The following is a 576,716-nucleotide window of genomic DNA, read 5'->3' on the forward strand; positions in this document are numbered from 1 at the left end:
TTTTTTTTTTTTTTTTTTTTTAAAAGATTTTATTTATTTATGTGACAGAGAGACAGCCAGTGAGAGAGGGAACACAGCAGGGGGAGTGGGAAAGGAAGAAGCAGGCTCATAGCGGAGGAGCCCGATGTGGGACTCGATCCCGGCACACCGGGATCACGCCCTGAGCCGAAGGCAGACGCTTTAACGACTGCGCTACCCAGGCGCCCCAATGATATTTGTTTTTTGTCTGTTCTTGTGGCAACAGAAATGATTTAATGCTTTCTCTGTATTAGGACATTGAGATTGTTTTTGATTATCTGCATTACAAATTGCACAATGCTGATTGTATTATAGACATATTCTTCAGAAACATTTAAATAATTTTCATGATATATATAGGATAGGTGAAAATTACCAAATTGTCCTTAATTATTTTTCATCCTACTTTTACAGAGGAGAAGCATAACTTTACTGGAATCTTATTCCTATTATAGGTGTGTGTGTGTGTGTGTGTGTGTGTGTGTGTGTTTTGCTTTAAAAATAGAATCATTGAAAAGTGTCTATTATTTACATAATCAAATAATATTTAAATTAGGTTAACAGCATTATAGTTCATACAGTATATTTCATTATATTATATTTCATAACAATATTACATTTCATACAGTTATAATATTTTAATATAGTGGTATCTATCAATCTTTTCTTTAGAGTTTCTGATTTTGAAATATCAAGGAATATCAGGACCTTGGAAGGTCTTCTTCTGTGCAATGATCATATAAATAAACCTAGATTTTTCTTCTAGTACTTTTATGATTTCATTTTTTAAATGTTTAACATTTATTAACTTATCTAGCTATATGTCTGAGTTAAGGGGCAGATCTTACATTTTCTCCCAGAAGGCTTACCAATTATTTGATTTATGGATTCTTGCCCTACTAATTTTATGTCTGTTTAGTATATTTAATTCTTCTATATTTTGGATCTGTTTATTTTTTCAAGCCAATTTTCCTTCTCCTTGCAAAGATCTCAGTTTTTTCCTGAGTAGTTTTATGGGAACATTTAACGTATGGTAGAACATATCCAGATACTTAATAGTTTTCAGAAATAACATCAGCTGTTTTCATCATCCCCAAGACTCTTACTTGCAAATGACAGAGACTCATCTCTCATTAGCTTATATTAAGGAAAATTATTTTTCAGGTAATACAAGGAAGTACTGAATTATCACACTCTGAGTACACATAGTTTGTAAATGGCAGAGTGAGATCTTGAAGTCAGGCTTCCTGATTTATTGTATAAGATGATTCTTTGGTATAAGACCATGATTTATCATTAACATTTTGAAATATTTGCACACAATTACAAATGAACATAACCTGCTCTGACAAAATCCTTCTTAGAGTAGGTAGGGAGCTGGGGGTGGAGGGTTTTGGACCAGAAACATCTTTGTGTTATAGGTTGTATTGTGTCTTCCCCTCACCGCACCAACCACCAAGATATATTGTTCAAACTCCCACTACTTCAGAATGTGAACTTATTGGAAATTGGATTGTTACAGCTGTTTAGTTAAGATGAGGTCAGCCTAAAGTAGGGTGGGGTCCTTAAACAGTAAAACAGATATCCTTATAAAAAGAGGACTTTGGAACACAGATGTCCACACAAGGATAATACTACATGAAGACTGGAGACAGGCCTGGGAAAGACCTTTCTCTAACAGCCCTCAGAAGGAACCAATGCTACAGATACCTTGATCTCTAACTTCTAGTCTACAGAATTGTGAGACAATAGATTTCAGTTGTTTAAGCCACTTGATTGGTGATAATTTATTCTGGCAACCGTAGAAAACTAACACACTTTTGTTATCTGGGTTGTTGAAGAAAGTCAGTGGCTCCAAGAGACTATGGCCAGTTCTGAGATGTTCACGATCAACTCTTGCATACAAATTCTGTTGTGGTTTTTTTTTTTTTCCCCTCTATTTAACTTTTTATTTTGAAATGATTTTAAGCATATAGAAAAGTGTAGTGAGCTCCCTTATGCCCTACCTTCAGCTTCTCAGTTTACTTAATCATAGTAAAAGGATCCAAACCAGGAAATGAACATCAATGCAATACTATTAAGTAATCTGTAACTATTCACATTTTGTGATGTTTCCTACTAATAAACTTTCTCTGGTCCAGAATCTAATTGACATCTCTTATTGGATTTAGTTGCCATGTTTCATTAGCTTCTTTCAATCTCTTAACAGTTTCACATCTTTCTTTGTCTTCCATGACCTTAAGGATCTTGAAGAGTCCAGGCCAGTTATTTTATAGAATACCTCTCATTCAAATTGTTTGATGTTTCTTTGTGATTAAATCGTCATTATAAATTTTTGCAAAAAGTTCACAGAAGGAATATGGTGCCCTTTTCCGTGGTTTATATCAGGGGATTTATAATACCGTGTTACTGGGAATCTCGACTATGTCTTCATAGCTAAGACAGTGTGTCTTAGTGCCTGTTTCCTCACAGTCTCACGAATAGAATATCTTGCATGTTTAGAATTTAAATTATGGTAGGCAAATTGGCATAACGTTGATGAGTCCATAATGGCAAGAGTTGGGCTGAGGATTCAAGAGTCCAGGGCCCAGCAATGCGCTGCTATATGTGGAGGTGTGTACAGATAGGGAAGAACACAAAGCTAATAGGAATTAGCTATAATAATGTCTTATACATTTCCTTTGCACTCTAAAGTTTCATGGAGAGAGACAACTCAAAATTTTGTTTATGCCTCTTAACCTCTTTTTTTAGTATCTGCAATCTCCGTATTCCCCAGGCAAGCAAAACTTTCTTTATTACACAGTCAGTTCTTCTCTTTTTGGAGAATCTGTTACTTTCCACTCATGTAGATGGGCTAATCACACTCTCTGGTGCCATAGTTGAACACATAACTGAGGCAGGATCAAAGAGAAAGCTACATTGCCCAGGTCTAAGTGATTGTTTCAAAAATCCCATAGCACCCAAACAAGGCCAATCAGGGTTAATTCTTGTGTTTGTTTGTTTGTTTAGAACCTTACTGGGGAAAAGTCTCTTTCTTACTGCTTGGTTATTAAGCTAACCAAGAACCATTAGCTACAACTGTTAATATTTGCAACAACACAAGGCAATCTCACTTTATCACCAAGTGAATATAAAGGAAAGCAGAGTACGTGAAGGAGAGAGAAACAGTCCTAAGAGATGGTTAAAAATTTAGATGAAGCTGTGCTGCTAGGCTGTCACACCATGGATCTGTCATTAGAAGATGCAATAACTTCTCATTTTGTTCATAGTAGTTTGAGTTTGATTGCTTTCACTTTCAATCCTAATAATCAAATTAATAGAATATTCTTTCAGAAGTTATCTTGCCTTAGGACTCTTTAGTCATGTGAAAATAATATAGGCAAAACTGTAATATTTACTTGAGATAAATGGTTTGCTTTAGTTGAATTCCTGCTCATTAGGTTTCAGAGGATAAGGGAATGGTCCTGAAGCCAATGATCAGATTTTTATCCTTGAGTCATGTAATGAATAAAAAGTGTCATAGCTGTCAACAGGTGCAGAAGCATCCATGTGGGACTGACACTTGATTTTTCCAGTGAATTAGCATTAAGACATATTTGAGTTTATCAAAATATTTTGAAGTAGACCTTTTTCAGGGTTTAGTGTGTTCCAGGAATATATAATTATAGTCATATTTGCCAAAACTCTATGGAATGGCCATTAACACTCCTTATTTTGCAAAGCACACTTGCATTTTTAATAAATTCTGTTTCTCTTTAAAATTTTTCTCTCAAAACTTGGACCATCTTTACAACAGCTCTCTGCAAAAGTACTTGCAAAGCCCAGCAATGATCAGACTTGCTTTTCTATAATTGAATCAATTGCCAGCCTCCTCCACCCATCCCACGCTCTAGCTCAATCCCACCGTACCATGTCTTATGTTATCCCTTCTGCGGTTTGAGCTGTTTGCTTTCTGCCTAACAATCTCCCTCCCTCCCTAGCAAGTTTTATGCATCAACTATAGTTGTATTTATTGCTAAGATCTAAAAAAGAGCAAGTCACTATCATGTCTTAGCAGGCTTAAGAGATCGATGTGCCAATAATAGTTACATTTCAATATAGTAAGTTCTGTGAGAGAGGGGTGTTATAACTCACTGTGGAAAAACAGGGAACAGATTAACTTAGTCTAAAAGAGATGGTAATTCTTGGAATAGACTTCATAGCTAAGAAGAGACTTGAGCTAGGATTTAATTTCTTTTATTTGCTTGAAAATTTTCTCTTTTCGCGATGCCTGGGTGGCTCAGTCAGTTAAGTTTCTGCCTTCAGCTCAGGTCATGATCCCAAGGTCCTGGGATCCAGTCCTCCGTTGGGCTCCTTGTTCAGTGGGAACCCTGCTTCTCCCTTGGCCACTCCTTGCGCTCTCTCTTGCTTTCTCTGTCAAATAAATAAATTCTTAAAAAAAAGAAAATTTTATCTTTTCCTGCCATAACCAGAGCTCTACCTTCCCTAAAAAATGATTAAATATTATTTTTTATACATTTGCCAAACGTTCTTCTACAAGAAAATAGACTTCAAAATCACTATTACTTTAGGCTAAATACACTAAGAGTTTCAGCTAAACACTTGTCCTTATAAAGTGAGTTATTTTGGAGTCAGACAATTCACATTATTTTTGCAGAATGACTGTTACATAGGCTTAGTAGACAATTTACCGATAGTTTTACTTCATAGGCATTTATGTAGGAATATAAGATAATCACTCAGTATTTTACTTTAATACCCAATCACTTACCTACTCATTAATTTTATAAAGGAGTTAACTTAGAACTCAATTATATCACATCATATGCTTTTATGATTAAGCAGGTGGTAATGCTTGGACCGCAAGCTCAGTTCTGTCAAAAAAGAAGCTTCCTCCTACATCAGAAATTAATGTGCTTGTAAGGAAGCAGCAATTTGTTTCTGGCCTGTTCATGCAAGGAAGACATCATTAAAGGCTCCATCAATACCAGCACAACTTTGATAGAAACTATAGCATAATTAGTTTTTAACACGTTAAAATCGATAAACATCTTTCCAAGTGTAATTATATTCCTATATGTTGCTCATTATGCATGCTGTGAAGGTAGAATTGAGAAGTCAAAAATGTTTCAGAGTAAGTTCCCTGATTAAAATAATAGATGTGCAAGGGCGCCTGGGTGGCTCACTCGGTTAAGTGTCAGACTCTTGATTTCGGCTGAGGTCATGATCTCAGGGTGATGAGATCAAGCCCCACTTGGGGTTCAGGGCTCAGTTCAGTGCAGAGTCTACTTGAAATTCTCTCCCTTTCCTCTGCTCCTCCCCTTACTCACTCATTCACTCACTCTCTCAAATAAAATAAATACAATCTTAACAAAAAATAAATGTGGGAGTATGTTCTTTCTCTTTAGTGTATGTGAGTGTGAGAAAAGTTGTGTGTGTTTGCATGTGTAGGCACAGATGCACGTGTATGCATATGTGTATGCACACACTTTGCAAATTGACTCATGTTTTTAAAGCTTTGCCATGAGAGAGGAATAGGAAAGAGAGACAATAAAGGCAAACGAGAAGGGAAGTATGTCAACCTTCAGCCCTTTCTGAGGCACTGGAACTGGAAGAAAAGAATGAATCAGCATGGTTCACGATGTATGAGAGAGGATGGGGCAGAACAATCAATTATCTTGCTGCCAGCTGCATATACCCACGTGGAGGGCTTCCCCATGTACACTACCATGAAGCAAAATAATCTCTAGCCATTTTGCCTCTCTGTTGATGAAAAGAAAGGCTAGGGATTGAAGCTGAAGCTTCTGAAAATCAAGGTGTCAGCCAGTCAGCACGCCTGCTCCAGCAGGCATGGTGCTATGTGGTAACGGCAAGAAATGCGTGATGATCAATTATGATTTTTAAAGATTTTATCTATTTATTTGTGAGGGACAAAGAGCGTGCACAAGGAGGGGAAGCAGCAGGCAGAGGGAAAAGCAGGCTCCCCACTGAGCATGGAGCCGGATAAGGGACTTGATCCCAGGACCCTGGGATCATGACCTGAGCCGAAGGCAGACCCTTAACTGACTGAGCCACCCAGGCATCCCAGGGTGGTGATCAATTAAAAAAGCAAATTTTTGCAAATTTTCACAATTTTATTTACCTTGAATGTGTCTAGTATCACAGAATAGTCATCTGGCTAGTGATGTATGACTGACATGAAACACGCTGGCAAAAAGTGAATATTTTTGATGGCTAGGGCAATATTTTGGCTAAAGTTGAAAAAGAAAAAAGAAGGCTCACTAGCATGTTATATTAATCACATGACTTTGATCTTATTTATTTTGGTAACTGTAGAGAACTTCCCTCTGTTGCTCATGTCTGGCTCCAGAGACTTGGCTACTTTCTCTTTCACTGAATCCCTCCCCATGAAGATTTGCTCTTTAAGGGCATGTGTTCTGCACTTAGAGTTCCATTTATACTGGTCATTTGTTTGAAGATATGTGCTACTGGAGCACAGAGATATAAGAATCATGACAAACCAATATAATTATCCCAGGTTAATTGTATCTATATTAACCTCCTCTTGTCTGGGCACTGACCAATGTAAAATGGACTGACTTGTGTTTTTCTTTTTTAATGTGTCATTTTCATTCCCAGAAGTCAAAAAGAGGAGTCAAGAAATGAGAGACATGAAAGATTCACATTGTAGATCTGGAAGTGGCCACATCCATAATAACGCATGCATAAATAATGCCTTAGGAATATCCTTTGAAAGTGATTAGTAGAGATGCTATATTTTTAACTAGGTCTACTGCAATATAATACAACGGCTATTATAAAATTTTAATTTTCATTTTGGACTTCATTATTTGTCTTTTTTTCCCCCTTCAGCATGAAGAGTTAAAATAGAGACTGGTATTTATAAACATTGAAAGCTTTCCCTTACAGTATATCCTAGACCATGTTTTAAACAAACAGCTCTTTGAGTAGAGTCCCATCAAAGTCCAGACCTAAAAATAGCCTGCCTGAGGCACTACATGGGCAGAGTGAGGTTGTTTTTGCTGATAAGACATGACAGTGTCTTTCCTGGCATTAAAGAGGCTCAGGTTGCAGCCACCTGGGGAAGAATACAACCGAGCTGCTGTATCAATTGTGTTTTTCTTTTGCAAGATTCTAGACCAGATTTTGGCACAACTGCTGCATCATCAAACTAGAGAATAAGTTATTATCCAGCTAACCCCAGTCATGAAGTCACTTCTTATTAGGAATAATTATAAACATAATTAGCAACAATTGGCAGGTGGTTGGTTCCCACTCAACATTCTTTAGGGATATTTGCCAAAGTTTCCTTGACACCCGACGGTTTGAATTTATTTTTTTTCATAAAGTGGGATTAAAACATAAGCAAGAATTCCTCAAAACAGATGAGATAGCTCTTGTAAAACTATTTTGAAATTGGATGGTGGGGGAATGCCAGGCTTTGTTACTAGTCAAGAGCTATGTATTCTCACTTGCCTAGGAGCATGAGGGATTCAAGTTATAAGTGCCTGCGTGTGGAATCCTTCAATGTTGAATGCTAAATCTATAAATTCCATGGGGATATAGTAATTAATGTAGGAAATGCTTAACCTTATTAAGTCTCTTCTGTTCCTCCTCACTTTAGGTTGTCAGAATGCAGTTTTATTTTAAATACTGGTCCTTCCAGGAAGCCTCAATCGAAATAAATAAATGAGACCAGAGACACACATACACTGACATGAAAATATACATTTATTCAAATGGTCACAAGTTTTAGAAACTAAACTGAGATTGATGTAGACACTCATTGCTCCTGTAATTATGAGGCTGATACAAATATGCATTCTAATTAATAAATCAGTACTCTCAATGGCCCACGATTCACATGACTGACTGGACCAACCCTGAGAAAAAATTATTGGTCATTTTGGCAAGATATATGTACAACTTATTTTGCTGCCATCTTATTTTATAAGAAGGATGTGAGGCCCAGATTAGAATCTTCTTTTTGTTAATGTCCTCACAAATACATCTTCTAGTAAAGGGATTTCCCCCCATCTCTTATATGTCTTTTTTCCAAATGGTCAAATTAGTTCAGAAAAAGTATTTGTTTTTGCAGTGAAATGATGAGAACCTCAAACATATTATCCTAAAAGAGAAAAATGTTTAAGTTTTATATGTCGTATCAGGAAAAACTATCTGGTTAAATTAAAGTAAGAAACAGTCGACATAGTAATGCCTATATACAGGGGAAAATGAGAACTTTCAAATTTGGGGCAAATGTAAAATGATTCATGTCATAGAATCATACTCTTTTTGAGGCTATGTCAAACTGCCTTATTCATACTTCTTATTGCTCTCTCTCTACTTTTTCTTCCCCAAATGCTAGATTATTCTTAAAGTATAAGTAATGCTATTCACAAGTTTTGATTTTTTAGTCTAATAAATTCAAAATGGCATATTGCTGCAACTGCTGCTAAGCCCTAACACAGATTTATAGTATCGAATTGTTTCTCTTTCAACTCTGGAACTTTTCAATCTTACCCCAAAGGGATTAAAAAATAATAGTGAAATTTGGCAATATTTAATATCACAATTAAAAGACACATTTAGAGTGACAATTAAGGGAAACCTATATTGAGAAACTTCTATAAATAACCACTCTTTGGGATAGAACATCTTAAAATGTTTCAGACAGGTTAGTCTTTAAATAGTACATTTTAAGAAAGCACATGATGAAATAACAAAAGCAAGTTAATATTGTACTGCACTGAGCCACCCAAATTTGTGATTTAGGTTCCATATTGATATTTTCAGTCATGTTCAGAAGTCACCTAATTTTTCTGGACTAGAGGCTTCCCAGAAGAGAAAAGAACAACAATCTCTGTACCCCCATCTGAAAACAAGACGTGATAGATCTAAAAGCAGCAGCTAGTATATTGATTTTACTTTTCTTCCTTCTCCTCTTCCTAGTAGTAACTATTATTTAGTGCTTACTAAGTGCCAAACACTGTTCTAAATAATTCTGAAAGTGTTACGGCATGTAACCCTCCCTCAAAACCCTTTGAGGTGAAAATTAATATCAAAGCTATTTTACTGATGAGAAAACTGAGCCACAGATATTAAATAACTTTCCTAAGATCACCCAGCCTGTGCTTGGTGGAACAGGACTCAAGACCTGGCAGTTAGGCTACGGTATCCGAGCTTTTAATCATTCTGAATACTCTCTTTTTTATGTAGCTAACTTTTTCGAGGTAGGTGTTTTACTAGGATTCTCACTGAAGCTCCATTACAGTTTTATCAAGTAAATGCCAACATTATCATTATTTTACAGGTGAAGAAACTGAGATACAGCGAAGTTAACAGCTTGCCCAATGTCACTCACAGCACCAGAATGAGCTCAGGAATTCTGACTCCAGAAGCTGCATCCTTGTAGCACTATAGGCCATACAAATACATGTCATTAATCCACTGAATTAACTTATCAATACTCTGCATCACTTTAGAGGGATTTGAGATGTTTACAAATATGTTAAATGTTGTATAAGAATCAGGCATTAGTTTGTAAAATTACTACAAATTGAAATGTGGCAAGTAGCATGACATGGCAAAATGACCGGTGAACATGGGAAACGCGGGCTGAGTTTTAGCTCCATCGCTGTGTAATCTTGACTGCCTGTAAAGTAAATGACACCTGTCCAGGCCTGTTAAGCACCACACGTGACTGCAGCTCACTGTCAATTGGACAGAACTGGTCACAAGGCTCTGACTCCCAACTCGACTGTGAAGGGGAAAAAAAAAAAAAATGAAAAAGAAGGACGGCCCCTCATGTACAATGGAAAGAGAGGAGAATTGGGCACGGTGAGTAGTAGTGACTTCTATGATACTTCTTTTTAATATCGAACTATAATAGCCTTCTCCTAGCTTACTGTATAGATTTAATGTATTTAGAATTTAATATATGGTACATGCAGTAAATGTACACAGATACTAGTCAATACTACTCTTGAAAATACCTAGTGGAAAATGAAGAAATACTTAGGAAAGCTAACTGCTAAGCTATTTGGGCTTGGAATTTATTTATTTTTTTTAATTTTTAACCTGATGTTGCTATGGCATGTGCCTATAATAATGATAATAATTGCATTTATTTGGTATTTACTGTGTTCCAGATACATGCAGTAATTGATTTTAATGCTCACAATGACCTTATGATGTAAGTACTATTTATTTAGTATAAGAAGATATTGTAAACTGGGTTATCTGTTTAAATGGATGTGGGAAAAGTTTTAAAAAGAGAAGCTATTTTGTCAGTATATTTTGAAAACTTCGGTTACATCTATTGTTATCCCATTTTCAAGTCTTGACAGAAAAAAAATAACATTTAATGTGCACCTACTATATGAGAGACATGATGCTCCTGCTTTAAATGTGTTATCATATAATATTCACACCAGTTTTCTTGGTTTAACTACATTAAGCCACATTTGACTGATAAGGAATGTGAGATCTAGATTTCAAACCCAGGTATATTGTATGTGTGTGTATTTATGTGTTTAAATATTGAGAGGGTGATTCATCATTAAAAAATATATTAAAAATAAATTTCCCAAAAATATCTTTGAAAAGAATTGAATATGGGTATGATGGGGTGTACAGGTTGAAGATTTTTTTTTTGTTTTTTTCACCTATAATTTTTCATTTTGTCATTTTAATGCATGTTTCACGATGTACCGATTTATATTCATTTACTTGTTAAGCTTTTTATTGAGGCATATAGCAAATAGGGTAAAACACGCATTAGGTAGTAAAAAGATGGCAGAAATTCAAATACAATCGAGGAAAGAAAATGGCGATTATACAAAAAGACTATTCCAAATTGCCTTGCCCCAGGAGGGATGAGATAGGTATTGTTTACAGCTAACGCTATGATGTTCTCTTTAAAGTGTTTATTGACTCAATCATTGATAAAAGTTTCATGAAGTCAAGTTATAATTTTTGAAATATTTTTAAAAACATATAAGTAAAAAGCTGATATTATTTCATATCAATATGTGTACCAGTCTGAATGAAAAGGTTTTTTTCATTATATTAACCTCAGTATCAGTTATGTTTTTTTTTTTTTTAAGATTTTATTTATTCATTTGACAGAGACAGCCAGCAAGAGAGGGAACACAGCAGGGGAGTGGGAGAGGTAGAAGCAGGCCCCCAGCGGAGGAGCCCGATGTGGGGCTCGATCCCAGAACGCCGGGATCACTCCCTGAGCCGAAGGCAGAAGCTTAACGACTGTGCTACCCAGGCGCCCCTGTTTGTTTGTTTTTTAAATATCAGTTATAATGTTAAAAAAATAAAGTGCGGGGGCGCCTGGGTGGCACAGCGATTAAGCGCCTGCCTTCGGCTCAGGGCGTGATCCCAGGGTTCTGGGATCGAGCCCCACATCTGGCTTCTCTGCTGGGAGCCTGCTCTTCCTCTCCCACTCCCCCTGCTTGTGTTCCCTCTCTCGCTGGCTGTCGCTATCTCTGTCAAATAAATAAATAAAATCTTTAATAAATAAATAAATAAATAAATAAATAAATAAATAAAGTGCGGGGAGCTCATATTATCATTTATTTATATATTTGCACCACTATAGGTATGATAGATTTTAGCATTTTCTTACTTCATCTGATAAATCTGGTATGATCCACTATATTTCGTTCATCATGAACAAGCAAGAGGAAAAATGAACGTGAATTGATCTAGCCGTTGTTTTTTAAATCAAAGACAAAAATTTTATTAATTGTGTATGCGTACATGTGTGCATGCACCTACTTTTATGTACCAGAAAAACAAGCGCATTACTGATGACAGTTCTGTTTGGTTTGGTTTTCTTTCTCCATTTCTTCCCCAGTTATTAGTGGTCTCACATGTGGACTAAGCATAGAGCCCTGAATGACCCATTACACACAGCCACAGTATCATTGTATACAAACATGTCATCGAAATGCATTTCAAAGCAAATGTTTTTTTATGAAACTTCCTAAATCCACTCTAAATAAGCTATGATCAAGCCATATGAATCAATGTTTATTTTGTGAGTTATTTTTCACATCTTTTTGAGTTTCATATAAAATGAAAATATGTAAATATTTATAGAGAAAATGAAGTACTCAGTATCTGTTTTATTAATTAATTAGAAAATTCTAGTGATTTTGATATTTTGGCTTAATTGACTTTATTCTGGTAAAACGTTGGCAGAAATGCAAGGTTTGCTTTAGGCTACATGTCCTTTCGATTACTATTAAAATGTTTTACGTTTGTTTTTAATTTAGCTTGTTCCCCAATAGTGTTACGTAACACATACAAATGTTTATGCTAGATATGTGCAACAAAGAGCATTTATGAATTTCCACATTAGATTTTTGACATGCCAGGAACTTTTGATATTTTGTTTATATGTTTCTACTCTTTTCTTTTGATGAGTTTAAATTTTAGTTTGCTGTGATTCAGACTGTCTTGTAATTTTTAACTTGCGTGTGCGCTGCCTCTCGTACACAAAAGCACAAAATGTTAAGGTAGTTTGATTCTTTTTAACCAAAAATGTTCCTTTAAAATTTTGAGTTTGTATCAAGGATTCTTTTTAAGGTTTCAAGATACATCATTTTTTAGCCAAATGGAATCTAGGAAATAGCTTGTTTGATTTTTTTTCCAGTGCTGAATGCAATTACATTATGTTATGGGCTAGGGTTAAATATATCGCTTATCTTCCACATTAGAATATTAATTTCATAATGATTTTGTTCACCAGTGAATCTATAGTACCTAGAATAGTGCCTGCGTTAGAGGCAGTAGTCAATATTCATATATTCATAAATAAATAATATAGTTGTATAGAATTAAAATACACGAAATGAATTAAGTGATGATCGAGAGACCTAATACACATCACAAGTAGAATTTTATACACATGTATACCAATATATATTGCACACAAACAAGTACTTTGTATAAAGTTTAATAAGGTAAATATTTTCAATTTTATATCTGCTGTTGAATTGTTTGTTTTCCTGGGAGCCTGAAAGATAATGTTTCTTTAAAAAATAGCTTATTTAAAAAAATAGCTTAATTTCAAGGCCACTAATTTGTTACTTTAAATCCATTTACTAAACGTCTATTTAGAATTTGTAGGGTTTTATCCTCTTCCAACCATCCACAATTTATATTTTATAAGTCTTATACATTTGTTAAGTAGATAAGGTTATTCTATCACTCTTCAAAAATGCTGTTAGTATAGAAATTTAGCTCAATATTTTAAAAATGATATCACAAAAAATGGGTTTAAAAATAACACCCTCAACAAACGAAAATTATCTTCTTTGTAATTCTATGACAAATGAAAAAATTAAATGAACATACAAAAACAATCTTTTTAACATTTCCAGGAAAACAATATCCAAGGTGCCAAGAACTCTGATTTTTGAAATTCAAAATTTTAAAAAAACTTTCCTAGCTAGTTTGTGATGTATTCATTTTAAAAACTAAAGGAAAATATTAAGACTTCTCCATGCTTCTATCTATAACCCAGAAAATCATTAAGAAACAGTTAAATTGGTTACAAGAATCTTTATTTTGTAAACTATACATAAACAGTAAAAAAGAAAATGCATTGTACTTTAAATATTACATAAAGTCAACATTAAAGTTTATTTTTTAGTGTGTATAAATCAAATGGAAATAATTCACCAATTTTACTTTCAATGAATCGTATATTGGGAGAAAAGTTGACCCACTGTTTAAATTATGATACCAATGGTTAACATTCGATAGGGTTTTCCATTTGTATTATGGTCACAAAACCATAGGTCTGATATACTTAAAAGTGATGGTTTGCCAAAATGTCTACACAATTAATTAACATGCTAACTTAAATACAGCAATTAAAGTAATTTTTGTTACAGTTAAATCTTAAATGCTACTCTACACAATAATCATAAACAAGTCCACATGGCAATTATGTAACAATAGAAAAAAAGAAAGAAACATATTCCATTTTTCTTCATTCCAGCAGCAGTACCTTTACTGGTATTAATTTGCTAATTAGGTGTGCTTATATATTGCCTAATATCCTATATTGGTATGCATGCTAAAACCTTTCTATTTCTATTTTGCAAGGCACCATACAATACGGTCTCTAAGTTGCGACACTAGTAATAAAAATGGCATAATTCTAGGATTAAATGGAAATTTGTATCTAAAATAGGAAATAAAATAAGATTTAAGATTTTTAAATTTGACATTGAGGCAAATGACAAACCTTTTGTGAAAATGTGATTCAAATGAACCTTTCCTTTAGTCTTCCTACTTTAAATTCTGCACCCTAAATTGCTGGTCAGAAAGATAAAGAAATCTAGAAAGGTAAAGAAATCATGCTGTTTAAGAATATTAAAAAAAAACACACAAAAACACTACATGAGAATGCTATCCAAATTAAAATAGAAATTAGAAACGACAACTAAGGCTTTAACGTTCAGAATCCATGGTTTTCTGTACTTGCCATTTTGTAAAATATCCTAGCATATCCAGAATAATGTCATAATTGAAAGCATCACTATTAATGTAAACACGATGGAGGACTCTACACTTGTCACTGTTTTTCTTACCCTGTGGTATCCCCTAACTCACTGTAGGTTTGGGAAGATGTTACTTTTGAATAGCAGTGAAGGTCATGCTTATTTTTATAAAATCCTTGGGACCCAGGCCACTAATAAGTTATCGTAAATTCAACTTAGAATCTCTCTCAGAAAAATAACGTATATGACCTCAAGCACTGGTCGTTGTTTTGTTTGTGGGAGATGTACATAGTTTGTTCTTATGAAAACTTGTTTGTTTACATCAGTAGCTCTTCCTAACTTTCTTTTGCCCGGCTAGACTCCATATGCGTTTTCTTTTTCTCTAAGGCATATAAAAACTCAAAGTAAATGATTCTTATTTAAACATAAAGTTCTATGACATTAGCTCCAACATTCGAAATAATTATACAAAATATATGTGAGTTTTAGAATCATTTTGTTTTGGGGCAAGAAGGTCATTCTCAATAGGTTATCACTTTGTAAATAATAGAAATGTAGAATTTATAGATCTCAGCTCTCATCGATCAGATGTATCCATCATGGTCATCACCATCATCATCATCATCCCCTTCATCTTCATCATCATCTTCAATTTCATCTTCATCATTCATAATATCATCTTCATCATCTTCATCATCAGTCCATTCATGGAAATCTCCACTTGCAAAATCTCCAGAGATCTCAAAATCAATAGCTTAAGGGAAAAAAAGTAAGCATTAATGTTATTGATGTTATTTGATTGAGTAGTGGGATAATTTCTGGGAGATATAAAATTCTGATGAAAATTAAGCAAATTAGGGATGCCTGGGTGGCTCAGTCCCTTAAGCATCTGCCTTCGGCTCAGGTCCTAATCCTAAGGTCCTGGGATCGAGTCCTGCATTGGGCTCCTTGCTCAGGGGAGAATCTGCTTCCCCTTTTGCCTACTGCTCTCCCTGCTTGTACTCTCTCTCTCTCCCTGACAAATAAATAAAATCTAAAAAAAAAAAAGAAAATTAAGCAAATTAATAAAATTTTACTTTGCTTTCTGGCTTATTTAACAAAGATAAGGAAAAATCCAGTCTCTATCATTTGTTGGAACTTGTGTGCTAAAAAGCAGAATCAATATGAGATCTGATATGCAACATTTCCAGTTCAGTAATATTGATCTCCACCCAGTTTTTATAGAAGTCCATGTGAAACATTGAAATTTACAAAAAAAAAAAAAAATTAAATTTTTTTCTATTAGTGTAGTAGGCAAAATAATTGTTCCCTGAAGATCATCACTTCCTAATTGCTGAAACTGTGAATGTGATGTTAAATGGTAAAAAGAACTTAGCAGATGTGTTTAAATTAAAGACCTTGAGATGAGGAGATTATCCTGGATTATTTGGGTGGGCTCAGATGATCATATGCATCCTTAAAAATCAAAGAACCTTTCCCAGATAGAGTCAGAGGGATGCAATGTTGCTAGCTTTGAAGTTGGAGGGAAGGGTCCATGAGCCAAGAAATGTGAGCAGCCTACAGAGGTGGGAAAGGCAAGGAAACAGATTCTGCTCTAGAGCCTTTAGAAAGTATGCAGATGATGTTTAGTTCAAGAAGACCCATGTTGGACTTCTGACATATAAAACTGTAAGGGAATACATCTGTGTGGTTTAAATCAATAAATTTATGGACATTTATTACAATAGTAACAGAAAACTAACATAGCTAAGTCAGTACTTTAAAAATATTTAGAAATACATTCTTTACTGTTTATGGAGGTCATAATGCAGATATCTCATTATATTTATTTTTCAACTCCTTTAATGTTAGTGTGTATTTATCTTCTACCCTTTCTTACATTTTAGTCTTATGATTTTTTGGTAGCTAATTAAAACAAATCCTATGAATGTAATCCAATGTTTATAAATTGATATCACTATACAGCACATTGAAATCCGTATCTTATGTGAGGACAATGTCATTTCTATCCTCCTACATCATGTTTCATCTTACTAATTTCAGAACTCAGAAGCTATGTTCTCAAAGCAATTTCCCTGTTCACTCATTGAATTCATCTCCAATATAACTTTTATTTACAACATAAAAAAAGTTAAAATTCTTTATCCATCATGGGCAACACTGATAATTGTTGTAATTAATAATGCAGCCATTTTAAACTACTTATTACAAAAATATGTTCTTCATGTGTTAAAGTTATGTTAGGCATGTACTGAATACTACTTCATCCTATGAAATCTAATAACACTGGCTAGAAAACCAAAACCAATCTATTAAAAATGTTATGAAATAAATAGATGCAGAACAGGCATTTAAGCACTAGATGAGATTACCTTTATATAGTTTACCATTTCTATTTTTTAAACAATCACAGTCTATCAGTTTAAAAGTTACATTAAAGAGGGCACTTGGGTGACTCAGTCAGTTAAGTGTCTGCCTTCGGCTCAGTGCATGATCCCAGGGTCCTTGGATCAAGCCCCGCGTTGGGCTCCTTGCTCAGCGGGGAGTCTGCCTCTCCCTCTCCCTCTGCTCCTCCCCACGCTGCTTCTACTCTCTCTCTCAAATAAATAAATAACATATTTTCTTAAAAATTGCGTAAAGGAGACAACTAAAACCATACAACACTGACCAAGTACTTTATTTTCATTTTTTGGTGATGTATATTAATTGAGACACAATCCATCAATTCCTAGTATGTATGTGTGTGCATGAGCATGTAAAGAGTGCATGTTGTGTTTTTGTGTGTGTACAGCTAAACGGCTTTTGTAATGAAAACCACCATTGTGCAAACAAAAATATTCATTTGAAATTTGCATTCTGAAAAAATCTTTTATGAAATAAAAAAAGATACATTTAAAACTTCAAAATACATGTATGTGATGCTCAATTTAACTGTAATATTATTTTTAGGTCTATATATAAACATCAGGTTCATAAAAAGAATTAGAATATTAATTGTAATTACCCTTCAAACATTTAAACTATATTTTTCTACCCAAATATAAGGGGATATTTTCACATAGCTTCAACTGATAGTCCTTTACTTTTAAAATGTTAGCTTTTCTTTTGTGAGTTTGCCCGCATACTCCCTAAGTCAATTTCTCCAAAGGTATACAGACAAAAGGGTGCCATATGGGGACAAGGCCCACACTAGGGTTAGCTGACCTGGAATAGAGTGGATGACAAGGATCTGCCTTACTTGAGAAGGAAACAGGTGGTACTTAACATCCTTTCTGTGTCTGAAGTAGTAAAAAGAACCTACCTTAAAATACCTGAGTTGTGCCATTCCATTGATTATTTATGCGAGTTTTTCATATGCTAGAAGTGACTCTTTATGTCACCCCTCCCCTCAATATATTCTATATTCTTTGCATAGTGCTTGAACAAATGCATGAGATTCTTAAGAACTGATCCTGTGCGTGAGAAATTATGAAATAAATAACTCTTCTTACCACAATCCGCAACACCATTTGTCCTGGAGCCCATTACTTCATTTCCATATCTGTCAACACACCAGCACTGTCCAACACTGCCGTGACATTGTGTTGGCTTGTAGTAACCATCTTCATCACATAGGGGGATATACTGTCCTGTGAAGCACACACACACACACACACACACACACATACACATTACAAATAAGTTGCGTACCTTTTTGACGGTCATCAATTATGCAACAATTCACTCAAGACATACACGCATGGAGTTCCCACTCCAGGTAGTGAGCTAGTGATTCATGCTGAACAAAACAGGTAAGGTCACCGCTGTCATGAAGCTGGCCATCATGTTTCTTTTGTTAAGCAAATTTACTATTCCTCTTTCTCATTCTTCAAAAGGTATTGTTCTCAGAGGTATATTACAGAATTAGAACCTAGTTAATGCCATGTGTATTAAATCATCCAGACCACTCAGCATGACATACCAGACCCTTTACCATCATCTCTGCCAACTGTTTTTCATTTCTCCCAATTTTTGTTCATATATTGCAAACTCTTTCCATCCATATCAGGCTGTTTTCCCCAAATTCAGTATCTTCATCTTTGCATTTATCTTTCTCTCATCTGGAATCCCTCCTCCTTCCCTCCCTCTCACATTTTAAGACTTTACTTAAATATGACCTGTAATATGAAACCTTTCCTTAACCTGAAGGATTTCTGTTATACTTCTTATGTTGTATGTATGTGTGTGTGTGTGTGTATGTGTGCGTGTGTGTGTGTGTGTGTGTAGTTTATCATTGCCTGCTTCCACCACTACACTGTGATATCCTCTATATGGTGAATTTTAGGTTCTCTTGGTTTTGATTGTTTTATTAACAACTTTTAAAGTCAGTCTAGTGGGAAAGACAGACATTTATTTTCACATCTATAATATGTAACATAGTACCTGGCAAATTGTTAATGATAAACATTTAAATGATAATTTAGAAGTGAATTCACTTTCTTCAATGTTTGCATCAACAAAACAATGTAAGGTTTAGGAGAGTAGAAAATTTTCTTGCCTTTCCTAACCATTTTTTTTCCCTCAGTGACCAGACACACTATAGTTATCTAGTGAAAGGAAAAAACAAAATAAAACAAAACAAAAAACACTGCAGAATAAATCAATAACACATGAAATTCTTTCAATTCATTTAGTCTCATAACCCTATGGGATCACAATTTTATCTCTTTAAAAAGTTACAAAATTCTGATATATAATCAATTTAATTTTAAAATTGTAAATCTTTTGAAAGGTTTGGTCTTTGAATGAAGTAGACAGAATATTACCGATATGGAAAACCTGCCGTGGATTTAAGGCCAGCAAAAATTAGATTTTCAACATTCTTATCTCTACCTCTTAGTAAGCTACCATAATTTGAATATATTTGACATAAAGGTATTATGTATAGTTAGTGTGACCATTTAATTTATCCTTTATGCCAGTATCCTTTGAAAATGAAAGAGAACACTATTAAGAATCATCCTAGAACTACAGACATCAACCAAGACTGACCCTGCAAATGGGGAGAGATGGCACTCTACTCCTATATAACAACTGGTCAATTTTCAGATAAGTGCCATTATTCTGCTCAAATTAAAATAAACATTTCTGGCATTCAGTGGTCTTTAATTATAACTTCCATGTTTATTATATAAAAAGAATAAAAGCTACTCCTCCCAAATGGGCACTGAATATGTTTTCATTTTTTTGGAACTTCAAATAATCAAATCCTGAATTTTAATCCTTGATCAAATCTAAAATTATTTTTCAACCGAATTTCAATGGCTTTTCTCATTGTACATGGATAAACTGCTTTGCGGAAATAAAGAAACCTATGCATGAATGTATTATTTCACTTTTGGGCTATGGTATGGTATGCATTTTGTGACGGAGCTAAAAGAGACATGACACATCGCAGTTTTATCATTAGTAATTCCTCACATCTAAAAATGCTTTAGTACAAAAACAATTAGCCTTTTCACTTTGAACTATGGATTTTCAAGTAATATAAAAAAACTAATCTAAACCCACAATATTATAATTACAAAGATAGCATGTCATAATAATCAGATTCAAAAACATTATAAAATTTTGTTTCATTAAATACTCCAGGGCTTTAATATATATGGAAAAAAAAAATCATTGCATATGTGGTATTCTGCATTGGATCCTAGAATAGAAAAAGGACATCAGTGGGAAAACTGATGAAATCCAAATAAAGTGTAAGTCTTAATTAATAGAATTATAGTAATGTTAATTTCTTAGAATTGACAAATAGGCAATGGTTATTTGATACATAGTAAGATGGTAACTTTGGGGGAGGCTGAGAAAGAATGAATGCAAGCGATGTATGCAAACTAATCTTTGTAAAATTTCTTTAAAATTATTTGAAAAAGAGTTTAAAAATTGTATGTCAAAGAATAAACAAAATAATCATGCATAATAGTTTAATAATCTCTTGCTTATTCTAATATTTCAAAGCTTTGGGTGAAATTTGTGATCTATTAACCATCTAATAAATATATATTTACTAGTTAAAAGTAAGGTTAGTAAAAAGTGCTGATGAAAAACATTAGGAAGTCTGTTTGAATTTCTCTAAGGTACTCAGGGCATCCCTTCACCCATCTTCCAACCGTTTCTCTCTCTCTCTCTCTCTCTCTCACTCTATATATATATGCCATTATTCTTGAATTGTTAACAATAGAATTAGAATTAAAGTTTCTGCTGATGCTTTAGCTTTAGCATTGTTTAAATCTCTTTTTCACTTAATAACTTTCAAAATGAACATTATATTAGGGTAATAAAACAGACATAATATCTTTCAATAGGTAAGATAATAAAAGTAAGTTTAATGGCTTTCAAAAACTTCATAAATTTTGTTATTGAAATTTAGTGTAGTCTATCTTTGTTGGATTAATATTGATTTTATGTTGCTGTTTCCCTGGGGTTATTTATGTAAGCAATAAAGGCTTCAGAAGAATGATCTATTACTCACCTAGGAGCTTCTTTACCCCTTGCTGCTTCTGAATATTGCTGAGCTCCGTCTGGCAAGGTGGGTCTGCAATGACATAAAAATGTTACTTCAAGGATTATAGTTAAGCAAAAAAGTATAATTTCTATGTTATCAAACTTAAGTTGGTCTTTACATGGTTTAAAAAGACACACATTATATATTAATTCCTTTTATGGAGTACATACATATAGAGACATAAATGTGTATCTATCTGATACACTGAGAAAGAAAGAGGCAGAGACAGAGAGAGATGGAGAGAGAGAGAGAGAGAATGGCTTTCCTAATTACTGATATTAGATTATTTTGATTTTCTGCAAAGAGACAGAATTGGATGGGGGAAAAAGAGAGAGAATGATATGAAATAATTGTATGACAGAAAATGGTTCTTATCATATACTTTTAAAGGGTCAATCAACTCAGCAATGTAAATCCAACTGATGGACCAGTGCCCAAACAATTAGCTGATTATGTTTTCCCCTCATTTAAAACAGTCTCTATGATACAGAAAAATAGCTTCACATTAAAAAAAAAGTAATCTAAAAAAAGTCAATGCTCTTTCAAGTTGTATCAGACATGCTATTATAAATTTTGATACTGAATAATGCTGACAGGCTTTGGTCTTTTTAGTTTCATCCAGATACTTCAAGTGTGTATACAATGTGGAAACAAGACATAATATAGCATAATTTCCGATAGGCCATCTTTTAAGAAATAAATGTAAACAAACTTGGAAATAAGCATGCCTTTTTTTTTAAACTCAACCACTTAAAGAAGAATATTTTCAGAGAAATATAAAATTCTAAATAGAAACAATATAGCTTGGCTTGTATTATTATATATAATTATATATATTCTTATATAATAAATATATTTTCTAATTTATAATAATCAAATAGTTCAATGTATTTTAGCTTATTTTCTAAAAACCTACTATATAAAAATGCATCATAAATTATTGAAACAGCAAACCAATAAACTAGTTCCTATTTTCCCATACCACAACTTTTTAGGGAAAAGGCCGGGTATAGCTAACTGAAATAATTTAAAAATTATTACACCAATTTTACAATATTCAGTTATTAAATTTGCATGTAAGTAAAGTGTAATGAGGAAATGAGACAAAGTGCTTAATATATATTTTATAGTTAAAATTTATAAGACCAACAAGTGTTTTTCTTTGGGAAATCTGAAATGTGAAGAAAAAGTAATTTTTTTGAGAGAGAGAGACAAACTAAGAAACAGACTCTTAACTACAGAGAACAAACTGAGCATTACTAGAAGGGAGGTGAGCGGAAGGATGGGGAAAACAGGGGATGAGGATTAAGAGTACACTTGTCATGATGAGCCCTGAGTAATGTATAGAATTGATGAATCACTATATTGTACACCTAATATTAATATAATACTGTATGTTAACTATACTGGAATTAAAATAGAAAAACTTAATTTAAAAACATAGTGATCTGTGGGGAAGAAAAGCAAGTTGCAAAATGCTGCAAACAGTATGACACCCTATGCATATTTTATAATAAACACAATAGTGTGAATTGTTCATGAAAGCATATGTGTTCATGTAAATGTACAAATAGTGGATTGCAAACTAGACTTGATGGTGCCTACGAGAGTGGAGTGAGAGAGGAGACTGGATTGGGGATGGAATGCAAAAGAGATTTCATCTTTATGAGGCTTTTAAATTTTTATTTAAAAAAATCTTGGCACTAATATGACAAAATGTTGACAATTTTTATTTCTGGGTGATAGGTACATGGATATTTGTTAAATTATTCTTTTAGCATCTTGGATTTTTTTTTAATTTCTAGAAATTAAAAAGAATCTGATCTTTCAAGAAAAGAAGTAATTTTTTTGAAAAGTTTAAATAATTAGCTTATTGTTCTACTTCATTTTGAAATTGATCCAATTTATCTGTTTTTCCTAATAATAATATGGGTCTCTTATACTAAGTATTAAAGGAATAGATCAAGTTACATAGTATAAGCTTATAGACTAGACATTTTAAAAATTTACTGCCCTCTAAATAATATTTAGAACCCAGAGGAAAAATTCGAGCTGAAGTTTCAATATTATATTGAAAGCATTTTTTTTCTAATTGCTATGGGTTAGCTATTGCAAAGTAAAAATAATATTTCTATATGTTTGCTAGACATTGCCTAAAAATCCAAGTATGTTTGAATCTGACTCTTGATGAATAACCTCACTGAATATACATGAGTACCAGTCCTACAAGCCACGTATACAGGAACATTTTAAGATTACAAGAGAAGGGTGCCTGGGTGGTTCAGTTGGTTAAGCATCTGACTCTTGATTTCAGCTCAGGTCATGATCTCAGGGTTATGAGATAGAGCCCTGTGTCCCTGTTGGTCTCTGCACTAGGTGAGGAGCCTGCTTAAGATTCTGCCCCTGCCCCCACCTCTGTCCCTCCTTCTACCCCTCACCCTGCTCGTGCTTTCTCTCTCTCTCTCAAAAAAAAAAAAAAGTTTCAAGAGAAATCATGACAGATTCAGCTGTTCACCTACATATAATATTTGATTTTGAAATATTTTTCCTATTATTTATAAGGCAGCTCTGTCTGACCTTTAACTTAGGTATACTTGGAGTGCTTAATTGAGATTTCAACTATCATTTAAAATCACTTGCAAAGATATTCATATATATAACTATTACTTATATATATATATTTATACATATTATTCTAACATATAGTCAAATATATATTGCTCCAATTACAGAAAATAATTTGCTGTTTTATTGAATAAATAATGAGGAATAACATTCTTTTATAAGATGAAACACTTGAAAACATGCTTTTAAATAAATGGTTATTCTTTTTCATGAAATTACTTAATGAGCCAATTCTTATTGTTATTCTTATTGTCAGTTACCTTGATAGAGCTTTTGTAACATTTCCAAGCATATTAAAGTAATAAACATAATTATCCAAATTCACCTAAGCTTTGGGGAAGATACATAAAATCCTTTTACTTGCTCAGGTACCATTTATTAAATTACTTCTGCCATGTATTAAATGATTTCAGAGAAGATCTTCTTGTGACTCTAAAGATTTTAACACTTTGTGTGAATACTGCTTAATAAATGAAAAGTATATAAAGCAAAGTTTTCCTTTGAGGACTGTTAATCAGTTCTACAAATATTGCTGCAAAATCCAGTAATGTTTCAAGATGAAAGTATTTATTTCTGTGGAAGAAACTTCCAGAATTTTTCATAATATTTTTAAATGTTCATGGATAAACACTAAACATGCCACCATAACACTTAAAAAAATAATTGAAATAACATCATAAAAAGACAACATATCTTTTTATAGTGGTTTACCAAGATTTGGTTTTCTATTCTTTAAATGATTTAATGTACACTAGTCATTAAAACTAGCATGTAGGTTTTTAGAAGTGTCAATTACCTAGTAAGCAAATATGCAATAGTAAAATCAACAGTGTGTGTGTGTATGATTTAGAGTATTTTAATAAAGAAAATCTAAGTTTTAAACCTTGTTTAAAGTTATTTATAAGTAGGAATTTATTTATTATTTATATTTATTTATTATTTATTAAACTACTTATTTATAAGTAGTTTAACTACTCTCCAGATCCTGCTGTTGACTCACTGCTAATCAATTTATGGATAATCATTTCATCCCTAGTTACTAAACTATTACTAATACAGTAGAAAAGTAATTAAGATAGTAAAAATCCCTATATAAGGTGTTAGTTTTTCATATGAAAAGCTGAGAATAACTAATACAGTTTCAAGTAGCTTGTACATTCTCTTAGCCATCAAGAATTTTAAAATGAGGTGACAATAGCAGGTGTACCACATTAGACTAATTCTCAGTTTGTTTTTTAAAATTAGCATCAAAATTACCCATACCATTATTTCCTTAGTTTCTGCAAACTTTATCGTAATGTGAGTGTTTTTGGATCTTTATCTCTTAGCTACTTAATTCTAATCACCATTAGATTGATTATGTAAGCATGGTTTCAATGTTACATCGCATTTCCCAGTAAAGAAGGATGCCTAAAGAACTAGCATCATCCCAACTCTTCCAGTTACCTTGCCTCTTCCAGAGAATCAAGATACTTTCTTTGCTAGTGAATTTTTACAAAGCTACGTTATTTTTAAAAGTTGGAAAGGCTAAGTCATTTTACAATCAAATGAGTAAAAATAACTATAGTGGATGCGGTGGTTCATTCAGCTCATTTAATAAGATCACAAAATAGAACATTAAAACTCCACAGTATAGTGATAAGAAAACCATTTATTTTACACCATGGGCAAAGCAGATAGCAAATTAATTTTAATGATTACTTTTAATATCTATGTTCTCATATCTCGATGTACTTTTTGGTGGTTCATAATGGAAACTATAATGAAGTACATTAATATGAAGTATTAATTACTATTTTTCATCTTGTTTAGCACGTTTTGTAGCCCTAGCAGAGTTATATTGTTTAACATGCTGCTTATTTGCTCTTTTATTAAACACTTTAATGAGAAAAATATCTACTAAAATGAATGGGGTAAAATGTACTTTTTTTTTTTTTTTAAACGTGAAGAAATAGGTAAAATTTGACATGCAGGTCAACTATCTGCATCAGTAGGTGTCTCATCTTTTACCTTGCTGTCTCTGGAAGCAGTAGCACCATTCATTGTTAGATATCAAACTGTCCTTGTATGTGTCACAAGAATTGAAGAATGCCTTGGTACACTGTTCATTCTTATCAAGGTAAATGCTTCCAAGCTCTGACTGGTCCAGTAGCAGGTCATAGTTTGTATCAAGTCTGTTAAACATCCAGCCAAGTGAATCCTTGCAAATTGGCAAAATACTGGTATCGAATCCTAAAGGCAAAGGTAGAAAATAATTAGCTAAATCTAAAAGTCAAGCAATATAAAGGAGCATAATAGTTGGTTCCTGTCAGAGCACCTACTCAACAGTCAGAAATAAGGCTTTAAACTCATCTTGGGTAATTCATTTCAAAGTAAAGTGGGGATGGTAATGCTTACCTTTTAGGATAGTTATAAGGATTAATTAACCAGAATACAAAGCAGTTAATAGCAACTAGTCATTCAATGGCACTTATTATTGTAATTATATTAGATATATTTCCATTCTTTTTAGTGTTCAAACTTTTTCTTAATAAATAGGTTGTCATGATGAATACTTTTTAGATGTATATAGGAATTACTGAATAATAATGTCCTATCAATAAAGAAATACAATTCATCTTCATCCAAAGAAATTTTACAAAAAGTAAAATTTTAACAAAAGTACAATGAACACATAATAAATAATAACATCACTAATGCTCTGTATTTTTGTGGAATCATGGTGATTGTGGTATTTCACAAGTTAATACATATCCTGAGAAAGAATAACCGTCATGTAATTTACACAGGTACTCTGTCTTCTGTTTCCCTCAAGGCAATTTTTACAATTACAAATATGCTGTAATGGGAGACAGTAGAGAGCAGTGGATGGGCACAGATACAGAGGGAAGACAGAACTGGGTTTGCGCCCAAGCGACAAACTATCAAAGTGTGGGTTTCTCTGGATGAGCCACAGGCCCCACTAAAGCTTTGTGTCCTAAATAGCATTATATGCAATGTCAGTGTTTTGAAGCATAACTTAAAAATTTACTTTCAACTATCCTTCTTTGTCAGGTTTAAACCAGCTTTAACAGGTATTTTGTTGCTGTTTTGCTATTTCCCATTCATTACAAGTGAAAGTAAAATAATACTCAGTTAACTGGTGTGAAAAAAGAGGATGTGTTTGGAGTTGTGGAGACTTTCTGAAAACTGAGTATCCAAAGAATTTAATCTTCAACAGCAGGGGTTGAAGAGTAGTTTAACCATTTATGAATGAAATTCTCACATGCAGTTAGTTTTATATTCTATTCTGGTACATAATCTATTTTGGTAAATACTTTTTATTTACTTTTTATACTCCGAGGTGTATAAATAATTGAAAATAAAGATATACATACGTAGGACTTAATTTTTAAATCCTATTTAGTATTTTTAGGATATTTAGTATTAAAATTAAATAAGTACTGACTAGGACATTTTTGGACTTAAGAAATTCTAACTTTAACCACCTTTTTGGAATTTATTTTATTAATGTTTCAGAACATGTTGTGCTTTCTATCCATGCATCACCATGCTGGGCAATGGGTATACAAAGGTAAAAGAGATATTTGGGGCGCTTTCATAAAAGCATAGAGAAAGAAATTCAGCGATTTTTTTCATTGTTTGCATTTTTCTTTTTAAAATTGTAGAATCAAAACAGAATTCTCCCACTCAAACAAATAAACAAAGAGAACACATGAATTTCTCATTTCCTATTTACTTTCGTAACCTTGGTTCTGGGAATATAGATTTGAAAATATAGATAAGGCCCTTATTCTCATGGAGCTTACTTTTAAAGCAGCATGGCTTGAGAAATTGGTTAAACCTGTTCCTACTACCAGAAATTGTCAAATGCTCCGGGATTACATGAAGAAAGACAATCTGTAAAAAACAAATATACTAACACTGCAAAACTATTTAAAGGAATGGCATTCTTGGTGTGAGATTCCCAGTATGCCTTCAGATCACACCCTCCCTCCCATCTCATTTTCTGGCACAATAGAGAAACCCGTGGTGCTATTCTGCCTTTATGAATAAAAAATATGGGAAGCAGAAAGAAGAGCTATCATCCTTTGGTGAACATTCAGTTAGTTAAGAGAGACTGTCTTCAGCCTTCACCTACTTATTGGGAATAGAGGACTCAACTGGCTTGTTTCCCCAATGCTTAGCATGAAGGTCTCACTGAGAACCCTCGTAAACTCTACAAGTGTCTGCAAGAAGGAGAGATGACATCCGATTTCCAGGTGAATGTCTACTTATCTACCTAGGGGAATGTGGGGAAAGGGCACTGGGGAAAAATAAGTGGGTGTAACAGCTGTGCAGATAAAAGGCAAAGACTACTCTGGGATTCAACCAAAGCCTGAAGGCTCATTCTCAGTGTTGGGGATGCAGAGGTAGATGAAATATAAGAAAATGTCCAGAAAAAGTGAGAAGAAGGCCAGCAACTAGGGATTCACCATCACACATCTCCTGTTTAGAGACAGGTGGTGAAGAATCAGTGGAGAGATAATGGAGCATTAGATTCCAGCAAACATACTCTGGACTGTCTCTTTCAGTGCACTATGGAATGACTGAAATGTTAGAAGCAAGGAGTGATACCATCTGATTTTTGTTTTAAAAGGAAACACTCCCTGCCATGTGAATTATACAGGAGCAAGTGCAGATATTGGGATACCAGTAGAGAGTAATTGGAATAGCCCATGTAAGAGATTTTTGGGGATTCTTTATATAATGTGTTCCCAATTGGTTGAGTTTCCTTTGACCAATCATCAATCTTTAAAATATAAATTTTATTTTATTTCTGAGTTTAATTTAATTTTTTAATTTTATTTTAATTCCAGTATAGTTAAGATACAGTATTAAGTTCACGTGTACAATATAGTGATTCAACAATCCTATATGTTTTCAGTGCTCATGGTAAGTGTACTCTTAATCTCCTTCACCTATTTCACTCATAGCCCCATGCATCTCCCCTCTGGTAACCATTTGTGTGTTCTCTATAGTTAAGAGTTAGTAAAACATACATTTTAAAATTACCCCTGCCCAGCTTTTATGATGTACTATGTCAATATCCTTGTCAATTCCCAAACCTTCATTGTTCCTATTTTTTCAATAGTGAAAGAAAAGTAGCCTTAACCTCTCAATATTTTTTGTAGCTCTCCTATGAGAACTTACTCTACAACACAGACATCAACATAAAATAATATTTCTGAAAATATAACATGCACAGATATTTAATAAATTTTAAACACAATAGAACTAAGTGTTTACCTTTTATGTTAAAAAGAAATTAAATTCTTACAGAGTGCATGTCTGGAGAATGATAAATTTGATGAAGTGTAATAATGTTTTAAATCCAGAATGTTGAGGTATCTGATTTTTATTCAGGTCACTGGCCCAGGTCCTGGCACTACCTTGCTTTATTAAGTTATTTTATTGAGACTTTAAGGTCCACATCTAGATAATAAAACCTTAAGACTGAGGAACTTTTCCCAGCGAATAGGCAGAAATGAGACAGAAAAAAAACATGGCTTTGAAGGAGGAAGGAGACCATAATCCTAGGAATGTGGGTGATGTCTAGCATCTGGGACTAGCCAAGAAGGATCAGAATACTCAGTCCTATAACTGCAAGCAATCGAATTTTTTTAAATACTTTATTTATTTATTTAAAGAGCAAGCAGGGAGTATGGGCTGGGGGTAGGGGCAAAGAATCTCCAGCAGACTCCACACTGAGTGCAGAGCTGGCCTTGCAGCAGATCCCACAACCCTGAGGTCATGACCTGAGCTGAAATCAAGCGTCAGACACTTAACTGACTCAGTCACTCAGGTGCCCCATGGAATTGAGTTTTGACAGCAACCCTACTGCTTATAGAACTGGATCCTCTTAGGGTGCCTGGGTGGCTCATTTGGTTAAGCATCTGCCTTCAGCTCAGAGTGCTCATGATCCCAGGGTCCTGGGATCGAGTCCCACATCAGGCGCCTTGCTCAGCAGAGAGTCTGCTTTTCCCTCTACTCTTCCCCTGCTCATGTTCTCTCTCTGTCTCTCTCTCACAAATAAATAAATAAAATCTTTAAAAAAAAAAAAGAAAAGAAATGGATTCTCTCCTAGAGCTTCCGGTAAGGAATGTATCCCTTCGAACACCCTAATTTTAGTGTGGGGAGACCTGTGTTGGACTTTTGACCTACAGAACTATAAAGTAATAAATTTGTGTTGCTTAAGCTACTAAATTTTTATGGTAATCTGTTACATTCATAACAGAAAACTAATGTAGTTTATGAACTATATTTTGTTTTTTGCTGGTCATCCTGGGATTTACAGTATACATCATTAACTTAAAACTGTCTACCTTCAAATAATATTGTACCACTTCACCTATGTGGTAAGAAATTTGTCAGAGTATCCTTAAGTCCTTTACCTTCTCACAGTCTCAATGTGAAAACGACATACAAGGGAGTATTTCCCACTAACCCAGTATATCCACCTTCCTCCCAGGTTCTCAATGATAAAGACCTGTGAGAACTGCAATTAAGACTTAATCCAATAAATCCCAAGATTTTGTAGAAAATCATGCAAAATTAGTATATTTATGAATTTTTATAAATGATCCCATTTTATTTATACTCACATAAAACACATAGGCGGATATCTATAGCAATTTTATCTATAATTACAAAACTGGTGACAACCCAAATATCTTTCAGCTGGTGAATGGATAAACAAAGGATTATGTATCTATATAGTGAATAGGGTACACATTGGTGTTAGGGCTAAATTAATTCCAGATTAAAGGTCTGTTCTGTGCCTGCCATTCAAAGATTAAAAGCTATTCTTAAAAGAATCAAGTTGATGCCAGGTTATTTAATTTCATGACAGAATAAAATAGAACGCTGTAGAGAAATACCACAAAATCCAGGATCCAATAATTTAAAATTCACAATGTTCGGATCCAGTTAAAATTGACCAAACATGCCAAGAAGTATAAAAATATGGTCCATAATTTGGAGAAAACATAATCTTGAAAATACACCCAAAATTACAATGATGATGGGATTAGTATACATGGATTGTAAAAATAACTATATTTTTCTTCACTATTCTGAATGCATCTATATTGTTGTGTCTGAATTATAATGTGACCCCCTAAGTATAGCAATTAGAAGCATGTCTGTGTGTGTGTCTGTGTGTAGAGGATTTATACATGGAATGCTCTCATTGTCATCAAATATGATCAAATCTGCTAGTTTATCTAGGAAGATGAGAGAGAAAAAATAACTAAGGGGCAATTTAAATTTATAAATTGAAACATGATATTAGGAATTTGATAAAACAGAATACTCAAAAACAACCCTGAGAGTCTGAATATTGCTTAAAATTACCTTATTACAAATTTGTAAATAATATACATTTGTGTAAAAATTAAGAGTGGATTCAGAATGTTCGGTATGATTCTACATGTGGTGAACTTAAGGACTTTGACATCCCTTGACTTTATTAAAGTTACTTCTTAGATCATTGTTTTTACAAAGCTCTCCTCTCTTGAATATTACTATTCTCACAAAATGTTATGATAGTTTTCTAAGTAGAGATAACTCAGAGCTCAATCTGTAATTGATGTAATGTTTGGGATATACATATTTTCAGTGATGTTAAAAATAATAAATATGCAGGGCACCTGAGTGGCTCCTGTTAAGTGCCTGCCTTCAGCTCAGATCTTGATCTCAGGGTGATCAAGCGTGCATCAGGCTCCCTGCTTGGTGGGCTTTTCCCTCTGACCTCTGAGTCTGCTTCTCCCTCTGACCCTCCTCATGCTCCTGCTTTCTCTCTCTGTCTCAAATAAATAAATAAAATCTTAAAATAGATAGATAGATAGGTATGTGGATTAAATCAATGTAGGAAGAATATTCTACAAAAACAATCAAGTTAAAAAGCACAAAATCACCACATTTATACATCGACAAGGATGGGAACTACATTTACAATGACTGAGGTTGACTCATTTACTCCCCCCCCCCAGTTTTATTGAGATACATGTAATTGACTTAAAACATTGTTTTAGTCCAAGGTATACAACATTAGTGACTTGATATATGAATGTATTGCTAAATGATTACCACAGTAAGTTTAGTTAACCCATCACCTCACATAGTTACAAATTTTTTTCTTATGATGAGAACTTTTATGATCTACTATCTTAGCAGCTTACAAATATATAATACAGTACTGTTAATCAGAGTCACCATGCTGTACATTACATCCCCAGATTTTGTTTATCTTATAACTGGAAGTTTTTACCTTTTGACCAATTTTACTCATTTTTCACATGCCCCACCCCCTGCCAATCTCTCACCTCTGGGAACCACCAATCTGTTTTCTGTAGCTATAAGTTTGTTTTGTTTTGTTTTGTTGTTGTTGTCTTTTTTTTTTTTCCTTACAAATGAGACCACAAGGCGTTTGTCTTCCTCTGTCTATTTTACCAATATTTGGGATTTTAAAGTAAATTTAAGTAAAGCCTTTGAATTTATCTATGTTATAAAATTGTTATTCTTAAAATACTTTCAACACTTAAACTAAAATTTTTATCATAAGACTATCAAAGATGACCTAAAAAAAGTGATATTTTGTTTCACAGTATTATTCAATTAATTATGTTTTTATAACAGATTTTTTTTAGCAATCAATAATAGGATTCTAGGATTTAAAGCTACTTTGCAGTGTGTTGAAAATAATCACAGTTGACCTTGTAGAAGATAATATTTAACTCTTAAGACATTTACCACATTCTCTCCTATTTATTCATTCAATTTTTTCAGTCTTCATTTGTTATCCTTTTACCTATCCCTTAAATATTGGTCTTGTTAACATTTATTTCCCAGTTGATACATTTTTAATTTAGTCCACACTAGTCATCTTGGGGTGCTCATTCACTTATATTTAACCAACATGAGTCATAACTCATGATCTATATGACCAGTCCACCCACCTTTTTGAGCCTCATACAACACAAGTATAAGCACAGGTACACATACATTATATTTTAACTAGCACATTGATTACATAATGCACATACACACACATCTTGGACTAGTTAGTGCTTATAGGATATGATCTGAATCCATGTTTGTTTTTGTTTTGTTTTGTTTTGTTTTCTCTCTGATGCATAGTTGTTCATTGGTGGGTTTTCTCTGAAGAACTCCTCTGGAAAACTTAGGTGGTCCCATAATTTCTTCATCTCAGCCTCAGGTAACAAAAAAATTGCATTGTCCCTTTAAGGTTACTATTTAATAACTACTATATTATTAACAGACTGAAACAAATGTGGGTAATTGGCATTTCAAAATGTCTAATTTCATGTAATGGTCACAACTACAAAATGATTCTTCTTTTCCCCAGCTGGGGATTTTGCAGATGCAAAGTCAAGTACAGGGAATATGATATTTCCTTAATCCTCCACTTTTCTTCTAACTCTCTTTTCCCATCTTCTTTATGATGACCTCCAGTTTTGGAGTGAATGGATGAAAGATACATAAGTTTGGGCAAAGGGGTTCTTACCAAATTGATGACTTATTAGGAAGGTATTATGCCTTATAGACCTATTAGGTTTTTAAATCTATTTTTCTTCTAGATCCTTTTTTCGGGGAGGATTCCCTGGGTCCCCAGTGTGATATGTGATATTTTCATGTAATTTGTAATATTTTCATTTGGTTGCCCCCCACCTCTTAGTGTCTAATATCTGGTGATCCATTTTTCTGTCAGGGTTTACTCAGTATTCAAAACAGCTCTCATGGGAAGAATTTACATTGTTTCTCACGCATATGACTCAAATATTGTCCACAGTAAATATCTTTGCACTTTCTGTCCAGAAATACAATTCCAAAACAGCAGTAACTTTCCTTTGCTTCGACACCAAACAAGTAAACAGCTTACGGCTATCTTTGACTTGTAGGCTTTCCTGGTGAAATTCAGGCCATCTCCCACTTGTCTGGAAACACACACAGAACAGTAGTTCTGTTGAAATCTGTCTCTCTTGAAATAAAGGGAAGCACCTTCATCTTCTAGAGGACCAGTGAAATCATAGTACAGCTCTTTCCAATGAAACCCTTTGATCAATGCTGTTGCCATCTTTGCTCTATTTACTCTTTTAGAACTTCCTTTGGATCAATATTTTAGGGGCAATTGGCCTACATCTACACAATGTAGATTAGCGTTTGTTTGAATAACCAGGGATGTGGATCTTAGAAGTGTTATCTTTAGAATTCTTCTTACCACACTGTCTCTAAAGGCAGAATATTTTAGCAGAAATATCAAAGAAGTGAAGGTATGAATAATCTGGGCTGTGGAAGGTGAAAAGCGTTCCAGGTAGAAGAAATAGCAAGCAAAAAGGATCTAAGGTCAGGCCATGCTTGATGCTGCTGTATAAGAGAAAGAACCAATATGACTGGAGTTGAATGAATGAGGAAAAAGTTGCAAGAAATTAGGTTAGAGGATCAATGGTCTACTCACTCACACAGGTCACAATGAAGACTTTGGCTTTTACTGGGAGATCTTCCCATCTGTCTCTACTCTTTTTCTCAAGGATGGCTCTCAGGTGATTGGTCTGACCTACTGAAATAATGAACTTAACATTTATTGATTTGAGGAAGACACAAAAACAGATTTAAATGGGAGGGTGTTTAAATTGGACTTTTGCCATGCTGGGAAGTTGAATATAAGATTCTGAATATCAGGGCTAGAAATGCAATGTTGGAAATCATCTGTGTATATTTTATATTTTAAATTGGATACTGAACAAAATCATAACACCACTTATCACATCTAGAAGAAAAATATTTTCTTAGGGACTACCAATATTAGTTATCAAATAGATGATGAATGATGAGAAAAGGAGATTCAGAAGGAGGGGCTCATGAAGTAAATGGGGTCTTTTTATTCACTACTATATCCTAAATGCCTGAGGCAATGTTTGGCAAATAGTATGGATTCAAAAATATTTCATAAATGGCAATTAAATGAATTAAGTGGTAAGTACATATCAGATAGTATAAAGGTGGGATACACATATATATAAGGAAGACACAATATGGAACATACAAATATACACTCAAAAAACAACATACAACACAAAGAGCTGAGTTCTAGAGTAGGTGTTATATACAAGCAGAGAAAATAGTGAGAGGTGTCAGCAAGGTAAAGTAGGATGTAACTACCAGAGGTGAGATTTGAAAACAAAAAACACACAAACAAACAAAAACCCAGTAACAGTACTTTGTGTTGGAGGGAAATTAGATGTAGGGGAGAAAATGTAAAGGTAGATGAGTAAGTTTCTGCTGGTTTCATGAGAAAATTTTTTATTATTTAAAAAGAAACCTGGAAAACTAGTCAGTGAGTTTATTATCTTCTTAGATAACATTAAAAACTTTGGACACTAGAAGGTTAAGTTTGTTTTGAGGTAGTCAACACATTTAGGGAAAGATAACCCAAAACAGTACAATGGTTCATTATTAGCTCAAAAAAGGCATGTAGGAAGGGAAACACTGAGACAACCCTCACTCAAGAACTCACTTGAGCAAAAGACCAATATCCCATGCATAACCGTGAACAGTGCTAGAAAGACAAGAGTATCCTTCACTTGGGACAAGAAAAAAAAATTCACTATGTAGCACCACCTGAATTTTCAACCACTTATATATTCCATGACTTATCAAATATTTAGCACAAGGAAATCTTCAGTTAAAGAAATAGATAATTATCATGGAAATAAATGGTTTACTTATGAGAAGCATCTACTTAAAATATTGTTATAGGAACATATCTTTATTATGAAAAACGAGGGGCACTAAAAGAAACATTTGTTGTTAATTATGAAAAGTATGAATATTTTAAATATGGTTTTAAAAAAAAAATCTCAAGATACTAAAACCTGGGTAAATTTTTGAAATTTTCAACATTTAACACTAAGACTAATAAATATAAGTAATTTGACATAGAAGGAATTAAATAAGCAAAAATCTTTCTCTGGAGAGTTGGTATATTTTATCAATATAACTTAATTCAAGAAAGCTTTAAATACATATATTAATCCCACTCTATATAAGTTATTTGTGCTTACAAAAAAGGAAACAAAAATTCATTCAAAATATTATTATAAAGGCCAAATAATAGTAATTTTTTGGAATACTTCTAAAATCTTTAGCAAAATTAAATAAGAAAATATTCTCTGTGCAAATGTGTTAATTTGTGTGTACAAGTATATCAGAGGCATATCACAACCCAAAAGAATTATACTTGAACTGATTTAATGTTACTTGAATTCTGAGAGATCCTTTGGAAGATTACATGATGAGCCAAAGAACATAAGTTTAAAGTTCAGAGTCCATAAAATCTATACTCAAATCCCTTTACCACTTATTAATTATGTGACTTTAGGTTTTGCCTCTTAACCTTCTTCAACTATAACGAGGGACAAATAAATCCACTTTGCAAGGTTGTTGTAGGGACTATATAAAATAACATAAATGATTGCTTTTTGTGACTGAATCCCATGGGACTGGTACTAGATTACAACGGTCTAGACGCAAGCTCCACGTGGTACTCACTAATGGGTAGAACCTACTTGCTCATCCTGCCCCTTTTTCCTCCCACACTCACCAATTCTTATAATCCTTTGGAGAGCACCATAATCCCCATGAAACATCTAAAATCATTCAAGAAACATCTAGTGATGTCTGTTTTCTTCAAAGATGTGTCACAAATTTCTGAAAGGCAAAAGCTATCAGACACAGTCTTCATAACTGAGAAAACATCTCTCAATATTCCCTGAATGTTTATGCTACAGTAGAAAATGAGGTTATCCACTTCTAGAATGTAAACACATAGCAGTTCACTTTCTAATCTTATGAAATAGCAAGCCTATATTAACAACTGCATTTGCTTAGTCAGCAACTATATTAGCATAACTGCGATTACCATAAAACAACGTAAAACCATTCAAATGAAAGCAAAAACTCAGGAAATGTAGATTTCAAAACATATTCAAAATGACGGAAGGACTGTGCTCACTTATGAAAGTTTAAAATGTTAAAAAGTACCATAATACCAAAAATAAATAAATTAATTAAAAGACTGCTAGATTTGGGAAAAGAGTCGGGGCACACAAGAGTAAGTAATTAGAAGTAAAATAGCGTTTTAGGCCATACTGGCTTCAATACATGCTATGCTCCTAGATCTTCTAGATTCAAAGAGAGATAAGACAAAACTCTTCTCCCCAACTTGTCATTTAAATAGTGATTTTAGATCTTATTTCCAGTAATGGCTGAGTAACATTTACTGGACTGATGCTCCTACTCATAAATCATTAAACTCTGCACATATTTAAAAAAAAAAAAAACCCAGGAAGGAACTGAACAGTGATTAAGAAACTGACAGATTCTGGTGGATAGTCCACATTTTTAAAAGGAAGGTTATATGGAGTGAATTCTCAATTTTTGCTGTTTTTTAGCCTGGGAACAAACAGAGTTGGCATGGGAGAAGGGAGGGGAGCCTGGGTGGCTCAGTCAGTTAAACATCTGCCTTCTCCTCAGGTCATGATCCCAGGACCCTGGGATCGAGCCCCACGTAGGGCTCCCTGCTCAGCTGGGAGCCTGCTTCTCCCTCTCCCTCTGCCTGCTGCCCCCTGCTTGTGCTCTCTCTCTCTCTCTTTCTCTGTTGAGTAAATAAAATCTTTTTTTTTTTTTTTTTAAAGGCAGGAGGGACACTGGCGGAAAAATGATTCAGACATTCTAGCCTGGGAAATTAGAAAATTGTGTATAACCATTGAAAATCAAGAGAGAAATCCAGGCAGAAAAAAAGCCACAGGGCCAGGTACTTTCTGCCTTAGATTACGATGACCCAGCAATCTCACACACACACTGTGGACTCCAATCACCTTCACTAGAGACTACACATCTGAATTGAGATTAGAGCTGGAACCCAAGAAATTGAGTTTTCTTTTTGATTCCAACAAAATTAATCATCTGCTAAAATAAGAAATGCTCATGGGACTAAAATAACATAATAAAGCATTCCACCATTAATATCCATAACATCTGGAACACCACCCAGAATTATGAGACATGTGAAGCACCAGGGAAATTGGACATGTTTTTAAAAAGAAAAGAGAATCAATTGAGAATGCATCTGAAATGAGATCTAGTTGTTGGAATTAGCAGACAAGATTCTAAAGCAACTAAAATAGCTATCTTTAAGGAAGAGAGGAAAATATGCTGGTAATAATTACAGTGATAGGAACTATTATTAGAGAAATAGAAATTGTAAGAAAGAGCTAAATGGAAATTCAAGAACAAAATAGCAAAGCAACCTACAAAACATTAAAAAAAATCACTAGATGGATTCAACAGCAGAAATGAGTTCACAGAAAAAAACTTAACTTGAATATGGATCAATTGCAATGATATAATGTGAAGAAAAGCGAGGAAAGAAATGAACAGTGCCTAAGAAATGGCTGGATAATACATGGAGTACAGCACAGAAGAGAAAAAGAAGAAAAACAGTGCAAATATAATAATAATAATTATAACAATAATAATTTGAGAAAATAAAAGTAGAAGTTTTGCTTAAATATCTAAATTTACAGATTAAAGATTACAATAATTTTCAAGCAAAATAAACTCCAAAAAAGGCCATTTCTAGTCTAACTCTTAAGACCTGAACATAAACACCCACTTGAAATCAGCAGGAAGAAAATGACTTATCATAATTAAACAATGATTCAATTAAAGCCTGGCATCTCAACAGGCTTTAATTGTGAAGTCCAAGAAGAGTTGAATAATATCTTTACATGAGGAAAGAAAAATATTTTTAAATACACTTTAAAAAAAATCTCCATCCAGTGAAAATAATCTTCTGGAATGAAGGCAAAGACTCCCTGGTTTCACCTAGGGAGAAAGTTGAGAAGAGTATTACTCTCACCCTAACAATAAGAAAAATATTGGGGGCGCCTGGGTGGCACAGCGGTTAAGCGTCTGCCTTCGGCTCAGGGCATGATCCCAGTGTTCTGGGATCGAGCCCCACATCAGGCTCCTCCGCTATGAGCCTGCTTCTTCCTCTCCCACTCCCCCTGCTTGTGTTCCCTCTCTCACTGGCTGTCTCTATCTCTGTCAAATAAATAAAATCTTTAAAAAAAAAAAAAAAGAAAAATATGAATAATCTACAAAACCCCAATTATTTGGAACCCATCAGCGACTCTGTATCTCTGGGCAATGCAATAACTCAGAATCTAAAACCAGGCATCTGTCTCTGAGAAGAGCTGCGGTGAGAGCATAGCTCACCTGAGACAGCCATGGAACACTATATAAGCTAACAAGGAGAATTCAGCTAAAACCTTCAATGACTTGCTAAAACCTGAGTAGAAATTAGCACGACAATAAACAACCCCTAGAAGCCACAAAAAGCAGAGGCATCTATAACCATTGACAGATTTTATTCCAAAAACCTCAGCAAATGCTTTCAAGGAAGATTTAGGGTAGGGTAAGAGAGCTAATAAAGCCACCTAAGAAAGGTATGAGTGCCCAACCATATCCTGTATCCCTTATGGAACAAAGCCCTACGTTACTAGGGAAAAGAGGAATACTCTGTCACCCTGTGGATATAGGTGAGGATACATTGCACCCAGAATATTGGAAAAAACAAACAGCTGTCTCTGAATAAGAGGCAGGACAATGTCCTGAGTATAGATCGTTAGGGAACTCCTGCACTGAAGGAGGGATAGGATCTCTGAGAAGATTCCACCTCTGAGACCCAGGTACACATCACCTGCCTAAGGCTATACCTTAACAAGAATACAAAGGAATGCCCCTTCTATCTGGATGCCCAAGTGTTGAATAATAAGAACCAAGAGTCTACCAATAGTGGAGGAAGGAGATTGTGGTGAAGGGGACACTCTCTAAGATTTAGTTGCAAAGGAAAAATATGAAGAAGCAAGTGGAGAAAAAGAGTACAGCAACTTAGCCTCACGATAAGCACACAGCAACACAGAGGCATTTGAAGCCTCAAGATGCACTGAGGGTAACAATAATAAACCCAAACCAAAACCTAGTTCTATATATGACTAGATCTATTCAATCAATCATCATACTAAAGTCCAGGCAAAAAAAAAAAAAAAAAGAAAGAGGCATCTTTCTTTTTAGGCATAAATATTATTTATCTCCATCTCTGCTATCCTATATAATATATCCAATTTTAAGCGAAGAAATAGAGACACACAAATGAAAAAGGAAAAAGATTTGAAAAAAATTGCCAAGAGACAAAGTACTTAATGGAATCAAACTCAGGTATGACAGATGTAGTAACTATCAGAGAAATAATTTGAAATTAATATGACTAATGGATTAAAGGTTAAAGTATAAAAGCAATATTTGCATTGGAACTGCAGATGGAAACAATAACAAACAAACAGACATGCCAGGAGAAGGGGAAGGAGGGTAAGGAGAAGACAAAGGATGAGGGAGAGGAGGAGAAAAACAGAACATACAAGAGCTGCCGGTCATTATTAAACAGTCCAACAGAAAAGTAATTGAAATTGTAGAAGAAGAGAGAAAAAAGGGTAGAAGAAATATTTCAAGACTTAATGGAGAATTTTCCAAAATTAATGAAATACATTAAATCACAAAGATAAGAATCTTAAAGAACTCCAAACAGGTAAGTACCAACCAAGCAAACAAAGGAAGGAAAAAAAACCTACACACATCAGAGTCAAACTGCTCAAGACCAATTCATAAGGAGAGAAATCTTTAAAGCAGCTAAAGGCAAATGCATTTTCCTATAGAGGAACAAAGAAAAGAGATTGATCACAGACTACTAAACTGAAACTGTACAAGCCAGAACACGATGGAAAGACAGCTGTAATGTGCTGAAAGATAAACAGAGCCCAAGACCAAAAATTCTTTACCCAGAGAAAATATCTTTGGAAAAGGAGGGTGAAATACCTTTAAGCATACAAAAATGGGAGAAAATTTATTTAAAGCACATGTGAACTATAAGACAGAAATTCTTTAGGCAGAATACATATGATACTAGGCAGAAATTGAATTGTTAGAAAGAAATAAACCAAAAAGCCCTGAAGAATTCTGGAAGTGTCATAGATGAAGATGCATATGAAATTTGTACTTTTTTATTTCAAAAGTTTTAAAAGATAATTAAATGTCTATGTTCATTTGTTTTGTTTTTTAGATTCCACATAAAAGAAAACTCATTGGGGTATTTGTCTTTCTCTGTCTGACTTGTATCACTTAGTATAATACCCTCTAAACCCATCCATGTTGTCACAAATGACAAGATCTCATTCTTTTTAAAATTTGAGTAATGTTCCATTGTATACATATCCTACATCTTCTTTATGCATTCCTCTATCAGTGGACACTGGATTGCTTCCAATTCTTAGCTGTTGTAAATAATGTTGCAATAAACATAGGGGTGCATATATCTTTTCAAATTAATGTTTTCATTTTCTATATGTAAATACCCAGCAGTGGAATTACTAGATCATATGGTGTTTCTGTTTTTAATTTTTTGAGGAACCTCCATACTGAGAAACAAACCAATAAATACAGACTCTTAAATACAGAGAACTGGTGGTTGCCAGAGGGAGGTGGATGGGTGGATTGGTGAAAGAGATAAAGGGGATTGAGAAGTACAAATTCCACTTATAAATCAAATAAATCACAGAGATGAAAAGTATAGCAGAGGGAATATAGTCAATTATATTATAATGTTGTATGGTGACAGATGGTGACAGCACTTACCATGGTGAGAACTGAATAATGTACAGAATTGTTGAATCAGTATGGTCTACACTTGAAATGAATATAGCATGATATGTTAATTATACTTCAATAAAGCTAAATAAAAATCATGGAATGTCTAATCTTAAGTTATTAGCAATATGTGTTTGTATCATATATTAAAACAAAACATATGTCAAAATAGCACAAAAGATGGGATAAATTGAGAATTATAAGTACTTCTAATACATTTATAAAATGGGAAAATAATATTTGAAGGTAGATTGTGATAAATTAAATTTTTATCTTGTAAATCCTAGTGTAACCATTAAAAAACTTTCATGAGGAAGTAAAAATAATAAACCAAGAGTAGAAATAAAATTAAATCATAAAAATACTTACTTGGTCCAAAATAAAGCATCGTAAGAAGAAAAAATGGGCAAAGAAGAGGTGGAAAAGAGAAAACACCTAGCAAGAAAGTACATTATAATGAAACCATATAATTAATTATATTAAATGTAAGTAATGTAAGCATATCAATTAAAATACAAAAAATATATCAAAATACAAAAAATACCCCAAACTCTAACTATATATTGTTCTCAAGCAAATCATTTTAAATAAAATGACATAGTAGGTCGAAATAAATAGGCTGGAAAAATACACCAGGCAAACACTAATGGAACAAAAGCCAGACTGACAATACTAATAATATATTTGACTTCAGAACAAGGAATGTTATCACAATAGAAAGAGACATTTCATAATGATAGATATTTCAATAAGAAGATGTAACAACCTGAATGTATCTGTATCTAAAATGAAGTTTAAAATTCATGAGAAAAAAAACTGACAGAACTGACTGGAGGAGTAGACAAATTCCCATTTTTACCTGGAGACCTCAACACTACTCTATAAATAATCAATAGAACATGTAGAGAGGAAAACAGTAAGGGTATTAGAAAATCTGAACATTATCAACAAACTTAAATTGCTTTATATTGATAAAACACTCTAACAGGGGCGCCTGGGTGGCTCAGTCATTAAGCGTCTGCCTTCGGCTCAGGGCATGATCCCAGAGTCCTGGGATAGAGCCCTTCATCGGGCTCCCTGCTCCGCTGGGAGCCTGCTTCTTCCTCTCCCACTCCCCCTACTTGTGTTCCCTCTCTCACTGGCTGTCTCTCTCTGTCAAATAAATAAATAAAATCTTAAAAAAAAAAAAACCCAACAAATATTAGCAGAATACTAGTTCCTTTCAAGTGCATATGAAACATATTCTAAGCCATAAAACAGATCATAAAAAATTTTAAAGAAGTGAAATCATACAAAATATATCAGAACATAACAAAATCATAATAAAAATGAATAACAGAAAGAACTAACAAAAATATACGGGGAAGTTAAACAGAAAATACACACATAGCATGGATTAAATAATTGCGAAGATATTATTTTAATTCAGTGAGGAAACAAGAGCTATTGCCAGAATCCTGTCTCACATGAAGGAATTATGGCTGGCTTAAAGATTCAAATGCAAAAATATATACATTAGAAGATATCCAGGGCACTTTTTTTTTTATGAGAGAACTTTCTTAAGGAACATAAACTAAGAACTTTTAAATCAAAATAGCGAAGATGTAGTGAGAAAATACATGAAATACAATAAAGGATTAAAAAGTTAATAATGGGTGTGTAGTAATAATAATCATGCAGTTGTATACCATATATAGTATGATCTCATTTATATGAAAAATTTTATGAATATATGTTATATGAGAGTAAAGTAGGATTGGAAAACCAAATATACCAAGCTCCTAACAGTTTTTTACCTCATGATGGAAGGAATGGATTGGATTGATAAGAGGATATTAACTCTCTTAAGTATACCTTCACAAGTCATTTTTAAAAATAGTCATGTATTGTATGTGTGATTAAAATATATAGTATGTAAAAATGAAAGAAATAGAAAAAATCAACATCAAATATATGTTTCCTCCATATCTGTGAAATGTTAAAATAATTTAACACTCGTTAATGTCTCAAAAGAATCATCATGAAATTAATTGCTTTTTTTTTATTGGCTAGCATATGGTCCAAGGATTGCTGTGGTGTGTAGAACCATTTATTTCCACATTAAATAACCCCAGAGAGTAATACTTTTGAACAATTTTATTTCCTTTTTATTTATACTTTACCCCTTTGTTTTAGTTATCACATCTTGATGCTTTTAAGATATGTATTATGCACACATTCCAGGCATTCGAATGTTCCTCAACTGGCATTGGAGTAAAATTCAGTAGAAATAATGCTTGTGTTATAAAAAAAGAAACTGTATGCATATGAAATGTTTGTATTAATATTATGTTTTATATTTCTGCACAGTATTGTTTTTAGATCTCTTTGTTGTAGTGTTTTTGGGAAGAAGGTGTTTCATTTTTGACGTGGTTCTAACAGTTCAAATTACTGGGTAAATATGCTCTGAACATCCGACACGATTATATTTTGAAATGAAGGTATTCATTTCGTTGAAACAAAATGTCATAAACTTGACAATTTTTCACTCACCCTGTAAGAAACAACCACCTGTTAATGATCCCAAAATTTCCAATGCTAATTGTAATTTCTTTGGATACACAGTTACTAAAGACTAGAGACTCACCAAAAGTTTGGTGCCTAACAAATCCAACTGGAATATTTCCCAGGACACAACTGTAACAAAATGATTTTATTATAATATTCATTCATTTAGCAACTTTATTTTATAATTGTATTTTTAATTTATATAGAATTATATTAATTTAGCTAAATATGAAATTTCTATAAAATTATAATATCTAAATATTAAAATAATACCATAGTAATACCAAAGTGTATAATTAAATTTTATGTGGAAAGAGTTATTGTTTCTAGCAAATTAAAAAAGAAAATACCAGATGTCTCAATAATTAGAACAAAATAAGCAATGTTCTGTATCTTTCATTTTATTACCTGAAATAAGAAAGAAAATTTATCTACCAACTTTACAAATCTTTGTTTTCAAAAGATAAAGTCCCCGGCTATACCTAAAATCTCCTAATTGCATTAAAATTGGCATTGTTTTTAAGTCATCTGATTTCAAATTCAATCTTCCTCTCAATGTGAAGACAGCATGCCATAAAGTGAGCAATGTCTCTGTAAGAAATTAAAATGTATTCATTTACCCTGGGGGTTTAAGGAATTCTGTCATTTTCTCTGACTGAGGACAGCATTTGGTTCCTAGGAAAGCAAAAAATGAGACATTATCTTAATCTGAGTTAGACTGTTAATCTGAGGTTTTTGCAAATGATTCTGATGTCCTGATGCTTTCCAAATTGACAAAAATAAAATTAATACAATGTTTCTTTCAAAGAAGGATACCCCCCAACACACACCAATTGCAACCATATTAAAACACACACACACACACACACACACACACACACACACACACACACACACACACAATTGTGTATAGTATTTCTGTTCTTAAATTTTTGGAAATTTAAATAATAAAACAAAATATCCAGTATACAGATTACATTATGTACAACATATACGTATTGAGAAAAGACTCAAACAAGTATATTAATGGCATAAAGATAATAGAATCAGAGGCCAAATAGCTCGATTCCCTTCACCTTCTCATCATAAAATACATTTTAAGTTTCTACCATCTTAGTTGCTTTTCTATATTGCTCTCTGCACAGTGATAGCTCTAAAACAGAGCCAAACAAAATATACCCAAGAAACTCAACTTTTTTTTTTTTTTTAAAGTAGTCTCCATGCCCATCGTGGAGCCCAGTGCGGGGCTTGAACTCCCAACTCTGAGATCGAGACCTGAGCTGAGATCAAGACTCTGATGCTTAACCAACTAAGCCACCCAGATGCCCCAAGAAACTTGATTTTGTATGTAAAGTAGACATAGGTTGTTAAAAAATAATGGCAAACTTTACCAGCTTGCTTAATTTCTTAAAAAGCTATAACATTATTGATCTTTTCTGTCAACTGAAAACATTTAACTATGAAATATTTACACTATCCAAGATTCAGATAAACAATCAATTCTTCTTAGGGAATGGCAATACTATGTTTCATGTAATTGCTGTAATAAAATTTGGTCAGTTAAAAACTCAGGTTAGTATCCTATTATGTTAGAGAATTGAGGGCAACTACTAAAATAACCTCTAGGAAAAAAAAAACAACAACTATTTTTCATCATACCGTAAAAATTTTTCTGACAGTGTAATAAGATTTTTAATGTAAAAAATACACTACTAATTTAATGACCAGTATATGAGGCTAGCAAGTTTCCCCTTTTTGTGAAGCCATAGTGCACATTCAAGGTTCATTGCCTTATAAAAAGAAGTAGAGTATCTTCCTATTTAAGTTTCATCAGATCTTGACTCTTTTAGTTCAATCCTCCTGCTATCAAAGATATGTCCTCCTGGAACCTGTGTGTCCTTCGGCAATGAGGAAGCAGCTACAGGCTACTTTGTTAGTCTTAATCACTGAGTCCCTACTATGTGCCAGGGATGTTTCTAGTAGCTGGAGATACCACAGCAGAAAATTCCTGGCCTCATAGAACTTAAAGCTTTCTTTGGAATAAATGTATTTGCTGTGAAGAAAAGCAAAGCAGCATAACACTCCGGCAAATGCTCATGCTGGTGCTGTCATTTCATAGCTGGTAGAAGGGAGAATCTCTGATGCCAGATATTTAAGCAACAAGCAGAATGAAGTGAGAGAGTACAGAGAACAGGGTGAAGTGTTCTTGGACTCTCAAAAAAACAGCAAATATGAAGAAAGTATCTCTATTATGAGGAACTGCATTAATCAAAAATCCCATAATACCTTCTAGAACCCACCGAGAGGTCAGCAGGCAATGGTTAGACCACAAGAGCAATTTGTACTAATTGCTTTTAGCAATCTGGCTTCTGAATAGGAAAAAAAAAAAATGAAGCTAGAGAACATATTACATATTCTGTATTCAGCTTCAGGATCATTAGCAGCTCTGTAGTTCATATATAATGAGGCTGGGTTATGAGACTATGATATAAAGGAAAACAAGATATTGTGGTTTAATTTGTATTTTTGCCCATTATATCACTGCAGAAAAATGAAATAGATAAAAGTTTTGCATTACTTGGGGAAAAATAATTAAGACTATTAAAGTAGGCAGATTAACCTATATATAAATGAGATGATTAAATATGAATAAAAATAGGGCAAAGTAGTGAATTTTCAGATGATTTTAATTAAGCCAACCCTTTGAGAATATTGTTTTGTAGTTCCAAAATTGGTAATTTCATTTGGTTCCACCTAACATATGCATTCATGTTCAAAAATGTTTGATATGGCGCTGGCTCTTCTTTTTTTTTTTTTTTTCCAAGATTTTATCTATTTATTTGAGAGAGAGAGAAGAGAGCACAAGCAGGGGGAATGGCAGAGGGAGAGGGAGAAGCAGGCTCCTGGTTGACCAAGGAGCCCCATATGGGGGCTGGACCCCAGCACCCTGGAATTATCACCTGAGCTGAAGGCAGACGCTTAACTGTCTGAGCCACCCAGGAGCCCTGGCACTGGCTCTTCTTTTAGACAACATTTACAGCTAGATTTTTCTGAATTGTTCCTATGAGCCTTTATTGTTCTATGTGCTTGGTTGGAAGTAGCACATATCTAAGGCTTTGTATGAAGTGAGTAGAGTGTTGAATTTTTCAGATTATTTAAGAATAGAAAGTACTGGCAAAGAAGACATGGGCTAACATCTCTTCTCCACTCTCTTCCTGCATGCCAACCAGTTCTGTGCCAACTCAGCCTCGTCTCTTGAACTCATTTATTAACTTTTTACTGTATGTTGGTCTACAAGTTTAATCAAACAGATGGAATTTTTGAGAATTGTTTTATAGGAAACTACATATTCTATTCAAAATATTCTAATAACATAGTAAACTATGATATTTCCATATATTTAAGTACAAATTGACCACTTTTTTTGAAAATTATATAAATTTAAAAGTCACTAGAGATACAGATCCATCAAAAGCCAAAAATGTATCTCAAAGGTAATACATTAAATAATGAATATTGGTTTTTAAACATTTTTCTTTGCACAATCATAAAAACATACATACATTGTGGTTCTTTCTTATGTATTTCCCCTAGCATTATTATTTTGATATTTAAATACAAGCAAGAATTCTTCTCTAAATTGTTCTTCAGATTTGTTACTCTTTCTATTTTAAAATTGAAGTTGGTTGATTAAGCATAAGAAAGGTGTTCTGACTATGGACTCTGGGAAACAAACTGAGGCCTTCAGAGGGGAGGGGGTGGGGGAATGGGATAGGCTGGTGATGGGTAGTAAGGAGGGCACGTATTGCATGGTGCACTCAGTGTTATATGCAACTAATGAATCATCGAACTTTACACCAGAAACCAGGGATGTACTGTATGGTGACTAACATAATATAATAAAAAAAAAACATTAAAAAAAAAAAAAAGAAAGAAAGGTGTTCTGACCACCCAAATGCAGCAAGCTCCTTCACCATGATTAACGTAATCCACTATCACTCTCTTCAGTCAATGAGTGTTGGAGTCTAAAGACAAATGGGTGCAAATTGCTATAGAGCTCTCTCTTCCCATGGGCTAGGTGGGTGATGGAGAACAGAATGTGGACCAAGGGTGGAGAATAGGAAGTGAGAGGCCCTAAAAACAACCCGACTTACAGAAACCTACAGACTCCTGGGGAGAAGGTCAATATCAACTCACTACATTGGGAGCTAGTTTTCATAAAGGAGACTGGGACAATCTAGGAGACACAAGAGTAAGGTAACTTCCTCCATGGCTCAGAACCAGTGGCCTTCCTGATGCTGTGAGGCAAAGCCAGTATGAGACTGTTTTCTATCCCATGTAGGACTATTGCCAATAAAAGGATGTCACCAAATAGACTGGGGCTCAGTGAGTAAACAAAAGGAAAGCACCACATATCTAAAGGGCTCAAGTAGCCAAGGAGAGAAAAATCAATTTCATGTTGAGTTCAATAAATAAGAGAAGAGACCGTCTACCTAAATTTAACATACACACACACACACATACACACACACACACACACACTCTTAAGAGTACACACACAAAAAATGTACAAAAATACCTCATAGACTGAAAAACATAATTTTCCAGCTAAGTAATTCCATGGGTGAATTGTGGAGAGAATTGCCACTGTGAAGCATCAAATTAGTGGTCTAGACAATCAAGTGCAAGGCATGTATCAAAACATAGACCAAAGATATAAAAGGATGGAAATTATGAGTGAAATAAAAGGCTAAGAGTCTCGTATTCTTGCTTGGTAGATACATGAGTCATTTATATTTAGGAATAAAGTTTGACCAAGTGCTCACAATTCCCCATTACTTAGCTACCGAACTTCGGCTTGACCAACCTTTAGCCATACTTTTCTCCTCCTCCAGACTCCTAAACTTTGGCTTTTCCACATGTTTGAGCAAGGACTAAAGCATTAAGATACAGAAAATCCCTCCTTAATTGATGTTCTGAGAATCTGCTGAGCACAGAAATATTATTTCCTGTTAAAGTACCCAAATTTTGCCACCTGCTTACCCCACACATTTGGCCTCCTCATCCACAAAAGTATTGCTGGCCCTGCTTACTTCTTCCTGCAAAAGAAAGACTTTTCTGCAAAGAGTGAAAGTTTGACTTCTTCCTTGCCAATTTGGATGTCTTTTTGTTGTCTGATTGTTGATGCTGGGACTTCTAGTACTATGTCAAACAACAGTGACAAGAGTGGACATTGCTGTCATGTTCTTGACCTTAGAAAAAAGCTCTCAGTTTTTCCCCATTGAGGATGATTAGCTGTGGGTTTTCATATATGACTTCATGATGTTGAAGTATGTTTCTTCTATTCTTACTTTCTTGAGGGTTTTTATCAAGAAAGGATGCTGTATTTTGTCAAATGCTTTTCCTGCATCTATTGAGAGGATTATATGGTTCTTATCCTTTCATTTATTAATGTGGTGTATCACATCTATTGATCTGCAGATATTAAACCACCCCTGCAGCCAAGGAATAAATCCCACTTGGTCATGGTGAATAATCCTTTTAATGTACTGTTGGATTTGATTAGATAAGATCTTACTGAGAATTTTTATATCCATGTTCATCAGAGATATTGGTCTGTAATTCTCATTTGTGATATTGGTCTTTGTCTAGTTTTGGGATCAAAGTAACTCTAGCCTCATAGAATGAGCTTGGCAGTGTTCCTTCCATTTCTATTTTTTGAGAACAGTTTCACAAGAATGGGTATTAATTCTTTATTTTACTTTATTTTTAATTTTTAATTTAAATTCAATTTATTTAACATATAGTGTATTATTAGTTTCAGGGGTAGAATTTAATGCATGTAATCACTAAATTAGGTAGTGCATGTAACATCCAGTGCTTATTACATCAAACACTCTCTTTAATGCCCATCACCCAATTACCCCATGCCCCAACCAGCTCCACTCCCAACAACCCTTGATTTGTTTCCTACAGTTAAGAGTCTCTTATGGTTTGCCTCCTTCTCTATTTTTATCTTATTTTTTTGTCCTTATCTTCCCTTACAGTCATTTGTTTGTTTTAGATTTATTTATTTATTTGAGAGAGAATTAGAGCTAGAAAGACAGAGAGAGAAGGCATACACATAGAGGGAGAGGAAGAGAGAGAAGCAGACTCCTCATTGAACAGAGAGCCCAATGCAGGGCTCAATCCCAGGACCCTGGGATCATGACCTGAGCCTAAGGTCGACTGAGACACTGAGGTACCCTGTTTTGTTTCTTAAATTCCACATATGAGTGAAATCATATAGTATTTATCTTTCTCTGACTATTTCATTTAGCATAATATCCTCTAGTTCCATCCACATCATTGGAAATGGCAAGAATTCATTTCTGATGTCTGAGTAGTATTCCATTATACATATATATATATATGCCACATCTTATTTATCTATTACTCTGTTGATGGACATCTGGGCTCTTTCCATAGTTTGGCTATTGTGATCATTGCTACTGTAAACATTGGGGTGCATGTGCCCCTTTGAATCACCAGTTTTGTATCCTCTGGATAAATATCTTGTAGTGCAATTGCTGGGCTGTAAGGTAGTTCTATTTTTAACTTTTTGAGGAACCTCCATATTGTTTTCCACAGTGGCTGGTATTAATTCTTAAATGTTGGGTATAATTCCACAAGGAAGCCATCCAGCCCTGGACTCTTGTTTGTTGGGAGATTTTTGATTACTGATTCTATTTCTTTTCTGGTTATGGGTCTGTTCAGATATTCTATTTCTTCCTGCTTCACTTCTGGTAGTTTATATGTTTCTAGGAATTTATCCATTTCTTCCAGATTGCCTAATTTGTTGGCATATAATTGTTCATAATATTCTATTATAAGTGTTTGTATTTCTGTGGTGTTGGTTGTGACCTCTCCTCTTTCATTCATTATTTTACTTATTTGGGTCCCTTCTCTTTTCTTTTTGATTAGTCTGGCAGGGGGTTTATCAATTTTGTTAAATCTTTCAAAGAACAAGTTTCTAGTTTCATTGATGTGTTTTAAAGTTTTTTTTTTCCCTATATCATTTATTTCTGCTCTAATCTTTATTATTTCCCTTACCTTCTGGATTTAGGATTTATTTGCTGTTCTTTTTCCAGTTCCTTTAGGGGTAATATTAGGGTGTGTATTTGAGACTTTTCTTCCTTTTTGAGGAAGGCCTGTGTTGCTATATATTTCCCTCTTAGAACTGCCTTTGCTGCATCCCAAACGTTTTGGACTGTTGTGTTTTCATTTTCATTTGCTTCCATGTATGTTTTTAAACTCTTCTTTAATTTCCTGGCTAACCCATTTATTCTTTAGTAGGATGTTTGTTAACCTCCATGTATTTGTGATCTTTCCAAATTTTTTCTTGTGGTAGAATTCAAGTTTCATAGCATTGTGTTCTGAAAATATGCATGGTATGATATCAATCTTTTTGTACCAGTAGAGGTCTGATTTATAACCCATTACGTGATCTACTCTGGAGAATGTCCCATGTGCACTCAAAAAGAATGTGTATTCTGCTGCTTTAGGATGAAATGCTCTGAATATATCTGTTAAGTCCGTTTGACCCAGTGTGTCATTCAAAGCCCTTGTTTCCTTATTGATCTTCTGTTTAGATGATCTGTTTATTGCTGTGAGTGTGGTATTAAATTCCCCTACTATTATTGCATTATTATCAATGAATTTCTTTAAGTTTGTTATCAATTGATTTATATATTTGGCTGCTCCCAAGTTTGGGGCAAAATATTTACAATTGTTGGATCTTCTTATTGGATAGACCCCTTTATTATGATATAGTGTCCTTCTTCATCTCTTATTATAGTCTAGGAGTTTAAAATCTAATTTGTCTGATATAAGTATGGCTACTCCAGCTTTCTCTTGATGACATGATACTCTATGTAGAAAAACTGAAAGACTCCACCAAAAACTTGCTAGAACTGATACAAGAATTCAGCAAAGTCTCAGGATATAAAATCAATGCACAGAAGTCTGTTGCATTTCTGTACACCAATAATGAAGCAGCAGAAAGAGAAACCAAGGAATCAATCCCATTTACAATTGCACCAAAAACTATAAGATACCTAGGAATAAACCTAACCAAATGTGTGTACTCTGAAAACTATAAAATCCTTATGAAAAAAATTGAGAAAGAGACAAAGAAATGGAAAAATATTTCATGTTCATGGATTAGAAGAACAAATATTGTTAAAATGTATATCCTACTTAATCTACACATTCAATGCAATCATATCAAAATAACACCTAGAAAAGACCTTGAATAGCCAAAGGAATGTTGAAAAAGAAAACCAAAGCTGGGGGCATCACAATTCTATACTTTAAGCTGTAATCATCAAGACAATATGGTACTGGCACAAAAACAGACACACAGATCAATGGAACAGAGGAGAAAACCCAGAAATGGATCCTCAACTCCATGGTCAACTAATCTTTGACAAAGCAGGAAAGAATATCCAATGGAAAAAAGACAGTCTCTTCAACAGATGGTGTTGGGAAAGTTGGGTGATGGGCATTAGGGAGGGCACTTGTAATGAGCACTGGGTGTTATATTAAGTGATGAATCACTAAATGCCACCCCTGAAACTAATAATAATACACTATATGTTAACTAACTTGAATTTAAGTAAAACCTAAAAAAAAAAAAAAAGACTTTTCCTATTTGATTTGACATGTTTGCAAATCTTGAGGTTGAAGCATTTTCCATACTGTAATAGTCTTTTTGAATAGTCTTTCTTTACTTACTCTGGATTTGTATTTAATTGACATTTTATGGTGCTGTGGCTTGAAGTGCTGGATATCCCTTGGACCCCACTGTCTTCAGGTATTCATAGAGGCTCCTCATATACTTTGTGTTCTTCCTGGCTAGGGAACCATGGTGAGTCACATTCCTAACCCAGAGCAGTGGGATAGTTATCTGTTATAGTACTATAAGAAGTTACTTTGATTCTGTTAAGCAGTACTTTTCCTTATTGTTTCTGTTTGAGTGAGAATCTTCCTGGACAAGTCTTCTTGGCTTTTCTTCAGTGGGGTTTTAATCCCCAACTCTTTCTGTTGAGTAGGACTCTTATTGGGATTATTTCCTTCCAATAGTTCTACAAATGGTAAAATTTCTTTAAGGATAATTTGACACTACAATGAAGTTTTGCAAAACTTGGGATCTCCTTACACTGGTACATCTAAGAACTCTGCCTTCCCATCAATTCTTGTTCTTCCTCCACCTTTTGTTGTTTTGTTTTGTTTTTTTTGTTCTATCAGTTTCAACCTTCATTTCAGCTCCCTAAAATCTTTTCATCTGTCCTCACTCAACACCCTTCTCCCTTTTTTCTTTCTTTCTTTTGTCTTTCTTAACCTAGTCCGGATTCGTATTTATTTGACTTTTTTTTTTCTAATAGTGCTGAGACTTGGAGTGCTAACATCCCTTGGATCCTATAGTCTTCACCCTGGTATTCATGAAGGTTTTTCTCTTCTTAGTCCTGAAATGCCCAAATGGACAACTGGACTCTCCTCAGTCCCTCAAGGAAAATTTCCACAGTTTCCATAAGAGTGCATGTCGGAATGAAAACAATGTTAAATGTCACCTCTTTAAATATTGGTAGAGCATCAGTTCTCATATTTAACTATATAACCACAACTTATCTCACCCTCCATAAACACAGTCTTTATAAAAATGTAAATGCGAGGCAAGGATGAGAGACAGTTCGTTGGTATAAACCAGTGAGTTTTATATTTCTATGCTTGTACGTAACTCAAGACTAAAATGTCAAAGCTTTAAACTCTCTACTTGTATACGTATGTGCATGTGTAGGCACGAATGTGCAGGGATGTGTGTGTGTGTGTGTGTGTGTGTTTTCCCCTACCTTCAGATGGTATTATCAAATTAGGGTATAATTTCTCTTAAGAAATTTCTATTGTGATTGGCTTAGGAATAATAAGTGCTTATATAAATTACATACTACTAAAATATCTAGAAATAAAAAAATAACATCCTAATAAACTTAGTGTTTTAAAAAGACCATTTCTTCAATAAATGGTGCTGGGAAAACTGTAAAACTACATGTAAAAGAATGAAACTGGACCACCTTTTAACATCATATACAAAAAATAACTTCAAAATGGATTAAAGGCCTGAAACCATGAAATGTGAAAATCCTAGAAGACAACATAGGCAGCAATTTCTCTGACATTGGCTATAGCAACATTTTGTAGATATGTCTCCTAAGGCATGGAAAACAAAGGCAAAAATAAACTATTGAGACTACATCAAAATAAAAAGCTTTCGCACAGCAAAAGAAACCAGCAACAAAAAAGTGACTTACTGAATAGGAGAAGATATTTGCAAATGACGTATCTGTTAGGGGGCTATTATCCAAAATATATAAAGAACTTAAACATTCAACACCAAACAAAATAAGCAGCCTGGTTAACAAATGGGCAAAGGACATGAATAGACATTTTTTTCCCAAAGAAGACATACAGATGTCCATAGACACATGCAAGATGCTCAACATCACTCATTATCAAGGAAACGCAAATCAACACTACAATGAGATATCACCTCACACCTGTAAGTATGGCTAAAATAAAAAAGACAAGAGACAAGTGTTGGTGAGGCTGTAGAGAAAAAGAATTCTTGCACACTGCTGGTAAGAATGTAAATTGCTACCATCACTGTGGAAAACAGTATGGACAGTCCTCAAAAAATTAAAAATAAAAATACAACATGATCCAATAATTTCACTATAGAGTATTTACCCAAAGTTAACAAAACACCAGTTCAAAGAGATATATGCACCCCTATGTTTATTGCAGCATTATTTACAATAGCCAAGACATGGGAGCACCTTAAGTGTTCATCAATAGATGAAAGGATAAGGAAAATGTGGTATATATATATATATATAAATGGTATATATATAAAAAATATATATAAAATACAAGCACACATTTTTATTCTATTTGGACATGTTTGTCCTAAATTTATATATGTATACTGATTGAATAAATTAGTATTATATCTACTAGATGTTTAAGATTATAAAAAATATACATTTGTTTTAACAAGTTAAATCATTATTATAAGGTTTATGCCAACAGTAATTCTGTTTTATAAAAGCCAACTTAAAATTTTAAAATATTTTCAAGATCATTTGGTAACTTAAAATCTTTGACTCATGCTAAATTAATTAATGTATATTCATTAAATATCTAGATCACTTCTAAAAAAAATTAAAAAGATAAAGCATGTTTTTAAATTTTTATACTTTCTGCCTCTAATTTTTACAATTCAAACTAATTTTGTAGTTTAAGTTTTATATATTTGGGCCTGTTAATAAATGTGTTCATTTTTACCACTTAAAAAGCTACATATAAAAAATTGGTATGGCAATAAAAAAGTATAAAATATATATTACAAATTCTGTTAACCTACTGCAAAATGCTAATGCATTAGAGTTTAAAAATATCTAACTCATAGTTTTCTATATAAAATAAAAAATTACTGTAATTAAAAATTATAATATCTGTATAAGTAATAGTCTTCTATGAAAAAATGATACGAGCAACTTTATATGCAAGGTATAGAAGATGACTTTGTTAAGAAACATAGCTTTATCCTAAAATAAAATGACTCATCATTCCAAAAATGCATAACAAAATCTATATAAATACAAAAAAATATAAAAGCATCCCCCAAAATATTGTCATGGTCAGTGATCACTAATATTTGAAAGGTTTATTATATAAGATTTTTAAAATTAGTATCAAATATTATACAGATGCAAAACTAAAATTTGTTTTGTCTCTTTTAAAATGAGAAAATTGACTTGGATTATTTGTCTGTTCTTAATAAGAAATTGTGAAAATAAGGTCTTCTTTGTCTTCTGGGTAATCTCCTAAATGGCAAACATTCTGTGTTTTATCAGAATATTTTTCTGTGCTTTATGTTGACTTTATTATTATATCTTGATTATAAAAAAAATCACAGTTTTCTCACTGTCGTATTGAAAACTCGAAGCTCAACTAAGGATGCTTACAAGAAAGACATTTAGGTCTAAGTAATGAAGAAAAATTGACAATGAAATGTTAGCAAGTATATCAGGCAAGTGTAATAAGATTAAATGTAGGAGTGATAATATTACAATGAGATTAGGTGAAATCTGTGCAAAAAAGCAGTAAGTAGAATATAGTGTTATAAAATAAAGTGATAAGCATAATTTATTAAGGTTAGAACAGAAATAAATCTATACACTCTAAAAAATAGAGTAGCCAGGGTGCCTGGGTGGTTCAGTCGTTAAGCATCTGCCTTCAGCTCAGGGTGTGATCCCAGGGTCCTAGGATCGAGCCCCTCATTGGACTCCCTGCTTGGCAGGAAGCCTGCTTCTCCCTCTCTCACTCCCCCTGCTTGTGTTCCCTCTCTTGCTGTCTCTTTCTTTGTCAAATAAGTAAATAAAATCTTTTAAAAATTTTTTTTAAAAAGTAAAAAATAGAGTAGCAAACACATATAGCAAAAACTCGCCAAAATACTAGAAGGAACTATTAAATACAATTATAACGGAAGCCATCAATATACCTTTCTTAGAATTAAACATGTAAGTTGACACAGCTAGTGGTTTTGCATGTGCTGTGTGTGTGTGTGTGTGTGTGTGTGTTGTTTTGTGCTATGTACTGAATTGTGTCCTTCCCAAATTCATATGATGAAGTCCTGTCCCCCAATTTGATGGCATTTGGAAATGGGGCCTTTGGGGGGTAGTTAGGTCATGAAGGTAGAGCCTATATGAGGGGATTGGTGCCCCAATAAGTGAGTTCCCTAATAGGAAGAGACCCTAGAGAGATCTTTCTCTGACTCTGCCATAGGAAAAGATGTCTGTCTACAAACAGGAAAATGGCCCTCGCCAGGAATCCAGTCTGCCAGCACCATGCCATAGGACTTCCCAGCCTCCAGAATTTGAGAAATGTCTATTGTTTAATCCAACTAGTCCATAGTATTTTATTAGAGTAGCTTGAGTTGTGTCATTTTATTTTGTTTTGCTATATAAGTTCCCCCCACTAATATTTTGTGTTCAGATTCATTGCTAATTAAGGGAATGAAAATTAAATTAACAAGGAATTATAATAGCATGATCACCAGAATGGAAAAGTTAAAAGGAATGGTAATATATTTGCTGCCAGGGATGAAGACAAAAGGTAACTCTCATGTTTTGCTGTTAGAAATTAGAAATACCTTAAGATATTTGCAAAGCAGCCTGGAACATTTATTATCATTTATCATTTGAAATGCATGCACATTTTGACCCCATCACTTTCACTTCCTGGAATCTTTCTTAGAAATAAAAGCATTACAATCAACTGCAGAATTGGTTACCATGAAGGAAATGATGGAAACAATAAACAATCATTCTTAGGAAAAAACTGATTGATTAAATTGTGCTATATCCACATAATGTAGTATTTTGATTGCTTCTTTGCTTCTTCCATTCATTAATACTACACATTTTTATTTAGGAGTATTATGTGTCAAACTATTCTGTACTCCGATAATATAGTGGTAAATAAAGATCTCTGACTTCACTGAGTTCACAATCATCTAGTGTGGGGGGGCAGGGAGAGGAAGGGAGGGAGGGAAGGAGGGAGGGAGAGAGAGAGAGAAAAAGATAATAAACCAAATAAATAAGCAGATTATTACTACAGTAGATAGTGAAAAATGTTATGAAGGAAAAATAAAAATAGAAAGGAAACGGAATATAATATTGTGGGTTGGTTCACAAATTAAATATGATGAAGTCAGGAAAGAACTCACTCAGATGATGTACAGATCTGAGGAATTGAGGGAGTCAGCCATTTTTCTTCTAGTGATTTTTCCAACCTGTTCTAATGGATTACTTCCTTTTGGAAATTTACTCCTAGTTGGTCTCTGACCACTTCAAGCAGTATAAGTAATCCTGTGCCCAGTTTTTCATTTACTTTCCAATGATATTCAACTACCTAAGAGTTTCTTGTAAATAACCCACTATATTGAGAATTACTCATTTCTGGAAAGAAGAAGCTGGAAAGGGAAGCGATATTTATGAATGTGTACAATTAACCAAGCACTGTGCTGAATGCTCTACAAGCTCTCCTTTTATCCATCTCCAAATATGGGAGAAATCACTAGTCTAAACTCAAGTTCAAAGGAGAAATTTGAGATCAAGAAATTTTTTAGAAAGTAAAAAAAAAAAAAGAAATAAAAATATTAAAGTATGGGAATTGGTAGGACAGGTGTAGACATGAGTTTTAAAAGATCAATATGTCAGACCTGGAACAAACTTTTATCCCACCTCAGATATGGTTGCTTTATGAATACAAGGACAAATATACTCTATTGTTTCTATTAAGTAAGATTAGTCATTTTGCTTACACTCAAGTCATCCAAAAAATTAACATCTACCAAAAATGTAATCAATAATTCCAAATCCAAACCTGAGAAACACTCCTAAAAGGTAGGGACAGTACTATAATTTCTTTCTGAAGTTCATAAGAAGAAACCTATATACACAGTCATCACACATTCAAAGATAATTATTATGTCTATGATGTTAACTGAATTAGTTCAATTAAAAAGAATCATTAAATTATTTAAGAACATATATAAGATTCATAAATATAAAAGGTTGGGATTGTAGAAAATCCCTTGATGAGAAGAAAAAAAAATGAGGTATTTTGGGAAATATAGATTATGGATAACCGTGCCCATCTATGAGGTGATTTTGTTGAAAAGTTATAATTGAGGATTGCAAGGTGGAGTGAATGGGTCATGTCACAATGAGCAAAGAAGGGCACACACTTGGGACTTTGTCAACTATAAGACGCTGCTTCTCATTACTGCCCTACCACCTCTTCTTGTATTTTAGAGCAAATACTTCAATCTTTGAAAGCTCCTCAAATTAAGCTCATATTTCAATATCTTTCTTTTACATGTATTAAATGTGTAATAAATATTTTTATAAATGAAAAAAACATAAAATGAAAAGTTCATAAAATTTTCATGACAAGTGTTTTACTTCAATTGCCATTTGCTACTTCTAAGGAATTAGAAAACACTCTGAGGAAATTATACAGATGATAAAAGAATTATAAAATCTTTAAATGATTCTTATTTTCTTCTTTTTTTATGAATTTGATTTGCACTGTGTCATCGAAAGCATCCTTTTTGTCTACTGGCTTTGCCAGATCAAAGTAGAAATATCTGCAAAGCCATCATGACAAAGGTAACCTGTGGGGGGAATGGGGGGCTAATTGTATCTGTAAAAATCTCAAGTACTCTACTAATCTTACCTCTATTTCCTATGTTGTTTTATTCTTTCCCACTGCTATCAAAACACTGAAAAATATTCCTATACTTGCACTTCGACTGCAAGTTAATGTTGTCTCTGAGGGGATATTTCTTTTTTTACAGATCAGAGTTGTCACAAATGTTTTATTTCCTTGCAAAATACTATGAGTGTGCTTGGAAGTAGTAACAATATTCTGATTTTTGTTCAGCACCTAAGCAAAGAACACATTTTGAAATATGTGTTTGATTTAAGTGATTCATTGGAAATAAAGTCCCATATCAAAGACAAGGGCACATATGAAATTTAGAAATCTTACTGCTTCTCTCAGGCCTCAGTAGTGCTTTTGTCTTCTTGTTTTGGCTTCCGCTTTCATGAAGGGCCTTGAACCAGTCCCGCAATCTGTTTGCCACTTCCCTGAACTCCAGGTCACTGCATGCTGAAAACAAAGAGAAACAACACAAATCTTGAATAATAATAACTTTGCATACTGCCAATGCTAGTTCTCAAATTATTCCAATAACTGAAAAGTAACAATAATAAAAAAAATGTAATACAATTTGAAGTGCGTTTCAGCTTTTTAAAAATGAAAAAAATAAATATATGTTTCAAATACAACAAGATGTAATATAATGATAACATTTTGTTCAATAAAGGAAAATTATTAGTGGAATTCTACTTCCACTCCTCAGTGAAATATAGCACTTGATGGAATGTTCTTATCGTTAATATCACATACATTCAGTCATACTATCTGTGCGCTGAACAATTTTGTTATGGTCAGAAGGAAGATGATCTGGGGAAATAAAGGGCTGAAAATCCAAAATGAATACATAAACACATTTATTATTGGCCATAGCTATTATATGCTATGATTTTATAAATCTGCATTAGTATATTAAATTCACGTAGGAATTATCAATTATAAATATATGCTGTCTCTATTTGTTTTAACCCTATACACTTTTTAAGCATAGAAAAAGAAAAGCTATCTTATTGAACATTAGGAATGATTGTAAAATATTTAAGAACATAGTATAAATTTCTGTTTTAAGAAAGTGTTAGCAAACTTTGACATTTGGAACTTAAATTAATTCCTCTTCTTTAAAAATTATTGTTACCTACCAATAATTATATTCTTTAGAATAGTCTCTACAACAAAGAGTAGTAGACTATATTTTATATATGTATCTATGTGTATGTGTGTGAGAGATTAATGCTAAAATGTGGTATGTCAAATTTAGTCATTTGTTGCCAAATATTTTGAAAATATAAGAAATACTTATTTCCATTGTTTAGAGGACAGAAAATTACTGTGGGTAACTCCTCTGCACATAGCATATATGCAATTTCCTGAACTGATAAGTATTCTTTAATAGTACTCTTGTTCATTTTGTTAAAAAAAATAACTTCCATGCTGATTTATAAATGTTACATTACATTTAATATAAACTATATGCATTATATCACTATATATGTTATACATAACATGTATAATACAACAAATAAAGTATAATATAATGCAATCTAATTTAAGATCATTTCCTAGTATTAAAGGGAATCAAAATCAATTAATAGGACCTTCCAAGTACCCAGTATGGTGGCTGATCCATACCAGCAAAGCATCCTGATATTTCAGAACAGTGGAGGTAAAAAAGAAGATCCCACAAGTTACCACGGGGAAGAGTAACAAAAGTTGTCATAAACAAAGTATAAGGAATCAGGACGTCTTCATATTTTCATTAGCAACACTGGCAATCAGAAAAAAAAAAAACCTAAAAAAATTGCTTCATATTTTAAACTGAGAATTCTATATCCAGAGAAATCAAATGAGAGAATAAGCTAAAGGGTTATTTTAATATACAAGATTGAAAAAAAAAAAAAAACTAACCACACCCCATCACGTTTCTTTAGGAAGCTACTGGAGGATGTGATACAGCCAAGAGAGAACTAAAAAAGAGGATCGCTGAGACCCAGGATATAAAAGATTTAAGAGAGAAGGAAAGTAATGTTTAGGGTGATGGTAAAGAAGAATCCCAGGATGCATGTTGCGTGCCAAGTGTAAAGGCAGATGGTAGTAAGTTTGAAAATCCTTGGTCGAGGACAGAGCAATGTACAGAATTCATCACTATTCTTTCATCCAGGGAAAACAATGAGTTATAGTGGAAGTCCCAGAACACATCACTTTTACTGAAAAGATCTACAATGGCTGAGACTGCGTGATAAGGCAATATATAGCACACTCCAAATATGAATATTTATACTCTCACCTGGTGTATATGTTTATGCAAACGTCTAGGCAAGAGTTGACTGAAGCTATTAACTGTTATGCTATAGAAAACAAAAGCTGACCTGAAAAAGAGGAGTTTTTCTACATACACATGTAGGTGCATCACATATCTCTGGAAGCATATATATATATATATAAGTGGATAAGACTATCTCCAGTTTGAGGAACTGGATGAATATAGGAACATGGTATGAGAATCTTATTTTGACCATTCATTTCTTTTTCTTTTGAGTTGTGTGCTATATACCTGTATTAACATTCAAAAATAAATTTAAAATTAAAATTTCTTTAAAAAATTGCCATGCATTAACCCATAACCTAGCAATTCCTTTTCTTAAAAATGATCATGCAGTATACCACACATATACCAACTAATTTAAATTGTACAATGTTATTTATTCAGCACTTTTATAACAGCGAGTGTGTCCACAACAAAACTGTCCATCAGCTGTGGCCTGGTGAGATCAGTCAGGTACAGCCATCCAATGAAGCTGTATAAGTCATTAACAAAGTTTAGAAGCTTATTATGTCCTGGTATAGACTTCAACACACAATATAGCTTTCAGTGAAAAAAAAAAAGGGATGAACGAATGTGTTTAGTATGCTTGCATTGGTAAAAAGGGAGGAAAAGTACATTTGTTTATAAAAGCTTAAAAATCTCTGGAAATACACATAAGAGACTGAAACTCACCTCTGTAATGAGAATTGGGTTGGGGGGGATATAAATTACCCAGAGACATCAATATATGTACAATATACTTTTAAGAGTTAAAGCATGTTTTTTCTTTTTTCTTTTAAGAGTTAAGGCATGTTAATGCATTACCTACTTTAAGCAAAGGAACACTTAAAAATGAATTTCAGTTTATTTTCTTTATCCATCTTATGTTTTTTCCCCAAAACCACACCCAGCCAAAAGCAAAGTTTTATCCAATAAAATATCTGCTGAAGAATGATTAAGTCTGTTGAACAGATTGGCACATATTTTCTTTTCTTGTGTTAGTAAATACAGCATTTATTATATCATTAACATAGTGTTAGTACAGATTTTTAAAAATTTACCCAAATATGAACATTATATATACTTATTGTGTATCACACACAACTTAGCTTAAGTTTCAATATAAGGTTATGCATTTACTGTAATTAAATATTTTAGGAATTAAGAATCCTGCAGTAGTAATTATAATAACAGCGATAGTAACGGGTAGCACTGCATACTTATTGTTATAAATACATACATTAACATGTTTAATGCTCATAGAAACTTTATGAAGATTATACTCATCTTGTATCATTTTAAGTGTTAAGAAACTGAGGCATTGAGAGCTGTAGAACTAATGTGCCTAACATCAGACAGGTATGTGGCAGAGTCAAGTTATGAATTCAAAAACATGGAATTCAGAGTCCAAGGTTTTAATCCTTATAGCAAGCCAATAATAAAAACAGCAAGAACAGGAAAGTAGTGCGCTCCAACCTAGGACAGACAAGTCAAGAACTGCTTCCCTCAAAACATAAACATTTCCATTTCGGTAAGTGATGATGCCAGTGATGTGAGATGATCATTATTGCAAAGATACACGATGTTAGCTGAACACATGTTTAGAAGATAATAACACAAAACCTAGATAAGTATCTCTCGACTTTAAAGGAATCATGTACCCTCAAGTCCAATTTTTAATGCCAAATAAAAACATCACAGAGATCTTACTGAACAATAAGCTACGGTTTATGTTACCACACATTCTGCGGTAGTTAACAAGAGCCCCAAATGGAGGTTACTCAATAATACTTGCCTTTTCTTCTTCTTTTTCTTGTTTTAGGGAGGCTACGATGGTGCCATTATTTTTTATAAATCATGAGTCAAACTGTCCTTGTCACACCCACAAAAAAGAAATGCCTAGCTTAAACAATATAGGAGCAGAGTTGTATTTATAGGATGCCATTTCTGTACTTCACTGGCTACCAGCTCTTCGCTGCAGACCAGCACGAGCAGTCGGATCTCACCCTTGAAGTGTCTACAAGTCATCAGTGATTTACTACCGTTCATTCCCAGAAGTCAATTAATGTCTTTTCTTCATATTTTCCAACAGTTCTACTACATGGATTCTTTCTCTGGAGATAATATCTTGCATTTATAAAGCATGAAATGCCTTTAATGAGGCTTTACATTTGATTTTAATATCAAGCCTGGAAGATTAGGTCAAGGATTATTATGGCATTTTTATAGCTATGGAAACTGGGACATAGAAGTTAAATGACTGCTCTAAATTTTATAGTCAATAGTGAACTAAAACAGTGCTTGGTACTCATTGATCTCATTGTATTTGTAGTCAGAAATAACAGAATAATAAATCATAATGCAATAAATATGGTTTTAAACTAAATTTGAATTAAAAAAGCCAAGTTTCATTGCAAGGTTCTTCAGTCGTGTCAAATTATTAATTATTAATAATTGCCAAATTATTAATTAAAGCATGGTATTATATAAAGCAAACAAGTGAAAAGGAAAGAGACCTTGGAAAAGTTATACATGTATTTTATACTTGTGTACACACACACACACACAATCACATATTTGGCAAGACAAAATATATAATAGAATGGGTGGAGATAAAACAAAAAAAATTCTAGAATGTAAAATAAAAACAATAGAGGGAGATGAGAGAGGAAGAACATAAAAGAAAGAATAGGAGACATGGAGGATTAGCTCAATATTCAACTTACAGAAATTATTAAGAGAGAAAGAAGAATTTGAAATTGATAAAATCATCTTAAAATATAGAAAAGACTTCCTATAACAGAAAGAGAGGTTTCAGAGAAAGGAGAACCACTGAGCTCTTAACTGAATGAATTGACCATACACATATACACACACTAAGACACTTTTAAAATTTAGAATATGAGATGTAAAAAGATTATAAGAGCTTTCAGGAAGAAAACAAAAATAAACAATCAAACAAAAAACAAATAAAAGGTTATTATCAAAAGCAAAGAATCAGTATCCCAAAAATCACTAGCAATAATGGATTATAGAAGAACTCGAAGAAAGCCTTCAAAATTCTAAGGACAATGGATTTTAATTCAGTATCTCTTATCCATTATTATTAAGAAAATAAGACATAATAAAGGCATTTTCAGACATGCAAAAACTCAGAGATTTTTGCATTCCATGCCACCATGAACTGCAACATAAAGAAAGGAAATTTAGAAAAAGACATAAGATTCACAAAAGAGGTACTCCACTCAAGAAAAGTGTCGAAGCACGCTACTGAAACTACCTGTATCGTGCATTTAAAGACGGAACAAAGGTGACGGACAGCTAGAGGGAGAGTGTGATTTGACAAAATAGTCTCTAATTGACAACTAGTAAAAGGTTACCAGAGTCATGAAAGAGGCAGCTGAGATGCAAAATGTTAAAATACATTTAAAAGTCATGCTAGTAATATTCTCCATTAAGATAGAAAAAATGTTATTTTTCAGACATAATTCTAGCATAAATTATCACTTTCAGTGAACAATATTTACATCATCATGATACTGTAAAAACTTCTGATATACAAATTGACTCACCTTATAAAGAATTTACAGAAGACCTAACAATGGTTATAGAATATAATTTAAGTGTTACCAACTTTGGCAGTGAATAATTCCATGATAGCCACCAGAAATAGGGAGACAGAAGTGAAGACACGTAGAGGGAACCATGGCAATGCTAATGTTCTCGTTTTACAAAATGAGGAGGCAAAAGATACCTATGGAATTGGAAACAGATGGTTAAATGTTTTTGTTTTTAACTAATGTTTTTGCTTTTTAAATTGTAATCAGTGGAAAACTAAAAATAGCCATGTAATTATTTTGGAAAGTGGGAGGGAAGTGAAATATATTCTCATTTGTCAAAGCAGAGAATCTAAAGGTAATGTTTGAAGTTGATAAATAGCTATTTCACAAATGAGCTAATCACCAGATGGGGAAAACCAGCAAGGCTTAAAAATGATTAGCTCTGTGACCCAGGGATGGGATGAGAAGAAGTGGGGCAGGAGGTTGCTTGTTGATTTTCACTATAACCCCTTCCATACCTTTTGCCTTTTTAACCCCACGCTTGAAAATCGGTAGTAGAGGATCCCTCCCCTCCCTGCACTGTCTCTCTCCTTCGTGGAAACTGCTGGGCAATTCTAAATGCACATTGTGGGCATAAGAGCTGAGGGAGGACAGTTAACATTTATCGATCATACTCATTAAATCAGATACTGAGGTATTAGTTTCCTTTATAACATTTATTTGCTTAGAGAATTTGTTACCTCATTTCAAATCATAGTATTTGGTGGCAAAACTGGTATTCCTAGTGCAGAACAATTTCTATTATGTTCAACGAGGATCTCTTCCTTACCAATAAACAATATAAGATATCAGTGATAGGTCTACACAAGGCTACTGTGTATTCAACGTTCCAGGTCCTTGACATTAGTCAGAGAAAATAACAAAGTGAGAATTGATGAAAAAATACTAGGAACATTTCAGTACCTTCCAGAAGTCCAAGATATTTTACTTTTAGAGGCCTTAACCAGCAGCGTACATTAAAAATAATATTTTAGGTATAAAGTCTTTGAAAATGTTTTTATAATTGCTCAAGTTAATTTTCTTTTGCCAACAATTAACTAATTTAATTTAAAATTGGCAATGATTTATCTGAAAGCATTGGGCAAAGTGAGAATTCTTGCCAAATCAAAAACCACACACTTCCTGAAGTTTAATTAATTTAATTTATTTATTTTAAAGATTTAATCTATTTATTTGAGAGAGAGAGAGCAAGCACAAGTGGGAGGGGGTAGTGGGAGGGAGAGGGAGAAGCAGACTCCCAACTGAGCAGGGAGCCCCACGTGGTGGGAGGGGCTTGATCCCAGGACCCTGAGATCATGATCTGAGCCAAAGATGCTTAACTGACTGTGCCACCCAGGCGCCCCTCAATTAATGTTATAAATATAAAATTTAAAAAGTAATGAAGTTGACATGTTTATAACTATTAAACATTTAATTTTTATCATTCGTTTTTCTTTTCCTTTTGTATTTTAGGGACAATAAACACTTTCTCAAGTCTCAAACACTTTCATATGCTCTTACATTTTAATAGGTACCACACTCTGCCTTTTAAAAAAATGCTAAATGCTCTTGATCGCTTATACTGTAACATCCTTATGTAATTAATAAGATCATTTATTAAAGAAAGAATGTCTGTCATTCTGAGTTATTCATCGAAACAATATTATGTAATAAGAAGCTCAGATCTAAATACATACTTGCAGGCAGAGAGGAGGCTCGGGAAGGTTCAGATTGAGGTAGTGAGGTCCAGACTGTAATTGTGTTCTAACTTAAGAGAATGTTACCAATTTTGTTTCAATAGTAGGTCTAGCAAACCAACTATTGTCTGTCTCTATTAGGTTTGACTCATAAGGTTTTAAACAATCTTTCTCAAATCATCATTCATTTTTGCTAAATGTTAAAAAGTAATTACACAAAGTATTCAAACATATTTGGTGTCTCCCCTCACTATGTGCTTTTGGTTGAAAATAGATTTTCCTGAGTCTCTGATTTACTCTGAAGTGAAGAATGAAACACCACCACATCTCACAGCTGGTAAATAAATATATTTGCCATCACCCCTTCTAACCATTTTAAAGTATAGAGATTCTGATCATATCCTCCATGGGACTAAATTGATATGTGAATGTGCTACAGTGAAAACCTGCAGAAAACAACTATACTATAGGGAAAAGGGCTTAAGCTTGCCTTCATGTAAATATTTCTTTACAAGTCTATTACACAAAGAAAAGTCCAACCAACTTGCCTTTCAATGTCAACTCCTGTACTCCCATTCCATAGGCCATGATATCCCGGAGACATGAAAAAGACAATGTTAAGAGAAAAGGCTCTGAAGAGCATAATGATTACTTTAGCTTAAAGAGGAGTATAGAGAGTTTACTTCTTATTGAACTCCACTTTTAATTATTTGAGTACAGATAATCTATTCTTGAATTATCCTTTTTTTTTTTTTTTAGATTTTTTAAAAATTTATTTGTCTGACAGAGAGAGAGAGCACAAGCAGGGACAGGGGCAGAGGGAGAAGCAGAATCCCCACTGAGCAGGGAGCCCCACGTGGGGCTCGATCCCAGGACCCTGAGATCATGACCTGAGCCGAAGGCAGACACCTGACTGAGCCACCCAGGGGCCCCAGAATTATCCTTATTTTTTTATATCTAGCTGTGCCAGCTCATAAAGATGTGATTAATAAATATTTGATGAATAAGTGGCACAGCTTTCCACATTTCCAAATGGCTTTACCACAAAACCTTGTATATTTGCTTTATTTGATCTTTTCTTTTTCAATCCACATTCAGACCAAGACGCCTTCAAATATGTAAATAAAATGAAATTGCATAATCTTGAAAAAGTCTTTCAGCGTTTTTGTGTGTGTAAGACTTTTAGCTTATATTCTTTTAAGAATCTCCGTCATCACTTTCTAGGCTCCAATCACCCATAATGACTGCTTCATGCTATATTTGAAAAGCCATTTATGAACTATCTAGTTGTGAGAGAATTTAAACTCCGGTTCACATTGCATGATGATGAATGTTTTTTACTTTATTTTTTTATTTTTTACTTTTTTAAAAATGTTATTTTTACAGCAGTATTAAAAATCCATTTTTTTCTGATTACCAATGTTAGAGATGCTAGCTTTGTAAACATATACATTTTATAATGTATATTAATAAGAATAAACATAAAACCATATATTTAACATATATATTTAACATATATTTAATTTTAATATTACTCCTTTGTTTTACATTATAAAATTATAGTTTTCTCAGATTATAAAAGCATCTGACAGCAAAATACATAGTAGATGCAAAAAATCCATTGTATGAATATATAACTTGCTAAAAATTCCCACAAATAAATATTGTATATAAGGAATACAATATTCCAGTTTTTGTGTATATAAAAGAACTAGGATAAACCTTTATTCAACAATTATTGCTGTCTCTTTGAAAAATCTTAGAAATGGAGTTACTCGGTCCATAGAATATGAACATTTACAGACTCTTGGGGCACATAGAAACTGATCTCTGTAAAGTAGAAACTTTTAACCTCACAAGCCATTTTAAACATATTTAAAATGTACACTGCTTTAGTTTTTATTTATTTATATTTCAATTTTTGAGAAATTAAGTAGTATAGATATGTAGTGATTTACACAAACTTAATGAAGGTTGGAAAAGTTCTCTAGTACAAAAATGGCTTGTTACATATTTGTCTAGGATAATCTAACTCAAAATGAATATAGCATGTGTAGTCTACAGAAGAACAGACCTCACACAGCGAAAGTTAGATCCCTGAATACCCCCCAGGAATATGGTCATTAAGTTTCAAACTAAATGGCAGTTTCTTCATTCTGCTTAATTGTGAATTGTTTTCAACATGGAGTCTGATGAGAAAGTTATTCCCAAGGCAGAATGTAAAAATACATGCATCACTGACTTGAGGGAGACAATACATACATGAAACACAAAGAACAGCTAAATTAGAGAAAATATAAATTAGAGAAAAAGAGGACATTTCCTGACTAATAAGTAAATGATGCCGGAAATTTTGTGGGTGTTTAAGAATCAATAGTTCAAGACTGTATGAGAAAATTCAAAAGCAGAGACTAAAGATGTTAGAGAAAGATAGGAGGGACAAGAATAGCATGGACCAGGAAAAGATCAGCATGTCTTTGACATTTTGAAAAAAAAGGAGGATGCCTCATCAAAGAAAATCTAGAAGCTTTGCCTGAAATAAAGAGGAACTGAAACTTAAAGCAGAACATGTATGTAAATGGAACTACACACACACACACACACACACACACACACACACACACACACACTTACATAATTATAGAATAAAATGCAGATGAGTGTCGTTCCAAAGCAGGGTTCAATTTTAAACCATGCCTTTCTTAAAAAGCTCAGTTAGGGGACATCTGTGTGGCTCAGTTGGTTAAGCGCCTGCCTTCAGCTCAGGTTGTGACCCCAGACTCCTGGGATCCAATCCCGCATTGGGCTCCTGCTCAGCGAGGAGCCTGCTTCTCCCTCTGCTTGTGCTCTCAATCTCCTTCCCTCTCTCTTTCTCTCTGACAAATAAATAAAATCTTAAAACAAACAAACAAACCAACAAACCAAAAACACCTCAGTTAAAAATTCCTACAGGCCTTGTCACAGGGGGACAGAAGGATTTGGGGTAGATCCCATTATAATACAGTACTCATGTCTCTGCCACACGAAAGTAAAAATTCAGGTAAGTTGCCCTCCAAATCCTCCCTGACAAATATAAACACACACACGAGCACACACCCGTATACATCTTAGAGAATAATTCCTTACCGAGGATTGTTTCGGTCTGTGTGTGGTGCATTAAAGTTGTACTAAAATTTGTAAGTGATAAATTATGGAAGTGAAACCATGAGTCTTCAGCATGGTTATAAATCACACAGTTTTATTAAAACATGAGCTACGATTTCTATAGCCATTAAAGAATATTGATGTTCACAAGTGTATGTGAAACTTTCTGATTCATAAATAATTTTCTTTTTGAGAAGCGGCCCAAGGATTGAGGTGTTTTATTCTGAAAGGCATTCTGTTCAGACATTAGAGGGCACAGGCTGAATGGATGAGTCTCTAAGCAGGCATTTGGGCCGTAGCAATACATGATTCATTACCTGCTGACAGTCAGTGGCATTTAGGGTTTTAAAAAGGGCTCTCTGAATAGCAGGAGCAACAAGGGACAGCATCTAGCGACACAGTAGCGTTCTAGACAAACGTCTTAAAGATGACAAACTTGGTTGGAATATTTAATGTCATACACAACAGAGATAAATCCATTTCTGTTAGGCGAGGAGGAGAATAAATATCGAGGTGTGTCAACACTTTTTAAACTAAAGTATTTGAAGCGATGTATTGGAGACTTCAAACACCTGCTGATATTTTCTGTTTTTTAGCGGATATTTTCTATTAACGGAACATTACATTGAAGCTTAAATTTTTCTTTGACATTTAATAATCCTATAATCAAAAGGCTATTATTATTCCATGCCCAGAGTTATTAATATGTATTTTGGAAGGAACAATGAGATATTTATCTAACTCATCTAAATATGCAAAGGATTATTTCTATTCTTTTATTAAATGCAGATTAACTGAAGAGTTAATCAGAGAAAAATCCTTAACTAATTTTGATAACGACCCCATATTAATTTGTAAACCACAGACCATGAAGTACTCTATAAAACTGAAAGGAAGATGGGTTTCACTAGCAGCTTCTGTGGAAAGAAGGGGCTTTAGGATTATTGTCATGGGGGAGGGGTTAGTGCAGCAGCATGTCGTTACCTTCTGTTGGGTTTGAGGACCCCACTGGACCATAAGACCTAAAAAAACACTTGGTTTTCCAAGGCTGTCACCACAAAATACTATAGACTGGGTGGCTTAAACAACAGAAATTTATTTCCTCACAGTTTTGGAAGATAGAAGTCCAAATCAAGGTGTTCACAGGTTTGATTCCTTCTAAGGCATCTCTCCTTGGCTCCCTTCGAACTGTGTCCCCCATGGTCATTCCCCAGTCTGTGTCAACTGTATCCTCATCTTCTTTAAGGACATTGGTCACATAGGATCAGGGCCCACCAATATGACCTTATTTTGCTTTCATCACCTCTTGAAAACTTCTCTCTCCAAATACAGTCATATTCTGAGGGACTGGGAATTAGGACTTCTAATTCATGAATTTTGAGGGACACAATTCAGTAACAGGAGACATACATTGAGCTGATGTCACATTATCACGGTGTCATCAGAATGTAATTCAAATCACCTAAAACTTACAAGATGAAGGTTAAAAAGCTCTTCTCAAATGTATGATTTCAGGTATATTTAAAATCTCTCTACATCTCTGCATTTTAAACGTTAAATATCATTAAGTATCACTCATAATTGTATATTGAAGAAAGTGATGAAAAGGAGAGCATGCATTTCCCATTTGTTTCCAAGTTGGTTTCTAATCACTGCCAGCATGAGAAAAATACACTGATCAAACATTCTCTTCTGCCACAGCATTTTCCACAGGCCTCACAGATCACGTTTTCTGTTACATTCTGTTTCATGACAAAGGATTCCACGGTGAAAAGAGTTTAATAAACACAGAGCTGCAAAAATTTTAAACATATTTATTTTCTGCATAATTTACGAAAAGTTTTTTAAATGCTTTCAACCAATACACATCTCTAAGAGTGATAAAATATACAGCATTATCAAAAAATTATTTATTTATTTCTTTTACCAGAACCATATTTTCTTCCGGGCAATAATGATCTATGGAGATGTATGTCGATATTCATACCTGTATCTATCTCTATCTACATAAAGGTATAGAGACATAAGTATCTATATAGATACAGATGTAAACATACATAATAGAGACAAATAGATACCTAACAAAAGGTAAATAGAACTACACCTATCTTATCTTTTTCATGAATGGCTAATCTTCTGCACAGCATAATTAATAAATAGGATAGCAAATAGGACTTCAAAAATTATTGGTTAGATGGGTGGATAAATGGATAAACCAATGGAAACTCTAGTGTTATTCTTTTTTGTTAATTTTCTTTGAGATTCTCCTTTGTAGGTCTGGAAAATTTTGGATATTCATAAAATATATTTGACAGTCCATATATTTTGCAAACAGTATTACATTATACTAGGTTTTCTTTCTTACTGGATGGTGATTTATGGTGACATATGTATCTACAAACAGTAAAAATAAGAGTCTTATCTAATTTAATAGATGAGGTGAAGTAATGCAGATCCATTTGGATTATTATTTTATCTGATTGACGGGTGGATTAATCTTTAATGGCAAAGATAGACATTAAAGGTTGTAGAAGGTTAGACAGTAATCAAAACATGCATATTTAAACAGATGAATTCCATTCAGGAACTTGCCAAGAATTGCTTTTACTCTTGCATAATATTAATAGAAGGCATGCCTACTATTGCAATCAATTCTAGTAGCCATTAAGAGAATTACTGTAGGGTAAAAATGAAGTCATAGCCGCAAAGGTTGGTATACTGGGCAATCATCTGAAATAATAAAACCTGACTGGCTTTTCAAGAGCAACATAAACAAATCTGAAACAAATGGAAGAATTTTTTAAGTGTATAAAACACTACTTATTTCAGAAAATCCCCTACAATTAAACACTACTTAAATGGTGTAACCTATTTTCTTTCACCTACACTAACAGATATAAGCTAATACTGCATTAGAATGCAATTCTTGTTCATAGAAAAGCACAATAAAAGATTAATAAATTTATACTGCCTATGCTGGATTCAAAGGTAATTGGGAATTGTAGAAAGCCGTGTTATTTAAAAACAATGTTGATAAAAACAGTTAAATTATGCAATATTGTTAAAGTGTAGGTATATTTTTCTTAATTACTACCTTACTTCTACTTAAATACCATGTCCATAAGCAATATAGAACAGTTAAATGCATATCACATTTTAATTTGAATCCACAAATTAGAAAATGTCCTTATATTAGTGTCTTAAAGTTCTTTATGTCTCCAGTCTTTATTGGGACCTCAATAATAAATAACTTAAGTCTTTTGATTATCAGCAGTATGTAATGCTACACATTTTATAGCTTCTTTTTTGCAGTTTGCCGTAAATGAATAATTTTTTTAAGATTTTATTTAATTTTCAGAGAGAGAGTAAATAATTTTGTCTTAACAAGGTCATCCGCTTGGAGATGTTTATTTCTTAGGCAATTTACCTATAATTAAGAGGAGTTTCCACCAGATGGAGGATGATGCCTCTATTCTGCATGTAAATGAGCTAAGTTATACAATGGTGAAATTGAAAGGCTATTTGCATGACTTTGATGAAAATATTTCTTATATTATTTTAAAAACCCTGAACACCATTACTCTTATATGTATCAAATATGTGCATATATTATATCAGGTATGAAAAGATTTTATTAAAATTTAAAAATATGATTGTTCGGATTATTAGCATTTTTATTATGATTTATTTGTCTTAAAGTGTACATTACTATGATTAAGTTTCAAGTACTTGCAACACTAACTCAAGGAAGTTTTAATGGTATATCTATACCAGATTAAAAAATTAATGAGAACCCAGCCAAGGACCGTGTGCCAGACCAAGCATCTGTAGTTCCTTGTTGAGTGTTTCAATAAGCAAACTAGAGTGAGGTGACACCAATGGCTTGGAGAATGGAAAGGAGTCACAAAACTCTCAGGGGGATTTGTCACTAGTTATGGGGCTGTGATTATGCATAAAAACTAAAAAATCATTGCAGATGGATTCTTGAGGTAAGCTGGATCATGCTCTGTCATCTTCATCGTTTGGGTTTCTTACACATTCCAGGTAGAGTGAGTGTAGCAGAGGTCATGCCTAGAAAGCTCCATCATGCTGCTGTTATGCACGTTGTGTTGTTGCCTGCCCTTTGCCCTTTATTACAGTAAGGTAAACATGTAATAGGTAAAACCTATTGGTATCATTATTTTGAACCTCACTGTGAACACAGGACTACTGATGTTAATGAGCAGAGTGAACACTGTACTTAACCATGTATTTTGATCAAACTTGTGTTTCTGTGAGTTTCTTTTCCCATTCCTACAGTTTGAGTAGGACACGTTACATGAAAAAAAATTAAAAATTAAGAAAAATTAATGATCATCTATTTCAACACTTTCATTCATCCAATAAGAAAAAAAAAAAAATCCTCCTTGTTATTCTCTTCCCTTCCCTTTCCAACTCTTGGTCCAGATAGCATTTGAGTTTTACAATATTTCTCTTGCTCTAAAATTTTCTTTCCATGGAAGTTGATAGAATTTTCTTTTTTTTTTTTTTTTTAAGATTTTATTTATCTGAGAAAGAGAGAGAGAGAGATCACGGGGAGAGGGAAGGGCAGAGGGAGAAGCAGACCCCCTGCTGAGCAGGGAGCCGGATGATGTGATGATCCCAGAACCCCAAGATCATGACCTAAGCTGAAGGCAGACGCTTAACTGACTGAGCCATCCAGGAGCCCCAGGAAGTTGACAGAATTTTCTTATGATTTTCTCTTACATCTTAGTCTTGAGAAAATCACAATGCCATAGTAACTGCTGGCAATTCAGGACTATTCCCCCCCCTTCTATGTTTTCTAGTGTGTTGCAGAGCGGTAAGATTTTGAACTACATTTCCAGAATCCCTACCAGCATGTTTCCATAGTAGATTCCACCCAGCCAAGACTCACACTGTATTTCGAATTCAGAAAAGGAACAGTATCAGTATTTTTATTTCTTTAGCAGGAGCAAGCCAGCTATAGAGCATTGTTACATGTGAAATTTTACAGCCGCCCCTCTGGATTTTCATTTCCTAAAAATCACTCACCTCTAGTTTATTTTGATATCTATCATCTCACTTCCTGCTGGCTAGCAAACACATGAAATCTAGTATCTGCCTTCTTCGACTTTTGCTTCTTCAACACTTTCAGTGGTATGGCAATATATTAAATTACCTTGAAATACCTAGAGTGGCTCATGCATTTCTAACTGAGCCTTGTCTATAAAGTCCTCATGTACAGACAGGGGCAAAATGGGTACCAACGGGACTAAAAGTATTTCTGTTTGACGACATGAAAATCTCATTATTTCTCAAATAGAAGAAAGTCATTTTGTTCTCACTTTAACATAACAATCAGTACAATAGACTATTGATTTCAATGACCTTTTTAACAAATATCTGCTGTTAGTAAATAGATATAAATTTGCTTTGATACAGTTTGCGAGTTTAAAAAGCTAGAGTGACAAGAAAATATGACAATTGAAGTGCATTTAAATGAAGAATAAGAAAGTTCATAAAGGAATTTTGTTACACATCCTTCATTTACGATGACCTTCAATAGTGAAAGATAAATGGATGAACGTTAGCAGACTGCTGTGCCTGGGAAAAATACGTACTTTTTTCTTCCTTCCATTCTTTGTCTGCCCACTTGCCTAACCTTCCCCTTCTTTTCTTTCTTTCTTTCTTTCTTTCTTTCTTTCTTTCTTTCTTTCTTTCTTTCTTTCTTTCTTTCTTTCTTTCTTTCTTTCTTTCTTTCTTTCTTTCTTTCTTTCTTTCTTTCTTTCTTTCTTTCTTTCTTTCTTTCTTTTTCTTTCTTTCTTTCTTTCCTTCTTTTTCTTTCGATCCTTCCATGACTCTTACTCCAACTAATAAGATAAGGTGTCATTATAGACAACTGATCAGAAAACATGAAGATCTTTTGTTAAATAGATTATATACTGTAGTGCAACTTCTTTTTACTGCTTAAGCAATACTGTAAGCAAAAAGAGTAGGGGTCCCCCCCCAAAGAAAGACAAGATGCAGCTCTCATAACACAGAATTCATTTTAGACCCCCAGCTATCTTCTGTGATCTGCTCCCCACTTGCTCAAGCACACTTCTTGCACAACTTCCTAAGAGGTGTCAGAACTACAAAGAAATGCAAAAACCTCAGTAGTTGTGGATTCTAAGGAAACAAAGGGAATGCAAAAGCTGGGTGTTCTACGCAAACAGGAAGCATGGAGCACTACATCAAAAGCTAATGATGTACTGTATGCTGACTAACAGATCATTAAAAACAAAAACAAAAAAACCTCACAGTGTCTACAGGGCGCAGAAATAGCCTAGCCATATCGGAGACAAGAAATCAATGGTAAAACTCTTGCAGGGTTGTTTCAAAAATAATCAAGACCCTTCATTCCTTACCTGAGGTGGCGAGTCCAGTTCATACTGGCTCTGGAAGCGAGCCCATTGCCCCTCCCCTTGTGTCAGTTCCCTCCGCTTCATTATAGTGTTAAAATCTCCACCCAAGAAAGAGCAGGAGCTTTACCAACATAGGGTAGTCTGTGTGTCTGGCACATTGTCTAGTACACCTGTCTGCCGTAACCTCTTGTCCCCTTTACCTGTGACAACAAAACCCGTTTCTGAATGTTCATCCTAACTCTAAATTAAAGGAGCCCACTCACTCCCACTCAGGGAGTCATGGCTTTGGAAATCATTCCCATGATCTCCTCACTTGCAGTAAATAAAGTTTCCTTTGTGCGACAACTGCACTTGGTGTAGTCTCTACCTGTAACTCGCCAAGGAGCTAACTCACGCTAGTTCCGTTGCAATAGTAATTACATTAATCTTCTTTCCGGGTTCTTACTCCTAATCTTTAGTCATCTCCTCTGTTCCATGCTCATTATACTCTGGCTAATATGAGAACAAAGATAATAAAGAATTTCACAGAGCACTTTAGGAGGTATTTATGTTTATTATATTCACTATGGACCAGTGTGGAGGTATTGAAAGGGAATATGCTTTGAGTCAGAGAGTTAAGGTTCACATCCTGTATTCGCTTTAGGCAAATTATTCTCTGAGGTTTCATTTTTATTTATTTTTACTTTTGGGGGGTGGGGAGGGGCAGAGGGAGAGAATCTCAAGCAGACTCCCTGCTGAGCGTGGAGCTCCACCCTGGGCTTGGTCTCAGGACCCCGAGACTGTGACCTGACCTTAAATGAAAAGCCTGATGCTTAACTGAGCGAACCACCCAGGCACCCATCTCTGAGGTTTTGTGCTTAATCTTACAATAGAACTAGTAACATTATCTCACTATGTTGATGCAGTGAACAGTTGATATATGTGAGAAAGAGAAAATCAAGTCACTGAGAGCCAGAGATGGCTGGGCACTGATGTTTACTGACGCCTTAGTGTTACTTGGAGTCCTGCCTGGTCTCATACCTAAGCTATGCTGTTCCACGGAACAGAGCACCACCAGACAAGGGCACTCTGTGACCATGATGGAACAAGATAAAAACGGAGACTACTCTGTAATCATATCTGAGCACAGACAAAACAAACATGTCTCCATACTACAAAATTAGCCAAATACCCCCAGCCCTGGCCTTTCCTAATATGGTAATTACTGCAATTTTATCAATTACCACTTTAGTTCTACTTTATTCCACTCATCCTATCGATAAAAATTCTTAAGCAAAGCAAACATGGTGTTATGTTCTTTTCTCACGATGTTTAATCCGGAGTCAAGTTCCAGCTTTTCAAAATAGTTTCTAAAACCATTTAACACAAGTCCAAGAGTGTGTTCTCCTTTATTTCAATGGGCCAACCAACCTATTTTTTTGACTTCAGGTGTGCCTGGGTAGTCCTTCACTAGAGGAAATTGACATCTGGATAAAGCATACAAAATGTGACAATGCATCACTAATAGTAGTTCCATTTAACTTCTTTTCCCATATCACTTAATCAACGAAACATATTTGCTGTGTGGTTTTTGCTGAGATACGAGACAAATATAGTCTTCTGCCAGCAATATCATGGCGACATTAATAGAACCTGTGAGTATGTGTGTATGTTTGTGTACATCTTGTCATCATGAAATAGATTTAAGACATTTTAGAGATATAAGTGGCAAATTGGGATCCTCATATTACAATCCAAACTATGAAAATAATATATAATTCCAGTATATCACTAGCTTGCCCAGCTGGCACATGGAATGTATTGTTAAAAACAAAACAGGGGCACCTGGGTGGTCCAATTGGTTAAGCGTCCAACTCTTCATTTCAGCTTAGGTCATGATCTCATCGGAGGTGGGATCGAGCCACACATGGGGGTCCGTACTCAGTGAGAAGTCTGCTTGAAGATTCCCTCCCTCTGCCCCACTCCCCACCCCCACTCATGCTATCTCGGTCTCTCTCTCAAATAAAATCTTAAAAAAGTACATAACAGGGGCACCTGGGTGGCTCAGTCGTTAAGCGTCTGCCTTTGGCTCAGGTCGTGATCCCAGGGTCCTGGGATAGAGCCCCACATCAGCTCCCTGCTCTGCTGCGAGCCTGCTTCTTCCTCTCCCACTCCCCCTGCTTGTGTTCTCTCTCTCACTGGCTGTCTCTCTCTGTCAAATAAATAAATAAAATCTTAAAAAAAAAAGTCCATGGCAAAATACAGATATTATATACTACATAAAAGAGGAAAGAGGAAAGAGAGAGTGGAGAGGTTTCTCCTCTTATTTAGCTTCCAATTCTGGAATTTTCATTGTCTTTTTTATTATTAACATATAATGTATTATTTGTTTCAGTGGTCCAGGTCTGTGATTCATCAGTCTTACACAACACAGCGCACACCACAACACATACCTTACCCAGTGTCATTGTCTTTTTAAATAAAATCTCTCATTTGATCGGAGTACCACTGAAATACCCTCCAATATATTTTTCCTAATTAAAAAATCCAACAGCAAATTTATAATCAAATGCTTACCATTGCTTCTATAATTGCTTAAAGCTTCATAGTATCTAATTTTTTAGAAGTATTTTCATATATGTGATTCTTGTTTGCTTCAGTTATTTGGCTATTCTTGGTCTAATAGAGTTCATATAAATTTTAAAAATAGTTCGTCAATTCCACAAAAGCTCACCTAGGATTTTGATTAGGATATCATTTATTTAAAAGATCAATTTTTAAAATTTTAATTCCAGTGTACTTAACATAGTGTTATATTAGTTTGGATGTACAGCATAGTAACTCAGCAATTCTATACATTACTCAGTGCTCATCATGGTAAGTGTACTCGTAATCCCCACCACCTATTTCACCCATCCCCTCACCCACCTTGCCTCTGATAACCATCAGTTTGTTCTCTAGTTCAAAGTCTGTCTCTTTTTTTCTTTGTTTGTTTGTTTTGTTCCCAAAGATCAACTTTGATGCTTTCTATTCATAGATATAGTATATACTCTTACTTATTTAAGTTTTTCTTGCTTTCAATATTTTATGTTTTCTCTGTAGTGGTCTTGTATATGTATATATTTTTAAAGATTTATTTATGGGGCGCCTGGGTGGCACAGCAGTTAAGCGTCTGCCTTCGGCTCAGGGCGTGATCCCGGCATTATGGGATCGAGCCCCACGTCAGGCTCCTCCGCTGAGAGCCTGCTTCTTTCTCTCCCACTCCCCCTGCTTGTGTTCCCTCTCTTGCTGGCTGTCTCTGTCAAATAAATAAATAAAATCTTTAAAAAAAGATAAAGATTTATTTATTTACTTTTAGAGAGGGAGTAAGGAGCAGAGGGAGAGGAGCTCAAGCAGACACCCCATTGAGCGCAGAGGGCAATGCAAGGCTCAATCTCACCACCTCAAGATCAGGACCTGAGCCAAAATCAAGAGATAAAAGCCCAACTGACTGAGCCATCTGGGACCTCTAGTCTTGTGTATTTTTAATAAAATTCATTTCTAGGTATTTGATATTTCTTTTTTTATTTTTTTTAAAGATTTTATTTATTTATTTATTTGACAGAGATAGAGACAGCCAACGAGAGAGGAACACAAGCAGGGGGAGTGGGAGAGGAAGAAGCAAGCCCATAGCGGAGGAGCCTGATGTGGGGCTCGATCCCATAATGCCGGGATCACGCCCTGAGCCGAAGGCAGACGCTTAACCTCTGTGCCACCCAGGCGCCCCCTGATATTTCTTGATACCATTTAAGCGATAGCACTTAAACTTTTATTTTCCCTTTATTTCTTATAAATAAAAATAAAATTCGCTTTACAATGAAATTATATAAACAGTCTTTCTCAAATTCACTTTTTCATTCTAAAAGTTTACTTCCCATTTCCTTTGGATTTTCAATATACATTCATATTTTCTGTGAATAAAAGTAGTTTAATTTCTTCCATTCTTATTACTCCTTTTATTCAATTTTGTGGACTCACTATACTTCTAGGACAGCTGGATGAAATACTGAGTGTACATCATTATAACAGGAATCCTTGTTGTATACCCATTCTCAAAAACAGTGTGTTCAACATTTTATCATTAACAATATTTGCTATCGAAATTTTTGTAGAGGAATTTTATCAGATTAAGGTAGTTTTTTGGTTTTTTTGTTTGTTTGTTTTTGTTTGTTTTTTAACTTGATCACTAATTTCTGAAACTTTTTGTCAGGAATGGACACTGAAATTGATTACATAATTACAAATGTGATTTTTAATGTGTGCTTTTTTTTTTTAGTGTTATAAACAAAACCAATTTTTTAAATGTTAACCCTCTTTTTATTTCCTGGAATTCATTCAACTTCGTTCTGATATACTATAGTTTCTAAAACATACATATTAGACTAATTTTATTATTTATTAGGCATTTTCCAATTACTGTAATGAATGAGAAGAGCTCATTAATTCCTTGTCATATTTTTTTTTTCTTATCAAGCTAATGCTGGACCCATGAAATAAACTGGGGAATGCTACTTTTTTTTTTCTTACCCAAAAGTGTGTAAATACAGTTAGTATTATTTTTATTTTTCCTTAAATATCTGAGCCTAGATCTTCTTTTGATTGGATTGTTTAAATTTTCTATTTCTTTTTTTTAAATCAATTTAAGTAAGAGGGAGAAGCAGGCTTCCCACGGAGCAGAGAGCCTGATGCAAGGCTTGATCCCAGGACCCTGGGTTCATGACCTGAGCTGAAGGCAGATGCTTAACCCACTGAGCCACCCAGGCATCCCATAAAGCTAAAGATTTCTAAGAACTGACTTCACTCCATTCCATAAACTATGATATTTACGATTTTTATTATCTTCTAGTTTCATAATGTTTTTACTTCCATTGTGATTTCTCCTCTGACCTGTACATTATATAGCAGCAAACGCATTTTTTTTTAGTGTTTAAACACATAGTGGATTGTAATATAATCTTAGGTATTGATTTCTAGCTTACTTGTACCATGATTAGAGAGCATGGGATGAGTCAGGTAGGACACTGGTGAACTTAGTGTGTAAAATGCAACCAAGAGGTCAATAAGGTAAAAGATCTATGATTATTGAATTTAGACTTAAGCTTTAAAAACATATCAGTTCAAAGGATCTCTTCATTTTTCTGATCATCACTTGGAGAAAACAGAAATTTAGAAGAAATGTTTTAATTTTATCATTTTGATTGAGATGTCCCAGATTGGATCATAGGAGTATCTAACACTTATTTTATTCAAATTGCACAAAGATAATAAGCCATAGTTAACTTTCTAAATTAAAGATCTGTCTTGGGGTGCCTGGGTGATTCAGTCAGTTAAGTACCTGACTCTTGATTTCAGTTCAGGTCATGATATTATGGTTGTGAGATCAAGCCCCATGTCAGGCTCTAGACTCAGCATGGATTCTCACTCCCTCTCCCATTGCCCCTACCCCTCTCGCTAGCACATGTGTGTAAGCTATCTCTCTAAATTTTTTTTTTAAAAAAGGTCTGTTTTGTTTATTTTATTTGCCATTTTTAAAAATATTTAATTAGAACATTTAAAAAGATCTAGAAATGACTGTTTCATATTATTAATTAAAGTTTCCAATCAATGTTTCCCCATATTAATAATATTTCTATGCAACATCCATAGTTTAACAAGTTCACTGAAAATTGAACTATTTTTTTCCCAAGTTTTTATCTAAATTCCAGTTAGTTAACATACAGTATAATGCTAGGATCAGGTGTAGAATTCAGTGATTCATCACTTACATACAACACCCAGTGCTCATTACAGCAAGTGCCCTCCATAATACCCATCATCTAACTAGCCCATTCCCCCACTGACCTTCCTTTCAGTAACCCTCAGTTTGTTCTCTATAAATAAATCTGTTCTATGGTTTGGTTCTCCCTTTTTTTCTTCCCCTACGTACATCTGAACTCCTATTCTTAAGTAGCTCGGTGCCTTACCCAAATCATCATTATACACAAAATGAAACAAGGAGTTTCTTCCATGACGAAAATAGTTTTCTATGACCCAGTGCATAGAAATACTTAATATTAATATTTAACACTTAATATTGATATCAATATTATTAATATTAATATCCCGCTTTCCACGAGGTCTTTAATATTCTATTAAATCTGTTTAAATAAAATTTAATTTTAAGTTCATCAGCCTTATAGGAAAATTAAGTTAATATTTATATTTCATTCAGAGAAAAGTAAAATAAATTGGTACATGTGGTATTCTCTCAAGAAAAGGTATGCCAATGATTAGAGATTTCACTTGATAGAAATTGCCACACTTACAAAATTCAACATAAATATGTTAACTTTAAATGCAGGAATTACAACTGAATGAACTCGAAGGATTTTGGTGATACGCTCTATTTCTAAAAATAGTGATTCTATTTACTTTGTATTTCTCTTTGTATTAGTTTAACTAAAATATTCAAAGTAATATGTCAAAAGTATGATATTAAAATGATTTTTTCTTAATTTTGAGGTATGCTCCATTGGATCATAATTTTTCACTGGAATGAATTAAAGCTTTTATTTAAAAATATTAATGTGTTTCTATTTTAAAAGTTCCCATAGAGTAACACTATTATATATTCTTCAATTTATTGATCATATACTTCTGTTAAAGGCACTACTGGCTGGGGGGCTATGGGGACAGGGGGCATACTTTAAAATTAATAAATATAAGCATTTCGATTTCCTCTTTCTTTAATAAAACATAATGAATTTTCTATTCCAATGATTCCACTTCATTAGATAATATTAATACATAATTAATCAAGGAAATACAGCTGTTTATTCTCATGGCTTCAAATTAACGTTCCATACACACATTATGTCCATGATTAATGTATCATAAACCTTCAAATGATTTAAATTATATTTTTATAAAGTAAATCTAATCTTGGTGTCTTATCACAACTGGGAAGACCACTAACACTCAGTCCACAGGACAAAGACTACATGGCTATACGGACAGAATAAACAATATATACTCACAGAAGGTTTAGAAAATGTCTGTAATATATTCTTACATAAAGTATCAGTCACACCCTGAGATTCTAATCTGAAGAATGTGAAGATGGAAATGGCACAGTCAGTAAATGAATGATTCAAGGAAAAGGTAGGCCCTGAAGAACGTGTATGAAATGACATCAATGCTTACTTCAAACTGAACAGTAACTCTAAAAATAATATTACATAACAATTAGAAGTTTACTCTCAAATATTCATTCTTTGAAATAATAATTTCTTCCAGTGAAGAATTATTATCAGAAAAGACCATCTCCAAAAATAAAATTGGGATAATTAGAATAATATGTTATTATATGCATTACATTTACAATATGTTATTATATGCATTACATTTTATAATATATTATATATCATATTTTATTTGTGCATATTATATTTATGTATAATATAATATATAATTTATAATATATTATATTGTATATGCATAATTATAGTATAATATATAATCATCTTCTAGAACATGAATATATTAAACATCAACTATATTATAAGGGAAATAATAAAATACATATTTTAAATTGCACATATACATATTGATACAAAAATTTTTGTTAGGAAGAGTATGGAAAATTTTTTATTTTAAAAGCTTTGTGATTAATTTTTTTACCCCTAAGAGCTCCTGCAGTATAGTTGACACAAGGGGAAGCATTTCCTGTATATGGCATTTTTCTTCACTATATTGTCACAGCATCATTAAACAGATTCTGTACCTACCAACTATCAGGACAAAATGACCTATGACCACAGAACTGCTTAATCACAAAAAGCAAATTTAAAAAGTTAATGTAATGGGTGGCTCAGTCGGTTAAGCGTGATCTCAGGGTCTTGAGATGGAGCCCTGCACTGGGCTCCAGGCTCAGTGGGGAGTCTGCTGGAGATCCTCTCCCCCTCTCTCAACTAAATAAATAAATCTTTAAAAAAGTGAATATATCATGATACTGAAAGTAGCTTAGGTACTGACTTTACTAGTAATGAAAAACTATGCATTTGGTATGGCTTCAAAACTGAATTAATTAGCTGTTCTTCCATAAAACACTTACATATATAGAATATGACCTAATAAAGAGATGTGCACATCTTTAAGTTTCTAACACATGCTGAACCTTATAATAAGACTTCAATATAATTATCTCACCTAATCAGCATTGAGAGACATTATCCCCATTCTAAGGATGAGAAAAATGAGGCCAGAATATTTACATAGTTAACCCAAATCCACACGGTTAGCTAAATTACACAACCATGCATCATAACTAGTTATTTAAGCCTTTACAAATCATGGTCTTCTTACTATTATGCTGCAGCATCCCTACAATTATAAAGGATTAAAAAATCCTTGCATAATCTGGCAGAACTATTTAATAATTCTTCCATGAAGATAAAATAATTATCTAGAAAATAAACAAGTAATTTCTGCTTTAATTGCAACTCGTATTGTCCTTTTCTCTCCTCTTCAGAAATGAAAATAATTCATTTCAAATCATTTAAAGCCATTTTCACATAAATAGCCTATATTTTTCTAAAAATTGTTATCCTTCAATCTCTTTTCTAGCTTTGAAATATGCATTGTCTTTGTTCATAGATGTGATTTTTAACTGTGTATGCATGTGCGATTTTTAATATGTGTTTTTCCTCGAGGCTGTCTCAAATTTCTTTATATATCCTGGGTAATTGGTGCTATAAACTTCATTATTCATTCTGTTAATTCATGCCAAAATGATTCTTATGTGTGTGTACATCTTGGCCCTGCAGATTTTTAATTAATTTCATTGCCATCAAGTAGCATTTTTATAAAGCATCCTGTATACTTTGCAAGGCTGCAATTTTCCAGTCTGCCAAATGTGTTTCTTTTTTTCTTTTTTCTTTCTTTTTTTTTTTCCCCTCTCTTTCTCACTCTGAGAGGGCAGGCTTCCTCTGGAGCCACATAATATCACTGTGTTGATTAGAAAGGAAATTATATACAAATCAAACACTTTATGTTGAGATGAATGCATAACTAATTTTAAATCATAGAAATTCTACATGGTCTGACAAGATGTTGAAAAAGCACATAATCCTTATTCCTTTCCCCAAACCAAACCTGGAGAAACTACAGAATTCAGAAATACATATGGATGAAAACCATGAAGGAAAACACTATCCGAGATCTTCTAGAAGACAGAGGCCTCTGTGTTTGGGGTAAGAAGAAACTTTGGCTTGGAGGACTGGGCTCCAGTTCTGGCAGGGAAGTCCAATGCTTCCATATCTCAGTGTTGTACTGGCTGGGTAATTTCCTATCCTTTCAACACTTTATGAGAGAAGAACAGTGTCAAGAGCTGAGAAGAGTCTTTACCCGTCTTACACAGTAACTCCTCACAATTTTATGGATAGTGACAGAAGACCTAGACTCTTGGCCAGAAACAGAGGTTAGTCTATTACACAGCAATAGGAGTAGCCGGAGTATAATAATTTTCTTGCTATTTCCCCAAGCCCTGATTTACACAGGGCAACATGGCAAGGGCTCAGTGACATAGTCAGAGCAGGTGATATCTTCATACACAGTGTGTTGCATTACAGGATAGGAGCCCTGAGCTGAGAACACCTGCATCTTTTATAATGGACTATAAGTAAACCCTCCCTTTCCCAGGGTGGGAACATTAACTCTTCTCTTTCAAGACTATAAGCAAACCTGCTTTTGTTCTGAAGAAAGACTCTCTCTCCCTCTTCAAAGGCTGTTCACCATACAGATATCCTTGGAAAGGCAATCCAGAACAGGGCCACTCAGTCTCCTCACTCATAAAGTGTCATAAATATGAATGACTCATGCAGATTTGTACCCAGAATAGTAGTAGCAGAAGTTCAGGGTCATAGGGTAACATCAGGGTGGAAACAGAGTCTAATATGGCAGAAAAGCAGATTATAATTAATATAAACACATTATCCACTTCTGATTGGTCCCTTGTCAATACCTCCCTATCCATACTGAGGTTGGAGCCATTATATCTGGAGAGAGAAGCTCTAAAAAATATTAAGGAATATAAAATTAAGGAATATAAAAAGAAAAACAGGCAATTCGAATCAAATTCAACCAGCGTAACAATATTAATGTCAAACAAAATGGAATACAAGAAATAAAACAGCTTAAAGGGCAGAGGGGGAATTTTAAGAGTAGTAGATTAAGAAAATAGAAAAGTAATTGACCTACTCACTATTTTCTATAAAATAGAAAATGAGAATATTTAGTTATTGCATGTAATATATCTGGTCTTGCTATAAACTCCTTAAAATTTTAATAATTTCATAATCCCATGAAGTAGGTTACTAAAAAAAGACAAAGTGCAAAGAGTTAAATAATCTGTTCAAGATTACAGTTAATAAATATTATTTGCTAGACTGCTCTGAAAACTAGTCAAACCTTTTAAATCTCTCAGTAAAGTGCCTATAATTAGAAAGGCACTCATTAAATGTTAGACCTAATTATGGGATTGTTTAGTGTAGTACACTAGTGCCTTAACATAACTAGAACTGTAGTGAAGATACTTTGATCAGAGTTATGAAATAATTAACTATATTTTTAAAAAGAAATAATTTCATTTTTTTTCTCTTGGCAGGATTATGTTTGACTTACATTTTTAAAAAATTTATGTAGAGCTTTATCTGGGTTATAATTTCTTGGTTGTACCATTTTGTACATAATATAAATTTGAATCATCATATTCATTAAATTCCTCTATCCCTCTCACTTGTTACCAATTAAAATAGACACTTCACTTATCACACCGAATGTTAAAAGCTATTAAAAATTGCACCTGAGATTTATACTTCTTTTAAGGATTCTGTTGTAAATATATAAACTTATACTAAAATTAATTTAAAAACATGCCAACTTAGCTTAAATCTTATTGCAACTATAGATAGGATTCTTAAAATGGTTTTCAATCAACAGGATTTAAAATAGAACCCTGTGAATTCCCTATTTTTATAACTGAGAAAGACTTATAGAAGAAAATTATTTAACCAGGACATGAATTGCTTTTAAAAGTCTCTAGGCCTTATTATAATTTGAGATATAAGAGTCCCTTCCCAGTCATTGCATACTTAATAGTGAATTTCCCATTTACCTTTAGCATACCATGATACTACTAGCATTTGCAAAAAATAAAAAAATAAAAGTCAAATCCTCATTTATCTTTGTCATTAGTTTAAAATTATATCCATTAAGAAAAAAACTCACATGATTTCAATAAATACAAAATAATCATGTGACAACATTAAAAATTCAATATACATTCATTCATAATAAAATCTCAATAATGAGTAAGAGAGAACTTCTCCAAAAAACTTGCAACTAACACCAAAATTGAAGGGGAAAATTTGAATGCTTGGCCCCTAAGATAAAGAGCAATGTGAGGATGTCTGCTCTTACCACTTAACACAACATTGTGTGAGAGCTTTTATCCAGAAAAATGAGTCAAGAAAAAGAAAAAAAGGTATCAGGATTGGAAAGGAACAAAGTAAAACTGTCTTTATTTGCAGACAATGTGATCCTGTTTATAAAATGTCCTAAGGAGCACACATACACATATACACACATACACACTGACACACAACTACAAGGTCACAAGGACACAAAGTCAATATACAAAAATTCATGATAATTCTATACTACTAATGATGGACGATCCAAAAATGTAATCAAGAAGACAATTCCATTTACACACGTATCAAAATAACAAAATATTTATGAATAAATTTAACAAAACAAGTACACACTGACACTACAAAATCCTGGTAAAAGAAATTGAAGCTCTAGATAAATTAAGAGATATTCCATGTCACAGATTGGAACTCAACACTATAAAGATTGCAATTCTCTACAAATTCGTGTATAGATCCTATGAAATATCTATCAAAAAAACAATAGGCTCTTTTTCAGAAACAGGCAAGCAGACTCCAAAACTTATATACAAATGCAAAAGACCTAGAATAGCCGAAACAATGCTGAAAGAAAACTAAGTCAAAGGCTTACATTTTCTGCGTTCAAAATTTACTATAAAGCTACAGCAATCAAAACAGTATAGTGCTGATACAGACATTTTAGATCAAGGGAACAAAAGTGAGACTCCAGATATAAGAATGTATATATGCTACTATATAAATCCATATATTTATAATCAATTGCTTTTCTTTTGAGTATAGTTGATACACAATGTTACATTAGTTCCATGTGTACACAGTGATTCAACAACTCAATACATTATACTATGCTCACTACAAATGTAGCTGTCATCTGTCACCATATAATGATATTTCAATATCATTGACTATACATATTACACTTTGCCTTTTATTCCCATGACTTATTCATTCCATAACTGGAAGCCTGTATCTTCCACTCCTCTTCACGCATTTTGCCAATCCTCCACCACCCCTTCCCTCTGGGAAACCTGGGTTTCTTTTATTAATAGGTCTGATTCCGCCTTTTTATTAATTTGTTTTGTTTTATAGATTTCACATATAAGTGAAATCATATGGTATTTGACTTTCTCTGTCTGACTTATTTCATTTAGTATAATACCCTCTAGGTCTATCCATGTTGTCACAAACAATAATATCTCATCCTCTTTTATGGTTGACTAATATTCCATTCCATATAGACTACATCTTCTTTATCCTTCATCTATCAATGGACAATTAGGTTGCTTCCATATCTTGGCTATTGTAAATAATGCTGCAACGAACAATGGGGTGCATATATCTTTTCAAATTAGGGTGTTTGTTTTCTTTGGGTAAATACCCAGTAGTGGAATTATTGGATCATATGGCATTTCTATTTTTAATTTTTTTTTAATTTTTTGAGGAACCTCCATACTGTTTTTCACAGTGGATATACCAATTTATATTCCCCCAATAAAGTTCCTTTTTCCTCCACATTCTTGCCAACAGTTGTTAGTTCTTATCTTTTTGATTCTAGCCATTCTGATTAGTGTAAGGTGTATCTCATTGTGGTTTTGATTTGTATTTCTGTGATCAATTGATTTTTAACAAAGATGCCATCTCACACCAAACACATTTACTTAAAATGGACCATGCACCCAAATTTAGGAGCTAAAACTATAAAGCACTTGGGGGGGGGGGGAACAAACAGGCATAAATATCTGTGACCTTGGGTTAGGTAATTACTTCTTAGCTACAAAATCCAAAACATTAGCAACAAAAGAAATAATTGATAAATTGGATGTCATAAAAGTTAAAAATTGTTAAACTTCATAAAAAACCATCAAGAATATGAAAAGATAGGTCACAGACTGAGAAAAAGTGTTTGCAAACCTTATCTCTGATACAGGTAACTAGAAAGTATAAAGAAATTTTACAAATCAATAATAAGATGACAAATCATCCAAATAAAAATTAGCAAAGGGTTGGAATATGTATTTTCTTAAAGAAGCTATAAGAATGGCCAATAAGCACATATAAAGATGCTCAACATTATTAGTCATAAAAGCAAATTAAAGATACCACTTCACAGACACTAGGATGTCTATAAAAAACAGACAAGTGTCAATGAAACTGGAACCCTCATACATTGCTCATGGAAATATAAAATGGTGAAGATGCTTTGGAAAACAGTTTAGTAATTTCTTAAAAAGCTATGTAAATTTACCATATGATCAAGTAATTCCACTCCTAGAGAAACGAAAACATATGTCAATCCAAGGACTTAATATAGAAATGTTCACAGCAGCATTATTGATAATAGCCCCAAAATGGAACAAATGCAAACATCCATTTCCTGGTAAATGGGAAAAAAATATTGTATATCCAAACAATGGATTCTATTCAGCAATTATATCTGCTGTTGCTTATTTAAAATAAATTGATAGCACTGAATATTTGAAAAAATCCACAAGTGACCTAGTAGGCGTTAAACTAGAATAGCATTAGAATGTTTTTAAAAATGCACGTTCTGAGAATTTCTGCCCTTTCTTCATTCAGTTTGATCCTGACAATACACATAATATTGAAGTTTGATTTTGAATTAAATGATCAAACTAATCAATCAATATTTATCTCATCAAGAAGTTATTGCATTTTCCTCATGAGAACCTTTATGGTACAATCATGAATGGCATGTGCTCTGAAATGACATAGTCTAACTTCTTATTCTTGCTCTTCCACCAACCAATGGAATGAACTTGAACAAATTGCTTTCTTTCTGTCTCTCAATTTTCTTATCTGAAAGTGTGTATCACTAGTTATCACATAGTCATTATGGGAATTAAAGGAATTATCACAAACAAAACACTTTGACACTATTTGGCCATCATAACACTCGATACAGCTTAGCTATTAAATGTCTCTGAGATTTTCAGGCCTTAAATTGTATAGATTCAGAAGCAATTTCATAATTTCTTCAAGTGTTTTTGTTTTGTTTTGTTTTTGTTTTTGTTCTATTTGTTTGTTTTTTAGGCATTCATGAGATGTCTGCTCTGTCATGCTGAGAACTAGCTGCTAGGTTGATTGTTTCTTGGATATCGTAACAATCCTCTTCAATAGCACTACATACTTCAGTGTTTCTGTCAGACATGATTGGGTAGAAATCCTGATAACAACTGAAAACTTTTTTTCTTGAAATTACAATCTTTTTTTTTTTTTCTGAAGTACAAAAATGTCTTGTTACAGTCCAAATAAAAGAGTGAACTACTTTGGGAACTTTCATCCCTAATATAAAAGTAGAGATACTTTTTTTTCTTTAAGATTTATTTATCTATTTATTTGAGAGAGCACACGCACATGCACAAGTGGGTGGGGCAAAGGGAGAGGACAGAGAATCTCAAGCAGACTCTGTGCTGAGCATGGAGCCCAACGTGGGTCTCAATCTCCTGACCCTGAGATCACAACCTGAGCTGAAACGAAGAGTCCGACACTTAACCAACTGCACCTCCCAGGCACCCTAAGATGCGTTAAAAAAAATCTGATCTATTCATTGTTTGTTAATATATTTTTCATTCTTTGTTAATATATTTTTAAGAAAGTGAAAGAGCTCACGTTTTTCTCTTTCTATACTAATGTAACAAAAACGATAAAAATAAACAAGTAAAAAACTTTATATTGGCAAATAACTAACTAAAAAGGATACTTATGAAGCCCCACGCAAATGCTACTGGAGTTGATATTCAGGATTTGACTCACTGCTCCTTCAAAAGTTTGCACTGTAACGTCCCTTGTACTTTCTAGATAAGGTGATTCCATTTATAACGTATTTAAGAACACTGGGGGGAGGATAATATAAACATTTGAAGTTTTGTTTTTTGTTTTCTGGGTTTAAGTCTTCCATTTTCACCACTGGAACATAAATTGAGGTGATGAACACCTCCAAGCTGACATAATTGACAGCAGTTCTGTCTTTTCTATACCATCTTCCCTCATCTTCTGACCAAATCCAGAGGTTCTAATGGAGGACTCCAAAGCAGAGACACCAGATGAAAAAACAGGGGTTGCCTTAGTCACATGAAAGGTTTGAGTGATGTACATACATTTGACTAGATTTTTCTGTTAACAAGGATCACACTTTAATGGTGTGAAGTCACTGAGATGATTAGCAATGATTAGCATACTCTCACTGAGGCCCATCATTTTATTGTCAGCATACCCTGACTGAGGAAAATTGTCTGGCCCATTCTTTATGAATACTTGATTTAGGGCCAGAAAACATTGGTGGTAGTGTTATAAAATGCAATGAGGAGATGAACTAACTTTTACCAGTTTAACAGTGTGAATATCTAGGGCATCTGGTGGCTCAGCTCATGATCTCCAGGTCCTGGGATCCAGGCTCCACAACAGGCTCCCTGCTCAGCAGAAAGTCTGCTTGTCCTTCTCCTTCTGCTGCTCCCTCCCCCAGCTCATGGTTTCTTTCTCTTTCTCAAATAAGTCAATAAATTAAAAAAAAAATGTGAATATCCATTGGTGCCATTGTGAATATTCATTGCATCTCCATCCTTCATTCATTTGACCCCAACACAATGACTTTATGAGAAAGTCTTATATAGATAAGCCGAAGATGACTCCTCTGTATTAGCCCCTTGGGTCTAGATATCTCCACTGCAGGCTGAGACCTGTTACCTCAAAAGTCTACTGACACCAGACTCAAATTTTTATATATCCTATTATTTTAAAAATAGCCCAAACAAGCCAACTTTGGCCACTTAGAGCCTGCTTTCTTTGTATACTCCATTAAACCTCACCCAATAGCTCTTACCTATTGATAAAATAGGGCCTTGCTGTTATTAGGCCTTAATCTGCTGCTGCCCTTCGGAGTTCTCTGATCTTGACATTCCCTAATACGCTACTGAGTGATATCATCTAGACACAGAAGCCACCTCTCCAACACCCCTCTCCTCTGAAGTTCCCTTGCCCTTCTCCCCTTCTAGACGGTGGCTTCTGTACCTTAAGCCTCTTGACAGTCATGCTGTGAGGGAGTTTCCCTCTCACGTAACACCGTGCAAATGCTGCTTGTTTGCTTGTCCAGCAAAGCTTGTCTGTTACTACCTCTCATTGTCATATCTGTTTCCTTGATGAACCCCAAATTCCTCAAAACCCCTACTATACATCAAAAAGATTATCTCCATTTGAAACTGAAAAACAGAGCCCTGGAATAGTAAGTGAGTTGCTGAGATAAATTTTGACAGCTGCAGCCCAATGGCTGCTTTTCCTTTCTTCCTTACTTGCAGAGCCTAGATCTTATTCCAGAGTTTACCTTTTCTCTCCAATATGATCATATCGGACTGGTCTAAGGTAATTTGCTGGTGACATGTTTCTGAATGAGCATATGACCCAGCTCAGACCAACGACATGATAGCAAGTCTACTGGGGAGTTTCTGTGACAAGTTTCTTTGCTGGGGGGTGGGGTGGGGGAGACATAAGGAAGAAACAGGTCTTCTATTAGTCACTGCTATTTCTATTCATGATTCCTGGACCTGGGGGGATCCATATTTTGTTGTACATCATCTTGAGAAGATTATTGAAGATACAATACAGACAAAATTGAAGATACAATTTCTGGCCTTAAAATATTTCATTTATTTGTAGATTGTGCTGGTCATTACATTTTAATGCTCATAAGAAAGCCAAGATTTCAAATATTTATGACCCAGGGAAATAAAAATGGTCACTAGTATATGACTAAAGAGGGACCTAAGCAAATCATCTACTTGACAAAAGTCTCAAGTAATATTATATTTGACTTTGTCCTTTTATCATGGATTCCAGTGTTTTCCACTATGCTTTCTGAAATAAAAAGTAAAGGTATTAGGACCCTATTATTGTTAAGCTGCTTTACTACAAAGTTTATCTCTACTTGTCTATAATAGACAGACTTGTCAAATAAAAATCTTTCACAACTTGCAAAAAGTCATGTTTCCCTATAAGAATAGTCTATGAAACAGAAACTTACACTGAGTTATATTTTGTACTCTATTTATGTTATTGTATGACCTCAATTATAAAATATACCTCTTCTTTCATAAAAATAGGTTTTAAAAATTGACTATTGAGGGTGCTTTGAAAGTAAAATGAGTAACTTCTTAGTGTCATAAAATAGTGATGAATCAATTGTGCATCTTTGATTCATTGAAATGTGATAATGTAATGGATTGCCAAGTCAAAAATAATCATTCATTCATTCAAATACCAAGAAAGAGACATCATGTCAATAAAGAGAGTGATCAAACTAGTTGTTCTGTGCTATCATCATGTGTCTCTGCCTAAAATTTATGTGGAGGACTCTCTGAGTATACAATGAGGATAATTTTCAAGCAATACAGATAGTGGGTCAAAAGGTATATTCGATTTTAGACTCACTAAATAAATTGTTTTTCAATTTATGTCTGAACCTGGATTACATAAGATTGTCCCTGTCACCGGAAGCACCATACCTTAATAGGAATATAATTTTTGTCTTTGTGACTTTCCTTTTTTTTTTTCCTTCCTTTTCTGTAAGTCTTATATTATCCTCCATTTCATAGCAACCTCTGTGTTTTAGAGAGACCTAGGTCATGAGGCAGGAAAATGGCCTGACCAGATAATCAAAATGTCCAGTCCTGCTTGCCTACAGAAATTCAATAAGGATGAGGCTAAAATCAAAACTAAAATTTTCTAGGCTTATTAAAAAATAAAGTACAACATTATTTTGCTTTATTTGTTTATCTCGCTGGAGCTTAAAGGAAAATGCAGACCTGAAGTAGTCAACAATCTATATATTCAATCAAGCTTTACTTTCCTGATCTTTTCTTTTCTTTTTTATTCATTCACTTTGAGAGAGACGGCAAGAGCATGAGCAGGGAGAGAGGGGCGGAGGGAGAGGAAGGACAAAAAGCAGACTACCCACCTAGCAGGGAGCCTGACTTGGGGGCTAGATCCCAGGACCCTGAGATCATGAGCCAAAGGTGGACGCTTAACCAACTGAGCCACTCAGGCACCCCTTGATGGTGTTTTCTATTTAGTTTTAATTTTACCAACATTGGAGTTTTTCTGGAGCATGTTATTCTGAAAATTGGAATTAATTTATCTGTGGTTAAAGAAGCAATACTAGCAAATTAGATTAATTCTAAACAGAGATTTCCTTAAATGTTTAATCTTTGAAAAGTAATTTAATTACGCTATATCCAATCCCTCAGATCACCTCTCTCCTTTGAAAGGGAGATAATGAGACATAATTAAGAGGCTTGTGTTTACATAACATAAGGTATGTCAAGTGTCTGGGAACACTGCTGGCAGGAGATGAGCATCCGAATGAAGACAAGCCATAAAAATCGTTCACTCAATTCAACGAAATGTAACAGCATTTAATACACACTTACATTGTGCCATGTGCTTGGATTCTCTGGTAGCAAGTTGTATTTTGTGTATGGTAAAAAGTTATGTATTCCAGTCGCTTTTTGCAAAATAGACCTACATTCAGTTATCACTCAGCTTTACTATAAAAAATACAGGGTTTCAGGTCAATATTCAGAGAAAACAGCAGGAAAAAGAACAAGAACCACATCATTTTGAAATCATAAAAACGTGTCCATGGTGGCTAGCTTGTTCTCCGGCTCCGTTACCTGCTCTGAATAGCAGTAAATCTAGCGCTTGTTGAAGCCAACTACTTCCTCATACGTTACACCATTTCGTGCCTGCCATGCACTCCAAATCTGAGCATGAGAATACGGCCCTTATATATACTTCCCTTCTACTAGAAAAGAAATTCTATGACAAAATGCAAATAATTCAAAGATACATTGCTAAACACTTTTCATCAATCACAGAGCATCTCTCTTTTTGAAAAGAGACAAATTTTACTAGTCTATACATGTAAGATTTACATTTCCCAATTGAATCTAAATTATTGTTATTTAAAATAAATGGCACTTTAGGGGTGTCTGGGTGGCTCAGCCTTTAAGTGTCTGCCTTTGGCTCAGGTCTTGATCCCTGGGTCCTGGGATCGAGCCTGCGTTGGGCTCCCTGCTCGGAGGGAAGCCTGCTTCTCCCTTTCGCATTCCCCTTTCTTGTGTTCCCTCTCACGCTGTCTCTCTCTGTCAAATAAATAAATAAAATCTTTGAAAAAAAATAAAATAAATGGTACTTTAGAGAAATACATAAACAGTACAATTCTCCACAGTCTAATTATTTTTCCTTATTTTTTTAAATAGTCATAAGCTTGATTAATTTTAGCATACATTTCAGTATAATGTTTTCAGCTTTTTAAAGATTATTCATTGATATGTCCTGAAGTCTTTTCTTATATATATTCTAAATCCTGTAGAACTGAGTGGATATTGTTTGGTTCTTCACAAGTTAAAAAATACAGAGTGATTAGTCACAGTTTATGAATTTTGTGCCAAAATTTATGATTTTTAAAGATAGATTGATATGTAAATAATTTTGATTTACAAAATTTTTCAAAATTCCCTTTGCATTTAATTAATAAGTTGTATCGATTTTAAAACATAATTTAGCTAGGATTTCTACTTTTTGTTTGACTATTTCCAGAGAAGAAAAATATTTATTATCAGTAATATGTAGGAATTAGATAATATTATATAACTTTTCATATTATGAGGGCAAGAATTTTTCTCAGTTACTGCTTTACAACAGGGATTCTGTAATATTATCTCCCAAGGCAAACAGATTATTCTTATCATCAGGTTTAATCAAATTTCTAGGGTAAAAAGCTTCTTCCTTGACATTGTGGTAGTGGGAAAGTGATTGTTTCCCATCATGGCAGTGCAAAATAAACATTTATATGGGCAAATTCTCTTTTCATTTTCATTTGTGCACATTAAGAACAAAAATGCCTAAAGCTTATGGGATAATATAGTGGCTCTTACTGCTGAACTTACAAGAAACAGGTTTCAAAGAAGCAAGTATTTCTTTTGACCATTGATTTTCACTTTACTCAAGCTTTTCCTAAAAGGCTAGAATCTCCCAAGACAAATGTACCTTGCTTTAAATAATAGGGAGAAGTGTTCTGAGATGTCATTCTTGCACTGAGAAGACTGACGTCACAACTAGTATGTTTTCCTATTAAAGAATGTTTTTATCTGAAATACCGAAAATGTTGTAAAGGTGTTTACTTAATTAAATTATGAGACAATGTAAGCAATTTACTTAAGTAATACTGTTTTTAATGTAGCCAGTTTCCAAACAAAGAACTTGAAAGAAATGATACACTCTCACCACACACATAGGCAAATGTACACAAACCCCAAAACATGAAGTAGATTAGATCTTTTTGATAAAGATTATATAATTTGCATCAGAATAGTATGGCTCAATATAAACAAGACAGTTATAATTTTGAGTTTCTTATTTAGAGTTTAGCAGATAATTCTAAAGACCACCTTTGTAAAGAATGACAACATTCATAACTATTCAGATGGCAGGCCATGTACTCATTAACATTTTGTTTCTTTTTGTAAACAGGACTCAATGTGTTATATGTTTAGGGAAAGGGGACTATTTTAAACTCCCTTTATCTCCTTCTAACTTTGGGATTTCATTTTTAATTTATCAATATTATATTTTTTAAAATTTTAATTCCAGGATAGTTAACATAGAGTATTATATTAGTTTCGAGTGTGCAATACAGTGATTCAACAACTCGATGCATTACTCAGTGTCCATCATGATAAGTGTAGTGTCAATTCCCTTCACCTATTTCACCCATCCCCCCCACCCACATGGTAACTATCAGTTTGTTACTAACTCTATGGTTAAGAGTCTATTTTTTGGTTTGTCTCTCCTCCCCTCCCCCCACCCCGGCTTTATTTGCTTGTTTTATGTCTTAAATTCCACATACCTGTGAAATTATATGGTATTCATCTTTCTCTGACTTATTTTGCTTAGCATTATACTTTCTAACTCCATCCATGCTGTTTCAAATGGCAAGATTTCATTCATTTTTATGGCTGAATATATATACAGAATGGAATATTATTCAGTCATAAAAATACACGATGGGATATTATTCATTCATCTTTTTTTTTTTTTAAGATTTTTTTTCTATTTGACAGAGAGAGATACAGTGAGAGGGAACACAAGCAGGGGGAGTGGGAGAAGGAGAAGCAGGGTTCCCACTGAGCAGGGAGTCTGACTTGGGGCTCAATTCCAGGACTCCGAGATCATGACCTGAACCAAAGGCAGATGCTTAATGACTCAGTCACCCAGGTGCCCCTCCATTCGTCTTCTTTATCCATTAATCTATCAGTGAACACTTGGGCTCCTTCCATAATTTGGTTATTGTAAATAATGCTGCAATAAACATATAGGTACATATATCCTTTCAAAATAGTGTTTTTGTATTCTTTTGTATTCTTTGGGTAAATACGCAGTGTGATTACTGGATCATGTGGTAGTTCTATTTTTAATTTTTTGAGGAGCCTCCATACTGTTTTCCACAGTGGTTTCCACTAGTTTGCATTCCCACCAATGGTGCATGAGGCTCCTTTCTCTTGATTTATCAATATTTTAAATTGAGTAAAGAAAAAAATAAGTAAAAAAAAATAAATTGAGTAAAGAGTATGATTGCATTGTTATTTATTTAGTTATTTGCTAAGAAGAGGAAAAGCGATTTTCAAAGTACCGGCACTCTGGAATGATCCCCTAACCTATCACTGTTCTCAAAACAGAAACATTTTCTTATACAAGGTCTGACACATGTATAAGAAAATGTTTCTGTTTTGGTCTGACACAGGGGGACAAAAAGTCTCCTGTAGAAGACCCATGCTTGGCAGGACAGTCTGTTACTCCTGCAAATTCAAATTTTTTAAACAAGTAGGAATTGTGTTATTGGTCATGTCACCTGTGTCTTTTGGAAATTTGTATTATGACAGCTTTAAAAATCTCATTTATCTTTCATGTAGCAACCCTTCAAATTGTAAAGTGTTCACGTCTCTGAACCAGAAACATTTCACTTTCTTCAGATTAAATATCTTAGCTCTTTAAATCATTTTTCTTTATTTTTTTTAACATGAGATAATTATTTATCACCACCCTGTCTGTTCCAAGGTTTGCATCTCTTTATCTGGATATTCCCATTATACAAGTTTGCATTAATACATTAATAGTAACCCACACAGGTGTCTCTATCTAGCATGTTGGAAACTAAAATAAATTCACTTTTTCACATGAATTGTTTCCAATTAGATCATTCTTGTTCCGTCATTTATGAAATAATTTTTATTTTCATTTTTATTTATTTTTTTAGGAATCTTAATGCAAGTCTTTATAAATGTTTCTATTCATTTAAAACTTGTTTCTTCAGTTACTCCATAGCTTAGTTTAACAAGTCTAAGTCTCAGTGTACCATTATAGAAGGATCCATGCTTCTCAGTCTTGTTTGATATTCAGATTTGAAAGGCATATTTTCTAAGTTATAGGGAAACTGATAAACAGGCTAGGACCAGAAACAGACTAATATGTGAAAAAAGCTAGGGAATTTCCTCAAGAAGGAAAGTATTTCTTTTGTAATTTCTTCATCAGTTTGCACAGATAGAATTAAAAGCTAGCTCAAGGGGTGCCTGGGTGGCACAGCGGTTAAGCGTCTGCCTTCGGCTCAGGGCGTGATCCTGGCGTTATGGGATCAAGCCCCACATCAGGCTCTTCTGCTATGAGCCTGCTTCTTCCTCTCCCACTCCCCCTGCTTGTGTTCCCTCTCTCGCTGGCTGTCTCTATCTCTGTCGAATAAATAAATAAAATCTTTAAAAAAAAAAAAAAAGCTAGCTCAAATCTTGAAATCAATTATGTGAGTCCTTCAACTGTTTTTTTTTTTTTTTTAAGTTTTCAAAGTTGTTTTGGCTCTTCTGCTTTGTGTTTTCATGTGTTTTAGAATCAGTTTGTAACCTTCTATGAAAACAAAACCTAAATAAACCAAAACAGATAGACAAAACCTGTGGGCGTTTTGTTATTCTGTGGAATCTACTGAATAGGAGTTTAGCAATATTCAAACCCGATAGCATGGTACATATCTCTATTTATTTAAATCTTCGACCTTTCTCATGATGTTTTTGTCATTTCCACTTAATGCACTAAATTTTATCAAGATAATGTTAACCTCATAAAGTGAGTTGGAATGTGTTTCTTCTTCCAGGATCTGGATGATTTGGGATAAAATTTCTTCCTTAAATGTTTGTTAAAATTTGCTGGTGAAATCATCTGTGCCTGGAGTTTACTTTGTGGTTCAAGTTTTTAATTATAAATTAAATTACCTTTAAATATACAGGAGGGAAAAATAGATGGGGGGCTATATATTTCTTCTAGATGAAGTTTTGGTAGTCTGTGTTTTTGAAATAAGTATTTCACTTAAGTTATCAAATTCATTGACATGAGTTCTTCACAACATGCTCATTATCCTCTTAAATATTGTCTAAAATAGTGTATTTCTTCTCTCTTATTTTCTTGACCACTCTGGGTAGATTTTTATCTATTATCTTGACCTTTTTAAGAAACCATCATTTGGGGGTGCCTGGGTGGCTCATCTGCCTTCAGCTCAGGTCATGATCTCCAGGGTCTTGGGATCGAGCCCTGTGTCGGGCTCCCTGCTCAGTGGGGAGTCTGCTTTTCTCTCTCTCTCTCTCCCTGTGCTCCTCCCCACTACTCATTCTCTCTCTCCCAAATAAATAAAATTTAAAAAAAAATCTTTTGATTTTTTTTAATGTTCTCTCTTTTTTGGTTGTTTTTAATTTATTTCGGCTCTTATCTATAACATCCTCTCTGTCTGCTTATTTTGTATTTAATTTGCTCTTCTTCTTCTAGGTTCTTAAAGTAGAGGCTTAGAATATTGATTTGACTTGTCTTATTTTAAAATATAAACCTTTGATTCTGTGAATTCCACTCTACCACTACTTTAGTGGTATCCCAAAAGTTTTGACATAGTATACTTTAATTTTTAATTCGAAATGTTTTAATTTCACTTGGGACTATCACTTTGACCCATGGCTTATTTAGAAGTGTGTTTATTCCTGAATATTTGTGAAATGGCCCACATGTCATTCTATCAGTTTCTAGTTTAAATTATTTTGCTGTTAGATAATATACATTATATGATTTTAATTCTGTTCAGATTTGTTTCATGGTCCAGAATACAAGTTACCTGGGTGAATGTTCCATGTTCACTTGAGAAGAATGTACACTGTGCTCTTGTTGGGTGGTATGTTTGAAAAATGTCAATTACTTCAAGTTGGTTAATAGTGTCATTCAGGTCTTATATAACCTTACTGATTTTCTGACTTCTTGTTCTGTTGATTACTGAGAGATAAATGTTGGATTCTTCAACCGTAAGAGTAGATTTGTTTATTTTTCCTATCAATATTATCAATTTTTGCCTCATGTGTATAAAAGTTCTATTGTTAAACATGTACACATTTTGCATGACATTCACATTTATTGTAAGTATTGATATGATTGGATTTAAACCTAAGATATTGCTAGCTGCATCCTATTTGCCCCATCCATTTCCCATTCCTTTTTCCCCTGTCTTTTGAATTGAATCATTTTATGATATAATTCTATCTCTACCAATGGCTTATTAGTTGTATCTCTTAGGCTTTTGGGGTATGTCCTTTTGAGCACTGTCTCTCTTCTCAGCTGTGGCCAAACTCTGTCCTCTCTCTGTGATTGTGATTGGTCCTGGGTATGTGAGTGCTACCCACCCTCTTCTGTAGGTAATTCAGTTCTCCTTGTTCCTCTGCTCCGGAGGGGTCCTGCCTTTCCTTCCCAAAAAAGATTTTACTTCGACTTCAGCTATAGAAGAAGCTGGCTAGGGGACAAAATGGTTTGCCATCATGCCCCAGAGCAAAAGGAGTTTTGCTTTTACTCCTCCCTCCCCTTAAACCAAGGGATCTCATTAGGGGTGAGAGGGTTTACTGCCCCTCTCCCAGAGGCTTAACACTTCTATCCACCTGCACTACTCAGGGTCGCAGATCTTTGCTCTGCCCCAAATCTCTCTTGTGCACCAATGAAAGCCCATGGAAAAGAATTTAGCAGCAAATGCGAACTCCCCTTATGTCTGGGGCTCCCAAGTGTCTCACACTGCCATAGTTCTAAACTTGGGCTTTAGTAACTCAGAAAATTTCCTGGCCTTTTTATTGCTTGGAAGGCAGCTTTATCCTCAAATGTTCTGAAACAATTCACGTGGCCTGTTGTCAGTAGAGAGATCTTGTCTCTCTTTGGAATTTAGTTTATTTGACGATCTAATTACTGTAGCTTTCTGATGAGCTAAATAAAAAAATTAAAATTTTTAGATTACTAGGCTTTTTTCTCTATGTTCAAGTGGGAATACTCAATTTTCTTTTGGGAATTTCTACATCCTAAGTAGAAGCCCAAGTCCTATTTTCTTATACAAATCTAAGAGTTTCCCTTCAGCATCTTTTATCCAAGTGTATGTTAAAAATACCTGCTTTGTTAGAAGGTATTAGAAATTAGACAAGAAAAAAACAAACACATAATCAAACAAAAAAATAGTTTGGGTAATGAATCCCTTGTTTCCAAAAAATATATATGACTACAGAATTCTATATTTAGCTTGAGAACATTTTTTATTAGGGATTCGAAGTATTCTCTCATTCTTTCTCTCTCTTCCCTCTTTATCATTCTGTTAATTAGGAAAATTTGTGCTTCTATCAATCAGCACCTCTACTAAGCTGAATAGTTCTATAAACACACCTCTATTTTGTTTAATATCCCAACCTTTTTCTGGGAGGATTTGGACAGTTTTGTTCTTTCTGATTTAGACCTGTGAAGATTTACCATTAATATGGAAATTTTCAGTGTACAGATTGACAATAATTTTTTTTTCTGTTAATTTGCTATTATACTAATGTAAGTATGGTCAACAATTGTAATGTCATTCATTTACCTATAAAATTGTTGGTAGCCATAGAAGAGTAAAGGCTTCTGAACTAATTGGCTATGTTAATTTATATCTTAGGGCATAAGGTACTAAACATCACTGATATTGAGATTCTCTCTTGCTGTAGTTTGACTTTCTGTTAAATGTTATTTATAATACCCCTCGAACCCTCTGTATATTCCATTTTCTGAATTCATGAAGCCCAGAATACTTCTAATGTCAACAATGGCATCAGCATTTTGTTGGAAAGATCAAGGATATTTATTTATTTATTTATTTATTTATTTATTTATTTATTTATTTATTTATTTATTTAAGTTTAATTTATTTATTTGAGAGAGAGAGCAAGAGAGAGCACGTGAGAGAGAGAGAGAGCGCTTGCACAGCACACACAGGAGCAGGAGGAGGGACAGGCAGAGAGAGAGGGAGAAGCAGACTCCCTGCTGAGCAGGGAGCCCAATGAGGAGCTTGATCCCAGGACTCAGGGATCACAAGCTGAGCTGAAAGCAGACGCTTCACTGACTGAGCCACCCAGGCGCCGCAGATCAAGGATATTTAAAGAAAAGTTATCTAAGGATGTGGAATTTAAGAAACAAAACAAATGATCTTAGGGGAGAAAAGAGGCAAACCAAGAAACTGAATCTGAAGTATAGGAAACAAACAGATGATTACTAGAGAGGAGCTGTGTGGGGGGATGGGTGAAATAGGTGATGGTGATTAATGAGGTCACTTACTGGATGTCTTATGTAAGTGCTGAATCACTATATAGTACACCTGAAACTAATATTACACTGTATGTTAACTAATTGGAATTTGAATAAAGACTTTAAAAAAAGTATCTAAGGAAACAACACAAATTCTTTATATATGTGTTTAAGCGTCTGTGGTTATTTTTTATGTTATGTCTTAAACTATTCAAAAAGGGCCAAACAGGGAATAGCCAATGTGAAACTAGGTCTTCATTTTCCATTTCTCTGTATGGAAACTTTCCCTGTTCCCTTTCTGCCAAACCGTTTCTTAAATAATTTGTTAGTTATCTTGCATGGTGTTTTAGATTTCAGCTTTAGTGAGCTATGCTTTTGTGGATTTTTAACATTGTTTATCCTTTGTAGGCCCTTTTTATTCATCGCCAGAGGAATTTGTTGATACAATATAAATATTCCTGCAAAGAAAGCTCTGTTTCATTATTGAAACCTTTGAGATGCCCTCAATAAAGTATATCGTTATGTTAAGCCTATCACCCAGAGCATGGTAACATTTTATTGTAAGTTGTATTCTTGGTTCTTCTGCTCTCAAGTTGTCTATATATAATAAAGGAAAACAGCTGAATCAAGGACCCACTGTGCCCTAGGTCAGGTACTCCAGCTAATTCCAGTACTCCTCAATTTTTTGAGTTTTTTTTTTTTTTCTAAAAGTTTAAAGCACAAACTAGTGTAAGCAAAACATAGCAAGCATTCATATATTCAGATCCCAACATTAACAGCATTTAATCATTTTATGGAGGGTTCTTTAAAAGATTAAAAAATGATGTTATAAATATTTTTGGTTGCCCATTTTTTCATTATCTTTCTATAACTTCACATAAGATGCAACTACAGTGAGGGCATCTGGGTGGCACCATTCCTTAAGCGTCTGACTCTTGGTTTTGGCTCAGGTTGTTATCTCAGAGTTGGGAGATTGAGACCCCAGTTGGGCTCCACAATGAGGATGGAATCTGCTTAAGACTGTCTCTCCCTCTCCCTCTGTCCACAGCACCCCCATGCACCCACTCTCTAAAATAAATAAATCTTTAAAAAAAAAGATGCAGCTACAATTACTTACATTAAAACCTCCGTATGTTATTATTTCTAGATCTTGGGAAGAAATTTACTATTTCAGTTGGATCTATTAACATATCCTTTTCCTTAAGTGGTTTGAATTTTTTCCCCCTGTGAATCTGCTTCAGTGAAATGTGTTTCCCCCGGTTTTGTTTTCCATGGTTTTGTATTCCATGGTTCTTGGGTGATGATAGTATCCTTGGGGGGCGCCTGGTTGGCTCAGTCAGTTAAGCGTCTACCTTCAGCTAGGGTCATGATCCCAGGGTCTTGGGATCCAGCCCCACGTCAGGCTCCCGGCTCAGCAGAGAGCCTGCTTCTCCCTCTCCCCTTGTTCCTCCCCCCTGCTCATGCTCTCTCTCTCTCTTTCCGTCAAATAAATAAATAAAATCTTAAATAAAAAAGGAAAGAAGAAAGAAAGAAAGAAAGAAAGAAAGAAAGAAAGAAAGAAAGAAAGAAGGAAAGAAAGAAAGAAAGAAAGAAAGAAGAAAAAGAAAAAGAAAAAGAAAAAGAAAAAGAAAAAGAAAAAAAAAGAAAAAGAAAAAGAAAAAGAAAAAGAAAAAGAAAAAGAAAAAGAAAAAGAAAAAATCCTCGGGGGTGATTTTTGTGTTCGCTTAGTGCCATGTGGAGTTCCCTAGTTCTCAGTTTTCATGCTATTTTGCTTCACTCCAGTACCTAACCTACAGGGTTAGAGAATATCTAGTATCTTCCAGATAATTGTTCATTTACTCAATACCCAGTGAGGACTTTGTCCATTATTACTGTTTCTCTAAGAGGTTGAGAGGAGTTTTGCTTATCCCCCTTTAAAGACTCTGAGCCCTCAGCTACCTGGTTCACTACAAGAGCTCAGTTTCAGCTCTTCTTTCTGAATCTTGTGAAATCAGACCCACAGGCCTTCATCATTCTACTTTAATGGTGCCAGTTCCAGATTAAGCCTGCCCATACATTTTGACTAAATCTATTTATTTATAACTTAATATATTTATAATTATAAATCATGTTTATAATATTTACATATCATAATTTATATTTATTATATGTTATATCTTTATTATATATTTATATAATTATAAATTACATTTATATTAAACTTACATATTTATAAATATATATTTATATATTTCTTTCCCTGTCAGATAATTTCAAAATACTGAATGGAAATTTTATCTTTCACTATTTTCCACGATCTTCAGAGGGTGTTTTATTTAAACATCTTCATTATTTCTTTTTTACCTCTTTGAGATAATTTTAGATTCTTATGCAATTGTAAGAAATAATAAAGTCTGTGTACATTTTACCCCATTTCCCCAAATGGTAACATCTTGAAAAACTATAATACAATATATCAATTTCAATATCCTGGTTGTATCATCAAGATACAGAACACTGAATTGACCATAAGGATCCTTCATACTTTCTCTTATTGTCATGGCCACTTCCCTCTTAGCCCTACCCCTTCTTTAATCCCTGGCAACCACTAATCTTTTCTTCATTTGTATAATTTTGTCATTTAAAAATTCCATTTCAACAGAAACATATGGTGTGTAATCTTTTGAGACTGGCTTTTTTCACCAGGCCTAGTATTCTAGAGATTCATCCAGATTGTTACATGTTTCAACAGTTTATTCCTTTTTTATTACTGAGTGTTAATTCATGGTACGGATGAAGCATAGTTTATTTAAACATTCATCCTTTGAAGTGCATTTGGGTTGTTTCTAGTTTTTGACTTACAAATAAAGCTTATACAAACATTCATGCACTAGTTTTTATATGAACATACATTTTCATGTTTCTGGGTAACTCCCAGGAATTTATCATTGTTGGGTCTCATAGTAACTATGTGTTTAGCTTTTAAGAAATAGCCAAATTGTATCATTTGCATTCCCATCAGCAATGCATGAGTCATCAAGTTTCTCCACATCCTCAATTGTACTTAATGTTGTCACTATTTTTTATTTTAGCATTGTGATATATAATGATATCACATTGTGGTTTTGATTTGTATTTCCCTAATGCCTAGTGACACTAAATATTTTTTCATGTGCCTATTATCATCTGTATATCCTCTTTGGTAAAATGCCACTTCATGCCCTTTGGTCATTTTCCAATAGCATTCTTTTTTTTTTTTTTAAGATTTTATTTATTTATTTGACAGAGATAGAGACAGCCAGCGAGAGAGGGAACACAAGCAGGGGGAGTGGGAGAGGAAGAAGCAGGCTAATAGCAGAGGAGCCTGATGTGGGCCATAACGCCGGGATCACGCCCTGAGCCGAAGGCAGACGCTTAACGACTGCGCCACCCAGGCGCCCCTTCGATAGCATTCTTGAGTGTATCTCTGCATAGCTTCTTTTAAGTGGTCGCTCTAGATACTACATTATATACGTGTAACATCACAATCTACTGGTGTGGTCATTTTGCTAGCTTGAGTGAACTGCAGAAATCTTATCTCCTTTTCTGTCCCTTTATCCTACGCCATTCACAATATAATTGTCCTGAATATGTTTTCTATAAACATTTAGAATCATATTAGTTATATTTGTTCCAACCATCAAACATAATTGAGAAAAATCAATAGGAGAAGAAAAGTTTTTTGTATTTACTCATATTTTTCTTTACCATGTACTTTTTTCTTCTTTCTAAAGCTCCAACATTCCTCCTTTTATCATTTTTGTTCTGTTTTGAGATCTCCCAATAGTCATTCTTTTAGGAAAGATCTGATGGGTATACATTCTCTGGTGTTTTGTTTTGTTTTGTTTTGTTTTATCTGAGAATTCAATTACTCCTTTGTTCCCAAAGAGTACTTTCATTTGACAAAAGATTCTGGGTTGACAGTTCTTTTCTTTCAGCACATGAAATACATTGTGCCACTTTATTCTGGTCCCATTGTTCCTTATGAGAAATCCACTGTCGTTCAAATTGTTTTTTTCCCTCTAGGTAAATATTGCTTGCCTCTTGTTGCTTTAAAGATTTTCATTTGTCTAGTTTGCAGAAGTTTGACTATGATGTATCTTGGTATGGATTTATTCAGGTTTATCCTGTTTGAGATTTGATCAGCTTCTTGAATCTGCTGGTTGATGACTTTTGCCAAATTTAAGACATTTTCCATTGTTATCTCCTTGAGCACTTTTTCAGCCCCTATCTGATTTCTCCTTTCCCATTAAGACTCAATGACACAAATATTAGATCTTTTGTTATAATCTTGCAGGTGCCTAGGAATCTCTTCTCTCCTTTTATTTATTTTTGTGTATATTTTCTGTTTATAGTGCATATTTTTTAATAATAATTTTTTATTATGTTATGTTAGTCACCATAAAGTATATCCTTAGTTTTTGATGTAGTGTTCCATGATTCATTATTTGCGTATAACACCCAGTGCACCATGCAATATGTGCCCTCCTTACTACCCATCACCAGCCTATCCCAGTCCCCCACGCCCCTCCCCTCTGAAGCCCTCAGTTTGTTTCCCAGAGTCTATAGTCTCTCATGGTTCATTCCCCCTTCTGTTTGCCCCCTTCATTCTTCCCTTCCTTCTCTACCGATCTTTCTGCTATTTCTTATGTGCCATAAATGAGTGAAACCATATGATAATTGTCTTTCTCTGCTTGACTTATTTCACTTAGCATAATCTCCTCCAGTCCCATCCATGTTGCTGCAATAGCTAAATTGTGGAAGGAGCTGAGATGCCCATCAACAGAAGAATGGATTAAGAAGATGTGGTCCATATATACAATGGAATATTACTCAGCCATCAGAAAGAATGATTACCCAATATTTGCAGCAATATAGTGTATATTTTTTATTGTTATATCATCAAGTTCACAGAGTCATCCCTCTGTTCCCTACATTATGCATTGAATCTATTTCTTGAAGTTTTTATTTTGGTGATTGTACTTTTTAATTTAAGAATTTCCATTTTTTTATATCTTCTCTTTTGCTGAGACATTCCATTTCTTTGCTAAAACTTTATTATTATTTGTTTCAAGTATGTTTGTAATTGATCATTGAAGTATTTTTATCATGGCTGGATTAAAATATTTGTCATATAATTCTAACAAGGTAAGGCTGAGTTTTCTTCACCATGAGGAAAGACACATGGCCTGGTTATCCTCATCAACCCAGGAGGCATCGAGCCAATGGCCAGGTATGTGAATGTGGCCATTCTAGACCCTTCAGCCTCAGCTGAGCAACCAGCTGAACAAAGACACAATGTAGGCCAGTAGAATGTGGCTGATCCAGCCCAGACCAGAAGTGGCTTTAAGGCACTAAATTTTGGGAGGTTAACTTAATAGCAAAACCTTATTGATATTCTGTTTCTCTGAATTAAAAAGTAATAAACTAAGAACCCGAGTTCAAAATCCACCATTGTCATCTACTAGTTGTTTGACTTCTAGTCACCACTTTTTCCTCATATATAAATAGTGTATAATATGCCTATCTTGTAGTATTTTTGTAGTGACTTTAGAAAATACCACAAGTATATATGATGGTTAAGTTTATATATCAACTCAGCTAGGTCACTATACCCAGAATTTTGATCAAACATTATTCTAGATATTGACATGAAGGGTTTGTTTGTTTGTTTGTTTGTTTGTTTTAGATAAGAGTAACATTTAAGTCAGTAGACTTTGGGGAACCTGGGTGGCTCAGTCGGTTAAGCACCCCACTCTTGGTTTGGGCTTAGGTCATGATCTCATGGGTTGTGAGAAACAGCCCTGCACTGAGCTCTATACTTAGTGGGGAGTCTGTTTGAGATTCTCTCCCTCTGCCCCACCCCCTATTCATGCACATGCTCTCTCTCACTTTCTTTAAAATAAATAAATCTTTAATAAAAAATAAATAAGTAGACTTTGAGTAGAGCCAATTACTCTCCACACTATAGGTGGGCCTCATGTGATCAGTTGAAGACTTTACTAGGAAAAAACTGATCTCCCGAGAAGAAGAGAATTCTGCTAACAGACTGCCTTTGAAATCAAGCTGCTATTCTTTCCCATGTCTTCAGCTTGCCAGCCTAACTTGCAGATTTGGGGCTTGCTAAGCCTCTTCTTCACAATGGTCTAAGCCAAATAATTAAAATCTCTCTCTCTCTCATTCTTTCTCTCTCACTTCTATTTTTCTGGAGAACCCTGACTTTTACAGTATATAGAGAATGGCAATTATTAATATATTTTCTGGCTATATGTGCTCAAAATACCACTGAAATTGCTATCCATCTAGTGACATCTCTTTTTAGTCTTATTTACCCTTCTTCTTTACCTTGATCCCTGGATTGTTGGGGCAAAATATAATTTGTGTGCTATTGTTGGGGTAAGAGATTTCTTGATAGCTGTAGCTTAGCATGAAAAAATTCATAGACAATATTATTGAATTTACTATAATTCAAAAGAATTATCTTAAATATAAAATTTTATTTCCTAACCTACCTTATTCAGTAATATAATAGCATCATTAAGTAATTAATATTTCAAATATCATAGATAAGAATAAATTAACTGGGAGCACCTGGGTGGCTTAGTCGATTGAGCACCCAGCTCTTGATTTCAGCTCCGGTCATGATCTCAGGATCACGCTCCTCATCAGGCTCCCTGCTTCAGGATTCTCTCTCTCCCTCAGGCCCTCCCCCTGTATGCTTTCTCTCTTTCTCTCCAAAATAAATAAATAAATCTTTTAAAAAAAGAATAAATTAACTGTATGAAAATTATAATTCTAAAATGCTGAAATTATTCACTAATTACTAATTTATGTCTGAATTGTTTAAAAAATATAGTGTCTTAAAATAACGTACCATTTAATGTTTATTAACATAAGAAATGGATAGTGCACATATGAAATTTCAGCAGGAAACCATATGTTCCTTGATAATTTCTGCCTTGTAAAAAACATAATCTAATCTTGGATATAATTTATATTTAATATTTTGCTTCATGCCAAAACTTATAATCTCATATGTTCTCATGTAAAAAAAATAAAACAAAACTTCCTGAGTACTGTATATGGAACTGAAGGGATTTTGTAATGGCTTCTATTTTTTTTAATAACTTTTTAGGAGGACAAAGTAAATAACTTTACCAGAGGTTGGGAAGAGGATTGTGAGCTCTATTTCCAAGTGGCCAGTCAACTTCTTTCACAGCTACCAAGTAATGCATTGTTCAACACTTCAGACTCAATCCAAAATGCCCCTATTCTAAATTTTTTCCATTAAGTTATTAACTAGGTGATTTAAAAAAAAAACAATAGGACCAAAACATAACTCTTAGATACAATAATTTTTTTTGTATAATAGTATATTCTGACCTGGAATATTTGCCAGGAACTACAGTTAGGGTAGAAGATAGGGAATGTTGTTACTGTACTAAATGTATAGAGATACAACAAAGATGTCTACTGTGTTTTTACTTCTCATCTTATGAATTCCAGGTTCATGTTGGTTCATTCTATAAAAGATGCATGGTATAATTGCAAGTGATGTTATTATATATATTTTGAATTATTACAGATTATTATAGTACATCATGATTTCCATTATGAATATCATCATCCAAACATCCTAAGAATGAATCGAAAAAAATAAAGATTGGGAAAACATACATAATTCACCCAATTTCCATAAAAAATATTGTGATTTATATTTTAGGCACAGAACAGAATATCATTAATATATTTTTTCAGATAATTGGTAAAATAGTTTAAAGCCTGTTTTTTTCCCCTCACTAGCTCATTTTCCTTCACATACCTGAAATTGGTATAATGTAATGCTGTAGGTAAGTCATTGTTGTTTAATTCTGTAGAATACAACTTCTATTTTTTACTTACATTTTAATCACTTTGGTGTAATTTCTTATCTGCATGGTAATTTGCAAGGCAATTTTAAATTATCAGCAATCTAACAATATTATAGACTTGATTATGCATAATCGGTATACATATTTATAAAACGCAACAATGGATGATTTAAAGAGAAAATTGATTCTAAGCCGAATTTGCCAATAAATATGTACTAAAACATATCAACCCAGGTAAGTGCTCATAAAACTTAGTTAAATCACAAAATATGTTAGATCATATCAGTCCTTTAATAGTAAGTAGTGCCTTATGAGTAAGCAATTTGATAAGTTTGATTTATACATAAAAAAGCTAATCTCAGTAGCCATAAATGATCACATAGGAAAAAAAAAAAACAGAAAGAAGAAAAAATATCAAGCATTCATTTACATCAAAATGGAAAACTGATATGGCATCTCATAATGCAAAATTCATGGTAATATGATGGAGGAAGAAAAATGTGGTTCTTCTTCAAGCTAGGCACTATTCATTTACCATTTCATAGACCATACAGGAGCTGAGGCAAGTATAGAGATTGTTTATTTTTATTCAGTCAGATATCTAGGATATGGAAGCTTGTTGAAAATTTTACTGAATTTCCTTCTTCAAACCAGTAACATACAGATTAAAGTTTTTGGAGGGATTCAATATTTCAGGGTCTCTAGTAACTTAAAGAACACTAAATTTGAAATTCTGAGGGAAAATAGCATTGCTATTCTCTTCAAGAAAATGCAGATATTTATCCTTAAACAGTGTGCTTCGAAGAAGTAAGTGGCAACTTGAGATTATGCTCATTACCCACGAATCAATTACCCTCACATTGTCTTGGACTTTGGAGAAAGCAGAGCATTGAAATTAAGCCACAATATAAGAGGGGAATCCTAGATTTTTAAATTATGATTTATGTTTATTTTTTTGCAGTTTGAAATTATAATTCTCAGAATTATTTTAATAATTAAATACCAGTCATCACTATATAGCTCAGCTTCAAAAAATACTGATAAGCAGCAATTCCTCTGCACGCAAGAAAACAAACAGAAAAACAAAAACAACATCAATAAAGCTTTGATGATTCATATGTCAATCACATAATGATTCAGTGATTTCTGGTTATGCAGCCAAATTTGGGAAATATTTTATTATCTAAATTCTGTGAACATTTTCATGAAACTACTAAAATCAAAGCCAGGAGCCATCTGATTCATAACCTGAATCAAATCACAATCAAATTTCCTATAACCTACACACAATAGTTCTTACAATTAGTTCAGACTGTTAGATGGTAGTGCTCTTATAGAATTGTTCAAAAATATTGTGCATAGAGGGACATCTGGGTGGCTCAGTGTATTAAGCGTCCATCTCTTGATTTCCACTCAGGTCATGATCTCAGGGTTGTGAGATCGAGCCCTACACCAGGCTCTATGCTTGGTGGGGAGTCTGCTTAAGATTCCGTCATTCCCTCTCCCTCTGCCCCTTCTCCTCCCACTTGCATGTGCATGTACTCTCTCTCTCTCAAAAGAAAATAAGGAAAAAAAAAATATTGTGCATAGAAATCTAAACTTCAATACTCTAACAGTACATTATAACTGCCATTCTAATTTCAGTAGCCATCCCTTTGACTGGCATGTAATTTTTAATTTTTAAATTTCATTTTACTGGAGTATAGTTGACATACAATGTTACATTCATTTCAGGTGTACAACATAACATAGTGATTGGAAAACTCTATACATTATGCTACGCTCACCACAAGCGTAGTTACCACCTGTCACCACACAAAGCTATTACAATTCCATCCACTATACTCCCTATGCTGTGCCTTTCATCCCTGTGACTTATTCATTCCATAACTGACAGCCTGAGATCTTGCCATTTGTGACAACATGGAAGGATTTACAGGGTATTATGCTAAGTGAAATAAGGTAGAGAAAGACAAATACAATTATTTCATTTATATTTGGAATCTAAAAAACAAAACAAACGAACAAACAAAAAACAGAAAAAGACCCATAAACACAGAGAAGAAATCAGCATTTAATTTAAACATACTTCAGTTATTTGTTTGGATTAAAATTTAAATTTGCAAGTTACAAACTGCTGGAATAGAGTAGAGTTTTTTTTATCAATTAGCTCTTCGAATGACTACAGCATAGATGTACTGGTACTGACTGGGGAAAGGAGCATGAGAACTTGTTATTAACACTTACGGAAAAGGGGAAAAATGTTAAAATACTGGTGCGCCATTTCCTTCTGTCAGTTTGCAGCGTCCTTAGTTGGCCCTAAGGCAGACAGAATTCTTTTTGTTACAGAATGATGTTTTGAAATGCTCTGAGACATAAAATACAACAGAGAAACGGTCAATAAAAATCCTTGGCTGGATGTACTAGGAAAGCACTTTGATTTGAACTGCTTGGTGAGCTGCCATGAGCTGTGAGTGTTCCAGGCTGACTCCCTGAAACACGTACTTCAAAAACAGCCAGATGATCAAAAGTAACCCAACATTTGAACTCTGCTTATGTTCTCATTGAATGTGGCTACACTTGCTGCTCCTTGGTGGAGAGCTTTAAGTAGGAGACGCTTGTGCTAGTGAGCACGGCTGGGATCCCAGGAGCCAGCATGCTGGCGGTGTTTGAGGAGGACATATGCACAGTTCATCGTGCAATCCTTCCCTGCAGCCTACTGCTTACCTCCTCTATTGTCACTCCCTTGCTTCCAAGCCCGACATCTTATTCTTTCCGTACTATTATATGGATCATTTGAGCCATAACCATGACATGGATCATCACATGCTTATCATTTTTGTTAGTCAGTATCTTCTAGAAGGTAAAGTATATCATTGTTTCATCTTCTATATTTGCCAATAGGATGGACATGATTAGGTTTCATTTTTTTTGAGGACTCAAGAACTGGTATAAGAGCCCAATGTGTATTAACATTTTTCTTGAATTCATAATAAGCACAATTACAGAGTTAGAAATGCAGAAGTATCTAAAACGCAAGCCTTGTCATTGAGGAGACTATAATTTAACTACGGAAGTGTGACATGTACTTTCCAAAGTAAGCCAGAGACATGGTAGAGACAACCAGTCTTAGAGGGTTGTTATTTATCTAGCATCCTCATCAGTAAAGTTTTTGTGTCCATTCTGCCTGTTTCTACATATGTGTTTATAAGTTATGCATATGTGCACGTATTTCCGTATATTACATATTAAAATATATCAATTGCTTCCTTTAGCAAAAATAAACAATGGAATTTCAAATCTGTGTTTGTGTACTATAGTGGATTGTTTTATGCACCTGGGCTACGTGCATTCCACTGGAGAGACCACTGATAATGTACACAATTAGAGGAAAATCATTCAGTATTTGTTTTCTCAGGGAAAGCTTCATGAAAGAACAGGAAATTTAAAGAGGTCTTACTTTAGATATGGGAACAATATTAAAAAGTTATCTATTCATTTTTTTAATTATGGTAAAATATACATAAGACAAAATTAACTATATTAACTAAGCATACGGTTAAGTAGAGTTGAGTGCATTTACATTGTGACACAGAACTTCAAAATTCTTCACCTTGTGAAACTAAAACTCTATACCCATTGAACAGCTCCCCATTCCCACCTTCCTTCAATTCCTGGCAACCGCTATTCTGCTTTCTGTCTCTATGAGTTGGACTACTCTAGGTATCTCATGTAAGTGGAGTGATACAGTATTTGTCTTTTTGTGATAGGCTATTTCACTTAGCATAATATCTTTAAGGTTCACCTGTGTTGTAGCATGTGTCATAAGCTCTTTTTTTAAGGATGAGTAACATTTGATTATTTGTAAAAATCACACTTTGTTTCTTCATTCATCTGCGAATAGATGCAGGTTGCTTCCCCCTTTTGGCCGTTGTAAATGATGCTATGAACACAGGGATACAAATATCTCTTTGAGACTCTGCTTCAATTCTTTTGGATATATGTCCAGTAGTGAAATTGCTGGCTCATACAGTATTCCATTTGTAATTTTTTGAGGAACTGCCATACTGTTATCCACAGCAGTTGCACCACTTTACATTCTAACAATTTCCAATTTCTGCACATCCTCATCAAGACCAGTTACTTTTGTTTTACTGACAGTAGTCACCATAATGGGTGCAAGGTGGTACCTCACTGTGGTTTATTTGCTATTTTAATAAAGATAAACAAATTTGAATGGAACGAAAGTTCTATGTAATAATGTTGCAAGATAGGTGGATTCTGGATTTTGAAGGACCTTGAATATGAAGCTAAACAATTTGGAACTTATTTTAGAGAAAAGGAAGTTAGCAGAGATTGTAAAGAAAAGAGGTATGCAATATATAGAAGCATTGTATGAAACTGAAAAAAGTAAACAAAGCACTCAAATTTAGTTAAAATTGTCATCATTAAATTTTATGGTGGATTTTAAAATGTAACTATAAAGAAGTATATGGTCCGCCTCTAAAATCTGAATTAGTGGAATTTTCTTTGGACTACATGTGAAGAGGTTTGGATTCTAAGCTCAAATCTCTGGGCTATTTACTTTTTACTTTTATACCTTTTCTTTTCTATTACAAAATAAAAAATGTAGACAACCTCTAAAGTCACAAATTCTCAAAAACAAAAGTCTCAAATCCCATCATGCAGTGATTATTTTATCAAGTTGAATATTAAAATAGGTTGCTAATATTTCTGAAAATTAAATTGCATATTTTAATTTATTTAATTCACAAAACAGTAATTAAAGAGGCACTAAAATAAAGCTGGCAATATGTGAAATTCAAAGTCAAATGTAACATAATTGAATAATTATTTTACTGTAAAAATGAGCATAAGACCATTTCCTAAATTGTTTACATCAGTTTTATAGCATGTAGGTAAAACTTAAATATTAAGCAGCATAAAATGTCTCCTATGTGTTGGGTTCCTCTTATTTGATAATTATTCTCTTAGAGGACTACATATTTTTGAAGCTTAAGCAACTCTTCAAAACCACCCAATACTATTAATTTGTGATGCAACAAGGCACTAAATATCTCCCTCAAATGTTCACTCCTGTTTTCAAAGTACATTATGGGATGGGGACTGCAACTCAACAGAAATTATGCAGACTCTTCAAAGTTATCCAGAAAGAGAATTCATAGCAACATTAGCCAAACATAAAGCACAGAATTTCAAAAAATGTAAAGCAATCTTTTGAAACAATATTATGTTGAGCCATAAGAAATTGCTAATATTCTATGATTTTGATCTACAAAAGACAATTTCATATACCCCAATTCAATATATTTGGTATTTATTGGCATCCCAACCATTATGGACACATTGAACTTATATGTAAATAAACCCTCCCTCTCCAAAGAAAAATAGAACTGTCCTGGAGCGCCTGTCTGGCTCAGCCTGTAGAGCATGTGACTCTCAATCTTGGGGTCATGAGTTCAAGCCACCCATCTTGGGTGTTAAATAAACTTAATTGCTTAAATAAATAAACTTAAAAAAAAAACAAAAACCAGAACTGTCCTACATTAGCAATGCATAGGATCTTAGAATTCAGTGTATTTGAGTTCATGTTTTGTGCCAATTCTTGGGGTCAGAAGAGGTTTCTGATACTCATTATACTTCCTACCAGCACTTTAACATGGTAATCTGTACACCGTATGCTGAATAAATATGAGATTTGATTTGGAATACAAATATAATCTATTTTCAATTGTCTAAATCCTGATTTAACTAACAGATTATGTTTGGTACTATTTGCTCAGCTCTGTTCACTGAGCAGAATAATTAAGAAATACCTAATAATTTCAACAAATTGGATTCTCGACTCTATTAGAAAAAGTTATAAAAGATGCATGGCCTTGCCTTCAGCTACAATTCATTTCAAAATTTCTGCCAATAATATTTTTAGACTGTCCATTCTGTTTAGAATATTACATGCTACTTTGTTATAACTTAAGAATTGAACTCCTAAAAAATTGTGTTATCAAATGATGTTGTTGAACCCATTAATTCAATGGGAAGGGGAGAAATGAAGGTAGAGAGGGCTAGAGTGTCAGATACAGCAAATTCATTTTCCAATTGCAATTACAATAATAAAGGGGATACCACAAACTGAGTATTGTTAATAAGTTCCTTGACAGACTGACAAAAATACCTGGGTGATTGCTGAGCAGCGTCTAAAGAATGGGGAAGCTTGCTACTGATCACCAAGACCTAGGACAGTTCGCTCTTCAATCACCAGCAGGACCATCAGTTCAGTGTTTCTCACACAAGTCTTTATAAACTTTGCTTTTGTTTAAGAAATGAAAAATATTTTTTAGGGGCACCTGGGTGGCACAGCGGTTGGGCGTCTGCCTTCGGCTCAGGGCGTGATCCCGGCATTATGGGATCGAGCCCCACATCAGGCTCCTCTGCTATGAGCCTGCTTCTTCCTCTCCCACTCCCCCTGCTTGTGTTCCCTCTCTCGCTGGCTGTCTCTGTCTCTGTCAAATAAATAAATAAAATCTTTAAAAAAAAAAAAGAAATGAAAAATATTTTTTAAAGTTAAAAACACACATAGGCAAAATCAAAATAAATTATAGCTGACAACAACCACTCATATATGAAAGAATAAAACGAAAGCTAAATGGCCACCTACAGGTACAAAGCAACTGTATCCTTGCCCCGAGCAACAGATCTTCACTGATAACACAGGCTTAGAGGCGACTCCTGATTGCTCTGAAATTTTAACCAGCATTTTCCCATGTAGTGCAAACTGTGCTTTTAGTAAACCAGTTCATTTATTCCTTATTTACCTTATAAAAATTCATGCTGTAAGAGAATTACCTTTTGTCAATGTTTGGCATATGTTTTTACAAAAGAGAATTGTCCACTCTCTCATGTTACTATTATTGCTTCACCCTCTACACATCTTGATATGTGTCTACTCTGTGCCAGGAATATCTTGCATCAGAATCACCTGGAAGGCTTATTATAACACAAATTATTGTGTCCCCACTTCCAGACTTTCTGATATAGTAGGTAAGGGGAAGGGCACGAAAATTTGGACTTCTGATCCTAACAAGTTTCTAACAATATCCAAGGTGATACTGATCCCTCAGGTCTAGAGAACCACTCTTCTAGAGGTAGGAGTTATGGGGACAAGGAGGACGTAGTGTCATTCCTCATCAAATTTATCTTCTAGGGGAAAAGACTTGAACAGATTAGTAGAAAGAGTAAGTTGCCCATTATGATGTCAATGGAAATGAACTGAATTGAATTCACATACACCGTATAACACCATTTCTCTTGGGCAGCTTGATGTTCCAATTCTACACGTCCAGGGCTAGATTCCTATGCCTTTTCTACTAAACAAATAAAAAGCACTAAATCATCGGGAAGCCACATCTGGGCAGGTTTCAAGGGTAAAATAAATCAATCAGATGCATTGATTTCTTGTTCTGACCCTAAAATGGGTAAATTATATCACACAGAAGCCTGTCTTTTAAAGTTTTAAGAATTTAATTTCTCTCCTCTGGTTTTTCAGCTTAGTCATGCAGATGGCAGGTCCTCTATTCACGGGTCAGCAGGAACTGCATTGAGTTCCCTGGGAAACAGGGCCTCCGTATCACTGTCACCGGGCTCAGGCCCCACCCCTGCACTGAGTTCACACTGGTGGGTACAGATGTATAGCAAACAGGTGGTGCAGCTGGGAAGAAGAGGGAAGCTTTTGGATACAGAGTTTTCGAGCATCTACAGGAGCCAGCTAGAAACTCCTGTTGCTCCAGCTTCAATATTTCCTGTGTCTGCAGTGAAACTAGGTTTTCTCTCCATTCATTACTGAGGTCCAGAATACCTCAGACCTAAACTTGTCCAAGAAATAACCCTAACAGAAGTCTCAGTGTCATCTTCTTTTCTGCAGCTGAGATAAAACTTGGGAGAAAATTGAAAAGTTGAATTTGAATTTCCTATCATGGGTAGTTTGATAGACGAACAAAAAATTAATTTTCTGGAGAAGTGTCACAGCTAAAATTACGATCTTTCCTTTTATGGTTAGTAGCTCCACACATAAAATCTTTCAAGTAATCTATTCATATGCAGAGGAAGAAGTGTACTGTGGGAGCTGTCTGCCAGATATGTCAACTGCAGTCCTTCAGGGATTTGTTATATGGCTAAGCTTTAGCCCATTTTACCAAGTACAGTGATCTGTATCATCCCATTTTGTTACAACTATATTCTCCTTTTATATGTACCCTGGGAATGTTATTGCAACAGAATATATCTCTTCAACCTACAGTCCATAAATAGAACTAACCAAGGAGTAACAACATTGTTAGCCAGCATATTTTGATTCTGGAATCAACAATGCTGATTTCATAACATAACTATGGAGCATATGGAAATTATATGCTTATGTGTATTCCTGTCGCACTTAGCATAACACCTGTATATGCAAAACACCTGATAGATATCTTTTAATTGAATGCCATTTCTTCCATTACATCCACTGGCCACTGCAGAACCAATTTAATGCCAAATATATAGTAGTTGACATCTGGAAGGCAAAGTCTGAAAGGGTCAAGTATGAACATCCTCCTCAGAATTTGGGAGGCTCCCTATTATACCAAACTCCTTGTGAAATCTAATTGCTATGAATTTGGTCAGGTTCCTTGCTCTGTCTATGGTCTTCATGCTTCTATCTCAATAGATAGAAATTTGGTTTATGTCAAATGCTAACTGCTCTATTTATCCCACCCTAATTTCTTCAGAACTTCCACATAGAACTTAATCTGCGTCTTTTTTATGACACTTATTTGTCTTTACTTCTTATAGTATTTATGTACTGATTGCATAGCCTGTGAATTCTTGGAGAAGAAAAAAAATCTACATCATTCTCAAAACTATATCTGCCAACACTAACATTCAATAAGAGATTTTTTTTACTGATTATAAAATAGAAGTAGACTTAAACACCCTGCAAATATTTTATATTAATATGAAGTATAATATATGTGAAAGAAGTGGGCATCTACTTAAATGGAAAATAGCATAATTTAGACATTCTATAAAAAGACAGAAGACTACCAACAGATATATTGCACAAGCAAAAAATTAATAGTTTATTTAAAATAAAACAAGTACGAAATTTACAAGTACATTATTTCCTCTCTGCTCTCTGGTGCCCTTTTTAAAATTATGATCATTAATAAATGTATATATACATCTATGTATGTGCACACACTATATATATATGATGTCACATATACATATATAGATGGCCTGGGTTGGTATTCAGATATGAAAAATAGCCACCAATATTATCTCTAACAGATTTATATCTTAACCACATCTACTCTGTGGGACCAATTAATTCCTATTAAATCAACTTGAGTTTAAAATTGCACAAATGGATTTACCTTTCTTTAGTCAATAATTGCAAAGAAAATAGACTGGTCTGGGAAAGCCCATGCAATATTTGACAAACAATAAAACAATACAGGATAAACAGTGACTACTTTTAGTTCTGACCTTTTTAATATCTTTAATCACACACATATGCTAGTAATATGAGCTTTTTTGTTAAAAATTCACACCTCTTAGAACCAGCTGGAATATAATTGTTGCTATGAATTGGGTAAGTTATCCATTGTGCCTCAGGAATACAATAAAACTATTATGTTTCCTTCATGAAGAAAGATCAGAAGGGGACTGTTTTAAGTATAATTAGTACTCAGGAGTTTCCTGGTACTAACTAGGATACACCTTCAGAAACAGAGCACCAAATTTGCAAATGTCACTCTCCAAAGACACTTAGTCTGGTAAAAACCTATACAGCCAACAATAGCAGAAGCGCCTATTTTTTTTAAGGTAACTTACCAAGAAATAGCATTATACATGCATTAGTGTCACGAACAAAGTAAGTACCAGTACCTATCAAGAAGAGCAAGTGTGATCTATTTAGACTAAACAAGGTGGTTAGAATTTACCTTACGAAAAATACCCATGGAATAGAAGAGATTCTAATAAAACTGCAATCTCTTCAGTTAGGTATCAATGTGTGACAGATTTTCTGTGTCCTCATAAATTAGGTATATAATCTTAAGAAGTGGTGAGTCAAAAAGAGCAACCTACTGGCAGTGAATCTCTAGGACCCTCTAAGGAAGATTATGCCTTGAATAGCGTACTAGCACAGAGGCACACATGGCTATGATGGTGTTACTCACATTAAGATATTTTCTTTGTTAGCTATCCTAATGCCAATCACTTCTTCCCTATGGGGAGGCATTTTCAAGTATAATCTGCCAGGCAAAATTTCTATGGCTGGAGAAATTTGACAATTGTTTTGAAACTACCACCAGAGAGCAACATGGAACATAGCTCACAGTTTTAAATAAAGAAAGGGGAGAAAGAGAGGGAGGGAGGGAAGGAGGGAGAGAGGGAGGGAGGGGGGTGCTTTGGGGGGGAGGCTGTTATTTAGGGAGCAACTGCATTCATCATGTTGTAGAAATAATTCCTAGGAGTGAGAAAAGCAGACCTTAAATAGTTAATAAGACTACTATTGAAGTCTAAGCACTGCAAACAAAAAACAGCTAAGTCTCCCTAAATTGTATAAAGTTTCTGGCAGAAGAGTGCAAGCAATCTATCAAGAACCTGGTGTATATAAAAGAAGCTCACTCAATAATACAGAATCAGGAAGACAGAAGATAAGGCACAGCTCAGAGATGCTACTCTCTACCACATATGACTAAGGGTTTCAGTAAGTACATGGTGGGGAGCACCTGAGGTTTTCAAAGACCCTCTTACATCCCTCATTCTCAATGCACACATGCACAATTTATATAAATATAGAAAATATAGCTCCATGTTTAAATTAATTGCATTACAAATATCAGAATTCTTCTATAACATGAGTTTGGTGATTCTCAGTCATTTCTAGGGATAATATAAAGTCTGGAATAAAATGATTATTTTGGATATAATTACAGATAAATATTTTAATGGTAACGGCTTCAAATGGCAATTACAGGTTTTGGTTCCCTGGGCGAGTAGCTGGAGCAATCAGTTCTCCTTACTGTGAGAATGAAATAGCCATTGGGATCATCCAAAAGTCATAACAGATTCAAAATCCACTTAGGAAACTGTGAGAAATTGCGGTAGGCATTTGGGAGATGCATTAGGCAATAAATTTGGTTGCTTTGAATTAGTCCCACAGAAATGATCACTGAAACATGAATAATAAAAGTAACCTGAGGGGCGCCTGGGAGGCACAGCGGTTAAGCACCTGCCTTCGGCTCAGGGCGTGATCCTGGCGTTATGGGATCAAGCCCCATGTCAGGCTCCTCCGCTATGAGCCTGCTTCTTCCTCTCCCACTCCCCCTGCTTGTGTTCCCTCTCTCGCTGGCTGTCTCTATCTCTGTCAAATAAATAAATAAAAAATCTTTAAAAAAAATAAAAAAAAATAAAAGTAACCTGGATAAGACAACGTCCCAAAGGTAACCCATCAAGGAATAAAGGAATAGTCTTTCCATCAGGTAGTTCAGATTAATGTTACAGCCAGCTTCTCCTTCTCTCCCTCTCCCAACTTTCTGTTCCCCACATTTTTCTCAACATCCTCTACTAGCAACATGAAACAGATTTTCTCCTGGATATACTTCAGGAAAAGCAAATCCTACTTTATTGAATTTCACTTTAAAATGCTAGGTCAGCACTTGAAAAATGGCAAAATCCTCCTTCAATAGATGTTTAAAAATTATGCCAAATTGCCTTAAGCAATAAGTCTAAGATTAAAGTTAAATAAACGTTCTTTATTTTTTAAATAATTTTTTATTATGATATGTTAGTCACCATACAGTATATCCTTAGTTTTTGATGTAAAGTTCCATGATTCATTACTTGCGTATAACACCCAGTGCACCATGCAATACGTGTCCTCCTTAATACCCATCACCGGCCTAGCCCAATCCCCCACCCCCCTCTCCTCTGAAGCCCTCAGTTTGTTTCCCAGAGTCCATAGTCTCTCATGGTTCATTCCGCCTTCTCTTTACCCCCCCGCCTCCATTCTTCCCTTCCTTCTCCTACTGATCTTCCTGCTATTTCTTATGTTCCATAAATGAGTGAAACCATATGACAATTGTCTTTCTCTGCTTGATTTATTTCACTTAGCATAATCTCCTCCAGTCCCATCCATGTTGCTGCAAATGTTGGGTAATTATTCTTTCTAATGGCTGAGTAATATTCCATTGTATATATGGACCACATCTTCTTTATCCAGTCATCTGTTGAAGGGCATCTAGGCTCCTTCCATGATTTAGCTATCGTGAACAATGCTGCTATGAACATTGGGGTGCATATGGCCCTTCTGTTCACTACATCTGTATCTTTGGGGTAAATACCCAATAGTGCAATGGCTGGGTCATAGGGTAGCTCAATTTTTAACTTTTTAAGGGACCTCCACACTGTTTTCCAAAGTGGCTGTACCAACTTGCATTCCCACCAACAGCGTAAGAGGGATCCCCTTTCTCCACATCCTCTCCAACATTTGGTGTTTCCTGCCTTGTCCATTTTTGCCATTCTAACTGGCATAAGGTGGTATCTCAAGGTGGTTTTGATTTGAATTTCCCTGATGGCTAATGATTTTGAACATTTTTTCATGTGTCTCTTAGCCATTTGTATGTCTTCATTAGAAAAGTGTCTGTTCATATCTCCTGCCCATGGAATGGGAGAAAATAAATGTTCTTTATAGTGTGGGATCTCCATTGCCTTTTCTCTGCAATTTAAGTTGTAGCTTTTCTCCAACATGGCGCTCTGATATGTGGTACTTTCTGCAGCACTGACCTCTGAACCACACATTTCATCTGCATTGGAGTTTCTGAGAGGCTGTTAAAATTATCTTTCTGTGGGATAAAAATCCACTCTCCTTTGTGCAGACTTTCCTGATTGAAAATTTTCCTTGCAATATGCGTTACAAGAAACACTGCAGGAAAGTCTGCACAAAGATGAGTGTTTTGGCAGTGGCTACTAACCTTTTCAACACTCACCTGGTGTGGGATTCCCCTTGACACGCTGCCATTTGTTTCTACAAATTATAAGAAATTGCTTTATCTGTGGATTCATTAACTCCATGTCAGTAATTCCCAGATGAAATTCTGTCCCCCTTTATCCTCCCCCTGAGACTTTTACATTGTATGCCCTAAGTAGCCCGGATGATGGCATTTGTGCAACATATTGTGCTTAATCAAATTAAATCTTCTCCTTCCTTCTATACGTCAGCAGCACTGTTTTAAGCACAGCAACTTAAACTGCACATGTGTGTAACTTCAGGAGTTCATGCAGCAAAGAGGTTGGAATCAGATCAGTCTCCCTCAAAAGCCAGAAATAGAAGCTTAGAAAATGAGTACAAATGATTAAATTTAGAAAAAGCAGGTAGGAGGTAGATTTCCTACTCTGTGCACACGATATGTCTTTTGTGGAGTGGGATGTTTGAAGGTAACAAAGTTAAGAGTCTTAGAAAGGCAAAAAAAAAAAAAAAAGGCAGTAAGACTATGAAAAATACTTGAATGTAGACAATTAAATGGAAAATATCATGAAGAGGCTACACCTGTCAAGTTCATGGACAAACGATATGATATTTGGAGAGTTTAGAGAAATAAGAATTAAGAGAAAATGGCCAATTTGGTTACAAATCAGTTGAGTCATTAACTCTATATCTTATATAAAAAAATAATATCAACTTGAAACATTAAAAACTGAGCCACCCAGGTGCCCCTAGGTACCATTAATATAAGCATTTTACAGACATATAATGGGTACTTGGGGAGGTAACTCTTGATTTCAGCTCAGGTCATGATCTCAGGGTGCTGAAATTGAGTCCTGCATGGGGCTCAGCACTGGGTGTGGTGCTACTTAAGATTCTCTCTGTCCCTCTTCTCTGTCTCTTCCCCCCACCCCCAAGAGCGCACAGTCTTTCTCTCTTTAAAAAAAAAAAAAAAAATAGTACCTAAATAACTTTCCTTCCTGATTGTGGGTGATGTTGATTTCTCTGTATCCAACAGGAAAAGCAAGTGAAATGAGTGTTGAATCAGATCTTTATATCATTTCTTTACTTTCCTTTTAAGAGCTTTCAATAGCCATCTCTCATCTACAACAGGACTTATGTTCACCCAGTAATTCCATTTATATCATCATTTGCAATTGGTGGCCACAAATAGTACAATTTTGCGTAATTAGTACATTCCATTTTAATGCATATTTCTATGGTTAGGAATAGGACATGCTGCTAAATTTATTTTACAACTACTTAGTCATATAGCATTAGTCAATTTATATACATTATTTGGACTTTTGTTCATTTAATTAAAAAAAAACACTTTGGGTGTAATATTTTATCTCCTATCTCATAGGATTCCAAAATATCAAATTATAAAATGTAATAAAGTCTTATCTCTAGATAACTGTGAAATATTTTTAATTATTAAAATTCTTGTTATAATTTTTCTTTATTAACTAATCAGATGAATAATTGTAGCTAAGTTTCTAAGACCAATGTAGAATATTCATAAATATAAGACAAATTCCTAGGAAAATGAGTGTATTAAGAAAACAACTTCAAAAATTATAGCTGTGTATACAGTGTTGTTTAAGAAGTGTCCAGAATAATTTAATGAACTATACCAGTCAGGGAGAATTATATGATTTATAGTGAAGTACATCTTATTTCAATTCTTCTTTTACTTAAAAAAATCAGGAATATTTATAATAAATTCCTCTTCATTTGATCAGAAAATGTGTCTACTCTGTAAGCACAGTATTAGCAGTTTACTATTGACTTAATTATTAGGTCATTAAAAATAATTTAACTCATTAATTTGTATCCTTTTGTTCCAAATAAAAATATATGGTAATTCAGAAAATTTGGATAAAGGGTAAATGTATAAAGAAGAAAAATACTCTGTTGTCTTAGACAAGAAAATCTGTTGATTAATATGTATGATATTCTAGGAAATTACTTTTTTCTGGAAAGATAAATATTGATATGGATGCAGCAACATAATTGGAGTCTTATGCCACGTACTTTAAAAAAATATAGCATATAATATTCCTAAAGCTTAACTTAATGACCTCATTAAAAACTACACATGCTGGGGCGCCTGGGTGGCACAGCGGTTAAGCGTCTGCCTTCGGGTCAGGGCGTGATCCCAGAGTTCTGGGATCGAGCCCCACGTCAGGCTCTTCCGCTATGAGCCTGCTTCTTCCTCTCCCACTCCCCCTGCTTGTGTTCCCTCTCTCGCTGGCTGTCTCTCTCTCTGTCGAATAAATAAATAAAATCTTTAAAAAAAAAAAAACTACACATGCTTTAATTATCCATCCCCATGTTATTGGACATTTAGATTTTTTCCAATTTCCTATGTCATATTTTTTTCATCAATAAACATTTTGGTTCAATAATAATTTTGTGATTTTACCATCATTTTAAATATATGCTTAGAAGTGGTAATACTAAGTCAAAGACTAAGAGTTTTTTAAGCCTTCTGATGTGACTTGTTTTCCAAAGTTTTGTTACTTTTATAGTAACCTCTCTCTGTCAGTTCTCATTCCCAACACCTTTCCAAGCCTGGGTATTAATTTTTTATAATTATGGTTTCATTAATTTGAGAGTCCAAAAACCATAGCATATTCTTACTTGATTTATTGGATTATTGATTAAGTAGAACAGGTTTCTGGACAAAATTTCTGGATAAATTTCTGGATAAATCCTTTTGTTTATTTTTTAATTAGAATTTGATAGTTTTCTATTAAGATGTGATCCTTAATATACTGGAAATATTAAATCTTAGTCTACGATATTTGTTGTTGATATTCCTTACAGTTTATTTGCCATTGAAATTGTTTAGGTAATTTGATCCAGTACAATTACCTAAGATATGTAAACATGTCTTCATTTCTTTAATTGTTTTTATCTTTAAAAATGTCTATACTTAGTTATCAGCATCAAATTTACCCTATTTTCTTATTTAAAATGTTTTTGTATATGTTTATTTCATCCATCATTAATTTTGTTTAATAGGAGATAACAATTACTATTTTTTTTTCAAAATATAATTGGTGATCTGGATATTTTCTGGTTTGGTGAGCTTTCTTTTTCCATTAACTGTAATGCTGTCTCATATATCAGAAACTAAATCCCAATGCAAAAGTTCTGTTACTTATGAGAGTTTAGTTTCCAAAAGATGCTTCTGGGTTCATTTGTTAGAGTTACGTGATTGAACAAATGTAGGTCAGCAGAGATAGTGTATCTTTATTCTACACATAGCTCTGATTTTAGTTACAAAAATCTGGAAGGAATCAGTTCTTAATGAAGGGAGAGTCTACACAGAGCAACATTCCCTGCCCCTCCTAAATGCACATCTACAGAGATTTATTTCTACCTATCAAGACTTGCGAGAACACCACACAGTCCTAGCTATTTAAACCATTTTCCAGGGTGCCTGTGTGGCTCAATGTGTTAAGCTTCTGCCTTTGGCTCAGGTCGTGCATGCATGATCCCAGTGTCCTAGGATTAAGTCCTGCATCAGCTTCCTGCTCTGCGGGGAGTCTGCTTCTCCCTCTGCCTTTCTCCTTGGCTTGCACTTTGTCTCTCGCTCTCTCTTGATCTCTTTCCCTCTCAAATAAATAAATAAATAGAATCTTAAAAAAAAAAAAAAGAAAAATAGATAAACCACTTTCCAAAGGCAGGAATAAAACTTGGGAGTCTTCTTAACCATGTTTCTGTCAGGTAGAGAAAAATGAATATACTAAATTTGTCTTGAATTCCTGGGATAAATTCAAAATACACTTGCTGCACCATATATGTTATGATCTCAAGCAGTTTGCTAATATTTTGTTTGGAAATTTTGCATCGACATTTACAGCTGATTTTTTTTTTTTTCACACTATGCCTAGTTTTGAAAGTCTTGCATCACACAAAGAATTGGGGAGTGATTCCTCTTTTAAGGGGGTATCTCTGGAATATTGTGGGTAAGATTGGAATTAGATGTTTCTTACATTTTGAGTGTTTGGTAAAATAGTTTGTGAATGGTATTTTCTTTATGAGTATTTTTACCACTGATCCAGTTTATTTAGTATTATGGCTCTATCCCATTTTTGTTAATCCTTTTTGTGGCAGTACTTATATTTTCTTATGAATTTATCCACTTCAGGTACATTTTCAACTGTAACGTACTGAAGATAATAATACTTTATGTGATTAATCTAAAAATCTAACTTTTTGTTTTTCAATATTATTTTATCTTTTTTCTAATTCATTAATTTTTCTTGTTTCCCTTCCTTTTATATTCATTGTTTTTACCATTTTAAAAAAAATTAATTAAAATTCCATCTTTAGCCCCTTTGCTTTTAGCCTTTTTTCTTTCCCAAAATAAGTATTTAAATTTATAAATATCCCTCTGAATTCTGCTATAAATTCATCCCGCAAATTAAATGATATATACTATTATTTTCCTTATTTTTGGTTTTAAGGATTTTCTAATATTCATTACTTAAGTGATGATTTATCTATATGTTTATTTATGGTTTGATTAATAAGTCCATTTGTTCAGATGACATTATCTAAATTATAACAATATTCTTTATTAGCAGATTCTGTATTTGCAAATTTGTTTACTTGCTAAATCAATACTCCTGGTTCTTTCAAGGTCACTCATGATGTATGCTGAATGGAAAAAATTTTGAGTCACCTAGCACGCACTTTCCCAATTGCGATCAACTAGGGAGATGCTCTGGCTTCCTGTTTCAGTTCTCATACTGTTAATAAATGTCTTTTTCATGGTCTGTTTAGTGCCATGTTTTTACATTTCTTTGCTCTTATTGGTGATTTCACTCTTTAAAATGGTCCTCAAGCACAGTGCTGAAGTTCTGTCTAGTGGCCCTGAGCACAAGAAAACTGTGATATGCCTTATGGAGAATATATGTTTTAGATAACCTTCAATCATGCATGAATTACAGGGCTGTTGGAAGTGAGTTCAACATCAATAAATCAATAACATATGTTAAATAAGTTTTTCTTTCTAAAGAAACACACATAAAACAAGGTTATATGTTGATCAGTTGACAAAAATGTTGTAACCAGCGATTAGCATGAACCCACCTCTGTTTCCCTCAGAGCAATGGTTCAGTACTCACTAATTCAGTACCTGCAGACATTCACAGAACATGACTGCCACAAATAATGAGAATAGACTGTATTTTGAAATTTTTGAGACTTATTTTATGGATAAATATGGGGTCAGTTTTAATAAATGTTCCAGGAATGCTAGAAAAATGCATATTTTGTTGATATTGGCTTGTGGATGTGGTTTTCCATATATATCATTGATATTAACATTGTTAAGTGATAGCAAACAGTATATTCTAATTTTTTGTTTCTCTGATTATTAGGAAGTGTAAAATCACTATGTAGTCATTTTCATAATACTTGTCAAAATTCTCTCATTTTGTATATTTTCATGCTATTTAGCTAAAGGAACAGAAATTTACAAATTCTTCTTTACGATTCTTTTAACCTTTTATACTTAGTATCTGAGTTCTCTTCATCACAAGCCAATTTTTTTTGTTTTCTTTAAGCGGCAATTATACAGACACACCAGATTTATTTTGGTTAGCAATTCCCTGTTATATTTTTTCTATTCTTTAAACTTGAATTTTATGGAAAAAAGGTAAATATATAAAATGCATCTCAATAAGCAGTTGTCTTAAATCACACTGGTAATCTTTTTTTTTTTAAACTGGAATATTTAGTTCACTGGCATTAATTGTAATTTTTGATATATTTTGTGTTTAGGTTTAATGGTGTAGCCCACATTATGTATATTTTCTTTATTATTCACCTCCCCATTTTGTTAGGGTATTTTGTTCACCATACAACTTTTCATGTAAGCAAATAACTTAAATTCACATAAAATTAATTAATCTGGTTTTGTTTTATTAGCCGGTGATGGGTATTCAATTCACTTTTCTGGTGCCTCCTGGTGCAGAGAACAGAGTTAATTATATTCTTCAGTTCAAGGAACACTATCTGCGTCAGACCATAGAAAAGATCCTTTTTTTTTCTTTTTCTCATTATATCGTTCCCCTTCAGCAGAAATCACTATATCCTTTCCTTTACCCCATAAGAATGCATTTTAATATTTTATATACTTCTGAAATATAGATTATTGATTTTGCTTATTTTAATTCACATAAATGTTATTGTTTTAGAAATCATCCTGTTCTTACTTATTTAATGATAATTTTTTAAGTGTACTCATTTATCTCAGTTCATATATATATATATGGCAATTGTCTAGTAGCTGTAATGTTTTTTTCTAGGTGGTTTACAGCAATTCCACATAATTGTTAACATCCTGTCAAATCTGGAGATTTTCAAAAATCTCCTGCTGTGTCACACATATGTTAACTAAATGTCTTTTTCGAATGGAAATCCTTATATACTATATAATAAGATCCATCTATGTTTCACCTTCAGTTTGCATTTTTAGGGTCTTGTTAAAAAAATCCTTCCATACTCTAGAATCACAAAGATATTTTCCTATATTTGCTTCTATTAACTTTATAGTTTTTGCAAATTCAGGTATTTAATGCAACTGGAGTTTGAGATACAAATTATAAGCTAAATGTCCAACATTATATTTTTCCATATATGTCAAGATTCCATATTCATATTTGTTTGTTTCTGAATTATCATTTTATTCTATTAATTTATTTATCTATTTGGGATCTATTTTTATGACTACACTTTTTTTCTGTGTTAGTAGCTGTTAAGCTTCCTTCTCTATGTTATTCTTTTTTTTTCCTGTTATTATTAATTAAAATATATTTGAAGTATACATTTTAGAAAAATACTTTTGTATAACTTCAAAAATACATTACAATTTTGATTAGAATTGCATTTCACTTATAGATTAATTTGGGAAGAATAAATATCTTTACAATGTTAAATATTCTTACTAATATATGTGGCATATCTTTTCAAGTTTTTAGATTTTTTCCTGTCCTCTTATATTACTTTCTACTTAAAGTTCTTGTGCATTTATTTCCATAAAGGTTTTCTTTGTATTAAAAAACTAAAACTTTATTTATATTATAAAGTTGATTGTTTTTGGTATGAAGGAAAACTATGTATTTCATAAGTTAATCTTCTGTCCAAATATTCCTGAATTTTCATTTTTTTCTCAAATTCTCAAATTTTGTTGGAATTTACAGATATAATTATATTATTTGCTACGAGCGATGAGTCTGTCTTCCCCTCTAATCTTTATATTTATTCTCATTTCTTAAATAATTGGAGAGTATTTCCAATAGTACTTTGAAAGAATAAAAGATATTCTTACATTTTTCCTAAACTTAGAATATACTCAAGTGAAGCATGTTATTTGTTGTAAGATTTAATTTTATTTTTTTTTGTAAATTCAGGAACTCAAAAACAACCCTAGTAATAAAACTTTCCAGTGAGGACTCATAAAGAGGTTATCATATAAAATAATTAGTGTTGTCAGTAAGTTCACAAAAAATGTTCTCCTCAGGTCTATTAACCAGAACATCCATCAAAAACAATCCTTTAACTGCAACGATTTTGGTATGAAAACCAGATATAGATTTAACCCTTCTAACATAATCCAGGAAAAGATTTTTAAAAATCCAAGTAAACAACTTCAGAACAGTTATTTATTTTACTTTTTCTCTTTTTATTATTACTGTTATTAATACTATTATCATTATTTTCTTCCAACTGAGCTTTGTACAGATATTGGTTATTGGTTAATTCAGATGTTATCCTTTGTAAATTTCCTGACAAAATTAGTATTCCACCTTCTCCAGTAGGATGGAAAATAGTATTAGCTTATGGTCAAACAAGGAGTACAGCTGAAAATCTCTATGAAAATTGATAAATTTTAGGATATATTTCTGAAATGTGTTTTATATACAGTCAGAAATTAGCTAATAAAATACTTACAGATATAAATAAGTTCCTCTATGAAAAAGTTTCTAATGTTCTTTAATCCTTATTATTAAATCAGCAACTACATATCTCATGTGTGTATTATTTCTAGATTGATTGTACCTCAAAATAAATATAAATAAAACATTAAAACAAGTGTATTTACCCCACACAATGCTGAGCTTCTGAATAAATATGATGTACATCTCAATTCTGTATAGTGTGGACCGTGACAATGGAACTATAAAGAGTGAACAAAGTTAAACGCCACTTTCTATGCCATTAACATTAGTTAAAAGTCACTTCTGAGGGGCGCCTGAGTGGCTCAGTCCTTAAGTGTCTGCCTTTGGCTCAGTCCTGGGATCAAGCCCCATATCAGGCTCTTCCGCTGGGAGCTTGCTTCTTCCTTTCCCACTCCCCCTGCTTGTGTTCCCTTTCTCACCGGCTGGCTCTCTCTCTGTCAAATAAATAAATAAAAATCTAAAAAAAAAAAAAGTCCCTTCTGAGAACTAAAAAGGAGACAGTTGCTGAAGGTATTATTTTGACTCAAAATTTGGAGAATGTGGAGTGGAATTATTTAATGAGATTCTGTGGAATAACTTAGCCTACACTCCTGTTTCAAATCACCCTGCCTTCTGACATTCTGGATGAAGATCACAATAATAATAACTATAATGATAATGGCAATAATTTCCCAGATATGTTGTTACAAAGGATTTTCCTGTCTCTAGTCCATATGGCTTTAATATACATGAAAAAGAGGTTGAAAAAAGAAGAAAGTTTAATGCTGATGAGGGAAAGAAAATATTGTTTAAGTTAACAGGTTATAACAGAAGGATGGATTTCAAAATAGTACAAAAGGACATCTGAGAGGCAATGTTTAAGCTACTATAATAATTTTTTTAAAAGATTTATTTATTTATTTGAGAGAGAGAGAGTGTGCAAGTGTGAGCAGAGGGGGGGAGAGAGAGAGGAAGAGAGAGAATTTCAAGCAGTCTCCTCACTGAGCATGGAGACAAACACAGAGCTCAATCTCACCACCCTGAGAACATCACCTGAGCCAAAATGAAGAGTCTGATGCTCAGCTGACTGAGCCACCCAGGTGCCCCTGAGCTACTAAAATTATTACAAGAAAGGTAATTTTATTGCTTACTAAATAGCCACATTTTAAGATAAATCATGTATATGTATTGTACATTGGAAATGAAATGTTATGATTTTCAAAAAGGCACTGGCTCATGGTTAAGTGATTACTGACCAATGAACTATAATTCATAACCTGAAATCAACAAAATTAAAGGTAAAGAAACCTGCTTTATGGTTTTAAAGATTAAGCAAGTGAATAGCATACACTGATATTAAAGGTAAACAAAAGTAAAATAATTATATTTAGACATTAATAATATTAATAGCCATATAATAAAAAATATAAATTAGAGCATAAAAGTTTTATAATGTTTTTAAAGATAATATCAATAATCCTAAGTGCCACAGACTAATTTATAAAAGATAAAAACTAAAATTGAGAAAAGCTTTATGTTAAGGCAAAAATATTCATAACTGCTAAATAGATACACCAGTAAAAATAAATGTTTTACATTTTAAAATTTTATATGCATATGATATATGTATATGGTATAATTTCTTTGATTAAGAAACACCTGACATTATATTTAAAAATATATTATTTGCGGAATTGAACAGTTTTATTTGCATTTTACTTGTAATTTTGAGAAAATTAGTTACTACAAACTACTACATAAATTGTTTCTTAATCCTGACATTAACCATTCTGGAAGCAAAATTCTAAATTAAATCATACACTGAGTATTATCTGGAATAACCTGTGTTTATGGGGCGCCTGGGTGGCTCAGTCATTAAGCATCTGCCTTTGGCCCAGGGCCTGATCCCAGGGTCCTAGGATCCAGCCCCGCTGACTGTCTCTCTGTCAAATAAACACATAAAATCTTTTAAAAAATTCTTTAAAAAAATAAAAATAAAAAAAGCCTGTGTTTTTGAAGTTACATTTTCTTTTTTTTTTTTTAAAGATTTTTTATTTATTTATGTGACAGAGAGACAGCCAGCGAGAGAGGGAACACAGCAGGCGAGTGAGAGAGGAAGAAGCAGGCTCCCAGCGGAGGAGCCCGATGTGGGACTCCATCCCGGACCGCCGGGATGATACTCTGAGCCGAAGGCAGACGCTTTAACGACTGCGCTACCCAGGTGCCCCTGAAGTTACATTTTCTTAAAATGACATCCAGTCATGCAGAATTTAAGAAACAAAACAGATGAGATAAGGGGAAAATAGAAAGAGAGGCAAACCATAAAAGAGATTCAACTACAGAGAATAAACTGGGCTGCTGGAGGGGTGGTGGGTGGCGGGATGGGCTAAATGGGTGGTGGGGGTTAAGGAAGTCATTTGTGATGAGCACTGGGTATTGGATGTAAGTGATGAATCACTAAATTCTATACCTGAAACTACTATTACACTGTAAGTTAACTGAAATTTAAATAAAAACTTGGAAAATGAAAAAAAAAAAGTATATCCAGATATGTATAACGGGATGATCAACACATTCAAATATAGTAAGTCTTAGAAAACTCAAATCTGCCTGGGAAATAGTAATCTAGGTTATAAACTTATTCATCCTTTTATCTACTTACAAATCAGAAGAAAAAAAAACACATACCCTTGCTCATAAAGTCAAACTATATCAATGCAGTTTTATGCCTTTAATCCTACAAAGCAAAGCTAACTAATAACACTATTCTAAGTATAAATTGCTCACATTGTTTGGAATCAAGACCTATCTAAACCAAATAAAATGGTCTCTGGCCAAAAGAGATGCTATACAAAATGCCTCCACTCTTATCATTCCTATGCTATGATGTCCTGGTGTGATTTTATGTGTACTCATTACTGGCTTTAGTGAAATGTATAGTTTTGATAATTGAGCTTAAGTTTCTTTGTTGTTGTTGTTTTGTTTTTAAATAAAGTTTTTAGTAACAGTGTGCTAAGAAAATCAATTAAAACAAAATTTTCAGTTAGAGGAGAGAACTGTGAGTTGGTGTTTCCATTAATTATTCAGAAAATTACAAAGCTGCTCCCACGCTAATGGAGCAGAGCTCTCAATTTGACTCAACTGAGCAACTGCTGACAAATGCCTGGGAGGCCTCGCTGGTGCTTGATCTTGCAGGATCAGCAGGAATAGTTAAAAGGACAGTACTGCTCATTTTACAAAGTATAATAATGCTGATAGTTTGGTCTTTTCGTTAAAGCAATTAGAGTTGAACACATGCCAAATTATATAGTCAAAAATCTTATAGTAGTAAAGTGTAAGGCCATCTAATAAACCAGCAAAATAAAGATCTTCATCTCTCTCCTCTCTTGTGGAGCTACAAGCTAAACCCTCAAGTGCAGTTGTATTTTTGCACACTTGTGATATTGGTTTCCAGAAAATCTGGGTCAGAAGATGAATACATTCAAATATATATAATATTTATAGGAAGGAAACATCACCACATTTTTTTTTTTTACTATTGAGTCACAGTGTTATTCTTTTATTCCAAAGACAACTTATGAGCATCATACTCAAATTATATGGTAATAACTCATCGTGCATTAACAATTGTGAGATTTGTATTTTAAAAGAGACTTCATATTTCAGATCCAACATGTAAAGGAGTTGAAAGTCATTATTACTATCTTTATACAAAAACCAACCAAACAAACAAAAGCCTGAAGAAACTGAACATTACTTACTTTTCTTGGACTCTTCAGAGGATTGAACTTACAGGGCAAACCAGCGCTCAAAACTAGGGGTCGAGAAAGTCTAGAGATACAGCACCTGAGACTTACTTGCTTTACAGATAAGCTGATGGATGCCATAAACAAGCAGAAGTACTTAAATAGTTAATTTTGATTTATCACTGGAGGGTGAGTGTAGACTAGCTTAAGAGTGAGAAGCTACTGGAGGCTAAGGCCAAAGGGGGAGCAGCTCACACTTTTGCACACTTTTCTTCCAGGAACTTTACAATGTTTTCATGGAGAGGATGTAAGAAAACATTTCATATAGCTCTGATAGTAGGAAGGGAAAAGTAGCCATCATGAAGTCTTCTTAACCCTTTTTCCTAACAAAGTTCCAGTCTTCCGGGACCAGGGAAAAGGACTTCAGCAGAGGGTAAGGCTGACACTCTATCTCAACTTGAGAAAGGAAACTCTGCTGTATTCCAGCTAGAGAAAGACAACTGGATTGTGCTCGCTTGGAGCAGAAGCTGCTGGAGGCATAAACTGACAAGGGCACATACATGGAAAACTTTGACAAAATGCTGAAGGCTGAGCGATGACTAGCATGAAGATGAGAAAGTCCTGGGGGCTGCAGTCATAGGGAGCACCCACACTTTCATGGACTTTCCTTTATCCCCTAAGGGGATATCACTTTGTGGCTCTGGTTTGAGAAGAAAAGAACAAGCATTTTGAAATAATCCCAGAGCTTTCTCCATAATAGAAATCTACTTTTCAAGGGAAAATATTTTGCCAGAGCCTTATTGCAGATAGGGGAAGGGAATTCCCCCTACCCCAGCCTCCTCCAAACTTCCAATTTTACATAAGGAAGCAAACCATCAGTCAACAGATAAATAAATGCTATAATTGGCAGGGGATAGAGTTTTAGGGAATGAGAATGACAACCCTGCAGTTGCAGAAGGGACTATGGGTTAAGGTGGGAAAAAATCTTTATACTTAGTGGAGGGAGAGAATCACTTTGAAGATCACTTCCCCAAGAAACAGTTCCATGAAAAGACAAAAACAGTCCAAAACTTTGAACATCCTCACTCTCCCACATCCCATCAGCAATCTTGCATGACTCCAGTAGTCCAAAAGTAAACAAAAGGTGAAAAAGATGCCAGATGCTGACTCTCCCTGAGAGTACTACAAAAAGAAGCCCTGAAACCAAGAGGAAAGTACAAAACAATGACACAAGAGTTTGAAAGCTCTTAAGCCTATTGCTACCATAAGCATGGAACAAAGCTCAAATCCCAGCCATATTAACATAATCTTCACTCTATAGACTTATTTACCTCAGAGTCTACTACACTATATGTCCTTTCTAGCTTTCAACAAAAAATTACAACATGTGATAAAGTTGAAGCAAAATAAGAAGCAATCTCAAAAGACAAAGCAACCCATCATTAGAACTACTATTATTTGATTAGATATTGAAATGATCAGATAGGGAATTAAACATAACCCTTATTAACACGTAATTGTTATTAATATATCATTAAAGATGTTAAAGTCTGTAATGGAAAAGAGGAAATATGAAAAAGCAGGTAGTTAATATAAGCATAGAGAAAGAAAATATAAGAAAGAATTAAAAGGAAATAGTAGAAATTAAAAAAAAATATATCACAGTAACAGGAATAAAGAATGCCTTCAACAGTCTCATCAGTAAACTTAAGACAGTCAAATAAAAAATCAATGAGTTTGAAGATCGGTCAAAAGAAAATCCCCAAAGTAAAATGCTAACAGAAAAAAAAGAATAAAAGCCAAAAAATAAAAAGCAAAAAGCACCCAGAACATCCAAGAACCATGGGGTAATATCAAAAGATGTAACATTTGCTTAAACAGAAAACCAGAGGAGGGAACAGGAAAGCAAAATACTTAAAGAAATAGTAGTCAAGACTTTTCAAAACTAATAACAGATACCAAACCACAGATCAAGAAGTTCAGGGAAATCAAGCAAAACAAACACACAAAACAACACAAAACCAAAAATAAAAAACCAACATATATCACATTGAAACTAAAACATCAAAGAATGTCAAAGAAAGCGGGGTGAAGAGAGCTCACCTACAGAGAAATAAAGATAAGAATTATAGCTGATTTCTCACAAGAAACAAGGCAAACAATGGAGAGAAACTTAAAAATATTCAAAGAAAAAAACTGCCAAACTTGAATTCAATAACCAGGGAAATTATCCTTCAAAATAAAGAAGAAATAAAGACTCTCTCAGACAAATAAACATGGAAGCAATTTATTTCCAGAATTTAGTTGTCTGTTTAAAGTAATAAAAGTAACAATGTATTGGGTATTCATAGCATATGGATAAGTGAAATGAATGAATTTAATGTCACAAGAAATAGGAGGGAAGAATTGAGAATGCTCTGCTATTAAGTACTTAACAATGCACATGAATTACCACAATATTATTCAAAAGTAGACTCAAATTATTTAAACACATATTTAGGTCAATGTCTTAAAAGGTCCATAAAAGAAGTATAAGTGATATGTGAAAAGAAGACATGAAATTGAATCATATTAATGCTAATTAAAAAACAAATAAAACAAAAAGATTTTAAAAAAAAGAAGTGAAAAATAAATGCAACCAAAAATATATTTAAAGATAATAGATTCTAGTTTTTTAGAGATTTATTTATTTATTTATTTTAGAGAGAGAGAGAGAGTAGGGTGTGGGGCAGAGGGAGAGAGAGAATCCCAAGCCAACTCCGTGATGAGCAAGGAGCTGGTCTAGGGGCTGGATCCCATGACCCTGAGATCATGACCTGAGCCAAAATCAAGAGTCAGCTGCTTAACCAACTGAGCCACCCAGGTACTCCTATAGATGGTAGATTTTAATCCAACTAGATGACTAATCATTTTAAAAATAAATAGTTAATGGCACCTGAGTGTCTCAGTTGTGTAAGTGGCCGACTCTTGATTTCAGCTCAGGTCATGATCTCAGGGTTGTGGGATCAAGCCCCCAGTTGGGCTCCATGCTCAACACAGAGTCTGCTTGGAATTCTCTCTCTCCCTCTGCCCTTCCCCTCTGTTCTTTCTCTCTCTCTCTCTCCCTAAAATAAATAAGTAAATAAATAGTTAAAATACAGAACTTAAGAAAAGGGAATCTCAGATTGTATAAAAAAGAAAACAAGACCAACCGATATGCTCTGTATATGAAGACCACTTCAAAAAAATATGCCAAGGAAAGATAGGCCATGCTGACACTAATCAAAAGAAAGGTAGAGTGCAATCTTAGTTTCAAGACATATCAGGTTTCAGAACAACTAAAGTTATCAGAGACTAAAAGGTTATGTGAAATCATAATAAAAGAATCAATTCTCAAAAAAGGCATATTATTCCTAATAATGCATGCACCTAACATGAGAATATAATAATATGTTAGGTAAACTGATAGAACTGAAAAAAGAAAGACAAGTTCACTATTATCCTGGAAGACTTCACTCCTTTATCAGTAATTGATAGATAAAGTGGGGGAAAAATCAGTAAGGATTTAGATGACCTAAATACTAGTCTGATAATCCTCTCAATATAACTGATATTTAAAGACTACTCTATCCAAAATTCACATTCTTCTCAAATGTGCATGGGACATTCACCATAAAAGATTATATTCTGAGCCATAAGACACATTTTAATAAATGTAATAGAATATAAATCTTACAAAGTGTATTTTCAGAATACAAAAGAATTAAACTAGAAATCAGAAACAGAAAGGTAGCTAGAAATTCCCAAATACTCAATAACTAAATAATATACTTGTAAACAATCAATGAGTCAAAGAAGTCTCAAGAGCAGCTAAAAGTTACTTTGAAAAAAATGAAAATGAAAATATAACTTATTGAACTTTGTGGAATGCTTCTAAAGAAGTGCTTAGAGAAAAATTTATTACAGTAAATGCATATATTAGGAAAGATAATAACCTAATTTCCACCTTAAAACAAAACAAAATTGTAGTAACAGGAGCAAATTAAACTGTGACAAGCAAAAGAAACAACAAGAACAACAAAAGCAGAACTCATTGGAACTAAAAACGGTAAATCAATACAGAAAATTAATAAAATTGATAAATATCTAGATGGGCCTATCAAGAAAAAAAGACAAAAATTTAGCAATATTAGTAAAAAAAGAAAGGTCTTTACTGCTTTCATAAACATTAAAATGATAATAAGAGAATGCTATCAACAACTTCATGCTCATAAATTTGATAATTTGGAAAAAACAGACCAATTCCTTGAAAGAATAATGAAACTCATCCAAAAAGAAAGCTATAACCTCAATAGCCCTATTTCTGTCAAGGAAGTTGAATTATTAATAAGGCATTGTAAAAACTAGAATATCAGGTCCAGATATTTTCACTGGTAAATTCTATCATTTAAGGAAAAAAAATATTACTGATTTTACATAATCTCTTCCAGACATTTGAAGAGAAGTAAACACTTTCCAATCCATTTCATAAGGCAATCATTACCCTAATACCAAAAGAAGATAAAGACATTAGAAGAAAGTTACAAACTGAAACCTATCATGAATATAGATTCAAAAAATCCTAATAAAAATTGGTGAATTGATAGAATTCAAATGTTTATTTCTACACTATTAAAACTGTTACAAAATGAAAATGTTATTGAAGAAAAAAACTGGTAAGCCGAATTCAGCAATATATAAAAATGAGGTGATATATCACAAATAGGATTTATTCCCAGAAGTAAGGCTGGTTAAATATTCATAAATCAGTCAGACTTAAGACAAATGTGATCATATCAATTGATGCCTAAAAATAATTGAGGAAAGCTAAAATCTATTTTTTATAAAAACTAAAAATAAGGAAACTTTTTCATTCTGAATAAAGCATATATTAATTATATCATATACTATATATATATTCATTATATTATAAATTATAGCTAACACATGTAATGATGCCAGACAGAACAATTTCTGCCCAGGATTAGAAACAATGAAGGATAGTCTCTGTATTCCACAGCACACTGGAAGTCCTAGCTAGTGCAGTAAGACAAGAATAATAAGTAAAAAGTATGTGTATGGAAAACAGAAAAATAAAACTGTCTTTATTCACAGACAACAACGACTAGCTACATAAAAGATTCTAATAAAACATCTACCAAAAAACAAACAAACAAACAAACAAACAACCTCTCCTGAAACTAGTAGGATAATATAATGTCTTTGCCAGTCAATATACAAAAGCCAATCATCTTCTTAAATCCTAACAATGAACAATTAGAAGCCAAAAAGAAAAAAAAAAAAAAAATATATATATATACATATACACACATACCATTTACAATGACATGTCCCCAAATTAGTAGTCACGTGTCAATTTTACTTAACATGTACAGGATTTGTATATGTAGAAAACTATAAAATACTGATGGCAGAATCCAAGGAAATCTAAGGAAATGGAGATATGTCACATGTTCATGGACTGGAAGACTCAATTTGGCTAAGATGGCAATTCTTTGCAATTTGATCTATAGACTCATCACAATCTCAATCACATCTCCAGCAACGTTTTTGTAGATATTGACAAACTGAACCCAAAATGTATATTAAAAGGTGAAGGTGCTAAAATATCCAATGCAATTGTGACAAGGAATAAAGTGAGAGAACTCATATTACTGAATTTCAAAATTTACTATAAAGCCATGGTAATTGAGACCACATGGGATTCGCAAAAAAAAAAAAAAAAAAAAAAAAAAAAGATGCTTTGATCAGGGAAACATAATAGAGAACTCAGAAATAGACCCTTACATACATAGTCATGTAACTTTTTGACAGAAATGCAAAGGCAATTCAATGGAGAATTACTGGAACAATTGGATGTCCATATTCAAAGAAAAAAAAACAACACAGAACTCCAAACCATACACAAAATTAATTTACAATATATCAGAATCCTAAATGTAAATTGTAAAACTGTAAAGATTCTGTAAAAAAAATAAGAGAAAACTTGTGTAACCTTGGGTTGAATTTTTATATACAACACCAAAAGCATGTCATGTAAAAGAAAAAAGAAACAGATAATTTGATTTTATTAAATTTTAAAACTTTTGACTTCCAAAAGTCACTTTTAAGAGAATGAAATGAAAAGAAAAGCCACAGACTAGGAGAAACATATATTCAAATTACATATCTGACAAGGAACTTGTATCTAGAATATACAAAGAACTCTTAAAATCCAACTCAATTAAAAAGCAGACGACAGACAAGAACAGATTCTTCACCACAAAAGACCTATAGATGGCAAATAAACATGTAGAAAGGTACTCAACGTCATTTGTCATTACAGAAATACAAAATAAAACAATAGTGAGATACCACTACACTCCTATTAAAATAGCTAAAACCCAAAAGCAACTAATAGCAAGTGCTTGCAAGAATACAGAGCAACAGGAACTCTTACTCACTGCTGGTAGGAATGTAAAATGATACAGCAGAATGGAACTGGAACACTTCCTTACACCATACACAAAAACAAATTCAAAATGGATGAAAGACCTAAATGTGAGATAGGAATCCATCAAAATCCTAGAGGAGAATAGGCAGCAATCTTCTTGATCTTGGCTGTAGCAACTTCTTACTAGACATATCTCCAGATGCAAGGGGACCAAAAGCAAAAGTGAACTCTTAAGACTTCATCAAAATAAAATCTTCTGCACCTTGAAGGAAACAATTAGCAAAACTAAAAGGCAGCCTATGGAATGTGAGAAGATATTTGCAAATGACATACCCAATAAAGGGTTAATACCAAAATCTATAAAGAACTTTTCAAACTCAACGTCTAAAAAACAAATCATCCAGTTAAGAAATGGGCAGAAGACATGAACAGACATTTCTCCAAAGAAGACATACAAATGGCCAACATGAAAAGATGCTCAACATCACTCATCATCAGGGAAATACAGATCAAAACTGTGATGGGATACCACCTCACACCTGTCAAAATGGCTAAAATTAACAATTTGAGAAACAACAGATGTTGGCGAGGATGCAGAAAAAGGGGAACCCTCTTACCCTGTGGGAATGCAAACTGGTGTACCCATTTTGGAAGACAGTATGGAGGGTCCTCAAAAAGTTAAGACCCTACGACCCAGCTATTGAACTACTAGGTATTTACCCAAAGGATAAGAATACTCATTCAGAGGGGTACATGCACCCTGGTGTTTATAGCAGCAGTATCAATAATAGCCAAACTATGGGAAGAGCCCACGTATCCATCAACTGACGAATGGATAAAGAGGATGTGGCATATATATACAATGGAATATTACTCAGCCATCAAAAAGAATGAAATCTTGCCATTTTCAATACTGTCGATGGAGCTAGAGTATATTATACTAAGTGAAACAAGTCAGTCAGAGAAAGAAAAATACCATATGATTTTACTCATGTGGAATTTAGGAAAAAAAAACATATGAACATATGGGAAGGGTAAAAAAGAGAGGGAATAGACTCTCGATAGAGAACAAACTGAGGGTTGATGGGGAGAGGTAGGTGGGGATAGGCTAAATGAGTGTTGGATATTAAGAAGGGCACTTGTTATGATGAGCACTGGGTGTTATATGATGAATCCCTAAATTCTACCCTTAAAACCAATATTACTCTATATGTTAACTAACTAGAATTTAAATAAAAATTTGGAAGAAAAAAATGATTGACATTAAAAAAACAAAATAAGGGGCACCTGGGTGGCTCAGTCATTAAGCGTCTGCCTTCGGCTCAGGTCATGATCCCAGGGTTCTGGGATCGAGCCCTGCATTGGGCTCCCTGCTCAGTGGGAAGCCTGCTTCTCCCTCTCCCACTCCCCCTGCTTGTGTTCCCTCTCTCGCTGTGTCTCTCTCTGTCAAATAAATAAAATCTTTTTAAAAAAAAATAAAGATAAAATGATGCAGTCACTTTGGAAGATGGTATGAGAGTTTCTTCTTTTTCATTAAAGATTTTATTTATTCATTTGAGAGAGAGAGGGAGCACAAGCAGGGGGAGGGGCAGAGGGAGAAGCAGACTTCCCATGGAGCAATGAGCCTAATGTAGGACTCAAACCCAGGACCCTGGGATCATGACCCAAGCCAAAGGCAGATACTTAACTGACTGAGCCTCCCAGTTCCCCAGTATGACAGTTTCTTATGAAGCTAAGTACAGACCTACTCTCTAATGCAGCAGCCATGGTTCTAGATATTTACCCAATGATCTGAATATGTATATATAGATATAGATATCTATACATGGTAGGTAAGTAGATAGATAGATAAATAGATAGATGATAGATAGATGATAGATAGATAGATGATTGATAGATAGATAGATAGATAGATAGATAGATAGATAGATAGATGATAGATGATTGATAGATAGATAGATAGATGATAGATAGATAGATGATAGATAGATAGATAGATGATAGATAGATGATAGATAGATAGATGATAGATAGATAGATAGATAGATAGATAGATAGATAGATAGATAGATAGATGATAAAGATTGGCTCACACAATTATGGATGCTGAGAAGTCTAATCAAATGTCTGGGCACCTTGTGGCCCAGTCAAGTTGGCACATAACTTGGTTAGTATATGTGCAAGTATGTCCTAGCTTTACCCACTGAGAGGGCCTAGAAGCAATAAGATCCCAGTAGCAATAGGCACACTAATTTTCTCAAGGTCAAACTTCAAGTCAGTGGCAAAATCACTAATGTAAGCATATACATGTCTGACCACAACACCTCACAGTTTAAGCATTAGGATTAACTGACTCCCTGGACACCTAATTTTCAAAGAGAAGACTTTATAATGATCATAATTTCTTAGAAATGTAAATTATAGATCTTGATCTGGCACATGAGATATATGTAAAATGACAGAAATTAGGCCAGATGCAAATTTAATATCTTCTTGAAAGAAGTAATGCCCAAAGTTGTAGAATTTTAATAAAAATTATTATGCCTGACCTAATTAAGTAATTGTCTCAACACTTTTTTAAATAGACTAGAATCTTAGAAGCTTTTGCTAATATGTCCAAATGGTAGATCATTTTTTCTTAAACAATTAATTGTGTACTCAATCATTGATTGCTATATTTAAATGTGTCTAAAATCTATAAGAAAATTATCTGATAGTGGAGTGACTGCTATACAAAGTTTTTAAAGGACATACAGAGATATTTGTCATACTTACAGTATGTGGATCATTAACAATATAAAACATTAACTTATATTGATCATAACTTTTGGTAATCAATGTCACTTTTCTGTGATGCCCTTGCATCTTTAATAGAAAAAGGGACAGAAACTATGTATGATCAAAACATTTACATTTGGACGAAGTTAGACCCCTATTTAGTTTAATATGTAGCTCTGGATTTTCTGGTAGGTACAAATTCTTTAGTCTACAGCACACCATTAATGTTATTGGTATAACACTTTAATAATTATAATATTCTTTCAGTTATTAATATATCATTTGAAATAATGTAAAAAATATTCTTACCAACACTAGAAATTACAAAACAAAAAAAAATGCCCTTAATTTCTGAGGGAATATGATATTTTATCTGGTATTTTTTTTCTCAGATTATAGTTTCTTTACCAATCCCAAAATCAAAATAAAGACTTTTCTGATATTGAAGTTCTCAAAAAGTCTAGCATCCACACACCCCTTTTAAGGAAATATTAAAAGAGGAGCATCTGGGTGTCTCAGTTGGAAGACTGTGGGACTCATGCTCTTGGGGTTATGAGTTCAAGCTCCACACGGGGTGTAGAGATTACTTAAATAAATAAAAAACTTAAAAAACTATTAAATGATGTAGTCAAGAAAACCAAAGGAGACAACATGAGTAAAAGGAAGATACTGAATCCAAACAATTATGGATATGGAATAGGCATACATGTTTTAAGAGTTACAGATGGGGTTTTACTGCAGGCTTAGACAACAGCAGGTCTAGATTGGAGCAGAATGACAGAAACGTTCAGAATAGACAAGTGCCAAGTAGCGGGTGAGTAGTTGTAGGAAACTGGAAGGTTGTTTGCACATTTACATAAATTCAGTAAGTGACTGAAATAATTCTAAGCAATTTAGACAGTTTATTTCTCATGAAACAGCAGGACACCTGAGTTTCTTCTTCATGTGCGTCTCGTTGACCACCTCCCACAAGTCCCATAGAGGCTCCGTGGAACATTGCCCACAGTGAATCTGTGAATGTAAACAAATCTCACAGAAGCAGGGGGCTTTACTATCCTGTAATTAAATAAATTTGCCCACTAAGCTGGAGGGACCCTATATCTAGGGTCCAAGGATGTTACCTTGAAAAGATTGTTTAAGACTTATGAAAATACCAGGGAGTATTGCTTTCCAACATCACTGGAAACCCAAGTGGCATTTTCTTGCAGTTTTTTTCTTTTATCAGGAAGAAAAAGAAAGTTATTCAGAAGTTTCATGAAAGAGAGTTGTGTTAAAGTTAACTACAATTTGGGATTATTTTAAGCAACTCTTAGTGTTGAATAATCCATTTGATCTTGACACTCTCATTTTAGTGGCATGAGGATTAGAGTATTAGGTAGTGGTGGTGGGCAAGTATCCATAGCATAGTAGATCTCACTGTGGTGCGAATTATTTACAGACATAATAATATGAACAGTATTTGCTGATTTTCAACATTTAGAACCAAGCTGTAGACAAAGCAGAGAAGACATTCTTAAAAACAGTATTTAAATGTAATAAACAAAATATATACAGATGAAAGAGGCTGAGGTGAAGGAGAAGAGGTGGAATTAAGGGAATCCAGTGACACTTTTCTGAAGTTGGGGGGACAAGAAAACAAGTTTACGTGCATTAGTTAAAGTTACAAAACCACCAATAGAATAACTGTAACAATAATTTAGTGTCATCATTGGGACATGGCAGTTGGGGTATTGAAATAAGCTGAAACTTTATCTTTCATAATAGACAGTAGATATTGTCTATAACTGGTATAGCATCAATGAAGGACACATATATCAGAATAATGATAGGAACAACTAAAAGAACTAAATGCCAAAGTGGTTCTAATCTGTAGAACAGGATTTTTAAGGGCTGGGACAGGGAACAATTGTTCTCATGACACCCTGATTTGTACTCATTAGTATTTTATGATGTGCATGAATTATTTTGAAGCGTTGAAACTATCATATTATAGAAATAGAAATTCTAAATCTTCCATAAATATTTTAAGCTTATTTGTTGTGATTCAAAAAATAGCGCTTTTTTTTTTGTAGCTATTTTCTTCAGTATTATTAAACATTCTTTGCTAATTTATTCTGTTTGGGATGCTTTCTGCTATTAGAATTAAAATATTTCTTTTACAGTGATAAAACTGTCACATTCTCAGTAAAGATTCTCATGAAAAAAATCAGAGCTCTTTCTTTCAGAAAACCTAAGTTTAAGAACAAATAAATATAAATACATTGTAAGGAAAATTTAATGTAAGTTTAACCCAAGTACGTGCTATCTCCTATCAGCTTTTTCATGAGGATAAACAGAGGAAAAAGTAATGAAAAACTGAAAAGGACAGTGAATATCAAATAAAGTGTTGCCATAGTCCATTTAATAGCACATGGTAATGTACAAGTTTTCATCCAGTCATTTTTGTTCGGAGATAAAGCATACTTTCATTATTAAAAATGACTCAGAGAAAATCATACATTAAAATTCTTGAACACATTTTTATTTCTGGTAATATCTTTATGATCAGTGATTTTATATTTACTGATATTAGTAATTCTGCAAAATAATAGAAACACTAATCATTTTGCCAATAACTAGGAAATTGGCATGATACTTTAGAATAAAATGCACAAAAGAGACTTATTACTAATACATTAAGTTGTGTATTGCTAATATATATATATCTTCCCACATCACCCTGGAAGCATTAAAAATGTTTCCAAAGGGGGCGCCTGGGTGGCACAGTGGTTGGGCGTCTGCCTTCGGCTCAGGGCGTGATCCCGGCGTTATGGGATCGAGCCCCACATCAGGCTCCTCCACTATGAGCCTGCTTCTTCCTCTCCCACTCCCCCTGCTTGTGTTCCCTCTCTCGCTGGCTGTCTCTATCTCTGTCGAATAAATAAATAAAATCTTAAAAAAAAAATGTTTCCAAAGAAAGTACAAACAAAACATCTAAGGAAAAAAAAAAAGAACTAAATGATGTATGTTTCCTAATTGGTATCTAAGAATGTTTATTATGTAATATTTTATGAAAATTTGGCTTCAGAAAATATACACTATCAGCAGATGGCTATGATTGTAGGCAAAGTCAGGCAATAAAATTTTAGACTTTTAACAAGCAACCTAAAATGACTTAAGCATTGCTTTTTTTTAAACATATACAGAAATATTTGCTTGTACTCAATTCAGTATGAAAATCTAAGGTCATTCTTTAACACTTCTTGGTAACTATAACATAATACAAATACTATGTTATTTACACATATACTCCAAAACATATATTGTTATTGATAAAGCATATGACATATGACCATAATAGACAAGAGATCTTAATAGGCTCCACTAATGATAGTGTAGTTAAGGGGCAGCAAGCATAGCTTCAGTTCCTCACTCTGACACTTAGTAGCTATGTGATTTTAGACTGGTTACTTCTCTGTGATTCATATTACTCATCTTTAAAGTGAGGATTCAAATATAATCCACTTCGTAGGATTTTGTGAAGATTAAATGAAATAATGTTTGAAGTGTCAAGCGTGTATTAATGAGGGCTAAATGATATTAGTCCATTCCTTTTACATCTAAATTGACAAAAGTTAAGCCCAAGAAATTTAAGGGATTTATTCAAAGTTTAAGAAGGTGGCAAACCTGGGTTGAAATTAATCTCTTTATTCTTAGGAAGAAATATGCAGAGTGTGGGGTTAGGAAACAGAAAAAAAAAAACACACACACACACACACACACCTGGTAACTACAGGCATACCTCGGAGATATTGCAGGTTTGGTTCCAGACCATTGCAATAAAGTGCATATTGTCATAAAGTGAGTCAAATGAATTTTTCATTTCCTAATGCATATGTAAAGTATGTTTATACTGTATTGTTGTCTATTAAGTGTATAATAGTATGTCTAAAAAATAATGTACTTTATTGTTAAAAATTGCTCACCGTCATCTGAGCTTTCAGTGAATCATAATCTTTTTGTTGGTGGAGGGTCTTGCCTCCATCTTGGTGGCTGCTGATTGATGAAGTTGATGATTGCCAAAGGTTGGGGTGGCTGTGGCAATTCCTTAAGACAACACTGAAGTTTACCACATCAATTGACTCTATCTTTCACAAACAATCTCTCTGTAGGATGCAATGCTGTTTGATAGCATTTTAGTCACAGTAGAACTTCTTTCAAACTTGAAGTCAATCCAAAATCCTACTGCTGCTTTACCAACTCAGTTTATGTAATATCCTAGATTCTTTGTTGTCATTTCAACAATATTCATAGCATCTTTACCAGGATTAGAATCCATCTAAAGAAATCACTTTCTTTACTCATCCATAAGAAGCAACTCCTCATCCATTCAAGTATGATTATGAAATTTCAGCAATTCAGTCACATCTTCAGGCTCCACTTCTGTTCTAGTTCTCTTGCTATTTCTCTGCAGGTACTTCCCCCATTGAAGTCATCTACGAGGATTGGAATCAACTTCTTTCAAATTCCTGTTCATGTTGATATTTTGACCTTTTCTTGTGAATTACAAAAGTTCTTAATGGCATCCAGAAAGATGAGTCCTCTCCAGAAGGTTTTCAATTTACTTTGCCCAGATCTATCAGAGAAATCACCATCTATGGGAGCTGTGGCCTTATGAAATGCATTTCTTAAAAAATAAGACTTAAAAGTCAAAATTACTTATTGATCCATGGGCTACAGAATTAGTGTTAGAAGGCATGAAAACATTAATCTCATTGTCTCCATTAGAACTCTTGGGTAATCAGGTGCATTGTCAATGAGTGGTCATATTTGGAAAGAAATCTTTTCTTCTGAGTGGTAGGTTTCAGCAATGGGCTTAAAATATTCAGTAAACATGTTGTAAACAGATATGTTTTCATCCAGGCTTTGCTATTCCATTTATAGAGCACAGACAGAGTAGATTAGCATAATTCTTAAGAGCCTTGGGATTTGCAGAATGGTTAATTAGCATAGGCTTCAATTTAAAGTCACCAGATGCATTAGCCCCTAACAAGAGAGTCAGCCTGTCTTTTGAATCTTTGAAGCCAGGCATTGACTTCTCCTCTCCAGCTATGAAAGTCCTAGATGACAGGCTGTTTCATCTATACTGAAAATCTGTTGCTTAGTGTAGCCACCTTCATTAGTTATCTGAGCTAGCTCTTCCGGATAACTTCCCTCAGCTTCTACGTCAGCAAGTGCTTTACCCTGTATTTTCCTGTTATGGAGATGGCTTCTGTCCTTAAACCTCATGAACCAGCCTCTAAGAGCATCCAACATTTATTCCACAACTTCCTCACTTCCTTCAGCCTTCATAGAATTGAAGAGAGTTAGGGCCTTGCTCTGGATTAGGCTGTGGTTTAAGGGGATGTTGTGACTAGTCTGATCTTCTTTCCAGACCACTCAAACTTTCTTCCTATGAGCAATATGGGGTTTTTTGTTTGTTTGTTTGTTTGTTTGTTTCTTTGTTTAATCATTCATGTATTCACTGGAATAGCACACTTAATTTCCTTCAAGAACTTTTCCTTTGCTTTCACAACTTGGCTAACTGGTGCAAAAGGTCTAGCTTTTGGCGTGTCTTGGCTTTCAACGTGCCTTCTTCAAGATGCTTAATCATTTCTAGCTTTTGATTTAAAGTAAGAGACATGTGACCCTTCCTTTTACTTGAACACTTAGAAACCATCATAGAGTTATTAATTAGCCTAATTTCAACATTGCTGTGTCTAGGGAAAGAGAGGGAAGCTCAAGGAGAGAGAGAGGAGGCAGTCAGTGGAGCAGTCAGAACACACACTTTTACCAATTAAGTTCACCACTGTATATGGGTGCAGTTTGTAGTACCCCAAAATAATTACAGTAGTAATATCAAAGACCACTGAACACAAATCATCATAACAAATATAACAGTAATGAAAAACTTTGAATATTATGATAATGACCAAAATGTGACATACAGACTTGAGGTGAATAAATGATTTTAGAAAAATAGCACCAATAGACTTGCTCGATGCAGGGCTGCCACAAACTTTCAATCTAAAAACCATAATATCTGGAAAGCACAATAAAGCAAACTGCAATAAAATGAGGTTTGCTGTATTTTACATTGGATGTATCCATTAACCTTATGACCTTCAGTTTCCTCTTGTGTCCAACTTGTATACCAATAACACTACATGTTGTGAGGCGTAAATGAAATGAAAGAGGCAAAGTATCTTGCACTTAATAAATGGCAGATATATATTATTTTACCATTTTGCTTCACAGTCTACATATTTATTGTGTTCTCTCAATCTCACGAGGTTAGCTGGAATGGATTATATGTTGGGAATGGGAAATGAGCAATAGCAGAAGGAACAAAACATTTATTGAGCATCAATTGTATATACCAAGTCATTTGTCTGTGTTGTTTCATTTAACTGGCATATGCTGAAGTTGCTCTTTCTACAACCACTACTGATATTATAATTGCCAAAGTCTGTGATCATTTCTTAAGCTTCATATCACAGAACATTCCTCCTAAATTTGGGAGTCAAGTTCATTATCTCTTCTAAGGCAGAATCCTTTAGTTCCTGGTACACCATTTTTTCCTGATTCTCATTTCCACCTCATTAAACCCTGCATAGATTCCTCTTTCTCTTATGGACCTATGCTTATCAGTCTTTCCTAGACCTCTCACTTTTTGCACCTCAGTAGGTTTCCAGTGTTTCTTCCAAACCAGATCTCTCCCCTCGGATGTGTAAACACATATGTGTCTACATTTGGATGGACCCTAGACTCTTTAAACATACTGTGTCTATTACTGTACTTACTGATTTTCCCTTCTAAACTAGATATTTTTTACAAATTTCCATCTTGGTTTTATGACCATAATCTTCTCAGGAGTTGTCAGTGACTGCTGGCCACATCGCCTTCCCGAAATTCATCAATCAACAAGTCCCTGACCATTTTGCTTCTAAAATATTTCTTGAATCCATCACCTGCTTCTTATTTTAATAATTTAATCACTACCCTCTCAAGCCTCAATTATTGCAAACCTCCCAATTGCTCTTGCTTTTCCGTTGTTGAACTCTCATATTTAACCTTCACACATCCTTATTTCAATGTTTAAAAACCCAAATATAACCTCTTCTCTACATGTTGAATTCACTGAAAATCTTTGTAGACTGGTTTGTCCAAACATTTAATCAAAATATTATTTCTTTGTTATTCACTATTCATGATTTTTTAACTTTAATTTCCAAACAAACTAAACAAACTAATAGTGAAAAGATACATTGTAATAAAAAAACCCACAAAAACCATGAAGAACTTCAAAATATGCCTTTAAAATTAGTTGTGGAGGTATATAGAATACAATTAAATATAATTTTAATTTTGTAAGCATTTTGAAATTGAAAAAATATATAGGCATATTTTACATTCTTTAATTTGTGAATAGAAACATCCACCACACAATTGCATTGTTTTTTTTCTTTTCTCAATTTAGCCATTGGCAAAGTAATAGGTAATTTGATACATAATTAACAGAACCTATTCTATTTCTAAGATAAAGTAATTCATTCAGTAAATTCACGAATAGTAATTTATTAAAAGTATTAAAAGTAGTATTAGCAAATAAAGAAATATAGAGTAACACATATAGTGTCTTTAGTTCAACTAAATTACTTATTCTAAATATATTCTACAGAAAAAGAATATGTTTTCATTTTTTTGTTTTTAATCCCATCTGGCTTCATGCTTTCTTCTTTAAAATTTATATATTTAAAGCTGATGGTCCATTTTTTTCCTATCTTCAAAAATACCACATCAGTTTTTTTATGGGACTATATAAATACTTCATTGACTTTGCTTTCCTTTCTTATTTTGAGGCTTAAAATTATCATCAGGATCCTGGGAACTCATTGAAAGTTTTGGAAAAAGCTAGTAAGCTACATAAAGAAACTATAATTTAAACTCTGAAATGTTATTCCAAAAGACTATTCAGAATATGTGATGCTAATTTTAAATATATTTTGTGGTTCTTTTACTTATAAAAGAATTTCTTAGGAGATCTAAAAACAAAACAATTGGCCTCACTTCCACATTTGGAAAAATTATAATTCTATATTAGAAGTGGAATAGCAAACATCTCATAAGCTTACATTATCTTCAAGGTTGGAGGAGAACAACACCATTTAATATGGGGAAGATTATACATTTTTAGATACATATTGTGTGGATGGGGGACAGTGGGCATGTGTATTACTGGAAATAGTATTATTTTATATCTTTATTTGTGATCATGCAATTACTATTTATTTTCTTCCTTGCACTAAGCTTGAATGGAATGTGGTTTCTGGGTTAGGATTTAAATCTTTAAAGTACAAAGAAAGATGAGACCAGTATAATAAAGTTTCAAGTGCAGAGACAGTTTTGATAACAGTTTCCCTCTATTTGGTGCATTTTTATTTGTTCTTTCAAGAAATGTACACATACGCACACGCACAAAGAAATGTACACATTTTACCATGCAAATGTCGGAAAAGGGTTGGCTTATATCAAACTCCTAACAATCGCAACATATCCATTTTGAATCCAGAAATGTTCAGTGTCTGGCTTCATCTTTTGGTTGTCTCTAATGTTCAACTATAAGTGATGGCAGACCATATCACAGTGGACATTGATTCTGACTGGACTTGTGTCAATTCTGATTTGTTGGGACCCCTCCCATACTTGTTAAATATTGTGACTATCACTCCTGCTTTTAAAAAGAGTCCTTACATTATATGTTATAAAGAATTATTTTCAAATAATGAATTAGATAAACCCTTGAAAGGAGTTAGACAAAGACTATGTATAAATAGTCCTTTGGTGGTATAAGAACTAGTACAGGGCTATCCCTGCTTTTATACCTGATAACATACAACTGCATAAACTTAAGATACAAAATTTTTAACCAGAATTTATAGAAAGATAAAGATTAATCCTACAATATTATGCAGAAAATAGAGTATCAATCACCTAAACAGCAATACAAAAAATACTTCTTCAGGAAAGACTTACAGCTATCTCCACATTTAAAATTTCCAAAACCAGTCAATGATATTGTAATGGTGTTACATGATGACAGAAGGTACCTACATTTTTCGTTGAGCATAGCATAACCTATAGATATGTTGAAACACTGTGTTGTACACCTGAAACTAATGTCGCATTGTCAACTATACTGCAAAAAAGAAGTGGTGTATATTTATACACAATGGAATATTTTCCAGCCATAAGAAAGAAGGGCATCCTGCCATATATGACAACATGGATGTCCTTTGAGTGCATTTTTTTCTTTTAAATTTTTTATTATGTTATGGTAGTCACCATACAGTACATCATTAGTTTTGAGGTAGTGTTCCATGAGTGCATTTTATGCTAAGTGATGTAAGTCAGACACAGGAAGACAAATACTGTATGATATCAGTCATTTGTGAAATCAAAAAAAGTCAAATCCGTAAAACAGAGTAAAATGGTGGTTACCAGGTGATGAAGGGTGAAGTTATAGGATATATGTTGTTCATATATGTTGTTCAGGGCTACGAACTTGCAATGAATAGTAAATAAGCCCTAGAGACCTAATTTACAGTATAGTGAATACAGAACAATATTGTATTATAATCATCAAATGTGCTAAGAGACTAAAACTTAATTATTTTAACCACTAACAAGAAATGATAATTATGTAACATTATAGGTGCTAATTATCACTACAATATCAATCATGTTACAATATATAAATGTATCAAATTAACATGTATACACCTTAAATTTATAGTGTTATGTATCACATATATTTCAATTAAAAATAGATTTTAAAAAGTCTCTTTCTGGGTTGTGTTCTGTTTTTGGAAGAAATACTAATTTTAATCCAAAAACGTCTTTCAAATATTACAAAAGATTAAGCTTCATTTTTATTATAAATTATCATTTAACATTTCCCAATAATTTTATTTAATTTTATTTTTATGAATCTAAAAAGTAAAATTATGGAAGAACTTATCATTTATGAATATTATTTTTCATGGAGAAGTATGCATGTTCTAAGAGCATATTAATACACTGATGTTAAACTGTTTCCTATTGAAAATTCATTCCATCGTAAAAGAGATTTTTTAAAGTCCGTATGAGAAATAAATGCTAAAACTAATTTTTTTTTGCCAATTGAAAGAAGGCATAAATAAGTTCTTCCTCAATGTTCTTTAACTAAATTCATTTATAATCATAGAACAATAATTAAGTGAATTATGTTTCTTAATAGGGCTCCACAGGATCCAGAGTAATGAAGTGAATAGAGAAAAAATGGCTGTGTCAGAACACGGAACTCATCCCCATATTTTGTCTTTTTGTCAGTAAAACCTATCATGCTTTCTAGTTTAGCATGTCGAGAGACAACGGAAGACTTTACAAAACTATAGCTCCCCACATGTATTTCAAAACATTTCAGTCAGTCTTGGATGAGATATCTTTCTCATCCAAGAGAAAGATATCTCTCTTTTTGTTTCTGTTGTTGAATGACATGAGGGACTCAGAAAAATGTCTTCTTTATCTCGTGCCTGATGCGGGTCCCAAGCAAGAACAAAAGCAAGCACAATGTTCTCGTACTTTGTTGTTAAGCCCATTGTGCTTAAAAATGTGTGGCTGGTATCAAGGTTCAATGTTTGAAAAATATGTCTTTACATTGCCTTTGGCAACAACATATAAATCAAAACTGCTTCCTTCTAACTTTGTAGTCCTATAGTGCCAACTTAACACTAATACACACAAATTCTGATATAAGCTAAGTAGCAAAAGCAAGTACTGAAAAATTCAAGACTCTTAAGCAAGTGCTAAAGAATTCAAGAATCTTTTTTTTTTTTTGATGATTTTATCTGACAGAGAGCTAGAGATCCCAAGTAGGCAGAGCCACAGGCAGAGGGAGAGAGAGAAGCAGACTCCCCACCCAGCAGGAAGCCCAACGCTGGGCTTGATCCCAGGACCCTGGGATCATGACCTCGGCTGAAGGCAGCTGCTTAACAGACTGAGCCTCCCGGGTGCCCCAGAATTCAAGAATCTTTAAATAAACTCCACAAAATTACATTTGCTAAAACAATGAAGGAATGATGGTATAGGTGTTAACAAATGTGTTTAGAGTTGTAGTTAAAAATATAACTTTCCTGAAGATCTTAAATGACCAGAGAGGGTGTTCTTTGTTAACAAAAGTAATATCCTGGACAACTTAGGTTAATATATTTAAAATCTAAATAGGCAGACATTCATTTGAGAAAGCATAAATTAGCATAATTGTATGAAAAAGATAATGCACACACACAGACACACACCTACAGTCTGCGAAGACCAGTAGCTATGAAAAGAACATGAAAGATTTATCAAAGAAAATAACCAGTAATAGCTCCTAGTCCACAGAATTCAACTGCTGACTTATTTCAAACTTTCAATGCATGGTTAATTTCCAGTGTATAAATACTATTAACTAAAGAAATGAAAACTCTCCAAGTATTTTGTACCAATCTGATAAAAAAGTATAAAAATTAAAACTTAAAATGACTTTTAATGTATGAAAAATTATAGGCTTTACTAGAACTCAACTGCATTTAATAAGTGTCATCAATCAAAATGAAATAGAAATTCAAAGATGGTTTAATTTAAGGAAATACATCCATAAATCTTTACAATTTATATATATATATATAGATATATCTATATATATATATCTATATATATATATATCCTATTTTACACTAAGACTCATAAATTTAAATTTAAATGTTACACACCCAGTGCAGAACTATTCTAGAATCTATACTTTTATCCAATAAATTATGCTACACCACAGGATAACACCACATAAAACAGAAAGAAATTCTGTAAAAGAGTTTTACACACACACACACACACACACTCACAATCAAAATTAGAAGCAAGTAAGTCTAGTATGCAGGCTAATAGTTGCAGTGATTGGGCATCTATTTAATTCTGATACTCTTAGAGAATGAAGCAGAAAGAGAAATAAATTGAGTCACAAGATTCCCAACTTCTGATAAAAGGAAACTTGAGTTGTACAAAAAAAATGCAGGTGAGGATGTAATGGAAACTATGAACCATAGGACCAAAAAAACCCAAGCTGGTTTTATTTTTTATATTAATATTCTATAAATCACCTGGTCAGGCTAATTTACATGTCATCTCCTTACATAGTTACCATTTTGTGTGCGTGTTGTTTGTGGTAATAACACCTGACATCTATTCTCTTAGCAAGTCTCTAATATTCAAAATGGTGTTGTTATCAACCAAAGTCATCATGTGGTACTTTGGATCCCTAGACTTATTCCACCTTCATAACTGTGGTTTTACACCCTTTGACCAACCTCTCCCCTATTTCCCCCATATCTTCACCCTTGGTAACCACTTTTCTACTCTCTGGTTCTATGTATTCAACTTTTTTTTTTTTTAAGATTTTATTTATTTATTTGAAAGAGAGAGAGTGAGTGAGAGAGAGAGCATGAGCGGGGGTGGGAGGGGGAAGCAGACTCCCCTGCTGAGCAGGGAGCCTGATGTGGGGCTTGATCCCAGGACCGTGGGATCATGACCCAAGCTGAAGGCGGTAGTTCAATGAACTGAGCCACCAGGTGCCCCTATGTATTCAACTTTTTTTTAAAAGATTCTACATATAAGAGAGATCATGCAGCTTTTCTCTTTCTTCTTCCAGCTTACATCACTTAGCATAGTGCTATGCAGCTTCATCCATGCTGCTGCATTTGGCAGAATCTTCTGTTTTAGTATATACATGGAATGGAATATTACATATCATAATTTCTCTATCCATAAATGAATACTTCGGCTGTTTCCATATCTTGTAAATAATGCTGTAGTGAGCATCCGAATGCAGACATCTCTTTGGGTGTATACCCAGAAGTGGTATTGCTGACCATATGGTAGTTCTTTTTTTAGTGTTTGGAGGAAGCTCCATACTACCTTTCACAATGGCTGTGCCAATTTACATTCCCACCAACAGTGTACAGGGGTCGCCTTTCCTCCACATCCTCATCAACACTTGTTTTCTTTTATCTTTTTGATAATGTTGAAATCTTTCATGGGTTCTCTTCCATTTCTCTTGCTGTCTCCCCTCCAACTCAATATTTCAAATTATGAAGGTGTGTGTGTGTGTTTAGATGCTGGGGTGAGGGTAAAAATCATTAAATTGATATTATTTAAAATTAATATGGTTTTTAAGAGATTAGATAACACAAACCCATAATAGCTACATAGAACACACAATTATTTTAAAAAAGAATTTGGGGGATGAGAATACTCAAATTGGAAACAAGGAAATACCACTTAAAGGGTCTTCTGAATCTAACCAATTAAGTGAATAACCTAATGGAGCACTTAGGGCGTATCATAGGTCTAAAGTGTACTATGTTTACATACCACTGCTGTGTAGACCATCTTGATATGTCTACGGTATATTCCTTTGAATTTGGATCTACCAACTACAAAATTAACACTTTCTGAGGTCCTTCCACTGCTCTTGATCTTTGGTCCTGCAAGTCCCTCCTAAGATTTAGGATTACATATAATATGCAAAATCTATGGAAAATGATCTCTTCATGGACCATGATCACAACTATGAATCTCATATTAACCTGGCTATATAAAATATATTAGCTTTATCCAGGGGAGTTAAGATGGCGGAGGAGTAGGGGACCCCTTTTTCAGCCGGTCCCCTGAGTCGAGCTGGATAGGTACCAGACCAGCCTGAACATCCACAGAATCAGCCTGAGACGCAGGAAGATACATCTGGATCTCTACAAATGAAGATCTCCAGCGCTGAGTATTGAGGTACGAAGCAGGGAGCCGTGAAACTGCGCACAGATATTGGAAGATAAATGGAAGGGGGAAGAAGCCACCGCGTTCGGGCGCCGGGAAGTGGTAGCCACCTGTACCGGGGAGCAGGCGGACTCACAGAGGGCACCCACGAGTGAGCAGACTGAGACCATGAGCCGGGGAACACACGCCACCAGACGGAAATGGAGCTCCGGTGTGCTCACTGGAACCAGACTGAGACTGGGAGTGCGCGGGAGGCAGCTGGAGGCTGGCGGTGTTAGAAACACAAAGCACAGAGACGCCTCGGCCCTGGAAGTGAGGGCTGGGACGCCGGGTGTGAGGCGCACATCCTGGGACGCTGCAGGGTTGAGCAGCACCAACAGAAACAGAGTTAAAGTGGCCAGAACATCAGTGGAGAACGGGCCGCAATCCCTCTGTTCTGAGACAGAGGCTGAGATTCGGCCACTGCTGCTCTGACTCTCAGAAGAGGCACAGCAAACTGCCAGGGAAAGCCGCCACAGAATGAAAGCCTGGAAATACCGGCTCACAGTGTACCCATCCCCATCCCCCCTCGCAGGGGACAGGGAGACTCTACCCAAACAGGGTTGCCTGAGTATCGGCGCGGCAGGCCCCTCCCCCAGAAGGCAGGCTGAAAAATCGAGAAGCCCACATCCCTAAGGTCCCTATAAAACAAGGGCGCACGGCCTGGGTCCCGGTCAATAATTTGGGCTCTGGACAACCCCACAACCTCTCCTCATCAGAATGACAAGGAGTAATGCCCCCCAGCAAAGAAAAGACAATGAGTCTGTGGCCTCTGCCACAGAACTAATGGATATGGATATAACCAAATTATCAGAAATGGAATTCAGAGTAACAATGGTCAAGATGATGTGTAGACTTGAAAAAGTATTAACGAAAATGTTAATGAGAATATAGAATCTCTAAGGGCGGAAATGAGAGTGAATCTGGCAGAAATTAAAAATCCTATGAGCCAAATGCAGTCAAAACTAGAGGCTCTGATGGCCAGGGTGAATGAGGCAGAAGAACGTATCAGCAAATTGGAGGATGGGTTAGTAGAAGAGAAAGCTAAAATAGAATCTGACTTCAAAAAAATCCAATCTCAAGAATGTAGGTTATGGGAGATTACTGACTCAATGAAACGTTCCAGTGTCAGAATCATCAGCATCCCTGAGAGGGTGGAGAAAAACAGAGGTCTAGAAGAGATATTTGAACAAATTGTAGCTGAAAACTTCCCTAATCTAGCAAAGGAAACAAGCATTCGTGTCCAAGAGGCAGAGAGGACCCCTCCCAAGCTCAACCACGACAAACCTATGCCACGTCACGTCATAGTGCAATTTGCAAATATTAGATCCAAGGATACAGTATTGAAAGTGGCCAGGGCAAAGAAATTTCTCATGTACCAAGGCCAAGTTATCAGAATTATGTTAGACCTGTCTACACAGACCTGGAATGAGAGAAAGGGTTGGGGGGGGGGGGCATTTTTAAAGCTCTTTCAGAGAAAAACATGCAGCCAAGGATCCTTTATCCAGTAAGGCTGTCATTCAGAATTGATGGAGACATAAAGACCTTCCAGAATCACCAGTCATTGACCAATTTCATAATCACGAAACCAGCCCTACAGGAGATATTAAGGGGGGTTCTATAAAAATAAAAAGGCCCCAAGAGTGATACAGAACAGAAAGTCACAATATATAGAAAGAAAGACTTTACAGGCAACATGGCATCATTAAAATCATATCTCTCAATGATCAGTCTCAATGTAAATGGCCTAAATGCTCCCATAAATCACCACAGGGTTGCAGATTGGATAAAAAGACATGACCCATCCACTTGCTGTCTACAAGAGACTCATTTTGATCCTAAAGATACATTCAGACTGAAAGTAAAGGGATGGAATACCATCTTTCATGCCAATGGACCTCAAAAGAAAGCTGGGGTAGCAATTCTCATATCAGACAGATTGGATTTTAAACTAAAGAGTATAGTTAGAGACACAGAAGGGCACTATATTATTCTTAAAGGATGTATCCAACAAGTGGATATGACAATTATAAATATCTATGCCCCCAACAGGGGAGCAACAAGATGCACAAGCCAACTCTTAACCAGAATAAAGAGACATATAGATAAAAACACGTTAATACTAGGGGACCTCAACACTCCACTATCAGAAATAGACAGAACACCCATGCAAAAAATCGACAAAGAAACAAGGGCTTTGAATGCCATACTCGATGAGTTGGACCTAATAGATATATAGAGAACACTACACCCCAGAACCAAAGAATACTCATTCTATTCTAATGCCCATGGAACATTCTCAAGAATAGACCATGCTCTGGGTCTCAAAACAGGTCTCAACCGATACCAAAAGACTGAAATTATTCCCTGCATATTCTCAGACCACAACGCTCTGAAATTAGAACTCAACCACAAGGAAAAGTTTGGAAGAAACTCAAACACTTGGAGACTAAGAACCATCCTGCTCAGGAATGATTCGATAAACCAAGAAATCAAAAATCAATTTAAACAATTTATGGAGACCAATGAGAATGAAAACACAACAGTCCAAAACATATGGGATACTGCAAAGGCAGTCCTAAGGGGGAAATACATAGCCATCCAAGCCTCACTCAAAAGAACAGAAAAATCTAAAATGCAGTTTTTATATTCTCACCTCAAGAAGCTGGAACAGCAACAGAGGAACAGGACTAATCCACTCATGAGGAAGCAGTTGACCAAGATTAGAGCAGAAATCAATGAATTAGAAACCAGGAGTACGGTAGAGCAGATCAACAGAACTAGAAGCTGGTTCTTTGAGAGAATTAATAAAATTGACAGGCCACTGGCAAGACTTATCCAAAGGAATAGAGAAAGGACCCAAATTAATAAAATTATGAATATAAAAGGAGAGGTCACAACCAACACCAATGAAATTAGAAGGATTGTTAGAAACTTTTATCAACAGCTTTATGCCAATAAATTAAGCAATCTGGAAGAGATGGAGGCCTTCCTGGAAACCTATAAACTACCAAGACTGAAACAGGAAGAAATTGATTTTTTAAACAGGCCAATTAATTATGAAGAGATTGAGTCAGTGATAAACAACCTTCCAAAAAGCAAAACTCCAGGCCCGGATGGTTTTTCTGGGGAATTCTACCAAACATTCAAAGAAGAAATAATACCTATTCTCCTAAAGCTATTTCAAAAAATAGAGACAGAAGGAAAGCTACCAAACTCATCTATAAGGCCAATATTACCTTGATCCCCAAACCAGGCAAAGACCCCATCAAAAAGGAGAATTACAGACCGATTTCCCTAATGAATATGACACCAAAATCCTCAAAAAGATCCTGGCTAATAGAATCCAACAGTACATTAAAAGGGTTACCCATCATGACAAGTAGGATTCATCCCTGGGATGCAAGGATGGTTCAACATTTGCAAATCTATCAGTGTCTTAGATTTTATCCAGAAAGAAAAATTCGAAAATCATATGATTCTCTCAATAGATGCAGAAAAAGCATTTGACAAAATACAGCATCCTTTCCTGATTAAAACCCTTCAGAGTGTAGGGATAGAGGGTACATTCCTCAATCTCATAAAAACCATCTATGAAAAGCCTATAGCAAATATCATTCTCAATGGGGGAAAAGCTGGAAGCCTTTCCCTTAAGATCAGGAACACAACAAGGATGCCCACTCTCACCACTATTATTCAACATAGTACTAGAAGTCCTTCCAACAGCAATCAGACAACAAAAAGGGATAAAAGGTATCGAAATCAGCAAAGATGAAGTCAAAATGTCTCTCTTCTCAGAAGACATGATACTGTATATGGAAAACCCAAAAGAATCCACTCCCAAACTATTAGAAGTTATACAGCAATTCAGTAATGTGGCGTGATACAAAATCAATGCTCAGAAATCAGTTGCATTTCTACACACGAATAATGAGACTGAAGAAATAGAAATTAGGGAATCCATCCCATTTACAATAGCACCAAAAACCATATGTTACCTTGGAATTAACCTAACCAGAGATGTAAAGGATCTATATTCTAGAAACTATAAATCACTCTTGAAAAACATTGAGGAAGACACAAAAAGATGGAAAAATATTCCATGCTCATGGATTGGAAGAATTAACATAGTTAAAATGTCCATGCTACCCAGAGCAATCTACACTTTCAATGCTATCCCGATCAAAATACCGAGGACATTTTTCAAAGAACTGGAACAAATAGTCCTTAAATTTGTATGGAAACAGAAAAGGCCCCGAATCACCAAGGAACTGTTGAAAAGGAAAAAACAAAGCTGGGGGCATCACAATGCCGGATTTCGAGCTGTACTACAAAGCTGTGATCACAAAGACAGCATGGTACTGGCACAAAAACAGATACATAGACCAACGGAACAGAATAGAGAACCCAGAAATGGACCCTTGGCTTTGGGCAACTGATCTTTGATAAAGCAGGAAAAAACATCCGGTGGAAGAAAGAGTCTCTTCAAAAAATGTTGCTGGGAAAATTGGACAGCTATATGCAAAAGAATGAAACTTGATCACTCTCTCACACCACACACAAAAATAAACTCCAAATGGATGAAAGACCTCGATGTGAGACAGGAATCCATCAAAATCCTAGAGGAGAACATAGGCAGCAACCTCTACGACATCGGCCAAAGCAACATTTTTCATGAAACATCTCCAAAGGCAAGAGAAACAAAAGATAAACTGAACTTGTGGGACTTCATCAAGATAAAAAGCTTCTGCACAGCCAAGAAAACAGTCAAAAAAACTAAGAGGCAGCCCACAGAATGGGAGAATATATTTGCAAATGATGCTACAGATAAAAGACTGGTATCCAAGATCTACAAAGAACTTCTCAAACTCAATACGCGAAAAACAAATAAACAAATCATAAAATGGGCAGAAGATATGAACAGACACTTTTCCAATGAAGACATACAAATGGCTAACAGACACATGAAAAAATGTTCAAAATCATTAGCCATCAAGGAAATTCAAATCAAAACCACCTTGAGATACCACCTTACGCCAGTTAGAATGGCAAAAATTGACAAGGCAAGAAACAACAATTGTTGGAGAGGATGTGGAGAAAGGGGATCCCTCCTACATTGTTGGTGGGAATGCAAGTTGGTAGAGCCACTCTGGAAAACAGTGTGGAGGTCCCCTAAAAAGTTAAAAATTGAGCTACCCTGTGACCCAGCCATTGCACTACTGGGTATTTACCCCAAAGATACAGACAAGTGAAGAGAAGGGCCATATGCATCCCAATGTTCATAGCAGCAATGTCCACAATAGCTAAATCGTGGAAGGAACTGAGATGCCCTTCAACAGATGACTGAATTAAGAAGTTGTGGTCCATATATACAATGGAATATTACTCAGCTATCAGAAAGAACAAGTTCTCAAAATTTGCAGCAACATGGACGGCACTGGAGGAGATAATGCTAAGTGAAATAAGTCAAGCAGAGAAAGACAATTATCATATGATTTCTCTCAACTATGGAACATAAGAACTAGGAAGATTGGTAGGGGAAGAAAGGAATAAAGAAAGGGGGGGGGTAATCAGAACTGGGAATGAAGCATGGGGACTATGGACTCTGAGAAACAAACTGAGGGCTTCAGAGGGGAGGGGGATGGCGGAATGGGATAGACCGGTGATGGGTAGTAAGGAAGGCACGTATTGCATGGTGCACTGGGTGTTATAAGCAACTAATGAATCATTAAACTTTACATCAGAAACCAGGGATGTACTGTATGGTGACTAACGTAATATAATAAAAAAATTAAAAATATATATATTAGCTTTATCATCTGAAAGTCTAAAGTCTTTGAATGAAGTTGATTAACCTTCCAAACAATCATTCTGTGTTTGTGACCAAGTGATAAACTTAAAAAAAGAAAATTGTGACTAGGGGCAAGAAAGCAATACACGATAGGAACCTAGAAGCCTATGGCCTTTGTAATCTTGATTTCATGGGTTCACGAAACAGAAAAATGTATAGTTAAGTTACCGATTGAAGAGGGTACAGTGTGCTTATTTACCTATGTAAACTCAGAATCTGGAATTTCAAAAATGTAAGCTATTTTTTTTTAAGATTTTATTTCTTTATTTGACAGAGAGAGACAGCCAGGGAGAGAGGGAACAGAGCAGGGGTAGTGGGAGAGGAAGAAGAAGGCTCCTAGCGGAGAAGCCTGATGTGGGGCTCAATCCCAGATCACTGGGATCATGCCCTGAGCCGAAGGCAGATGTCCAACGACCGCGCCACCCAGGCACCCCAAAAATGTAAGCTATTTTTAAAAAGTTTTGTTACTTGACTGTATACACTTTGACCAATTTGTGGATATCCATTATTGAATACATTAGAAGAACAGAGGAGAAATTAATCTTTTCTACTCCACAAAGGAAATACATTTTTATTAGCTTTTATAGATTATAAGTAGCTCTGAAGAATTTATTCTGCTTTAATATAGTGAAAACATAACATGGTGTCAATTCGACCTCAAATGTAGGAAGTCAGAAAGATTTAAAACTGTTTCATTGTGGGTAGTTTCTGCCTCATTTTTCTAAAACAGAGATGTTATTAAACAGAATTTCCTGCACGGCCAAAGTCAGTCTACCGAAGGCATGCTTCTAATGTAAATGACAGTTGAAAGATTAGAAATGATACTGAACTAAGTTTTACATTTCCCATGTCTCCTGGCCTTTGGCACTGTGTAGAAATGATATTCATAATTTTCTGTACTGCTTTTCCACAGCAGCTAGCAAAATCCTGTACTCTCTTTGCCCTGACAATCCATCAGAACAGGATTATTTTAAATTCTTCTTGCCTCTTTTTCCACACATAATTGAACACAAATGATCTTTATCCCCTGACGATATGACTTTAAGAAAAGTTTCCTTCTGGACATATTAATACAAACATGGTACAGAGAATCTAAGCAACATGAAACATAATCATTATTTACTCAGAAGGGATCCTCTTCTCAAATGTTTTACCTTCCATATTTAAACCATATTAAGTTCCTTTTGCAGTTTGTGGGAGGATAGGATAAATTGATCAACATCAAACATCAAATCTATCTTCTCATTCAAAAGTAAGTTCAAAAGCAGTGAATCTTATTAAAGGGAAACCTTGTCGAAGAGTGTGATGTACTAGAGGGATATGCTAATTATGACACTCTTTTTCAAATGTTCTTAATAGCCTCCAATGAAAAGAATGAGAAATGGATATTGAATACCAAGGTAGGATTCACTTTGTACCTGAAGTGATTTTCAGAGGAAAATGTATTAGATTATATAAATAGGGAGTGGGTATGAGGAAGGCAGAGATATTAAAGTAGTTCAGTTGAAGGAAAAGTGTAATTAGCTCTTAATTGTGTGGGGGTTGATTAATATATTCAACGTCATGCTGAATATCCTAATTTGGACTATGCTAGAAAGAGTGGATTGGGGAAATAGGGGCGTGGGGAATCCAGAAGGAGGCAAGCTCTGAAGCTGGCCATAGGCTGGTGTAAGGAACCAAGGTGAGGCTTAAAGAACAGGGCTCTTGGAAGGCATCTTAGACCTTTTCTTCCACCACATGTTGTCTTTGTGCACATTGCCTAATGTTTGAGCACTAGCTCACCATGGATTTGCAAGTCAATTTACTTTTGAGTATTAAAATTGACTTAGTTGTCTTATTAAGGTGATATGATAACATAGGTTTTCATTTTTAAATTATCTTAAATATTGCCTAATGAATAAAGACATTATATAATAATATTAATATTATTATTATATTATATTATAAATATTTAATAATTAAAGTTCAAAAGTTTTCTAATCACTATATTGTACACCAGAAACTAATATTCCACTGTATGTTTACTAACTGGAATTTAAATGAAAACTTAAAAAAACCCCTATATCTGTACTAAATATTTATCATAGTACTATCACACGCAATATCAAGTATATCACGCTTAACAAAATACCTACTTTATATCATATGAACTTCATATTCACTAAGATTTTTCCTATCTTCAAATCGATTATTTGTATTTTTCATAAGAAAGGGCAACAAAACTCAATTCTCTGTGTTAAGGACCCACAAAAATAACTATTAAATTACAAGATTCATATGGTTGCAAAATATAGGATAAGTGTTGATGGTAATGCTCTATAAAATAGTCTTTGACTTAAAGGAACATCTGTTCCCTACATTTCCTTCCTTATCTATAGCTGTGAAGAACTGAAACAGCCAAAGAGATATTTTTAAAGGCATTAGCAGCATCTCAAACATGTAATTAATACTGTGTAAACTACAGTAAATAATCCACAAAGGTCAAATCACATACAATAACACATAGGGAGTTTAGATGCATCTCCTTATTTTATTTTATATTAGACATCAAAACAATAAAAAGAAAGATATAAGGACTCCAGACCTAATCAAAAAAAAAGTTTAATTTACGAAATCATTCCAGTGTGAAATTTTACAAACACACACACACCCAAACAATATATGGGGTAGACATTTTTAATTTAAAAGGATTGTACTAAGTAACTAGTTTCACATCTGATCAAACTACTTTATCACTTACTACTTTACCACTGACTTGCTCCAAAAGAAAAAAAAAGGAATGCCAAACACATTTTAGACACAATAATTTATAGAAGGGATTGCTTTAGATTTCCTATATATGGTGAACATGTAGAAAAGGAACATCCCACTGTTACTATCAAGATAAATAGAAATCTGTAGAAAAATATTACATACTATAATACTTGAAACTAAAAAAGCAAACAAACAAAACTTCATCAACAATGTAATTACTGTTAGGCAGTAAACTTCATTTTATATTTAATGACAACATATATTGCAAAACATTTTAATAGCGAAAACGAATGCAAAACTGTAAATAAATTTTCATCACTTACCTCTCTTAACATTTCTGCTTGTACTTGTGGACTTATCTGAAGGACATGGGCAACGTCCTTCACATTTGACTGAGATCTGTTTTCCTAAGACACATGCCTGATACTCTAGTTTGCACTGTATACAAAGAGAAAAAAAAATAATTATTTAGGTACATTTAGTTATATCAATAGAAAGTCAAGAAGGGGACAATAGCACACTGGTGATTCTATTATACATGCTACAGAAAAAAAGACGAATAGTATGGAGGGAAGAACATTACACCCGATTTCAACTCTATGAGTACTAATTCCTAAATGTGGCATTTGGAGGTAGTTTCCTAAATGTTCTCAGCCTTGACTTTCTCATATGGATCATTGGGATAATAACACTGAATCTACAGAGTTTTAAGACTTCAACAAGTGGTTTTCCTAGAGCAGTAGCTACCATGAACTGGGCTCTCAGATGTTAACAAAGTCCGAATGAAATTAGTCAGTCAAAATTATTATGACACATGAAGTTTTGTTTTGTTTTGTTTTCTTTAGTTTGGCTTAATTGTGTTTTGGTTTTCTTTGTAAACATTACTCTTTGTAGCATTTTAAGCCTGAATATCCTTAACTCATTGTTAATATTTCAGAACTGCACAATTTTACATGATTTAAAAATTATAAACCTACTCCATCTTTTAAGAGGCAATAATTACCTTCCTACTCTAAAAGAAATAGATCTTGCTAATTCTGAAGTAATGTGATTTCTTTAGTGGCTACATCCATAAATTTCCTCAGTGCAAATTATTTTAAAATTAAATAGGGCAGACTTTCTGGCTCCAATCGACAAATGCACCAGTGACTAATTTAATTCAGCTTCAGCTGATACCAAGAAGCACTGAATACACCCAATGACTAATTAGATTACTCATATCTGTACAGCATTTTTTCTTTGTCAAATAACTCTCTAATGGACAGGCAAAATTCATAACTAGCCTTCAACAAATGAGTTAAAATTATTACACTTGGAATATATATGTAGTGGCTTGATGAGCCTTTTTGGAGGAATAAACTCTTTCAAAGAAATCATTTTTTTATTACTATTCAATGTTTCAGTAATTGAAGGAAATGATTTTGACTTGTAAAATTACAATGAATTTTAAATGTAATTAAAATGCCCAATGGCTAATCAAAAGTAGAAATAGATGAGAAATTACGAGCACTTTAATGAAAGCCAGATAAGTTGTATAAAACTTTGAGGCCTCAAATGCAATATTTTTTACTCTAACTTCTTTTAACTTAATATTTCAGAATCCTGTATCTGGTCATATGAAAATTCTGACTCATGACATAATTTAAGAAAAGTTTAAGAACAATTGTAAATGGTATGTGAACAAAGCCAAAAGTCAATATTAATTACAGCTAATATTAAATTTTAAATTTGAAAATATGTTAGCTTCCTTCAAAGATGTGTTATGCCACACTCATTTACATTCTAAATGTGGTTTATTTTAAAAGTGATTTTTTTATTCAAAGAAAGTGAAAGCCTGAAAATAATTGAATGAACAACAAAAATACATGAGTTGTGAGTTAAATTTAAATTTCACCTCTTAAATAACTTTCTTTGACATAACAAAAATTTTCTAAGCAGTCTAAAATTTGCATGTGATGAAATTATAGTTTTGAAAAAGAATTACTTTATAAATAAAACAATTTATTTTTCAGAATGGTTCTACCAAGCACTTTTTTTTCTGTATACATTTCTGTAAACACCAACAGAATCAGAAGGATAGCAAATCTACCCCATGTTTATAGTTAAAAGACTCTACTTCCTGTAATCAGAAAACCATTTAGTTTTATTTACTTATGGATTGATTTTCAAAAAACATCATCCTGAAGAATTTTATTCAAAGAATATTAGGACATTAAAAGTACTATTTTAAAATATTTTTTTAGTGACACCCACTGATTGGATTTCTAATTAATGACATTCAATTTACTTAATTATCACAAAGCTGAAATATTTATAAAGGTATAAGTGAACTAAAATATCACATAAAGGGCATGCTCATTAGTTTTATAATTACCAAAAAATGGAAATGCTGTAGAGAAAGACATGATTAATGTATTCCTGATTATCTAAGACCCTGAGCACTGAGAATACTTGTTAGGAGTTACTGTGAAAAACAAGCCTGCAAAATGATTTTTCAATGGTCAAAGTTGACACTTGTCAGGGAAAGTAAGTTAAAGTCATTTGTTTAATCACAGGATCAGAGAAGAAAATATGATCTTACTATAGGAGAGATCTGGTTGGCCCATAGAAAAGACCCCAACCATCAGGGTAATAAATGCTGAGTCAGGCTATTATTACAGATTTTTTTTAAGATGATGCAATCACCATGGCCTTGTCAGGGGGTTTACATTAGAAATTCTCGGCTGGGGTAATTTGCCCCCAGGGGACATCTGGAAACATTTTTGGTTGTTACCACTGTGAGGGAGGGATTGCTGCTGGCATTTTCTAGAAGCCAGAAGTGCTGCTAAACATCCTTCAAGGCACAGGTCAGCCCCCCAAAATAAAGCATGATCTGACCTCAAATGTCAATAGTATCCTGATTTAGCTCTGACAATGAATAATTAACTAAACTCTCAAGATCCCATCCATACTCCCTTAGGAATTTTTTCTTGGTCATTCATTAAAGTAATGCAATAAGATTAAAAACAAACAAACAAACAAACAAAAACAACGGTATAAATAAACTACCAGCTACAAGTACTTAAATTATCTAGAAAAAAATCAGAAAAGACAAATCAGCTAACACAACCAAATACACAGCTCATAAATGATGACTTTCACTGAGGTATCCCTATGTGTCAAACACTGTGTTAAGCAGTTTGATGCATTAAATGTTGATCAATGAGCTAAGACAGGTGTATTTTTTAAAATTAAGTCTTTCAAGTGAAGCTTAGAAAACTTTATGCAACTGATCAAAAATGCATGGCTAAAATGGGATTTGAGCACTATTTTATAGTGCTTTTCATGTAGAACAAGTATATAATTAGCAGTAGCAAAAATGGCAACAATGTTCTGCTTATTATAGTGATAAAAATTTTGATTCAAATGAAAGAATAAATTGGGAATTTGGAATATTATGAATTACTTTTTTTTTTACTGTTTGTTTTAATCTACATTGGACTAATAAATTACATTACATACCTCTAATACCTTAGACAACCAATATCTTAGACATGATCTGAACTCTCATGAATAGAATTCCTAGTAGTCTGCTGTAGCTAACCCTTCTGCAAGTACATGTCCTCCACTTGAGTTTTTCTGATCCCCGCTCTGTGTTTCCCATGCAAAGACAACCAGAGGAGGAAAAAAAAGACTTGATTTAGACTTGAATCCTTCCATTCATTGGGATTTACCAATTACATACACATGTTATTGTAGCATAAATAACAAGCAGGGAGTTAGGCATAGCAAAAACCTTTGGCACCTTATGTACTCAAGTGGACACTACCCCACTGTTGTCTCTGTTTGTCATTCTACTTTTCATTAAGAAATGACACCCTATTTATTTTGGGCAAATGTCTCCTTTTCTCACCAGAAACTTTATTTTGGGAAACTGAATTTTACATACCAATGTTATAGCACACCTCTTACCACAGGGTCAAAGTCCTGTGACATAAGGCATTTTTATTCAGATCTAAGGAGAGAGAGGTAGATCCTTTATAGGGACAACATTGGAGATGTGAGCACAGATGCTATTAAGCAAAATCAAAATGAGGAAAAAACCAACAGAGTCCTGAGAACGTTAAAGTCCTTAATTTAAGCAAGCTTTAAGGTGATATGCAAGTCAATTCTCCCTTATACCTCAAAATGTTTCTATCAGACATTTAGAAATTGGGTATTATAAAGACTAGTTGAATTTAAGCTGGGATGAGATGACATGAGGACAATATGGACTCTTTAACCCAGGTTACTAAATTTATAATCCCTGTCATGTAGTCATGAACCAGTTAAAATATTGCACCAGTTGGCAACTAGACTATCTGACTAGGGAGAACAGCCAGGAAAAAATAAGGCAACAGATGTATATTATTTTTTGAATCAGTATATCCCTGACTTTCCAAACAGGAATTATTATTGCATATATTTTATTTTTCTCCCCAAATTAAATGCATCTCAAAATATCAAAAAGAAATTTCTCATTTGGCGCAGACCTTACAATATCTTACAGTGCACCATGAGTACATACCAAGGAGAAAGCAACTTGACACATGGATTATGGACTCAGAACTGATCCAGTACTGTGTTTTGAATGGTTTCTCTCTGAAGAGCACCTGAGTATGTACATGGCATGGCTATATCACATTCCGCCTTAAACTCAGTTTACTCCAACATAGTCCTAGAACGTCAGGATTGTATATTCCCTCATCTCAGCTGAGACTGTGAAATACATGCATATAAAGAAACCTTACTGTTGTTTATATGACTAATTGATTTATTTAGTTGAGTTATAAGATCACATGCTATCAAGCGTCTCTGATTTTGTGATCTATGTGCACAATGCAGTGTTCCTATATGCATTTTCCTCCTTGGTAGGCTGTTGTTGTAAACAGGTATCCTAGACTGCAAAATCTGGTAACAAATTTAAAAATTTTAAGAATAAAAAATACAGTGTGTTTATTTTATAATTATTTCCTTCTCATAGGTTGTACTAAATTTTGTCATCAAACCAAAATTCTTGTTTAAATTATTCCAGACAAATGTTGCTTTCAATTATGAGTAATAGTTTCAATTAAAATAAAGCCTACAGAAACACATTGTTTGATGATTGATATAATATATACATAACATTAATGAAGTCATTTTAACTTACTTTGATTTTTATTTTCATTATTTATATTAGTATAAAATATGGGCATTGACAGATAACAACTCAAACTTTCCAGAAGGGTGCAGAGTGGTTAAAAATAATTAAGAAATGGATGAAAATAGAAGGTCATGATACCAAGTACTCCAAAAAATTACAGTTATATATGAGAAGAAATTATTTTTACATATACCAACAGGAGTAAATTTTTTTAAAACGAATGGCGATAAGGGGCACTTGGGCAGCTCAGTCAGTTAAGCATTTGATTCGGTTTCAGCTCAGGTTAGGATCTCATGGGTTATGGGATTGAGCCCAGTGTGGGGCTCTGCTGTCTGCAGGGAATCTGCTTGAAGATTCTCTCCCTCTGTCCGTCCCATTTGAGCAAGCCCTCTCTCTCCCTTTCTCCCTCTCTCAAATAAATCTTAAAAAAAAAAAAAAATTGGAAGAATGGTAATAAGTAACAAGTGATGTATTTTAAAAGAACACACAAGCAGATGAAAGACTCAGGACAGAAAGTGAAATTTAGCTAACAAGAAAAAAGATTCTGGAGACCAAAGTTTTCAATGACTTTAACAATTATGTAAACATAAAAATACTAAGGTGTGGTACCTTGGGCATAGATTTCAATGTCTTTGGGGTTTACACATTTAAATTTTTATATTAACTATTTCAATGAACACAAAGCTTGAGGAAATTTCTTGTTAATTAAGCTTAAGAAATACCAAGAACCTAATTAAAATTATGTACTATTCTTATAGCTAAGATATATGCTTAATGGTCTATAGCCCCTAAACAGTTTTAGGCACTGGTAGCAGTGATAAACTTTGGAATATGCTGGAAGGGAAAGATAGGGAAAGAGTGGTACATTTAGTTTTGACAAAAAGATACAATCACATAAAACTTAGTTTTTCCACTGTGTAAAGCTTTCCTCTTGAGTAAACCTGGGAAGACATTACTTCCAGAGTACCGTCTGTTGACTCACTACAGGAATACGTGCTCATCTAAGACCACAGGTCATCATACACCTTTGGAAAGGAAGAATCCTGGCAACGTCGACTGTGGAAAAGAGCATGGACCTGCTAACTGGGGTGATCAAAACATTGTGAAGGATGAGTTTATATAGAAAAGGTGAATATAAAAAGGAAAACAAGGATAAAGTGAGACATAGACAGTGGAAGCAATAATTTATTAAATATTATAAATAAACAAGTATCCTTCTAGGATACACAGGCATACAAATATATCTATAACTAATTCTAAGTGTGTCTCTCTATATATTTAAAATATATTAATATATATAAATATATATTAAAATATATAAAATATATAATCAATGAAATATATACATTTTTTAAAACTAAGGAAAAAAAAACCAACATGAGTTCATACTGATACGTCCAATTCCAATCCAACATCTCAGGATTCTTTCCAGCCTTCCATTTTCCATGTTTGTAAGTATTTTCTCCAACAATAAGAAACATAAATTTACTTATATGATCAGTCTATTTTCTTAATTGCCCAAGAGAACAATCTCACAGCTTCCTGGCCAGCTCTTTAGCATAGAAATTCCAGCAACATTCCCCACTAAATGCCCCACACCTCCATGCTATATTACAAAGTTCACCCCTTCTCTATTCACCACTGTGCAGTGGATCCATTAACTTTGGGCCAGGGAGGGGAAGAAAGGAGCCCAACTTTTTTTTTTTTTTTTTTTTTTTTTTCCCCTATAGCTTCACTAATTACTAAGAGAAGAGTGCTGGAATCTTAGGATGTGTGAGTGAGATTTGATAATGTCTCCCTGTAGAAATTGCTCTACAGATCTTGAAACCATTTTATTATATACATACAAGATTAGATTTATTCTATTAGATTTTCTAGGTGAATTAACATGATAATTATTTTGTAGTAATCTTCTTTATCTTCTATGACTTTCATTGGGAAATCTAGTTTTTCTGACACTGTAGAGCTACCCTACTATTTTGTACTATTGGAAGACAAGTCCCATTAGATCTCCTGTGTTTCTGTACATCTTAGGAGCAGAAGCATTTGATAGCCTTTTGTTTGATATTGTATCTTCAACTTTGTTTGTATGGTAATATCCTTGCAAGGTAGAGATAATTCTGCCTTCTATCTGGAAGAAACGGCAGATTTGTTTGCTTCCCAGTAAAATAAAAATAATGTCTCCCTATAGTGCAAAGTTTGAGCAGGCTTGTCTGCAGCCCATTATGAAATAATCCAGCTTTCCTTAGCTGGGTACAAACCCAATGTGTGTGGAACATCCAACTGGGTTACTCTGCATTGTCCTGTGGGACTTATGGGGAAGGAGAATTGATGCAAACATAAACATTATTCTTCCTGTGTCGTAAGTAATAAGTTGCTTTGTCTCTGACCTGGAAGTCTTAGGTCTTCTGCCAGTATTCATAAACTGTGGCATGTATTTGCACGTAGGGTAAAAATCTCAGATTTTTCATAGTTCTTTTGGCAATGAGGATGGGATGCTTACAAAGATACGGCTTTCTGGAAGTGAAAGGACACTAAGCCGCATGGACCAGATCAGAAGATATGAGAAGATTGTCCATGATCCAGGAGACAATGTTCTGGATGCTCTCACCTGAGTCATCAGCCAAAAGTGGAAAAAAGGATCACCCGCTGTTCTGCTATTGAAAATTCTGAGCCTGAGCAGCAAGAAGTAAGATTGGCTAAAACGGTTCAAATAGTGCTTTGGTTATTTCTCACTAGCCTCCAGGCAGAAGGAGTGATGTAGTGTTATCTTGATATTAGTGTCAAGGTTTCTCTATTTCCAAATGTGACAGATGTCATGTACACTCATCCAAATGTACTGAAGAACTCTGGGGTAAGTGAGAGATTTAAAAATGCGTGGCTATGTTGGATGCAAGCGCCATCCATCACTCCTGGTTCTTTTGGGGAAGGTGACCCTAGATTCAACGGATGGGGTTTGGGCACACTTACATATGGAAGGTAAGCCAACATGACCTTTCTTGTGGGGATCTTTGGACCAATTCAGTGCATGTTGCTGTCGCTTCTCCATCTGAACATGTACTAGGTATTGATGTGCTATGTTTACACTTTGCTGTCTGATAAGCATCAAGAAGGATCCAAGAGCCAAGAATTTTCTAGTGGGAGAAACTTCTTGCCATTTGTCACTAGCAGGTACTTATAAACTCTAATGTTCCCTTATAGCGTTGATGCCCTGTTGTTGGAGTCAGAGGCTTCAGTCTCAATAACTCCAACTGCAATATTAAGCTTCTGTCAGCAAGAATGGCTGAATGAACTCCTGACAAAATTCAGAAGGCTGTTTGCTAAGTGAAGTGTTCTTTTTTTTTTAAGACTATTTGGGTGGATTCACAATGCTCAGTCTCACCAGTAGTGAAGGAAAACTGTTATCTCTTTGGTCATCACCACCAAAAAGCAGTCCCAGCACCTAAAAAAGTTTATAGATACCTATTTTAAATATTCAGGTGTTTGCTTTCCTTCTTCTAATAGCAACCTCAGGCTGGCCTGGTTGTTCTACCCTGCAGGTGACAGGCTGTCCAAAGGGGACCTTGGGAGTTTAAGCTTAATTCTGACTCAGCCACCTGGATTGTCTTGTTGGATTGACATGGTCCTGGATCGCACTGCTCACTAAGTCCCCTGACAGTAGTCCATGCAGCTCAAAGTTGGGAACACAATGTGTCTGTCTAACTTTTACTTCCCTTGTCCCTGCTGGACTGGACTCCTATAGGTGTGATATTTATGTATAGAGTTTAGAAGTTGAGAGGAAGAAATGGGGAATTTTAATTTCTGTAATGGGGCGCACTAATTTTGTGTTTATGGAGGGAGAACAACAACCTCAGCACAAAGGGAGGGAACACATGAGACCCTGAGAGAAATGGCCAAGGGAGAGACATTAATGATCTTTTGTCTTTCAGAGCCATCCTTATTTCTTTCCTCCTCTAAGAATGTGCCCTTGTATGGTTTTCCCAAGGCGTTGCAAGTGCCTTAAACTTAACTGCTGGATTTTCCTTTCCCTAGACATTTCCTTCTCTATTCTGCTTAACCTGAGAAATCTATCAGAAAGAGGAAGGGATGGCACCAGCTCCTGAACCTCCCACACAAAGCACCTGCCAATACCTCCCGAAGTCTTTCCCACCTTCATTCTCAGTCATTCAGTGAGATGGCTCAATGCCATCAGCTGGTTGCTTCGAAAAATAGGACAGGCTGAACAGACTGCTTTCAAGCATCAGTCCAAAAACAAGGAGTAGAATCAATTATTCTAATTCAATTGGAAAATCAAGCATCTTCGAGTGGGCTTGAAGGTCACATTTGATGTACTGTCAATCTGTGTCCCAGAAAAATGTAGTTCTTACTTGCAGGTCACACCAGTTTTAATAATATTTTGTTTGCAGGACACCATGTGCACTGCTGGGACTGTTCTCTTGAATGGAATCCAGGCATGAATATGCCTCCGTACAAAAAACACGGGGATTTGCACCTCAGCAGTGGTCTAAGAGAACTTCACCTGCTTAGGAAGCACCACCAGATCAGGTAGTTCTCAGAAAACCTAGATCTCTCCTAAACGAATCTACACTTAGTTATTCAGTTCCAGGTGGCATACCGGACTCATTTTTTATGAGCACCTTGCAGGAATTTCTCTCTATAACACAAGGTATCCAATTAGAAAAGTTGATATAAATTTGTCACTGATCTTAAGTGAAGTGATCAATGTTACCACATTGTTCCTAGAAGGCATTCAGGTCACCCTCAATTCATTGACCAGGGTTTTTTTTTGGCAACTGTCCTAGGTTCCTCCTTGCAGGCCAAGTGGGAGTCTGTGCAATCACTAACGCATCCTGCTACACCTGGCTTAAATCCTCAAGCCAAGCACAAAGACTAAGACAGAAAAATTGAGGCAAAAGCCACCTAGATTTCTAAAGTAAACCTTGATGGTTTGTGGAATTTGTTCAGGTGATTGGGCCAGGACCCCAGAGTGGGAAGGGAGACATTGTTGAGGTCAATATTGTCTGTAGGTTTGTTTCATTCTTCTGCTTGGAGCTTCCTTGCTGTTAGCCTTATATAAATACTGCATGAGACAAAATAAGTAAATTTGGTCCCAGCATCTGTTGATCATATTAGTTGAAATGTTTGATGGAGTGAACTTATAGGTAAATTCTCTGGAAGCCAAAAAGATGTGGAAATGAGAAATGGGATATTGTTTGGAGGTAAGTCTTCATGGGTCACTCATATTTCTGCATATCTTGCAATCAGAGGCCTTGGCTATTTTGTTCTGTACAATATTTTCAAGCACTTTTGTGTAGAAAATTCAGATGACAGTTACCTCTGTTTTTAAAATCCCATTAATCCTGTTGAGATAATTTTTGTTGGTGTAATGATATAATATTTTAAACTTTTGTTTTCTGGTTAGATTTTATTTAATAATCTGTCATTTTATTAAAATGTATCTAGATTTGAATTTCTTCTTATTTATCTTACTTGGTACACATTGTACTTCCTATATTGTGGATTCATGCCTTCCAACATTTCTGGAAAATGTTCAATTTTTCTTTTATTATTTTGCTCCATTTTATTGTTTCTGGTTTCTCCTTTAGTTTTCAGAATAATGTTTTATACATTTTAATTATATTTCCTATTCTTTATTTCCCTTTTTGCATCATTTTTCTGAAGTATTTTCTGAAATATGTGAGCTGTTTTTCTGAAATACACACAAACATATATAATTACATATATAACAGCTTATTCTTGTTAAGTATATTTTCTGTTTTATACATATACACCTATATTCACATACACACATATATTGTAGGTCATTAATTTTCTTCATCTAATCTGATATTTAATCTATCCATTTAATTTTAATTAAAAAGTTTTATTTTAATTGAATAAATTATATTTTGTTCTTTTACAAATTTAATATTTTTGAAATTATATTGGTTTTGTTTGTGTATTTCAATACCACTTTGTCTTTAAACATTCAACATTAAAAATATTTTATATAGTATCTGTATGTTTCAATATACCTAATTATTTGTCTAACGATTTTAGTATTTTAGATATCTGAAACTTAAACATGGTTGTGCTATTATTGTTTTTGGCATTGTTCATTCTTGCTCATGTTGTCTTTTCTCATTTTGTTTATTGGTTTATTTGTGTTATATAAGCATTTCACTTCCATTTGTAATATTTATTTACTTATGTGTAAGCAAAGAGTTGGCAGAATAAAATCTGGGGAATCCTTAGGAGCTTGAATTACCAATACTTTTCTACAGAAAGAATTTATGTTGGGGCTCCAAGTATCAGGAATACTGCCTACGTAAAATCCCTTAACTTTTATTTCTTATACTGGAGCTTTCCTAACCTCTGCTTGGAGGTAGTGTAGTCCAAAAACCCCAATGCCTAATAGAGCAAGTTCAAAGGTATAAATATGATACCATAATAATAGCCTATTACCCAACGCTACTTCAGAGAGAAATAGGTTACTTTTCATATTCTTAGTTCTCAATGACATATACTTCCCACTTTATTTTTACTGGTGGTATACCTGTTTAGACGATCTTCCAATTCATCTACATCACAATATTTTCATATAAAACCTACTCTAACATTCTTTTGCAAGGTGTTCATCTTCAAATTTCCTGATTCTAGCTATTGATAGTCTTTTATTTTCTCCTAGTTTCTATATTATAATTTCTTGCCTCCCAGTTTCAATTTGCTTTTGTTTAACTGGCTTGCTTCAGATGCAATAGCATATTTAATCTCAAAAATTTAATCCATTGCCAATTCACATACCAAAACTAATTTCCTTGGTAGAGCACATGTAGGGTGGAGCAAAATTAAAGACATTACAACATACAGTGATCATAGAGTATATCTACAGAGATTGTGGGAAAATATATAATCTGCCACATAGTCACTGAAAAGGGTATTGCAGCCACATATGACTGGATCAAAATCTTTTAGATTTAGATTTACTGATTATCAATATTTCAAAGACAAATGTGTGAAACATAGATTTGCCAACTTTTCATCTTCCTACCAGAGTTAAAAATAAATAAATACATAAATAAATAATTAAAACATATAATATCACTTGAGTTTTGTGAAAGGCCACTTCAGCAGAGTCACTAATACAAAAATAAAAATGTTATAATCTCAAAAATACATCAAAATATAAATTTAGGAGTTAGTTGAAACTTTATCCCAGACTCATTGAATCACAGCCACCAACATATACAACTCAAGAGTCTTCAATAAGCCAAGAAAGTATGCGTATATCTGTGTTGAAGTTATAGAGAGAGGTATAACATAATCCATAAAGCAATCTCCTGGAGACGAAGGGGCGGATATTTAGAGTATGGAGAGAGATTAGAGCACTAACACTCAAAAATACAGTGTGCTCACTTAACTTCAAGCAAGTTGCCTTCCAAAGATAATTATAGTGTTAAAGTATACTATACTAGAAAATAAAAATGAGGTTAAATTTCTTCAGTATAATACAAGTTGCAGAAAAATGATTTAGTGAAATAATTTAGAAGCAAGGCAAAAGTGTCCACTGCCACAGCAATAACATATTGCATTATTTATAACTGAGAAGGTGGAAGAATTGTCTGAATATTTAACAATAGAAGCAGTTAGTTTGCTCTAAGAATCCTTTTATAGACATGTCACATGTTTTTCATGTTTAAACTTAATTTTCTTCATTTTCCTTTTTCTTTTTGGAAAACAAAAATCATTCATTGCTATAAATTATTTCCCGTACCTTTTTGTGTACATTTAAATACACTAATAATATGAATTAGTATATATAAAACACTAAATACTCAACACTTCATATTGCATACATGTAGACTAGTCTGAGAAAAAAATAAATTCAGGATTGAAGAGCAAAATAATTAGAATCTATTTTTACTAGATATTATCCTTATGAAATTTCCTTATGAAAATTTAGTGATTATATCTACTTGTTCATATTCAACTGATTAAGAAATTATATTTCACCTTTATTTGGTAGTGATATTTAACCCAAACATGTAATATTTACAGAAGAAGAACGTATTAGTTAGTTTCTCCTGAATGAATATTTTTTTGGTTAACAAGAAAATTACATTCAAAGTTCACCTTCAGTTGACATCCCAGGAAATAACTATTGTCCATAGAATGCTAAACACCGAACACTAATAAATGACTCCAAACTTTCTCATTTCTGTCAGCTGAGTTTTATGCTTATCATAACTTCACTTTTTTTGTTCCTAAAGTCTGTTCCAATAAGTTAATATCATAATTGTATAATTTAATTAAATATGACTTAATATGCTTAAATATCAGTGCATAATACAGGGTTGGGTTTCCTTGAAAACACTGTTGAATGTCTCAGATCCAATGAAGGTGAATATTCTTTACAAAGTTCATGTCTAAATAAATATGTGCAAAAAAATCCTAAAGGGCAGGGAATTGAGTTTTGTAAAAATTAAATAATATTCTACCCATAAGGCTGTCTTTTAGATTCTTGCTACATTTTAAGTGAAAATTTAGGAATTCACTTATTTCCCAACAACTGAAAACAACAGAGGTTGCATTTTGTGTTTCAATATATGCTGAGGGGGTAGGAATTGGGAGTGTTGGAAGCCAAATCAATGTAAAGGCAGGAAAGCTTTTCTGACAATTAGAACTCCCCACAAATATAGACATTTATCTCACAGAACATGATATCTTATCAGGCACCAGCATGTTGTGTAGAAGTTTGTACTAGATGTCCTATTGAGTTCCTTTCAAATCTCAGATTTTATGATAAAGTTCAGTCATATTATTTCCTCTAATGTTCAGTGGTTTTATAAGCGCTTCTCCCAGTAAATGATTCTGTTAACATGCTGGAGTGGTAATCTTGATCAAGTTGGCATACCTAAGCCAAAAGTACAACCTAGCCTACAGTGAAAAGCAGTTCAAATAGGAACAGTATCTATTTCTCCCAGCATAAAATTATCTCAGCTTAGACAAAGTATTCAGAGGAAGGTACATCGGATCATTAAATACTAAATATTAATAGATACAACACATCAAAATGGTGAGGTGTCAAGAAACTTTTTATCTTTTACAATGTACAGAGGGCTACTAGAATTAGCAACTATTATTAAGAGAAAGTAATAGAATGCCTCAAATATGGAAAAAATAAAGAAAAATAAGACATAACAGTATGTTGAAACAAAATGGAATTTTCTCAAGATGCAACAAAAAGTAAATGCTTCCCCATCAATGTTATTGTTGTTCTAGTTTATTTAAACAATAAGAATTCAAAAGTAATCTGTAGGGATGCAAGAATCTGAAGGGATACAGCAATGGTTCTCGAGTATGCCCACACATAAAAATCACCCAAGGAGGGGTGTCTGGGTGGCTCGGTCAGTTAAGCATCTATCCTCAGCTCAGGTCATGACCCCAGGGTCCTGAGATCAAGCCCCACATAGGGCTCCCTGCTCAGCAGGAGCCTGTTTCTTCCTCTCCTCCCCACTTGTGCTTTCACACTCTATCTCTGTCACTATCTGTCTCTCTCCCTTAAATAAATACAATCTTAAAAAAAAAAAATTATCCAAAGGCTTTTCAAATTTAGATTCACAGGATCCAACCCCATACCCATTTAAGTAGCATGTCTGTAGCCAGAGTTGGGAGCTTCAGTATAAAATGGTTAAGCTTTCTACTTGCCTTCCCTGAACACACACATACACACACACACACACACACACACACACACACACACACACACACACACAATTTCTTATAAACAATGTTAATTCCTAAAGAATTCACCATTATTAAGTCCAATTGCCAAGCAGTGCACAACTAAGTATGAAAAAAAAAAAAAAAGTTCAAAATCATCCAGTGTGTTGTCCCCAGGGAGTTTATATTACCGATGCTATGCTGAGTTCTAAAACATTAATATTATTTATTGACTTCTGCCCAGCAAATGTAGTATCCATTTTACACAACTCAGTGACAAATATATCCATGGTCTAATATGGATGCTGTATTGGAGAACAATTCCTAATTCTTACTGAAGCAATACAATCAAGATAGACTTTGCCTGAAGTAAAGAAACAAAGACCTTTATCTTTTGTGTCAATTTCAGGAATGATTACCTCTCAAATAACCTTGAACACACTTATATTTTGATTTTTCTGGCATGGCTGCATTTAAAAGAATTCAGAAAACATTTGTTCTTTTAAAAAGAAAGATGGACCAGTCTTCTATAAAAAGTGTCAATCGTTTTTTTTATAGGAAAAAAATCAGATGTTACAAAAATAGTTCTTATGAAAAATCACAAAAGTTCCAATATTTTTTTTCAAGTAAATCAATTTTTTCATAATTTTTCATCCTTCCTTTGTCTTTTTGCGTACATTTTTAAAATACTCTGCTGAGGATTTCTAGCAGACAAGCTGATAAGTCGAGAGCTTGAACTCCAATAAAATAAATATTCCAAATTGGTCACACTGTGTGATGAAATGTACTTTCCAAAATTATATCTTAGTTAGGGTATTTGACTAAAGTCTTCCTTTGGATACCTTGTGATAGCCTCTTTTTCACCCCATACCTCAACTCCTGCACCTATTGTATTTTGTAATGACCTCATCTCCAATTAAGTTGTACAGTGGAAACATGATTTCTAACTTCCTCTCCATAAAGTGAGCTGAAGGTAATGAGGAAACATTGTGGATCTAAAATAGAATCTGAAAGAAAATTATTTGTAGTAGTAAAACAAACACACAACTGTATATGCAAGGGAGCCAAAATACAGAAAGATGACAGGAAGACCCAGAGAACAGGACTGGGCTTCCGCCCTGGACGTAAGGTCCCACGCTCTGGGCTGATAGTACCGGGCTTCTGGCCAACATTGAACATTTCGGGAATACTTAGCTGAGGGATTGGAAACCTCAGGTAAGGAGTTTCAGGGACCATACTAACCCTAGAATTTGGAGTTCACCATTCCTATGAATGCAAATGCCCATGAGTCCCCCAAAGCTGTTTAAGTCTCTCCCTGTCAGAATTTGCTAAGCCTATTGACAAAGTTGAGTAATATAAGACCCAAAATATATATCAGTGACCCCTGCACCAATCTTCTATTTACATGTGGTAAGTAGATGCAGGAGAAAAAATAAAATTACCATTTCAAGAAGGCCTCTGTGGTCTTTACTCTTGATCCAGTATCTAAATAGCCTAGGGCAATACTTTGTCTTATAGAAAAAAGAAGAAAAAAAAAAAAAAAAAGGTGAGGGCCTTATTCTGAATTTCAAATTCTATAAACTTCTAAAAAGTATTATTAAGAATCATTTAATAGAAGTTCTTACTGGGCTAAGATCTCCATTTACTTTGCACTGTTTTATACAGCTCAGCCTCACTGCTCTGAGTATTGGTGGTCCAAAGTGGAAAAATCACCACGTTAAATTAGAATCAACAGAAATGAGGATGGTGATTTGGGACTTACTAAAAGCTCATATTCATTTGAACCATGTTCTTTTCGCTTTTTTTTTTTTTTTTGTCAACAAGACATGTATTGAAAGTGATATGTATGCAAATAAATATTAAAATAATAAAGCAATATTTATTATTCAATGGATTACTCAGAATGGTTACAATTCAATAGATTACTTAGAATGGTTTTATTAACAATATTCATAAAATCATATGATTTGTAAGTTGGGGGGGTCTTCAAGGGTGCTTAGTAAAAAAGAAGAAGAGTGGGAAAACCCCACAGAATTAGAAATACATGTGAATCAATCTCCTTATAATAGGTATATTTAATCTTGGATGGGAATATGATTGTATTTCTCCAAAATCATCAAGAAAGTCCTCCTGTATGGTTCCAAAAGGAAGAAATCACTCATGATTATAACTTTGTGTTCTGTGAAACTAAATTCAAGAAACTGATCATCCACTAGGAGCATCCTTAAGAGATCCCCTTAAACAGGTGGTAGACTAATGTTAGCACACTCCAGGGACACCCTGGACATAAACATACTAGTACCTCCACCACATCTACTTCTAATTTTGAAGAAAGACAGGCTTATCCTAGCTAGATGCCAGTAAAAATTACAGTCCCTCCCTTGATTCAACCTGTTCAGTCATCAGTGTTCATCAAGTACAATTAAGATTAAAACTTGCTTGCCATGTAGCTCTACCCACCAATCTAAATATTACAACTGCAACCTTCGTTGTCATTGAGTAAATCAGTATCATGATTTACACATTATCATGTAGGATTTGATAATATGAGATAGATTCATTCTCCCTTGTGCCAAAAACATGAATTTTCTTAACTTGCAAAGCTGAGACTCTAGACCATGATGAATGCACCAAGATCAAGGTCATACTGAAATGACCAGTAAAATTCTCCATTCTCTCCTAGCAATACACACCTTTAAAACCTCAGCAAATTAGCACATTTCAGGAACGATTACCTCTCAAACAACCTTGACCACACTTATATTTTGATTTTCACCAAGATAACACAGTACTTAGCACCAAATAAGTACTATGCATCTATTTATTGACTAAATGAGTCTATCTTATTATTGCAGTGCTATTGTTAAAATTAATGATTATAAATGCAAGTGAAACTTGCGAGGACATATTTACTAGGAGAAGGGATGGTTCATAAAGAGGTATCTACAAAACAAAATGTTCATGTAGCTAAATATTTTTGGAACTCCCCTTACAGTAAGCAAACTCAGATATGAACTGAGGTAAAGTTACTTTGTAGTTTTCATGTATTGATGTGAATATTCATCTAGTTCCTTAATAAGATATTAATATGTTTAATAAAAGGGCAAGGTCCCACTGGAGACACGGTACAATATGCTACATTATCTTTTCTAAAAAAGATGTATTTTTTTTTAAGATTTTATTTATTTATTTGACAGAGATAGAGACAGCCAGCGAGAGAGGGAACACAAGCAGGGGGAGTGGGAGAGGAAGAAGCAGGCTCATAGCAGAGGAGCCTGATGTGGGGCTCAATCCCATAACGCTGGGATCACGCCCTGAGCCGAAGGCAGACGCTTAATCGCTGTGCCACCCAGGTGCCCCCAAAAAGATGTATTTTTGAAAAATCTAATTTCATAAATTTATCTGGCCCCAAAGTTGCATGTAAGAGCTTGTGAGCCTACACTCCATCCTGTCACATAATTAAAGACAACTTGTCAATGTCTTATTAGGTAAAGTTAATAAAATCTCCTATATATATGAATAATATGGGACACCACATAAAGAGGCAGAATAATGTAGAGGAGAGAACAGAGACACAAAATCAGAGATGGCAACACATCTTGGTTTCAATGTCAGTAAATATGTGAACTTTGCTATATCTTTCTGATATTTAGTTTTCTCATTTGTTAAAAGAATTTTTGGAGGTTTTCTAGTAATACTATAGGAAATAACATGAGATAAAAGAAGTAATGATAATGACAGATGGTAGCTGCTATTGCTGTTATAATGATAATAATTGTTAACATTATGGTATGACATGGTTACATTTCTGACCTCTTTCATAGTAGCAACAAAGGAAATGTTGCTTTTAATACTGGAGTGCTCAAAGTGTTCACAAATTTAGTATTTCAAATTTTAAAAATTCTGATATAGGAGAAACAAATACACATTATGTCAGATTCCAAACCCACGAGATTATTTGCATTGTTTTAGGAGCTATATAAATTATTTGGATGACTACATGGGAGAACTGATAATTTTATTCATTTAATAGTAAATACATATTACGTGTTTCATACAAAATGACTGTAATTGTCTTTACCTGAGAAGAGTAGGTATGGCCATCTGAACCACACACGGGGTTGGTATAGACCACCGGGCACTGCTTACAGGTGGATGATACGGGACCCCTCCATTGCTTATGGCCGACTCCTGCATCTTTCATGCTGTCAAACAACAACGATAACCATACTTAGTGCATTTTTTAAAATACATAAATTGATATTAACGTCATGACTTTTCTTCATGTCATTCCAACTCCTGAAGATAAATTATAATCTGTAAACTCCATGCTCATTTTCAATGTATTAATCAGTATGCATTCTTCATTATAATCTTTTATTTCGTATATCAAGATTTTCCCATAAAAAATAAGAATATATTCCTTTGAAATATTCTGCTGGTCACATAGTTATGTGTCATGATGCAGATTTTTTTGTTTTAATCTGTAGCTGTGATGTGTTTTTGATAATCCCAGAAACAGAAGCAACAATTGCTTGGCAATAGAGAACTATTTCATGAAGAACAGTAACTGAAAAGAACACCAAATTCCTCAGGTATACCCAATGTGCCTGGAAATAAGAGATGCTTATTTTGAGAGAAAACAGCAATAAAGAACTTTCCAGCAATGACTAAAATTTAGAAAGCCAAATTAATAGGTTTAGTGATAGCCAATCCTCTTTTTTATTATATAGAAATACTTCAAAATAGATCCATTTTGAGGCTTTGATCTAGAATAACTTGGGAAAACCCATTCTTTTCTGTTACCTACACTTAGAATTATTTGTTTTTCCACTTTGATTAAACTGCTTATTGCTCTGCCTACTTGTGTGAACAATTTACGTACAGCGGGTAAAGTGCTAAGAATTAAGAAGCAAAGCAACAAGGAATCTATTCAAAAACATTCAATATTCAGAAATTCTTTAGTAAATCAGTACTCATTCTTATTCATTAAAATTGTTTATAGAGACAGTAATTTCATGTGTCTATTGTGATGAGAAAAGATGTTTTACGAGAAATATTTGCTTCTATTTCCTTTTCATTTTTGTCATGAATAAGTCAACCTACAAAAAAGTAATCCTGAAATACTATTAAGAAATATAGTATTACTTTTTATTATAGGGAAAGAAGTTCAAACTATGTGTTTCAAATTTTGATAAAATTTGGATGGACATTGAGAAAAGGTTTTTTATCTTCTCCCCCGCCCCAACCCTGCTTCTCTCAAAAATTTTTCATGAAACTATCATAGCTCTAAACATTTCTCTTTATTTCAATTTTGTAAATTTTGCCCAAAGACTACTTAAAATTTAAAATGCCTGGCCATAGAGTTCATGTCATAAGAAAAAAATGGGAAAAATAACCATGGGGCTATTACTGATTAAATAATTGGCACAGAATTCTAATGGGAATTAAACAATAACTGGAAAACTTGGAACATTATTACTCTATGCCATTTCAAACTTATAAATTACAGAAATAGAGCAGAGGGAAATAAAAAATGCATTCTATTCACATTATTCTTTCACATTGTATAATCAAAATAAAGCATAAAATTATGCAATCAGGTACCTTAAGAGAATTATTACCAAGTTCAGTCTTTAGTTATCCTTATTCCCTTCAAAGCCAGCATTGCTTTCTTATTCCTAAAGTACATCAATAAAAATGGTATTTTTTATTTAAACTTCATCCTAGTTAGAATTTGCTGAAGTATCATCAACACTATAAACATTATAATGTTACATATATTTGTACCAGCATTTTGAATAGGAGTTGATGCCAAACTATGCCATTTCTAAAACCAGTAATTTACTTATGTTTATTTTTGAATAAATGCGGTAGATGAGGGTAAGCTAACCAAAATTCATATTTTAATATATACTATTCATACCATAACACCTGGAGAATGAACAGTGAATCATGAACATTTTATTATATTCAGTAAATCCAAAAGAAAGCACTTAGCATTTTGTCATCGTAAGACAGTCTTTACAGAATAGACTCTATATTTAACAAAATAGTCTAGAAAATTTGAGCCTAAATTTGAAATCTGAAATTCTAAATATAGTTTTATGTGTTCTTAAATCATCTCAGACTGATGTAATTTACACATGAAGAAAATGAATTATTTCATTTTCTGTTGAAAGACAAATTACACTTAAGCACATAAAGGTCAATATAGAATATACTTTTTCTAGCCATGTATTCATGTTAGAATTAAGGTATAAATACAAATGAATTTTTAGGAATCTTATTTGACTAAAAAATACTTCTACAAATTCATAAATTAATTAGCAATGTACTAACTGGAATCACCAGGTATAAACAGATAAGGCAAGTACTTTCTTTTTTTCAAAAATCAAAACATCTATAATTGAAAAAAATAAAGGATTTACATGTGAAAACAAAATAAACAATATAACATGGTGGACACCAGAGGACAAACAAGCTATCGTTCACAAAGGCTTTAGGATTCTGAGCAATGCTGACCACTTCTAAAGGCAGGAGTTGGGCAAGTCTTTGCAAACATCTTGCTCCCCCTTAGCACTTAGTGCTTCACCTGACAGCTAGCCAAATATGGCATCTCTACTCACTCTATTCACCATGGAAGACATTTTTTTAAATAATTTTTATTTTGTTAAATTAGTTACCATATAGTACATCCCCAGCATGGAAGACATTTTTGCATCCCAGAGTCTACTTTACCAAAGTTGTCATGTGATTGAGAATTTGTTTAATTTGGTATCAGGAATGCTCCTCAGAAGTAACATTACTCACAATCTTGGCTATTAAAATATTTGTCTTGTTCTTAGGAAAATTAGTGAGGTAGATGTTATAACTGAAAATGTCTCAGGTTTAATTTATTATCTATGTATTTATTATCTATAGATAGTAATTTACTATCTATATTATTATATATGTAATATATAATTACATATAAGTGGAGATTATCTTTTTTTTTTTTGATTTTTAATTACATTTTGAAGGTCCTATTTAAGGAAGAACAATTGTGCTTTAAGTGAGAGACAGTCAAGGAAGTCCAAGATGGGCAGCCAAAGATGGGCAGAGTGAAGGGCTTAGGAAAAGGCACAGCTGGCTCAGGCTATCGGAATGAGTGTCTGGCATCCATAGCAGGAGGAATGACATGTAAGAAACTACCATAAGCAAAAGCATCACTAGGCATATTATTTTGAGTATTCCAAATGTAAAAGATAGTTAACCTTTGAAAGTAAGCCTAATTTTTTGATATACCAAAAACAATTAGCAGTTAATTATTTTGAATTATTATCAAATGGGGCAATAAAATTTCCTCCCTTAATGAAGTACAAAATTCAATTATTTAGAATTATTTAGAAACTACTCTTTCAATGGCAACTCTGCTAGAATAAACTTCTTAAAGGTCTACCTTTAAAAGAACTGTTTTTCAAAAATACATACTTCAAGTTTGAAGACTTGAGTTAAAAATTTATTTATTGACTTTACAATGGCATCCTATATGTGGCCATGATCCTTTCCCTTAAAGAGCAAAAAATTGTATTTTTGAACCCAAAGAATTGAAGCAATTGAATGATAATCTATGACAGATAAAAACAAGGATTTTTCTCAAAATCTTATTTAAATATTCCACCATTCAGGCACTAAGTTAGCTTCATAAGAATATACCTGTTTTTATGCTTCTGGTAGGTGGAAAATTAAATTACTCAAAAGAATTTATACTATAGCTAGTGCTCCTTTACATGACTTATTTTGAGGCAGTTGAGTTGTACCATCTTATTACCTGAGCTGTCTCCTGTGCTCCTGATTTACCTTTCACTCTGGTCTTCAGTGTTGAGACTCAAAGCAGCAGTCACACATGAAAGCTCAACAGTCTCTTATTTTTCTAATAACTACTATGTTAATTACTGCTACATCTGTTTATTCAATTATGGTCTATTTGGTTTTCTGTTTAGTTAATCATGTTGTGCCTTTTAACAAGATAATTTGAACACAATGTCCACGTTTTAGGATTTACATTGATTTTGGAAAGAGCACAAATGATGCTACCAAAATGGTTATAGCAGGAAAAAAAAATCTTGATTTAATTTTTATACATGACCATGTCATTAATCAGTTTTGACAAGTCAGTAACCTCCCTGGGTCTTAATTTCTTCCCTTACATGATGCTAAGCTTCATCAGTATGGGTCATTTGATCTTGAGCATTCCATGAGCCTATAAATCTTTAATAAAATTACTTATACAAAGACACTCAAAAATTAGAAGCATAGACAGTGCATAAGCACCATATGTTATGATTTTAGAGCTTGACAGTGTTACCAAGTGAAACAAATATATCATTATGGTGTAAAGGATGATGTTGAGTGGAGCAAGAGACAGGCTGGAATGCTGAAGGTGTAAACTTCAGCTATCTCAAGGTAGCAAATGAAAGTAGGAAGCCCAGTCTTGTGATAACTAATGAAAGAGGGAAGATAAAACATGGCAGTAATTTCTATGAAAGTAAACCTAAGAATTAAAGGATACTCGTATTATAATATCAAAAAGCATCATCAATAAATGATAAAAATAAAAAATGTATCATATTTATACGGTAAATAATTATATATTTTGTCTACAACTCTGTAGTTCCTAAATCTGACATCACACATAATTAATCCTCATTTCTTTAGGCCATAAATATGCAAGCAGGAAAAAATGCCAATTTATTTATTATATATTTACCTTAGGAGGGGAATCATCAGTATTCAAGTCTTAATTCCTTATGTGTATTTGCTTCTTTCTATATGCACTTAAATTAACTTTGTTTCAATGAAAGAATTTTATTCTAATCTGATAAAATGACATTCAAGTGAACACAGATATTCTGTGAATATCTCAGCTGAGGACAGCCTGATGTGATGTATTTCTTGTCTGGTTAATACACCTAACACTTCAATTCCCTTGAGCAGTCAGTTTTTCAAGTTCTGCCAGACTTGTGGAAGAATTCTTACTTAAGACACAACTAACAACTTATGATTCATTCCCTATTGGCCATAACTCTTCAAGAATCAAGGCTTTCCTTATTACTTTTTTTTTTTTTTTTTTTTGCCATGCGTCTTAGAAAAGGACAGATGGTATTAGCAAGTGCAGGAAATTATCTTTTAGGGCAGACAATTATGTGAAATTTCAAAAGTCCTATACAGAATGCATTAAAACTATAGTGGCCACTATTTGCTTCCCGTGATTTTTGTACTGTGTGTGATAGTAATTTAAGCAATGAATCAAGGCATAAGCAATCAATTTTAATTTTAAGTAAAAAGATATATTCTACAAATACAAAACAAACATTTATTTATATGAGAAAACATTATTAACTATAGCTGCTAAACTATACATATTAAAAATAAATTGGCATAGTTTATTCTGCAATATGAGCAGAAACTCTACTTGTTCCTCGTATATTACAAAGAACTACGATTCATAGAAAAAGCTCACTTATAGATGTATTTCAAAATTCAGTACTAGGAGTAATTAATAAAATGTATCTTTAAAAACTATTTGTAGCATAAATTGAATGCATTCTAAAAATTGATCATAGTAATAAATTCTTATCATGAACTGTATCTACCAAATCAACTTATACAGTAGTGTTGCCAGAAAATCAAAGTAATTAGTGATTTAGAGAGCATAATTTTTACAGAGTAATAAAATTAAACATCAGAATTTAGACTTTAAAGAGCTGTGGATAATTTATAATATTCCAAACCTTCTTTGAACAAATCTTAAAATAATATTGTAGAGTTATATTGCTACTTAAGTAGCATACAATTTAAGTGAGGTTTATTTCAACAACCAGTATATTTGAACATAGATCTTGTTAACACAATAAACCAATTAGTGAGGCTAATTTCCTGTCAAAGGATGTTTCCCTGACTTTACTTTAAAGCTATGTTATCATTGTGAGATTTGAATCATGGACAAGTTACGATAATTGAGTGATGTAGTCCATCAAGTAATTTTTTATTAAGCAGTGAACATATTCACAATTATTAAAGACATCAATGAACAACTTCAAATTTCAATATAGACAGTACTATAAATGACACTTATAATCTCTTTCTCAATCTGATCCCCAATGGACTGAATGAGTAATAAAGGTTTAAAATGTATAAAATGTAGATGACGTCAAATCCAGATTGTAGTCCGTACTGTTTCCACATAATTAATTTCAAACATCATTTTAATTACTAAAGCTCTCTTTATTTAGCTACGCAAAAAGTATATTCAACTGCAAAGGATCTTGATTGTGTAAGATTTAGTCATTGGTGGAGTTATTATGGATTAGAAATGTCCATAAATCTACTTCCAGCAAAATACAGATCAACAGATTGGGAATTCACAATCTTGAGTATGATAAACCAATTACCTAATTATCAAGTATGTATAAATGTATTCATTGGAAGAAGAGCTGGAAAGTTATTTTTCGTTTTCAAGCCAATAAAATTTCATCAAACAATATTTTAGAACTGAGTCAAGTACTCACACAAATTAAAGGTTAGGTTTTCATGTGTGTTGATAGTCTATTACATGCTAGACTCATATATTACAGTAATATCTATTATTTTAGCAATCATATACAATATGTGTTAGTCTTCAAATTCTTTTTTTTTTTAAGATTTTTTATTTATTTATTCAACAGAGATAGAGACAACCAGAGAGAGAGGGAACACAAGCAGGGGGAGTGGGAGAGGAAGAAGCAGGCTCATAGTGGAAGAGCCTGATGTGGGGCTCGATCCCAGAACTCCGGGATCACGCCCTGAACCGAAGGCAGATGCTTAACCGCTGTGCCACCCAGGCGCCCCTAGTCTTCAAATTCTGAAGCTAGAAATAGAGAGTTGGAGGGAGCTTAATTATCTTGCTCAAGTTTCTAGCACTTATAATTACAGATATGGACTACCAGTGTTCAATTTTTTTTTACTTTATCACTAATGTTTTCCTTGCTATGATGTGCATATGAAGTTTTAAATGTCATGGAAAACCACATTCCCTATTTCATAAATTTCTATGTCTGTTTTACTTAACGGGTGAAAAATGACAATTACTTCAAATTTTACTTTAAAAAGGATCTAGACCAATAAATGTTGTCTAGAGAACATATCTGGCTGATTAAAACAGAAATTTTTATACAGTTTAATAAATAATATATCACCATATATGTGATTCTGATTTAGGGAATCAATACAAATATTAATTTACTAATACATGAATTGGTTCTATTTAATTTGTATTGACAGGTGTAATTTCATTCCAGACATGAGAATGTTTACAAAGTCTAGCTTCCAATATTTAAAACAATAATTCATAAATTCCTTTGTTTTTTCAATTATTAATGTTCATCAAAAAGCAAGGTTTTAAACATTAACTACATTATTACTTTAACATGATGTCGTTCTACAGTGCCAGCACTGAGCAAAGTCTGAACTAAGATTGGAGGTCACAAGAATGGGTGACTCTTAAAGATCAAGGAGATTCTATATTTGGAAAAAACATATTCACATTTTTAAAATAACAATGACAGATATGCAACTTAAAAAGAAAAGTATCTACTAAAAGAAAATGACTAAGAATATAACATTTATCAAGAGACATGAAAAAATATTCTGTGTGATCAAATATGTCTTATTTTGTTCTTTTTAATTTGTTTTTAATTTGAGTATAGTTGAAACACAATATTAGATTAGTTTGAGTTGTACCACATAGTGGTTCAACATGTTTATACATTATGCTATGTTCCCCACAAATGGAGCTATCATCTGTCAACACACAACACAATTACAGTATCATTGACCAAATTCCCTATGTTGTGCCTTTTGTTCCTGTGACTTATTCATTCTATAACGGGAAGCCTATGACTTCCACTTCTCTTCACGCATTTTGCTCATTTCCCCACCTCCCTTCCTTCCAGCAATGATCAGTTTGTTCTTCGTATTTATAGGTCAGACATTTTTTCTTTGTTTGCATATCCATTTGTTTTGCTTTTTAGATTCCATGTGTGAGTGAAACCATATGGTATTTGTCTTTCTCAGTCTGACTTAATTCAGTTGGTATAGTACCCTCTAGATCCACCCATGTTATTGCAAAAGGCAAGATTTCATCATTTTTTAAGCTGTGCAATATTCCATTATATATGGCAAGATTTCATTCTTTTTTGTGGCTGACCAGTATTCCTATACATATATGCCAAGTTTTCCTTATCCATTCATCTATGGATACATTGCTTCTGTATCTTGGATATTGTAAATAATGCTGCAATATACACGGTTGTGCATACATCTTTTCAAATAAGTGTTTTTGTTTTCTTTGGGTAAATAATCAGTCATGGAATTACTGGATCATATGGTATTTCTATTTTTAATATTTTGAGGAACCTCCATATAGTTTTCCAAAGTACGTATACCAATGTGAATTTCTACCAACCATGTATGAGGGTTCCTTTTTCTCCACATTCTCATCAACATTTGTTATTTCTTCACCACATTCTCACCAAGATTTGTTATGTCTGTTTGATTCCATGCCCATGAACTGGAAGAATTAATATTGTTAAAATGGCCTTACTACCCAAAGCAATCTACAGATTCAATGCAATCATTATCAAAATACCAACAGCATTTTTTACAGAATTAGATCAAATAATCCTAAATTTGGATGGAACCACTCAACACCTGAAATAGCCAAAGCAGTCTTGAGAAAGAATAACAGGCTGGAGGTATCACAATTCCAGCTTTCAAGAAATACTACAAAAGTGTAGTAATCAAAACAGTATGGTACTGGCACAAAAACAGACACGTAGGTCAATGGAATAGTATAGAGGGCCCAAGCATAAACCTGCATTTATATGATCAGTTAATCTATGTCAAAGGAGGCTAGACTATACAATACAGAAAATACAATTTTTTCAATAAATAGTGCTGGGAAAACTGGACAGCTACATGCAAAAGAATGAAACTGGGCCACTTTCTGACATCATACACAAAAATAAACTCAAAATGGATGAGAGACATAAATATAAGAAGTTGAGAAGAACTTGAAGCCATAAAAATCCTAGAAGAGAACAGAGGCAGTAATTTCCCTGACTTTGGTCATAACCACATTTTTCTAGATATATCTTCTGAGTCAGGGGAAACAAAAGCAAAAATAAACAGAAAGCTTCTTTACAGCAAAGGAAACGATCAACAAAATGAAAAGGCAGAAGATATTTGCAAATGACATATCCATTAAAAGGGTTAATATCCAAAATACATGAAGAATTTCTACAACTCAACACCCAAAATGTGTCTTGATTATGAAATATTCTTTTGATTTTGTTTGTTTTTCTAAACAGAAGGAAATATTTTTAGCTACTCTTCAACAAAAAGACCTGACAGCTTTTGCAGAAGCTTTCAACAATTAAATACCACATTTTATTTAAGGAAACAGTCACTAAATTTCATTCAAAGTTCAGGGAAGGAAAACAGCTTTTTCTTCATGTGTTGTTTTTATGAAAGTCATTGTTATTGACCTCTGCTTTGCTTACTGCTTCATTGGAAAAGGAAAGTCATAGAAATAGGAAAGGAGAAAGAAGCTACCATGTTGTGCTTGAGTCTGATTTATAGGCTGAGAGAAAGGGTAAGAGCACAAAGCTTTCACTATGCATTAGCTCTTACATTAGCTCTTATTTTTCAAGTAAACTAATTAATAAAATTAAAAAGAAAGTATGGAGTTTTTGACTCCATAGTATTTTTCTCTATTTCAGATTTTATTCAATTCCTGTCCTGAAAACACATACTCCTTTTCTTTTTTTTTTTTTGAAAGCATATACATCTAAGTAGGTGTTGACTCCTTCCGATGTAATAAAGAATAGAATCAGATATGCCAGACAAGGACATTTTCAAGAGACATCCCAGTAATGTGTTCGATATCTACAAGGTTATGGGAAAGGCCTTTTAAACAGTTTTATTATTTTTATTTATAAAATATTATGACTTATAGTTACAGCTACTGACCATGTCCTAGGAACTGAATTAGGCATTGTTACAACCCTATCACTAGCTCACCTGATAACTTGTATCTTCTAAGCTGTAAATAGTAGCCATGCACCCTTCTAAATATTGTCTATTGATTTATTCATGAATATACCCGATAATGTGTCCAGAAAGTATTTTACAATCTGAAGGTACCAGGTGGGTAGAGTCATTGAATTCATAGAGCTCACAATTCGTTTGGAGACAAAAAAGATGAGCATAGCTTGCAATGAGGTTTTCCTATGGTCCAACAGGTAATAAGGACAATTTAGAACTTATATGGCCAACTTCCTACTCATGTTTGAGGTCCACAAAATATTTTACGACTCTCTAAGCACACTTTTGCTACCTGTTTGGTATCCCACCTATTCCCTTTGTAACTTATACCTTTTATTTACTTATCAGTTATATTCTAACAGCCATCCATATGCTTATCTTTCTCATTTAACCCAGAATTACTCATGCTTCCCTAGTTCTGAGTCTCTATTTTGCCCCCATGACATCTGCTAAGTCATCAGGAGACATAGTAATGCCTGATATCTATTTCTATCCTATTTCTGCTATTTCTTCTAGCTCTGAGTTTGGGAGACAAAGAGCCACTTTTAGCAAACGCCTACCTTTTGTGGCTTAAACATACTTTTAACTTCTGTTGAGTCACACCATTTACAAGCAAGCAGCTGAGCAGCAACAGAGGTCATCTAAATCACAGCATGGGATTGTATATAAATCGAATTTAAGCACAGCATCCTCTGGAGTCACCATACCAAGCAATCACATTCAACCTATGTGCTATTTGCTTACTCACATTCCTGATTTTCCTTTGGTTGGATCATGCTTCCAGAAATAGAGTTTCCAAAATTTGAGAATGTATTTGTTTCCTATGTTTGCTGTAACACATCACCACAAACTTTCCGGTTTAAAACAACAGAAGTTTAATCCCTCATAGTTATGGAGGTCAAAAGTTCAAAATCAGTTTCCCTGGACTAAAAATCAAGGCATTGGCAGAACTACCCTCTCTTGGGGAGCTCTAGGTGTTGGCTGTCATTCCTTGGCTTGTGACCCATCTCTCTCTGCTCCATCTTCACACTGTCTCGCACCCCTTTGTGTCTGTCAAAACTCCTCCCCACACACAAAAGGACACAATGTGATTGCATTTAAGATCCACTCCAAAAACCCAGGATGGCCTCCTCCTCTCAAGATCTTCAACTTAATCACAATTTTGCCATGTAAGATAATATTCACTCTTGTCATGTAAGATAATACAGATTCTGGAAATTAGGATATAGACATATCTTTGGGACAACTTTTCAGCCTATTACTGAAAGAATACTTGGAGGAAGAGAGATTTTATCTTTCTCACAAGAAAGGAGCTATAGTAATGAAGTCTCTGGTATGTAGAAATTCACAGTGAGAATGTATTTTTTCCTATAATCACTCTAATGAGCCCCTTTACATCTAAAAGAGGAATATATGGTCCACGGCGATATATTGGGACTTACGTGTTGTTCCCTCAGCTCTCACAAGGCTGTGGTATTCTGCAAATATATGCTTAGTCCCAACCACAGAAACACAGCCATATCTCACTTATTCTTCTGTCAGGAGAGAATAGTTCTCAGCTTCCCAATCCATATACTTTAAACTCACCTTATGTCTCAGTGAATTATGCCACCATTTTTATTTCTTACTTGACCAATTTTAGGGAAACTAAGTGCTAGAGTCATGGAGAGTGGAAAATGATAAAGTTGCCATTTTTATGGATGAACAATAAAGACAACAATCAAATAATGTGCCTCATCAGACCCTCAATTTGATTGGTAGAACAAGTGATAAAAGCAGTGGGGACTTCTTTTAGTCCTTTGGCATTTAGGAGTAGTGGTCACTGGGGGCAAGTTGAAAGATAATAGTAGGTAGATGGACTAAGTGTCATGTGATAGGGAAAAATATAGTCTCCATGGCATCCAGGGTTTACAGGACAGAAGCCATTGCATTATACTGGAATTTATTTCAGAAAGTGTGGTCCATAGGCTTTGTTCTATGTTCCAGATGACTTTCTGTTTTTGTGTTCTGCTCATTTTTTTCCAGAACTTTACACAAGCTCTCTTCCCTCTCCACTAATCTTTTCACCTTTTAAGCACAACTCCTCATTCTTCCTCCAGTATGCTTCCCTGAGACTGGCACAAAGTAAGTACTCCATAAGTATCATTGAATGGGTAAGTAAAGGAAAGCAAACAAAAAGAAAGCAAGAAAAAAAGCAGGAGGAGGGAGAGAGAAGGGGAGGGAGGAGGAGAGGGAGGATAGGGTTCCCTGGTTGACCACAACGGATGGTTCCTATTTTCTTATCTTAGTTCAATGTCTCCTTAAGAAGCAGAAATTATATAGCTTTATTTTCTTACTAGATAAACTTGTTATATGTAATTTGTAAAGTAAGTCCTTGTTAAAAGTCATTATTGCTTGCCACATTAAAAGCCAGTGAATTTGAATAGGATACAATAATAGAATTGGCTCTGAATTCAAACAAGAGTCTTATTTTTCCTAACAATTATTTTATGCTGTAGCATAAAGAACCATGACAAGGGCATTTTATATTATTTCTCAGCAACTTCAGTCTATCAAGGACTCTTTTTTTAACCTGCTCTCCATTACTCATGTAGGAAGTAAGCATCAAGAAATGAACAACTTGGCTCTTCACAACTGTATGGAGAAGTGATTTATATAGGAGCCTTCTTTTCAACAATACTTTAACTCAAAAACATTGCAAATTTACTGCATTTTTTTGCTTCTCACTTTTTAGAATAATAAAATCTATTTAATCTATAATCTCTTGTTAATTTTCTTTCAAAAATACTTTGCCACAGTCTCTCTTCCCCTTCTGACAACTTTTTTTTTCTCTTTGACCATTTAAAGGCAATAAAACATACAGTAGACAAAGAGCACTCTACATTTCCTAAGTCCCCCATTAGCACTGCCTTCAAGAAGTAGAATGCTGGTTAATGGTTTATCACGTTTACTGTTACAATAGGGACCAAGGGCTGGGAAGTGGAATTACTGGGCTGAATAAAAGGTTGGTGAATCCTTAGCTGTGAGATCACAATGCTAAATTAAGCTCTCCTGAAAGTTGGCCACTCTTTCTATGTTGGAGAAATGTTTAAATGTTTAAAGCTAATCCACTGCAACACAGCTGTAGACTTTTTTCTTTATTTTGTTAAAATTTTATTTATTTGAGAGCGATGGAGAGTGAGAGCCAGAGAGAGAGAGAGAGCAAGGGGAGGGTCAGAGGGCAATGGAAAGAGAGAATCCCAAGCAGACTCCTTGCTGAGTGCAGAGCCTGCCACTGCACAGAGCTCCATCTCAACACCCACAGATCAAGACCTGAACCAAAACCAAGAGTCGGATGCTCAACAGACTGAGTCACCCAGGTGCCCCATAGCTGTAGACTAGATCAAATAATATATGTGTACTCTGTGTTCTTGTTGGAAGTTTGTTTTCTTGGGTTTGTGTTTGCTTATTTTGTTTACATTGGTTTGATAAAAATCAAACTTGAATTACTTAGGATTTAGGTGTAAATAGGCAAAGAAGTCTTTGGCTTATTTTAATCCTATTGGTATATTGTCCAGGGATCCAAGTTTAGGTAAAGAAGCATGCCATGGGTTGTAGCGTAGCAGATTGGCAAGCATTGGGGTTTTATGCTGAAGATCCAACATGGGATAAGTATTAATTTATTTATATTTTGTTCTTTGCATATATGTCCTTTGGTGAAAATTTTCAGTATTCCTGAATTCCTTTAATCACTTCCCAATGACAGACCAAATATACCCTTATAGTAATCCTTTCCCACAAACTTCAGTGGATATAAATATAGATCTATTTTTATGTATTACTATGGCTTTTGTAGAAAAAGGAACTCTTTAAATATGCTTACAGTTAAGAGTCTTGTCCATACATCAAGAGAAGGAAGATCGTCTCCTCTCACCAAGGAATACTACTCTTGGTTTAATATGTGTATAATAAATTAATTTTTATTGTGTCATACCACTGGAATTTGAGGGTAAAGCTGCTAAACATAATATAGCCATAAATAACAGATATTTAAAAAACATAGACATGTTAATATCTAAAACACATCTCATTTTAACATAGTAAAAAAGAATAGGGTAGAAAGTAACTCCTAGTCTTTGTTTCAAATCTGACGTCAATTCCACTATTCTAAGTAGAATTTACTTTTATTTATTTATTTATTTTTTATTAAAGATTTCATACATCTATTTTTCAGAGGGAGAGAGCAAGCACACAAGCAAGAGGAGTGGCAGGCAGAGGGAGAAGCAGGCTCCTCACTGAGCAAGGAGCCCGACTCAGGAATCTATCCCAGGATCGTGGGATCATGATGTGAGCTGAAGGCAGACACTTAACCGACTGAGCCACTCAGGTGTCGCTCTAAGTACAATTTATTTTAAAAAAACAGTTGTTAACTTCTCTAAGTTCCTCAAGTATAGATCTGCTATCTTGGACTTAAAAGTGTGAAGAAATAAAGAAAACAGAAATGTCATTCTCAGCAAAATATATGTTGAAGTCAATATCATGCTTGTGAATTTCCTAATATGCAAGAGGAGAGTTTGAAAATCCATTCTATTTTAGGATAAGTAATATAAATCACATTAAAGCATTTAAGTTATTTTTTACAATTCATTTTAAGCACGTGTGCAAGTATGTCTCAATCCTACTGATAAATCATATAACATTTTTCTTCTCAAAGTTCCACACATCAATTTACACAATCACATGAGTGAACGATTAGGAGACAGATTTCCTTTCAAAGTTTAGAGTTTTTTTTTTATGGGAAGATTATTGTTCAAATAGCATCTCTATCATTGTCATCAAGAGAAAATAAATTATGATATAATAATCCCTTTGGTGAAGCTAAATTTTACAAACCCTTAGATTGGAATGAAATGCAGATGTTGAGTAATTGGTGAAGCTTTACTAAATATAGAACATGAGAAGAAATTAAAATGTGGTTTATGAATTATTCATTGAGTTTTGTATTCAATAACCACGAGAACCCTGTGGGTTCTTCGGATCCTGTCGGCATACGAGCCACACAGCATGCATGGTCACATCTGCAGAACTTCAGATTTCTCGAGGATATGAGGAAAATTACACATCTTTTAACAGAAAATTGTGACCTTTGGCATTTGCTTCAGGCTACATTCTCCAGATATCATTTGAAATAACTTTATGGAAAGGTTTTGAGATCTGTTTCCTCTAATGAACTATTTGAACTTAGTTTTCAGACTTCTGTCCTTGACGGAATTTTAAAATGCTGCCTTCATTTCCATGCAGCCCAACAGCTGGTAAGAGATATTTTAACTTCTGCCGTGTCCCTGTGATCTCTGACCTCTCCCTCTAAGTGGCATCAGAAGAAACTAACAACAGGCATTTATGTCACAATTATTTTCAGACTTATAAAAAAAATTCTCAACTTCTATTTTAATAATTTAGTAACTAATAGGGACTGTGCCTGGATGGCACAGTCTGTTTAGTGCCGGACACACGTCCTGATCTCAGGGTCGTAAGGTCAAGCCCCGAGTCAGGCTCCATGCTCACCCGAGTCTGCTTAAGTTTCTCTCTCCCTCTCCCTCTGATCCCCACAACCCATGTTCTCTCTCTCTCAAATAAATTAATAAATCTTTAAAATAATAATAATAAATTTAATAATGAACTGTTCCCTCAAAGTTTGTAAAAATACCCTCTTGGATTATATTTAGAGGGGCAATAACCCTATTGAACCTACACGTACAATTTTTTATCCAGTTTCAAATACAGTTCAATTAAGACATTACATTTTTCACTTACAATACCTTGCTTATAAAATGCAATGTTCTTTCCTTTCCCTACTTATATCTATATTCAAGTATCAAGAGCAAGCAGTTATTTACTATAGCAACTCAATGTTAATAATGCCATGGAATTTGCTAAAAATATGGGTCCTTCAATGTTTTGTGTGGAGCAATGTCAACTCTGTGCCCAAGGTTAATTAACCAACCTCTTCAATGGTGAGCCCAGAGGAGGCACCAACGGTTGGGGGAGCTACAACACAGGAGCCCCTAGGCATTCCTCCTGGCATGCCTCCTGAACTCTGGTATAGCGTGGTAATGATGGAGCTGCAGACTTCTTCAGTGCTTTCTTCTGATGTTCAAATTCTTCCTCCTCTGCTGTCTGGTTGATGATTTCATTATACTTGTCAAAAATCTTTTTGTCCTCACCATTCATATTGCTTTGAAGTTTCTAGTCTGTCTTTAGATTGAACATTTGATCAGATGCGAAAGGAGAAAAATTTAGAATGATTTCATTTCAAGCTTTATAGTGCTTAAATCCCTTAAAATAGGTGTAAGGTGGCCTGTGGCAGTGGGTGGTAAGTTCCCCAAAGAAGGATCCAATATGTATTTCATAGCTGCAAGTCATGAAAAGAATGCCTAATAAGAGGTTCAGATAGACACTGTGGGATTCATTATGTGCAGAAATAGTATAGGAAGGTACCAAAGAGGTAATTTTTTATGAGTGCTTTGTAACCTTGACCAGTAAAAATAGCCCATAAGGTTAAAACAAAAACAAGCAAACAAAAAACCTCCTTGGACTACCATTTGATAGAGGTCATACTTTGGTCCATTGAGAAATTATATAATGACATAAGGCAATTTTTTATTTTGTTAGTCATGATGTTTTGGGGGAAACGATGCCAATATTTTGTGTTGTATATGTAATATGTATAAGCCTTGTAGTAACTCCATAGCCTCCAAGGCATTCAGCGCCATCAAGTTAAAAAATTCTGAAGGAAGAGATTCTTATATTATGAAATAAATTGATGTTGGTGAGCCGAGTTCTTTGTGTAGACAGGGTCACATTTATATACAATAAATATTTCACTATTGCAAGTTAAGTTCCAATGAAAATTTTTGCCTGCATCACTTGAATGATAAATGACCTTATATAATTGGTTTAAAGATTCTTGATGAAAATGGTACAGGATTGCTGTGTTATAAGTTGCTGTGATGACCAATGAAAATAAATATAATTTTCTTTATAATTTTGGTTTCATTTCCTTCTATTGTTAATTTCTATTTTCCCCTTAGCATTTCTCTATTTGTGTTGAATACATCTTTAAAAAAATAATTCCAAAATCAAAATTTAGAGAGGGATGAGCAAGGGATTAGATATAAAGGAAAAAGTGCTAAGGAACAATTAAGTTACCTTCTATTTAAGATTTATACACAATGGAAGAGTAGAATCTACAAACTTCTGTTAAAGATTCACTTATCTCAATAATGTTTTATTTTTCTTTATACTGACGAATCTGTTACTAATTTTTTTTAATGTTAGTTTTATGTTTAAAACATATTTCTGTGGTTGTTCTGGTTTGAATGGATGGGATGGGGCCCTGAGAGCACTGGCTTAGAAGTGATTTTCTAATCCTTCCCAATGCAGGAAGGATAGATTCAATAGCAATTTGATAGATTTTTGTGCATTTTCTAAATCTTCACTTTATTCCTGGAAATGTCAAAGTGTGGAATTGAATCTTTCCTTTCCTAATTGTGTCCACATTGTAGATGCACGGCGATTGCCAACCAATATAATTAAATCACTCTTAACTTGTTTTTTGTTCTCTTTCTGAGCTAGAATCTTCCTTAGAAGATCTTAGTAAGATAAACCGAAGGAACAAAGATATTTCAATAGTTTGAAAATCCTTATAGTGAGATTGTGATAGACAATCTCTATCTCTTGGTCAATTTTTCCTTTAAAAATCTGCTATTTCTATGTAGTTTCTTCATAAAATCAAGAACTCTTTCTTTCCAAATATCTGTTTAGTTCCAGAGAGCTCTTAGGATGTGTTGCTTCATTTAAATACAACAGCAAGATTTATACCACGTCCCTTGCTCAACCGGAAAATAAGGGTCTCCATAGGAATATGTTTTTTCTTTCAAGCTGATCCCCAAACCACACCCCGGTTTAATTACTAGTCTAAGTCTATATAAGAACATAAGTCTCAAAAGATTTCAATATAATATTTGAAGTTGTTTAATGTATAAGGTGTACATCAGTTGAGTGAGAAAAATAATCTTTCCTAACTATGTCCACATTGCAGATGCACAGGGATTGCTGATCAACATCAATAATATGTTAAGAACTTTTCATTTAAAAAACAGCAAACTAAAAGATTTCAGCAAGGAATATGGACCATGATGCTCAGTTATAATTACACTTTTTGGGGGACATTTCCTAGTTTCTAGCTCTCTTATTCCTTAATTTTACACACTTTTTAAAAACTGAATCTGTTTACTGCTAGATAAATTTGAGTGAATTTCATTAGAACTTTTTTTTTTTTTTTGCTAGAACATGACTGCCCTTTCAAAGGTAAAGTAGCTTGTGATATAATTATGGAGGAAATGTGTGATTTCTTTTTCTCAAAACAGTTGGAATGGAGGGGAGGGAGGACAGTAAACATTGAGTCCTAAACAGAAAGTAATAAATGCTTACATATATAAAAACTGTCAACATACCTCATTTACTATTAATGCTATATTTGTATAGGTTTTAAAATTTTTATTTGTTTGGGGGGGAGGGGCAGAAGGAGAAGGAGAGAAAAATCTCAAGCACGTTGCACGCCCAGAGGAGAGCCTGATGCGGGGACTCTATCTCAGAATCCTGAGATCACGAGCTGAGCCGAAATCAGGAGTCAGATGCTTAACCACTGAGTCACCCAGGTGCCCCTGTAGGTTTTTTTAAAATAACATTAATTCTAGTATTTATTATTATAAGAAACAAGTGTATTTATTGTATGTAGAAAGGAGCTATTCTCACAAAATTGACATGGTCCTGTTTAACATTCTCTCCTTGTAAAAAGGGACAATGACAGCCATAGTTCGATTGACAGCTCTTTAATAATTCTTCTGGCACCAACAAAATGAAAAAAAGAAAAGCAGACTTTCATGAGAGATGATAAATCAAAGAAAAAAGACTCTAAAAAAATTACTGCATTATGAAAAGGTCAGACACTTAGATTAACATAGAAGGCACTTATGGAAAACATTTGCATTTCCTGTCAAGTGATCATAAGATGAAGTAGAGACAAGAAAGTTAACATGCATTATCCTATAAGACATGCTTCTATGAGATTTATTTTTGCCCCCAAACATCATATATTTGGTAAGATTTTGTTAAGATCACTTTTTAAAGTCTCTAATTAGATTTGCACTAAAAAATATAAATATGTCAACTTGTCACTTGCCAAAGAGAGTAAATGGGCTGTTTTAGGGATTCCATTAATGTCTTACTCTATCTACCTTTCTTGCAGATATCACACACACACACACACACACACACACACACACACACACGACTTTCTATGGTCACATATATGGAGTACTTTTGCATTCCCTTGCCCTGCAATTGTAGTATTATTTTAAAACAATCCATTGGTGTACATAAAAAACAATTTATATGGCATTAGCTTACCTGATATTTAATAGACATCCACAAATTTTAATTTTGTTTATCCTCAGTCTATCCCCACTAGAATATAAGCTCTCTCAGAGCAGAGATTTCTACATATTTTATTCAGTTCTATATTCCCTGTGACTCCAATACTCCCTAATGTATAAGTACTCAAGAAATATTTATTTTAAAGTGAATAATTGGCAGTAATTAGTATTTTTTCTCTATAAACTACTTGTTTCATTTAGAGCATTACATTTATGCTTTGTGTTTATTGTCACTGTAAACTTCTTTTCTTTATATTAACCACTTGTGGTGTATTTTCTGATGCTGAATTTGCTATAGGTGATACAGTTACATGTTCTAAATTCTTTAAAAGAGCAGAAGGAGCTAGTTATTGGGTCCTCAATAGACCTTACTCAGTAAATTCTTCAGGAATTTGATCCAACTCCATTACTACAGGGTCTTCTGGATTTCTGTTGGTCTCTTACGTCTTTTATTCTCTTCCTTTTTTTTTTTTTTTTTTTTGGCACTTCTCGTACACATTTTACACATTTAAAGTGTAAAAAGCAGGATAATGAATTATGGTATTTCCTAAGTAGTGGCAAAAACTCATTTCACATTCATTGCCATTCTTGCTTTGGAAAATAGCATATGACATGCATTTTTTAGGGGTTCACCCATAACCCTGAGCCACAGACATAAACTTGGAAATATGTTAACTCATTGCATTGTTTAACTTATCAATGCTTTATAAATCCACAATTTATGCAATAGGACACAGTTAAAGATGGTCTATGAGTTACTAATTAATATTATACTATTTTGATAATAACAAGACATCACTTTTCTTTTTTCAAGAAAATTCCTGGGGCGCCTGGGTGGCACAGCGGTTAAGCGTCTGCCTTCAGCTCAGGGCGTGATCCCGGCGTTATGGGATCGAGCCCCACATCAGGCTCCTCTGCTATGAGCCTGCTTCTTCCTCTCCCACTCCCCCTGCTTGTGTTCCCTCTCTCGCTGGCTGTCTCTATCTCTGTCGAATAAATAAATAAAATCTTTAAAAAAAAAAAAAGAAAATTCCTGAAGTGCAAACTTTTGAATATTAATCTTTGGTCATATTCTGAAGAGAGCTTTTCTTACAAAGGGTTCAGATATTCCTCACATAATTTCAGTCAAGTTCAGACTATTACTGGTAACAGCAAAACTATAAACAACAATATGAGTAAGTCAATATCTATTGAAATATTTATTTTATCTCTTAAATGAGTGTTGTTTTTAAATATAGTTTCAGAAAAACCAGCCACAAATGATCTCCTCTGAAGTTATTTTATAAGTAACAGATAATGTTGGAAGACTTTTGTTACTAAAATGTCAATTTCAGTGGAACATTAACTGATTGGTTTCTCACTGAAATATGAAGTAGGTTAAATTTTTAAAATTAATTTAACTTCCTCATAAAACAGTCAATTTGATCTATAGAGAGATGGATGATTGGATGGTTGGATAGATAATGATAGATAGATAGATAGATGATAGATAGATAGATAGATAGATAGATAGATAGATAGATAGATAGATGATAGATAGATGATGATGATGATAGATAGATAGGTAGATGATAGATAGATGATGATGATGATAGATAGATAGATGATAGATAGATGATGATGATGATAGATAGATAGGTAGATGATAGATAGATGATGATGATGATAGATAGATAGATAGGTAGATGATAGATATAGATAAATAGATAGCAGTAAAGAGATGGTTTTTTTCAATCATTTTGAATTTATTCACTCTGCTTTTTTATCTGTGTATATTAAAAATTACAGGGCTTTTTACCCAATATATTAAGAACTGTCTTACTGCAAACATGGGGTGCCTAGTGCCCCTCCACTCTTCACGCAAGGGAGTTGGCATTGATATTGTGATCAAAATAAGAAGCCATTTATACTTGTTAGTAAAAGCACTGACAAGTACAAAAAGTACAAAAGCACTGACAACGCTATGCATTGACAAACTTGCTAAAAAACAAAACATAAATGTGACTGCCAAATTTTACTCAAACTTCAGATATGAATAAACTTCATGAATATAACATTACAATTATGATATTGCAAACAACATTAACAAGTTCTCAATCTCTTCTGGCTCCTCTTTTACACTGAATTCAGAAGAGATCTTCAAAATGAAATCCAACTGTGTCACTCTCTTGGTAAAAAAATAGCAAAACAGGGGCGCCTGGTTGGCTCAGTTGGTAGAGCATGTGACTCTTCATCTCAGGGTCATTAGCTCAAGGCCCACATTGGCTGTGGGGCCTACTTAAAAAAAAAAAAAAAAAAAAAAGAACAAAACAACCAAACACCAAAAACAAAAAGCATAACTTTCAATGTTTTCCTTTAGGATAAACAGCAAAGGCCTTCGCCCCACCTGGAAGATACAGCATGTCTGCCCCTCCCATCTCTGCAGCCCCCATTCACCCAGCTCTGCCCCTGCTCTTGGTGCCCCAGCCAGTCCATTCTTCGTTCAGTTCTGCCGTGTGCTTTCTACACTGAGGGGCCACATGTGAGTTTGTCTTCTGACTGGCATGTTTGTATAAATCTTTGTTTTCAATGAAGTATAGTTGACTTACAATATTATATTAGTTTCAAGTGTACAACATAGTGATTCGACAATTATATACATTATGAAATGCTCTCAATAAGTGTAACTACCATCAGTCACCATACAAAATTATTACAATATTATTGACTATATTTCCCATGCTGTGCTTTTTATCTCCATGATTTATTTATTTTATAAATGGAAGTTTGTGCCTCTTAATCCCTTTCACCTATTTCACCCATTTTCCCACACCTCTCCCTTCTGGCAACCACCAATTTGTTCTCATTGTTTGTTTGTTCATTTGTTTTGTATTTTAGATCCCATGTAGAAGTAAAATTATATGGTATTTGTCTTTTTCTGTCTGACTTATAAACAATGTTATATATGTATGTGTGTGTATGTGTATATATACATATATATATGTATATACCATATACATGTATATGGAATATTACATTACTCAGCCATAAAAAATGTATTAATCTATTTTTATAAGTCTCCTCTGAATCATCCAGATTTAGTGTCACTTCCACCAAGAATCACTCCCTGACTGAAGTTAGATTCCTCTCAGAATCTTTCTCTCTCTCTCTGTTTCTTTCTCTCTCCTTCCTCCCTCTCTGTCTCAGCAAATCTCATTTGCTACTGTTTTTGCTATAATAAAGTCTTATGTCATCAACAGATGAGTCGCATGTCTTCTGCCAGCATCCATGACACAGTGGCCGATAACTATAACATCCAAATAGGCTAAACCCCAGACTCTGCATAACTCTTCACCAGGTCATACCAACCATTCTGGCTTTTACCCTGAGTGATAAGGAGTTTCATTAACGAATTTGAACACAAGAATCAATATGAGGAGTTAAAAAGGGTCACTCTTTCAGCTGTGCAAAGAATATACTGAAATAAGCCAAGGGTAAAACAGGAAGACACATAGTTAGAAAGCAATTCCATTAATGCAGGCAAGACATGATGGTGGCTTAGACACAAGTCCTAGCAACAAAGATGGTGAGAAGTAGTTGCATTCCAATATATTTTGAAGGTAGACCTAACAGGATTTTCTGATATGTTACATACGGTGTGTAAGAAAAGAGGTCATGATAACTTACTAAAAGGATGGAAAAGGAATTAACTGAATTTATACAAGAAAATTATGATTGGAAAGTTTAGGTTAAAGGAGTTTCCCTCCATTTGCAGTTTGGTTAGAGTTTTTAATCATGAATAAGTATTGATGGGTATTGAATTTCAACAAATGCTTTATCTAATGAGAAGATCCTGATGTTTATTTCTTTTGTTCTAATAATAACATTGATTATTGGATCTTGCTTGCTTTCCTAGAATAAACAACACTGACCTGTGATGTATTACATTTTTATATAGGATTGAATATGTTAATATTGAGTTAAAATTTTTGCATGTATATTCATGAGCAATATTAGCCCGCAGTGTTAGTTTTTTTTTTAATTCTTGTCAGCTTCTGATATTGTGCAATCAATCACAATTAGTTTGAATAAATTCAAATTCTAGTATCCAGAAGTATTTGTACGATATTTGTGGTTTTCTTTTTAAATATCTGAAATAATTCATGATAAAAACACCTCAGCCTAGAGATTATTTTATGAGAAGTTTCTAAAATATGTTTTTGATTTCTTTAAAAACCAAATATTTCAGATTTTCTATTTTGTTCTGAATTGGTTTAGATAAGTTGTTTTTTCTAAAAATTTGTACATTTGACCAAAAGTGCCATGTTCATTAACTAACATACAATAGTTACTGATATGCTGTTATGGTCTTTTTAATGTCTATGAGATCTCTGATACTGTACTTTTTCTTCATGTTTGATAGCTTGAAGATGTATCTTCTCTCGTTTCTTGATCATTCATGCTAGAGGTGAATACCTTTTCTTAAAGGGTTTTTTTAATAAAAACTAGTTGAGCTGATTTTCTCTATTGTATACTTGATTTATACAATAAATAACCTTCCTTATATTTGTTTTTTCTTTACTACTACTTTCTTGGTTTTAATTTTTGATTGTTGTTCTAAATACTTGGGGTGGATACATAGACTTTTGACTTTCAACCTTTCTTATTTTCTAATAAATCCATTTTTTAAGGCTATATATTCCCCCCTAGCACAGATTTAGTTAGATTCCAGAAGTCTTTATATTTTGACAATGTGTGCCCTCAATTTATTTTTCTTTCCAAACAGTCAGATGACCTGGGCTAGATTCAGCCATTATAGCCTCCCTTACCCACCCCCAAAACAGCCACCTGGTGGTCCTACGCAAATAGATGCGGTCCTTGCAGTCATGCTTGGTCACAGTTAAAATGGATTCAAGATGGACAACCGGCAGAAGCTAGACAAATTTATGCCTCCAAAAAATGTAGAGACACCTGATCAGTCTCCATGGGGAGAATATAAAATTATAATCTGTGAATGACAGAAACAGAAAAATCTCCTCTTTTTTATTGTGATTTTGTCCTGGAATTAGCAAAAGTGAAGTTAAGAGAAAAGTCATTTACTAAGTCCAGCACAAAACACAGAAACATTTAAAGGGGGTTGGTTCCAGGTATGTTGTAACTTTTTCACTCTTTCCCAGTTGTAGCATTACTCTTTCCATAGGCTGAAAGATGAACCACCACCAAAAGGGGGAAGAACTGTAATACCTATAATCCTTTTAACATCTCACTATTTGTGGGTAAGTGGCCTCTAAGATATTCCTCAATGATCTCTGCCTCCTGGTTTCCTGGTTCATACCCTCCTGTAATGCCTCCCCTTCAGTGTGGGCTAAACTCATTGACTTTTGTCTAATACAGAGGTCATAATAAAAGTGAAGAGATTAGGTTACAAGAAGAGCATGGTTGCCCTCCATCTTAGGTGCTCCCTTTCTCTTGCTCTCTCTTGGGCCACTTGTGCAGTGGAGCAAGCTGCCATGTTGTAAGTAGTCAGTCCCATGGTGAGGCTCATATGGCATAATAAGAACTGAGGCCTTTGGTCTACCAGCCAATGAGTTGCTGAAGCCTGCCAAGAAACACATGGGTGAGCTTGGAAGTAGCTCTTTCAGCACCAACAAGTCTTGAAATGATTCCAACTCAGGGCAGCAGCTTGAATGCAACCTAATGAGATCTTAAATCAGGGGATGTTTGTGGTTTTCTGCCACTCAATTTTCAAATAATTTGCCGTACAGAAACAGGTAACTAATACAATCATTTGATATGTTTAAGATATTTTATAAAATATTTAAATGTTATCTTCTTTAGTCTTTCTAACAAAATTCCCACATATTAAAATGTAGCTAACAAATCCATAGTTTGAATTTAGATTCATTTTGTTATTTCTTGAAATACATTTTTTATTAATGAATTGTCCTATTAAGATAAAGGGGATAATGATCTCTGAAATATTGAGAAATCTTTTCCCTCAAAACAACCCCCAATATTCATGGAAAACTATATTATTTTTATGCAACAAATGAATGCTTTTCTATTGGGGAAAAATGTAAAAAAAAAAAGAGTGTAAATAAGCAAAAACTCAAAATCTATGATGCAGAAAAGATTAGACTAAGAATACCCTATGGAATCTGACTTAATACTTTGAAGGTTTCACAGGTGTTGATATTTGCATGAGACATTCAAGCAGAATTTATAGCAACTTAGCAGCTGTACTGTAAATAGTGTCTTATAAAAAGCCTATTAAGCAATAATTGCTATTCAATATTCATGGCTTAATGAAAGTGACTTGTTGCAATTTTAAGCCATTTTAGAATCATCATTATGTAAAACTTTGACATGTGGAAGCTGTTTATATCAGTTAGTTTGGGAGAAAAATATGTGCACATTTTCCTTTTTTTTTTCCATATAGAGGAAGAAGAAAACATTGATTGCATTCCATTTAAATAGTTTATGAGCGCACGTGTGTGTGTGTGTGTGTGTGTGTGTGTGTGTGTCTGTGTCTGTGTGTGTGGGGGGGGTAAAATTTTTTTAAAGATTTTATTTGAGAGAGAGACAAGGAGAGAACACAAGCACAGGTGGGGGCAGTGGGAGGGGCAGAGGGAGAAGCAGACCAGCCTTGGTGAGCAGGGAGCCTGACATGGGGCTCCATCCCAGGACCCTGGGATCATGACCTGAGCTGAAGGCAGATGCTTAACTGACTGAGCAACCCAGGCGCCCCATACGGGTGTGATTTTAACAAAACTTTTTAAAAAATGAAGGCCCACATTGGGTGTAGAGATTACCTTTTTTTAAAAAAAAGGAAAAAAAAACTAAAAAAATGCTACGTGATTTTCTTTCAAGTTTGCCATTCAAGGGCATGACATTAACACCTGAAATGAAGAATCAAGTGCCAGCCAGTCATATCTACTAGTAATAGAGACCTATTTTGATCAGTGGGGGCTGATCTCCAAGCATAGAACCAGTTAGAAAGAGAGTTATAATAATTAAAAGTCAGAGTGTATAGAATCTCAATAATATTTAGTGAAAAACTGTATTAAAATTTTACAAAAAGAAGACATCATGAAATCACAGAAATATTAGGCTAAAATCAACCTCAGTTTCTCAATTTGTGATAATTAGGTAAAAAGAACAAAATTGGGGAAAAAGCACTTATCAAAGTTAATTTGAAATGTATAACAGGTATTTCTTTTTTTGCTTATGTTAGATATTTTGAACTATTTCAGTGTTAATCAATAGTACATCCTTATTTCCTGTGTCTTGCTTTGACAATTACTAAAAGTGGTCATATATTGTGCATATAAATTGCACTTTCTTATTTTTAAATTATCAATTAAAAAAAGGTTAAGTCATTAATCTTCAGATTAATGAGGAAGGGTTGTCTTAGCACTAAATAATGGTAGTGCACTAATCCTTATACTTCATAAGTGTTTTACCACTTAAATCTAACTTATGTATAGAAAAAATAAAAATGGTATGAGATAAAAGGCATGGAACTTTTATTTTTTTAACACCAAAAATGTATGGAATTATTGTATATTGGTATAAATAAGTATGATATTAGAGTTGTCACAAAGACAATTCAATTCACTATGCTCTTCTAGAAAGTATTCTAAAGTCAAAGAGCCTTTTTCCTATATCAAATAGGGGAGATTGTACAAAGGTGTAAATATCAGTTGCTGACATGATAACCCGTAACTCTGCCAACACTTGTGTATTTCCTACAAAGACCTATCTTCTACCTAACAATAATGCAAGCATCTGAATGAGAAAATTAATATTGGCACATTACTTCTATCCACTCACAAAACTCATTCAAGTTTTGGTAATTGTCCTAACAGTATCCTTTTCAGCAAATGAATGCAATCCAGAATTATATTTTCTTGCATGTACCTGACACTTAAAAAAAAATGTCTTCTTCAATCTGGAACAGTTCTTCAATCTTTTCTGGGCTTTCATAACTTTTACACCTTTGAACATTATAGGCCAAGTATGTTGTAGAATGTTTTCAGTTTGGGTTTATCTGATGTTTCCTCACGATTAGATGTAACTTATGCAACTTTGGCAGAGGTATTGCAAAATCATATTATACAGCCCATGATTTCAATTGGTTCCATTAAGAGTGATTTTAACGTGTTCACTTGAATCTTTCTATGTAAGTGTTTATGGTGAAAACGCTTTGAGATTATGTAAATAGCCTCTTCTTCATCAAAATTGCATTTTATTCAATTCATTTATATTATTGTGTTCCCATGATTTCTGATTTTATTCTGCAGGTTATAATTTAGTATTATGAGCATGCTCGAATTGTCAAAGACTGGGCCTGTCACAGCCCCTTCAAACTGGGTTCTCTGTCTCCTTTTGACACATCCTCACCACTCTTTGATCCCGTTCTTGCTTTCTGGCACAATAAAATGTTTCAGGCTCCTCTTGTTCTTTGTTCCTGCTTGGAATCAACCATTACTGCAAGGAGGCTTGATACTTAGCAGCGGATAATACTCAGAAACCAATATCTAGGTGCAAGGTTTGCTCATTACAATTACGGTGGCACTGCTCCCAGGCCCTCTCAGTGAGCAGAGCTAGGAAATATATATCTCTGACACCATATAACATATATCTATATCTATCTATCTATCTATCTATCTATCTATCTATCTATCTATCATCTATCTATTTCCACATTTAAATCTGTATTTATTTTTATTAGTATCTATAGGTATTCAAAATTATGAATTACAATGATACTCGATTCTAATCCAGCACTTCAGGATTTATTCTGATTTTCTCCCTTTCCATATTTGTAACTCTCTAACAGAGCATAACTTTCCAACAGAAAAAAAAAAAAAGAACAAACAAACAAAAAACCTCACTCCATATTATCTATAAGACAAATGCCCCTGAATGTAATAATTTTTTTTTCATTGCAGACTCTGCCTCCAACCTCACACAGATATGCTCCTTGCTCCATCCCCCCATAAATGCATGGCTATCCACACTTCCCCACCCTTCTCTAACCACCCTGTGTCCCTTGTGGATCCTCTTCTCACTCCGGCAGACCACTAATATGTTTTAATGCCATCTTCACATCTTCACCCTGGTTGGGCTTTGATACCCTGCAGGTCACCACTCCATAGGAGTAGCTGACACCTACAGGACATGTCCCTGGGTAAATATACCCTATTCCTCCTGCTCAGGCTTCTGAATCTCCCACAAAGTCATGATCCCATGTGAATGCCCTCCTCATCCTGCATGGAACTGATACCTCTTTCTGGACCTCCACAGGTTGCCTACCTGATGCAAACACCTATCACATACTGAGTTTCCCAAAGGCTTTAGGACTGAATTGCTCTGAAGTAATCCAGGAGGAAGAGCCCTCTATTCTCTTTGAAATGCCTTTCTAAAGGGCTTTAGCCCTTACCACTCCATCAAAGCTTCTTTTATTTTGGTGGTCAGGCCCACCAATAGCCATGATAACCATATGCCCTGTTTACCCAGGGCACACCTACTTGATTTGGTTTCACTTGTAAATGTGTTCCAGTTTAGAGGTTTGTTTATAGGTACCTTACCAAGTCCTGATCTCCAGATTGCTAAATCCAGTGGTCAATTCTCACTCATCTTAAGCTGATTTTTCAGCAGTGTTAACAAAGATAATCAGTGCCTGTCCCTGGTGCGACCACTTCTCTTGGCTTCCAGAAAGCTAGACTCCCTAGTTTCTCCATCCACCTTGCTAGTTCTCCACCCCTGCCTCATTTAATTGTTTCTCCTCTTCTCCCTCATATATTTAACTGCTGAGCTGGCCCCAAGGCCCTCACCTCAGAACTCTTTTCTTCTCTATTTCTCTCACTCCTAGGTGATCTCATTCAGTTCTGTGGACTCAAAGAGCCATTTATCTGCTGAGACCTGTCCAATGTATATCTTTTAGCCTAGATCTCTACCCTGCACTTCAGATTCATATATCTCAATGCCTAGTAGGCCATTTCACCCAGATAATGAATAGAAATCTCAAACTCAGCCTGTTAACAACTGAATTCTGTCCTTTCTTCTGGTCTTGCTCTTCTTTCAGCTTTCTCCTCCCAGGTGAGGACAGCTCAAGATCCTTAGCAAAAACCTCAGCAGCGTCTTCTCACACCGTGCGTTCCACCAGTTTGTAAATCCTGTGGCATGTGCTTTAGCACATCTAAATTTAACCCGTTCCTCCCATTTTCATGGCATCACCTTCACCCGAGCCATGTATGTATTACTGCAGAATTTCTTAACAGGACCCTGCTTCCACTTCCACCATTCTCCTACCCCCATTCCTCTCCTTCCCGAACCTGTCAGTATATTCTTTACACAACTGCCAGAGTAATCTCAAAACTAGCCCAGGCTGTATACCCTGCTCAGAACCCTGTGATGCCTCCCCATCTCATTCAGAGTGAAAGCCAACATTCTTAACAGAGCATACGAGGTCTTACATAATCAGACCCTCTCTTACGTCTCTGAGCTGATCCACTTTGATGCCCCAGGCTCACTCTGTTCCAGGCACACTGGCTTCCTTGTTGTTCCAGAGCCAGCTGGCATGCTCCAGTCAACATCTGCTGCCATAAGTCCTTTGCTCTAGCTTTTCTCTCTTCCTGAAATACTCTTCAACAGATAGCCAACCGATAGTTTCTCACTACTTCAAGTCGTTGCTCAGTTACCACCTTCACAATGAAGCTTCTTCGAACATCGCTCTTACGGCTTCAATCTGATACTTCCCCTTCCCCTTGCCATGCCAGATCCCTTTTACCTTACTCCTCATTTTTTATAGCACTTAGCCCTTTAAAAAATATTCTCACTATTCATTAACTTATAAATGATTAGTTTTTTCCCTCTACACAGTCATGTAAGTGCCACATGGTCAGGAGTCTGTGTCTCTGTTGTGTTCATAGACATTTCCTAAGCACATGCAACAGTCCGTGGCACGTAGTAGATGGTGATAAACAGCTGCTGAAGAAATGAGCGAAAGTTTAATACAAACCAGTCAATATCACCTTTGAAAAATCCCCAAATATTTTGCTTTAAAGTGCACAATAATTTTTTAATCTGTGATCAATAAGGTTATATAAATATACCAAGTGTACTTAAAATGTATTTTAAATACCATTGAATATCGTATCTGATAGTCTACCATGAAGACCAAATTTTTAAAGAAATTAGAAGTACTCCCTCTTTTACCTCCTAATATTAACTTATTTGCACTTTCAAAATAAGCTATTATTTATATAACATGAATATTTTCATCTCCTATTACTTTGTACCATTTTTAAATAGAAATTATGATTTTTCAATTCTACAAATTAATCAACCAATAGCCTCCCAATTCCCCAGTAATTTTCTGAGCTTTTAACTTTTGAGTTGTTGTGCCCATGAACATACTTTCACAGTTAAACATACTGGGCATGCCACATTTTCCACTACTGCATGTATGTTTTCTAAATTCTTAGTGTGATTGTGTTGCAAACATTCACACTACAAATATTGCATAATCTACTGAATGTTCATCCATTATAATACTAACTTAGAAAATATTCTAAGAAATGAGATTATTGAATCAAAGGATATAATGTATTACTATTTCAATTACAAAATCACTGACAAAGAGAAAATAACCGTGGTGACCTTTCCTACTAAAACTCACCAGCACTATATTTATTTTTGGTCTGGTTTTGTTACTTATATGTTATTTTAAAATATTCTCTGTATGGCTTCTTTTAAGAAAAAGTTTTATTGAGGTATTAAATACATACCTAAAAATTCATTAATTTAATTGCACAATTTTTAAGAAGATTTTATATATTTATTTGAGAGAGAGAGAGAGAGCATGAGCAGGGGGAGGGGGAGGCAGGTGGGGACAGAGAGAGAAACAGAATCCTACCATAATCAGTATAGATGTCTTCCTTGCTCCTCATTCTTTGTCACTTGCCCCTAAAAACACCAAGTTTTGAATCTCACATCATCAGATTTTACCATCCTTGCTTTGTACAGTCATCTGTGGACCTTGTATCCTAATTATTTCTCAATGGCCTGTTCTCCTGGTACATTGTCACTCAAGCCAACAGTATTCTTGGTGATTTTAATATCCATATAGATGGCACTTTCAATACCCTTGATGACAATGATCCTTTCCTCCACCCAACCTCAGCCATCCACTTCTTTAGTTATGCAATAGTTTATGTTATTACAACTGTTACTACCCATTACCAATAATTTCAAATCCAAGTCCCCTCTCTCTTGTATACCAATCCAGCAATTTTGACCCCACCATCTTCTCAGTCTTCCTCATCCCGCTTATGCTTATGTCTTCCCTTCTCTACTCACCCAGTTTAGAGTCCATGAGCGATTACTACAATCACTCCTTCACTTCATCATATACAGTTAGCAAAGCCCCAGTTCTGCCCTTGTACCCATGCAGATGTATGCGTTTGAAAGAAAACACACAGTCTGAATATTTAATCTCAATTTAAACTAACAGTCTATTAAATGCAACAGTGGAGGCAGCTGGGTAAGTGGCTGACTTGGTTTTGGCTCAGGTCATGATCTCAGGGTCCTGAGATGGAGCCCCATGTTGGGCTCCACACCCCACACAGAGTCTGCTTGAGTTTCTCTCTCCCTCTGCCCTTCCCCCAGTGCTCTCTCTCTCTCTTTCTCAAATAAATAAATCTTTTAAAAATAAATAAATAAATAAATAAATAAATAAATAAATAAATAAAGCAAGTGTGTCCTGAAATCATACAGTATTTTCCTAGAACATTACCCTTTGCTCTCTCTTAAAAGACAGAAATACATGGCCTAACCTGAACTCTTGATTTCATCACCCCTAAATGTGTTTCTCATTCAGTCTTCCCACCCCAATTAATTGCAACTCTATCATTCTAATCCCTTAAGCAAAAACCCTGGAGTCATCATTGACTTCTTTGTACTTCTCACCACCTGAAGCAAACATGTTTGGCTCTTTCTTCAAAATATCTCCCCAACTCAGCCACTTATCATAACCTCCCTTGGCACTAAACTGGACCAAGCTATCATCATCTCTCATCTGGATTATTGTTGTAGCTTTCCTAACAAGTGTCTCTGCCTCAATTCTTGTCCCTGAGCCCATGATTCTTTTTCAAACAAGCAACTGCTGTCATTATTTTCCTCTATTATCTTAATTGCATAATACAATATAGAGAAGGTATAGAGTGTTATGGAGAATAATCAGGGATGGTGAGAAGGGGTACAGGGGACATGAAGGAAGGCTGCAATTGAAATAAAGTAATTATGGAAGTCCAAATTGAGAAAGAAGATTTATTTATTTTGCTTATTTTCTTTCTCCTGCTAGAAGGTAAAGTCCATGAAGGCTGGGATACATCACTGTTTCATTTACTGCTCTATCCCTAGAACTGAGAAATTCATTCCTTCAACAAATGTTTATGATGGACACTCACACAGGCACATGAAAGGAATGACCAAGAGAAAAATGTCCTCTTTCCAATTTTGAACTTAAAGTCATTAAATAAGTTGGGGAAAGGGAGAATTACAAGCTTAAGTAATGTTACTTAAATCTTTGATAATATCTTATATTCAATCATAACTAGTTACAAAGAGATTAATTTTCATTTAGAAAATTTGACAAGCATTCAACTGATGCTTTAAGCACAGCATTAATTACTTTTTAATGATTTTAGAATGTGTGAAATGTTGTGCTCATCGCAAATATAGTTTGCTCATTTGACACTGTTTACCTGGTTCTTGTTAAATTAATGAAGCAAAAAATAGAAAAGGAAATAAGGAGTGATCAAGGAAGATATGAGTAAGTTAGAAAATAGAGTCTATGACTTTTTCCAAGTAATTAATGCTTATGAGAGAAATTATAAAAATAGGTTAACTGGGGAAGTAAGCAGACTGAATTATCAGAGAATGAGGAAAAATAAGAGAGAAACATAATTAGATAAAAATATGAAACACCATCTTTATTTAATAATATAATGTGGTTTTTAGACCTTACAGGGATAGGTCTAGAGATATTATTTATTAATTACTAGTAGTACTATCACAATTAGATTAAGTCTATTTTACAAGTATGTCATATAAAATGTATGATAAAATGGAAGAAACGCTCATGGTAAGAAGTAAACACAGACTTTAATTAAGGAGCAGGCACAAAAAGACTTTGAAAATTCTATTTCCCCTTTGTGGTTGTCTTCAAAATGAAGCACAATAAAAACATACTAGAATAATAATTGAAACATTTTAGTCTAATTAGATTTATTGATTTTGGAACACTCTCATAAAGCTACTCCTAGGGAACAAATCTAAAAATTCACATGAAATTCATTTATTTTTCTGATTATGAAAGTAGTATATACTCATTGTAAAATTATCAAGCAATTAAAATGTTTGATTTGAAAAGTGAAATGCCTTGATAACTCAAGGATCACTCTTTCAACAGTTTATATTAATTCTTTTTTTTTTTTTACATGTTAACATCAAAGCAAGGCTTTGTGTAAGCTGGGTATGAAGAATACAAAAATAAAAAAAGACAAGGAGAGTTGCAGACCCTAGCAGATGGTAGGTACAACTCATATAATAGTAAAAAGCCACAATGAGGCATATAAATTTCTATGAGATATAGTATAGGGAGAAATAAAGAGGTGGGAAACATCATAAAAAATTCACTGAATATAAAGCACTTGGAATTTACTCGGAAGGATGGATATATGAGTCTGTTATCTTAGAATATTCATTACCCCAGAGTATAAAATAATCTATCTTAAGAGCTTTGGCAGACACTTTGATAGGGGAGGACAGCTACTCAAACAATGCCATAGAAATAAAAGAACTTCTCTGTCAGGTCAACTTCTTCACTGAGTATGACAATTGCATTTGGAATTGTAAAGACAAAAGAGGTCCTATCCAGTTAGCTAGGTCAGCTAAATCAATGCTTGGATCAGAGGGTGACAAATTGTGCTTGCATCCAGAATAGGATAAACACTGGTAACTGGAGAGTTATGTGTGAATATTTATGTGCAAGTAACAGCAGGAGGAAAACAATAGCAATGGGCAGGCACAGGAATGATCAGGTTTTAAGAAATCTAGTCTGGTCAGTTCTGTAGTGATCTAAGGGCAGAATAATTGGAATGAGGCTGGAGTCAATATGGTAGAGTGACTGAAGGGCTGAAAGAGGAATTCTTTGCATATAAGGAAATTGGATTCAACAAAGGTTGTAAAACTGGGATAGAAATGTCCAATCTTGTTCCAAAGAATGATTAATCTGGCAGTTGTGGATATAGAGTTTTGCATATACTGAAATAATGAAGAGTATCCAGTATACATTTTAAAAATTAACAAAAATACAAAGATAGGCAAATTATACAGCAATAAAGGAAAAATAGAAACAAAAAAAAATCAAAAGAAAATAAATTCAACCTCAGTGAAGCACAAATTAAACTGATAACATTTGCACCTGTGAAATTCACATTTTAAATATAAATATTTTAAAATTAAAAAATTTAAACATGTGAATAGCAACCATGAAATAAAAATAAACAAATAGACATAAAATATTTAAACATGGATGCATAAATATTTCACCCATAGAAATGTACCCAAATCGTAAATGTAAACATGCAATCTAAATGAAGATGTACAGGAGCTCCCGGTTGACTCAGTCAGTTAAGTGTCTGACTCCTAATTTCGGCTCAGGTCATGATCTCAGGGTTGTGAGATCCAGCCCACATTGTGCTCCACGCTGTGCATGAAGCCTGCTTAAGATTCTCTCTCTCTCCCCCTGCCCCTCCTTCCCACTCTCTCTCCAAAAAACTTAAATAAATAAAATAAAAATAAATGAAGATGTACAGAATTGGATTTTCTCACAGTTTTATAACTGAGGTATTAATTGGAGAAAACTTTTGGAGAATAACTTAGCAGGAGTCATTGAAAATAAAATACAAATACAGGAGGCTTTTCCGACATTGCTACCCCAGAGCCAATGGCACTGCCTAGCAATGGTCAACCATGTGCTCTTGGACATTGTGTAGAGGAGGAGACCTTGGGCTGTGTCTCTTTCAAGCTGTTTGCAGACAAAGTGTCAAAGATAGCAGCAGACTTTCACACACTGAGCAGTGGGAAGAAATAATTTGGTTATAAAGTTTCCAGCTTTACAAGATTATTCTGAGATTTATGTGCCAGAGTGGTGATTTCACACTCTAAGTTCATCTATGGTGAGAAATTTAGTGATGAGAATTTCATCCTGAAGCAAATGCTGAACCCAACACAAATGGTTCCCACTTTTTCATCTGCACTGCTAAGATCGAATGGTTGGATGGCAAGCATGAGGTCTTTGGCAAAGTGAAAGAGGGCATGAATACTGTGGAAGCCATTGAATGCTTTGGGTCCAGGAATGGCAAGATCAGCAGGAAGATCACCATTGCTGACAAATCTAATAAATTTGACTTGTGTTTTATCTTAACCACCAGACCATTCCTTCTGTAGCTCTGGAGAGGACCCTTTCACCCCATCTACTTGAAATACCAAATAATCTTTGTGCTCTTGCTGCAATTCTATGAGTTCCATATTTTCCTTACCCCCTTCAAATCTAACTGGATTGCGAAGTTAAGTTTATTGTTATGAAATAAAAACTGAACAGCAATGAATGAATGAATGAATGAATGAATGAATAAAATGCATGTACTCTATTTGATCCATTCAGCTAGTCTTCTGACATCCTATATAAACCTTGTAGTCACAGGCAGAGAAAGAGGAATGCCATTCTCTTTTGAGAAAGCAAATCGAAACAGATGTGCAAAAACAATGGTGGTTCTGATGCCATTCAAATACCTGGCTTAAGTTTATCCTTGAAGCCTAGATCAGCTTTTCTTTTGGAGTTTTGGGAGTTATTCCTTAGTCCTTACAAAAGGTAATTTCCCTCAAACTTTCAAAAGACAGTTTCAGAGAGTTCCTATACTTGCAATTAACAAAAACAATGACAAAAAAACCAAAGAAGAAAAAATCAACAACCATCATTTGAACTAGTATAAAATAATTAAGAAAATAAATCCTTGGGTAAGAGCGATGATATTCAGAATCATCTTCCTCCCTTGCCAGCTCCTCTGACCCTGAGTATCTTCACCAGGAAAGTGGAAGTTGTGATGATTCCTATGTCATACAGTTTCTTTGTGCATGAAGAGAGTTCATTTGTGTATGTAAATAGCATCTTGTGGTTATTATTACAAAATAATTGCCAGTAAACAATATAGGTCTTTCATTATAAAATGTCTCACAGTTTATATCTCAATTGTATGATTGCTCTTGACCACTACATTACCATTTGAGAACTGTTTGCTGTCCCATGTTCAGTATATACTCATAAATTAATGTCGTTACCTGTTTTGATGAACATGAGATCACTCCTGGTTTGACCTAGATGGAGCCTTCTATATAATAAACAACACAAACTACAATGAAACTTACATTGTATTGCACTCTATGAACATACAATCTGGTAGATAATACCAAAACAGCTCTTAATCTGGCAGCATGCATTTGAATATGTTAAGGTAGACCAGTATTCCTCAGCATATGATGGTGATAAGTAGCAGGTTATTTTGAGCTCTTTAGTTTGTTTAGGATATCATTCTTTCTTCAGACATTTGACATTTTCTGTAGTTTTATGTTGATCTCTATTCTGTAATAAAATGTTTTCAATAAATTTCCCTGCAGATTTTCTGTTCTATAGAAAGAATTTTATGTGTGTCTTGCTAATATTATCAATAGGGTCTGCTTCATCAATTCAACTATCAAATAAAATCTTATCTATTTATTTTATTATTGGGCTCAAAGATCAGAACTACCACTGATCTAAGCAAAATTAACTGGCTCCTAACTCAATTATATATCCCTCATTGCACGTGTCCCAGAACATATTAACAGGATGGAATCCCTATATGGATTTGTCAGAGATGTTAAGAAAATAAGGTATTCCAAGAAGAGTTTGAAAGGGAGCTTGAAAGAAATAAAGAAATTAAATACTTCCTAAAATTCTTCCACTCTGGGGAAAATGTGCAGATTTCGTGACAATCTTCACATTTTCACATAGAGTTTTCTGTTACTCCTATAAGAAATTACCAGAAACTTAAGTGGCATAAAACAACATGAATTTATTATGCTACATTTCTGGATGTCAGAAATCTGAAATGGGTCTCACTGAGCTGAAATCAACAGTCGACATAACTTTTCTTCTGGAGGCTCTAGGAGAAAATTTGTTTCCTCGTCCTTCCAGCTTCCGGAGGCTGTGCACATTCATTGGTTTGTGGCCCCTCCCTCTTCAAAGCCAGCAATAGCCGGCAGTCTTTCTGACATCTTATCACTTCTAAATTTTACTTTCCTGCCTCTTTCTCCCTCATTTAAGGACACTTATGATTACACTGGGCCCATATGAATAATCTAGGAAATTCACCCTATCATAAGGTCAGCTGATTAACAACTTTAATTTCATCTCTTACCTTAATTCCTCTTTCATATGTAATGTAAAATATTCACATGTTCATGGATTAAGACTATAGATACCTTTAGAAAGCCATTGCTCTGTCTACCTCACTCCTTAGATACTGAGGTTTTCTCTCCTGTAATAGAAACTACTGTGTATAAAGGTGTCACATGGCCCTTGTTATGTCACCCTGTGGAAATTAATGCTCGGGGATCTTGCACAAATGGTACTACTCTAGCTACTGCTATCATTGTGAGTAATAAACCATCTGCTGTCTCTGACCCAGTAGTCTTGTGTCTTCTTCTAGCATCTATGAGAATGTGGCAGGCTAACTTAGCAGCTTGCAATTAATGTTAGTTCTTAGGCATTTCATCGTTCTTGCCATCATCTACTACTTGCTAGACTATGACTTTTTTCAGGTTAGTGTTTGTATCATGATGTCCAGCAGCATTAGAGAATCTTCTACAGGCAATACAAATGTCACTTCCTCCTAGAAATGCCTTAGGGAGGGCTGATGTAGGAAAGAGTAGGTAAGAAGAAAAATGTTATGATGGAAACCTATTTTCTTTGAATTTGTATATAAATGAAAAGATACTATCTGGGACTGCATTAAAATGCTCTAAGTTTAGATAATTATGTAAGACGATATTTTTAGGACTTTCATAGATCCTGGAATTTCACAGAAACAGAGGGACAGCCCTAGGTAGCTGTTGAAAATGACATACTCTATTTCATGGGGCGCCTGGGTGGCACAGTGGTTAAGCGTCTGCCTTCGGCTCAGGGCGTGATCCCAGCATTCTGGGATCGAGCCCCACATCAGGCTCCTCTGCTAGGAGCCTGCTTCTTCCTCTCCCACTCCCCTGCTGTGTTCCCTCTCTCGCTGGCTGTCTCTATCTCTGTTGAATAAATAAATAAAATCTTTTTAAAAAATGACATACTCTATTTCCAATCAAAAAACAAATCATTGTCAAAATCTAACTTTGGGAAATGTCATGTTGAATCACCAGATGAAACTCCACAGGACTCCAATGACTATAGTCTCATTTTAAAATAGAAAACACCAGTTCATTACAGCATGATAATTCTGCATAAGCATCTCAGTGTGGCTAGCTTCAAAATTTTCTATATGTTAATTAGTATAGTCTATTTAGGCCCATAATTGAATAGATATCATTCCTTTGGTCATTCAGTCATTCATACTTACTTCATGACAGGTACAATATGCCTCCACTTTGTTGCAGGTTAAATCTCTCCAATATGACCCTGACTCTTGTCCATTATCAAATCTTAATTACTGATTCTTCCAAATCTCGACTCTACTACTTCTGTGTCCCTTTGAAATAAGACCTCCCAGACCTCTCCCCAATTATACTTTTTTTTGTCCTGTACCTTTACTATTATTACTAAAAATAGTTAGGCAGGACCATCTTGTTGATATTTTTGAAAGGTGGCTAAAAATACAGATGATTTGGAGAGAGAAATAGAAATGTGAGTAAACAATGATATTTATTTTGCCTTCTTGTTATTTGGAAATTGAGATGTCAACATCACCAGGATGACACAAATGTGTCTTTTGTACTCATAAGAAGTTAACATTATATCTTATCGTAATTTTATACATGAATCATCATTGTTTGTGATAAAATATATTAAACAGATTTAGTGTTAGCACCATAACACTAAGATTTTTAAACAGCCAAAAAATTCTGGTATTCAAATTCATTAACTTAAACCCTAAGAGATAATACTGAACAGCTAAGATTCATATAAAACTGACACTTTCTAAAGTCAGTTTTTAAAAAATGAATTAAAATGTGCTACTAAATATTCTGGACACAAAATGATGATTTTCTTTTGATACAAGGCCCTTGGCAAACATTTTCCATTTTTCTGTGGGAAGACATGAATATGAATACAATGGTGGCACGCTTTGAAACTTGCTTTTTATCCCAATATCAGATTGTTTCTCCTGACTTTCAAAAACATAAATGAGAGATAGATCATGATTATATTAAATGTTGGATATCATGAGTCATCGGACAAAACATCTTGATTAACAATATGATTTAAATTATAAATGAATGTTCTTGTCATAAGACTCTCAGGTTGGAAAATTATGTCCATGCGTTAATGTTCCTCTCTGTTTCCACAGCACCTGAACTCACCTTTATATAATAAAGAACCCATTATACCCTTATTTTCTATGCCTAAATTAGATTGTATACTCTTTGAGAGCAATACACTATGTTGTATTATAGTTAATATGTACTAGGTTGTCAGTAAATTTTGAATGAATAAATGAATTAAAAATAAACATAAGCTTGCCTTTTTAAACATACTATTTCCCAAATAATTTAAATTTACCCTAAGAACTTGCATGCACATAAACATTTCCTTTCTTCCTATCAGTATTCATTATTCAATATTTTCAGAGGAAGAAAAAACTAACTTAAAATAGGAATGCAAAGTTAAAGCACAACAGATCAACCTATAATACTACTAAGGCATTTAAAGGTATTTAAACATCAGATCTCTGAAGTCTCAGCTATATAGTTGCTTCTATATATCAGGTCTTTGATGAACCCCTAGAAAAATGGCAACTCAGAATGAACACAAAATCAAAATACTTCAAAATAATTTGGGAACACACAATTTCAGCTAATGTCATCATATATTTTTATTCTATGCCATCACATAGTATTCAATAGGCAGACTTTAAACCCCAAAATACCTAAAACTAAATAAATATATATGTAAATGGGTATAGGGAATAATACATACCAAGATTTTACACACATACACACACATGCCTAAAACCCACAATGAACATTGTAATTTGTATTTTAAACTCATATGTCTTTTTTTTTTTTTTTTAAGATTTTACCTATTTATTTCAGAGAGAGAGACAGTGAGCACAAGCAGAGGAGGGGCAGAGAGAGAGAGAGAAGCAGACTCCCCTCTGAACAGGGAGCCCCACATGGGGCTCAAGGTGGGACTTCATCCCAGCACCCCAGGATCATGACCTGAGCCTAATGCAGACGTTTAACTGGCTGAGCCACCCAGGTGCCCCAACTTATATGTCTTTTAAAACACATTAAAAAAACATACATTTACATATATGAATCTACCTGTGAAGGGAATATACAAGTGTGTTCCGTTCCTTCCTGCAGATCTGATTTAATGTAGTTGAATTCCTTTCAACTTGAAGGTCCTTTAGGGATTTTTTTATAGGGAAAGTTCAGTTGGCAAAGAATTTTCTGTTCTTGTTTTTCTGAAAATGTCTTTATTTCAATAATCTTTAATTTTAAAGGATAATTTTGTAGGATATTTCCAGTTTGACATTTTTTTTTTCTTTTGAGCACTTGAAATATGTCATTCCATTGTCTTCATGCCTCCATTGTTTCTGATGACAAGTTAGTCATTTTTGATATTGTTCCCCCTTATGGAATGTATTATTCTCTTGCTGGACATTTTCTGGACTTCTTGAATCTGTAAGTTTTGTATTTCACCAATTTTGGAAAATGTTTGCCACTATTAAATCAAAAATTTTTTTTCTGTCAGCTGTTTCTGTCAGGTGCCTCCTTCAAATTAACAAGTACATTTCATTCATTATTAAGAAACCTCTTTCAAATACCCAAGTCAGAATAACCATAGTTTTCTGTTAGTCATTATTTCATATAAAATTGTTATTCTGTGAAAAAAAGTAGTTAGTTTTTTGTTTCTTGTTTTTGTTCTTTTGCCACTGATCATGTAAGTGCTTTCCTTTGAGACAGACATTTTGCTTCATTTTGCAGCAGAAAGTTTTTTTTATGCATACTTCCAGTTTCATCATACAGATTATTTCCTAAAAATCCCCAGTTTGAGGCTAATAAAAATAACATATTTTACTACTTCATCAAGGATACTCCTAAGTGAAACTGTCATTTTCTACTGCAATTTCAAGGCAGTGAAGAATAAGATAACTAGTACCATATTTTGTCACTACTGTCTTTATTCATGTTAAAATACCTGAAGTTTTACTCACCATACTCTGACAATATAACTGCAGATGTTAACAAAGTGGCGGAAAAAAGGTAGGGGGGCAAATAACTTATTGACATCAGCAACAGCATTATTATTATTACTATTGAATAGTTTGACCTCGCTGAACCCTAGAAGCTTCTGAGAGATCCCCAGGAGCTCATGAATAATACTTGGAGAGTGCACCAATTGTTAAATTAGCCCTGATTCCAAAACCTGACTCATCTACAGTGTCAATTGAACTACCACAGATTCCACAGAAAGATCTTTGCATTCTGACTTAGGTATACCTACCAGCATGGTACAACCTCTAGAATCCCCACTCAGCTCACAGCTCCTTATGAGCCACATCTTGCTCTAAACTTGTTAATTTTGTGTATTTAGCTAAAGACGAAAAGAAATTCCTATGAAGATTTATGAAGCTCTTCCTCCATGCAGTTCCCTTCTCTCTCCTCACCCAGTCTTCAAAACTTTAGCCACCCCATTACCCCCAAATTCTGAGCTCTGCTTCCCCAGCTTGGCCAGACCAATCTGCTCTGGGTTCTATCTGTATAGTTGTCTGATGCCCAGCAAATGTGATACCAATTCTCTGAGGGACTAGAATCGCATACAGCCTTGGTCCAGTATGTGAAAACAGTTGTCTAATATATCTTCATAATCTTGCTGGATTCTGGTTTGAGTTCATTGACTTTTTTCATGGATATTTTCCTTTTCTGATCAGTTTTTAGTTACATACGCTTTCAGCCTGACATTCATTAGGCCCTTCCCTTTAATATTTAGGGTTTGGACTTAATCATAGACTGCCTACACTTTTTTTGAATCCCTGTGAGACTGCAATATCAATGTACTATCATAGTCTCTTAAATTCTTGCAATGCTCGCAAAAGTCTACAGATAACTATAGATTCCAGAGATAAGATATAAGAAAATAGAGTAGTATAGAACTTGAGAATTTCTAGTACGTCATAAAAATTACAAAATCTTAATCCTATAAAATACACCAAAGTCATTTGCTACAGTCCCAGCTCCAGTCATGTGACTTCTTAAATTAAGAAAGAAAAGTTGAAATAGATCATGGGTATGGATAGACATTTTCTAGCATTGGATTTCAGTGTGCAATTCACACAATTCAGAAGAAAGATCTAGAGGTGTCTATAAGATGTGACACAGAGAAGAGTAAAAGATCCAAAGGTTTTTTGATACATCAATATTTCTACGGGTAGTTTCCCTAGAGTTTTCATAAATGGGTCAAGAATTTCACTAATGTGGATTTTTATTTTGTCTTCTGTGTCCTTTTGCCTTAGTAACATTTTGGTAATGTTTAGCAGAGTAATAAGAAGATTTTGTTTCTTAAAGTGCTTGATAATTTTAGGAGGCAGATGCGAGGAAAAAAGAGGGAAAAAATGTCTTTAACAGGTACTTGGGGATTACCTAACATTTCATATTTTCATTCATGTGTTTAATGTGTCCCTATTTCTCTCCATTAGTAAAAAAGAATGTAGTCATATGTTTCTCTTTTCACAAGAACAGTTTCTCTTAACTAAAAGCAAAAGATATATTTTTTAAAGATTTATTTATTAGAGAGAGAGAGAGAGAGAGCAGAGGGAGGGGCAGAGGGACCACATGACCCGAGCTGAAACCAAGAGTCAGACACTCAACTCAATGAAAGATATTTTAAAGCATTCAATGAATGCTTTTTTCTTAATTCTTGATTTTCTGTGAATTTTTTGTTCATTCTTGACTTTCTCTGAATTTTTTTCATTTGCCCCAAACTGCCAGAACTGAGTCTGAAAAAAGATAAAACCCAAAACATGAAATGGTTGAGAATATAACCCCTCTAGTTAATCTAACACTTTATAAATACAATAAAAGCAATGTATTTTACATGTATTTTCCCAAAACATACTAAATATCAGTAGTTCCAGCTTACAACTGAACACAAATGTTAGAGCAATTTTTGAATATAGCAAACGCAGAATTAATATACGTGATTACTAATTACTAATGGTAAGTTAATACCTCTAAAGAAGCATGCCAAATTATGAAGGTTCAATATCTTTAGAATAAGGGAATACAACTTTGCAAGAAAACAAGTGATTCCTGTTGGATCTTGAGATGGTGCAAGAAAGAATTATGACTGAATAGGTACACAATAATTATGCTAATCTAAGTTATATAATAATATCATCACAAAGTACGCAGTACTGCTCATTAGTCCATTGCAAACCATTACTATAAATTCAGCCTCTGCGGTACATCACATCCTGTGCAAACAAACATTGATAATACAAGTTGGAAACTCTTCCAAACTAGCAGATTGATAGCACACATTACTCAGCTAAAGAGAAAGCCTTCAGCAGCTTCAGAAGTGCTTGCTACATAAGAAAGATTAAGTGTTTCTGTACAAAACCACAAATCACAATAACGAATCAGATGAAATTTTCCAATATGCAACTTAAATGCACCAGCTGGCCTTCATCGCACAGCTACATTACAATGTAAAATGATGACATTCTAAATAGCAGTGTTGGCAGCTTCAGATTACTCCGTCTCAAGTTAGCTCCCTGTTTTGACAAGCACATCATAAAGAAAAACTGACAAATCAAAAGAACATCAACCATTTTTTAACACTTTGAGAGGGAAAAACAAAAGCATAAATGATGATTTTTCCATATTGATAGCTCTTAAAATTCTAAAACAGTATTAAAATAAAAAGGATTAAGAGTTACAAACTTCCAGCTATAATATAAATAAGTCATGGGAACACAGCACAGGGAACACAGTCAATAATACTGTAATAATTTTGTATGGTGACAGATGGTAACTAGACTTATTGTGGGGATCATTTTATAATGTATAAAAATATTGCATCACTATGGTATACACCTGAAACTAATAAGATATTATATATCAATTATACTTAATAAAACAGGCTCTGTAATCCTATTTTAAAAAATGTATAACCTATTTGATACATACTACATTTTGCCCAGTTAAGCCTCAACATTGTTTTGAAGTTGTTTGTTTTGAAGTAAGCACACATGGACTTTTATTATTTCTTTAACTGTTGATCAACAATGGATCCAATTACACTAAAGTCTTAGCAATATATTAAACTATATGAAATACTTCAAAATATGTGAAAATATGGAGAATAATTTTAATAATATATAAAATAACTAAATGCTAAATATGTGATGTATTCATAAATGAATCACATTACACTTGTTTTCAATCACACTAAAAGTAATTCAGTTGCTTGAGTAAACTCTGCCTGAAAAGAGTTTGTTTTCCCTATTTTATTTTTCTTTTAAGTTTTGATGATTTATTCATTTAAGTAATCTCTACCCAGCATAGGGCTCAAACTCATGACCCCGAGACCAAGAGCCACATGCTCTTCTGACTGAACCAGCCAGGTGTCCCTGTTTTCCCTATTTTAAAACAAACAATGGAGTAGGCATCTCCAGATATACATGTTATTATTTCCATGACACAATAGTTGCGATTTAAGAAGTGTCTCTAAAATACACTCAAGATTTCCACAGCGTAAAGAACTTGTAAATGGTAGTGGTGGAAGGGGCACCTCTTTGCTATGTAGAAAGCAGTAATTTACTTCATTACAGGTTGTTGTCACAGGAAGAAGTTGAGTTATCTAAATTAAATTCCTAAACATTATCAAATAACTTAATAAAAATATGACTATGTGCAATGTAAGGGAAAATACTTGTCCATTATTTCTGGATTAAATTTCATGCAAAATATATATTTGTCTTAAAATTATCATCATGGGACAATAAGACTGAATAAAAATCATTTGATCACCAGTTTATTTAATTACCACTGAAAAATATGGATTTAAGAGTGAAAAGGGATAAATTCAATGGAAATGCAAGTTATTTTTAAATTTTGAGAGTAAACAAAACAACTTTTACCACGGAAAATTATACCACAAGTCTTTGGAATATATAAAATACATAAATATATTTTTAAATATTCTAATTATAAAAATACTTTAGCTATAGCTAGAAATATACCTGATGAACAAATATTGCTTATTTATATATATACATTTAACAGTTCTTTAAAATATGAAGCTACCGCCTAGGAAGTATTCATGGGGTAAATAGCAAACTGAAAAGTATTATCAAAGTCAGAGCATACCAGCTTATCCTCTGTAGGAGACAGATTTGAAAAGTCATTTTGAAGAAACCCAACAAAGCCTTACCAATTCTTTAATATAATTTTAAAATTAGTAAGATTATTATGAATAAATATTAATTTTTACACGGGTCATGCCAACTCCACTAAAAACAATAATCAAATATCCACCATTGTCTACTTTTTAGTTATGAAATGCTTTCAAGCATACTAAGATTATGGAATTTGGAGTTCGGTGCAGGTGGTGGGGCTGTATTTCTCGCTTTTAAATTATTAATGTTAAAGCAACATCAAAATACTTCAGATAATTTGCAAAAACATGCAAAATTCATTTACATCAAATCATCTGTATCTATTCGAATATTATTTATTTAGGTTAATTAAAACATATTTACAAACTAATCTTTATAACTAATGTTTTAAAAGCTAATAATAAATCATAATATGTGTACCATTTCTCTTTCTCTTTACAGCAAAATTCCTCAAACTGGTTACATTCTAATTTCTTTTTTTTTTAAAGATTTTATTTATTTATTCGACAGAGATAGAGACAGCCAGCGAGAGAGGGAACACAAGCAGGGGGAGTGGGAGAGGAAGAAGCAGGCTCCTAGCTGAGGTGCCTGATGTGGGGCTCGATCCCATAACGCCAGGATCACGCCCTGAGCTGAAGGCAGACACTCAACCGCTGTGCCACCCAGGCGCCCCTACATTCTAATTTCTCTCTCACCAAGCTTTCTTGAACCTTCACCACTCCAAAACTACTCTTGTCGAGATTACAAATGATTTTCACATTACTAAAACCCAAATGGTAAATTCTCGTCCTTGACCTGATGGCTCAGTAACATTTGATACAATTCAGTAAACACTTACTTAGATTCTACCACACCATGCTCCTTGGTTTTCATATGACCTTAATGGCTTCTTCTTCCCAGTATCCCAGTATCTTCAACTTTGTTTCCACCTATCAGTATTGGACCTTCTCATTGCTCTAAACTTGGAACTCTTATCTACATTGTTATTATTCAATTACATGCTCTTATAAATAATTTACTTGTAAACCTTTACCCTAAATGCCAGATTTATGTGTCCAATTGCTTAGATATCTCAGTCTTAATATGTCCTAAAGTGAGCTGTTCATCCCTCACATACAACACCTGGCTCTCTGACCACCCCCCCCAAAAAAAAAGCTAACCAATAGACAACAACAAAAAACTGTTCCTACTATTTTCTTCCTCTCTCACTCAAAAGCAATTTCATTTTTCCAGTAGCCCAAGCCAAACTGTTGTAAGCATCACTGCGTCCTCTCGTTCTCTCATACCCCACATTCAATCTTTCTCTCACACCCCATGTAAACCCCATTGGCTTTATAATAGAAATATTTCCAGAGTTTAATCCCTTTTTACACCCTACGCGGCTATAATCTCAGCCTAAACCATTATCATTTGCCACCTGAATCATTGCAGTCTGTCTCCGTGCTCCTGCCCTTGCCATTTCACTCTGGTCTCAGCATAGTTGAAAAGCTTAAGCAAAGTTTAATCTAATTATGACCATGAATTTTGTGGCTGCTGGAACACTCACTCCTACCTTAAGATTTGATATTCAGATTAAGATTTAGCTACACAACATGACTGAACCTCTCATTGCCTTTAGATTATTATCTTCTTAATGCAGTCATTCCTTGTTACCTTATTTAAACCTGACAGCCTCTCTCTCCACCTCACAAACACACTCTGTCCTCCTTCTTTACTTTCTTTTTATCCATAAAACTAGTCTGTATACCAGTGCTGCCTGGTAAGGAACAAAAAACAAAGAATTGCTTAATACATATTTACTGAAGGGACAGACTGGTACTATTATTTCTAGTTTTGAGAACTCACTCTAGCCATTAAACACTAAATATTTTAGCCACTTGTTCTACTATCTCTAAACTTGCCATTTTTGGAAAGCTAATAATCACTGAAGATGTCCCACATATTGTAAATATGTTACCTAATTCTCTTATTATAGCATTTGTCTTATAAAGTTAATTTTAAACTAGTATTAAAAATTAGCCAATTTTTCTATGTCAGGAAATTAAGATTCAGAAAGATTGAAGAGTATGTCCAAGTTCACAGAGTTAATAAGACGCAAAGCAGAAATTCAGGCCAAAGCCTTCCTATGAGTTGTTTTGACAACTTAATTTATTTTCATAATAATACAAGGTATCTGATGATGCTTCTCTATTTTTTAAATGCACTCAAATATGGATTGTTGCTGCTCTTATTTTCAGACATTTTACTCAATACATACCTTCTATTAAGTCTGAGGGTTTTTTTTTTTTTTTTACATTACAGGTGTTTAACCTCTTTATAATCACATATTTAGTAGAAGTATACAAGTTAGAGGTCGATTCATTCGTTTTAAAAAGTCTTATTTTTGTGGAGTCAGTTAAACTAACTCATAGTTATTCATATGTAATCTCAGTTATGAAAATTAAGATGGAATGATGAAGACCAAAAATATATGAAGGTTTGTAAATCTCATGAATACTTTAAAACATTCATTATGATAATTATTAAATAGGGAAGCAAGGAGGACTTGTCAAAGTTTATTAGCATAGCATCTCCCAAAAAGATTATAATTTTTCTTTGCCAATCTTTAAAATAACTACCATTTTAAATTACAGAAATTCCAGTGTTATTGTTTTTTTTTCCCTATTACTTCCATAGTTATATACAATGGACTGATTCTGAATGTTCCTTTTTTCAATTTCATAATACATACTTTCAAGGATACTTGGAGGGCTTTGGTATCAGATAAGTCTGAATGAAAATTCTGGAGTAAGTCATTTAAACTGAATGCTTCTCAAGTGATTGTTCCATTGATAGTGAAGCCAGAACCTGATAGTTACTAACTTTTGCTCTGGAAATCTTCCATTAGTTGGGAAGGCTGCCAAAGCTCTTCTCTTTTAAGAAGAAGGATGTAAAATAGATTTGAATCAGTACAGCATTACATCAATTTTTTCTCTCTTGGCAAAACTGCAAATGCATATACTCAAAGATTTTAGATTCCTATTAGTAACACAAGCTTTTGACTCATGTCTAGCCGTGATTCAAAGTTATTGCTACAAATCTGCTTCAAAGTCTCCATTGACTCTTTTGAAACAAAGGACAAGTGTTCCATTATACAGGAAGCAGATATTGATCCAGGGTTTTTTATTTTGTCTATCATCAAGTATATAATAAGAATGTTTTCACTAATGCTGGACCAAGAACCACATTATAATATTAGGAGTAGCAGTTTCTCAAGTTAAGACAGTTGAAACTTATTCTCCAAAAGTCTTACTTCTTTTTTCCACTACCTTTTAAAAAATTATATATATATATATAATTAAACTTACATATATTATTAGTAATATATATTATTATTAAATCTCTCCTGATTTACCGAACTCCAATCGATACCAGTCTTCTGATGGTAAGCTCCTACGCTATAAATGAACCAAAACAAAACATACAAAAACCCCTTGGTCTCTGATGAGAATTTCCCATTATTTCCACCCCAGAACATATTATCAATTTCCTTATTTTCCTGCATGCCCATATCTATTCTGCTATGAATTCCAACCCCAAATTGTCAAAGTCTATAGTTACATTCCTATAAATATCTAAATATCTCACTCATTCTTTCTGCAGAAGGGACACAGTATATATATCTGGAAAAATCTCTGGGACCCATCTCAACCAAGAATTCCTGTCAAAGACAGGACTGGGCAAGGACAAACAGAGGTTCAGTTCCAGTGGGGGAAAAGGACACTAAAAAGCAGAACAAGTCCTCACGAGTCAAATAAGGACAGGTTTAGAAGTAATGGGACAAGACTTGGTGTTGAGAACAGCATATGTGCTCAGTTATTAGGACAAAGTATTAAGGGCAGAGCAGAAAAAACAAGATAAATTAATTTATCACATGCCTCTGGTTTGGGGTTGCAGTCTCATAATGTCTCCAAAATATAGGGAAAAGGAAGGAGACTGACATTTATTGTATACCCACCAGGTGCCAAACTTAGAGTTATACACTGTATACAAATCATCACATGTAAAAGCAGTTTAAAAACAGTAATAATGTACACAATGTAGGTATAAAAAAAAAAGAAAGAAGCTCCATTTGCTCAAAATGATCTTGAAATACTTTATTAAGTAAATTCACACACATGCACACATACAGTGAAGATAATGGGAAATTAAAGGGAAAAATTTTTTTAAAAATGCATCCATTTATGCGCAAATAAACTCTTTCTGGGAATATTCTGAAAATTTTGAAAACATCATTTGAGTCCAGGAAAGGGAACTAGGTGGTATATGACAGATTGGGAAGGAGACTTTCCCCTGTATATACTTTAGTATATTTTATCTTGAAACATGGTAATGTATCCTTATTCAAATAGCAACAAGAAACCTAATAATACTCACTGTATACTAAGAATTGTAATGACCTACTTATTTTCTTTTAGAATAGGGAAGGTGTTGGGGAAAATACTTTCACAATTCACACATTCTCTTTTTAGTTTCTGATAAGACTAAAGAAGTGTCCCTTTTTCTAACACAGAATAACCTCTACCCACCCACATGTAGACAGGATCCCTCACTTCTTACTCTCTCAAAGACTCTGATTCTCTTTCTCCTAAGCCCAGAATCTCTCCTGGTCTACTGAACTCCCCACTGATACCAAACAGTCTTCTGATGGTAAGCTCCTACCCTAAAAATGAATCAAAACAAAACAGTACGAAAACCCTTTGGTCTTTAATGGGACTTTTCCATTATTTTCTCCCCTGAACATATTTTCAATTTCCTTATTTTCCTGCATGCTCATATCTATTTTTCTATGAATTCCAACCCCAAATTGTCAAATTCAACAGTTACTTTTCTATAGATATCTTATTCATCCTTTCCGCAGAAGGGACATAGTCAACAGTTTCCTCCCTCTAAAAAGGTCTGTCTTGGCTTCTGTTTCACTCTGGATTCCTTCCTGCTTCTTCCTACTTCATTAGTTGCTCCTCCTCAGTTCTCCTTGGTAGGCTCTTCCTCAATGCCTGCCTCTAAATACTGGAATTTCCCAGGGATCTATTCTCTTTTCTTCTTTGTCTTCAGGCTCTCTCTTATGCATTTCTCTGAGTTACAATATCATTCATATGTTGAAGTTTAACTCTACACCAAACTTCTCTGACTTTGTAAAACTCACTGCTTATTGTGTGTCTCTACTGGATATCTCATTGGCCTTTTAAATTTAACATGTTCAAAATGGAGCTCCAGATTATTGTTCCTTCTTCCTTTCTAGGTTTATCTGAGGCTTACAATGATGTCATAATCTGCCCAGATAATTAACACAATAAAATGGAAATCACTGTTGATCATTACATTGCCTTCACTCTTCATATGCAATTAATCAGTGAGCCCTATTGTTTCTGTCTTCAAAATATATCACTGATGTATCTTCCTCTCTCTCCAGCTATGTCTGGTTACTATGCTAGTCCACAAGAGTTCCACTGCCCTCCCTTTAATTTTTCAAACATGGACACTCTGTCCTTCCCCCAGGGCCTTTGTATACACTGTTTCCTCTGTCTGCCTCACTCTTTTTCCTGCACTTTGCCTGATGGCCTCCATTTAATCCTCCATGTCCATGCCTTGATGTCATACCTTCAAGAAGTCTGACATCTCTATCAATTAGGGTATCATACCAATTCCATCTTGATCACAGCAGTGATCTCATACTGTATTTACATACACATTCTTTATTCTAGAAATATCATATTAAATTTTTGCTTTCACAAGGACAAAATATATATTGCTTTTAGGGTATATGTCATGCCAAGAAGTACTGGCATATTACAGATAATAAATATGGCTGGATGAATAAAAGAATGAATGAGTGAATGAATGAATAAACAAACAAACAAATGCAGTAATATCTTCTTTAGCCTTCCTCCATTATCATCACCAAGAATTTGTTTCATCAGGTCAACTGAGACCTCACTGCAGTGGAAGATGTTCCATGTCCTTAATACACATTTTACTGCTAATATAAAGCTGTCTTTCCATGATTTGATATTTATTTTTCTTCTTTCATTTATGTGGAAAAATCAAAACACTTTCTTTGTAATCCCACATAATAGAAACACATTAAATAATCACCCTTATAGATGAAAATATCAACTTTTAGTTTCATCCAAATAAATACTTGACATCAACTCTGAATTATACTAGTTGGAGAAAATGGAGTTTGGAATTATTATAATTACATTTCCATTCACAATCTAGAAGAACTACAAATTTGAGTTACTGGAATATAAACTTAAAACAAGTAGAGATGTAAGGTAAAACTTAAGCCATATTTACTTTTAGACATTTTATTAAGAATGTGGTATCCCTATATTTAGGGATCCCATATCTGCACTCAAATAATGCATTCTTAGGAACAGGATAGTAGTCAATTACTGATAAAGATAACTGGCAATATTTACGATTTATTGACTCCTCTTTTCCAAGTCTTTTCCTGGGGTAATTGTTCAGGAAATATAAATGATAAGGTACAGTTGTACAAATACATAAAATAGATTTCCATTTTAATAATACAATCATTAGCTTTTAGGATTCTTTTCCATATGAAATGAGTCTATACTCAACAAAGTAAAATATAACAGTGGTATAGTAGAAGAAAGATTAATGACCATTAATTCCATCTCTGCCAGTTTCTGCTTTTGTTATTATCATTATTTGGTTCTACATACATAGCATAGCACAGGATTGTATGAAACTAAAATATATATCACTTATTCTTTCACAAATGCTTTACATTTATATTTAAACATATATTTAAACATACATGTCTCTTTGTGGAATTATGCAGTTATATCTCTATTAAATTAATGCTATTTGAAGCCATGACTGTAGTATATTTTATTATTAATTTGGATTTCTAACAGTGGCTAGCACCATGCCTTACACATTTATAGGTGCTTAATAAATATGCACTGAGTTGGAAATATATTTCCCCATTTACTTGGATATAATAAAGCAACAGGAAGAAAAGGCCATGCATCACAGAGATATTTGTAAGGCAGTGATGATTTCTCTTAGGAAAATTTCAGAAAACCTAAGAAATAGTATCTCTTTTCAGCAATATGTTAATCAGTCTTCAGACAATTATGTTTAAAAAGAATAATTCAAGCTAACTGAAGCAGCTGTACTTCTACCTAGAAAATGATACTTATAAATCTAATACTACAAATACATTTAAATTCATTTTAAATTATTATGCTCATCTTTTTCTCAACAATGTATTCATCTTTTTTTTGATAATTTACTAGATTGAACAATAAGGTTAAATGGCTTTTCAGGATCCATTAAAATCTGAGAAGAATTGGTCACTGGGATCTAAAACACTGAAAGCAAAACAAAGACACAGAACTTTTCAGTAGATTCAGATAAGGAAGATTGCCCCAAAGCAGCATGTCCACTCTGCTATATAATGCACACTATAGAACTAGGTTACTAAAATCCTTTTTAATAAAATTAACTGTTTTCACCATCTTCTGATAAACTGTTCTACAAGTTATAGAAAATAATTCTAAATGAGAAAAAGTCATGTATATAATTTGATAAACTATATAATTCAATTCCAACATAAGTAACCCTCTGGCCCTCCTGGGGCTGTGCATTTTCATCAACCCCTAAATTGGTCAAATGTCACTATCGAATTTTAAGTGCAAAACTCTTTGTATTACATTCATTATAAAATAGTGAGAAGTTCTTTTTATTTTGCTGACATCCTCTTCTTTACTTTTTATTTTTTTGATTTTTTCTGAATATAGTTGACACATAATGTTACATGAGTTTCAGGTGTACAACATAGTGATTCAACAAGTTTATAGATTATATTTTGCTCACCACAAGTGTAGCTATCTCCCCTTTTAAAAAAGTCTTGTTATAAGGATCAACAGGAGAGATGGTATAGCTAGATTTAGCTCAATGTGAGGGAGACACTTCTGATAATCAATACAGCATAAACTTGATGAACAGGCACAAGGTAAAAGAGTTCATTTCCAATGTGCAAAGATGGAGGTGATTTGTAAGATCGTTTTCTAGTCTAAGACCATAAACAATTCATGGTTTCTTTCTTTTTTTTCCCAGCCGTCATGCTTTTTAAGATTTATTTATTTCAGAGAGAGAGAATGAGGGGGAGGGGAAGAAGAAGAGGGAGAGAGAATCTCAGATTCCCCACTGAATGCAGAGCCCAATGCAGGCTCAATCTCACAACCCAGAGATCATGACCTGAGCTGAAATCAAGAGTCAGACACTTAACTGACTAAGTCACCCAGGCACCCCCATTTTATCTTTTCTATACCATTAACCATAGATTATGAAATGTCTATAACAGTATCTTGGTTAAAGTTTCATTTTAAAAAAATAATGTCATTTCTAATAACTTTGTTTTATAACAAGAATTCTTCAATTTTTGTCTTTATGACCAAGCTTTTAGTTCATTGCATGGATCCATCTACTTCTTGTTTTTACAAATGAAGCAGGATAGAAACATGTAGTTTGAAAGAAAATAGGTAATTGTTATCTAGGAGCTTTTCAGAATACAGACTGAAGATTAACTACATTAAAAAAAAATAGATACTTTAACTTCCGGAGGAGAAGCCTCAGGCATAATATTCTTCATAATTGAAAATTTCATTATTATTTGTATTTATTAGTTTTTTGAATCACTACTGAGACTGGGAAAGAAATAGACATGCTCCAGTCTGTTTTCTCACAGGGTAGCTCTGGATTGTGACCTAATAAAGACGTAATAAATCCTATACAATGAAAATTCAACATTGAAACCAGCATCAAGAAAGATATATGCACCCCTATGTTTATTGCGGCATTCTTTTCTTTTTTCTTCTTTTTTTCTTTTTTGATGCAGTGTTCAACAATTCATTAGTTGCATATAACACCCGGTACTCATCACCACATGTGCCTTCGCAGCATTATTTTCAATAGCCAAGATATGGAAACAATTTAGGCATTCATTAATATATGAATGGATAAGGAAGATGTGGTACACACACACACAGACACACACATACTGGAATATTACTCAGTCATAAAAAAGGATGAGATTTTTTTTGCCATTTGTGACAACATAGAGAGACCTAGAGGGTATTAAGCTAAGCTAAATAAATCAGACTGAGAAAGACAAATACTATATGACTTCATTCATATATGGAAACAGAATCTAAAAAAAAAAATAGAAAGAAAGAGAAAAGGAGAGAGAAAGAAGAAAGAAAGAAAGAAAGAAAGAAAGAAAGAAAGAAAGAGAGAGAAAGAAAGAAGAAAGAAAGAAAGAAAGAAAGAAAGAAAGAAAGAAAGAAAGAAAGAAAGAAAGAAAAAGAAAGAAAGAAAAAGAAAGATTAGAATCAGACCTATAAATACAGAGAACAAACTGATGATTGCCAGCAGAGAAGTGAGTAGAGGGATGGGCAAATGAATGAAGGGGAGCAAGAGATGTAGGCTCCTTATGCAATGAGTAAGTTGTGGGGATAAAAGACACAGCATAAAAGTGTAGTCAGTGATACTATAATAGCATTGTATGGTGGTGACAGATAGTAGCTGAACTGGCTATGAGCTTTGCATAATGTGTAAACTTGTGGAATCACTATGTTTTATACCTGAAACTAATGTAACATTGTATGTCAACTATAATTTAAAAGAAAATGTTTGCAAAGATCATTAGCTTGCTCTAATTTAGACTATTCTGACCAGGCAAAGTGGCAACAAGTCATATCTTCTTCAGGACTCATTAGTTTGAACACATGGAGGTTTCAGTAGAAACTTGTACTTTCATCAAACTATTTTATTAAAACTGGGATGGTACTTTCCATTGTATTGCACAACCCCTTTTAATGAAAACTGCTCCGAGAACACATGTCAATTTATACTCATTTTTCTGCTTTTAGAAAGCATTCAAAACTTAATGTTGTGCTCAATTTTATAATTTTTTTTAAATGGAAAAACACCTACAATAATCATTATCCTTGGAAACCATTCTTTAAAGCTCTGAATGGTGTGTGAGCATAAAATTATCATAATGTACCACATTTTCTGGCACTCAGATTAATATGAGAATATAGTCAAGTGAAAAATAGACAATTCTATTTTCACATTAAAATATATAAAGACTTGGGGCACCTGGGTGGCACAGCGGTTAAGCGTCTGCCTTCGGCTCAGGGCGTGATCCCGGCGTTCTGGGATCGAGCCCCACATCAGGCTCCTCCGCTATGAGCCTGCTTCTTCCTCTCCCACTCCCCCTGCTTGTGTTCCCTCTCTCGCTGGCTGTCTCTATCTCTGTCGAATAAATAAATAAAATCTTTAAAATATATATATATATATATATATATATATATATATATATATATATATATATATATATATATAAAGACTTGTAGTGCAAGTTATTTATTAAATGAAGCTAAAAGGGAAAAGGAGACACCTCTGACCTCACGATGGAAAATTTTAATCTCACAAAGACTAGAATACCAAGATTTCTGTCCTGGTTTTGTACATTCATTTAAAAGGAATGGATAAAGGTTAAGCTGATATTATATTTTCTTTCCCTAGGCTCTAAAAGTTTAACATGACTTTCCTCTTTTTTTCTATAGAGTGTGTCAAAATGTGTGGGATTTTTAATCACAGAGAAAATCTACAAATGTAATAATTTTGTTTCAAAGTTAGTTTTTCCAAATTTCCCATACTTTTAAACCTATCATTCCTATAAATCCTCACTGGTTCAGAGCCAAAGTAGAATTCTGGGAAACAATTTAAAATTCTGGGGGAAAATTTTTTTTTTCAAATTTCCCTCAGTGATTTTTGTTCACAGAGAATATGTTTCTGTTCTCTGACACGCCTGCGCACACAGACACACAGACACACACACACACACACACACACACACTTCTTGTAATTGTTCTCTACATGTTCCATGTGATTCCAGGGAGATTCCCAACTATTAAACGAGGCGTCCTGGCCACAAAGGAACAAATATTGCACAGATTACCTAGTCACAGTGTCCCAAGAGCCCAACCGTGGTGAATGCATAGAAATCTGTGCCTTACCAGGATTAGGTTCTAATGCTTTCATTCATAATTTTCCAGCACATGAATCATGTGTTGTACATCCTCACAAAAACAGACTCCCAATTTGTGATCATTGCTAGCAACTGAGTTGGGGAAACTAGAGAAGTGAAAGGGACTCTAATCTCCAAGAAGAGAAATAATAGAATACATCCGGGGTGATGTAATAAACTATATGGCTCTTTTCCATGATTTTACATAGTAATGGCAACAAATCTAAGGCTATTTGTAATTATTTACCACAAATTCACAATTTTCTTTCACAATACACAACATTCCCAACCCCCACACACACTTCAAAACAAGGTACCCAGCCCATCCACAAGTCCATTTAGTTTTGCTTTCCAAATATGCTCTGTAAACTACCACCTCTCACTTCCCCACCTTACCACCATCTATCCCCAAGAGTGACTGGACTCACTTTCTAACTAGCTGGACCTAGACTTACACTTTTGTTTCTCGGGACATCTGTAGTGATCCTTTAGAAAGGAAAATCATTTCTTATCCCTCTCTTGACCAAAGTCCTCCCATGGTTCACCTACTACCCTTAAGATAAAATCCAAAACATTTACATGGCTTACAAATCCCTATGAGATCTGTTATCTGTCTACTTTTCAAAACTGGTATCTTAGCTCTTGTCAAGCCACACTGGCCTTTTTGTTTTACAGGCACATGCCAAGTTTGTTTCCTATGCCTGGATCACTCTTCCCTTATACCTGAAAATGACAGATTTCACTCGGATAAGTTTTCCACCATCTGTTCTGAGAAGGCTTCCTTCCACCACCCTGTCTCTCCCCCTTGTCAGTTCTATTTTCACCTTCTCATTCATAACCATCTTAAGGTATATTGAGTATTGTTTTATTTATTTTCTGTCTTTCACTCCAAAATGTGAAAGTGACAAAACTAGAGGTTTTCTCTGTCTTTTTAACACTGTAATCTAAACAATGTATTCATATAAATGATGGGCTCATGATACATGCTCAATATGTATGTTCAATGATGAATGAATTATGAATAAATGAATATAGTAGAAAGCTCTAATAAGATAAGAACAAAATGAATTTGGGAACATGCAAATTACCAATGCCTTATGAAAAAGTAGTTTCATTGCTTCAGCTGCATAAAAATTGTAAGTTAAGTAAGTGAAATAATTGCAAGAAAAAGTCTCTACAGAAAAATTATATAATTCGCAGGAATTTCTATAATCATGTGCAATAGATGAGGAAACAAGCAAGAGACAATGAAATAAGAATGAAATACTTTTAAGAGATTTGGTTGCAAATGGCAGTAAAAATGTACAGTATGAATTAGAAGGGGACTGAAGGTAAAGAGAGGACATGGAGTTTTGCATGCTTACTGCTTTTTAGATCATAAGAACTTGAATCTGTTTAAAGATTTTATTTTTTTATTTGCAAGAGAGAGAGAGAGAGAGAGAGAGAGAGAGCACAAGCTAGAGGAGCAACAGGCAAAGGGAGAAGCAGGCTCCCTGCTAAGCAAGGAGCCTGACACAGGACTTGATTTCAGGACCCTGGGATCATGACCTGAGCTGAACGCAGATGATCAACCGACTGAGCCACCCAGGCATCCTGAACTTGAATCTGTTTATATGTTCAAATAACTAAATTAGATATAGAAATATTTAAGATATTATGTGGAAGGATAATTACTAGAACAAGGATTATAGAGACAGGAAATAATAGGTCTAAAATCCAGAACACAAGTTGAGGGATTTGGGTTGTACAGGAAAAACTGTTGAAGGCTGCCAATAATAATAATAGTAATAAAAGCAATAATAAAACAATACTGTTCTGAGTGTGTTTCACAACTATTAATTAAACTAGTAACTCTATAAATTAGTAAACTGAATGTCAAAGGAGGACCCAGGGGACAAAATCTGATGGCTGCTATTATCTCTGTAAGACAATGAGTTAACCCAATGAGAACATAAAAAAATAGTAAAATATGAAGCTTAACAAGAGTAGATACTTTTACAGCAGCAGTTTATAGAAACAGAGATGAATTCTGACTCAGGACACACAGCGATTACCAGAAAGTGTGAATGGTCTAAGTAGGAGTAGACACCATCTAGAGTGACGTCACTTCTTATAACCACACGAGTCTCAATAATAATATCTGTACATGGAAGACCTAGATTTTTGCTTTAAATATATTAATGCAAAGAGAGCTGTGTGACCCGGGCAAGTCAGTTATTAAGCAACAAACTATGGCAGCAAATAATGGAGAGTTTGACATCCAACAGGCCTGAATTCAATTCTTGACTCTATCACTGAAAACTTGTGTAGCTGTTTGCAATTCCTATAAACAATCTTGAGTTTTAATGCCTTAATCTATAAAATGAGGATAACAGTAGTACCTAATAAATTAGAAGTAACATGTGAAGTGCCTACAAATTTCCAAGGAATCTTGTTAGCGATAAATATTTAGGCATTGTTATTTCTGTGACTCTCAGCCTCATTCTCATCATCATTGTCCTAATCATAACAATCATTGCCTTATACTTAGGATGCAGGATGGAATTAAATTATCTCTGAAGAGGTTTCTATGCAAAATTATTTCATTCTAGTTACAAACCTTATATAGATATCAGTGGATCTCAAGGTTAAAACAAGAAGGGGGTCTAGGAACGTGATCAACAATGTTCAGCACCTACAGATGTTGGTTATTTATATTTGTCATTAAATTGTAACCATTTTAAATAATTATGTTTTGAACGTACAACTGGGACTGAAGGCTGAAATTAATACTATTTGAATATAAAATAGGCAAAAACCTTTATAATGTAGACTCCCGCAGTCTGAAGTAATTTATTATAATCATCTGAAAGCTCCAATCGGTGGCTCTCATTCCTTGTATGCTACAATTTTAGCAATAACAGTAAACAAAGTGCCTACCATTTGTTAATAAATGGTGTGTAATTGCTAGGGTATATCATGTTCTGGGATGTTAATGATACCTATGTGGCAAAAAGTTTATATCATGGCCAGGTGAGGTCCGCAGTAGACAAGTTCTTTAAACCACACCCATTTCTTAATAATCTGGACCCTGAAGTGACAAACATTCCATCTACTCTGGTTCAACATGCAGGAGCTAGTCACGTGACCTCCCACCAAGGCCTCGTGGAAAGAGTTGCTGAGGACTGCAGTACCTAGCCTGGAAGCCACTTCGCAGGAGTAAATCTACCACATATAAGGGGAGCATGATCCTTTGTTGTAGGGCTGGCTGGCCCTGCCAATAGGTGGATGTCAATGAATATAAATTACATATGCAAAATGATGTGAATAGAGATAAAATAGGAAGTACTGAGTTCCATATTTTGACACTAGACAAGCCCAACATTAAAAGTGTTTTAAAAAATATTTTAAAGAAATTTAGAGGAAATAAATAAAGCAGGAATCTAGAAAAAGACAAATAATTCACTGAAATAGAGCAGCACACGACTCTAAATTATCTAATTATTTATCCACATTAGTCAGCTGTATGAAAAAAGGCTTTCAACTAACTTTAAAAATTTACATGCTCTGGCCTTTAATATCCATTACCCAGAAGTACTATTGTCTTTCTGCCAACATTTTGCTATAGCAGGTGGTTCAGTTGCAATGTACCCAAAATGTTGGATTCCTTAATAAAAACTTAGTGATAGAAAGTTTGGGTTTAATATTTTAAATGTCATGTTTAAAGTTAAATGAATTCATAGCAGAATTTATCATTAGAAATCAGTTTAAGAATAATATAACATTTTCTAAAATGCTAAGAAATAAAATTGATTACTTAGAGAGGGAACTATCTAGAACAAGAAAAATGCATTTGATGAGATTACCAAAAACAAAACATGCAAAACATTAATTACGTTCATCACAGCACCTGTCCATCAAACATCAACTGCTTTAAAAATAATAGGTCTAAGTAATAATAAGTAAATTAGGCACATTTTGTTATAGTTTAAATATCTAGCACATCATTCCCAGTATGAGGACTCTTTAATTAAACTTCCTTATCTTTCAATAAAGCTATCCGATTGTCTGGGAAAAAAAAGCTGCAGCTCCAAAAATGTTATTGGTACAGTCAAATTTCTTTAATTTGCCAGTATATTTAAATCATACCATGTAACAACTCGGAAAGAATGACTGGTATTAAACCACCACCACTATCTTCACAACCCATCCATTATTAAAGACACACACATACCTTTGTTCTTAAAACTGAGGAGAGGTAAGACTTTATCTATACAAATTTTTTTTATTAAAACTTTATTTCTTTGAGCAGTGTAAGGTTCACAGAAAAATTGAGGGGAAGGTATAGAGATTTCCCATATACCCCTGCCCCTACACACGCATAGCTTCCACCATTATTAACATCCCTCAACAGAGGGGTACATTTGTTACAGTTGAGGTACCTATACTAATACATCAGAATTTCCCAATCTCCATAGTTTACATTATGGTTCACTTTTGGTGCTGTGCATTCATTAGGTTTAAACAAATGTATAATAACACATGTCCATCATTATATCAACATACAAAGTATGTTTCACTGCCCTAAAAATCCTCTGTGTCCCACCTATTGATCTGACTCTGTGCTTTCACCCCAGTCTCTTGTATTAACTGATCTATGGTATCCATAGTTTCGCCTTTTTCAGAATGTCATACAGTTGGAATCATACAGTAGGCGGCTTTTTTGGACTGGTTTTTTGCTTAATAATATGCATTTAATATTCCTCCATGTCTCTTCATGGCTGATATCTCATTGGTTTTTTTTTTAGTGCTCCATACTATTGCATTGTCTGGATATACCACAGTTTATCTTACCATTCACCTACTGGAGGGCCTCTTGGTTGTTCCCAACTTTTAGCATTTATGAATAAAGCTTCTATGAACATCTGTGTGCAGGTTGTTTTGTGGATATAGGATTTCAACTCAGTTGGATAAATACCAAGGAGTGTGATTGCTGAACACGGTTAGATTATGTTTGTTTATGTAAGAAAACATCAAACTGTTTTAAATCCCCCTTAGCAATGAACAAGAGTTCCCATTGCTTCACCAGTACTTGACGTTTTCAGTGTTCTGAATTTTGGCCATTCTAATAGATATGTAGTGGTCACATGTCATTTAAATTTTTATTCCCTTGATGATACAATATAGAGCACATTTTCATATGCTTACTTGCCATCTATATATCTTCTTTGGTGTATCTGTTAAGGTCTCTAGTACATTTTTAAATCATGTTGCTTGATTTACTCTTGAGTTTTAAAAGGTATTTGTATATTTGGATAATATTCCTTTATCGGATGTGTCTTCTGCAAATATTTTCTCCTGGTCTGAGGCTTGTCTTCTACTTCTCTTCATATAGTTTTTTACAAAGCAGAAGTTTTTAATCTTAATAAAGTTCAGCTTATTATTTATTTCATAGATTGTGCTTTTTGTGTTATACATAAAAAGGCAGCAATGCCCAAGGTCATCTAGGTTTTTTCCTATGTTGTCTTCTAGGAATTTTATAGTTTTGTGCTCTACATTTAGGTCTGGGATCCATTTTGAGTTAATTATTGTGACAGATGCAAGGTCTGTGTTTAGATTCTGTTTTTTTTGTTTTGTTTTGTTTTGTTTTGTTTTGTTTTGTTTGCATTTGGATGTCCAGTTATTCCAACACCATCTGTTGAAAAGACTACCATTGCTCCATTGCCTTTGCTTTTTTGTCAAAGATTAGTTGACTACATTTATCTGAGTCTCTTTCTGGGCAATCTATTCTATTTCTTTTATCTATTTGCATATTCTTTTGCCAGTACCATGCTATCTTGACTACCATAGCTTTATTCTAAATCTTGATGTCAGGTAGTATTAGTTCTCCAACTTTGTTCTTCTTCAAAATTGTGTTATTCTGAGTCTTTTACTTTTTCACATAAACTCTAGATTTAGTTTGTCAATGCCCCCTGAGTAACTCCCTGGGATTTTGCTTTGGATTGCATTGAATCTATAGATGGATTTGATAAGAACTGACATCTTTACACCATTGGATTTTTCATCCATGAACATGGAATATTTCCCTAGTTTTTTAGTTATTCTTTGATTTTTTTCATCAGTTTTGTAATTATCCTTATATAATGTGGCACATATTTTGTTAGATTTATCCCTAGTATTTCATTTTGGGGGTGCTAATGTTAATGGCAATATGTTTTGTTTTGCTTTCATTCACTTATAATTTACATATAACATTGTGTAAGTTTAAGATGTATCATGTTGATTTAATGTGTTTATATATTGTGATATTATAACCTTAGATTTAACTAGCACTTCTACCATGTCACATAATTATTATCCTTTTTTTTTTTTTTTTTTTTTTTTTTTGTGGTGAGAACACTTAGGATCTGGTTTCTTAGCAACTTTGAAGTACATGACACAGTATCGTTGACTATAACCACTTTGCAATACATTAAATCTTCAAAATGTATTCATGTTCTAACTACAAGTTTATGCCCTTTAACAATATCTCTCCAGTTCCCCAACCTCCAGCTCCTGGTAACCACTGTTCTACTATCTGTTTCTACAAGTTTGGCTGTTTTAGATTCCACATATCAGTGATATCATAGAATATTTGTTTTTCACTGCCTGTTTCATCTCAATAAGCATGGTGTCTTCAAGATCCATCCATGTTGTCAGGAATGGCAGAATTTCCTTCTTTTTCATGGCTGAAAAATATTCCATGTATATATACATTACATCTTCTTTAACATTCCCATCAACATGATGGGTGCATGAGGGTTCCCTTTTCTCCATACCTTCACTTACGCTTGCTATCTATCTTCTTGGTGATAGCCATTCTAGCAGGAATGAGGCAATATCTCATTGTGGCTTTGATTTGCACTTCTTGGATGATTTAAGTGATGTTGAATATGTTTTCAGTACACATTGGTCATTTGGATGCCTTCTTTGAAGAAAAAATGTCTATTCGGTTCTTCTGACCATTTTTTTGACCAGATTTTTGTTATTGCTGTTATTGAGTTGTCTGAGTTCTTTATATATTTGGATATTAACCCCTTTCTGATATATGGTTTGTAAACATTTCCACCCATTTCTGAGGTTGCATTTTGTTCATTGTTGCATTTGCTGTGCAGAGGATTTTTAGTTTGAGGTAGTCCCACTTGTCAGTTTCTCCTTTAGTTCCCTGTGCTTTTAGTGTCATATCCACAAATCATTGCCAAGACAATTGTCAAGGAACTTCTTCCCTATGTTTTCTTCTAGGAATTTTATGGTATCAAATTTTATATTTAAGTCTTTTTTCCACTTTGAATTTATTTTTGTGAGTAGTGTAAGATAGGGGTCCAATTTCATTTTTTTGCATATGGTTATCCAGTTTTCCTAGCACCATTTGTTCAAGAGACTATCCTCACTCCACTGAGTATTTTTGGCTCCTTTGTCAAATATTAGTTGACCATACATGCAGGGTTTTATTTCTGGTTTTCTATTCTATTCCACTGGCTTCTGTGTCTATTTTTATGTCAGTATCATACTGTTTAATTATTGCAGATTTGTAGTATATTCCAAAATCAGGGAGTGTGATGACTCTGACTTTGTTCTTCTTTCTCAGGATTGATTTGGCTAAGTGAGGTCTTTTGTGGCTCCATACAAATTCTAGGATTTTTTTTCTATTTTTGTAAAAGATGCATTGGAATTTTGATAGGGATTGCATTGAATTTCTAGATGGCTTTGGATAGTAGGGTCATATTAACAATATTAATTTTTCCTATCCATGGATTGGAAGAATTAATATTGTTAGAAAGATATTGTAGTTTTGAATTTCAAATTCCATGTGTTCATCACTGGTATTTTGGGACTAAGTTGACCATTGTAAATTTTCTTTTTATCCTGCAACCCTGTTGTAATTGCTTATTAGTTCCAGGAGTTGGTTTGCCCATTCTTTCAGATTTTCTTCATAGATGTGATTATCATTTGTGCACAAAGACAGTTTTCTTTTTATCTGATCTGTGTACTTTTATTTCCTTTTCTTGTTTTCTTGCATTAGCTAGAACTTATAATATGATGTTGAAAAGACTGTTAAGAGAGGATATCCTTGCCTTGTTCCTGATCTTAGAGGGCAAGCTTTAAGTTTCTAACCAATAAGTATGATATTAGCTGTAGATTTTTTGTAGATATTTTTATCAAATAGAGGAAGTTCTTCCCATTCCCAATTTACTGAGAGATTTGATCATGAATGGGTGTTGGATTTTGCCAAATGCTTTTTCTGCAACTATTGATATGATCATGTGATTTTATATATACCAATTTTAAGTCAAGAACAAGCTGTAATGGGGCTCCTGGGTGGCTCAGTCAGTTAAGTGTCTGCCTTCGGCTCAGGTCATGATCCTGGGGTCCTGGGATCGGGCCCCACATCAGGCTTCCTGCTCAGTGGAGAGCCTGCTTCTCCCCTGCTCTTCACCCTGCTCATGCTCTCTCTCTCTTGCTCTCTCTCTCTCTATCTCTCAGATAAACAAATAAAACCTTGAAAAAAAAACAAGCTGTAACACTTGATAATTCAAAATTACTAATATCTAAATATTATTTTTTTTACTGGCAAAGGTGTGATCACACAGGCATCAGGATACATTGCTTGAAGCAGCGAAATTGGTACATTCTACTTTTAGGACATTTGACAATATCTATCAAAATTTAAACATATTTTATGTTTTACTTAGGAACTCAACAGCTAGGAATTTATGGCAAAAATATACGCACAAACATATGCAAAGATGCATGCTCAAGAGTGTTGTAAATAACAGTTTAAGATGAAAAACTAGAAATAACCTTAATGTTTATTAATGAGACATTGTTTAAATAAATTATGGTACATATATGTAATGGGTATCTTTATGGCCATTTAAAGGCCATATGCTGAATTGCAAACATGAAGAAAACTAAAGTTAATAAAACAAAGCATAACAACATGCATAAAATACTCCCGTTAGGAGATAATTATGTTTGTATGAATGTGTGCATGTAGAAAATTTGGGCAAGAGTGGGAGTGTAACTGAGTGGCCCATGAAGGAAGGAATACAATATGCACTCCCTTTTCTATCATATGAAGTTGTTCTCTTATCCACATATTATTTTTGTAAGATTTTAAATTTTAAAAATAAAGAAAATACTAAAAATTGATATCATTTATAGCATCTTTATATAATATTTTCCTACCTCTTCACATCTAGCTAATAAATGATCATGGTTTTTCTCAGTTCCTTCAAAATAGTAAATTATAACTATAGAAACAGATTTATATTTAGAAAAGCAAGAATAATCATTGCTCTTAATAGGCAATTAGTTTTAACCTCCTTAGAGACAAAGGATGGGATATTCTTTTAAAATAAAAAGCGTATATTTAACCTATGTAATTAGTTCTCTTTCTATAAATCAGAAATCTAAGGATTGTAATTGGACTTTGAACCTGAGGACTTTAGTCTTCATCATTTAAAGACGCTGGCATAGGAGACATTAAGTTCTGTCTAAACTACCTCTTTAAAAGTTACCTTCTTCATAAATTATCCAGGTTTTCCTTTCTTCCAAGGTCATTATCCTCTTGTTTATTTTGGAAACCACGTTTCATTAAGCAATATTTGAATCCTCTTTGTGGCATTTTTTCTCTTACTGTCTTCCCTGCATAACAGACATTCATGAAGCAAGAACTGGATGGCCGAGAAAATGGCTTACTGGTGAATGAACGTTCATAGTACGCAATCAGCTGAGTTTTATCTGTCCCGTGTCATTACAGTGTAGGCTTCTTGTGGTTGGCTGCTCATATTGCCCTTCTCTATTAACCAGCATAATTCAAACCCTGTTCTCACAGCTGAAATCTAGGTATGAGGAGACTGAGAAGTATACACAGAAGTATATTAATTAAAATGTTTAGAAACTTCAAAGCCAGTATGTATGGGAAGAGCCCTAAAAAAATCTCCACTCAGATGCAGCATTTCCTTCCTCCAAACACAAGGAGGAGCTAAGCTAAGCAGAAGAAGTGTACAAGTCTTTGGGCACACCGGGAAATAAGAGCGATCTGAAAAGACAGGAAAGGACTTATCTATAGTCAATTGTAAATGACAGTATTAGAGGAGGCATTTAGTACAGATGAATACTTCTCATATATCGTGGTCTATTTTGTCTGAAGCCCCTCTTTTCTAGGCATAAGGATATGGGCAGTGGTAAATGATATTAACTAGAAAATCATGAAAGGAAGTAAATTTGTTCAAAATACAGCACTTTAATAACCTCCAGGAGAGCAAAGGTGTTTGCTTTCTTGCTATTATCCTGAAGTATCTGTCCCTCACATTTTCCCCCAACACAAATATGACACATTGCTCCCATTCTCTCCATTCTCAGCTGGCAAAATCATATAATTTCTTTTACCTGAAAAACAGAGTAACCTGAAATTTCATCTCCAGTAGTCATGTCAGATGTCACTTTTTTTTTTAAATACTGTGTCAACTGCAGCTCAACCTTAAGCTATTAAGTATATAAACAAATTAATATAATACGGGTAGATAAGAGTATTTTTCATGTGCTATGGGGACAATGATAAAGGAGAATTTAATTCTACCTTGTGCTGGGAGATGTGTGGGAGAAAGCTGGATAGAAATTTCTCAATAATTAATGTTTATTGAGTGCTTACATTGTGCAAAGGGCTTTACACAAATTATGTCTTTAATTTTTCACAAAAACAAAGGGAGATAGTACAATTATCATCTCTATTTTATAAACAAGAAAACTGAGTCTTGGGGAGTTTAATATGCTCAAAATAATTTTGCTACCAAGAGATGGAGACAAACTTCAAAGCCAGCCAGTCATTTCAAATTACCTGCTAGTAACATCATGCTAAAAGCCTCTTCAGAAATGGAATATTTGCCAGAACAAGGGAATAAATGGACAGAACATTTCCCTAGGAAAAAATCTCAGACACTAACAAAAGTCTATGATTATAAAATATATAACTCATTTATAAAAAACAGTAGTAACTAACCCTTATACATTGCCTACTATGGATCAGGCACTGTTAAAATTGCTTTTGTATATTAACTCAGCTATCATTAAATTAACATCATCAGAAAATACCATTTTTCTCATCCCTACTTTACAGAGAACTGAAGCACAGAGAATTTAATTAACTTGCTCATGATCACACAGCTAGCAGAGTGGGGCTAGACTGTGAAGTCAGGCTGTCCAGCCCTGGCTTCTGTGTTCTGTTACATCACTCCACACAATGAATTGCCTACTGTGGTAAGACTGCAATGTGGCACCAGGAGAAGGCCGCAGAGAATGCTGTAAAGCTACCAGGGTCTGGGTATAAGGCACTATACCAGGGATTTTGGACTTTAATCAACAAGCCCTGATTTTCAACAAGATTGGAGACAGTGTGATAGTAATGATAAGATGTGCTGTGCATTAAAAATATAGTCAGTGTTGTTTTATTTTTATATTTGAGAAACACACTTTTTGTTTTTGCAATGCACAGCACCTGAAGTAAAAGTTGACCACATTATAATGACTGATCTAAATGTTCAGTCTAATGAATTAAATTTTCTTCTTATGAGCAGTTCTCAAGTATCTAGGGATTATGTCCTGTTGAAGGTGATATCAGAATAGAGAATCTAAGAATTGCGTGTTTAGCAAAAAAGAATATGGATTAAAATATGCTGAGAAATTGTACATTAGGCAAGAGTTACTCAGTGATTTTTTTAAAGGTATATAGGGTTGTTGTAAGATAAAATCATTTAACACCTATAAAATATATAGAAGAGGGTCTCATTTATATGATATTTTTATGAGTGTTAAATATTATATATCAAAAGATATAATATAATAATTAAAAGAACAAATTCTGGAACCTCAATAACCAGGATAAATGTCCAAGTTTTTCACTTGAGCAAATTATGTAAATTCTGTGCCTCAGCTTTTATCATCAGTAAAATGGGGGTAATAATTTTAACCCACTTCACCTCACATTGTTTTGAGATTAACTTAGTTAAGCATACGTATGTAAGCATTGTGTATATGTGTATGTATACCATATATATATATATATATATATATATATATATATATATATATATATACATGTTAGAAAGGTTCAAGAAATAAATGAAACATGATTAACTTCAGGTATTATCTGTGTTTTAAAGAGTTAAACTAATTCACTATCCAAAATACTATGACCTGTATTTAAATGCAATTAAAATAATGTAAACTATGGACTTTGGATGATAGTGATGTGTAAATGCAGAATTATCAAACATAACAAATGTACCATCCTGGTGGGACTTGTTGGTAATGGAGGAGGTTATGCATATGTGGGGACAGAGGGTATATGGAAGTTTTCTGTAACTTTTGCTGCAAACCCAAAAATGATCTAAAAAATGAAGTCTATTTTTAAAAAAGTGTTGCAAAACCTCTCTATACTATATACTAACTGAAAGATCTATGGACAGTTAGAAACTAAAAAGGTTATATAAACATCAGTTCATAAACATATAAACAATTATCTGTTCATAAACATAATTAATGTATAATTGTAAAAAAGGAATGGATAGATATAAAACATAAACTTGATCCCAAAACCTACATCTGCCCCTTCAATCTAGCTACCATCTTTCTGTATAACTAATCTCAAGCAGAATACCCAGAATTTTGAGCTTCAGTTTTCATTTCTATAAACTGGGCATAATAGTCTTTAGTATAAAACTTTTGGAGTGTTGTAAAAATATATAAATTTAAGGCATTAGTAAAAAACTTTGCACATATTAAGTGTGCAGTAAATGCTGGATTTCATTCTCCTTAAGGACAATACCAGTGCATTCATACACCATACAGGCTAAATCTTAACATAAGTACAAGGAGCATTATTTTAAAATAGTTGCGAGTTCAATTTCATTCAACAAATACTTTTGAGACTCTACTATAAAGTAAGCCCTGTGATTGAATCTTTCCATCATAAATATTTCAACATTACAGCAATGGAAATACAAATACCACAATCATACATTTAATAATTATATGAAGAAATTCAGACCTTCTTTAAAAAAATGGCCATTAAAATAATGAATTCTAAAAGTGCATTATTTAAATAGAGGAGTTTCAGGACTCACATTCTTTTGATATCTATTTTTAATAAATAGCATTTTAAATTAGTTTCATCATTCTTTTACATAATGCTTTATTACAAGGCCCAAAGCATTTCCTTATTGATTCTTTTTCAACCTTTGGTGTAAATGAAGCAGAAATTAACATAGCTAGTTTTGTCCTACAATAACTTCTTCAACCTTACTCTGTTGTGCTATGCCAAAACTTTTTTTTTTTTTAATATCAGCAGCATCCATTGATTGGTGCCTGAAACATGGATCTAGAAATAGTGTTAATTATCTGCAGCTGCACAGGCAGCAAAGGGAGCATAAAACACTAGGCTTCTTGCTCACAATGTACAAAAACAATGAAACAAAAACCCTCAGCTGTAAGCATCTCTAGAGCTCTTCCCCACGATAACAATATAAAGTAGGTCATTTTCAAAGCCTGGCAAGCCCATCATATATTTTGCATTAAACATCTAAATTTTAGAAAACATGATACAGTTTAAGTTTTTCTCATTGCTCATAAAACTATATTGTCTTAATTGGTGATGATAATGCTAACGGAAAACTAGCACAACCACACAGGTACCACGCTTGCTCAAGGCCAATTCTTCACAGAAAAAGTCATTAGGAGACAAACAGCCAAACGTGTGATTTTGAACATGTCATTCAGAGAGTTTACATCCGTCTCCATTTTGGCAATAGTGTTCAAAGCTAGTGTAAAACACATCACAAGCCTCCCGATCAGTCTGTTCCTCTGATTTCAAAGACAGGTATTGCTAATTAAAACACTAGCAGTTGTTTCAATCATTTACAAATCTAAGGCGAGGGTCTACTAGTTTCCTAAAACCAATTGTTAAGAACTCATCTCTCCCTCATATCTTTATATTCTCCTCTCTTTTTTTTTGCTGGCAATTATTTGTTTATTCATTTAATCAATACATTTATTTTTATTGAGGTAAAATTGGTAGATAACATTATATAATTTCCAGGTATAAAAAATTATACTTTGATATCTGTATGCACTATAAAGTGAACACTCCCAAAAGTCTAGTTACCACCCATCACCAATACACCCCCTTTACCCATTAGGTAATCATCAGTCTGTTCTCTGCATCTATGAGTTTGTTTTTGTGTTATTTTGTTTATTCATTTGTTTCATTTTTTTAGATTCCGTATATGAGTAACTCATACAATATTTGTCTTTCACCATCTGATTTATTTCACTTAGCATAATACCCTTAGGTTCCACCCAGGCTATTGCAAATGGCAAGATTTTATTCATCTTTATGGCTGAATAGTATTCCTGTGTGTGTGTGTGTGTGTGTGTGTGTGTGTGTGTGTGCGTGTGTGTGTGTGTGCCACATCCTCTTTATCCATTTATCCATCAGAGGATACTTAGATTGTTTCCATATCTAGGCTATTGTAATAATGTTGCAGTGAAAATGGACATCCAACCATCTTTCCAAATTAGTGCTCTTCAGATAAATTCCCAAAAGTGGGATGGATTGATCATATAGTAGATCTATTCTTAAATATTTGAAGAATTTCCATATATTCTTAATTATTTGAAGATTTTCCATACTGTTTTCTTAGAGGCTGCAACATTTACATTCCCACCATCAATGTATAAGGGTTCTCTTTTCTCCATATTCTCTCCAACACCTGTTATTTCTTGTGTTTTTGAGAATAGTCCTTCTGACAGGTATGAAGTGATATTGCGATTTTAACTTGCATTTCCCTAATAATTAGTGATTATGAAAATTTCATCATGTGTCTATTGGCCATCTGTATGTCTTCTTCGGAAAAATGTCTATTCAGTTCCTCTGCCCATTTTTAAGTTTTTTTTTATTGTTTACTTATATGAGTCTTTTATATATTTTGCACATTAATCCCTTATTGGATAAATGACTTGCAAATGTCTTCTTCCATTCAGTAGATTGCCTTTTCATTTTGATGATGATTTCCTTTGCTGTGCAGAAGCTTTTTAGTTTGATGTAGTCCCATTTCTTTATTTTTTCTTTTGTTTCCCCTGCCCTTGGAGTCAGATCCACAAACTGATAATATCAATGTCAAGGACCTTCTTACCATGTTTTCTTCTGGGAATTTTATGATATCATTCTTACATTCAAGTCGTCATCTATTTTGAGTTGATTTTTGTTTATGGTATAAGACAGTCATCTAGTTTCATTCTTTTGAATGTGGCTGTCCAGTTTTCTCAGCACCGTTTATCAAAGACACTATCCTTTCTTTGTTTTAGGTTCTTGACTCCTTCATTGTAAATTAATTGTTCATACATGTGTGAGTTTATTTCTGGGCTCCCAATTCTGTTCCATTGATTTGTGAGTCCATATAATACTGTTTTGATTACTATAGCTTTGTAGTATTTTTGAAATCAGGGAGCATAATGCCTCCAGTTTTGTTCTTCTTTCTCAAGATTGTTTTGGTGGTGCCATGTAAATTTTAGAATTATTTTTTATATTTCTGTGTCATTTTCATAAGGATTTCATTGAATCTATAGATTGCTTCATGTAATATGAGCTATTTAACAAATGTAATTCTTCAAGTCAATGAGCACAAGACATCTTCCTTTTTTTTTTTTTTTTGTATCTTTGTCACTTTCTTTCATCAGCGTCTTACAGTTTTCAGAGTAGAGGTCTTTCACCTCCTTGATTTAATTCATACCTAGGTATTTTATTCTTTTCAATGCAATTTTAAATGGGACTGTTTTCTTAATTTCTCTTTCTGATTGTTATAATGTATAGAAATGCAACAAATTTCTGTATATTGATTTTGTATCCTGCAACTTTACTGAATTTGTTTATTAGCTTTACAGATTTTCTTGGTAAAAACTTCAGAGTTTTATGTATATAGTATTATATATCATTTGCAGATAGTGATGGTTTTATTTATTTCCTTCTAATTTGGATGGTTTTTACTTCTTTTCTTACCTTATTGCTATGACTAGGACTTCCAGTACTATGTTGAATGAAAGTAGTTGAATGAATGAGAAACCTTGTCTTATTACTGATCTTAGGGAAAGACTTTCAGTTTTTCACCATTGTAACTCACCATGTAAGTTTGGGTTTGTCATATATAGCCTTTATTAAGTTTAGGTACATTTCCTCTATATATCCATTCTATTGAAAGTTTTTATAATAAATGAATGTTGATTGTTGCTGATTTTTTTTCTGCATTTCATCAGATGATCAGATGATTTTTATCCTCCTTTTTGTTAATGTGGTGTATTATGTTGATTAATTTGTGGATGTTGAACCATCCTTGCAACCCAGGAATAAATCCCACTTGATTGTGGGGAATTAAGGTATTGTTGAATTTGGTTTGCTAATATTTTGTTGAGGATTTTTGCATCTATGTTCATGACAGAAATTAGCTTTCGTGTGTGTGTGTGTGTGTGTCTGTGTGTGTGTGTGTGTGTGTCTGTGTGTGTGTATGCACTGTCCTCTGATTTTGAAATTAGGGTAAGGCTAGTCTCCTAAAATGAGTTTGGGAGTATTCTTCCTTTTCAATTGTTTGGAAGAGTTTGAGAAGAAAAGGTATTAAATTTATGAATGTTTGACAGAATTCACTAGTGAAACCATTTGGTCCTGGACTTTCTTTTCTTGGGAGATCTTTTATTACTAATTCAATATCACTAGAATTTAGTTTGTTCAGATTTCCTATTTCTTCATAAATCAGTCGTGGAGGATAGTGTGTTTTTAGAAATTTGCCTATTTCATCTAGGTTGTCCAATTTGTTGATACAGATGTGTAATATTTTTTATGATCCTTTGTATTCCTATAGTATCAACTGTAACTTATTCTTTTACTTCTGATTTGATTTGAACCATCTGTCTTTTTTTTTTTCTCGGTTAGTCTAGTTAATGTTTTATCAATTTTGTTTATCTTTTCAAAGAGTCAGTTCTTAGTTTACCGATCTTCACTATTGTCTTTTTACTCTCTATTTTACTTATTTCTACCCTGAACCTTATTATTTCATCCCTTTTATTAACTTTGGGCTTCACTTGCTCTTTTTCTAGTTCCTTTGAGTGTAAAGTTAGGTTTTTTTACTTGAGATTTTTTCTTTTTCTTTCTTTCTTTTTTTTTTTTTTTTGAAGTAAGCCTTTATTGCTATGAACTTCCCTTTTAGAACTACATTTGCTGCATCCCATAGATTCTGGTATGTCTTATTTTTGTTTCATTTGTCTCTAGTTTTTTTTTTTTTTCTCCTTCAATTTATGCAATGACCCATTGGTTGTTCAACAGCACATTATTTAATCTCCACATTTTTATGTTTTTTTTTCCAGTTTTCAATTTGTAATTGATTTTAGGTTTCACACCACTGTAATTGGAAAAGATACTTGATATCATTTCAACCTTCCTGAATTTATTGAGAATTATTTTGTGTTCCAACATATGATCTATCCTGGAGAATATTTCATGTACATTTGAGAACAATGTATATTCTGCTGCTTTTGGATGGGATGTTCTGTATATATTAAGTCCATCTGGTCTAATGTGTCATTTAGGTCTGATGTTTCCTTACTGATATTTTGTCTGAATAATATATACAATGAAGTAATTCTGATGTTAACATCTCCTACTGTTATTGTGTTGCCATCAATTTCCCCCTTTAGGTACATTAATATTTGCTTTATATATTTAGGTGTTCCTATGTTAAGTGCATAGATATTTAAAATTGTTATATCTTTTTGTTGGATTGTCTTCTTTATCATCATGTACTGCCCTTTTCATTATTACAGTCTTTATTTCAGTCTATTTTCTCTGATATGAGTATAACTACATCAACTTTCCGTTTCCTTTTGCATGCAATATCTTTTTCCATCCCTCCTCTTTCAGTCTGTGTGTGACCCTACTTCTAAAGTGAGTCTTGGAGCACCTGGCTCAGTTGGAAGAGCATGTGACTCTTGATCTTGGGATCATGAGTTTGAGCCCCACATTGGGTATTGAGATTAAATAACTAAATAAACAAGTAAATAAATAAATAAACTTAAAAAAATTGAGTGAGTCTCTTGTAGACAGCATAATAGATGGATTATGTGTTTTATCCATTCAGCCACTCTATGTCTTTGGAGAGTTTAGTCCATTTAGATTTATAACAATTATTGATAGGTATGCACTTATTGCCGTTTTGCTAATTGTTTTCTAGCTTCTGTTTCTTTTTCTCTTGTCTCTTCCTTTGTGGTTTGGTGATTTTCTTCAGTGTTATGTTCAGATTCCCCTATCATTTTATTTTGTATTTTACTGTAAGTTTTTGCTTTGTGGTTATTATGAGTTTCACATATAACATCCTATGTATGTAACAGGTGGTTAAATTGATCTGTTTTTATAGATTTTATCTATTTATTTATTTGAGAGAGAGAGAGAGCGAGAGCAAGAGAAAGCAAGAGGGAGAAGCAGATTCCCTACTGAGCAGACAGCCCACTGTGGGGCTTGATCCCAGGACTCCAAGATCATGACCTGAGCCAAAGTCAGATGCCCAACAAACTGAGCCACCCAGGTGCCCCTAAGTTGATCTTTTTATATTATACGTCCCTTAACTAATTAATGTAGTTTTAGTCAATTTTACTACTTTTGTCTTTAACTTTCATACTTGTCTTATAATTGATTGATTCACTGTCATTGCTATATATTTACCTTTTCCAGTGAGATACTTAACTTTCATATGTTTTCTTGTGATTAACTAGGGCCATTTCTTTTCTGCTCACAGAAGTCCCTTTAACATTTCTTATAAGGCTGATTTAGTTGTGATGAACTTCTTCACTTTTTGCTCATCTGGAAACTCTCACTCTCCCCTTCTATTATGAATGATAACCTTACAGGGTAAAGAATTCTTGGCTGAAAGGTTTTTTGTTGTTGTTGTTCCTTTTTTTTTTTTTTTCCTTTTCAGTACTTTGAATATATCATGCCACTCCCTCTGGCAAGCAAAGTTTGTGTTGAAAATTTTCTGATAGTGTTATAGGTTTCCCTTTTATGTAACAAGTTGTTTTACTCTTGCTCTTTTAAGATTTTTTTTTCTTTAACTTTTACATTTTAACTATAATGTGTCTTAGTGTGGATCTCTTTGTGTTCATCTTGTTTATAACTCTCTGGGTTTCTTGGACCTGTATGTCTGTTTTCTTTCCTGGATTAGGGAAGTTTTCTGCCATCGTTTCTTCAAATAATTTTTCTAGACTTTTCTCTTTCTTCTCTTTTTTATACCCCTATAATGCAAATGTTATCTTGCTTAATTCTTTCTCAAAGGTCTTTTAAAATAGCTTCGCTTTTTTTTAATTCTTCTTTTCTTTTGCTGCTCTCTCTGGGTGAGTGCTATTGATTTGTTTTCCAGCTCATTGATCTATCCTTCAGATTCATCCAGTCTCAAGGGTTGAGCCCCTCAAGGGTAATTTTTTAGTTTAGTTATTGTATTCTTCAGCTTTATAATTTTTTTTATTTGGCACTTTCCTATATTTTCTCACTCTTTGTTGAAGTTCTCACTGTGTTCACCATTTTTCTCCTGAATTCAGGGAGCATCTTTATGACATTACTTCAAACTCTTTATCAGGTAAATTCTTATTTCTGTTTCATTAAGGTCTTTTGCTGGGGTTTTGTCTTGTCTGCCTGTTTGGAAAAGTCTTCTCTTTACTCATTTTTGCCTGACTCTCTGTGTTTGTTTCTATGTATTGGACGAATCAGCTACCTCTTCTCATCTTAAAGGAGTGGCCTAATGTAGGAGATATCCTAATGTAGGAGATGATATAGGGCTCGGAAGTGCTATCCTCCCCGGCAGCCAGAAGCATCCCCTGTGTAAGCTGTGTGCATCCACCTGCTGTTGTGAGGCTGTAGCTACAGGATGGGAGTGGGCACGGATCTCACCTGGCCCACTTGTAGCATGTGGCTGTGTGGCACAGGGGTGGGCATGGCTCTCATTCAAGCCCATATGTGATGTGTGGCTGCTGCATAAGAGTTGGTGGGGCCCTCAGGAGGGCATACCCTCTGGCACTAACAGGTTGGAGGGAGAGTTCTAAGATGGTATCCACCAGTGCCTGCATTTGCAATGAGATTGCAAAAATGGCCACTGGACAATGCCTTTGTCCTCAGAGAGAGTCCCAACAAGTTATTGTCTTTCCAGCAGATGTTTTAAGTAATTACATCTCCTTCACATATGTTCTAGGTACTTTGCAAACTGTTGATTTGGTGATAGATCCCAGGGCAAGTGAGTCTGTGCACAAGCCCCCGAAGAGCATGTTCTTTATTCTTTACAGTTCTATGGCTTCCCTGGATTTAATTCTCATTGGTTTTCAAAGCAAGGCATTTGGGACACTTATCTGTCCTATGAAGGATCTAGGGGTTGGGATGCCTGACATAGAGCATAGATCCTTCACTTCTTAGGGAAAAGTTCCATATTTTTGAGATCCATCCTGATTATGCATTGCTGTTCCTGGTGTGTGTGTGTGTGTGTGTGTGTGTGTGTGTGTGTGTTTGTTTTTTCCTAATGTACCCTTTTCTCCTTTGTTGTAGAGGCTCTGTTCATTCAGTTTTTAGGTCTTTTTCAGAGGAAATTATTCCATATATAGTAGTAAATTTGTTGTGTCCATGAAAGGGGTAAGTTCAGGCTTTTCCTACACTGCCATCTTGAACCCTTCTTTCTCAATAAATTTATTTAAAGATATTTGTTGATTGACTTCTATGTCTTTTCCAGTCTATCTTCAACCAATAAGCACAAGACACACAGAAAAAAACCTTCAGACTTAGATTATCTAGTTCAATTGATCAAACGACTCAATTTTCTTCTCTAAGCATTCAAAAATAAAAGCTACTTTAACACATTCTTCAGAAAATATATATACTAGCCAGTAGGTCAAGTTGAGTATAAAGTAGTAATAGACACAGTCACTGCCTTCATGAAACTTCCTGTCAGTTGAAGGAGATTTATGTTAGACAATTTATTACAAATGTAATGAGTATTTCAAAATGAGTTCAGGGTTCTAAGGTAATGGAAAAATTGATGTGTCATCCAGTTTGGGAGACGTGGGGGAATTAGGAAAACCTCTTTGAAAAATAAGATTCTTCCTACAGAAGCAAACAGAAAATTCCATTTTCTCTTTTATAAGATCAAGAAAAGAAAAAAAAAATAATAAGCTGGTTCTTTAAACAAAAACAGTAGTAATTTCTAATCTAAACTATGTAAGTGGCTGGACTTGATTAATAAAACTGCTTTCCTTGTTTTCTGTACCCCATCCCCATATCACACCCACAATCCCCAGATTTAAGACCTGCTTTATTTATTTTAGCCACCTTTATTGATCAAACTGCTTGGCAAAACTCTCCTTCCTTGAGTGTTGTATAAACATTCACTATGTACTGACATCCTCAAAGCAAATAAAGCATATCAAATATTAATCTTAAAATCAATTCTTTGGAAACTAGTTATTTATTTATTGAATATAGTGTGTATTGAGTGCAAATTTTAAAATACTGTCTGTCATAAATAGAACAGGGCTAAATACTATTTACATAAAACACTTGGAAATCCACCTACTTAAAACACAGTAGTCTCCCCCACTACCCCTGCCCACTACTATACCAAAATTCAGAAATGGCAATGGTTCTCTATTCAAGACACTTCACCTGTTTATATTAAGAAATAGTCTAGCTATCGGTTTCGAGTTCTTTTTATGTTAAGAAAGTTTCTTTTTGCCTGTAGTTATGTGGGTTTTTGGTTTGTTTTTTTTTTTTAATAATTTAGAGAAGCAGTGAGACAGCACAGTTGTAAAAAGCATGGACTTTGGTGTCAGTATACATAGATCGGAATTAATGCTCTGAAAATTCCCAGCTCTGTGATCTTGAGTCAGTTACTTTAACCTCTCCTGGCTTCAGTGTTCAGCACTTGTGGAAAGGAAAGAGTCTCTGCCCCAGGCATGAGATTAACTGTGAGGTCTTCGGTTGTTCTTTGACTTGGTTCAGGGGGTCAGGGGTGAAATGGCCAATGAGGTGTTAAATGTGTGTAGATGAAAATCTTTCCCAGAGTCTCTGAAACTTGTGATAAAACAGTTTTGGCTTTTATATGAAATGAATTGACTAAGTCTCTGCAGTTTAGGTGAGGGATTATACAGGAATTTATTTCAACACCACCCTCTTATTGATTCCTCAAGTAAAAATCAACTCTTCCTCATCCCCTCCATACATACATTTGCATTTTAATACTTAAATTTTTGATGATTGATTAATATGAGTCCAAGAAATTCAGAAGATTTTTGAAATCCTAAGGAAATAAATAGAAAAATAAAATTCTGGCCCAAAGATTTGGTATCCCTTGATAAATTAACATAGAGGACATGATTGAATGGGGAATATATTGCTGATCATTCTGCTCTCTCATTCTGTGTCCCCCACAGTATATTGACTTTATAACAGTGCTATTTCCTAGAAGTCTTTTACACTTCACATTCCCAAACTGTTGCCCTCATTCTTCCTCTCTCTCTCTTACTTCTGCAAGTATACTATTGGTATGCCATGATCCTTTTGTCCCAAGTGAACTCATTCCTAAACTCTTTATCTTGGTTGCATTATCTTGCCTTAGCACTTGAAATCTGCCACTGTAGATGTGGTATTATGATGGAATAAACTCTTCCTCTACTCCATTCAGGACGTTTTAAAGGGCTTTATGTATATGTGCTCTTATATCAATAAGAAAAGTCAACAAAATTTAAATTTTGCCATTTTCTAGAAATGTTACTTACATTTTATTTTCTAATGTTTTTAACCTCTGTTGGTGTGTTTGAATAATAGACTTTAGAGTAAGTACACGGAAGTCAAAATGCAATTAATCTCTGAACATACCCAAATAGTGAAATTCCCTTGCTCATTTGATGTAAGAGCAATGCAGGTCCAATATCACAAAAAAAGAGTGTTCTCATAAAGAGAATTCTTTTAAAAGTAATAAAGGGAATGAATATACCTGCTTGCTTCAGTCAGTTACCCAGTGATTTCACTTTTGGTTGTGGCATGTTTCAATCCTTAGGACTCAGCATGAAACTACACAGGCTATTTCTAAATTACTGATCCTTCTCGAAATAGAGCCTATCTGACAGAAGCAGTGATATCATTATAAAAATATATATATTTAAAACCCATTCTTCTTTTGAAATTTTGTGTCATCTTCCAGACTACAAGGACTCCACCAGTAGGAGTGCTTCCTTAAAGGAAGGTGTCCTCAAGGGTTCTAGGTCCATGTTTCTATATTGTGACTTTTCATCTTTTTTTATGAACATCTCTCATTTTTTCCCCTTTAACTTTGTTTCCAATTCTTCCCTGAGGAAAATATGACATTTGAAAAGGCGTAAGCATAAATATTTAGAGGTTACCAAAATTGTATTTATTCCTTAAAATGGAAAATGTGTAAGTATGCCAATATAACACTTTAATCCAATCTTCACAAAATCCTCTTTATTTAATAATATATGCCTAAATTCTGTAATCCATAGTAATTCTGATTGATTACAATGTTTAACTCAAGTGAATCATAATTGTATTAACCAAGCTTCTAAAATTGTTTCAATAAAACTCTGGATAAAAGCTTAGCAGATATTGCCAAATATTTACACTCTGCAGTTATTCACGGTAAGGAGTACAATTCATTCAGTGGAATTTAATTTAATAATGTTTACCTGTGTGTAAGCCTCCGGTGACTAATGCAGACTGCAGTCTGAGGATCTTGAGCAATGCATACTTTATGGCGACTACATTTCATCTTTAGGCATGGATCTTTAGCTGGATCTAAAGCTAAAAAAAAAAATTGTTCAGAAAATATTAAGATATGTTTTTGCACAATGGGTATCTAATCTCATCAAACAATTTGATCAAGGAATTTACATAGCAGTTCACTTCTAATTTTCTTTTTTTTTTTTTAAGATTTTATTTATTTATTCGACAGAGATAGAGACAGCCAGCGAGAGAGGGAACACAAGCAGGGGGAGTGGGAGAGGAAGAAGCAGGCTCATAGTGGAGGAGCCTGATGTGGGGCTCGATCCCAGAATGCCGGGATCACACCCTGAGCCAAAGGCAGACGCTTAACCGCTGTGCCACCCAGGCGCCCCCTCACTTCTAATTTTCTTGACATTCTTCCTCTTCTAAGAGATGCTTCTATTTCTACCTGCCTATATCAGAGTTCACTGATGGCTGCAGTTTAGTCTTATTTATTCTATTCAGAAGCTAAAATACACCCCTATGATCAAACAATGTGTAAACAAAACAGAAATTTTAAGACCAAAATTTTCTATAGTTGTTACTGTCTTCTAAGCAGTAAAGGTGCAGAAACAAAGTTGGGGTGTGTTACCGTAATACTTCTGTCAGTGGAGAATTATAATTTCTACTTCTGCTTTCCCTAGATAGATGCAGGTGGGTAGAGATAAAGGAGTAAACCCAAAAGATGTTAGTGGGCATTAATAAGTCTTTGGATATGCAAGAAAAGTCTACGGCTATACTAGGAACTGGCTGAATGCCCCATGGTAATAACTGAGATTTTCATTTTTAAATTGTGCCCGATGTTTGAACCACCATTTCTCTAGACGAAACCTCTCTCTTGTTGGGGATAATTTAAATAACAATTTTAATAAGATACAACTTACATACGACTCATTCTTTTCATGTTTAAAATTCAGTAGTTTTCAGTGTATTCATAGCTGTGAAACTGTTATTATAATCAATTTTAGAACATTTTTCCACCTCAAAGAAATGATACCCTTTAGTTATCACCTTCCAACCCCCCACTCCCCCAGGTCCTTCAGAACCTCTAATAGGAGCACCCCGTAATATAATTTCTGTCTCTACAGATTTGCCCATTCCGAACATTTTATGGAAATGGCATTATAAAATATGTGGTCTTCTGTGACTGGCTTCCTTCATTTGGGGCAATGTTTTCAAGGTCCAACCATGTCCCAGCATGCATCACTACTTCATTCCTTTATATTGCTAAAGATCATTCCATTGTATAGATATGCCATATTTTATTTACCCATTCACTAGTTGAGGGGCATTTTGGCTGTTTCTACCTTTTGTTTACTATGAATAATGCTGCTATTGGTAATCACTAATACCAAGGTGATGTTTGATGATATTTTGTTGTGATTGTTGTGGGTGGAAAGCCAGGGAGGGAGTTGGCACAAATAAGAAAAAGGCACTGAGTGTCCACTTTGGATACATGTCACAATTGAGAGAAAAAAAAACCTATGCAAGATGGAAACTGAAAATAAAATTCTAATGCGTGTAGAAAAATGGAGCCAAGGTGACCTAAAAAAATGTGTATTTAGAATATGAGAAAGTATTTGGGAGAGCCCTGAGCTTTTCACTGAACATGAAATCTGGATTTGAGCCAATCTTTTTAAATCTTAAACCTAGAGTAAACTGGACCTAACATCTGGTGTACAAATCAAATAGAATTTTATGAATGTGTTAAGTCAATAACCTAACTAAAGTTAATGTTTTCATAAATAATAAATAAAACCAATTTCAATCTAATATAGATATAAGCTACATATATAGATGTATATATTAAAAATCACATATTTTGGGGCGCCTGGGTGGCTCAGTTGGTTGAGCATCCAACTCTTGATTTCGGCTCAGGTCATGATCTTGGGGTCATGTGATTGAGCCCCATGTCAGGCTCCACACTCAAGGGGAGTCTGCTTGAGATTCTCTCCACTCCCCTGACCCCTGTCCATGCTATCTCTCTCTCTCTCTCTCTCTCTCTAAAATAAATAAATAAATCTTGTAGAAAACCTATACATTTTCTTTCTTCAAAAATTTATATTTCTATGAAACTCTTATTTGAGATTTCAAATACTTATGAGATTTAAAATTAAAAATACTAACACATATAGTTGATAACATGTTCACTAGTAGACATATTATATCAATATAAAATGGTCAAATGTATCTATTTGGAACAAAAATGTTTAAGTTTCCTCTAAGAAAAAAAATTTTGACAGTCAATGATTAGATCAATTATAGCTTCTCTTAATTTCTGAGTAATTTCAAAATTTAAGATAAGCAATAGTAGTTATTTTATTCTCTATGAAATCTTGAATATACTTTGTTCCCCATGCAAATGCAAGTTGCTAGAACATTCTCATTATCACAGTTTGAACTATCACTAACTAGAAAACTGTCTCATTGAACTATTGTTCTTTAGACCTCTGTGACTTCTTGTTAGACAACATAAAAGAAAGACATACAATAACTTAGAAGGCATTAAATGTTCTGTGCTACTTCTAATCATTAGTCTATTTTGCTTTTTAAAAATTTTTATTTATTTATGTGAGAGAGAAAGAGAGAGACAGCATGAGCAGGAAGGGCAGAGGAAGAGGGAGAGGGAGAGGGAGAGGGAGAGGGAGAGGGAGAGGGAGAGGGAGAGGAAGACGGAGAGGGAAAGGGAGAGAGAGAGGGAGAGGGAGAGGGAGAGGGAGGGGGAGAGAATCTCAAGTAGACTCCATGCAGAGCATGGAGCCCTACGTAGGGCTCGATCTGAGGAACACGAAGAGCACGACCTGAGCTAAAACTAAGAGTTGGATGCTTATCCAACTGCGCCTCTCAGGTGTCCCCTATTTTGACTTTTAATTGTTAATGTCACTTTTAAATATTGATTACAATTAAACAATTCTGTCTAAAAATCAATGTAATTATACCTACCATTGTATCTTATATTGATACGTCCTACACTCATTGTGAATATATTTAACCTAAGACATATTATGAAAAGGGAGTCTTTTTGTTTTGAAATAAAAATAGTATGGTACATGTGAAACTATCATGATTAATCTAATCTAGTTACACACCGACTCCAGAACATTAATAGTTACCTTTACTTATTTCTTCTAGTTTTATTTACCTTATACTGCTTATATTAGATAATTTCCCAAAGTTCCATTACACCTCTTACATTATCTGTACTTAATAAAAGTAGTGAGAACTCAAAAATTGGTGTATAATAAGAAGGAAATTATCAGAACAAATATAGCACATGAAAGTTAATTTATATAATTTTACATAAAATTCTACATACATGAGCACATAAAAGAGTAGTAGTATTTGTCAAGAGATGGAAAATATAATAGAAAGTGAACATGAATCAGATACATAGGATCTGCAATAAGGAAAAGATCACTTTCTGTGCATGTGATTTTAACCATCTGTATTTTTGAGTAGAACTTACATTGTTGGCAGCTTAAAAATTATAAAACATCACACACTGTAAATACAGATGCTTGAGATTTTATTCTTGAAATCACAACAATAACACAACCATCTTTCCCTTGGCTGAAGCCCATGGATTAGAATCAATCCTGTATTTTAAAAAAGCCTGGCATAAATTCATCACCTCCCTCTGTTGCTATCTTCTTCTTTCTATCTTTTTCAAATTAACATCTCCTATTCTATTCTGTATTATTGTATTAATGTATTTCAGTTTTTCTCACATCCAGTACAACGATCTCTAGAAAGACTTCAGCTAGCACACTTGAATTCATTTGGCCATGTCTTTTTCATCTTAATCTTTTGTAATGTTTTTGCTTGATGTGAACTAACCTGGGGACTTAACCAACACTGCTTTTTGTTTTGCTTTGTTTAAAAAAAAAAAAAAAAAGGCAGCCTGAATTCCAAACAATTGCCTTATACTTTTACTTGTGATGTTGTTGCATTTCATTTGCGATATAGGATTTCCCTCACTTTCACCAGAATATTTGTTTTTTAGTCCAGAATCCCCCACTCACTGCTAGACCAGGGAAAGCTAGGACATATCCAGCCTGACCCAGCTGCTAATGGTGGAAGTACCTGAGCCAGCAAGGTTAGGTGAGAGCAGGAAACAAATGCGAGTGTGGACAGGTATGTCAGTTAAAAAAGATCTAATTCTTGAAGAGGAGTCCTTACATCAGGGTAACTGAAAAGTAAGGACACGCAATGCAGATGCCAGGTCAAGAAAACACACATGGACAATGACTGAAAGGCACTGAATTCTCAATGCAGCAGAGAAATCATTAGTATTCATATTTCATGCAGGTGGTCTTAAAAGAAGGAAAAGCAAAAAGTGGTGCCATTAAGGTGCAAAAATAGATATTATTGTTAGTATCCAGAACTAAAATAAACTTTAAAAAGGGAAGATCAGAACTCCTAATCTGCACAAACTCGCTTCTGGAATTTAACAGTGTTTATCCACAAAAAAAGCCAGATTTTTAGAAGATTAAATCCCACCAATTCTAGGCTAAAGCACTCTTAAATAATTCTGCATTTCATTCTTAGTGGGGCTAATGATGAACCATTTACCTTACTTAAGCCAATGCCAGAGAAAAGATTTCTTAGAAACTTGATAAATATATTAAAACTTAACATTCCCAATATTGACTCAGATTTTTCAAAGACAAATGTAGTAAAAATTAGTAATCTCTATGTATAGCCTGATAGGTTCATATATAAAAATCAAACTTTTGGACTAAATGATCTCCAAATTCACATTCTTCTTTCAAAATGTGTTATTGGATTTCAGCATACATTTTGGGCACCAGATATCCTACAAGAAATGAGCCCTGTCCTCGGCAGACTCAACATTCTAATTGGAAAAGAGATCTATAGAAAAACAGCTAGAATACGTTGTTAAGTGGAAATTATACGCATACACATTTACTGTGTATATATATTTAGCTATGTGAAAGTACATTCACACACAGTTGAAGGAGTCATATAGTGGTGAATGGGGGATAATTAGAATGAATGCAAACTTACGTAGGTTTTGAAACATGTACAACAAGCAAAAGGAAAGAAAACTCCATATAAGGAGAAAGTATGAAATGCATAAAAGTATAAAAAGGATGCCCTATCCCTGGAATGACAGATAGTTCAGGATCGATGAAATATAAAATATGCATGCTGCCTGCAGGTATTATGAAAAAACTCTGGGGAGGCAGATGGAAGCTTATTACCTTTTAGAGATCTACCTTTTAGAAAGGCCATGTCATTGAATGATTTTAATTTAGGGAGTGACATAATTAGGTTTTATGGTAAAGAGATCACTCACAAAAATGTGGTTATACTTTGAATAAATATTTGATCAAGACAAGGAAACTAACGAATGTCCAGGAGAGAAAGGATAAGCATTCACTCTAAGGGAACGGAGTGTGAAGATGGGCATGGGAACAATGCTGCCTATGGAGGAGGAAAAAAAAAGGATTTGAGAGGGTCAAGCATTGGTCTGTTGGAATAGGTAGGCTGAGACAACCAAATCTGAATCAACTGAATAAACTCCAACTCCTCACTTCCACCATTTGTGGACTTTTTCTCATCTTAATATTGTTTTTGATTAGTATTTGCCCAGTTAACTTTTGTCTGAATTCCTTTGTTTTTAATTCTTATTTTTTATATTTCAAGAATGCTCTTAAGGACTCTTAGATGGATTTATAAGCCCAATCTAAGGTGACCCATCTCTTCTGTTTCAAAAGTGATTTTTTTTATGTAATTGTACTCTTTCCCCTCCCTTTATTTTGTGCTTTTTTTTTTTAAAGATATTTTATTTATTTATTTGACAGAGAGAGTGAGAGAGCACAAGCAAGGGGAGCAGCAGAGGGAGTGGGAGAGAGAGAAGCAAGCTCCCTGTCGAGCAGGGAGCCCGATACAGGACTTGATCCCAGGACCCCAGGATCACAACCTGAGCCCAAGGCTGACGTACAACTGACTGAGCCATCCAGGCACCCAATTATGTTTTATTTAATACCTTTTTCCTTCTGTTAGTTTGGAAGTTATAAAATCTCTTTTAGTGATTTCCTTGAGATGTTTACACACACGGCTGACATCACTGGATGAGAATAACCATATAAGTAGACCATCCTCCTTCTGAAGAGTATCAAAGTCTTAGAACATGTTAACACCAAATCTTTGCCATTCAACTTCCACACCATTTTCCATGAGTTACACGTCACTTTACCATCGAACCACTGCAAATAGTCATTATTTTTATTATTATTTTTATTGACATAGCTAATTTAGAATTATCAAATCTACCAACTTATTTGCCCATCATGGCTTCTTGCAACTCACACTTCCTTTTGGGTTCTCTTGTGTAATTTTATGTGTGGAGGCATATCGTTTCATATTCTTCCAGCATGTGCTATTTGTGCTATACCTTTTATATATTTTTCTGAATGTGTCTTTATTTTCCAATCATTTTTAATTTTAAAGATTGTATTTATTTATTTCAGAGGGAGAGAGAGAGAGAAAGAGAGAGAGAGAGCATAAGCGGGGGGAGGGGCAAGGAGACGAAGAAGCAGACGCCCCTCTGAGTCTGGAGCCAGACACTGGGCTCCATCCCAGGACTCTGGGATCATGACCTGCGCTGAAGGTCAGGACGTTTAACCGACTGAGCCACCCAGGTGCCCCTCTAATTATTTTTAAGGGATAATTTAACTGTGCCTGGAATTCTTATTTGATAATTACTTTTTTCGAGCCACAATAAAAAATATTATTTCATGTTATTTTGTCCTCTGTTGCCACTAATTAATAAGTCTATTTTCAGTCTGTAGTACTCTGTAAGCAATCAGCCTTTAATCCCTGGATTTATAATATTTTCTTATCATCACAACTTTGTGTTGTGAAATGCTTATCTCCAACTATTACAGCCAACACATAAGCAAATATGTTCTTCTCTTTGAATTTCAACTGGTAACATGAGTATACTTAAGTAATGAAAGAACGCTTTGGCCATTTGGAAAAAAATCAAGAAAACAAAAACTAAATTAAACATTTATCATGTGCCATTGAAGTCTGGGTTTCAATTCCGGAAAAATGTTGGAAAAATTACATGACTAAATAGCGAAATCAAAGTACGCATCAGCATTCACTTGGTGAAATGTCTCTTTAAGCCTTATTGTGTGTTTTCACATAAAATGAAGTGACCGGTAACTCAAACATGTTTGAAAAACCTTCACGATTCAACAATGAAGCACTGAATATGCTTTTGTGGTTGTTTTAACAACAGTTCATTTCACTAAAACTCTGTGCTGTAAAACTAGAGGAAGGAGTAGTTTTCTAGGGAATTTTTTTAAACTTGCCAGATGTTATAATGAAAGACTGTGCAAGTGAGCAGCATGGAAAATAGAGCTAATGCCTGATAGTTAATTAGACTTTTGACAGCCAATTTTGTGGTGCTAAATGTGATTAAATGTGGCTGCAAGTCTTTGGAGTGACTTTTCTTAGTTTTAAACCTTAATATTACTTTAGTTATATAAAATCCTTCCACTCTAACTCTGGTCTCCCCATTTGACAAACATTAAATGTGGAGGTCTACACCATTAGCAGATTTCTATGTGACTGCTGGATTAATTTATTTTGTCATAAATATATATCAAAATATCACAATGTTTATTTCAATAATACCCTATCTCATACAATTGTATGAAATGCAACTGACTACTACATTGATAACTCAAAGTTAATAAAAACTCTAGATACTATTACAAGACAGAATTTCATCCAAAGTCATTCTACTCTTGTATTAAAGTATTGATGACAATTTAAAAATGTCATTCTTTTCTGTTCTTTATCATTATTTTACTTTGTCATCATATTATATTATCTCTGAAACTTCTTAAAATGATAAATGTGAATAGTGTTTCTTTTATAAGAGAGCTGTATTCCAGAATACTTGATTATATATAAAAACCTATTATTTTTACTAGTTTCCATTTTCAAAATATTATTTGATATATAAAAATGATGATACTGAATTCCCATCATAAAGATTTAAATTTAGGATTTTCTTTCTAATATTTGAGATAAATATATCAATGATTCAGTTAACACTTATTAAAAGGGTGCCTAAAATAGACTCATAAAGAAATGTCCCTACTAATAGGGCAATGTCTTGGCTTATTGAAATAATGTTTATCTGTAGTTCCTTGATAATGTCCCCTAATGATTTTATATATTAATGTCTTCATCTAGAAATTAAAGAAATTGGGCTAATTCTAAAATACAAAATAACATATTCTATAATTGTGTGCTTTAACTTACCTGTGAGCTGTTATACAAAAAGAAGAAATATTTTTAAAAATTAGCACTGAGTTGAAAAAATGTTCATGTGACTCTGCATGAATGTGTGTTAAGTGCCTTAAATATTTCCAGACATAAAGAAAGCACCACATTTGGTGTTATCACTTGTATTTTTATTGATAGCTATTAAGGTCCCACAAAACCTCTTGTAATTTGCTATACAACCTTTCTAACCACCCTACGGGAGGATATCTGGACCATTTTAAGTGACACTCTGTTTTTCTCAGCTCTCTATTAGGGCACAGAATTACCTCTGTCCAATAAAAGCCACTGACTCTAAACTGGCTGTTTTCCTAAATAAAGTTTACTCTTCTATTTTTGCCTACTTAAAAGTAAAAATAATAATTTCTACATGAACTCCTTTTAAAGAACAATGAAGCTAATCCTTAAAAAACCAAAACGAGACTTCCAAACACAGATTTGTTTCCTCTGAAAGCTGTGTCAAGCACTGCTACCATTAGACAGCTTACACATTTGCATGCACACACACAGAGATGCACATGTATAGACAAGGAATTGTATCAATGGCCACTTAATCTTGGGTGTGAATCAGGAGATAGTTCCCTGAAATCATCTATTCAATCTGATATAAAATTTAAAGTACAGTAAGTTACCACTTCACCACTAGAAGAAATGTTAAAATTAAAAAACTGAACACAAAAGTGTTTTCAAGAACGTAGATCAACTAACCCAAGCATGTGGCTGGTGGGAGTATAGAATGGTATAATCACTGTTATTAGTCCAGGTTCAATTAGGAGACAAAAGACATAGTAACTCAAATAGGGAAAGTTTAAAATAAGGAATTTCTATTCATAGTAGAAGAATAACTGTAAAGGAGTAAAGAAAGCTCTAAAGCATACACTAATAATGAAACAGAGTATCAATAGAAGAGCCAAACTAGAAAGGTGTGCTTCCTCCCCAGATTTGGGATTCGGTTCTCTTTGGAGAAGGTTGCAGTGCACAGGATGGCTCTGAAGCCTGCTTGGTTGATGGGGCCAGAGCCAGTTGGTCCATAGTCACTGGCAAAGTAGATGACACCACACATATCGCCCCCCCCCACCTTCTATCTGGTATATGTACACAGAGGCTGGAGTGAAGGGAACCACAGCTGGGACTGGCAAGTAGGCAGCACTCATCCAGTATGCAAGTGGGTTGAAGCCAGCAGGCAGGTGCATGGGGGGAGTTGGGGCATTGGGAATCCATTTGTAAGTGGGGTGTGTACCAGGGGTACACAGTGCCCACCAAGACCAGAAACGCAAGCTTGCCATGGTGTTGTACACACTAGTCATGCATCTCTGGTGGAGCATGCCTACATGTCTCTCCTTCAAGCATCACTGGAATAGGAGGAGAAACAGAAGTAGTCCAGAGTCAGAAAGAGAAGGCCTTCCCTCTGCAGAACCCTTGCAGTTCCTTGCATTGATGAAGCTTAACATTTTGTTAGTTACAGGACATGCTTACGGGATCCAGTTCCATTACTGTAGAACAAGCAATGAAAAGTGAATTGAGAGAGAAGAGGCAGTATATTGATACCTTGCACAGTCTCTTTGGAAAATATTTTGGCAGTTTGTTATATAATTAAATAATACTACATCTTTGAATTTATCCAAGAGAGTATTTTGAACATTCACAAAGAGACTATTACAAAAATATTCACGGCATATTTAGTTATAAGAGCTAACCCAAATATCCATCAATGGGTGATTGTTGTCATACAAAGAGAATTCTTCTCAGCAATCAAAACAAACTCCTGAAACATGCAATAATGTTAGATAAATCTCAAAAACATTATATCAAACAAAAATGGCATAAATGAAAGTATACGAGTAATGTAGTTCCATCTGTATCAAGTTATAGAATGAGCTAAACTAAATAAAAGTGATAGAAATCAGAACAGTTCAGAACAGTGATCGCCTGGATTGGGGGTAGGAAACTGGGAGAAGTGCAGTAGAGTAAGTACTTTGAAGAACGTCTAGAGTGATGGAAATGATCTTTATCTGAATTGGGCTAGTGTTAATTCAATTATCTGCATTCACCAAAATGTATCAAACTGTACATTTTAAATTACTGCATTTTATTGTATGTAAATTGTGCATTTATAAAGAAACAATTTCCTTTTTTTTTTCTCCTCAAGCATTTTTTTAAAAAATTTCCCTTCTCCATGAGAATATTTAAGGTCTTCTCAATCAACTATCTCAAGGCAACAGAGCATACAACCAAAAATCAAAGGTGACAAATTTCACCATCGAAATTTAGATACTAAAAATCAATTCCCCATCAATGGAACGTGTTTTTTTTTTAGTAATAAATACTGCACAATGCAGATAGGTTAAATTATTGAAAAACAAGTCATAATTGGAAAGAGAATGCAGAACTGGATTTCATTTTCTCAAATCTGCATTCAGACACTATAATGTCTATAAAAGACTTCAGATATAACTGCCAGAATTTAACTATTAAAAACAGAAAGAGCTTTTACATATACCCAAAAGTCTTTAAAACTAAGACTATTTTATAGAACCAGTGGTAATACTGGCTGAAGCAACAAGTCAATAGAATTTATAACTAGAATACTTATCCTTTTTTAAAGATTTATTTTGTTTTTGAGAGAGAGTGCATGCGAGAGCGAGGAGGTGGGAGGGTCAGAGGGAAAGGCAGAGGGAAAGAATCCCAAGCAGACTCTATGCTGAATGAGGAGCCTGAGCTGGGGCTGGATCTCAGTGCCCGTGAGATCATAACCTGAGCTGAAACCAAGAGCTGGGCAGATGCTCAACTGACTGAGCCTCCCAGATGCCCCAAACTAAGAATACATTTCAATATACATAGTAATATTCAGAACATATTTTATGAATTACATTATTTTTAAGATTTTATTTATTTGAGTGAGAGAGAGCACAAGCAGGGGGGAGGGACAAAAGGGGAGGGAGAAGCAGACTCCCTGCAGAACAGGGAGCTCAACGTGTGGCTCAATCCCAGGACCCTGAGATCATGATCTGAGCCGAAGGTGGCCACTTACCTGACTGAGCCACTTAGGTGCCCCTATGAATTAAAGTTTTTAAAATCTTTTTCAAATATTCCTTATCTCAGCAGATTGATGCTGCTTACAGAACCACAGTTTCAACAATAGCAGACTTTCTTAGTAAAGCAATGGCGATGATTACCCTGGCAGGTGAGTAAGCCTTATGGGTCTTTCATAGCCTTCAGTCTGTCGTTTCTAATTAATATCATGGCTCACACACAAAAAAATCATCCTTTGCAAAGTACTGATCTGACGATTGTTAAATGAAGCTTTCACTGACTGCCACCTACTTAGGTGCGATTAGATTAAAACCTCTAGGTTGCTCAGATGAGTAAATCAAATGAGGGCGCATTTTCTGATACAGCCCTTTCAGTCAGCTTATTTTGTTAGACAGTTTAACCTGTACTTTGCTCTGGTGCAAATGAAAATTTCTAATTACTATTTACTAAAGGACTGCATCTTTAGCATTGATCTATCAAATCAATAGTTTGCCATATCTGGCAATTTAATATCACAAAATGTCTAATTTATACATCTAAAAACACTGGAAATTTTTGTTGCTTAAGGTATTTGTCCAAATATTCAAAATATTCAAAAAGTATTTTTAGTCATATTCTTGGGATTGTAAATTGATAATGCAGTAGGATCCAAGAGGGCCTGACTCAAATCATTAGAGCAGAATCCAATTCTAGTGAGTGACATAAATGACTATAGAATTACAAAATGGGGCCCCATATCAAACACGATGGGACCAGTGGATACAAATGGCTATGATGTTAACTCTGTAAGAACTTTTTGATATTAAATATTAGAAATATATTTTTCTTACTAAGCTATTAAAAATAAAAAGAACATGACTAGAATAATACCATATGTAACAGTGCCAATGAAACTGAAACATGGAAAATTATAAGGGACTCCATGATTGATCAGTGGGGAAACAAGGTCAAAGTAAAAGGGAAACAATGTTGCCATATATTATTATTCAACTTTGAAACTTACATGATGGCTAAAATAATTTGAAAACTGTTAATATTGCTTTTTTTGTATATAAAACCTCCACTCTATTGTATATTAATATTCCCATGAAGAAACTGGGATATGTCACTGTGAGATGTAAGAAGAATCTAGAAAATACTGTTTAAACTTGAAAATTTAATTATTTTGTGAGAAAATGGTTTGGGAAAAGTGTTTTCCACAATCTAATTACACCATTGCTGTCCCTACTTAAGCATATTAACAATGAATCTGAAAGACTAAGATCATAGGATTATTCTGTACTCTGGAATAAATCTCTTTTAGACTAACCATGTAATAGAGAAAAGTTCTAAAACGAGGAAAGAAAGAAGAGCTTTCTCATTTGTTGTGGACTAAATGTTTGTGTCCCCCTAAAATTCACTAGTTGAAATCCTCACCTGCAATATGATGGTACAGTAGTCCCTTCTTAGCCATGGTTTCACTTTCTACAGTTTTAGTTAACTACTAATCACAGTCAACCACAATTTGGAAGCAATGATCTTCCTTCATGTATCAGAAGGCCAATAGTAGCCTAAAACTACATCACAATGCTATATCGTTCATTCACCTCACTTCATCTTATACCATCACAAGAAGGAGAGCGCCGTAGAATAAGATATTTTGAAAAAGGGAGGGAAGGAAAGGACCATATCCACATAACTTTAATTACAGCATATTATTATAATTGTTCTACCTTATAAGTAGTTCTTGTTGTTAATCTAGTCCTGTGTCTAATATACAAATTAAACTTTATCATAAGTATGTATGTATAGGGAAAAAAACGTAGTATATAAAGGGTTCGGTACTATCATGGTTTCAGGCATTCACTGGGGTCTTGGAACATAACCCCCCCAAGGATAAGGGAGGACCCCTGTATTACGGGGTGAGGACTTTGGAGATAATTAAATCATGATGGTGGAGCACTCATAAGTGGGATTAGTGCCTCATCAAAGAGACCCCAGGGAGTTCTGCCTCTCTTTCTCACATGAAAATGCAATGAAGATACAATGAGAAGACAACAGTCTGCAACCCGGATGAAGATCTCCCCAGAACCCAACCATGCTGGTACGTGATCTTAGACTTGTAGCCTCCAGAACTGTCAGAATATCTGTTGTTTATAAGCTGCCCATCCCTATGGTTTGTTACAGCAGCCCACCACACTGATTAAGAGACCATTTTTCTTTCTCTTTCTGGGTGTGAATGAGGGGGAAAAAAGGCAGAGGGACAATGACAGATAGAAAAAAAAAAAGGCGGGGGGAGAATCTGAGTCTCTATTTCCCTTTTCTTAGATTTCCTTCAAGTCAACTAACTCTTGGGCAATGCTCAGATGAATGAGAGTAAAACAGAAGGCAGGTGGGATCATTTGACAATCTGTGCCCCATCCTTTGAACACTAACACCACCTCAGAGACTGTCCTATAACATTCTGGGGCACCGGTATGTTTAAGTAACTATTGTTGAGAGACTTGCTCAATCAAAAGTCCACAGGGCTTTTAAGTTCTAAGGGCACCTTCAGTTCTTATGCATCATGGTCACTAACTTGGGGTCTACTAGGGCTTGCCAAGGTAATTCTGCCATGTAAATTATAGAGTGGGGCCAGCAGGATGGTAGTAGACTTAGATAGGTAGCAGTCTATACCCAAGAGGGCTAAGATGAAGTCAAATCTATCCTTCACAATGTCCTTCCCACCATATTCCCAGGTAGGCATTATCTTAGAAAGAGAAAAAGGAAGTGTTATAAACAGTTATCTAATTATTGAATTAGATTGTATTTTGTTGTTTTTCTAATTAAAGGACACATTAAGGGATTTTTCTCATTTAGAACATGGCAGATAATATAGACCAAGAGATTTTATATATATATATATATATATATATATATATATATATATATATATATATATATATTTATATTTATATATACACACATATATAAAATATACACATATATACATATATATAAAATATAAAATATACATATATAAAATATACACAAAATATGTTAAATATATATTTAATATATTTAATATAAAATATATATATAAAATATATATTTCAGTTCAGCTTATCATGCTGATATACAGTTATAACTTGTACATTGATCTTGATTAAAGAGTGCAAGAAGCAACCATATTCTTTATCCAATTCTCAAAAAGTGTTAAATCAGCTCCTTGCAGCTAATATTTCACTCTTTTCAAATACAAATTCAAGCTAATATTTTACAATTAATTTCAAATTCAGCTAATATTTCACTCTTTTTGAATACAAATTCAAGAAGTAATTTTAGTAATTTTTATATAATGAAATGTCCAACACAGTTTAATTATCATAAAATTCAGAATGTCTCCATATCTCATTCATTTTCCAGCCATGGTCCTACTTCATTTTTGGAATTTAGACAGCATGTTATTATATATGGAAAGCCCTAAAAATGCTACCAAAAAATGATTAGAACTACTAAATGAATTGCAAGATACAAAATCAATATACAGAAATCAATTGCATTTCTATACACTAATAATAAACCATCAAAAAAAGAAATTAAGTAAACAATCTCATTTACAATTGTACCGAAAAAGACCTAGAAATAGGGGGTAAAAAGACCTCCTATTGGAGGTAAAAGATCTATGCACTCAAAGTAATAGACACTGATGAAAGAAATTAAATACACAAATACATGGAAGATATTCCATGCTCATGAACTAGAAAAACAGATATTGTTAATTCCCATACTAATACTCAAGTCAATCTATAGATTCAATGTAATCCCTATCAAAATTCCAATGGAATTTTTCACATAAAAAAAATCCTAAAATTTTCATGGATCTAGAAAAATATCCCAAATAGCCAAAGCAATCTTGGGAAAGAAGAACGAAACTGGAGATATCATGCTCCCTAATTTCAAACTATACTACAAACTATACTACAAAGCTATAGTAATCAAATAATACAGTTTTAGCATAAAAAGACACAAAGGGGAGCCTGGCTGGCTCAGTCAGTGGAGCATGCAACTCTTGATTTTGGAGTTGCAAATTTGAGCCCCATGTAGGGCGTAGAGATTACTTAAAAAAAAAAAAAATCTAAATAAAATAAAATAAAATAAAACAACTACAGACACATAGATCTATGGAACAGAATAGAGAGCTCAGAAAAAAGCCCACACATGTATGGCCAACTAATTTATAACAAAGAAGCCAAGAATATATAATGGGGAAAGAACAGTGTTTTCAGTAAATGGTGCGGAGAAAACTGGACAGCCAAATGCAAAAGAATGAAACTGGACTACTATCTTATCATAAAAATGGATTAAAAACTTGAATACAAGACCTGAGACCATAAAACTGTTACAAGAAAACATAGGTGGTAAGCTCGTTAATATTGGTCTTGGTGATGATTTTTTGGATCTGATTCCAAAAGCAAAAATGAAGAAGTGGGACTACATCAAACTAAAAAGTTTCTGCATAACAAAAGAAACCATCAATAGAATGAAAAGGCAACCTACTGGATGGGAAACAATATTTGCAAATTATGTATCTGAGGGGTTAATATCCAAAATATATGAAGAACTCATACAAGTCAATAGCAAAAAACCCCAAACAATCCAATTTAAAAATGGACAGAGGATATGAATAGACATTTTCCCAAAGAACATATACAGATGACCCACAGGTACATAAAAAGATGCTCAACATTACTGTTCTTCAGGGAAATCAAGTCAAAATCACAATGAGATATCATCTCACACCTTTTAGAAGGTCATTATCAAAGAGATAAGAAAAAAGCTTTGACAAGGGTATGGAGAAAAGAGAACTCTTGTGCACTGTTGGTAAGAATGTAATTGGTGCAGCCGCTATGGAAAACAATATGGAGATTTCTTAAAAAATTAAAAATAGGACTACCATATGATCTAGCAATTCTACTTCTGGGTATTTAAAGAAAACAAAGACATTAATTCAAAAAGATACATTCATCCCCATGTTCACTGTAATATCATTTATAGTAGTCAAGATATGGAAACAAGCTTAAGTGTCCACTGATGGATGAATGGATAAAGAAAACATGAGATATACACATAGATATCTATATCTCTCTCTTTATATAGATACATATATAAATACACATATATACATATATAAATATAAGGATAGATAGCTATGCAATAGAATGCTCTTCAACCATAAAAAAATGAAATCTTAACATTTGTGATAACACGGATGCAACTTGACGGCATTATGCCAAGTGAAATAAAATCAGACAGATAAAGATAAATATCACATGAGTTCACTTACATGTGGAATCTTAAAAACAAGCAAAAATAAGCTCATAGATACAGAGAATAGATTAGTGGTTACCAGAAGCTGGGATGAGGGTGAAGTGGAGGGAAATGGGTGAAGGGGGTCAAGGTACAAAATTTCAGTGTTAAAATAAATAAGTCATGAGGATGTAATGTACAGCATGGTGACTATAGTTAATAATACAATATTGCATATATGAAATTTGCTAAGAAATAAATCTTTTTGAAAGTTCTCATCACAAGAAAACAAATTTAACTATATACAGGAATGGATGTTAACTAGACTTACTGTGATCATTTCACAATATATACAAATGTTGAATCATGTTGTATACCTAAAACTAATGTAACATTGTATGTCATTTATATCTCAACAAAAAGAGTATATTGTATGTAACTGTTATGTCTAAAGATGGTACACTAAGTCTCATTTATATTTATGCTCAGATTATAGAACGTTACTACAATTACATATAGATTTAGGTAGCCTTCTAAATGACTTCTAATTAATATTGAGAGTCCGTGAATTTAAATCTCAGTAACAAATCCACTTAAATTCTTCAGACCAGGCCTCCTCTTTAAGCTGTCAGATTTCTGGTGCTCCTTTCAATGCCCTGTGTTAGAATGCCAAAAAGGAAGTCTTTCAGTTTCCCTAGGACCACCAGTAGTATGAATACGAAGGTGCTGGTAGGTTTTGTACCAATGTAAGAGAATTGATCATTTCCCAGTTTTGTCACCTGAGGTCCAAAGTAGCGCTCTGATGCAAAGAGTCTGTATTAGTCAGGATTCTCCAGGAAACACAACCAATAGGAGATATATGTACATATATAAAGAGATTTATTATAAGGAAATGTTTCACACAACTATAGAAGTTAAAAAAAAAAAAACCTCAGGCAGTGTTTTCAGTTGTTTTTTTTTTTTTTATATAATGAAATGCTTAACAGTTTAACTACCATACAGTTTAGAATGTCTCCATGTTCCATTCATTCTCCAGCTGGGGTCCTACTGCAGAAGGAAGTTCTTGTTTTCCCCACCCCACCTGCAGATTCACTAATAAGTCTTCCTTTCTTCCTTCCTTTCTTCCTTCCTTCCTTCCTTCCTTCCTTCCTTCCTTCCTTCCTTCCTTCCTTCCTTCCTTTCTTTTTTTCTTTCTTTTATTATGCTGTTAGTCATCATACAGTACATCATTAGTTTTTGATGTAGTGTTCCATGATTCATTGTTTGCATATAACACCCAGTGCTTCATGCAAAATGTGCCCTCCTTAATACCCAAGTGTTTCTGACACCTATAGTCCTTGGCCTAATAAAACAACAGTGGAAAAGGACACAGTCCTCCTGGCATGTGTGAGAAATGTTCAATTGATGATTCCTCCTCTCATGGTATGCTATTGTGGTCTCCGTGGAGATTTCTCCTGCAGGGCACCTCTGACTGCAGATGGCCTAGAAGGGGACATTTCTTCACCTTGTCTAGCCACTTATGACTCTCCCATCCACCCCTGGGAATCCAGAAACTTATCATTTGTCTCCCAGTTTCAATCTCACTGCTCCTTAGGTGGTTCAAGTTAGTGCTTTTGAAATATCTTTATGATGGACCCTGTCAGCAGAGTGCCCCACAAATATAAGCATTAGCCCTAACCTTGGTGGAAGAGCTCCTCTTTCTCACTAGAGCCACCCCAATTTGACCCTTTGATGAACAGGACCAGCGACTTCTAGTGATTTTCACCATTAAAATATTCAGGTTCAAATTAATAGCAGTCCTCAAGTCCCTCAGGATAAACTATAGACATAAGGCTTTCCATGTTGTTACCATGAAGCCACTTCAACTGACAAGAATCAGCTCTCCTTCCCTCCATCAGGGGACAGTGGAGGGGGTGAATGAAGCATACTAACAGCTCTTTATAGGGGAATGCAACTCATCTCTGATCACCTTCCATTTCTGTTTAAAACTTCAAACTGTGGTTGACAAAAGCTGTTTCATAATTTCTTTGCACCTCCTAAATAAGTAGTCTCACACTTGGATTAGACTTTAAATTTTCTGAGTCTTTATTACCCATTCTATTGTGGATGGCCTTTGAGGCCTCCAATGAAACCCCTAAACAACAAGAAGAGACAAAAATAACTCCTGTTGTATACTTAATAATAAAAAGCTTAAGTTTTCAGAAAAGTTTCAGGGTTATGGTAAAATGATGCAAATTTATGGTTTCTGTGATTTTTCAACTTATTATATATATATTTAATATGTATAAATCATATGTCGGCATTTATAACCACGTATCATTTATATAGTCTTAAATATATGCAATTATATAACATATAAATATATATATATAGTATATAATTTTATTGCATGTTTTATATATGTTCTAATGGGCACAGTTTTCTATTTTAAATAATTTTCATTTAGTTTTTATCCTAATGTTTTAAATAGAAAAGCATTAAACAAAAAAAAAATGCATTCTTCAGTTCTTTGTACTTATAGACAGAAAAGTTATTTTTTTAAACAATATTAAAATACACATGTTAGGGAATACTAGGTATTCTCTAGAAATTCCATTTCTTCCTCTCCTGAACACATCATTCAACCACATTCTTTTATTTTCTCTACTCAATAATTGTAACCATGTGACCCGAATTTAATCAGTAGAATATAAAGGAAAGACATGTGTAACAATTTCAGGCTTCTCCCATAAAAATGTAAAGGGAAGAAATGTGCACCAATTTCGAACTTCTTCCATAAATATCTCTCATTCTCAATCCTCCGTGGTATATTTCTATTTCAACTGAGATGGTTGTTTCCCAAGGTTTTAAAAAATCAGATACCAAAAAGGGCAAAATTGCATTTGTGTAAGTCCCATATCACTGATTGGAGCACAAGGCCCTATAACCTGGAAACACTTTCGGATGTTACATGAGTGGAACTTTAATTGAATGGAGATATTAACTCTCTGACCCTTTGCTAGTACAGCTTAGAATAACCTCCTTGACATCGATCTTGATATAGCAAACTGGGGTGCCAACCTAACAAAAACCTAAAATGTGTGGCATCACCTTACTGGTCATTTAGCAGGCAGTTTGGAAATACAGCCATTTGAAAAATGGAGACCGATGTCATGGGAAGGTTTTGGAATAGTACTTGTAGGTTTCCAAAAAGAATAACAATGTAGTTTTAAAGTTTCTCTACCATATCTCAGTCTCAAAGTTTGCAAGAATGTGAAAAGTAACTTTAAGATACATTGTTTTCAATGATATTGTTTAACTTTTTTTTTTCCATAAAAATAATCACCTCCCTACTTCCTGTTAGAAAAAAACAATTTCACCTCTAATAAACACTAATACAAGCAAAACAACAATCAAAGCAAAATTGGTTCTGGTGGTATGGAGAAAAGAAATGGAGTAAGTTGAGACGCATCAGTTCGTTGAGCCAGAATCAAAAGAGAGAAAAAGTAAGTTTCAAATCCTAATTGAAAATATCTTACAATTTGTTAGATTCATTAAACTAGATGACTACTCGTGAACATGTAATTGAAGAAATATTTGTTAAATTGGCTTACATAGAAACCATATTAATAAAATATTATAACCCAATGCAAATCATGAAGTATAAGTGGTAAGAATGTTGGAGCTTGAAAAAAATTCAACTTGAAATGAATATTCAGGGAAAAATGAGTTTTTGAAATAATAAGCCACATTTTTTAGGGTAAATGCTATTCCAAAAACATTTAAAAAATACACTTATTGAATTTTTAGTTAAGTCATCTTAAATAATTTACTTTTAAAGAAAGTCACCCAAATTTCATTGCTGCCATTTCTTGCCAGTTGGTCCTAATGGGAGAAAAATATTAGGAAAAACAATTGTATTAAAATCTTTGTTAGCCTACCTATCCATCCTTTGAATGTAGATATAAACAGTGACAGGCAATATACTCTTATTTTTCCCCTGTCAAGTTTTTAAAAGTGGATGCCTAAAGTCCTTACCTAGGGAAGGTAACTTAGTCAAGAAAGCCGGATCAGAGAAATGTCAGGAAGCAGTGAGCTCTCATATCCCCACTCCTCTCCAGCTCGATTTCTCCAGATCAGGATGACAAAATTGGTAACAACTAACTGGGAGATTCCTAGAATTACAGCCACTGTACCAGTGCATCAGCAAGCCACATGATCCAGAATGATCCATTAACTCTGTGGAGATAGGCTCAATGGCCACCACCAGGTGGCATCAAACAGCAAACCAAATAAAGGTAATTTTGGATGGCACCCCTGAATCCATGGAGTTGCCAGACAACTAGACATGCAGACATGCCTGGATAGTTCCTTAATCCCAAAATAATACAAAAAGGACATTTTAACTGCTTATGTTTTTTGGACCCCACTTATATATGTAGGGGCTTTACCATATAAAATCAGAAATAATACCTGGACTACTCTAGCACTTACCTTTAGATCTTAGTTATTCATTTAGTTGCCAGAGAATAGGAAATAAATGCTGCAGAAGTTCTGGGACTTGTCACACTGGTGAAGTTTATAGTTCAATCAGTTTGGAGCACAGTGTGATTGATGTCCCCACATCATTTGAATGTGCTGCCCCTATCCATGTACTGAATAACCCATAAAGCTGCTTGTCTGGGTAGGACCTGGAACAGATCCAGGGTAAAATGCAAGCAGTATTGCTACTTGAGCATTATAAGATCAGATAGGAGAACCGAACTACAAAACCCCAGGATTTTCACAGGAGGCAAATCTTTTGTGGTCAACTATTCTCCACTTGAAAAATATTCTGTAGCTTATCTCCAAGGCCTGACCAAAAGAAACCAAACAACTAGGTAGCCCAAGTGGCCCATTATAAAATGGATAATTTCTAATGGGTAACCACATTCTATTATTAAATAGAGTAGGTCTGAGTAGGACAACAAAATAAGCTAAGTGAGTGAGTGACTCAGATACCAATGGTACTTGGTCTTTTTGTTGTACCAAATGTCTTTCAACCCACAGCTATAGCCTCATGTGGTGATAAAAATAGGATCAAAGTATGGCCCAGGTTTATGGATAGGTCAGAAATGAATTCCAGTGCATTATGGTCTATTCAGGGATAATCTTGAAATATAGTGATAAAGGTAAGTTCCATTAGGCGGTGTAGAGCAGTACATCACATTACCTACTTCATGTGGGAGGAGGGATAATTTGAGTTACAATTAGATCCTGAATCATGGGCTGTGGCTAATATGTTGGCTGGGTGGTTATGGATATGGAAAGAACAAGACTGAATGAATGGGGACAAGAGGTCAGTAGAAGAGACTTATAAATAGTCCTAGGAACAGACACAGAGGAATAGATACTTATGTTCCATATAAATGCCACCCTGAGGAAGCTCTCAATCCTTTGATGTCAGTCAGCCATTTCTCTAGACCTTCAAGATTTTTCCTCCATCATTCCCACTTTTCGTTCAAGAATCCCATGTATACAAAATGACCATGGTAACATGCATAGGAACTATGCACAGGGAAGTTTTGTTGACTAAATGGGTTTCTGTTTGGTCCATGTTGACTAACAGCCTTTCTCTCACAAGTTTACTTGGTTACTATCACTGCTCTTTGAAGAAACTGCCTGAAGTAGAAATCATTGTTGAGGCCTCAATATGGCACCATTCTTTAGGGGGACTATTTGATCCCTTGGAACCCAAAATGCTTCTGCTTGACTATGTTTCATAAACTTAGAAAAAGGACCTTATTTAGGGCCGGGAGGACAGTGTTTGAAAACCAGAAAATCCAATCGGGTGGTTCTTAGTACCGCTATGTCTAACAGTACTGGTCAGATGTATATTGCAAGTACCAAATAAAGGATGGTATAAGAATTTAGATCCTGTGGGAATTAAGATTTAGGTCGTCATTCCACCAGGGAAAAGGAAAAGAAGGAGAAGAAGGGGATGAAAAAGAAGAAGGAGAAGGGGGCGAGGAAGAGGAAGAAGGAGGAGAAGGGGGCGAGGAAGAGGAAGAAGGAGGAGAAGGGGGCGAGGAAGAGGAAGAAGGAGAAGGAGGAAGAGAAGGAGGAGAAGGAGGCCAAAGGGAGGGGTGGGTAGGAGAAGGAAGAAGGAGAAAAGGAATAACCAACCAGCTGAAAGCTGTTGGCAAAGAGTAGGGGGGTGAGGAGGTTGGGAGGACATGGAATGGCAAAGTAAGAAGCTATGATTAATTATTAATCTGGACTTCATGACAGAGGTGATGACTTAACTAGCTATATTTCTTTAATAATTTCTTCTGTTTTCTCTGCTACATTATATAAAGAGCACTAGTAGTGGTTAATGTTTCAATTTTGGCTCTGGAACGAGTGAAAAAAAATTAACATTCCCCACAGTCATGTGGCAGGGTTACCAGGGCTATGTAGTTTTCCCATTTGGGGAAAAGGGCAAGATAAAGGCAAGACTATATACCAAGGGAGATAGAGTCCTGAGTTGGGCTCTGCCCTGCACATGAATGAACTCTGCTTAAGATCCTACCTCTCTCTCCCCCTCTGCCCCTCCTCCACACTTGCACATGCTCCCTCTCTCTCTCTTTAAAAAAATAAAATAAAATAGCAACACAAAGAAGCAAAAAAGATCTGCAATTTTTTTCACTACTGGAAATTCTGCCTGAGACAGAGAAGGATGGTCATTGGAGTGGTGCCTTTTGCCAAATAAAAGCATTTGGACTAGACCTCTGAACAATTCTGATAATTGCTCTAAACACACTGCAAATATCAATATTTAGTAGCAAATGAACCATTAAATTCTGAAATCAGCTGCTTGCTACCATTGAAGATAAGATTTCTGTAAGATTTTCTGTAAAGATTTTCTTTATAGAAACTAAACTGTAAGATTTTCTATAAATGGTTAAGGCGAAAATACCTCATGACAATACATTATTTTTACATTTAGATGTTGTATGCATTACGAATATAATTCATGCTGTTTACTAAATTAAAATTTGTTATTTTTATTTTAAATGCACAGAAGTAATAAAAATAAATTCTTGCATTTGAGGGTTTTTTTTTTCTTCTTCAAATTTTCTGGCCTTTATTTTTAAACTGAAGGGTATCTTCCTTTCTACAACATGACATTATGAGGTGATGTGGAGAGAATCAGAGAAGACCTTATATAACATGGTTTGTGCAGAATTTCCCACCCCCTATTACATCATTTTCTCCCTCAGTCTCTAATTGAATCATGAAGTCACCACACCTTTTCTTTCATGTTTCCTTTGCCTGAAACTTGGCCATCCTCTCACATGATTAATTCTTAATTTTTCTTGACGTGTTTTTTGAAATGTCATTCTTCAGAGAAGTCTTTGACAGCTCTGTCAGATAGAATAGATCAGATTTTCTTCTTATATGACCCCTTCACACCCTGAAAATGTTTTTATAATACTTTTAACAGTTTGACATGTTACCCACTTGCGCTATGGTATTTCTCAAAGAAATGTGTTAAATTTCTCTTCCATACTTGTAGCTTTCATCCATTTTCCCATTAGTCCTGTCAACGTGTGCATGTTCAAGTAAAGACTACGTGATTCTGCGCATGCAACACCCTGATGCTTGATGTTTCTTAGAGCAAAATTCCTTTTATCATTAGACAATGTCCTCTCTTATGCCTTTTTTTTTTTTTGCCTGATGTACACTTCATCCCTGTTACAAAAAAGTACTGTGTTGCTTTAAAATGTAGCATCATCTTTGTTTTTACAGATTCAGATTTTGTTTTCTGTTCTCTTCACTGTGACAGTGAAGTTACATACATTTACGTTTATTGTGATCATTGACATGTTTGAACTCTTTATCTTCTTATTCTATGTTGATTTACCATGCCTCTATTTTTCTCTTTATTTTCTGTGGGACTGGTTATGTTCTTTTTGTTCCTCCTCCTCTTTTAATTTTTCTGACTAATAATTTGTATCACTTAAGGGGTGTCTGGGTGGCTCAGTCGTTAAGCGTCTGCCTTCAGCTGAGGGCATGATCCCAGGGTCCTGGGATCAAGCCCTGCATCGGGCTCCCTGCTCCACTGGGAGCCTGCTTCTCCCTCTCCCACTCCCCCTGCTTGTTCTCCCTCTCTCACTGGCTGTCTCTCTCTCTCTGTCAAGTAAATAAATAAAATCTTTAAAAATAAGAATAATTTGTATCACTTAAGAAAAATTCTGCCTTTGTATGGTTGAAACAAAAAATAATAATGACTTAAACAAATGAGCTTACTCTTCCCCCACATTAAAAAACAAAACAAAACCAAACCAGGCTGTCTGGGACAATTATGGTGCTACACAGTGACACAGATGTGAGCAAGTCTTATCTTGTTGTTCTGCCATCCCTGGAGGCTGGCTTTCTGTTCTTAGTCCATGATGACCTCTTGAGTTTACATATAATTGCCAAATGTCACATATGACATTTTTAATAGTTCTCCATTTGGCCAGGGCTTAGTCATATGGCCATATTTAGCTTCCAAGGAGATTCAGAAATACAATCTTCAGTTTGAGTTGCAATGTGCCCAGCAGACACTTGAGGTTCTATTACTATGAACAGACGATAGAAGCAAATGGGGGCATATACAGTCCCTGCCATGGAAGCCTGAGTCATAGGTAGAGTCTTGAAGGAGCAATACTTCACATTTCACAAACTGACTTAACTCTACGTTTTCATTAACAAAAACTTAAATTTTTATTAACTATTCTCCCAAACAACACTAGGATCTTAGCAATCTGTAATCACTTACCAACCACCACCTACATTTAAACTAATTATTGTTTTCTAACATTTTGTTCAAAAATTTGAGCAATATAAAATTAGTCTCTGACCTTTTATTTTTAGAGTCAAATTTACCAACACAGTTTATCAATTTCTGGTAATCCCTCCAAATTCACATATATTTTCCTTTTTGCATTCTATTTTATTCCCAGATTTTATTTTATTATTTTTTCGAGGCATATATTTCAGTACATGATTTTGTTAATTATTATAATTTTGCTAGTTAACTTTGTTAATGTTTCTCTGCTTTACTTTTTTCCACATGTTTTTTAGAACTCTGAGGTTCATCTTGGCCAGGAGATAATCTCTCTCTCTCCTTCTGTCCATCTCCTTCCCTGGTTTCCTTTATTCTCTGAGCACTTGCTTCCGTTTGGGCTTCTAAGACTCCCAAACAAGAACTACAGTTAAAACTGGTGATCCAACCTCCATGCAATGACACTATTAATGATTTAACCAATCTAGTGACTAAGCTTATGGCCTTAAAAGATTTGTTCCAATTCTGGGCACAAGTCTTTTTCTTGCTTAAATATACAGCTTTATGTCATCCTGAAATGCAAGCATGAAATGATTACAAATATATGCTGAATTCCTCCATCTAACGCCTGACTTGTAAGAAGGAGCCCTACTCTTAAACCTGTTTTCAAATAGTAATTCTAATTTTTAAATAAAGTTCTGTGCAAGGGCACCTTTAATCCATTAACCTAATAAGGTGAACTCCTGACCTCCTCTGCACAATGTCAAACCTAAAGTCTGGGAGCCTACAGCTTCAACCAGGCTCATGGCTCCATTTTCATCAATAAGATGTTTATCTTGTGTTCAATAAACGCATGTTTTTTTTATTTTTCTTTTTCCATATTTTATTTATAATATTTTTGAAGCATGATTAACAAAATAAATTTTAAAAGTAAACATCATAAAAAGTTAATTTGAGTTTAATTCTCACTTTTATCTGTTTATCCTTACGAATTCATATATTCATACCTCTACAAATTTATCCATTATATTTTAATTTTCATATTAATAGGATCCATTTGATAAAAATCTGGTCTAATAATATTTTCATATTTATTGAGTCCTACTCTGTCAAGAGATATTGCCTTTATTAGAAGTCTAAAATAAGACAAAGATGAGTATAATAAACACATTTATTGTATTCTGAATATTAATTATTTTATTCTAAGACAATCTATTTTAGTAAAGGGATATTCAAATTTACTGAGGATGAAGGGAATAAATCTGCTTTATTATTATCTTCAGAAAATATAAATATACTTTCACTTTACGAAAGTATTTTACTAACAACAATATAAGGTCATGAAAATCACAGTTTCTGTGATCAAAGTATTTAAGAACACTTTATGATATTAATATTATAAGTGATAAGTGACAATAGAAAATCACATACAGTTAGAGAAAGTGTGACAGAGAAGAGTAAGAGGCAGTTAGTTCACAGCACTGTGATTTTAGTCTGAAGATGTTCGCTCCCTTCCTGTGGATTATAGATTTGAGGGGGAAAAAAAAGCTAGAGACAAAAAAGATTAGACCTTATGTAGAGTATTATTACCTAGGAATGGAGAAAGAAAGGGGGGGGGAAGACATTGATTTTATTCAACTGCCAGCAATCATTCTCTCTCCTTTTTGTACCACCTTTCTCTTTTTTGGAGGCTCTGCCCCTCTGCGAAAGTGTGGCTTCTATTTCAAAGGGGGAACTGAAACTACCTGAGTCATAAAATGAATATCTGACCTAACTTCTGCCAATGAGCTCTACTTTCTCAGTATTTTGAATCTGGACCACGTCTAAGGTCAGCGATCTTAGTTCTTACTTTGATTATTCAGAGTATAGCCATTACCTTTTTGATTAACTTAGCCAGGGCTGGTTTATCTTACTTGACACTAAAAGATCAAAATTGGGACGACTGGGTGGCTCAGTTGGTTAAGCGTAGGACTCTTGATTTTGGCTCAGTTCTCCAGGTTGTGAGATTGACCCCACCTTGGTCTCTGCATGGAGACTGTTTAAGATTCTCTCTCCCTCTGCCCCTCCTCCCCTGCTTTCTCACTCTCCCTCTCTAAAAATAAAAAAAAATAAAAGATCAAAATTTATATAAATTTAATATAGAGCGAGAAACTGCTAAATTACTTCAACAAATTAATAGTGAATTTGAGTGAAGAGGAAGGGCCTGAAAAACAGTCCAAATTTGTAAGTCTGAGAAATCAATAATGTAAATACCATTCAATAATCAAGATTTTAGGGCATTTTGGTGGGGTATGTGAGGCAAACATAAACAGTCTAATTTTTGTACGTGATTTAATTATATAACATAAAGATGTTCAACTACTGGTTGGAATTTTAGAGGCAAAAGTGCAGGTGACAATACTTCCAGGCATAGCAATTAGGCTACTACTGGGAAGAAAAATAAGAAACTGGGGAACGAAGCTTGGAAGCTGCCCAGCCACTGGAAAAGGTGGTATACAGAGCTAGAAGATAACCAGCTCATATGTTACAATACCAGTGAATTTTGGCTTCTTCATCAGTAAAGCCATATAGTTGATTTGTGCAATTTCTGAGATCATACAAAGTATTTTATATCACCCTTAGCAAATACTATATGCTAAGTTAATGCTTGCTGATCATTGAGACCTTTACATATAAAAACATACTTGTGTGTTTACAGCTAAAACATCCAGGCTTTATAAAGAAGGAAAATAGTGTAAGAGACATGAGTTTATTTCATCTGAATTTTATTATCATAGAAAAGAAACCCAAAAAAAAGCTTAGAAGAAAAGAGCTCAACTTAAATGACATTTTGACAAATACTTGTTCCGCATTCAATTCTAAAAATTATAAATTGCATTTTTAATTAGGTTTTGGAAAACACACTAAAGGGCTCGATTGTCATTATTTCTTAAGATGCTAATGAGGCAATGAGGACTGATTATTGTATTATTTTGGATTTATTTGGATTCATCTTCTTTAGTTTCCTGTGAAAAACTACTACATGCAAACATGAATTCTTAAATTACAACTAATGATTTTCTTTCTTAATTGTCCATGCTCAGCAGAGATACTCAGCAGGATTGCCCATTATTACCACTGTGATTTAATTTAGTTCAGAGTCATTGGCAGGATATGTTAGTCATAATATCATGGTATCATGACATCATCATCATCATAAACATTACTACTAATTTAGCAGCAGGAAATCTGGAGTGCCACGCATTAATACATGACTTTTTAAAACTGAAAAGAATCTTTGCCTAGTGCTAAAGTAATTTACCTTTGGGCATTTTTAAGGATTTATATTTTTAAATAAATGCTCAGGGAAGCATCATGTTTAGAAAAAAAAGGTATATTTGTACTTTGAAATATAAGTCAAGAGCTATAATTACCTACTAATATATGTTATTAGCCATTATAATTATATAACTAGCCATAATATTGTAATTATATTATTATTATTAAAGTGTTTATATGGACTAACTACAGTCCTCAAACCTTCATACATATGATTTAATCCTCACACAAGATTTATGAGGGAAGAATTACTGCTCATTTTCAGATAGGAAAGTGAAAGTGAAATTGAGTGGGAAGAAACAAACCCTTAACAACTGAAAAAATTATGCTGGATCAGTAAACACATGACATGTCGGTCTTCACCCCATCCATGGGGAATCTCACAGTAATTCTCAACACAACAGCACAATATTACCAAGGATGCTAAAGGAATATTCCTTGCCTGCCTTTGTCCATGTTACCAAAAAAATTTATATGAATTTAAGGTTGCTGCTATCCTTAAACTATTTTAATTCTCCATTCAAATTTACGTAACTGAAATCTGTCCTCTATAAAATTATAATCAATTCTTTGTTTTCTTCCAATAATTGCATTTCAAATTCATCAACTATTTTAGCTCAATAAAATGTCATATATATTCTTAATTATTAATTTTATTATATGCTACTGAACTATATACTACTGGACTTCAGAATTCCCTTCGATCCGCCAGAAGTTACGTGCAACCTAAGAAAATAAATAGTAATAGAAGTAGCCACTATCTTGTTTCTGAAATGTCTTCTAATAAGAGATAATTTTAAGAAAGAATCTGAATACAGGAACTAGATGATTCTGAAACCCTCTGAATTCTCTTGAATTCTAGAAAGTTTTTTAAGTGTAGTCAACCAAGTATTAAGAGGCAAAATAATCCATATGTAAAATAATATTTATTGATTTTTCATCCCCCAAAAGTCATTCTTGAAAAAGAAAATAAACTAAGAAATTAGGACTGAAATTTGAATCCAGATACTCAAGCTTTACCCAAAAAACAAACAAACAAACAAACAAAAACCCATAAAAAAAGAAACTACTAAAAACCAAAGAAAGTAGGTAAGGAAAAAGAATAACCAACTAAAAAAAAAAAAAAAGATCATTTCTCAGTATGAGATACTGAATGTCTTTTGCTTAATGGAAAGATGAAGATAAGGTTTAAAAGCACCGTCTGACAGCAATTTAACCATCTAATTAAAAACACGACTGCAATATGGTACCTAACTTGGCAGCATGGTGATTCAGTTTTTATCAGCTCAGCAAGACTTAAGTCATGTTCTGTGATTAAAACTATAGCTCTCGCATGTGCACTGTCAATAGGAAACTTTTTAATAAAGATAAAATATGGCCTGTGAGATCTAAATCTGTTGAGTATTTCAATTTAACTTAAACTAATAAAGCTTTAGCTAGAAAAAATATTGGAATTAAATACACTGCATATAAAGCAATGCTAAATTTATTTGAAAAGGCATAGATATTTTAAACTAATCAACAGTAATGTAGTTTTCAAGGTGAAAAAAAATGTCAGGGTACTTGAATAAAAAGGTAATTTATCTCCATACAGAATTTTTAAATCTTGAAGCTTCATATATTAAGCAATTATTTTGTCAACAAATACATTTGTACTTAAGCATACTTTGAGTAATGTATTAATTTCCAAATTAACATCTACTCATTGATAAAATATACTGTTTCCATAAATTAGTTTAAAACTCTGTAGGAACCCATTCAGTGTAGGTTAAAAAATAAATAAACTAGTGATTAGTGAGAGAGGGTTGAGTGTCAACTTCAGCCCAGGTCATCTCCAAATAGAGAAAAAAAATACAAATATGAGTAAAATCTTGGGGGTTAAGGTCAAAAGGACAAAAAAAAAAAAAAAGCCATTTTCCCCCCATAGATTGTAAACCCCTCCAAGACCTGATGTATCAGTACATTTTTGTTTGTTCGGGTTTGATTTTTTGTCTTACACCTTTCATTATTTCTACGTGGTAATCACGACACTTAAGTGTGGCTCCATATTTGGACTGAAACAAGGATGTTTAAGTCTTATGACTAGCAGATGAAATTATGTAAGAGATGATGAAAAATATATCCTAGGGTATGAAATAGAAATGTCACCTGCCATTTAGCTCAACAGAAGTCCCTACAGGAGCTGCTTCCCTAGAGGTTCAGTTTAGCATTCTCAGATGGGTAACCATATACAACTACTTCTGCAAACCCACCTCGGATCTTGTGTCTCTCATGTGATATCACCCTGCTCTCTGATCCTGAGACCTAGTCTGTAATTTCCTTTGTCCTGGTAATTAATTCTCCATCTTTTTTTCCTGCCAGAATCTTTATTATGAGACTCTTCCTAGTTTCCTGGCTCTAGAACTGAACCTGTTCTAGTTTAGCCAAATCTTCATTGTCTTCCTCATGGACGAGATATCCTGTCTTTAAACACGGGCATACTATCAGGAGTTCTGCAAATACAACTTTTTTTTTTTTTTCCAGATTTCTGCAACCCCACATCATTCTGTACAGGTAATTCTTTTGAAGGCATCTACCTTAATAACCTCCCCTTCCCCCATCTCTTACAGATTAGAACTGAATTAAATTCCTCACCACAGTTTAAATAAAATCATTAAAGATAGGATTATATTTGACCTTCTGTTGAATGAAATCCCAAAAAAGATAATCCTGTTTTTCACCTTCATATTTTAAATATTTATGAAAGACCATTTAGCATATCTTGTCAAAAATGTGTCAATCAGAATCACCCTCCTGATACCCGGTGATAGACGATGACATTCCTAATAAGATAGACAAACTGCATCAACTTTTTGAGTTCTGCTTAGGAAACCTTATGATATGCCAAAATATCAAATTTCCCCGGATATTCAGGACTGATTGTCCAGCTTCACAGTTGACTTTATCTGCTTTTCTTCTGTGTTCTAAATTAAGTGGAAAGCACCCAAAGTTTGAGAGTTTCTCCTTCAAGCATGCCACTCGTCTTCCTTGACCTCATTTCTTTATTTTTATCCCTATCGCAGTCTTGTGCCGAGCCCCAGCTTCATACAGAAATAATTTTCAGTCCTACTGTAAGCCAGGTGCAGAAGAAAATACAAAAAATGACTTTAAAATATTCTTGCTGATACAGTTATTTGGGATGGTTTCAGATGGTTACTCACTGGGCTCTCAAATAAAAGACGTGTGGTAATGCCTTCCAAACAAGTCCTTTGAAATATAAAACTTCTACTCAAATTGCATTTGCTTTTTTACCTTTTTCTACCAAGTATAATCCATTAAAATGAAAATATACACCTAATGGCTAAGCACAGTTATAGTCATACATTGTTTATATCATTCTAGAGTCTAATAAAAATCAGTATGACTTCCCAGATTTTTATGGTTTTAAATTTAAAAAAAAAAAAAAGGTGGATCAGAGGAATAGATGCCCAGTTATCCTGTTATGCCAACAACCAGGGCATTTTGAGAGGTCCATATTGCCTCCGTATTTCGTGATTTCAGTCTCAGAGATCACATTAAATGTTTGTTTCTCCCTGGGTGAGATTTTGGTTCTAGTTCCTTGTTCTATTCTTACTGCCTGAAAGAGCTTGACTTATCAAGTGGTAATACAGGCTGATGACTTATGTTCATAAATTAGGCCTTTCTTAGAGAAGAGATCTTTGGATTGGGAATTGGATACTGTTGCTGCTTAGCTCTCTCTCCACTGAGGCAATTCATTGTCATTCTCAAAACAGAGGAGAAAGCAAGGATATTTGCTTATGGTTCATCTACATTACCCAGATCAAAGATTTTGCAGTAACACTGTCAAAACTTCAAGGACTTCTTGAAATATCCCAAGGTATTTTCAGTATGATAGCCCAGATGAGTTCACTACTTTCAGAAGTCAGGCTCCATATGCACACTGTTCCAGCGCAAGCTCCCAGGAGGCCCTCAAACTCTCCATCACAAGGGCCCAATGGAAGAGAAACCAGGAAGCTGGTATGGACTAATGTGTCACCTAGAACAACTAATGAGAAGAAGTGGTTCTGACCTTTGAAGAAAATCTGGTTCACACCAACTATTTAATCTGACAGAACTTCAATTAAATGTTTTCCTGAACGCCCATCCAAATATAATACCATGAAGTGAACTTTTAGGTTTTAAGAAGGCCAAAAGCTTTTCATGTTCTTTTTTTTTTTTTTTTTAATTTTATTTTAAGCTGCTGATGCAATGACGACAGCAGCCATAGAAATGAAGTAAAGCTTTGGGAAACATGCAATCATATATGTTATCAACATATAGAAATTCCAGGAAAAAGCACAAGTAATTCACAGGTCCAGGAAACGACAAGCTTCAATAGGTACATGTCATGAGACTCCAGATTCAACAGACCACAGAATAGCCACAGTATCCCTATAATAAAGGATGGTGTGACTACTTCTTATAGAGGATTGGGTAGCCTCTCTGCCTTGGTCCCTACCTCAGCTCAACCAATTACAAACATTTAGAATTTCTTACAATTCAGGTCCAGATGTAAGTTTCTATACAGTGTGGATACTTTAGCTGGACATAAGAGAAATTGATGAAAATTGGCTTAACCAAAGAAAGAAAAGTTAAAGGAACCTATGCTTGCAGCCCATTTCAAACATGCCCAAACCGTATTCAGGATGAGTTTCTGCTTGCTTCATTTTGTAACACTGAACTTTGGGCTCTTGTCAAGGTCACTCTGGATATTTCCAGGCCTGTGTCATATTATATAGCTACACCTGCAAAAAAAGAAGTTCTCTTTCCTATAATTCCTCTGCACATCTCCCTAATCTAAGTGGCCTGATTTGGGTCATGTTCTCATCCCTAAACTATCTGCTGAGAACAGGGACCAGGGAGACCCTATTTAGTCAGATGTAGGTCACATAAGCACTTCGAGGTTTTGGGTGACATGAACCTATAAAAACCTGTGGAGTGAGGTATGTTTTTCCAAGAGAAAATCAGGTTGTGGAAGCCAGGAAAACAGATGCTGCTTAAGCAAGAACATTCATCCAACACACATTCACACACATGTGCACACACGTTTTGCATAAAATGATATATGCTCAAAAATTCATGAGTTAAAAGTTATAATTAATATACTATTTTTAATATTTAGATCAAAAGAAGACATTAGTCTCTATTTGTATATTAGCTCTTATGCTTATGAAATAAAATGAATTAAGTAATTATAGGAATTATTTTTTAAGTTTTTTTTTTTTATTTGTTTGAGAGAGAGAGAAAGAGAGCGTGAGCTGGGGGAGCAGCAGAGGGAGAGGGAGAAGCAGACCTCCCCACCGAGCAGGGAGCCTGATGCAGTACTCCATCCAGGACCCTGGGATCATGACCTGAGCCGAAGGCAGATGCCCAACCATCTGAGCCACCCCAGCGCCAGACTCTATTTTCAAATAAGATCACAAATACATGTGTGAGGGGCTAGGACTTCAAAATATATCTTTTTGGGGGACACAATTCAACCCATAAAACTGACTCTCACCTTATAAGAGACAACAGTAATTAAAATCTAAAAGTTAGAGCCTAATTAATAGGAACAGTTTAATTTCAGGACTAACACTTAGCAGACTATATATATATATATATATATATATATATATATATATATATATATATAAAATATAAAAATATATACATATATATAATTAATCTCTATTTTATTCCTTATGTTTTCAATTTAAAATGGGTAGGGAATAGGAATTTGTGCATAGGTGCAGTTCCTACCTCCATTTACTACAAAATAGTGCTCAAGATTTACACACAATTTACAGTATAGAGTGTCAAAATTAAGTGGAAATCTATAAGTACATTCGTTCCTTTTTTGATAGGAATTCTTTTTTTGTTTTTTTAATTCCGGGATAGTTAACTAAGTGTTATATTAGCTTCAAGTGTATAATATAGTGATTCAACAATTCTATACATTACTCAGGGCTCATTATGATAAGTGTACTCTTAATCCCCTTCACCTATTTCACCCATCCCCCCCCCCCAACACACCTCCCCTCTGGTAACCATCAGTTTGTTCTCTATAGTTAAGCGTCTGGTTTTTGGTTTGTCTCTTTTTTGATAGGAATCCTTAACATTTTAGGATAAAAGCTTTTGTGAATGGTTAAGTGTTCTTGGGAAACATTTTTAAAATGTGCGAAAAGAAGTATATGGCAAAGTTGTGTAAATAATTAAGATGATTTGAGTTTTCCTAAATCTCCTCTTCCCCTGTCTCTTTATTAACTATCTCTTGAAAGCCTTCAGGGCTTAAGTTAAATGTTAATCTGCAAATATTACCTTTGGTCTTGGGTTAATTAATTTTTCCAAGTTTGAAGGGCTAATAAACAGGAGAGCCCAGACTGAAACCTAGTACTATCTGATTCCCGAGCCCACAAAATTTTCCTGAAGTAATGCTAGCTCTTGTCCTGCATTAAAGTTTGGAATTTTAAACACGTTGTTGCCCATCTAGCACTAAAATTTATTTTAATTTTTAAATGTTCTGTTCTTAACTGGATATACAACCAACTCCACTGCAATACAGCCGTAACTAGCTTGTCTTTACGATGATGGTTAAAAGTACTCGGTAATAATTGTGGTGTACATAGTATAGTGAGATGGCACAGGAGTAGCTGATAAATGGCATAAAGTCTAGTTCTAGATGTGCCACTTAATATAAATAGCATTATAGTTCTTTAATGTAACTTTGGGCCAGTCCGTTAACTGATTGAGTAACCGCAAATTTAGCTATAGCAAGCTCCATTCTTCCAATCATATGAAATTAAATCATATGAAACATATGAGAACATTGTAGAATATTATAAACCTAATACATACTAACTGATAATTAGCCAGCTATATGTATGATGATAGAGTATTTTAAAATCAATTTGATAAATTAAGTTGCTAACAAAGTTTTCTCCAAATATTATTTTTAAATGTTACTTCAACAAAGTTCTCTTGAAAATTAAATTCATCTTTCTAATGACAAACTACTGCTCTTTTTAAAAATACTATGAATTATTGACAGAATTTAAGTGTTATGTCAACATTCATATTCAAAGATTTATTCATTAGCATGCCATTATTCACAGGGCTTACAGAACACCAGAAAGATAAAACTTAGGGGATAAAAGGAAGCTTAGAAATCATTCTCTGCAACCTTCTCAATTTAAAGATCAGAAATTAGAAGCCCCATATTGCATAGAGAACTGGGTGTTATACGCAAACAATGAATCATGAAACACTACATCAAAAACTAAGGATGTACTGTATGGTGACTAACATAACATAATAAAAAAATTAAAAAAAAGAATTTAGAAGCCAAATGCTTTTGATTAAATTTTATACAAAGTTACAGTAAATGGAAAGAATTCCATCCTTTTTCTAGTTGCAACAGCAACTTCCTTAAGAAGTCTAACTTGAAGCTGCAATGAATGATCATGGAAATAGCCAGATCCCCAGCATAAATGCTGACCCAGGTCATGATCTGGAGAAGCGTCAGAATTTGGAATCAAATGAGATAGATATGAATTCTGGTTCTTACTCCAAATAGCTGCATGATCATAGGCAAACTATACGCATTCATTGAACATCAATTTTCCTTCTCATTGTAATGAGAGCAATGAAAGGAATAAAAATGGGAGCAAAATAAATGCAATAAAAATGAAAGTTGGTACTGAGAATTGAGTGAGATAAAAGCTAAATGCTTATGGTATATAGTAAGTACTCAACAAATGACAGCTTTTTTTTGGACTCTTGAAAATTATGCTTTAGCAAAATGAGCTGAATAAATAGTTTTGCAATAAACCATTAATAAATTAACAGAAACTGCATGATATCTTAGAAAACAAGATTAGTATCTGGGAGATCTGAACACAATTTCAATTGCATTTATCAATATTTGTGGAATCTGAGCAAATCGAAACCCAAATTATACCCAGTTTCCTCATGTTTCATTTAGCAACAATCTTATTCCCCTTACAAACTTCGAAAGATTTTGTGTGTGTGAAGGTCGAAAGAAACAATGCTAGGAAAATGCTCCTCCATAAAGAAGTCAAATTACTGTCAATAAACAAAAGAGTAAATGCAAATTATAACTTAAATGCAATAAAGCACAGCTTCCCCCAAAATAAGCATTATATCAAATAAATTCATCTGCTTGTATTTGAATGAAACAAAATCATACTCAAAATTCCATTCTTCCACTCTAGACTTTTATTCAGTCCTTCAATTAGATATATCAAATGTAGTAATAAATATGCCAAAATAACATGGATTTGCTGCTTGTAGAGCACTGAGTTAAAAGAACAAAAACAATAGAATGAGGAGTTATGTAACTTTTTTTTTTAACTTAAGGTCTAGGACAGATGCATTTGTTGGAGAGTTTGTGAAGAGTAGAAAGTGCAAGGGGTCCATGCCCTGAGCTAATGATGCAGTGGGTAGTGTACGGGGCTATGTATACAAAATACTGCCCACCTGAGTTTGAGGTGTGGCTTGATTGTAGTATCCCTGATCTACCAACATATCAAAAATCAATATGTAGGAAGAAAAATTATCCATACTGAAGAGCTTTTCATACTTAAAGCCCCTTCCAAAAAGTAAAATAATAAATTCTTAAGATTAAAAAGATGTAGGCTATCATATAATCAAAAATAATCAAATGGCTCTGAACATGTACACAGATTTTCTTGATAAAACAGAAAAATTATTCATCTTTTATTTTCAGATGCTTTGAAAGGGTTACAGACTGAAATGCCTAAGAGGCAAATAAATTATGCAAATAAATGGCATGAGGATGTGGAGCAACAGAAATTCTCATTTACTGCTAGAGCTAGGAATGCAAAATGGTACAGCCACTTTGGAAGACACTTTGGCGGTTTCTTACATAAATAAACATACTCTTACCATATGTTTCAGCAATCACAGTTCTTGGTATTTATCCAATTGAGTTGAAAACTTATGTTCACAAAACAAACAAACAAACAAACAAACAAAAACAAAAAAAACCAACCAAACAAACAAAAAACCTGCACACGGTTGTTTATAGCGGCTTTATTCATCATTGCCAAAACTTAGGAAAAGCCAAGAAGCCCTTCAGTAGGTGCATGAATAAATAAACTGTGGTACATCCAGATAATGGAATATTATTCAATGCTAAAACGAAATGAGTTATCGATCCATGGAAATACATGGAGGAAACTTAAAGGCATACTGAAATCACTCTGAAAAGGCTACACCTTGCTTGATTCCAACTATATAACATCCTGGATCAGACAAAACTATAGAGACAGTAAAAATATCAGTGATTACCAGGAGTTAAGGGTTAGGGGAAGGGAGGGATAAAGAGGCAAGGCAGTAAATGTACCCTGTATGATCCCATAATGATGGATTTGTGTCTTTATACATTTGACCAAACCTACAGAATGTATAACACCAAGAGTGAACCACGGTATAAACGAGAGAAACTGGGTAATGATGTGTCTGTGTAAGTTCATCATTCTAGTGGGAGATGTTGACAATGGGGGAGGCCGTGCGTGCGTGTGTGTGTGTGTGTTTGTGTGGGAATCTCTGTACCTTGTGCTCAATTTTGTTATCAATTTAAAATGGTTGTGAGAAAGAAAGTCTATTAAAAAGAACCTTAGTAATATCCTTATTATTTAAGTTAAAAAAAGAAAAGTAATAAAGCAGGGGAGACTTTCTGATATTAAAAATCCTCTTTTAAAAAGTCTATTTTTTAAATTGCATAAAATTGGGTTTTATGTTAACAACTAGAAAAGCTAGAAAAACAAACCCTGACTTATTGACTCTAAAACTGGTACTCTTTTTTACCATACCATATGTGCTACTTATAAACCTAAGACATTTCATTGTATTAATTACAAAATTGTGATGTATGTTACTTAATATAATAAAGTAACAGTTGTGTAACCCGAAGTCTTGAAAATTCCAAATTTCTTCAAAGTGTCAAGGAAGATAATTTTTCATTAAAACTCTCAAAATAACTCTTGTTTAACAGTATTAAGTCCAATAATTTACATGGCCACTCTGCTTATTGAAATATTGTATAGAAGGAACAAATTGTTTTGTCAGGGCAAAAACATTGTTTTCAGACACATAAAAGGAGTGCGAGTTTACTAATTGTCTTAGGAGAAATATGAGAGAGAAGGAAAAATACTTACTGAACATTTCACATATTATTGTATGCATAGGTTATACACACTTTTTTTTTTTTAAAGATTTTATTTATTTATTTGACAGAGATAGAGACAGCCAGTGAGAGAGGGAACACAAGCAGGGGGAGTGGGAGAGGAAGAACCAGGCTCATAGCGGAGGAGCCTGATGTGGGGCTCGATCCCACAACGCCGGGATCACACCCTGAGCCGAAGGCAGACGTTTAACCGCTGTGCCACCCAGGCGCCCCTATACACACTTTTTTATTCAGTTTCACAACTTTGTAAATTAGTAATCTACTCATTTTATTGAAGAGAAAACAACTCTAGAATGATTAAATTACTTGCATACGGTAATATAGCTTGTATTGCCATAATTGTGATTTAAACTCATGTCTAGATGATCTAGTCAAATGCCCATTCAACTATCTTGCCTATCTACCATATATTTTAGCTATCTCAATGCAATATTAAAGCACAGAAGAGGAGAACCTGGGAGAATTATCAAGAAGTACACTAAGAGGAGAGAAAAAAAAAATCTAGAACTAAAGAGCAAAATTATCAATCTATTTAAAAAAAAAAACGTGTGAAATGTTAGAACTAGAAGAGACTGTGATGAGACATTCCAGTGTCTATGTGATGAGCAGCAGAGCATTCTAATCAAAATCCTTCATTAATTTTAAAATTAATTATTTAAAAATCTTCTAAAAAGAGTACCATACTAGCTACTTTCAAATATTCACATAATTTTCTTGTAGAAGGATGAATTTACTCACTCTTTATCAAGGATATAAGAGCAAGAATTGGACACAAGAAAATAGATTTTACTTCAATTTAAAAAGCAGTTTTCAGTAATAAGTGCTATGTGAAGATGGAATAACATATCCAAGTAGAAAGTCAAACCTGGACAACAGAGACAGTCAAGAGAGAAAAGTTCCTTAATTGTATATGTCACTGGGCCAAAATCACCTCTAAGTTTAAATGCCAGTACTTTAGTATACCAAAAACATGTATATTTCTTTTCCACTTTTCATATAAAGAAGTGGGGTGAGAATGTGGCCAGGATACTTCAATGAAAAGTAACTTCCAAGAAGGTATTCCTCAGAAGCTTTTGTACATCTTTGAAACACATTCTTGTCTCACAGATATGCTGTAAGTTATTCCCAACTGATGGAAATACACCTCAAGGCAGTGATCCTTGTTCTTATTAGATAACAGTTGTATAACTGGGTTTAAAAATCTATATTCTTCCATTCTGAAAATTAGAATACAAGTTACAAACACCTCCTTTCCTCGGTAGTGGAGCAATTCTAAATGTGATCCAATGTGTACCTGATGGTTGACCTTTTAGCTACATATGTTCCCCTGTGTCATTCCTACCATGTTTTTTCATGAAAAAGATGTGTCTCTAAGTGGAGACACAGACCAAAAATGTGCATACAGATGAGCTAAATCTAAAGCCATATTGCATTTGAAAGAGCAAATGGACTTCCTTTTTTTTATTATGTTCAGTTAGCCACTGTATAATACATCATTAGTTTTTGATGTAGTGTTCAATGATTCATTAGTTATGCATAACACCCAGTGCTCATCACAAGACTTCTAATCCACTAATAACAAGATTTCAAACCCAGCTACAACACTTAACTAGCTTTGTCACCTTTATCAACACCTCTCAATTTCAGTTTCTTCTGCAAATTAAGGAACATATTTACCTTTTAAGATTAGTACAGTGATTGTCTTATTTATGACACCTGACACATGGGAAGTACTTGTTCAATGGAAATGATGATTTTATCTTTTGGGGATTTCCTTGACACCCCCAATCCATTCTCAAACCCTTTTGGCACCTGCTTCTGCATCAGATCTGAAAAGGTGACTAGGTTATTTAAAAATCCCTGGCATTTGTAGTTGCCTTCAAAAAGACAGCCATCTGGACAAAAAAGTCTATTTGTACTGCAAAACAGCATCGCTGAGGAGAATTACTTTGATAAGTCATTGCTTGTACCCTGTGATTTTCAACTGTATCTGCATAAAATAATACACTGTAGAGTTTAAAAGACAAACACATTCACACTCATCAGGATGGATATTATTAAAAAACACATGCACACACACACTAAAATGACAAGTGTTGTGAGGATGTGGAGAAATTGGAACTCTTTTGTATTACTAGGGGGAATCTAAAATGGTGCAGCCACTATGGAGAAAGATATGGTAGTTCCTCAAATAATTAAACATAGAATTACTAAAGGATCCAACAATTCCATTTATGAGTATATATTTAAAAGAATTGAAAGCAGAGATTCAAATAGATACCTATTCATAGTTACATTTTTACAATAACCAAAATGTGGAAGCAACCCAAGCAACCATTAATGTATGAATGAAAAAAACAAAAACATAGTGTATACATACAATAGAATATGACTTAGCCTTTAAAAAGAAGGGAATTCTGACACATTCTACAATGTAGATGAGCCCCGGGGTCATAATGCTAAGTGAAATAAGTCAGTCACAAAAGGACAAATTCTGTATGATTCCCCTTATATGACATACTTAGAATAGTCACATTCATAGAGATGGGAGGTAGAATGCTGTGTGCCAAGAACTGGGAAGAGGGGAAACTGGTTTTGTTTGTTTTTTTTTTTATAATCATATTTTTTTATTATATTATGTTAGTCACCATACAGTACATCCCTGGTTTCTTATGTAAAGTTCAATGATTCATTAGTTGCATATAACACCCTGGGTTTAATGGGTATAGCACTTTAGTTTGGGGCGATAAAAAGAGTTCTGGAGAGAGACAGTGGTGGTAATTTCACAACAATGTGAATTAATACCACTGAACTGTACACACAAAAATGGTCAAAATAGTAAATTTTGTGTTACGTATATTTTATTATAACTCTTAAAAATTAAAACACACACACACACATACACACACACACATACACACAAAGACACTCACGAAGTGCCCAGAATCTACCTCAGATTTGCAACTGTGCTTTTTACATGAATGCTTAGTAAATTTCATGTTTAGGCAGGACTGCACATCACCTCCCTAACCAGCAGATTTCCTATTAAAAAATATGACTTCCTATATATCTACTGTTTTTTTCGATCTTCACAATACTTATTATTATGTTAGGTTAACAAAGTGTGATATAAGAATCTTATTTCTTAAAATCTGAACAACTTTGAGGTATATGTAATTAATCTCTTGCTCTATAAATTTGATTCACAATTTAGTAACTTAAGGTCATTGAAAAGAAATAAATATAATTTGCCTTCTTACACATGTATGTAGGCTACTGTGATATGAAGCATTATTAATCTTGATTTTATCTTGTAAATTAAAAATGCAAACCTTTATGCAATATTTATTATTCAATGGAGAAAACAGCACTGACATAGAATAGAGCAAATGTAAGATTCCTGATTCCTACATTTTATGGAATATTCCTCTATTTATTTTCCTAGAATGTGGGGGTAAAACAAGTTAAATACCATTCTTGTATAAAAAAATCAGAGTTGGAAAGGAAGAGAAAATACATTTCTCACTTATAAGCCCTATGTAGTTCTTATGTACTAAACCTGACATAGAATAAATGAACATACACTGTTCATTTCTAGGTTGAATATTATTTTTTTGCAGGTTTTCTAGAGGGCTTCTTTGAGCCAAGGTTGCCACCATGGGTGATATAGCTAATGTATGACGCAAATCGACATGGCTATTAGCACTTGAATACCTAACAAGCAATTTGTCCAAAACGATGCAAAAATACTAAATCAATTCTTGTGAGTTGATCTAATAATGATTCAGATCAAATCACGGTTCAGAATTTACATTTTAAATGATTGGAAGAATTTTTGGAAAATATTATGATCATATAATTATCTTTGCGTATTGTCCCCGCTGAATTTCTATTCTGAGAACACCAATTTCTCCACTAGAAAAATGCCAAAAGGCCCCAAGCGCTGACACAAAGCAGCACTATGCTAGTACCATGCCTCTATTGTGAAGCATGGATCAGATCTATCTATTGTTTCAGACTACTATCAATAAATACCATCCAAGAACATGAAAAAAAAAAAAAAGATCCTCATGTAAACAAGTGAAAATTAAAGTCATCTGGGAGAGAGGCACTACCTCCATTTCGCAATACACATACACTATGCCTTAAAAAGTACGGTAGTGTAGTTAACTAAGGGAAAGATAAGCTGGGGGTGTGCTTTCTCAAACACTTGTCTTTTTCAGTTTCAAAAATTATTATAGCCATAATACAATGAACAGCTCTGTTCATTGAAGGAAATAAAAGCGTCAGAGGAAATCTCGACAGCTTTTCCTTTGTAGCCAGAGACTGATTGCAAAGGAACAAGTCAGGATGTGACCGTTGGTGTATGTGAGATGTTTTGCAAAGGATGGGAAAATTTATGGGAATCAAATGAAGCTCTACGAACTGATCCTGAAAAGAGAGAAACAATGTATAAGTATATGGCTTAGCATCCCACTGTCCTTTCAAAGAGCTCACTCCCCACCAATCCTTGCGAGAATGGTTCATGTTGATATAAGGTTAGCTGTGCACATGTGTGTCTCTCCTGCCTAGACTCAGCAATCTGAGTTTAGCAATGGTCTCCTAACGCACCACTTCTTGAGGAACTTTTGTTGAATTAACGCCAACAATGAGCCAGAAGAATTCAGGCTGCACTTCGCACAGAGGTCCCGATTTAAGAAGAGAGCCCCTGACTGGTTTGCTGTGAAGTGGCTGAAGGATCCTGGTCTAAGCCACAGGCACAATCCTCGCTCCTCTTTCCATACCTCAGAAATCTGCCTGAGCAGAAGAAACACATCAATAATGTGAAACTGATTTGTCTTGAAATCTCTGCATCTATTTAAATTCAACTGAGGGCTTCAGAGGGGAGGGGGGTGGGGGATTGGGATAGGCCTGTGATGGGTATTAAGGAGGGCACATATTGCATGGAGCACTGGGTGTTAGACGCAAATAATGAATCATGGAACATTACATCAAAAACTAAGGATGTACTGTATGGTGACTAACATAACATAATAAAAAATTATTATTAAGAAATAAATAAATATTTAAAAAATAAAAAAAATAAATTCAGCTTCTTTATTATTAATCTATTGGTTGTAATTCACCGCCCTGGGGGATACCAACTGGAACAACTCCAAGCTGGACTGGATAGTAAAATTAGGGGAATATATACAAAACACATTTGGCTTTCAACTATTTCATCTCAGGGTCCCTGAATACCATATCCTGGAGAAAAATAATTTTTGAATAAAAGGCATTCCTTGTACAGATAGCACTTTATTTTTTTATAATAATTATAATTATAAAATTATAAATTATACATATAATTATATATTATATATATAATATAAAATATAAAGTTATAAAAACAATTATAATAATTGCTCCATGCAATACGTGCCCTCCTTAAAACAGATAGCACTTTAAAACCTGTAGATTGTCTAAACAACTGACAGGAATTCCTGCTAAAAATTTCAGTGACTTATCTATTAAAAACCCAAATTAATCCATGACCAAAAACAAGGCAAGGTTAATGAAATGAAAAGGAAAAAAAAGAAGTGTTTTAAGTTTCTTTTTTTTTTTTTAAGCTACAGCCCATCTATTTAAAGTCTACTAAGTTGTTTAAGATCTTTATCATGCTACCACTCTAGGTTCATCCATGCATTTCCCCTTTAAGGTTGTCCTAGTAAACATTAAATTTTCATGTCATATTCAAGAAGATGCATGTCCTCATTAAAATTCGTTTTCAGTCAATTTCTGTTGTGTCAACTCACGATTAGCCACACTAATGAATAGAAGTAATGGCACAGAAAATCCTACGTGGAGAAATACAAAGAAATTAATTTTTGGCGTCAGTATGCTTTCCTTTATTAAAAAGCAGATTTTACCATCACTAAAACAGTTTTACTGAAGTTTATTTGAAACTATTATATTTTCCCAAAACTCTGTCGATTTTACTGGTAAAACAAAAACAACGTAGAAACATCAGATTTATGAAAAGAAACTCACTATATGAAAAATTTGTCACAGTTAAACTACAAGGTAGATAAGCTATATATGAACAATCAGTTGAGTTGTACCTAGAAGAAAGCTTACACATGCAAATATGTATGCATGTCTAGGCATGTGCAAATTATGTATATGCTTATGTATGTATGTATGCATGTGCCTATTCATGCATACATGTAGAAAGGGTTTGGTGATGAGAAATTGCACCATTTCTGACATGAAATATTAATATTTTCATAAATAGTACTTTAATTTCTGCATATTTTGTGGACCAGTCTGTAGAAAAGAAAGTAAGATATAATTTAAAATGTGTATGGTAAAAATGATGTAAATATCAGCATAAAAAATGTAATGCTAAAAAAGTGTAATGCTAAGGTAACGTTTTCTTCATTCCTTTCAAGAAATATGCAAACACCCTCAAAAAAGAAACTGCAGAAAATCAATTTATATTGATATGTGATATGGATGTCCATATACCATGAAAATATATTAAAAATTATAAATACTTCTAAAAAGTTATAAATTATGTTCAAAAGTTTAATCAGATTTTGAAAATCTACTTAACAGAAGATTCTTTCATCATATACAAATAAGCAGTAGAAATCAGCATATCTCAAGTCTCTTCTTTTTTTTTTTTATAATGATTTTTTATTATATTATGTTAGTCACCATACAGTATCAAGTCTCTTCTATCCAAGTGATGCAAGCTATCTTATTCAGAGCTAGATGAGAACAGGATAATTTCTCTCACTCCTCAGTATGGTCTACAAATGGGTTAGTTAATATGATTCAAAGCCAAAACAAATACAAAACAAAAATACATGTATCTCAACCTATTTTTTTTCCACTTTCCTTTTTTTTTTTTTTTTTGGATACTAAACTTTCCCATATATGTTTATCAACTACGTATGTTCAATCAACCAAAACCCTGGGTCTGATAATCTACAAAATATTATTTAAAATATAAAAACACAGCTACTAGCTCTATTTCTAATGTTCACTCAAGCAAATGTTTATTTTTAAAACACAAGTTTCAAAACACCACCAGTATGTCATTATTTCATTTTAATGCTATCATATGAGTGACAGTGTCACATAGTAGTTAGGAAATGGGGCTCAGGGGTCAGATTGCCTGGATCCAAATCCTGATTCTGCCACTTTGCAAGAATATGACCTTGAGTAGGAGCTTAAGCTTCTTAAGTGCCTCCCCTTCCCCATCTACTTGACAGGGTTATTGCAAAGATTAAATGAACTCATAACTGAATACTTAGAATAGTGACTGGATAGAGGGCACTCTAACTACTAGCTATTATTATGTCATGAGCTTCTCTCTGTCCGATAAATATGATATTTTTGACAAATGAGTATGTTAAAATCCTCTTTGAAAATTAAACTAAGTCAGTCTTACCAGGGCTTGGAAGCCTCCTTATAGCAATCTTTTTTTCTTCTTTTTTTTTAACGGGAGATAAATTGTAATTCAACAAGTTATCTCTCTCTCTCTCACACACACGTGCGCACACGTGCACACACACACACACACACACGATCCAAACCACCTTTATTGTAATTGGATGCACTGAGTATGACAAATTTAAGTGTTAACATCCATTTCATAGATAATTCTGATTTTTTCAAGGTTTATGATTCCATCATAAAAATTCATTTCCCAAGAAAGTTTGCAAATATATCTCAGCTTGTATGTCATTGTTTTTTATTGCCTGTCTTTTAGTATATTTGGCTTGACTTACATTATTAGTGAAATAAAAAATATATTTTGTAGAATTATAAAAAGCAGATTCCACAAATAAACGCTCTAGATAATAATAGTGAAATCACATGAAGTACAGCAGAAAGAAATAATATTAAAGGGGGGATAGGATGTGAATGACTGTTTCAGACGGCAGGCTAATACCAGTATTGATGACAGTCCCCAGCTAGGTCCACCCAGGTGGGTTCTCACCAGAGAGTTTGGCTGTTGTAGCTTTTGCTGCACATAAGAAGTCAAAAATGTGGAGACATAGCAAAATTCCCTAAGATTCCTTTATTAACATATCACAACTCATTCTTTAAAATGATTTCTATTTTTAAATGGCCCTACTTCAGGAAGTAGTATCTTTTGTAACGTTATTACAGTCAATGTAAAGTAGAAATTTCTTTTGTACCAGACTTAGAAAGGAAGAATCTCTGGTTCTAATATTGTTGAATTTAGCAAACAAATCTCTTTAATATCATTATGATTGCATTGCACTTTATGTTTCTCTTCCACATCTTCCTTTCCCATGCATCTTTCCTGCTTTTCCTTCTCAAGTCCATAACCAGAAGTACAGTTTATATATGACTTTCCCTTTTGGGTCTTACTAAGACCCCAGCTGAGTCTAATTATCAGCCGGTGCTGTTTTAAATGAAAACTTTTATTAACTGAAACACTGACTGCAAAGTCATTTGTTTTTAAATTTTGCACAAATAAATCTATGTCCTACTGAATGCACTTGAGTATATTTGAAAACTGGATGAAGTGACTTGTATCAACTGAAGAAATGTGCACAATAAAGTTCAGAAAGCCAAATCAGTAATCTAAGATATGTATCTAAAAATAAAAGGTGTTCTGACATAATCATGATCTCTAATTCACTTATTACTGACTACACTATTCTGTAATGAAATTAATTATTATATGAATTTTTCCATTACCTAAGCTCTCTTATTTAGTATTTTAAGAATCTAATAAACAATAAATATCATGTTGAAAGTGGAGTGATTATAAACATGTAAAGATTTTTCTTTTAAAATAATTAGATTCTTACCCTGATCGAAGGCCTTTCCTGGACTCCAGGTGTGGAAATAATCATCCTGAGGAGGAAAATAATGTGAATTGAGTGTATGTGACTAATTAAATTGTAAAGATTCATATAAAATCTAGAATAAAATATGAAATACAGAAGCTGAATACAAACCTCTACTTCCTGTAATGGCAAGCAGCAAATTATAAAAATAAATAAATAAATAAAAAATAAAAAAAGGAACAAGAGAAAAACAATAGTTATCAAAAGGGAACACATTGTTTACATGTTACAGAAATGTTTTTCAATAAATGTGTTCATTTTCATTGCAAGTCAATGTTTACTATAATAATTTAATTATATTTGGTTGCCGCTTCACCTAAATATTATAATGCAATACTTTCAATTGCAATTCAATGTGCAATAGAACATGCAGGTAATTACACTAAGCTAATAAGCTATAAAAGTATCTTACCAGTTTCTAGTTACACAACTTCATTTTCCACTAGAACAATAGCAAATGGAACCATCAACACAGCAACAAAAATATCAAGTCTGTTGTAGCCCATATAGTAGAAATAGACTTTATGCAAATCTGTCACATGATAATTGAATATCTAAGGAGTTCATCAAAATGCAATTGGAAGCTTGAAAAAAAATGCACACCTAATTAAATCTTGCCTAAAGTTTAAATCTTTAATATGGAAAAGAATCATCACAATATATTTATTATATACATTTAGTAAATATGACTATACAACACTAAGGTGGGGCAATGCATCCTGAAAAGATTTTTTAAAAAGCAAAACGCATTGACTAGCTTTACTGTATTTACTGTTTCACCACCCTAAAAACTTTGTAGATGAACCACATACATATCATATTTTATGGTAGATAAAACAGATTTAACTGTTCAAAGTAATAAGCTATATCATATTTTACAGTCAATAAAACACATTTGACTATTGAAATTAATAAGCTGTTTTCACTATAGTAAGAAAGAGTGGTACATCATGGTGAGGCTCCTTGACTAAACATCTCCTAACTCCACACTCGTAAACCCACTGAAGTCAATGTGTTGGAAATTACGGAACCCAGGGAATCTAAAAAGGTCAAGTAAAGATTCTTTGAATCTTCTTTCTAACCTCTTTGCTAAAATCCCCTTCTGTACAAAGAGGAAAATGTAGCCCCTTTTAATTATGGAAATAAATACACTTCCAAATTAACTTATTCAAAAATTTTAAATTGTTGAAAAAATTTTTCCTTATTGTGACTAAACACTCATCACCACCTTCTGCATTCCCACCTTACCAATTTCAAATGAAAGAAAAAGAAAAAAAAGAAAAACTTCAGAAATCATCTCTGTCAATCTTATATTTAGGTTGAGATAGGGTTATGTTAAGACAGTGGCATGTTATGGCAGTCTACACTGATAGGTTATGCAATAAATGACCTAAGATCAGATGAAGGGAAGATAACACCACTGGATAATTAAATAAATACTGATTGCTTAGGCTCTCTTTAAAATATCTTTGTAAAATATTTATGGGATGATAGAATTCGTGGAAAATTAAGCTTTCAAATTAAATTCCTCCACTCAAGTCTCAAAACTTTGGCTGAGGATCACAGTACACTCGTTTAATAACTTATTTTTTTTAATTACATCTCAACTGTGTGGGGATGATGACCAGTACCTATTCCACGCATGAAGAGGAGTTGGAATTTCTCCTCGAAGGATAACAAGGCAAAACAAGATAAAACACAAAACAAAACTAGATTATGAGAATGAGTGGTGGATTTAGAGACAGGAGAACTTAAATTTAAGTCTGACTTTACCACTTATTAGCTGTATCACTTTACAAAATGATGTAAACTGGGGCACCTGGGTGGCTCAGTCAGTCAAGCATCTGCCTTCGGCTCAGGTCATGATTCAGGGTCCTGGGATCGAGTCCTGCATCTGGCTCCCTGCCCTGCAGGAAGTCTGCTTCTCCCTCTCCCTCTGCCCCTACCCCTGCTTGTGTTCTCTCTCAAATAAATAAATAAAATATTGAAAGAAGAAAGAAAGAAAGAAAGAAAGAAAGAAAGAGAGAGAGAGAGAGAGAGAGAAAGAAAGAAAGAAAGAAAGAAAGAAAGAAAGAAAGAAAGAAAGAAAGAAAAAGAAAGAAAGAAAAAAGATGTAAACCTCAGATCCTGTGACTAAGGTTGGGAAAAAAATACCTGCCTATCTGATGACGGTGCTGTGGGGATTAGTTATAAAAAATATAAATATCTGCACAGTATCTGACATAAAGGAGGTGCTAAAGCAGACTTGCTAATCAGAAGCACCAGGTTCACCTCTGTTAGTATCTCCAAGCAACATCACCACTGGACAACCTCGCATTACTGCTATCAAAGTCCTTTAGTTTTTCTGGTTGCTTAAAAAGAACCATGAACTTCTCATAACATTTTTGAAAGTGAAAGCCCTTCAAAACCAAACATTAGATGCAGTTTTGAACTTTTTTAAAGGCTTCCATTTATGATTATAGTTAATACAAGAAGGCAAGTTTTCTGCTACCACCTCGGACTCTTCTGAAGTGGTACAGCTATCAGTGACATCCTCTAAGAAGATGTGGGTAAGTTTTCACCACCATAGTGACTCCATCCATATAAATATCAAATTGAAGTAGAAGAAGGAAAAGATGTAGGACTGATAACTTTAGCACTGAAGCTCAACAATGTGAAAGCAACATGCTTGATGCAACACACAGTGTTTGTACAGCATTTGTACAGATGAGTAGGAATTAAGAGATAGATGGATAGATGATAGATAGATGATAGATAGATAGATAGATAGATAGATAGATAGATAGATAGATAGTAGATAGATAGACGGATAGATGGATATTATGGTAAAATATAACCTCAACCATATTTAAATAACTTCCTTCAGAATAACACAATCATCACATCTGTCAGAATGGTTAAAATCAAAAACGCAAAAAACAACAAGTGTTGGCGAAGATGTGAAGAAAAGGCACCCTAATGTACTGTTGGTGGAATGCAAACTGGTGCAGCCTCTGTGGAAAGATTTAAAAGTAGAACTACACTACAACCCAGTAATTGTACTACTGATTATTTACCCAAATAATACAAAACCATTAATTTGAAAAGATATATGCACCCCTATGTTTATTGCAGTATTATCTACAATAGTCAAATTATGGAAGCAACCCAGTGTCCATTGATAGATGAATGGACAAAGAAGATGTGGCATATATATATATACAATGGAATACTAGTCAGTCATAAAAAAAGAATGAAATCTTGCCATTTGCAGCAACATGGATGAAGTTAGGGAGTATAATGTGAAGCAAAATAAGTCAGTAAGAGAAAGACATCATACAATTTCACTCATATGTAGAATTTAAGATTCAAAACACATGAACAAAGGGAAAAAAAGAGAGAGAAAGACAAACCAAAGAACAGACTCTTAACCACAGAGAACAAACTGATGGTCATCAGAGGGGAGGTAGATGGGGGAAATAGGTGAAGGGGATTTAGAGTGCACATCATGATGGGCATTGAGTAATGTATAGAATTGTTGAATCACTATATTGTACATCGGAGAGTAATGTAACACTGGACGTTAACTATACTGGAATTAAAATTAAAAACTCAATAAAAAAAAGTAACCAGTTTTATCTTATTTGAAGTATGCATTTTCTATGATTGCTTTACAAATCAGAATTCCAAATCTTGGGGGGAAAAAAGAATAACACTCTCATGTTGAGTTAGTTTGGGGCCATAGCTATCTAAAAATTTCAATCATAATATAAACCATGAACCTAGTTCTTTTGGGTAAGTCAAGAGCAATGTCAATGTATGGCCATTGTGGGGATCTGACATAGTATAGAAAAGCAAAGTAGTTAGTCTATCAACTATTTTTAGATATTTTTCTTTGTGTTCTCACATCACTAGACTTTTTTTTTTCAAAAAATGGTTTCACCTCATTAAATCTTAGGAATTTTGCCAGAATAAGAGATAAAAGTATTTTCACATTAAGTGTTCATTCAGGCACAATTTCTTTTGTCTCAAAAAGCTTTGTGTGACTATTGGTTGTTCTCAAGCTTCAATTTAGATAAAAAAAAATAAGCCAACCTGGGATTTAGAAAACAACTGCAAGAAATGCCCACAGAGGATTGTGGGCTCAGAGGATCCAAACACATTGGGAATTAAGGAGAGTGTTTCTGGCCCCTGGTCCTCTTCATGGGAGGAGAGCCTGGGCCAAAAGTCCCACACTGAGGGATTCCATTTATTCCCAAGGAGCAAGTAAATCAGCAAAAGGTTTATATTTAGGGGAAATATAAAAGACAGGGAGATCCCTAACTTTTACCCTTTCGACAATGTTGTTTTTTTGATTCAAATCTCTAGAATCATAGCAAAGGTAAGTATAATAAGCTACTGCTCCACTTATTGACAGAAACTGGGTTAGCCTTTTTATATGTCCACAGAAGTAAAGACACAATGATGGCAATCATGTGGACCTATTCTGAGGAGTAGAAGATAAATTTCCTCGGATTTCTGTATTTTGTGATTATGTTCCCCAAACCCTCTTGTACAGAACCTCAGAATTTCCCTACTAACAGGAACTCATTGCTTACTGTGTTTCAATAGCTAAGCCAAATCATTAGGCACTGCTAGGTCTATAAGCTAAAAAATAGCAATGGAAATCTCCTTTTTCTTTTTGAAATATGTTATATATTATGACAAACTCATTTACACATTTCACCGTATGGTAGGAAGAATGCCTTGTCTAATAGGTAAGCCAATGCATTTCACAAAAGGGGAAGCCTCCCTGTGCAGAAATACTTAACACATGATTAGATCACAAGATAGAGTAAGTAAGCTTTGTCTAGATAAAAAGGAATTATCTATTTGAGACAAACTATCTGCTTCAGGCCCCCAAATGTCATATTTATTACCCAAGTACCACTCATTTTTCCAAGTGATGTCGTAGGACCCTGAAAGAATTCATTTATAACACTTTGGTGAGCCCTTTATTTTTTAGAAAGCACTTTATGCTCCCTGACTCACCACAGATTAAACACATAAATAAAATGAATTGTGCAAAAGGGCAGTGCCATTGAGCGAATTCCTCAATTGTCTCTGAAAATCTCTGCAGATTGAAGTTAAACTCCCTCAGAATATATATGGTCACTTTTACATTGATATACAAAACTTATAATTTATTAATATCAGGGAAAGACAAACAATACTTTGTCTTAATAAATAAAATAAGGACTTTTAAATATTGGGACTCTATTTATATAGTCTCAACTATAAGGACATTAATTGAGTAAAACAGGGGCTTGAAGTCACTGCTCTCTTACCCTGTACCGGGAGTGGTTCTAAGCACTTTACTCTCAGCATCTGTAAGAGGTAGGTGTTTCTAATATCACTCCTACTTTATAGAGGAGGAAAATGAAGCAGAGAGAGACTCAGTTATCTACTCAAGCTTACACAGCAAGTTAGAAATGGTGCACTGGGTGTTATACGCAACTAATGAATCATCGAACTTTACATCAGAAGCCAGGGATGTGCTGCATGGTGACTAACATATTATAATAAAAAATTTAAAAAAATAAAACTAAATAAATTGAAATAAAGTAAAAAATATGAATTAAAAAAAAAAAGAAATAGAGGTGGGATTTGAACCCCAGAACTATGGCCCCGAGTCTGTATGCTTAAACATTTCACCATACCACAGATCAGCAACTATGGCCCATGGGCCATGCCCCACCTGTTTTATGACTGAAATGTTACTGGAACACAGCCACCACCATCTTTTTACATATTGTCTATGTCTGCTCAGATGCTTACCACAGCAGAGTGGAGTAGTCATGACTGAGACCAGAGGCCAAAAAGTTGGAAGTCCTGCCAAGCTGGTCTTATACTGAGAAAGACCCCTGCATGACTATCCTATACTGTGCTGCCCCATAAAAGAACATTTATTTAAAAGCGAGAAAACCATATTCAATGGAATACCTATTTCCGCTTAGGGAAACACAATTTTTTGAAGGAAGAAAAAGTGTTTACAGTGTTTAATGTTCTGGATCTATGTGATTTGATCCTCAAATCTTAAAGCTGATAAATTTTCCAAGTACTTCACTTCCTCCTTCTGACCATAAATATATCATCTACCTTTGGATATAATCTACAGGTGAGTAATCCATATTTTCAGCACGAGAAATCAAAATATATAATTTGGAACCAAGTAAGAATATGATTCTCAAAATCTTTAGGATATGTTATATTAAAAAAGTGCTTTAGAAGAAGGTTGCACATGTGTTTCTATATGACATCATGATCCTCAATTTCAAGTGGAAGCCAAGGGATAAATTAAGGTAAAATGCCTGTAGGTATCGTAAAAGTGCCTGTAATTCTAGAACACTTCTCAGCTTCGTAAACCAAAACTATAGTTATTGTACTCATTGGAGCAAAACAGTAAAATATTAATAGTAAAATAGTAGCCAATAATATACATAATAAAATATTCATGTTTCCCTATTTATTTCATATCCTTTTGGTATTTATAACAGCATTTTCTGAGTTTTCAAATTTGTAATTTAAAAAAACGACTTGGGGCGCCTGGGTGGCTCAGTCCTGAAGCCTCTGCCTTCAGCTCAGGTCATGATCTCAGGGTCCTGGGATCGAGCCCTGCATCGGGCTCCCTGCTAGGCGGGAAGTCTGCTTTTCCCTCTTCTATTCCCCCTGCTTGTGGTCCCTCTCTCGCTGTCTCTCTCTGTCAAATAAGTAATAAATAAAATCTTAATAAATAAATAAATAGACTTAACTAAATATTGAATATAGTACAAATACGAGAATTGTTCATCATATCAAATATAAATAAAAATAAATTTATATAATATGAAAATGTTAAACACATATTATCAGTCTGATATAAATCCTTAGCATTTATAGTCAATGAAAATGTAGTACTATTCAAAATATAAGCTAAATACTGTGTAAAATAAAGAAAAGTTAATCATAAATGAAAGTAAACTATTATTTTTAGAATGTGCTATCTTAAACAAAATGTGTTAGTTATTTCGTTATTGAGTAAAGAATCTATTTCTGTGCTTTTTTTCTCTCTCACAGCAAAAATAAGCTCTTCAGATTAAGTCGTAGGGAGAATATATTTATAAATTAACTCCAGTAACTTCAACTGGGTCCTTTATCATGGTTAATACCTGTGACTACCTTTTTGAAAATATCTATTTTTAAACGCGAACTGGAAGCTGTTTTGCTCATTTTGAATTTTCATTTTTGTTTTGAAGACAATTTTTTTTAATTAGCTTCTACTATTATTATTATCATTTGATTTCATCACATATACATGGAGATTCTAATGCATATTTGCTATTATCCACAGTAAGAGTGTTTACATTCCTAGCTCACTGGTTGGCAAAATCTTGGACCTAACGTATGGTTTATTCTGGCCCTACCAGCTTTGCTTTGTGACTAGTATCTTCTCTTTCCCTTTCAGCATTACAGAGAAAGAAAACTTAGTAAAAAAAAAAAAAAAAACGAACATTTGCTCAATTAAAAAAATTAGTGTAATATATGTATCTTGGGGTTTGTCCCAATATTTAAGCTTTAGATTTCAGATGTCTTAAAACACTGATGTAACAATAATACCATCAAAAACGTCAACACAGTAGTTTTTAAAAAATAGCCCAGTATACCAGAGAGTTACAGTCCCTAGTCAAAGATTATATGGAAGATAGTGGCTAAAAAACAGTCCTCAGGAATCCACTTGATTCCCTATGCACTGGTAGCAGAGGAGATACCTTTTGTCCTCTTTTTAAACAAGGACATATTAGTTGTCTATGGCTGCATATTAAATTATGCCACAATTTAGTGGCTGTTTATTCCGACAGTTTCCAAAGGTCAAGAATCTCTCACAAGGCTGTAGTCAAGGTGCCTACCAGGGCTACATTCTTGACCAAGGGAGGACCATCTGATCTTTCACGTAGTTTTTGCCAAGTTTTCTTTCTTTCTCTTTCTTTCTTTCTTTCTTTCTTTCTTTCTTTCTTTCTTTCTTTCTTTCTTCCTTTCTTCCTTTCTTCCTTTCTTCCTTTCTTCCTTTTTCTTTCGTTTCTTAAAGATTTTATTTATTCATTCGACAGAGAGAGAGACAGCCAGCGAGAGGGGGAACACAAGCAGGGGTAGTGGGAGAGGAAGAAGCAGGCTCCCGGCGGAGGAGCCTGATGTGGGGCTCGATCCCAGGACTCTGGGATCACACCCTGAGAGGAAGGCAGACGCTTAACAACTGAGCCACCCAGGTTCCCCCTAAGTTTTCTTGCTTTCCTAACCTTTGGACTGAGAGCTTCAGTGAGAGAAGATGTCTAATAGAGAAGGTGGCCTTTTTACAGTTAATTTCAGAACGGCGTCACTGTTGTACTATTTTATTTCTTGGAAGTGAGTCCCTAAGTCCAGCCCAAATTTACCACGTATGGGGGTCACTGGGGGCCCTCTGGAGGTTCTATACCACAGTGGGGTGCTGGAAACTCTTTTCCTCATTTGACACTTCATTATTCTATTGTAAACATTTTCAAGGAAAGGACTTTCAAAGCTCATCCATTCTTTAATTTCAGGATTCAGTAAACCTCGCAGTGTATGCCTGTACTACAGAGAAGTGCTTCAAAAACTATCTGTGGTGAAGAATCAGTTTTATTTTTCCAAATCTACTGCAGAACAAACCTTTTGTAAAAGACAATAAGACGAATTGCTTGAAAGCTGAAATAAAAACAGACACATAAAATACAATCCCAAATTCATTACTATTAGAGTTAATGTACTTTTTTTTCTCTCCAATTGCTATGGCATTTTTTTCAATCCTTATTCCCAATTTTTGTACCTCTTCCACACAGGCTGCCAACCAGCATCCAGCCATGGCCTATACCTTGCACAGCACTGATTGATGTAATATGGGAGATGCAGTTAGACACACGTCTCCCAAACTTCATGCATCTATGTGTGCAATTTTTTTCTGATAAAATGGTGTGAATCCAATGAATAATAAAATGTCACAACTTCAAATGTCTGAAAGTTTTTAGCTAATTTGGTAGTTGGAAAAAAATTACATTGCAATAATATTTTTCCTTATGACAAAGAAGAGAAATAAAGTCAACAACAATGTTTTGCTTCTAATTTGCATGTGATTTAGGACACACATCAGTTCATTCTCTCTTCCCTTAGACTACAGTTGTCAAAAAGCAAGAACTATCATAAATGCAACCATGGGAAAATGTGTTGGCACATTAAAACTTACATTAAAATAAATCACAATAAAATTTCATGACAAAGGTAATCTTATAAAGAGTTGTGCATTTTATAGCTCTAATTATAATAAACGACACACAATAGAAAATTTTAAATCACCCTTAAGCTATACAATAGAAACCAATACAAAAATTATAATCTGCATGACTGCTAATACACTCTTCTACAATAAGCAATCTACAGAATAAACAAGTTTTTAAAAAGGGGCAAACTGCTTTTATGAAGTGTCCGCTAATTAAGTAAGCTCATGCCTCACTGTGAGACTTTTTTTCCACTAGGCAATATAATAGATAAAATATATAAATAGGAAGTCAGAAAAGGGTGACTTCAGATTTCAGCAGCCAAAAATTAAAAACTTCAAATTTATGGTCTTTTCAATAACTTAGAATGCTATTTGACACCGTTTTAGCACCCTACCAGCAAAGATCAAATTAGTTGTATCAAGTCCACACATAAAAAAAATGAGGTAAAATAAGACACTTGCATGTAAAAGTATGAAGAGAATTGAGTTGATATTCAGGAAATTGCATTAAAATATATCCATCAAAATCAAAAGAAAAAACAAAAAGTTGTATGGTTGAAATTCATCTTCATTATATATTAAGCAAGCCACTAAATAATATAGGCACTTTAAGTAATAAAATATGGTAATCCTCTGTATTTAATTTATTTTATGATTTAACAAAAATCAATTTGAAAGGAGAATAATTCTCAAGAAGTATGCATGCACGTATGTACAAACACATACAGTTTCACAATTCTTCAGCTTCCCAATAGCCCTACATTGCCTACTATTTTGCACTACAGCTATCTTATTCTTTAAAAAACACAAAAAGCTATTGCTCAAGTGAGGACTACAGGAATGAAACTCATAAGGAAATGCACAAGATGTTCTCACCTAATTGCACCTTGTAGCTCAAATCACCAGAACATTTTTAAGAGAACAAGATTCCATCTAGAATAATCTGATATAAAGCAAGAAATACTATGTTACATTGTTTTAAGTTGATAAAAAGAGAAAGTTTCACACATCTGAGATATAGAACATATAATTCTGCTTCTTTTTCCTTCTTCTGAATGTACACAAAATGAACAATTTTTTAATATGGCTCAATGGTAATGTTTAATATATAATGTCTAGTTTTATTGGTACTCTGTGCTCCTCATTTGTTCTTTAATAAGCCCCAAATTTAAGTAACTTTTAAATATTATGGAAGAAAAGATTATTAATAACTACTGTAATATATTTCATATATTTAGTTTCATTTTTTATTATACTTAATTATTGTATCGAGTCCATTTATAGAAGGAAGTGAGGAAAAAAAGATGGGAGGAAATAAGGAAGTAAGAAGAGACGGGATGGAGAGAGAGAGGAGAGGAAGGGTGTTTTTAGGCAAATGTTATGTAACACTTTTTACGTGCCAGGTATCATGGTAAATGGTACGATGGTACATGGTAGTTTGGCCACTGGAAGATGAAAATAGACACAGTCTCTCTTTTCATGTAACTGACAATCTATAAAGACACAGTCACGGTAGGAACATAATGTAGCTACATACAATGTGTTAAATCTGTGTCATCCTGATATAATCAGGGTCAGAGTACGTAGCCTAAGAACTGCAGCTTGAAAAATGGCAGAGATGTGTCATGCAGAAGCACCAGCAAATTAAAAGAGATGTAGGTAGACACAGGAAAGCACAGAAAAGTTTGAAAACTAGTAGTTCAGAATATGGGATCATAATGTAAGTGTGTATCGATGTGGGCCAGACTCAGTTATAATTGTGTGTGTGTGTGTGTGTGTGTGTGTGTGTGTGTGTAGGAGGATTGGGTATGTTAGAAAGGAAGGGTGATGGAGGTAAGCAAACTCATAACCAGATTTGCTGCTGCAAGATATTTTTTTCCTTCACTTGCAGGTTCAATGCCAGTCTGAATGTCTTTGTCCCATGGATTCTAAAACATTATGACATTGGTATATTTGCATGAGTCCTTAATACCTACACAGAGTCCAGAATCATAGAATAATAACAATAATATTCACCATGATCTCTAATAAAGTAATTACTCTGTGCCAGTCACTATTCAAACATTGTAATTATCCTGTGATATAGGTATAATTCTTTACCTCAATGTACAGATGAAGAAAGGCTATGAGACTAGTCTCCCAGCCGGGAACTGTCAGACGCCAGACTCAAACCCAAACCACCTGCTGCTGGAGTCCATTCTCTTAATCATTTTTATTACGGTTCAATTTCCTAAGCTTTAATTTTGTTAGTTAATTTCCAAACGCAAGTAGCAATCTGCTATGCAAAATAATTTAGGAATTCCAACCTAGTAATAAATAAATCAGGGAGCAAAATAATTTAGGTTGGAATTGCCATATTATTTTTGCTCTCTGATTATTTATTATTTTCCAGTTCTAAGGGAGAAGGTAAAATCAGTGAATAAATTAAAGTGTCATTGCCTTCCTGGAGTTTAGAATCTGACTCTGGTGCTATTACATAGTACAGTTCTATATAATATCTATAAATAACAGAGAGGTTCCATAATCATTGGAAAGATACCTTTTGTTTTTCTAAATTTATTCTATTTTGATATTTACACTGTATTATTTGTTTCCCCAAATGGCATTTGGGCAAATGTGAGGAAAAAAGAAAAATCTACCTTAGCTTTCGTAAGAGTATATGTGCAGAAATCTTAGATGCGAGCTCAAAAATACTGTCAAATATGAAGAGGAAACACTTGTGAATGTCTGGAGTACATTTTAAAAACACAAAATTAAACCTGGTTGCTTTCTTCTACGAAATGTGCTAGTTTTCAAAAGTTTCAAAACTATTAATGACTTTTCAAAGCTTCCCACAAAATTGTTTTGTCAGTATTCATTCATGAGGAACGACCTATATCCCTTGAAGGAACCTAATTTATGCTCCTTGCAGTGTTTTCTTTGAACATTCTTGGATTTAATTATCTGGAATAAACTGTTCCTCTTGACAAGAAATACTGTTTCTTGGTTTTATTCCATGTCTATAGAAATTTAGAAGTAAGATCCAACATGGAAAGAAGGGGGGGGGGGTCTTTATAGACTAAACAAACCAAGAAAATAAATGTCCATGGAGCATGGTGAAAAGAGCCATTTCCTTAGTTTTAATCAGTGATTAGATGCCAAGAACACATAAGAAAAAAAAAATCAAATGCTATTATAGCCAGTTTCTCTGTGTTGTGTGATTAATATTGCCAGTCAATTGAATCTTGTAAGCAGTTGAGAATGTTGTTAATTACAGTCCAGGGGAAAGCAAAGTCAATATCAAACACTTTTAAGCAAAAGTAAATAGGATTTTATGGTGTTGGTAACAGCGATATGTTTTGAGCAGTGTTGAGCTACTTCATATATTAGCATAGCTGTTCTTGGACTTAGTGATATGATACCTGAAACGTACTCTAATGTAGGTATTAAATTAGATCAGAACTGTGTTTGTCAGTTTCAGGGTGGGAGGACATATGCGCTCTAAAGATAAAACAATTCAGACAGTTGAAAAACTGAATAGTTAAAAATCACTGTAATGAAGAAGGTAAGAGAATCTCTCTGGGGGACCAGGTAATCCCTCACTTAGAAGGGCTCTTGCAAAGTGCGTCGATGGCAAATTCTCCTTTTACAAATGTTTTCCTCTCCTACAATTTCCTCAGCCTATTTTTCATGTTTCCACCCTTAGATATAACCATATATGTCCCTAAAAGTTAATTTCTTATGGTAAGATATTCCACATTCTCAAGTGGAAAAGGGCAGTTTCCCACCAGTGTAGTTCCAATCTAGTTACCTATGTTCTGTTGTACTAGGAGCTATGGAAGTGAGACAGTTTAAGGAGGTCAAATGACCCTGGGAATGCCACCTGCAAACAAGTTTCTAACACTTCCAGTAATTTGTTAGTTGGATTGATAAACTCTCCTTTTATATTGCAAATGTCCCCTGAGTGCATGCAATCAGTCATTCCTAAAAAGCAATTACAGTAATGTTAGCAGTACTAGATTCTCAGTAATGGGAATGACCTTTCCTCCCATGCCTGCACCAAAGGGAAATAGAAAGGGCAAGGGAATTTCATAAGTCATTCTTAGGAGAGCAGAGCCCTGGAAAGAAGTCTAAGTAGAGTGTGTGGAAATCCATAGGGCAGTTTGAGGGGATTGGGTTAAGTGTGAGATACAGAAGTGTAAGTGAAATGGCAAAAATCTATCATCTGCCATGCAATTTTGTCCCCAGTTTTGGGAATAAAACCATACCATTTACCTCCACCTATCTGACACTGAAAAGCAAGCTGTGATTACTTCCTGTCAGTAAGGATAGGTGGAGGCACCCACGTGGAAAATAGAAAGGAGTCATTGTGATTTCTGTACTCTATGCCACTTCTTGTCTTGTCTTGATGATGATACCCTGTATTCTAGGCAATTCTTGGAAGCTCACCCCATAAGTCCCTGTTCCTGCTACTGCTCTGGCTTTTGGGGCAACATGGTACAGCAGGAAGTTTAGGAATGATATAGCCACGGATAAAATGTCTAGTTCCACAATTAACTAGTGAAGTACACTAAAAAAGCTACACACCTTTAGCTTCAATTTCTTCAAGTGAAAAACTCTGGATAGTATCACTTTTACAGGGCTTTGTGGGTATTAAGTAAGAGAACATGAAAATATACCAAGCTCAGTTTCTGGCATTTAATGAGCTCTCAAATGAATAAAGCCTTGCTCTTTCTTTTGGACTCCCAAATAATTTTAAATTAAATATTGTCAGCACTCGCCTGACAATGAAAGTTAATACTTTCATAGCTCCAACTCACAGTTCATTCATTCACTCACTCGCTCACTCACTCACTCATCCATAGAATTGTTGGTATATTAATATGTAAGATGTTAATGTCAGTTAATATGGAAAAAAAAGACAACATTATACTATATAGAGCCCCTACTCTCCAAAAAACTTTTCTTTAAAAAACAAACAAGAGCAGAAAAGTTCTTTCACCGCAATTGCATGCTCTGTCAATTAACTCTCTCTCTGGAGAATTTGAATGGGAACTGTATGGAGAACTAAACATTTGAAAGCAGTAACACCAGTGGGAAAACCTGAAAGAGAGAGGCAATGACAAGACAAAGTTAGGAGAAAGCCAAAAGGATGCATAAGCGAAACCTATGACTAATATAAAGTCCTATGGCTAATATAAAGTCCTATGGCTAATATAAAGTTTTGAAGGCAAAAGCATATGTACTGAATACATAAACCAGTGGGATCAGAGAAAGAACAGAACTGAGTCATATTAAAAGTAGGGGAAAAACAAAACAAAACAAAAACAAACTGAGGAGCTCCTGTCTCATCCTGAATGACATTCCTTTCCAACCAACCTTCCTAAAACAAAATGTAGTATGGTTCTTCCTCCTCCCACGAACTCCCTGTGTGTCTTTCTTATCAATACATGCATCTCCACATTCAATATCTAATACTTAAGATACCAGAGGATTTTCTATCATAACAAACAAAAGTCTTATAGATAAATCATCTGAATGCAATTTAAAGTACTTTGGTAAGAATAGTCTGAATCACAGATAACTTAACTTTCGTATAAGCCCTGGGGCTGATTAGTTAGAATTTGAATTATCCTAAACAAGAATCAACAATGCAGGGGCAGCTGTGGACTCACTGCAGATTTTGAGATGAAAATCTACACACTCTGAGAAACAAACTGCGGGCTTCAGAGGGGAGGGGGTGGGGGAATGGGATAGGCTGGTGATGGGTAGTAAGGAGGGCACGTATTGCATGGTGCACTGGGTGTTATACACAAGTAATGAATCATCGAACTTTACATCAAAAACTTGGGATGTACTGTATGGTGACTAACATAACATAATAAAAAAATTAGTAAAAAAAAAAAAAAGAAAATATACATAAGATAGTTCATTAATTACCATAAGTTATTCATATGCCAGATAGAAAGTGCATGAGCCCTGGGGTGCCTGGGTGGTACAGGTCAGGTCGACTGAAGGGCCCACTCTTGGTTTCAGCTCAGGTCATGCTCTGGGGATCTCAGTGTCCTGTGATGGAACCCTTAATCCAGCTCTGCACTCAGCACAGTCTGTTTGGGATTCTCCTTTCCCTCTCCCTTTGCCCCTCCCCCCACTCATTCTCCCTCCCTCTCTCTCTCTCAAATAAATAAGTAAATTTAAAAAAAAAAAGAAGAAAGAGAGAAAGAGAAAGAAAGAAAGAAAGAAAGAAAGAAAGAAAGAAAGAAAGAAAGAAAGAAAGAAAGAAAGAAAGAAAAGGAGAGGAAGGAAGGAAGGAAGGAAGGAAGGAAGGAAGGAAGGAAGAAAGGAAGGAAGGAAGGAAAGAAAAGTAAAAGTCCATGAGCCCTAAAGCCCTTGCGAGATCTGTTTGGTTCTGTATCATCTCTTTTCACGGAGGAAGTTGCCCAAATGACCAGAAGATGGGCTGATCTCGCCTCTTCATCAGGGTTCTGAAAACTGGTTCTGAAAAGGGTTCAGTCCACAGGCCAGAAAAAGACCCCCTGATTGTTTTGTATATAGTTATACTGGTACACAGCTCATTGGTTTACATATTGTCTTATGGATTCTTTGGGGACTTCAACAGCAGAGTTTAGTTGTTGTGACAAAGACCATACATATAGCCCAGAAAACCTAAGGTATCTACTATCTGGCCCTTCACAGAAAACGTTTCCTGAGCTGTGCTTTACATCACTGTGTTCTCCTCAGGGGGAACCTCTCCTACAAGGAGCTTGTTAGATTCTGAGGGTTGAGGATGCAAGGGTTTCCAAGCCCATACCAGCAGGTTGTATGACAGTTTTTGTGCCTGCTGACCAAAATGAGTTTGGTAAATTTGGCAGAATATGGCTTAAGACTTTTTTGTTCTCACCTCTTGGGGAGGTTGAGGGAGCAGGGGCCTCTATTGCCCTATCATGAGTTCCTAACAATAGCAACACCAATCCCAAAAGAGTGCCCGGCTAGCAGGACTTCTTCTTCTTTTTTTTTTTTTCCTTTAAGAGAGAGAGAGAGAAAGAGAAAGGAAGGAGAGAGGAAGAGAGAGGGAGGGAAGGAAGGAAGGAAGGAAGGAAGGAAGGAAGGAAGGAAGGAAGGAAGGAAGGAAGGAAGGGGAAAGGAGGGACAGAGTTGGGGAGGAAGGAAGGAGGGGAGGAAGGAAAGGACAGAAAAAAAGAAAACACAAGACAGTACTAACATCCAGAATTTACCTGACTTGGTCTTGGTCTCAATATCATTGCAGACTTCTCTAACTTACAGTTAAGGCATATTGTTCTATAGGATATTAACAATCTCATAAAACATTTGCTTCAAAGTCACTGTACCAACTACAAAATGCAAAATATCTTCCTGTCTTGCTAAATGAATGACTGCTACTTCCTTACTAATTACAGCTGTATCCTCCCTCTAGACTATTCTCCCTGTAGGTAAGATCTGTTGAAATACACAACCATAGAGTTGCCCCCACTTCCTGACAACACACAATCCAAAATCAATCTCTACTTCCTTAGACCCTTTCTAAGAGTACCCAATCAAGGCCAAATCCTGATCAGTATCTTCATGACACCCTCTTACGAAAATACCCAACAGGTTCCCACGGGGTGTATTCTCCCTTGCCATAATGAGTAATAAACCCAACCTGTTCAAGTCTCGGTGTTCCTGGTGGTGCTTGGATGACGCACACTGGCAGTTTCCTTCTCAGTACACCCATCTGCGTAATAGCCAAGTATACAACCTGGTCTCTGTATGCAGAAGCTGTTAAACTTTGCGAAGTACTGTATCACCATTTTGTTTGTACAAGACAAGCCCTCCATTTCAGATTCACTGTATACTTGTATTCAGGGCAGGCCAAGCTTAGGACTTTTGCTAGTAAAATTGTCTACTTGAAACCCTCCAGTCACATTGGGGTATATAATTCAGCAGAGTCTTAATGGGTCTGCATGAATGATGCGAAAAGCCATTAACAAAATGTATCTTAAGATTAATTTCAGAAAGATAGCAATAATTAAAAAGAGTAATAGAAATTCACAAATTCTTGGTTTTCTTTGTTCGTATTTTTCTGAATATCAGTTATAACATGGGGGTCCCAGAAGTTAATTTCTTTCACTGCAGGGCATTTAAACCTAAATTGCTACATTATTTTTTTTCAGCTAAAATCATTAAATATTAAATAATAGGCTGTTTTCTATTGATATGAAATGTCTGTAATTTGGGTGGCTAACAGGGGAGTCAGATGTTTTCCAAGGTCACTTCAAGTATGGAGAACAAATCTATTTGTGAAATTTAGAACTTATAAAGATTATTATGGTATCATTAGGTTCAAGTTTCATGTGCTGCTAAATGCACCTGCACAAGAACCCAATATCAGGTTTCTAAATTTTCACTTTAGTTAAAAGTTGTTAAAAGATATTGGAATATTCTGGAAATTACAATATCTATCAGCCTGCAATAGGAGAGACAGGTAACATTGGTTCTACCAAAGAAATGACTGCATATTTTTCTTCCTCTATCATTTTTTCTCCCTTTTAATTTTTTTTTCTGTAATATTTTCCTTTTTTATATATCTCTCTCATTTATATTTCTTTCCCCTCTGAGAATAAGCCCACCACTGGTACTCTGTGTCACTGCATAGCCCTGAGGTTAGTACACTGATGTCAACGAAAATCTGCATAGAACTTGCATAGTGCAAAAGGATTATCTTGACAGCGGCTTTTACAATCAGCCTTACCTATGTGGACTCTGTGGCCAAAAATGTCATAATAATTACTAGTATGGCTTTTGGTCTTGAAGTTGTCCTAAATTCCCTTTCATAGGAAGCAGGAAGTCTTACTGTGACCCATATTAAAGGAGCATAGGAAGTGCCTTGAAGTGCCTACCCTCATGATAATTCTCTCTACGTCTTGGTATCTTTGGGGAAAGTTAGAATAAAAACAAATATAAATTACACATTTATTAGGAGTAATCAGCAAGAAATTATAATTTTAAAGCCCCATACTAAGATGTTAAACTGTGGCAGTGGAGTTATAAATACATCAACAATGAGGATAATCATAAATAGGGGCCTATTACATGACAAATAACTTGTAGGTACAAACAGCCCTTGGGAGTTTGGCTTGGCAGTGAGGGCCTTATAAATTAAAGAATCTTTTTTTTTTTGCCTCTCTCTCACTGCTTTTGTCCAGGGGGATTCAGGGTGATTATTTTACGTGACTGCAAGCTTATATAAGACAACCATGTGACATGGTTAACAAGGACCTCAATAAAAACTCTAATGCCATCTAATGCAAGGAAGCAAAATGTCAGGATTAAAGGAAGTAATAGCCACAGTTCCTTCTTCCCTGGTCTCATTGTAGAATCCAGGAAAGCTGTCCTATGAAGAATGACTATATGAATTTGGATGCTCATCTTGGAAGAAACAAAGAACCCGGAAGAGAAGGAAGGGCACCTAGGTGGCACAGTCTATTAAAGGGACTGACTCGGTTTTGGCTCTGGTCTGATCCCAGGGTCCTGAGATCTAGCCCCACGTTGGGCTCCGGGGTCAGCGTGGAGTCTGAGTTTCTCTCTCCCTCTCCATCTGCCCCTTCCCCCACTCCTGTACTCTGTCTTTCTCTCTCAAATAAATAAATAAATCTTAAAGACAGAAAGAAGGAAAAAAAAAAATGAGGGGAGATAGAGAAAAAAAACAAAAGACAGTTTCATTCATTATTAATTTGTTTATCAAACTGTACAGAACTGTGGCAAGTACCCAGAAAGTTGTATCAGCTGTTAAAAGTCAAGAGTTAAATTTAGACCAAGATTTCCACATTCAGTTTCAATGTTCTTTCCATGGCCATTTCCAAGATGTATGATGGTTTTAAAATCAAGCAATCCTAAATTGAAATATGTACATCCTAACTTAAAAGTGGTTTGACGCAAGGGGTGCCTGCATGGCTCAGTTGGTTAAGCATCTGCCTTTGGCTCAGGTCACGATCTAAGAGTCTTGGGATCGAGCCCCCTGTCGGGCTCCATGCTGGGTAGGGAATCTGCTTCACCTCTCCCTCTGCCCCTTCCCCTGCTTGTGCTCTTACTCTTCCTCTAAATAAACTATTCAGATTACAATGATAATGCAGAAAGGAAGGACAGAATAGGATATGTGGCCTACCTGGATATTAGAAAGTATTTAAATTCTCATTGGAAACTCTATCTTTACATTTCTTTACCAACATATTTAAGTGATTCTTTTATCTATTATTTAACAAATATAATAAAATGGTAAAGTTAATGCTAAGGTCATTGGTTTTAATATTTTCTCAAGGACTATAGGAAATGAGACTCTACCATAATAGTACATCAGAAGAACTTAATTTCAGTTCTTGTTTTGTTATTGTAAAATGAGCAACATTAATTACATCATAGTTTCATATAATACGCTCATTTACCGAAGTGAGACCTAAGTACTCAGTCCTCTCCAGTCACGAAAGAGCAACCAATAAGACATAACAGAGGTTAAAACAAAAGGATGCTATAGTGAAAGTTGAAATGGATTTTATTTCTGTCATCCTTTTATATATGAAGTAGACATCTGCTTTGGAATCAAATCATTCCGAATACAGTTCTGAGTTTTGTCAACTCTGACAGGCTCTGTAACTTGGAAAGTTACCTTATAATTTCTGATTTGTCGTTCTCACAACGATTAAATGGGAATAACAATCTTTTTTTTTTATTTCACAGGATTTTTGTGAGAATCAATTGTCCTTTATCATCCCAAGTACTGAGGCAATGTCATTAAAATTGTCACCATTTTTCCTGTTTAGGATGGAAGGATTCACCTTCCACATGTGTTAGTCATCTGCCACATTGCATCTACATCTAATTTACTGAACTGAAAAACTCCTAGAGACTAACAAGTTTCATTCTCTTCATATCCTCTATATTCCCTAGCACAATGTCATACACAGTTGATTAAGAAATATTTGATCACTGAATCAGGGAATGATATAACAAACAGAAACTCTTTCAGGTAAGACTTTTAACAACTTCAGAAATTGATACATATTGTGGGTGTTACTAATAAACGTACATTGTTAGAATAAACTACCCAGATTACAATAATGATGCAAAAAGAACAGAATTTATTTGACCTACCTACATGTATAGGTATATAGTTAAGAAACACTTTCTTAGGGGCACCTGGGTGGCACAGTGGTTAAGCGTCTGCCTTCGGCTCAGGGTGTGATCCCAGCGTTCTGGGTTCGAGCCCCACATCAGGCTCCTCTGCTAGGAGCCTGCTTCTTCCTCTCCCACTCCCCCTGCTTGTGTGCCCTCTCTCGCTGGCTGTCTCTATCTCTGTTAAATAAATAAATAAAATCTTTAAAAAAAAAAAAAAGAAACACTTTCTTAAACAAATTTATCCAGGTAACTTGTTGCACAACATTTTGTTTATTACTTACCTAATGGATACTCTGATCCAATGATATTTATGTAAATTAATATTTTAACTCATTTAATAATCATAACAAACCTAGAAGGTATAGTGTTACTATTATTTCTGTTCTATGGATGAGAAAATTGCAACATAGAGATTGAACAGATAACATGCCCAAGATCACAGAGCTTGATTTCAGAGCCAGAATCTGAATTTAGGCAGAGGATCTTCAGTTTCTGCTTTCCTAACCATTATACTATGATGTAATATTTCAAAAAAAATGTAGCATCACTACCCTCTCAAAATACAGAGTGTGATTCTTCTGACTTTTGCAATAAATATATTAAGGTTACTGGAAGAAGCACGGATAGGAAATTTACTTTTTCTACTATTAGTGGCAACAGAACATCCTTTATCCACAGATCTTATTCCAAGAACATCTCTGTTCCTTTTCCCTTAGGTGCTTAAACAAATCTTACAACATTTCTCACAAAATAAATGTTGGGAACCTTTCAGTCTCATTTAGAACTGCTCAATGGTGAGTACATGCCATCTGAGACTGTTCCTGCCGTAAATCACCCCAGGTTATTGACTTTATTTCAAGTTATCATATATAAAGTAAACACCATTATTGACATGGAAGATACTTCATTTTCTCATGTTTCATTTACTTTCCACATACTAGGGAGCTAAAATGGCGTTTCATGATACAATCCTGGAACACACTGCTTCAGAATATTGCTTATTTATAATCCAAATAAAAGCTTTATGCTTTTAGCTATCACAACTGCACTTAATAAAATCAGTGATGTAAGTATAGATTGTTTGTTTTTCTTTTCTTTCTTTTTTATTGTCTTTTTTCTGTTGGATTTTTATGGAATCAAAAGCTAATAGTATACACTACCAACACATAGACACTAAGGGAATTTTTGAATGATGTCATTCAAGAGGAAGACAAATTATTCCAGAAGAAATATTTCAGAAGCAAAAAAGAAAAATGGCTATTTTCTTAATTTCCCCTAAGGATGACATATAACTAGTACCACTTGAAATGTGTTGCAGAAAAATTAACATGTAATGGATCCCTTAAGACTTTCACAAAGTTTAGTTCAAATGAAATCACCTGGAGGACTTTTAAAACACATTTCTGGAACCAACCTTCAGTGGTTCAGATTAAACTGGTCTTGGGGGCACCTGGGTGGCTCAGTTGGTTACGTGTCTGCCTTCGGCTCGGGTCATGATCCCCGAGATCGAGCCCCACATCAGGCTCCTTGCTCAGCAAGGGAGTCTGCTCCTCCCTCTCCCTCTGCCCCTTACCCTGCTTGTGCCCTCTCTTTGTCAAATAAAAATATAAAACAAAACAAAATAAAACAAACCAAACTAAGCCAAAATAAAATAATAAACTGGTCTTGGGCAGGGCTTGAGTATTTATATTTCTTCTAAGTTTCCAGGTGATACTGATTCTCCTGTCTGTGACCTCGCTTTGAGAGTCACTGCTTTACGATTTTGGAGTTTCATCTTATCTTGGAACTCTGCTGAGGAAAAGCCATCAAACTTTAAAAAATTTTTCTAACCATGAAGGAAACCATGTAGGCTGTCTTGAAAATAAGACCTTTGAAATATTTATATTACCTGAATGAATTATTTGCATTTTTAAGGTCAATTCAGGCATTACAACTTTTTGCATTTTTTAAAAAATTCGTTTTATAGTAGCTGTTAACTACATTTGATAATGATTCATACCTTCACAGCTCTTGCAGTTGTATTAAGCAGGTTATAAATATGTCATTTAGTTTTGGTCTTTTAAATATGTTGCTATGCACTAAAGGATGAACTGTTTCTTTTGTAGTTATTGTTTGTATGCCAAAAACCAAGCTTATTAATTTTTTTCAATAATTTAATTCGTTCAATAAATACATATTAAACGTGTACTTAGTTATTAGGTGCTGGTGTTATATAAATAAAATAATAATAAATAAAACCTCATATGTAATTTACAATAAAGATTAAAAATAACTTTAAAATATAATATTTGAAGGGCACCTGGGTGGCTCAGTTAAGCATCTGTCTTTGGTTCAGGTCATGACCTCCGAGTCCTGGGATAGAACTCTGTTTTGGGCTCCTGCTCAGCCGGGAGCCTGCTTCGCCCTCTGCACCCCATCCCCCCACCCCCACTCTTGTGTGTGTGTGTGGACTCACGTGCGCAAGCTTCCTCTCTCATAAATAAATAAAATCTTATAAAAATATATATAATATAATATGATTGATATAATATAATAATATAATATTTGAGGTAGCATATTTGATAAAGCAGACAAAAAAACAGAAAGGAAATAAAAAATGTCTGGGATGTTACAATTTCAGATAAGATGTCTAGGGAAGGCTTTCCACAGAAAGTGACGAGTTAAGGCCTCATGAGTTTCATCTTACTTTTGAATTTTAGTTTGCCAATAGTTATTTTTTTCTGATTTTTAAAAACATCAATTTAGAACTACCATACGATGCAGCAATTACACTTCTGTATATCTACTTGAAGAAAACAAACATTAATTCAAAAAGATATAAGAATCCCTATGTTCATCGCAGCATTATTCAAAATAGCCAAGATATGGAACCAACCTAAGTGTCCATTGACAGATGAATGGACAAAGAAAATGTGATATATATATATATATACATATATATATATATACACACACACACACACACACACACACTACTCAGGCATAAAAAAATAAACAAAATCTTGCCACTCGTAACAACATGGATGGACTTTTAAAAATATGTCAGATAGGGAAAAATATCATGTGATTTCACTTATATGTGTAATATATACACATATCAAAAAACAACAACAACAAACAAAAGAAAAAATCCAGACTCACAGATACAGGAGCAGAGTGGTGATTGTCAGATGGAAAGGGAGTTGGGATGGGTGAAGGGGATCAAGAGGTACAAACTTCCATTTATAAAATAAGTAAGTCATGGGGATATAAAGTACAGCATGGAACACAGTTGATATTATTGTACTAATTTCATATGGTGACAGATGGTAACTAGACTTGTGGTAAGCATCTTGCAATGTCTAATCAGTGTGCTGTACACATGAAACTGATATACTATTGTATGTCAATTATGCTTCAATAAAAATAAAACAGAGTATGCATTAGTGAACTGCTAATTGCTATTCTTCCCATTTTAATGATAGACAAGGGAACTGAGGCTTAGAGTGATGAGTAATTTGCCTAAAGAAACAATGTTAGACAAGTGATAGAGCTGAGATTTGAACTCAGATGTATTTGACTAAAGAGTTCTTTAAAATCAAAATCTGCGGGCTTCAGAGGGGGGGTGGGGGAATGGGATAAGCTGGTGATGGGTATTAAGGAGGGCACGTATTGCATGGTGCACTGGGTGTTATACTCAACTAATGAATCATCGAACTTTACATCAAAAACCAGGGATGTACTGTATGGTGACTAACATAATATAATAAAAAACATTAAAAAAATAAATAAAATAATAAAATAAAATCAAAATCTTCAAAAAAATTCAAAAAGTAACATCTTCCATTTCCATGACAGAAGTAAAGGGGCTCCTCTATGGTGAATGGTTTTAATCACATTGTATTTTAAATGTTTATTTAGTTGTGCCCCCAACTAAATAATGAATTCCTTAAAGGCAGTCAGTGTTCCTTTTGTCTGTATCCACAGTGCCTAGAGCAGTGTCTGGCACATGGTAAATCCTCCATAAATGTTTACTGAATGAAAAAACAATCAAATTTGTTTTGTTTTGTTTGTTTTCTAATTCCTTTAACCCTCACATGATACAGAAGTTATTTTTTGATTGGTTATTTCTGAAAATTTGCATGCCTTTTTTTTAAAGGATTTATGTATTTATTTGAGAGAGGGAGAGAGAGCGTGCGTGTGCACATGGGAGAGGGGCAAGATAGAATCTTCAAGCAGACTCCCCACGGGGGCCTACTCAGGGCTGGGGCTGGATCTCAGGATACTGAGATCATGACCTGAGATGAAATCAAGAATCCAATGCTTAACCAACTGAGCCATCCAGGCACCCCACCCCTGTTTATTTTTTCTTGGAAATTTTACATGCCTTTTGTTTTTTATTATTATTATTTTTTACATGGCTTTTAACAAAGTCTAAAGTTGAGGTTTTGGCAGCTTCTGCCCATGATACTTGATTCTACTCATTCAGTATATTTGGGAATTTTTAAATCCACATAAAAAAATAAAATCATGAATGTTTTATTTTGTCAGGTTTATCGAAGCATAATTTACATGCATAATGTTCACTCTTTTAAGTTTATAGATCAATGAGTTTTATCAAGTATATGCAGATATGTAAATACTACCACTATCAAGATACAGAGCAGTCTGTTACCTGAAAATGTTCTCATAGCCCTTTGTAGTCATCTCCTTTCCCTAGGTCTAGGTGACTCTTGACTTGTGTTTTGTCTTTTCGAAAATGTTATTAAAATGGAATCATAGAGTATGTAAACTTTCAATTTAGGCATCTTTCTCTTAGCATATACTTTTATTTTATTTTTTTTTAAAGATTTTATTTATTTATTTGACAAGGAGAGACAGCCAGCGAGAGAGGGAACACAAGCAGGGGGAGTGGGAGAGGAAGAAGCAGGCTCCCAGCAGAGGAGCCTGGTGTGGGGCTCGATCGCAGAACGCTGGGATCACGCCCTGAGCCGAAGGCAGAGGCTTAACAACTGCGCCACCCAGGTGCCCCTCTCTTAGCATATACTTTTAGGCTTCATCCATATTATTGTATGTGTCACTAATCACTCTTTTATCTTTTTTATTGATATGACTAATATTCAATTATATGTGTGTACCACAATTTATATATCCATTCATCAGCTGAGGGACATTTGGGTAGTTTTCAATCTGGGATAATTATGAATAAAACTGCTATGCATATTTTTGACAGGTTTTTGTGTAGATAATTGTCTTCATTTCTGTAAATACTTGAGAGTAGGATTGCTGAGCCATGTAAGTATAGGTTTAACTTCGTTAGAAACTGACAAATTGTTTTCTGTATTGGTTGAACAATTTTGTATTCCCACTAGCAATGCGTAAGAGTTACAATTGTTTTGCATCTTCATCAGCACTTGGGATTACTTTTTTTTCCTTGCTACTCTAATAATAATGATATTTAAGGGTATTTAATGGTATTCATTGGTATATAATGGTATTTCATTAGTTTTAATTTGCATTTCCATAATGACTAATAAAGCCAATCAACTTTTCATATGCTTATTTGCTAGCCATGTCTTCTCTTTGATGAACTCTGTAAATACATTCTGTCACATAATATTTTTAATTTCTGAGGAATTATAAGGAGATATGGATATTTTTAAAAGAATTTTACTAACCAAGGATAAGTAAACTTGAGTGTTTAAAATCCAAAAGTAATAACCTCATAATTAACATTACATTGTTACAACAAATAATTCAGATCTAACTAATAAAAAAAGGTTAAAATAGAAATGAGGATATATCTCAGAGATCAAGAGTCACTGCCTTTAAAACTTTAACAACTAATAAAAATCAGCGAGTTTTCAACCACACAAAAATGCCTCTGATTCCTATTACTTCATACTTGGCCAAACACTTCCAAGAATTAAATATGACAGTTAAAAACATCATGTGTTTCAAGCATTTCACACTAAACTGCTACAACTGTCCCCTAAGGGACTGACCTGGAAAGCCTCTCTCACTTTCTTTTGCCTCAAACAACAAACAAACAAAAAATGTATTCCACTCATATTAAATTACTGAAATTTTTAAATGCCTATGTAATATCACAAACAAATAGTATATTATAGGCAAAGAACTGATTATAAGCACCAATCAGATACTAAGCTATTATTTGATAATTAAATATTAAATGTCTGTAGGATCAGAGATATTGAAAGTTAGCATGGAATTATGCCCTTACAAATTATTAATTATGTGATAAGCTTATATTGACTTTCAGGACTTGATTTCTTCATTTGCCAAATATTGATATCAATATCTACCTCACAGGGTTATGTAAAATGTAAAATCACTCTCTAGACTAAATACCGATACTTAAATATTAATACTATTTCTATTCACATGTTATTAAAAGTATGAAATTCACATCCCTCACTAGGATGTAGTTTTGTTTAATGGAATAGTGGGCACAAAGTTTTGTGGGTTTTACAAAATGTTTCCATCAGAAACACACGAACAGTCTTATGAATTATGGAAAATAACATAAAAGACATAAAATAACAAAATTTTTGTGATACTATGGGCAAATAATAATGAAATTCTAAATAATATAGATAGTGAGAATCTTCCAACTACCCATTTCTCCCTACCCATTTTCTAATTGCTTATGTTCTACGAGAAACAATTTTTAACCTCATATTTTGCTGAATAATTACAGAATGAACTTATAGAAAGTTTTCCCTCTAATGAGAATAGTAAGACAGAGGAAGGATGAATAAGAATAAAATAATAGGGCAAGAGAGAAAAGGAGGAATTAAAACATTTTTCTACAAAAAGTTAGTGAAAATGTTTAAAAATTTTAACTTAGCCTGTTATAGTAAACATTCATCAAATACCAATTACGAGCCATCAAATTTATAGATAAAAATTAACATCATAAAACCTGCATATATTCATGAGAAGACTAGATGGTCTGAGAGAGCTTGCTTCCATACAATATCCAGTTGATGGATAAACTGTAAGAAACCTACTGTTGAATTTATTACTGAGCTTGCAAGAAATCTCCAAAGGCAAATACACACACACACACACACACACACACACACGCACACACGATGTTAAATCAATACACTGAAAGAAACACAAAATTTAGGCTACTTTGGAAGTATTGACAAGTATTGGGAACCTAGAATCTCAGAATTTTTTTTAGCCACATAAGGAATATAGTAGTCTAAACTCTGTGTTTGCATTATTTAGAGCAGTTGAGTTAGAGGCTCTAAAAAAAAGAGTCAAGATACTTAAAATGAGTACTTACGTGTTATAAAAGGTTGAGCTATAAAAACCCCAGTTACAGGCAAGAAAGAACCAATAAGCAATCCTCTTAAAAATAAAAACAGCAGTAATAATACTCTCTGCTGTAATTTGTAACCATAGACTTTCTCTTACATGGGCCCTATGCATTCCATGCATTAATACACGCTACTAATACTTTCTAGGAACCCCTAAATTGAGATAGCCAATTAAAGTAGACTCAGATAGTGAATCTGCAGCAAACCTTCTTTAAGATAAAAGCATGACCAAGGCAAATTCCTCAGTATTCCTGAGACTAAGTTTAACAAATTCATAATTATAGAACCAAACATGAAGAAACAAGCCCAAATAAGCCAAACTAGGCTAAGACAAAGAAAACATAATTCAAAACTAACAATGGAGTTTATGTCTTCATGACCCCATTAGGTTATGAGATTGGGAATGCTGGGCCGACTTTGGTTTGTACAATGGCAATAGCCTTCCCTGTGCACTCAAAGGTATGGGATTGACACATCTTCAACATGCAGTCAAATGCTTTATGTTCTTGGACTGCACTGTTACAGATTAAGACAATGTCCTCAGACATCCAAAATATTTTAAAAAAGGTATAAGTATCTAAGTTTCAAGCTGCTTCTTATATTCTAACCACCCGAAACCTCTACAAAAAATATTTAAAATGAATAATTAATACTCAGTGCCTCAGGTCCTGGATAAGAGAAAAAACTGAAGATATGTATGCTACATTAGAAAAGCAATATAAATGAAAATAAAAATTGTTCATTGGAAGACTTGATTATCTGAGGGGTTTTGAGGTATTGAGTGGGATCATATGGGAGTTAGGTCTTAAAAAGAATTTTCCAACAATAAATTTCCATTTGAGTTTGCAGTTGTAAATTGGGAAGTGCACTGAATTTGGGGATCTACAAGTGAAAATAACCTCAAGAGCTTTCGTCTCCTTACTTAAAGAAGAAGAAAAAGGAGGAGGAGGGGAAGAAGGAGAAGAAGGGGCAGCAATAGCAGCTGTAGCAGGGGGGAAAGGAGGTGTGCTTGAAATGATTCTCAAGGATTACCCCCCCCTTTTATTTAGTTTTACTAATTTATTTAAGTCCTAAACATTTCATTTATAAATTATTTCTATTCACCAGAAACTGTCCTTTATGTTATGTGAGAACTGGGAGCTGGGCTCAAGGAGTTTTCATTTCCACTTTATTATCCAATGGTTTCTATGAATGGTCCACATTTGTTGTACAAGGTCCTGAAGTCTGTACAAGTCTGCCCTTGCCTGCTTTTGGAGCTCATCTCTATTCATTCTCTTCTTCATCCACACTAGTGACACTTGTGAACAAATCATAATTGTTCCTATTCCAGAACTTTCCACTCATTTATCAGACCTCACTAAAATGTCATCTCAGAATGTGCTTTCTCTCACCATTGCTGAAATTGTCCCAGCACTCTCTATCCATCTAGACTGATATCATTTTCCAGATAGCATTTATGCCTGAAATTATATTACATATTTATTTATTTGGGCCTTAGGATGTAATAAAATAAAAGTCATAAAAATGAGGAATATATTAATTGCTTATAATATTCACCGATTATTCACAATACAAATTGGACTCAACCATCAAAATAAAGAGAAAATATCTCTTCTAAGATTTTTAATATGACTATGATATGGTATGGCAACTGCAATAAAACAAAGTAAATAATACATTTTTCCATTGTGATAGGCAACATCCCAAAGTTTTAGGATTTAATAACTTAAGATGGATGATGTTGATAGTAGAAAAATACTGAAATAATTGAAAATCATAACCACCTAATCAATAATTTTTTGGAATAGCTCTATCATTTATATGTAAGATTCTATAAAACTTACAAATGATTTGGCAAGGTAAAAAAATGGAACGCACAGACAAACAAGAAAAACTCCTTTTTGTTTACTTGACATTATGAGGACTACGAAAATTGAAAAAGAGACCACGTTGTGGATTGGAGAAATCTTCAGGATTAGTAAAGGTAAAAATTTTAGGAGTTGGCTATTAAATTTATGGATTACTCAAGCTTTTGAATGAAAAATTCTTTCCATTATTCTTCACTTTGGACATTTTACTGCTTATCAGCATCTCCCTCGGTGTATAGAGAAATGAAGTAAAAAAGGAAGCAGAACTTTACCAACTGCACAGAACAGAACAGGAAGTTTACAAAAATAGTGACAAAGACATTGAAAGATCTGGCTAAAGTTAGTCTTTAGAATATTCTGGTAATTTATTCTCCAAGCTATCGCTGTTCCCAATTTCCATAAAGAATTAAGAGCTACCTAAATTAAAAGGAAGATCAAAACCAAATCACTGCAAGTTTCAAATGCATTTTATCAAGTCAAATCAATGCAGTAATTTTGAGGAGAGATAATTCATTGGAAGTCATTAAAATAAAAAGAGAATGATCCAGGAGTATGTGAGATTCAGGGAGGAGGCTGGGACTATTACACAGGGAAATTAGAAGGAAATGATCCAGAAGGCACATCAAAGAGGATCTACTTATGATACTAAGGAGGAAACCCCTTAAGATTAGAGATTACAGTTTTCATAAAAAGGGAACTCTTTACTTCTACTTTTCTCATAGTAAATTATAAATGAAAGTGATTATTTACATAAGCAAAATGATGTATATTTATTTACCATAGTCTTAAAATAAGTAAGAGTTTGGTCTATGGCTTCTGTGAAAAAGAACAATTGTGATAAATTTCTTATGCTATAAAGTATATGCAAATGTAATTATAAACAGACTAACCAAGATGTTATCACTTTTTCAACATCTCCTCAACTCTTTTCCCCAAAATCTATCAATCCATTCAACTATTATATTACCATATTGTACATAATGAAGACATAAGAGGTACCTATTTAAATTGTTTCTGTGTAATATTTATATATGTATAATTATCAGGTAATTCAATTTACCATATTTGAAACTGGGGAATTTTTGTTGATCTCACCAAATGTGGGGGGAAAAAAAAGCCTCTCAACAGTTAAGATAGATCTCCTTCTGAGAATTCTGCTTAAAAGGATTAGCTATCAAGACACCATGAAAAGTTGACAATTTTGAAAAACTTAGACTTTAATAACTATATGAGTTTTCTCCACTTAATTCACCAGATAAGCCTGAGAAACACGGGGATTTCAATAACATGATGATTCCAAGGATATGGATATTACTTTAATTTGTTTTTACTTTCTTCTTTTAATTTTGAGAGAAACAAAGGACAATACATCAAGAAATTTCTACAGTTAGCCCTAACTCATGATTCCAAAGTATACTGAGATAGCCTCTAATATGTTTAATTTTTAAAATGAAATTTCTATTATAAAACAGTATTTGATTTGTAGAAAATTGAAAATATAGTACAGATTGTTGCTGTATATTCCACATCCAGTTTCCCCTATTAATAACATCTTACAGAGCCTTAGCACTACGCATTTCAAATCACCTATGTCTTGTCTTGGTTTGATTGTTCATTTCCTTTTATTGCTAAATAATATTCCACTATATACATGTACACTGTTTATGCATTCATCTACTGAAGGACATCTTGGTTACTTCTGGCTTTTGATGATTATGAATAAAGTTGCCATAAACATTCATGTACGATGTTTTCGTGTAAGTTTTCAAATAAGCTGAGTAAAGACCTGGGGATGTAATTGTTGGATCCCGTGATATGGTTCACTTAGTAAGAAGTGACCAACTGTCTTTTCAAAGTGGCTCTAACACTTTGCATTCCCAACAGCAAATGAATGAGAATTACTATTGCTTTGCACCCTTACCAACAGTTGAAGTCAGTTTTTTTTTTCAAATTTTACCCATTCTAACAGGTATATAGATGGTATTTAATTGTTCATTTAATTTTAAGTTACCTATTGACAAATGATGTTAAACTTCTTTTCATATGATTAATTGGCATCTCTTCATCATTTTTGGTGAAGTGTCTTGTCTGTTCATACTTTTTGTCCATTTTTAAATGGATCTGTTTTCTTATTGTCGAGTTTTAACAGTCCTTTGTTAATTCTGGTTACAAGTCCTTTAGTAGATATATGTTTTGCAAATATTTTTTAGTAATTTGTGGCTTATCTTTCTTTCTTAGCAGTGAGTTTGACAGGACAAAGGTTTTTTAACTTTAATGAAGTCCACTTTGTCATTTTTTTTCTTTCATTGATTATGTTTTCAGTGTTGTATCTTTTTTTTTTTAAGATTTTATTATTTATTCGACAGAGAGAGAGAGAGACAGCCAGCGAGAGAGGGAACACAAGCAGGGGGAGTGGGAGAGGAAGAAGCAGGCTCACAGCGGAGGAGCCTGATGTGGGGCTCGATCCCAGAACGCCGGGATCACGCCCTGAGCCGAAGGCAGATGCTTAACCGCTGTGCCACCCAGGCGCCCCCTTCAGTGTTGTATCTTAAACCTGATCACAAAGACCAAGGGAATGTATGTTTTCCCATGCTTCCTTTAAGAAGCTTTATAGTTGTGCTTTTGCATTTAGGCCTATGATCTATTTCAAGTAAATTTTGTGAAAAGTCTGTATTTAAATCTTTTTTTTTTTCAATTAGACTTCCAATCATTCCAGCACTATTTGTTGAAAATACTATTATTTTCTCCATTAAATGACTCTGCTCCTTTGTCATACATCAGTTGATATATTTGTGTTGGTCTATTTCTGGACTCTTAATTCGGTTTCCTTGACCTATTGCAATGGTCTGAATGTTTGTTATCCCCAAAATTGGTATGTTGAAATCCTAACCCCCCGAAATTATGGTATTAGTAGGTAGAAGACTGGGAGTTGCTTAGGTCATAAAAGTGGAGCCCTCATGAGGAGGACTAGTGCCTCATAAAAGAGGCTGCCAAAAGATCCTTTGCCTTCTTCCATTATTCGAGGACATGGTGAGAAGTCACCAGCTGTGAACCTGGAAGAGGGTGCTCACCAGGACGGTACTTTGATCTTGGACCTCCAGCCTCCAGAACTGGCAGAAATAAATTTCTGTTGTTGTAATCTACCCAGTCTGTGATATTTTGCTATAGCAACCTAAGTGGATGAAGACACCTATATATGTATTGCTTTTGCCAATATCATGCTGTCTTCATTACAGTGGCTATATAGTAATTCCTTTAATATGGTAGTGTAAGGCTTCCACGTTTGTTTTCCTTCTTCAGCATTATGTTAACGCTTTGAAGTGTTTTACCTTTCTATACAAAGTTTAGAAGTTTAGAATCAGTTTTTCTATATAGTAAAAAATAGTTTTCTTAGGAAAATGAGAAAGCGAGCCAGAGCCTGGGAGAAAATACTTGCAAAATACATATCTGAAAAGGACTATATCCAAAACATACCAAAAAAAGAAAAAGGAAAGAGGAAAGAAAGAAAGAAAGAAAGAAAGAAAGAAAGAAAGAAAGAAAGAAAGAAAGAAAGAAAGAAAGCCTCTTAAAACCCAATAAGAAACAACCTAATTTAAAAATGGGCAAAAGTTCTGAATAGACACATCACTAAAGAAGGTATATAGTTGGAAAATAAGCATATGAAAAACCGTTCCACATCATATGTAGTCAGAGAATTGCAAGTTAAAACAAGATACCACTACACACATTAGAGTGACCAAAACCCAAAACCCAGGACATTTTACCCATAAATCTCTGATGCATGGGGCCTCGTCTATCAAATCTTACGGTTATTTATCTCATGAATTCATTCTTTTACTAGGTTGTATGTCCCCAGAAGTCAGGGATCACCATCTAATCCATCTTTATAACCTCCAAAACACCAAGTGAAGTTCTTCACATAGAATATCTATAATAATTATGTTCTGAAAGAGTAAAAATATAATAATTGGTTTTGATTCTTTTTAGAGAATTTTCCCCATTTATTTTCATTCTGCCTGCCATAATTAATATAAGCAATAAAAATGTGAATCTTTGTTAATGTATTGAAACCAAGACAAATTGGAACATTTCAGCAGTTCCTTCAATTGCCAGTAAATAGGTTTATGATTTTTAATTCATTTTTACTTATATATTTAAAAAGTACTTGGAATTAAATATTGCAAACTTAACATAGCATATGTTTCCAGATTTCCTACTAAAGTGATTGAAAAGGCACAAAAATATAAGCATCCGAGGACACATATAATGCAGATCAAAACAAAAAAGACCTATCGACAGAATTTCTGTTGTTGAAATTAGATGCATATGTGATATGACTAAGCAGATAGACGTATATGGAACCTTAATCCTGCAGAGTTGGAGTGAATGTAAAGCAAGCATATTTGACCGACAGGACCTTGTAAAGGCTCAGGAATTGGTAGCACACACACAAAATTACTTTATGTTTATCTTATGCATTTACGCAATGAGTTTAAAGCTTTTCTTGATCAGAGTTTGTCCTTTTCCTTGACCCCTGAAACCAACAAAGAGTGTTGCAAAAAAGGATGGGTCATTAAAAATTGTTATATCTTTCTACTTTTTTCTTTAAATGTAGAAAAGCATTGAATAGCATTTAATGGTCTTCAAATCACGTCTGACAGTGCCTGCAATTTTTTCTTCTCTTGGTTTAATTTTTTTTCCTTTTTGAATAATTCACATATTACTTCACAGAGAAAATGGTATTAGATAGTATATTCAAAATCACTTTGGAAAATAGTTGAAGATCTTATCAAAATTGAAGAACAATTTGACATATTAATTTCTTTCTACACGGCACTCAGTTACGTAGTTTGGTCTGAGCTCTCAAAATAAGATTAAACTAATATCACCCAATCCTTACTTTTTGTCTCATAACGTGTTCAGAAGTTCATTTATTCTCACATTTTGTATCAATTTATGCTTGTTCTACTGAAACATAAGCCTATCCTCTTCAAAGTAGTGAATCCCATATTCCCACTATCAACTTACTTCTTATAAAATATTTTATTTCCATCAATAAATAATGTGACCCAAGGTGTACTTTTACCAAGGTCTCTTATCTCAGTAATTTCAAATGCCATTTAACTTAGGTAGCTATTGTTAGATGTTCTCTCTCTCTTTCTCTGACTACTGATCCCTTCTAACCAGCTTCTTCTATTCAGTAGCTGCCAACTTTCTCTTCTCTATTGCTAAAAGTGATTTTCTCACTGCCAGCTTAGCTCAGTGAAAAGATATCATGAAAGATACCTGCGCTATATATCCCTTCACTTTTCTCCCTTCTGTCCCTCTGTCTCTCTCTCTCTCTCACACACACACACACACATACACACAAACACTACCTCATTCTCTCTCAGAAAATTATTTCTTGGATTTAATAGAGAGTTAATGTCAATTCAACCTTATCACTCCACCCATCCATCCCAATTCTTCTGCATCAAAAGTCTGCAGTAATAATTAGAATATATAAAAAAGATATAAATGTCAACTCAAAAGCATTAGATGTACTCTAATAAAGAAAGATGAAAATATTCTCAAAACAGCTTTCATGTTTCTACTTTATTTATACTAATTATTTAAATGTTTGTTAATTTATGAACAGACGATCTCAGTTAAGCAAAATATTCATCAATCAGATCATTTTATTTCCAAACCAAATTATTTCCAAACAAGTAACCAATGGAATATATTTCTAAAACTTATTTCTGAGAAACAGAGCATGTTGCAACATTAAGCAAATCTTCCCAGTTTCTTATATTTGCATAATGACTTTCTAGGATTTAACCCCTAAATATGTTGACATCAGTCTCAAATTCCCATTCTGTTATGTAATGGCCCTAAATATATCTCCTGAAACTGTTACGTAGTGATGTTCAAAATTCACGATCAGGCTCTGGTAAAACTGCCTATATCGTTAGGCCCTAGCTCAACATTCTTATCAATATTTTTCCCTACTTGAAGCTATCTCTTCACTGAGGATATTGCTTCCACTAAAGTCTTCTCAAGTGGTGGCTATTTCCTCCATTGAACTCTTCCCACAAAAGCCTGGATGGCAGGGGGAAAGGTCAGCAGAGGTGAATGGGGAGGGTAGTTGTTCCTCTGGAGTCTCAGGTATTGTCACAAGACCTGTTGCTAAGGTCATGCTAAGACCATGCTCTCTCCCTCCTCCTTCCTAAAATTTCATGGTTTTGATAATAATCTTTAGGAATTATCCATCCTTGTTATACTCACTATCTTCCTCCATAATTATAATCTTTTTTCTTATTCTTTTGTGTTTCCTCTTATTCCTTGGAAACTTATAACCACAACAACTCCTGTCAAAATCCTTGATAATTTTATTATCTACATTGAGGACTTTTGATCTTGGTGCCTTACTCAGCTCTTCAATGTCCTTTTCTCCAGTGGGTTTGCCCTCCACATACTTCAGCTATTCACATAATCATGCCTATGTTTTTAATTACCTATAATTGTCACTGCTTTCAGAACTCAGCTGAAATATCCCACTCACCAACCACTATCTCCTATCTTTCCAGCTTGTTTCCTCTAGTACTCTAAATCCAAAAGTGCCTCAGACCCACTTGTACCTTCAATCCCTCATTTCTACTGCATTTTCAATGTCCTTTATGACCCCATTCTTATGCCTTCCTTTCTAGTATTACTAGCTTAAAATACATAATAAGTTTTAATTTCTTTCAGGCATGTACCCATAACTCCATTATGCTATGCACCCTTCAAACTATCTGCTACGATAAGTCACAATCTAGTTTAAGCCAAATTTCCTCCTCCTTGGGGTCTGAACTCACAAAGCTTCAAGCAGCTAGAGAAAAACACATACCACGTGAGTTCTGTCACAGTTTGAATCTCACCATCTCACCACAAGAGGGACTTCAACAGTACCCAGTATCTTTTCCCTATTCTATTCACTCTTCTATATTCCTGGAAGACTAGGCCAGACCTCTTCTCCTCAAATTAACAATATATCCTCTTCTATCCTTACTGAGTTTATGCCTTCTTAGTTTTCCCTATTTCTCAGAGAAAACAAACAAACAAACAAAAAGAAATAAGAGATGTGCCACAAACTCCTGCCACCATATTTGCCCTCCCTTTTAGGATAGAATGGGATCTGGGCACAAAAATGTCTTTTAAAATTTTACTTTGTTTAAAAAATACCCATATACAGAAAGAACACTCATCTCTTATTTATATGAATCCAGTATCTAAAATTTAAGGCAGTATAAGGGCTAATACACGAAAGACTCTTCATAAATGGAGGATCAGTGAGCCAAAAAATAAAAGGTGAAAGGTAAGTACTCATCAAAGAAAGAATGCATGTCACTCTCATTTGCATTCTATTTAATCATTTATCCATAATACAAATATCCATTGACCTTCTATTGTGTTTATGAAATTACTTAGTAAATCTTTGCTGGATGAATGAATGAATGCATTGATAGGGAGAGTGAAGGAGGAACTTCTAAAATATAGCACAACAGTTCAGGAAACTTAAAATAAAATAGTTAAACAATCCTTTAAAGAGCTGTTCCAATATAGGATTATGAATTATTAATAATTATTCCCCCATCTGAAGATGAATCTATCAGTGTTATCAATGGTACTACATAACTTACTGTATTAAGTGAGATAACATTTTTCATTTAAAATTTTTAATTATCAATAGTATCTATGCTAATTAGTTATAATAACCATGTTTCAGAATGGCATGCAAATATATTTTATTTCACAAGACACTGGTCACTTATACAGTAAAAAAAAAAATCTAAATATAATCTAATGTAAAAATGTGTCATTCATTTGTGTCATACAAATGATATATTTTAAAAAGTGGTTATGCAGAACATGTACTTAGAATAATTCTTAAACAAAGAAAAAAATGGGTTTATAGAACTCCTAGAAGACAACATAGGAGAACACCTAGATAATCTTGGGTATGGTGATGCCTTTTTGGTACAACACCAGATACAACCCATGAAAGAAATAATTGATAAGCTGAACTTCATTAAAATTAAAAGCTTCTGTTCAGTGAAAGACAATGTCAAGAGAATTAGAAGACAAGCCATGGACTAAAAGAAAATATTTGCAAAAACTACATCTGATAAAAAGACTGCTATCCAAATATGCCAAGAACTCATAAAACCATAAAATTATCAGAAAACAACCCAATTGCATAATGGGCCAAAAACTTTAAAAATATATACAGATATCAAATAAACATATGAAAAAATATTCCACATCATATGCCATCAGGAAAATGCATATGATACCACAACACACCTAATAGAATTACTGAAATCTGGATCACTGACAGTACCAATTGCTGGTTAGGATGGGAAGCAATAGGAATTCTCATACAGTGCTGATGAGAATGCAAAATAGTCCAGCCATGTTGGAAGACAGTTTGACAGGTTCTTACAAAACTAAACATACCATTTGATCCAGCAATCACTCTTCCTGGCATTTACTCAAAAAAAGCTGTAAATGTGTCCACACATAAACGTACACATGGATCTTTAAAGCAATTTTATTCATAATTGCCAAAACTTGGTAACAACCAAGATGTCCATCAGTTTTTTATCTATTCATCTTCAGTAGGTAAATGGAAAAATAACTATGGTACATCCAGACAAGGGAATTTTATTCAGTGCTAAAAAGAAATCAGTTATCAAGCCATGAAAAGACATGGAGGAACCTTAAGTACATTTTACTAAGTGAAAAAAGCTAGTCTGAAAAGGCCATATATGGATGATTACAACTCTATGCTTCTGGAAAAAGAAAAAGGATATGGAGATAATAAAAACATCAGTGGTTGTCATGGGTTTGGAGGCAGAAGGAAGGATAAATACGCAGAGCACAGAGAATGTTTAGGGCAGTGAAACTACTCTATATGATATTAGAAAGATGGGTATGTGTCATTATACACTTGTCTAAACGCACAAATGCACAACAATAAGCGTGAACCCTAAGGTTAGCTTGGACCGTGGGTGATTTTGAAGTTCAATGTAGGTTCATCCTTGGTAACAAATGCACTACTCTAGTGAGTGATGCTGGTAATGTGGGAGGCCATGCACGTGTGGCAGTGGGCGATGCATGCGAAATCTCTATCTTCCAATTCTGCTCTGAAGCTTCAACTACTCTAAAAAACAAAGTTAAAAAAGAATATATTTTTTAATTGCAGTTCAATTCTGAAATATTTTCATAATTTAAACAACACTGATAACTTTTTTCCACTAAAAGTTGAGATAAATAACTGGTCTTTAGTCAGAATGCATTTTTATATTACAGTCATGAGACCCAATCTCAGTAAATATAAGGCGCTAGTTGAGATGATGATTCCAACTAGCCCCATCTGCCCTATTCATGTAATGAATTACAAATAAGCTATAAAAATACATTATTCTATGTAAGACTTGTTTAATTCGTTAAACAGGCATTTTTAAAGTCTGGGACTAGTTTCCAACCAGACGTTAAGAATGAATATCTCAACTTATCACCAGTTAACGTTAATGCATTACATTTTGAAAATATGTAATATCATTATCATAGATGAGTTATGTGAAGATTGCTTTCAAAGGGAAAAATGTCTTGTAAATTTTTTTTAAATTATCCTCTTACTGGGTTGATTCCGGGGCTCATAATAATGGATTACAAAATATATCACACTATTTTAAAAAGTAACTTTAAAAACTTTACTTTGATGAAATGTTCAAAAGGAAATGCACTATCATCTTAAATCAGCATGTATGTTTTATCACTCTTGAAAATGATTAACCCATAACATACCTAAATAAGATATAATTTCCAGCAAATTCCTAAATCATAGGAATCCCTAAGGATTTTCTTTCTCAGGAGGTAAAATGTTAATAGTAAAGACTTTCCAAATAGAACATAGTGTTCTAAAAATGAGTTTTATGTGGAACATAAGGAGTAGAGCTAAGGACCACAGGGGAAGGGAAGGAAAACTGAAGGGGAAGAAATCAGAAGAGGAAAAAACTTTCAGGGACTTCGAACTCCGGAGAAGCAAACTGAGGGTTACAGAAGGGAGGGGGTGGGGGAGGGGTAACCGGGTGATGGGTATTAAGGAGGGCAAGTGTTGGGATGAGCACTGGGTGTTATACACAACTAATGAATCATTGAACACTACAACAAAAACTTACGTTGTATTATATGCTGGCTAACTGAACATAATAATAAAAAAATTAAATAAATAAATAAGATTTTTCACAAATTTTACAAGTACTCCAGTCAGTTTTTTTATACAGATTGTTTAGTACTATATTAAAGCTACCTGATAAATTGATGGCTATGATGGTTAATGTACTATGATTTAAGGAATTCTGTCAGGGTACCCCTACCAAGGAAGCGATTTGCTCTGGATTTTTGTGAACAAGATTCAGGACTCTGGCAGGAAAAACACAGGGCTTGAGGGGGCTGCTATTAATACGTCAAATGACCAACATATCTTCCACAGGAACAAAAAGATGGAAAGGGAAGAAAAATGATCAGGGTCCACCATCCCTTTGCATTACCCCTTTAAACTTTTCCATTATAGACCTGGTTTCAACTAGCTCTATGTCAGATGAAATGTAGAAATAGAGAAATGGGGATTGGAGGAAATCTAACAAAATTACTATACAAGTAAAAGAAAAAGAAATACCATATGATGTCATCAAGGACAGATGGTATCAAAAATGAACCTGACATGTCTGCTCACTGGCTTCTGTTCAGTAGCACTCTTTTAAAACAAAGGTCCTATGTTAGATATGTGAGTGTAAATCAGGCCTACTTTAAAAGTAGGCCTATGTGCTGTCTTTATACATGTACAAGCACATCCAAGGACACTGGGTAACTAGATTTTCTCCTCTATTATCAGGCAATTTCAGTATCAAGTGATTTAGCTGCTTGATTATATTGATTTTGTATCTTAGCAGCAGGTAAAAAGAATCAATGTGAAAAGGTCAGCATGTCAAGGGAAGAACTGCAAATCTTAGACTAATTGTTGCAGTAATGAAAAATACTCAAAGTCAATGACACTGACAAACTAAAGCCAGTTGAGCTTTTTCCACCCCATTTTAGTTCAGTCCAATGCATTTTAATTACTGACTTATTTGTAGTACATTGCCACTTGAAATCTTATTTAACAAATCTATGTATCTTGTTCTATTTAATAACGAACATTGTGTTTTTTAATCCTGTGTCTTGTAGCTGTACAATTTTCATTAATGTACACTTGCATTTTGGGAGTTCTTTTTATGAAATTATTACTATTTATTATCTTTTAGGTTTTACTCTGTTGAATACAAGACTGCATTAGTTAAAAGTCCAGAGTTTGGGGCAAAAACTTAACCATCCTAGCTACATATCCTCAAAAGACCCTCTAATTACCCCAATGAAGAATGTGAATGTGTATCAGGCAGGGTCTGAGCAGATGGCACATTCAAAAGATTAACTGATAAAACCTTAACTAAGGGGCTATTAAAAGGGTAATTGGTAGGATTAAGGGAATAACCAAGGTCAAGCTAAACACCAAGTTTTAGGCAATAGCAAGAAACCCCATCACCTACCCTTAGACCTAAAGTACATGAAAGGGGCAGATAACACTCTAACCCAATGGAAGCTAGACCTATGTAAGAGCAGCCTCCCCAGAGAACCTGTGGCCAAAGGTTGAGAATGCTTTCCATGAAGAAAGGGAATGAGTGCTTCAGCCCTCCCTGTTGGTGCTCCCCACTCTCCAAACCCAATAGGAAGCCAGACAGCAAGGGAGTGTGGGTAATACAGTTTGAAGGACCTGCTCAGGCACGGAGCAGAGAAGAAAAATTCAGAGCATGATTTTGATATAGCAAACTGAAAATAAACTGCACAGTGATAAAAAGAGGGGAAAATATCATGTTGAATTGTTTTCAAGAGATTAAAAATAGGTAAATTTTCATTCCCGTGTAATGGTGGACTAGCTTATAGCAGACTGAAATGTTCTCTCAAAACAAAAAACTAGGAAAGCTGGAAATCAATGAAACGAGCACACAAACAACAAAAATCAAACATCTATTTAAAAGCATTCAAAAACTAGCAAGTAAATCAGTATTTGAAAAGTCATGATCCCAGGAGAAGAGAAACTCACTGAGGAGAACCTGATACCATATGCCACGCTTCACTACAAGGCACATATCCACTTCTAAGATGAGAAAGAGAAGCTGAGAAGCTGAGCAGAATGGTTGCTAAGAGGCGGAAAACCTAAACAGTTTCTCCCCATTTCTTAAGACTGCTGGGTGAAATCCAGAAGTCCAAGGCTGCTAAGACAGCCAGGATTGAGTAACAAGATCTCTCTGGAAAAGAAAGATCAAGTAAGTGAGCACTGTATGTCTCCTCTAGGTACTCACCGATTCATATGCAGTGCAGGTGCAGAAAAGCCATGGAGAATCCAGTAGTAAGGAAGTGAAGACTTAAATGTAGTTTTCAGCAGTCATAGAGTACAGGGGAGTAAAAATGTGGCATGCAGGGCTTGCCACTGAATAGGGTCCCTAATAAATTCCCAACACGTTCACTTGGGACTTCTGAAAATAAATAACTGTGGAAATAAGGGAGAAGCAGAAATACACCAGGTCTTAAAAGCACTAAAACTCAGCCTTGATCTAGCTTAACCTGGCTTGTATTAAGGTGACATGTCCATATGCTAACTACATGCTGAAGATAATGTCTCATCTAGAGCCTTCACAGTTTTTCATACTAAGACTTCAGCTTCCTAAAAAGTTAGCAGACACAGCCAGAGATATGGCTAAGAGAAAAAAACAAAACAAAACAAAAGCAAGCAATAGCATTAGAATCAGAGTTGATTCAGATGTTAGAATTATCAAACACAATTGCTAAAATAACAATTAAATGTGCTCATAAAATAGTTGGCATTATGTTAAATTTCACCAGAGAATTAGAGACTATAAAAATGGTCAAATATAAACTCTAGATAAAAAAATATATATATATAGTAATTGAATTTATGGACTCTATAGGTTATACTAGACATGGGATTGGCAAATTATGGACTATGGTCCAAATATGGCATACTTGATAACTAATATTTTATTAGAACATGGTCATATCCACCTGGTTACATAATGTCTATGACTCTTTGTGTATTATAATGCAGATTTTTCTAACCTATATGGCCTACAAAGCATAAGATATTTACTATCTAGCCTTTTCCAAAAAAAGATCACTCATTCACAGATTAGGTAAAGAAGAATAGATGATTAGAATAAAGTTTAGGAGAAAATATCCAGAATAAAGCACTAGAAGAATTTTTTAACTGAAAAAAAAGAAGGAAGAATAAGATAAAACGTGTGTACAGGGAATAAGGTCTAATTTGTGTAATTATAACTGAAGAAAAACAGGAGAAGGTGATGCTACCATAACACCTATAGAAATAAGGGCTGAGATTTTCCAAAAATGGTAAAATGTATCATCTATAGATTCAAGAATTATTATAGATACCAGGCAGCGAAACACAAGCAAAGAAGCATAAGATACCTGAGCATATTAAAATATAAGGTAAAAAGAGATTAAAAACTGAAAAGCAGCTGGGGAGGTGGCATTAGGAGAAGTTTAGCCTTCATGGAGCAACAATAAAATTGACAGTTAACTGTTATCAACCTGAAATGATGAAAGCCAGAAGACAATGGAATAACCTTTAAATTCCAGGAAGAACATGGCTGCCAAATAGAATTCTATATCCATATCTTTTGGACTGAAGAATAAAAATAAATATCTGGAACCAAAGTAAAACTGCATGACTTCATCAGCAGTAGATTCTCATTTGAAAGATTTACTAAAAGTAGTTCTTTCAGTACTAAGATATGATAACAGAGAAAAACCCTAAAATCATTAAGGAATAGAGTAAAGGAAAGAAAAAAATATGTGGGCAAATATAAGTAAATCATAACCGTAAGAGCAATAACAATATCTCACGGATTACAAAACGCATGTCAAATTAAAATGTATGACCTACATATAGTCTATGATCCAGAATTTCATTCCTAAAGATACATACCCAAGAGGTATTTACACGCATGCCCACACACGCAACACACACACACACACAAATATATCAAAAGATGTGAATAATAAAATTATAATATTAATTCTAATTTTCTAATAATTGGAAATAATGTAAATGTGCCTTCACAGAACTACTTCTAATTATAGTTAATGAGAACAAGTCAGATAACCTATAAAAACGTATGTGTGTTTAAGCCCGTTCACGGAGTTAAGGATTTAAAGAAAGCTCAAGGTACCAAATTCCACATGGGAACAAATGTTTCCTAAGGCAGAAGTGACCCACAGCTACCCTGAACTCTAGGGCCATGTAAAATGCAAGAGCAAAACCCGCCATAAAAAAGAAGACAGATGGCAGAACCTGCAGCGATTTAAACTGCCACTTGTGGGGCTGGGAATTAGGGAGTAGAATTCTGAAAAGCCCCGGTCACAATGTGCGTCCTCATCAGACGGCCAGTTCTTTCCCACAGGCCCTTTACTGAATCCACAGCGTGGTCATGGGGAAGGCTGAGAGCGGGGCCAGAAAGCTGAAAGATCTGCTTCAAGTGTGCAAAGCAGAGAAGGTTGCAAAAGCCTGCACCAGAGCACCAAGCTCAGAGAAACACCCTGGGGTACACAGGACCCCCACAGTGTGTTAGGAGTCCAGAGCTGGCCAAAAGCTTGGGTCACAACAGGAAAGTGGACAGAGTCCCACCAGAGTACCCAAGGCTCCCATCAAAGGCTGAGCCCCAACTAACTGAAGCCTGGGTGCAGAACAGAGGGTGGGAGGGCTTTCAGAAAGTGGAAATCCCAAGGACGTGCTGGAGATCAAAGTACAATCCCATCATCACCTGAAGAACTGGGTTGTAAAGCACAGAGGGATTTCTGGAGCTGTCAATACAGAAATTTCAGAGCAATTCCTGGTCTCAGTGAATAAGCATTTGAAACTACTGGAGAATCAAGTCTTTCTAAAATGCACCATCTCCTATTTGCCAGCCTTTCTGAAGTCTGCCGACCAATAACATATTAGGATGTGATGTATCGTTTTTGCGTGTATATGATTATAATTAATCCAAAATACCAACCGGCTAGATCCAGCTGCTAAAGGGGATTTAAAGCCTATATAACATAATGAGAATCACATATCTTATTTAAAAGCATTCTTATCAGGGGATCTCCATAATCACCTATAAATCCAACATAATTATTTCCTTGCTTTTCTTTTGGTTGCTGCGCTATTAGGTTTCAAAGAACACCTATCACTAAAGTTTGTTCTCAATTAAATAAATTCATTCTAAGGAGACCTAGAAATACCCATATTACTCACTCTAAAAGGCTGCGTAGTTTTTAGGGTTGAAATGTTGCTGTGAATAGTTTACACCTTAAGAGACTGTCTTATTTATTTTGACTGTCTGTATTTTGTGATTGCTCATGTAGCATTTTCAACTTTAAAATTCATGTCAATGAATTCTTCTGAACACCAGGTGCCATTCTAGTTAAATCTTAAATAGACAAACTGCTCACGTTTCATGTACTAGTTATTCTTGAAAAAGCTTCATCAAAGGGGCATTATGCCCTGTTTTACAAGCATGTTAAGTTCTTTTTCCTTTAGGAAAAAAAAAAAGGACAACTTGGCATGCATTGCTCAAGGAACAGAAACACTGGAAACAGAAATGCTGGTTTCTTTGGGCTGTTTTCTTCCTTCCTTCCTAAATACTCAAACGTCAACAGCAAATCTATGAGAAGGGATTTAAAATAATCCACACCAACTTTCCAATTTTTATCACTCCTTTTCTATTATCTCCTCAGTCCCAGTCCTTCTTACCTATACTTAGATTATTACAGGCTCTAACTGGTGTCTCTGCCATCAATCTCAGTCCTGTGGATTAATCCACACGCCTAGCAGTCAGGACTGACTTCACCACAGTTCCAGAGTAAATGAGCAGTGCACAAATAACCATAATACACATAGCTAGTTCGCGGCAATTTTATGTTCTGAACGAGAAGAGGGGGGAAATGCCCCATTTCATCTCTACTATGGAGGGTCACAAGAATGATTTGTAATGGCAATCCTGGAGTGAAATAGAAGTAACATTTCTATTGGTTTCGTGGGACTGTAGGCTCCAAGATTGGTGGAAAACAGTGTTTTAACCAACACTCACACACAGAAGACATGACCCAAGAATGATTATATATACAGAAGAGGACTTTGGTGAAAAGACAGCATGAGTTTACGAAATAATTCCTAATAAATGCATGCTATAGCAGATGTTTTAGGGTGGAACATTTCTGGGCCTAGAAAGAAGAGTCTTTTGGAAGTTTTTCCTTCTAATATTACTTAAAAATTACTTTTGCCACCTGAAAATAAAAGGCTACTGAAATTTGTCAGAAAGAATAACAAAGGAAATGCCTGTTGATGTTATGCCTTGAGATCGAAGCAAATAGTCATCTCTAAAATAATTTCTATTGAAGTCATTTAAACCATCATGAGGAATACTTACATAATTCTATAGCAGAAATATGCAACAAAAGTAAAGGCCTGAGGCTGACATCAGTCATAGACTTGTTTGGTGCATACCATAAAAACAGTGCATTTAGAGTGCGTAGAAAGGGACTGTCATGTCTGTAATTTACCAGTGGATCCATTATTCCTTATTGCCGTACGTATGTAATCATTTCATTACCTGCCTGAGCCCTGAAGGCATGTGGATTGTGATCTTGCATGATCACCACTGCTGTCAATAACCTTGCTTTTTTTACCAATGCCCCAAAGGTGGTGTTGGAAACAAAGAAAGAAAGAAGAGAAAAGAAAATTAAAGAAAAATTACTTGCTGATGAAAATACATAAAAAAAAATGTTAAATGATTTCCACTGAAATATGTATAAAAAGTAGACACTTCAATTTTTTACATGGTAGGCTTTGTGTTTCTATAAACGAGGGTCAGGAGAATGGGTGCATAGATTTCTGTGCACTTTAAAATGCAAGTTTCAAAATTACACCTAATTTTAAAGGCACAATAGCATTGTGATTAACAAGAATGACTCTGGAGCCAAGCTACCTCAGTTTAGATTCCTGTTCTATCACTTCATAGCTGTGAGTGACTTTGGAAAAGTAATTTGCAACTGTGCTTCAATTTTCTTAAGCACAAAATGGTGATGATATTTTTTCTTAGAAGTTGGTTGTGGGGGATCAAATTAGTTAATATTTGGAAGGAGCATAGCACAGTATCTGATACATAGATAGTTATGCAAATTTTAGATTTTATAGTTATTATTAATGCCTATGTCCAAAGAGCATTTGTAAAAACAAGGAGAACTACATTGATGTTTCTTTTTTTTTTAAAGATTTTATTTTATTTATTTGACAGAGAGAGACAGCCAGCGAGAGAGGGAACACAAGCAGGGGGAGTGGGAGAGGAAGAAGCAGGCTCCCAGTGGAAGATCCTGACGTGGGGCTCGATCCCAGAACACTAGGATCACGCCCTGAGCCGAAGGCAGACGCTTAATTACTGAGCCACCCAGGCGCCCCTACATTGATGTTTCTGACTATCATATTAAAGTAATAATGAATTGACAATCAGACACTGTTAAAAATGATTTTTGAAAACAAGTAATTCAATCATTCTCAAGGTTTATACTTATTATTGTACACAGTAATTTCTGTTAGTACACCTAGTCAAGGAATAATGCAGAAGATTTTTGGGGAGATGCCTGAATGACTCAGTTGGTTAAGCATCCGACTCTTGATTTGGGCTCAGGTCATGCTCTCAGGGTCCTGGGATAGAGCCCCGTGTTGGGCTCCCTGCTCCGTGGGTAGTCTGCTTCTCTCCCTCTCCCTCTGCCCCCTCCCCTAATTGCTGTCTGTCTCTCTCTCTCTCAAATAAATAAATAAATCTTTTAAAAAAAAAAAGATTTCTTTTTGCCCTGTATTTAGAATTTGTGACTAAATTTAGTATTAGCTATACATTTTAATGGGTATTTTCCTATGATTTAATAGAGAACAAGGTTTTAAAGGGTCATAATTACATTCATTTTAACATGAATGCATTTTTTAAAAAATTAATGTCAAAAACTATTATCTTCACATGAATGAAAGGGTTCATTTTTGTTATTTTAAGCCATGCCTTATAGAGTATAGAATTATTAACTTTAATGTTATCATTTGAATTAATTTCAACATTGTATAATGTCTTAGTTTACATGAGGATTACTTCTATAATAAATACGTAATTCTGTAATTAATCTTGGTTTTTTTTTCAAAATATTAACTCCTTTCCATAGGATTAATGGTATTCCTCATGCAGGTCCAAAATCCATAGTATTATATTGAGTAGTTCAACAAAGTTGGATTTTTTTAAAGATTTTATTTATTTACTTGACAGAGAGAGAGCACAAGCAGGGGGAGTGGCAGGGAGCAGGAGAGGGAGAAGCAGGCTTTCCACCAAGTGGGGAGCCTGATGCAGGGCTCAATCCCAGGACCCTGGGATCATGACCTGAGCTGAAGGCAGGGGCTTAACCGAGTGAGCCACCCAGGCACCCCAAAGTTGGGTTTTTAAAATTTAAATAAATTTACTAATGAATCAAAGACCCTCATATCTAAATCTAAGAATATATTTAAGTAATACACAATTTGTTTAAATATACAAATACCTAAAGTGGTTTTTGGCATATTGACATTTAGTGCACAAGACCTCTCTAGCTTCTTTAAGCTCATTCTTTTCATGTAAATAGCTTATATTTCTCCCATCAGATCACAGGATGGGTAATAATAATTACTTCCTCATAGAAATTTCTTTTAGCCAATTCTCACCCTGCTTTCTGTCAGCACTCCAGTGTATTTTCCTTTGAGTTTTATGTTATAGTGCTGGGTTAGAGATGCCAGAATCTATTAGTGCCTCATAAAGATTTCTTTTCAGGTTTAAATTAAAGAAAGAGAAAGAAAGAAAGAAAGAAAGAAAGAAAGAAAGAAAGAAAGAAAGAAAGAAAGAAAGAAAGAAAGAAAGAAAGAAAGAAAGAAGATAGAAAGGATGTGGATGAAATTAATTTTTGTACATTAGAGCTAAATCAAATGATAAGAGGGGCACCTGGGTGGCTCAGTCGGTTAAGCATCTGTCTTCGGCTCAGGTCATGATCTCAGGGTCCTAGGATCGAACCCTGCATTGGGCTCCCTGCTCAGTGGAGAGTCTGCTTCTCCCTCTCTCCCTGAGCCTCCTCCTCACTTGTGCTCTCTCTCTCTGTTTCAAATAAATAAAATTTAAAAAATAAATAAAATGATAAGAAGAAATAGCAAGAGGTAAGAAGAGAATATTGAAAGAGATAGTAGAGGGTAAAATTCTATCTGACAGGATTCCTTGTATTCTGTGATTGAGTCACAAAATTTTATACTACTTATTTCTAGTCTTGGGTAAATGTTAGCAGTAGGATATGTGTTCACCTACTCACTCCACAATTTCTCCTCCTTAAAGAGCACAGACATAGCAGTGATAATCTGCTGTTCCAAGGGGACCATTTCATTTTGACTATGGGGAGCCATAAGAATGATTTGAAACAGCAAACCTGTTTCAGTTAATTTGAAATTTCTCACAAATTGAGGGAAGAAGTCACACCCTATGAAATATTAATATGGGCAATTTTAGCATATTAATTCATATATCCTTAACAAAAATATTATCACTATTATGAATAAATAGTATGAATAAAATGCAAAATTGCTCACATAAGCACAAATAAATACCAAATAATACAAAAGGAAACCTGTGAACTTAACCATGGAAAACTGTTATTCCAGGTTCCCCATTAATAGTTTTCAAGAGTACATTTGTTTAGCTAATACATTGCCTATTAAATGAATTCAAAGGGCCGTTCATTAACCTTTTCCTCCCTATACATTGGTGGGGGGTCACTATTGCTTCCTTTAGAAATTGAATATCTCATGAACATTATAAAACTACAGTGTAGCATAAAACATTGTCATGTTGTATTGGTGAGATTATCACTGATTCAGACAAATGAAATGCACCACTGACATAATATTCATACATATCAATCATTCTTTTAGCTGGCATTTGAAGGATGAAGTAAATACAGTGATGAGATATTTGGATGAGATTCATAATTATTGCAAAACTCATTTAGAATTTCTGGAGAACATTAAAAAAAGAATACATTATCAATATCTTCACATCAGTAGTGCTAAAGAACGATAATCAGCTCATTAAAACTTACCCACTATTGCAGTGTTTTTTTTAAACATCTTTATCTTGTAGTCAAAATAATAACAGTACCAGCCTTAGAATAATAGTACACATAACTAGATGTTACCTTAAATAATTAATAAAAATATGTTTAGAGTTTTAAGAAGTAAAGGGATGATAAAAACAACAACAACAAAGTTTTTAGAAAATGTTCTCATTCAGACTAGTATTGTGAAAGCAAAAAGAAGGAGAAGTGGTGAAGAGGGCAGTAGAAAAAGTTTAAAAACATTATTCCGGTCTTTAAAACACACAGCTTCAAATGAAGGAGGCAAAACACAGTAATATAGAACAGGTAAATAGCATGTAAAGTGGTAAATTACACTTCAATATAAAAACAGGAAAATAACTTATTATGAATTTTACACGAATGACATAGGAATTCACAGGCTAATGACCCATAGTCAGTAAGAACGCTGTTAAAGGCCCAGCGTCATTTTGTAAGGGAAGGCACCATGGCTTAAATATACTCTCACAACTAATCTCTTGAAGCTGGTGTTGTGGCTTTCCATCTGATGCGCTATCCAGGTTAGGCTTTTCACGTTTCTAAGCAGGGTGTCAAATGCACTGGTAGTTGAATGAAAGGTTAAAACATACAGATCTGCAGGAATATTGTACACTCTAGGCTGGACTTGGTCATGCTTCAAAATTGTCAACTCTCTGCCTAAATCAAGTTGTCTTATGATTCTAGGCTTAGTTATATACTATTTCATCCACCTCTGACATTCTAAACTGGGTTGATGGTCCCATTAACTTGTGGCATGTCTGGTAGAACTTTCTATCCATGGCAATTATGCCTTTTGCTATAAGCAGAGCCTGGGAAGAAGAGCTCCAGAAAGACATGTCTTATATTACATTTTCTCCTCAGAGACTGGATACCACACTCACCTGGTTTTCCTCTTACCTTTCTACCTACTTTCTTCATTCTCTTCTGTCGCTTGCAGCTCATCTCCCTGATCTCTGAATGTTGGAATAGCCCAAAGCCTCAGGATTAGTCCTTGAATGTCTTTCCCTTCCTACCTTTCAATCTCCAGGAACTTTATTCAGACTTATGATTAAAATATAGTCTATATGCTGAAGACTTCTTAAAATAGTTCTCCATCTCAGATTCCCCCTACACTCCGGACATATATACCATTCTGCACTCAGCCTCTTCACTCAATTATCTAACAGGCATCCCAAAGTCAACACGTCCAGAACTTCACTATTGCCTGGCTCCCACCCTCAAGATTTTCTTGCCATCATTTTCTTTTTTTTAATATCATCTCAGTTAATGGCAACTCTGTTCTTCTAGTTAGTCATAACACAGTCTTCGAAAACATCTTCATGAACCGTTTCTCTCATGTCCCCCATTTGGCCGGCTCTACCTCTAAAAGACATCCTATTTAGAATCACCTCTTACCTGTGTTATTATAGTAATTCCTAAATGGTTTGCCTGCTTTTTTCTTGAAACTTTCATTCTATTGTCTGCAAATCTGTCAGAGTAATCCTCTTAAAATATAAATTGAATTATGTCATCAGATAGGAGCCCTCCATTGTTTTCACATTTCATTCGTAGTCCCTAACATGATTTACAATACCCGGCCCCCCTATCACACTAATCCCATCTCTCATGACTCTCCCTCCTTCACTCACCCTTTACTATACCAGGCACGATATGATCTCATAGTCTTTCCACTCACCGGCCTCTGCCTAGAATGTTCCCTCCTTATCCCATGTCTGCATGGTTGCTTTCTTACTTACTTCGGGATTTAACTCTCAAATATCTTTTTTCAGTGAGGTCTTTTCTGTCAATGTGATCTTAAAGTTCAATTCTCATTTCACATTTATCCCTCCCCTTTTCCTACTATGTTTTTGTTTTTGTGTTTGGTGTTTTTTGTTTTGTTTTGTTTTGTTTTGTTCTTTTAAGTTTTTACTTTAATTCCAGTTAGTTAACATACAGTGTTATTTTAGTTTCAGGTGTACAATATAGTGATTTAACACTTCCATACATCACCCGTGCTCATCGTGACAAGTGCACTCCTTAATCCCCATCACCTACTTAACCCAACCCCCACTGGTAATTATCAATTTCTTCTCTATATTTAAGAACCTGTTTCTTGGCTTTTCTTTCTTTTTTCCGTTTGCTTGTTTGTTTTGTTTCTTAAATTCCACATATGAGTGAAGTCATATGGTATTTGTCTTTCTCTGACTTATTTTGCTTAGCATAATACTCTCTAGCCCCAACCACGTCACTGCAAATGGCAAGATTTCATTCTTTTTATGAATAATATTCCATCATGTGTGCGATTAATGTTCCCATCTTATTATTGTAAATGGTATTGTTTTCTTAATTTCTCTTCCTGCTCCTTTATTATTGGTATATGGAAATGCAACAGATGTCTGTACATTGATTTCGTTTCCTGTGACCTTACTGAATTCATTTTATCAGTTTAGTAGTTTTTTGGTGGAGTCTTTTGGGTTTTCTATATATAGTATCAGGTTATTTACAAATAGTGAAAGCCTTTTTTCTTCCGTACTGATTGGGATGCCTTTTCCTTCTTTTTGTTGTCTGATTGTTGTGGCTAGGACTTCCAGTACCATTTTGAATAAAAGTGGTGGAAGTAGACATCCTGGTCTTTTTCCTGACCTTAGGAGAAAAGCTCTCATTTTTTCCCCATTGAGGATGATGTTAACTGTCGGTTTTTCATATATGGCCTTTTTTATATTGAGGTATGTTCCCTCTGAACCTACTTTGCTGAGAGTTTTTATTATCAATGGATGTTTTACTTTGTCAAATGCTTTCTCTGCATTGACTGTGAGGATCCTATGGTTCTTATCCTTTCTTTATCAGTGTAGTGTATCATGTCGATTGATTTGTGAAAGTTGAACCACCTTGCAAACTGGAAATAAATCCCACTTGATCAAGGTGAATGCTTTTTTAATTTATTGTTAAATTCAGTTTGCTAATGTTTAATTGAGGATTTTTGAGTCTCTATTCATCAAGGATATTGGCCTATAGTTCTCTTTTTACTGGTGTCTTCATCTGGGTGGTATCAAGATAATGCTGCCTGCATAGAATGAATCGAAGTTTTCCTTTTCTTTTTTTTTTTTTCAAAGATTTTATTTATTCATTTGAGAGAGAGAGAGAGCAAGAGAGAGCAAGCAAGCAGTGAGGAGTGGTAGAAGGAGAGGGAGAAGCAGGCTCCACTGATCAGGGAGCCCACTGGGGCTAAATCCCAGGATCCTGGGATCATGACCTGAGCCAGAGGCAGATGCTTAACTGACTGAGCCACCCAGGCGCCCCTTTTCCTTCCTTTTCTATTTTTTTGAAATAGTTTGAGAAGAATAGCCATTAACTCTTCTTTAAATGTTTGGTGGGAAGAGCCTGTGAAGCCGTCTGGTCCTGGACTTTTGTTTCTTGGGAGTTTTTTGATTACCGATTCAATTTTAATGCTGGTAATTGGTCTGTTCAAATTTTCTATTTCTTCCTGTTTCAGTTTTGGTACTTTATATGTTTCCAGGAATTTATGCATTTCTTCTATATTTTCCAATTTGTTAGCATATAGTTTTTTCATAATATTCTCTTACTCCTACTACATTTATCCATAGTATGAAATTAAAAATTATATATTTCACTAAGTTTATTCTTTTACTGGCTAGTTTCTTCACAGGGATTTTCTTTGTGCTCTTATTTACTGTTGCTAGAAAAGGGCCAGGCATGCAGCACGGAATAAGTACCTGTTGGATGTATTGATGACAGATCTTGAGAAATGCACTGATTAGGATATACACTGCTGTAACAAAAAGACAAAATGTAGTACTTTGAAACAAAAAACAAACAAACAAAACCACCTTACCTCTTTCATGTGTATGACTGAGCAGGCAATACAGGACAGGAATGTCAGTGGGGGCAGCATTGATGACTTATGCTGCTTCTAACATACGGCCTTGTCATCTTTACCATATTGGCTTCATTTCATGGTCTAAGATGCTCTCACAATTATTACTTCTGATTTTCAATTAGAGGGAAGAAAGGAAAAGAGAAGTGGAGGGCGTGATCCTCTTTCCCTCTCAGAGCTCAACCCTGAAGTTGTACACCTTATTTCTATTTATATATCATTGGCAGTAACCTCGTCAAAATAAATCTAACCATAGAAGAAGATTGGAAATGCAGACTTATCCTTAGTTACTAAATTCTTAGCTAAAAAACAAGCAAACAAACAAAAAAGGTAAAAATGTTAGTAGATAACACAGGCAAAAGTTTTGCCCATGCTTTTATCTCCCAACCCCATTTAAGCACAATGATTGGCACCTAAAGCAAATCCAATCAATCCAGTCTCATGGAGAGCCTGCAAAGAAATCTTATTGCTGACACACTGACAAGCTTGATGTTTCCATGAGTTTGCAATTCTTGTAATACTCAAAAACACAGTCTTCAAATGGCTGGCAATCTCCTTCTCAAGTCCCCTATGCCTCAGCTAGCCTAAGCGTGCCTAGCTCACATCCTTCCAAGTCTTAGTTAGCATACGACTTATGCAAAAAGCCACATATGCAATAATATCAGCAAAATCTCTTGGGTTTTACCTGTTCCACGCATTGGAAACTGTTCCTACTTCAACTTCCATTTTCAGCCCCCGGCTTCTCTTTCACCCCTGACTTTTTCCTCCTTACAGAGTCTCACACTGCTTTGGGTGGGAAAAACAAAACAAAACAAAACTCTTGCCCTGCGTCGGGCCCAGAAATCCCCCTCTCTCTTTTTCTGGCAACTCTACCCTTGTCGTGCAAGGTACACCCAGGACATGCCCAGCTGATAGATTGTTCAGATTTCTATGAACCATTTACAGAATGGTCAAGTGGTTGAAGAGAATTTATTTATTATTTATGTTCTAGGGGAAGAAAACTCAGCTTAAAAGGAGATAGATATAAAGGTTTCCCAAAAAATGTTCTTGATGGGTAGAACTAAGATTTGATCCACAATCATGGATTAGCACTTTCTTTTACATGAAATATGCAAGCAGATACTATTTTTTTAAAGTTTAGTATCCTAACTTAAATAGAGGATACCAAAACAAAAGACAAAAGCAAAAACAAACATACAAGCAAAACACACACACTTAACTGAATCAAACGGATTGTTTTACTTTGAGGTACTTCCAAGACTGCTTTTTATATCATAGGAAAAAATAAATCAAGTAAGCCACCTAAAAGGCAACTAGAACAAAAGCAAGCAACAAAAAAAGTCTGCATTGGGAAATTTCTTAGTTGGTGACTAATTATTCACCTAATGGAAGTATACAAAAAGAGAGTGATGGTAAACAGCACTGCCTTGAGTAAGTTGAGAAGAAAATAAAAATTTGCCCTAAACTCCTCCAAACTGTAATTTCTCATTATAGCTGAGACAAAATGAAAATATCAAAATAAATTACCACATACCTATAACAATAATCCCAAGAAAGACCCTAAAAACAGCAATGTGACATTTAATAGCTCCTTGATGCTCTGAACACGGAACCCCACCGACTTCCTAAAGAAACTTACAAAATCAATTATCCCCTTCCTCTTCTGGAATTAATTACCCCTTTCCTCCTGTGTCCTCAGACTCTCACTTTGCTAGATCTTTACTCTCAGCAGATAAAAATGCTCAAGCTTCTTTTCCATCTATAAATTGCAAAAAGTATTCAGATCTTCGAGCTTGTCCCCTTAAAATATGGACTTGAGAATTTGCAATTTTAGAAGTCTATATTTCACTCCCAAAGAATCTAAATAAAAAATAATATATAAATTTGCCATAACGAAAAAAGGGAGACTGTTGATTTTTAAATGCACAGACGTTTAGAATAGATATTTAAAATTTGTGCTGAGATTTCTTAACCTCAAATTGTGAGGTTTTGGTTTCATTATCCCTTGGGCTTCCATATTGAAAATTTGGAAGTCATCTAGTCATGATGGGTTGTTTCAGTGATGTCTGGAGTTAATCTAAGGATAAAGCATATTTCCAAATATGATTTCCAAAAATAAAGTTAATATTAGATTGTTCTAGTTTTTAACTAGCAAAGTTGTATTTATTTTAATTAGACATCAAAATGTGGGAACTTATTTTATTTCCTAGGGTAAAGTATCTAATATACTGCTACTAAACAAGATCAGAAAATGAGAAATAAGAGGCAAAGTCAGTATAGAGAAAACAAAGATGTCAAACCTAGATATAATACCACAAATTTCTGATGGTTCACACTAATCATCAATATTTTAACCTAAGGCAAATTTCATGAGCTCCAAATAAATGGGGAATGTAATTTGGATGCGTTTATACTTTAAATATCTTTCCACCAGAAATTTGCAATTAAATGTTACATTAATCTGTGTAAAATCACTATTCTTTTATATATGTATATAAGCTACTTTAAATCAGTGTGTCTTGCAGTCAATAAAAATATGCTTTATAAGAAAATGAATTTATAATACTGTATTATAAACATGTCATTAGGAAATTTTAGATCCTAATATAGTTTAAAATAATAAAATTTAATCTTTATTTAAAAGATGTTTTAACTATTGGTAGAAATATTACTATTAAGCAGGTCTTAGTTGTCATTGATACCTATGTTCACCAAAGCAAATATACTGCTGCCATGCATAGTTTTGAGACTCTGGAACTAATAATGGACAAAAATCAACAAACCCCAAATGGAGTGTCTATCCTAAATTTATATTATTTGAATAATTCTAAGACCCAGAATATTTGCAAAGGCTATAAATCAATTACAAGCACGCACACACACACACAGAAAGTTGCACCAGACCTTATGGTGGGTGATAGAGCCATTTATCTTCATTATTTGTGGGTAAAGTTTTGTTTTTTCCCCAGTACATTGAAAATTAAATTATTAAAAAATAAAGACAAATGAACCAACCAAATACAAAAATACTCTAAGCCATGGCATAAAAATCAGAAGTGGTTCAGATAACAGTTCTATGACATTAACTCCAATGATAACTGCAGGCCATTCTGCTTTAAACATTTTGTGTATGGTTTTTGCACTCCTTTATACCATATGACCATTCTGGGTTGGAAACAATTTAGACATTATTCAGGCTTGGGTAAAAAATAAGATATGCATTCAAAGGAAATAATAAAAAAACATAACCAAAAAGAGCCCACAAAGTATAAGTACTATTAGTCTCAAAATCTCAAAGAAAAATCATCTGCAATTTGTATTCTTATAATATATAGTTACATCTGTAAGTATAAGGTTTCTCATTAGAAAATTTTAATGAACCCCAGGTGTTGTAACATTTGAAATTTACTTTCCATCTAGCATCTTTCCAAGAAAATTTGTAGAAAATGAGAAACATAAATAATGGCACCAATAAAGAATGACTCACTCTGCCAACTATCCTCTTAAAAGACTCATCATATTGTGAATTTATTTAAAAGTTTATCTTTGTTATTTTCCTATCACTGCTATAATGTTGGTTTGCAACCTTGGGGGTTCCCCCGGTAAAATCTGAAACTGGCCCCCATACACAGAGGGCTGGGAGAGACCAACAAAAGAAGCAGATGATTCCAGATTGATAGGTGGCAGTTTTAATAAACAAGGGAACTTACATATGAGACTTGTCTTGGGTGGCCCCAAGACAAGATTTCCACACCCACCCACTAGAATCTTAAAAGTTTAGGGGTGCCTGGGTGGTCAGTCAGTTAAGCATCAGACACTTGATTTCCCCTCAGGTCATGATCTCAGGGTTGGGAGATGGAGCCCCTCATGAAGCTCTGTGCATATATTAAAAAAAATTTAAAAGCTTATATACAGAACTTAACTGGGTTTAGTTATTTATTCTCAACAAAATCTTGCATGCTCTCTCTCTCTCTTTTTAAAGATTTTATTAATTTATTTAAGAGAGAGAGAGAGAGATAATGAGCATTGGGAAGGAGCACAGGGAGAGAGAGAGAGAAGCAGCCTCCCCACTGAGTAGGGAGCCCCAAGTGGGACTCGATCTCAGGACCTGAGATCATGACCTGAGCCAAAGGCAGACACTTAACTGACTGAGCCACCCAGGAACCCCCAAAATCTCACTCTCAACAACACCTTGGTCAATAGTCTCAAGAGCCCCTTACTCTCACAAGACTGCATCCTTAAAAGGGCTGTTTGCATGGGAATAGTAGTTCAAAGGTACATTTCAAGGGCAGGGGAGGACATAAGGAGATTTTCTCAAGATTTTTGACTTAACATCTGCAAAGATATTAAGAAAGATACTTTCTTCCAAAAAATGGTGACATCCTCAGTTTCCAGAGATTTGACATGGGTATACCTTTTGGCAGAACACCATTTGACTTACTACAGAAACTAAGCATTTTATTACTGTGGTAATAAAAACATTGGCCCCACAAAGATGTCCACATTCTAAACCTTGAAATATGTTACATTACAATGCAAACAGGCTTTTGCAGATGTGATTATGTTAAGGATTTTGAGATGGGAACATTGTCCTGGATTACACAGATAAATCCAATATAATCAGAAGAATCACTGTAAGAGGGAAGCAGGAAGGTCAGAGTAAAAGAAGACATGGCTGCACAGGCAGAGGTCAGAGTGATAGGTCCACAAACCAAGGAATGAAGGCAGCCCCTAGCAGGTGGAGAAAGCAAGGAGTGGATTCCTCCCTACAGCATCCAGATAAAACACAGCCCTCAATTTTAACCTTATAAAACCATGTCAGACTCTACTTCCAGAAGTGTTGCCTTATACCACTAAGTTTGAGGCAATTTGTTACAGAGCATTGGAAATAATCCACTATGCAACTTCTTCTTCTTCTTCTTCTTTTTTTTTTTTTTAAGGCATATTAAAGTTTGACTTTAAGAACAGAGCCTGAGTTACCATGGTTTTAATTTACTGCTAGGGCTGCCTGATTTGAGAAAAGTGAAGTAAATTCTGTTCTATTTTTACTCACAGGAATTATTTTACATTAGTTGGGTTCAATGTTAACATAATCAAGAATTTGAATTTTGTTTTGTTTTGTTTTTCCTTGGTTTCTAGATAATACGTTGGTTGATCCTGCAAGAGGATATGTAACAGATGGATACAGGATTTTATGGGGTCACGCTTGTGAGTCCAGGCCCTCTCAGTAAGCCAGTGTTCAAAATTCTAATCTCTGTTTAAAACTATGAGATAAATAGGTACACTTACTTATTTAAAATCATCTGAAAGCATTAATAACTAAATTTAAAAATAACCTATTTTCTACTTCAAAATAAGATCAATGAACATAAAAAAATCAAGATTCCAGTGTATGCTACTTTTGATATACCTTGCCTTATAGTTTTGATGGCTTATAGACTTTGTATTTAAATTTTCCTGGAGAAAGAAACTACAATATTTGGTGGAGACAAGAGGTGGTAAGAAGCGCAGATATTAATGACCTGGTCTCTCCATTTAATTTTTTGTTCACTGTCATTTTTCTATTCCTATGTTATTTTAATAGCATGAAAATTAAATCTGAGTAGTTATTCATATTATAGCTTTTATAAATTTTTGTCACATTAAAAATTTCTGATTTCACAAACTTTAATTTCCATTTAAAATTTTTATTTCCAAGTATCACAAACTTTAATTTCCATTTTAAACTTAGAAATCTATCTCAAAGGTTATCAAAGTATTCAAAGGTACTCGAAAATTATATTTGCCATTAATTAGAACATTCAATGTTGTTGTATATATTCTTTCAGTTGTTATTATATTGTTCACTTGTCCTCATTATATTAGACTTCCTTAAAAGTAATATGAAAGAATATACCTACGAAGCAAGTCTACCTTAGTAACTTGGATTATTTCTTCATTTCATTTCACTGACTTTCCCTAGTGCTTTGGTCAGCATTATTTAATACCTTATGCCTAGTTCTATTTAGAGTTTACAGATCCATACAGTGAAAAAGATTGACTCCAACACTGTTTTGACTTTCTGCTTGTGAATAGAACATAGGGAATATTTTTAAGGGCCTTTGTTGCCTTAAATATAATTCTATAAATGCATAACATTTAATTCTTAGATACCGATATGGATTTTTTTCTCAATATAATAAATATTAGTCTAGAAGAGAGGTGAAAAGGCCATTCATTCTATCACTTAATCTACAAAGGTTAACAATGCATATATTGAAAAAATCTTGTTTCAAGGCTTAATATCCATTAATATTCAAAATATACTAAAGATTTAGAAATTTTAAAAATATGAAAATGTTCGATTTCAAAATTTGGTGCACACTGAAGGAAAAAAAATAGTCTCTGTTCTTGCCATTTTTTTTCATAGAAAGTACACAGATCATAAAGAATAGCTTGGGATTTTTCTCAGTGGAAGATAATAATTTTCAATCAGTTTCAATCACAAGTAGTTGTAATCTTCCTCATCTTTCAGCAGCCTCACTGGAGAGAGATCGCTTGTTTTAGCCACTAATAATATTCTACCAAGGTACTCTGTGAGTCATGTCATTGAGAATTGACCAGAAATTCACAGCAATTCAAAAGTCAGCCTCACAGGCAATATTTCACAACTTTTTTTTCCAACCTAGACACATCAATATGTTTCTTTTCTTGTAAAAAATATGTATGCATGTGTGTGAAATTAAATTAGGCTGTTTTAATCCACCAGAGACTCCAACACCAATTTTAATGATTTACTGGTGAATAAATACTTGTCAAGGGAATGACTGTATGAAAAAAAAATCATTCTCCAGTGTGCGTAATGCTAGTCTAGGTGTCATCTTACCTCTGATTTGATCCATCAATAAGCAAAAAAGAGCAACCATATTTTTTCAGTGTCTTATAGGAATACTCAATTTTTAAAAATATAAATTTACATTTAAAACAACAAATACACAAGGAACAAAAGGACTATGCCACCCTCCAGCTACTGTCCAAATGTATTTATGCCCAATATTTTTCCCTCTAAAGCACTGGTTCTCAAAAAGTGGACTACAAAACTAACAGCATCAGCATCACCTGGAATATTGCTAGATGAGCAAATCTTAACCACACCCCAAATGGGGAAGTTGAGAAACTGGTGGTAGGGCCCAAGGATTTTCAAAGTCCGCATGAGAGGCTCATGCAACCTAAAGTTTCAGAACCAGTGTTCTATGACCCCCTATGAACAGAAGATATCTGAATGTGTGTGTATATGTGTGTGTATTCTCACACTCGGAATTGCATTCTTGCAAATAGTACACACTCATTTTGCTGCATGGTTTCCAAACTACCATTTAATAATGGAAATACTACTATAAAATCAGCAACATAAAAATATCAAGCGAACAAGGAACTATGCACTGTGGAAGTGCTCGTGTTATGATTAAGCAACCTCATCTTCACATTTGGCAGAATTGGGCTGGGAAGTTGTCAGGGAGGGAGACATCCAATAATTTCAAGTCTTAATAGAAGTAAACTTTTTTTTAAAGGATTTATGTATTTATTTTTGGGTACCTGGGTGGCTCAGTTGTTTGGGCATCTTCCTTCGGCTCAGATCATGATCCCGGGGTCCTGGGATCGAGTCCTGCAGCAGGCTCCCTGCTCAGCGGGGAGTCTGCTTTTCCCTCTACTCTTCCTCCTCTGCTCATGACATCTCTCTCTCTCTCAGGTAAATAAATTAAAAAAATCTTTAAAAAAATAATTTTTTTTTTTTTTTTTTTTTTAGAGAGAGCAGGAGCATGAGTGGGAGGGGCAGAGGGAGAGAGAATTTCAAGTACACTCCACCCTGGCTCAGAGCCAACCAGGGGCTGGATCTCATGACCATGAGATCATAACCTGAGCCAAAACCAAGAGTTGAATGCTCAACTGACAACACCACCCAGGCTCCCCAAAAGTAAACACTTTAAACAATAGTAAATTGTCAATAGAATGGAAGTCATATTTTATATATTTTTTACATTTTACAGTAGATCTATTTTTCAGTTAGAAAGATTCAATGATGTTGTATCACAGGCCTCTAAACTTTTCTGAGGTGCCTATATTTGGGGATATGTGTATGAATGCACTGAGTAATACTAATTTCTTTTATACCTAAGTAATTTAGAAGCAGCTAATTTTTCAAATTCTCTCCTTATTCTACAGTCACATTTCCATGTGAGTAGGTGTTGAGTGATGAGAATATTCAACTTTTATAGATTTTTTTTTACTCTTTTGCTAACTTTTGAGAACAAAAGCATAAAACTTTAATACTTTCCTGATGTTATCCAGTGATATATTTGCCAAAAGCTACACATGAAATTAAGTTAATATGGATTAAACCTTGCTATTCTATAATACTTGCTCATTGGAAACTTTAACTAGACAACAATGCCAAAAAATGGAAATTTTAATATATTAAAATTAGAAAGTATGTATTTTATAAGTTTTCTATTATAAATTTTCTATTTCTATATATAAATTTTTTAGTTATATTTTAATTTTGCATAAATGGGGCTATGTTCAATTGATCAGTGTATGTTAATATTAGAAATATTTTTAAAGTTAAAACAAACATTATACATAAATCATTAGGGGCACCTGGGTGGCTCACTCGGTTAAGCGTCTGCCTTCCTCTCAAGTCATGATCCCGGGGTCCTGGGATCAAGCCCCACATCGGGCTCCCTGCTCAGCAGAGAGCCTGCTTCTCCTTTTCCCTCTGCCTGTCACTCTGCCTACTTGTGCTCTCCTATCTATCAAATAAATTAATAAATTTTTTTAAATACATAAATCATTATAATGTTGGTAATTAATAAGAAAATTGAACACTGTATCATCATATAAAAATACTCAATATGCAGAAAACATAATCTATAGATCATAAATATATCCTAGAAAAATGAAGGTACGACACACAGAGTAACTTCCCACTTTGTCCTAGTTCTGAGAATATGAGTACTTTTAAATTTCTTCTTAAGGCTTTTCTGTGGACCTTGTACAACAATAACATATATTTCTATAAAATTATAAAATAAATGTGACAATAAAAGCACTCAAGGTAGGTAGTCAAGACAGAAAGTGAAATTTATTATCATATCAAAGATTTTATATATTTAAATCATATGTCCTAACATTCATTTTAATCACCAATATTGATTGCAATGACAAATATCTATCAATTAAAACATTTTCAAATTTTTTTTATGATTAGTATTGTGAAGCTATTTTTGCTGAATCTCCAGTACTTCTGGCATATTTAGAATTGATGGAGATGATCTGAACAGCAAAAAAGCTGAGAAATATTTCATTTATGATTTTTTAAAAAATTCCAAACGTGAGTGCTCACTCATATTTATAAAATTTTCAATTGCTAAGGGAGTACCACACAATGGTATGTTTACAGGAATAACATTAAGGAAAGTTGGGCCATTTCCATTAGAATGTGAGTTCCAGGAGAGTAGAAAGTTTCATGTTCTATTAATGTTAGGTTTCTATTACTGAGGAAGGTGGCTGCCCCGGGGTATGTACTCAGTAATTGCTGAATGAATAGCCTTGATCAAGTCATTTAACACCTTGGCATCTCAAATCTCTCATCCATAAAATTAATATTTTTGATTATATAACAATCCAGAATTATTATTCTGGACTCACAGGTAGGCAACTTTGCCAAATACTTAATATAAGTAATTTTTATGTATAATACGGAACTGTCCATAAATGAGGCCCTCATCCTCCTTCCTCTTTGTTAGGTGTGTGTTTCTCTGCAGGTAACCTAGACAGGTCAGGGAGGAAACTTGTTATAACCTCTAAAACATCTTGAGACAAAAACATACATACATATGGACATAAAGATATACATACATAAATAAGCTTAGCGAAAATAGGAATCGTGAAATACTTAGTGATTTCTTTCCTGAATGTTTCTCATCCATGGCATCGAGTGAAGAAAAGGACATGAATTAATAGAATATGATAAATTTGATAATCTTACTTTTAGCTTTGCATCTTTTTAAAACTTTAATATGAAGGAGGATAAAATAGGTTTTAAAACCCATTACTTCCCTTAAAAATTAAAAATTAATATTACCTTTTATTGATTCAATTTTTAGACTGAATTTGATTCTTGTGTACATGCTATTTAAAATCTGAAATGGAATTTTAATTTAGCTACCTTAATTATCAAATTCTGTAGCCTGAACTCATTCCTAGCCATCATCAACACTTTCCAAAAGGACTCAAATTTTTTTATTTTTGATTATACAGCACGACATGGCCACTGTAGTTAATATGTAAAATACAGAAAGGGATAGGGATGCAATTTCAAATATATATATAAACAATAAAAATATCTACTAAAATATTTTGATTTAAGTATGTTCAACTTTTTACACTAGTGTATATTAAAATATGCATATTTTGATACAAAGTAGTTTTAATACATATTTATATATTCAAATTTATCCATCTGTTCTGATGTGAATCTTCTACTAGTTTTAAGCTAACGATTCTTCTTTATTATGAGATCCAAAATTCAAATATCCATTTTTTTTCTAAGATATTTATATCACACTTTAGTATTTAACATTTTAAAAAATCTGAAATTTATTTTAATATTAGTTTTGACACTAAACGTATTCTAAATGTATCTTTCAATAAGTGACCAATTTTCCCTGGACCTTTTCATTGAGAAATCACATTCTCAAATGACTTTTTTCAACAATTAGAACGCAAGCTCCTTGAAAGCCATTCCTGTTTTCTTCACCATTCTGCAGTGTCTGCAGACCTAACAGAATCAGGAATGACTAAGAGGGAAGTTGTGGAGAAGGTTAGTGAGGAAACAATGAAAACTTTCAAGTGTTAATCTGAGGTTCTCTCATATCTAGTAATGTTTCCTTTAATGGGTAGCCCTATTTACTGAATTTCTATGTGTGAAGGAGATTCTTTAATATTCATATTACTTTAGTAATTGTTTCTACAAAGAGCAAAATTTTGTTGAAGATTTTGTCTTTGAAGAGACACAGACAGAGCCTTTGGGAGGTAACTGAACAGCAGAACTTAGATTGGGGATTTCATTCATCTCTTCTTTCAGACCAGGTGTTTAATGACATTATTTCAGTGGAAGGAAAGACTGCTTACATTGCCATAATCCAGGATTACTCTGTAAGAGTCCAGTGAGAAAAACAGCATTGTGCACACGATAAATAAAAATATAAAGAGGATCATATCACAAAAGCATAATGTTGGAAGAAATAAGTGTTTGCTTTCTGCTAAATCCCCACCCACAAAGAGTTACCTTCAGGGGTGTCTGGGTGGTTTCATCAGTTAAGCTTCCAACTTCTGGTTTTCCGCTCAGGTCCTGGAATCAAGCCCCAGGTGGGACTCTGTGCTCCGTGGGAAGTCTGCTTGGGGATTTTCTCTGTCTCTCTCTCCCTTTCTCTCTCTCTCTCTCTTCCCCTCCCCCACTTGCATTTTTTTCCTCTCTCAAATAAATAAATTAATTTAAAAAAAAGTCACCTTAGGAAAAAGTATATTCGCATTGGTAAGATACTCCTGGAAATGTTATTGCTTTTTCAAAAAAGAACAAATGAAAAAATGAAGAAGAGACATACTGGAAGGAAATTTTTATCCCAGATATTTTCTCTTCCAAATATTTACAGTAGTCAGTCATTCAAAGAGAAACAAGTAAAAGCAAAATCACAGGAGTGGAGTAAATTAATATAGATCTATGATATTCAATTAATATGAATTATGCTTTAATTACTTCATTAAATTTTCAACAACAAAAATGGTCAACACTACAGCACAAAAAATTCTGTTAGAAGATAAGAGTGGTGGAAAATTTCACTTAATAGGATCACTTTTAAAAAGACCTTACTACTAAGTTACTTTTCTATAATATGAGGGATTCTAGCAGAAGTCCTTAAATTCTAAATCCATGCTTCCTTTGTAAGCCCATATAATAGCTACATTCATCTAATGATCCATTTAGAACCACATAAGAAATCAGATAAAAAGCTGAGTGTGTAAATCTAAAGACATTATTATATTAAGCAATTTTTCAGAAAGTGCTTACAAAATAATTTATTTGTCCATCATTGAATGTTATTCACTCAACTGATACATAAGTATGAGTGAGATACACTGAAAGAAGAAAGGAATGAAAAAGGATACACGTATAAATTTGTTCCTAAATATGGCTTAAGTTTCTGTAAGAAACTAAATATTTCTGGTGGAAAGAACAGAAAGTAACTCCAGAAAAACTATGAATTTAAAATTACTGCCACTCTGCAGGTTACATTTGTATAGAATAGAGACATTTGAGTCAAGAAAGAAGACATGTTACATAATAGTTGATCCTCAATTTCTTGATATATTTCTAATGTATAAAATAGCTTTTGTTTCTCTTTAAATGTGAAAATGGAGACTATGATCATAAGGATTTTCAAAATAACACGATCAAATTAAAAGTCATCTTAATGCAATCAGCAATGACTCATATTTTCACAAACATTAATTTCGTGAAACTTTAAGTAATTCTAAAAAAATTTCACGTACTAATTTATTTCAAGTAAATGTTTAAGAGGCAGTTCACCAACAGACACCTGAAAAAGGGCACTACATCACTAACCATCAAGGAAATGCAAATCAAAATCACAGTAAGATATCACCTTACACCTGTCAGAATGGTCAGAATCAAAAAGACAAGAAATGACAAATGTTGGTGAAGATGTGGAGAAAAAAGAACCCTCATACATTGTTGGTGTAAATTGGTGCATCCATTGTGAAAAACAGTATGAAGTCTCCTAAAAAAATTAAAAATGGAAATACCATATATTCCAGCAATCCCACTTCTAGGTATTTACCCAAACAAATAAAGACACTAATTTGAAAAAAATAATAGATCCCTATGTCTATTGCAATATTATTTACAATAACGAATATATGGATGCAACCCAAGTGTCATGGATAAAGAAGATATGACATGTATATATTATATAATAACTACATACACATATATTACGTAATATATATAATATTATTTCAGTCATAAAAAGGATGAGATTTTGCCATTTGCAACAACATGGATGGACTTAGAAGGTATTATGCTAAGTGAAATAAGTTGGAAAAGGACAAATACCATACGATTTCACTTATATGTGGATTCTGAAAAACAAAACAAATGAACAAATAAAGAAGCAAAGAGAGAAGAAAAAAAACAAACTCTTAAATACAAAGAACAAACTGTGGTGGCTGCTAGAGGGGAGGTTGCTGGGGGATAGGTGAAATAGATAAAGAAGATTAAGAGGTAAAAACTTCCAGTTATAAAATAAATAAGTTACAGAGATGGAAAGTACAGCATAAGGAATGTAGTCAATAATATTGTAATAACATTGCACAGGACAGAGGGTGACTACTCTTATCATGGTGAGCCCTAAGTAATAGAATTGTAGAATCAATATGCTGTATACCTGAAACGAATATAACACTGTATGTTAATTATACTTCAATAGAAGAGGCAATTCAAATAATATATTCATTATTCCTTATAGCCATCATATTTCAGATTGTTATTCCAAGTTAGTCATGGTAAATTACATTACCCTAACCAATCTTTATGTTAGGAAAGGCCATGTGCTCCAGTTGTGGCCATGTGAACCAATTTTGTGCTAGGGTTTTCTGGGACAATTTCCTCATTCTTACCAAGAGGAACAGAAATAGAGAGCCCTTCATACTCCCCTAGGCATCTTCATATCTTAGTGTGATACCTGGACTTGTCTGCAATCAATACACAAGACTGCAAAGTTGCCACACAGAATAGCAGAATATAGTAGATAGAACCTGGGTCCTCAGACATATACTGAGCTCAATTAACCAGAAGGAGCCATATTTCCTTTGATTTCTTTATGAGATAATGAATCAATTTATTTCGAATTTGAGTTTGGTTTTCAGTTGCTTGTAGCACAAAGCACCCTGAATAATACTGAGTGTATATTCTCCAACAAATGCATTAAAGACACTAAATCTTCCAGAACATTGTTGGTGACAAGTGTCAATATTCTGGAAGATTAATTTTATTAAAAAATGTTATACACATTTATCTTAATAAATGCAGTTTATATCTAACTAGTCTTATGATGCATATAGCTTGGCTGCACTTAAAATAATGCATAGCAAGGGCACCTGGGTGGCTCAGTCGGTGAAGCATCTGCCTTTGGCTCAGGTCATGATCCCAGGGTCCTGGGATCAAGCCCCACATTGGGCTCCCTGCTCAGCAGACAGCCTGCTTCTCCCTCTGCCTCTGCCTGCTGCTCTCCGTGTTTGTGCTCTCTTGCTCTCTATCTAATAAATAAATAAAATCTTAAAAAAAAAATGCATAGCAAATCATTTATTCTTCTTCTTCAAATAGATCCTTTTTTTGAACCTGATAATGTATAGCTATAAGAGGTAACTGACAGAGAACTGATAATACTTCGATTTACTGATAATACATAGGTACAGTTTGCTACACTAAACTAAAATGTAAAATTAAGAAACATTAAGTAACTACATCTACTATATAGGTTGATCTTACTAATATGCACTATCTGTTCCTCTTCCACGTCAGTAAGTAATAAATTATATTGCCTCCATTTTTAATCAGAATCAAAATCATTTTAGCTTCTTCTATCATAGCAATTACAAAATCTAAATGTTTAGGGCTCGAATGCCCCCAAGTGAATCAACTCTTTTCTTTCGGTATAATAATTTGGTGAGGACATATGACAAAACGGTAAATAGCTTTAAGTCTGGAACCAGATTTCTGAGTTTGAATTTGACCTCTGCCTTATACTAGATCTGTGAAGTAGGGCAATTAGCTGAACACTCTATGTTTCAGCTTCCTCTTTTGCAAATGGGCTATTAATAGCATTTATCTCTAATAGATGTTCTGAGGTTGAAATGAGATAAAGCATGTAAAGTGCACTTGATCCGAAATACATATTCTTAAGTGTTAGCTGTTTTTGCTTTCATTAGTATTAATACATAAGTCAATTTATGCCTTTATTTTTATGTTTTTAAGCCTTAAGATTCAACTTCTTATAAACCTCAGAGTTTTTAAGATAGAAAATCAGTTTTTAGTTCTGGGATATATGTAATTTTGCTCCCCAAACCCCACGAACAATACAGTAGATAGAATGTTTTTAAGTTGTAAGTCCCAAAGCTGGGAAAACCAGAGGAGGAAACATAGTGACAAAACCTGTGAGCTAGGAAGCAGACGGATGGAGGGCATATTGAAATCCATGGCAGGAAAGCTAATACCAAACGGACATAGACTACAGAATCTACAAAAGGTCAGTAATCAACAGCACTAAGCACATTTGGAACTTGGGATAAAGGGAGTTGTTGAAATAAAGATGATTGAGTTAAATGTGTTTGAGAACAATTCAATCTCCAGATTACTGCTACTCTCCCAACTTTGGAAAGGTATGAAGTTTTAGATACTGAAGAGGGTTAAACAGAGGATCTGTGCTTGGGGAGTGAGAAGAGATATCAGGCACAGATGAGAGAGTTTGTATCATAACAAAACTACAGCCAAGTTATTTTATATGAATACAGATCTTCTTTGACTTATGATGGGATTAGTTCCCAATGTACCCATCATAAATTGAAAACATTGTAAGTTGAAAGTGCTATGCGCATAACGTACCAAACCTCACAGCTTAGCTAGCCTACTTTAAACATGCTCAGAAGACTTCCCTTAGCCAACAGTTGGGCAGTCATCTAAAACAAAACCCATTTTATAATAAAGTGTTGAATATCTCATGTAATTTATTGAATACTGCACTGAAAGTGAAAACGGAATGGTTGTATGGATACAGATGCTTGTAAGTGTATTGGAAAAGATCTAACAATCTTAGAGAAAAAAAATTAGCCTATTTGCAAAGGACAACTTGAAATAACTTTGGCTTTCTCAAACAGCAACACTGGAAGGAAGATGTCAAGGAAACAATACCTCCAATTTTCTGAATGGAAATTATTTCCAATCTAAAGTTTTTTTACTCAGCCAAACTATCAACCAAGTATGTGAGAAGAATATAATGTATTTTCAGACATACAAAGTCTCAAATTTTGTTTTTAATACATTCTTTCACAGGAAGCTACTGGAAGAGGCCTCTAAGCAATACAAGCAAAAAAAAAAAAAAAGAAAGAAAGAAAGAAAGCAGCCACAAGATAAAGAAAACTAGAGATTCACCAAGAGGGAAGTCAAGACAATCTCTAAAATGGTAATAAAATGAGATCCCAGGGTGCCAACTATTTATCAGGCATAATAGGTTAATCCAGTAAGACTTACTCAAGGGGCATGCCATCACCATGTTTTTAACATAATAAAAGTACTGGAAGGCATTCTTTCCCATAACAAGTGAGTAAATTATGAAAGACATGAGGGAAAAAAAATCAGCAACAGAAAGAAGTGAAAGAATTCTAATATGCTAATAAAAAATATCCCAGAATGCCTGTCATGCAGCAGGACTCAGAAAGAAAGAAATATAATTATTTTTAGGAGAGATGTTTTGAAGAAAAGAATGGAATCAACAGATCATCTTATGTGATTGACCTTGATGAAAATTGTACAAAGGGTTTATTGGAAGGTGTGGGGGACGTTAGCAACAGATACAAAGAAAACCAAGCAAATAAAAATGAATTGCTTAATTATTAATTTTAGGAGAAAAGTAAAAATGAAAAATGATCACAGAATACAACAGTACTCAGATATGAACAGTAGGAGCACAGGAATAATAATATAAACCTATTTTAATACAAATTTTGACTGACTATCTTGGAGGATAGAGATGGCAGCAAAGGTGTAGACAATGCGAAACAATCAAATCCTCATTTATGACAACAGGAAGTCAATACATAATATCACAAACTGGTGAATCAAGAGTTGCCTGTTTTGACATTTAGAAATACAGATATATGTAAACACCAGAATAATGGCTTAAAAAGTAGATAATGGTTGCATTAGGGAGAAGCAAGGGGAACAGAAACATATATTTTGTTATGTACCTTCAGCATATTTGAGTCTTTAAAACTCTGTTTTTGTGTTATTTTGGTAAGTTAACAAATAACGCATACAAATAAAACACTAAATTAGTTGTGTCCAAGACACCAAGCATCTCTCCCAGTTTTCTGCAGAATCACAGGCAAACTGAGCAAGGTGCCAAATATACTTTTATCCTTCAGACATCTCCATGTAACTTGTGAAGTGGAAAGATTGTAGATTGTGAATTCAGAGAAACAGGGGTTTGGATCTCAGTTTCTGAATTTCTGATATTTTATCTGTCTCCTAGTGTGATTATATTACTTGTTAGGAATCAAGTGATAGAAAAGTTAACCCCTCAACACATATCTGGCACACAGTAATCATCATTATTTTGAGTTCCCTCCCATCCTCAACAACACAAGGCAGGCAGTAGGTAAGAAGCCACTACAATATTTTATTGTTTGAAATATAACATTAGCTTCACTGAGTTGAGGATGTCTGAAATAATTGTGTCCTACAATTGCCAGCTACCATCATTTACATTTTATCATTTCTGTAATTGCGCTGGTTTATGATAGTTGACATCTTGGATACCATGAAACATGGTTATTAAAAAAAAAAATCCAAAACATCAGTTTTCATACTGGAACATACCCCTAGCACAGGTACCATAACCCCAGTGCCCAAAAGAGCAAAACTTTTTCAATGTAAAATAGGCCAAATAGTATAAATAAACCCTTAGTTTATGTGCATAATTCCTTTCTACAAAATAATTAGATGTTTAACCAACAAAATGACAGATCTGGCAAGGGTAGGGAATTGGTACGTGAGAGTTAATATGAGGCCACCCAGATGGGTAAGGCAGTTCATGATGGTTCGAAGTCACTGAAGATACTTATCCAACAAATCACTCACTTAATAATATTGAGCACATGTCCCACTCCAGGTACTGTGGGAATCACTGGAATACAACTGAGTCAGAGTATTTGCCCCTCAGAACACTACTTGCTACTCACTTGCTTCACATTTTTGTTCTGAGCCTTCCCTTCCTCCTGTTTGTCGCTCTTCCTCTTCTCTCAATTTAGAAAACTGTGGACTGCTGTGAACAGTCTACTTTCTCTACCTTTTCCTATTAATAAGCTGCTAAAGAGCACCCTAGCAATTACCTCTGTACTTTAATAGAAATAGCTACTCAACTAGACTAAAAATATCCTTTACGTTATAATGCATAATTACCCAAACACAGGAAACACATTCTGTGAAATTATGCACTAACATCTTCAAATAATCCCAAATGCTTAATGTCTACTGAAATATATATATATACATATATATATATATGTATATATATAACTGCTCAATAGTGCTTACATTTCATACATTCATTTGCTCATTCCACAAATATTTAAAAGTCTACAATTGGCCAAATGTTCTAGGTCTTGGGTATAACAAGACAGCATAGGGGAAAGAGAATATTAGTACATAGTGTCAGTGATGATAGGTGATAAACAATATGAAAAAGAAAGAAGGGAACAGGGGGCGCCTGGGTGGCGCAGTCGTTAAGCATCTGCCTTCGGCTCAGGGCATGATCCTGGTGTTCCGGGATCGAGCCCCACATCAGGCTCCTTCACTAGGAGCCTGCTTCTTCCTCTCCCACTCCCCCTGCTTGTGTTCCCTCTCTCGCTGGCTGTCTCTGTCTAATAAATAAATAAATAAATAAATAAATAAATAAATAAATCTTTAAAAAAAAAAAAAGAAAAGAAAAGAAAGAAGGGAACAGAGATAAGGAAAAAGTGAAAGGTTATAATATTAAACATGGTGGTCAGAGAAAGTCTCCTTGAAAGAAATATAAGGAAGATAGCCATGCAGATATCCAGAGCAAAAGAATCTTGGAGGGGGGCATCTAGACAGCTCCCCTGGTGGAGCCTCTCATTGAGCCCCTTGTGGATCCCAGGGTGGAATCTCCAGGTGGAGCCCCTCATGGAGCCCTTCCTCCAGTGCCCGGTTGGGAGCCACGCTCAGCAAAGAGTCTGTTTCTCCCTCTCCATCTGCACCTCCCCCCATTCATGTGTGCGCTCTCTCGCTCTCTCAAATAAATAAATAAAATCTTTAAAAAAAGAGAGAAGAAAGAAGAAAGAAAGAAAGAAAGAAAGAAAGAAAGAAAGAAAGAAAGGAAAGAAAGGAAAGAAAGAAAAAGAATCTTAGGCGAAAGGGAAAAACAGGTACAAGAACCTGACAGGGCAGCAATGTTGACATGCTTGAGAACGGGACCCTGCAGCAGAAAGTGGAAGGTGAAATTGGAAAGAGAAGAGGTCAGAGTTAACCAGCAGCCACAGAGGGCAAAGTTATCAAGCATACTAAAGACTCTCAACGAAGCAGGGAATCGTTGAAGGGTTTTGATAACAGGATCATTTAAATGCTAAAAACATCAAATTGCTATTGAGAAAAAATTGCATGGCAACAAACTGTGAGATATTGAATTAACCGAAGTGGTAGATGATAATAACATAGCCAGGGTGGTAGTGGTAGAGCCGTAGCGAAACTGATGAATTCTGCCTTTATTTGGCGGTACAGCCAACATGATTTCCTGATAGATTGAATGCACAATATTAAAGAAAGAAAGGAGGAGTCAAAGATGAGTCCAAGCTTGTTTCCTTGTTTTATCTGAGTGAATCAAAGAACAGTGCTGTCATTTACTGACATAAGGAAGCCTGGAAGAAGAGGATTGGTAGGATGGGAAGACCAGGATTTCTGCTTCGGGCATATTAATTTTGAGATGCCTATTATGTGATCAGGTGGAGGAATCATTAAGCTATTAGATACATGAGTTAGTAGTAAGATCTGAAAACATGAATGTGGGAAGCATGTGAATGTTTTTGAAAAGTCATGGGACTCAATAAGATCACCAAGGAAATGTGTGAAAAGAGAAGAGTTGTGAGGAGGGAGTGTGTGTGTTACTCTGATGTTTAAAGGCCAAGAAAAAGAAGGTATCAGGAAAGGGAACCCAGTGGAGATGCCAGTGAGGGTTGAGGACAATCAAGAGGGTGCTTTCCTAGAAGCCAGGTGAACAAAGGTGTTTTTAAGCAGAAGGCAAGATCAACTGATAAATGCAGCAGACGGATCAATATAGCGAGGTGCAAACAGTGAGCACTGTAGCCTGCAGGTCCCGGCGATCTTGAAAATAGCAACTGCAGTGCAATTTGGATGCAAAAGCCTCATTTCCCTATGTCATCACTCTCGGCAGTGCTTTGATGCTTCCAAAAACAGTGATTTTGGCCTCAAGAGGATATTTGGCAATATCTGGAGACAGTTTGGATTGTCACAGCTTGGGCGGGGGCGTTGCTGCTAGCATCTAGTGGCTACAGGCCAGAGGCACCACTGCTAAATGTCCTAAAATGCACTGAAAAAGCTCCTCACAACAAAGAAACATTTGACCAAATATGTCAACAGTGACGACACAGAAAAACCCTTTTCTAAAGGAATCTTCTATCACTACCTGGTCCTTCAGAGACAGAATAACTCTCAGGGTTTACAAATGAGGTATTATCAATGTAAGGATTATGAAACAATAAACCTAATTGACTGTAACCGGTCACCTTAAGGTATTACTCTACTACCTCCTGCCTGTTTTACCATTAAAATGAGGACTATAGACAAGATAATCTTCTCCATAGAAGTAAATGATTCTCTGACTAGAGTCCTGTTGCGCTGATGTCTCTCTAAGTCCCTTGTAAATACAGCGCTGGCATGCAGTCCCATACACACCTGTATCCCTGTAGACACAAAGCAAGAGCCTCTCGGGATATGTGTATTTTTTTTATTTCAGATTTTGAAATCACTTAGTAAATTGTATTTTCCTCAGAATATTTCCTTCTTCAAAACCAAACTGAATAAATTAATTTCATAAAGCTGTTCATGCACATTAAAAACGATTTGCAAGACAAAGCGAATAAGACAAATATATTTGTTCTGAAAAGTTAAAAAAATGTAAAACAGCATTTAAGAAACAAAGGACACCTAAAAATTATTAAAATACGCTATGTAACATTTCCAAATATACATTTAATTCACTTTGAAGACAGGATTAATTTAATTTGAATACTTCTTTTGAATATCTATTTTATAAGAAGGAATATCTGGATATGTCTTTTTTCAATTCACTAAGCATTAAAAATGCATATTGAAAATTAAATCAAAAAGAACTCTAGGCCATATGACTGTGAGAGCAATGACTGCTTTTGGTCTACAGGATACTGGAAAGCAATAACAATTGCATATCATCCTGTTCTTGCATTAATTCTCTAGTCGTTCTTTCTTCTCTACAGCAAATATTTATCATCTAAGATCAAATTTTTTCCTGAGGACTGAGAACACATCAGAAAATAAGTTAGGCATGATCTTTGCCCTCATGCTGAATATATTTACTCACTTTATTATTATTTTTCTCAGCAATCCCTATTTGCTATAGAGAACCATCCTTCTTGTTAAAAACTGTTCAGTTGCACACAATTAAAGATTCCCGTGACATCTTCTCAAGGGGACTGTCAAAGGAAGCATGTTAACGGACGACGATTAATTATTATGTTTTGAAGAAAAAATATAGATTCTTCTATTCAATGGCAATGTGCATTAAGGCATAATTTTAATAGCTAATTTATACACTAACGTTTTCAAGTCAAGTGGAAATGCTAAATGTTTATTAGATGTATTAGTTTTTATTCATGAACACATGGCTGTTACTATTGTGGGACACATATTGGTTTTCTTGAGTGGGGGAGTCAAATAAAACTACATGTGTAAAGACAGCATTATTGTAAATTGCTAACCAAATATTAAATCTTATTAAAGTATGAGCTCCTTGATTGTAGTGAACATTCCACATTTAGCTATAGCTGTAGGTATAGATACAGATATGCCAAAAACTTGAGTTCCGCAATCAGAAAGACCTGGATTTGAATTTGAGCTTGGCCATTTTCTTGTTTTGTGACTTAGGGCAGGTTCCTTACCTTCTCTAGGTTTCAGGTGTTTCATTTAAATGTCTGTAATGATAAGAAGGGCACATATTGCATGGGGCCCTGGGTGTTACATGCAAATAATGAATCATGGAACACTACATCAGAAACGAAGGATATACTATATGGTGACTAACATAATAAAAAATTATTTAAAAAAAAGAAAAATAAATAAATGGCTGTAATGAGGATTAAATGGGATGATCCGGGCAAAGTGACTCATGGACAATAACAGCTCAATAAACATTAGCTCAATTGTTCTCTTAATTATTACCAATTTTCTCTCTCAAGAGACATCTATGAAGTAGATATTCTATAACCCTTCAAAGTAATGCATGAATGGAATAAAGGCTTTTGTTCTGTTTTCCCAGACCATTTAAGCCCTGAAATCACATCCTTGAATTTGGGAATGAGGAATTTATTAAAAGTTTTTAGAGAAAAGTATTAGAACAGTGATTAGTTTAAATGACAATTTTTAGGCGATGATAATCCTATTGACAAATGATTTTTAAAATATACAGATGAGCACAATTCAAATTTTAGAAGATCTTGGCAGAAAAATTATTGAGGGAATCGTGGCATTTAGGTGACAAAGAAATAGACACAGATTTTCAAAAGAAATTTTATGTACCACCAGGAATGATGGAGAGAGGCGAAGCTGAAATTAAAAAGTGATTGGAGTAAGAGATATTCCGAAGAAGGTGGAATGGGTGGGACACAGAGCAAAAGGCTGATCTGTCTGACAGGAGAAAACTGGCTTTGATGGTACTGAAAAGGACAAACAGAGATAGTAGGAAAAGAGAAGAACACAGATTCTTGGGGTGGCAACAAATGAATATAGCCTTGCATGCATAACAAGAAGTAAATATTTTATACGGCTGAAGATGTCAAGATATTACGTTTGGTCCACAAAGTGAGAGAGTAAGACTGTTCAGGGGCCCATCTGGTTTTGTTAGAATGCAAATATGTCTTAGCGCTCCTAGAGGTGGGATTTCCCAGGTGTGGTCTTCATGATGGGTAGTTAGTACCATGGCCAATGCTGGTGCACTCATTATGTCAAGAAAAGAAAACGAGAAACAATGAATTCAAGGAATCCAGAGTTATCAGCATGGATGTCCAAATTACTAACTAAGGGTGATAAGTATGCCATTCATTTTAAGAGTACCATGCTGAGAGTAAAAAATTCAAAGGAACTTGTGTTATCTTTTCATCGGAAACAGGGGAAGGTAACACTGAGCCCATCGTCTGATAAAGCATGATCTATTAGACTAGGATGCTTACTGTGGTTGTTCTCAAATCATGCTGCATATTAGAATCATCTGGAGACATTAAAAAAAAAAAAAGATTCTCAATGCCCAGGCCACACCCACGGTGAGTTAAATCAGAATCTCTGCGGTGTGTTCTAGGCATTAATTTTTGGTAGAGCTTTCCAGGTGATTACAAGATATTGCCAAGTTTGAGACTCAGTGCTTTCTGCCATATTGAAAAAGTCAGAGGCCGAGGTTTTGCGTACCCTTCTGACTTTGGACAGGACTAAACAGGCTAGAGAGAGCCTCGGCCAAAAGAGCACAATCCTGCCATGCCTGAGGTTGCCTGGGCTAGCTTTTTGTTTAGAGAGCAATCGCTCTTCCACATTCTTAGTTTTTATGTCATAGAGGGATAAAGAAAAAAATACAGGAGGGAATTAAAGAGCATGAAACCAGTCCTTAAATATCTTTCCTCTGAAGCTGAAAATATTGTCATATTCAACAGTGGTATAGATCCGGTGCTATGCTATGCTAGTAAACCATCCACAGATAATAACTTCAATTAAAATTAGTAGCAGGGTGGCTTTCAACTTTGATAGCAGAGAGGGGCCCTACCAACAATTCTTTTTTTTTTTTTCACAGAAAACACAATAATTGGTTTCTCTCATTTTTACTTAAAATTTAAAATATAATACATAATGGAGTCCAAAGCACAAATCAACAGAGAGGAGCAATGCAATTTAAAGAATGTGAGATAAGGTATTTTGAGATAAGAACCCAAATATTTTACATCACTGTAAAATATAGAGCTATATATCCGAAAGTATCCATTAGTTATGGGACATCCATAAATAATTTCACAACTTGAAATATCAAGCTAAAGTATGCTATTAATATAAATGTTCCAGGAAACTGCTTGTGGGACATTTGCTAGATAAATAGAAATTTCAGTGTATATAAGTCATATCACCCATAAATAGAGACTACCAAAGTGATAAAGGTTAGTAACATTATAGGAGAATATGGCCAATGCTAATATTTTATATATATAACAATGAATCATGGAGTAACTTCTTCTCAACTTATTGGATATGGAGAGTATAATAATCAGGACTGTTGAATAGAGTCATTAAAGGCTCATTTCCCTGACAGTTCGGTAACAGACATTGGACACGTCTGTGTGATAAAAGCATCACTTGAACACTTTAAAATCATCTAAACTTGGACTAAACTGAAACTCGAACTTCTTTAATAATCACTGTACACTTTGATTCAAATAGAATATAATTATGAGCAGTTGTTGAAATTTGAGAACAGAATTTCCACTTTGAGAAAATAAATTATGTTTTCAAATGTAGAAACATTCCAACATAACAATTAAACGAAGCATCACATACTTCCAAAATACTACAGTGACCAGAGTTTCAGGGTATCTTGTACCTAAACATATTGACCAGGGTGTGCTTTTCAAAATACACTCCAAGTATATTGAGACAAAAATTCAATCTTCTAGTAAAGACAGGTTTTATTGTTTATCATTTCTCTAGCATAAACTAAAGTAAACTCATCTATCTGGATATTATAGCAATTATCGAAAGTAAAAAACATTATAATAATATCAAATATTTCCTGATTAACAATAGTGATAGGCACTATGCTAAACTCCTTCTAAAACTACATTCTCAATATATTTGATTTTATTCTCACATCACACCATGAGAGGATATTATAATCCCATTCTACAGATGATGAAACTGATATTCAGTTAGGTCTGATAATTTCTCTAAGGTTACTAACACACAGTATGTGACTAGGCTTAGACTCACTCACAGATCATCTATCTGACTTCTAAACCAAGGGTCTGTCCATTACATGAGACTATCTTTCTACAATGCACTTAGAAACCCTCTAAAAAATACAAAATAAATGGAGTGTCCATGGGATAGTAACTGGAGCAACTTTTGGCATCAATTTGAGATATTTCCGCTTAGGCAACTGTTAGATTATATAAATTAAAGAGAATTGCTTTATAGCCTCTGCTGTTACATATGTAACTATTTGAGGTCAAATTCAAATTAATTAAAATAAAATAAAAATTTTAAAAATTAAGCTCCTCAGCCACACTCCAGTGCTCAATAAACACACATTGCTAGCTGCTACAGTATTGGAGAAGGCAGATATAAAATATTCTCATCATCGCAGAAAGTTCTGGTGGACCATATTATATACTGTTATCTTAAAAATCTTTAAGTCAAGAAGTATAGTGTGATCTTTGACTTTATGACTCTAAATTTTAGCAACAATTTTCCTAACATATTTAATGTCTGTAATAGAACACAGTTGCTATAGCATTAAATTCAAACAACACAGTATCAAGGCACAAAGCAGTTTTTTTTCAAAGTCATCAACTAACAAATAGAATTTACATGTGTGGGTGTTAGAGAACTTGACAGCAATATGTCTGGGTTTTGGGGGAAAAACTAGAACCAGTGTTTTAATCATTGTCAGAACTCTGTCTCTTCATTTCTCATCTTTGCTTTCATTCTCATTTTTTGTCCCAATCCCCTGATGCCAGTGCTATTTTATCTGGTAAGAATCACACATAATGGTATATCAAATTTGAGGTTTCCTTTTATACTTTGAAAACTGTTATTTCAATACAATTTGTTTTCTTTATAATCCCAGGTATTTTACTGTACGCATTTCACCAAAGTGATCATTGTGACCCCCAAAAAAAAAAAAAAAAAAAAGAACCAATGCATCTAGGGATAGACTATATTCTCTCTGGCTTCGGCTCCATAATTTCCCCCAAAAAGTTTGAACAGCCCAAATGGGTCAGGTGCCTATCTTGGGATCAGGGTCAGGTCCTATGAACACACAAACGCTCCACCAGAAATCATATATGTGAAATGAATCTGGTGTAGCAACAAGAGAAGTGAGGGTTTTGTTATAACATGAGAGTTAGAGGAAAGAAAAAAAAATAGCTATCTACCATGCTAAAAGAGTATTTGAGCTCTCAGTTTATATGCAGCTCTCATGGAATTAAGCAACTGAGCAAAAGAAACAAATTACCTCAATAGAAGGGAGGAATAAAGAAGTCTGTTCAACATTCATTTTTAGTACTATAATCCTGCCATGACCTCTTCCAAAATCCTCCCTACCTATGATTACATGGGATTCAACAAAAAATTGAAAATTTCTATCATTCCTGTGTCTTTTCAATAAACCAATCTTCTCCATGTTCTAAAACTGCTACAGATTTTGAGGACATCTCTATAGGATACCATTTTTATTGGAGTCAATGATTGAGAAACAAGCCCTGCAGAACAGCAGCTCCGAAATCTGATCGCATGAACCCTAGGTGAAATTACTAGCATCTAGCAAACCAAAGACATAATGTGCTATCTGATCTCTCCTGCTCTCTTTGTGCTTGGTAGTTGTGGTGATGGGAGGAAGAGCAGTGTTCAATTATTCTAATGTTTTGCCTTGAAATTATTTTACCGCACTACCTGTGTTAAATTGTCCATCCAAGTAAGTGGTTATCACCCTCAGAATAGGAAATTATATGGTGTGTCTCGTAATATCATATAATTTATTCCAGGATTTCATCACGTGTCTAGTCCCTTAAAATGCAGAAAATAAACAAAGCAATATTCCCAAGTGTTCTAATTGAAGTTACAACAAAAGCTTGGAAGAAAACAGAACACATGAGATGCAATAAAAACTGCTGTGTAAAGCAATTCAAAATCTACCCCTTTTCAATTCATAAAAGTCTAAAGCTCCTAGAACATGCTGTTAATTCACTTGAGTTTTACCACTTCCACAGAATAAATTTTAAATCACTGGGCAGGAGGTATTAAATAGGGAATTGTTAACAAGCAAATACAAAAGACTTGAAAAGGTCAAAAAAATTAAATTAAAATGGCAGAGAAAATATGACTGCAATATTTGGAAGATATAGAGCAACCCCGTCTCATAGAAATATTACGTGAACCCCATACACAATTTTAAATTTTCTAGTAGCTGCATATAAAAAGTAAAAAAAAAAAAAAAAAAACAGGTGAAATGAATTTTAATAATATATCCTACTTAATCCAATACATTTAAAATAGGTAATATCTAATCAATGTAAGAATTGATATATTTTACATTAATGTTAACACTAAGTCTTTAACTGTTACATATTGACAGCATAATCTCAACTTAACTCTGCCACATTTCGGGTTCTCGTTAACCACCACACTGTACAGGGCAGCTAGTGCTCGTTAATGAGAAGTCAGAGTGCAATCATAGTGGCTCTGTCCCCTCACTTTTCCAACTTCAATTTATAAAAACACACAAAGTTAGTAACTCTTTTCCTCTAAATCACTTCCTGTTTATATTATAGTAACTTAAATATCTGCACTTATAAATACACTCGTGCAACTTTACTTCCTCTGCACCATGAACAGTTGCTTGCCCGGTGGGTGGTATTCATCCCACGGTGCATCAGCCCCCTTTTTGTAGTTCCGGCATGTGAGAAGATATGGAACAGCAACTTCCTAGGGAAAAGCTATGATGTACGGGAGAGGGTTTTTTTTTTCCATTTTAAAGAATGTAAAATATAGGATTTAGTTCAAAGTAAAAACATAAGGAAAATAAGATAACGTAGCTCACTGAGGTCTGCATAATTTCTCTAGGCCGTTTAAAGGAATGTCTTAGAAATATGCCCTAAGGTATGACCAACTAACCTGATACCATTTTAAGCATTGATAGTACCCAGAGCTTCCCATCCAAAGTATCTAAAGAGCTTAAAACCAAAGCACAGACATAAATGATCCCAATTGTTAATACTCTTCCACGATTCAAGAATGAAAATTATAGGGTAAGATTTAGGGAAGGAGAATATAATTACTTGAACTGGAATTTGGCCAAACACTGGTTTTCTATTCAAAGCACTCATTGAAAATGTTTTGTAGTTTTTTAAACAAACATTACAGGGCTGTATGTTAATTGAGATTCTGAGAGTAAAATGCAGGATCTCCAGCAAAAGAAATTATTCACAAACATTTGTCACTGCATTATTCTGGGAGAGTGGTGGTGGTGCAGAGAATGAAATTTCCAGAACCACGCCTTCAAAATCTGTTTGTACTTTTTTTTTTAACATAAATTCTTTTTCTTTTTTAAGATTTTATTTATTTATTTGTCAGAGAGGGAGCGAGAGAGAGAGAGCATACAAGCAGGGGGAGCAGCAGGCAGAGGAAGAAGCAGGCTCCCTGCTGAGCAAAGAGCCTGATGCAGGACTTGATCCCACGACCCTGGGAACACGATCTGAGCCTGAGCTGAAGGAAGGTGCTTAACCAACTGCGCCACCCAGGCGCCCCTGTTTGTAATTTTTTTTTTCTTTTCAAATTCTGCTTTAATAACTTATGAAATAAAATATGGACTAAAGAAAGATAGAGATAAAAAGGGGAAAATACAAAATTCCCAAGTTTAGTTAGCTGTTATACCTCTGAGAACAACCCAACTTTACAAAGAGTGGTAGGTGAGATTTCCTGGGTTTGATAAACATTAAGTACCATATAATATCATGACCTGGGGAGATGGAGAGTTAAAAATATGAAGCAAATAAAGATCTAAAGCAACTTCAGACATTAGTGTTTAAATTGTACCCATGCAAAGGAATAAAATAAAATTTGCAAATAGTATTTAGAAATGTCCCTGAACAATGATACACTCATAAAATTCTAAACTTTTAATAACTCCGTTGATTGATCAGCAGAAAAAAAAAGGGGGGGTGCTGTTTCTGGTGTTAATGTTTGGGAAAAGACACATACTATATCCTACTTACTGAACAATTTGCCAGGCACTTTCACACAGTGAAGATTTTTAAGAATCCCATAATAAATGTTTAATAGGTTGAGTTTTTTTAACCTTTTTTTATGCTACTGAAGTTCTGGAAAGAACAATTCTAGAAATGTTTCCCTAGAATAACTATCTTGATTATATACATACAAAAGTTTAGGTTTTTGTTTTTTTTTTCTGGTATTTCACCAAATCTTGAACATCTACAATTCATTCTGCCTATATTTTTCTGTGTCACACAATTCCAATAACTGAGAAGCTCTCGTGGAAATAGCAGATTTTATAATAAGCCACATGTGCAAGTCATTGTATGTTTTTTTATTCTTAAGAAACCAAATCCTCTTTTCAATGTTTTACAATGTTTACTTAGAAATAGCAAATGCTTTGGGGTACTGTATAATTAAGTATAAAATCACTATATCCTGACAGCATTTTACATCCTAATCCTAACACAGCGATTCGAGGCTAACATGATTGGTTATAGATAGAGGAGAATATAGAAAAGAAGGGCTATAGGAACACAGAAAATAATTCTAAGATTACCCAGTAGTAGCTTATCATATTTTTTAACACTGCCATAAAATGGGGTTTTTTGGTTTTGCTTTTATAAGTATGGAAATAGGGATACACTATAGTCATTGGCAACAGATCTCAGAGATAGCCCTCCTCACGTCAACACCTCCAAGAATGGGCTTTGCTGTGCTTTTAAACACAATCATTTAAAAATACTTTCCAATACTAAAAATATGTTAAAACAAAATACCAAGCACGTCAACAAATGAGATTGCACATACACATTTGTAAGACATACAGTGGGTGTCATCACCAACTTGTCAGCAACAATCTATCACCCTTGTTTTCATTCTGATGTATAGTGGAGTTTTGTCAGGATATTATACACAGGAGATCGCTCTCCTTACCAGGCTACTATTCTATTTGAACCAAGTAAATAACCTCTGAGAGCTTCTAGGATATGAACCAACTCCCAGGTGATTTTCTTTCAGAATGTGTTGTGTAATAGTTATTAACAATAGTCAAAGAATATTCTACTTTTTACACAGTTCAATTCAAATAAACTCTTTCCTTGAAAAAGTATAGGAGAAACAAAATGGATAGTAGAATTATATCTATAAATATTATCAACTCTTTGTGCCTGAATTTATTTTCCAAATATTTAATAAAAGTACATATCACTTAAGATGTTTTAAAAAATATAACTGAGGTAAAGGTCATCAAAATATTTTTGTTTATTGTATGTTTATTTTTTCCCTGAAAGGATCTCAGTAAGGATAAAATATCCATTCATGCATATTGGAAGAAAAAGCTAGTCAACTAGAAAAATGTTAATTATACATGGTTAAAGAGAGACTTTTAAAAAGTAAATATGTTAGTTAAGCTTGAATATTAAGCATACTTTAAGATGGTATTTGTTAGAAAAAATATGGGAACTAGTATGACTAGAGGTCACATTAGCCATTAATCCTTGGTAAGGACCCTAGATCCTTTATAGACTGAGGCAAGTTACTTAATCCAAAGAGACTGGGTTTCTCATCTGAAGAGTAATGGCTATCTCACATAATTGCTATATTTAAAGGAATATTGTCTGTTAAACATATGTTTAACCATGTGTGAGCCATGATAATTAGTATTATAATAGCATATGCTGGGCAGCTTTTTAAGCACTACCCATGTATTATCTCATTTAACAACTAAACAACAACTCCCCAAGTCTGGGCTTTCCAATAAGGTAGCCACTAGCCTCATGTATTTAATCTTAAATTATTAAAATTAAAAAATTAATTTCTTGATCACACTGGTCATATTTCAAGTCCCCAAGAGCCATATTCCTCTAGTAACTCCCATATCAAACGGCACAGAATATTGAACATTTCCATCAACACAGAGAGGTCGACTGGACAGCACTGCTCTAAAGTATATATTTATTTATTATTACATATCTCCATTTAATAATAGAGAAAAGTAAGTTAGAGAAAGATAAAGAAATATACCCAAACCCACATGCTAGTAAGCAGGGCTAGAGCTAGGATAATACCATGGCATGCTGATTCCATGACATCACGGCAAATGGTCAATAAATGATAACTATATTTACCCTCAAATATTTTTGTAAGGCTAAATGAAATGGTTTTTGCTTTATGATTATTAAAATATAAATACCTGATTTATATTTTTCCGTATTTTGTTATATTTCATAGTAAATGTTAAAATCTTTTTAATTAAATTATATTAAATAATTACATTTTTTTTCTTGTTTTTTATTTATTATATTTTTCATTTATTATTTCATTTTATTTTTTAGAGAGAGAGAGAGCTGGGGCAAGGGGCAGATAGAATCATAAGCAGGCTCCACACTCAGCACAGAGCCCCATACAGGGCTTGATCTCAAGACCCTGAGATCCTGACCAGAGCTGAAATCGAGTCAGATTCTTTTTTTTTTTTTTTAAGATTTTATTTATTTATTTGACAGAGAGAGACAGCCAGTGAGAGAGAGAACACAAGCAGGGGGAGTGGGAGATGAAGAAACAGGCTCACAGCCTAGGAGCCTGATGTGGGGCTCGATCCCAGAAAGCTGGGATCACGCCCTGAGCCGAAGGCAGACACTTAACGACTGCGCCACCCAGGCGCCCCTCAAGAGTCAGATTCTTAACCAACTGAGCCACCCACACACCCAAATTATATTTTTCACTTAAACACTGTTTTTGTACTAGTCAATCTGAATCTTATAATTAAAAACTGGATTTTTTATAAACATAAATTTTAGGTACTCCTCATCATGTTAAATATGAGAAAATGTAATAACATAAACACATGTTAAGCACAGCAAAATATTATAGAACCAAAAATATTGCATGCACACAAGTGGGAGCTATCAAAGATCAAGAAAAATCCAAATGTCAATGGATAGAGATATAATTGAGAAGATGCTTTGCATTGCTTTAGGAAAGGATCTATTTGAGAACAGTCAGGAAAATTGCCATTCATAGAGATTCAAGATTGAGGGGCCTGGAGGAGGGCTAAATTTTCTGTAGTTATTTTTATCCAATAATTGGCATCATTAACAAAAGCAATGAAAGAGTAAAAACAATGAATTCCGAAAACTGATTTATGAAAATTTATACGGTTTACATGCCATCTTATTGAGAAGGCAACACATTCTAAGAGAAAAGGCAAATTACTTATTTAACACAGACAACCGAAGAAAACAAAATAACTCATAACTCAAATGGGCATTCTGTGGAGAAGGGGAACAATGTTACTGTTATAAAACTTTGTATTTTACTGAACCCAAAATGACTATTTTCTTTAATATTGTAGAGAACTGAAAATATTTGCACTATTTCAATATTCTCCACAAAAATAGAACATTTCAGATGAACTGTCTTTTGAATTAAGAAAGCAATACCTACTAAATTCTAAGAAATTAAAACATAGCTGAATGTTCCACAGAATCCAACAGGCACAATTCTTTTCAACTTTACCTCAAGGCTCTACCATTTTTCTTACTTGTTGAAATGTTTGACAGCCTACAACCCTTTCTCTTTGTACTGCACTAAAAGGTAAACTGATCTGTCAATGATGCTGGTACTATGATCCATCTCTCAGGAGCAGGAAAATGTTGATTTTCTTACTAAGCTCTCAAGAGTTCACATGCTCTTACTGCAAGAATGTTTGCATTTTCATAACTCTAGTTATAAAATCACCTGCAAGCCTTTTCAGCAATTAGTTTCCTGGGGACTAGTTAATAGTGTCCTGTCAGATAGCTAATATTTATGACAATGGAAGGTAAATGGTCTGTTGAAATGGAGCCCACCAATCATTAATTTCACTCCTCAGTAGGAGAATAGCAGTTTACATATATCTTTTGAAAACTGTTAAAAATGTATACATGGGATTTTGAAAATGGCAGTGGTTTTAAAATACTCAATTCTTTTTGTACCATGGTTCCATAGTGGAATAAAGTATAAAGCAGGTCTATCCTGAGTATTTCCCAAAGATTTCAATCATAAAAATAGACTTTTTTCATAATGAATTATACTTAAAATGGAGTGTACCATGTCCTACATATGTTTGAAGAAGCAAGAAAAAATTAAATTCCTGTATATTTGCATGAGTTTACAGAATACTCCCAAAGCAAATGCACTCACATGACATCTCATTTTATTTAATTCTTTCTGAGCCAGCCTAAAATCCTTAAGTAACCTTTCACTTATCTTTTCTGGGCAAATTCCATCTTGGTATTCAGTACCCATTTTCTGTATTTTTCCTGATTAAAAACGATACATTTAGATTATAAAGAAATATCATGGATCATCAATAAATCAAGAAATCGGTATACAAAAAGCAATATTCACAGTATTGAACTTGAACTTGTTATAAATGATTTTGAATTGAGTGGGATCCAGGGAGTAGCCACTTTGCCATTATGAAAGCTGACTGAGTTTTGTAGTGAGAATAGGAAGTGATTTTTAGCAATATTCCTCCTTCACCAGCTGCCATGGGCAATTCTTAATTATTATATATGATTCGAAAGCAGGGACTTATTTCTGCAAGTGCGTTGCAATTCAATATAACTACCTTAAGTCAAACTTCATCTATTTGTTAAAATAGTTTTGAAAAATTGTAATAAATCATCAACCTAGAGGGTAAGGTATTTCCCACTATTATGAGGAGGAGAGTAAGAAATAATAGTATATTTTTTGTGTAAGAGTCCAGGATAAGAAATATGAAACCCCATTTTCTATGACAGAGAATCTGTATATTGAGAAGGTACAATAGGATTAAATTGAGTCTAATGAAAAACAAGATCATTTGACTTAATTTGAATAATTCACTGAAGGAAAGGATGTAGACAGGGAACATGTATTCCAGTATCAAGTGATTGAGAATAACAAATTTATTTCATCAATAAATGGTTTTAGTTTTGTGTATATATCCATAAATATAATATCATGGGCATTGGGAGTTCAAGATACTGCCCATATTGCTCCTTTAACACACCTGTAAATAATGTTAAATAGTAGTATATATAATAGCAATAAAATAGTGTTAAAATTGCTGAAATTCAATTGAAAAGACTAGTCATTTCTCATGTTTATACCCAGGGTCATCATTTGTGAAAGCTACTGTTTCACTATTTTAAATAGAAATAAAGAATATTGTCTAATTGATTTGACCTACATGAAGTGCCAGAATAAATCAACCTGAACTTTACAAACTCTAAGACAGTTTTTGTACATCTAATATCTTTAAGTAAGTCAAAGAGAAAGCTCTAAAAATTCACAGGTGTTTATGAGAATACTGAGTTGAAACTATTGATTCATTCATTCATTCATTCAACAAGTATTTGCTATATATTGCCCATGATATGTTACATACTTTTTCAAGATGAGATCATGATGAGAGCAAACATGTATTGATTAATTTCAATGGAAAGACACTGATCTAAGCACTTTACTTCTATAAACTCATTAAATCTTCACTATGAGTCCCTTAATTATCCCAGTTTTACTGATGAGAAAACTGAGGCACACACAGCTAATAATATTTTGCTAACATCACACAACTAGGAAGTGCTACAGCTTATCTTTGAATTCTGACAACAGAGCTACCAACATAGCTTTATGCTACTCTTCTGTATCAATTTTATGTTTATCATTTTAGAAGAAAACTTGATAAACAAAATAATCAATCATCTGACCTGAAAATACCCCAGAAGGAACATCACATTTCAGAATATGGAGTTATCAAGAGCCCCAAAGTGAAGACGAGTCAAATTTCCATTTGCCAAGTTCAAGCTTTGGATTATGCTATTTCCTGTGTTAGAAAATCACAAGAGAGTACAGGAGGTCTGACTGATAGCTGGCAAGAAATCAAGTCATCTCTAAGGGTTCATGATTTCCAAAGAAAGGCAAGTGGGATAGGAGGAAGAGGACAAAAAAGAGAAACTTGCAAGCAATAAGGGACAAAGAAACAGAAATTATCCACTGTAGATTAACTCCAAGCATTTTTTTAACTATATTGGGAACAGATGATTTGACAGACCAAGGCATCCAATTCTCTATGTTTCCCCATTAAAATACTTTTCTATAAAAAAAAAAAATCTGACTTATTAAGTAGACAAGTTGGGAAGGGAGAGTTCATCTGTTTGACAAATGACTTATTTTGATTCTTCTTAATACCCAGTTATAAATTTAGAAGTGTGCACACTATGCATAGGTTGATAAAAACTGAAATTATAACATTTTTTAAGACTACATCTATTAAACAACATGAAGTATGCTATTCATCAATAACAGCTTAAGATAATACAGAAGTCTCCAAATAAAAAAGAGGTTGGCTTCCAAAAGAGTTTCTGAAGTACTTGTCTGAAGCTTTTCCAATGGGGAAAAAAATGTATAGAATGTGCTTAGGTCCATCATCAATGGTTTAATCAAGTCTTTATTTGAGCTGATTATCAATGGCTTAATCAGGCCTTTAATTTAGCTGAAATATTAACATTTACAATACAATAGATAATAATATAATGTGATCATTATCCAAATGACAAAAGTTCATATTTTCTATGAAATGTTTTGAGTGCTTGAGAAAACAACATAGATGTAATTAGAGGAAAGTGAAGAGGCAGGGAGACCACCCAAAAGCAGATCCTAAGAATTTAAGAATGCTTTGAAAATTCATGACACTATTTTTAGGTTTTATATACTTCTGCATTCAATCTATGGCATTATTTTTCTTTAATATGAAAGTATATCTTATTAGGTATCTTCATGTGCTCACTTCTTTTTTTAAAAGATTTTTTTTTAATTTATTTGATAGAGAGAGAGCACAAGCAGTTGGGAGGGGCAGAAGGAGAGGGAGAAATAGACTCCCCACTAAGCAGGGAGCCCGGACACAGGGTTCCATCCCAGGACCCTGGGATCATGACCTGAGCCGAAGGCAGACGCTTAACCGACTGAGCCACCCAGGTGCCCTGAGCTCACTTATTTCTATTCTCACATATATGGTACAAGAAAGGGATAAACTGATTCAAAAGAAAAAAAAATTAATGTGAATTAAAAAATTAATAACTTAAAAAGCAACAGAAGAAAATGAGAGAACAGTAAGGGCACTACAGGGGATCCTGGATAGACCTAAGAAGGTATGGAGCAGCATGAATTTAACTGGACTTAGGCAAGAAAGGAGAAAAGCTAACGGGAAGTACAGCAAAAGTCTGCTGCCTGTGGCAAGTTTCCAGGCAGGACCCTCTGTGGCAGGCCAGTCTGGAGTCCCTAAAACAGTGGTCAGTGGAGAAAGGCACTCGGAGACTGATGGTGAGAGTAAAACAGGTGTACAACATGCATGGTGTTTGCAAATGCAATACTCCTTACCCTGAGCTGTAACCAAAGTTCATAATCAGAATTTTCGCATTGGGCAATTATTACAGACTTCATTGATTTAATATCTGTCATTATTCGACCAGGAACTTCAATGAATTTTAGTTTGTCAATTTGCAAGTGATTAGCAAGTATCATTTTTAGGGTAATATTTACCCAATTAAGAGACATCCACTTCCTAAAATGGTACATCTTCAGTAAAAGCAGAAGCTACTCAACCTGATGTTTACGTCAGCTGACAACTAACCATTCATATCTATTGAAAGAGTATCCCTAATATTATTTTTTCCTTTGTTGTAGCTCAAATCACTATATACAAATATAAAGAAACCGTACTTCCCAGATAATTTCAACCTAGTTTCCCCCAGTTTGTTCAAATTAGTTAAATGAGTTAAATTATATTTTGCCCAAGTTATAGCTAGGCACATATTTTTTAATAAATTGGTTGTGATTTAGAATAGAGGTTTTAAAAATAATATATATGACATATGTAGATATAGACACACATATCCCTGTATGCACGTGTGTGTGTGTGTGTGTGTGTGTGTGTGTGTGTGTGTATTCATGCAAGCATTTCATTTGGGAAAGAAGTCCGGTTGACATTTCATCAAAGGTTTCAGGAAATGTGGCAAGATTTCAGAGCTCCTACTTTCTCAAGAGTAAGTTGTTTAAAAAATTTTTCATATACTGTGCCTGGGTGGCACAGCGGTTAAGCGTCTATCTTCGGCTCAGGGAGTGATCCTGGCGTTATGGGATCGAGCCCCACATCAGGCTCTTCCGCTAGGAGCCTGCTTCTTCCTCTCGCACTCCCCCTGCTTTTGTTCCCTCTCTCGCTGGCTGTCTCTCTCTCTGTCGAATAAATAAATAAAATCTTTAAAAAAATTTTTTTTTCATATACTAAATATGAAAAATCTGACAAAATTGATCACAGGAATGAATCCTTGTCTCTTACTTTTTTTTTTTCATATTCTTTACATTAATTAGGCTGCAAATTTACAGAACCGTATGCAAATCCCATACTTTCTTTTCATCTGTATCATTCATTAGCACCAGGTAACTGCAATCCAGGGCTATAATCCATGGTTATGTTTCATTTGCCTTAGTTATATGTTTGTGACTTCCTGTTTTCACTCATGAGGATGAAAGATGGTGAATGGATGCCCATAAGCACTTTGTTTATCTATGCATAAGTGGCATTCCATTTGATGATTTGAAGTGGCAGTACAAAAACTGAAATATCTCTGTATTTTTACTTTTCATTATTTTCTGCTCTTTCTATTAGAGTGGCTCCAATCACTGTTATTACAACTTCTCAATATATATGTAAATAGCTTGCACAATATTGCCTCACATATTTTTAAGTTCCTTTGCATTTTGTAACTTTTCTTTGTTACTTTAAGCCTGTATTTCCAACTACCTTGTAAATTTCTTGAAAGAAGTGTTTGTAGCCAATGCTCCCAATCTAAAGGATGTTTATTAGATACTGTTACTGAATTTCTTCATATGACCTTCTAAAATTATTCTATAGTGGCAATGACAAAAAGAAACATCTGTCATAATATGAAGAGGGTTCTAACCCCTGCTCCAATTATTTCTCTACTGACTTAAGCTTCCTTTTGTTAACTCAACAGGTATTTCTTGAGTGCCTGCTGAGTAAAGGGCACTGTGCTCCGTGCTGGGGTAACAAACAATAACCATCTCTGATTTCAAAAATCTGAATACAGTGAGCTGATAAAACAGAAAGAAAAAAAATTAGTGATTATAATGTAATGAGATAATTGCAGAAACAGAAGTACTCAGATTCAGGGAACCATATTGGATTGAGTGGTTCAGGAAATACTTCATGCTGCAGCAAAGGCAATATTGCATATTTTGCAATTTTCAACACTTAAGTACATAGATGCACTTCTAATGGCTTTGGAAATAATACAATGGGATTTTACCTGTCAGTTCTTCAGGAAAGAACATAATGAAACAGCCAATCCAAATAAAACATACAATTATATGATACTGATTTTCAAAGTAGTCATAAGATCCTATATGCGTATATGATGTATTTTTATATGATTTGTCCAATATGGTATTCCGATTACTCAAGAATTGTTTTATTCAGACAACAAATAGCAAATTTTACGTGTGTTTCAAAGGTTAATAAAAAGCGTAGGACTTAACACTATATGTGAACTAACTTGAATTTAAATAAGATATCAAAAAAAAAAAGAGAAAAAAGTGTAGGGCTTAAAAGAGTGGTCCATATGATCCTAAATATGAGGAAAAAATGCATTTTGAAGACACAGTCTATGTTTCAGGGAACCAAGGTATGAACAAACATACTTTTAAAAATGTACTACAGATTGTACTCTAGAATTTTGAAAAAAATCAATCACTTCTCGGCCTTTTGGCTAAGATCAAGTGTAGAATTTTGAAAAAAATCAAGTAAGATCCTTAAAGAAAACAGATAATTTAGGCGATAGTTTCCCAAAATGCACAGGGATTTACAATGACTAATTTCTTATATTCCACAATGAAGGAAGGAGGAGGGCAGCTTAGGAAATGTGGCATTCAGAGAAGTTCCCAAGGACCAGTAAGGTCAGACACGAGGCTATGAGCACTGACACGGAACCAAGACGAAGGAGATGAGCCTAGAGCCTGTGGGGTTGAACTGAGGCTCTAGAAGCCAATAAAGATGCCACATTTGGAGATGAGGCTAAAGCAAACAAGAGACCTTCAGCAGAAACTGCCTCAAAAAAAAAAAAAAATGTTTTAGAGTAGGGCCCTGGGGGGCTCCTAAATAAGCTTTGAAGCACCTTCAGCTGGTTTGACATTTATGCAAAATTTGTGTTTACACACGCACACACACACACACACACACACAAAGCACTTTCCTGGTGAGAAACCAATCTTTCTCGTAATATATATTCTCAAAGGACTCCTTGAAGTTTTAAGCCCCATTGATCCAGGACAAATCTAATGAAAGTCAGATTCTAGTGGTAAATATGATATGGTTTGCTTGTTCTGTAGTAGAATGCAGCTGCCACTCGCTATGTGTATTAAACATGCTTTTTTGCCTACCACCTGCAGAATTACTGGGGATGCTCAAAATGAAGTGGTAACCACATACTTAAGCAGACCTCATGAGATTACATGAATGACTTAAAGAGCTTCCAAAACCACGAAGGAAATTCTCTATAATTATAAAAGGGAGTTGTTTTCAGAACTATGAAATTGTCATTTCCCATAATTGAGACTGTATCCCAGTTGTAGTATCAATGGTACCACTTCTTATTAAACCAATAAGTCACAGTACCTTTACAACATGGCAAACTCCCAAGCAGGCTGCCCTTTAAAAGAACCACCTTAGTCAAATGAAAGTTACGGTTAAAATAATTCTTTGATTTTTTTTTCTATTTCTGAGAGTATAGTCATAGCCTTTACATTGTAGAATATTTTTTTAATGCACGTAATAAGGGGTGGCTGGCTGGCTCAGTCAGAAGAGTATGGGAATGTTGATCTCAGGGCCGTGAGTTCGAGCCCCACGATGGGTGTAGAGATTACTAAAAAAAAAAAAAAAAAAAACTTTAAAAAATACAATAAATGCACATAATAATTGTGATGAATTGTTTGTGCCCCCTCCCAAGTTCATATGTTGAAATCCTAACCCTCAGTACCACATAGCATGACCTTATTTGAAGTTAACATTTTTACAGGAATAATCAGGTTAAATCGAGGTCATGAAGGTGGACCTCAACACAATCTGATTGGTATCTTCATAAAAAGGGGAAATTTGGACACAGAAACACACACAGAGGGAACACCATGTGAAGACCAGCAGAAGAGATAGGCATCTACAAGTCAGGAGAAAAAATTGAAACAAATTCTTCCCTCACAGAGCTCAGACGGAACCAACCCTCATTCTCTTGTCAAAGACTAGAAGGGGGAACACCTGTAGTTATTCAAGTTGGGTTTAACTCTTCTTGCGGCAAGTGAGACCCACAGAGATCCATGGCGTACCTCAGAGAGTGACAGAAAGACCGATTTTAGGATTTGGGCTTTGGTGAGGGGATTTTACAAGAGGGTTCTAGAAGCAGGAATTTCACTCTGTTTTGGGTGCTGTCAGCAAGCAGGGGTCATTTATTATTGGGTACATTAAGATGTTTTAGAAGGAGAGCAGACTACAATGAGGCTAATGAAGTAGCAGTCACTCGTCTCAGCAGGTGTTCCACGTTTTACAAGGTGACGTCGTCTTTTGTATGCCCTTGGGTAAAATGATCAACCTCTTGCTTTGCCTTACCTCAGTATGGTCACAGAATGCCTATGTCTAGTATGGGTGTTCTGTAAGATTTTTTTCTTTATTTTCAATAGGAAAACACCAAGGCATAAAATTAGGATCCCAAATATCAAGGCCGCTTTTCTATTGCTTAATCTTTGTATTACAGACAAAGAACCAGAGGCACAGGAAGTTTCAGTGACTTACCAAAGGTCACACAGTTGTTAAGAACAAGGCAGGGGTTTGAACTCAGGCAACTGGGATCCAGGTTCCAAGCCCTGAGCCACTGTGCTGTGATTAGCAGCCTCCCACACCTGTGGTGGAGGCCCTCCTGCTAATGTCCCAGCCCAGAGCTCAGCACAAAAATTTACCAAGAGGTCTGATGCCATGGATGTTTTTATGGAAATCAATTTTCACATCTTTAAACTTCTTATCTCAAGGCGATTCTACCTGAGCTGGTATCTGTGATGAGGCGTTCACACCACAACATTCACATTGACCATCCGGCCATTTAAACAATAATATTCTTCTATTTAAACAACAATTTTCATTTATCTAGAGTCTTACTATGGATTGAGCATCGCCTCAAGATAGAGAAAACCTAAGTGGAAATCAAAAGGACAATTCAAAATATTGTCATCAATGAAATTATTCTTTTTTAAAGATTTATGTATTTATTTTTAGAGAGAAAGAGAGCAAGAACAAGTTGGGAGAGGAGCAGAGGGAGAGGGAGAGAAAGAATTCCAAGCAGACACCCTGCTGAGAACAGAGCCCCACCTGGGGCTTGATCTCATGACCCTGAGATCATGACCTGAGCTGAAATCAAGAGTCAGAGGCTTAACTGACTGAGCCACCCAGGTGTCCCTGAAATTACTATTAATCAAGTAACCAAACACTCCCATCCATCTCATTGACAGTCTCCATTCCAAATCCTTTCTTACTTTAAATATTAATAGCTATTGGAACAGGTCAGTAATATATGTCCCTCTTTGAATCAACACAGAATGGTTGATATAGTTGTTATTTTACCAGTTGTTACATTACTCAGTGAATAAAAAATTCTCCAAATGTTCAAATTTTCTATAAAGTTGAGTTTTTTTTAAGTATTAATCTTTATGTGTTAAATTATGTCCTAATTATACTTGATTTTTAAAATTTCAATGACAATCCAAAATTTTCATGACTAGTTACTTATCATTCAGTTACTTATTTTGGGGATTACATGAGTTAGATGTTTTTAAATGACTGATTTATACTGCTGCTATTTGTATAAGACAGCTTATTAAACTCCCTGAGATTCTGAAAAAAGGAACCTAGGCTCCCAGCACTTATGTTGATGATAGGCCCTGATTAGACATTCTGAGTCCAGTCATTGTTACTGAAATTCATTTTCCTTAGTTTCTTCCCTAAAGGCCAAGATGGAAAATGCAGAGCATAGAATAGAGCCTCCCCTGTCCCATGCTCATGCTAGCCACAGCTGGTGTGCCTCGACTCTGCTGCAGAGCCTGTACCCAGTTTGCAATGCTCAAAATAACATCAGAGACAGGCTCTAAAAATTTATCAAAGCAGGCACACAAGTATAAATCTACTTTCCATTCTGTCCCTGGGCAATTTTGGTCTCAGAAACCTCTTTGGGTTGCTAAAATGATTTCCCAGAGGAAATATTTTTTATAATCAAATAACTTTTTTTTCATTTATGACTGTTCTATTTTCTTTATTTAATTTATTATACATGGATTTCTTATAATCTTAATATAAAAATTTAATGAACAGCCATGACAATCTATATTGATTTCACTTAATGTACTTTTAACCTTAGAAAGAAATGGACATTGCGTATTTTGTTATGAGCATATCAGGATGATAGTACACTATAGTAGCCGAGATCTTCTCATTCAAAATATGCAAGAGGCGGGTGTCCTCGCTATACCAGAACCAAATTTTCAATATGTCTGTGAGGAGAACTTAGGAGACATATTTTACCTTCATTTAAAATTTATTTGCATCTACTGATTTACATGGAAGCTGGTAAGATTTCTTGGAAGGACATGCAGAATATTATGGTGAGAATTAAATAACTCACACAATCTCTAATAACATTGGCATGGGGTGTAGAGAGGGGAGAGGAATTAATGCCCCAAAGGAAGACATATTACAAGAAGGGAACACAGATTTCCTGGGAGTGACTCCGCCCCACACAGAGAGATTTAGTCCAGTGGGACCCAATTACTGTAGAACAGGGCTTCTGAGTAAAACCGCCACCTGGTTGTTTCACCTCAACATAGCCTTCCTTAGGGGCAGCATAGAGAGAAAAGAGCCAAGAAAAGACACAAAAAATAGTAACCACTCAGGGTCTAAAATACACCGAGCTGGAATGCTTCTGAGTGGAAAGCATTCAGAGGAGAAAGGACTGTCCTTCAACCTTGCAAAGTAAACGAAGCATCTGCGATTAAGACTGAGGAGCAGAACTGAGGATGTTCCTGCTCCGGGTAGTACCTGCTGACAGCAGGCGCCGCTAACATTGAGGAAAGCCCACAGAAGCAGAAGCTGCAGTGGCCAGACAGGCCTGTGGGATATGTGTATGAGCAGCAGCCTAGAGTTAGTATCAAGCCACAGTCAGGGGCTCACGAATTATTATCATGAGGAGAAAGCATAAAATAAAGGCCACCTTAGATTGTGTTCCTATAATATGTAAGTTCTGTTAAGCAAAAAATTTTGCTGCTTCTGTATCAAGGTCTCATTATTATGCACAGAATAATAAGACATCATGACATCTCAGCATGTATATTTTAAAGATCAATAACCTGGTGAGTGATTTTTTTATAGTCTATAGCTGCAGGAAAAATAGTTAAGAATATGACTATGAGTCCAACAATCCAGGTATGTAATACATGTCAAACGGAATTCAGGAAGACATGGCTTAACATTTTTGAGAAGAACATCCATATAAGAGATGATATTTTGGTTTTAAAAGCATGTGCTACAGATACATTTTCAACCATCTGTACAAATTGTGTAACTTAAATTAAAATTATTCTGCTGTCATCTAAATTTTTACTATAATTTGGATCATGTTGAAGAGGACCAATCCATCATGAACTGATGCATAATATTTTCATTCACTAAAAGTGGCCTCAAATAGATGTATTTCTTTAAATATGAACTATGAACTATATAAATTTATATATTTGTCCCGTTTACTCCAGATGAGTATGTGTATCTAAATGCCTGCTGACACATTTGGATGTCTACAAGAAATCTTAGACTTAACATGCACAATATAAAACTTGACCTTCCCTGGATGCCTGCTCCTGCAGCAACGTCCCCATCTTTTTTAAAAGGCAACTTCCATTTTTTAAAATGCGTGGGACAAAAAAAACTGTGGGTCATTCTGGCTCCTTTCTTCCCAGGCTTACATCAAATCCGTCAGCAAATCCTGTGACTCCTCTGCCAAAATATATTCCAAGTCTGAGCATTTCTCACGATCTCTGTTGCTACAAAGACACCATCTATAAGACCACTGGTAGAATTTTCTACCTTCATTCCAAGTTTCTACGCTTCAGTCTGTTCTGCAAACAATTGGATCAAATGATTCCTCTGTTTAAAATCTTCCAAGAGCTTCCCATCTCTCCAAGATAATGTGATCCAAAATGCTTGCCTTGGCTATAAGGTTAGATTATGATCTAACTCTTTAATATCTCTCTGACTTTATCTCCTGCAATTTCTTCTTCTGCTTCCTTCATTCCAGCCACAAGACCTCCTTGGAGTAATTCAAATTCCCATACTCCCAACTGAGTATTTTTGCACTTGCTTTTGCCTTCTAACTAAAAAGCTATTCAATGAAATATACATATGGCTCCTTTGCTCCCTTTTTTCTAAACTATGCTGAGAAGCTACAATACAGTACTGCATGCCTTCTTCCTCTAGTTAACTTCATCTTTTATTTTTCTTCATTGTAATAATCACCCAAGTTAAATTCATTTTTGCTCATATTTGTCTTCCCCCACTAGAATGTGAGATCCTGATACTGTTTATATGTCCACCATGGTATCCTCAGGACATGTGTATCAGATGCTCAAAAAAAGATCTACTGGATAAATTTTAAAATGGAAAAACATTAGAACTTCATAATTTTTTAATCTACTTGACTTATCCTATCCTTTCATGACCTCCTAAATAACTTACTCTGCAGAGTTATAATCCATAAAGTTCTAGAAAATTTTGTTTTTAACAAATTATTAGAGAATACATTGCACATGTCTTCCTTAGTTATATTTTCCTTAGTTATCTAGTTTGAATCCATTCTTAGTTTTCTAACCCTCAAAATACAACCACAGACTATAATATCTGCCACTCTTCCAGCAGAATAGGAAGTATGCATGTTTAAGCATAATAACGTGAAGCCAGAACTAATACTATCCCCACCTAGCCACACCCAATCCTCTCACATTTATATATGAGCAAAGGAATGTCACGAAGAATTCTCTGCAGCCAAAATAAGAAAAAAAAAAAAAAAAAGATCCACTCTTCATGCTCAGGTTCAAGGATATTTGAAAGGAGTCAGAAGTGATCGGTGAAAAGCTACAAATATGAAAAATACACCTACATACTCATAAAACGAAGTTCTTGTTTCCTTTCTTACTTATTTTTTGGTAGAGTGTGTCATTGATCTCAATTGTCCACATGTTCTTGTATCCACATCTTAACTGTGGCTTTATTATTGACAAAAGGAGATGCCTATCCCTTAACTTCAGGCTCTGTCATGTGACTTGATTTGACAAACAGCATCAAGTGGAAGTGATAGTTTGCCTGTTCTGAGCATAGAATCGATAAGGTTGCTCAGGTTTCTGATTGTCCTTTTGTTCCTTGGTCATCCCAATGATTAAAGCTGGCCTTGGCTACTTTTGCAGTCCAAGAAAAAAGAAAGTATATGGAACAGAGCAACTCCAACCAGCCCACAGAATTACATGACAAGCAGAGTCTCCCAACCACAACAGCCTGAAGAAAGTGCTCAGTTGAGCTGAGCCCAGCCCAGCTAAGCCACAGACATCTGAAGAATAAATGATCATTGTTTTAAGCCACTGAGTTTTGAGGTAGTTTGTGATGCATCAAGAGCAAGCCAGTATAATATTCTTTCCAAAATATTCCTTTAAACTTCTAAAAAGAGATTTCTTCATGATAAATCAGAAAAAAAGTTCAACCAACTATAAAAATATGAAATGACTTCTGGGCAAAATTTAGGTCACAATACTCAGCACATGAAAAAATGATACTTTTTTATAAAACATAATGCATAGCAAGAATTTCTAATGAATTATCTTCTTATAAAAATATGAATAAAATGGAATATTGAAGTGCTTTCATGGTAAAGTGCTTTCATGGTAAAGGTAACAGGAAGAAAGAGAAGACTTGTAATATTCATCCATGTAAGGATTTTATTGTTCCACAAAGAATTTTAGCATATAATAGCCATGTAAAACTATAGTTTGCCTAAAAGAAATGAATTCTCAGAATAATAAAAGTTATCCTTTGAAAAATGTAATGAAGAGAAGCATACAATTTACCAGACTGTAAATAAGAGATTATCTAAAAACCTATGAGAATAGTGCCAGCAAATAGTCTTCAGCCAAAAGAGCTAACCAGAACCAACCTAACATTACCCTCAAGGCCCATTAAAAAAAAAGATACAGAAGAAATATCTAGACACAGAAACTTTTATTAGAGTTTGTCATAAAACACTGATTGAAAAACCTCTTTGAGTATCATACCAAGATCATTTATTTGCAGCCCAAATGGTTCATGAGTTACCAAGATCTAGATATAAATCAAAAGGGTTGTGAAGGTAATTTGCTTAAATTCTCATTTGTTCTTGTTAAATATACATACACTGAAATATTTAATATTTAAATATTAGCCTTTTTATGTACACATTGAACATATCTCTTAAAGAGAGACTTCAATTTGGAGAGACTTGGAAATTAATCCCCTTTCACTCGTATGCCTATTTTCTTGAAAGAATCATCATACATATATCTGGACATTAGCTATTCCCTTAGTCTGACAAGAGAATATATAACTAAACTTAATTTGGAAATAGCCAATTCGGTTTTAGGTGGCATATTTCAACACACAGAAGTCAGAAGGCCAACAGCCTAAACATCAGTTATCTGTGTTTCAAATGTTCCTAACTCACTGTGTAGCATTCCCTGCTATCATAACTGACATTCCTCAGTATCCAGCAAAAACTATATTCATGCAAGATTTAGGGACAGGTCATTTTTACTGAGTATTCATACCAAACCACACATCACTGTAGGTACTTTACCAGAATTAACTCATTTAAGCCTCATAACCACCCTATAAAACAGATTTTACTATCATCTCCATTTTACAGATTAGACAAAGGAGTATTAGCTTTGCCAAACCAAGACCAGAATAATACACCAGGCTGACTCTTTTAGCCATTTTATCACAATTCACAATTCTATATATATATATATAAAAAAAAGGAAAATAAAACAGATGTCACCAGATTTCATCTTAGGAAGAGAACAGTCTGATTTGAAAAAAAAAAAAAAACATCCTGAAAATTTTCTTCATTTGGAAGCTGAGAGAATTAGTTATTTTAGTTTTTCTAGGGAAAAAAATAAAACCTATCATTAAGATCCTTTATATATGGAATACATGGCAATCTGGTGTTGAAGGGACAGAGTTGAGTCTGGACACTTGTTTGGCAGAAAAGGAAATAGAAATTATTTTTTAAAATGGGGATGTCTGACACAATTTTAAGTCGTTTGAACCTGTGTTATACAAACCCTCCGTATTTTCAACAAGTTCGCTACATTTCACCAACTGTGGGTGAGTGGTATTTTGTTTGCTTTATGCATTGTGGTGCCTTAGAAATCAAAGGTCTGGGTTCTACTTCTAGGTGAATATGTTCAATGAATTCAGCAGAAAGCAGAGACTAAAATGTGGCAGTGGTAGCAACAATGTTAGGTTCTTGGAAATGCACAGCAATTTTAAGAACTTTCTTAAGGCATTGGACTTTCATCAGGACATGAAATGCTGGAGGAGGAGTGGAAAACACTTTTAATTAAATATTAATAGACTGGCTAAACTCAGCTGACAAGTATACCACATATTCATTTCTTTCAGTAACATCCTCAACACTTGATAAATGAATCAGCCACCTTATCGAGGCTTCCAAGAGCACTCTTACTCCTGGAAGCAGGTGCCTTACCTAGACCCAGAACTTGGACAACAGTGGCTCTTTCTCTTCAGCCCTCTCCCTTAATTCATGTTCCCTTTCTCTGCCCTTCCTCCCTCCCCTATCTCTTTCTCCACCGCTGAACCAACTCTAAATTATCCAGAGTTCTGCCACGGCCATGAGTCAAGATTCCCTGTGTAAATGCCATCTGTTGTGGGGTTCTGCTCTTACAAATAATTGGGCTGATTAGAAAAATACAGTATTCGGTGAAGTCGCACCTATAACAGAAAACATGGAAAACCAGCATAAATTGAGGCCCTCCATATTTCAGTTTAAACCAGTAGTGTGGAAGAAGCAGTCCTCCGCAGTAATAGCTGCCCCTTCACACAAACTGAAATTTAGATCCTGACAATACTTAGTGTAGGAAAAACTTTAAGTGCTGATTGAGGGTAAATCTAAATACATTCAACTAATACTCAGTTCAGCATTTGGAAAATCAATTATTTTTGAATAGTGTTTTTATCCATTAACTCATTTTTAAATAAAATGCCTTTTCAAATAAAAATGAAAATGTTGGGGTCCCTGGGTGGCTCAATCAGGTAAGCATCTGCCTTCAGCTGAGGTCATGATCCCAGAGTCCTGGGATCAAGCCGTGCATCCATCAGGCTCCCTGCTCATCCAGGAATCTGCTTCTCCTTCTCCCTCTTCCTCCCCCACCCCTCCTGCTCTCTCACTTGCTCACTCACTCTCTCTCTCAAATAAGTAAATTTTTTAAAAAATATTCAAATATTTTTTTAAAAAATGAAAATGTTCTATCTTTTCTTTCCCTCACCTTTCTCCCAGATTTGGATACCTATACACTGACCAACACCTACTGTATTAATTAAAGAAAGGGGACAGCTAAATGCTTTTTATTATTTCCAAATTACATATGTACATCCGCAAAAATAACACTTACCCGTCCTCCCCCCATTTGCTCAAATTTATTTTACAACAGTGTTTTAAAAATATAAAAATATATGATATTGATATTGGAAAAAGGAAAAATATGGAAGAATAATTTAGAAGACTCCCACAGCATGTAGAACTTCTCTTTAAAATAAGCATCCATCGGTAAAATAAAAACCTCATGAGACAATTATAAATTTTAGACCTGGCTATTACAACTCAACTTACGTTCATATGAAAACATAAATGTAAAACAAAAATAAGATATAAATACAAAATTTCAAATGTTTATTTTAGGTTTAAAAATACATATTCCAGCTTTATATTTTCATGTTTCATCAATAGTTGTTCATATTTAAAACAAATCTACATTCAAGACAGGACTCCAGTTGTAGGATATAAATGTACCATTATAAAATAGGCTACAAAATTATAACTCTATAACTTCATATTGATTTTTAAAAATACAGTTCATAGAGTTGCAGAGATTATCTCATTCCCCTATAACATCCATGAAATGCCACCTCAGTTATGATGATGACCTTACCATTCATCCAGGACACCATGCTCCAACTTGTTTCATTTTCTACACTCAATGGCAAAAAGCTTTGCCATTTCTTTCTAGAAAGAAACTTTAAGTTTCCAAGATTTTTTTCTACCCAACAAAAATTTGCCAGATGGCCTCCCTCATTTTATTCTTGCTCCTTTTTTATCAGCAAGTATTGGTTTTCAGACTGCTCTTTCTTAAATGCTTTTCTCATGATATCACTTTTCTAATCATGAAACTAATGTGTTCTCCACTTTTTCCAAGATCTAACACCTTAAATATTCCATTTTTTCACTCACACTTGTTCACAGTCTACTTTCCATTCCAGCCTAAACTTAGTCTCCGTGACCCAAATATATATATATATATATATATATATATATATATATATATATATATATATATATATATCTCCCTTGAAATTATTTTCATATTAGTGTTTCAAGTGTATTAGGTTTTATTTCCAAGTTGTACTAAAACCTGGAACCCAGCACAGAGTTAAGCAAGATATAGATAAATCAAACATTTATGCGTATTTGATGAGGTAATTCCAAGGTCTTCCAGGATTTCCATACATTCTATTCACATTTTAGAATAATAAAAATGAATATTCATCATGTAAATAAACAGTTCAGTAAAGGTTCTATATAGTCACTTGCTCCTCCACCCCACTGTTCATAACATTTGAGTTGGCTGGTCTATTTGGCCAAGTGGGTATCCCCTAAGTGTTGAGCATGTGTACTTGGCTATCTATGATGCTGGAGGGTTTTTTTGTTTTTTGTTTTTGTTTTTTGTTTTATTTTATTTTATTTTTTTAATAATAATTTTTTATTATATTATGTTATGTTAGTCACCATACAGTACATCCCAAGTTTTTGATGTAAAGTTCCATGATTCATTACTTGTGTATAACACCCAGTGCACCATGCAATACGTGCCCTCCTTAATACCCATCACCGGCTGATCCCAATCCCCCACCCCCCTCCCCTCTGAAGCCCTCAGTTTGTTTCCCAGAGTCCATAACCTCTCATGGTTCATTCCCCCTTCTGTTTACTCCCCCTTCCTTCTTCCCTTTCTTCTACTAATCTTCCTACTTCTTATGTTCCATACATGAGTGCTGGGGGTTTCTTGAACATGTTGTTAAAAGTTTCCAAAGAAGGGGCACCTGGATGGCTCAGTTTCTGACTCTTGATTTCAGCTCAGGTCATGAACTCAGGGTCTTGAGATCAAGCTTTGAATCAGGCTCAGGCTCCGTGCTCAGCGGGGCATCTGCTTGAGATTTTCTCTTTCCCTCTCCCTCTGCCCCTCCCCTCACTTGTGCTCTCTCTCTTTCTCTTACTCTCTCTCAAATAAATAAATAAATCTTTTAAAAAAAAAGTTTCCAAGGAAGGAATGTTTTCTCAGCTCTTCCCACAGGGATGAAAATATTTATCCATGTAGGATTTTCAGAATATTCAACAATTCTCCAAGAATTACAGATAATTTTCATTTTTACTTAAGAAAAACAGGATTCTTGGTTCAAAAGAAGCTGTCTTAGAAAAGGTGAGGAAATGGCACTGGACTGGTAGTTGAATATCCCTAAATTCTAATATAAGGCTTTGTCTGTATCTCCTGGTGATCCTAGGTAGGAAATTTAGCTGATATGAAACTAAATCAAGAATTTTTGGGGGTGCCTGGATGGCTTAGTCAGTTAAGCATCTGTCTTTGGCTCAGCTCATGATCCCAGGGTCGTGGGATAAAGCCCTGACTCGGTCTCCCTGCTGAACAGGGAGCCTGCTTCTCCCTCTCTCTCTGCCCCTCCCCTCTGCTTGTGCTCTCTCCCACTCTCTCTCAAATGAATACATAAGTAAAATCTTAAAAAAATAAAAGAATTTGCACAAAAAAAAGAGTGACTTCTGTTTTATAAAATAATCATTTAGTTATGTTTTTGATTTTCCCTCAAGTAATCCTATAAAAAACTGGTCAGAAATATATAATGGAATTAAATGTAATGTTCTGATTATGGTATTGTGATATTCATGTAAGTAATATATCAGAGTGACTAATGGTAATGTTCACAAAGAAGCATTATATAAAACCCTTGCCCATTTAATTTGATTGATAATTTGATAAAAAAAGAGATGTACTTTTCTGAAATTATTGATCAGAATAATATATATAAAGATGGAAGTTCATAATCAAGAGATTTTTAAATAAAAAATTAATACCATAGTATATAGTATCTTACTGTTCAATAAAGTATTAAAGAATACATAAAACAATTAATCATAGCGTTGTTTACAACAAAAAAGAAAGATCCAAAAAACACCTATAATGTCTATTAACATTTCACTGATTAAAGAACTGATGGTATATCGAAATGATGGAGTACTTTGCAGCCCTTATAAAGAAGGCAAATCCATTTTTCCTTATATCAAACAATCTTTGACAAATGAGATGAATTTCCACTACTGCTTAGGATGTAGAAAGCCACAGGGGAACACTGTCACTGCTGTAATAATAAGACACATAATCTATAAAATCAAACATTTTAATCCATCAGAGAGTTCTGAGATTGTAAGGCAACCAGGAGAACTGCATTCCATAATAACAAGCCTCTTCAAGGAAAGATAAGATACCTTGTTGGTTCTACCTCCGACAGCACGGGAAGAAGAAAGCTAGCATAAACGTGGGTAAAAGGAAGACAACATAAATTTTAACAAACTTCGAAAGGTTGAATGTAGATTAGCATGATTGTTTTCGAACCAATAGAGCCCCAGAAACAAGATGATTCCGTATCCAGTCACCAGCTCTTTCCCCAGGACCCCCCTGGCTGCACACAAGAGACTGAGGGAGCAGAGGGAGTCCTGAGAGAGCCCTTGGCTGATGCCTCACGAAAGGCCTAACAAAATTTGATGATGAAGGAAGAACACTACCGGGGAAGCATAGGTGAGCTCCAGATTCTGCATGAATACAGGGTGTTGACTGACTCCCACTAGAGGACTGCCGTAATGATTGCCCAGGCTCCACAGCCTGTTCCCATACAAGGAAAGACCTGTCTGCTGTTGGAAGGGACTATGAAACATGGTTCTGTGTCAGAGAATATTCTTCCTGAACAAGGACATGAGATGACCCCTACTGAAGAAAGGCTGGGAATTCCACTCCCTCCAGCCAGTCCCTGACCCGACATCAGACTGAGGACTGACGTCTTTGGGAAGAGAAAGAAACCAGCCTACCCACCTTAAACTGATAGTAGGCAAAACCCATTTGCCATTGATATGGGGGCAAGAAACCTACTTGCATCTTGGTTCCTGCATGGAGATGATGCAATGACTCTTACCAGGCAAGACCATACAAAACACTTTATTTTACCTTAGATACCATACAAATATAAGGTAGATGTGGGTTGCCATGCAAGAGTGAGGCACAGAAAAAAGACCACCCTGGGCTGAAACACTATCAATCACTTTTATATTATTAGAAAATTCAACCCCCAAATAGCAAGACATATTTAGTTTTTCAGTGCAAAGAGAAGATTTACCAAGATATACCATATCCTAGACCATAAAATGGGTTTCAATAATTTTAAGAGAATTGAAATCATACAAAATATTTTTTTCTGAACATAAACAGATTAAATTAGAAATCAGTAACAGAAAGACACAGAAATATCCCCAAATATTCAAAGGTGAATAATGCCTATCTAATTGTGCATGTTCCATTTACACATGATTCAAAAAGAAAATCATAAGAGAAATTTTAGAGAAAAAATTGAACTAGGTGAAAATTAAAACACAACATATCAAAGCTGCTCTGGAAATGGTTAGCCAGTTTCTTACATAGTTAATCATATACTTACCACATGATCCAGCAATCCCATTCCCAAGTATATACCTAAATGGCAAGCTTATTATTATACAAATGTTTAAAATATTCATAAGCTAGGGGCACCTGGGTGGCTCAGTGGGTTAAGCGTCTGCCTTTAGCTCTGGTCATGATCCCAGAGTCCTGGGATGGAGCCCACACTGGGCTCCCTGCTCAGCAGGAAGCCTCCTTCTCTCTCAGCCTCTGCCTGCTGCTCCTCCTGCTTGTGCTCTCTCTACATATCAGATAAATAAATAAATCTTAAAAAAATAAAAATATTCATAAGCTAAAAGGAATTTTAAATGACTATAAGCCTATTCTTCACATTAGTGTACATTCTATCATTTTTAACGTACCTATATCTACAATTTTTGCCTTAGAAAAAAAATTGTCATGTTTGCAGCCTCTTTTTAATCACTTAAAAACATACCAAAGTCTAACATCATTTCTGAGCGCTCTGATATATGGATAGATACTAGAGTATATGCTATTACTTTACTTTTCAGTTGCTTGTGTTTTGTTTCTTTTCTTTTTGAACTGTACAAAAATGCTATAATTATCATCCTTGGTGTATTAGTTATCTATTGCTGTATAATACATCACGCACAAGATTAGCAGGTTGAAACAACAAGCATTTACTAATCCTACAGTATCCACATGTTAGAAGTCTGGGCACAGCTTAGTTGGGTCCTCAAGTCAGGGTTTCAAAAGGCTCTGATCATGGTGCCGGCCACCCGCATCCTTTCTGGTGTTCAGGGTCCTCTCCCAAGCTTAAATGGTGGCTGGCAGAATTCAGGTCCTTGCTATTGTAGGACTGAAGTCTTTGCTTATTCACTGGCTGTCAGCGTGATGTGCAGTGAAGCTCAGAAGCCCACAGCCTTCTTCAAGGCGGTAAAATTCCCCTTACCGTCAGCTGGGATGGAGTCTCACATGAGGTAAGGTAATCACGGGAATGACTGATCTCTGTTGCCACAAAATGTACCCTACTCATAGGAATTTCTACCTGTAGTCAGGGGGAGGGGATCACAGGAGTGACATTCCACCACCTTTTCCAAATATCATTAGCCAGAGCACATCAGTTTCCACCTGTACTCAGGGGGAGGGGATCATGCAAGGGTGTGATTCATTAGAGGTCACCTTAAAGTATGTCTGTACAGTTGGGTAAGCTTACTGTGTAACCATGATAATTTACCACATGGGGAACCTTGAATTTAGGAGGAAATGTTAGATGCATTTTTTTAAGGCTTTCCTGCATACTACCAATGTCTTTGGGAGGGGAGAATTAAGAAGGGTAAGGGAAGAATTAAGTTAACAAAACTACCTGAAGGGCAGCATTGTGTCCAACTATATAAATGCATTGATTTCAATATCACAGATCTAGGAATGTACTCAGGGTTATTAAAAATGATACTAAAGGCAAAACAGACATAACTTATGTCTATAAAATTTAGAATGTAATTTGAATTTATATACTTTATGATACGCAAAATCTTCCACTACTACTTATAAGGTAAGCGAACTTAAAAAGAAAGTGAAAATAAACTATTGGGAATTCAAGTGTGAGAAATCTATAGTTCATTAATTTTATATTCCTACATAAACACTTGAAAGTTAAATCTCCTTAAAATTATTTGAAGGTTGTACTCTCATGTCTTAATTGCTTGTAATCAGAAAAAGAAGCATCAAACCAAAGTGGCAATAAATTTTTATAAGTCACTTATATAAAGGTAAAATAATTAAGAAAAAGGATGAACATAAGTTTTCATTCACAAATTGACTATTTCCATTCCAAAGTTCACCTAATTATATGTTATGTTTCAAGGATATGCTTGAAATATAAGCATGCTAAATGAAGTGAGCCTTTTGGGCTCCCATTTAGGGCCTTTGCAAAGAAGGATCCTGATCCTTAAAACAAACATTGCTCTCCCATTACCATCCACAAGAGGCTGATGCAAACGGCAGAGGTCCAGAGTCTAATGCTAGCACCTGGCTCTCTTCAGCCAGCAGGAAGATCTGTGAGTGGCTTTGCAGGGCTCTTGGCAACTCTTTCACTAAGTTGCTGATACAGCTTGTCTCGATAAAGAATATGGCTTATAGTCATTTATGTTTGGCTTCTTTTGTTTTACATCATACATTTTTGAAAATCTATGTGGATGGCTTTTCCTAATTCCCTCCAATATAACTGGAATCAGATCACGAAATATGGATCTAGAAAAATATATTTTGTTCTTGAAAATAGGAATATCAAAATGGGGCTAAGATGAGATACATTGGGTCTTTAGTAATGCAATTTGAACTTGTTACTTTGCATTAAAAAAACAATAACAAAAGAGCATATTTCTGTGGTAATCCCTGTCAAAATCCCCAAAACCAAACTAGAGTCCCTGAAATGGCTTGTGACTCCGCTAAGTGATAGCCCTGTCTGGTAATTTGGTTATAGAAGATATCTTAAAGTTTCTGGAGAAAACAATGAACCCACACCTCGTTGAATCTTACAGCTTCTTTTAAAAATGAGCATTCATGGATGTTTCTATGCAAATCAGTTCACACCCATCCCTAAGATGACCAAATTTCCAAATAGATGCAGAAGTGCCAAAATCGGCATTTAGTTGATACAATGACAGAATATATCTACTATTAGGACCTTGCATATAATATTTACATAATAAAGCCAATAATTAAGGAAGACGTTATTTTTTGTGATTGTTTTTATTTGTATTTTTCTCTTCTCTTGTACTATTGTGCCCTCTTTTAGATCTCTTACGGGTCCACGCCCTGCATCTCACTGAGTGACCCTACCTTTGCCCAGCTCAAGCTCCAAGACCATACTCTAAGTCTCAGCCAAGATTGCAGCCCACTCAAGTACAGACTTTGCACAGCCACATACTTAGGTTACAAAATTGAACTCAATTAATGACTCTAATGTAATAAGTTGGATCAAAAGTAATAAATTTCAATCCTATTTAATCAGGACTATAAAATATAGCCCTAAAACTCGCCTCTTAATTTAAGAAGGCCCTAAAAAAACATATTAAGTAGTACTTAAAAACATCCTTCACTTTCTATGGAAAAGATCTCATAATTCGTATTGGGTTGCCCATAGGTAGATTATTCGTACAGAATCTTCAGAAAAACAGATCATAATAGCTCAAAATGCATTCAGGTTACACGAGAGCAGCATGAGATCTATTGTGGCCTGAAATTCTAAAGACATGAGATCACAGAAATCATTTTTAGGTTTACAAAATTTCAAAGAGCATGAATTATGGTCCTCAAAATGCTAAATATTGTTGTGCACATGTGTTGTTGGTGTGGCTGCAAGGTGTCTCTTCAGGACAAAGGCACTGATTACCCAGCTGTGAGGTGTTAGCTGAAGACGGTCACAGGTCAGTCTCTCTGCAGACGCTGCTTTCCATGAAAGGCAGCTGCCTAACTGGCGGTTACATCCCATCCCTAGGGCCAGTCCATATTCAAAAACCAATCAATGCACCAGAGCAAAGGCTTGGCCCCCTTGCCTCACGCGGTTTAATCCTTATGGGCCATTACAGCTCCACAGTTCCTCAAACTATTGACCGAGGCTTCTGTTGCAAGTTCATTCCAGGTCAGCTTCCCTTTCTGCCCAGCCCTCCTTTCTTCACCCCTGACAGGTGATGTTACTAAGAATTCTTCCCAATATACTTCCCACTCTCAAATCTCTGAATCTGCTTCCTGGGAACCCAACTAATTATACTATGTATGATTTTTTTTTTTTAGATTTTATTTATTTATTTGACACACACAGAGAGAAAGGGCACAAGCAGGGAGAGCAGCAGAGGCAGAGGGAGAAGCAGGGTCCCCACTGAGCAGAGAGCCCAATGTGGGGCTCGATCCCAGGATCCTGGGATCATGACCTGAGCCAAAAGCAGACGCTTAACTGACTGAGCTACCCAGATGCCCCTGTATGAAATTTTTAAAAATAACAACTTTAAGTGTCAATACAAATAATCATGGTTATCACAGGATGATGAAATCATAGGCAATATTTTTTCTTCTCTGTGCTTTTCCGTACTTACTGTATCTTCTATTCTAAACCCTGAGTATTTATATAGCTTTGTTTTAAAGAGAAATATTCTCTCTATAAAGAAATTTTACAAAGAAGGATAGCAATGACTGCGTAATTACTAAAAATAACAAAAAAAAAATAAGCCCGTGCATAATATACAATGTATGAGAGGTATATGTTTAAGAGTAAATGTTTGTCTTGGAAAACAGAAGATATAATAAATGCCTTCATATATTTGTGTGGTTATTATACAGCCAAGGAAGTATATTTCTATAATTCTTCAGAAGGCAAAATCAGTACCAACACATGGAATTTGTTCATTTGTACATTAGTTAAATACAATGAAGCTTTTCCAATAATCACTGCCTGTCTGAAAATTCAGGAGGCAAAGGAGGAAGTATAAAGGGGATTCATCTACTTGATGGATTGAAATCCTGCTTAAAATGGATGATCAGCTTAGAAATTTCTATGTATTCAAAGAAATACAATGTTATCTCCTCCTTGCCTAAACACATAGGAATAGTACAAAGAATGAATCTAGTCAATTCACTGAAACAGGTACAATGCAACTATGAAATATGCTCTTTATGTTGTTTAAGGATGCCGTATTCAATCTCATTAACAACTAAACCCACAGGCTGAAATTACAAACCACAAAATACAGCAGGGTATGCTCAACTGAAAAGGCAATGGAGTCCATCAGTCACTAGATACACCACAGAGTATTCTCAACGAATATCTTCTTCATAGATTTTATACTTAAGCATTTTTACTGTAATAACACACATATATTATTATAACCGATAACAGCTATGAATAGTAAAGTCAACAGGTAATGAGCAGATACTAGAGCAGAGAAGGTCAAGTGATGCAAGCTGCCTGCTAGAGTTGCTGATTTCACCACCACCCAGGATCCCGTAACAGCAACTTTGAATTTCTAACGTTGGAAGCAGAGAAAAAAGTTGGAACTTCTGTTGAGTTATAAGTCACTTCATATGAAACATAACAGATTTAAAAAATATTGATTTTATTAAGAGCAAAAGTAGCTGGAACTTTTAATTGACAAGAAATCAAATGGCTCCTATTTTCAGATTACCCTGTATAAGTACTTCATCCAAAACACAGCCCTTCTGCAAAAGCCACCCTACTGCGGCTCTGCAAAGAGACACACCAGCTATAATTAAACAACTTAATTTTAACTTTGGTGCACAGTTTATTAAAGCTTCTTATCAAACTTTGAGACAATTGAGCTGAATAAAACTTCCTCCTTGGGATACTGGCAATTTCTCCTTAGTGGGACTAAGGAGAGAAAAGCAAGGAGAAAGAGGAAAAGGAGAGAGAATGCAAGTTCTTGGAAGAGAAACGTATAAAAAGAAGCCCAAGAGAGGGAAAATAAAAATGCATTCTTTTAAGAATTAAGTAAGAACATAAAAGATTTGAAAATCAAAACTCTTTTCTAGGGGCGCCTGGGTGGCACAGCGGTTAAGCGTCTACCTTCGGCTCAGGGCGTGATCCCGGCGTTCTGGGATCGAGCCCCACATCAGGCTCCTCTGCTGTGAGCCTGCTTCTTCCTCTCCCACTCCCCCTGCTTGTGTTCCCTCTCTCGCTGGCTGTCTCTATCTCTGTCGAATAAATAAATAAAATCTTTAAAAAAAAAAAACTTTTCTAATAATACAATCTGCATCGCAAAAGTCTACAAAATATATGAGAGTTGAGAAAAAAATAAATATGAAAACTGATTACAGAACCTCTCATATTTTTTTTAATGTATCGGACGTACTTCTTAAATTGAAATCCAAAACTCTTACTGGAAATGAAGAGCCCAAATGAATGCCTGCCTGGTTTTGCAAGAGTAATACTATTTAATTAGTAGACATATTTGTATAAATGTATGTAATGAATGGAATATGGAAATGAAAATTGTAAAATGTTCATATTAAAAGCACATTTTCTGAATTATAACAGAAGAAGAATTCAGTTGTTTTTTTCTCCGACAATGACGACCAATGCAGGGTTATTTCACCCATTTTGGAAACTAAAACCAAACATTTCACCTGGTAGTTATGTGACGTACTCCAAGTTAGCAATATGGTAAAATGACATTTAAATGAGAGTATCTTTTAATGATCCCGACTAAAAGAGTTTAGAGTTGTACTTGCAGACATTTCCAGACAGAACAAATGCAATTAATGATATGATTTAAATATGACTTCTCTAGGGCAATTTCTCAGTTCCCTATATCATTATCATAGGCTCATGAGAGTATAATTACTTTTCTTCACCTTTGTTCAACTGTGTGAACTTTATTTAATGTATAGGTCAGAATTTATTGATCTTTTGGTCATTTCAATATATTTTGCCTTCAAAAAATAAATACAAATGATTAAATCACAGGGGAGTAAATGTTATAATTTCATAACCATTATTAGAACTCACTTGTTGCCCTCATCCAAAAAATCAATATATTATTGCATTAAGTCTTAAACTTTCCTCTTAGATGCCATGTCCTGCCTGTGCACTTGAGACAAGTAATTTTCATCAAATTGTGCTCCAATTGCAGTTATAAAACAGCAACTAGCCAAGATATGGAAACAACCTAAATGTCCATCAATAGATGAATGGCTAAGGATAAGGAAGTATTATGCAGCCATAAAAAAGTATGATTGTGCCATTTGAGACAATACGGATGGACCTAGAGAGTGTTGTGCTAAGTGAAATAAGTCAGTCAGAGAAAGACAAATAGCATACAATTCCACTCATAAATGGAATCTAAACAAACAAATAAACAAACAAATGAAAAGCAGAATCAGACCTAGAAATACAGAGAACAAACTGATGGTTGCCAGAGGGAAGGAGAGTGGGGGGTTTGGCAAAATGAGTGAAGGGGAAAAGGAGATGCAGCTTCCAATTATGGAAGGAGTTATTCACAGCGATGAAAAGCATAGCGTAAGGAATACCGTCAATGACATTGTAATACCGATGTGACAGGACAGAGGCACAGATGGTAGCCACACTTGTGAACATAGTTCAGTGAATAAAATGGTCAAATCACTAAGTTGTGCACCTGAAACTAATGTACCATTGTGTGTTGACTATACTGAAAAAAAATAAAATTAAAATAAAATAAAATAAAATAAAATAAATCTTCCCAGTGAACTCTTTGAAACATGTAGTGATAAGATTGAATCCCTGAGGGAAGGGTCCATGTTTTGTGGGCAGTTAGAAATGTTATCTGACTTTTATTTGATGCGAATGAAGTGCCATGATGGTATTCACTAAACATAGATTTTTAAGAATCAAATGCGATTTTCCAAGGTTTTTAGTTCACTTCGTTTTAACAAGGAATTTTTGTTATTGATGTTGGCGGTCATAGTTATGCTTCGTATTTTAAATAAACATGACATTTTCTATCACACACACACACACACACACACACACACACACACACACAAGCACACTTTATATACCTGACGTTTTTTTTTCCACCAATGGATTGGGCATTCGGAAATATCGCATAAATCCTAGCATTTATGCCATAAACCAGTTCAAATAGGCTAGATGTCATTATTTGCAATGGTATCCATTTTTGTAAGGCTCTCTTCTATTTTTTACATTTGTCTTAAAAAGCATACTGTCTAAAAACAGGTGTAACAATAAATCTTGGCCTTGGCTTCACGTTAGAATAACTGGGGGAGTTTCTAAAGATTATAACTCCTAGGTCATTTACTAGAATAATTAATTGCAATCTCTGGGGATGTGACACAGACTACAGTGTTTTGTAGGCTCTCTAGGTGATTTCATTATGTAGCAAAGGTTCAGAAGCACTGTGCACAGAAAGATTAATAGTTGGAATTAATAAACCTTGAGTAAGACTTGGTGAAACATCACTGTTACTCTTCCAAAAATTCAGAGTGTGAGATTCTAAGAAATGAAAAAATCATTTTATGTGTATGACTTTTTTTCTTTCAAAAAAACTCAAGCCCCCATGGGGGTGGAGGGGAGCATACCTTCAATATCAAATGTGACAGGTAGGGATATGCATGTTTCCCTCCTGCCTATGAAATAATGTCTTTTTATAGTTTCGATGCAAGAACTATTCCTGAAATGGTCTTACAAGTATTTAATGAATAAAACTAGGGAGACTGCCTTTTTTTTTTTTTTTTTTTTGGTCTGTTTTCCATTCAAACATTTTTAGTTCAAAACCAGAGGTCAGCAATACTAAGGTACAGCTGAAGAGAAATATCAAGTTACTTGGCCTGTATTTGAAGATTTTTTTTAATATTATGATTTTTTCTCTCCCTTTAACATTCCATATGAGATTTTTTAGTTCCTTATATTTGCTCTTTTTCTCTATAAAATAGGCAAACTAATAATTTTGTTATACCATAATGACTATCAATGCACATATAATTAAACAAAAAAATATGGGTGAGAAAAACTTCCTCTTATGTCTTCTTTTAAAAGTTTTCTAGTTCTATGTTTACATTCAGGTTTGTGACCCATTTTGAGCTAATTTTTGTATGAAGTATGATGAGAAGCCTGAGTTCGTATTTTCGTATATGGATGTCCAATTGTTCCAGCACCATTTTAAATTGATTTGCATTATTTTCAAAAATCATTGTAATCTAATTTTAATAAAGATAATTTTTAAAGGCAGGAAAGTAAAAAACAAATTATTCATAACATCATCACCCAAAGAATAACGACTAATATTTTTCCTACCTGTTTTTTAAATTCTTTTATAAGTTAAACAATATGTATTTTTACACAAAATGCAAATCATATATATTTAGAGATAGTGTATTATAGAAAATTTAGAAATTGTAGGAAAACACACAAAGAAAAAAATTAAAATTACATTCTTGAATGTAAATAGCAAAAAAAATATTATTATTTTAATGTGAATAAGTTATAGAATATTTGATCAAATTAAATAGTGATTTCATAAGAGAGACATTTTTCGGGTATTACAGATTATTCACATTTTGTTTTTACTATTATATGTGGAAACTATATAAGGTTAGTTATTAATAACATTTAGGAAAACACTACTACAAGAATATAAAGCCACAACAAATTTGTATTTATTAGAAATCCAACATCAAAGAAGCAAAACACTTCCATTTTTTAATTAACTGCCGGATGAGCTTTCTAGAGAAATGTTTTTAAAATAAATAAGTAAACATCTTATCTACATTTAATTTTATTTAATTGTGTAACCTAATTGTGAAAAATGCTCTTGGATGTCATCCAAGCAGACTTTTCCAAATATCTTCTTTTCTGGTAGAGCACATTTCACAATAAAGGTGAAATACTTATTAAACATTAGTTAGAAAAGTGACAAAACTAACAGACCCTGCAACCAAGGCAAAAATTTGTGACCCAATATTGGTGACTGAAACCTAAGGGAAATCTGCTTGGGAAATTATAAAAAGGTTTTCCTACCTGAGAAAAGAAGGAAGAAGGAAAGAAGAGTTTGTTCTCTGGGTACAGGCACCATGATTGTCCTTGGTTGACCATGTGAGAGAAATAATCTCCTAACTGTTTAAAATCACTGTTCTCCTGGATGTCTTTTTTTTAAAGATATATTTATTTTGAGAGAGAGAGACAGAGAGCATACAGAAGGAGAGACGAAGGGAAAGGGAGAGAGAGAATCTCAAGCCGACTCTGCATGGGAGCTCTACGTGGGGCTCGATCCGCGGACCTGCGCTGACGAGAGTTGGTCACTTAATTGACTGTGCCACCCAGGTACCCCTGGGTGTCTTATTATTTTTTTTAATTGCAGTTTAGCCTAGATACTAATGAAAACAGTTCCTAAACAGACAAAAAAGCAAGAAAAAAATGGCACTTTTTTTTCAGCTTCAGTTAGTTCAAATACTTTAGAAAAAGTTTTTATTTTTCAATGTATTTAAGCTTCCTGCTTGTCGGAAGTTTACATTATGTACCTATAATTCTAGAAAGTATTTTAAAATAAGTATGTTTATATATGTTCCATATACAAGTTGAATACTTACTCAGAAAAAAAGGTACTTGTTTCTGCAACAAAATTTCATAAATTATTTCTACCAGCTAACAGTTGATTTAAAATATATAAACATAACATAAAAAGATAAAACTGATTGTGTTCAGAAAGTTCATCAAGGGGAATGAAACATGTCACTTTCTTCAACAAAAGTAGATGTTTGCTTTGGTAACTAATAAGACTTGAGGAAAAATAAATATTTCAAGGAAGGAGTGCCTGTGTGTCTCAGTCAATTAAGCATTCAACTCTTGATTTCTGCTCAGGTCATCATCTCAGGGTCATTAGATTGAATACCAAGTTGGGTTCTGTGCTGGGTGTGGAGCCTGCTTAAGATTCTCTCCCTCTCTCTCCCTCTGCCTTCCCCCTGCCATGTGTTTTCTCTCTCTCTCTTAAAAAAAAAAAAAAAGTAAATAAACAAATATATTTCAAGGGAAATGTGAGATCTTATTTGATTAGAAGGAATATTGCATCAATTCAACATAACTCAATTTTAAAACTCAAACATTTATATTAACAACTTTCTTTTCTTTTTTAAGTTACAATATCTGTGCTTGACTTCTTGGCAGGTTTTTACTCTAATCAGCAAGTTGTATGGCTGAAAATTATCAAAATAAAATAACCAAGGGGTCAGCTATCAATTCAAAACTACTCCACGGATTTTGTCTTCAGATATTTTTTATTTTCTGAAATAAAATTATGTGACAATACATAGCCAATAATCTTGATTTATTTGACTTATTATTTAGATATATACTATTATTTGCTTATGATCTCTGAGAGCAAACTGGTACTATTACTTTGACAAAAGAAATCAAGACCTGATCATAGAAGTAAATGAATTTTTAAGTACTAGCACTTTTGGAGTGATAGTGTTATGAATGTATTTTAGAAGGATATTAATGCAATAAAGTATACATTAATACACTATTAGTTTGCTTTCTAATAAAGAAAGCTATAAACTAATGTAAGAAAATAACAATAATCATTATCTTTCAATTATTACACTATATGGCAGGTATTTGGTTACATGTTGTTTTTTTTTATATGAGCCTTTAAATACTTTAATCAGTGAGGAGCATAATGTAAAATCAATGATGAGTAAAATTACTCAGTTATCACCCACAAACCTACTATAGGCCAATTAAAAATATTTATTTTAATATGTCATTTTAAATATTGTGAAGCGTTTTAGACATTTTTGAACATGGCTAATATAAATGTAAATCTATTTCGGTAAATTAATATACATTAATCCATTTAGGGTCACTCATATTTTGAACTACATAATAAAAATTAAGTTCCAGATTGCCTCTCCTGACCAGTAAAATTTGAGTCATGAGCCTTCATTTAATTTATGATGAAGGAATGCAAGCACATCTTAACAGGAAGCCTAGGGGGCCTGATTTATAAATGACCTTCTGAACTTTCCTGGAGTTCTTAATGCTCTTACTCACTGGTCCCTCTAACTTAAATGCTACCCCACACTTCACTCCCTAAGCACCAGATAAACACATTCTTATTCCCTAATACACCACAGGAACCTCCACAATGAGACATATATAGACCAAAAAGAAGGAAGGCAGAGCCCTTAAACATTTGTCTTTGAATCACCATTGCTTAACACAGTAGGAAAAAAAATGGTGAAGGGCAATTTCATAGATATTTACTGAACGATAACTGAATTAAAATGTTATAGCAACAAAGGTAACATTTCTTTTCAACTATTTGTAGTTTGCAGTTATATTTATAGCTGTTCTTTTCTATGAGCAGGAATAATAGGAAGTGTAGGTGTTTTATTTTGGAGCTATTATTTCGTTCCAATGGTTAGAGACTCAAGTCATTTACTTTTCAGGAAATTCAACCTAATTCAGGAAGTCAGTAGAAAACAGTGACTAAGATCTTGGGCTTCAGAGTCAAACAGGTCACGTGACCTCTGAGTCTTACCAGGTAAGTTACTTTGGGCAAATATCTTAAATTCTGAACTTTATTTCCCAAATTCACCTGCAATTTATGCATTTTTTTTCTTTTTTCTTCTTATACCTTTTGAACTAAGCACATTTTTGGAAACAGAAAAATATATTTACTACTATGTGCTTGTAAGTCAAATGACACTCAATTTAGATCTTCTTGAAAATATGATAAAATATTTATATAAATTAAGCATAACTTTGCCTATTAAAATGAATAGTACTTATTTTATTGCTATTTTGCCAGGAAACTTTCTTTTCCTATAGCAGTTACAAGTAGTAAGAATCTAAAACAGTATCCTAGTAGGAAGATGTATTAAAAGCTTGAAACACTAAATACAACAGCCTATACATTACAATTTTCAAGAATTATATACAGTAGTTAATATTCATTTGTATTCTGCATATGAATCACTAGCAGCTAAATTTCTCCTTTGACATTTTAACATATCAAAAACAGCAGAAGAAAAGAAGTGTTAGATTCAGATTATTCTCTCTCCTTTGCTGTAAAACAACTGTTACAGCCACAAATGAAACCTGAAGTTCATCAGCAATTTAGTTTCAATAAGGAGAAAGTCAAATTAGCTTTGATTGACACTGTGCTCAGCAGACGAAAGTCCATGTATTGGGTGACACTCTGTAGGATGCTCGTTGTCACTGGAAAAGTAGTGGTTTCTTTCTAAACTCCCAACACGTTCATTCTCCAAGGAGTAGGTATTTGAAATATTATTTTTAAATTGAAACAGTGATTGATTTATGATACTTAATCTGGGTTTTGATGGATCAGTAGTGTTTGTCATTTGGACCAGAACAGAACTCAAAAGGCATATGAATTTTAAAGAAAAAAATGTTATTTCAAAGAAACTTAATGCAAACGTTTATAAGTTTGCAATCTGATATAGTGTGCCAATTAAATTGTGTTTTCTGTGCCTGGAGAATAGAAGGAAAACTTTCAAATCAATGTAAGTCCATATGTTCAAAATATTCCCTTTTCCCCCTCTTTTCTAGGGATTTCTTATTGCCCAGTTTGGGATACAAAATTATACCAGTTTTCCTTCTAAGTAGGCAGACTAAGATGTGAATGCATCCACAAGCCATTACATGAAAGACTAAGAATTTAGTGCAGCATTACCTGAGATAAAGCATGAGCTTAGAACCCTAGGAAACTAGAGGTATCAACACAATAAAAATTTTAAAATAAAAAAGTTAAAAAAATTGCATTTTTAATTTTTCTGAAAGAATTAAATCAAAGCAGATATCATGGATGCGGGGAGGCAGAACTTCACTGAAATTCCTTATACTAATTCCACACTCTCATTTTTATTTTTAATTGCATATGGGGAAATAAAGGAGGCCATTCAGGGAGTAAGATCTGCAAAGGTCTTACTCTGACCCTGTGGACACACATCAAAAAATCAGTCAAGCAGCCATGGCTAAGTGGTAATTGTAGGAACCCTCCATTGTCTATTAAGGACACTCTGTTTAGCAGGTTTTAGAAATACCTTTAAGTCTAGTCCTAATACTTTTGTCTCATCTCCCATGATTCTCTATCATTCACTCTTCATTTATGCCGTACTTAATTTCCCGTAGTTATGACACATGCTGTGCCCTTTCATACCTCCATAGCTTTGTGCATGCAGATCCCCGTTCCATATGCTTTCTTCCACTTGTCCAAATGGCAAACTCTATTAATCCATCAAAACCCAGATTAAGTGTCAGGGACTCTGTGAGGGCTTTATTGCATCACCTACCTCTACAGATGTAATTTGCATGTGCTTATCTTACTTCCCTTGTCATAATACATTCTAATCAGTCTTCAACATGTCAATCTCCTCAACTATTCCGAAGATTCTTCAAGGAGGAGATGACATGACTCAGGTGGAGGGCTAAAAATGGCACGCATAGTTATTTAAAAACAAAGCAGTCTTTTCCTCATTGTTTTGACTTATTTTTAGTCTCAATAATTATTATAAATTTTACAAATATTAAAAAGTAAATGTGTATATTTAGGAAAGAGAGACAAATTTATAAATGGAAGAAGAGTATTTGTCTTCGAAATGATACCATGCTTTAGCAATTTATTATTTTCCAAAGGGTTTGCATGTGCATTTGATCATTTGATATTTATAATAATCTTCTGATTTTCTGAAAGAGAAAATATTGTTCTCATTTTCTAGCTAGCTGAGTCTTAAAAATGTTAGTGATTATCTCTATGGCATATAGGTAAATGCAAAATGCTTTTAATTTGTACACATTTTTTGCTCTTAATATCTGATAAAACTTGTGTTATTGAAGAGACACCTGTGATTTGTTGGAAAATTCAAAATCCTACATATTTTAGACAAAATGCTTAATATAAATGTAGGTTCAATTGTTGAACAGTGAATAATTTTTCTTAAGGGCTCAACTTAAATTATAAACTTAAATAACAAGGTATTGTTGATAATAGAAATAATTATAATTAACATGTATCATGTATTTAACATATGTCAGTGTGAACTAAGAACTTCTATGTATCAATATATAACCTTCCAATACAACAGCATGCAGTAGGTTAATATCATCCCCCTTTTACAGAGCCAGAAAACATGGACAGAAGATAATTTGCCCAGGGTCACCTAGTAGTAAGTGGCAGATGCAGAGTTCAAACTAACCTAGCAGTAAGTGGTAAAGTCAGGGTTCAATCTCAGGAAGTCTGGCTGCAAAATGACAGTAATCCTATAATACATGCATTACAGCAGCTAGACTTAACCTCACAATATTCAACAGCAAGATTGTGTTGTATTGAACTAAATAAATGACATCTCCACTATGTTTATGGGCTATAATAAGGTCCTTGCTGTTACGGTGTATTGAAGCATTTTCTAGTTTGACTTTGGTTGAATGTATTCAGACCAACAATCAATCAGATCAATAACATCAGGCTTTGATTGTCCTAAAATGTTAATACAGAACTTAAGAAGAACTTTCAGAAACAGGTGCCTATATTCATAGGAATCCCTGAATAAGAGAATCTAGGAATCTCTGAATAGACTCATTCATGTTTGATCAGTATTTCAGAAAATAGCACAAAATAAACTCTACTTTTTCTTATAAATATTTCTCATTTTTATAAACTTGGCTACACACACACACACACACACACACACACACACACACACACATCCTATTATTTGTAATCCAAGAAGTCCCCCTTTCATGCATAATCCCTCTAGTAAGGGAGACACTACACTTTCTGATGTTGACTATCTCTTCACTTAAAATAGATAATGATCTAAGAAAATGAGAACAACACTTTTCCCTAGATAAGATAGCTAATTTCAAATTATCTTTCTTCAAATAAAATGCAAATATTTGTCCATGTAATCTAAAGAGGCAATTGCTAATATTGTCTTAGATTATGTCAAAGACCAAGTATATACACTGTATTTTTTTTACTTACTTGAATGATCCCTTAATGGACAATTAATGAATGGAGGTTTAACTATAAATCTTAACAGGCAACTTAGTACAGTTAATCAAACCAGCTTTGTATACAGTTAAAATGGATTAAATAGGGGCACCTCTGTGGCTCAGTTGTTCAGGGTATGTCTTCGGCTCAGGGCCTGATCCCAGGGTGCTGGGATCCAGCCCCGCATTGGGCTTTCTGCTCTACTGGGAGCCTGCTTCTTCCTCTCCCACTCCCCCTGCTTGTGTTCCCTTTCTCACTGGCTGTCTCTCTCTCTCTGTCAAATAAATAAAATCTTAAAAAAAAAAAAAAAAGATGGATTGAATAGTGTCTCTTCGTTTAAGTCATATTAGGATTGTTCCTACGTTTCCATTTATTTAATAACAGTATTTTAAAACAAAAATGAAACAAAAAACAATTGCTGTATTAAACCTACACACCTATTTAAAAATTCATTGTTTCAGGACTGTCTTTCTAAAATGTTCAAAGTTAGAATATAATAGAGTACTTTTTTGTGGTTTTCTATTTGATTTTTTTAAAGATTTATTCTTTTACTGTTCAACTACAGATAAAGATCTGGATCCAAGAAAAATTTTAATGATTTTAACTTAAATTATATTTTCTTCTATTCCTTTGCTTCAGTAAAAGTGAAAGTTACATGGGTATGAGTAAACCATTGGATGTTGATCAGAGAATCAACAACCAAGGGTCGCATTTCTTCAGGCAGAGTAGAGTACAGAACAGAAAACTTACTCCATCCAAAATCCACGTACAATCATTTCAAATTGATACGACACATTTTTTTCCACATTTACATATGCCACTAGAAATCTTCTAATCTAAGGTCCTAGAAATCTTGTCACAAGGTCAAGGTATCTTTAAAAAATTGCAGTAGCTTTTTTTTTTTCAAGACATATGACAAAATACAAAACAAATATAAGTATCACAAATTTACAAACTCTCTTAGAATGAATTTAAGAACTACCTTAAAATGTTTGATTTGGCCATTACCACTGCCTGTAAATGAAAATGCTGAAGTATAACCTACGTGTAACCTCCAGGTGTTCATTTATAGTAATGTTAGTGCTCTCAGCAGCATGCGCTGGAATCATTTACATTTTGCATAGATGGCATGGTATCAGTCTATGCTCAGTGACAACTCTTGTGGCTTTCGGTTCCATGCTAGGGAAATAGCTCTGCCCTTCTGTAGCTTTTTAAAATAAACTCAGCCACTAATATGCAAGAATTATTTATTTTTAATTTTTTACCCCTGGCATAAAATGAGCTTTTTACATGTGTAATTTTGTCTTATGTGTGTGCAAAGACAGATGTCATTCTGTGTGACATGGACTCATAACAAGGTGCAGAAAAGGGAAAGCAGGACCACCTGTAAAATTCCAAAATAACTCTAATTACAAATTAACAGCCAATTCATTTATAGCTATTGTAACCATTAATTATACGGTTGCATCTATTAACAATATAGCAATAGTAATAACTACCTTTAAGCTGACATATCATGACTTTATTTAATCAAGTTTAAGGGCATATGGGAAAAGGAGAAATTCAGTATTTTCATACAAGAAAAAAAAATCCATACCTAACTAAAATGTTCACTTTTCTATTATTTTGCCATCATGTCTGATACATATAAAATGGTACCAAATCTACCTTCTTTTACTTCTTTTTACCTGAAGAGTAGTTGGATTGCAAATTTTTCATGTTTCTTCTTTTCTGATTAGAATTTGATTATTTTTATGTAATAAAATTTTGTTAAACGGTATTTGAAATTACTATGATATTGCCATATTATAGATGTACAATAATGTATTCAAACATTGGAATCCTTCTTAAATCTTTTCTGCTGTCTATATGAAGATATTTTTAGGTATTTACTCCATTTTATGCATGTCATTTAACTGCACTAATGATAACCTTAAAAAAAACCCATATGTTCTAAAAACATGTTCTAAGTGATAAAAGTAACTCTTCAAAAAATGTAGGAAGCTTAAATATTTAGCAAGAATTTTTTTTTAAGTCTATGTCCTGGTTTTTTCCACTAGTATCAGCTGCTGTTTAATGCTAAATAAGAAATTGGAGCTCTAGTTTGAAACATAAATACTGTTGCCAGAACTATTCATTTAAATACAATGAAGAAAATAGAAATCTCCTTTTCCCCATGATCAATTTCAGTGTTAATTTGTTGGAGGAGGTCACTGAAAGGACATGACCACTGGTTGAACCAAGAGCGGGCCCAGGACATCAAAGGTTTTTTACGTCCTCCCCTGTCCTTAGAATGTACATTGTATCGACTATTCTCACACTAGGAGCCCATTCAAGGATGTGGCCTTGAGAGAGTAATGTGCTGTTGAGACCCTCTGGACCATGTATACCACTGAACCCAGTTAAGGCATCTATATAAATGTTTTCCCCTTCCTTTTCTCTTAAACCGTATTAAAGAGTAATTGGAGAAAATTGACAAATATAATTGTATGTATTTAAAGTACACAACACTGTGATTTGATATACATATACATTGTGGGATGATTACCAAGATCAGGATAATTAACACATCCATCCACATAGGTTTTTTTGTTTTGGTTTTTTTTTTTTTTTGCTGTTGTTCTTGTGAGAATGTTTAAGATCTAGTCTCAGCAGCTTTTAAGTAAACAATAGCATGTTATTAACGATAGGCATCAATCTGTACCTTAAATCCTCAGAACTCATTCTTCTTACAGCTGAAAGTTTGTATCCTTTGACCTACACCTGCCCATTTCCCAGTTCCCAGCTGCTGGCCACCACTATTCTACTTTCCATTTCTGTGAAATCTGCTTTTCAGATTCTGGCAGACAGACACAGAGATCTGCTTGTCTTGGGGCATCCACGAAAAGCCTCATAAGTCCCTCCCCTATTAAACCTGCCACCTACCAACCGGGAGCGGGCTGCCTTTTCCTGAAGTGTCTCCTTGCCCTGCAAGTGCAGGGCCAGTTTTGAATTTCAGCAGGAAGAACTCTCAAGGTTGTGAACCAACAATTATAAATCACAACACTGTGGTTTCAATATAACTAAATTTAACCACCTTGTATTATAAACCTCAGATCCTGAAATCCTAAGAAATAAAGCATTTAATCCTTGCATCTTTAAAAATTTTACAAAAGAGCACTAAATGAAGCTGTCATAATGTTAATAAACAATATGCAGGCACAATAAAAATTATAAACTTCAAGATGACATTCCTTTACATCCATTAGTTCATCTATTGCACCGCCGCAAGACTGCATGACTCAAATACTTTGAATTTTTATTACAATAACGCTCAAAACACTTTAATCCTATACTACTACACTATAACATGCAATGGTAATATTCCAGCAATGAGAGCATGACTTGATTTCAGATTATGTCCAAAGGCCTCATTATTGTTTTCAATTTTAAGGGTATACATACTGCTTCCATGATCCTTGGTTCAGGGTATCTTATAAGATGTAAATTTAGAAACTATTTTAAGAAAATAGCAAAGCATAACAGTAAAACCACTCAATACATACTGATTGTAATTCTTGGTTTTTGTTGTCATTACTGTTTTTACATAGTTTTAAATATAAAATATCCACAAACCATAGTTATTATCTTTATCTTTCTTAAGCAACTTTAATCTATGTTACAGATTATAAATCTTTCATTGGTATTTTAGACTCTCCCAAATTGGATGCATATCACTAACGTTATAAAATTACAAGTAAAAAAGAAGAAAATTTCATGTGAGAAATTGTAATTTAAATTTCAGTTGAGGTACTACAAAATTTTATGATCTTAATACACAAAATAAAACATCAGGCTACGTAGTATATCTCAGAGCATTTGTATCTTTTTAATAGGTGTTTTCCAAATGATTGTTTTTAACACTGTATTTTTATTATAAAATCAGGTTAAGAAGTTTCCCTTCAACAGATGCTCTTCCAGAGAAAAACATCTCTATATATTTCCCTCTTATATAATATTACACACAGTGAGTGAATCAATCATGTGAGTCTTAAGGGCAGTTTATCAATATTTCCTTAGGATTCTCAGTTTTAGAAAGTTTGAGTTTAGACAAAAACAGGCAGGGAAACTCCTTTTCCTAGCTTTGAAAGCTTCCGTGAGGTGGCTAATTTCTGTGACAACTTATGGCAAAAATCCAGCAGCCTACTGTTGACATTTTCATAGTAATTATAGATCAGGAGTTGGCTGGTTGGAAGAGCAAAAATGTGTCACATATGACATGGCAAACCCTTGTTAATATTCTTTTTCTTTTTTATTAAGCTATAGTTCAAAATTGGAGGTAAAAATCAACATTGTTCGTGTAAAATAAATGAGAGCTTAAATATAGAAATCAGATATTTAAGAAAGACTGTCTAGAAATTGGGAATGAACACAATGAACACAGGATCTATAAGTGACATACTCAAAAAAAACTGTAGGAAAAAAGATAACACATTGTGATATCAACTAATAGTAATAACCTGGGTTTTGGTATCTATATTAACTCCTATAGTTGATCTGAAGAGAACCAGTGACATCCTCATTCACTCACCCATATATTAATTTGTTTCATAAGTACACCTACACTCCTGGAGCGCAAGGCATAGACCTCTTAGGACACACGACTCTTTCCACTGCTAACACTGCCTCTCAAAAAGTGTTCCAAGAGGTTAGGGAAGAGAAAGATTACATTTGACTATGGAAATCACAGAAGAGATATGGATAAAAGAGAATATAAAATGGGCCAAGAAAAATGAGAAATATTAGGAAAGAGATAAATAATCAGGCAAAGGACTTCCCTTCCAGATTCACAACGCAGGAGAAAGCCACACAAAAAGCAGGTGCAGCAGGAAGACAGATGATAACTCAATTCGACCAGTGTGAAAAGTGAATGAAAGAGAAGATAAGGATGAGAAAGTAAATATGGCTCAGAGGCAGGACACGAAGGGCTTTTGGATTTGAGAATAGGACTTTTTTTTTTTTTTTAATTTTATCTGGTACTGACATTTAAATAGAAAACTCCTGGCAAGACCTGCCTGTCACCAGGAAGATCCCGGCTACCTCCCAAAGACCTCACACTGTGATATTACCTTGATGAATTTAACACCATCCAGGATCTGGCCTTCAGCCCTGACACCTCAGAAACCTGGTTCTGTCAGCAGAAAACATGTGTCAGCATGACTGGTACATTCTCTCCCTGAGGCCGAGCTACATTAAAATCAGAAGTTTGCTAGGTGAGCATGGAATCAAAGACAGAGTCTTTTTGTCATCCAAATGTTACAGAACTTTAGACCAACCTTTAAAGTGACTGTTGTCTCTCTCTCCTGAGCACAGACAAAGCTCACCTAGGTGAATTATTTTTCTCTATCTGATTTTAGACTCCTGATGAACAAGCTTTCTCCAAGCGTGTGTTATGATATTCAAACGGCTTACAATAACTCTAACGGACTTAGGACTCACATCCCCTCCAAGATGACTATACAAATGTATGGAGTGATCCATTATGTAGAAATTCCACTTTATCTCACAGAGGGTAATTCTATTCACAGATTTTTACAGGGCAATTTATACTTGCAGTTAAATGCAGTCCTACTCTGTAATAAATGAAAGGATGAATGGAAGTTTTTGAACATAGGAGTAAAAAAACCAGAGCTATAATGTGGGGAAATCAACTTATCAATGAACCTTTATCTTTTTTATAATAATAATATTTTTTATTATGTTATGTTAGTCACCATACAGTATATCCCTAGTTTTTGATGTAAAGTTCTATAATTCATTATTTGCGTATAATACCCAGTGCACCTTTAAATGCTACAGGCAAGGAAAAGCCTAAAAACATGAACCTTTAAATGCTACAGGCAAGGAAAAGCCTGAAAACATGAAAGTCCTATACAAGACTAGCTTAAGTGAGAGATAAGGATTTGAGCCAAGGAAGAGTGAATTTGAGTGAATTTGTGGATTTGAAAGTACTGCACAGAAGACCTTGACAGGACTTACACATGATTTGATTGGAAAGAGTTGGGTGGAAAACATCAAGATACCTTCAATAAAACGTTCCTGTAATCGCAAGAGCATTAAAAAAAAAATCTTTGCACAGCTTTAAGATTGTCATAAGTTCTGTAGAAATGACTCTATTACACAACTCATCCGTATCTATGTTATAAATAATCACAGCAGAGAATCATGAAGGACTTGAATGTTGTATACAAATTTGCATGTATCTGAACATTTTCTGGGAAAATGGTCATGGCTGTCCTCAAATTCTAAGTTTCTTTACTCCTGAATGATTAATGATTTTTGGCCCAGAGGACTAGCTTCAGAAAAATGTTGTTTTAATAACAGTAGAAACACTTTATTAATTATGTTGCAGAAGAAAAGCCCAATATCAAACAACAAAATTATAGGGAGTCCTAAAATAAATACAAAAAACAGCAGAGCATAGAAATAAATTTCTATGCCAAACTAAATACACATACATGAATTGTTTTAGTCTAATTATTGCCTTATTTCAAATATCCCATCATTCCAAAGGTTTTGTTTAAAAAAAATTATATTTGTTAAACAATGTGAAATGGAATTTATGGTGATATTTTATTTGCCTTTTATTAATGAATTTGAATTCCAAAAAGAAAACAAAAGTTTGTTAAAAAGAATCTGAATCTCCTTAACTAGCTGGTCAATTTTATATACAAGGTTATTTCAGTTAAAAAATTATAATATTTTGGGGCATCTAGGTGTCTCAGTTGGTTAAGCCTCTGCCTTCAGCTCCAGTCATGATCCCAGGGTCCTGGGATGGAGCCCTACATTGGGCTCCCTGCTCTCTCTCGCTATCTCTGTCTCTATCTCTGTCTTTCTTTCTCAAATAAATAAAATCTTTAAAAAATATATAATATATTAAAATACAGAAACTTGGAAAATACGCTACTTCAAATTTGTATAACACACATAATTCTATCATCATATGTTCTTTACACCCCTTACTTTGGTTTCTATGTAATTTAGCCAATATCTATTTGAGAAAGAAACTTAGTAATGAACATATAGTTTATGACCATCTTAAAAATCAATCTTAGATGTTTTCACGTATTGGATAGTTTTAGGTGATACCAATATTGCTATGTCACTGTAAAAATTAAATTGTGGAATTCTTATCATGCCATCTAGGAGAAAGTTATTTAAATTTATAGTTTCATTCAAGTTAAAAAAAAATTAAACTCACAAAATACAATAAAGACGGGTTTTTGTTCAACCACAAATACAAATCAGAAACATCACAATCTAGTTCAACAACAAAAAAGTAAAAATTAAATTACTTATTCAGTAGGAGAATTAAAAACAAACATGATTTAATTATACCTAAAACTATCCAATCCTAACACTACCTACTACTTACAAAGACTGCTCACGAAGAGTTATTTTTGGAGTCCAAGATGACAGGCTATAACGTTAGGAAACTTGAAAGACGTTCAAGGACACACAGGAAGACCAATTAGAAGTCAGCAAATTACTTTTAACTCAAAAATGTTAGTGTTTGAACAGCAAATTAATGGTCCCAGATCCCCATGGACATTAATTCTGCCTTCGATGATGTTTAATGTTTTACTCTAATTCTTATCTCGGTCCCACCAGGGGTACCAAGAGTAGCATCAGAGGTACTTTCGTCACCTTTGGCACTGATGGCAAGCTTCCTTTAGTGTTCTCCCAAATCCACATGTCAGAGTAAACAGCACACGTAAATAAAGGGACACTGACTCTAAGATTAATAAACGCAAGACTCTGGGCAGCAAAAGCCAGGTGGCTTTCTGCTCTTCAGAGCATACAAAGCAGTTCTGAAATTAGATTTCCAGATCTCATTCACTGACCTATAAACTGCTGTAGTTTTCAATGATATTCAAAACTTGATACATGGCATACATTGAAAATTAAATTCGTTTTCAAATACTTCTTATTCCCCCCTAAAATGGGCAGGGTATTTTCCCTTATCGTTACTACTAATTTGCTACTTGAATTAAACATGTCATTTTCCATTGGCAATTTTCCCATGTTTAAAAAAAAATTTACGTGGGAAAATGTGTGAAATAAACAAAACAAAACAAAATGAAACAAAACACCTTTCAATTCTGAAACAAATAACTTTTAAATGACAAGAACATTAGCTAGCAAAGTTGGCATGTTTAATCAACAAGGAAGTCTGGGAATAATATACTAAAATGTGTTGATCTATGTAAAAACATTACTTTGCCTAAAGTAACTTTCAAATTTCACAGCTTCCAAACACTTCCTCAGTTATCAGTGTGAAGTGTGCCTTAAATCACATAGTTTCAGTAAGTACAATAGTTCTTTAAAACCATAATGTATATAACAACTCAACTCCAAGAAATTGTATTTCATGTCAAAGAAAATTTTCTTAGGTAATACTAGCCTAATGTTTGTTGATACAATGTTCTAGAAAAGTTTTGCCTCGGGGAATGTTCATTTTAGATGAATCTGACTGCCTCAGGGACATTTGTGGAGAATATCAGATGCTGCCAAGGGCACCTTAGACAGTCTTACTGAAAGACCAGGAGGTTGCCTATAATTTCATACTATACTGTATGCCATGAAAGGCCTATAAATATTCTCCTGATATTCTAAAACTGGTTCTTCAGCAGATGCTAATACCATGTGCCAAAATAATTAGCAAGCTCATATTTCAGAGTATCCTGCCTAGAGTATCCTATGTAAATATTTTGAAAGTCACAAAGTAGCCTGATGATAGAAAAGTTAAAGAGAGCTGTGATGAAGGGACTATCAAATTACTATATTTAGGAGCTCTAGCTAGTAAGCATTTTAGCGTATTTAGGAAGATAATGCTCTGTAATGTTTTATATATTTGGAGACACAATTAGATTAAGTTGTTACATTTTTAGTCCCTTTCCTTCTTTCAATCCTGCTAAATAATGGGCCTTTCCTCACGCTAAGAATAAAAAAAACCTACAGAATTATCTGGAACACTCAACATGTTCCAAAATTGACCACATAAATTCATTTTCATTTTTATCAGAGAATATTCATAGAACCACTTATTTCATATAAATATTTAGTATAAAATCTAGCATCAAATAAGCTCATTATTACTTGACTTCAATCAGAGCAAAACACAGAAATCACTGAATTTTATTCACTCCACATTTTCTTCAGTCTGGCAGCTAATTAATCTTGCTACAAAAATCTAAAAACAGAGAATTCACTTCCAATGAAATAGTTCATACTTAATAACTTTAATGAAGTTCTACAAGGAAAAGTCTCCAGAATATATGTAAACAACAAAATTATTTTAAAAGCTAGAAACGCAATAACCTATCTTATGTTATGATGCAATTTCATTTCTTTTTAAGTCAACAGAATTACAACAGTCTTTGATATTCAACATGGAACACATAGAAAAATAAGTGATCTACTATGGACAGAAATTGGTAGGCTGCCTCAGCACCCACTCAACACTGATTACACTTGTTTATATATGATAATAATGTGTGAATTCCTGGTATTTAATTGTAAGAAATAATTTCTTTTCCTTGTCCACTTTTATCTACTTTGAAAATAAATCTACAACTGTAGGGGGTGGAAATTAGGCACAATGATGTCTAACCATTCCAAAGATGCTGTAGCTGTACATCGAAGTCAAATAACACCTATTGTAAGAACAATTAGTAGTCTTTTTAACACCCACTCCTGCCTACATGCAGAATTTCATTGTGATATCAAAAGAGTCACTAATAAAAATGCCACCTGTGTGCAACTGTCATATGTAGTATGCCTATAGGGATAAAAATTATTCTTTGAACAATATTGTGCAATGCAACCACTGACTTTTCATTCACTAATATGACTTACTCTAAAATTAATGAAAGGCAGCCTACTGGAAGTCTTCTATTGTAGCTTCAAGAAACAGCTATCAAATTATAGTGAAATCATTGTCATATTGTGTAAGTGATGCTCCTTCAATAACTGTAATAAAAATTCCAAATCATTATCAATTTATTGGTCTAGCAGAAATGAAAATAAAGACAGTTATTGTGACCATCTAAAAGAACCAAATATAACATTTCAAAGGAGAGAGAAACAGTTTGAGTTGTTTGTGATGACTCATTCCAAGCACCCAATTGTTAATTAACAAGAATAAACAAACAAACATGATCTTCAGAGCTAGAGAAAGTAGGTTCTGACCACTAATCGTGGTCAGACTAATTAAGTTTACTGAAACTAAACTGTGCCATTTATAAAAGTAGATGAATAATGTCTACTTTATGTTATTAAAAGATTATACCAAAAAACTCAATTGAAGAATGGGCAGTTTTTTAAAAAGTTTAAGATAGAATTGCCATATGATCCTGCAATCCCAATTCTGAGTATATATCTAAAAAAATTGAAAGCAGGATCTTGAAAAGATGTTTAGATGCCCATGCTCATAGCAGCCTTTTTCATGAAAGCGAAGACGTGGAAGCAATCCAAGTGCCCATCAATAGATGAAAGGATAAAGAAATATGGGCTATACACACAATGGAATATTAATCAGCCATAAAAAGGAAGAAAATCCTGCCATTTGCAAGAACGTGGACATCTTTAAGAGCATTATGCTAAGTTAAATAAACCAGTCACAAAAGGACAAGTACTGTTATGATTCCACTTAAATGAGATACCTAAAGTAGTCAAATTAATAGAAACAGAAAATAAAATTGTAATTGCCCGAGGCTGGGAGAGGGAAAAATGGGAAGTTGTTGTCTAATGGGTAGAGTTTCAGTTTTGCAAGATGAAAAAGTTCTGGACATTGGTTACACAGTGGTGTGGATATACTTAACACTACTGAATTGTGTACTTAAAAATGGATATGGTAAATGTTATGTCTTTTTTACTACAACTAAAACTAAAATACTTCCTAAAGATTATACTAAATGGGATAATATATTTAAATTGCCTGGCATATAATAGGTACCCAAAAATAGTATTACAGACCAGGAAGCATTATAATGCAGTGTGTAAGGACAAGATAGTGGAGCCAAAATGCCAGTACTAGAGAGAATCCTGCTGTTACCACCTGTCTAACTCTGAGCCTCAGTTCCTTTGCCTCCATACTGAAATAATAATTGGGCCTTCCTTACGGGATTGTTACTAATTAATACATAAAAACTTATAATACTACTGCCATTAGATAAACTCTATGAAAGTGCTTGTTATTCTTATACTATTATTAATATCTATACAAGGAATAACCTGTCATTACTTAGTTATATTTTCATTATATTTATTTTATTTTAAATATTTTCCTCTTTTGATATTTTGAATGAGTACATTTTTACCATTATCTTCCCTCTATTTATGAGTAGAACTTTAAGAGTGGCTTATTCATACAAAGTATAAAAATGTATTCATTTAAACTATTTTAAAGGCTATTTGATTAGAGTAACAGCTATTGTTAAATAAAATATTCTAATTATTTCCAATTAAAGTTATAATAAAGTTGCATTTGTTTTTATAAATATGAGCCTTTAGTTTCCCTGGCATTTTTTTCCATTTACATTATTTTGACATTTTAGTTGATATATATATATATATACATACATACACACACACACATAGGTAGATATAGATATCATATAGATTTAATTATTACATAATTTAAGATTTTTTATTTCAACATAATTAGCACAGATGGTTAGTTTTCAAAAATAAAACAAGACAGAGGATATCCATTATAAAAAATAATACACCCAAGTTTAAATATAGCTTACTTTGTATGTTCAGAAAACATAAAGATATGGTATTATTTTATTGACAAAATCCCAAAACAATCATCGAAAATAGACACATTAGCATACAGTTAATTCCTAAATTAATATGAAGAGTTTAAAAGAAGGTTATGGGGAAAAAAAGACTTACATATTTGTTACTTGCTATTTGATTATGTGTAGAAAATATACATATATACTAAATTTAAGTTCCTTTTCTAATTTATATCATTAGTAAACCAAACTCTCAAATAATAGAAACTAACAAAATAATAAAATTACAGATTGGTGTAATAGCAAGGTACTTAGTATTTTCTTTTGCATATTTAAACAGTATAGCTTTAAAATCAATAATGTTGTTTCTAATGAAGCAGTCATGAAAACATAATATTAAATTTTATTGAATTATCCCTATTTTACAATAAGAATGATAATACTGATTAAAAATATCCAAAGCACACAAACTACACACAAAAAAATAAAAAGAGTCTACCTCGCTCAAATTCTAAAGATTTTTTTTTTTTAATTTGTGGTTACTTTCAATACTATTAAATAGACCAGTGAAATATCACTGTTATTTCCAAAGGAGGAAATAAAAATGTGCATTGGGCCATAATCCCTAGATTCTGAATAGACAAATCAGCTATAAATGTTCAGAAGTGGGAGACAATATTTCTGGTAAAGGCCATTATTTCCTTGATAAAGTAAACAGCTTGTGAGTAGGATATCAAAAGCCAGGTGATTTCCAATGGAAGAATGTTGAGGAAAGCATCATCCTTTGGAAGAAATTACATGACTGCAAAGGCAAAATGGTTTTATAAAGATTCTTTACCTTTCTACAATGTATATTTGTATGCTATATTATTATTATTAATTTAATTATAAGATATTCTAAGTGTGAGCAAAATATCAAACAAAAATTTTGTAATCATTTATGAAATAATCATGCCCTGGATATATACATGAAAGAAAAAGAAATACTAAAGCTTTCATTTTGCAAGCATGAGCAAGTATTCAAGGATCTCCTAAAACAAAAAACAACAACTTAACAAAATAGTCCAATTCCCCATCTCTGCTTATGATCCAGGCAAGGAACTCAGTCACGTCTGATGTCAAGAAACAAACTCAAAAGCATAAAGCTTCTTCTATGGCACATCTGTCAAATCTTACTTTGTGCACCATCTTGTAACTCTCCCAGAGACACTAATGCTAAAGAGATTATTTTCTTTGCTTCCAGGACTAAGAGCTGCACGAATCCAGCAACGGCATCATTTCTAGTACTATTCCAGGGAAAGGTACTTTGCATTTAATCATACTTGCTGGGTTTTTCCCCCCCTGCATTAGAGGAAATACAACCTTGTGTAGAGAATATTCTCTTTCAACTAAGGGGAACAACAAGTAAATTCTTTTTTTTTTTTTTTTAACATTTCATTTATTTATTTGACAGAGAGAAAGAGAGACAGGGAAAGAAGGGCAGGGGGGTGAGAGGGAAAAGAAGAAGCAGACTCCCCGCTGAGGAGGCAGTCCAGTGTGGGGCTTGATCCCAGGCGGACACTTAACCAACTAAGCCACCCAGGTGCACCAACAACAAATAAATTCTAATTCCTTCCCACCAGTCACATTACCTATCTGGACCTATGACCAAAGATCCATAACCTTAAAAAAAAAAAAAAAAAGTTTTCACAGAAGATAACGCTAAATGATTTCACTAGAAAATAGGACTTGTCATCAGGTGAAGGCTCTCCTTAAAAAATCTATGTGCATGTTCTTCTTTGATCTGACCTCCAACATTTCCTCTTAGATATTAGCAAACTACTACTCCCTCAAGCTCCTACATCCAGAACCTTAGATACTCTACGCTCCAGTTCAACTCTGAATAGAGGACAGAGGGGTAATCTGAAATTAGGGAGGGAACGAGACAGAAGGAAAGGCAAACAACTAATGGGAATTGACAAAAATTCCTATCCATAAGCGCAGGGAATAATTTCAAGAGACACTTAGACGGATGAAACAGACATAGTTGTTACCAATATTTTCCTCCAGGTAATTGGCTTTGCCTTCTTTCTTTTACCGTTAATCCTTTCCCATTAGAGATGACATTCTACAGTCTCCCTTTTAGCTAGGTATAGCCATGTCACTGAGTTCAGGTCTGTGAGATACACACAGAAGTCATGTGGGATGACTTCCAGGTAACTTGTAGGGGTAGCTGCATGTCCTAGACCTTCTCTTCAATCCTTCCTGCTGGGTAGGAAATGACAACTGATGATAGAAAATACTGAAATGGTTAACCCTGAAAGTTCGGACGTGGACAGCTCATTTCATCAAGCTGACTTCAACCATTACATGGCTGGGAAATAAAATTCTATCTTAGTTCAGGCATGAACTAAGCCCCTGTTTTGCAAGAACTTAACCTATCTCTGACTAATGCATTGGCAATCGTAGGTGAGGCAGAAGTCAAAGACATAAATCTGGACTATCTGTAGAATATCTGGATTCAGGCATACAACCATTAAATGAAGTGCAGTACTTGAAAAAGTGGGAAGATATTGGTGTTTAACATTACTTAGTAGGCAGCAAAAAATATTTAAAGACTTTAGAGCAAAAATTTATGTGGTCAAAGAGAAACTATAGGAAAAGAATCGGATGAATTGACAGAGAGAGTGCCAAGATGCATATAATTCCCATCTACTGTTACCACTCTAAAATTGAACATGACAGTTTTGGCACAGCATTTCCATTTTAGAGCATTTTGAAACTTATGGACTAAACCAGTTTTGTTCTTGCAACCTTATATTTCATATAAAATTAAATTTTCATTCACATTACAGAATTGGGTTGGCAGCAGTCAGAAATGGAAATGGTCAATAAAAAGCAATACAGTTCTAAAAGCCTTTACTTAAGGACTGTGCAGATGGCAACGCACACTTAATATAATGTTCCTTTATTTATTAAGTACTTTTCTAACGCTAACTCCGAGCCTGTCACTGTGCTAATGCTAGGTGAACTGTAAGATTTTTTTTTTAAGATTTATTTATTTATTTATTTATTTATTTATTTATTTATTTGAGAGGGAGAGAGAGAAAGAAAGAGCATGAGCAGGAGAGGCAGAGGGAGAGAATCCCAAGCAGACCCCACACTGAGCACTGAGCCTGATGCAGGGCTCTATCTCACAACCCTGAGATCACGACCTGAGCAGACACCAAGAGTTGGATGCTTACCCAACTGCACCCCGGCACCCCAGAACTGTAGGTTTTTTGAGGGGAAAGAGACTACAATCTGTAACTGTAGAGAGTTCAGAGTCTAATAAGGAGCAGAATCTGCAAACTAGGAGAGGTAGAAAGAGTAACAAAAAAAAAAAAGAAAGGATTTTCATAAATGGAAAAAATGTAGGTAAATACTCCAAGAGCTTAAAGGAGTTGGATGGTGTGCATAGAAGATTCACAGATCAGACTTTAGAAAATAAATACATAAAATCTAATAAAACAATTCTAGCCCAGATCATGAAAACTAAAGCTGCATAAGAACATAAAATGTTACTCTGAGTCAGAATCATGAGATCTAAAAGCAGTCTTACCGTAGTCTTATTGTCAAGAGTAGAAAAACAGATGCTTCATAGCAATACATGATGTTCTTTTGGTTTATCAGGTAAAAAGCTTAAGTGTGTAATCGCAGGCAAGCTGACTTCTCAGAAGAACCAGAAAGACATGTAGTGACAGCACGTATGATAGCAAAGGAGACTGTGTTTGTGTGAAATGCGGAAAACTAAACTAGGGGAAAAAAAAAAAAACTAAAAAACTTGTCTTAACAACATTTTAGAGGGAGTGCCTATTTTCTAATTAGCATGTAAAAAATATCTGCAATAGGATATATAATCACTTTGGTTTCCTGATGATTTCATCTGTTACTTATCTGAAGACATACACATACAAAGTATATATATATAATACATACATATTTATGCATAAACCTATGTATACATACATATAAATGTATAGACATACACAAAGTAATTTATTTCTTATTCCACTTAGTCACACTTTCCTAATAATTCACTAGAAGTTAGGAGACCTGGAGAGTTAAAAGTGTTGTGTACTTCCCTATAATTTCTATCTGTTGGAATGAAACCAAAACAAATTGAGTCAATTTTGTACTCAATTCAGATGGGATCTGACAATGTAATACCAGTTCTACCTGACAGTCCCTTCCCAGAAACCAGCTGATCAGTGGGTATTCTCTGTTTTCCTCATGTGACATCTGACTTGACAAAACCAATTTTAACTGGTGAGTATGGTAGTGGGGGTGGGGGTAGGGGGTTGGTTAAGAGTGGGTTAAGGGAGTGGAGGTTGTACCACAACCATTGCTTAACTAGGACTCAGATGTCATGGATTGGGGTCAGAATATCACATGGGACTAGCCCTTTGCTGCTGTAATAACTCACTAGCCCCAGAATCTTCAAAGACTGCCTATTGCTTTTCTTATAGTCAATTGCCTCTCTCTTGATCGAGTCCTCTAATGACTTAAACAATACGAATAATAGTCGAATATAAAAAATATCGCCTGCTACAGTCTTTACCAGGTCTGATCTGCAAATATGTATGCTATATACACTTTCATGGATTTGTAAACTCAGTGTGGCCCATAGTCATCAAAAGATCAAAAGAGAAAAAAAGATCAAAAGAAAGAGAAAAAAACCCTTGTGGGAATGCAACAGAGTAACTGTGAAGAATTGCCAAGGACAGCCTATGGGCTCAACTATGATAAAATATAGGTAATGGTTACCACAGTTAAAAATATTGTTTCACAGTGAGAAACACTAAAAATGTACTCTTTTTATCCAAATTAGATATTCATTATTGAGAAAGTGTTCCTGAACAGAGAGAATAGTGGTTTGATTTGTTCAGCTTCTCCAGTCACTAATAATTCTTTATTTTTGTTACATATTGTTGGAAAGTGAAGTGGTAAGATTTTCCTTCCTACTGTCAGCACACCCCAATATATATGAACATGAAGTCATCACATTGCACAACTTAGATATCTACAATTTTGTCAATGATATCTCAACTAAGGAAAGTAATTTTAAGAAAAGGTACCACAAAGGAGAAGCCCTCATGCTAAAGGTATGCTGGCTGCTCCAGAAGTACAACCAGGGTGCATTATAATAAATCTAAGGAAAGTACTGAGATAGTATTCTTTAAAGGTTCTGTTTGAATCTTAATGCCTTCTAAAGCAATGAAATACTTTACTTGGAGTAGGTATAGAAACTAAGTATTCATTTACTAACTAATAGCAGTAAAAGTTGACAGACTCTCAGGGGGCTTTACTCCTCTAAAGCCACTAAGTGGCAGGAAATATCCCTCCCCATCAGCCATTATTTCTCAAATAATCTGTATACTCTACTAAGATGAAACCTCAACTCAGATGAGAAAAGGAAATAAAAAGAAAAAAAAAAGTTAAGAAAGGTTACTTTACTATCCAATATATCCAAATCAGGCATTTTATTAAGTCAACTTCTAATTTGAGTGCCTCTGAGACACTTAAACCTGTGTTTTACATTTTCACAACACTTTACATGCCCTGTAACTTAAGGTTGAGTTTTTAAAGTCAAATTGTTAACACTTTTTTATTGCTTTCAATATATCTAAAGGGTATTAAAAACTACTTAAGGAGTAAGTGTAAACTGATGTTGATTGTGGATTTTGCAAGAAGAATGGCAACCATTTCTTAAAACAGTGTTCAAAATGAGCTCCAGGTTTTCATTTGTCTGTTTTGTAAGATGATGGGGTTGTGGTTATGATTTTCTTTGACTTTTTTTTTTTTTTAGAGGCGTTTAGGTTCACAGAAAAATTGAGAGGAGGGTACAGAGATTTCCCATATACCTCATGCCACCACAAAAGCATAACCTCCCCATTATGAACATTCCCTACTAGAGTGTTACATTTGTTAGAGTAGATGAATCTACATTGACCATCATAATTACTCAAAGTCTAGAGTTTACCTTGGAGTTCACTCTTGGGGCTGTACTTTCTATGGGTTTGGGCAAATGTATAATGATATGTATCAACCATTACACAAACATACAGAGTATTTTCACTGTCCTAAAAATCCTCTGTGCTGCACCTGTTCATCTGTCCTCCCGCCCACTACCTCCACTCCCAGGTATTTTTGTTGAAAAATAAATTTAATCAGAAGTATTTGAACGTCAATGTATGGGTACAGTTCTGACTTTATCATGTGAGTTATTTGAAATTAGCATGGCCATCATTGCCGCTTACACTTTTATTATATTGCTTCCTACATTATATTGCTTCCTATCTTTTTTCTGTCCTTCTTAATTACAGCATGTACTTTAGTGAAGTCATAATATTTAAGATTGATAAAGGTATTTTATCATTCATTATCAATTAATTCATTGGTTTCCAAATTCCATACTCATTCATTACATGATTAAGGGTATACTTTAATTGACTTATAAAACACAAATATTTGAATTATGCAATATACAGACCATTTGATTTAGGAGCTAGTGATTTTGTTTTCTCATAATGATCTCAGATTTTCAGTTCTCCTAATAGGCGTGAATGTATTTACATATGCAAGAATGGGTGAAGGAATTCCTTACACCTTTTCTTGGTAAAGGTAGTATTCCCACAACTGCTCCACTGGGGAATCTTGTGTTCTTGATTTATCACTACTCACCAGAACTAAAAAAGTAGCAAATGTCATGTAACCAGTGTATCTACTAAATATACCTTGCTGCTGAAAGTTTTTTGTTGTTTGTTTTATTTTAAAATCACATAATTATACCCTGAACATAACATTCTGGTTCTATCTACCATACTTATTTTTTAGTGAGTTGACTTCTCTATATTTTTAAGAAACTTTTATTCTTCCTAAAACATACGAGTTAGAACATCCACAGGAGTTTTTTTGTGTGTGTTTTGTTGTTGTTGTTGTTGTTTGCAAAAGGACAAGGTTTCTGTCTATATAATGACATTCTGTACACTTTAAAGGGCAACAAAACTTTATTCAAAGAGAATTGCTAGGATAAAGTGGCCAAAATTATTTGAAGTTTCTTCTATGTTAAGCTTGACTTCAGTTTAATTATTTCTCTGTGATTTATATTGAGGAAATTGAGAAAATGAGTCATCAATGGCAGTGCTTCCTGTGTTCATCTATTCTCACATAATACTTCCTTTCCGTTCTCCTTATTCCTAAAGCTTTATTATACATAACATATAGTTATATATTTATATTACATGTATTATACAAAAAGTACATTGATCTTAAAAACCATTCAATTAAAATATAATGATGGATTGTATTTTCAAATATTATTCAAAATAGTTTTCAAATATGATTCAGAAGAAGATATAGGTCAAACTTTCCTTTAGGAGTTACTTGTAAAATAATGTTGCTTGTGTAAAATAGCCACACGAAGAAAGGTAAAGGTTAATTCTAGTCTTGGTTATACCTAGGCATTCCAAAGATTTTTTTTGTAAATGAAATTAACTATATTTTGGGGAGAGAAAAGTAAACATAAGTACTCCAGTTAAATTGTTTCTAAAAGAAGAGGTTGATTCCCTTGTTTCTTTGCCTTTGTATAAACTAAGTATGCAAATCCATTACTTAAGATATCAATGCTGATGCAGAACACTTAAAGGTAGATTCATGCAGCACAAACGTATTTCAAGCAGTGCCTCACTTCCAGATGAAAATGAAAAAAATAAACAATATCTTAAATGATACAGGAAAAAAAAAAGAAAAGCTAATGATTCCCAAAAACCAATCTACATTAGCAGTGAGGTGGATGGTTGAAAGACGGATTCTATATTATGCATTCTGAGTTGAGATGTCACACTATCGCCATACATTTTATCATGTTAAGAATAAGCAACAGGTGGTTACAAGGGGAGAAAAAAAGATAGCACTTATCTTCTCCATGCCCTCCAGAAGTTATCTTTACAAAACATAATTATCTTACTAAAATGGTAATGCTAAAACCTGATATACTTTTTATATAGATAATTATTATATTTTCATTATTGCATGTGCTTCAAATCAGATATTTGCTAAAAATATTTCAGTAAATCCTTTACTTAAATTTAACATATACTTTTAATGTTTTTTCTTCCCCCCAGAGATCAAGTAAGAATAACTGAAAGTACTAAAGGAATAAATGCTCTACTCTGTCTATAGAAGTTGGCTGAATGATTCCTGGAATATTTAATTAGTTCAGGCAACTCACCTTGCCTCCATAGTTTAAATCAAACACGTTTACAAACTGCTCAAGTGTAACTGGTTGCTCTTAATAATACAGTAAAGGAATTTGAATAAATTCATAGAATACTAAGATATTGAAGATTTAAAGTATATTTTAGAGAAAAAAGCCTAACATTTATTTTAAAGGATTTTCAAGCACCCATTAATAAATAAAACGTCATTATGTGAAGCATTGTTCAAATAATGACAAAATCTTCAATATTTTTTTTCCAAATGAAGACGTAATAAGCAAAAATTCTTCCCCAGAAGAATTGCTTGCTTTTTTGATGGTATTCAGTATTAGCATAAACCAAAATAAAACAAATGTGTGAAGGATTTCAGTTAGCACTACGATGATGTTTAAGCTCTGTTCATAAAGCATGTAGGACAAAGCCCTCCATTAAGTATTACCATTCTCATGACTATTTTCAGCCCTGTACCCGTGCCTACTATCAATGAGCTATGTCTAATTTTGAAGTAAAAATTAGCGTCTCTTCAGGAATCCCTCTGCCAGAATCAGCTACGCGTTTGGGCTCTTCAGTTAATTCACGTGAGGGGTGTCGGGAGAAGGGGGTAGAGGAGCCAGGATGAAAATTCATCTAAGCTTCCATTTATTTTCCCAAATCGTGACAGAGTGTGAGCTGATGGAAGAAGTTAACTCATCTCCACGTAGGGCAGGGCAGATGGACTCCACAAGAAATCCTCTCAAATGTCACAGTAAAGGTTGGCAGTGTGTCTGTGAATCACTCTCGCTTCCTTTCGGGCCTTCCGGGTTTTAAAGGGTGGGCTGGGGGCGGTCATCAACTGCCAGGGCAGCCACCTCACTGGGACAACCAAGTTGAATGCTTGGAGGTGAACCGCGCTTCTCAAGCCGGCGGCTCTTCCTCGGCTGCATTCAGAGCAGGTGGGAAAAAATGACTGGCAAGTCACGGCCACTGACTCCAAGGCAAACAAACGTCTCAAAATCTGCCTCGGTCTTAATAACCCTTGAGGAAACTCCCCAGGGGAGTCTACAGTTTAACCCTTTCAGAGCTACCACCTACGGAAGTACCCCCTTCACGACCCCCCCCCCCCCCACCGGGCGGATTTTCCGGCAGTGATTCAATTCGGAATAAAACGGTATGGAATGCGTTGTAAACATGTTCTGTGTTAAAGTTAATGCCGAAGCACAAATCTGATCAGCAATTTTATGTAATCAGGAGCAGTTCAACTTCTGCTCACTGGTGCGGCCAAACAACCTCCCACCCCTTGGAGAGCCGGCATTTATAAATCTTACATCTTCCTACCTCCTCCCTCAAATTCCTTAATGGACCATTAGTAACGGGATCGATCCTAGTTACTTCAGTAGCAATACATCGCAAAGGCGCATCTGCCGTGTTTACTATTGCCAGAAACAGCATTCAAAAGTTGGGAAGGTAGAGCCAGCACTTCGCAAACCTTTGGGGGCCGAGGGAGGTGGGGAGGTACAGTGGCAGAGTGAGGAGGTAGGAGGCAAGCGGGAACCTGGTGAGACCTGAACTCCGGCGCAGCCAGCAAGCAAGCCTTCCCCGTGCACCACCCGGGAGGGGGTCCTCGCAACTGCCAACTTCTCCAGCCCCTGAGCGCCGCTGCGACTCCCGCAACCCCTCTCCTAACAAAATCGAGCCCACTGTCCGCCCACCCCCCAGCCGCCGCGGCCCCCGCCTGCGAGCAGCGCGCTCTTGTGTCCGGGGATGGGGGTGCGCAGCACTTACGTCTCGGAATTTGTTCCACTGTCCGACTTCCTTGTCATACTGAGAGATCGTGGTGAGCCATTGTTTATCGTCCAGAAAATTACCGCCGTCCGACCGCCCCCCGGCCGCAGCCACCGCCGCGGCAGCTGCGAGAGCCTGACTGCACCAAGCGGCTGCACACACACACAATACGGCTGACACCTTGAGCATCTGGGAAAGGAGACACAACCGGGGGGCGGGGGGGGGGGGGCAGTGTCAAACAAGGGGTAAGAAGACCGGGATACCCGGGAATACATGCATCAACGACGACGGGGGTAAAGGGAGGAGGAGACAAGCAGGGACAGGGTGCCCCCTCCCCGTAGGTTTTACCCCCAAACCCGGGCACTCACACACACGCAGACCCGCAGACCCGGGGGAGGAGAGGTGGGAATAAGGGAGGAAGCCCCAGCTGCAGCACCCCGAGCGGGCAAAAGAATGCTTCCAGGCACATCACCTTGTGAGCCTGCACTGAGCTCGCAGCTCCTGCTGGAAATGCAGCCCGGCTCTGCCAACTCGCTGCTTTCAGGAGCTGCTGCACGCGCCGCTGTCTGGAGCGGTCCACTCAGCTCTCTGCGCCAGGCGCGCTCCCCGCATCTCCACCTCCCCCCGCGCGCTGTTCTCTCGCTTACTCCCCTTGCTTCACCCTCCCTCCCCCAGCTCCTTTTTTTATTTTTTTCCTCTCCCTTTCCCACCTCCTCCTATCCCACCTTCCTCTCTCTGGATCCGAGCTGCAGTCGACTCCGGATGCGACGCTCGGCTGAAGGCAGAGGATGCGGTAGCTCCTCGCCTAGGAATCCTTATCTGCTTTATAACCTCTCCCCTCCAGACGAGGTTCTCACGTTCGCGAGACTGCCTGAACATTCTCTCTGCTCCTGGGCTGATTTAACACAAAATATACTCTAGCTCTCTTAGTTGTCTCTGCTCTGTGATTTCGAAGCTGGTCACTCAGACGTGGGAAATGAGATCCGAAGAAAACTTTATGCATCACCAAGTCAAGAATCCCTTGGAGTTTATGTCCTGTAAACCTCTTGGACTGAGCTCCACCCTAAGACAGAGCCGTATCTGTAGGGTCTTGGGAGATGTGTTTAATGCCGAAAATTAAAGAATGTTTGAGTAAACTTCTGGATTATAAAAGGGTGCGGACTTTCACGTTAAAGAGTGGAAGCTATTTTCTTTCTTTCTTTCTTTTTTTTTTAACAGAGTATCATTAGTAGGTAGGAAGTTTGAGGACACCTAAAATTTCCCCAAGCCATAGATTATTTCCCCTTAAAAACTCATTGACAACTGTATTTTATGCTCTAGGACCAGAATCAGAAACTTTAAAATCCTAATCTATGTCTCCCTACTGAAAAATGGAAGAGCATTTTCAAGACCGAATACTAATTTTGCTTTCCAAACCTCCATTTATGACAAAATACTTGACTTTTCATTGCTTCTCCACATATTCAAAATAAGCTGGAAGGAAATCACTAATTAGCCCCCTGTAAACAGAATCTGATGAAGAGAATCTCTCCCACAGACTGGGAGGAGTTAGGTGAAGTGAATATTATATGTAAATCAGGAGATCTATGAAGACTAAAAGACCATAATAACATTATGTACCTCTGTTTGAATTTATTAGAGGTTACTTCGCTAAAACTGTATCTCCCAAAGCTATGACCCTTGAAAATTTTATGTAGTTTTCAAAACTTCAGGAGCTAGTTGAATAGCAGCAGTACCTTCCACTCATATTTTCTATTTCCATCTCAAATAACATTTGTGTAACACTTTTCAAACTGTATTAAAATAAGAATCAAACAGCATGCTTAACATTGATTTCTATTTTTTGTAAATATAGGATTTTAAATGCATATTATAATATATAAATTAAATGAAAGGAAAACAAAGGTATTTTCCTCAAATGCCACTGTTTCCACTCTGATGAAGGGGGGAAAAGAGAATCTACAAGTGCAATTCATAGACTCCCTGACTGATATAAACTCACATCCAATAACTTTAAAAACACTGACGTATACTAATTCTCCATTACATTTATTTCAGTCTGGTCACAGCTGGCTATGTCATGTACTTCAGAATATTCTGAAGCAATATCTTGCTTAAGACATCATTTAGACAACCATTGATAGGTCCACCCTCCGCTAACCCCTCTTTCAGTTCCCTATCCTTCAACCGCCTACATCCCTATCTTCACCTCTCCACCTCAAAATATGAAGTATTTTACTCTCAATTCAATGAGAATATTTTAACATGTTTAAAAACCTCACTCTTTTTTTTTTTAAAATTAAATCTAATGGGAAAAGCAGAAAAAAAATATGCCTTAGATGAAATTACAATGCACAGCAGAAGTTATAATTGTTAAACTGAAAATTACCTTCTAGTCTTTGTAAGCTATTTTTTTAAAAAAGATGTATGTTATTTGCTATAAAATATTTGATGAGGGATAATGCTCTAACACTCCTCCACCCCTCAATGTTAGCATCTATTATATTTTTCAACATAAGTATATATTTACCCCCCAAATGCATGTATTTCATTGCTGACCCTGATATGTTCATAGAATCTTTTCACATCTAGCTTTCACTGCTTGTACTTATCTTGGGAGAAAAGCCTCTAATAGGGTATCAAACTCCATATCTGAAGGTAGAGCAGGATTTACCAACAAACTGTGGATTTGAAATGCTGTAAGTCAAAAGAAATAGAGTGAGTGCACTTGTGCTGATCTGGTCTGGTTCAGTTCATCTGCTACAACTACTAGCAGAGCTTCTTTAAACCTCTACCATTCTTCTAAAGCCATGCCATTGTTAAGGTTAAGTTTCTGGGCAAGTTAGTAGTGAGAATAAAAGTCTACTAAGTGTGATGATTTAATGTATTAATCACAGGGAAGTCTCCTTTCGGTTTCTCTATATTACTGAATGTTTGGGTCTTCAAAGAGCCTGCTTTAAAATTTAAATAATCCTGAGAGAATTCACACTTCAGTTAACACCTTGGTTATCAGTTAACACCTCAATGGAGATTAATTGAAAGCTTGTGGAGAGCAAAACACAGCAGGGAAGAATACAGGAAGAGTATTAAGTGGGAGGTAATATATGGGAGGGGTAGTTAGGAACCTTACAAGTCAAAGTAGGTTGGCACCAATGGGAATAATTCTCTGACTGCTTCCCGGTTTTAGTGAGAATTTTCATGGGGAACTGGAAAAGCTAAAAAAGTACAAAGTGGAGTGAGGTGTTTGGGGTGAGCAGAACAAGACACCAGAAGTAAGTAGGGAGAGCTTGGTTCTGTGTTTCTGATCATGCTTTACAAAATTGAACCTCACAGTAAGACTCAGGTATTCGGATTCTCGGTCCCTTTTCTGTCACTTCTGTCACTTCATGACAAATAAGTTTTCATACACATTATAAAAAGCCAATATTAAGGCCATTCCAAGCTTGAACCTTACTTCTATATTTGTTTCCTTAACCTTTTAACTCTTCTTGTGCTAAACATTAGGTTAATCAACTAACAAATATCTATCATCAAATATGTGCAAGATATTTTAATGGAAATTATTTTTATACTAAATCTGTTTCTTCTCTAGTTTTACTTACCCTCATTTTTAGGTTTGCCATAGTCCTAGAACAATAAATACTAAGTATATGGTGACAAGGCATCTATTTATAACCACCTTTGAGATTGGGATCTGTGAAGACCTGAATGGAACTCCCTATCTTTAAATTCATACACACACACACACCCTTTAGTTGTCTTAATAAGTTACCTTTCTTTCGCAGCTACTACAAAAATGCTATTCCTATCGTGTGACTATATAGAACAGTTCAAATCATTGCATCTTCCACGTGCTAGGCACTTTACATGCATGCTACCCTTTATTCCTCACGGCTTGCTCAGGATCCCATAGTTAGTAAACACTAAGGAAGGATTTTTGAGGGCCTATGAAGTCATCGAGAAAGATGATGCTTTCAAGTTTTCTCTCTCTATATAGAAACTTCTCTGTTTGGATCTTTTGTTTATGTTCTTCCATTCCACTGCCCCCATACCCTTCCTCTCCTACTTGTGCATTCATTTAACTTTATTTCAGTAAGAGTGAGGACTCATCTCTTGGTACTCAAAGAAAGATGGGATGGTTAAATCAAGGGGCTTGGTAAAGTAAGACAGAAGTCACTCCACTTCAATGCTGAGTACCTCAGTCCCTGACTCAAATGACCTTGTCCACTCAGACCCCCAGTCTCAACAAAAGCAAGCCTGGAACCCAGCAGGCTGTCTACCTGGTTGGCTAAGAAGAAAATTAACCCAGACTGCTCCCCTCTTCTCTGCCGGTGAAACAAATGTTGTTTGCCTTTCCATTACAGCCAGTTGGTGGAAGATAAGGAGAGACAGGCAGTAAGGGGCTTTGTAGAGTATTTGAGGTCACCAGAAGCTGTGGTTAAATGATAGATGAGTGATCCTAAAGGCACAAGTTGGCTACGTATGAAATATTTTGTTATAAGGTGAGGGAAACAGTACTTGATCTATAAAAGTCAACCATCTAAGAGTGGTGCCTGATGCCAAATCCAAGAAGTTGAGCTCATGAGCTATGAGCTTGAATTCAGCATATAAAAAAGAAAAAAAAAATGAAGCAAAACTCTGGGTATTAAAAATTCAGAAGGAAATTAAAGGCCTGCCAACATCATCATAAAAACATGTCAGGAAGGAGCATTCTGTGTCCTCATTTTGAAATTTTATTTAGTGAAACCTTAGATGTCTTATAAATCATCTGTGCTTGATTTAATAGAAAGTAGCAGTAATTACTAAGATCTGCATTACGGGCATCAAAAGTAAACCTTTTTTTGTTTTTTAAACTAGAAGGGGATTGCTAGAATAGTCTTTGTTGCTTGTTTGTTTGTTTGTTTGTTTGTTTGTTTGTTTTCAGAGACCAACCTCATTAAGCTAACAGAAGATACCAGATATTTGACTTGATAAACAGGCCCTCTTATGATTTATCTTAATCTAAAACATTTGGTAGATAAACAGACTTAAAAGCTGTAATAAATATGGGAAGCACATCAATCAGTTCAATTACAGTAATTCTTAAAAAGACATTTTTCAACATTTAAACCAGAGGGTGAATCTGATTAAATTAATTGATTACTAAGTAGATGGTACTGGAAAGTGTCCAGTAAGGCAATTAACAATTGTTTTTACTTTATATTGAGATATATTTCTTGACTATTTTTAAGGAAAAAATATAATTATAATGAGAGGCACAAGATACTGACACAAAAATAGTTAAAATAAAATGTACACAAATGTGTAAACAGTAAACTCTACATATATGTACAGAAATACATATATTCTTAGAGTTATGAAATTTTAAAATCTGCAAGTCAAAAAGACTTTTTAAAAATACCTCTGCCCTTGAGATTAATACAGACATGCTTTTAAAAATTGGTTTGACCTGCAGATTTATTAATATAGTAACCTTTATATAAGAATGTATGTTGAGTCAGAATGTTTTTTGGTCTGGTAGAGTATTGGCTGTAGTTACAGTTTCTAAATCAGGCTCTACAAAGAACTTTTTATGTTTATCTTTTGAATTTTTGTTTATTTACTTATTTTTAGCTGACTAGTGCAAAACAGGCTCCACATATCATTCTCTATTAAATTATTATCAGGTACCTATTTTCAGAGGATTAAAAGTATCCCAAGTGACATTGCAAATCCTTGACACTTGGTTCTGTCCTATTGGATAAATGGGGAGTACTCTCTATGAGAAGCAGTTGTATTAAAAAAGAGAGAATGTTATGATTACTGTCCATACATATGAATAAGCTTCCTGTACTCTACAGGATTGCTGAAAGTAAAGAACATATTTAATGAAAAGTTAAACAACAAAATGAAACAATTTACAAGTAATATGTTTTTCCTCTCAAAGTTAAAAAGCTATTCTATTGCTATTTACCTTAAAAATATTTATTGATTGCCCTCTAAATGCTAAGCAATGAGCTTGAAAGTGGATGCAAATGACATTTCTAATAAGGGTTATATATAAAGAACTTATAAACCTCAATACCCCCAAAATAAATAATCCCATTAAAAAACGGGTGGAACACATGAACAGACATCTCTCCACGGAAGACATTCAGATAGCCAAGGGAAATATGAAAAGATGCTCATCACTTATCATCAGAAAAAGGTAAATTGAAACTACAATGAGGTATCTTCACACCCATCAGAATGGCTAAAATCAACAACACAAAAAACAACAGGTTTGGCGAGGATGTGGAGAAAAAGGAACACTCATGAGTGTGCTCTTGGTAAGAATGCAAACTGGCACCTCCACTGTGTAAAAGAGCATAGAGTTTCCTCAAAATGTTAAAAATAGAACTACCTTATGATACAGCAATCACACTGCTGGGTACTTAGCCAAAGAATATAGGAACACTAATTCAAGGGATACATGTACCCTTATGTTTATGGCAGCATTATTTACAACAGCCAAGATATGGAAGCAGCCCAAGTGTCCATTGACTGATGAATGGATGAAGATGTGAGATACACACACACACACACACACTAAAATATTCAGCCATAAAAAAAGAATGAAATCTTGCCATTTGCAATGACATGGATGGAGTAAGAAAGCATAATGTTTAGTAAAATAAGTCAGTCAGAGAAAGACAAATAGCATTTGATTTCACACATACGTGGAATTTAAGAAACAAACCAAATAAGAAACGGGAAAAAAATAAGAGAGGGAAACAAATTAAGAAACAGACTCTTAATTATAGAGAACAAACTGATGGTCAGCAGAGGGGAGGTGGGCAGGGGGATGGGTTAAACAGGTGATGAGCACAGGGTGATGTTTGGAAGTGAAAGGTGAATGGGAGTTGAATTATTATAATATACACCTTAACCTAATATAATAATGTATGTTAACTAATTGGAAATAAAAAGCTTTAAAAAAGATATAAAAGTATTTTTTATTTATTTATTTTTAATTTTTTTAAAAGATTTTATTTGACAGAGAAAGACACAATGAGAGAGGGAACACAAGCAGGGTGAGTGGGAAAGGGAGAAGCAGGCTTCCCGCTGAGCAGGGAGCCCAATGCGGGGCTCAATCCCAGGACCCTGGGATCATGACCTGAGCCGAAGGCAGACGCTTAACAACTGAGCCACCCAGGCCTCCTAAAAATATTTTTTAAATAAACTTTTAAAATGTTAATCAAGAGCTGCTTTAAAAAAAAAAAAAGCCACCGCTTCTTGCTAAGAATGGCAAGGAAATCAATAAAAGACCATGATTATCTATCTTGGAATATTATTTATTAGATTGATACTATTCCTTTATTTTTCTTTGAAGAACTCAGATTTTTAATCTGTGATTGGTATATCTTTGGTCTTATGAAATGGACAATGAGAATAAAATGTGTGAAAAATAAAACTTCTCTAGTGGCCAAAAAAAAAAAAAAGGAATAAGCTGTTACATAATTCCATTCCACAAGAACTCAGACTCTTGCTGGGGAGAAAACACATAAATTAATAATTTAACTAGATTGAGTGTTAAAATAGGAATTACGTCAATCAGGTCCCTTCCTGAACCAAAACCAGGACACTGAAATGTGAACCACCTGTCATATATAAACAAAAAGTTTAGAGGTAGGCTTGATCTCAGACAAATAGCTCAAACAAAACTATTGGAGACCAGATTTCTCCATCATGAGCCAGCTTAATAACATGAAACTCCACCCCATCAAATTCATGTTTGTTCATGGTATTAAAAAATGTCCATGCACTTAGAAACCTCGCATACTAGGGATGCCTGGGTGGCACAGTTGGTTAAGTGTCAAACTCCTGGTTTGGGCTCAGGTCAGGATCTCAGGGTCATAATCTCAGGGTAGTGAGACCGAGCCCCCTGTGGGGCTCTACACTGAGCACAGAATATGCTAAAGTTTCTCCCTCTCTCTCCCTCTGCCCCTCCCCACCTCATGCACTCTCTCTCTCTCAAATAAATAAATAAATCTTAAAAAAAAAGAAAAAGAAAGAGAGAAAGAGAAAAAGAAAGAAAGAAAGAAAGAAAGAAAGAAAGAAAGAAAGAAAGAAAGAAAGAAAGAAAGAAAGAAAAAGACCTCACATCCTCGATCTATGGAAAGGGAGAGATTCTCTTCCTACAGCTCCCATACAAGCAAAGGAGAGTTTCCCCATCTTAGAAGCTTCAACATTTGCTTCTTTGAATCACATTAATTTTGAATTGGTTACATACCCAATCCTGAAAACATGCCTGTGCCAAAGAGGATCCTGATAATAACAGTAATTATACACAGCAGTAACTATCAAATCTTTGATTTGTGAGGTGGAGAGAGACTAGTTCCCTGAAGCAAGGAAGTTCAGAGCATTGTTTTTAAAATGGCAGTGTCAATGGCGGCAAACGTAACAGATTTACATCAAAGATTTGCAGGGGATACTATGGGAGCAAAGAAACAGGCAATTTAAGGGACAAGACTTATTAATCTTGAAGAATGAATTATTAGCCAGGGGAAGTATGATATGAATAGCATACCTTTTAGAGAAAAGAACACAGATAATATTAGAGAACTGTGAAAAAATATGGTCATCACGCTATTAGGTATTTTGCTCGGTGTCAAAAAATCACTACTATTAGACACAAATAGAGTGGACAATGATATCTAGAAAAATATCAAAGCAAAAAATATTCTTTTAAAGTACATTTTTAGGGGCGCTTGGGTGGTTCAGTCGTTAAGCTTCTGCCTTCGGCTCAGGTCATGATCCCAGGGTCTTGGGATCCAGCCTCATGCTTCGGGCTCCCTGCTCAGCAAGAACCTGCTTTTCCCCCTCCCACTCTCCCTGCTTTTGTTCCCTCTCTCGCTGTCGGTCAAATAAATAAATAAAATCTTAAAAAAAAATAAAGTACATTTTTAAAGTGTATTTCAAGATAATTTCGATAATATAAAATTCCTCACTTAAGTGCATACAATACTTTCCAATGCTCACAGATGCACAGATTTCCCCTGTGAATCAAGAAAACACCTTTCTTATTCTTTAGAACACGAAGAAATAAAACATAACACATCAATAATGCAACTTTCCTTTTTTCTTCTTTTTTGTAGAGAAATGTTTTTGCTCTTTTTATTTTTTTATTTTTTTGAAACAAGCAACACTAATTAAAAAGATTTGCCGTACTAATGAAGCTCTGGATTGCAATCAACAGTACAGCTCAATTGGATTCAGGTTGTACTTTGAATTGAGATACTGAGATATTTTTCTTGACTTTTTTTTCCTTTTAGGAGCTTTTTAAGTTGCAAATTTAATTTCTTTACTTAGCATAGGACTAACTATTCAGTTTGTATTTTTCGTTATGGTTGAGTTTTAGTAGTTAGTGGTTTTTAAGGAATTGATGTTTCTTTTAAATTGTCAAAGATGTGACTGTAAAGGTATTTTTATTATTCTCCTACCACCCTTTTAGTGGAGGCAGGATATGTAGTGATAGCCCCGATATTATGATTTGTGACTTCTTCCCATTTTTGTCAGTGTTGCTAGAGATTTTAATGATTTTTTGAAGAAATGACTTTTTAATTTATTTTCTCTATTTTTCTGTTTTCAGTTTTATTGATTTCTCCTCTTATCTTCACTATTTCCTTCCTCCTACTTATTTGAGTTTATTTTGCTCTTCTTTTTCTAACTTCTTAAGAAAGGACATTAGATTATTAATTTGAGAACTTTCTTCTTTCCTAAATATCTAATGCTATACATTTCCCTCTCTGCACTGCTTTAGCTGCTTGTCAGAGAATATACTCTGTATGATTTTAGTTCTTTTAAATTTGTTGAGGCTTATTTTATGAACAAAAGTATAGTCTATCTTAGTTTCTCTATATGTTACAATATACACATTTAACTCATGACAGTCTACTAATATGGAAGTTTTATCTCTTGTATATTTTATCTCAAAAATCTATAGAAAACTTATTTCTCTTTAGGTCCGAATACCCCTACTTTTCAAATATAATTGTCTTAAGGCTTTCCTCCACATACAAAGGGTACAACCTAAGTGATGTTACAATTTTGCTACAACCATCAAATATTATTTAGGAAACTCATGAGGGAAAAAAAAATCAAAACAAACAAAAAAACACCTCATGAGTTTACTCCTCCTTTTAACCCAAATTCCAATGTTCTTATTTCTTTCTGAAGTCCCAAATCTTCTTTTGTTATCATTTATTTCTCTTTAGAAAACTTCCTTTAGCCATACTTCAAATATAAGTTTGCTAGTGAGATTTCCTTTTAGTTTTCTTTCATCTGGGAATGTCTTTGTTTCCTCTTCACTCCTGAAGTATTATTTCACCAGATGTAGAACTGATGATTGACAGTTCTTCGCTTTCAGTACTTTAAAAAACTATCATTTTCTTCTGTCCTCCATGGTTCAGAAGTCCACTGTCATGTGAATTGTTATTCTCTATAAGTAAGGTGGTTGCCCTCTAGCCAATATTAAGCTTGATTCGTTCTTTTTTTTCTTTCTTTTTCTTTCTTTCTTTCATATTCATGGATTTGATTTCTTCAGACATATATTTGATGGTAACTCAATCTCTTGAATCTATAGGTATGTGTCTTTCACCATATTTGAGGAATATTCATTCATCCATTATTTCTTCAAGTATCTATGTTGTCAATGTCTCCTTCTCTGCCCTCTATTTTAATGCAAATATATGAATATTAGTTCTTTTGTTATTGTTTCACAGGTCACTGAGAGTCTAATTTTTTTTGTCAATTTTCTGATATTCAGATTAGGTAAATTCAAATGACGTGTTCACCAATTCTCAAGTTCTTTGATTCTATTCTCTGTCATCTTCACTCTATTGAGCCCATCTAGTGAGTTTTTAATTTCAGTTATTGTATTTTTCAGTTATATAATTCTCATATTTCTATGTTGTTCTTCTTATAATTTCTATTTCCTTGATTTTCCATTTTCTCGTTTGTTTCAAAAGGATTTGTAACTGTTTGTCAGAGCACTTTTAGGCTTTCATAATCCTCGTCAGATAGTTCAAGCAACTGATTTATCTTGGGATTTGTATCTGTTAAGTGTCTTTCTCATTTTGGATATTATGTTATGACTGATTCCAATTTAAGTTTTTAAGTAAACTGTTCCCTGTTAAGCGATAGCCATAGTGTTAGGTGGGTGTATAAATTCAACTTCTCATTTGGACCCTGCTAAAACCACTACTTGCAAAATGGGGCACTAATTCATACTCACACTGCCTCTGTAGGTGGTTGGGTTAGAAACTCAGCTCCTGCTAATATCTTCCCAGCAAAAGTGAGATTTCTCATTGCCTCTAAGTTTGGAATGTGGCAGATGGAAATAAGAGAAGTAGCCAAGTTCCATGGTGGGCCCTTATGACGTCTGTATAGAAATGAGTGGAAGGCTAACTGATACTTCTCTGTTGCTGTAGAGTAAGAATGGAAGCTCAGCTACCCTGGAACACACTGACACACGAAATTGCTGCTCAGCTCAGACTCACACTCCTTTGCTCAATCTCCTGATGTCTGTGGAGGCTAAAGCTCAGCTCCATAATGAAATGGAAAAGAATGGGGTTGCCATCTATACACTGATGTTTGGCTGGAGTAGGGCACTTTTTGCCAAGAATACATTCTGATATTAGGCCACCCTTTTCTAAGTCCTTTGGCTTGGGAGAATAAGATTTCTGGAGGGAGTTTTTGTCTATTCCAAGTTAGAGCCTTCTGTAATGCCTTGACTGGGATATATGGGCAACAATAAGGAAGTAACCCAGGGAACTTATCTTTATGTTCTTTCCCAATTCTTGTGTCCCTAGGCAATCTACCTTCTAATTTCCACCTCTCAGAGTCTTCCTAAGCTTATTTTTGGAGATATGTTCAGGGTTTTTTTTTTCAGTTGTAAGAAGAAGGCATTGGGAGGAATGGGGCTTCCCCATCTTCAGAACTAGAAGTCTCTTGATTGTTTTTTAATAATTAATTTATTGGCTCTCTGAGCAGAGAATGTTGGTTGCTTACACTAACATCCACTTTCATCACCCCTCTTTATAACAGAACCCCAAAGCCTAGTTAAGCATATTATCACAAATAATAAAAAATTGTATTTTTCAGCCTCCTTTGCAGCTGAGGGAACAACAGAGTTCTAGCCACCAAAGCCTAAATAGAAGCATTCACTGAGACTTCCTTGAAATTTCCTTAAAAGGTAAAGGGCACACAATTCTGCCGAGTATCCTTCTCTTTCTCGCTGCTAAAATAAAGACCTGGATGAGTATAAATCCATGAGCCATCTTGATCTTCATAATGCAAGTCAGTTGTTGAGGATGGCAGAACAAAAAAATAAGAATGGTGGTTTTAAAATATGTCTGCAAATGTTTTGGACTTAGTGACTCATGTCTTACAAATAGAACATGGATGGAATGGTGCTATGGTGACTTCTGAGGCTAGATAATGAAAAGAATAATTTCCTTCTGGCTCCCTGGCTCTCTCTGCCTGTCTCTTTCTCTCTGATTATTTGCTTTATGGGAAGCTAGCCACTGTGTGGTGACAACACTGAAGAGGCTTTCACAGAGAACTGAGGCTCCTTACAATTAACTATGACCAGTTTGCTGGGTATACAACCACTTTGAAAGCAGATGCTCTAGCCCCAGTTAAGCTTTGGAATGATTATAGTTCTGGCCAAGATTCTGACTGCAACTTTTTGAGGGTCTCTGAGCCTGAACTGTCTAGTCAGTTGCTCGTGAGTTCTTGATTTACAGAAAGTGTGAGAAGTAATAAATATTTAGTGTTTGACTGGTAGAGCCAAGCTTTAAGGAGGCTATATAAGCAAGTTTCCAGCTCCTGTCATAGATAGGCAGGACTCCTAGAAAAGCTCCTCAAACAGAAAGTTGTTTAAAAAAAAATCATAAAATATGACGAATATCCTCCGCATTTAATATGAGGATCCAAAATATTACCTTAGAGATTATATTTAGAGTGATGGTTTGGCAATTTTTCAGTTATTGCTTGAGGTCAGGGAGTAGCTGGAAAAATATTTGGTATAAATGATACTTGTAGGGAAAACTTGTGAATTGGTAAGACAAACCTTTGATGTAGTGTGGCTTTTCTGAAAAATAGAAAGAATTCCTCATGAAAGTCTAAGAGAGACTAATTATTAATTATATAAATTATAAGACATATTGACTCTAAAAATGTAAAAATGGGTTTTGAGGAAGGATGTGTTATAAAACATATGAAATACTTAAGACTTTTGAAATGTGGATTCTGGAGAGAGAAAGAAACAAGTCCAGCCTCATTGTTTAATGGATGGGAAGTTGAAGTTCAGAGAATAAATATTATCCCAAATGGTAAAGTTGATTAGCAACAGAATCCCTCAGGTAGTATATCCTTTCTGATAATGACATAACAGAAAAAGCTTAGACAGTATTCTGTTTAATCATGATGGATTAAGTCTATGCACTTTTCTCTGTCTCCTTAGGAAGTCTCAAAAATGATAATAAAGGAATAAACATGTTATAAGTGATTTGCACAAAAAAAGAACAGAAAAGAGACGAGAGAAAACTGTACAGGTCAACAGTTTGGTAAATCAATGAAATCGTAAGCCTATTGTTAATTTAGGGTCTTTGAATTTTATAGTCTATAGACACTCCATTACATTAAAAAGATGTCATACTGTAAATAACCTTCTTGTAAGAGGAGTTCTGTTTTCAGATGTGTCTGCTATTGTTTGTGCAAGTCAACAATTTCTTGGGCCTCCTTCCCTTTTTATAACTAGAGAATTAGATTAAGAAGTGTATTTTCAAATAACAACTAAGAACTACATTTTACATTATGACACAGTATGCACATAGCATGCACACTCATATATACCCAGGCACGTTTCACAAAACAACACACCTTTACTGCATTGATAACACGATATATATTACCTTGATGTTTTCTGTATTATTCCTTCCAGTTTTATTTCATGTTGTTAAAGCAGAGAGTGACTAAATAAATTTCATTACTCACTAATGGGTTTGACATGCAATTTTAAAAACACTAAGCTGGCTTTTTTTTTTTAACCTTAATCAAAGTGATGCATGCTCTAGTTTAAAAAGATAAATCATTTTACATAGTTTTTTTAAAATGAAAAACAGTCCCTTTTCTCCCTTGTCCCCATCTATTTTTCATTTTTCTCTCTTTCAGTTTTTTTTTTTTAAAGATTTTATTTATTTATTCGACAGAGAGAGAGACAGCCAGTGAGAGAGGGAATACAAGCAGGGGGAGTGGGAGAGGAAGAAGCAGGCTCATAGCGGAGGAGCCTGATGTGGGGCTCGATCCCATAACGCCGGGATCACGCCCTGAGCCGAAGGCAGACGCTTACCCGCTGTGCCATCCAGGCGCCCCTCTCTCTTTCAGTTTTTAATTTTGCTTTTACTTCCACATCTCTACATTATATTTGTTACTACTTTTTATTTCTCCAGTGTTAGGTATTACTTATTGATCTTCCTTGCTTCCTGCTCTTCTCTACCACACCCTGCCAACACACACACACACACACACACACACACACACACATTTTTTCTTATCATCCCTCCCAACATCCCAGTATAGGTGTGTTGTAATTTTTATTGTATAAATACACAGGCTCAGTTGGTTGAGTGTCCTTCTCTTGGTTTCAGCTTAGGTCATGATTTCAGGGCCCTGGGACTGAGCCCCACATTGGGCTCCACACTCAGTGAGGAGTCTGCTTGAGATTCTTTGTTCCCTCCCTGCCTGCTCCTCCCCAATTTCACTCTCTCTCTAAAACAAATAAATAAATCTTTTTTAAAAGATTGTAACTTCTTTCTTTTCTTTCTTCTTCTATTTTTTTTTATAAAATTGTTTTCTTGGAGTTAATGATTTTCTTATTTAGTTGGTTTTTTTCCCGAATTTAACACTTTAAAACTTTTCACCAATTGTTTGACTCTTCTCTCAAGACGTCCAGAGAAAAGTTTCACCAGTTTTATCTTTCTGAAGAAATCTAATTTGGAGTCATGTGACTACTTCCATCTGGATGGTTTGCCTTCTCTGTAGGTACACAGCTGTCATCCTGATATTACCTCTATTACCACTCTGCAGAGGCCTGATGCCTCTCTCCTGTAATTAATCTTCTATTTTCTATACCCTATGTCTTCCTCTTTCTTGGTGTTTGCACGTGTTTGGTGGACTAAACCACCTAGTAGATCCCTAATGAGTGTACAAGGGAAATAAACGATCTGAGACTTCAGATGTTGATTCTACCTTCAACTGTGATCTTCGGCTTCTTTTGATATAGATTTTTAGTTTTAAAATGTTTATGATTCAGAATTTTTAAGGTATTTCTCTATTGTCTTTTATTGTATACTGTTACTGTCTAAATGTGCATTCAGGATGATTCCTGATTACTTTGCATGTGATTTTATTTTTCTTCAGGAATATATCTTTGTAGTCTATATTCTCATGAGGAAGTTCTTTGGAGTAGATCTAGTTTGATCCATTATGCTCCGCACTCGTTCCTTCTTTCCTGTTGTAAAGTTTTCTTGGCTTGTTTCGTTAGTGATTTTTCTTGCTTCTCTTTTTGTAGAACTCCTTCAATTGGTGTTTTTAACTTCCTAAACTTTTTTTTTTAAGTCTTTGGCTCATTTTTATTGATCTTTTGTATTTTTCTCTACTCTCAGAGAAAATAATATCCTTCTTTCTGAGAAAGTAATTTTCAAGTATTATGCCAAAGTTTTCCTTTCTGCTTTATTATCATATCTGGTACTTTCCCCTGTTGCTCTTTAGATTTTTATGGGAATCTCTTTTAGGATGCATGGAAGGTAAAAGCCTCACTTAAAGGAAACAAGGGAATGTGAAATGGGCTGGGGTAGAGTGAAGGACCTTAGTTTAGTAGCCTTATGTTTGATTAATCTCTCTGCTTTTGGATGCAACACTCTTCACATCTGGTTTGATGAGGTCATATCAGAGAACATGTGTTTTACCATTTCTAGAAAATAAACTAAATCTAAAATTATCTTTAATAACGTGAAACATTTGAAAAGTTTTGAGTTTGAATCTTGTCTCCATTTTTTAGATTATTTCCAAACTTGTTAGTTTATGAAGAGAAAATGCTTTCTATTCCCCAGAAATAATTATAAAATTATTTGATGTTTCACATTGTCAACATTAAAATTGAGATCTCAGTTTAGCTTTAAAAATTAGGACAAACTCACATGGACCACAGTGTGGGAAGCTTAGAAGGTCAGTGTCATCTGTCAGAGCCCACTGTTTAGTGTATAATATGAAGCCTGGGGGCGCCTGGGTGGCACAGCGGTTGAGTGTCTGCCTTCGGCTCAGGGCGTGATCCCGGCGTTATGGGATCGAGCCCCACATCAGGCTCCTCCGCTATGAGCCTGCTTCTTCCTCTCCCACTGCCCCTGCTTGTGTTCCCTCTCTCGCCGGCTATCTCTATCTCTGTCAAATAAATAAATAAAACCTTTAAAAAAATTTTTTTTAAATAAAATATGCAGCCTGAATGAAGCTTAGCTTTCTCACCTTACAACAGGGCATTGTACCTTTATTAGATATTTAGTAGTAAAATAAATCTTTCTGATACATTTAATGGAAAATCCTTCACTATGAGAGAGGATCCTCGCCTTCAAAATAAATTTTAAAAATGCCTCTAAGCTTCATGTGGGGCAAAAGGAAACCACATTGATAATTTGAATATTAAGAATTAACTAAAGGATGCCTGGGTGGCTCAATTAGTTGAGCATCTGCCTGAAGCTCAGGTCATGATCTTAGGGTCCTGGGATCGAGCCCCTTGCTCAGTGGGGCTCCTTGCTCAGTGGGGAGCCTGATTCTCCCTCTCCCTCTGCCTTCCACTCCCCTGCTTGTGCTTTCTCTCTCTGTGTCAAATAAATAAATAAAATCCTTAAAAAGAAGAAAAAAAAAGAATTTTAAAAAAGAATCAACTAAAATTACATAACATCATAACTATAAGGTAAGAAAGTAGATATGTTCTACTGTGAGATTTGGGCAGGTATGATTCACTGCTACTGCTGCTGGTGAGCTTTTTAATATTTGTATCATTATCACAAATAAATCACTTGTTATTATACTAGCATCATCAGACTTTTACATCTTGGCTTAGATGGCAATTAACTCAAAGCAGTTCTTTGAATTCACAAATTGTAATCAAGAAAAATAGTTCATTAAATTTAAACAAAACGAAAGAAGAATGTATTTGCTTCGAGGGGGCTAAGTGGATATAAGAGCAATCTACAGTGAATAGAAGATACATGTATATATATAAGTATAAATATATATATATTTATAGTTATTTCCAATATATATTTATAGTTATTTCCAAAGCCAGAGCAGTGCATACAAAAATTCATAATGAGTAAATAAAAATGTGGAATATTTACCACCCTCCTATGTGGAAGGGGAATATAACTTAAATAATTAGTAGATTCACATTGGAAGGATTTGGATACGGTAGGAATTTAGTTTTATGCTTCTGATGCAGGAAGAGCATGTGTCTTTCATAGCTGTAATATTACAGATTACAGTTTTAATAAGCATATTAACTTAACCCCAATATTTATGGGTGAATGAAGCTTTTAAACATATTTAGTGTTACTTTAATTGTTTAATGATAATTATATTACAGTGTGGTAGCTTTTTAAATATAGGCCTGCCCTTAATATTTGTGCAGTCTAGGGGAAAGAGTACAAATGGTGGCCCACATATCATATGTCTAAACATTTAAAAGTTTTAATTAAGTTATGCCCATCCCACTCCACATCCTTGTCCAAGACTGTACCAGAATCTGTTCCCTGAAGATTGTCCCTATGAAATCCAGAGTAAGAGTGGCACACTCAGTGCTGAGCCTCCCTGGCTGCCTGAAAAATAGCACTGGTTAGAACAGAGTACACCTGGGCCCAGATTTAGTACTTCTGGGAAGTGACCGCCCTACCTGGACTGGAATGGCAACTGAACCCACTCATTTCAAATTTAAAAAATAAGGTTTACCAGGATGCCTGGGTGGCTCAGTTGGTTAAGCGTCTGCCTCCAGCTCTGTTCATGATCCCAGGGTCCTGGAATCGAGTGCTGCATCAGGCTCCTTGCTCAGCAGGGAGTCTGCTTCCCCCTCTGCCTGTTGCTCCTCCTGCTTGTGCTCTCTCTCTTTCTCTCTCTCTCACAAAAAAATAAAGTCTTTTTAAAAAATTAAGGTTTACTTATATTATTTACTGTTAAAATAGTAACCATTAAGAGAACTAAAAAAAAAATCACTTTTCAAATTATGAAAGAAAGGAAAAGCAAAGCTTCTATAATTAAAAAGAGAAACCAAATGAAAAAATCAACAAAGTTTTGAAAATAAATAATAAAAAATACTAAAATTGAATAACAGGTTTAAGGTCAACTATTGGTTATGAAATACATGTAAATGGGATCTGTTCAGCTTTTTTTTTTTAAAGATGATTATATTTGATCAAGTAATAAAACCAAGCTAATAACAACATACAGGAGATTATCAAACAGAAAGTAGTTCAAAATGGTTGACGTTAAAATGTGAAGATCAGGTAGATATAAGGGAAAGAAAGCAGAGGTTGGTATCTTTACATCAAATAAGGTCAAATTCAATGGAGAATGTTTTAAAAATTGTGCAAAGCTATGAAGATTGCCTTAGAATGATGATGGGAATATTTGATGTTATCAGAATTACTGCCTTAAATATGTACACAATTATATCAAATCATATCATATCAAATATGTAAACTAAACAGTAAAAACAGTACATAAGAAGTTAATATAAATTTAATAATAGTGAAATATTAGCTCGTATTTCTTAACCCAAAGAAGCAAACACAAGGTTATGAAAAAGCTAAATAATATAATTTTAAGCAGTTGACAAAACTTATACATCAGTTAAGACTAGGCTTGACTAAATGTATGTTAGAACCCCAAACTAAAAGTGTCTTTATCTAATTAGTGTAGCAGTACATCATAAAATCCCAGACATAGGCATGTCTTTCCAGACAACTCCATATTAATTAGACAAGCAAATATCTTCAAGCTCTCTGAAAGATTCGAGGAGAGTGACCCTCATGCTAAGATGACTATTAAAGTTCCAGACATCATATTCAAACAGTAGAATTAAGGAAGGAACAAAGAAGAGTCTGTTCTCTCTCTCTAAAACAACTTCCTAGATTTTTCTGGGCAATAAGCCATCCTCTCCATCAAGCTCATATACAGCTACTCATAGCCTAGCAATTAGCTAATAGACATGATATCTGCCTTCAATACATCCAATGTACAATGGTGGATGAGCAACAGAATAATCAAATAAAAAGTCCCATTTGTGAAAGGGAAACAAACACAACAGTTATTGATCAATAGAGTTAATGCATCAGGAATTGCCAACACTAGAGCTCTTCCCTTAAGGAGGAACTGATTTGATCAGTCAGTATGACTATCCTTATCTTTTATCTGGGGGAAAAATCTTGCTTGTTCTCCTCCAAGGTTCTTCCTTCTGCCAAGTTATTTCTTGTTCCTTATCTTCCACAACCACCACCAAGGCAATAATTGGTCCTGGAAAAGGTTTGGAGCCCAGTAGAATGTTTCAGGGGATGCCCATCACAGGCTACTTGCTAGACACGGAGCTTTCCCAAAGTGGTGTATTTCTTAGCTATTACCTATCCTTAGATGCATACACAAGTAAATAAAGCCTAAAGATCTGATTCTATCATCTATCTATCTAGCTATCATCTATCATCTATCATCTATCATCATCTATCTATCTACCATCTATCTATCTAAAGATTTATTTATTTTATTTTATTTAAGAGAGAGAGAGAATGTGTGCATGCAAATAGGGGGAGGGGGAAGAGGACAGGGAGGGAGAATCCTCAAGCCGACTCCCCACTGAGCACGAAGCCTGATTCAGGGCTCTATCCCAGGACCCCAAGATCATGACCTGAGCCAAAACCAAGAGTCAGATGCTCATCTGACTGAGCCATCCAGGTGCCCCTAGATGTGTTTTTTAAATATAAAATTCTTATCATCATTTGTTCTTCTTGTTTGTCCTTTTCTTTTAAATACTGGTCATCACTTTGAGACCATTTGGCATAATAACTTTCAAGGAGAGCTTGATTTTATTGTTGTCAGAAAACTGTTTTCGGAAAGAATCTGAAAAAGACATGAAGTTACAGTCTTAATTTCTGCTAAGACAGCTGTTGCATTGCAATTTGTAATTAGTTCCTTTTGTGGACTAAAAGTTTCTAGGCTTTTCTAATCTGCGAGACTCCACATCACTAGAATCTCAGTCAAATTAGATTTCTGACTGCAGTCAGAAAGCTGGAAAATTACCTGTAAAATATTTAGATTAGTCAAAAACGTATGTCAAAAGATGGGAGCCATAACCTTAAATGTATGTCTTTGAAAAATAGAAAGATTTATAACAAACAAGTATTTGTCTCAGAAAAAAATCTATGAATAAACAAAAACAAACAAAAGGTCCATGGAAACCCATTGAGAAATCAAGAAAAACCTTTAAAAATACTAATTTTCAAACAAGGAAATTGATAAACAGCTTTAAGAAATGGTTGGGTAAAGTGAAAACTATTTAGTCACCTAATCAAGAAAAACAAAAACGAAAAAAAATAATGCCCCAAATCTGGCTTCTGACTGGAGAAATAACTGCATAGTCTGAAGGAAATATGTTAATAATAAAAATATTTTACCCAATTGTGGGCACATCAATTTAAAATTTGGAAGAAACTGATGATTTTCAATAAAAAACAAAATTCATCCTAGTTGACCATTGAAAAGATAAAACAAACCACTAAAAGTACCAACAATCATAAAGGCAATTGAGAAAAATTACCAGGCTCAGGTCCTTATAGATGAATTTTTACTAAAGTTTCTTCTAGAAACAGATGCTTTTGAAGTTATTTAATTGTCTGAGTCAGAGAAAGAAATCTTGTAAAAACCAGAAGAATACTGGTTTCAAAATCTAATACCTCATTCATCAAATCAGTGTATTTTATTAAACACTTTACATCATGGAAAGAGAAGCTTTATTTAAAAAAGTTTTCAGTTTCATAATCTTAGAATGCGGATTATGTTATTAAACAAAACCAAAAGTCCAGAAAGCAAAAACCTGAGGGGCGCCTGGGTGCCTCAGTCAATTAAGTGTCTGCCTTCAGTTCAGGTCAAGATCCTGGGGTCCTGAGGTCAAGTGTTGGCAGGGCGGGGAGCTTCCTGCTTGGCAGGGAGTCGGCTTGTCCCTCTGCCACTCCCCACTTCCCCTGCTCATGCGCTCACTTCCTCATGCTCTCTCTCTCAAATAAATAAATAAAATCTTAAAAAAAGCAAAAACCTGAAAAAGGATACATCTGATTACATAAAAATGAAAATGCTTGTTATGCAAAACAGACAACACAAAATAACAAACTGACAGAAAATATATTTGACACATACCACATAGTGTTATGCAAAAAATTATAAATCAAAAAAATTGTAAATAAAATGCTTTATAATCTAATAGAAAGGCAGACAGATTAAATTGAGAGGTGTAAAACAGAATTCAAGACATAAGAGTAATTAAAAATTCATCATAGGTCTTAAATACCAAAAACAAACAAGCACTGATAGAACTTGAACTTCAACTTCAAGGTACTTAAAAGCTATGACAAGTTTTGGATCACTCTTATGTCTTGAATTCTAGCCCCAAATGTGCCCTCAATGGTGCAGCTTAGGATAAATCACTGTTCTGTCCTTCGATGTTCTTAATCAATAAAATAACAAATAAGACAAAATATCTTCTAGGGCTTTTTCCAAATCTAACATTCTATGACTTTAATTTGCAAAAAAAAAATATATCACCTTTGGGGACCAATTTTTCACAATTCTTTCTTCTTCTATTGTAAATTGAAGGAGATGTATGAAACAGATATAACGCTAATCCTGGTGGTGGAAAACCTCTCTCTCATGTGAATTGACCTTAAATCTAAGCACAGACAGAAGTGCTGTAGAATTGGCTTCTTCTTACTGGGATCTTGGGATCAGTTCTCATGAAGCGACATACACGGGGGACGTCACTTGTTATTGGAATAAAGATTAGTCTTTCCCCCGAAAAAGAACTGAAATTGAATTGTCCCCCTTACCTAAATATTATTAATCTCTTTTATATCATTACATTGTCTTTAACATACAATTTCGAATGACTAGGTAGTATTACATTGTATGAGTATATTATAGTTAAATTAATCAATTACCTTTTATTGTACATTTACATTCTTGCCAATCTTTGCTACTTAACATGATTAAATTTGCTTTATTCCATGGCCACTTATCCTGGATAAAGTTGAAAAGCTTCAGAATTTTCTACAATTATTAGTAATTATCATGTGGCAATCTATTTTTATGCCAACCAAGGTTCTTAATTTAATTGTATTGACCATAGCAACCCGATAAGCACTTCACTGATAAAGATCTTGTTATCGTAGAATACTTAGTAATTTCTAAAGTTGTCTTACGGGGTTGATTTAATTGCTCCAAGTCGAAAATTTAAACAATGCTATGACCTTCTTGAGAGTTTATTTGTTGAAGATGTGATGAAATTTAATCTTCACACTCAAAAAAGTAATAAAATGGACTGCTTTTTTGGGGTGGGGCAATATTTTTGACATATCGCACCATTTATGTATAGTCACAACTGAAGAGTATGAATGTTTCAGAACTCACAGATATTTTAATACCTTACACAATTTATTTCAACACTGAAAATTTTTCAGTAAAAAAAAAAAAATGTGAACAAAATGCCCACTTAGACTAAAAGAAATTATTGCTTAAAAAAAAATGAAGTTGTTTGGGAATACAGACCCAGACCTAAAAACTACCTTATTACAACCAAAATCACTTCAGAAAAGAAATAACCCAAAATTTCACATACTCTAAGTGTTTCTAAAAGAGTAATTGTTATTCATCAAATCATCTCTGTAATAATATGATTATTCCTATTTGATAAATATTTTTGGGAGTAACATAAATACGCTAAACAAAAGCAAAGTGTGATAGACCATTCGAATGATCTAAATGTTGATCAGAATTATTATGGTATACCTGGTCATCCTGATTATTTTAGGACATCAACTTTTAATAAAAGAATGCCTTTGTGGCAACTCATACATCATTTTAAAATAGCAGCTACAGGTTTCAGGATGACACTTTATCGTAAATTTTTAAAATAAGGCATAGATAAAAGGTCAAACAAGAAATTCTGTAAAACTATAATTAATTTTCCAGAGGATTCTGTTTTAATATCCCAAGTAGAAAATAAAACATCATTTAAAATATTAAATCAATTGTTGCTTAATAGATGCTGAAGGAGTCTCCTTTTTACACTGAATATTACATAAGCTTATCACGTTATGTATATATTTCAAAACTCCCCGGAATACTATTAACTAATTTTATGCTATGCCAACAACAGCAACAACAAGAAAACTTCATCAAAGACCGGAATCCCCATTTTAAGAACTATGAAATAAAGAAAGCTGCCTTGAAATATTCTTAATGAGTTGTGATGGAGTGGTGGCTGGCCTTCCCTCTTTCTCTTCATCAGACTTTTCAGTTATTGCTCTGAACTTGTGAGTTAATTTCTCAAGTCCTTTTCTTTTTCAACTCATTGCAAACCTGCCTACATCCTACCACTTTACTAAAAATAGTAGCCTAGATTTCACATTGTTTCCTCATATTCATAAACTACTGCATCTTTCTGCAGCATTTGACACAACAAAACATACTCAACCTTGACTCACATAAAACCAATCTATTCTGTTTCTTCTCTACTGAACTGCTCCTTCACCTGCTGCATCTTAGATTTCTGACATAGACTCTATTCTTTTTCTTCCTGTACACATATGTACATACATTGCTTACTGAATCTTAGATATAGTCATTGCTGTTGTATTTCTCCACCTGAATATTAAATATGTACCTATACAATCCATATCAAAATGAAATCATTAGTTTTCACATATCCCCTGACCAACCTTTGCCAGTTTCCTTCATTTTCAAGAGCTGTATTTTTGGTATTGTGTCTGTCATTGTAAAACCCAAGATCATGTATGATTTTTCCTATGCTATACTCGAGGGATTTCGTAGTTATACATTTTACATGTAGCTCTTAATTCATCTTCATTTATTTTTGTGAAAGTTCTAAGGTCTGTGTGTAGATTTGTTTTTGTTTGTTTGTTTGCACATGATTTTCCTAGTTGTGTCAGCATTGCAGAGAAAAAAAAACAACCTTATTCTTCCTTCATTCAATTGCCTTTGTTCCTTTGTCAAAGACCACTTGGCTACCACTTGGGTTTTCTATTCTGTTCCATTAATCCGTCTATTTTTTTTTTCAACAATATCATACTGTCTAAATTACTATAGGTTTACTGTAGCAAATAAGTCTTGAAATATAGACTGATTTCATCCTTCAATATTGTGTTAGGTATACAGGGTCTTTTGTCTTTCAATATTTTTAACTATGACATCAACATGTATCCATTCTTTATTTTCTTCTCTTTCTTCACCCACCACTGTCACCATCATCATATTGTGAACACAGTCATCTCTTCCGCTAAGTTCCTCTTCCTCATGAACTCTGCTCTCTTATGTGTCATCACTGGCACCGTTTTCATTCAGATCTTTACCTTTACCTATAATGACATCATTCTCCTCAGAGGTGTTTTTGGTATCAACTCTTCCCTTTGTAGTTCACCTTCATGTTGCTGTCAAAGCGGTCCTTTTTGGAAACTGAGATAATATGTACTTCAATTAACAACTTTTAAGAATATTCAGATGTCTTAAATATTCAATGAGTTTTGAAAAATACATTTTCTGGGGTGCCTGGGTGGCTCAGTTGGCTAAATGTCTGCTTTCGGCTTAGGTCATGATCCCAGGGTCCTAGAATCAAGCCTTATGCAGGGCTCTCTGCTCAGTAGGGAGTCTGCTTCTCTCTCACACCTTCCCTCTGTGCTCTCTCTCTCTTAAATAAATTTTAAAAATCTTAAAAGAATAAAAAATTAAAAAATACATATTTTGTGTGACCATGATGCTAGGCAACATTTGGAAAATTTTAATCTCTCCAGGGAATTTCCTCAAGCCCCAGTCTAGTCAATCTTATCCCTCCTAGAAATCACTATTGTGGTTTATATAATAATAGACTAGTTTGGCTTTTTTCTTAACTTCATATAAATGGCTTTAGACCTGTAGATATTCTTCTGTGGCTCTTTTGCTCAGTCTAATGTTTTTGAGATTCATTCATAATTGTTGTATTTAAAAGTAGGTTCTTATTTTTTATTGATGAGTAGTATTCCATTTTATGAATACATCACAATTTGTTAATCTGCTCTACTATTGATAGACATTTGGGTTAATTCTGTTTTTTAGCGATTATGAATAAAGTCACTGTGAAAATTCTTGTGCAAATTTTTTTTGCAAACATATGTTGACATTTTTCTTGGGGTAAATTCTTGGGTCATGTTATATTTTTAACATTGTCAAAAGCTGCCAAACTCTTTTCCAAAGTGACTGTACATTTTATACTTCCACCAGAATTGTTTGAGCGCACCAGTTGCTCCATATCCTTGACACCTTTTCATGTCATTAGTCCTTTTAGTTTTTGACATCTGGTGGGTGTTTAATGGTATCTCATTGTGGATGTCAGGATGATAGCTTAGAAATTAAATTAGTTCGTACCATCCCTCTTTCAACACTTTTGGTGACTTTGCAGCTTTCCCCTGGCTTACAAAATAAACTCTGCTCTACTCAGCATCACATCTGACTTCTTACATGCTCCCAGGATATACTGCCACGTGTCTGCACTGCTAGTCTCATCTTTGTCTGCTTCCTCATTACCAATTTTGTACTTAGGTTAAAGTATTTCTGAACACTCAGTTCCCTCTGTGCTTCTATGTGTGTTGATTATTTCCCATTGAAGACCCTCCCTTTTATACTGTCTAGGTAAATAATTTTCATTTGACCAGCTTTGATGGCCCCTTTCTCTGGAAACTTCCTCTATTCTTCTACGCAAATCTAAATGCTCCTCCTCTGTGCTTCCAGAATATATTGTGTCTTGTGTTCATGTTTTTGAGCTTTTATGGTTTAATTATTTTTTTTCATGTCAATATATTTCTTAGAAGACTGTAATCTCTGACCCAGAATACATGAATAGCTTAACATTGCACCCAAAGCTTCAGAATAGTATCTGTCAGTCAAAACTATTTATTAAATGAAAGAATACATAACATGCTTACTATCTTCTTTAGTCTTTATTCTAGGAAGCACATCCCTGTGATTCACAAAGAATGGAGAACAAAACATTTATCTTTACATGAATGACCTGAGATTTTGCTCTATAGTCAGTGCAAAAAAAATTCATTCTACATAAATTTCTAATTTTCTTGAAAGGTTGTAAATGTTCGCCTTAGATTTAGATCAAAGTAGACGTTGGCTCACTTAAAGTGGACTTTATTAGCACTTATACAACTCAACACAAAAAAACAAATAATCCAATTTAAAAATGGACAAAAAACATAGACATTTCTCCAAGGAGACATACTGATGGCCAACAGATGCATGGAAAGGTTCTCAATATCACTCATTACCTGGGAAATGCAAATCAAAACCACAATGAGGTATCACCTCACACCTCTCAGAATGGATTAAACCAAAAACACAGAAAACAACAAGTGTCGACGAAGATGTGGAGCAAAAGGAACTGGTGCACTGTGGATGGGAATACACACTGGTGCAGCCACTCTGGCGAACGGTATGGAGGTTCCTCAAAAAATTGCACTACTAGGTATTTACCCAAAGGATACAAAAAATACTGATTCAAAGGGATACATGCACCCCGATGTTTATAGCAGCATTATCAACAATAGCCAAGTTTGAAAAGAGCCCAAATGTCCATCAACTGATGAATGGATAAAAAATTGTGATACACACACACTCACACACACATGCACACACACACACACACACACACACACACACACACACACGTCCTGGAATATTATTCAGCCACCAAAAAGAATGAAATCTTGCCATTTGCAAAAATGTGGATGGAGTTGAGGTGTATTATGCTAAGTGAAATAAGCCAGTCAGACAAAAGATAAATACTATATGATTTCACTCATATACAGTATTTAAGAAACAAAATAAATGAACATGGGGGGGAAAAAACCAAAAAGAGAGAGGCAAACCATAAAACAGACTCTTAACTATAGAGAATAAACTGAGGGTTGCTTGTGGGGAAGTGGGCAGGGGGATGGGCTAAATGGGTGATGTATACTAAGGAAGTCATTTGTGATGAGCACTGGGTGTTATATGCAAGTGATGAATCACTAAATTCTACTCCTGAAACTAATATTCCCATATATGTTAACTAACTGGAATTTAAATAAACACTTGAAAAAAAAACCCACAAAAGAATATATGCACCCTAGGTTTATTTCAGCATTAGTTACAATAGCCAAATTATGGAAGCAGCCCATGTGTCCAGTGATAGCTGAATGGATAAAAAAAAAAAAGTGATATTACATATACATATTAGAATATTACTAGGCCATAAAAATAATAAAATATTATCATTTGTAACAATGTGGATGGATCTAGAGAATACAATATGAAACAAAATAAATCAGTCAGAGAAAGACAAATCCCATATGATCTCACTCATATGTGGAATTTAAGACACAAAACATTTAATAAACAAAGGGGGGAAAGAGAGAGAAATTAAAAACAACAACCACCACCACTCAGACTCTTAACAATAGAGAACAAACTGATGGTTGCCAATTTGGTGTGTGAGATGATGGACAAAATAGGTGAAGAGGATTTAGAGTACGCTTATTTTAATGAGCATGGAGTAATTTATAGAATTGTTGAAACACTATATTGTACACCTGAAACTAATACAAGACTGCCTGCTAACTATACTGAAATTAAAATTTAAAAAATAATGTACTATTAATGTACACATGAATTTAGATATTTTAATTCAGCAGCCCTTAGTAAAATAATTGGTAATCATTTATTAAATTATATTTGAGATCTGGGGCTTTTTCATATATATGTGTGGTTTTTCTTCAGTGTATTTGCAATATTTAAGCAGCAAACTTCCTGATTTTTTTTTTTTTTGAAATTTTAACTAGTCCAATTTTCCTTATAAAATGTCATATAAATTCCATTTCTTTTCAACCCTTATAAGGGTTAATGAGTAAAAAATAAAAATGCATCTAAGATAAAAATATTGGTAGAGTTTTATAATACCTGGTAATCTGAGACTAGTTGATACCATGGGCTGCTTAAATCTTCTATCACTTTTTCCTTACTGGGGATGGCCTGTCCCCCCAAAATGCATCATAATGCCAGATACTAACTTTTCAAACCCAGTGACCTAGTCCTGACTTATGAGAGTTGAGAAATCTGAAGGAGCACTTCTGGAGAAGACATTCACTCCTGAGAAAAAGAGATGTGTGAGTATAACCGTCCTATCAAACTGGCCAACCTGCCTCCAACTCGTAACACTGAATGAAGTCTTTGAGAATGGGGTCCCTGGAAGCCATTTAATGATTACGAACTAGAGGATAAAAAGGAAATGTATTGTGTGTGTCTAGGCCACATCCCTCTTCTGTAAGAACTTCTCTATACACAAGGATGAACCTCCAGCTGTAGATTTATAGGACACGTTTTGGCTCTGATTCACAGTTGACTGGAACCCTGACTCAAGTTGTAGCAATCAGATTCTCCCCCACAGGAATTAGGAAATGGAATTGAGAAATTCCTGCCAGTCTGGGCTGAACACCAGAATGGAACTGCAAATGCAGAGTTTGATGTTGAGGTTGCCAATTCAGTAAAAGTGGATTAGCAGAGAGAAAAAAAAAATGATTGAAAGAGATGTGCAAATCTTTACCCTGCTCTACTTTTGCCATAGTGTTTATTTTCTTCTAACATAATATATGGCTTATTCAACATTACACTTACTGCTTATTGTTTGTCTCCTACAACAGAAACTTAGTTCCAAGTCTGTCAGAACCCCCCCCCCACTGAGATGTACCAACTGTTAAGATAATTCTTGGCATATAGATGGTATCCAACTTTTAAATAAATTTCAAATTTGGTTCATTCCAAAACAACAGATTCACTCCATATAGTATGTAATCTTGTAGATTTATTGACCATTTGTTGCACAACCTAAGAAATTCAAAATTATTTGAGTCTTAAAAGTTTCAATAAAGAAAAAATCATGACCACAAATGGAATGGGGCAATATGATAAGTTAAGAATTGACTTTCGGGGCGCCTGGGTGGCACAGCGGTTAAGCGTCTGCCTTCGGCTCAGGGCGTGATCCCGGCGTTATGGGATCGAGCCCCACATCAGGCTCCTCCAGTATGAGCCTGCTTCTTCCTCTCCCACTCCCCCTGCTTGTGCTCCCTCTCTCGCTGGCTGTCTCTATCTCTGTCAAATAAATAAATAAAATCTTTAAAAAAAAAAAAAAAGAATTGACTAGAAATTTACAAGTCATGAAGTCAACTAAATTCCAAAATGGGACATTCAGATTTACACATAATGGGCAAAACAAATGGAAAATGTCAGGTTAAAAATAATTGCAGTGTCTTTCCAGTGTTAAATTATTCTTTAGAACATATCAAAAGTCAAACATGTCATTATTGACTTTGTGGCTTTGAGTATTATTTAATTTCAAAGTGAAATTTGTTGAAGTAGCCATAGAGACAATATTGGTGAGAACATCAAAAACCTTTAATATTTCCCATAATGTATCTGTCACTTGTGATTCAGCCATTCTGGGTCCTTTTGGACCTAATCAGAATGACAATTACATAGATGATAGATGATAGATAGATAGATAGATTAGATAGATAGATAGATAGATAGATAGATAGATGATAGAAAAATATCTTGCCATATTTCATGACTTGATTATGTTAAATATGCCCCCACAATCTCTTATTATTAAACTCTTCTGGCTGGAATGTTAATATTTGATCTCTGAATATTTAAGGAAAGAGTATACATATAGCATGATAAATCAGCTCATGGCAGGTCTGCTACTAAATAGCTGTGGGAATTTTGATAAGTCACTAAACATCAAAAACAGTACCATGAAGTCGTATTTTGTGGAAATGTATGTGTTTTTGGTAGGCTTCACAAAACAAACTGTTGTATGTTATATTTCTTTTTAGCCTTTTCAATGTCAGGGTCAATTCTGAGGAAGCAGATGTTCTTGCCAAATGACAATTCAATGGAACAGACCATAAAAACACTAGACAAACGCTTTCTAGCTTATTCAAAGCTTTCCCATAGATGTCCCTACTTAATCCAAACAACAAACCAGTGAGAAATAGGAAAATTCCTTCTATTAGCCCATTACAAAGTTAAGGAAATGGAGGCTAATAAGCTTATAAAGCTCAAGTAGTCTGCACAAATTTACAGCATGTAATATACTCAAAATATTGCCAACTGTCAAAGAATGCAACTCTCTCCCAATGCAGCAGCTTCAATTAGCAGGAACTTAACTCCCGTTGGTTCCACTCACCGTCATGCTCTTCTGTCCCCTCTCTGAAAGTCAACAGAGCAGGCAGAGCAATTTCCCTAAAGTATGTATTATGTCACTTCTTAAGACTCTTTAATAGGTTGCTATTGAAACTAGAATACTAATTGGAACAACCAACTCCTCTCCATACGGCCTTCCGGTACATGCCTGCCAATCCTCCTTTTTCTCTCTGTTCTCGTCTCTCTTCCGTCATTCACTGCACTTTATTTTAATTTCTGCCCCTCCAACAAGTTGTCTCTCTCAGAATCCTCTTCCACCAAATCTTTTCATGGCTGCCTCTTTTTAAACTGTTAATTCTCAGTAGAAATATCACTTCAACATAGGGTCTGCTATGACTCCCTTGCCCAAGCAGCTATTCCCAGTGGCTAACTATCACATTACCTTGTTTGGTTTCTGTATTGAATCTATCTGCATCTAAGATATCTTATTTTGTAAATTAGATATTTTGTAAATTAGATATTAGTATTGCAACCCCCAAGCCCCCAATGTCAAGCTAGTAGCTTGATATTCTTTCCTATTCTCTACTATATTTTTACTATTTAGGATGTAGAATAAGTGACCAATGAATGTGAGTTACTAATGAAAATAAAAACACAGCCAACCTCTCTTAATCTCGCTTACCATCTACATGTTAATCTATGTATTTCATGTCATTTCATTCTCTCTGGTTTCCACACACCATTCACACTGCTCTACTCAACCCAGTCTGGCTTCTGCCCATATCACACTGCTGGTCTCCCCCTGAGGTCACAAACATTTCATCTTCATCTCTGACACGTCTGTGGCAGTTTACACAGTTTGCTACTCCTTCGTTTACACAACTCTCCCCCTTGGATTTTCACAATACACGTGTAAAATTTTCTTTCCATGAACATATGCCATCTCCTTTTTCTAGACAGTTCCCTTCAAACCTCCAAACATCTTCCAAATGCCTCTGAAATCTCCCAAGGTCCTTTTGGTGACTATCCTTGTTTCTTCTCTTATGTCCCAAGTGCTCATTATACATGAAGCCATCATTTTACTTATTATTTGTCTGTCTCATTCTCCTCTGGAATCTACACTGCTTAAGGGCAGGGAGATTCTTTGCTAATTGTGTAACCTTGGTGTCCAGTGTTTGACTCCAAATTGTGGAACTAAATATGTATCTCTTAGATAAGTAAAAACATGATGATGCTATTATATAAAAGGGTGGAAATCCTCAAATAGTTTTTGGATGACATTTTACAGACTCAGTTTATAATATAGGACAGCTTGGAACTTCAGTTAATATGGGTCAGCCCAAAGCGGACAGTAGGAAAGACCAAAGTGTCCATAGAAGGGATACAGCAAAATCAAAGTCCTTTACTACAGACGGTTCACGGTGCTATCCTTAGGTAGTGCTCTTTCTAGTTTGTATAAATAGATACAGTATCACTGAGAAACACACTCTGGAGGTCCTCCTTTGATGACATTGTAACTGTGATATAAAAATTGAGTGAAAAAGAAAATCCTCAAATGAGCATCCAATCAATAAGGATTGTCAGAACATAGCTGTAAAAACAGGGGTAGGATTTCCTAACTCTTTTGTTAATAACAAGAACTTCTTAATGAATTAGAGCAGAGATAGCTTCTCTAGTTGACTTTGATTTAACAAAGGATGCTCCTTTTGGCGCTAGTTGGCTTTCTGTGGAAAATAACATCAAATGGAGCATCAGGGCAAGTTCTGGAATCCATCTTCCTTACAGTGGATTAACACAGCAGTGGAAAGTACTGACAACCAGACAGAGGATGTTGTCAAATGGGGGTTTCATACGTAAGTAATGGGAAAATAAAATAGCACAATCTTTAGAAAGTATTGGCATTTATTATCAAGAATCTTAAAATTTTTACTATCTTTGCGACAATGATTTCATTCGTGGGAGTCACCAAAAGGAAGTAAAACAGCAACAGTGACAAAATATTACACCTGAAAGTATTTATTACAGTATCACTTATAGCTACAACTGGGCAGAAAAACCTAGTCTATAGCACGAGCGATACTTGTGCTTCAAATAAAATGTCGACGTTTCCCTTTGCAATGGTAACAACTAATTGAGAATTATTATGATAGTACCAGATAATTAACCAATGGGATATTATGCAACAATTGCAAGTATTTCCAAAGATCATAAAAGAATATGAGATTTATTCTATTTGGAAAAAATTTTTAAATCGTACAAAAACAGCAGCAACACAAAACTATATAAACTGTGTGATTCCAAGTTTATCAAAATTAATATGAAGAAAAAGCTAATAAAACAACAAAGATGGTACCAAGTAAAATGATAATAGGAATATAACCATTTTTTCTCTCTGATTTTCTATGTTTTAGTATTTTTACTAATGAATATTGTTGCTTACTCAAAGGAAAAAAAGTAACATACTTTAAAGAAAGATGGTAGGTCACCCACTTGCTCAGAAATTGTGTTGGAAAAGAAAGAACTCAGCCAGCTGTTATATTCATTGGTATAAAAATCTAGTTTGATTTAACCCATTACTAATTTCTCAATGAATCCTTAGGGGGGAAGGAAACATAGAAAACAGAAATACATGCATTTTCCCATTAGCGTGTCTAAAAAATACTCTCTTAAATATTGCAGATGTGTGACAATTTGAAAAAGTTTATTAGATAATTGTATTCTTAAAAAAATACATTTTTTTAGGAAAACAGATTGGGAAGGATGTTGAGAAGGATGGCTTGTAAGAGAAGAATGACAAAGGAGGAGCTGAAGAAAGGTAGACGGAAGGAAAAAGGAAAAAAAGAAAGGAAGAAGATGCTTCGGGCTCAAATCTTGATATATAATGCAGAGACTGTACAGTTATATAAATCACATTTTCTCCATGTACTTTATCATTCCTGGCACATGTGCATTACTCAGAATTTCAGATATGAATCGATAGATTGTATCACAAAGAACAATGGTTTATTACTTCCTAATGCCTTGAGCTTGTAAACACTTCTCCAATCATCTCAATTTTGTTTTTACCTTCCATTTGTAAGTGTTATTATCATATTCCTGCAAAAGAGAGAATTGTTTGACGATGTTATAGATATATCCTATGGTAGTATGAGTAACATGTATTGACAGGGAACTTGGATTTTCTCTTCAGAGGGTGCAGTTTTCTTTAAGAAATCCACACAATTTAAGTGAAAATTTATTTTACTAGGAGCAAATCACGATAAGCACAGCTATCTCAAGTAACTACTATCTTAAATTTAAGATTTAAAATTTAGTGTCATTCTAAAGCCTGAGACTTGTGGTCATCTGCACAGAAACGTATTGTTGGTAGCTATGACATTGTGGCAAAGAATCACTGGGATTTGAGAAAACCTGAGTTCCAATTCCAAGGCTGTCCCTAAAATGAGTGGTGGGCCCTTGAGAAATGACTTCGCTTCTGAGAAAGGAAGCTCGTCATATATTGTTGAAATTTGATGATTAGAACCAGTGTCAAAATGAGTATGTGGTGTAAGAGTTAATGGTAGCGTTAAAAAAAATCTATATAATACAAATTTATATCTAAAACTGCAACCAAGATATGATGATATCTGGCATAAATTCTAAAAGAAAAATCTCCACATAATGGGAAGAAACAGTAAAAGATCTTCACTATGGCTTGTTATGATAGGAACTGTCATATCCCTAGGGTGGGTTTAACAGTGTTTATTTTCAAAACTCATATAACTTTGTTGGGATAAGCTTGTCTAGATCCTGCAAATCTCTTAAATATACTGTAATATAAACTACTATAATAATTTGTATTTAAATTTTGACATAGAGTCATTGCAATCTTAGAATGTGTGTTACCATGTAACCTGATATTTGAGAACTCAATGACTAAGCACTTTGCTTCTTTTATCAACTGTTTTGATCTGTAATTACTTGAACAAACTGCAACTGAATGCTTATTATATTGGATAAAAATATGATCAAAGGTAGTTATTAAAATCTTAGATATTTGAGATAGAAGGAGCTTACAAGTTAATCTAATTTTTTATCTTGCAATAGAATAATGGAGAACCCGAGGGGTTCACTGATCCACCCACAGCTGCACAACTAATAAAATAACACAGTCAAAAATATAGCTAAGGGGGCGCCTGGGTGGCACAGCGGTTAAGCGTCTGCCTTCTGCTCAGGGCGTGATCCCGGCATTATGGGATCGAGTCCCACATCAGGCTCCTCTGCTGGGAGCCTGCTTCTTCCTCTCCCACTCCCTCTGCTTGTGTTCCCTCTCTCGCTGGCTGTCTCTATCTCTGTCGAATAAATAAATAAAATCTTAAAAAAAAAATTATAGCTAAGTTTTCCAGTTGTTAGGGTTCTTTCTGCTAGTCTTGGCAAATTTTAACTACTCTAGGCTAGGCTCTTCTCTATGTATTATTGGTATTTTATTTGAAAAAAAAAAGGTGATTATATTTATGATCCATAATTTTTTTTCATCTGTTGGATTAACTTTAATCAGAATCTCTTATCTGAAACATTTGAAGTCTATCATCTTAAGCTGTGGTATAATACTACATCAAAGGAAGTGACATTTATGTTCATCTTGGCTCCCCTTATCCTCGTCACATGGAAAGTAGTAAAATTATAATTGTTAGAGTTATTTTGAGGATTTTTTTCTACTTTTTTTTATTTCTATTGATCAACATAATAGATTATATTCCTACTTAGTGTAATGCTGGTTTTTACTTATGTAGTCCATTAGGTTTATTTCCATTTCTACCATCTAGTATTTCCAGGTCCAATTTTGGTCACAATGGTAAATAACCCACCTGTGTACATTTTCAAATATCATCATCCCCAAATCACTCAAAATAGCATTAGCATCATACAGGGAGATTAATATAATTTCGTTTTAATGCAGGATGTATTATGGATTTCTTCTAAAGCACCTCAAATATAAAATTCAGGGAAGGATAAAATGTTTATTAGCCAACAAAAGGAACATTTACAAATGGCAGCCCCATCAATATTCTTCTTAGTATAAACAAGAAAAAAATGTTATTTCAAAAAAAAAAAAATCCGTACCTAAAAGAACAAATGGAAAGAAACATTCTAAAACTAATGTTCTCAGTCAAAATACTTACCCATTTTTAAGAGTTTCTTTGTTGTATTACAATTTTAAAATAGATTTAATTCACTAACCTTTTGATGCAAGAAAGTACTCTTTTACATTTTAGTTCCAGCGTAGTTAACTTACAGTGTTTTATTAGGTTTAGGTGTACAATATAGTGATTCAACAATTCTATACATTCCACAGTGCTCATCAAGATAAGTGTACTCTTAATCCCCTTCACAAAAGAAGTACTTCTTATGGATAGGGTCACATGTTTATAATATTTTAAATTTAGCATTGAAAAATAATATTCGACGTGTATGAGTAAAACTCTTATATCATTAAAAACGACTTTTTAAAAAAAGTCAAACACTTAAATCATTGCCCTTTCTCCTGATGTATTTAGTAAAAGAGTGCCCTCTTGTGATTTCTGAAACCTTATACAAAGCAGCAAGATCTAAGAATACTGGGGACATTTTTTAATTAAAAAAACAAAACAAAACAAAGCTATCATTCTTAAGATACAATCAACATTTTTTTTTTTGCACATGAAACTACTTTAATTTTAAATTTAATTTATTTTACTGGAAATAGAATAAAGTGCTTAATGGAGATTGATTAGAAAGTGGTTTTAAGAAAACCACTGAACGGTCTAGGACTCCAGCTAATGGAATGCATATACTGCCGCTGTTTTCCATTTTTATGCCCATGTAGGAGGCTCTCTACAGTCAGAACACTGTTTCTAGAGAATAAAGGTGCTGAGCTTACACTGATTAGAATTTTCCTGACAGTGTGGCATAATTTTGACGTGTTCCGGGCTTGTTTTTCATGATGACCCTAAGGACACAATAGAAAGGCCATATGCTCCTCACAGTCCTCAGTGTGACTTCCAGGGATGTCAGTGGGGAGTTGTTTGTGTAGCTCACAAGAACAGCAAAGCTCGCACTGCGACTGCTAATGGCGTGACCTTGGGAACTTCTGATTACGCAGATCTGAGTCACTGGAGAACATCCCAATGTGGCGTTAAACTGAACGTGTTACCAATGAGATATTAAGAACTTAAGTTAATGGAAGACTAGGGATTTTCTGCAAAATTACTAGACTATGCTTACCAGAGTTTATACTCAGTCAATAATTTATGAACAATGCAGATAATGAAAGTTACACAGTACCATTTTTTTTTTAAGAAGGGCAAAGAGAATTCATATGTAATAAAAATAGTTTGCTCTGAAGTAACTCTTGACTCTCTGCACACTGACATCCACTTCTATCCATGGAAAAAAGTTCCCTCTCAATTTACCACTAAAAAAATAATGTTGAAGGACAGGAATATGGCTTGGGAAACAGGGAAGCAGCAAAGAACGAGTCTCTTCAGTCAAAGGTGATTTGTCAGAAGTGGACCAACTTTTGCAGGCTAATTGTAATAAACGCTAGAAATATAAACTATATCGATGGTAAATATCCTTCGAACTATCCAGATTTCACTGCCATCAAAATATAAAGTACTTGTAAGTGGGGCGCCTGGGTGGCTCAGTCAGTTAAGCATGTGCCTTCAGCTCAGGTCATGATCTCAGGGTCCTGGGATGGATCTCTACTTTGGGTTCCCTGCCCAGTGGAGAACCTGCTTCTCCCTCACCTTCTGCTGCTCCCCCTCTTGTGCTCTCTCTCTCTTTTTCTCCCTGTCTTGCTCTGTCAAATAAATAAATAAAATCCTTAAAAAAAATAAAGCACTTGTAAGGGAACACACAACAAGAAATCTGTTTCCCATAAACATTTCCCTCGACTAGTTTCTCAACTAGGGTGGGAGTAATTTTACAGATAGGGAACATTTAACAGTGTCTGGAGACATTTTGGTTACCACAAATGGGGTGAGGGTGCTCCTGGCATCTAATGGGTAGAGGCCAGAGATGCTGTTAAATCTAGAATACATAGACCAGCCCCAAATAACAAAGGTTTATACAGTGGAAATGGTGCCCGGGTGGGGAACTTTCTCTAGACCTAGAATTCTAGATTTAACTGACCTATGAAGGTTTTCTTAGCTAGCTTTTGTACCCACTTCTCATAATTTTTCATTTGAAAACACACTGAGGTTGAATGTGGTAGGAAGAACCTTGCTTTACAGATACTACCATTCCTCGTTTACTTAAAAACAAAAAACAAAAACAAAAACCTACCCATTTGTCAAAACTTCTAGAGCAGTGATTTTTAAAAAGTTATGTGTGAAGAAACATTACAAATGGACGTATAGGCTCCTAGGCTTTATCACTCTTTTCCTACACCATCTGGATTTGCCAATCCCAGGTTCATATATTTGGGGTGGGGTTCAGAAATTTATATTTAAGGAAGATACTTAGGGATGACCACATGGAAGTTACAGACTACATTTTGAAAAAATTCTACTCAAGATTTCTCTAAAGATGTCTATCAGTAAGGAATATTTTACTCCTTTATCTTAATGCAATTTTATTTTACTAATTCAAATGCTAAGTACGAGTTTCACTTGTTTAACTTGACTTATAAGTTATTTTAACTTATTTTCTTCTTTCTGTCCCCGGCAGAGCTGAGACTATGAACCAGTTTTACCTTCAGTAAAGGAAAGTATATAAAAGAGCAAGGAGATAAAAACAGATGAAAAAAGAATGGGTATCTCATTACATGTAAACAAATAGAATAATTTGTTTCTGTGATGTGTTTTTAGTGGTCAAAGTGTGTAAAGGTTTGGAGAAAAGTACAAAAGAACCTTGCACATCATAGAGCAGGAGCTGACTGTGAATACCTTCTAACAGGTAGAGAGAATTTTGCGATGTGTATTAATTGGCTGTTAATTTTTCATATTCTTAGTTTTCCAACAGCAAATAAAATAAATCCACTCTATTTGTGAAAAATGAAATTATAAAAAGTACTTGCAAACCTCTAAGGAATAAGTCGTATCTTGGTATTTCTTAAGACAAGCTGAGGAAAGGATCATTAACATACCCTAACTGTGATTTATCAATTTCATTCAGACTCCAAGCATACAACTCAAATTTCATAAATATGTCAAAGATACAATGATATTAAAAATAAACACTAGCACAGCCAAGTTCCAATTTGGGGAGAAAGTCACTACCTAACTGATGAGAACAATTGACCCACAGCGTTCTCTCAATTGAATCAAGCTTTACAGATAAACAATAAAGAAGCCATTTAGAGATTTGGACTAATCAGCATAATAAATCTTGAAACAATGCCATTACAAAGGAATTTAGCCTTCACAGCTTTTATATATATATATATATATATATATATATATATATATATATATATATATATATATATAATTTAAGACTCCATCTGACAGATGTATTAAACTAAACCAAAAGGTAAATCCTTAGAATTCTAATTAACTTACAGGAAAACTATGATTAAGTCTACCCATTTTGCTAACAGAATTTTTAAAAGAAGCCTTTTATATTATGCTTAGAAAGCGTAGTCACTGCTAAATAAAAACTGAATTCTTTGCAGGCAGAAATTTGGATTACATGACTTTAGCATTCTAAAATATATAGTCATCAAACCATTATGCAATTATACTACATTGGGCTAAACAAGTTTTCCTGGCTATAAATGAAAATTTCCATTACCCCAAATTAAAACCAGTAGCATGGCCTTTAAATGTTCTTCCCCAGATTATACTCCACTTACTCAACCACTCTGTTAGCATTGTCTAAATACTAGTTTCACTGCTCTCTATAAATCCAGCACAAGGAATAGGAAAGAAAATGGTGATAAAGGACTGAGACTTAAAGAATGAAAGCAACAGCTTTTAGTCTTGCATTTCACTTTCCAATCTGCATACGGTAAACTTTTATGTTGTTGAAGAATGTCAATTTCTTTAATAATTGAAGAATTTTAGGGGCACCTGTCGGGTAAGTGTCTGCCTTTGGCTCAGGTCATGATCCCAGGGTCTGCTCACCAGGGAGCACTTCTCCCTCTTCCTCTGTCTGCCACTCCCCATGCTTGTGCTCTCTGCCAAATAAATGAATAAAATCTTTAAAAAATTGAAGAATTTTGCATGAATATACTTCAGAAAACTATTGTGATGATTAATTTTATATGTCAGTCTGGCTGGGCTATAATGCCTAAACATGTGGCCAAACTTTATTCTGGATGTTTCTGTGAGGATGTTTTTGGGAGATTAACGTTTAAGTCTGTGTATTTTGAGCGAATCAGATTGCTTTCCATATGCAGGTGGGCCTCATCTCATTACCTGAAGGCCTGAATTAAACAAAAAACTGATCTCCTCTGAACAAGACAGAATGCTGCCAGCAGACAGCCTGCAGGCTTGAACCACACCAGCTCTTAGGTCTCCAGCCTGCCAGCCCACCCTGCAGACGCTGGACTTGCCAGCCTTCATAAGTGCATGAACTGATTCCATAAAACAATTCTTTCTCTATACATACACATCCTATTGGTTCTGTTTCTCTGGAGAACCCTAATACAAGAAGATTAAATTTTAAAACACATACATTATCTAAAAAAGTATAGATTGCTCCTATTTTTGTGTCTTATTTGGCTTTAAAATATACTGAAATGATACACATATAGAAAAAAGGTAGGAAAATGTGAATACACAGCACAATGAATTATCTCAAAGAGAATGTCCATGTAATCACTAACTACATCAAGAACTTAAACATTTCTGGTATACAAGAAGACTCCTTCCTGTCCTCCTCACCCTACTACTACTCTCTCTCTCTTCCTTAAATTTTTAAATTTTTAACACTATGATTAGTTTTGCCTTTTTGAAAATCCTATGTAAATGCAAGTATACCATGTTTATATATATTTATATATATTGCATGTACAGGTCTGGCTCTATACATCCAACCATATATTGTGAGAGTTACCCATGTTGGTGGGTTTAAGGTAAGATTATTCATTTTCATTGCTGGAGCATTCCATTGTGTAAATAAATCATTTATTTGTCTACTCTATTGTTGACAGACATGTAGTTTTTTCCTAGGTTTTGGCTATTCCCAAATTACACATGTATAATATTTATATGCATTTATAGATTTATATATACATATATATGCATTTCTGTTAAATACATAGCTATAGGTGGGATTTCTCCACCATTATATTCAACATTATTAGATAATGCCAATATAGTTTCCAGTGTGGGTGTAGCAATTTAAACTATTCAGCAGCTGTATTTAACAAACCCATTTTTCCATATCCATACCAATACTTGTTATTGTCATTCTTTTTAAATTCAGTCATTCTGGTGAATGTATAAGTTGGATCTCATTTTTAGTTGACCTCCTTTTTAATTTGCATTTTTCTGTTCTTAAATCAAGGAGAGTATCTTTTTATATTTGTATTGACTATTTGCATGTTGTCTTATAATATGACTGTTTCAGTTTTGAACATTTATCTATTTGATTTTCTGCTTCTTTTTTCTAATAGGAATTCTTTTCCAATCCTTAAACTTTTATTTCATTTTATTACCCAATTCATTGGCATCTTTGTTGTTTTCTAATCTCAAATAATACCTTTTTTGGTAGCATAATAGTTTACTGCAGAGAAGTTAACAATATTTCAAAGTTAGTAAATATATAAATTTTAGTCACCATATAAATAGGTTGAAGAAGAAAAGCCACATGATCAGATCAGTACATATGAAAAAGTTTGATAAAATTAAATATAAATTCCTTATTTTTAAAAATATGTATTAAGAAAGAAAGAAGGATAGTTCACTTGCATGATAAAGCTATATACATAACTCAAAAACATCCTTAATCTAAAAATTATGCTTTGTCATTAATATCAGATATAAGACAGTAAGTTTCATCTCTGTTACATTTTTTCAAGTTTTTATTTAAACTCCAGTTAGTTAACATCCAGTGTAATATAAGTTTCAGGTACAGAATTTAGTGATTCAACACTTAATGCAACACCCAGTGCTCATCACAAGTGCCTTCTTTAATACCATCACCTGTTTAACATCCCTCTGCCCACCTCCCTTCTGACAAACAAGCAGCTTGTTCTCTACAGTTGAATCTGTTTATTTGTTTTCCTCTCTTTTTTTCCACCTATGTTTATCTGCTTTGTTTCTTAAATTCAACATATGAGTGAAATTATATGTATGTATCCCTTTGAATCAGTATTTTTGTATCCTTTGGGTATATACCTAATAGTGCAATTGCTGGATCATAGAGTAGTTCTATTTTTAACTTTTTCAAGGAACCTCCATATTGTTTCCTGGAATGGCTGCACCAGTCTGCATTCCCACCAACAGTATAAGAGGATTCCCCTTTCTCCCTATCCTCACCAACACCTGCTGTTTTCTGTGTTGTTACATTTAGCCATTCTGACTAGTGTGAGGTGATGTCTCATTGTAGTTTTTTGATTTGTATTTCCCTGATGATGAGTGATGTTGAGTATCTTTTCATGTGTCTGCTAGCCATCTGTTTGTCTTCTTTGGAAAAAAATGTCTATTCATGTCTTCTGCCTATTTTTAAATTGGAGTATTTGTTTTTTGGGTGTTAAGCTTGATAAGTTCTTTATATATTTTGGATACTAACCCTTTAACAGAGAAGTTACTTGCATATATCTTCTCCCATTCAGTAAGCTGCCTTTCAGTTTTGTTGACTATTTCCTTCACTGTGCAGAAGCTCTTTAGTTTGATGAAGTCCCACTACTTTATTTTTGGTTTTGTTTTTCTAGCCTCAGGAGACCTATCTAGCAAGGAGTTGCTATGCCCAGTGTAAAAAAAAATCCTTTTCTAGGATTTTGATGGTTTCCTTCTCACATTTAGGTCTTTAATCCATTCAAATAATACTTTTGAAACTTCACTATTCAGTATGTTTTGCTGCAAATATTTTGTCAATATCACTTACACATTAAGGAAGTTTGCGTCATGTGTCCGGAACTGGAGGGTATTATGTTAAGTGAAATAAGTCAATCAGAGAAACAATTATCACTATGGTTTCACTCATGTGTGGGACATAAGGAATAGTGCAGAGGACAATAAGGGTGGGGGGGGACTGATTGGGAAGAAATCAGAGAGGGAGACAAACCATATGAGAGTCTTGATTCTGGGAAACAAACTGAAGGTTGGGAAAAGGGGGGGTCGGGGTGTGAGGTAACTGGGTGATGGGCATTAAGGAGGGCATGTGATATGATGAGCACTGTATGTTAACCTGAACTGATGAATCACTGAACATTATATCAAAAACCAATGATGTACTATACCTTGGCTAATTGAATTTAAATAAAAAAAAAATAAAATAATTCAAAAAAAGTTTGCTTCACCTATATGAGTTTTAATCAACTGATTTTGAGGCTTGTTGCATCTATAGTGATGATTATGTGTTTTTTCTGTTTTATTCAGCTGAAATACAATAACTAAGTTTTTTTCATTTTAAAGTCAACTTTGCATTTCTAGATTAAACCTAATTTAATTGTGAACTATTAGCCTTTTTTTTAATTCATGAGATTTGACTTGGTAATATTTTAATTGAAAATTTTTGCTTCTATGTTTATGACAAAAATCATAATTTTCTAGTTTGGTCTGTTACTGTCCTCAGGTTTTGATCTCAAGGTTATGATTTAAAGAAAAAAAGCTGAGATAGTCTTCCCTTTTTTCTAGTCCCTGGAAGAGTTTATATAAAGTATGCATTATTTCTTCCTTAATCATCTGAGCCACCCAGGCACCCAATAAGTAAAACCTTAAAAAAAAATAAACACCTTAAAAAAATGAATTAATTTCCATATTTCTAAACCTGAGAATTACTTTAGTATTTTTATTTTTAATTTCTAACATAAAACCATTGCTGTCAGGTAATATATATATAACCTAAAACCTTTGACATTTTTTTTCAGTTGCTTAACATACAAATGGTAATTAAAAAAAATACGTGTATTGGAAAAGGATGTGTTTTTGCAGTTCTTTTCTACGTACCTATGCATATGTTATTTAGGAAAAGTTTATGTTGTTCATATATTTATATTCTTACTAGTTTACCTGTATTATCTGTTATTGAGAGATGTTTGTTAAAATCTTGCAATAAGATTGTCAAATTTTATATTTATTTTAGTTTTGTCAATTTTTACTTCTTTGTATTTTAGGGTATATAAAAGTAAAATTGTTAAATTGTCTTGGTAGACTGAAACACTTAACACTGAAAAGATTCTCTTTATCTGTAGTAGTATTTCTCACATTAATATTCACTTTTTCTAATTGTATAATCAAATCAACTTTGCTTGGGTTAGTGTTTCCATAATAGCTTGTCATATATTTCATATTTTTTTCAAGTTCTTCCTTTTAATTTTTCTGTTTCCTTGTATTGTATTTGTGTTACCCATTTTTATTGTTCAATATATTTATTTATTTTAGAGAGGGGGAGGGGCAGAGGGAGACGGGGAGAGAGAATCTCAAGCAAACTCCCCACTGAGCATGGAGCCTAACATGGGGCTCAATTTCATGACCCTGAGATCATGACCTACCTGAGCTGAAATCAAGAGTTGGACACTTAACCGAGCCACCCAGGCACCCCTGTGTCACCCATCTTTCTAATCTAGTCAGACAATATTTGTCACAAAATTATAGCATTTACTTCATATATTTAATATGATTTCTGATATATTTGTACTTAAGTATTTGATTTCTATTACTTTTTCTTTGCCTTGATTATTTCTTTTAGATTGAGTATTTTTATCATTCTATCTTTATACCTACTAAGCTTAGCAATTAAATGTGTTTCTTTCTTTTAATACCTCATGTAGTGATTACAGTATGTATCCCTGAGTTATCAAAGATTAACATAAACCAACACTTTTACCTCTTTCTAGACCTACTCTGTCCAATATGGTAGACATCGGCCCCACGTTATGTAAATTTTAAGTTGAATTTACTAAAATTAAAGAAAAAAGAAAGATATGATGACTTCAAAGTCTAAAATATTTACTATTTTGTCCTTTACAGAAATAGTTTGCTGACTCCTGGCATAGGCAAAAGCATAGATAGGTAGATCAATGAAACTAAATAGAGAATTCGGAAATAGAACCACATATGTTTGCCAGCAAAGGTGCAAAGGGAATTCAATGCTTAAAGGAAAAATTTTTTTCAGCATATAGTGCTATACCAACTGGATAGCCATATGTAAAAAATGAACTTCAGTACAAACCATACCATATATAAATTTTAAATCAAATTGCACCATAGACCTAAATGTTAAACCCAAAATTATAAAACTTCTGGAGTAAAATACAGGTATAAACCTTTGTGACTTTGGCTTAGGCAAATACTGCTGAGATAAAATATCAAAAGCATAATCCATAACAAAAAAAATTCCAAGTTGGACTTCAAAACATATTGTTAAGAGAACGAGGAGGTAAACCACAGAGTGCAAGAAAAGATTTGCAAGTCACATATATGATGAAAGACATTTCTCAAGTCCATAAAAAATATCAATACTGAATAATAGGAGTAATAAACAACTAACAATAGACAAAAGATTTAAAAAAAAATGTGTCGACAATGATGTGCACGTGAACAAATGAGCACATGTAAAGAGACTCAACATCATTATTCATCAGAGAAATACAGATTGAAACCCAATAAGGTATCCATACACCATAAAGAATGTCTACAGAATTTTTTAAATCTGGCCATAATAAATGTTGGTGAGAACACAGTGTAACTGAACTCACATATAATGCTGGTAGGAGTGAGAAGCTGAAGAGTGCTTTGGAGAACACTTTACCTACAGTTACTTAGCAATCACTGATGCGAAGTGATCAGAAAATCAACAGTCACAGAATTAATTCTTTTCTATTGCTGCTATTGCTTGGGTAAGCAAGTAGAGCATTATGATTTAAAAGTGTTAAGTATAGGGGCGCCTGGGTGGTTCAGTCATTAAGCATCTGCCTTCACCTCAGGGAGTGATCCCTGCGTTCTGGGATCCAGCCCCGCATCAGGCTCCTCCACTGGGAGCCTGCTTCTTCCTCTCCCACTCCCCCTGCTTGTGTTCCCTCTCTCGCTGGCTGTCTCTCTCTCTCTCTCTGTCAAATAAATAAAGAAATAAAATCTTTTAAAAAAATAAAATAAAATAAATTAGAGTGTTAGGTATAGTCAAGAAAATGTCTATGTAGGTTGATATCAAATTCATTTTCATATGTATTAATATTTTACTTAAATTGAATACTTGTTGGATTTAAGTGTGTGCTTCTCCTTGGCTGTGAGAATCAAAGAACATAGAACATTTCAAAATATAAATTGTTATGCAGAATATTTTTTAAGAAGCGGGTCAGCATACTTATCATTTGGATTTTTAAAAAATCAGGCAATCAACTAGTGCTAAAATAGATTTAATATTTTTGTGTGTGTGTGTACAAACCTGGATTCTCCAGGACTTCTGCAATCAACACCTTCCAACAATCATGAAACCTCTCGTGTGGTCTCCTCAGAGCTATAAAAAATATTGAGATGGCACCTGTAGGTTACTAAAGGAATTGCGTGGTCGGCCTTGTATCACTATAACTTCGCATTTCAGATTTTCTGCTGTTTAACTTCTAGAGAAAAGATTTGTGTTTTCTCTTTAAATTTAGACCTAGCCTCCTTCTGTGGCCCATGAAACATTTTATTTCTGAACTCAATTTTGAGTAAAAGACACATACCAGCATGTTGAATTTCATGTTTTCAAGGACATGACATTTCGTAAGTCTTGTTTATAGCGCACTCCAGGAGTTTTGTGAAATGTAGTGTTTCATTTCTGGGTCACTGGTTGAAATCGGGATCATTAGTGAAGTAACTGTTAAGGCCTACCTGAGAAAAATCCTTCAATCAAACACGTTTTTATTGAATGGAAGAAAGGGGAGCACTGACACAGGTCACTGCCACCCAGTGAATGCTCATTGCTGAGACTGTCAGCGTCCCATTTGTCGCACCGCAGGCAGCAAAACTTTTGCCGTCTCACTATGTCACCTGGATCATCTATCCGGCTTTTTTATATGTTGTAAATATTTTTGTTTAAAATGCACCTTGAGTCTAATTTTCTTATGAAATTTATTCCTAAATGATTCCCTACCCACAATGGAAGTTTGAACGTAAAAGAAATAACAGTAAATTTGGGAGAAATGGGAGCTGCAACTAGTAAGTATAACAGTAGAACACAGAAAACATTTATGATGTCAAGTTAACATTACTTGCTGAGGTCTTTATGTGGGCAGCATTCATATCCTACACGTGCACAGAGAAACGTGAAAGAGTACTCATTACAATGTACACTGGAGAGTAATACTGACATGAAAAGACATTATATGCTTTTATGCATAAATATTTGGATATTGAAGATGATTTATATGGGTCTTAGAGTACCAGTGGCTTAGAGGTTAATGTTACATCAAGGACTGAAACACGTGCTTGAATCAAGTCTCTATTTTACCCATTCTATTCAAAGGACAATTGGATTTTCTGTCACATGTACCTTATGTTCTCATAAAAGATATAAGACAGAGACTTAGAACCCCTGCTTAATATTACTCTATTTCTCCAATAACCTAGTTATGGAAAAGGTTATATGGAGAAAAAAAGCAATTGCTTTTTTATATACTAGCTAATGCTAGTATAGCATTAGCAAATGTATTCAAATCTGTTTGAGCCATTAGAAATAGTTTACTATCTACAGATAAAGAGGAAAACAATAGTTCTATGAGAATAGATTCCTCATGTTACTGTATGATAAACAAATAAATACGTAAATGTCCTACCTCTTTTACTGTATTAAGTAAGCAACACAATTCTAGAGAATATCCTGGACTGTAAACTGACATAAATTAATACAGTATGAATACTCAACTAAAAAATCTAAAATGTTAAAATAAATTTCCATTGAGGCATTTCTATTTTTGTTAAATATTTTTTTAACAGGAAAAATAACATTCTCAAAGACAATTTTAAAGCATTTACTAGAATCTCTGCATAGTCAGGTTGAATTTTTTTTCAAAGCAAGCTCATTTACGTCAACACTTGAGAATGAGAGCTTAACAAAGTACTTTACATATTACTTTAAGGAAAGGTAAGGCAATCAATGTGGCAATTTTCCTTATCACATATCTCACAATTAGCAGCTAGAATTTATTTACTAGATCATAAAATTAAAAAAAAATTAAAAGCGAGTAGATTGATGCCAATCCCAAAATTAGAAATCATTTTATTTTAGGCTGCATTGGGCACTGAACATTTTATTATAGGTTTAAGCTCATTTTCAATTCTTCAGTGTTTTTGCTGGTCAAAATAAATATTTATCAAGTATATTAAATACCACACGATGAAGGGTAAATTCTTGATTTATCTTTTTTTTTATTTCTTTCAGAAGCTGTCTTTAGTTCTATAGTGAAAATGCACTATCTAGTGCGTCTGGCTGGTTCCTACTTTCTTCTCTTTGTGTTCCTGTTCTCAGTTCATAAATAAATAAATAAATATATTTCTATAACTCAAGTGATGTTTTTCTTAAAAATAAAAATAAGGAAATAAAAAAACTCTTCCCTGTGGTTATAAAAAATTAATCAATGGAAAAGAATTTCAGAACCATACTTAGCAAGTCTTGAATTTTGCTTTCTGAAACTGTGATTGAAATAGTATTTTTTGCTAAATTCAATTAAAACATGAAAATCATTCAGATGTTGAATTTTACCAGTATTATGCTGAAATACTTAGAAAATAAAGTCACCCAAATAAAGTAGACAGAGAATTCAATGAAGTGTCATAGAACAATTTCATAAACTAAATTTATAAAATAAATTTACAGATAAGCAGTGATATGTAAGGCAGAGCAAGAGGGGAAAAAAAAAAAAACTAACGTAACCCTAACTGTCCTTTATTGCTTCATTTCAAAGAAGAAATATAACTTAGAAGAAAGTCTTTAAAATCCACAATTCTGAATGTTTTCTATTTACCTAGTGTTCTAGAATATCATGTTTGTTTGTTGTTTAGTAAGCTCTATGCCCCACATGGGGCTTGAACTCACAACCCTGAGATCAAGAGTAGCATACTCCACTAACTGAGCTAACCAGAGCTCCTAGAATTTATCATCTCTTTAAAAACAAATACATATTATTTTATAAAACCAAGCTTCACAATTACACTTAACAAGAAATACAGGAAATATATATTTCTGTGGATGGGATTCTTGAAGACCATGCACACTCAGGAATCGTTCATGAAGGTAGGAACATAACTGCTTTACTCACCTCTGGGTCATCTGCAACTCAACAGTTGTGTGAAAGAGGTGCATACCTCAGGTAACGGCTCACTCTTCCTGTATTTTCTAAGATTACAAAAAATTTTACTAAGTTAATATTCAAAAACGCTGGCTCCAGAGTATCAGAAATGAATCCTCAATAACACTGAAAAGATCCCAGATATTTCTTATGCCAATTAAGTGGATCCTTTCGCCTCTTACCCTCTGAAATTTGCATATCAGACCCTCATTATATGTTCACTGTTATAAACCAATAACTTATTTTAGAATGATAATATTCTATTTGTTTTCAGTATCAACATGCAACTTATAAATCAGAATGTTTGATGTCCACTGCATGAGACCTCACAGAGAACAAAAAACATATATCCTCTTCTTTTCCTTTCCCTTTCTTCCCCTTCTTTCTCTGCCCCTTTTTTCCTCAAAGAGTATATACTTAATAAATATTTGAGAACAACCAAAATAAAACCAGCATTTGATCTTATCAAAACCCAAGCAGTCCTATTTATTCCCAGTTTAAACCAATCTTTATTATAAAAGTGAGAGATTCACACTCTTCCAGCTATACTTTATCACCGTTATTCTTCATGTGTCTTTTGAGAGATAATTATGAATCAATTATCTCATGAACAGTTGTTTTATTTACAGTGGACCCTCAATATTTAAAACAAAAACAAAAACAAAAGCAGTGTTTTCCCGACTACTGGCTGAAAAAAATTAAATGTGCTTGCTTAAGTGTTCCATTAAGACTTATGTCCAAAATGGATGGCAGGGTACAGGTTGTGTTTTAGATTCTTAAATTGATTTTCCTTTTTCTACTCTCCTACATTATCTTACTTTATATTTATACCTTTGTTATTATGATGGATGACTCAAGGAGAAATACATCCTACATAGATAACATTCATATCAATGAAACTCTGCATTTCTCAAAGCATTCATCATTATTTATTTATATATTATTATAGGTTATTTACTTCCTGGCATTATTGTTTGAAAAGAAATCTGCTGGTATATATTCTTATTATTAGTCATTGTTATCTACGTAAATAGCTGCTATAGCTAGGAGAAGAAAACACAAAGGTTATCGTGATCTTGCCACAATGCATACAGGTGGTTTACTTTATCATTGTCATTCCTGCAGGTGACAATTGTGACAGAAACTGCTGACCTAAGGAATTGTTGAACAGCATGAGGTATAGAAAACTCTGCAACCTAACTGTATAATGAGAATGGTACAGTTCATAACCTTTTGTCATCCTAAAAATATCAAGGAACTAAAGACATCCACAAAAGAAGACGACCTTATAGAAATAACACATGGGAAGACAAACCTACAGTAACAGTTCACAGAACACCTGTTTAAGTAAACACAAGTATCAAACATCTAAAACTATAAAATAATTGGACTATGATGTATTTTTTCAATTACCAAAAAGTCGTTTTTAAAAGAGAATCAGAGAAATGTTTACAAATACATCTAACAAAACATATGTAAGGACATCTACAAAGATAACATTTGTATACCTTATTTGAAAAAAATAGGGGCGCCTGGGTGGCTCAGTCGTTAAGCGTCTGCCTTAGGCTCAGGGCGTGATCCCGGTGTTCCGGGATCAAGCCCCACATCAGGCTTCTCCACTAGGAGCCTGTTTCTTCCTCTCCCACTTCCCCTGCTTGTGTTCCCTCTCTCGCGGGCTGGCTCTCTCTAATAAATAAATAAATAAATCTTAAAAAAAAAAGAGTATGTTAAATGTAATTATATGTGTATGGATAGTAAGATTCAGTATTGTAAAAATATCAATTCTCTCCAATTTGTCTATGGATTCAATGTAATCCCAATCAAAATACCAGTGTGTGTGTGTGGTGTGTGTGTGTGTGTGAACCTCAAGCTAAGGTTGCTTCAGCAAGATGCAAGATAGACGGCTAGAAGGAACCAATGATCATGTCCCACATAAACAATAAAAAATGAATAAATAATAACCCAGTGAAAATAGCTCATGGGAAAGCCCTGAGCTATAATGAAGCAGCAGCAGAAATCCTGAGGAACTCAAAAACAGATGATGGCCACATAAAAACGAACAAAAACATAGGAAGCATATTACCTATGTCACCCTATAGCCCAGTCCAGAGCAGCATGGTGCCAAGAAGCGTAATTGGGAGGGATTTCACCCTACCGAGAAAAGGAGAGCAGGAGAATCCCAGCAAGCCTCACTGCCATGGGTATCCTAGCTTTTGCTACTGAGGACCTCCACATCTTCACCAACGCTGAACACAGCTGACAGAGCTGCCCGGAGTCTCCGCTACTGTTTCCGCCCTGGGGCTGGAGATGCCACTGCAGTGAAACCTGTGTGCGGGTGCTGTAGTCACTGCGGCGCCTTGCTACCTGGGATTAGGATGCCAGTAGCCACAGCACCCTGTCATCTGAGACACCAGAGCTGTTGCTGCTCAGCGCCCACCTTTAGGTCCCAAGTCTTCATTTTGACCTTTTATTACCAAGCCTGCACTCTGCGCCAGGGTCCTAAGTGGGGGCTTTGACCCACCATAACCGCAGTGACGCTGCTGCTGTGCACATCAGAGTCTTGGCTTTGACCCATCGTCCCTGGGACTTTGCTGCTGCACTTCTGTGCCTCGCCAAGATTCTTAGTCGTGGCTGTGACCGGCCATCACTTGGCAAGCGGCTGCTGTCTGTAAGGACTGTCTAGGGCCAGAGCTGGAACTTCAAGCCCCCATCCAGAGTGTGCTGCTGTTCTACCCTGCCTCCTAGTGCCTGTGCTGTTGTTGCTTTCCTGCCCACACCCAGGGCATGAATCATTTATGTGAGCACCAGAGAACCAGATCCCAGTTCCATGGGAAACCCACACATGCTCGCACCACACATTCCGGTGCAGTACCACAGAAAGTGCCGCTATGCCCTGGAACCCAAGAGCTGTGGTAGTTCGGGGTGTATCTAATCCCAGAATCCCAGCTCCACTACCACCAGCCAGTGCCGGTGACAAGAAAGATCCCCTCGGCTAGAACATTCCTATGGGGAAAATGAAAGAGGAAAACAAGAGGACTACAGCAGTCTTCATCTCCAAGGACCCCAAGAGAACTAGCCATCACAGCCACACACAGGATCTCCATAATCTTGTCTATAGAAGATCCTTCCCCACAAGCAGTCTTACCCATCATTTACCTCAGATGACAGAGCTGCATGAAGAGAATGCCAACATGTTATCCCAGGAGCCAGAGACATTGAACCCCATCCAGCCAACGCCCTCACAGCCACATCCTGGTGAAAGACTTTCTGAACCAAAGCCAGTCAGGTAAGCCTAGAAGATGTAACTGCCCCCTCAAATGCACAGATGACAGGGCAAAGCCATCTGAAACATGAGAAAGCAAGGGAACTTGACACCACCAAAGTAATACAGTAACTTTCTGGCATCTGACCCCAAAGAAATGGAGATCTGAAAATCACCCGGAAAAAAAAAAGAATTTAATATAATTATCTTAAGAAAGGTCAGTAAGATTCAAGAGAACACAGAGAGACACCAATGAAGTCAGGAAAACAATGCATGAAAAAAAATGGGAAGTTCAACAAAGAAATAGAAATCTTAAAAAGAACCAAACAGACATTCTGGAGCTGAAGAACAGATGAACGAAATAAAAACTGCAGTAGAGAGCTTCAACGGTCAAACAGAAGACAGAATCTGTGAATTTGACAGATCTCATAATATCATCCTATCAGAGAAGAGAAAACAAATAAGAATGAAAAAGGAGTAAAGAAGGCCTATGTGAATTTTGGGATATCATGAGATGAATCAATATCCATATTATGAGAGTCCCAAAAGGAGAAGAGAGAGGGAAAGTGCCAGGAATGGCCAGCAATCTCTGTCCCTGACAGATGAAAGATTACTCCAAACTTGGCTGTGAAAGAGAAGGCAAGGGGGTCAACACTCAAGGGGCTAAGACGCTTTGCTCTTCTTTGCTCCTGCTTTTACTGGTTCTTCAGAATAATCACAAATCCTTATCACTGTTTCTCAAGCACATGAAGTTGACAAAGGATCTTACTGAAACTGGGAGGATCTGTTTACAGGAAAGATACGATATGCTAATTTGGGCGTGTGCTATGAGCGCTGCTAAACATAGCCTAAGGGACAATGCCTACATCACGTAAATCACAGGGCGGCTATTTGGGCTAAGAAAGCTTCAGGAAGGCAACTCCCCGCGGCATTTCAATGGCAGAGTGGTCCTGCAGGCCTTGGCGTTCCAAAGGCCTACTCCCTTCTCCTAAACCTTCCCTGCCCTCAGCGGCCTCCGTGTTACATTGTAGTGAGCCGGGTATTACAGCCGATTTCATGCTCTACATTAACCCCCAAAGAAAAGGGACAGAGAACTCATTTAAGGAAATAATGACTTAAAATATCTCAGATTTGGGGAAAAATGTGGTCATCTGGGTATGGTCATAAAGATATGGCATCGAAATGCTCAGATTCAAACCAAAGAGGTCTTCACCAAGACACAATATAATCAAATTCTCAAACACAAAAAGAAAATATCTCATAGGGGTTAAATCCAAAATATATAAAGTACTCATATAAGTCAATAGCAAAAATCATATAATCCAATTAAAATGAGCAAAAGACCTAATCAACATTTTTCCAAAGACGATATATAAATGGCCAGTAAGTACACAAAAGGTGCTCAACAGCACTAATCATTAGGGAAATGCAAATCAAAATCACTATAAGATATTACCTCCTGCCTGTCAGAAAAGCTATTTTCAAGAAGACAAGAGGTAACAAATGTTGGCAAGGATGTGGTAAAAAGGGAACGCTTGTGCACTGTTCATGGGAAAATAAATTGGTACCTCCATTAAGAAAATAGCATAGAGGTTTCCTGAAACTTAAAAATAGAACTACCATATAATTCAGCAATCCTACTTCTGAGTACATATCCAAAAACAAACAAACAACAACATGAAGACAGAATATCAAACAGATGTCTGCATTCCCACGTTCGTTGCAGTATTATTCACAATAGCCAAGATATGCAAACAACCTAACTATCCCCTGATGGATGAATGGATTAAAAATTTTTATATATGTGTGTGTGTATATATATATATATATATATATATATATATATATATTCACATACACAATTTCATTGAAACAGAGAATAGAATGGTGGTTAGCAGGAGCTGGGGTGAGAGGGAAATGGGTAGATATAGATCAAAGGGTACAAACTTTCACTTATAAGAAGTTCAAGTTCTAAGGATCTAATAGACATCATAGTGAGTAGAGTTAATAATATGACACTGTATACTTGAAAATTGCCGAGAATAGATCTTAAGCATCTAACCACAAATTAAACAAAAGGATTTCACCCTATGAGCTGATGTTTATGTTAATTATCTTGATCTTGGTAATCATTCCATAATGCATATGCATATCAAATCATCACAATGCACCCTTTAAATAGATACAATTTATAATTATATTGGTCAATTAGTCCTTAATAAAGATAGAAAAAAATAAACTGACAAGCTGATTCTGACATTTATATTAAGATATAAATGTCTAAGAAACATCAAGGCAGCCTAAAGAACAAAATTGGAGATCTTATAGTGGCATTTCAAAACCTATATAAAGGAATACTAATTAAAACAGCACAGTCTTGTTACACAGATGAAAAATAGATCAATGGAACAGAATGGATTTGAAACAGAGTCCTACATATATAAAGATGTTAAATGGTTGACAAGAGTGACACTGTAGAACAGTGAGAAAAGACAGTCTTTTTTTTTAACACAGTCTTTCTATAAATGACTTTGTCTTTTAGAAATTCATATTTTAAAACCAGTATTGACTGCATTCTCACAGTATTCAGAAAATAAATTGACAGTCTAAATGGTTTAAATGTAAAAGGTAAAAGATAATCAAGTTTGTAGAAGATGATATGGGATAACATCTTCATGACCTGGAATATGTCAAGACTTTTAAACATAATTTAAAAATGTGAATTTTGAAGGAAGAAAAATGTTGTAACAGTTATGTAATTATTAAGAATTTCTGTCAAAGGTAGGCTCCTGGGTGGCTCACTCCATTAAGCGTCTGTCTTTGGCTCAGGTCATGATTCCAGGTCCTGGGATTCAGTCCCGCATAGGGCTCCCTGCTCAGCAGGGAGCCTGCTTCTCGCTCTGCCTGCTGCTCCCCCTGCTTGTGCTCTCTCTCTTTCTCTCTCTCTCGCTCAAATAAACAAATAAAATCTTTTAAAAAAGGAATTTCTGTCAAAGGTCACAAGGAAAAGGTGAAATGCAAAAATCACAGAATAGGGGAAGATATTTGCAATACATACATCAGATAAAAGACTCACATTCAGAATATGCAGAGAGTTACTATCAATCATAGAGGAGAAGAAAAAACCTGTGGAAAAATAAATTATTAAACAGACACTTTATCAAATGGAATATATATCTGACCAATAAACACGTAAAAGATGTTTAAATTCATTTGTCTTTAGAGATACATAAATTAAAGCCAACACACACATTGGAATAATTGAAATGAGAAACTCTAACTATTTCAAGTGTTGGTGAGAATGTCAAGCAACCAGAAGTCTCTAACACTGCTTGTGGGAATATACACAGTACAACTACCTTGGAAATCTAGCACTGTCTACTAACGCTGAACATATACATAATTTTGACCCAGTGATTCCTGTTGTAGTTATAAGGTATAATCCCAACAGAAATTCATAATATATTGATCAGGCAGCACATATAAGAACGTTTATAGCAGAATAATTAGTAATATACAAAATCAAGAAATTTACCAAGTACCCATCAGATGTCATCAAGAGTAGATCAAATAAATAAATTATGGTATATTCACACATATTTAACAATAAGAATGAAAGCTCTTCAACTGCATACAGCAATATGATTGTCTTATAAACATTATTTTGAGCAAAAGGAAAAAGACATAAAAGAGGAAATCCTGTATTGGTTCATTTATATAAAATATAAAGCAGACTTAGAAATTTGAGCAGTGGCTGCACAGAGCTGTATACTGAAAGGGAGGATGGTGGAGGCTTCTATGGTAATAAAAATGTTTCATATCTGGGTTTAGGTTCTGGTCACACAAATAAGCTCATTTATTATAAATTCATCAAATTGTATGTGCATGAATTGATGCCTTTTTAATGCATATATATTTTACACTATTTTTCGAAAGATCAGAAGAATTTCTCTAAAGTGTATTTAGAGTGTAAGTCAACATGCAATTTAAAAAAAATGTGCACATATGGCTTCAAGATAATTTATATTGTGTAATGTGAACTACAGCTACATGAAATAAATGGATAACAAGTCAGTCCAAATTGAAATGTTCCTCAAGGCAGATAGAACTATCTCATGCATAAGAAGTGACCCAAATTTAAGATGTGCAAAAGTGTCTTCTTTACTCTTTCACCTGCTTGGTGTTCCCTGGACCTCATTTCTGCAATGGCAAATTCTTCCAGTCAGCATCACCCTCCCTCTTCCCTTTTGAAATATGACTGCATATTACTGGGGTTCTCTTCCTTTGACAGTGAGTTAGTTGTAAAGTTCTGTCAACTCTGTCTTACAATATCTTTGACTCCTCTTCTCTACTCCTACCTCATTTGCCTTGGTTCAAATCTCATCATAACAATCTTTTATCTTGCCTCAACTACCACTGCCAGATTATATTTTCTGAAGCATAGATTTAATGACATCACCCCTCCCATAAGACAAAACTAGAACCATTTTTGTGATTATTACCCTTTATGGGCGAAACCGTAATCAATTTGAATATTTGCTATATCGAAGTGAGCTTCTAACTTTCCCATGACTTCTCTATGCTTATTCTTCCATCTGGGAAATTCTTCTACCCAATGCCCACGACCATATGACTAAATTTCCATTATTTCATAATTTGTATACCATCCAGCAACACTCTCACAAGTCCATGTTCTTTACACCAATCTTATGCCAATTTTCTTCTCTTTTGACACATACCTCATTCTGCCTTTTTCTGCTACTTATTTACACATGTGAATGTCTAGATTGGCATATATTAAGACCTAAGGAAAGATTCCTGATTTTCAAAATCTTGGTCTAGAATACCCTTTTTTGACCTCAAACTGCATCATATATCCCTGATTTTGTATATTCTCCTTGTCTTCTTCTCTGGACTAGATATTTTAAGTTCTTTCACACTTATTTATTTTTCTGTTTAATCGTTACCTTTACTATTTGCTTTTATCTTTTTAGCCATTATCTTTGGATCTTCTATAATTTGCCAGTTAACCTCACAATATATGCTTTCAACTGAATACATATCATTTAATATTGTGAAATACCTGCATTTTATATTTTGATATAAGCAATTAATTGAAATATAGAATAGGACAGGGCCAGAGACAGACTTCTTGCCTTCCGTCCAGTTTTATTCCTTACTGTTAGGAAATGTCCTTTGGATAAATTTATAATTAACTACAAAACTTTCCAACATGCACAATAGCTATTCATTCATGCAAAAAATGCAACAAATGTAGCAGAGTATGTTTATATCAATTCTCTATTTTTTAATCAAAAAACATGGAAAAGAGAAAAGTGATTACCATGGTAGTCTTAATGAATGGTATTTAGAATCTAGTGTTGCTTTGCTAAGTAACCCCACAAATTATTGAAATAATAATTTAATACAAATTATAATAGAATGTGAATATATAGAGTGATATAAATCTTAGCAATTATGTCTGGCCTTTATAAATTTTTTCTTTGGAAATTCATAATATTTGGCTATATTGAATCTTCTATCAACTCTTTCATGTCATGCGAATGCTCAAATACATTGCCGTGTCTCAACCCGAGATCATTTTTGTAAACCTTTTTCCTGTGATTTAACTCACCTTAGCCAGGAGACCTAAATTACATTTAAAGGGATGTGGTGAACTTTAATCAGATCCTCTTCGACCTATTGTTTGGTTCTTTCAGATTAAAGATTAACTTCTTCATCAGGAAGTACAGAAGTTAAAGAGAAATGTGAATTTTTGGTGCGGCGCTGGCTTGGTTTCCTTCAGGCCTCTGTGCTTGCGGTCTCCTGCTCCACCGGGCTGGGGTGGATGGTTGTGTCCAAATGGCCTCAGGCAGGGTGTGCCACTAGTGGAGCACACACTGGAGCAAGCCTGACTGCCTATGTGAGACCTCAGGTGGGCGTGGACTCCTTAAAGGGCAGCGAGGCCTTCCTGAGGAACGTGGCTATGCTTGGCGGTGGGGACTCCTGCAAGGCATGGCCTGCTTCCTGTTGAGGACTCCGTAGATGTCACCAACCACTCGTTGGGGACACTGGATCAACATCAGGTAGGAACCCTGGAAAAATATTACACATAAGCCGTTGTATTGGGATTCCTGGGATCCTTTCCTGTATCATGGGAAAAGCGTTTAAAAAATTCACATGAAGGCTTAAGATTGAAGATGGTGGAGGAGTAGGGGAACCCTTTTCCAGCCAGTCCCCTGAGTTGAGCTGGATAGGTACCAGACCATCCTGAGCATCCACGGAATCAGCCTGAGATGCAGGAAGATACATCTGGATGTCTACAAATGAACACCTCCAGCGCTGAGTATTGAGGTACGAAGCGGGGAGCCGTGAAACTGCTCACATATATACACAGATATCGGAAGATAAACAGAAGGGGGAGGGAGCCGCTGCATTTGGGCACAGGGAAGCAGTAGCCACCTGCACTGGGGAACAGGCGGACTCGGGGACCAGCACCCGAGAGAGCAGACTGAGACTGTGAGCCCGGGACACGCAACCAGACTGAAACGGAGCTCCAGTGCGCTCACTGGAACTAGACTGAGACCAGGAGCTCCAGGACCGCGTGGGGGCAGCTAGCGGCTGGCAGTGTTAGAAACACAAAGGACAGAGATGCGCCCGCCCTGGAAATGAGGGCTGGGACGCCGGGTGTGGGGCGCACATACTGCAGGGTTGAGCAGCACCAACAGTAACAGAGTTAAAGTGGCCAGAACATCAGTGGAGAACGGTCTACGATCTCTCTGTTCTGAGACAGAGGCTGAGATTCTCCACTGCTGCTCTGACTCTCAGAAGAGGCACAGCAAACCTCCAGGGAAAGCTGCCAGAGAACAAAAGCCTGCAAATACCGGCTCACAGTGTGCTCATCCCCATCCCCCCTTGCAGGGGACACGGAGACTCTACCCAAACAGGGTTGCCTGAGTATTGGCATGGCAGGCCCCTCCCCCAGAAGGCAGACTGAAGAATCAAGAAGCCCACATCCCTAAGGTCCCTATAAAACAAGTGCACACTGCCTGGGTCCTGGTCAATAATTTGGGGTCTGGACAGCCCCACAACCTCTCCTCATCAGAATGACAAGAAGGAGAAATCCCCCCCAGCAAAGAAAAGACAGTGAGTCTGTGGCCTCTGCCACAGAACTAATGGATATGGATATAACCAAATTGTCAGAAATGGAATTCAGAGTAACAATGGTCAAGATGATGTGTAGACTTGAAAAAAGTATTAACGAAAATGCTAATGAGAATATAGAATCTCTAAGGGTGGAAATGAGAGCGAATCTGACAGAAATTAAAAATTCTATGAGCCAAATGCAGACAAAATTAGAGGCACTGATTGCCAGGGTGAATGAGGCAGAAGAACGTATCAGCAAATTGGAGGATGGGTTAGTAGAAGAGAAAGCTAAAATAGAATCTGGACTCAAAAAAATCCACGCTCAAGAATGTAGGTTACGAGATATTACTGACTCAATGAAACGATCCAATGTCAGAATCATAGGCATCCCTGAGGGGGTGGAGAAAAACAGAGGTCTAGAAGAGCTACTTGAACAAATTGTAGCTGAAAACTTCCCTAATCTAGCAAGGGAAACAAACATTCGTGTCCAAGAGGCAGAGAGGACCCCTCCCAAGCTCAACCATGACAAACCTACGCCACATCACGTCATAGTACATTTCGCAAATATTAGATCCAAGGATACAGTATTGAAAGCGGCCAGGGCAAAGAAATTTCTCACGTAACAAGGCAAAGTTATCACAATTACGTCAGACCTGTCTACACAGACCTGGAAGGAGAGAAAGGGTTGGGGTTGCATTTTTAAAGCTCTTTCAGAGAAAAACATGTAGCCAAGGATCCTTTATCCAGCAAGGCTGTCATTCAGAATCGATGGAGAGATAAAGACCTTCCAGAATCGCCAGTCATTGACCAATTTCGTAACCACGAAACCAGCCCTACAGGAGATATTAAGGGGGGTTCTATAAAGGTAAAAAGGCCCCAAGAGTGATACAGAACAGAAAGTCACAATCTATAGAAGCAAAGACTTTACAGGCAACATGGCATCATTAAATTCATATCTCTCAATAATCAGTCTCAATGTAAATGGCCTAAATGCTCCCATAATGCCACAGGGTTGCAGATTGCATAAAAAGACATGAACCATCCATTTGCTGTCTACAAGAGACTCATTTTGAACCTAAAGATACATTCAAACTGAAAGTAAAGGGATGGAATACCATCTTTCACGCCAATGGACCTCAAAAGAAAGCTGGGGTAGCAATTCTCATATCAGGCAGATTGGATTTTAAACTAAAGACTATAGTTAGAGACACAGAAGGGCACTATATTATTCTTAAAGGATGTATCCAACAAGTGGATATGACAATTATAAATATATATGCCCCCAACAGGGGAGCAGCAAGATACACAAGCCAACTCTTAACCAGAATAAAGAGACATATAGATAAAAATACGCTAATAGTAAGGGACCTCAACACTCCACTATCAGAAATACACAGAGCACCTAAGCACAAAATCGGCAAACAAACAAGAGCTTTGAATGCCATACTCGACAAGTTGGACCTCATAGACATATATTGAACACTACACCCCAGAACCAAAGAATACTCATTCTATTCTAATGCCCACGGAACATTCTCAAGAATAGACCATGTTCTGGGACACAAAACAGGTCTCGACTGATACCAAAAGATTGAAATTATTCCATGCATATTCCCAGACCACAATGCTCTGAATTTGGAACTCAACCACAAGGAAAAATTTGGAAGAAACTCAAACACTTGGAGACTGAGAACCATCCTGCTCAGGAATGATTCAATAAACCAGGAAATCAAAAATCAATTCAAACAATTTATGGAGACAAGGAGAATGAAAACACAATGGTCCAAAACCTATGGGATACTGCAAAGGCAGTCCTAACGGGAAAATACATAGCCATCCAAGCCTCACTCAAAAGAATAGAAAAATCTAATATGCAGTTTTTATATTCTCACCTCAAGAAGCTGGAACAGCAACAGAGGGACAGGCCTAATCCACTCATGAGGAAGCAGTTGACCAAGATTAGAGCAGATATCAATGAATTAGAAACCAGGAGTACAGTAGAGCAGATCAACAGAACTAGAAGCTGGTTCTTTGAGAGAATTAATAAAATTGACAGACAACTGGCAAGACTTATACAAAAGAATAGAGAAAGGACCCAAATTAATAAAATTATGAATGAAAAGGGAGAGGTCACAACCAACACCAATGAAATTGGAAGGATTATTAGAAACTTTTATCAACAGCTTTATGGCAATAAATAAAGCAATCTGGAAGAGATGGAGGCCTTCCTGGAAACCTATAAACTACCAAGACTGAAACAGGAAGAAATTGATTTTTTAAACAGGCCAATTAATTATGAAGAGATTGAGTCAGTGATAAACAACTTTCCAAAAAACAAAACTCCAGGCCTGGATGGTTTCCTGGGGAATTCTACCAAACATTCAAAGAAGAAATAATACCTCTTCTCCTAAAGCTATTTCAAAAAATAGAAACAGAAGGAAAGCTACCAAACTCATTCTATGAGGCCAATATTACCTTGATCCCTAAACCAGGCAAAGAACCCGTCAAAAAGGAGAATTATAGACTGATTTCCTTAATGAATATGGATGCCAAAATTCTCAACCATAATCTAGCTATTAGGATCCAACAGTACATTAAAAGGATTATCCATCATGACCAAGTGGGATTCATCCCTGGGATGCAAGGGTAGCTCAACATTCACAAATCTATCAGTGTCTTAGATTTTATCCAGAAAGAAAAATTCAAAAATCATATGATTCTCTCAATAGATGCAGAAAAAGCATTTGACAAAATACAGCATCCTTTCCTGATTAAAACCCTTCAGAGTGTAGGGATAGAGGGTATATTCCTCAATCTCATAAAAACCATCTATGAAAAGCCTACAGCAAATATCATTCTCAATGGGGAAAAGCTGGAAGCCTTTCCCTTAAGATCAGGAACACGACAAGGATGCCCACTCTCGCCATTATTATTCAACATAGTACTAGAAGTCCTTGCAACAGCAATCAGGCAACAAAAAGGGATAAAAAGTATCCAAATGGGCAAAGAAGAAGTCAAACTGTCTCTCTTCGCAGATGACATGATACTCTATATGGAAAACCCAAAAGAATACACTCCCAAACTATTAGAAGTTATAGAGCAATTCAGTAATGTGGTGGGATACAAAATCAATGCTCAGAAATCAGTTGCATTTCTATACACGAATAATGAGGCTGAAGAAACAGAAATTAGGGAATCCATCCCATTTACAATAGCACCAAAAACCATACGTTACCTTGGAATTAACTTAACCAGAGATGTGAGGGATCTATATTCTAGAAACTATAAATTACTCTTGAAAGACATCGAAGAAGACACAAAAATATGGAAAAATATTCCATGCTCATGGATCAGAAGAATTCACATAGTTAAAATGTCCATGCTACGCAGAGCAATCTACACTTTCAATGCTATCCCAATCAAAATACCGAGGACATTTTTCAAAGAATTGGAACAAATAGTTCTTAAAATAGTATGGAACCAGAAAAGTCCCCGAATCACCAAGGAATTGTTGAAAAGGAAAAACAAAGCTGGGGGCATCACAATGCTGATTTCAAGCTGTACTACAAAGCTGTGATCACAAAGACAGCATGGTACTGGCACAAAAACAGACACATAGACCAATGGAACAGAATAGAGAACCCAGAAATGGACTCTCGGCTCTTTGGACAACTAATTTTTGACAAAGCAGGAAAAAACATCCGGCGGGAAAAAGACAGTCTCTTCAATAAATGGTGCTGGGAAAATTGGACAGCTACATGCAAAAGAATGAAACTTGACCACTCTCTCACACCATACACAAAAATAAACTCCAAATGGATGAAAGACCTCGGTGTGAGACAGGAATCCATCAAAATCCCAGAGGAGAACATAGGCAGCAACCTCTAAGACATCGGCCAAAGCAAACTTTTTCATGACACATCTCCAAAGGCAAGAGAAACAAAAGAAAAAATGAACTTGTGGGACTTCATCAAGATAAAAAGCTTCTGCACAGCCAAGGAAACAGTCAAAAAAACTAAGAAGCAGCCCACGGAATGGGAGAATATATTTGCAAATGATACTACAGATAAAAGACTGGTATCAAGATCTACAAAGAACTTCTCAAACTCAATACATGAGAAACAAATAATCAAATCAAAATATGGGCAGAAGATATGAGCAGACACTATTCCTATGAAGACATAAAAATGGCTAATGGACACATGAAAAAATGTTCAAAATCATTAGCCATCAGGGAAATTCAAATCAAAACCACACTAAGATACCACCTTACGCCAGTTAGAATGGCAAAAATAGACAAGGCAAGAAACAACAATTGTTGGAGAGGATGTGGAGAAAGGGGATCCCTCCTACATTGTTAGTGGGAATGCAAGTTGGTACAGCCACTCTGGAAAACAGTGTGGAGGTCCCTTAAAAAGTTAAAAATTGAGCTACCCTAGGATCCAGCCATTGCACTACTGGGTATTTACCCCAATGATACAGACGTAGTGAAGAGAAGGGCCATATGCACCCCAATGTTCACAGCAGCTCTGTTCACAATAGCTAAATTGTGGAAGGAGCCAAGATGCCCTTCAATAGATGACTGGATTAAGAAGTTGTGGTCCATATATACAATGGAATATTATTCAGCTATCAAAAAGAATGATTTCTCAACATTTGCTGCAACATGGACGGCACTGGAGGAGATAATGCTAAGTGAAATAAGTCAAACAGAGAAAGACAATTATCATATGGTTTCTCTCATCTATGGAACATAAGAACTAGGAAGATCGGTAGGAGAAGAAAGGGATAAAGAAAGGGGGGGTAATCAGAAGGGTGAATGAAACATGAGAGACTATGGACTCTGAGAAACAAACTGAGGGCTTCAGAGGGGAGGGGCGTGGGGGAATGGGATAGGCTGGTGATGGGTAGTAAGGAGGGCACATATTGCATGGTGCACTGGGTGTTATATGCAACTAATGAATCATCGAACTTTACATCAAAAACCAGGGATGTACTGTATGGTGACTAACATAATATAATAAAAAAAATTAAAAAAAAAAGAAATGTGATTTTTTTTCCTTTCCTCTCATCTGTTAACATATTGGCTGTCTATCAGAGTTATGCAGCTCTTTAGTGTTTCAAGCAGAACTAAAAAAAATGTGTTTAGTTCTTAGCGATTCCTACTTTATGCTTAATAATTCTGACAAAATTATTATGGGTTTATTTTACCTTTTTATTTTTATACATTTATTTACTTTAGGCAAAGAGGGGGAAGAGTCAGGGACAGTCAATGGAAGAACATAGAGATAAAACTAGGAAAGTGGCGTGAAGTTATTTTGGGTTTATTTTAGTATTTTGTATTTCCTCTTTTTTCTAGTTAGTTCATCATACTCTGTTTTTTTAAAGTCTGTAATTTCATAAAGCAACCTGCCTAACGTATTGATTTCTTTAAATACCTTCACATTTATTTTAGATTTTATTTATTTTTTTAAGAAAGAGAGAAAGAGAGAGAGAGAGAGAGAGAGAGAGACAAAGCATGAACAAAGGGAGAGGGAGAGAATCTCAAGCTGACTCCGTGCTTAGAGTGGAGCCTGATGTGGGGCTTGATCTCACTACCCTGAAATCATGACTTGAGCCAAAATCAAGAGTCAGATGCTTAACCCAGGCCCCCCACTCTCATATTTTTTTAATCAAGATTTTGGTTATTTAAAATTTAGACATATTACCCTATAACTTTTCATTAGCCGCATTCCTTTTAAAGGTTTATGTAAACATATATTTTATGTTTACGTTTATGTTTTGAAACTTTGTTTTTTTAAAATTTTGTTTCTTAAAAATGTTTTTTAGTTCAATGATCAGTTATTGATATGGAATAAAGAAATATGGTCAGAACACAGGTCATGACCTTATTTAAAATCCTGGGATTGGGAAAGAGATCGATAGCCTGCTACTAATGGCTCTCTGAGGAGGATTCATTTAATTCCTCTTGGGCACTCTTCTTAGTGATTGGAATATATCAAAGAACAAGATAGACACATTTCTGTTTTCATGAAACTTAAATTTTAGTGCCCTGAAGGGATGAACATGAAAACAATTTTATAGAAACAGGAGTGTGTTTTTGTGTTAACTCATCTCTTTAAAATTTAACAGAGAAGCATACTTTATAACCAACTTATTCATAAATATTTATCAATTATAATTTATAGAGTATGTCCTGAACTGTTACTCAAAAGCTAAGTATGTATTTTGGTCAAATATAAAGTTTTACTTGATGTTCAGATATTACTATTATCCAATGATTGAGGTTTTTTTTAGTTCAATTAGGTCTAGATGAATAAAATCACAATATCTTTTAAGTCTCACATCAGAAAAAAATTACATATATTATATACACAAATATTATATGTTTTAATTATATATATTATCTATTATGTGTGAATTAAAAAGGATACCGAAGGTAAACTTATAATTAAGAGAAAATTTTCACTTCAGATAATTTTTGATCAACTGTGAAAACATTATTTATGATAGAACATGAATAAATATTTGTATAACTGTATGCATTGAAGCATTAAATTATTATCTCTGTTGATTTATTTGACATAAATGGTAGATATTGATATGTTAGTCATTAATACTTTAATCCATTTGCCTTTCTTGGGAAATTGGGAATTCTGGAACCTGAGATATAGCAATTAAAAATGAGCAGGCTGAATAAAATATTCTCAAATGGTTGAGTATAGGCTTTTCTTTTTCAGGTACTTTTGCAATACATAAAGCTTTCCAGATGCTAAAAGCATGCAAGCATGCATATGCCATGCATCCTTTGACATAATCAGAGTGATTTGATTTTCATTCAAATGTTATTAAATTTGATTAAAATTATCTAAGGCAATTTATTGGTCTGATAGTTCTAAGATCCTATTTGTTAAAATATACTTTTTCTGAGAAAGTAATTTAATTTTCAACCTGGTAGTTCAGTTCATTAATTATTGTATCTTCAAAACTGAAGTTTTTTTTGTAAACATGTGATGTGATCATGTTCAGAAGCTAAGACTGAATGGGTTGTGGGCATTGATTTTTATCATATTTTGCAAACTTATTTAGTATCACAATTCTATTCAAAATATCAAAACCCAATACTTTACTGCTAATTTCCATAAAACAGAGTGAAACTAGTTTATATTGGTGCTATGTTGAATATTTTTTCTTTCTGTTGTTTGTATTTGTTAAGTTGTTATAAAATAATTCAAGCACAGTTCAAAATTTTTTAAAAAATTCACAGATCTTTCATATCCTTTAGTTCAGCCTTTATATACTCCTATGTCCCCCACCTAAAGAAATATTTGTAGTCACAAGTCACTCAGTTTTATACTTATGTTGTTCAGTCATTTTCTGTTGAAGGCCAAAAGCATGCAGTTTGCTGAAATGTGGGCATTACATTTTTAAAGACCAACATAGTTCAATGTTATCAGGAAGCTGAAAGTTTCAGTTTAGAAACAACTCGGAAAAGCTGTTACTAACATTTTTTATTTATAATGATTGAATTAAATTTTTATTTCAATTCATTGGATATATCAGGACAATGATGATCTGTATTACATTTTGTAAATCTCAGATAGATGATTTTAACTGAAATTGAGGAAGTATGATTTTATATAATTTTAGATTACATATTAGCCAATAATAAGAACGGTAAAAATCACATTTGCTATTACATTCAAATTTTTGTGTTCTTGTTCCTATTGCTTGATTTATTAATTTAGTGATTTTTCAATTGCTTTTTCAATACTATTATAACAGTATTATTTGACAAAAGTATAAACTAAAAAGGTAAATTAGAATAGCCAATTCTTGAAGACATAAATTGTGACAGTGTATGCAAAATTTCACATTTACTGGAAAGTGAGGGTAATTAAATAATGAGCTTTTTGTTCTAATTTAAATGCTTTGTTTTTATCTGACATTATAATTATGTGTTTAATAACTATTTAGACTTTTGAAAAATATATTTAACTTAAAATTATTCTATTGACACTATAAAGTAGGCTGTTTCAGGTTTGGCTAATTATATAATATCTCTCATAAATTTGTATATAACTATGCAAATTCAACTGCACATGATATTTTGAATTTCTACTTCATTTATGACAAACTCTTATTAGTTTCTTATAATGTAAAAAAGATTTATTTCATTCTCCAAAAGCCTCATGTATATATTATTATTATGTATGTATATATTTCACAGAGATCAGAGCTTTATGACCAATTACTGCATGGTAAAGGTTTTCTCAATTTTCAATATTTCAGCTAACTCCATTGCTGCTTATTCTACAACACACCGTATCTCTATACTTGCAATTAAAAAAATAGATAGATGAGTAGTTCAATAGACATGTAATAAATTGGAAGAAGGTGGAGAAAAACTAAATAAAACTTCATAACTGTATTTGGATACAAATTCAGCTCTGAATCCTTGGAATATATCAATGCAATATAATGGATTACAATTTTCTTAATCTCTAATAAAGGAAAATTTCTGAACATCAGGAACTATTCCTGATATTAAACCATAAAAATATTTTTTTCATTCAAAAATATATTTTATACTAATATAAGTCATATCAATGTTTTGATAGCAAGTTTATAAAAAATGTAAAAATGTACACCACAAGTTTGATTTTCAGAATATCTGCATCTTAGTGCTTGCATTATAGAACCATGAATAGAGTCAGTGATGGAAGCTGGGATTCAACAGCATTTCTTTCTCACTAACGTTGATAAGGTTTCTCATGCTTCTGCTTGTCCAACCTGTCAAGAACAGAGACAAGAGGTGAGACCACAATATGGTACCATTCCTTAAGGAGACCTGTTGGCCACTTAGTTTTGAGATGATTGCATCAGACCTTTCCACTCTGAAGGTGTCTATAATTAGCCTTTACTGGATTGATAACTCAAATTTGATGTGGATTTGCCTTTTCTGCCTATAATGTTAAGCCTCATCACTCTTGGAGTAGTCTTACAGAATGGATGATTTATTTCAATGGGTTCCACAAAGGATTTGTTCAAGACAATTTTATGAAATCCACCAAGTTTTCTACATAACTGTGATGAAGCCAAATAGAATATTAGAATACATTATTAAAGACTCGTCTAAGAAGTTAGCATTGGAATCATGCCGTATTGGAGTGCACTATTCTCAAGGATGTAACATTTACATTCATCTGATGGCAAATATTCTGAATCCACACCAAGTTAGAATATGGAGGGGTCTGTAAACTAAGGCTCTAATAGATTCTTAGGGACCCAGGCCAGAAGTTGACATGGTTCTACCAGGGCGAGAATCACATTCCTCAATCTCTCTTAGTCTTGAAACTTGAAGAGTACTGGTCATTTATTTTGACAGAGATCTCTCAGTTGGATTTGTCTGATTTATCCCAAGGTTTGATTAAGGTTATTTTTGACAAAAATACCACAAAAGTGAGGATTCTATAAATTCATCATGTCTGAGAGTAAGGTTGATATGTCTTATTAATGATGATATTAACCTTAGTCCCTTGCAGAAGGTGGTGTCTGCTAGGTTTCCACACTGTAAAGTAACCATTTTCCCTTAGTAATCAATAAGTATCTTGGAGAGATATAATACATTCTGCAATTATCTTATTTCTCCTCAAACTTTTGCCCACTAATTGTAGCATGCATTATTGGATCTTGACAATGAAACAATTATTCTGTGTTGTTCTTTTTTTTCTCTTTTTTTAAATTTTAATCTTTTTTTATTATATTATGTTAGTCACAATACAGTACATCCCTGGATTCTGATGTAAAGTTCGATGATTCGTTAGTTGCATATAACACCCAGTGCACCATGCAATACGTGCCCCCCTTACTACCCATCACCAGTCTATCCCATTCCCCACCCCCCTCCCCTCTGAAGTCCTCAGTTTGTTTCTCAGAGTCCATAGTCTCTCATGTTTCATTCCCCCTTCTGATTACCCCCCTTTCTTTATCCCTTTCTTCTCCTACCGATCTTCCTAGTTCTTATGTTCCATAGATGAGAGAAACCATATGATAATTGTCTTTCTCTGTTTGACTTATTTCACTTAGCATTATCTCCTCCAGTGCCGTCCATTTTGCAGCAAATGTTGAGAACTTGTTCTTTCTGATAGCTGAGTAATATTCCATTGTATATATGGACCACAACTTCTTAATCCAGTCATCTATTGAAGGGCATCTCAGTACCTTCCACGATTTAGCTATTGTGGACAATGCTGCTATGAACATTGGGGTGCATATGGCCCTTCTCTTCACTACATCTGTATCTTTTGGGTAAATACCCAGTAGTGCAATGCCTGGGTCATAGGGTAGCTCAATTTTTAACTATTTAAGGGACCTCCACACTGTTTTCCAGAGTGGCTGTACCAACTTGCATTCCCACCAACAATGTAGGGGGGATCCTCTTTCTCCACAGCCTCTCCAGCAATTGTTGATTCTTGCCTTGTCAATTTTTGCCATTCTAACTGGTGGTATCTTAGTGTGGTTTTGATTTGAATTTCCCTGATGGCTAATGATGTTGAACATTTTTTCATGTGTCTGTTAGCCATTTGTATGTCATCATTGGAAAAGTGTCTGTTCATATCTTCTGCCCATTTTATGATTTGTTTATTTGTTTCTTGTCTATTGAGTTTGAGAAGTTCTTTGTAGATCTTGGATACCAGGCTTTTATCTGTAGCATCATTCGCAAATATATTCTCCCATTCCGTGGGCTGCCTCTTAGTTTTTGTGACTGTTTCCTTGGCTGTGCAGAAGCTTTTTATCTTGATGAAGTCCCACAAGTTCATTTTTTCTTTTGTTTCTCTTGCCTTTGGAGATGTGTCATGAAAAAGTTTGCTTTGGCCGATGTCTTAGAGGTTGCTGCCTATGTTCTCCTCTGGGATTTTGATGGATTCCTGTCTCACATCGAGGTCTTTCATCCATTTGGAGTTTATCTTTGTGTATGGCGTGAGAGAGTGGTCAAGTTTCATTCTTTTGCATGTAGCTGTCCAAATTTCCCAGCACCATTTATTGAAGGGACTGTCTTTTTTCCACTGGATGTTTTTTCCTGCTTTGTCAAAAATTAGCTGTCCAAAGAGCTGAGGGTCCATTTCTGGGTTCTCTATTCTGTTCCATTGGTCTATGTGTCTGTTTTTGTGCCAGTACCATGCTGTCTTTGTGATCACAGCTTTGTAGTACAGCTTTAAATCAGCATTGTGATGCCCCAGCTTTGTTTTTCCTTTTCAACAGTTCCTTGGCGATTTGGGGCCTTTTCTGGTTCCATACTAATAAGAACTATTTGTTCCAATTCTTTGAAAAATGTCATCGGTATTTTGATTGGGATAGTATTGAAAGTGTAGATTGCTCTGGGTAGCATGGACATTTTAACTATGTTAATTCTTCTGATCCATGAGCATGGAATATTTTTCCATCTTTTTGTGTCTTCCTCAAAGTCTTTTAAGAGTGATTTATAGTTTTTAGAATATAGATTCTTTACGTCTCTGGTTAAGTTAATTCCAAGGTAACGTATGGTTTTTGGTGCTATTGTAAATGGGATGGTTTCCCTAATTTCTCTTTCTTCAGCCTCATTATTCGTGTATAGAAATGCAACTGATTTCTGAGCATTGATTTTGAATGCTCTATATTCAAAATATAGAGCCACATTACTGAATTGCTCTATAACTTCTAATAGTTTGGGAGTGGAGTCCTTTGGGTTTTCCATGTAGAGTATCATGTCATCTGCGAAGAGAGACATTTTGACTTCTTCTTTCCGTGGATGTTCAGGCTGGTCTGGTACCTATCCAGCTCGTCTCAAGGGACTGGCTGAAAAAGGGGTCCCTTACTCATTCACCATCTTAACTCCCTCTATTCTATGTTTTTCTAAAGATAATTTTCTATTTCCTTTATTTCTTCTACATTGTTATTCATTTTATTAGTATACATATGGATTTTTTGAATGCATTGAAATTTTTTTAATGATTTTTTATTATATTATGTTAGTCACCATACAGTATATCCCTGGTTTCCGATGTAAGGCTCAATGATTCATTAGTTGCATATAACACCCAGTGCACCATGCAATACGTGCCCTCCTTACTACCCATCACCGGTCTATCCCATTCCCCCACACCCCCTCCCCTCTGAGGCCCACAGTTTGTTTCTCAGAGTCCATAGTCTCTCATTCTTCATTCCCCCTTCTGATTACCTCCCCTTTCTTTATCCCTTTCTTCCCCTACTGATCATCCTAGTTTTTATGTTCCATAGATGAGAGAAACCATATGATAGTTGTCTTTCTCTGCTTGACTTATTTCACTTAGCATTATCTCCTCCAGTGCCGTCCATGTTGTAGCAAATGTTGAGAACTCGTTCTTTCTGATAGCTGAGTAATATTCCATTGTATATATGGACCCAAACTACTTAATCCAGTCATCTGTTGAAGGGCATCTCGGCTCCTTCCACGATTTAGCTATTGTGGACATTGCTGCTATGAACACTGGGGTGCATATGGCCCTTCTCTTCACTACGTCTGTATCTTTGGGGTAAATACCCAGTAGTGCAATGGCTGGATCCTAGGGTATCTCAATTTTTAACTTTTTAAGGGACCTCCACACTGTTTTCCAGAGTGGCTGTACCAACTTGCATTCCCACTAACAATGTAGGAGGGATCCCCTTTCTCCACATCCTCTCCAACAATTGTTGTTTCTTGCCTTGTCTATTTTTGCCATTCTAACTGGTGTAAGGTGGTATCTCAGTGTGGTTTTGATTTGAATTTCCTTGATGGCTAATGATTTTGAACATTTTTTCATGTGTCTGTTAGCTATTTGTATGTCTTCATTGGAAAAGTGTCTGTTCATATCTTCTGCCCATTTTTTGATTTGTTTATTTGTTTCTCGTGTATTGACTTTGAGAAGTTCTTTGTAGATCTTGGATACCAGTCCTTTATCTGTAGTGTCATTTGCAAATATATTCTCCCATTCCGTGGGCTGCCTCTTAGTTTTTGTGACTGTTTTCTTGGCTGTGCAGAAGCTTTTTATCTTGATGAAGTCCCATAAGTTCATTTTACCTTTTGTTTCTCTTGCCTTTGGGGATGTGTCATGAAAAAGGTTGCTTTGGCCAATGTCGTAGAGGTTGCTGCCTATGTTCTCCTCTGGGATTTTGATGGATTCCTGTCTCACACCGAGGTCTTTCATCCATTTGGAGTTTATTTTTGTGTATGGTGTGAGATAGTGGTCAAGTTTCATTCTTTTGCATGTAGCTGTCCAATTTTCCCAGCACCATTTATTGAAGAGACTGTCTTTTTCCCACCGGATGTTTTTTCCTGCTTTATCAAAGATTAGTTGCCCAAAGAGCCGAGGGTCCATTTCTGGGTTCTCTATTCTGTTCCATTGGTCTATGTGTCTGTTTTTGTGCTAGTGCCATGCTGCCTTTGTGATCACAGCTTTGTAGTACAGCTCGAAATCCGGCATTCTGATGCCCCCAGCTTTGTTTTTCCTTTTCAACAGTTCCTTGGAGATTCGGGGCCTTTTCTGTTTCCATACAAATTTAAGGACGCTCTGTTCCAGTTCTTTGAAAAATGTCCTCGGTATTTTGATTGGGATAGCATTGAAAGTGTAGATTGCTCTGGGTAGCATGGACATTTTAACTATGTTAATTCTTCCGATCCATGAGCATGGAATATCTTTCCATCTTTTTATGTCTTCCTCAATGTCTTTCAAGAGTGATTTATAGTTTCTAGAATATAGGTCCTTTACGTCTCTGGTTAAGTTAATTCCAAGGTAAGGTATGGTTTTTGGTGCTATTGTAAATGGGATGGATTCCCTAATTTCTCTTTCTTTGGTCTCGTTATTCATGTATAGAAATGCAACTGATTTCTGAGCATTGATTTTGTATCCCGCCACGTTACTGAATTGCTCTATAACTTCTAATAGTTTGGGAGTGGCTTCTTTTGGGTTTTCCATATAGAGTATCATGTTGTCTGCGAAGAGAGACATTTTGAATTCTTCTTTGCGGATTTGGATACCTTTGATCCCTTCTTGTTGTCTGATTGCTGTTGCAAGGACTTCTAGTACTATGTTGAATAATAGTGGCGAGAGTGGGCATCCTTGTCGTGTTCCTGATCTTAAGGGAAAGGCTTCCAGCTTTTCCCCATTGAGAATAATATTTGCAGTAGGCTTTTCATAGATGGATTTTATGAGATTGAGAAATGTACCCTCTATTCCTACACTCTGAAGGGTTTTAATCAGGAAAGGATGCTGTATTTTGTCAAATGTTTTTTTGGCATCGATTGAGAGGATCATATGGTTGCTGAGTCTTTTCTTGTTGATATGATGTCTCATGCTGATTGATTTGCAAATATGGAACCACACTTGCATCCCAGGTATGAATCCCACTTGATCATGATGGATAATCCTTTTAATGTACTGTTGGATTCTATTAGCAAGTATCTTGTTGAGGATTTTGGCGTCCATATTCATTAGGGAAATCGGTCTGTAATTCTCCTTTTTGATGGGATCTTTGCCTGATTTGGGGATCAAGGTAATATTGGCCTCATAGAATGAGTTTGGTAGCTTTCCTTCTGTTTCTATTTTTTGAAATAGCTTTAGGAGAAGAGGTATTATTTCTTCTTTGAATGTTTGGTAGAATTCCCCAGGAAAACCATCCAGGCCTGGAGTTTTGTTATTTGGAAGGTTGTTTATGACTGACTCAATTTCTTCATAATTAATTGGCCTGTTTAAGAAATCAATTTCTTCCTGTTTCAATCTTGGTAGTTTATAGGTTTCCAGGAAGGATTCCATCTCTTCCAGATTGCTTAGTTTATTGGCATATAGCTGTTGATAAAAATTTCTAATAGTCCTTCCAATTTCAATGGTGTTGGTTGTGACCTCTCCTTTTTCATTCATAATTTTAATAATTTGGGTCCTTTCTCTTTTCTTTTGTATAAGTCTTGCCAGTGGTCTGTCAATTTTATTGATTCTCTCAAAGAACCAGCTTCTACTCCTGTTGATCTGCTCTACTGTACTTCTGGTTTCTGATTCATTGATTTCTGCTCTCATCTTGGTCAACTGCTTCCTCGTGCGTGGATTAGGCCTGTCCCTCTGTTGCTGTTCCAGCTTCTTGAGGTGAGAATATAAAAACTGCATTTTAGATTTTTCTATTCTTTTGAGTGAGGCTTGGATGGCTATGTATTTCCCCCTTAGGACTGCCTTTGCTGTATCTCATAGGTTTTGGACTGTTGTGTTTTCATTCTCATTGGTCTCCACAAATTGTTTAAGTTGATTTTTGATTTCCTGGTTTATGGAGTCATTCCTGAGCAGGATGGTTCTTAGTCTCCAAGTGTTTGAGTTTCTTCCAATTTTTTCCTTGTGGTTGAGTTCCAATTTCAGAGCGTTGTGGTCTGAGAATATGCAGGGGATATTTTCAATCTTTGGTATCGGTTGAGACCTGTTTTGTGTCCCAGAACATGGTCTATTCTTGAGAATGTTCCATGGGCATTAGAATAGAATGAGTATTCTTTGGTTCTGGGGTGTAGTGTTCTCTATATATCTATGAGGTCAAATCGTCGAGTATGGCATTCAAAGCCTTTGATTCTTTGCTTAGTCTTTGCCAGGGTTTTCTATCTATTTCTGATAGTGGAGTGTTGAGGTCCCCTACTATTAGCGTATTTTTATCTATATGTCTCTTTATTCTGGTTAAGAGTTGGCTTGTGTATCTTGCTGCTCCCCTGTTGGGGGCATATATATTTATAATTGTCATATCCACTTGTTGAATACTTCCTTTAAGAATAATATAGTGCCCTTCTGCGTCTCTAACTATAGTCTCTAGTTTAAAATCCAATCTGCCTGATATGAGAATTGCTACCCCAGCTTTCTTTTGAGATCCATTTGCGTGAAAGATGGTACTCCATCCCCTTACTCTCAGTCTGAATGCATCTTTGGGTTCGAAATGAGTCTCTTGTAGACAGCAAATGGATGGGTCATTTCTTTTTATCCAATCTGCAACCCTGTGGCATTATGGGAGCATTTAAGCTATTCACATTGAGACTGAATACTGAGAGATATGATTTTAATGATGCCATGTTGCCAGTAAAGTCTTTGTTTGTATTGGTTGTGACTTTCTGTTCTGTATCACTCTTGAGGCCTTTTTACCTTTATAGAACCCCCCGTAATATCTCCTGTAGGGCTGGTTTTGAGGATATGAAATTGGTTAATGACTGGCGATTCTGAAATGTCTTTATTTCTCCATCAATTCTGAATGACAGCCTTGCTGGATAAAGGATCATTGGCTGCATGTTTTTCTCTGAAAGAGCTTTAAAAATGCCCCCCCAACCCTTTCTCTCATTCCAGGTTTGTGTAGACAGGTCTGACATAATTCTGATACCTTTGGCTTGGTACGTGAGAAATTTCTTTGCTCTGGCCGCTTTCAATACTGTATCCTTGGATCTAATATTTGCGAAATGCACTATGACATGACGTGGCGTAGGTTTGTCGTGGTTGAGCTTGGGAGGGGTCCTCTCTGCCTCTTGGACACGAATGTTTGTTTCCCTCGCTAGATTGGGGAAGTTTTCAGCTACAATTTGTTCAAATATCTCTTCTAGATCTCTGTTTTTCTCCACCCCCTCGGGGATGCCGATGATTCTAACATTGGATCGTTTCATTGAGTTAGTAATCTCTCGTAACCTACATTTGTGGATGTGGATATTTTTAAGACCAGCTTCTATTTTCGTTTTTTCCTCTATTAACCCATCCTCCAATTCACTAACCCGTTCCTTTGCTTCTGTGACCCTGGCCGTCAGAGCCTCTAGTTTTGCCTGCATTTGGCTCATAGAATTTCTAATTTCTGTCACATTCGCTCTCATTTCTGTCCTTAGGGATTCTATATTCTCAGTAACATTTTCGTTATACTGTTTTCAATTCTACTCATCATTTTGACCATTGTTACTCTGAATTCCATTTCTGATACTTTGGTTACATCCATATCCATTATTTCTGTGGCAGAGGCCACAGACTCACTCTCTTTTCTTTGCTGGGGGGTGCTTCTCCTCCTTTTCATTCTGATGAGGAGAGGTTGCGGGGTTGTCCAGAGCCCAAATTATTGACTGGGCCCCGGCCGTGCCCCTTGTTTTATAGGGATCTTGGGGATGTGGGCTTCTTCTTTAACGATTTTATTTATTTATTTATTTATCTGAGAGAGAGAGACAGACAGTCAGCAAGAACGGGAACAGAAGCAGGGGAGTGGGGGGCGCCTGGGTGGCACAGTGGTTAAAGCGTCTGCCTTTGGCTCAGGGTGTGATCCTGGCATTACAGATCGAGCCCCACATCAGGCTCCTCTGCTATGAGCCTGTTTCTTCCTCTCCCACTCCCCCTGCTTGTGTTCCCTCTCTTGCTGGCTGTCTCTATCTCTGTCAAATAAATAAATAAAATCTTAAGAAAAAAAAAAAAAGAAGCAGGGGAGTGGGAGAGGAAGAAGCAGGTCCTAGCGGAGGAGCCCCATGAGGGACTCCTTTCCAGAACACCGGGATCACGCCCTAAGCCAAAGACAGGTGCTCAATGACTGTGCCACCCATGCGCCCGGGTTGTGGGCTTCTTGATTTTTCAGCCTGCCTTCTGTGTTCTGGGGGAGGGGCCTGCCGCGCCGATACTCAGGCAACCCTGTTTGGGTAGAGTCTCCGTGTCCCCTGTGAGGGGGGATGGGGCTGGGCATGCTGTGAGGAGGTATTTCCAGGGTTTTGTTCTCTGGCGGCTTTCCCTGGTGATTTGCTGTGCCTCTTCTGAGAGTCAGAGCAGCAGTGGCCGAATTTCAGCCTCTGTCACAGAACAGAGGGATTGCGGCCCATTCTCCACTGACGTTCTGTTTAACTCTGTTACTGTTGGTGCTGCTCAACCCTGCAGTGTCCCGGGATGTGCGCCCCACACCCGGCATCCCAGCCTTCACTTCCAGGGCTGGCACGTCTCTGTCCTTTGTGTTTCTAAAGCCGCCAGCCGCCAGCCGCCCCCGCGCGCTCCCGGATCTCCGGCTCTCAGTCTATTTCCGGTGAGCACACCAGGATTCCGGAGTTCCGTGAGAAGCCTAGTGGCGCGCGCACCCGGTTCAGGGTCTCAGTCTGCTGTTTCGTGGGTGCCGACAGCGAGTCCGCCCGCTTCCCCGTGCAGGTGGCCCACCAGCCGCCAGCCACCCTGGCGCGCTCCGGGAGCTCCCGGTCTCAGTCTGGATCCCGTGAGCACACCGGGATTCCAGAGTTCCGCAAGATGCCTGGTGGCGCGCGCTCCCGGCTCACCGTTCTCAGTCCGCTTGCGGGTGCCGTCCGTGAGTCCGCCCGCTCTCCCGTGCAGGTGGCTACCGCTTCCCGGCGCCCGAACGCGGCGGCTCCCTCCCCCTTCCGTTTATCTTCTGATATCTGTGCACGGTTTCACGGCTCCCTGCTTCGTATCTCAATACTCAGCGCTGGAGATGTTCATTTGTAGAGATCCAGATGCATCTTCCTGCGTCTCAGGCTGGTTCCGTGGTTGTTTAGGCTGGTCTGGTACCTATCCAGCTCGACTCGGGGGACCGGCTGAAAAAGGGGTCCCCTACTCCTCCGCCATCTTAACTCCTCCCGAATGCATTGAAATTTTATCTATCTTCTTGCTCAAATTTTTCCAGGTCTGGACATTGGGAAATCTCTCAGATTTCTTTCTCTGCCCTTTCAACATGTCTCATTCTTTTTTTTTCATGAACTTTTAATTTTAGTATGGTTTTAAATTAGCTGAAAAATTGTAATAGTTACCTTTGTCATAAGTCTTACTTTAGAACACATATTGATTGATACCTTAGTATTAACTCCATTGACATTTTCTTTATTTTTACCTAATGCCCTTTTTCTGTTCCAGGATCCCATTCAGGACGTCACATTACATTTAGTACTCATGTCTCCTTAGGTTCCTTGTGACCATGACCATGATTGTTTGAGAAATCCTGTTCAGGTATTTTTTAAGTTTCCCTCTGTTAGGATTTGCCTGATATTTTCCCTAATTATTGAATTTTATTTATGTGTTTTTGAGAGGAAGTCCACATAAAGTACCATTTTCATTTTATCGTATCATGGTCACACTATCAATGTGACTTTCATGGTTGATGTTAACCTTAATCACCTGGCTAATCTTTTTTTTTCCACGTTCCTCCGTTACAAAGTTACTCTTTTCCCCCTTTTGCATGTGTACTTTTGGGGAGGAATTCCCTATGCGTAAACCACACTGAAGAAGTTGAGAGTTATACTCCATATCTTTGAGGGAGGAGTAACTACATAAGTTATTTGGAATTCTTCTCCACAGATTTGTCACTTCTATTCCATTTATTTATTCACTCATTTGCTTTTAGTAGTTGGGAGTCAGGGAGTCTTGGATATTTATTTTATACTTTGGTTTATAATGTAATACTATTTTATTTTGTTTCTCTTAGTGCTCCAGCTTTGGCCAGTGGGAGCTCAGTTGGTTTATATGTGCCATGGACATTGTGAGGTATGTGTGTGGTGGGGGGGTGGGGGGGGACTGTATTTCTTTCTTTTCTTTCTTTCTTTCTTTCTTTCTTCTTTCTTCTTTCTTTTTCTTCTCCTTCTCCTTCCTTTTTTTTCCTTTAGCACTTTTTTACTTTCTGTCACTATACGATGTTTCAAGCACATCTGTACATTTCCTGCGCAGGCCCAGAACAATCTCTTTCTCCAAAAAGTCCACTGAAAGCATTCTCTGCCCTCTACTTTCACAAATATTTTTTCTAGCCTCGTGCCTTCTCCATTACCCTTATATAAGATTGGTATCTACAAGACCTTAGCAATAGAGAAATGCTCTTTCCCTAATTGGGATAAGTTTCTGGTAGACTGTATTCCTTGTAAAAAAAAGGGGGGGGGTCTTTCTTTTAAAGAATGCTCTGGAGTATTTCCCAAGGCATACACTTCCTCTCACCTAGTCTGATCCACAAGGGGATTTTTCCTGGCTTTTCATTGTGAGAACTGGGTAAGTTACCACAAAATTATGGATGCCCCAATGTTGGGTTTGGCAAGCAAACCCCGAGGCCACAAATGAAGAGATTACTCCAGACACCTTAGTAGGAGAAAGGAGAGGCCTGGGGACCAGAAGCTCTAGTGGCGAAAGGCCCTGAACCAAGCTTTGTCTCCACTTTTATTAGGGTCTTAGCAACATTATCAGGTGCAAGCGTAAAGCAAGGAGGAGGGCGTAACCGTAATGGTCAGGATAATATATGGAGCAGCGTGAGATGAGGAGGAGGAGGAGGAGGAGAAGGCAAGGAGTCCGTGATGTACGTGACCACCACAGGTGCCTGTTTTTCTTCAAAATTTAAACATTTATTCCCTAGATGAGAGCCTTGAGCGGTAGTAAGAATCCAGCCATTTTCAGCCAAGAAACTTCAGAGGAGGCCCAGTGTTGTAGGCACTCATCCTTTGCTTTTCAATTAGTCTCATGGAGGGAGGCACATACAAATCAGATTTTGTCTATCCAGGCACTGTGAATTCCCACACCCCAACACTGTGGACTGCAGGAGTTCTTCATTCTCACATTAGGCCTCAGTCAGCTTCTAGCAATTTGCTTAAATTACTGTTAGGCATTCTTACCAGTTCCTTGGGGGTGGGATAAATGGTAGCAGCTGGCTGACGCTCTCCCAGTATTTAAATCTGAGCTGTAACAACTTGAACTTCTCTTCTCTCCGGATTTCAGGTCGGCCGTTTGTCCTGCAACCTTAGCCCTTTGGTGGGTAAGAAATCATTTTTTGCTTTAGGTGTTTAGATTTTCCTTGGTGTAAGAAGAGCAGTGAGGACTTCCATGCAGGATCTGAAACCAGAGGTACTATTTCATTTTTTATTGGGCACCTCCTTACTTACTGCCATTTCAAATTTGTGGTTGAGTCCATCCTGCGAATTTTTCATGCTGGTTTTTTAAATTTTCAACTCTGAAATATCTGTTTCACTCTTTTTTAATAGATTCTGGTAATCTATTGAAGTTTCTTGTTTGCTGAGTCATTTTGATAATTTATTTTTAAATTATTGGACCCGCATTCTTTAATTCTTTGAACATATTTATAATAGTTGATTCATGTATTTTCCTGTTAGATTCAAATTGGCCCACTTTGTGTCAGTTGCTACTGAAAACATTTTGAGTAATGGTTGTAATTCCATGTTTCTTTGTATGTCTCTTAGTTTATTGTTGAAAACTGCACATTGTACACAATATAGTATATATTTAGCAGTTATTTTATCTGATTCTGATTTTTCTTTCCCCCCTCCCAAGACGTATTGACCGAATCTGTCTCCTCTGACCTGAGCAACCACTGATAACTGTGCTTCATTTGGCTAGATCTTATTTGCTAACCCTATTTTTAAGAGTCTCCTGTGTGTCTACATAGCTTAGTGTCTGTTAATTATTTGGGAAGAGGTTATACTCAGACTCCTCAGGCCTATAACACTTAGACTTTTTGCTACTGGATTTGCATGTGGTTTGGGGAATGCACTCCGAGTTCATCCAGGTCTCAAGTCTGCCTTAGCTTTTCCTTGTCCAGGTGCCCTCTGTTCTTCCTTGAACATGCACCAAGTTCCTGAGCTAGGAAAGGCTCATTAGATAGTTTAGCCCTTGTCAGACTCTCTTATTTCTAGGATTTTTTGTTAAAATTTTTGGCTGAACCCCTGCTTATCCAACCTGGGATTGCAACCTCAGTCTATCAGAGCAGTGTGTCTTTGCATTCATTTCCTTCTGTGTTTGCTACTTGTTTAAAAATGACACCAGAGATGAGTTTTTGCACACTTCCTAAAATACCATCCACAACTTGTAGTGTGGAAATTGCCAGTTTTCATGGTAAACTGTGCCTTGGTAACATTTCCTTCTGAGCTGGATTTGGGGACATGGTAGCAACTGTAGGCAATAAGGCCAGCAGTCTTCTCTTCTTACCCAAAATTCTAGCGTGTTTTTGTTTTTTGGTTTGTTTGTTTTTGTTGTTGTTGTTGTTATTTTTTAATGAGTAAATGCTTATCAGTTGTTTTGGGCAATTTATAGAAAAAGCCCTTGAGAATGGTGTTTTTTCAGATGTTTTCTTCAGCATTAGACTTGATTTTTGGAAAGTGGATTCCCAACTTTTTCACATCTTCCTACAGTCTGGCCAAAGCTCAAAGCTACCACCTTGTTATTTGTTCTTAGAGACTAAATCTGAGTGGAAATTCTGAACATGAACAAAGTAATGATGAACTGCTAACTTCACTACTGCGTATTCTAAATGGGCATTAAAATGAGGAGCTCCATTTCATTATTAGTAGGTTTTTCTTCTTGTATTAGTAAAATTCCCCAACAAGGTACATCTAACTTCTTGCCTAGAGGGCAAAATAAGAAAAGATAATTTTAATGATTCGTATCCAGAATATAATATTCAATCATTCCTCCTCTCTTAATTGTGGTATTCTTTCTCTTAAGTTTCATTGGTGCCTTCTAGTCTACAGACTGAAATTTGAAAAATTTCTAGCAAAAATCAGAATGACCGATTTGAAAAAACTAAGCTTATGTAGGTGTTGGAATCACTAACAGTCTAGATTCTGAAAACCAGTCTGAGTGATAGCATGCCATCATGAAACACGAAATTCAAGAAAGCAGTATTCTCAGAGTTTTGAAGAAAAATCTGTAGTCATGCAGTTAATTTTTTATTCATACATGAAGCTAAAAGGCATTATACATAATGGTTCAGAAGATATACCACCCATATAGTTACACTAAAAAAAATTATTGAAGGTAATCTCTAGTCAGCTTAAATTTGACTAGAGAGTAAGAGATTTAAAATGGGGAAATTGTAGAATAAAAAGTCTTGTGGACCTTCTTTTACTAAAGTTGAGACTCAAATTTAGAAACCTAATTGTGTGATTTGTTGTCTGTTATATTGCCCTCAGCTCTTCTGTATCCTATTCTTCACTTCATCTTATTATAACATGTGTTATATATTTACATACTTCCCTTCACATTTCATAGGAAATCTTTTGCTAGATTTAATGGTCATAAAATATTTGTATATTCTGTTTCACTAACTTGCAAAAATTGCTAAAATACTTGTACGTTTAGGACATTCTGGGAGAAATAACAAATTGTCTCTTTATACATTCACAAACTGGAAAGCAGAAACGTGGTAGCATTGAATAATTATAAATACCTATGCTCTGGAGTCCTGCTGGTTTCAAATTCTGGCCTGTCATTAATGTCAGAGGATTGTGTGGTACTTCTCTGAAACCAATGTGGGGCCTAGCATAACAGGCACTCAAAAAATAATTAAAAAAAAAAAAAGAATATTATGTAACCTCTTCCTGCCTCACTATCTTCATCTGTAAAAGGAGAATAAAGTATTGTATATTTATATTGTTGAATTAAAACACACACAGAAATGGTAGCAGCAATGTCCAGACCACCATATGTTTCATGAAATGTTAGCTGCTATCTTTAAATGTTTGCAATTACTATAAAAGATAAAACTAGGAAATTATTTTCTCTTTCATTAAAATTCTACATTAATATGTATTTTAAACTGAAAAACACTAAATAACTTTCTATTAAAGGAATATGTAGAAATTATATATAAAGTGATTGGGTGAGTGAGAAGATTCCAGATAGAAAAATATGAAATGCTTGTTAAAAGAGGGACTTGGAGCAATGAAAAAAAATAAAGGTTGTGAGAAAAGCAAGAATGGATTATTTTGCAAGTACCTTTGAGAAAGCTCAGGATAGCTGAGGAAAAGCATTCAGAATCTTGTTCTTATATTTATATTGGAAAATGTAAATGAAATGAGAGTTAATGGGCCAAGTTGGGTCAGTATCATGTTTTCTGCTGTTGTTTACGGTTATTGCAGACAAACCTAGAATAACATGTTATCAATGTTGGGCCTGGGGAGGGCACTTTACTTATTTATTTAATTTTCAGTTTTTAAGATTTTTTTTCCTTTTTTTAAATTTTAATTCCAGTGATTTAACATAGTGTTATATTAGTTTCAGGTGTACAATATAGTGATTCAGCAATTCTGTACATTACTCAGTGCTCATCAAGATAAGTGTACTCTTAATCCCCTTCACCTGTTTCACACATTCCCACATCTACCTCCCTTCTGGTAACCATCAATTTGTTCTCTATAGTTAAGAGTCTCTTTTTTAGTTTCTCTTGTTTTTCTTTTTGTTTTTTCCTTTGTTTTGTTTAATTTTTGAGAGAGCATTTTAGACTGGGTATTATAAACCTAGTATCAAGTTTCTAAGCTTTACAACAATCTAGAAATTTTTTTGAGACTTAAACACAGGCACACATACATAATACATACACACCACACACAAACATAAATAAATTTGTACTATTTAAATTATGAAAAAAAAATTTAAAATATATGAACTAGGGAGGAATAAGATAGCCAAGTAGTAGGAGGACCTTATGCTTGCCTCATCCCTCCAACACAGCTAGATAATTATCAAATCATTCTGAACACCCATGAAATCCATCAGAGGACTGAGAGAACAAACTGAACAACTAGAGGGAGAAAGAGGCTACAAGGCAGAAGGTGGGAGGTGTGGTGATGTGATTTGGGGGAGAAAAGAATCACAGGTACAGCAGAGTAGAGGGAGCACTGATCACAGAGAGAGAGAGATAGAGAGAGATAGAGAGAGAAGCACACAGGGGATTGCATGGGAAAAACGCTTCTCCCAAACCACTGACTGGGAAAATGCGAGGGGCTGATTATTGCAAGTTTTACAACCCAGCAGTTGCAGTACTATGTATTTACCCAAAGGATACAAAAATACTGATTGAAAGGGGCACATACACCCTGATGTTTATAGAAGCATTATCAACAATAGCCAAATTATGGAAAGAGCCCAAATGTCCATCAACTGATTAATAGATACAGATGGTGTGGTGTATATATACAATGGAATATTATTTAACCATCAAAAAGAATGAATTCTTTCCATTTGCAATAACATGGATAGAGCTAGAGTGTATTATGCTAAGTGAAATAAGTCAGTTAAAGACAAATACCATTATTTCACTCAAATGTGGAATTTAAGAAACAAAACAGATGAACATAGGGGAAAGGAAACTAAAAGAGTGAAGAAAATAGTAAGAGACTATTAACTACATAAAACAAACAGGGTTGATGGAGGGGAGGTGGGAGCGGGATGGGCTAAATGGGTGATGGGTATGAAGGGGAGCACTTCTTATGAGCACTGGGTGTTACATGTAAATGATGAATCACTAAATTCTCCTGAAACCACTATTACACTATATTAACTAACCAGAACTTAAATACAAATTTGAAAAGAAAAAAGTAAATACATAAGAAATAATGTAGTCATTAGTTCACATATTTAATTAAATTATATTGATAAAATAAAACGTATATCATAAAATTTATTTTTAATACAATTCCAATCAATAAAAATCTTGAAGATATCCAGCAAAATTGTGTTTAAAGTGGGATATTTTTAAGGGTGCCTGGATGGCTCAGTTAAGTGACTGACTCTTGATTTCAGCTCAGGTCTTGATCTCAGAGTTGGGAGATCAAGCCCTGTGTTGGGTATGGAACCTACTTTTTTTTTTTAATGGGATATTTATAAAGTTTAATATATTTGACATGATATAAAGAGATGGGTTCAAAAGTTGTGCCCAAAGACTACAAATTTTTTAAAACCATCCTTCATAATGTTCAGTGCAAATTTTCTGGCAAGCATCAAAACACCCATGAATCAATACAAATTGACAACAAGCACAGAAGAGAGATGCAATACCTGGGCTTGAATGCAACAGCAGCAAGACCCACCCACCCACCCTCCAGTTGAGGCCTCCCACAAGTATTGATTATTTTGTCTGGGAAATGGAGGCTTTAGGTGTGAGATTCAGAGAAGGTCCATATTTTCCTCATGTACTGAATAAGTGAAAATAGTGTTGCTGTATGTAGTTTGGAGGATCTTGGGGGAATAGATGGAGTACAGTTATGAAACAAGTTTAGTCAATATATTATGAATGTGTGGGAAGAATGTGGGTCTTGCAGACAATACGAAGAAATTTGGGGCATGAAAGGGGAAACATCAGTCTTTTAGGGACTGGTGGGTCAGCAAAAGAAATTGACTCTTCGTCGTCACCTTGGAAGTTTCGTGAATGTACAGAAATTAAATGAGACAGGGATGAGATTTTGCAATACCAGAGAGTGAACTGAAAATAGAGTATTTAAAATAGTTGAATCAAAAATTGTGTGTATATAAATGTGTATATATGTGTATATACACACATAAATGTGTAAGTATGTGTTTATAGGCCATGTTAAATGGAGAAACAGCATCAGGATTTAATTCATGTGATTACACTGAAGCCTATTAATGAGTGACAAGACTAGAATATCATATAAGCAAAGATATAATAATGAGTTTTTTACTTATTGTAATGAGTACTTTTTGCCATTAACTTGTGCTATTAAAAATTGTTATTGTTCTTGCTATTTTTACGGATAGCTATATATATGATGAGTGAATAGTGGCACGCTTCTGATTGCTAATCTGTACAAGTTGTGACCTAATTTATCTATTAATGACCTTGGAACTAGTTATACATTCTAATTCCACATGGCTTTATTACAGTCAGTTTTTTCTGGTAGGGATTCCAACAGGACCTTTTGCAGCTACATGAGAAGCAGTACTCAAACTGCTATCCTGTCTTGCACATCCACGATTACACTCTGTTTACCCTTTATTTTAATGCTTTCCATGATTGGTTACTCTACTAACCTCCAACACTCAAGCCTTTGAATTTCCTAACTTTAAACGTTGCAGTTATATCAGGATGACAAAGCCCTAGACATAGAAAACTAGAAAGAAGGAAGTCAATATAATAATTTGGAAAAGGAACAATGTTTTGGAAAGCTATCTGTAGTTACCTGCCTCTTGAAATTGGCTAGAAATAGAGAACTCAGAATGGAAAAGAAGACAAAACCTGTTTCTCAAATCTTTTTGGTTTGTTTTTAATTTTGGTTTTTTTTGTTGTTGTTGTTTAATTTTATTTTTGGGTTTTTTTTTCCCTCTCTCATTCTGGTATTACTTCTGCTTGACACATTGTATCTAAATTTGTTTCTTAATAATAAAATCAAAGTGTTCACTTTTAAATGAGACATATAGGTATTGAGTAGATAGGCAAGAATGAGTGTATTTTGTCATTGGATATACAAACATATCTGATAGTTTCATGTTCCTTGAATTCTGATTCCTGAGCTTAAAGTGATCTCCTCCTACACTATTTGGTCAGTACCTTTTGGTTCTTGGGTGGATGATTTTCCTATCAACTCTTCATTTTCGTATGTAGACTCCTCCTTGTAATAAAGTCTCCATTTTCTGTTACCTCCAGTTGTCATGGTTAAGAATTTCAAGACTTTCAGCCATTTTTATGTATTTCTAATGTGAATTTTAATCGATGCAAAATTCTTGTACTTTGATTCACAAGATGACTAAAGTATCTTGTATTCAAAGTGTTTTACTTTGTAGAGGGGTGGTAATGGTTATGTTTTGTGGAGTTTGGGATACACAGATGTATGCATTTGTCAAAAAGTAAATGTGCACTTAAGATTTGCATTTTATTATATCTAAGTTTTACATGAAAGAAGAAAACTAAACAAATATGGTATCTATATAATATGCATGCTGAGATATTTAGGGAGAAGACTAGTGATGTGGAACTTACTCTGAAATGCATAAAAATACAAGATGCATTAACAGATGCATAGATAAATGATAAATATATGACAAAGTATAAAATGTTAATGGTAGAATCTAAGTAGTAGTTTGTGAGTGCTTACTGTAAAATTCAACTTTTCTATATGTTTTTATTTTTTATAATAGAATGTTGGGGAAAACAACACAATGTTCCATGTTTTGAAAAGATTGGTATGTTGCTCATCACTGATATTTAAAGATATCACCAGCATAAATTTCAGATACTGATTTCCTGAAATGATTTAACTACTCAAATTTTGATCAAAATTCCTTTAGATAATATTGTTGAACAACAAAAATCCACCTTTCATTGCCTATTTATATGTACTAGGTACTATTTGTGGCACTTTAAGAGTATTATCTTTGGGGCGCCTGGGTGGCTCAGTCAGTTAAGTGTCTGGCTCTTGGTTTAGGTTCAGGTCATGATCTCAGGGTCCCTGTGCTCAGCAGGGAGTCTGTTTATGGATTCTCTCTCTCCTACTCCCTCTCCATCTGCCTCTCTCATGTGTTCTCTCATGAGTGCTTTCAAATAAATCTTTTTTAAAAAAAGTATTATCATTTACATTTCCATAGCCCAGAAAGATAACCATTATTCTCCTTTTTCCTTTCTTTTCTTTCTTTTCCTTTTTTTTTTGGGGGGGGTGCTCAGAGATGGTTTATACTGACTTCAGTATAATTAGTATTGTTACTTGCTTTAGCGTACCAGCCTTTAGTATATGGACTATATTTGTTTTAGTATTACTAGTAAGTAGAAGCAGCAGAATTCAACTCCAGTTATTTGGCCCCCATATCTATGTTCTACTACTCTTTTTTGCTGCCTCCTTAAGTCTTCTCATTTCAAGTAATAGGCACCAGCACAAAAGTAGAACATTTGGAAGATTGTTTTTAATGATGTTTTTGACTTTTAATAACAATATCTTTTAATAATAGTATCAACTTAGAGTTTATATGAATATGTAATTTATTATAACCTTAAAGCTTATATTTGGTTCTAAGATGTCTATGCTAGTACCATCCATTCTTAATGTGTAATTTGGAGCGGTGGAATTGGAAAATGATTAAATCATTTTTCATCTTTCACTCTATTTTCTGTCCAGTGATAAATGTGAATGTAGAATTTGTGACGGAAATGTGGTGTCAGACATTTAATTATATTTTCTCACAAACTTTCTTGGCAGAGAAATTGAGCATACCTTCTAAAGGCTTCACATTACTAAGATGTTTATATGGCAGTCAAAGATAATACATTTTATATCAATCTTTAAAATACTGTTTATTTATTTGTTTTCAAGTTGGGAAGTAGATATCATTTAGCCAGAGACAGCTTTTCACAAAACTGTCATTCTTTGTGGTGTTCATACATTTTCTAAAGAGTGTAACTTTTTTTAGAATTACTCGAAACTACAGAAAATGAAGCAAACTGTAAAAGATTATTTCCCAAATGAATTATTATGTTCTCTATGACTTAATTTGTTCTGACAATTTTTGTAACAGCAATACAGTTTTCTTCTGACAAGTACAATTAGATTTGGTAAAGTGCACTTATTTCATGTTTCTGAGAAAGGAACTCGAATGGAGAAATATCTGTGATGGAATGGACGGTGCAGAAGAAAGAGTAAATTTAGGTAAATGTTCAACTACAGTTCATAAAACAAATCCATCCACCACTATTGTAAGTTTAAGCAACAGCCTCTTTAAAATAGAATAGATTGTATAATGGTGTGTTGTCTTTTAGAGTCAGAGTTGAGAAAGAAAGAAAAATATATGAAAGCAAAGAGAAAGAGATTCTTGTTAATCTGCTGGAGCTTTTAATGTCTTGAAATCCTATAAAAAGAAATTGTGAGGCTTGGTCAGATCCCCCTCTTAGAAGCATTAATAGCATCAGAAATCCTTTCAATGCATTTATCACCTTTGGAATTTCATATGTAGCTGCTGAACACTTGATCAATATCTGTCTACTTTATAAGATTGTATGCTCCATAGTGTCCGAGATCATATCTGGTTTTGTTCATTTTCTTCCAGTTCCTAGCACTAGGGCTAAACCAAAAGGAGGCATCTAAAATATTGATAGCATCAATGAGCTAATGGTTTTACTTTCTGAAATTACCTCATAAATTCTATTTAACACCTAATTCTTGTTCTAAAAACTCCATATAGTATAGCTTTTATAAAGTACAGCTTTTATAAACATCCATTTATACAGTTCATTAGAGTGTCTTGTGAGAACTGGGACTCAAAGTTTGGTGCAGATTCTGGTGTTCTCTTTATTATTCCATGTGTTTTACTAGTGTACATTCTTTTAATTTTAAAAGCACTCTCTGAAGAAATATTCTCTTGTATTTCTTGATTATACAGCACTTATGGTATAATGCCATAGAATGTTTGTAGATAGAGATAATAAAAGTTATTAAATACCATTAGGAATAAATGAATTTTTGAAACTTCTAGAATTCCAAATGGAGAAAAATAGATTTGTCATAAAAATAATAAACTTCCTAGTGAGTAGATGGTCATTTGAAGAATACATTTCAATAACGTACTAAGTTGCAACTCCTTTTCTAAGTCTTCTGGTCTGGTCTCACATTTCCTGTCTGCCATATAAACTAATTTGAAAAAAAAAAAAAAGTTCCTTATACAATGGAATAGTAACCAGTTATCAACTGTGTTCCTTTGGAGAAACAATTGCATTTTTGGAGTAGGAATGAAATTGATCCTTTTCAAGGTGATCTGAGTTAGACTTAATCATATTTTCTCTTCATAAATAAGTTTAATAGCTCAAGTCTATGATCAATTATAGGACAATTATAAAGCTCTCTTCAAATTAAGATATTTTTGATAATGAATTCACATATTTCCAGAGGAATGTCTAAGTCCTAATTTAGATATCTCTCACTGATCCACTGTCCCAAACACTGACAGATCTTTCATTATTCTCTAGTCACAGTTAATACAAGACCAATGCTGAGTTTTGTTGTATAATGAAATTTTCCTGGGAAGACTTACAGCTCAGTGCAGGGGGAAAAAAACAAAAACAACAACAAAAAACCCTGAAAACCAGAAATCCCCTCCATCACCTTCTGGCATTTTTCTGTTCTCCTTAGAACTTAGCCTCCAGGCCCATGACTTTGTAATTGGACATTTTCCTTACCTCAGAGCCCCTTCTCCTAAGCCCTGGCCAGAGGAAACTGTAGTACACTTAATATAAAATAATGTCCAGTCCAAAAGAAGAGAAACTCTCTCAGGATCATATAATTTTATTTCCTAATTGATCTGAATCTCACCATCCTGTATATTGCATTAACTTTGCATAACCAGAGGACATCTTATATGAGAAAACAAAAATAAAGGATAACCCCAAAGACAAATTCAATTCATGCTTGACAATAGATAAGAGGTTTGTTTGGTTTTGGTTTTGGTTTTGTTTTAATCAGGATTCTTATGAAGGACTGGTGACTTTGATCATGAGACCCCTGGTTCCCTTTTTACCTAATAGCACTAATTAGGGTAGGGAGAGGGAAAAAATTGTGTTCTTTTTTTCTAAATGAATCCAAGAATTTAAATTTCTATCATTCTTACTTTACATCTGAATCTTTAGTTTGTAATCTCCTTAGTGGCTGTTTACCAACCTGGACCCGTGGATTACTTCTTGCTCATTGTGGTTCTCAGTAAATAAGTTAGTCTATCAATTCAACAAGAAAATAAAAGTATGTCATATAAATTTTCTCAATTTTCTTCTCCTTTATAATTGTAACTCCAGTTATTCATTTTCTAAGAAAACAAGTCATCCGTACTTTATTTGAAGGTGAATTATTTGTTTTCTGTGTTCCATCCTCTCATCTTATGAATTATTGCCTCTAGTTATCAATTTTTAACCTTGCCATCTACTTCCCTGCTGATTTCTCTCCCTCTCTATCAAATAATTAGAAATATTATTCATATTTCTTTTCTAAATCCTGTCTTCTTCCTATGTACAGGAACTCAAAATTAGAAAAAAAATACACTCAAGGAAATAACTTAGTGATTCAAATTATGAAAAAAACACTGACATTTTCCTCAGCAGATAAAAATACTTAAAAACATTGAAATATATTAACACACAGTTATTAGTTTCTGGTGTACAGTATGATTTAACAATTCTATACATTGCTCAGTGCATATCAAAGTAAGTCTACTCTTGATCACCTTTATTTTACCCCTCACCCTGCCTACCTGCCCTTTGGCATCCATCAATTTGTTCTCTGTATTTAAGAGTCTGGTTTTTGTTGTTATTGTTTGTTTCTTTATTCTTCATTATTTCTGAAATTTCACACATGAGTGAAATCATATGATATTGGGTTTTCTCTGACTGACCTGTTTCACTAGCATTATACCCTCCAGGGCCATCCATGTTGTTGCAAATGGCTGGATCTCATTCTTTTTTGTGGCTAGTATTCACACGTGTGTGTGTGTGTGTGTGTGTGTGTGTGTGTGTGTGTGTGTGTGTTCACAACTTCTGTATCCATTCATCCTTCTATGAATAGATACTTGGGTTCCTTCCAGATCTTGTCTGCTGTAAATCCTACTGAAATAAACATAAGGGTCCAATTCCAAGATGGCAGAGGATCAGGAGACCTAAAGTTCGTCTGGTCCCAGGAATTCAGCTAGAGAGCTACCAAACCATTCTGAATACATATGAATGCAACTGGAGAATGAAGAAAAGAGTAGCAGAAACTCTATGAACAGAAAAGCGACCACTTTCTGCAAGGAGGAGAAAAGATGGTGGAGGAGTAGGAGACCCTTTCTCAGCTGGTCCCGAGTCGAGCTGGATATCTACCAGATCATCCTGAAAACCCATGGAATCAGCCTGAGATGCAGGAAGATACATCTGGATCTCTACAAATGAACATCTCCAGCACTGAGTATTGAGGTATGAAGTGGGGAGCTGCGAATCCACGCACAGAAATCGGAAGATAAATGGGGAGGGGGCGGGAGCCACCGCACTCAGGTGCCAGGAAGCAGTAGCCACCTGCACTGGGGAGCAGGCTGGACTCGTGGACTGGAACCTCTGAAAGAGCAGACTGAGACCGTGAGCCTGGGAACGCGCCAGACTGAAAACCAGAGCTCCAGAGAGCTCACTGGAACTGGACTAAAACCGGGAGCTCGGGAGCGCGCGCGCGTCCAAACTGAAAACCAGAGCTCCAGAGTGCACACTCAGACTAGACTGAAACCGAGAGCTCGGGAGCATGTGTGTGACTAGACTGAAAACCAGCGCCCTGGAGCACACGTGAACCACACTGAAACAGGGACCTCGGGAGTGCGTGCAGGAACTGGGGGCAGCTGGCAGTGTTAGAAGCACAAAGGACAGAGATGTGCCAGCCCTGGAAGTGAGGGCTATGAGAGCGGCTGTGGGGCACACAACCTGGGACACTGCAGGGTTTTTTAGCAGCACCAAGAGAAACAGACTTAAAGTGGCCAAGAGAACTCAGTGGAGAGCAGACTGAGATCTCTCTGTTCTGAGACAGAGGCTAGGATACAGCCACTGTGGCTCTGACTCTCAGGAGAGTCACAGAAAACCACCAGGGAAACCTGTTAGAGAACAAAAGCCCAGAAATACCAGCTCACATTGTGCCCATCCCCATCCCCCCTTGCAGGGGACAGGGCGACTCTACCTAAACAGGGTTGCCTGAGTATCAGTGTGGCAGGCCCCTCCCCCAGAAGGCAGGCTGAAAAATCAAGAAGCCCACATCCCTAAGGTCCCTCTAAAACAAGTGCACGCTGCCTGGGTCCTGGTCAATAATTTGGGATCTGGGCATCCCCGCAACCTCTCCTCATCAGAATGATGAGGAGGAAAAATCTCCCCCAGCAAAGAAAAGATAATGAGTCTGTGCCTCTGCCACAGAACTGATGGATACGGAAATAACCAAATTGTCAGAAATGGAGTTCAGAGTAACAGTGGTCAAGATGATGTGTAGGCTTGAAAACAATATTAATGAAAATATTAATGAGAATATAGAATCTCTAAGGGTGGAAATGAGAGCGAATCTGGCAGAAATTAAAAATGCTATGAATCAAATGAATCTAAATGAGATGCTCTGATGGCCAGGGTAAACGAGGCAGGGGAATGAATTAGTCAATTGGAGGATGGGATGGTAGAAGAGAAAGTTAAAACAGAAACTTGGCTCAAAAAAATCCAATCTCAAGAATGTAGGTTATGGGAGATTACTGACTCAATGAAACATTCCAATGTTAGAAACATCACCATCCCTGAGGGGGTGGAGAAAGATAGAGGTTTAGAAGAGATTTTTGAACAAATTGTAGCTGAAAACTTCCCTAATCTGACAAAGGAAACTAGCATTTGTGTCCAAGAGGCAGAGAGGACCCCTCCCAAGGTCAATGAGAACAGACCTACACCACATCACGTCATAGTGCAATTCGCAAATATTAGATCCAAGGCTACAGTCTTGAAAGCTGCCAGGGGGAAGAAAATCCTTATGTACAGAGGGAAAAATACCAGAATAACGTCAGACCTGTCTACAGAGACCTGGCAGGCTAGAAAGGGTTGGCAGGGTATTTTCAAAGCTCTATCTGAGAAGAACATGCAGCCAAGGATCCTTTATCCAGCAAGGCTGGCATTCAGAATTGATGGAGAGATAAGGACCTTCCAGGATCGGCAGAAACTGACTGAATTTGACCAAACCAGCCCTACAGGAGATATTAAGGGGGGTTCTTTAAAAGTAAAGAGTCCCCAAGAGTGATACAGAACAGAAATTTACAATCTATAGAAACAAAGACTTCACAAGCAACATGACATCATTAAAATCATATCTCTCAATAATCACTCTCAATGTGAATGGCCTAAATGCTCCTATAAATGACACAGGGTTGCAGATTGGATAAAAAGACATGACCCATCTGTTTGCTGTCTACAAGAGACTCATCTTGAACCTAAAGATACATCCAGACTGAAAGTGAAGGGATGGAATACCATCTTTCATGCCAATGGACCTCAAAAGAAAGCTGGGGTAGCAATTCTCATATCAGACAGATTAGATTTTAAACTAAAGACTGTTGTTAGAGTTACAGAGGACACTATATTATTCTTAAAGGATGTATCCAACAAGTGGATGTGACAATTATAAATATCTATGCCCCCAACAGGGGAGCAGCTAGATACACAAGCCAACTCTTAATCAGAATAAAGAGACACATAGATAATAATACATTAATAGTAGGGGACCTCAACACTCTATTCTCAGTAATAGACAGATCACCTAAGTAGAAAATCAACAAAGAAACAAGAGCTTTGAATGACATACTAGACCAGATGGACCTCAGTGATATATATAGAACACTACACCCCAGAACAACAGAATACTCATTCTTTTTGAATGCACATGGAACTTTCTCCAGAATAGACAATATACTGGGTCACAAAACAGGTGTCAACTGATACCAGAAGACTGAGATTATTCCCTGCATATTGTCAGACCACAATGCTTTGAAACTGGAACTCTATCACAAGGAAAAATATGGAAGAAACTCAAAGAGTTGGAAACTAAGCACCATCCTGCTCAAGAATTATTGGGTAAACCAGGAAATTAAAAATCAGTTTAAACAATTTTTGGAGACCAATGAGAATGAAAACAAATTGGTCCAAAACCTATGGGATACTGCAAAGGCAGTCCTAAGGGGAAAATACATAGCCATCCAAGACTCACTCAAAAGAATAGAAAAATCTATACTGCAGTTTTTATATTCTCACCTCAAGAAGCTGCAGCTGGAACAGAGGAACAGGCCTAACCCATGCACAAGAAGGCAGGTGATCAAGATTAGAGCAGAGATCAATGAATTAGAGACCAGGAGCACAGTAGAGCAGATCAACAGAACTAGAAGCTGGTTCCTTGAAAGAATAAAGAAGATCGATAAGCCACTGGCCAGACTTATTTAAAAGAATAGAGAAAGGACCCAAATTAATAAAATTATGAATGAAAGGGGAGAGATCACAACCAACACCAATGAAATAGGAAGGATCATTAGAAACTTTCATCAACAGCTTTATGCCAATAAATTAAGCACCTGGAAGAAATGGATGCCTTCCTGGAAACCTATAACCTACCAAGACTGAAACAGGAAGAAATTGTTTATTTAAACAGACCAATTAATTATGAAGAGATTGAAGCAGTGATCAAAAACCTCCCCAAAAACAAGAGTGCCAGGCCTGAAGTATTCCCTGGGGAATTCTACCAAACATTTAGAGAAGAAATCATACCTATTGTCCTGAAGCTGTTTCAAAAAATAGAAACAGAAGCAAATCTACCAATCTCATTCTAGTAGGGCCAGTATTACCTTGATACCCAAACCAGGCAAAAACCCCATCGAAAAGAATTACAGACCGAGGGGCGCGTGGGTGGCACAGTGGTTGAGCGTCTGCCTTCGGCTCAGGGCGTGATCCTGGCGTTATGGGATCGAGCCCCACATCAGGCTCCTCCGCTATGAGCCTGCTTCTTCCTCTCCCACTCCCCCTGCTTGTGTTCCCTCTCTCACTGGCTGTCTCTATCTCTGTCGAATAAATAAATAAAATCTTAAAAAAAAAAAAAAAAGAATTACAGACCGATATCCCTGATGAATATGGACGCCAAAATTCTCAACAAGATCCTAGCTAATAGGATCCAATAGTACATTAAAAGGATTACCCATCAAGACCAAGTGGGATATCCCTGGGATGCAAGGGTGGTTCAACATTTGCAAATCGATCATTGTGATAGATCATATCAACAAGAAGAGAGTCAAGAACCATTTGATCCTCTCAACTGATGCAGAAAAAGCATTTGACAAAATACAGCATCCTTTCCTGATTAAAACCCTTCAGAGTGTAGGGATAGAAAGTACATTCCTCAATTTCATAAAAACCATCATGAAAAGCCTACAGCGAAATCATTCTCAACAGGGAAAAGCTGAAAGCCTTTCTCTTAAGATCAGGAACACAACAAGGATGCCCATTCTCACCATTACTATTCAACATTGTACTAGAAGTACTTGCAACACCAATCAGACAACAAAAAGGGATAAAAAGTATCCAAATTGGCAAGAAGTCAAACTCTCTCTCTTTGCAGGTGACATGATACTCTATATAGAAAACCCAAGACTCCAATCCGAAACTACTAGAACTTATAAAGCAATTCAGTAATGTGGTGAGATACAAAATCAATGCTCAGAAATCAGTTGTATTTTTATACACAAACAATGAGACTGATGAAAGAGAAATTAGGGAATCCATTCCATTTACAATAGCACCAAAAATCATATGTCATCTCGGAATTAACCAGAGATGAAAAAAACTATATTCAAGAAACTACAAATCACTCTTGAAAAACATTGAAGAAGACACAAAAAGATGGAAAAATATTCCATGCTCATTGATCGGAAGAATAAACATAGTTAAAATGTCTATGCTACCCAGAGTAATCTACACTTTCAGTACCATCCCAAACAAAATACAATGACATTTTTAAAAGAACTGGAACAAACAGCCCTTAAATTTATGTGGAACCAGAAAAGGCCCCAAATCACCAAGGAATTGTTGAAAAGGAAAAACAAAACTGGGGGCATCACCTTGCTGGATTTCAAGCCCTACTACAAAGCTGTGATCACAAAGACAGCATGGCACTAGCACAAAAACAGACACATAGACCAATGGAACAGAATAGAGAACCCAGAAATGGACCCTTGGCTCTTTGGGCAACTAATCTTTGACAAAGCAGGAAAAAACATCCAGTGGAAAAAAGATCATCTCTTCAATAAATGGTGCTGGGAAAATTGGACAGGTATAAGCAAAAGAATGAAACGTGACCACTTTCTCACACCATACACAAAGATAAACTCCAAATGAATGAAAGACCTCGATGTGAGACAGGAATCCATCAAAATCCTAGAGGAGAACATAGGCAGCAACCTCTTTGACATCAGCCATGGCAACTTTTTTCCTGACACATCTCCAAAGGCAAGAGTAACAAAAGAAAAAATGAGCTTGTGGTACTTCATCAAGATAAAAAGCTTCTGCACAGCCAAGGAAACAGTGAAAAAAACTAAGAGGCAGCCCACGGAATGGGAGAAGATATTTGCAAATGACACTACAGATAAAAGACTAGTCTCCAAGATCTACAAAGAACTTCTCAAACTCAATACACAAGAAACAAATAATCAAATAAAAAAATGGGCAGAAGATATGAACAGACACTTTTCCAATGAAAACATACAAATGGCTAACAGACACATGAAAAAATGTTCAACATCATTAGCCATCAGGGAAATTCAAATCAAAACCACCTTGAGATACCAGCTTACGCCAGTTAGAATGGCAAAAATTGACAAGGCAGGAAACAGCAAATGTTGGAGAGGATGTGGAGAAAGGGGATCCCTCCTACACTGTTGGTGGGAATGCGAGTTGCTACAGCCGCTTTGGAAAACTGTGGAAATCCCTCAAAAAGTTAAAAATTGATCTACCCTATGACCCAGCAATTGCACTACTGGGTATTTACCCCAACGATACAGATGTAGTGAAGAGAAGGGCCATATGCAGCCCAATGTTCATAGCAGCATTGTCCACAATAGCTAAATTGTGGAAGGAGCTGAGATGCCCTTCAACAGATGACTGGATTAAGAAGATGTGGTCCATATATATATACAATTGAATATTACTCAGCCATCAGAAAGAACAATTACCCAACATTTGCAGCAACATGGACAGGACTGGAGGAGATTATGCTAAGTGAAATAAGTTAAACAGAGAAGACAATTATCATATGGTTTCACTCATTTATGGAACATAAGAAATAGGACGATCGGTAGGAGAAGGAAGCAAAGAATGAAGAGGGGGTAAACAGATAGGGAATGAACCATGAGAGACTGTGGACTCTGGGAAACAAACTGAAGGCTTCAGAGGGGAGGGAGGTAGGGGATTGGGATAGGCCGGTGATGGGTATTAAGGAGGGCATGTATTGCATGGTGCACTGGGCGTTATTCGCAAATGATGAATCATGGAACATTGCATCAAAAACTAAGGATGTACTGTATAGTGACTAATAAAACCAAATAAAAATTATAAAAAAGAACCGTAAGGGTGCATATATCTTTTTGAGTTAGTGTTTTCATTTTCTTTGTGTATATACCCTGTAGTGGAATTACTGGATCATATAACTCTATTTTTAATATTTTAGGGACTATATACTCTTTTGCACAGTGACTGCACTGATTTGCCTTCCCACTAACAGTGCCTTAGGGTTCCTTTTTCTCCACATCGTCACCAAAATTTGCTGTTTCTTATATTTTTATTTTAGTCATTCTGGCATATGTGAGGTGATATCTCATTGGGCTTTTGATCTGATGAATGATGATGAATGATGAGCAGCTTTTCTTGTGTCTGTTGGCCATCCGGAGGTTGTCTGTGGAGAAATATCTGTTTGTGTCTTCTGCCCATTTTTTATTTGTTTTTTGGTTGTTGAATTGTATCAGTTCCTTATATATTTTGGATATCTTTTATCAGATTTGTCATTTGCAAGTATCTTCTTCCATTCTGTAGGTTGCCTTTTAGTTTTATTGTTTCCTTTCTTGTGCAGAAGCTTTTTATTTTGGTGTAGTCCCAATAGTTTGTTTTTGCTCTTATTTCCCTTGCCTCAGAAGACCTATTTAAACAAATGTTGCTATGGCCAACGTCAAATTACTGCCTGTGCTCTCCTCTAGCATTTTTATGGTTTTACATCTCATATTTAGGTCTTTACTCCATTTTGAGTTTATTTTTGTGTATGGTGTAAGAAAGTGGCCCAGTTTCATTCTTTTGCATGTAGCTGTCCAGTTTTCCCAGCACTATTTATTGAAGAGCTAGTCTTTATCCCATTGGATATTCTTTCCTGCTTTGTCAAAAATTAATTGGCCATATAATTGCGGGTTTATTTCTGGGTTTTCTATTATGTTGCATTGACCTATGTGCTTATTTTTGTGCCAGTACCATACTGTCTTGATGACTACAGCTTTGTAATATAACCTGAAGTTTGGAATTGGGGTAACTCCAGCTTTGCTTTTTTTCAAGATTGCTTTGGCTACTTGAGGTCTTTTGTGGTTCCATACAAATTTTAGGATTGTTTGTTCTGTAAAAAAATACTGCTGGTATTTTCATAGAAATTGCATTAAATCTGTAGATGTAATAAGCATTTAACAATATAGACACTTTAACAATATTCTTCCTTCCAATCCATGAGCAAGAAATGTCTTTCCATTTTTTTGTGTTCTCTTCAATTTCTGTCATCAGTGTTTGTTTTCACAGTACAGGTCTTTCATCTTTTAAATTTATTCCTAGGTACCTTATTTCAAATAAAGTATGTGCAATTGTAAATAGGATTATTCTTTTAGTTTCTCCTTCTGCCACTTCATTATTAATATATAGAAATGCAACAAATTTCTGTAAATCGATTTTGTATTCTGAGATTTACTGAATTTATCCATTCTATTAGGTTTTTGGTGGAGTCTTTTGGATTTTCTACATAAAATAAAATGTTATCTGCAAATAGTGAAAGTTTTACTTCTTCCTTAATAATTTAGATGCTTTTTGTTATCTGATTGCTGTGGCTGGGGCTTCCAGTACTATGTTGAATAAAAGTGATGATAGTGGGCATCCTTGTCTTGTTCCTGACCTTATGGGAAAAGCTCTCCATTCTTCCCCATTGAGTATGATGATAGCTGTGGGTTTTTCACAGATGGCCTTTATTATATTGAGGTATTTCCCTCTAAACCTACTTTGTTGAGGTTTTTCTTATCATGAATGATGTTGTACTCTGTCAAATGTTTTTCTGCATCTATTGAAATGATCCTGTTGTTTTATCTTTATTGATGTGATGTGTCACACTGACTTGCAAATACTGAACCACTCTTGCAACCAGGAATAAATCCCATTAGATCGTGGTGAATGATTTTTTTATGTATTGTTGGAGTCTGTTCACTAGCATTTTATTGAGGATTTTTGCGTCTGTGCTCATTAGAGCTATCAGCCTGTAGTTCTCTCCTCTTGGTAGTGCGTTTATCTGATTTTGGTATCAGGGTAATGCTGGCCCCATAGAATGAATTTAGAAGTTTTCCTTCCTTTTATATTTTTTTGGAATAGTTTGAGAAAAATAGGTATTAACATTTTCTTTATGTGTTTGGTAGAATTCCCCTGTGAGCTGTCTGGTCCTGGACTTTTGTTTATTGGCAGTTTTTGGATTACTGATTCAATTTTATTGCTGGTAATCTGTCCAAATTTTCTATTTCTTCTTAGTTTTGGTAGGTTATGTTCCTAGGAATTTATCCATTTCTTTTAGGTTGTCCAATTTCTTGGCATATAGGTTTTCATAATATTCTGTAACAATTGTTTGTATTTCTGTGGTGTTGGTTGTTGTTTCTCCTCTCATTTGTGATTTTGAGTCCTTTCTTGAGTATAGCTAGAGGTTTATCAATTTTACTGATTTTTTTGTGTTTTCAAAAAACCAGCACTTGTTTTCATTAATCTGTTATGTTTTTAATTTCTATATAATTTATTTCCTTAATTTTTATTATTTCCTTCCTTCTGGTTTTAGGGTTATTTTTTTTCTCTAGTTCCTAAAGTGTAATGTTAGGTTGAGATTTTTCTAACTTCTTGAGGTATGCCTGTATTGCTATAAACTTCCCTCTTAAGACCTTTTTATTATGTCTCTCCATTTACTTAGAGTTTTGGCTTGGTTAGTGTTGAATAGTATTTAGCATTCAAGTTTCATACATGTGATTGCTAAATTCATACTTAAGACTTTCATTTTTCTGAGCAATTATAAATGGTTTTGTATTTGTAATTTTGGCATCCCCATGTTCAGATAGTAGAGCTAGATTCAACTGATCTTTGTATATTTATCTTATATTCTGTGATCTTTCTGAACTCACTTATTCTAATGATTTTTTTTTTTTCTTCCTTGAGATTTTCTATGTAGACGATAACATAACCTGAAAATTTGGGACAGTTTTACTTTCAATATATATGCCATTTTTTTCCTTCTCTCATTAAACAAGGCTTCCAGCACTATTTTGAGTAAGAGTGATGAAAGTAGATGTACTTGCTTTCTTCCAGGTAGTAGGGGAGAAGCATTTAGTCTTTCATCATAAGTATAATGGTACCTGTAGGATATTTATAGTTGTTCTTTATAATTTCAGGTAAATCTCCCTTTAATCCTGTCATGTTGAGGTTTGTTTGTTTGGTGTGTGTGTGTGTGTGTGTGTGTGTGTGTGTGTGTGTGTGTGTGTGTGTTTTACCATGCATAGGTATTGGTTTTGTCAAATACTTTGCATCAAATGATATGATCATGTGATTCCCTCTACACCCTGTTAATATGGAGGATTACATTGATTTTTTATAAACTATGCTTCCATTACTGGAATAAACTCAACTTGTTCATGGTGTGTGTGTGTGTGTGTGTGTGTATGTGTGTGTGTCTGTTATATACATAAATATATATACATAATTTATAGATATATACATATATACATAATTATATAAATATATATATTGTATATACCTACTTAATACTTCAGAATTTCTGTAGGTAAATTAATGATGAATTATAGCCTGTGGGGTGTGTGTGTTTATTAGCTTTGTCTGATTTTGATGTAGAGTCCTACCATCATCATAACATGAATTGTTAAATGTTCCTTCCTTATATGTTTTCTCAAAGAGATTCTATAGAATTAGTGGTAGTTCTTTAAATATTTAGTAAAATTCTCCAGTAGAGCCATCTGTGCCAAGAGATTCTTTTCTGGGAATTTTTGCAATAACTTGTCAAATTTATGGGTGTAGTATTATTCCTAGTATTTCATCATTATCTTTTTGATGTTTTCAGAGTTTGCAGTAGTCTTTTTTTTTTAATTCGTAGTGTTAATAATTCGTCTCATTCTCTGTTAATCATTCTAGAGGTTTAACAATTGACTTTTAAGAGATGCCTGGGTGGCTCAGTCAGTTAAGTATCTGCCTTCAGTTCAGGTCATAATCCCAGGGTCCTGGGATCAAGCCTGGCATCGGGCTCCCTGCTCCTTGGGGAACCTGCTTCTCACTCTCCCTCTGCTGCTGTTCCTCCTGCTTGTGCTTTCTCTCTGTGTCAATAAATAAATAAAATCTTTTTAAAAAATTGATTTTATTTTTAAAGCTCTGTTTCATTAATATTTTTTTTCTTAATTTCATTGATTTCTGCAAATATCTACTTCCTTTATTTATTTTTGGTTAGTTTTACTTTTGTTCCTGGGGTGGAAGCATTAATTATTCATAGGAAGCATCTTTTCTGATGTGTGTGTATAGTTCTATAAATTTTCTTCTCAGCATTGTTTTAACTGTGTTCCACAAATTTGATATTTTCATTCAGTTCAATGTCTTTTTTTTTTTTCACTTGCAATTCCCTCTTTGACACAGGAATTTTTTTAAGAAGTATTATTTAGTTGCCAAATGTTTGGAAACTTTTCTGTTGTCTCTTACATTCGTTTCCAGTTTGATTTCATTGTGTCTAAAGAACACTCTGTATAATTTCAATTCCTGTAAATTTGGTGAGATTTGTTTTATAATTCAGAATTTGGTCTGTTTTCATACATGTGGCAACTTGAAGTGAATGTTCTGCTTTTGTGTGGAGGGTGTTTTGTGAGTGTCAGTTACAATCTGTTGGCTGATGGTGCTGAGTTGTATGTGACTGATTGTACAGTTGTTCTATTGTGAGAAGAGTGCTGAGGTGTCCAGCTCTCCTGTTTTTCTTTGTAGTCCTAGCAATTTTTGCTTTACATATTTTTCAACTCTGTTTTATACATACACAATAGGGGTGGCTATGTCTTTTTGGTAGACTGGCACTCGTATCTTTATGTAATGTCACCCTTTGTCTCTGGAACATTACATATGATAAAGGGTCAATTAAGAACACATACCATGAGAACTTCAAAATACAAAGGAGAAATAAACAAATCTAATATTTTATCTGGAGAGTTTAATAAGCCTGTATCTAATCTTTAAAGGAGTAGACAGAATAAAAAAGATATTAAGACCTAAGAAACACCAACATTATGCTTGAAATTATTGATATTTTGAGAATGCTACATGCTATAGCAGCAACATATCTATTTTCTTTGGGTAAAACTGAGCATCAACTCCAAAAATCTGAGTCTGTTGGGTAGGAAACATACTCCCTAAACTATCCAATCCCCTTGACAAATACACAGACAACTTTTGGTTTTCCTTGCAAGTACTAAGCAGTATACAAGTAACTGAACAAATGTATAGGGACAACCTTCAAAATGATTAAGAAAACAAGGGATGCAGAATACATAAGGAGTAACCAAAGAGGAAGAGAAGAAGGTGTAAAGGAAAAACCAAGGAATGCTTTCCATGTCTCCTATCCACCTGAATAGTGTACTAGTAGTTTTCTGAATATGACTTGTACAGTTGACTCTTGAACTACACGGGCTTGAACTGCAGAGGCCTACCGAAACACAGATTTTTGTTTGATAAATACAGTATAATACTGTAAACATATTTTCCCTATAATTCTATAACATTTTCTTTAGCTTTATATATGTTGTATGCTGTATTCTTACAATAAATAAAAAATACACATTACTTGACTGGTTTATGTTCTCAGTAAGGCTTTTGGTCAACATTAGGCTATTAAGTTCTTGGGGACTCAAAAGCTATAAGTGGACTTTTGACTGTGGGGTAGCTGGTATCCCTAACCCCCATGTTGTTTAAGAGTCGACTGTATTTCTATTTCTGTTTACCATTTCATCTTGTCTAAATCTAATATATTCAAGTTGTAACTGAAATTTCTCTTTTTTAAAAAATATATCCCTGAACAAAAATATAGAAGAATCTTCAATCTCTGAGATGTTGCATTTTATCTTGCCAATATTATTTGCTTAGTACTTTTAGCTTACTGTGGTTATAACTGATAGAGTACTATTAATAATAACTGAAAGGTGCAAACATCTTATATTAAGGAATGAGAAAAAGCTTTGAGATTTTATATAGGCATTTAGAAAATTGTATTTTTTCATTAGTCTTTTATGTTGTTTTTATAATAGCTTGTATTTTTGTAAATTTGTTCTCCAGTTCATACAGTAATTTTGCAAAACAGCAATGCAAAAAAATTTTATAGAGAAAACAATTATTAACAATGCATTTTAACACTGACAAGTAGTCTGTCAAAATTACAGATAGAAAATAGGATTTAGAAGCTTTGCAAATACTGAACATAATATTACTTCTTTTTAAAATTTGCATTATTATATATCTTTCTCATGCATTTAAGCTTAATGAAACCTCTTTAATAAAGTGAGCTAAAATAGAATTTTTTCCTCTTCTCTCTAAACTATTATTTTAGTTATATCTCAAAAGTTTAAGAATACAATAAAAATAATCTCTTATAAGTCAAAATCCATGATTTGTGATTTGTATTGCAGTTTTATGTCTAGTTATCTTCATTTCTAATTAAATATTACCAAAAAATGCATCCTAAGTAAATTAAACCTGGACATACTGAAAATTTAGTATAATAATTGATTTTATTACATACCTGAGATTACATAAGGAGTAAATATGAAATACCTAGTTAATGGAATTATTTGCAAGATTTTATTCTCAGTTAAAAGTATTTAGAAGCTAAGAAATGTCAACAAGCTTAATAGAAAATTCAAAATTTTATGGTAAAAGACAACTAATATTTAAGTGGGAAACTAATATAAGAAGTTAAACATACATCTATCTTTTAAATTTTCTTATAAGCCCTGAAAATAGGAAGGTGGGCTTCTTTTGGGCTATGCATTTTAAGAATTCTTACAAGAGAAGGCAGACAACATTTGACTCAAACAAATAATAAAAATCAGTCATAAATATGTACAATAAAAAGATTCAAAGATAGAAGTTTTCAAATATAATAATGAAAATGCTACTAAAATAGAAAACAGCATCATGAATGAGAAGTAACAAAATACAGTAAACAGGGTGGAAGATTGAAAAAAAACATTTATGAAAACAAAAGGTTTTAAAATAAGTAAAATTTATTTTCTGGACATTATGGCATTCATAAACATAGTTTGATATGAAGACTATTTTTGATAAATTAAACTGATTTAAGACCTTCTTAAATGGATATATAGTAGGAGAGGTAAAGTGTATAACTGATGATCAAAAGGCTAAAGAAAAACATGATGGAAGAAAATTGTACAAAAGAAAATTTACGTGAAAAATATAGAAGTTTAGAGCACAAAACTACAAGTTTAATAATACTAATAAATTTTTGCTTAGGTTTTCAGAAAGATAAAATATTGAAAAGAACCAAATAACTCAATTAAGAAAAAATAATCATTTTCCTATATACTAACAAGAACAAGTGGAATCAAATTTAAAACACAATACCATTTAAATTAGCGCTCCAAAAAACTGATATATAGATCTTGTATATAATTAATTAGATCTAAGTCTAAGAAAAACTACAAACCAGACAAAAGCAAAGAGCTAAACAAATGGAGAGATACTCCATGTTCATGGAGAAGACCCTATATCGTCAAGATGTCAGTCCTTCCCAACTTGATCTATAGACTCAATGTAATATCAATTAAAATTGCAGCAAGTTATTTTGTGGTTATCAACAAACTAATTCAAAAGTTTGTATAGAAATTCAAAAAACCTGAAATAAACAACACAATATTGAGGAATAAAATTGGAGAACTGATACTATGTTACTTCCAGACTTATAAAGCTACAGTGATCAAGACAATGTGGCATTTGTAAAAGAATCAGTAGATTACTGGAGCAGAAGAGAGCTTAGAAACAGACCTCCATAAATATGGTCAGTGGATTTTTTAAAAGGGAGCAAAGGCAATACAGTGGAGCAAAATGAATCTCTTCACAAATGGTTCTAGAAAACTAGACATCCACATGCAAAAAAAAATAGACACAGACTTTATACTCTTCATAAAAATTAATTCAAAATGGATCCTAGACATAAATATAAAATGAAAAACCATAAAACTCTTAGAAGATAACTTAGGAGAAAACCTATAATGTTGGGTATGACAATGACTTTTTAGATACATCACTACCAAAGACAGCATCTGTAGAAAAACAAATAACAGACAAGTTGGACTGCATTAAAATTACAAGCTTCTGTACAAAAGACAGTGTCAAGATAAAGATGACAAGCCACAGACTGGGAGAAATTATTTGCAAAAGATACATGTGATAAAGGACTGTGATCCAAAATATACATGGGTTTATTTTTCTTGAGTTCTAGTATTCTATTAAAAATGGGCCAAATAACTCAACAGAAACATCTCCAAAGACGATTTATAATGGGAAATTAGCATATGAAAAGATACCCCACCCCACATATAATCAGGGAAATGCAATTTGAAACAAGATACCATGATAACACTATTAGAATGGCCCAAATCTGGACCAATGTCAATAGAAATGCTGGTGAGGATGGGGAGAACAGGAACTCTATTCATTGCTGGTGGAATGGTAGGCAATGTGATGTTTTCTTATAAAACTAAACAATGGTGGGCAATGTGATGTTTTCTTATAAAACTTACCATATAATTCAGCAATTGCACTTCGTGGTAGTTACCCAAAGAATCTGAAAATTTATTTTGCCACAAAGGCCTGCACATGAATGTTTATAGCAGCTTTATGATTGTCAAAATTTGGAAACAACAAAGATATCCTTTATTTAGTGAATAAACAATGGTACATACAGACAATGGAATATTACCCAACACTAAAAAGAAATGAACTACCAAATCATGAAAACACATGGAAGAAACTTAAATGCATGTTGCTAAGTGAAAGAAGCCAGTCTGAAAAGACTACAAATCCAACTATATGATATTGTGGGATAGCAAAACTATGGAGACAGTTAAAAAAAAAAAAAAGAAATCTGTGGTTTCTAGGGCCTGGTGGTTGGAGGAGGAATGAATAGTCAGAGGACAGGATTTTTTGAGTAGTGGTATCCATATGAGTAGTGGTATCCATATCCACAATGATTATACATGCTACATTGCATTTCTCCAAACCCTGAGAATGTGCAATACTGAGTGAACCATAATGTAAACTATGGATTGGGTGATTAGGACTTGTCAATGTAGGTTCATCAGTTGTAACAAATGTACTCCTCTGGTGGGAGGTGTTGATAATGAGGGAGACTATGCATGTGTGGGAAGAGGAGTATATTAGAAATCTCTGTGCCTTCACCCTCAATATTGTTGTGAACCTAAAACCACTCTAAAAAGTCTTAATAAAAATAAGGAAAGAAAATGTAGGGAGATTAAATAAGAAATGAGGACTTGCATTTTCTGTTTCCACACTTGTTCTCTGTATCATTTTGGCTTTTCTAAATCTAATATACTCTTCAAGACATTATAGGGGAACTTAAAAATGCACAAAATCACGATTTGGTGATTATTCCCTTTGTTGTATAGAAGTTTTTAGTTTAATGTAGTCCCATTTGTTGCTTTTTGTTGTTGTTGTTGCCTTTGCTCTTGGTGTTACATGCAAAGACTTGTTGTCAAGACCATTGTCAAGACCAATTTCAAGGAGTTTTCTCTGTTTTCCTCTAGGAGTTTCATGCTTTTAGGTCTTATATTTAGTTTTTAATCCATTTTGAGTTATATATATATTGTGAGATAAGGGTCCAATTTCATTCTTCTGATTGTGGATGTCAGTTTTCCCAGTATCTTTTATTGAGGATATGATCCTTTCCCAGTGGTGTATTTTTGGTAACCTTGTCAAAGGATAATTAACCGTGTATGTGTGAATTTGTTTCTCAGATCTCTGTTCTATTCCTTGGATATGTGTGTCTATTTTTATGCTACTTCCATACTGTTTTAATTATAGCTAGTGAGATGATCAATTGACTTTTTCCATTCATTCCGATGAGTAGTCTCTTATAGTTTATGTTGAATTTACTCTGACATCTCAGAGATAAATTCCACTTGATCATAGTCCATGAAACATTTCATGTGCTGTTGAATTTGGTTTGCTAGTATTTTCTTGAGAATTCTCACATCTGTGTTTATCAGGAGAAAGCAATCCATGTATATTTAAACTAATTATTCATAGGTAAGGATTTACTGTTGCTATTGTAGATCTCTATTTTAGTGGGGTTAGTCACTGGAGCTTTATTTTCTTTCTTTGGTTAGCATTATGTTTTGATTCTTCATGTTCCTTGAAGATTTACATTGCTCCCTTCACATTTCAAGAGGGTATCCCCAACTTGCCTTTACTAACTAGCTTCAGGAGTAAAAGACATTTACCAGTCAGCCCAGCTAGAGATTTTGGAAGTTACTCAGGTTTTTTTTCTATGGACGTTCCTGCCCTACTCCTCTTGTTCCCTTTTAATAGATAAGTCTTAGGATTGTGCCTTCTTTCAATCCTGCAAAGTCAGTCTAGGTGCTGAGATCCTCCCATCCTCCCTCCAGATAGTGTCCTGTAGTGTTCAAGGTTGTGTGCTTTCTCCCAATCCTGCAGTTGAGTTGCTGCTCTCTGTAGGGTCTTGCAAAACTCCTCTTTAAGGCTCACATAGCCCATCTGCAGAGGCTTGCATGCACCATTATGGGAGTATGCACATCATCTGAAGTAGCTGGATGTGCATCTCCTGGAAGCTTTTTGGCCAGTTTTGTAGGGGCTGCACATCAGACATCTCATTGATTTCATGGGCAGGGCCCTTGCTAGAATCTGTGGGTTCTGTGGGTAGTTTTTGAGCTTCATGCTCACTTGTTGTGAGTTCTCATCCAATTCCCCTGCTCCTAGTTCCCACAAGACCGTCCAGCCATGCCAGTTTCCTCAGTGATCTGGGTGGGACCAGGCAGAAGTTAGCCCCTTGGGCATTGTTCCACAATGAGGCACTTACTCCTTTTCTACTTTCCCCTGTGGGAGAAATAATAGGTTAAGGGATCTCTCTTGGACTGAGCTGTGCTGCTATAGCTGTGCTGCTATAGGGGACTGAGCTGTGCTGCTATAGGAATGCTGAAGAAGTGAAACTTTCTTCTTAGCCTTTTCAGTGCATCTATTGACTTTTTGCTATAATGGGATGTAGGAACCTCTTTACTGGACTCCTCAGTTCCCACAGAGGTATCCCCATCCATGCACAGTTGTTAAAATGGATATTTCTGTGTGGATATAAGAACGGGAATCCCCTGTTCCCCCATCTGACATCTCTAAGGAGGGAACTTTGATGTTGAGTGTTTATTCTATGCTTGTTAGCATGGTGTGCCCACCAGGTTTTCCCAGCAGAGGCAAGCCATGCTTCGAATGATGGATGAGGGCTTGCCCACTTACCTCTTTAAGAACTAAACTTTTTCTGTTATTCTAGAAATATCAATAAACTGATTTATTGTTATTAAGAGACATTAAAGTGATTATTGGGGAACATAGTTATAATCTGTTAAAGAAAAATTACTATTCAATAAATGATCTGAGGGAAAGAGATAAGAGTGAGTAAGTAGACCTGGTGGTTTTCTTATAGATATATCTGGTGGAACTTTAACAAAAAAGTTGTAACTTTTAATGATATGCATATAAAACATATATACCTAACACATACAACTGTTCAACCACTTTGACTAAAAAGATATTTTTTAAAGGATGATAAATTTTTAAAAATAGATAAATGGAATAGGAGACTAATAATTGCTTATTTGAGATTTTAATCAGTAAAATCAAGTGAAAATATTTCACAACTCTGAATAAACATGAGGTAAAGAATAAAAAAAATACACAAACACACAAACACAAAACAAAACTCTTCTCCTCCCCTTTAAAAAATAGACAAAAATGAAAAGCAAAAAGGGAAAAGATGAGAGATTAGAAAGAGGAGCCAGGAGATCCAATAGGATTTCCAGATAAGTCAAAATCTAGAGCAGGAGAAGTAATTATTACACATAATAAAGAAAATGTATCTAAACTTAGTAATATATTCAACCTACAGATTAAATGGGGTCAATGAGCCCATGCTGTTTAACAAATGCATGCATCACCCTAGACTTATCCTAATGAACTTACTAATTGCCAAGGATACTGTAAAAAAAAAAAAAAAAAGAAAGAAATTACAGGTTCCCAGGTAGAAAGCACAGGTTACTCATTACAGACAAGTGTTGGACTTAACATTAACATTACATTAACAATTAAAGTGAAGCAAATTATATGTTATATCAAAAAAAAAGCTGGAGAGCCATTTAATTAAGCAACCATTTATGTAAAATTCTCCCAAGAATAGAATAAAACTAATAGAATAAAGAGTCCTCCTAAGCAATCATGAAATATTGAAATCATTGCAAATGCTCACTATCATCATTTAATAGGAAGTATTGATAAAAGGGAGGGGTCTATTTATAGTTGAAAATGGCATCAATATCAGATAGAGTTTTTAGTAAATTCAGTAGAAATCTTGGAGATGTGACTTGGTGTTCTGGGCAGGAACTCGGATCAAAGTAGATTGTTGCTGCTTGGATTCATTCCTGCACAACTCTTACTTGGAGGTATGAATACAGAAGCAGTGTAGTTGGTGGCAGTGAGAAAGCGAACATAGGTAGTCAAGATTACCACCATCAATCAGTGTTATTTGGAAATTCTAGTTAATGACCTAGAAGGACATGGCTATGGATAAAACTTGAAGACAATCTATGTCACTGCAAATATTTTTTTACATACTTAAAATTATCATAATTAAAATATTTTTTAAATAATATGGTAAAATGACTGGGTAACAGAAATTCAAGATAATCAATATTTTTCCCAGTATAACAGTTGTGGGAATTAAATGAAACATTTATTAGGAAACATTCCACAATACAAAGAGTCATTTTTGGATAATAAACTATAATGTAAAAAGAAAAAAGGATGTGTCAGCATGATTTCTACTTGAGTTCACTTTTATTCCCATTCTATATCATACTTGAGCTGTACAGATAGTCTTCACTTCTCTCATTGCCAGACTCTTCTCATTCTAATCAAAGAATCACTGAATGGACCTTCCAGAACTCTAACACATGCTTTTAGGGATATTTCAATATCACTCTGAAATCTAAGGATAGGTAACTTTCTCCTTCATCCCTATCTTGGCATAAATGTCACATTTTGCCAGATACTCAGTCTTTCATAGTTTGGATTTGTTGCCATGCAATCACTTCCAATTTAAGTGTTTGTTTGTTTGTTTTTTCTTAAATACTGGAAAGCATAGTACTTTTATTTTGAAATTAATTTTCAGCTCAGATATATTAAAGAGTTAGAAAAAAGAAACCTATATTTTTTATTACATTTGCAGACTTCTGATTCAATTATTTTCTTGATTAAAAAGAAATAAGTGATACAATAAGCCTTATGATCTTCATTCTTTCCTTTAATATTAAATACCAAATAACTAGGGAACATCCAAGAGAGATTTATTGCAATTTTGTTTCTCTGATTGAGGCCACATGTGTTACTTATGTCTGTCGAATGTTCCTACTAGCAGTGTAAGTCTGTGAAGGGACCACCTCATGATCTTTGTCATAGAAATGCAAGCAACTGAGATATTTTGATTTTGGGAATATTTTAAGCTCATTACAAAAATGAATTTTAAAAAATTCTTTACAAGGTAAAGATATTGCATGTCAGGATATGTGAACACATCTTCAGCATGACCTCTTCCTTCTTACTCTAGTACTTCTGAGTTTTAATTTTGTTTCTATTTCTTTATATATTTTTTTGTCATTAACAAAGTTTTCTTTGGCTTGCTTTGATTAATGTAAACATAGAAAATAACCTAACAATGTGTTTTTATGCTAGTTCAAGAATACAGGGCAATTAGTAGCTTCAGAATAGTTATCAGGATCATAAGACAATTTCACAATATTTTGGATAATTATTTAACAAAGACAAAATTGATGTGGTTAAATTTTAAATATGCAGAATATAAATAATTATGTTTAACATATGAAGACTAGTCTATTCCTCTTATACCTTTGAGGTAGATGTAAAATAAATACTTCATTATACATGGAACCAATTTCATTTGATTCTCATTTATCAAGCTACTTGTATCTCTGATAATTCATAAAACATGTTGTATTTTTGAACTTCATAGGCAGAGAGTTGATTTAGTTTATTTAGTTGATTTAGTTAGTTGAATATATTTAGCATTTTATAAATTGACAACCTTTTATTCTTTATGTAGATTACAAAGATATGAAATCAAAACTATAACAAGTGGACAAATCAGGTTTCGTCATGAGCATATTATGTTTTGGACCTTATTACTCTATCCTCATGTCTCTTACCATTTCTCTGTATTTTAAAGTTACTATTTTTTTCCCTCTGTGTGTTCTCTGGATCATCCACTTTGTTTGAACAATGGATTTTTTATTTTGTGAACACAGTATTTGCAATTTGGCCATATACCTTCCAATTTTGCTATTCATTTTACAACAAAATACCAATCGATAATAGGGTATTTCTTCATGAAAGTTGTGGGAGTATATACATTGGATAACAGACACTCCAAAAATCTATATGTACATTATTTGCCTATTAACTATGTTTACTGGAAGTAGAAATATCTAAGAAAAAATAATATGTGAAATCACAACATGTGGTTTCCGGTCTACAACAGATCTAACTTCTCAGCAAAACACACCCATGTAGATATGTGCATTTTAACTTTTAAAAATATGCATTGCTTTATATGAAGTATTAAATGCTGCTTCATCTATGTATAGCTCCTACTTTAACTCAGTTTTGTACCACATTAAACTGTTGAAAGTTGCTCTGTGTGGATCATCCTTTTTAATTTAGCTTCTAATACACTAATTCAGCTAAGCCTACCAATAAGCTTTTAATTTCTGTGGGTATATTCTAAAAGATTTGTTTATTTTTCAAAATTTTGTTTTTAATGGCTTCTTTTTCCCTAAATATTTTAAAGCGTGTCTAATTTCTTTTTACAAAATATTTATATATAGTTAAAAGCCTCATGTGATAATTTTAGAATCTTAATACTTTAGGATCTGTTTTGGTTGTTTTATGTTTTCTTATTCTGGTACATAAAGTCTAGTTTTCTTATGTGCCTCTTTATCTTTGGATGTGGGATAATTAAGAATTTACTTTTTTAGAGCAGTTTTTAGTTTCTAGCAAAACTGAGGGGAAGGTACTGAGATTTCCTATATACCCCTCCTCCACACATGCATAACCTTCCATTATCCATATCCCCTACCAGAGCAATACATTGATGGCAATTGATGAACCTACATTGATACATTATAATCACCCAAAGCTTTGATGAATGAAATGAAATAACTAAACAAATGGAGACTTTTTATGCATTGTTGGATCAGATTTCCTAATATTTTGTTGAGGATTTTTGCATCTGTTTATTACTGATGGTGGTCTATAGTTTTCTTGTAATGTATTTGGTTGGATATTAAGATAATTCTAGGCTCATAGAACAAGTTAGAAAATACTTCTTTCTATTCTCTGAAAAGGAACGTAAAGAATTGATATACTTCCTTCCTTAAATGTTTGGTAGAATTCATTATTGAACCCATCAATGCCTGGTGGTTTCTGTTTTAGAAGATTTTCAATTATTGTTGCAATTTCATTAATATAGGTCTATTCAGGGGCAGCCAGGTGGCTAGGTTGGTTAAACATCTGACACTTGATTTCAGCTCAGGTCATAATCATGGGGTTGTGAGACTGGGTTCCCACCGGGCATAGAGCCTGCTTAAGATTCTCTTTCTCCCTCCCCCTCTCCCTCCTCCTCCCCCCTTCCTCTGGCCCCTTCCCCCACTCACAACACACATGCACACTCTCTTAAAAATTCTATTTAGATTATATATTTCTTGAGTTTGGGCACTTGTGTCTTTGAAGGAACTGCGCATGTCATCTAGGTATTCAAATCTGTCGGCATGAAGTTGTTAGCAGTATTTATTATCCTTTTAATGTCCATAGGATCTATAGTGATACCCCTATTTAATTTATGATATTAGTAATTTATGTACTCTTTTTTCTTAGCCTAGCAAGAGGCTTATAGATTTTATTGATCTCTTCAAAGAACCGGCTTTTGGTTTCATTGATTTTTCTCTATTATTTTCCTGTTTTAAATTTCATTTGTTTTGGCTCTAATTCTTATTCTTATTATTATTTTTTTTGCTTTCTTTGGTTTAATATGCCCTTCTTGTTCTAGTTTCCTAAAGTAGAAACTTAGATTATTGGTTTTAGATTTTTCTTCTTCTCAAATATATGAATTCAATGCTAGAAATTTCCCTCTACAAATGGCTTTTTTCTGTATCCCACAAATTTTGGAAAGTTGTGTTCTCATTTTCATTTAATTCAATATTTTTAAATTTCTCTTATGATTTTTCTTTGACCCGGGTATTATATAGAAAAGTTAATCTCCATGTATTGAGATTTTTCAGTTATCTTTCCATTATTGATTTCTAGTTTAGTTTTATTGTGGTCTGAGAGTGGACATTGTATGATTTCTATTCTTCTTAATTTTATTAGGGCACATTGTATGGCCCAGAATGTGGTCAATGGTGGTGAATGTTCTATGTGAGCTTGAGAAGAATGTGTATTCTGCTACTGTCAAATGAAGTAGTATATAGTTGTCCATTATATCCATTTTATTGATAATGATGTCGAGTTCAACTATGTCCTTACTGATTCTCTGCTAGACCTGTCAGTTTCTGATAGAGGGGTTTTGAAGTCTCCAGTGATAATAGTGACTTCATCTTATTCCCTTTGAGATTCCAATACTTTTTGCTTCACACAGTTTGATGGTCTGTTGACGGTGTTACCTCTTGGGAAATTAACCCCTTCATCATTATATAATGCTCTTTATTCCTGGTAACTTTCCTTTGAAGTCTGCTTTATCTGAAATTAATATAGCTACTCCTGCTTTCTTTTGTTTAGTGTTCACCTGGTATATTTTCTCCCATCCATTTACTTTTAAGCTATATGGATAATAATATTTAAAGTGGGTTTCTTGTAGACAACATATTGTTGGGTCTTGTTTTTTGATGCACTCTGACAGTTTCTGTTTTTTAATTGGAACATTTAGACCATTACTGTTCAAAGTGATTACTGATAAAGTTGATTTGCATCTACCATATTTGTTATTTTTTTTCTATTTGTTGCCCTTGTTCTTGCTTTAATATTGACTTCCAATCTTGTTTACCCTTGTGTGGTTTAAACTGAGCACTTTATATGGTCCAATTATTTTTTGAATTATTTGTAATTCCAAAGGTAAAGGTAAGAAATCTTCTCTAAAAAGAGTCTTACCATTTACTTATTCCAGGTACCTGATAAATCTCAGTCAATGTTTAATCAATATTAAAGCTTGAGTTTCCCTGGATGCCCAAAATCTTAAAATGATTAATTTGGGGGGGGGGGTTAAATCTGCATTAGGAGCAGTACATTTCTGTAATACGTGTTTCAAAATGGACCGTTAGGGATCCAGCTTATTATGAGATGCACTCCTGTTAAATTTCCTACTTTTAAAAACCCTGTGCTTTGACTACTGTTTCTCTTACTTCACAATGTTAATAAAGAAAGTTTAAATTCCCCTAATCACCAAATGATTTCAAGGAGAAGATGGATTTGTGGTCTTTTAATTATGAGTTTCATATTTTCTTAAGTATTGTTATTAACCACTGTTGTAACCACTAAAGAAAAATAAGGTATATTACAATTGAGAAGTGATAAAGATAATCAAGTCAGGATGAAGAAAAATAAAATATACAAATATGCAGAATAATAAAAAAGGGAAGTGGAAATACACTGCTGAAAATTTTTTATAACATATGTGAAATAACAATGTTATTTAAAGGTAGAATGAAACTTGTTAAAATGAGATACTTTAGGCACTAGAGAAAATACATAAAAGACAAAAGAGAGATAACTAACAAACCAATGGTGGAGATAATATAC

At 34.7% G+C, this 576,716-nt stretch overlaps 1 protein-coding gene and 1 pseudogene across 1 annotated transcript; one reads left to right on the top strand and one right to left on the bottom strand.

The window, feature by feature from the left end:
• Window positions 1-13,600: 13,600 nt before the first annotated feature.
• SPOCK3 (SPARC (osteonectin), cwcv and kazal like domains proteoglycan 3) lies at window positions 13,601-461,162 on the bottom strand. The gene is made up of 11 exons (XM_045798692.2): window positions 461,090-461,162; window positions 460,618-460,806; window positions 316,107-316,152; window positions 268,231-268,345; window positions 187,101-187,224; window positions 168,456-168,570; window positions 59,770-59,889; window positions 25,750-25,971; window positions 21,082-21,144; window positions 18,059-18,196; window positions 13,601-15,321 (listed from the first exon to the last, which is right to left on the bottom strand). Exons 2-11 carry the CDS (start codon window positions 460,804-460,806, stop codon window positions 15,152-15,154), a joined length of 1,302 nt encoding a protein of 433 aa, XP_045654648.1. The 5' UTR covers window positions 461,090-461,162; the 3' UTR covers window positions 13,601-15,151.
• Window positions 408,925-408,990, top strand: LOC148109093 (U2 spliceosomal RNA; annotated as a pseudogene).
• Window positions 461,163-576,716: the final 115,554 nt, after the last annotated feature.

The sequence above is a fragment of the Ursus americanus genome, chromosome 13 (genome assembly GCF_024610735.1).
Source record: "Ursus americanus isolate L20-20 chromosome 13, mUrsAme1.1.p, whole genome shotgun sequence".
In the NCBI taxonomy this organism is placed as follows: Eukaryota; Metazoa; Chordata; class Mammalia; order Carnivora; family Ursidae; genus Ursus; species Ursus americanus.

Bases quoted from the DNA above. Each gene is read 5' to 3' on its own strand.
- SPOCK3 (XM_045798692.2), bottom strand. From the start codon at position 460,806: ATGCTCAAGGTGTCAGCCGTATTGTGTGTGTGTGCAGCCGCTTGGTGC. The intron at 187,225-268,230 runs GTAAACATTATT...GTTGTTTGACAG, and splicing joins CACCGGAGGCTTACACACAG to CATGAAAGATGCAGGAGTCG. The intron at 15,322-18,058 runs GTAAGAAGAGTT...TTTTCCCTTAAG, and splicing joins AAATGGTGTTGCGGATTGTG to CTATTGATTTTGAGATCTCT.